Genomic DNA, 576,716 nt, shown 5'->3' with positions numbered 1-576,716 from the left:
GCCACCGGCCAACCTTGTGTGAGTGCTCTGAAAAGCTAATCATTTGCTTATCACAGCATCTTCTTCCTGTCGGTTAAATTTCGCGTCTGTAGCACGTTATCTCCGTGGTGAATCAGTTTTAATGGCCAGCAGTGTATTAACTGGGATTTTAAAGCGGAATAACCAGTACTCCGGCAGTTACTGAGCACCCTGCTTCTGCATGGCGGTAGCAGTGAGGGCCAGGGCGGTACTGTTACTGCAGGAGTACTGGATTGTTCTTAGTCTTTAATAGTCCTTGTTAATACTTATCGGTAAAACAAATATCGCACTAGACTGTGATGGCTCTATCGAATGGGCAAGTAAAATTCTGCTTTAAAAACCATTTTGTCTGTATCGCGTAACAGACCGACGTTTTCCGTCCACGATGAGCGACGCAAGAAAGACGTGAAGAATAGTGTTTGGGCTGGCTTCGGCTACACATTACAAACACCAAATTGCAAATATCTGCCAAAACACCAGAGATGATGCGCGTGACCCGTTTAGGAGGCGTGTCCCGTGCATAAATAGTGTCCCAACAAAGAATGGTCAGAAGCAATACGTGCTCCACATGGAGTGGCGGGGCCGGCCGTATTGGCCGAGCGGTTCTAGGCGCTTCAGTCTGGAACCGCGCAACCCCTACGGTCACAGGTTCGAATCCTTCCTCGGGCATGGATGTGTGTGATGTGCTTAGGTTAGTTAGGTTTAAGTAGTTCTAAGTTCTAGGGGACTGATGACCTAAGATGTTAAGTCCCATAGTGCCCAGAGCCATTTGAACCATTTAGTTAAGTCCCATAGTACTCAAAGCCATTCATGTGTAGCACGTATTGGTCTCACCGCGGACTTCTAGCACTCAGCCGCACACAGTTGATATCATCAAAGTGTACGGGCCTGAAGATGACGTTGACGCAACGTCGAAACTAGTAGCCAAATAAATATGAAATCTTAGATACAGCTGTAGCAGTTTCATTTTCAATAAAAAAAATTACACCAGCTGATGTCCCACCATCATCCAATTTAAATATGGATGTACAAAGAGAGCAGAATGAGGTCGACTCCCCATCGTACGAGCGGTCTAAGGCGCTGCAGTCATGGACTGTGCGGCTGGTCCCGCCGGAGGTTCAAATTGGTTCAAATGGCTCTGAGCACTATGGGACTCAACATCTGAGGTCATCAGTCCGCTAGAACTTAGAACTGCTGAAACCTAAGGACACCACACACCTCCATGCCCAAGGCTGGATTCGAACCTGACTCCGTAGCGGTCGCGCTGTTCCAGATCGAAGCGCCTAGAACTGCTCGGCCACACCGGCCGGCTGGCGGAGGTTAGAGTTCAAATGGCTCTGAGCACTATGCGACTTAACTTCTGAGGTAATCAGTCGCCTAGAACTCAGAACTAATTACACCTAACTAACCTAAGGACATCACACACATCCATGCCCGAGGCAGGATTCGAACCTGCGACCGTAGCGGTCGCTCGGCTCCAGACCGAAACGCCTAGAACCGCTCGGCCACACCGGCCGGCTGGCGGAGGTTCGAGTCCTCCCTCAGGCATGGGTGTGTGTGTTTGTCTTTAGGATAATTTAGGTTAAGTAGTGTGTAAGCCTAGGGACTGATGACCTTAGCAGTTAAGTCCCATAAGATTTCACACACATTTGAACATTTTTTTCCCCATCGCAATCGTCAAAGTGACCTGATACCATAGGATGTATACACGGCTGTGAACAGCGAGACTTTCTTGTTAGTCAAGAAAATAAGGACGGTCGTGTTGGGTATAGTGTGATGCTGCCTTCGTCCGACATTGGAAATGACGAATCCAACGAGTTGGACCCACAGTAGAACTTCGACCCACGACGCAGCTGCGTAATTTTTACTCTAAAAAATCATTAAAAATGTGGAAGAAGCGAGAAATGACATAAGCTGTCCTATGATCGCCTGGGTACCGAATCCCAAACTTTCGGATTTGTAGTCTGGGGCTTAAACACTGAACCATGTTTCAATTGTTATTGCCTCATTTACCACCTCTGTCCAACCCTTGTGCACTGTCTTAGTTTATTCAATTCATCCTTCTACGGCGCCGTTCTTTAGAGATGTTTCTTCGGAAGGTTCTCATTTGAAGAGACAGTGATATGGCTGTCCACAATTAAAGTAAACGCTAATGAATAGGTACAATATCCCGATAGGATTAATGCGCAAAGAAGTAAAATTAGAAATCAATCTTTATCAATTTTCTTAAAGGAAAACAGCCTCTGGATTCTTCTACCTTATTTTTTACTGTGATCGTATTTAGAGCGTGGAAAACGGAAACTGCAAAAATCGTTAGAATGGTCGTCTGAGCTTCTGGTCAAGTTTCCATTCCCTACTCCAGTATTGTATAGACAGTTTGTTCCCGAAATCGATTATTGTTGGAGTTAAGTCTTGAATTCCGTCGAACTACAATATCAAGAATGACTATTCCTGAAAATTCGTAATATATCTGCTAGTGTTGTTGAGGGTATGCTCAAGTTCTCACATATATGGACGACAAACGTACATCACTCAGTTCAGGTGTAGGTCTCACGCGAAGTGTCTGTATCATAACGTTGGTAGGAAAAGATCATTTAGTATTTACACATTACTATTCTGGTTACATATGATTTCAGTGATCCGTAAGATAACTTCTTGCAGCATCTACAGGGTGTTTCAAAAATGACCGGTATATTTGAAACGGCAATACAAACTAAACGAGCAGCGATAGAAATACACCGTTTGTTGCAATATGCTTGGGACAACAGTACATTTTCAGGCAGACAAACTTTCGAAATTACAGTAGTTACAATTGTCAACAACAGTTGGCGCTGCGGTCTGGGAAACTCTATAGTACGATGTTTTCCACATATCCACCATGCGTAGCAATAATATGGCGTAGTCTCTGAATGAAATTACCCGAAACCTTTGACAACGTGTCTGGCGGAATGGCTTCACATGCAGATGAGATGTACTGCTTCAGCTGTTCAGTTGTTTCTGGATTCTGGCGGTACACCTGGTCTTTCAAGTGTCCCCACAGAAAGAAGTCACAGGGGTTCATGTCTGGCGAATAGGGAGGCCAGTCCACGCCGCCTCCTGTATGTTTCGGATAGCCCAAAGCAATCACACGATCATCGAAATATTCATTCAGGAAATTAAAGACGTCGGCCGTGCGATGTGACCGGGCACCATCTTGCATAAACCACGAGGTGTTCGCAGTGTCGTCTAAGGCAGTTTGTACCGCCACAAATTCACGAAGAATGTCCAGATAGCGTGATGCAGTAATCGTTTCGGATCTGAAAAATGGGCCAATGATTCCTTTGGAAGAAATGGCGGCCCAGACCAGTACTTTTTGAGGATGCAGGGACGATGGGACTGCAACATGGGGCTTTTCGGTTCCCCATATGCGCCAGTTCTGTTTATTGACGAAGCCGTCCAGATAAAAATAAGCTTCGTCAGTAAACCAAATGCTGCCCACATGCATATCGCCGTCATCAATCCTGTGCACTATATCGTTAGCGAATGTCTCTCGTGCAGCAATGGTAGCGGCGCTGAGGGGTTGCTACGTTTGAATTTTGTATGGATAGAGGTGTAAACTCTGGCGCATGAGACGATACGTGGACGTTGGCGTCATTTGGACCGCAGCTGCAACACGGCGAACGGAAACCCGAGGCCGCTGTTGGATCACCTGCTGCACTAGCTGCGCGTTGCCCTCTGTGGTTGCCGTACGCGGTCGCCCTACCTTTCCAGCACGTTCATCCGTCACGTTCCCAGTCCGTTGAAATTTGTCAAACAGATCCTTTATTGTATCGCTTTTCGGTCCTTTGGTTACATTAAACCTCCGTTGAAAACTTCGTCTTGTTGCAACAACACTGTGTTCTAGGCGGTGGAATTCCAACACCAGAAAAATCCTCTGTTCTAAGGAATAAACCATATTGTCCACAGCACACTTGCACGTTGTGAACAGCACACGCTTACAGCAGAAAGACGACGTACAGAATGGCGCACCCACAGACTGCGTTGTCGTCTATATCTGTCACATCACTTGCAGCGCCATCTGTTGTTGAAAATAGTAACTACTGCAATTTCGAAAGTTTGTCCGCCTGAAAAGTACTGTTGTCCCAAGCATATTGCAACAAACGGTGTATTTCTATCGCTGCTCGTTTAGTTTTTATTGCCGTTTCAAATATACTGGTCATTTTTGAAACACCCTGTATAACTGAGTTACATGTTGCACGCAGTAAAAACATGGTTTTGGTTTTACAGTTTCATTAGTTTCTTTTTACCAGTTAGGTGAGTTACGATTTTTTGTCAAAGTAAATTAAGAGGCTTCTCTGAATGTATAGTTGCATGGCTATCCGACTGCAAACCTTTCGTGTAGAGCATAGCAGCACTAGTGACAAAACGTATTTTCTGCTTAATCATGTAATACGCAGGCCACTGTTGGGACAAGAAAAACGTAATGGAATCGTGTGGAAAGCGATTATTACATGCTTTAGTATAATACAGATACACTACGTGATCAAACATATCCGGACACCTGGCTGACAAAGACTTAAAAGTTTGTGGTGCCCTCCATCAGTAATTCAATATGGTGTTGGTCCACCCTTAGCCTTGATGACAGCTTACACTCTCGCACGTATACGTTCAGTCAGGTGCTGGAAGGTTTCTCGGGGAATGGGATCCCATTCTTCACGGAGTGCTGCATTGAGGAGGGGTATCGATGCCGGTCGGTGAGGCCTAGCACGAAGTCGGCGTTCCAAAACATCCCAAAGGTGTTCTATTGGATTCAGGTCAGGACTCTGTGCAGGGCAGTCCATTACAGGGACGTTATTGTCGTGTAACCACTCCGCCACAGGCCGTGCATTATGAAGAAGTGCTCGATCTTGTTGAAAGATGCAGTCGCCATCCCCGAATTGCTCTTCATCAGTGGGAAGCAAGAAGGTGCTTAAAACATCAATTTATGCCTGTATTGTGATAGTAGTATCATGCACAATAACAAGGAGTGCAAGCCTCTTCTATTAAAAACACGAACACACAATAACACCACCACCTCCGAATTTTAAATGGTTCAAATGGCTCTGAGCACTATGGGACTTAACTTCTGAGGTCATCAGTCCCCTAGAACTTAGAACTACTTAAACCCAACTAACCTAAGGACATCACACATATCCATGCCCGAGGCAGTATTCGAACGTGCGACCGTAGCGGTCGCGCGGTTCCAGACTGTAGCGCCTAGAACCCCTCGGCCGGCTTCCGAATTTTACTGCTGGGGCTACAAACACTGGCAGATGACGTTCAACAGGCATTCGCCATACCCACAGCTTGCCATAGGATAGCCACATTGTGTACCGTGATTAGTCACTCCACACAACGTTTTTCCACTGTTCAGTCGTCCAATGTTTACGCTCCTTACACCAAGCGAGGCGCCGTTTGGCATATACCGGCGTGATGTGTGGCTTATGAGCAGCCGCTCGACCATGAAATCCAAGTTTTCTCGCCTCCCAGTGGATCCTGATGCAGTTTGGAATTCCTGTGTGATGGTCTGGATAGAAGTATGCCTATTATACATTACGACCCTCTTGAACTGTCGGTGATCTCTGTCAGCCAACAGACGAGGTCGGCCTGTACGGTTTTGTGCTGTACGTGTCCCTTCACGTTTCCACTTCATTATCACATCGGAAACAGTGGACCTAGGGATGTTTAGGAGTGTGGAAATCTCGCGAACAGACGTATGACACAAGTGACACCCAATCACAAGGCCACTTTCGAAGTCTGTGAGTTCCGCGGAGCGCCCCATTCTGCTCTCTCACTATGTCAAATGACTACTGAGGTCGCTGCTATGGAGTACATGACAGCAGGTGGCAGCACAATGCACCTAATATGAAAAACGTATGTTTTTGGGAATGTCCGGATACTTTTGGTCACATAGTATATATTACTTTTATTATGAGGATTCAGAACCGAAACCATACGAGGCGGCGGTGCAGCCACACAGAATCACGTTTCAGGTAGCCAGAGGAAGTGACACCACAAGTAAGCAAAGAAATGTTTTTCGTCTTGATGGAGGCACAGACAAGTCGAAACTCGCTTAAAACCGTTACCACATCACAGTTAATTTTAATCTGGAAAATATGTCCTACGAAGTGATTGTTAAGATACTTGAAACATTGTATTAATAAAATATTTCCTATGCATTTCTATTTTGAGCAGTAGAGTTTTCCATCTAAACGACTTATTTTGATATCCATGAAAACATATAAATGACTGACATCAGTTTACTAATGCAGCTATCGCGATATTATCCATTAGCACGACTGACGAACTTGTTTTAATTTGGATTGCTGACACAATCCACTAAATGAAAAACTTAAGAAAGTTTCATAAATATCAACTCCAGCTTTCTTTCAGCTGTATGTAAACTTTATTTCTCATACAGAGAGTATTCAGAAATTATCAAATAAAACTTAAACCTTTAAGAATATATTGTTCTTTACCTCTTAGGGACTACACATCGTTGAAAAGTTTATGGAACTTATTATCAAGTTTGTTAATATGATAATTATATTATTATGATAGTAAAAAAAATTCTGTCCCTCTGATTCTTACCTATGAATATGAAGTTACTTTTACTAGAGTTCTTCGGGCAAAATATAACGAACATCTTGTGTACCTTACCGCTGGACATGTTATTAATTGCAAACAAGGAACAACCAAATCCCTACCATTCATTTTCCTTTGGTTACCTACAGTAAAATTTTACTCAATTTAGCGAGCAGGTCAGCAGTCTTCTCGTTGTCTGCATTACCTTTAAATACTCCAAACAAAATTTATCTTATCTTTCGAAACACTTGAACTAAGCGGCGTCACCTTGGCGGACGTTCTGCAGATAAGATGTCGTCAGAGAACCTGCAAAAGTACGAATTTCACCTGCTTTAAAGTTAACTGGAAATACTACATGTCTTAACGTAAAACGTTAATTATAAGTCTCATCCAGAAAAAAAATTCACTTCCTATTTTAGTTAGAGATAACTTTCTGCGATTGGCACCATGGCAGCGTGCTCCTAGGTTAACTGAGAGAGCAGCCGCCACTTCAGTTAAATTACTTCGTTCGAAATGTGATCTGTGTAATGAATCATTGCGCTGAGATGCAAGCTCTGTTATCCTACTCTACTTACTGTGGCTTAAATCAAAACAACTTCACCTATCGTTCGAATCAGTAATATCGCAGTAACTTGTTAGTAAACTGATTTCGTTGAGTTCATTGTTTTCATAGATGTAAAAAAAGGCATTTAGAAACAAACAAAAATGCTCAGAAACTACATTTTACTTTAAAAAAATGGTTCAAATGGCTCTGAGCACTATGCGACTCAACTTCTGAGGTCATCAGTCGCCTAGCACTTAGAACTAATTAAACCTAGCTAAACTAAGGACATCACACACATCCATGCCAGAGGGAGGATTCGAACCTGCGACCGTAGCGGTCGCTCGGCTCCAGACTGTTGCGCCTAGAACCGCACGGCCACTACGGCCGGCCCATTTTACTTAGCTCTTTCAAGTTTTTTTCCTAACATGTTTTTATCTACCGTATAGTTCGCTTTCCAAACTACAGTAAGCTGTGAAATGATAGTGGTTTTATGGGAGTTTCGACACATTTGGGCTTTCATCGACGGTAAAACATTGAATTTCTAATGGTTCCCTGTCAGCACGTACTGCTCTCCCATGGCAGGTAGATGTCCATGAGGTGGCCACTATGCACTCATGCTTTATCTTTTTAAAACGCGATTGCCTTGCCAATGTGCTGACCTTAGGCCTGGATAGTTGACTGAAATATCCTGTCCCACTCCTGCTCAGTCCTGAAATTATGATGGGTAGATATACTTAGATCAGTGTTTAACATCCAAATGACAACGAGTTCATTAGAGATAGAGCAGAATTATCGAAAGATGGAGAAGCAAAGCGGCCATGCCCTTTAGAAGGAACCATCTCGGCATTTGTCCCAAGTAATTTAGGGAGATCACAGAAAATCTAAATCAGGACGGCTGGATACATATTTGAACTGTCGTCCTCTCGAATGCAAATCCAGTGTGCTAACCACTGCGCTACTATGCTCGGTTTTTCCTTTCGGAGTATAATTATCATTAAGTGGTGATATATCCAACACTTTGTCCGCCCCGATAGCTGAGTGGTTAGCGCAGCAGTCTGTCACGCCAATGGACCCGGGTTCGATTCCTGGCTGGGTCGGAGATTTTCTCCGCTCAGGGACTGGGTGTTGTGTTGTCCTCATTATCATGTCATCATCATCAGTGAAATCACTTCCCTAGACGGTAATGCGGTGGATCTCTCTGACGAGGCTTCCCCCATAGTAAGGCCTGCCGTAAGTCAGAATACAACGTTTTTTTTTATATCCTATACTTTGAAAATGAAAGTGAATAGATTTATTACCCGGCATGGTTCTCCACTAGATGGATACTATTACGTACACAACAAATATCTTGATTGATAAAAAACAGTTTCTTTATCGATAAAGAAAATTTTGCTGTCAGAACTACTTTAAAGATTATAGGAAAACTCCTAAACCTATCCTTGTCCGTGTACATCCTCTTTCCTCTTTGACCAAATCAGGCGACTTTAAAGAGTAAAAGAGCAGGTAATATACCTGAACAAAGTGGCCAGAAGTTCAGTAATACCTGCGCTCACCTTTCATGAACCAAACAGTTATAAAAGTCTGAAAATTAAGTATAATCGGTAAAGAGAAAAATGGAAGGTGGAAATGTGAGCATTATCTGTTTCTAACTGTCAAAATTTTCTCGTAAGTATGCCTTGGTTCGAATAGACACGAGATTCAAATATACACCTCAATGAAATGTTTGAGACACATTATGTCTGAATTGTGTTTACACTTTGTTGTGAGGAGTCTGTGGGCACAGTCTGAAGTACAGCGCGAATGCCATAATACACCATTTGGACCCTCTTTTCCAAGGTACAATCCCTCATTGTCATGAATTAACTGGACAAAGATCATAGCTTCAGAAGCACTGATTGTGTCATTTCGGGACTAGGGAGAAAGTTCTGAGACAAGAATGTCCACGGCCAGTACGTGGTCGACCAAGTGAACAACTACACACAGCTGATCTAAGGTTTAAAGATCCCGGACAAACTTTATAGAGCAAGTTCGGAGCAGTTAGTCTGAACGCCAGACGTTTGCCGTGCCTACATCGTTACGCCAGGTACTGATGCATCAACATTCGACCATGAATGAATGGGAGAATATAATGATAGAGAAGTACTACTATAGTTCAGACGTTGATTCTCGTTGCACATTTGTCTGGAAGAGAAGGGGTAACCAGCACAACCATAACGATGTTATTGTTGTTATCTGCAGTCCGTAGAATCATTTGATGCACGATAGTTCATCTTGTGCTACCCTCTTCATCTTCACATAGCTGCTAGAACCTGCATCCACCGGAACTTTGTTTCTGTAGTATGGCCTTAGTGTCCTACAGCTTTTACCACCTCCCCCATATTCCCTTCCATTACCAACCTGACTATTCACTGACCCTTAAGTTGTGCCCTGTCAGCTGATACTTCCTTTTAGTCAAGTTGGGCCTAAGATCTTTCCAAAAATGGCTCTAAGCACTATGGGACTTAATATTTGAGGTCGTCAGTCCCCTAGACTTAGAACTACTTTAACCTGACTAACCTAAGGACATCATACACATCCATGCCCGAGACAAGATTCGAACCTGCGACCGTAGCAGCAGCACGGTTCCGGACTAAAGCGCCTAGAACCGATCGTCCACAGCGGCCGGTGATCTTTCGTCCACTGTTCGATTCAGTACCAGCTTATAAATTAGGCGTTCCACTCATCTAATCTTCAACTAACTGTTGTAGGAAAACCTTTCAATTGTTTCTATTCTCTTCGTTTCTGAGCTGTTTGTCGTTGACGTTTCGCTTCTCTACAAAGCTAGTTTAAACGGAAGAGCCAGTTCGTAAGAATTACAATTCAGTTAGATGTTAATCTTAAACATTAATGAGGAATAATGAATATAATTATATCTCGAAAGATTAACTATACTTGATGAAGCAAAATATTTAAGTCTGTCATTCGGCATATCTGTCACCCCACAGGGCCTTTTTGTGAGCACGCGTTTGCCAAACATGAGTCCCCGAGGCTTTGCAATACCGTTTTCCTTGCCTTGCTGCAGCAAGTATAACGTCTGATTGTCCTAAATACTCTCTTCCGGCACTCTGCGGATTACGGCCGGGTACGGGCATAGTGAACGTTGCCTTTCTGAGATATGAACTGGTAAATGCCAGCAGTTATCACTGTAAAGTCTGGGAATGATTCAGAGACCACCATATAGCGTGACGGTGGAACTCTGTGTATTTTGGAGAGCAGTGGTCTTGGATTAACTGTCCGCACCACGAGGATAGTAAAAACTATAGAAGATACATGAAATGTTTTCGAAATCTGTGAGTGCGATTACACCTCAGCTGAAGCATTTAATAGAACCATATGAAAATTTGTGCCGGACCGGGACTCGAAACCGATTTTCCTGCTTATCGCGAGCGGTCACCGTAATAGCTTCGGCTATCCAAGCATGCCTCCAACCGCGATCCAAACTTCCAGTGTCCTGGTTTCTCTTCCTATACTGCTTGTACATGACGGGATTTCTACACAGGAAGAGTCAATGTTTTGCTAATCAGCATGGCTTTGCTTTGACATGAAATGCAGTTATTGCAGTTTCTGTATTTTAGAGTGTAGACACTGTAAAATATAGACACTGCAATAACTGTGCTCTGTAGAAAAACATCACTCTCAAAGTGTGATTTGTGCCGATGGAAGGATACCTGTGACGCAAAACAGTCGATACCGGGCAGACTCTGTGGAGCCTGCCACACTTCAGTCGTTGAAGACGTACCCAGACAAGCAGAGCTCTGCCTGGGTGGACTGTGTAGATTCCTAGTTATTCGCGAGAACGCCGTGGAATCTCACAAACATAAGAAATTTGTAAACGGAGTGATTGGATTTCATTACAAACGTATAAAATTGATAACAGCAACAAGAGACACAGTGTCACAATGTCTTTATTGTAATAAATGGAGAAACTCCACATCAACGAAATATTGCAAGGTATTTCTGGAACTATGACGTGAATCTAGCAGCTGTGTATCGGAATAATTTTCGTTTAAACCGTTACACATCGTGAAGCGGCGACTCTAAGAACTCTGGTTAGTATTCTGTAGCATCAACGAAGCACAACACCTTGAACTTCAATAAGAGCGTCGTAAGTTGTAGAGATATAATGGATTTGGAATCGCTGAACTTTAAGTTCACCTAGCCCTTTAGTGCACATCAAGGCCAGATTTATTCGACTGAAGGCATGACTTTTTGTACCCAGTCTGACGAGTTTTGAAGATATAATCACACCATAATAGGGTGTAATGGCAAAGAAACACGCGCAGAGGACACCCCCAAAGCAGGGTCAAGGTGCTGATTGTGTAAACCGCTCAGATAAACACCCAACTTGGAGCAAGAACCATCCGAGTTTTTACAAGAAAATAAACTGCGAGAAAGTAAAGGAACAATGGCAATTCTGTTTATCGACAGGAAAAAATACGGCCCTGCAGCCTCCTGTATTCTCAATTTCCTTTGCTGCTATTCTGAGGAAAGATGTAATCAATAGCAGTACTGAAGCTGTCTTTCCGCCAATACCGACAGTTACATTTCGTCTGCTAGAAAGACTTCATCCAGTCACAAAGCTGGCCCGACATTCCGTAAAATCAAGAGTTGTCCACTGGGTGACAGTACGGAATTGTATCGAACGGCTCCCAGAACCTATCTAACTATGGAGCCTCAGTTTCCTGGGCGAACAGAGCGAATTAAGTTTCACAAGATCACCGCCTTGTACGGAGGCTGCATCCGGTCTCCAAAAAGATAATAATTAAGTTGTTCTTTAATTCTGTAGGATCATATCAGTGCCTAGTTAAGCACATATACGTAAGGAAAAATCCTATAAATATCTTAGATGAAATTTGCTAACATCATTGTTTTTATATTCTTCTTCTTCACTTCAAATTACAGTTACGGTACTCTATCTCTTGTCTGTCTCCCTACACTTCTTGACCCAGTTCACTTATAATTGAGAGCCTTTATCGAAAATCTTTCTCCACCCATACCATCTACATGTTCCCTCCATTTCCTCGTATTTTCCCTTATTTTTATCGTTTGAGTTACATATTCCTAAGTGTTTCCTTATATCCTCATTTCTTTTACGATATTACCTTGTACGATCTTCCTCTGTTCCTATAAACCTCATTTCTTGAGCATGTATTCAATTTTCACTGCGTCTTGATGTCGCCCCTGCTTCACTTCCACAAGTAAGGATTGGTTCTGCTATTGTTCAATAAAAGTTCAGCTGAGTTTCTCTCCTGGCTTTATTCTGAAAACTTTTTGCGATCCTTCCACAAATGGATGCAAATTTATTTAAATTTTTAATTCACTTCATGATTATATTTGTAAGTAATATATGTTTCACATTGTGACAACTGCTGCGGGAAATCTGAATCGTTATATTGTTCTGAAATATCAGGTTCACCAAGATATCTTTTAAATCCTTTTATTGATTACCGGTTTCGACAGATCTGAGCTGCGATCATTGGATCTTGTGACACATTAACAAAATTTCGTGATCTTTACAAACTTTCAAGACACATAGCGTTGTAAAGTTTGTAAAGATCATGAACTTTAGTTAACGTGTTAAAAGCTCTGATGATGGCAACACAGATCTGTCGAAACCGGTAATCAATAAAAAGATTTGCAAGCGATCTTGGCGAACCTGATGTTTCAGAATAATATCAATATTCATAAGTTATGTCGCATTTTAGATATTTAAAGTTTGTAATTTCGTATGAATCCAGGTTCTGTTTACAGTATCATGATGGTCACATCCGTGTTTGGCGACATCGCGGTGAACACATATTGGAAGCATGTATTCGTCATCGCCATACTGGCGTGATGGTATGGGGTGCCAATGGCTACACGTTTCGGTCACCTCTTGTTCGCATTTACGGCACTTTGGACAGTGGACGTTACATTTCAGATGTGTTACGACCCGTGGCTCTACCCTTCATTAGATCCCTGCGAAACCCTACATTTCAGCAGGATAATGCGCGACCGCATGTTGCAGGTCCCGTACGGGCCTTTCTGGATACAGAAAATGTTCGACTGCTGCCCTGGCCAGCATATTCTCCAGATCTTTCACCAATTGAAAGCGTCTGGTCAATGGTGGACGAGCAACTGGCTCGTCACAATACGCCAGTCACTACTCTTGATGAACTGTGGTGTCGTGTTGAAGCTGCATGGGCAGTTGTACCCATACACGCCATCAAAGCTCTGTTTGACTCAATGCCCAGGCGTATCGGGCAGAGGTAGTTGTTCTCGGTACTGATTTCTCAGGATCTATGCACCCAAATTGCGTGAAAATGTAATCACATGTCAGTTCTAGTATAATATATTTGTCCAATGAATACCTGTTTATCATCTGCATTTCTTCTTAGTGTAGCACTTTTAATGGTCAGTAGTGTACATGTGTTTCCGGGCTAGTTAGTGGTGCACACGTATGTGTCTTACTCATCCAACGCCCTGACGTATTACATGAAATGTATTCTCATTTGCGTTTACGAATAAGCACGAGCTGTATAAGGTAATGACGACACTGAAAATTTGTATCGGACCGGGACTCGAACCCTAATTTCCAGCTTTACGCGAGCGGTGTACGACTCACGGCCACACACACACTTGCATTTGTCGTCGTTCCTGTGTGACAACCTTTACTCGTACACACATTACATAATTCTTGGACAGGGGAGGAGATTTTGACTGAAAATCGAGTTGAATGCACTATTCTCAGTTAGCAATAAAAATATCTGGATACCCTGTACAGCTGCATCAAACCATTCTACGGACTGAAGACCACAACAACAACACTCTACAGAAGGAATTTTCAGAGGAAATGTTCTTGAAGACAAGATTACGAAAAGAGAAGAGAAAGGCTGCGAAATGATGGTTCAAATGACTCTAAAAACTATGGGACTTAACACCTGGGGTCATTAGTCCCCTACACGCAGAACTACCTAAACCTAACTAACCTAATGACATCACACACATCCATGGCCGGGGCAGAATTCTAACCTGTGACCATATAAACATCGCGGTTCCGGATTGAAGCGCCTAGAACCGCTCAGCCACCTCGGCTGGCGCTGCGGAATGAGGCTGGGGATAAGTTACTGCGATAGAAATTTCACAACGCATTGAAAGACCTAAATTGTAAGAAGGCATCTGAAGTAAACGAAATTCCCTCAGAATTACTGAAATCCTCGGGAGACCGTACCACGACAAAAAAATTCGATCTGTTATGCAAGATATAAGACACGCAAAATATCTCCAGACTCCAAGAAAAATATAATATTCCAAATAGAAAAGAAGGCATGGACTGATTGGTGTCAATATTACCGAACGATGAGTTTAATATGTCATAGTTGCAACATAATTATACGAATATTTACAGAAGAATGGAAGAAACATGTAGAAGCAAATCTGGCTGAAGATCGGTTTGCCTATCGGAGAAATATAAGAACGCTTCACGAATTACTTATACTACAACCAGTCTCAGAAAAGTAAACAGGATGAAGGAAAACCTGCGTTTATAGCAACTGTAGATGAAAATAAAGTGTTTGGCAAAATTAATAAGACTATCTTCTTTGAGATTATGAAAGTAGCAGGTATAAACAACAAGCGAGCAAAATATGAGCAACAATTTGCGTAGAAACCAAGCTCCAGTTATAGCAGTCCAAGCACACCGAACTTCGAAGCATCTGAAAAGGGGACTGAGACTGTGAAGGGAGTGAGACAGGTTTGTAGCTTATTCCAGCGCTATTCAAGCTCTACATTGTACATCCAGTAAAGGAAACGAAGAAAAATTTTTAAAAGGTGATTAAAGGTCTGGAAGAAGTTATAAAAACTCTAATGTTTTCCGATGACATTGTAATTACAGTGAAGTGCCAAAGAAACTGGTATGGACTTGCGTATTCAGTTACAGAGATAAGTAGACAGGCAGAATACGGCGCTGCGATCGGCATAGCCTATACACGACAACAAGTTCAAAAAATGGTTCAAATGGCTCTGAGCACTATGGGACTCAACATCTTAGGTCATAAGTCCCCTAGAACTTAGAACTACTTAAACCTAACTAACCTAAGGACATGACACACACCCATGCCCGAGGCAGGATTCGAACCTGCGACCGTAGCAGTCCGGCGGTTCCGGACTGCAGCGCCAGAACCGCTAGACCACCGCGGCCGGCCGACAACAAGTGTTTGGCGTAGTTGTTGGATCTGTTATAACTGCTACAATGGTAGGTTATCAAGATTTAAGAGTTTGAACGTGCTGTTATAGTCGGAGCACGAGCGATAGGACACAGCATCTCAGAGGTAGCGATGAAGTAGGAATTTCCCCGTACGACCATTTCACGAGTGTACCGTGAATATCAGGAATACGGTAAAACATCAAATCTCCGACATCGCTGCGGCCAGAAAAAGATTCTGCAGGAACGGGACCAACGACGACTGAAGAGAATCGTTCAATTTGACAGAAGTTCAATCCTTCGACAAATTGCTGCACATTTCAGTGCTGGACAATCAACAAGTGTCAGCGTGTGAACCATTCTACGAAACATCATCGATATGTTCAGAGTCGAAGGCCCAATCGTGTACCTTTGATGACTGCACTACACAAAGCTTTACGCCTCGCCTGGGCCCGTCAATAACGGCATTGGTATATCGATGACTGGAAACATGTTACCTGGTCGGACGAGTCTCGCTTCAAATTGATTCGAGTGAATGGACGTGTACGGGTATGGAGACAACCTCGTGAATCCATGGACCCTGGACGTCACCAGGGACTGTTCAAGCTGGAGACTTTGTAATGGTGTGAGGCATATGCAGCTGGAGTGATATGGTACCCGTGATACATATACACTCCTGGAAATTGAAATAAGAACACCGTGAATTCATTGTCCCAGGAAGGGGAAACTTTATTGACACATTCCTGGGGTCAGATACATCACATGATCACACTGACAGAACCACAGGCACATAGACACAGGCAACAGAGCATGCACAATGTCGGCACTAGCACAGTGTATATCCACCTTTCGCAGCAATGCAGGCTGCTATTCTCCCATGGAGACGATCGTAGAGATGCTGGATGTAGTCCTGTGGAACGGCTTGCCATGCCATTTCCACCTGGCGCCTCAGTTGGACCAGCGTTCGTGCTGGACGTGCAGACCGCGTGAGACGACGCTTCATCCAGTCCCAAACATGCTCAATGGGGGACAGATCCGGAGATCTTGCTGGCCAGGGTAGTTGACTTACACCTTCTAGAGCACGTTGGGTGGCACGGGATACATGCGGACGTGCACTGTCCTGTTGGAACAGCAAGTTCCCTTGCCGGTCTAGGAATGGTAGAACGATGGGTTCGATGCCGGTTTGGATGTACCGTGCACTATTCAGTGTCCCCTCGACGATCACCAGTGGTGTACGGCCAGTGTAGGAGATCGCTCCCCACACCATGATGCCGGGTGTTGGCCCTGTGTGCCTCGGTCGTATGCAGTCCTGATTGTGGCGCTCACCTGCACGGCGCCAAACACGCATACGACCATCATTGGCACCAAGGCAGAAGCGACTCTCATCGCTGAAGACGACACGTCTCCATTCGTCCCTCCATTCACGCCTGTCGCGACACCACTGGAGGCGGGCTGCACGATGTTGGGGCGTGAGCGGAAGACGGCCTAACGGTGTGCGGGACCGTAGCCCAGCTTCATGGAGACGGTTGCGAATGGTCCTCGCCGATACCCCAGGAGCAACAGTGTCCCTAATTTGCTGGGAAGTGGCGGTGCGGTCCCCTACGGCACTGCGTAGGATCCTACGGTCTTGGCGTGCATCCGTGCGTCGCTGCGGTCCGGTCCCAGGTCGACGGGCACGTGCACCTTCCGCCGACCACTGGCGACAACATCGATGTACTGTGGAGACCTCACGCCCCACGTGTTGAGCAATTCGGCGGTATGTCCACCCGGCCTCCCGCATGCCCACTATACGCCCTCGCTCAAAGTCCGTCAACTGCACATACGGTTCACGTCCACGCTGTCGCGGCATGCTACCAGTGTTAAAGACTGCGATGGAGCTCCGTATGCCACGGCAAACTGGCTGACACTGACGGCGGCGGTGCACAAATGCTGCGCAGCTAGCGCCATTCGACGGCCAACACCGCGGTTCCTGGTGTGTCCGCTGTGCCGTGCGTGTGATCATTGCTTGTACAGCCCTCTCGCAGTGTCCGGAGCAAGTATGGTGGGTCTGACACACCGGTGTCAATGTGTTCCTTTTTCCATTTCCAGGAGTGTAGATACGACTCTGACACCTGCCTGATCACCTGCATCCATTCATGTCCATTGTGCATTCCGGCAGACGTGGGCAATTCCAGCAGGACAATGCGACTCCACACACATCCAGAATTGCTACAGAGTGCCTCCAGGGAGACTCTTCCGAGTTTAAACACATCCGCTGGCCACAAAACTCCCCAGACGCGAACATTAGTGATCATATCTGGGATACCTTGCAACGTACTGTTCAGAAGAGGTCTCCACCCCCTCGCACTCTTAGAGATTTGTAGACAGCCCTGCAGGATTCATGGTGTCAGTTTCCTCCAACACTACTTCAGAAATTAGTCTAGTCCATGCCACGTCGTGTTGTGGCACTTGTGCGTGCTCGCGGGGGCCCTACACGATGTTAGGCAGGTCAGTTTCTTTGGGTATTCAGTGTATGTCGAGTGGAATGGATGTCTTGAAAAGTGTTGTTAGATGGATATCAACAAATGTAAAAGAAGGCGATGCTGAGGGAATTAGATTAGAAAACGATGCTGGAACTAGTAGAGTTTTGCTATTGGGCAGAAAAATCAGCTGAAGATGCAGAGAGGATAGAAATAGCAGGAAGCAATTGCAAAAAAAAAAAAAAAAAAAAAAATGTTCTTGAAGAGAGTAATTTACTAAGATCAAACAATAGCTAAAGTGTTAGGAGGTTTTTTCCTGAAGGTATATGTCTGGAGCCTTGTACGAAAGTGAAACAGGGTTGATACGCAGTTCATACACGAAAAGAATAGAAGCTTTCGAGATATGTTGCCCCAGAAGAATGCTGAAGTTAGGTTGGTAGATACAATAATTAATACAGAGGTGCTGAGTCGAACTGGGAATAAAATATAAATTTTTGCCAACTTCTCTAGAAAAAGGAGTCCGTTGATAAGACACATCCTATTGTATCAAGGAAGTTGGTTTGAGTTGTAAAAGCTGTTGAGGGAGATCAAGCATTGAGCACATTAAGCAGGCCGACATGGATGTATTTGTAGCAGTTATCAAAAGTTGAAGAGACTTGCACAGGCCAGACTAGGGTGGCCGTGCTTATAGGCTGAAATTCTCATCCAACAAAGGAAACACCTTCATTGAAACTGATGACGCAGATCTGCCTACGTTAACACAGCAATGAGGTAATTAGATATTGCAGGCTCATGAGCATCAACGGTCAGCCTTTTTCGGGAAAACGTCTGAGTTTGGTTGAAATGATGTGGCCAAATCGTGGAGCACTTCTGCTTAAGCTCTATCCACTGCATATTCATCCCCACTACTGACGATAGTTGTTGGGTCTTGGCATTTTGCCATAGTTGACTACCGAGACCGCAGCTCTTATTTCAGCGAAAATTGAGTTCTCATTAGGTTGAACCCATTCCTATGTCATTTACAACTTACTGCTGTATCAAAAGCGCGAGACAGAAAATGCTTTGGAGAATTTCCAGTAATGATATACTAATACCAGACTTAATATGTCAGTAACGGGTAAGTCAATGAACTTTAATATTCTGAATCACTGGCGCCATCTACAAAGCAGTTTACTGCGGGGTCTCTTTTGCAGCGTCCTTTGGGCACAGGAAGAACGGTTCACTGGCTGGTAGAAATGTAAGAAGATACCCAAGTCAAAAGTGAACGAAACGCGAGGAAACGCGGTGCTTCCGTAATTATTCTATAACCGCTAAGAACCGTAGAGCCAACATGCTGCACTGTGTATGGCAGCAGTGTATGGCGAGCGCGAGCTACCTGCTGTAGAGATAGTTAAGAGGGACGTCAGCCATCGACGATGATTATATAACAGGGATGTCTACTAACGTGAACTTAGAGGGCGCCAAACTTACGGAACTTATTCGAAAGGTACGGTTTTGATCACGGGCAAATATCTAGCGTTGTAGGTGTTTGTTTGTTTTGTTTTGTACAAAGCTCTAGGCCGGCTTGGGCGTCCGAGCGGTTCTAGGCGCTACAGTCTGGAACCGCGCGACCGCTACGGTCGCAGGTTCGAAGCCTGCCTCGGGCATGGATGTGTGTGATGTCCTTAGGTTAGTTAGGTTTAAGTAGTTCTAAGTTCTAGGGGACTGATGACCTTGTAAGTAGGCTGTTTAGGTTTTTTTATTGGTAACGCCACCTCTGTATGAAAATCACTGGCTGTGCTGTGTGCAGTCTGTGGCTGCTTTGCATTGTTGTAATACTCGCTATTGTAGTGTTAGGCAGCTGGCTGTGAACAGCGCGTAGCGTTGCGCAGTTGGAGGTGAGCCGCCAGCAGTGGTGGATGTGGGGAGAGAGATGGCAGAGTTTTGTAATTTGTCATGAACTGCTATATATATTATGACTATTAAGGTAAATACATTGTTTGTTCTCTATTAATATCTTTCATTTGCTAACTATGCCTATTAGTAGTTAGTGCCTTCAGTAGTTTGAATCTTTTATTTAGCTGGCAGTAGTGGCGCTCGCTGTATTGCAGTAGCTTGAGTAGCGAAGATTTTTGTGAGGTAAGTGATTTGTGAAAGGTATAGTTTAATGTTAGTCAGGGCCCATTCTTTTGTAGGGATTATTGAAAGTCAGATTGGGTTGCGCTAAAAATATTGTGTGTCAGTTAATGCACAGTCGTGTATAAATTGTTCAAAGGGGACGTTTCAACCTCAGAAGGTATGTCCCATAGTGCTCAGAGCCATTTGAACCATTTTTATAAAGCTCTACCCTTCTCAATTTTCGTGTGTGTATGGACTGAAATGTGAACGTTCCTTCAACTGAACAATGCAGGTAGTAAGCTTACGTAGACGCGGTGTAATTAAAAATCAATCTGAATTTGTGCAGCTGTATCCAGTTAACTTTTACTAAAAGTATTTGAAAACCTAAAACTGTATGCTAAAGGAACTACTATGTGAAGCTCTGTATAATACAATGCATTGAACAGTGGTATAGTGGTTGACATCACGGTACGTATCTTACAATGCCAAAACACAAAACTAATAGAGTAAAAATCCTGCATGAACTTTGAAAGAATGAACGCCAAAATTCTCCTACTAAAATGCCCAGCAAATTCACGTACCCAAACTAACAAGTAAAAATCCGAATACTGAATGACGCAAACGCGAGCATGTTACACAGAACTGTAAGAGTAAGAATGTCAGACAAAAGAAATGAGATGCAGACTAAACTGTAACTGAACTTGCCTTGCTGATAATTTGTAAAGCTTACTGTCTCCGAACAGTGATGTTAAACTGGCCCTAACAAACTTTCGTGACTTACCTTGTGGTAAAGGGAAATCGGTACTGCTCTAAAGTGGTGAATATTAGAATTCAGCGCAGCAGCAATCCAGCTAAAGAAAACCTTTCCCAAGAAAAATACACACATCAAAAAGAGTTTTGCATCATCTCGGTTCCGAGAGTTCCGCAACCTGTACAGAAAATTGGAATAGAGATCAACATTAACATCATTTTCGTCCTTTTCATTCCTCATGAAAACCACACTTTGCATGTTGTACCACAATCAGCGAGACCTCCAGAGGTGGTGGTCCAGATTGCTGTATGCTCCGGTATCTCTAATACCCTGTAACACTTCCTCATGCATTGATGCATGCCTATATTCGTCGTGACATGCTATCCACAAATTCATCAAGGCAGTGTTGGTCCAGATTGTTCCATTCCTCAACGGCAATACGGCGTAGATCCCTCAGAGTTGTTGGTGGGTCACGTCGTCCATAAACAGCCCTTTTCAATCTATCCCAGCCATGTTCGATAGGGTTCATGTCTGGCGAACGTACTGGCCACTCTAGTCGAACGATATTGTTATCCTAAGATGTGCACGATGGGGGCGCGAACTGTCGTCCATGAAGATGAACGCCTCGCCGATATGCTGCCGATATGGTTTCACTGTCGGTCGGAGAATAGCATTCACGTATCGTATAGCCGTTACGGCGCCTCCCATGACCACCAGCGGGGTACGTCGTCCCCACATAATGCCATCCGAAAACAGCAGGGAACCTCCACCTTGCTGCACTCGCTGAACAGTGTGCCTAAGGCGTTCAGCCTGACCGGCTTGCCTCCAAAGACGTCTCCGACGATTGTCTGGTTGAAGGCATATCCGACACTCATCGGTGAAGAGAACGTGACGCCAATTCTGAGCGGTCCATTCGGCTTGTTGGTGGGCTCATCTGTACCGCGCTGCATGGTGTCGTGGTTGCAAAGATGGACCTCGCCATGGACGTCTGGAGTGAAGTTGCGCGTAACACGACGTCCTGTAGCTACACGAAAAGCATTATTCAACATAGTGGCGTTGCTGTCGGGGTGCCTCCGAGCCATAATCCGTAGGTAGCGGTCATGCACTGCAGTAGTAGCGCTTGGGCGGCCTGAGCGAGGCATGTCATCGACAGTTCCTGTTTTCTGCACTAGCAAATTACTTCTTCGCTTCCCTGGATGTTCAGGAAAACTACTGCAGATACACGTCTGGGACACGTTTTATTAGATTCACCAGGTCAGTAACGACAAAATAAATGGAAACCGTGCTTTACTGTAACCTGGTACAGTTTTGCGATGGCTTCATATTGGCGAAGTTGCTAACTTTCAGGCAAAATCTTTTATTAGCCGTAACTCCGTAACTAAACATTTCCGAACATACGTTTCTATGAACTTTTTTCTTTAGTTCTACTTGTAGAATAACATATTAAAATATTTGCACATCTTCGTGAATCACCATATATATATATATATATATATATATATATATATATATATATGGTGTTTCAAAAATGACCGGTATATTTGAAACGGCAATAAAAACTAAACGAGCAGCGATAGAAATACACCGTTTGTTGCAATATGCTTGGGACAACAGTCCATTTTCAGGCGGACAAACTTTCGAAATTACAGTAGTTACAATTTTCAACAACAGATGGCGCTGCAAGTGATGTGAAAGATATAGAAGACAACGCAGTCTGTGGGTGCGCCATTCTGTACGTCGTCTTTCTGCTGTAAGCGTGTGCTGTTCACAACGTGCAAGTGTTCTGTAGACAACATGGTTTATTCCTTAGAACAGAGGATTTTTCTGGTGTTGGAATTCCACCGCCTAGAACACAGTGTTGTTGCAACAAGACGAAGTTTTCAACGGAGGTTTAATGTAACCAAAGGACCGAAAAGCGATACAATAAAGGATCTGTTTGAAAAATTTCAACGGACTGGGAACGTGACGGATGAACGTGCTGGAAAGGTAGGGCGACCGCGTACGGCAACCACAGAGGGCAACGCGCAGCTAGTGCAGCAGGTGATCCAACAGCGGCCTCGGGTTTCCGTTCGCCGTGTTGCAGCTGCGGTCCAACTGACGCCAACGTCCACGTATCGTCTAATGCGCCAGAGTTTACACCCCTATCCATACAAAATTCAAACGCGGCAACCCCTCAGCGCCGCTACCATTGCTGCACGAGAGACATTCGCTAACGATATAGTGCACAGGATTGATGACGGCGATATGCATGTGGGCAGCATTTGGTTTACTGACGAAGTTTATTTTTACCTGGACGGCTTCGTCAATAAACAGAACTGGCGCATATGGGGAACTGAAAAGCCCCATGTTGCAGTCCCATCGTCCCTGCATCCTCAAAAAGTACTGGTTTGGGCCGCCATTTCTTCCAAAGGAATCATTGGCCCATTTTTCAGATCCGAAACGATTACTGCATCACGCTATCTGGACATTCTTCGTGAATTTGTGGCGGTACAAACTGCCTTAGACGACACTGCGAACACCTCGTGGTTTATGCAAGATGGTGCCCGGCCACATCGCACGGCCGACGTCTTTAATTTCCTGAATGAATATATCGATGATCGTGTGATTGCTTTGGGCTATCCGAAACATACAGGAGGCGGCGTGGATTGGCCTCCCTATTCGCCAGACATGAACCCCTGTGACTTCTTTCTGTGGGGACACTTGAAAGACCATGTGTACGGCCAGAACCCAGAAACAATTGAACAGCTGAAGCAGTACATCTCATCTGCATGTGAAGCCATTCCGCCAGACACGTTGTCAAAGGTTTCGGGTAATTTCATTCAGAGACTACGCCATATTATTGCTACACATGGTGGATATGTGAAAAATATCGTACTATAGAGTTTCCCAGACCGCAGCGCCATCTGTTGTTGAAAATTGTAACTACTGTAATTTCGAAAGTTTGTCTGCCTGAAAATGTACTGTTGTCCCAAGCATATTGCAACAAACGGTGTATTTCTATCGCTGCTCGTTTAGTTTTTATTGCCGTTTCAAATATACCGGTCATTTTTGAAACACCCTGTATATATATATATATATATATATATATATATATATATATATATATATATATATATATATACTCCTGGAAATTGAAATAAGAACACCGTGAATTCATTGTCCCAGGAAGGGCAAACTTTATTGACACATTCCTGGGGTCAGATACATCACATGATCACACTGACAGAACCACAGGCACATAGACACAGGCAACAGAGCATGCACAATGTCGGCACTAGTACAGTGTATATCCACCTTTCGCAGCAGTGCAGGCTGCTATTCTCCCATGGAGACGATCGTAGAGATGCTGGATGTAGTCCTGTGGAACGGCTTGCCATGCCATTTCCACCTGGCGCCTCAGTTGGACCAGCGTTCGTGCTGGACGTGCAGACCGCGTGAGACGACGCTTCATCCAGTCCCAAACATGCTCAATGGGGGACAGATCCGGAGATCTTGCTGGCCAGGGTAGTTGACTTACACCTTCTAGAGCACGTTGGGTGGCACGGGATACATGCGGACGTGCACTGTCCTGTTGGAACAGCAAGTTCCCTTGCCGGTCTAGGAATGGTAGAACGATGGGTTCGATGCCGGTTTGGATGTACCGTGCACTATTCAGTGTCCCCTCGACGATCACCAGTGGTGTACGGCCAGTGTAGGAGATCGCTCCCCACACCATGATGCCGGGTGTTGGCCCTGTGTGCCTCGGTCGTATGCAGTCCTGATTGTGGCGCTCACCTGCACGGCGCCAAACACGCATACGACCATCATTGGCACCAAGGCAGAAGCGACTCTCATCGCTGAAGACGACACGTCTCCATTCGTCCCTCCATTCACGCCTGTCGCGACACCACTGGAGGCGGGCTGCACGATGTTGGGGCGTGAGCGGAAGACGGCCTAACGGTGTGCGGGACCGTAGCCCAGCTTCATGGAGACGGTTGCGAATGGTCCTCGCCGATACCCCAGGAGCAACAGTGTCCCTAATTTGCTGGGAAGTGGCGGTGCGGTCCCCTACGGCACTGCGTAGGATCCTATGGTCTTGGCGTGCATCCGTGCGTCGCTGCGGTCCGGTCCCAGGTCGACGGGCACGTGCACCTTCCGCCGACCACTGGCGACAACATCGATGTACTGTGGAGACCTCACGCCCCACGTGTTGAGCAATTCGGCGGTACGTCCACCCGGCCTCCCGCATGCCCACTATACGCCCTCGCTCAAAGTCCGTCAACTGCACATACGGTTCACGTCCACGCTGTCGCGGCATGCTACCAGTGTTAAAGACTGCGATGGAGCTCCGTATGCCACGGCAAACTAGCTGACACTGACGGCGGCGGTGCACAAATGCTGCGCAGCTAGCGCCATTCGACGGCCAACACCGCGGCTCCTGGTGTGTCCGCTGTGCCGTGCGTGTGATCATTGCTTGTACAGCCCTCTCGCAGTGTCCGGAGCAAGTATGGTGGGTCTGACAACCGGTGTCAATGTGTTCTTTTTTCCATTTCCAGGAGTATATATATATATATATATATATATATATATATATATATATATGAGAGAGGGAAAAAGAGAGGGGAGAGAGAGATGGTGTTCATTTTAACTGAAGACACTGAAATACCTCGAAAACTAGACATTGGATCAAAAAAGTTATCATTCCAATATACTTGTCTCGGAGAGGACATCCAATGATACCACATTCTACTCCTCACCCCAACACTTGCGTGGGTGGCGGGGCACAACTTTGAAATTTTCAATGGGAACCCCGTTTCTTACTGTAGCTTACGATTCTACGGAAAAATGTACATACGTTTTGCCTGAAGAATTTTCTTCGTTCCGCCATAGATGGTGTAATTCCAGGAACAGAAATGGGTACACAATCGTAATTTATGGCATGCTACTCAATGGCCCTTGAATATCCAGTGCCACCTGGGACAGTACTTCATATCTTCTAGTTGGAAACCCCATTCCCAACATTATATTACATAATTTTTTGTTCGAACTGGGGAATACCCACCGCGGTCGTGTAGCGAACTATGACGTATCATAACTGGCAGTTCTCTGCGACCGGAGCTTACGTATTGTGCCAACGTAGAACTGATAGCAGCTGTAAACATTATGATGCTTACGCAGCGTTTATTTCCTGCGCACCTACGAATCGTTTGGAGAACAGACGTGCAAGTGCAAGATGAATGTTGTAACTTGTAACCTCCTCCTCTCTTATCGACCTTAATGACAATGAATAATTAAACCGCGTGTACCTAATGGAAATTTGGGAAAAGCAATCGTCACCGAAGTTAAGCTGTCGCTAAAGAGGGAGGAAAGGGTTACATCTAAATGAAAGGAAAAATGCAAATGAAACTGGTGGAAATTAATTTTGAAAATGGGTAAAGTTAATAAAGAAAGTAAATGTTAACAATTGATTAGCGGTAATTAGATATTTGAGATTTGGGGGAAATTACGGTAGCCAGTCCTATGGACAATTACTATAGAAACTGAAAAAGAAAGGTTATTACACATATAATTAGCACTAGAAGCGTGGCAACTGAAGGTTGACACGTGTAGTGTGAAAACTGAAAGTTTGAAAGTTTGTCAGAAGTAATAAATTTCTCTACACTCTGACTTAATTTAGCAAAAGAATTAATAAAACCGGAAAACAAAGTTAATTTAGTGACTGAAATTAATAGTGAGCTTTCTTTCTGAAGCACATCGAAATTCAGTAAAATACGGTTAGTCTTGGGCTACCTCAACAATCATTTCAAAAGCTACTTGAATCTACGCAATTTAGAAATACGAGATTTAACTTTGAACTTGAATTAAATGATTCTGAACAATTAATAATAGTAAAATTTAGTACGTACCAAGCTGAGCTGCAGTCACAGGTAAGCTAAAATACGGTAACAAAACTCGCACTCTTAATTTGTGGTTGTGTAATCTAAATACTGTAGCCAGCTATGAATACCTTAACTGAACTTTGAAATTAAAGCAGTGAAATCGAATGATATTACTTTAATGCTGGCGTTTGAATTTCAACGACACTCGGGTTCATTCCGGAAAAGGAAGGGACCCTGCTTGGTAATGCAATTGGAACAATGAGCAACAAAGGTTCATGCTACGTTGCTGTAAATTAGTGAAAAAAATTTAACAGTTTGAAAAGCTGAGGTCTGCCATACAGTTCTAAAACTTTACGTGCTACCAGTTTTCCTTGTTGGTTGATTGAAGGTTTGAAGTCGTCGATCGAGGAGGTGGCGACAGTCACTCATTGTCGGCCGTCGCTGTTGCAGAAGCTGGAAGTTGGCGCGCCTTCTTCTCGACACGGTCTCCAGCCGAAACGGGCTCTTGATGTGTGCCAGCTAACGCTTCCCCTCCGCGGCACCGTGTCAGAAACTAAAATAGCAAGTCGAGCGCAATTACATGCTGCCAAACCCCGAAAGCGCGGCAACTAGCGGGAGCGTCACTCAACACACCTGCTCAACCGCACTACTCCAGCCAGACTCTGCTCTGCCCGCGCTCCACGCGGCCGAGTTCACACTACCAAACGTCCTAAACACTTTGGTTCTCCACACGACATATCGATGTATTCGTCCGATAGCATAGTTTTCCCTAGGCAAGACCCAGTGTAAAAATACAAATAATATTTACAAAACAAACCAATTATACGAGGTGCATTCAAGTTCTAAGGCCTCCGATTTTTTCCTAATTAACTACTCGCCCGAAATCGATGAAACTGGCGTTACTTGTCGACGTAATCGCCCTACAGACGTACACATTTTTCACAACGCTGACGCCATGATTCCATGGCAGTGGCGAAGGCTTCTTTAGGAGTCTGTTTTGACCACTGGAAAATCGCTGAGGCAATAGCAGCACGGATGGTGAATGTGTGGCCACGGAGAGTGTCTTTCATTGTTGGAAAAAGCCAAAAGTCACTAGGAGCCAGGTCAGGTGAGTTGGGAGCATGAGGAATCCAGTCAAAGGTGGTATCACGAAGAAACTGTTGCGTAACGTTAGCTCGATGTGTGGGTGCGTTGTCTTGGTGAAACAGCACACGCGCAGCCCTTCCCGGACGTTTTTGTTGCAGTGCAGGAAGGAATCTGTTCTTCAAAACATTTTCGTAGGATGCACCTGTTACCGTAGTGCCCTTTGGAACGCAATGGGTAAGGAGTACGCCCTCGCTGTCCCAGAACATGGACACCATCATTTTTGCAGCACTGGCGGTTACCTGATATTTTTTTGGTGCCGGTGAATCTGTGTGCTTCCATTGCGCTGACTGGCGCTTTGTTTCTGGATTGAAAAATGGCATCCACGTCTCATCCATTGTCAGAACCGACGAAAAGGAAGTCCCATTCATGCTGTCGTTGTGCGTCGACATTGCTTGGCAACATGCCACACGGGCAGCCATGTGGTCGTCCGTCAGCATTCGTGGCATCCACCTGGATGACACTTTTCGCATTTTCAGGTCGTCATGCAGGATTGTGTGCACAGAACCCACAGAAATGCCAACTCTGCAGGCGATCTGTTCAACAGTCAGTCGGCGATCCCCCAAAACAATTCTCTTCACTTTCTCGATCATGTCGTCAGACCGGCTTGTGCGAGCCCGAGGTGGTTTCGGTTTGTTGTCACACGATGTTCTGCCTTCATTAAACCGTCGCACCCACGGACGCACTTTCGACACATCCATAACTCCATCACCACATGTCTCCTTCAACTGTCGATGAATTTCAATTGGTTTCACACCACGCAAATTCAGAAAACGAATGATTGCACACTGTTCAAGTAAGGAAAGCGTCGCCATTTTAAGTATTTAAAACAGTTCTCATTCTCGCCGCTGGCGGTAAAATTCCATCTGCCGTACGGTGCTGCCATCTTTGGGACGTATTGACAATGAAAGCGGCCTCATTTTAAAACAATGCGCATGTTTCTATCTCTTTCCAGTCCGGAGAAAAAAAATCGGAGGCCTTAGAACTTGAATGCACCTCGTTTATCGACATAAATGCATAAATATATATATATACAAACAGTAAAACAATTACAATACATATAGAGACAGAAATGTCATATCTTCAGGTGACAAAATAAGGGAAAAATTTATAGTACAATAAATGGAAATAGGAGGATACGCATTTACGGCGTTACAAACTACACAAGAAAAAAACTGAAATCATCCTGATTTACGGTGAATGTAGAAGAAAAGTTGAGGCGGCTGTTGTCTTGTATGCCGCTCGTTTTCCTGAGGAAGCTCGCTCTCGTTTGTTCTTTTACAAGCATGTAAACGCCTCTATGTCTGATGGCAGCGTACAGACCGGCAAAACGAAACGAAGCAAACGTGTTACAGGAGAAGCTAATGAAATAATTGTACTGGCGGCAGCGTACCACAACCAACAGATAAGCGCCTGGCAATTACATCGCGATTCCGGTAGTATTCTCACAATACTGCATCGTCGTTAAGTATCGTCCATACCACGTGTTACTGCATCGGGAACTTCGTGGCACATACTTCAATAACGATGTAGTGTTCTGTGAGTGGGTACGTCAGCAAATACAGACGCCCAGCACGTTCTTTGCCGAGGTACTATGTTACTATGAGTCTACATTCACAAACCATGTTAGCGTTAACTGGCGTAAGATGCGTTACTGGAGTGGAAATAATCTCCGCTGCTTACAGCAACTTGATCATCGAAGTCCATGTTCGGTTAACGTATGGTCTGGCACCATGGGGAACAAACTCATTGGTCCGTATTTTATCGACAGCAAGTTGAATGAACGCAAATATCGAAGGTTTTTTGAACAGAAACTACCAGTACTACTGCAGGATACTGCCGTGGACGTTCTACAAGGTATGTGGTTTCAGCCTGACGGCTGCTCAGCGCATTACGCAGCTGAAGCTGGAAAAGTATTAGATAGTGGATCGGCAGACGTGGCCCTATTAACTGGCCCGCTAAATCTCCGGATTTGAGGTCGCCGAATTTATTTCTGTGGAGATATTCAAAAGATAAGGTGTACCCATTTCGGTTCCTCCGATTACAGCACCATCTGGGGCGAAACAAGAAAAATGCTTCAGACGAAATGTATGTAGATTTTGCCGTAGAATCGTAATGTACAATAAGAAACGGGGGTTCACACAGCAGATTTCATTGTTGCCCCCCACCACCCACGCATGGATTGGGGTTCGGGTTAGAGTATGGCATCACTGGGTATTCTCCTCTGATACAAACAAACTGGAATGACAACTTTGTTTTATCCATTGCGTAATTTTCGAGATATTTCAATGTCTTCAGTGAAAATGAATGCACTATCTCTCTCTCTCTCTCCCTCTCTCTCTCTCCCTCCCTCTCTCTCTCTCTCTCTCTCTCTCTCTCTCTCTCTCTCTCTCTCTCTCTGTGTGTGTGTGTGTGTGTGTGTGTGTGTGTGTGTGTGTGTGTGTGTGTACGTTAGAAATATAAATTTATTACAGTCATAATTTTATCTCAGTCATTACAACATCTGAGGCAATGAAACTTTCCTCCCGTGTTTCCTACAGATGATATATAACAATTCCTCAGCGTTCATCGCTGATGCTATTCCATGATGGATGGGAATTAGTGCCAGTCCATTTAAAGATCTTCTGTCATCGTGCTGAGAAGTTATGTCTTCAGACGGCGTAAGGTGAGAAAGATGTCTCCGCTGGTTGTTACAGGAAACGTGTACAACAACTGACACAAGACTTTAATATTTGGCAGCGCCGTTGACCTTCCATAGGCCTCTACTGAAGACTTTTCCATGTTTTCGTCCGTTTGATGCCAAGTTTGTAGCACTCTCTTCAAGGCTACAAAACAAGGGAGATCATATTTGTATGGTTCAGCACTTCCCAAAACATGCTCTATACCTTTATCACTAAAGTTTAGCTGCAGCAATTTTTCTAGATGCTCGATTCTTTTCAGCTGAGTTGTGTGAAGTCTCAGTGACAATTCATTTAACAAATGATAGACGCAAGGTATGATCAGACGGTAGTACTCTTCCACACTCTGTGCCTGAAAATTTGGCCCGTTTGTCTGTTAAAGCTTAGCTGTACTCTGCTACGTAAGCAGATGCCATATATAAGCATTCCCGAGAGTTCTATGTCGATTAGTAATGGCGTCTATCCATTTATACATTCAGTTAACCTTTACCCGCGGCTTCTTCGGGTATCAGTAACACTTTTATGATTAATTATCGGAGAAGGAAAGCTCGCGACGTGCGCCGTCCCCTCTGCTGCACCATCGCACGATGTCAGATGTTATAAAAGTTAATATGTGTATGGCATAAGCACCGACACTACTACATCGATTTTAATGCAGAATTTTTAATTATTTGAAGGGTAATTTCTTGTATGCTACACTATGCTTCAAAGCAGCTTAGATGCATGACACTGTTTTTCCACAAGTTCCACTATTTTTCCACACGTTTCTGCAAACAACGGTCGGAGCGTTCTGCTAATCATTCAATTCCTCGACGAAAGGAGTTGCATCTCGGTCACGGCTGTTCGAGAACCGGTGTGTGAATGTCCTCATCTTTAGCAAATCTCGTTCTTTCAGCTTGTCGGTCCATTACAATTAGTGTCACCGACGTCATGCGACTTTGGTCAGGTTGTTGGTACCATTTCGCTACGGCTGCTTTGGTCCGTAAAGCAGAATTTCACGGTGAATCTGACTGTAACTTAGACGTTACGCATACAGGACTCGTACTGTCACGCATACTTCAACTGTGGAGTACGTTTCCTGTTACTGTGCTATTTCGACCGCACACTGTGATGCAGCAGTTATCCACCCCGCAGCAGAACTATCTTTGCACGAATTCTGGGTCCCGTAGGCCTACTATCCTCCCAAAATACGCCATTCTTGTTGCGCAATGGTCTTACCTTGGAACGGCACGTGTAACTTTCGTTCTGAAGTCCCTATGTATTTGAATGTGAAAGGATGCGACAGCCCATGTTTCGACGAGTTCATTCGTGAGTGGAAGCAAGAGGGGAAATTTTAAATATTTATGATGAGTTTCTGAGTTGATGACACTAGCAAGATTACAATGTGTGACTGAAGCGTTGAACATAGTTTCATGAAGATTCGTCAATTAAGACATCAGGGTTTTGTTTATATGACCATTTTTCCTTATTTTGTGTAAGGAACCTGTCGTCAAAGTTTGTAAAAATATTTTTGAATCATCTCGTACGATGAGACGAATGCGAGTTACCGACATTTCGCTAGAAGGTGAAAAGAGAGGGTATACATTGCGTTCGATTAGTCGCAGACTCACTGCGAATTCGCACGAAATGAAACACGTCAGTATGCTTTCAAGGAAGATGAACAACGATAAAAACTACGAGAAATTTTGCTTGTTTTCAACACCACCGCTAGATTAAGCACACGACACGAATAGATATGTGTTAAAAACTCTGCAGATAAATGTAGCATGGGAATTCGGAAGAAAATAGGAGGTCTAGAAGTAGCGCGCCACACATGGTCGCGAGCTAGCAGTGTGTAAGCTTAGTGCCTGTGGTTCCCTGGAGAGCGACTCCCTCTGCCTGGAGAGCAGCTGCCTGCCGTTCTCGTTCGGACAGACAAACACTTGTTGGACCTTTTCAAGCAGCGCCAGCGACACAACAGTCTGCCACGACCTTCGCCGGATACCGTGATTTTCTCCTTTGGTACCCTTTTGATGCGTGCCAGGATATTTCAGTTCAGGTGTCCACACGACCCACGTTTCAGTCAAAAATAGACCGACAGAATTCTTCGCGTGCCTCCAGGTTTCAGTTCGAAGGCAGTACAGTCTACAAACGATATGCCAATCAAGCAAAGCGACCGTCAGCATTCAGGAAGTCATCCCACCGACGCACCAGCTTCAAGATACCTGTTTGGTAAGACACCGTGTCCTGCTGCATGAAGCAGTCCGTGTCTGCCTGCTGCACATCCTCGTCTGACAGCAGTCGTCGACTCTTCAAAGCCTTTTTCAAGGGATCGAAGGCGTGATACTCGCACGGGGAGATACCAGGAGTACGAGGCTGGTGTTACGTCAGCGTTGCGACATTTCCGATATGGGTACGTGCGTTATTATGAAGTAGCCCTCGCTGGAGTTCACCAGGACGTTTCGCCTAATTGAATGCACATTCTTCATTCTCCGGTGGATTTCTACCGGTGTTTCTCCTTCGCCCACCAAGATAATAATAACAGCATGTTAGCATGTTTGTCCTTTTTGGACGCTTTTATTAATAACGTCACCGTAGTTCACGTTTCCGCATTTACTTAATGCACATCGTAAAGACGTGAAAGCCACACTAATCCCTTACCTACACATCGGTGATTGTGTATCCGCATCCTGGTCGCGCATATACGCTTCAGCAACGCCGTCAAACTGGAAAGTTTTGATAACCCCTTCTATTATCTCTTAAGACAGTGACTTTTCTTTCGTAATTTGACGAGATATCTTGCAGTTGGATGTAGGGTTTTAACATTCGGTTACATATTTTAGGTCATCGGATGACTTAAATTTGTTATCCACTGTACACGGAGCCACAAAAACTAATTTTAAGTGTGTTGTTATTGTTGTGGTCTTCAGTCCTGAGACTGGTTTGATGCAGCTCTCCATGCTACTCTATCTTGTGCAAGCCTCTATCTCCCAGTACCTACTGCAACCTACATCCTTCAGAATCTGCTTACTGTATTCATCTCTTGGTCTCCCTCTACGATTTTTATCCTCCACGCTGCCCTCCAATACTAAATTGGTGATCCCTCGATGTCTCAGAACATGTCCTACCAACCGATCCCTTCTTCTAGTCAGGTTGTGCCACAAGCTTCTCTTCTCCCCAATTCTATTCAATACCTCCTCAATAGTTATGTGATCTACCCATCTAATCCTCAGCATTCTTCTGTAGCACCACATTTCGAAAGCTTCTAGTCTCTTCTTGTCTAAACTATTTATTGCCCATGTTTCACTGCCATACATGGCTACACTCCATACAAATACTTTCAGAAACGTCTTCCTGACACTTAAATCAATACTCTATGTTAACAAATTTCTCTTCTTCAGAAACGATTTCCTTTCCATTGCCAGTCTACATTTTATATCCTCTCTACTTCGACCATCATCAGTTATTTTGCTCCCCAAATAGCAAAACTCCTTTACTACTTTAAGTGTCTCATTTCCTAATCCAATTCCCTCAGCATCACCCGACTTAATTCGACTACATTCCATTATCCTCGTTTTGCTTTTGTTGATGTTCATCTTATATCCTCCTTTCAAGACACCATCCATTCCGTTCAACTGCTCTTCCAAGTCCTTTGCTGTCTCTGACAGAATTACAATGTCATCGGCGAAACTCAAAGTTTTTATTTCTTCTCCATGGATTTTAATGTCTACTCCGAGCTTTCCTTTTGTTTCCTTTACTGCTTGCTCAATATACAGACTGAATAACATCGGGGAGAGGCTACAACCCTGTCTCACTCCCTTCCCAAGCACTGCTTCCCTTTCATGTCCCTCGACTCTTATAACTGCCATCTGCTTTCTGTACAAACTGTAAATAGCCTTTCGCTCCCTGTAAGTTACCCCTGTCACCTTCAGAATTTGAAAGATAGTATTCCTGTCAACATTGTCAAAAGCTTCCTCTAAGCCAAAAAATGCTATAAACTTAGATTTGCCTTTCCTTGATCTGTTTTCTAAGATAAGTCGTAGGGTCAGTAATGCCTCACGTGTTCCAACATTTCTACGGAATCCAAACTGATCTTCCCCGAGGTCGGCTTCTACCAGTCTTTCCAGTCGTCTGTAAAGAATTCGCGTTAGTATTTTGCAGCTGTGACTTATTAAACTGATAGTTCGGTAATTTTCACATCTGTCCGCACCTGCTTTCTTTGGGATTGGAATTATTATATTCCTCTTGAAGTCTGAGGGAATTTCGCCTGTCTCATACATCTTGCTCACCAGATGGTAGAGTTTTGTCAGGACTGGCTCTCCCAAGGCTGTCAGTAGTTCTAATGGAATGTTGTCTACTCCAGGGGCCTTGTTTCGATTTAGGTCTTTCAGTGCTCTGTCAAACTCTTCACGCAGTATCATATCTCCCATTTCATCTTCATCCTCTTCCATTTCCATAATATTGTACTCAAGAACATCGCCTCTGTATAGATCCTCTATATACTCCTTCCACCTTTCTGCTTTCCCTTCTTTGCTTAGTATTAGGTTTCCATCTGAGCTCTTGATATTCATGCAAGTGGTTCTCTTTTCTCCAAAGGTCTCTTTAATTTTCCTGTAGGCTGTATCTATCTTACGCCTCATCAGATAAGCCTCTACATCCTTACATTTGTCCTCTAGCCATCCCTGCTTAGCCATTTTGCACTTCCTGTCGATCTCATTTTTGAGACGTTTGTATTCCTTTTTGCCTGCTTCATTTACTGCATTATTGTATTTTCTCCTTTCATCAATTAAATTCAGTATCTCTTCTGTTACCCAAGGATTTCTACTAGCCCTCGTCTTTTTACCTACTTGATCCTCTGCTGCCTTCACTACTTCATCCCTCAAAGCTACCCATCCTTCTTCTACTGTATTTCTTTCCCCCATTCCTGTCAATTATTCCCTTATGCTGTCCCTGAAACTCTGTACAACTTCTGGTTCTTTCAGTTTATCCAGGTCCCATCTCCTTAAATTTCCACCTTTTTGCGGGTTCTTCAGTTTTAATCTACAGTTCATAACCAATAGATTGTGGTCAGAGTCCACACCTGCCCCTGGAAATGTGTTACAATTTAAAACTGGTTCCTAAATCTCTGTCTTTATATAATCTATCTGTAACCTTCTAGTATCTCCAGGGTTCTTCCATGTATACAACTTTCTTTCATGATTCTTGAACCAAGTGTTAGCTATGATTAAGTTATGCTCTGTGCAAAATTCTACCAGGCGGCTTCCTCTTTCATTTCTTAGCCCTAATCCATATTCTCCTACTACGTTTCCTTCTCTTCCTTTTCCTACTGTTGAATTCCAGTCATCCATGACTATTAAATTTTCGTCTCCCTTCACTACATGAATAATTTCTTTTATCTCATCATACATTTCATCAATTTCTTCATCATCTGCAGAGCTAGTTGGCATATAAACTTGTACTACTGTAGTAGGCGTGGGCTTCGTGTCTATCTTGGCCACAATAATGCATTTACTATGCAGTTTGTAGTAGCTTACCCGCTCTCCTATTTTATTATTCATTATTAAACCTACTCCTGCATTATCCCTATTTGAGTTTGTATTTATAACCCTGTATTCACCTGACCAAAAGTCTTGTTCCTCCTGCCACCGAACTTCACTAATTCCCACTATATCTAACTTTAACTTATCCATTTCCCTTTTTAAATTTTCTAATCTACCTGCCCGATTAAGGGATGTGACATTCCACGCTCCGATCCGTAGAACGCCAGGTTTCTTTCTCCTGATAACGACGTCCTCTTGAGTAGTCCCCACCCGGAGATCCGAATGGGGGACTATTTTACCTCCGGAATATTTTACCCAAGAGGACGCCATCATCATTTAATCATACAGTAAAAGCTGCATGCCCTCAGGAAAAATTACGGCTGTAGTTTCCCCTTGCTTTCAGCCGTTCGCAGTAACACAACAACAAGGCCATTTTGGTTACTGTTACAAGGCCAGATCAGTCAATCATCCAGACCGTTGCCCCTGCAACTACTGAGAAGGCTGCTGCCCCTCTTCAGGAACCACACGTTTGTCTGGCCTCTCAACAGATACCCCTCCGTTGTGGTTGCACCTACGGTACAGCTATCTGTATCGTTGAGGCACGCAAGCCTCCCCACCAACGGCAAGGTCCATGGTTCATGGGGTTGTTGGACTTTAAATGTATTACTATTGTATTAACTCATGATCAAAAACTAAAGATGTATCTTGAAGTTACCTTACAAGCGCTAGTAGGGTAAAGTGGCGTTAGTGGTTCCACAGCCTCAATCGTACTCCAGTAATACTTGATCCCACTTTTATAAAATGCTAAATCAAGTGATCTTCGTTTAACTGTTTTAATTACATTCTCTTTCTCATTTGTAAGCAGTTTCAGGGGAGAATATGATGATAAAGTAATTGTTTTGTATCATGTCTACTTTCATGGTACTCTGCCGTTAGTTTTGAGTATAAAACAAACTACAGAAACTCTGATGTTATGACTGTAGGTGTGGTTTGAAACGTTAAAGGTCTCACTGCCTAAGTGGAACCTGTGTAGAATTCGTTAATCGTACCGGTAAGATTTAGGCGGTGATGGAATTTACATACCAACTAAAAATGGTTTGTTTGAGCTGAGCAATACGACGAAGAGAGCGCAGAGTAAGTGGAAGTAGTGGGATATGGTTGAAGTTATGCTGAAACATCGGATTGGTGAAACTGGACTTAATGAAGCATGTGGAAGTTATAATATACCAACCTTTACACTGCGTCGTCATTTGAAGGGCTTCAATAAAACATCAAAATGGGAATGATCTAATGATGTGACAGCAAAGATGAATGGTGAATTATCGCACCATATAATTAATTTTGAGTCCAGTTTCTTTGGAGTAAGTATCTGTTATTCAGTTAAGAAAACTTGCTGAAGATAGCCGGTAAGAAATGGTATTACAGGTTTATGAAACAGCATACCACTTTGTTCTTGCGAGTTCACGAAGCAATATCGATGGCACGAACGAAAGAGTGTAATAAACAGCATGTTAATACGGTTTTTAAGAAATATATAGAAATGCCGGACGAACGTAAGCCCACTGTTCACGAAATACATAATGTGGGCGAAAGAACACTGTCCACAGTTCACAAACCGTCTAAAATAATTGCCCGAAAAGGCAAACACGAATTGGAAGCAGAAAAGACATGTGTATGTTCAATGAACGCAGCAGGCGAATGTCTACCTCCGATGTTAATATTTAAACACAGCAGAATGCAAGGTATCCTAAAAAGGAGAGTTCCACCAAGCACAGCATTTTAATGTTCGACAAAGGGATGAATAACGTCAGAAATTTTTGTCCAATGGCCAGAACATTTCATAAAATTTTCAAAAGTTTTACTGGATGGACATAGCAAACACACTAAAAATTTAGGAGGCAATTCACTTGGTTAGTGATTATGGTAGAATCATACTATCATTTACTAAACACACGAATTATAGTTTGCAGTCACCGAACAGATTGTTCTTTAAACACTAAAAAAACAAATACAATGAAGCGGCATCTGCATTCAAATCCTAGCAGTGTCACAAAGCAAGCTAACATTGTTAAAACTCCTGGGTAATGCGTACCAGAGATCAGTGTGTATGGATATAGAAGTAAACAGTTTTAAGGAAATAGGCTTCTGATCAGGTGATTGAAATGTCGGAAAAAAAGAACTTCGTAGCTACTACTGTACATATTGCTGAAGAATCAGACGAAGAATAGGCTCATGGAACTGATGCAACAAAGCGAAATTATGGAAGGCCGCCTAACATTGCAACACCACTCAGTGAAGGGTTTGGACCTTCTACAATGTCTCAAGAATATCGCAACTGTTGCCGAAATAACAAATGAAGTCTTACTTGAACATTTTATCTCCTTTATCAAGAAAAATGAGAAACGACCTAAATAGACAATGGAATTAACATAAAGTCCTGGCAGTAAGGAAGTAAAATCTAAAGAAAAAGCAAAAAGAAAAAACCATAAAATAGAGACAGATAGATGAAAATATTAACAAAAATAAAAAAAAAGTTAAAGGACATAGCCAACTGGTTATGTCAGCTGTATAAGAAAGATCGAAAAGAAATTCAGTGTATGAAATGTGAAGTTTGGGTACATGACCTATGTGGTGACGTGGAACGTAAACTTAAAAAATAATTCTGTGATATCTGTGTTGAAACCAACTGATTTTTGACATTGCAAACTAAGCAGTTTCTTAAGAATTTCTATTCTGTTACCTATGTGTAATTAAATTACGTGTGACTATGGAAGTAACAAGTAAACTATTTTTGTTCTACTGGTAACAGTGGCCTTGTATGAATGCATGGTTTCGCGCCTATATGAATTAATAAAATTAAGCACACGTTGACGTCGTCGTACTTCCTACAAGGCGGCCAGTATTTCGACCAGTTGGACTGCGTGGCTATGGGAAGCCCATTAGCTCCATCCATAGCCAACCTTTTTATAGAAAAATCTGAAGACATCGCCTTGGACACGGCTCCAACTAAGCTAAGTTGCTTTTATCGTTACGTCGATGACACTTTTATCATTTGGCCCCATGGTCGTGAAGAAACTGGGAGAATTTTTAGAACATCTGAACTGCGTTCACGGCCACATAAAGTTTACGATGGAAGTCGAGACAGATGATGCATTCCCGTTCCTTGACGTCCTCGTTCGACGAGGCACCTCAGCCACAGTGTCTACAGGAAACCGACACACAGAGATCGGTATCTGGACGCTCTCAGCCACCACCATCCGGGACAAAAACGTGGCGTGCTGAATACCCTCGTCCATCGTGCTAAAGTCGTCTCAGACGCACAAAGTCTTCCACTAGAACTGAGCCACCTCCGAAAAGTCTTCCGGGAAAACGGGAACAGCCACGGACAGGTGTCACAGGGCTATATCTGGTGTGACACGCAAGAAACACACCAACAGAGAAGAGAACACCACCGAAGAAGAAAGCAAGATACTTGTTGTTTTGCCTTTCTGTGGTACAATGTCGGGAAAGATTAGCCGGCGCCTGAAGAGATATAACATTTCATCGGTGTTCAGGCCTCCAGCAAAAATTCGTCAGCTCATGATGCCTGTGAAGGACGATCTAGGGCTTAGAACTCCTGGAGTGTACAAGATACCATGTCAGTGTGGCTGTTACTACGTCGGCCAAACAGTACGCACTGTGGAGCAACCCCGGACGGAACACGAGAGGTGCATACGCCTAGGCTATCCAGAAAAATCAGCCGTGGCAGAACACGCCTTAGGAAATGGACACCGAATTCTATTCGAGGAAACGTCTGTCGTTATGAAGGCGAAGGGATTTTGGGATAGCGTCATAAAAGAAGCTATTGAAATAAAAACCTCTGAAAACACCATCAACAAGGACGGCGGTTTGCAGCTCTGTAGGCCTACAGCCTGGGACCCGGCCGTCGCGATGTTAAAACGGCCGCGACGGTCGCGGGATGAAAAAATTACCATATATGGCGAGGAAGAGAGCACCAGTGACGTCACAGCCAGCAATGCGGCTATATAACGACGTGGCCAAGGCGACGCAGCAGTCAGTCTTACCATTTGACAATGACCGGGGAGAGCTCGGTCGGAAGCTCGTGGGATTTTAACTTCCTGACGAGGCTGGAAGCCCGAGAATATTTTATTAACAGTGTTATTGTTATTCAACCTTAAGTATGCTGTTGTTCTACCAAGGAGTAACGGAAGAATCCGTAAATATGGAGGTAACGTTACGTTTACGGTTTGTAATTCGATATTGTGACGTTTTGTTACACCATTACGTGGAAATATTAAGTCGTCGCTAAAGTCGTATCCTAAGTACGACTTAGGCTATAGGGCGTACGAATCAGGAAACCAGGCGCCTTATTCGTAACGTAGGCACAGATTTGAAGAAAAAGGTTGAAAACTCATCCTGAGGAAAAAATTTTGTGTTTCGGTGGAAGCTGGTTGACAGCTTAAAAAATAACAATTCAGTCTACGTAAAACAAACTGTGTTATTTAAATAATCCTACCAAATACAGTAATTCTCCCGTAAAGGGAACAACTTGAGCAGCCTTAACCTACTATGACAGATACCTTCACATTCTACTATTCTAATTATAGAGCCGTATATCGCCACCCCTCTTTCCCTACGACAGAAAATAGTTTCTACGCCTTGCAGGCAGTTTACCGTTTGCGCGATAATTCACGGATCTCGTTGGGATGAAGGTGACCAAAATCTTCGTTAGTTGAAATCAGTCGCTGTGTCAGTCATTTTGTGTTCACCATGAGGCAAACTTGGACGTGGGAAGTTAACGTGGACATAGAGCGGGACAATTTGTTTCTGACGTCGTAACTTCGAATTTTAGGATGTGAAGCATTACCACGTGTCAGCGACACAATAAGGCTTGTCACATTTTGGCAGCGTGGTACAAAACGTGAAGCAACGTCTGTATTTATGTCACAAGTTGAAGTGGCAGGTGCAGCACTGGAATACAGCTTAAAAAATCTGAAATGCTATATTTGGTAGTTTTTGTTTTACAAATTGTGACCAATGAAAATATGCTGTAGCAAGCGCCCATAGAATTCCATATATAAGAAAACGCATCGATTCTGGTGCGATTTGATTTAGTACAACTTCGGTAAGCAGTATAGTGGTGGTTAAAATTACTAACACAATTCTTAGTTGAAATATGTAGAGTGGGAGTACAGATCTCAACAGATTTTAAGTCAACCAATATCTGTCCATCTCTCCAATGGTTTGCTGGTTCTGTAACCTGTTTATTCCACTGAAAATGGTATTCACGAAGAAATATAGTTTGATGTAGTGGAATGTGTCAATCAGAGAGTCAGATAAATTGTCCACCACAGATACAGGTCATTACGTTAAGTGAAAAATGACACAGCTGTATTATGTCTGGAATTCTTTTTCTCTTTGTAAACCGATGGGGCAACTTTTGGCAGCTGCTTAACGCTTGGTGGGTGAACAACCTCTAGTCTTAAGCTGGGTTTACACTAGCAAGTCGCTTGCAGAAGTTATTGCGAGCCCCTTGCGGCTGTGTTTACACAGCGGCGCAAGAATTAATCAAGATTCTTCCGCAAGTTCTTTGGCAAGAAACTTGCGTCAACAACTTGCTGATACTGTTTACATATGCTTTCAGTACCAAAAAAATGGTTCAAATGGCTCTGAGCACTATGGGCCTCAACTGCTGTGGTTATCAGTCCCCTAGAACTTATAACTACTTAAACCTAACTAACCTAAGGACATCACACACATCCATGCCCGAGGCAGGATTCGAACCTGCGACCGTAGCAGTCCCACGGTTCCGGACTGCGCGCCTAGAACCGCGAGACCACCGCGGCCGGCTTTCAGTACCACTACGAGTGTCAGCTGAAGTATAAAATGACGAGTAGGCGGGTGAGATATGCTGCAGCTCTGGAATAACGTGAAAAAGAAAAAGAGAAGTATTTGGGTAAGAGAGTGGATAACAAGAAGATCGTAAAATTGTGCCTATAATAACCTTTTGCAAGAACTTAGTATCGAGAGCATGGATACTTTTGAAAACTTTTGCAGAATATCCTCAAATGATTTGGAGCATTTGTTGACGTTAATAGCGTCCGTCATATCAAAACGAGACACAAACTACCGTACTGCTATTTCAGCAAAGGAACGTTTCCTAGTAAGGAAAAACAAAACTATTATCCAGCTACAGGTGAGCTACGAATAAAACAGGCATTTCATTTGTTTATGTGAAAGATACAACCAAAAACAGTTTGAATTTTGAAATCTCTTCTTTGTAGGAGACTCATCCAAGTCCCTAATATACTTGTTTCATATTCCCGTCAGCAGGATTTCTCTGATCGTACCCTGTGTATGTAGAGCCATTTTTGACGTCTTGAAAAAGGAAAATTATTTGAAGGAATGTGAAAACACAACAATGAAATTAAATTTTTATTGAAATAAACTGCATTTAACAGAATGATATGTTTATAAAAATGTTTTTTTTTTCTAATGCCCATAAAATGGACAGTGACAAGCTAATTAAATAGAACATGTGATAATTACACATCGTCTTTTTCTAGACTCCTAAAACAACAAGCGAGTGGATGCAGGTGGCAAAGGGGTTGTGTCTTCAAGTTATGCTGCTTTCTCTGTACTTCTTTCACAGACGTGTCGAATATCGACGAGATTTCATTTCATGCGCTCATCTTCTTCACTCTATCCTTAAAGTCCCGGTTATGCACGTTCCATATTTCGGGGTAGCTCTCCACGGCTTCAATAAAATGTTCTGTATCCTGCTTCATCCATTCCCGTTTCTTCTCCATTTCTGAAATTTGTTTGCATATACTACGTAAGATGGTTGCATAAAATTAAGTCACTACATTAAGTAAAATGTTAAATATGAGTGTTACGGAGACGACATACTTACTATAACTTTCGCTTTCTACTTGCAGGAAATAGAAATAAATCCTAAAAGCTGCAAGTTACTTGCAGATACTTCTTTCGTAGTGTTCACACGTAAAACGTGCAGCAAGTCACTTCCACAATAAATTGCTACCGTCGCAAGTCGACTTGGCGATATGTTTACACTCGAAACTCGCGCGGCAAGTTCCTCCGCGCAAGTAAATTGCTGCAATAACTTGCTAGTGTAAGCTGAGCATTAAATGTTGTAAGGGGGCTCCACAGTGGTTAATACACTCCTGGAAATTGAAATAAGAACACCGTGAATTCATTGTCCCAGGAAGGGGACACTTTATTGACACATTCCTGGGGTCAGATACATCACATGATCACACTGACAGATCCACAGGCACATAGACTCAGGCAACAGAGCATGCACAATGTCGGCACTAGTACAGTGTATATCCACCTTTCGCAGCAATGCAGGCTGCTATTCTCCCATGGAGACGATCGTAGAGATGCTGGATGTAGTCCTGTGGAACGGCTTGCCATGCCATTTCCACCTGGCGCCTCAGTTGGACCAGCGTTCGTGCTGGACGTGCAGACCGCGTGAGACGACGCTTCATCCAGTCCCAAACATGCTCAATGGGGGACAGATCCGGAGATCTTGCTGGCCAGGGTAGTTGACTTACACCTTCTAGAGCACGTTGGGTGGCGCGGGATACATGCGGATGTGCATTGTCCTGTTGGAACAGCAAGTTCCCTTGCCGGTCTAGGAATGGAAGAACGATGGGTTCGATGACGGTTTGGATGTATCGTGCACTATTCAGTGTCCCCTCGACGATCACCAGTGGTGTACGGCCAGTGTAGGAGATCGCTCCCCACACTATGATGCCGGGTGTTGGCCCTGTGTGCCTCGGTCGTATGCAGTCCTGATTGTGGCGCTCACCTGCACGGCGCCAAACACGCATTCGACCATCATTGGCACCAAGGCAGAAGCGACTCTCATCGCTGAAGACGACACGTCTCCATTCGTCCCTCCATTCACGCCTGTCGCGACACGACTGGAGGCGGGCTGCACGATGTTGGGGCGTGAGCGGAAGACGGCCTAACGGTGTGCGGGACCGTAGCCCAGCTTCATGGAGACGGTTGCGAATGGTCCTCGCCGATACCCCAGGTGCAAGAGTGTCCCTAATTTGCTGGGAAGTGGCGGTGCGGTCCCCTACGGCACTGCATAGGATCCTACGGTCTTGGCGTGCATCCGTGCGTCGCTGCGGTCCGGTCCCAGGTCGACGGGCACGTGCACCTTCCGCCGACCACTGGCGACAACATCGATTTACTGTGGAGACCTCACGCCCCACGTGTTGAGCAATTCGGCGGTACGTCCACCCGGCCTCCCGCATGCCCACTATACGCCCTCGCTCAAAGTCCGTCAACTGCACATACGGTTCACGTCCACGCTGTCGCGGCATGCTAGCAGTGTTAAAGACTGCGATGGAGCTCCGTATGCCACGACAAACTGGCTGACACAGACGGCGGCGGTGCACAAATGCTGCGCAGCTAGCGCCATTCGACGGCCAACACCGCGGTTCCTGGTGTGTCCGCTGTGCCGTGCGTGTGATCATTGCTTGTACAGCCCTCTCGCAGTGTCCGGAGCAAGTATGGTGGGTCTGACACACCGGTGTCAATGTGTTCTTTTTTCCATTTCCAGGAGTGTATTTTTAAAAAAGCAGAGGAGGGGACATCAGGACGCTAGTTTCCGAGAAATTCGGATGTGTGGACTAGCGTATTGGCTTAAGAGCGAGAGTAACACAGAATTGTTTAAGAACTGCGTACTTCGGGGTTAGACAATTGGCAAACATTGTACAATATTTGATAGATTAGGCGTTAGAAAAAATGGGTCAAATGGCTCTGAGCACTATGGGACTTAACATCTGAGGTCATCAGTCCCCTAGACTTAGAACTACTTAAACCTAACTAACCTAAGGACATCACACACATCCATGGCCGAGGCAGGATTCGAACCTGCGACCGTAGCAGCACCTCGGTTCCGGACTGGAGCGCCTAGGAGTTAGACATTTTGTGTACAACAATAGCATTGACCAGCATTTTGTAGAGATTTTTTCATTGGCACAGGGGAATCGCGTGGGCTTGAAGAGAGGAGAGAGTATTGTGTTACGGTAGATAACATTTTTCCTGGGAATTCCGAAGAGAACACATCATCTGGATATCTTGAGAGAAGCACAGACGATATACTTTGTCTGCAGATGTAGAGATGTTCCCAAAATCAGCAGCTGACGCATTGTAGACTGAAGCAGATCACTGCACTCAAAATTTTCCGCAGTACTGGATACAGAGTACGGTGAGAAATTGCAGCGTAGTCGAGCGGAGTATGAGCCTTCCGAACGTTTACAGACGTGTCGTTAGGGTGAAGCAGGTTCCGCTAATCGTTTGCTTTCCTCGAATGATTGAAGGCTCATTCTGACTCAGTCATTGACATTATTTGTACGTTGTAGTCTTTCATTTTTTTGGTGCAATCAGACAGTGACTATGTGTCCAGTGCGGATATGTCTTTCCGTAAATCATCTGTAAATCTCCGGTTTTGTCCAACTTACCTAAACTATCCAGTCTTTACCAAGTCATTTGAGTGTCAGTTTACAGATATTCGCTGTTCACAATTCTTATGTTCTGCATATTTATAAAGATCGAATAGGTCTTGTAATTATTTCTTGTTCATGTATATGTTCGTAGGGAGTTTGGTCCAGTGTTTCATTCCATAGTTAGATGATCCTCGTGTTTATTATCTTCCGTGACGTGCAAAAACCATGTATGGTGTTTTCTAGGGACACCTCTATCCTATTGGTTATTGGTTGGACTATGAATCGATGGGGAGCGATCTGACCATAGGACAGTCCAACCGACGCGTATCATTCCGGTATCAACAGTGGTATTTCAAAAGCACTGTTGATCCCACACAGTTGCAAGACATTCGTAACAAGACATTATGTTAATGTGTTTTCATACCTCCCAGGGTTCTTAGGAAATCTTAGGAAACCTAAAGAATGACTAATATGTGTGTTATTGTTGCAATTTATTGTGTTACATACGTCCTCCATTTTAGAAAACACGTTTCAAACCAACATGAACCACACATCTTTAAAAAAAATGATTACGTGATGCCTTCAGCTGGAATCCTCTTTACTTGGTGATCAATTTCAGAGTGTTGCCCTTAGACAATTTTCACATATCTAAAACGGAAGCATTATACATTGGCTGCATTATTGTCACTTAGGAATCTAACGTGTGAACGAGTCGTATCCTATGATGTACTAGCAGAATTGTACTTCCTTTATGAAAGATTCCTTGACGGTGTATTAGATCGATTACGTCTTTGCTCCTACGATTGCATGTAAGTGTCATAAAATAAGTTAGAATCGGTTTTTAGATATTTTAAGAACGCGTTTCTTTTGAGCAGTAGTTGCAAAGCTAGTATATATGGGGTCGACGTTTTTAACGTAGTTGAGCTACGAAGATTATAATTATTTTACAGAAATTGATTAATTTCACTAGATATGTCTTCATGGATTCATGGAAGTGTGTTCTATCTATACAACTAAATGAAAGACAATCTTTGTTTTCCATTCTATTTGATCGTCATACATCACTGAACATAGTTATGACAGTTTGTAATTGCCTTAAAACATATTTTAAATATTTGTTCTGTTATTGTGGGAGAAGGTCATTTTTGAATATTTGTTGAAGAGATCTTATACCCTATGTGATCAAAAGTATCCGGACATCCCCAAAAACATACGCTATTCATTTTAGCTGCATTGTGCTGCCACCTACTGTCAGGTACTCCATATCAGCGACCTCAGTAGTCGTTAGACATCGTGAGAGAGCAGATGGGGTCGCTCCGCGGAACTCACGGACCTCCAACGTGGTCAGCTGATTGGGTGTCACTTGTGTCGTACGTCTGTACGCGAGATTTACATACACCTAAACATCCCAAGGTCCACTGTTTCCGATGTGATAGTGAAGTGTAAACGTGAAGGGACACGTACAGCACAAAAGCGTACAAGCCGACCTCGTTTGTTGACTGACAGAGATCGCCGATAGTTGTAGAGGGTCGTAAATTGCAATAGGCAGACATCTACCAAGACCATTACACAGGAATTCCAAACTGCATGAGGATCCACTGCAAGTACTATGACAGTTAGGTGGGAGGGGAGAAAACTTGGATTTCATGGTAGAGCGGGTGCTCATAGGGCACACATCACGCCGGTAAATGCCAAACGACGCCTCGCTTGATGTAAGGAGCGTAAACATTGGACGACTGAACAGCGGAAAAATGTTGTGTGGAGTAACGAATCACGGTACACAATCTGGCTATCCGATGGCAGGGTGTGGGTATGGTGAATGCCGGTGAACGTGCTCTGCCAGCGTTTGTAGTGCCAACAGTGAAATTCGGAGGCGGAAGTGTTATGATGTGGTCGTGCATTTGACGGAGGGGACTTTCACCCATTGTTGTTTTGCTTAACACTATCACAGCACAGGCCTACATTGATGTTGAAGCACCTTCTTGCTTCCTACTCTTGAAGAGCAAATCGGGGATGGCGATTGCATCTTTCAACATGATCGAGTATCATTTCATAATGCACGATCTTTCAAGGGGAGGTTACACAACAATAACATTCCTGGTCTGCATAGAATCCTAACCTGAAACCTCGCCGACCAACATCCATACCTCTCCTCAGTGCAACACTCCGTGAAGAATGGGCTACCATTCCCTAAGAAACCTTTCAGCACCTGATTGAACGTATGCCTGCGAGAGTGGAAGCTGTTATCAAGGCTAAGGGTGGGCCAATACCGTACTGAATTCCACCATTACAGATGGAGGGCACCACAAACTTGTGAGTCAATTTCAGCCAGGTGTTCGGATACTTTTGATCACATAGTGTACATGAAGTCGATCACAGTACTCTAATGAAACAGTACTGAGAACAATGAAGATCGTTTAAAACCTTTCTTGACCTGCTATATTGTTGCGTGGTGACTGGCATTACGATCATATTTTTAATAAGTACACCGACAATTGTGTATTCTATGGTTCTACAATCCTACGTTACAGAACTGGTAAAAAGTTGTCTAGGAATATTCCACTTCGCAGATTCTTTTGTTCATATAAAGCTCTGTCTGATTGGTCTGTTAGATGGATGTAAATTTCAATTTCTTCCATCACATCCATGATTTTATGGTTCTGTCACTTACGTAATATTTCTACCGTTTTATTAATATTAGGTATTTTGTGGTTGGTGTGTTAAGTGTGGAGCAAAGGAGGGTGGGCTATAGTCGCTTATTGTCGTATATCCTTTAAATCGTTTTCTAATACAATACTACAGTAATGAGCCATGATTTAACAGAATTGAGAACAAAGATGTATGTAGCTTAAATAACGAACTTCTGTAAAATAATGATAATATTCCTATTATAAGTACGTTAAATACGTCGACCTTACATATAAGAGCTTTCCATCAACTGCTCAAAAGTAACGTGCTCCTAAAATGAGTAAACACTGTATCTAGTTTATTTTATGACAGTTACATTCAATCATAGAAGCACAGACGTCGATAGCATAATAACCATCAAAGTATCGTCCATAAAGTAAGTTATAATTCTGTAGTATATCTTAGGATATGACTTGTTTCTATATTAAGTTTATAAGTGATACTAATGCATCTAATGTACAGTAATCAGCCAGAAAATTATGACCACATACCTAATAGCCGGAATGTCCACCTATGGTATGGATAACAGCGACGGCGCGTCGTGTCATGGAAGCAATGAAGCCCTGGTAGGTCGCTGAAGAAGTCGGTATCACAACTAAACTCACAAGTCAACTAATTGTACTACATTCCGGCGAGGGAGGCGATGTACTCTGACGCCACGTCCAGTCACAAGCCAGATGTGTTCGATCGGATTCAGATCCGGCAAATTGGGGGGCCAACAAATCAATTGGAACTCTCCACTATCTTCCTCGAACCACTCCATCATACTCATGGCCTTGTGACATGGCGCATTATCTAGTTGAAAAGTACCAATGCCGTCGGGAAACATGGTCCTGATAGTGTGTACGTGGTCTGCAACCAGTGTGCTATACTCCTTGGCCGCCATGGAGCCTTGCACGAGGTCCACTGGTCCATGGATGCCTAAATAAATGTTCCCCAGGGCCTAGTGGAGCCGCCACTAGGTTTTCTCCGTCCGGCAGTATAGATGTCAAGGAACTATTCCCTTGGAAGACGACGGATTCGAGCCCTTGTAAGGGGTCCGCAGGCCCTTACTACTAAGTTTGCACTCACACAGGTCGGTAGGGCAACTATCGATTAGTGCATGTCAGGTCGCGAGAGCTAGAGGGGGTTCACCGGAGTGCCGAGTGCTGCTTGGGTAGATTCCCGCGAGGCGGGAAGAACTGGGCGGAGGCCAGTGGTAGAGAGTGCGGAGTCAGGGTGTGGTAGGTTCCCGCGAGGCGGGCAGAGCTGTGCAGAAGCCAGCAGTTGAATTAATGCAAATTATCGACAAAGGGAGTGGCCATCGCCGTGGTTTAACCCCTTTTGTGTTAGTATGATGCGGGAAAGTGAGAAAGTTTAATTACAGGGTGATTTCAGTGATATTAAGTGCCGTTATTGAACTTCCGCGTCTACCGCGCCGGCATTACTTGGATTACAGTGATTGGATGTTGCGTGTGACGATTAAGAATAACTAAAGAAACCTGTGCTGAGATTAGCCGTCATTAACAGTGTATTGACGAAGGCAGTGGCTGTCTCCTTATTTTGTGCTTTTGCTAAGAATATAGATCTTGTTTGTGAAACTGTGTTGTGTCCTTCTTACCACCAAACAGTACGTATTACAATATTTGCGAAGGACAATACGGAATGTAACATCTCCTGAGCAGTCCAATCCGATTGCAGGCCCATTAGGTACACGGTCACATTAATTAATTATCTAATTCTGGGCTGCTATTCAGATCCCGAACGAGTGGGAACAATAAAATAAATAAGGGGGTGTTACACCCTCCAGTCGGAATGATGAAGAAGGTATGGACATTCATCAGACCACGCAACGCTCTGCCATTACGCCAACGTGCAGCGCCGATGGTCACATTCCCATTTCAGTCGTTGTTGCCGATGTCGTGGTGCTAACGTTGGAACGCGCATGGGTCGTCAGCTGCGGAGGCCCATCGTTAGGCGTGTTCGGTGCCCTGTTCAGACACACTTGTACTCTCCTCAGCATTCAAGTCTGATGTCAGTTTCGCCACAATTCGCCGCCTGTCCTGTTTCACCAGTCTGCCCAGCCTAGGACGTCCGACATCTGTAATGAGGGGTGGCCGCTCAACCCCACGACGTCAGGACGTGGTTTCACCTTGGTTTCGCCACGTGTTGAAGACACTCACCACAGCACCGTTCTCACACCAGACAAGTCCTGCAATTTCCGAAATGCTCTTGCCGAGCCTCCGGGCCATCACAATCTGCCCTGTCATACACAGAACGCGCGCCTTCCCTATTTTACACACGGACAGCACGCTCACTGTTACTACAGGCATCGTGCGTGTGTATGACTAGCAGTCATTCAGAGCAAGGTGACGTTGATATCGCCTGGACTGTTTCATATGGGTATTACATAACTGGCCATTAAAAGTGCTACACCACGAATTTGACAATCTACAGACGCGAAACTTAACCGACAGGGAGAAGACGCTGTGATTGGCTTTTCAGAGCATTCACACAAGGTGGCGACACCTACAACGTGCTGACATGAGGAAAGTTTCCAAACGGTTTCTCAGACACAAACAGCAGTTGACCGGTGTTGTCAGGTGAAACGCTGTTGTGATGCCTCGTGTAACGAGGAGAAATGCTTACCATTACGTTTCCGACTTTGATAAACGCTGGATTGTAGCGTATCGCGATTGCGGTTTATCGTCTCGCGTCATTGCTGCTCGCGTTGGTCGACATCCAATGACTGTTAGCAGAATATGGTATCGGTGGGTTCAGGAGGGTAATACGGAACGCCGTACTGGATCCCAACGGCCTCGTATCACTAGCAGTCGAGATGACAGGCGTCTTATCCGCATGGCTGTAACGGATCCTGCAACCACATCTCGATCCCTGAGTCAACAGATGGGGACGTTTGCAAGACAACAACCATCTGCCCGAACAGTTCGACGACTTTTGCAGCAGCATGGACTATCAGTTCGGAGAGCATGGCTGCGGTTACCGCTGACGCTGCATCACAGACAGGAGCGCCTGCGATGGTGTACTCAACGACGAACCTGGGTTCAAGAATGGCAAGACGTCATTTCTTCGGATGAATCCAGGTTCTGTTTACAGCATCATGATGGTCGCATCCGTGTTTGGCGACACCGCGGTGAACGTACATTGGAAGGGTGTATTCGTCATCGCCATACTGGCGTATCACCCGGCGTGATGGTATGGGGCGCCATTGGTTACACATCTCGGTCACCTCTTGTTCGCAGTGACGACACTTTGAACAGTAGACATTACATTTCAGATGTGTTACGTCCCGTGGCTCTACCCTTCATTCGATCCCTGCGAAACCCTACATTTCAGCAGGATAATGCACGACCACATGTTGCAGGTGCTGTATGGGCCTTTCTGGATACAGAAAATATTCGACTGCTGCCCTGGCCAGCACATTCTCCAGATCTCTCGCCAATTGAAAACGTCTGGTCAATGGTGGCCGAGCAAATGGCTCGTCACAATACGCCAGTCACTACTCTTGATAAACTGTGGTATCGTGTTGAAGCTGTATGGGCTGCTGTACCTGTACACGCCATCGAGGGTCTGTTTGACTCAATGGCCAGGCGTATCAAGGCCGTTATTACGGCGAGAGGTGGTCGTTCTGGGTACTGATTTCTCAGGATCTATGCACCGAAATTGCGTGAAAATGTAATCACATGTCAGTTCTAGTATAATATATTTGTCCAATGAATACCCGTTTATCATCTGAATTTCTTCTTGGTGCAGCAATTTTAATGGCCAGTAGTGTAAATCGGTGGTCTTAATGTTGTGACTGATCAGTGCATAACGTTTCCGATTTAGATAAATGAAAATGCCAAAAATTGTGCATCTTACCCCAAATAAAAAGAATTCTTACTGAATGCATCACGAAATCGTTTTAAAAATTCATCGCAGGTGCAGGCGCTATAGCAGTGAAGATATAGTAGTAGCGTTCATCGGATATCGTAGTCAACAGCGTACCTTACTGGGCAATAGGTGCGTTGCTGTCACAGCATATAAAACTAATGAGGCAAAGTGTCGCCAGTGTGTGTTGGGAGTGTGACAGTATGTTCCACTCGTCCTCTAGTGGCATTTCCCTACCCGTAGAGTTGAATTATGTGCTTGGAGTCCGTTTTCACTGAGAGTTGCCCACTAATTTGATGCAATGGGGACAATATTCTCTCAACGATCACCGAACTAAGACTGGAGGAAGAAAAAGGTATTCGTTCCATAGTTCGCTTTTTCCGCCTCTCGCAAATAGGCGGTGTAATATGCGGACCTCAGTCACGTTAGTCCTCCTCCTTTGACTTTGGCCACGGTATTGGGAGCTCCTTTTGAGTCGCTCATTGCTTGTTCGGCGCGCGCGCACGCAGAAGTACGTAAGAGCGGCTCCAGTGTTCAATATGGCCGGATGAAAGGCGGGCCGGCTTTTAATACGGCTCGGGGCCCTTTGCGGACGCTGACGTGTGGACAGGCGGCGTCGGCGGCGGCGACGGCCGCTCCCTTATTAACGCGGCGACCGCCGGCCGGCCGGTGACGGGAAATCAATCGCAATGACGCGGCGCGGCTGGGGCCTATCGCCGCGACACTTAACAGCCAGCTCCCTGGCCGCCGCCCGCTGCAGCCAGCCGATAGTCGTCGCTGTTTCTTCTCTGGGTCGGCTACGGTTGTGCTAAGACGACAATACACACTACTGGCCATTAAAATTGCTACACCAAGAAGAAATGCAGATGATAAACGGGTAATTATTGGACGAATATATTATACTAGAACCGACGTGTGATTACGCTAGAACCGACGTGTGATTACATTTTCACGCAATTTGAGTGCATAGATCCTGAGGAATCAGTACCCAGAAAAACCACCACTGGCCGTAATAACGGCATTGATACACCTGGGCATTGAGTCAAACAGAGCTTGGACCGAATGAAGGGTAGAGCCACGGGTCGTAACACATCTGAAATGTAACGTCCACTGTTCCAAGTGCCGTCAATGCGAACAAGAGGTGACCGAGACGTGTAACCAATTGCACCCCATACCATCACGCCGGATGATACGCCAGTATAGCGATGACGAATACACGCTTCCAATGTGCGTTCAACGTGATGTCGCCAAACACGGATGCGACCATCATGATTATGTAAACAGAACCTGGATTCATCCGAAAAAAAATGTTTTGCCATTCGTGCACCCAGGTTCGTCGCTGAGTACACCATCACAGGCGCTTCTGTCTTTGATGCAGCGTCAAGGGTAACCGCAGCCATGGTCTCCGAGCTGATAGTCCATGCTTCTGCAAACGTCGTCGAACTGTTCGTATAGATGGTTGTTGCCTTGCAAACGTCCCCTTCTGTGCCGTGCGGTTCTAGGCGCTGCAGTCTCGAACCGCGAGGCCGCTACGGTCGCAGGTTCGAATCCTGCCTCGGGCATGGATGTGTGTAATGTCCTTAGGTTAGTTAGGTTTAACTAGTTCTAACTTCTAGGGGACTAATGACCTAAGAAGTTGAGTCCCATGGTGCTCAGGGCCATTTGAACCATTGTCCCCATCTGTTGCCTCAAGGATCGAGACGTGGCTGCACGATCCGTTACAGCCATGCGGATAAGATGCCTGTCATCTCGACTGCTGGTGATGCGAGGCCCTTGGGATACAGCACGGCGTTCCGTATTACCCTCCTGAACCCACCGATTCCATATTCTCCTAACAGTCATTGGATCTCGACCATCGCGAGCAGCAATGTCACGATACGATAAACCGCAATAGCGATAGGCTACAATCCGACCTTTATCAAAGTCGGAAACGTGATGGTACGCATTTCTCCTCCTTACACCAGGCATGACAACAACGTTTTACCGGGCAACGCCGGTCAACTGATGTTTGTGTATGAGAAATCGTTTGGAAACTTTCCTCATGTCAGCACATTGTTGGTGTCGCCACCGGCGCCAACCTTGTGCGAATGCTCTGAAAAGCTGATCATTTGCATATCACACCATCTTCTTCCTGTCGGTTAAATTTCTCGACTGTAGCACGTCATCTTCGCTGTGTATCAGTTTTAATAGCCAGTAGTGTAATAGAAAAAGAATTTGCTAATGTAGCTCTTGCAAGAGTGGACACGTTAATTATGGAGACAGAGGATAGCAATGGCGCATAGCATTGTTTGAGAGCTGTGACAAGTGATTCACCAGAGCTTCTCACACAATCCATTCCCATTTTCACGGGAAACACTAGGTGTTTCCAGCAGCTGATCTCACATATCAGTACTTTGTTACGATAAGTAAGCTGTTGTATTACCAGTAATATCGGCTGTCTTACGTGTCTGCCTGTTCTGCTAAGCATAGCTTGTGATGTCCGCCCCTCCCCTCCCCCCGCGGCTGCATTGCAACGATGGCACGATGCAGCCGCATGTCCAGAAGATATCCTTCGTCGCTACAATGTGGTGCATGAGGAGGGGAGTGAGCAGCAACATGCATCTATGCATCGTGCTACTGATATAACAGTACATCATACAATGTGGACATTATGCAACAAATTAAATAATTTTTCAACATAGTTGATGATCACTGATGCAAACAAGATGTTCCACCCCTACTTTACTCTCTATAAGTGTCCATCTTTTTTTTAAAAAGAAATCTTTCTACAGTAGCCTGTGTTCTTCGTCAGAGTTCAAGCTATCTCCAAACCAAATTTCGTTGAAATCCGTTCATCAGATTAGTCGTGGAAACATGACAGACAGAGTTATTTTTAAAAGGAATAATTCCTCTTTTTTATTGCGACTGCAATTTTGACACATTTCCAAACAAGCGAATATACAGGGTGTTTCAAAAATGACCGGTATATTTGAAACGGCAATAAAAACTAAACGAGCAGCGATAGAAATACACCGTTTGTTGCAATATGCTTGGGACAACAGTACATTTTCAAGCAGACAAACTTTCGAAATTACAGTAGTTACAATTTTCAACAACAGATGGCGCTGCGGTCTGGGAAACTCTATAGTACGATATTTTCCACATATCCACCATGCGTAGCAATAATATGGCGTAGTCTCTGAATGAAATTACCCGAAACCTTTGACAACGTGTCTGGCGGAATGGCTTCACATGCAGATGAGATGTACTGCTTCAGCTGTTCAATTGTTTCTGGATTCTGGCGGTACACCTGGTCTTTCAAGTGTCCCCACAGAAAGAAGTCACAGGGGTTCATGTCTGGCGAATAGGGAGGCCAATCCACGCCGCCTCCTGTATGTTTCGAATAGCCCAAAGCAATCACACGATCATCGAAATATTCATTCAGGAAATTAAAGACGTCGGCCGTGCGATGTGGCCGGGCACCATCTTGCATAAACCACGAGGTGTTAACAGTGTCGTCTAAGGCAGTTTGTACCGCCACAAATTCACGAAGAATGTCCAGATAGCGTGATGCAGTAATCGTTTCGGATCTGAAAAATGGGCCAATGATTCCTTTGGAAGAAATGGCGGCCAAGACCAGTACTTTTTGAGGATGCAGGGACGATGGGACTGCAACATGGGGCTTTTCGGTTCCCCATATGCGCCAGTTCTGTTTATTGACGAAGCCGTCCAGGTAAAAATAAGCTTCGTCAGTAAACCAAATGCTGCCCACATGCATATCGCCGTCATCAGTCCTGTGCACTATATCGTTAGCGAATGTCTCTCGTGCAGCAATGGTAGCGGCGCTGAGGGGTTGCCGCGTTTGAATTTTGTATGGATAGAGGTGTAAACTCTGGCGCATGAGACGATACGTGGACGTTGGCGTCATTTGGACCGCAGCTGCAACACGGCGAACGGAAACCCGAGGCCGCTGTTGGATCACCTGCTGCATTAGCTGCGCGTTGCCCTCTGTGGTTGCCGTACGCGGTCGCCCTACCTTTCCAGCACGTTCATCCGTCACGTTCCCAGTCCGTTGAAAGTTTTCAAACAGATCCTTTATTGTATCGCTTTTCGGTCCTTTGGTTACATTAAACCTCCGTTGAAAACTTCGTCTTGTTGCAACAACACTGTGTTCTAGGCGGTGGAATTCCAACACCAGAAAAATCCTCTGTTCTAAGGATTAAACCATGTTGTCTACAGCACACTTGCACGTTGTGAACAGCACACGCTTACAGCAGAAAGACGACGTACAGAATGGCGCACCCACAGACTGCGTTGTCTTCTATATCTTTCACATCACTTGCAGCGCCATCTGTTGTTGAAAATTGTAACTACTGTAATTTCGAAAGTTTGTCTGCCTGAAAATGTACTGTTGTCCCAAGCATATTGCAACAAACGGTGTATTTCTATCGCTGCTCGTTTAGTTTTTATTGCCGTTTCAAATATACCGGTCATTTTTGAAACACCCTGTAATACACCTAATTATGAAATTGACAAACGTTAATATGGAAATTTCAAAGCTAATTACGCGGGATGTTGTAACCATCTCAGTAATATAAAGCTGTGACGGGTGGTGTTCAATGTCCCACACACATTACAAAGGGAGTGAAATGAAGATATGAACAATAAAATATAAATTTCATGTAGCAGACGTGGGAAATGGATCACAAAACAGGCGAAGATGTAAACATACACAGAAAATGAGCTGCGGAGGTCAATGGCGCAAATACACCGAAGTGGCAAAGAAACTGGTACACCTGCCTAAAATCTTATAGGGCTCCCGCGAGCACGCAGAAATGCCGCAACACGACGTGGCAAGGACTCGACTAATGTCTGAACTAGTGCTGGAGGGAAATGACACCATGAATTCTGCAGGGATGTCCATAAATCCGTAAAGCACGAGGGGGTGGAGGTGTCTTCTGATTAGCTCGTTAAAAGGCATCCCAAATAGGCTCAATAATCTTCATGTCTGGGAAGTTTGGTGGCAAGTGGAAATGTTTAAACTCAGAAGAGTGTTCCTGGAGCCACTCCGTAGCAATCCTGGACGTGTGGGTTGTCGCATTGCCCTGCTGGAATTCCCCAAGTCCGTCGGAATGCACAATGGTCATGAATGGATGCAGGTGATCGGTCAGGATGCTTACGTACGTGTCACCTGTCAGAGACGTATCTAGACGTATAAGGGGTCGCATATCACTCCAATTGCACACGCCTCACACCATTACAGAGCCTCCACCAGCTTGAACAGTCCGCGGCTGACTTGCAGGGTCCATGGTTTCATGAGGTTGTCTCCATGCCAGTACACGTCCATCCGCTCGATACAATTTGAAACAAGACTCGTCCGACCAGGCAACATGTTTCCAGTCACCAACAGTCCAATGTCGGTGTTGACGGGCCCAGGAGAGGCGTTAAGTTTTGTGTTGTGCAGTCATCAAGAGTACACGAGTGACCCTTCGGCTGCGAAAACCGATATCGATGACATTTTGTTGAATGGTTCACAAGCTGACACTTGTTTATGGACCAGCATTGAAATCTCGAGCAATTTGCGGAATGATTGCACTTCTGCCACGTTGAACGGTTCTCTTCAGCCGTCGTCGGTCCCGTTTGATGTTTTACAGGATTCCTGATATTTCTTTTTTGAAATTTTTAGATTTGTAGTAAGGTCTTATGGAACCAAACTGCTGAGGTCATCGGTTCCTAAACTTACACACTACTTAATCTAACTTAAAATAACCTACGCTACCCATGCCCGAGGGAGGACTCGAACCTCCGACACGGGAAGCCACGCGGACCATGAGAAGACGCCCTAGACCGCTCGGCTACCCCGCGCGGCCAAGATTCCTGATATTAACGGTACAGTTGTGAAATGGTCATAAGGGGTGCCCACTTCTTCGCTACCTCGGCGATGCTACGTCCCATCACTCGTGCGCCGACCAGAGCACCACGTTCAAACTCACTTAAATTTTGATAACCTACTATTGTAGCAGCAGTAACCGATCTAACAACTGCGCCAGATGCTTGTCGTTTTATATAGGCGTTGCCGACCGCAGCGTCGCACTATGCCTATTTACGTATCTCTGTATTTGAATACGCTTTCCTACACCAGTTTCTTTAACGCTTCATTGTATATGGAGCCGATATCATGTGGTTTGTGAAGTATTTGCACAAAATGAGAAAAGTGAGGGAAATATGTGTTAAAATAATGACGGAATTTACAAATGATACTGAGATTATAGATTAAAAGCGGGGAAAAAGATGAAGTAAGTTTTAAGTCCAGTAAATCAATGCTCGCAAAATAAAGTACGAGAGGATCTTGTCATCCATTTACCACTCCAATTACATGAAATTTAAACTTAAGTGTTTATATCATTATTTCACCAGCTTTCTAACGTGTATGGTGCATGGAACAGCAGAGGAATTCAGACTACTCTTACATAGCATATCACATCTTTATATTATTCAATGGGTTACATCATCTCACGTAAGCAGCTTCGAAATTTCCGCTTTAACGTTTGTCAGTGTCATAATTACGTTTATTATATTTGACAACTGAATGTTTTCGGAATGCTTGAAAAAGACCACATTTCGAAATTGTGATCCTAATAGATAATGCTTTAACAGCCTAAAGCGGAATGATTTCATTTACAAATTTCAAGATGGCTGTTCATCGACTCAACATCAAACTTCTAGACAGAGGTACTTCCGCATTTAATAATGAAGAATGGGTTAAACACGTTGATGATTGTATTAGCACTGTATTCATTAATTTCAATCGTATTAGGAGCAGCCTATCAATCGAAATATACATTTTCACGAATATGATTCAGTTCAAACGTCAAACAGCAAACAGCGTGTTCAGACAGGCTGACAAACACGATGATTTTTGATGTAACTTTAAAATATTAGAATCTTTTCCCTCGTGATCCGATTTTAATGAAATAACGCCTGTATCTTTCCCAAGCTGTGGTGAGGTTACCAGTGAAAATCCCATGAAAATTTAGTAGTTTTGGAGATTTGGGTATTCAGACAGACAGACACGATGTTTCAAAATACGATTTTAAATTACGGCGTCTGTTTCTTCGTGATCCGATTTTAATGAAATAATAACTGTATGTTCCTCCAAGCTGCGGTGACGTTACCTATGAAAGCCACATGAAAATTCGTCTAATAGTTTTCGAAGTTAGCATGTTCAAACAGACAGACAGACACACTGTTTTACATTTTAATTATTAGTACATCGATTTGATTGATGCATGAATAGAACCGTGAACTCGCCGAGTTTGTATTGTGCCCACCAGTTTGGTGGGCGGTGCCTTCAGTTTTACATCGCAATGCAGGAACCATTTGAGGATGAACATTTCACCTCGAAACTGCTACTCAACAACGAAGCAACCATCCATGTATCTGGAAAGTTTATTCGCCACAAAGTGATAGTGGCGGAACTGAAAATCCTCATGAAATTGTGGAGCAAGAACGAGATTCGCCGAAAGTTGAGATTTTCTGTGCAGTGTCACACACCTTCACGGAGCACCCCCTCATTGGAACATCGATTTTCGTCGTTATCTGAACAACGGATTTCCGCATTGCTGGATTTGGCGTTGTGGTGAAGAGGATGTGGCTCTGTTCTCTTGGCCCCCCTAGAGAGTACATAATACTTGATAAATTGTCGCACCGTATTTTTTATTGAGAGTTTCCTCAATAAAGAGGATTCCTTTGAGTATAAAAGTACACTCGGAAGATTTGGTGTAGGAAAAAGAGGATAAACAAAACCGAAGTGTCTGGATGAACATCGCGAAGAGGTAGTGTTGAATAGTCGTCTAATACTCACTGTAATAATGGTTCAAATGGCTCTGAGCACTATGGGACTTAACATCTATGGTCATCAGTCCCCTAGAACTTAGAACTACTTAAACCTAACTAACCTAAGGACAGCACACAACACCCAGCCATCACGAGGCAGAGAAAATCCCTGACCCCGCCGGGAATCGAACCCGGGAACCCGGGCGTGGGAAGCGAGAACGCTACCGCACGACCACGAGATGCGGGCACTGTAATAATTTCCGAGTTATTACAATGAGTATTGCACGACTATTCAACACTATCTCTTGGCGATGCTCAACAAGGTATTTCAGTTTAGTGTATCCTCTGTTTTCTAATTGCCATCTGTGCATTTTGAAACCAGGCAGCCACCGATCGTCTTCTTCTTCCTTCACTTTTCCACCCCAGTATTACTTCGGGATTCTTGTTTCCGCCATTCTTCTTACATTTCCATTCCACTGTGATCTTCTTCGATTTATCAAATCGTAAATTTCTTATTCTACATCTATTATCCCTTTCACTTCAATGTTCTTTACGTGGCCTTTTCTTGAACTCTTTGCAGATCTTCTCCAGAAATCCGTCCCTAATATTTTCAGCATGATCATATGTTATGATTAGTTGCTCAGGTTTCTGCTCCATACAGAACTATAGCCCCCAGTATCAACTTGGGTGTGAGTCGAGAAATCATACATTGATCAGATGTGTTGTTCTGTCAAAGACAGATGTGCCGAACGCAGATGGCACACAAGATTGGGGCGGACAGAAAAGTCTGCCGTTGCTGAACACTGTTTTTCACGGGACATAGCATGAACTACGGAGAGTCTAAGATACTTTCGTCCGTCTCCGTCATTAAAGAAGCAGTCGAAATACGTATGTGCAATCATCTGATTAACACAGACACCGGATTTCAACTCAGCAAGACATGGAAACTAGCATTGACGGTACTAAGGTATCGTCTGCCCCGGAGGAACAAATTCGAGTCAACACAGTCAGGGAATCAGAGGCCGGACACTTAAACAGGGCGCCAATACTCTGCCCGTGCGCGCGCTGGGCCGTGAATGGTGACCGATCTTTTCAAGTTCAAGTGGCTCTGAGCACTATGGGACTTAACACCTATGGTCATCAGTCCCCTAGAACTTAGAACTACTTAAACCTAACTAACCTAACGACGTCACACAACACCCAGTCATCACGAGGCAGAGAAAATCCCTGACCCCGCCGGGAATCGAACCCGGGAACCCGGGCGCGGGAAGCGAGAACGCTACCGCTCGACCACGAGCTGCGGACCGCCGATCTTTTCCCGCGTCATGCATGCGATGACCGTGATCCGTTTTTTTCCGGCAGGGGGCACTGAACTCGATATGGTCTATGATTCGTCTACGATGAGATTATATCTCCTCCCTTTGGGCCTGTGCTTTTTTAGCGAGCTAGCGCATATATTGGCGAGGCACTGCGGCAACACGTCAGTAAGCACCTGAAGATGACGAGCAGCTGCCTCGTTGAAATACTGTGCGGCTTTCACAACTTTTTCAGACACGATGCACGTGAAGCACTGAAGCAGTTATTATTCCTAAGAGATTAAATGACATCGTTTTATATGAACAGCTATTAACTAAACGTAAAATGTTATAAGGACCGATTTAGAAAAAAAATATAAATCATAAAGGAATCATTTAATTCTAGCACAACTTGGTGCGATTAAGCGCCTTTTGTTAGTAAATTAATGTAAGTGCGAACGGATATACCGTATCGTATTGTTCACTAGACGGGAAACTTGTTCTCAGTTACTAACCAACTTTGGCAGGTACATTTAAAGTTACACTGTCCGTTCACTTACTTTTCACTTTTAGTTTCGTGTTGAGACAAAGATACCGAAATGAACGCACCGGCGTTAGCTATCCTGAACTGTGTGGCTTCACGGTCGCACTGCGAGAGGCGAGGAAGCCGGTGAGTTGGCAAGACCCACTCTGGTGGCAACTGAAGGTGTGTTCCTCGGCCAGACGTGTTTGTTTAGCAATCTGAAGCTTCCCGGACACTGACGTCACAATTGCGCACACACTGACAACCTTGTTATAGTATATTCTCTTGGTTTGTGATTCAGGTTTTGTGCGCAAGCTATTGACGACTCTTTGGCTATGCGTTTGATGTTCCACTTGCTCTACCTTTTCGGATAGGTGTTCGGCTTGATTGTTTTCAGCAGCTTACCAATTTCTCTGAAACACCTTAGAAAAGCTACACACCTGGGTATGGTTCAAAATGGCTCTGAACACTATGCGACTTAACTTCTAAGGTCATCAGTCGCCTAGAACTTAGAACTAATTAAACCTAACTAACCTAAGGGCACACACACATCCATACCCGAGGCAGGATTCGAACCTGCGACCATAGCGGTCGCTCGGTTCCAGAACAGCACGGCCACTCCGGCCGGCACGACACCTGGGTAATGCGACGTTAAAAGTGTCTCGCTCATTCTCAGGTATACCAACAGGGAGTAACATAAGCTTTTAATTATTACCTCGCAATAACAGTCACACAATTAATTTTTTGTTTATTTGCAAATGCATGTCTGCAGTCCTGCTACACGTTTAAAAGTTCGCGCCGCAGTACGGTAGCACCTCGCTAGAGGGCCCAAAACAAAATGATGCAAACCAAGATTTCAAATTTCAAGTTGAAATGTTTCCTTTGTCACACTCCTTATATTCTGTACAGAGCTTGTTCGAAATAGTTGAGAACTGTTCACGGTAACGCGTTATTTATTCGTATACTGTCTCAGAAATTTTCGTGTTTAATTCAATGGTTCAAATGGCTCTGAGCACTATAGGACTCAACTGCTGTAGTCATAAGTCCCCTAGAACTTAGAACTACTTAAACCTAACTAACCTAAGGACATCACACACATCCATGCCCGAGGCAGGATTCGAACCTGCGACCGTAGCGGTCGTGCGGTTCCAGTCTGTAGCGCCTTTAACCGCTCGGCCACTCCGGCCGGCCCGTGTTTAATTAAGCGGTTCTTCATCTCGTTCGGCGTGCTCCGGTACGGTGGCGTAGAGATTCCAGTATTTGCTGGGACAACAGCCACGTCCCTGGAACAGAGTAGATACTAATTACGTAGCTGTATTTTTTCGAGGTGACAGTTAAGACTTTACGAATGCGCGTGATGTTTCACACAGCTATTTTCGAGGCTAGCCCATTCTCGATAAGTGCCTAAGATTCTACAAAAGCCAATTTCCAAATGCACATCCACGCCACTTAAAAAGTGCCTAGCTAGTGCCATGGCAATTGCACAACAAAACTAACCAATGTCATTTACACGACAAAAAGACGCATGCATCACATAAGTATATCAATAATTTAACTTTGCTAGCTTCCGGAAGCAATAGAAATCGTTTGACGAGCTAGGACACTCGTACACGCACGCACACACACGCACAAACACACACACACACACACACACACACACACACACACGCACGCACGCACACATACGCAAGCGCGCGCGCACACACACCTATTCGGTGAGTGGACTCCTTTACTCCTGATTTATTAACATTCTTCCAGAATTTCCTTACCGTGTTGACACAAGTTTATCATTAGTTCATACGTGTCGTAACGATTACGTGTTAGTGTTGATACTTCTGGTTTGTTGCTATATTATTTAATTACTTTTTGATAAACTATTACCACGAATTTAGGTGATTTTATTACGTATTTTAGATATATGTGAGTTACCAACAAAAAACACCTACGTAATGTAGATATGTTTTGCCCTTTGCTTTCTGTGAAACGGAAGTAAGTCAGTATAATTTACACAGTACGTATCAGTTACGGTACCCAACACGGAGAAAAGTATTAATGTCCGTAGAATATTGACGTCGTCGTCAGATTTCAGTGGAGAAATGTAATTATTATTACTGTTATTATTATGCATTAATATACAGATGAGACCTGGCTCCAGTAGCAAAGGGACAGTGACGCTGACACAGCCTGTACTGTCATCCTCTCTCTACGTCCTGAATGACTGACTGACTTATTCATCATCGCCCAGCCCAAACCGCTAAGGAACGAAACTTGAAATCTGGAAAAGGTGTGGATCTTGTACTGTAGGCGTCGTTTAACAAGGTATTTTCCGAAATTCCGATACTAGGCGGATTCAGGCGTGTCTCTTTTCTTTAATGTTCGCTATTAAGACAATTTTGAAGATAGACTTACAAACATTGGTATCTCGTTTCTCGGTCAGAAATAAAGAAATATGTGTTTCAGAATTTTTGGAAATTTAACCCTACGCGAGTGAAATAGTGGGTGAACGCTTTTTTTAAAAATATATTAATATTAAAGAAATTGTAACCTCCCCCTCACTTATCGACCTTAATGACAGTGAAAAATTAAACCGCGTGTACCTAATGTAAATTTGGGAAAAGCAATCGTCACCGAAGTTAATTTGTCGGTAAAGAGGGAGGAAAGGGTTACATCTAAATGAAAGGAAAAATTCAAATGAAACTGGTGGAAATTAAATTTTGAAAAGGGGTAAAGTTAATAAAGAAAGTAAATGTGCGGCCGTTACGTTAACAATTAACTAGCGGTAATTAGATATTTGAGATTTGGGGGAAATTACGGTCGCCAGTCCTAAGGACAATTATTATAGTAACTGAAAAAGAAAGGTTATTAGACATATAATTAGCACTAGAAGCGTGGCAACTGAAGGTTGACACGTGTAGTGTGAAAACTGAAAGTTTGTCGGAAGTAATAAATTTCGCTACACGCTGACTTAATTTAGCAAAAGAATTAATAAAACCGGAAAATCGAAAGTTAATTTAGTGACTGAAGTTAATAGTGAGCTTTCTTTCTGAAGCACATCGAAATTCAGTAAAATACGGTTGGTCTTGGACTACCTCAACAATCATTTCAAAAGCTACTTGAATCTACGCAATTTAGAAATAAGAGATTTAACTTTGAACTTGAATTAAATGATTCTGAACAATTAACAATAGTAAATTTAGTACGTACCAAGCTGAGCTGTAGTCACAGGCAAGCTTAAATATGGTAACAAAACTCGCACTCATAATTTGTGCTTGTGTAATCTAAATATTGTAGCCAGCTATGAGTACCTTAACTGAACTTTGTAATTAAAGCAGTGACATCGAATGATATTACTTTAATGCTGGCGTTTGAATTTCAACGACACTCGGGTTCATTCCGTAAAAGGAAGGGACCCTGCTTGGTAATGCAATTGGGACAATGAGCAACAAAGGTTCATGCTACGTTGCTGTAATTTTGTGATTTGAACAGTTTTAAAAGCTGAGGTCTGCCATAAAGTTCTAAAATTTTACGTGCTTCCAGTCTTCCTTGTTGGTTGACTGAAGGTTTGAAGCCGTCGATCGAGGAGGTGGCGACAGTCACTCATTGTCGGCCATCGCTGTTGCAAAAGCTGGATATTGGCGCGCCTTCTTCTCGACACGGTCACCAGACGAAACGGGCTCTTGATGTGCGCCAGCTAATGCTTCCCGTCCGCGACACCATGTCAGAAACTATCATCGCAAGTCGAGCGCAATTACATGCTGCCAAACCCCGAAAGCGCGGCAACTCGCGGGAGCTTCACACAACACACCTGCTCCACTGCACCACCCCAGCCAGACTCTCCCTGCTCTGCCCGCGCTCCACACTACCAAAGATCCTAAACACTTTCGTTCTCCACACGACCTATCGATGTATTCGTTCGATAGTATAGTTTTCCCTAGGCCAGACCCAGTGTATAAATACAAATAATATTCACAAAACAAACCAATTATACATCGACATAAATGCATATATATACAAATAGTAAAACAATCACAATATACAAAGACACAGAAATGTCATATCTTGAGGTAACAAAACAAGGGAAAAAATTATAGTACAATAGATGGAAATAGGAGGATATGCATTTCCGGCGTTACAAACTACTAATGTATTTGTAAAGCTATATCTATGAACTTTGGCATTTGACTTCTCGGTGACAAATAAAAAAATAAATGTTTCAGTGTTTCTGGAAATTCAACCCCTAAGGGAATGCAATAAGGGATGAAAATTTTTAAGAAAATATTTCTTTACCTTAAAAAAAAGCTTAATTTATGAAAATTGATATTTCAATTCTCGGTTAGATATAAAGAGATATTTTCTGGGGGTGAGATTTGCTATGGAAAATTTGCACAAGAACGCAAAGGCACGAATAAGTAAAACTTTGGGCTCCAACTACCAGAATCGCTTTTTACTCAGAACTACAGTCCAAAAAGACCATGTTTATATGGCTTTAATTAGCGCGAATACCAATGTGTGAACCATATAAAAATTAGATTAAATAAAACAAACAAAAAAATTCTGAAGACCATACAGTCAAGCGAAGCAGAGGGCGCTAAGTAGTTTAATACACTCTTAAACACATGATAAAAGACTTGTGTGGTATCAGACACCGGTCGTAGAAGACAAAGGGAACAAACAGTTCCCAAGTATCAATAAACTAAGTAATGAGTAATTTTCAAAGCAATAATGAAGGATGGTAGTAACGTATAACTCACCAACAGATTGGTGGGGATAACATCGCAAGCAATCGCAACACCCCTGGTACAGATGAAAGTCGACCACGAGGAAGGAGCCCGATCATCGATTGTGTTACTGGAGGCGAACTCAGACAAAACGAACTGAACTGGAATAATTTATTTGATGCGAGAAAACGCGCCGCAAAATTCGTGTGCTAGATGTAATGCTTTCGAAGATGGTTCAAATGGCTCTGAGCACTATGCGACTTAACTTCTGAGGTCATCAGTCGCCTAGAACTTAGAACTACTTAAACCTAACTAACCTAAGGACATCACACACGTCCATGCCCAAGGCAGGATTCGAACCTGCGACCGTAGCGGTCGCTCGGTTCCAGACAATGCTTTCGAAGAAACATAGTTTTCGTAAACTATACAGAACGGCCAAATACATTGAGAGCGGTTTGAGCAGTCAAACAGAATAATAATAATAACGCAATGGCATTAAGTTTTTTGCCATGCGACTCCAATGCAAAGTGATAAAGCAAGTCCTAGCGAATTACTTTGATTTCCTTCTACTACCACAATCCGTCTTCCCACTTAGAGACAATGCAACTGCCCAACTTGATGCAGCTCCATCCTACGAAGGAAAACTGATACACATTGTTAGTCATTCTAGAAAATGGAGGTAGAAATTGAATAATAGGATACGCGGATGAAGTAAAACATACGCCGATGTTGGTCATCTAACAATTTAGAGCGTTGCTCTAATTAATAGACACTATCTCAAAAGTGAAATACAGAGGAAATATTTCGAAATAATTTAGGATCAGAGATTAGACACGAAGATCGTCAACCCTTTACCTTGGGCAATGGTTCAAGGGATTTAATAACAACGCGGTCACGGTTGAAGTGAGGCTTGTTATGGAATCATTTTGCAATAGATGGCCTTTTTATCTCAAGTTACCTTGCAAATCTTCTAATTTTTTAAGCTTGGGTATTTAACAAATGACGCAGATTATGGCGCTGAAGGAGAGGGTAGATGTCCAGGCTTTCCTTGAGAAAAAATAATTAGCAATGATTATTTATTGGACCCTGAGAAAGGTAGAAGCAGAGGGGAAAAACAGAAAAGTCAAATTTTGAAGTGATTGCGTGAACCAAACAGCTCAGAAAAGAGAAAAAAGAAAAAAAGGAACTTCATGTCTTAAATGCTATTGCTTTGTCTTATGCGAGAAAGCGCGATATCCAAAGGAATTTCAGGTTCATTGTCAGATTAAGTGATATAAATATATAAATATTAGCCTCGAACTGAACTCTTACTGTGCGGCGATTAGAGGAATGGGCTGCAAAGACGGGTTTTCAGTTTTTTGTGAACGAGTGTGTGTGATTTTAATCGTTCTCGTCGTATTTTTAATTTAACTTCTACATCTACATCTACATATATAATCCGCTAGCCACCATGTGGTGAGTGGCGGAGGGTACAATTATGCGCCAAATTCATATTTACTCCCTCTGTTCCACTCGCGGATCGCGCGAGGGAGAAAAGATTGTCTGAACGCCTCAGTACGAGCTCTAAATTCCCTTATCTTTGAACGGTGATCACTGCGCGATTTGAAAGTTGGTGATAATAATAAATGCTCTACATCCTCGGCGAAGATCGGATTTCGGAATTTAGTGAGCAGCCCCATCCGTTTAGCGCGTCGTCTATCTGCAAGTGTGTCCCACTTCAAACTTTCTATGAGATTTGTAACGCTCTCGCGATGGCTAAATGTACCAGTCACGAATCTTGCCGCTCTTCTTTGGACGTTCTCTTTCTCTTGAATCAGACCCAATTGGTAAGGATCCCACACAGACGAACAATAAAATGGCTCTGAGCACTACGGGACTTAACTTCGGAGGTCATCAGTCCCCTAGAACTTAGAACTACTTAAACCTAACTAACCTAAGGACATCACACACATCCATGCCCGAAGCAGGATTCCAGACTGTAGCGCCTAGAACCGATCGGCCACTCCGGCCGGCAGACGAACAATACTCTAAGACTGGATGAACTAACGTATTGTAAGCTATTTCCTTTGTTGAAGGACTGCATCGCTTCTACCAGTAAACCGCAATCTAGAGTTCACCTTGCCCGTTACTTGTATAATCTGATCATTCCATTTGAAACCATTTCGAATAGTCACACCCAGATACTTGACGGATGTTATCGCTTCCAAAGACTGGGCATTTATTTTGTACTCGTACATTAATGGTTTCAAATGGTTCAAATGGTTCTGAGCACTATGGGACTCAACTTCTGAGGTCATTAGTCCCCTAGAACTTAGAACTAGTTAAACCTAACTAACCTAAGGACATCACAAACGTCCATGCCCAAGGCAGGATTCGAACCTGCGACCGTAGCGGTCGCTCGGTTCCAGACAATGCTTTCGAAGAAACATAGTTTTCGTAAACTATACAGAACGGCCAAATACATTGAGAGCGGTTTGAGCAGTCAAACAGAATAATAATAATAACGCAATGGCATTAAGTTTTTTGCCATGCGACTCCAATGCAAAGTGATAAAGCAAGTCCTAGCGAATTACTTTGATTTCCTTCTACTACCACAATCCGTCTTCCCACTTAGAGACAATGCAACTGCCCAACTTGATGCAGCTCCATCCTACGAAGGAAAACTGATACACATTGTTAGTCATTCTAGAAAATGGAGGTAGAAATTGAATAATAGGATACGCGGATGAAGTAAAACATACGCCGATGTTGGTCATCTAACAATTTAGAGCGTTGCTCTAATTAATAGACACTATCTCAAAAGTGAAATACAGAGGAAATATTTCGAAATAATTTAGGATCAGAGATTAGACACGAAGATCGTCAACCCTTTACCTTGGGCAATGGTTCAAGGGATTTAATAACAACGCGGTCACGGTTGAAGTGAGGCTTGTTATGGAATCATTTTGCAATAGATGGCCTTTTTATCTCAAGTTACCTTGCAAATCTTCTAATTTTTTAAGCTTGGGTATTTAACAAATGACGCAGATTATGGCGCTGAAGGAGAGGGTAGATGTCCAGGCTTTCCTTGAGAAAAAATAATTAGCAATGATTATTTATTGGACCCTGAGAAAGGTAGAAGCAGAGGGGAAAAACAGAAAAGTCAAATTTTGAAGTGATTGCGTGAACCAAACAGCTCAGAAAAGAGAAAAAAGAAAAAAAGGAACTTCATGTCTTAAATGCTATTGCTTTGTCTTATGCGAGAAAGCGCGATATCCAAAGGAATTTCAGGTTCATTGTCAGATTAAGTGATATAAATATATAAATATTAGCCTCGAACTGAACTCTTACTGTGCGGCGATTAGAGGAATGGGCTGCAAAGACGGGTTTTCAGTTTTTTGTGAACGAGTGTGTGTGATTTTAATCGTTCTCGTCGTATTTTTAATTTAACTTCTACATCTACATCTACATATATAATCCGCTAGCCACCATGTGGTGAGTGGCGGAGGGTACAATTATGCGCCAAATTCATATTTACTCCCTCTGTTCCACTCGCGGATCGCGCGAGGGAGAAAAGATTGTCTGAACGCCTCAGTACGAGCTCTAAATTCCCTTATCTTTGAACGGTGATCACTGCGCGATTTGAAAGTTGGTGATAATAATAAATGCTCTACATCCTCGGCGAAGATCGGATTTCGGAATTTAGTGAGCAGCCCCATCCGTTTAGCGCGTCGTCTATCTGCAAGTGTGTCCCACTTCAAACTTTCTATGAGATTTGTAACGCTCTCGCGATGGCTAAATGTACCAGTCACGAATCTTGCCGCTCTTCTTTGGACGTTCTCTTTCTCTTGAATCAGACCCAATTGGTAAGGATCCCACACAGACGAACAATAAAATGGCTCTGAGCACTACGGGACTTAACTTCGGAGGTCATCAGTCCCCTAGAACTTAGAACTACTTAAACCTAACTAACCTAAGGACATCACACACATCCATGCCCGAAGCAGGATTCCAGACTGTAGCGCCTAGAACCGATCGGCCACTCCGGCCGGCAGACGAACAATACTCTAAGACTGGATGAACTAACGTATTGTAAGCTATTTCCTTTGTTGAAGGACTGCATCGCTTCTACCAGTAAACCGCAATCTAGAGTTCACCTTGCCCGTTACTTGTATAATCTGATCATTCCATTTGAAACCATTTCGAATAGTCACACCCAGATACTTGACGGATGTTATCGCTTCCAAAGACTGGGCATTTATTTTGTACTCGTACATTAATGGTTTCAAATGGTTCAAATGGTTCTGAGCACTATGGGACTCAACTTCTGAGGTCATTAGTCCCCTAGAACTTAGAACTAGTTAAACCTAACTAACCTAAGGACATCACAAACGTCCATGCCCAAGGCAGGATTCGAACCTGCGACCGTAGCGGTCGCTCGGTTCCAGACAATGCTTTCGAAGAAACATAGTTTTCGTAAACTATACAGAACGGCCAAATACATTGAGAGCGGTTTGAGCAGTCAAACAGAATAATAATAATAACGCAATGGCATTAAGTTTTTTGCCATGCGACTCCAATGCAAAGTGATAAAGCAAGTCCTAGCGAATTACTTTGATTTCCTTCTACTACCACAATCCGTCTTCCCACTTAGAGACAATGCAACTGCCCAACTTGATGCAGCTCCATCCTACGAAGGAAAACTGATACACATTGTTAGTCATTCTAGAAAATGGAGGTAGAAATTGAATAATAGGATACGCGGATGAAGTAAAACATACGCCGATGTTGGTCATCTAACAATTTAGAGCGTTGCTCTAATTAATAGACACTATCTCAAAAGTGAAATACAGAGGAAATATTTCGAAATAATTTAGGATCAGAGATTAGACACGAAGATCGTCAACCCTTTACCTTGGGCAATGGTTCAAGGGATTTAATAACAACGCGGTCACGGTTGAAGTGAGGCTTGTTATGGAATCATTTTGCAATAGATGGCCTTTTTATCTCAAGTTACCTTGCAAATCTTCTAATTTTTTAAGCTTGGGTATTTAACAAATGACGCAGATTATGGCGCTGAAGGAGAGGGTAGATGTCCAGGCTTTCCTTGAGAAAAAATAATTAGCAATGATTATTTATTGGACCCTGAGAAAGGTAGAAGCAGAGGGGAAAAACAGAAAAGTCAAATTTTGAAGTGATTGCGTGAACCAAACAGCTCAGAAAAGAGAAAAAAGAAAAAAAGGAACTTCATGTCTTAAATGCTATTGCTTTGTCTTATGCGAGAAAGCGCGATATCCAAAGGAATTTCAGGTTCATTGTCAGATTAAGTGATATAAATATATAAATATTAGCCTCGAACTGAACTCTTACTGTGCGGCGATTAGAGGAATGGGCTGCAAAGACGGGTTTTCAGTTTTTTGTGAACGAGTGTGTGTGATTTTAATCGTTCTCGTCGTATTTTTAATTTAACTTCTACATCTACATCTACATATATAATCCGCTAGCCACCATGTGGTGAGTGGCGGAGGGTACAATTATGCGCCAAATTCATATTTACTCCCTCTGTTCCACTCGCGGATCGCGCGAGGGAGAAAAGATTGTCTGAACGCCTCAGTACGAGCTCTAAATTCCCTTATCTTTGAACGGTGATCACTGCGCGATTTGAAAGTTGGTGATAATAATAAATGCTCTACATCCTCGGCGAAGATCGGATTTCGGAATTTAGTGAGCAGCCCCATCCGTTTAGCGCGTCGTCTATCTGCAAGTGTGTCCCACTTCAAACTTTCTATGAGATTTGTAACGCTCTCGCGATGGCTAAATGTACCAGTCACGAATCTTGCCGCTCTTCTTTGGACGTTCTCTTTCTCTTGAATCAGACCCAATTGGTAAGGATCCCACACAGACGAACAATAAAATGGCTCTGAGCACTACGGGACTTAACTTCGGAGGTCATCAGTCCCCTAGAACTTAGAACTACTTAAACCTAACTAACCTAAGGACATCACACACATCCATGCCCGAAGCAGGATTCCAGACTGTAGCGCCTAGAACCGATCGGCCACTCCGGCCGGCAGACGAACAATACTCTAAGACTGGATGAACTAACGTATTGTAAGCTATTTCCTTTGTTGAAGGACTGCATCGCTTCTACCAGTAAACCGCAATCTAGAGTTCACCTTGCCCGTTACTTGTATAATCTGATCATTCCATTTGAAACCATTTCGAATAGTCACACCCAGATACTTGACGGATGTTATCGCTTCCAAAGACTGGGCATTTATTTTGTACTCGTACATTAATGGTTTCAAATGGTTCAAATGGTTCTGAGCACTATGGGACTCAACTTCTGAGGTCATTAGTCCCCTAGAACTTAGAACTAGTTAAACCTAACTAACCTAAGGACATCACAAACGTCCATGCCCGAGACAGGATTCGAACCTGCGACCGTAGTGGTCTTGCGGTTCCAGACTGCAGCGCCTTTAACCGCACGGCCACTTCGGCCGGCGTACATTAATGGGGGTTTTCGTCTTATCATACGCAGAGGGTTACACTTACTAACATTCAGAGATAACTGCCAGTCATTACACCACATACTTATTTTCTTCAAATCCTCATTGATTCGTTCAGAACTTTCATGTGATACTACTTTCCTGTAGACTACAGCATCATCGGGAAACAGTCTAATGCCGCTGTCAATACCATCAACCAGATCGTTTATGTAAATCGTAAAAAGCAGAGGACCTATTACGCTGCCCTGGGGCACACTCGAAGTTACGCTTGTTTCTGTTGAAGTCACCCCGTTCAGGACGACATACTGCTCCCTGTCTGTTAGAAAACTTTCTGTCCAACCGCATATGTCATCGGACAGACCGTACGCGCGCACTTTTTGGAGCAAGCGACAGTGCGGAACTGAGTCGAACGCCTTTCGAAAGTCGAGAAATATGGCATCCGGGAGCCGGTATGTAGAGCCTGTTGTATATCATGAACAAAGAGGGCCAGCTGTGTCTCGCATGACCGCTGTTTCCTAAAACCGTGCTGGTTTCTGCAGATGAGCTTCTCAGAGTCTAGAAAGGTCATTATATCTGAACACAAAATATGTTCCATGATTCTGCAAGAAATCGATGTCAGTGAAATTGGCCAGTGATTATGTGCATCCAATTTTCTACCCTTTTTATTGATTGCTATGACCTGGGCTTTTTTCCAGTCCCGTGGAACTTTCCGTTGTTTCAATGATCTCTGATAGATGATGGACAAGAATGGTGCAATATTTGTAGCATTGTCAACATATAATCTTAGGGGGATACCGTCTGGGCCAGATGCCTTCCTGGCGTCTAAGGATCTTAACTATTTTACAATCCCAGATACACTAAATACTATGTCAGCCATCCTAGCGTTTGTTCGATAATTGAAAGGGGGAATGGTGCTGCAGTCTTCTACCGTAAACGAGTTTTTGAAAGCTAGGTTTCCTTGCATATGGCGGACACCATCATATATTTTAGAGACTCATGGAGGATTCTGGGCCTCATTTTTAACTTCAGATTGTCCTAGTTGTCACAGTTGAGACAACTCAAAGCCAGAACCCTGAAGGCACTGAATATTCCGATGGCACTGTTACCGACGACTGTGCCGCTAAAGCGGAGTTATTGAACGCAGTTTTCCGAAATTCCTTCACCAGGGAAGATGAATGGAATATTCCAGAATTTGAAACACGAACAGCTGCTAGCATGAGTTTCTTAGAAGTAGATACCTTAGGGGTTGCGAAGCAACTCAAATCGCTTGATACGGGCAAGTCCTCAGGTCCAGATTGTATACCGATTAGGTTCCTTTCAGATTACGCAGATACAATAGCTCCCTACTTAGCACTCATATACAACCGCTCGCTCACCGATAGATCTGTACCTACAGACTGGAAAATTGCGCAGGTCGCACCAGTGTTTAAGAAGGGTAGTAGGAGTAATCCATCTAACTACAGACCTATATCATTGACGTCGGTTTGCAGTAGGGTTTTGGAGCATATACTGTATTCAAACATTATGAATCACCTCGAAGGGAACGATCTATTGATACGTAATCAGCATGGTTTCAGAAAACATCGTTCTTGTGCAATGCAGCTAGCTCTTTATTCGCACGAAGTAATGGCCGCTATCGACAGAGGATCTCAAGTTGATTCCGTATTTCTAGATTTCCGGAAAGCTTTTGACACCGTTCCTCACAAGCGACTTCTAATCAAGCTGCGGGCCTATGGGGTATCGTCTCAGTTGTGCGACTGGATTCGTGATTTCCTGTCAGGAAGGTCGCAGTTTGTAGTAATAGACGGTAAATCATCAAGTAAAACTGAAGTGATATCAGGTGTTCCCCAGGGAAGCGTCCTGGGACCTCTGCTGTTCCTGATCTACACTCCTGGAAATTGAAATAAGAACACCGTGAATTCATTGTCCCAGGAAGGGGAAACTTTATTGACACATTCCTGGGGTCAGATACATCACATGATCACACTGACAGAACCACAGGCACATAGACACAGGCAACAGAGCATGCACAATGTCGGCACTAGTACAGTGTATATCCACCTTTCGCAGCAATGCAGGCTGCTATTCTCCCATGGAGACGATCGTAGAGATGCTGGATGTAGTCCTGTGGAACGGCTTGCCTTGCCATTTCCACCTGGCGCCTCAGTTGGACCAGCGTTCGAGCTGGACGTGCAGACCGCGTGAGACGACGCTTCATCCAGTCCCAAACATGCTCAATGGGGGACAGATCCGGAGATCTTGCTGGCCAGGGTAGTTGACTTACACATTCTAGAGCACGTTGGGTGGCACGGGATGCATGCGGACGTGCATTGTCCTGTTGGAACAGCAAGTTCCCTTGCCGGTCTAGGAATGGTAGAACGATGGGTTCGATGACGGTTTGGATGTACCGTGCACTATTCAGTGTCCCCTCGACGATCACCAGTGGTGTACGGCCAGTGTAGGAGATCGCTCCCCACACCATGATGCCGGGTGTTGGCCCTGTGTGCCTCGGTCGTATGCAGTCCTGATTGTGGCGCTCACCTGCACGGCGCCAAACTCGCATACGACCATCATTGGCACCAAGGCAGAAGCGACTCTCATCGCTGAAGACGACACGTCTCCATTCGTCCCTCCATTCACGCCTGTCGCGACACCACTGGAGGCGGGCTGCACGATGTTGGGGCGTGAGCGGAAGACGGCCTAACGGTGTGCGGGACCGTAGCCCAGCTTCATGGAGACGGTTGCGAATGGTCCTCGCCGATACCCCAGGAGCAACAGTGTCCCTAATTTGCTGGGAAGTGGCGGTGCGGTGCGGTCCCCTACGGCACTGCGTAGGATCCTACGGTCTTGGCGTGCATCCGTGCGTCGCTGCGGTCCGGTCCCAGGTCGACGGGCACGTGCACCTTCCGCCGACCACTGGCGACAACATCGATGTAGTGTGGAGACCTCACGCCCCACGTGTTGAGCAATTCGGCGGTACGTCCACCCGGCCTCCCGCATGCCCACTATACGCCCTCGCTCAAAGTCCGTCAACTGCACATACGGTTCACGTCCACGCTGTCGCGGCATGCTACCAGTGTTAAAGACTGCGATGGAGCTCCGTATGCCACGGCAAACTGGCTGACACTGACGGCGGCGGTGCACAAATGCTGCGCAGCTAGCGCCATTCTACGGCCAACACCGCGGTTCCTGGTGTGTCCGCTGTGCCGTGCGTGTGATCATTGCTTGTACAGCCCTCTCGCAGTGTCCGGAGCAAGTATGGTGGGTCTGACACACCGGTGTCAAAGTGTTCTTTTTTCCATTTCCGGGAGTGTATATAAATGACCTGGGTGACAATCTGAGCAGTTCTCTTAGGTTGTTCGCAGATGATGCTGTAATTTACCGTCTAGTAAGGTCATCCGAAGACCAGTATCAGTTGCAAAGCGATTTAGAAAAGATTGCTGTATGGTATGGCAGGTGTCAGTTGACGCTAAATAACGAAAAGTGTGAGGTGATCCACATGAGTTCCAAAAGAAATCCGTTGGAATTCGATTACTCGATAAATAGTAAAATTCTCAAGGCTGTCAATTCAACTAAGTACCTGGGTGTTAAAAATACGAAAAACTTCAGTTGGAAAGACCACATAGATAATATTGTGGGGAAGGCGAGCCAAAGGTTGCGTTTCATTGGCTATGACCTCGCTGTTCAGCTCCAGAGTCTTTCGTTAGCTGGAGAATGAGTGGCTGGAAGTAAGCGACAGTAACCTCCTTGTCGTAATGCCCAGAACGAGGCCGTGACGTTCCTCGTTCCAGCCACGTCGACGGGACGAGGTCCTCCTCACTCGCCTTCGCATAGGCCACAGCCCTATGACGCGTGGCTTTTTGCTCCGGCGAGAGGACCCTCCAACGTATGGCGCTTGTGCCGTGCAGATCACTATGCACCACGTTTTATTAGACTGCATTCTGTTTTCTCGCCAGCAGGCCGTGGCTGATTTGCCGACGAACCTGCAGTCTATTACAGGTAAAGATCAAAGGAATGTGGTTCACGTTTTTAAGTTTTGTGAATTGTCCAACGTTTTTACCAAGATTTTAAGGAGAAGGTTTTGATATGTTCATGAGGTGCCTGGCTCGCCCATCTTTTATGTAGGTGGCCAGCCAGTGACATTTTCCTGTGCTTTCCTCTTAGCTTCTTTGTCGTGTTACTTGTGTTTTAATCTTCTGTATAGCATCTATCCTTCTTTCCTGTTGTTTTAACGCGTATCGTCACGTTTACTACTTCTATCCATATTCGTTGCTTTTAAATATACACTCGAACTGACCTATAATTAAGTTCTCTTTTGGTACTCCTGTCAGTCACCCACACGCGGATTGACGGACCTATTCTTAGGTGGGTCAAGTATCAAAACGCATCAACGCATCTGATTAATGGTTAATTTCAACTCCCGTTCGTTATCACCCTTGCCTCCAGATTTTTCTGCTAGGTAAATGATTATCTTTCTAGTCACTGATAAGCGCCTCAACACGTGTGAAACTTTCAACGTGAAGACCGATGCAAGTGACAGTAATGAACCTCGAAACGATATGTAAGCTCTTAAGACTATAAAACTGCACACGACTATTGGACATGAGAAATGAGTACGGTGTTAAGTGCCAACATGTAGCATTTACAGTTTCCAAACATCATCACTTGAATTTTTGTTCATTATTGTACTCATCAATTTGGGCCACACGCTATCATAACCGCAAGGACGCCTAGCAAGAATGCGGCCGTCACAAAATGTCGTTCCACCGCTAAGCAAGCTAAACACGTCATTCAGTTCTGCATTACAGTCTGGGACTTCCATTGTTTCTCTGGAACGCAAGCCAACGCTCTGTCCGTCCTTTAATTGCCATGCAGCCAATGACTGCACCCAAGCGTCACTGGCGTATAAATATTCTCCATGTGAGCCAAAGTTTCTAGATATGACAAAGTGGTTTTGTCCCGTTCGCTCTTCCTGTGATGGGGCCGTTTCGCGTCGACGAAGTACACCTGCTTTCAAGTTTCGAATGCATTTGGTGGCTCTCCACTTGCTGAAATTGACAAGATCTGCGCCATTTGCCATGCGTCGTTCAATTTGTCGATTCTCATCAAATTACCAAATTTAAGCATCGTCGGGCGTGATCAGTACTTGCTCGGGGAACTTGTTGAGTACCCCATGTGCTGTTACCTCTTTGCCTTTACGGCAAATGTGAGGGGGGGGGGGGGGGGGGGAGAGGTAGTGGAATAAAGTTTCTGATCATCAGACTTTACGCCAATGTCCTGGATTAAATTTCAGACCTCCCTGCAGTGTCTCAGGGACTAAAGGCAAGTGAGACTGTTGATGGTTACGTATCCGGCTGTTCAAGAGGAGAACGCTGTGAAAAAAAGTCTCACACTTCACGAAGGATAGGTTGCACGAAGAACAGAAAAACCTTTCCAATTAGCCGGCTGAATCTGCCCTTCGGGCTTCCCAATCAACAATGCCATACGACTTCACTTTTCTTGTAGATGGCCTATGGTGTATGACATCTCGCCGTAATTGCTTCACTTACCGTTGATGCACTATTCCGTAGATGGAGTCCGGATTCACTCCAGTCATTCAGAGTCATTTTTACAGCTGTCACTTATTTCTTTACTGATGTTCCATTTTTCTGTGCAAACGGACAAATAACCTGCATTTTTTCTTTCCTTTCCGGAACTGAAACTATTGAATTTATCTGTGAACTTATTTTTGTTTCAAACACTATGACACTTCGTGTGATAATCGTAATCGGTTTTGGCCTACATTCACTATCTTCATAAATCATCCAATTCTTAGTTAATTTCTTTTGGTTTCATCTGATAAGCAAATGATTTTCAAGTTGATTAAAAACTGGCAACTTTTATTTCTATGAATACGTGAACAAGGATCGAAATCCTAATTTTCAATTCACTTAGTAAATGATTATAGTCTGTAATACCCAAATTAGACAGTGAACACGGATCAGAGTCAACTATTATATTCTAGAGGACAACACATTCAAGTTTCACTATAAGCTTTAGTTAAAAACCGTCCCAAATGCTTGAATCCGTACATTTATATCTACAAGGCTGTTCTGCAGTTCATACTTATGAGCTTGGCAGGAAGTCCATCGAATCACTTTCAGACTATATCTCGACCGTTCCACTCTCTAACAACACGTGGGAAAATGAACATCTAAATCTTTCTGTGCGAGCTCTGATTTCTCTTACTTTATCACGATGGCCACTTTTTCCTATGTAGGTGGAAATCAACAAAATTTGTTAGCATTCAAGGCAGAAAGTTGATAACTGAAATCGTGTGAAAAGATCTCGTCGCAACGAAACATGCCTTTGTTTTAATGATTGCCACCACAAGTCGTTTCTCATATCCGTGACGCTGTCTCCGCTGCTTCGCGGTAATACAAATCGAGCTGCCCTTCTTGGAACTTTTAATTTATTTCCGTGCCTTCCGTTAGTCCTGTCCGGTAACGCCGGCCGCGGTGGTCTCGTGGTTCTAGGCGCGCAGTCCGGAACCGTGCGACTGCTACGGTCGCAGGTTCGAATCCTGCCTCGGGCATGGATGTGTGTGATGTCCTTAGGTTAGTTAGGTTTAAGTAGTTCTAAGTTCTAGGGGACTGATGACCACAGCAGTTGAGTCCCATAGTGCTCAGAGCCATTTGAACCATTTTGAACTGTCCGTTAAGGATGCGAAACAGTGCAGCAATACTCCAGAAGAGAATGGATAAGCTTAGTACAGGCAGTCTATTTAGTACATCTGTTGTATCTTTGTGAGCGTTCTGTCAACTAACCGCAGTTTTTGGTGCCTTTCCTCACAATATTTTCCATGTGATGGTCCCAGTTGTTCGTAATTGTCATCCTTAAGAATATAGTTGAACTGATGAGCCTTAAATTTGTATTCTTTAAATTTGTATTCTTGTAACCTAAATTTAACGAATTTGTTTTTAGTGCACGTGTGGAGGGCTGAACACTTTTTGTTTTGGTTGGCAGGAGAGCCAACACCGTGTTACTAGAGGAGGCCGAAAGGCACGCGCTTTAGCTCACGCAGGCTCGCGTGAGGTCTGGAACAGGACAAGGAAATTAGAATTTAGAAAAAAGGGCGTAGCTGGTGGAATACTTAACTTTAATCCGTTAATGAAGAACGTCGGTCTTGACGGTACATGAATCAATATCAATAGTAACTGATAATGGCGCCTTGCTAGGTCGTAGCAAATGACGTAGCTGAAGGCTATGCTAAACTATCGTCTCGGCAAATGAGAGCGTATTTTGTCAGTTAACCATCGCTAGCAAAGTGGGTTGTACAACTAGCGAGTGCTAGGAAGTCTCTCTAGACCTGCCGTGTGGCGGCGCTCGGTCTGCAAACACTGATAGTGGCAACACGCGGGTCCGACGTATACTAACGGACCGCGGCCGATTTAAAGGCTACCATCTATCAAGTGTGGTGTCTGGCGGTGACACCACACTTTTTGTTTCAGGTTCAACTGCCACTTTTCGCACCATGCAGATATCATTTTGTTATGCGTTTTGATCTATGACCGGAATACTAGACGGTAAATGACACCATCTGCATCCAGTACAAGAGAGCTGCTCAGATCGTCTCCTAAATCATTTACAATCGCTTCAAACATCAGAGGGTCTATAACACCTCTTCGGGAAACACCCAGATACGACTTCTGTTTCACTCAATGGCTTCTCAGCAATCACTACTGTCACCTTCCTGACAGGAAATCACGAATCCAACAGCACAACCGAGACGATACCCCACAAGCACGCGATTTTTTTTTTAGAAGATGCATAAGAGAAACGGTGTCATGAACCTTCTGGAAATATAGATATACTGAATCAGCTCGAGATCGCCTGTAGATAGCACTCATTACTACGTGTTAATTCCTGCTTCACAGGAACGATATTTTCTGAATCCGTGCTGGGTATGTGTGGATAATCGTTTTCTTCCAGGTCTTTCATATTGTAAGAGAGTATGTAAGAGAACTCCTATTGCAAATTCGTACGGAGACGAAGGTGTTTTTACGTTCATAGGATTTAATGCTGTTTCCACCTGTCTTTAACGAAATCGTCAAATTTCAATCAGAGTTTTAGCCCGTTGTTGTGACTAGCTCTTACAAGGGAACCTCCCCATCGCACCCCCCCCCCCTAAGATTTAGTTATAAGTTGGCACAGTGGATAGGCCTTGTAAAACTGAACACAGATCAATCGAGAAAACAGGAAGAAGTTGCGTGGAACTATGAAAAAATAAGCAAAATATACAAACTGAGTAGTTCGTGGGAAGATAGGCAACATCAAGGATAATCTCAGCTCAGGAGCGCCGTGGTCCCGTGGTTAGCGTGAGCAGCTGCGGAATGAGAGGTCATAGGTTCAAGTCTTACCTCGAGTGAAAAGTTTAATTTTTTATTTTCAGTTTATGTGACAAACTCTTATGTTTTCATCACTTTTTTGGAAGTGATTATCACATCCACAAGAAAACCTAAATCGGGCAAGGTAGAAGAATCTCTTTACCCATTCGCCAAGTGTACGAGTTAGGTGGGCCGACAACATATCCTGTCATGTGACGCACATGCCGTCACCAGTGTCGTATAGAATATATCAGACGTGTTTTCCTGTGGAGGAATCGGTTGACCTATGACCTGGCGATCAAATGTTTTCGGTTCCCATTGGAGAGGCACGTCCTTTCGTCTACTAATCGCACGGTTTTGCGGTGCGGTCGCAAACACAGACACTAAACGTATTACAGTGAACAGAGACGTCAATGAACTAACGGACAGATCATAACTTTGCGAAAATAAAATTTTCAGTCGAGGGAAGGCTTGAATCAAGGACCTCTCGTTCCGTAGCTACTCACGCTAACCACGGGACCACGGCGTTCCTAGGCTTACATGCTCCTAGATGTTGCCTATGTTGCACATGGACTACTCAGTTTGTATATTTTACTAATTTTTTTCATAGTTCCACACAACTTCTTCCTGTTTTCTCGATTGATCTGTGTTCAGTTTTTCAAGGCCTGTCCACTGTACCAACTTATCACTAAATCTGAGGGGGGTGCGATGGGGGGGGGGGTTCCCTTGTTAGTTTCTTGGGCATCGCTGACAGTTCCTCCACGCGATTCGAATATTACGTGATTGGTTCAAGCCGCGCTCGAGACTGCAACGAGCTCTGCGGCGTGTCGGGATATTTCGGGACCGTCCGAATGCGGGCATCGTCTACATAGTTCTACTTGCGACACTCCTATCCAGACTGCGAGACGTTAAAGTTAACTGAGTAGGTGCTCGGAAGTGATGACGCAGTCCCGGGCGCTTATGCATTTCACAAGAATTGGGGAGTTATTTATCGAAGTGGAGAGCACCGGACAAATTGCTTAATAAGCAGAATGAGTTTATACGGATGCATATTTTAAAATTCACAACGCTCTGTTAGGCTAAGGTGGTTGCTGCACCAGACACCTCTGCTCCTCCAGCTGGTGATGGGACGGCTCTGCTATGGACTGCTGCTACGTGCCGCCTGGGCCACATCGTCTCCTTTGAGATTAGGGCCAGTGGTGCAAATAACTGATAACCAGAAATGCAGCTAGCTCATCTGTCGACAATATTTATCATAGCCAGGTCGCTCCTGACCTACGCTTATTACCAAGACCTTTTTTCGAATATACTTTTACTACATTAGCAACTTGCATTCCATATGTAACGAATGACTGTTATGATTTTCGTTGTAACTTTAATATATTTTATGGTTTTTACATTCAAAGATACGGCGCCTACAAGAAGCGCACAAAGTGTAGGGAAATCAAAGGATTCTTTATTAAACGTTCATAATTTCATGGTAGTTATTAGTTTAATTTGACAACTTTTGTTGGTCAAACAGCGAGGTCATCAAAAATGGTTCTAATGGCTCTAAGCACAATGGGACGTAACGTCTGAGGTCATCAGTCACCTAGACTTGGTACTACTTAAACCTAACTAACCTAAGGGCATCACACGCATCCATGACCGAGGCATGATTCGAACCTGCGACCGTAGCAGCAGCGCGGTTCCGGACTGAAGCGCCTAGAACCGCTCGGCCACAGCGGCCGGCAGCGAGGTCATCGGTCCCATCGGATTAGGGAAGGATGGGGAAGGAAGTCGGCCCTACCCTTTCAAAGGAACCATCCCGGCATTTGCCTGAAGCAATTTAGGGAAATCACGGAAAACCTAAATCAGGAAGGCTGGATGTGTGTTTGAACCGTCGTCGTCGAGAATGCAGGTCCAATGTGCTAACCACTGCGCCACCTCGCTCAGTACAACGTTCGTAATGAACGTTTGGTTCACCAAATGCCACCAGTGACCAATAAATAAGAAACAGATATATTCTGGTCTACCTTACGTAACTAACAAGAAGAACTGGCAAAATCAATTTTATACGTTTAAAGATATTGACGTAGGCTTCTCCCTGTTTCCTGTTGTAGCGTCTGAATATGATTAATGAAGACAGAAACCGGTTATCTGCATCTACAGATACATCTACATACACAGTCCGCAAGCCACAGTACGGTGCATGGCGGAGGGTACACTGTACCACTGCTAGTTATTTCCTTTCCTGGTCCACTCGCAAACAGCGCGAAGGAAAAACGACTGTCCGTATCCCTCCGTATGAGTCCTAATTTCTCGTATCTTCGTGGTCGTTACGCAGATTGTATGTTGGCGACAGTGGAATTGTTCTGCAGTCAGCTTCAAATGTCGGTCCTCTAAATTTTATCAGTAGTGTTTATCTAGCAGATCGCCTCTGAATATACTTCGATGTCTTGTTTTAACCTGAACTGGTATAGATCCCAAACAAACAAGCAGTACTCAAGTTTAGGTCGCATCGCCGTTCTACATGCGGTCTGCTTTGCAGATGAACCACAATTTCCTAACCACTTATATGATTTGATGATATACTGCAACTGGATTGATAATTCACAATACGCCAGTCACTGATTTTCTTCAACGAAATATCGTGTTTTTATTCAAAAATTATCATTTTTTCCAATGTTACAACTAAATCTGACTACCAGCAAGAAGAGCGCCAAAATCACCAGACAATTAAAAGACTGGAGCATCTAAGTAAGTAATCTTGGCTTCACCTGAAGTGACTGTTTTTCTAGTTTCCGAATCTCCTATGGCATGTGAGTCGTGGGTAGCCTCAGAGATCAACCACACTTAGTCCTCAAGAATACTGGCAGTCCTTCATCTACGGATATAAAAGGCAGAAATATCCCATTAACTTTCGGACGTGCTAGACATTTAGGATGTGCACAAAACAGAAAATAAACATGAAGGGTAAACAGAAGATAAGATCACATAGACCTAAAAGATAATGAGAGCAAAGGAGGAAAAATTTCATCTGTGCTTACTCCATGCTACATCAGTGTGAAGGACAAGCTCTGTGGATATTATGTATGTCTGGGAGCAGTTTCAGCGTGCTTTAAGCAGACATCAGCACTTGTTTGGACATCGCTGTCTCTACGCTCGTAGCAGGTGTTTTGAAACTTTCACCCTCAAGTCGGAATGCCACTACAGTAGGAGAAATGGCGGTGTTTCTTCCAACTGCTTCTACCGTAATTACTGTCAATCTATTGTCTTTAACCCAACTGCGTCTACCTTTCTTTGTTCTCCTTGCTCCTATGTTGCCCCATCAGGCTGGAATCACCTTTTATTGACTGTCACCCTTTCATTTGTTGCTTATATTTGGCTTGCATTTCTAGAGATTGCCTACATTGTAAAGTAAACAGCGTGTTCCCGTTTATCACGAACGCAGATACGTGTGTCCGTGGGGAAAGTTCCAGATCACAACAGGTTTCCGGGTTCGATTCCCGGCGGGGTCAGGGATTTTCTCTGCCTCGTGATGACTGGGTGTTGTGTGATGTCCTTAGCTTAGTTAGGTTTAAGTAGTTCTAAGTTCTAGGGGACTGATGACCATAGATGTTAAGTCCCATAGTGCTCAGAGCCATTAGATCACAACACTCTATGAAATCTTTGCCTAACCACAGGGCTGTCCTACTTCTCGGCTGAGTATCATTTACTGGTCTTGTTTAGGGCCTCTTGCCAACCTTTAGCGACATAGATAATACATACTGGAGTTACATACCTTAGTAATAAGGTCAACTAGACTGCATAGTATTTTAGTAGACGAGACTTAAATGTTTAAGGTTGCGTAGGTCAACATTTTTACCACCTGAGTAAGAACATTTAACGTTATAACATAAATGAGTAATGACGGTTCAAAACTCGATGAGTTCACTCGCGATCGTAAATTAGTTTCAATCACATTTCTACTTTAGAAGATAGACCTCAACACTATCATAATAAGAACATGACACGAATGATACTGAAAATCAACTCAAGGGAAAAGCGTACATTATTTCTAAAATGGACGCTTCATAAGGCATGCATGATGCATCGAAAAGTTATATAAAAAGGGATGTAGCAACAGATCAAAAACCTGAGCCAAATGTTCTTCCGAAACAGTGCGTTAGTGACAGGTGGAGTGAAGATGAAAGCCTGTAATTTTATGTTCAACGTCTTGAGAGAGACGATTGGCAGACAGTATAGAAGAATAGTTTGAGACAGACGACTGTGATTGCTTGGAGGAGGAACCGGGATACCAAATGCTTTCAAGAGGATCAAAAACTAAATTGTAAATAAACTAACAAGTTGAATTACAATTTTGAATGAATGCTCAATGAATAAATGGAAATTTATCGTAAACAGTATATTACCATTAAACAAAAATCATAATTTTGACTGTATTTTCTACACTGTGGACAGCTCGTTTTGTTTCTTTTTATCATTCGTTGTTGCTCAAAATAAAAGTATAAGAATATACTCTTGAATTTCTCTTGTATAATTTTGGTTCAAAATTCGAAATATCTCTATATTTGGTGCAAAATGAAGTAAATCTACAAATTGTAAAATATGAGTAGCAGAAGTGCCCTTACACAAAGATGAGAGTTTTCCTATTTATCCAGTTTTTTTTATATTAGGACCAATAGTAATTTCTCACATTCACATCATCAGATAGTATAAAACTTTAACCAGTATTAGTTTCCAGTCTCTCCTGTAACTGAATTTAGCTATATTTTTCTTGATGCCTCAGAACATGTCCTACCAACCGATCCCTTCTCCTAGTCAAGTTGTGCCACAAACTCCTCTTCTCCCCAATTCTATCCAATACCTCCTCATTAGTTATGTGATCTCCCCATCTAATCTTCAGCATTGTTCTGTAGCACCACATTTCGAAATCTTCTATTCTCTTCTTGCCCAAACTATTTATCGTCCATGTTTCACGTCCATACATGGCTACACTCCACACAAATACTTTCAGAAACGACTTCCTGACACTTAAATCTATGCTCGATGTTAACAAATTTCTCTTCTTCAGAAACGCTTTCCTTGCCATTGCCAGTCTACATTTTATATCCTCTCTACTTCGGCCATCATCAGTTATTTTGCTCCCTAAATAACAAAACTCCTTTACTTCTTTAAGTGTCTCATTTCCTAATCTAATTCCCTCAGCATCACCCGACTTAATTCGACTACATTCCATTATCCTCGTTTTTCTCTTGTTGATGTTCATCTTATATCCTCCTTTCAAGACACTGTCCATTGCGTTCAACTGCTCTTGCAAGTCCTTTGCTGTCTCTGACAGAATTACAATGTCATCGGCGAACCTCAAAGTTTTTATTTCTTCTCCATGGATTTTAATACCTACTCCGAACTTTTCTTTTGTTTCCTTTACTGCTTGCTCAATATACAGATTGAATAACATCGGGGAGAGGCTACAACCCTGTCTCACTCCCTTCCCAATCAATGCTTCCCTTTCATGCCCCTCGACTCTTATAACTGCCATCTGGTTTCTGTACAAATTTTAAATAGCCTTTCGCTCCCTGTATTTTACCCCTGCCACCTTCAGAATTTGAAAGAGCCTTTTCTTTCACTGTGAATATGCTGAGACAGGTGCAACAGTTACAGACAAAACAGTTAGTAGAATTTTAACTGGATTTAGTTACATTCAACAGACGAATGAAAGCAGCGGCAACCTCTCTATATTCGGAGTCGTTAATACGCAATATTGGATTATTAGTGGAGTCCTTTCCTCTCGGGAAATTAGAATAGAAAATGTATTAAAAAGGTAGAATAATGCTTTTACCATGGAACACAGCGTGTTAAAAATGGAATAATAAAGTGGCAGCAGCCATATTAACCACTATTCTTACCTAAGAAACGAAGAACGGATTTCAGGCGCGCTAGAGAGATAACTGTGCCGAGAGCGAATGCGTGTTGTCAGCTAGCGATGAGATTCGTACAGACTGGTTGAAAGTGGCGATATAGACCGTAGCGCTTACCAGCGTTCACCCTCACGTAGGTGTATGGCAAGTCATACCTCCGACCCTAGCGTGCGTGCTCTCCACTCCGGTGTCTGACGATGGTATACTGTCGCGATGCGACGAAGCATGTGGTAAGCCACTTCTCTGAATCAAGGGTAATTTAAGTCAGAGCATGCTGTTTGTTGTTTGTCACGGTGGCACACAGCGGCGCTAAGGTAAACGTTGACGAGAAACGAATCCGACGAAAGAGGCGAAACGAGCGCATAAAGTGCGCAGGTGAGGCGATTGAGTGTGGTGGAGAGTGGGGTTTGCAGTAGTTTTTTATAACCTGCCTAGCGGGCGTACACGGTCAGAAATAGGGTGCAGGTTAGATGCATGCCCTACATCCGTTGTGTCCTCATGATGAAGGGAGGACCTTTCTGGTTCCAAGGTTGCCCTCTCCACGTGGCCCCCCTGCGTAGACACGGAGATAAGCGTCTGTCTCCGCGACTGCTTTTCCTAAAGGCCATTGCCATATTGAAATTTGTAGTAAAAGTGTTTCTGACATCACTGTCTGATAGGCGAACCATTCTACAAGACATTGATACTTTCAGAGCCTCAAGCACAATCGATTTTCTTGGAGAGTTTTGATATTAAGTTTATGTACAGTAACTGATCTGTGATTGCAAAATTCGGTTTGGAAGTCCATCCGCTGTCAGAATCTGCGATGTGAATTTAATTGTCTAGATTTATAAAGCCTTCGTCTTTACTTTATAAAGAATATTCATGTAAGTTGCGTTTTGAATATTTCACAGGATTGACTGCATGATAATGTAAAATATTATGACTGTTGTAACACGCCCGGGGGTACAAATAGGTGGAGAACACTTCAACTGGCTGTCGTTTCGACCGTGCGCCCTGTCCACACAACGTACCTGATACTCGCGCGGCGGTCGTACTGTTCTGCTCCACACTGCTGCTGGCTTGCCTGAAATTATCTATCGAAATATGCAACCTGGTTTAGGGGAGCCACTCAACGTTAAAACGCAACGCTGTCCTATGTCTGGTATGAACATCTACACTCCTGGAAATGGAAAAAAGAACACATTGACACCGGTGTGTCAGACCCACCATACTTGCTCCGGACACTGCGAGAGGGCTGTACAAGCAATGATCACACGCACGGCACAGCGGACACACCAGGACCCGCGGTGTTGGCCGTCGAATGGCGCTAACTGCGCAGCATTTGTGCACCGCCGCCGTCAGTGTCAGCCAGTTTGCCGTGGCATACGGAGCTCCATCGCAGTCTTTAACACTGGTAGCATGCCGCGACAGCGTGGACGTGAACCGTATGTGCATTTGACGGACTTTGAGCGAGGGCGTATAGTGGGCATGCGGGAGGCCGGGTGGACGTACCGCCGAATTGCTCAACACGTGGGGCGTGAGGCCTCCACGGTACATCGATGTTGTCGCCAGTGGTCGGCGGAAGGTGCACGTGCCCGTCGACCTGGGACCGGACCGCAGCGACGCACGGATGCACGCCAAGACCGTAGGATCCTACGCAGTGCCTTAGGGGACCGCACCGCCACTTCCCAGCAAATTAGGGACACTGTTGCTCCTGGGGTATCGGCGAGGACCATTCGCAACCGTCTCCATGAAGCTGGGCTACGGTCCCGCAGACCGTTAGGCCGTCTTCCGCTCACGCCCGAACATCGTGCAGCCCGCCTCCAGTGGTGTCGCGACAGGCGTGAATGGAGGGACGAATGGAGACGTGCCGTCTTCAGCGATGAGAGTCGCTTCTGCCTTGGTGCCAATGATGGTCGTATGCGTGTTTGGCGCCGTGCAGGTGAGCGCCACAATCAGGACTGCATACGACCGAGGCACACAGGGCCAACACCCGGCATCATGGTGTGGGGAGCGATCTCCTACACTGGCCGTACACCACTGGTGATCGTCGAGGGGACACTGAATAGTGCACGGTACATCCAAACCGTCATCGAACCCATCGTTCTACCATTCCTAGACCGGCAAGGGAACTTGCTGTTCCAACAGGACAATGCACGTCCGCATGTATCCCGTGCCACCCAACGTGCTCTAGAAGGTGTAAGTCAACTACCCTGGCCAGCAAGATCTCCGGATCTGTCCCCCATTGAGCATGTTTGGGACTGGATGAAGCGTCGTCTCACGCACGCGGTCTGCACGTCCAGCACGAACGCTGGTCCAACTGAGGCGCCAGGTGGAAATGGCATGGCAAGCCGTTCCACAGAAGTACATCCAGCATCTCTACGATCGTCTCCATGGGAGAATAGCAGCCTGCATTGCTGCGAAAGGTGGATATACACTGTACTAGTGCCGACATTGTGCATGCTCTGTTTGCCTGTGTCTATGTGCCTGTGGTTCTGTCAGTGTGATCATGTGATGTATCTGACCCCAGGAATGTGTCAATAAAGTTTCCCCTTCCTGGGACAATGAATTCACGGTGTTCTTATTTCAATTTCCAGGAGTGTATATTCTGAGACGATATGGAAACCACAGGTTGCACTGTTACACTCTAAGTCGTAAATGTTTATCCCAATTAATGGATGATTAACAGTCCACAATATTACTCACACTAGCGTACGCGTAACCGACACGATGCGGGTGATTGTTAATGATGCGGAAGCCGCATGAGCGCACGAAAATCCTTACTCTCGTCACGCATACACACATATTTGGTACCCGTCCTCCTTGACACTAGTAATAGATTTCAACACTGTTCACGAGGTTAAGTTTTGAGTTCACAGTTCTCAGTTGTACGAGCGTGCGCGTAACCGTCGCGGCGCGGTTGATTGATGATGATGCGGAATGCGACGATCGAACGCACGTTCTCACGCTCGCTACAAAACACTGGCACTTGACTGCACTCTCTTATGGTAACTAATTTCTACTGATTCACATCAGTTCATTCTGAGAGACCGAACACGGCGCGCATAATTGATACTGTACGGTGCGACACGCAACGAGAGGATACACAAATACGTTATCGGTGCCACTGCTCATTCTTAATTACTTCTTGACGAACCTTCCTTTGAGTCATTTCCATATTTCATCACTTTACTGTTCAAATGGTTCGAATGGCTCTGAGAACTATGGGACTTCACATCTGAGGTCATCAGTCCCCTAGAACTTAGAACTACTTAAACCTAACTACCGTAAGGACATCACACACATCCATGCCCGAGGCAGAATTTGAACCTGCGACCGTAGGGGTTGCGCGGTTGCAGATTGAAGCTCCTAGAACCGCTCGGCCACAAGGGGCAGTTCACTTTACTGTAATAGCACTTGTAGCAACACTTCAACTTCCATACTAACAATGCCTCTCACATTCAGAGCTACTCACATCACAACATAACAGTTCCGTGTTCCGTGCTCGACTGTGCAAGCGCGCTGCCCGCAAAGATACTCCGCAACCAAGCCAGCGATATGACAGTACGCATACACTGTCTTCGAGAACTGTAATTGCTGAAAACCCATTAACGAGAGCATTAGACATAAATTCGATACATCTGATTAACGTAATGCAAGCATCATAATATGAGCTTTAAAGTGGTAGTTTGCTCTTATCGAACCGAAATGTAATTCGCTTCTTTCTGTTACCATCATTTATTTAGCGTACAGGCTTATCGCAGCACACGAGAGAAACTGTTTTCGCATTAGCAATGTATATACCCATATTTAACACACCGAAAAATTAATAACTATAAGTTGATTAAAGTCACAGTATTTACCAAGCACAGAAGGTTTTTTTTTCAATTAATTAGCTTTTGGACCGATCACATTCAGCCATTTCAATAGTAACGTCAACTGTGGCGATATGAGTGTAAGGACAACACAACACCCAGTCCCTGAGCGGAGAAAATCTACGATCCGGCCGCGGACTGAACTACGTCCCCTAAAGCGCAGAAGTTCATAGACATAGAACTGATGAATATATTCAATCTATGGGTTTATTACCATCACGAACACCTCCGGATCGCCAGGAAACAATCAATTTGTGCATTTACGTATGATGTGCTGAAAGTTTGTCGTTCTGCACCACAGTCTCAGTTGGACGGTGTTGTTAATCCCAATTTGTACACTGTTCAGCACGTCTTCAACTGCTGCTGTCTTGCAGAGCTCTTCGAGACCTGGTGGCTTGGACGAGGTGCAGGCTATGTTGAGCTGTTATGGGTTAGCACTGCTCTGTCATATTTCTGGTCATCGGTCTGTTATTGGTACTACTTTGTCCGCCAAAACTTTCCCACCTTGTAGAGGTGCACGACGAGAGAGAAGTCTCTGGAGTACAGTAATATCTTCATATACAGGGAGTAATGATTACCAACTATTTTTATAAGTTACAGTTTAAGAGCAGATTCTCGCAGCAAAAATTTGGGAGCTGTACGAATGAGAATAGGCATTCGGGAAGCTGGATAGCTTCTCATTGTTCCTGCGATGATGCAGATATTCTGGTTGAGCTTTGTGTGACGAGTCTGGTGCGTGATCTAGACGGCAGTGCAATACTCTGCCTCTGGGTACAACAGTCCAAGAGAAGAAGTTCTTTGTGTTGGAGCTGATGAACAACGTGTTGTACCACAAATTTTTGCAAGATGTTATTGTCTTTACTTTACCAGTAGTTCTCAGCAAGTGCTTTTTAAAGCTGAGCGTTCAGCGAAGAGTCACAGCTAGATAACGTGGACTTCTGTTAAGGCACAACTGTCTCAGCAGTCTCAGCTAAAATACACGTATGCCTTTTTGTCCTTGACGGCGAGCTTTTTGTTAAGGTAGAAACTGGTGACTCCTGCTTTGGCATCACTTGGCGGTAGCCCACAGTTACGGAATTAGTATCTGGCAACGATTTGTAGGCATTAGATCGAGATAGACTCAGTGACGTTGATGTCTCTGAGGCGCGCTCACGAGTCGATTCGGCAGCATTATATACGTAAGTCACTTTCGTTGAAGAGCGAGCACAAATTAATAGATCTTCAGAATTATGAGTGATTCTGATGTGCTACATTCCTTCATGGTCCGTCACGTACGAAAAAAACTGAAAACGAACGCCGAGATTCAGAGCCGTCGGCCGTCGTCGGCTGTCGGATACGTGCCTCGTAGCCACAGACGTTCCACGTCTGATTCGCTGTAGTCTTAATTCCTTTACAGTGATAAGATAGCACGTAAACTGGCAATAACAGGAAGTATCCAAAGAAAGATTTATTTTGTCTTGACTGAAGCGAATTTCAATGCAAAAATATGATTGATAATAAGCTGTAACCTACTGTCTCTCAGTCTTTGCAGCAGCGGTAATATTAATTACCGCAGGTCGGCCTGAATCATAAATTAATTTTACTGTAATCAAGGTAATTAATTAAAATTGTATTAAATAAATGAAGATATTTATTTCGTAGCACCAAAACAAAAAGTTGTGAATGTAATTAATTTTCACCTGCACAGCGGCACAGAAGCTAATATTCTTCTACCGTTGCAGTATGTAACGTACACTGCAGGAGAAATGCAGATGAAGGAACAGGAAGTGGAAAATGTTTAGAGAGTACGTGATGTGACTTCAGTGATTACAAGATCGAGTCAAATTTACAAAGACGTTGGCAGTATGAGTTTACTTCTCATCATGACACTGCATGTTCTTTGACCTGGGTGCAGACACTGGTGCGGTTAGGAGGGGACTCACAAAGACGTTGTAGCCCCTCCTGAGGCAAGCTAGGGCACAACTACTGCAGCTGGTCCCTGACACCCTGTACACTGTCACTGGGACACAGTTGAAGTCCGAGCTGATACCACCCATGTTCTACCAAGGCCGGATCTGGAGACCTGGTTGGCGACTGTAGTAACTCATCATCAAGCACATCGATAATAGAGATACGGGTCATGTGTGGACGAACATTGTGTGGTTGAAAAATGGCACCACGACCGTGCCGCTTGAGGAGTAACACACGACGACACACCGCCGTACCTTTGGATTTCACTCAGTCACTACCATCCGTGACACGAAGTCGTATCCGTTTGATCCCCTTAGTATGACGACAGCAGTAACACAGCAGTGCATCTTCAAAATACACTCCTGGAAATTGAAATAAGAACACCGTGAATTCATTGTCCCAGGAAGGGGAAACTTTATTGACACATTCCTGGGGTCAGATACATCACATGATCACACTGACAGAACCACAGGCACATAGACACAGGCAACAGAGCATGCACAATGTCGGCACTAGTACAGTGTATATCCACCTTTCGCAGCAATGCAGGCTGCTATTCTCCCATGGAGACGATCGTAGAGATGCTGGATGTAGTCCTGTGGAACGGCTTGCCATGCCATTTCCACCTGGCGCCTCAGTTGGACCAGCGTTCGTGCTGGACGTGCAGACCGCGTGAGACGACGCTTCATCCAGTCCCAAACATGCTCAATGGGGGACAGATCCGGACATCTTGCTGGCCAGGGTAGTTGACTTACACCTTCTAGAGCACGTTGGGTGGCACGGGATACATGCAGACGTGCATTGTCCTGTTGGAACAGCAAGTTCCCTTGCCGCTCTAGGAATGGTAGAACGATGGGTTCGATGACGGTTTGGATGTACCGTGCACTATTCAGTGTCCCCTCGACGATCACCAGTGGTGTACGGCCAGTGTAGGAGATCGCTCCCCACACCATGATGCCGGGTGTTGGCCCTGTGTGCCTCGGTCGTATGCAGTCCTGATTGTGGCGCTCACCTGCACGGCGCCAAACACGCATACGACCATCATTGGCACCAAGGCAGAAGCGACTCTCATCGCTGAAGACGACACGTCTCCATTCGTCCCTCCATTCACGCCTGTCGCGACACCACTGGAGGCGGGCTGCACGATGTTGGGGCGTGAGCGGAAGACGGCCTAACGGTGTGCGGGACCGTAGCCCAGCTTCATGGAGACGGTTGCGAATGGTCCTCGCCGATACCCCAGAAGCAACAGTGTCCCTAATTTGCTGGGAAGTGGCGGTGCGGTCCCCTACGGCACTGCGTAGGATCCTACGGTCTTGGCGTGCATCCGTGCGTCGCTGCGGTCCGGTCCCAGGTCGACTGGCACGTGCACCTTCCGCCGACCACTGGCGACAACATCGATGTACTGTGGAGACCTCACGCCCCACGTGTTGAGCAATTCGGCGGTACGTCCACCCGGCCTCCCGCATGCCCACTATACGCCCTCGCTCAAAGTCCGTCAACTGCACATACGGTTCACGTCCACGCTGTCGCGGCATGCTACCAGTGTTAAAGACTGCGATGGAGCTCCGTATGCCACGGCAAACTGGCTGACACTGACGGCGGCTGTGCACAAATGCTGCGCAGCTAGCGCCATTCGACGGCCAACACCGCGGTTCCTGGTGTGTCCGCTGTGCCGTGCGTGTGATCATTGCTTGTACAGCCCTCTCGCAGTGTCCGGAGCAAGTATGGTGGGTCTGACACACCGGTGTCAATGTGTTCTTTTTTCCATTTCCAGGAGTGTATTAGAAGAATGGAACCTTGGTGCAGGTCGCCGCCTCACAGGCTGACAGTGGTCATCCATGGTAGTGCAGAACTGTGATTCATCTCTGAATACATGTGACGCCATTCTTCAGGAGTCCTTGCTTCCCGGTCACAGGACCACTCCAAACGCAGTCGTTTGTGTTGTGGTGTTAACGGCAGCCTAAGCCTGGGACGGTGCCTAATTCTCTTGTCTGGCTGTTGTTAGTCTCCGAGCAATGGTACGGGACGACACAGAATGTTGTAGGGAATCCATTACTTGTTCTTGGATGCTGGGCGCAAGTGTGATTGGGTTACGATGTTCTTGGTGCTCAATACGGAGATTGGTGGTCAGACATGGTCTGCTGGAACCTTAACGATGAGCACGTCTGTCCTCGTGTTACCATGTAGTCCAACATTAGGCCACTCTCACATGCGAATGACTCAAAATTCTGGATATTAAACGATTCAACCAGCCGGCCAAATGGCGATCCACAATAAGACCCAATTCAAAATCCGCCAGGTGCTGATAATGCTACATGAGTACGCAGCATCTTCGTTTTCTTCAGTTATCACTGAACACCCGACGCGGTTAGTGTCCCTGGTGACAACACTTTTCTTTCTTTAACCGTGAGTCTTCTGTCTGGTTTGATGCGGCCCGACACGAAATCTTCTCCTATCTCAACCTCCTCATCTCAGAGTAGCACTTGCAACCCATGTCCTCTATTATCTGCTGGATGTATTCCAATATCTGTCTTCCTCTACAGTTTTTGCCCTCTATAGCCCCTTGTAGTACTATGAAAGTCATACCCTGATATGTTAACACATCTCCTATCATCTTGTCATTTCTCCCTGTCAGTGTTTTCCACATACTCCTTTGCTCTCCGATTCTACGCAGAACCTCGCTATTCCTTACCTTATCAGTCCACCTAATGTCCAACTTTCGCCTGTAGTACCACATCTCAAAAGCTTAGATTGTCTTCCGTTCCCGTTTTCCCACAGTCCATGTTTCACTGCCATTAAATGCTCTGCTCCAAACGTACATTCTCAGAAGCTTTTTCCTCAAATTGAGGCCTTTGTTTGATACCAGTACACTTCTCTTGGCCAGGAATGCCCTTTTTGCCAGTATTAGTCTGCTTTTAATGTCGTCCTTCCTCCGTCCATCATTGGTTATTTTTCTGCCTAAGTAGTATAATTCCTTAGAGGCCTTCAATGAACTCTTTCCACCTATCCGCTTTATCCTCTGCATTTAATAGTGGAATTCCGATTGCGCTTTTAATTATTCCACCCTTGCTTTCCATTTCACCGCAGATTGTTTTAACTTTCCTATACGCTGAGTCAGTCCTTCTGACAATCCTTTATTTTTCGATATTTTTCAAGCAGCCATTTCACCTTATCTTTCCTGCACTTCCTGTTTATTTTGTTCCTACGCCATTTGTATTTCTGTATTCCTGAATTTCCCTGAACATTTTCGTACTTTCTTCTTTCATCGATCAACTGAAGTATTTCTTGTGTTACCCGTGGTTTCTTCACAGTCACCTCTTTTGTACCTACGTTTTTCTTTCCAACTTCTGTGACGCCCCTTTTTAGAGATGTCCGTTTCTCTTCAACTGTAGTGCCTACTGAGCTATTCCTTATCACTGTAGCTATAGCCTTAAAGAACTTCAAGCATATCTCGTCATTCTTTAATACTTCCGTATCCCATTTCTTTCCGTATTCATTCTTACTGACTAATCTCTTAAACTTCAGCCTACTCTTCTTCAGTACTACATTGTGACCTGAGTCTATATCTGCTCCCTGATACGCCTTACAATCCAGTATCTGATTTCGGAATCTCTGTCTGATCATAATGTAATCTAATTGAAATCTTCCCGCACCACCTGGCCTTATCCAAGTATGCCTCCTCCTCCTGTGATTCTTGAACAGGGTATTCGCTATTACTAGCTGAAATTTAATACAGAATTCAATTAATCTTTCTCGTCTCTCATTCCTTGTCCCAAGCCCATGTTCTCCTGTAACCTTTTCTTGTGCTCCTTCCTTACAACTGCATTCCAGTCCCCCATGACTATTAGTTTTCATCTCTCTTCACTTATTGTATTAATCTTTCAGTATCCTCATATACTTTCTCTCTCTCTTTAAGCTTACGACGTCGGCATGTATACCTGAAGTATAGTTGTCGATGTTGGTTTTCTGTCGCTTCTGATAAGAACAACTCTATCACTGAACTGTTGACAGTAACACACTCTTTTTCCCTATCTTCCTGTTCATAATGAATTCTACTCCAGTTTTACCATTTTATGCTAATTATGATATTACCTTACACTTATCTGACCAGATATCCTTGTCTTCTTTCCATTTTAATTCTCTGTTCCCTACTATATCCAGACTGGGCCTTTGCATTTCGCTTTTTCTGATTTTCTAGCTTCCCTACCACGTTCAAACTTGAACACTATATCTACGTCTAAATAAATACCTCGCTAGCCATCATACCACTCCTAGACATTTCCTTCCTGTTCAACTTGAAAATAGAGCGATGGAAAAACGACTGTGTAAAAGCGTCCATACCAGTCCTAATTTATCGTATCTTCGTGGTACTTAGGCTAAATGTACGTTTGCGACAGTAGAATTGTTTTGCATTGGCCTCAAATGAAGGTTCTCTAAATTTGCGCATCAGTGCTTTGTGGAAAGAGCGTCGTCTCCCCTCCAGGGATTCCCATTTGCGTTCACGAAGCATCTCCGTAAACTTGCTTAATGATCCAACCTATCGCTAACAAATCTCTCAGTTGATTCGATGTCTTTCTTTAATCGGATCTGGTGGGGATCCCAAACACTCGAACTGTTCTCAATAATGGATTGCACTACCGTTCTATACACCGTTACATCGTTCCTTTATGTATGAGCTACACGTTTCCAAAATTCTCCCAATAAAACGAAAACGAGCACTCGCATTCTCTATTACCAACCTGCTTTGTAACTTACCCCAAGGTATTTAATCAAAGAGTGTGTGTCCAGATGCACTCTACTGATATTGTATTAAAACGTTACAGAATTGTTTTTCCTACTCACCTGCATTAACTTACATTTTTATACATTTAGAGCTAGCCGCCATTCACCACACCAACTGAAAGTTTTCCGTCTTGTATCCTCCTAAAGTTACTCAACGACGACACCTTCTCGTACACCACAGCATCATCAGCAAACAGCCTACGTTGCTCTCACCCCGTCCTGCAGGGCAATTACGCATATAGGGGGAGGGAACCAAAGAACGAGGTCATCTGTCTCATAGAATTAGGGAAGGATGAGGAAGAAAGCAGTATTCAGTATGATAGTCACACGAAGGTATATTCGTACGATCCTCTAGCATGAATGATTTCTTAGATGTAAAATTTAAAATAGCAGTTTTCCTTTTGCCACCTCAGACTGGTCGACGATGGACTGGAAAGAAGCCGCTTAGTGATTTTATGGATTTTCTCAGGTTCTCTGCCAGATCTTTCGCTAATGTGTGCCAGCTGAAGTAGCTGTACGCTTCACGCATTGATTTTCTTACGGACGCACTAATTTCTACTAACTTTTGCCAGTCAACATTTACGTACCCCTTTTTTTTCTAAACCGACAGTGCAACAGTCACCATTTCCTTAGCGTTTCCGGTATTTGATTATTAAACGAAACGGGGTCGTTTCCATACCCAGTTCACTTACTTGGCACGTACAGTACGTCTCCAGAGAGCGATTTACAGTTTGTTTAAAACTTCTCCCTTAAACCCTCTCCGTCCCTTATACTGGATATAAATATGTCCCTTCATTGTGTAAGTCAGATGCTAACAACTGATATCTGCTTTTTCTGTCAGAAACACTCTCCTGGCCTTCTTGGCAGATTTATTAACTTTTGTAACCATCTCCGCTATCATGACATCATGATAGTTAATTCCTGAGTCTATACTGACACTAAAAACGGACCACAGTTCAAAAAAATGGCTCTGAGAACTATGCGACTTAACTGCTGAGGTCATCAGTCGCCTAGAACTTAGAACTAATTAAACCTAACTAACCTAAGGACATCACACACATCCATGCCCGAGGCAGGATTCGAACCTGCGACCGTAGCGGTCACGCGGTTCCAGACTGAAGCGCTTTTAACCGCACGGCCACACCGGCCGGCGGACCACAGTAATATACTCTGATGACCGTACTACTTTCACAGAGAACTGATCTAATCATTAACACATGTATTGATGATGTTTTCATGAATGAAGAGCCACTGGCATCCAGCCGGGGTTTCTGGGCGCTTCACTGTTTTTGTCAGGCAGTGTTTACTGAAAGCAAAGGTCTGTGTCAAACGTACCATTGTCACAAAACATTCCCAGGAATAGAGCAATTGCACTTAGTTTTTGAAATAAGGACACTGCCAAATTCACGTCCCTGTCCTTAATTTCAACTGTCTGAAATCCGGTGCAGAAAGCAAGGGCATGACTGGGGTTTGAAACCGACTTGTACTGAGTACGAAAGCTAGACCTGACCCTCCACATCGTGTATCTCCATACTGAGCGTGTACGTTAGAGTGCATGACAGATGCTCTGTCCATCACAATGTTTACAGGTGATTCATTTCGAAGAAAAAACCAACCTTCTCGTACGATCTGTAACTTTCAAATGCAGTGACCGACCTCCAGAAATCTCACAGTTGTTGACAACTACTCTCGAATTACACTGAACATTTAGAATTAGGATCAAGACACAGGCGACCTGTGACCTGTAACATTTGTAACATCCCTGCACTTCGACCAGCTAGTCACTTAATCGTGAAATCAAGTGCGTTTGTGTTTTTTGTAGAACAAGATTACCTATTCGGGATAGAGTTGAGATCGTGTACAGTTCGTTACCAACAATTCAAGTTACTATGCGCTCAAGAATGAAAATATTGACACAGTTTTTAACGAAGTTGTTCATTTAAAATCTTCGACGCGCAAGTCGCCGAAGTGGCGTCAAATCGAAAGACTTGCACCTGCTGATCATGAAACGAGCTAAAATCGGCCAATGTGCTTGCAGATTGTTGGCAACAATACACTACTGGCCATTAAAATTGCTACACCACGAAGATGTGCTACAGACGGAAATTTAACCGACAGGAAGAAAATGCTGTGATATGCAAATGATTAGCTTTTCAGGGCATTCACTCAAGGTTGGCACCGGTGGCGACACCTACAACATGCTGACATGAGGAAGGTTTCCAACCAATTTCTCATACACAGGCAGCAGTTGACGGGCGTTGCCTGGTGAAACGTTGTTGTGATGCCTCGTGTATGGAGGAGAAATGCATACCATCACGTTTCCGACTTTGATAAAGGTCGGATTGTAGCCTATCGTGATTACGGTTTATCGTATCGCGACATTGCTGATCGCGTTCGTCGAGATCCAATGACTGTTAGCAGAATATGGAATCGATGGGCTTAGGAGGGTAATACGGAACGCCGTGCTAGATCCCAACGGCCTCGTACCACTAGCAGTCGAGATGACAGGCAACTTATCCGCATGGCTGTAACGGATCGTGCAGCCACGTCTCGATCCCTGAGTCAACAGATGGGGACGTTTGCAAGACCACAACCATCTGCACGAACAATTCGACAACGTTTGCAGCAGCATGGACTGTCAGCTCGGAGACCATGGTTGCGGTTACCCTTGACGCTGCATCACAGACAGGAGCGCCTGCGATTGTGTACTGAACGACGAACCTGAGTGCACGAATGGCAAAACGCCATTTTTTCGGATGAACCCAGGTTCTGTTTACACCATCATGATGGTCGCATCGGTGCTTGGCGACATCGCGTTGTAGGCACATTGGAAGCGTGTATTCGTCATCGCCATACTGGCGTATCACCTCTTGTTCGCATTGACGGCACTTTGAACAGTGGACGTTACATTTCAGATGTGTTACGACCCGTGGCTCTATCCTTCATTCGATCACTGCAAAACCCTACATTTAAGCAGGATAATGCACTACCTCACGTTGCAGATCCTGTACGGTCCTTTCTGGATGCAGAAAATGTTCGACTGCTGCCCTGGCCAGCACGTTCTCCAGATCTCTCACCAATTGAAAACGTTTGGTCAATGGTGGCCGAGCAGCTGGCTCGTCACAATATACGCCAGTTACTGCTCTTGATGAACTGTGGTATTGTGTTGAAGCTGCATGGGCTACTGTACCTGTACACGCCATCCAAGTCTGTTTGACTCAATGCCCAGGCATGTATCAAGGCCGTTATTACGGCCAGAGGTGGTTGTTGTGGGTACTGATTTCTCAGGATCTATGCACCCAAATTGCGTGAAAATGTAATCACATGTCAGTTCTAGTATAATATATTTGTCCAATGAATACCCGTTTATTATCTGCATTTCTTCTTTGTGTAGCAAATTTTAATGGCCAGTAGTGCATGTACAATAAATTTGAGACGAATGACCGGCGATCTAGTTGCACAAACCTCACTCAAGAAGTTGTTAATCGTAATAGTTTCAGCCCTACTATCAGTTTATTATTTTGTTTAATCGTAATAGTTTCTGCCCTACTATCAGTTTATTATTTTGTTTATTTATTTACAACATGCTCCATTACAATATTTGTAATACTGCATGTATGTATTGTGTGTGTGTGTGTGTGTGTTTGTCTAGTGTAGTGTAACGTTTGTGTCGTATGGTGATGAAGATGAGAGAAGGGAGTCTACTCCTCGTGAGTAGCACTAAGTGGGCCGCCACCACTCCTCCTACCCTTGCTGGCCAAATACTGTCAGTGAAAAGTTTCCACCACCAGGATTCGAAACAGCTTACCCCGGGTCAAGCTCCACGGCACAACCATGTTTTAGAGACCTCGGTCACGGAGGCCGGTTACTTTTAATTTATTTTAAATGTCGTTAACTCTAGCCGCCAAAAATAACTTAGTTTCCCATATGCACAACTACCGTGGATATACTTACCTTGTAGTCGTTTGTTATCCGGTGTATCAGGATTGTGGTGATCTTCTCACTTTAAAAACATCAAACAAAAACTATGCATAATGCATATTGACTTGCCTTTCAAAATAAAAACAGTTCCATTGTTAGGTTCAGTCACTGTTACCACCTTCACCCTAGGCAAAAACAATGCAGCGGTATCTCGCAAACGTACACACACCTGACGGCTGCTAAAGTGTCTGCCAAGACTCTCGCCCCAGCAACCACCCAACTGCTCCTTCAGCCGAGGCTGCTAATTTTATTTTAAAGTCTAGTGACATTCTGATGGCGTCAGAACTACTGTGTGTCTAGTGATTTAAACTAGGTACTGTGTAAATTTAAGTTGTGATGATAATTAATAATACAATTGCTCAGTGCATCCAAAAAGCATCAGAAATCCCTCAACAATGCTGGTCCACGAGCCTAAGCGATGCTGGTACAAAGCAAGCATTTTCTGTCGTAAGACTTCAGACACAACGCAGGCAACAGTAAGGTACTCGTTAGCCAGGCGGTCTAACGCGACGCTTTCCGGGCGGGAAGGCTTGCCGGTCCCCGGCACGAATTCGCCCGGTGGATTAGTGTCTAGGTCCGATGTGCCGGCCAGTGGATGGTTTTTAAGGCAATTATCCATCTGCCTCGGCGATTGCGGGCTAGTTCCCCTTATTCCGACTCCGTTGCACTATGTCGGCGATTGCTGCGCACTCTTTCTCGACGTACGCGTACACTATAATAAATCTACCACGCAAACATGTGGCGTTACACACGTCTGGTGTGACGCGATCCCGGGTGGGGGGCCACTGTGGACCGAATCGCACAATAAGCCTGTGTTCGGTGTGGGGCGGCGGTGGCGTGACTGGATTTCTGTAGCCTGTTGTGGGTTGTGAACCACTGAGGGCTACGGCGGGGACGAAGCCTCTCCGTCATTTCTAGGTCCCCAGTTCCATACAATACAATACAGGCTATTCGTCCACGGTGAAGGAAATGATCCGATGCCAGTGTCACGACTTGAAAATGTTCTCACGAAATGGGGTGGTTTGTTTTCCAGATGCATATCTACGCGCGTGAGTACCTTTAGTGAATTCTTGTACCCGTGGGTCTCAGATGACAATGTGCGGACGAAAGTAAAATCACAGAAACTTGATAATATTGGAAGGTGGCAGTCAAGTCACCTCTCATGTGATTTTGTAGTTTTATCGAGTTCTGCAAAGTGTCTTTTCTCTGCGTGTGTATTATTTTACCCCGCCAGGGGAAAGATCATGCTCAGAACCAACTTCCTTGATTTTAATTTTAATAGCACAGAGTGTACCTTTAACGGCGTTTCCACAACATGGATAACTGTTAATTTGTATGAATGTGTGAGTAATTGAAAACGCATACACAGTGGGGAATCCAGGTTTAGCTTTGTAGCAGGGCCTGGGAACGGCCGTTATGTTTAAATTTTTGGACGTCAGACTGCCAGGGCATTTGTATATCCGGGCTTTCTTAATGCGTGGCCTGGCGATTGGTACCGTCAGCCTCACACGCAAGGCAAGCGTTTGTGTTCAGATTTTAGTTGTTCAACCGTTGGGAAACTTTAACCAAAGGAGCCAGGCGTTCTGGAACACCTTCTTATTGGAACAGACTCCTGCTTCCACTGAAAAAATTGTCTTGTCGATTGGTCAGTCTTCCCACTCCAAATTTCTTCTGTCCGTGTGCACGGAGCGAGGCAGGCTAGATCTTGTGCAGAGTTGCGCAGTCGCTGTGCTTGCCACTTCAGTGTTCATTCGGAAGGTTATTTCGGATGGGAGTCTGTTCGGTTTCTCGTGTTAGGAATTTTCTATAATTTTTCAAGTCATTTGTCGGAAGCACTAAGAGTTTCCCGCAAGTGGTAGTTTTGCTTTCGTTTGACTTGGTTCAGATGGAGACGAGTTTGTTCTTTATCCAGTCACGATTCAGCCCATGCATCATGGCCCAAACTTAAGTTTTGTGGTCTTTTTGCTCTGAGTAAAAGGGCAATTTTGACCACTGAACCTTTACTAGAAAGTGGTGAATTTTGCCTTCGATTATTCTCTAGATGTTTGAATACTTGTGAATGAGTACATGTTGCGTTTCTTAATAAACCTGAAACTCGCTGAATAAAGATGATTAATACAGTAACAAAGAATTTCTCTTTATAGAATCACATTGTTAGGATTTTATACTTGTTAAATATATTCTGAAGTTGAGGAGTATGCTCCATTTTACAAATAAATGTCAATCTGGAGTAAACTTAGTCTGTTAACCTTTTCCCCAATGTGCACACCAGCACGCCATGCTACCTACAGTGGTCATTTACCTCATTTACCTGTAAGAGATTCTGTCGGCGTCGTACCAAAAATGGTTCAAATGGCTCTGAGCACTATGGGACTCAACTGCTGTGGTCATAAGTCCCCTAGAACTTAGAACTACTTAAACCTAACTAACCTAAGGACAGCACACAACACCCAGCCATCACGAGGCAGAGAAAATCCCTGACCCCGCCGGGAATCGAACCCGGGAACCCGGGCGTGGGAAGGCGTCGTACCGTCAACACTTTATCTTAATGACGATCCACTCACTGTAGTGGAGACATATCGATTCTTAGGACTGGTTTCCGACGCTCAATTCATTTGGCTTCCTCATCTTCGTCAGCTTAAGCGGAAGTGCTGGCAGCACCTCAATGCCCTCCGCTGCCTGAGCAACACCAACTGGGGTGCAGATCGCTCCATGCTGTAGCTCTACAGAGCCCTTGTTAAATTCCGCCTTGATTATGGGAGTGTGATTTATGGTTCGGTGGCAACCCCAGCATTGCGTTTCCTCGACCCACTGCATCACTACGGTTTTCGCCTAGCGAAAGGAGCTTTTAGGACGAGTTCTGTGATCAGCGTGCTGGTGGAGGCTGGAGTCCTTCCATTGAAAATCAGACGTGCACAACTGCTCCCCAGTTACACAGCACACATTCGTACCTCTCCTGAACATCCCGATTGCCATAATCTTTTCCCAACCACGGCGATCCCCCATCGGTGGCCCAGGTCAGGGCTTAAGACTGCGGTACGCGTCCGCCCCTTTCCGCCTGAACTGGAATCCGTCCCTTTACCACCTCTACTTCAGGTCCATTCACGTACACCTCCATGATGTACATCTTGGCCGAAGTCTCGCCAGGACCTTTCGCTTGGCCCTAAGGACTCGGTTAACCCTGTGGCTCTCCGCTGTCAATTCCTCTCGATTCTTGACATGTACCGGAGCCATGAAGTGGTTTACACCTATGGCTCGATGGCTGATGGTCATGTTGGCTTCGCGTATGTTCATGGAGGACATTCTGAACAGCACTGCTTGCCAGTTGGCTGCAGTGTTTTCACTGCGGACCTGGCGGCCATTTCTCGTGCTCCTGATTGCGTCCGCTCATGCCCTGGCGAGGCGTTTCTTGTCTCTACTGACTCCTTGAGCAGCCTCCAAGCTATCGACCAGTGCTATCTCTGCCTTCCTTTGGTAGCGACCATCCAGGACTCCATCTATGGCCTGGAACGGTCCAGTCGTTCCGTGGTGTTCGTGTGGATCCCAGGCTACGTCGGAATCTCAGGCAATGAACTTGCCAACAGGCTGGCCAAACAGGCTACACGGAAAACGCTTTTTGAAGCTCGGCATCCCCGTAACTGACCTTCGATCATTATTACGATGCAAGGATTTTCAGCTTTGGAAGACGGAATGGCATAATCTCAGTACGCACAACAAACTGCGTGCCATTAAGGAGACTACGAATGTGTGGAAGTGCTCGATGAGGGCCTCTCGCAAGGACTCTGTGGTTCTCTGCCGGCTCCGCGTTGGCCACGCCTGGGCGACCCACGGCTACCTCCTGCGCCGTGAAGACGCACCTCGGAGCGGCGGCCGGTTGACATTCGCCCATATTCCTCTGCTCTGTCCTTCTTTGGCTGCCCTGCGACTTCATCTTCGGTTGCCGGACTCGTTACCATTGATTTTAGCAGACAACGCCACATCGGCTGATTTGGTTTTACGTTTCATCCAGCCAGCCATGGTAATCTGCTTTCTTGTTTATGTGACTAAAGAGTTCGGCAGTCAGTGGAAGTCAGAGACTGGCAAGCAATGTTTACGTCAATAGGAAGCTTGCGGCTGCGAAAAAGTCCGTGTTGTATGCCAAACGTTTGGCCAACCAGACAACAATATCTAGACGTTTTCAGTCATTTATAAACAGCGAGAGATTTTCAGTGACGGGAATTTCAAAATTCCCTAAACAAACTCAACTAAGACTAAACTACACACCGTATCTCACCAGTGAAATGAAGTCCAGAAATGTGTGGTTCTGGAACAGTGTGTACGAGAAATAAACCCATTAACAGCTCCGAAGTAACAAGAGAAAAAGCTTTACTGTTTCATAGCCGAGAGACAAGATCAAGGAGTGGACGGATTTTCTTAACCTTTCCAGTCCCGAGCCCATATTATGAGTGCAAGTGAGCTACCATTTGTGTTACGCCTTGTGTGAATGCTAGTTAACAATGAATGACCCTCAAAAAATTTTTAAACCACGGGGAACCTATTATTGATGGTAACATATATGATACCTCGTCACTCAAGCACGATAATTAAACACACAACTACGCAGTTTCGTGTGGCTTTATGACGAGAAAGACCCAGTCGGAAACATTACACAACTTCATCTCCGTTGATGGTAGTGGTACGAGACGTCTTGGTCTTTTTTCTATATTGTGAACAATTTTCACCTTCGGAGTCCAGCGCTTTCTCCACAGGTCCCATCGTAAATTTGACTTTAGGTGAAAATGTGTTAAATTTTCTGCAATAGTAAGCTTGAACTGATAGTATGACTTTGTATGTTTCTTTGCGATGCTATTCTGCATTGCAGTCTCCCTGTACTCCAACCATACAGCAGAAATTGCAAAATCCACAAAGTGATGAATCACGTCATTCTGTCTGTTTGGTCATCACCTCCCATGTTTCTATCGTATGCCTATATTGCACATGGGCGAGGAACTTGAACGTACTTTTCTATTTTCGACCACCGAGTGCAGTTTTTAATTGGCTCAACACCAGATTTTTTTGAAGCCATGTAAATGGCTCTGTTGTCAAACCGTTTCAAAACTGCTAGGTTTCTGTCATTCTTCTTATTTTTCTCATTGTTACATCTTCTCGGGAAGCGACTCAGCATTATTGTGCCTGTCGCAGTAATGTTCCTGCCATTCAGGAACTTGTCGTGGAGCGGAACAGAAGTAAAATATCTGTCAACATAAAACTGATGACTTTCCTGGTAATGAATCACAAAGTTTTAACACTACTCTGTTCCTACATATAACTTCTCAGGAGAGGGCAGTTTTTCAAATTTCTTTACCTTTTCCTTCATATACACAAAAATGAAGAGGTATAGCATTAGGTTTGGCCATAACAGTTCCTCTGCCCTTCTGGATCAGTGTTTTTCCTTTACATATTCCTTCATTTTCACTTGTCCATGAAACGAAATCATTTGCTCATCGATAGTTATTTCCTTTGACTGACGGTTTTCTAAACACCACTTCTTGACAGTGCCTAACATTGGTTTTGCTTTCCAAAAGTGGTACTGCTTTTGCTGCTCACTATCAGCATTCTCGTCAGCTAATTTTAGATTGTTCCTCAGTAAGTAAAACCTGTCTCTTGAAACATTGTCTGCAATCGTTGGGAACCTAGGTTTCCTCTCCCAGCACGTTCTTAGCGGTACACCTAAAAGTGGTAAACATAAAAGTGCTGCAACAATACTCACTCACCAAGACTCGTGCATTTCTTCAACAGCAGAATTAAAAGGTTTTCCTGTTTCACTGACGTGTCTTATATTTTTGACGTGAGACGTATCCTCAAAGAAATGAATCATGATCATATTTGGCAACATACTCAAATGGCTTCTGGACTTCATCTGTAGCGGCTGATGTGCTGGCAGCAGTGTTAGGTTGGACGTTACTGGAAGTGCCAACACGCTGAAAAGTAAAAGAAGCAGATAAGATTTTAAGTAAACTGTCTAGTGGAAGACCATTGTTACTTTAATAGCATACTTATTCTTACTCATTTGTACGTCTCCAAAGCGCCTTTTCTTCTCGAATTTTAGCAAGAGGTACACTTTCTTCTTCTGATGCACTTTCTTCACTTTGATTTCCTTCCATCGAAGCGTCATCTTCATCATGAGACATAAAATTCGACGTTAGACTCATTTGAATTAATTCTGTCGAATCAGTGAGTTCTTCATCGATCAAGTCTGGGAATCAAGTGGAAAACAAGTATGATCTCACTTCTACTGAAGTGAATAAAATAAGCGTTGAGTCCCGAGGTATCGTATGTATACCCAAAAGTTTAAATCTTATAAATCCTGGACAACGTTAATTTACAGTTCTTTATTAACTGAAGAATATTTCTACAGCTTTACTAAGTTGCTAAACCATGTGAAAACACATGCAATTAGAAAAAAGATCTTTATTTCTCCGAGACATGCTGTGCAGTTGCAGAATCCGAATTTTCCAATCAGCGCTGCCGCCTCGTCGCGCTTGCCAGAATGACAAAGAAGTGAGCTGCGTCAAGCGCGATGGCTATTGTACATGACACCATAGGCCAGAAAAGATTCAGCTGCGTACGCGTCCGAGACAAAAATATAACCTTGACGTACAATATATGATACCTGGGCACTGAAGAGGTTGATATGGCTGCTTTGTTCATCTAACATAGACTGATCTTAGTGGACTGACCATCTAGTGGTCAGGTCCAGTGGTGAATCACCCCTGCGGAGCTTTCTTGCTGCATACATTATCCACAAAGTGTGCCCCATCGCCAAGATGCCTAGCTGTTACAATACTTTATGTAGTTTGGAAAAAAAAACACTATTAAAATTGCAGTTTCACTTGCCGATTAGTGCTTGACATTTGTTAAATTGTGACGCTTTGAGACACGACGTTGGAAACTGTAATTATTTTTGTAGAGTGTAGACGTCAGGAAATGCTCCATACTCTGTACAGGCAGTCGTTTATGGAAGGAGGCGAGAAAGTTAAAAATTTGGAGAAACTATTCTGTACCTAGATAAAGGAGGTATTTGAATTTCATGCAGACATTATAATGTAAGCTCTGTCATCTGCATTCGGTGCTAAATTAGGTGTCCTTAAACAGTATTGCGCGGATACTGCGGAAATGTCAGTAGAAAGTGTGCCATGGTATAGCCTCACTACATCAATTTAAGAAGTACTGCTTCGTGGTCCCATTATATTGTCATGGGCGCCATTGTCAATCTGGCAACTATCAGTCGAAGCTTAATGCTGGCAATACCAACGTTCTTTCCAAAACGAGGGGCGGTAGGTAGGGGGAGTACTTTATACCCGCCCTAAAAAAGGAAACAAAATTCGTCAACTGTTGCTGACTTATACAGGGTGTTACAAAAAGGTACGGCCAAACTTTCAGGAAACATTCCTCACACACAAATAAAGAAAAGATGTTATGTGCACATGTGTCCGGAAACGCTTAATTTCCCTGTTAGAGCTCATTTTAGTTTCGTCAGTATGTACTGTACTTCCTTGATTCACCGCCAGTTGGCCCAATTGAAGGAACGTAATGTTGACTTCGGTGCTTGTGTTGACATGCGACTCATTGTTCTACAGTACTAGCATCAAGCACATCAGTACGTAGCATCACGAATGTGATTTTGCAGTCAGTGCAATGTTTACAAATGCGGAGTTGGCAGATGCCCATTTGATGTATGAATTAGCACGGGGCAATAGCATTGGCGCAGTACGTTTGTATCGAGACAGTTTTCCAGAACGAAGGTGTCCCGACAGGAAGACGTTCGAAGCAATTGATCGGCGTCCTAGGGAGCACGGAACATTCCAGCCTATGACTCGCGACTGGGGAAGACCTAGAACGACGAGGACACCTGCAATGGACGAGGTAATTCTTCGTGCAGTTGACGATAAGCCTAATGTCAGCGTCAGAGAAGTTGCTGCTGTACAAGGTAACGTAGACCACATCACTGTATGGAGAGTGCTACGGGAGAACCAGTTTATTTCCGTACCATGTACAGCGTGTGCAGGCACTATCAGCAGCTGATTGGCCTCCACGGATACACTTCTGCGAAGGGTTTATCCAACAATGTGTCAATCCACATTTCAGCGCAAATGTTCTCTTTACGGATGAGGCTTCATTCCAACGTGATCAAATTGTAAATTTTCACAATCAACATGTGTGGGCTGACGAGAATCCTCACGCAATTGTGCAATCACGTGATCAACACAGATTTTCTGTGAACGTTTTGGCAGGTATTGCTGGTGGTGTCTTGATTGGGCCCCATGTTCTCCCACCTACGCTCAATGGAGCACGTTATCATGATTTCATACGGGATACTCTACCCGTGCTGCTAGAACATGTGCCTTTACAAGTACGACACAACATGTGGTTCATGCATGATGGAGCTCCTGCACATTTCAGTCGAAGTGTTCGTACGCTTCTCGACAACAGATTCGGTGACCGATTGATTGGTAGAGGCGGACCAATTCCATGGCCTCCACGCTCTCCTGACCTCAACCCTCTGTCTTTAATTTATGGGGGCATTTGAAAGCTCTTGTCTACGCAACCCCGGTACCAAATGTAGAGACTCTTGGTGCTCGTATTGTGGACGGCTGTGATACAATACGCCATTCTCCAGGGCTGCATCCACGCATCAGGGATTCCATGCGACGGAGGGTAGATGCATGTATCCGCGCTAACGGAGGACATTTTGAACATTTCCTGTAACAAAGTATTTGAAGTCACACTGGTACGTTCTGTTGCTGTGTGTTTCCATTCCATGATTAATGTGATTTGAAGAGAAGTAATAAAATGAGCTCTAACATGGAAAGTAAGCGTTTCCCGACACATGTCCACATAACATATTTTCTTTCTTTGTGTGTGAGAAATGTTTCGTGAAAGTTTGGCCGTACCTTTTGGTAACACCCTGTATTAACAATATACTTTCTAAAGAGTTACTGAAGTGCAAGTAGGGTCCAGAACATGAAAAGAATTTTTAGTACAGTCTTAGCAATATCGACGCGTTTTCAGTATCGTGTACTACCGAGCTGTGGCTAAAACGAGCACCAAAAAATTAAAAAAAATGGAAAAACTTATATTTCTGGGTGACGTTTAACCGAAAAATTTATGAGGTTTATGAATCTGGTAGAAAAATTAATTAAAACAATTTGTTTCAAAATTTAAAAGTTTTGAGTAAATTGCTGGATAATTTTCAAAAGGTGGACAGAAAGTAAAATTGTGAAACAGTACTGAGGAACGAAATCGTGAAAAACCTGCTAGAGAAACCACCACGATAGTTGATTTGTGTGTTTCATCAGATCCTTAATGTATAGTTTACAGTTAAAACCATGAAACAAACTTAAAGCATAATAACCTGAGGTTACACAATTGCTGTTGAACTTCTTATCCACACGCAGTAGCTTAAATCTCATGGGAAAACTCGGTTGTTAGCTCGGATACAACAGATGATTCTTCATCTTTTAGCGAGTCGAAGTAGTTGACGATGTATTACACAATGAGATACAAAATATTTTTTCAAATCAGTTTTAAAATCATCAAATAATACTTTTCCGAGCATAACGAATCTGGAAATCTTTGTGAATCTATTTACCGAATGAATGAATTTTTTAACTGAAATGCGCCGCTGCGCAGTTCTGCTTCCGCTATATTTAATTTCACTGAGTATACAACGTATTGTCAAGTCTGACAATCAGATTTATGAATATACTTTTTTTAAATGAATGAATTTTCTGATGGGTACGTCCGTTGTTTTCGATACAACGTTTTGAATTTAAAGACATCAAATTAATAAGCAATGACCATCAAAACCCCTGAATATGAATTTTTATTTTAGTCTGAATCTTATCCACCTTCTTCACGAAGCAGGGCACTGTGCAATGGGATCCGACAACCCATGCCTTGCTAAGATGTGTACAGGGAGCGGCTAATAATCCAACAGAAATGGCACTTGCTATGTAATAACTTCTACAGTGTACTCAGCCAAAATGTAATGTGTTGCTTTCAAGTCATTCTTAACTTTTTTTAATCACAGAGAAATTCTTTTTAGGGTGACTTGTGTTTACAGCCTATAGTAATTGGATGTATCATTGATCTTATGCCAGACATGTCCTGCACAGAGGTACACATGCACACAGTTTACGGTCAGCGAATTTTGCTGGCTAATCAAGGTCATTCTTGATGGAAGCCTAAGCTGCTGTTGTACGCGTGAGTTGCGAAAGTAGGTATTCGAGATAGAATTTCTATTAAGAGGTCAGCATGGAACTGCGGAAGTCATTATCTCTATACTCTGTGGTACACAGGTTCATTCTCTGTGGCAGTGGCTCACAATTAAAATACCCTCATTTATACAACATAACGTTAAAAAAGTTTCTAACAACGTCACTGACGATCCATTTACATCAGCCTAAAAATCGATAGTCAGTTAGTCGATCAGGAGAAACAAAGAATTACAAATGTTACTTCATCGTTGATAGTTACCCTTTCGCGCTATTTTGGCTTCTGATATATACTGAACTCGCTAGACACTACTGGCATTTAGATACGGACAAATATATCCCTTCAGCTGGTGACTGATGTATCGTTACTGCGTATGTATTGCATGTGAGACTGGTGACTTGAGAGCTATTCTTGCCTAACTTCCACTGGATTTCAGTATCGGACACTGTTATGTACAGGCATTATTGTTAATGCTAACTGAAAAAAGTTCTGGATTCTTTCAAAAATCGCTTTTTAGACGTCTTCTTCCCACGTGGTTATGGCGTGTAATTTAGAATCCATTATATTGGCAAGACCGGTTCTTTTCAACCAAATACCAGGTGAACCAATAATGGTTCTCAAGTGTTCATAATTAGGAATATTATGGAAGGGACTGTCTGGTACTTGCGTTACCACCAAAGAATGTGGTCAGGTATGGGAAATAGTGTTAATTATTATCTGAGACAGGATGCCCCAGACAAAAATGTGACCAGCTACAGTTTTTTTTTATTTTATATAGCTGTTTGTTGATGTAAGAGAGTGTAGGCACAGACTATTTCAATTCGTGAAACTTATGTAGCTGAAAATTTAAAATAAGCTGCTGTGAGAGTAATAGACTTTTGTAAATAAGTTACATAAGATGAACACAGTTCCACGATGATTATTGCATTAATTAGAGTAATATTCTGTCCTGATAAGTTTTTTATTTTGTAAATTATACATCATAATACATTTCGCCTTAATCCTCCACCAGGATCTCTGATATAAGAAAGAAACAAACGGAAGCAGTTTTATGTAGGCACATGATGGTAAATTTGTGTCAATATTTGAAAGTTGCTTTCCTAAAAACTTATCCAGAAGATCCATTTAAAAGCAACTAAGCTGTGAATAACTATGGGAATTAAAAATCTCGTGTAAGAGGAAGTGGAAAATCTATGTGCAGATCAGAGTCAGTTAAGATTCGACATTACCTGCACACTACAGAAAATACTGTAGTATTTTAAGGACAGTCAGTAAAATGTTAAGAAGTATGCATCTCCTGATAAAAGTAAATAATGCAGAAAATAAGACTAAACTTATGTGGGATATTGTCAAATGAGATACAGGATATCCGGTTAGTGTACAAGATTCCATCAGAATTAAGGTAAATGACAATGTTTTGACTGACAATTCACAAGTTGCAAGTACTTTTGACAATGTCTAACAGGTAGCAGAAAAAGTTTTAAATCTAATTTAAAATCATTTCTTCTGGACAACTCCTTCTATTCCATCGACGTATTTCTTCTCAAAAACTGGTAGCCAATAAAAATTAAAAAGGAACTGTAGTTGCCTCAGTAGGATTAAAAATAAGAATGTGTTCATTAATGTTAACAATGGTCATATATACAAGCCCTGTAAACTGACTCGTTCCACATCATTTCCATGAAAGAGTGGTTCAAATGATATATGGAACATGTAAGTAACTAACCAACTAACATTATACACATATACAAAAATAAAGTGAAACATACGACGTTAAAGGTCTTCGATACATAGCAGCATGTCAACTTCCAGTGTACAACTGCGCTTTGGGTAAACTGGCGATTTTACCAATAGTTGCCATTCCATTTTAATTATTGTTTTACAATCTTGTCAGAGAATATTATAAGAGAATCATTGCTTTAGTATTTCTTTTCTTATAAATTTATTTTGCAAGGGAGCTTCTATGTAGTTTTACATTGGAAGAAAAAAAAATTGCTTTATGCTTTGTCATACACAATTTATGCCACATTTTAAAGTGGTTCCATCCTCACATTAGCTCATAGAACTTTTTATTTTTGATGATATTACCTGAACGAAATAACTGTGTGCCTGTTAATAAAATTTTTAGATGTTATGTTCGATCTCGAATGTGAAAAGTGCATTGTTGGACTGACGCCACACAATGGCCACAGTTTGTTACTTAAGACAGGCTACCTCACGGAGTCTTTGCTCGATGGTTAGCACCCATCACCAATAATTCTGCCTTGATAAACGCTGAGATGACATGAACAGAGCCGGCCGCGGTGGCCGAGCGGTTCTAGGGGCTTCATTCCGGAACAGCGCGGCTGCTAGGGTCGCAGGTTCGAGTCCTGCCTCGGGCATGGATGTGTGTAATGTCCTTATGTTAGTTAGGTTTAAGTAGTTCTGAGTTATAGGGGACTGATGACCTCAGACGTTAAGTCCCATAGTGCTTAGAATCATTAGAACCATTTTGTAATTTTTCAGAAGCGTTTTTTTTTTTCAAGAAGCGTTTGTCATCATTCTGTAATTTCCTTTGAGTTTCTAAAATTAAATTCATTATATGAATCATATTTTTAGGTTCTGGATATCACGCTGAATGTATCTTCTTTCTCCAGTAATATGATTCCTTCCATTCCCAAGCACTGAGCGTTTCGGCATTCTGTTCCAGTCACAAAGTTCACTATTAAGACAACACCTGTTCATAAACATGGGCGAATAACTAACCTAAAAGGTACTTTTTGGCTTTGAATAAAAATCAAATACAGGATCTGAAGATAGTAACTGTGCTCGAAAGAACAGATACCGTAGATGACCGTGCAGCTTCTCTAGATGATAATTAATTGAAACCTTCAGCTGCCGAAAGGCGTTGTTGATATACCTCGATGGGGACAGCTGAAAACCTCTGCCGCGACTGGGATCTCCTGCTTACATGGCAGACGTTCTATTTATCTGAGCCACCGAGGACACACATGAATAGCGCGACTGCAGGGACTTATCCCGTGAGACCCACATTCCGAACTGTCCAGAATCTACATACGTAATGTACCTAATAGTTATTTGCCCATTCACTCATTACTCGCGCACACTAAGGTGACGATTCCTGTAAGAGTTCGGACAACCTGTCCGCATTCGCACAGACGAAGGTCACTGGCTGGGTAACCTTTTAATATATATATATATATATATATATATATATATATATATATATATATATATATATATATATATATATATATATATATATATATACTCCTGGAAATTGAAATAAGAACACCGTGAATTCATTGTCCCAGGAAGGGGAAACTTTATTGACACATTCCTGGGGTCAGATACATCACATGATCACACTGACAGAACCACAGGCACATAGACACAGGCAACAGAGCATGCACAATGTCGGCACTAGTACAGTGTATATCCACCTTTCGCAGCAATGCAGGCTGCTATTCTCCCATGGAGACGATCGTAGAGATGCTGGATGTAGTCCTGTGGAACGGCTTGCCATGCCATTTCCACCTGGCGCCTCAGTTGGACCAGCGTTCGTGCTGGACGTGCAGACCGCGTGAGACGACGCTTCATCCAGTCCCAAACATGCTCAATGGGGGACAGATCCGGAGATCTTGCTGGCCAGGGTAGTTGACTTACACCTTCTAGAGCACGTTGGGTGGCACGGGATACATGCGGACGTGCATTGTCCTGTTGGAACAGCAAGTTCCCTTGCCGGTCTAGGAATGGTAGAACGATGGGTTCGATGACGGTTTGGATGTACCGTGCAATATTCAGTGTCCCCTCGACGATCACCGGTGGTGTACGGCCAGTGTAGGAGATCGCTCCCCACACCATGATGCCGGGTGTTGGCCCTGTGTGCCTCGGTCGTATGCAGTCCTGATTGTGGCGCTCAGCTGCACGGCGCCAAACACGCATACGACCATCATTGGCACCAAGGCGGAAGCGACTCTCATCGCTGAAGACGACACGTCTCCATTCGTCCCTCCATTCACGCCTGTCGCGACACCACTGGAGGCGGGCTGCACAATGTTGGGGCGTGAGCGGAAGACGGCCTAACGGTGTGCGGGACCGTAGCCCAGCTTCATGGAGACGGTTGCGAATGGTCCTCGCCGATACCCCAGGAGCAACAGTGTCCCTAATTTGCTGGGAAGTGGCGGTGCGGTCCCCTACGGCACTGCGGAGGATCCTACGGTCTTGGCGTGCATCCGTGCGTCGCTGCGGTCCGGTCCCAGGTCGACGGGCACGTGCACCTTCCGCCGACCACTGGAGACAACATCGATGTACTGTGGAGACCTCACGCCCCACGTGTTGACCAATTCGGCGGTACGTCCACCCGGCCTCCCGCATGCCCACTATACGCCCTCGCTCAAAGTCCGTCAACTGCACATACGGTTCACGTCCACGCTGTCGCGGCATGCTACCAGTGTTAAAGACTGCGATGGAGCTCCGTATGCCACGGCAAACTGGCTGACACAGACGGCGGCGGTGCACAAATGCTGCGCAACTAGCGCCATTCGACGGCCAACACCGCGGTTCCTGGTGTGTCCGCTGTGCCGTGCGTGTGATGATCATTGCTTGTACAGCCCTCTCGCAGTGTCCGGAGCAAGTATGGTGGGTCTGACACACCGGTGTCAATGTGTTCTTTTTTCCATTTCCAGGTATATATATATATATATATATATATATATATATATATATATAAAATGATACTTACTTTTCTCGAAAGAACAGATGCCATTGACGACCGTGCAGCTTCTCTAGAATAAATGATAATTAATTGAAACCCTCAGCAGCCGACAGGTGTTGTTGATATATCTTGATGGGGACAGCTAAAAATGTGTACATTACGAATGTAGATTGTGGACAGTTGGGAATGTGGGTCTCACGGGAGGCGTGCAAGGGATAAGCCCCTGCAGTCGCGCTATTCATGTGTGTCCTCTGTGGTTCAGATGAATAGAGGGACTGCCATGTAAGCAGGAGATTCCGGGTTCGGGTCCCGGTCGGGGCACACATTTTCAGCTGTCCACATCGAGGTATATCAACAACACCTATGGGCAGCTGAGGGTTTCAATTAATTATCATTTAAATACAGGATAGGCAATTAAAATGATGACAGGCTGTCAACAGTAATCGTTTAATAATGGGCAAATGACCGAATGTTTCAGCTCAGGACTGAATGCGCCCGGCTGAATAGACTTCTTTCATACACAGCTCCCACAGACTGGTTTCACTCAAAGAATGAATGAATAGTCCAACCTATCCGTAAACTATAATTCACTGAAATGATTTTCTTTATTTGCTTGCTCCCGTAGACTTGTTTCACTCGAAAGTATGTGTGAACGAATAATTCATTCGATAAGTCGATTGTGTTCCAGTGACCGACCCAATCGATTGTTTCCGTTCGGTTGTTTCCCATCACTAATCGAGGCTGACGACGTCTTTCGATGCCGCAGGTGCGCGCGGGTGTGATCCTGCCGGCTAACTCCAGCGAGTTCTACCCGACGCTGGAGCGCGTGATGCCGCTGCTGGAGATGGCCGCCGCCCGCGCGGAGGCCGAGCTCAACATCTCGTTCGACTTCATCCAGGCGGACTCGGGCTGCCAGGCGCAGTACTCGTCCGCCATCGCCGTCGAGCAGTACTCCACCGACTGCGTGCACGTCTTCCTGGGCCCCACCTGCGAGTACGACCTGGGTGAGTACCCTGCCTCTGGAGCACATCCCACTGGCCTGGATACGGCTGCGCTCTACACAACGCACACAGCAGTGCGCATGCTGCCTGCCTGAGTGATCGGCGTCCACTGCTACGTGGATGTTTTCCGCTATCGTTCACTTGCATATAGCCTGTGAATTTTCAGTACGCGCATGTGCGGCGCTCTTCCCTTACCACTGCACCTCAACCTACCTTCCTCTTTGCGTTTAGTGCAGTTAACAACATCAACTGTAACGAGTCTATTATTCACTTGCCGGCCTGGGTGGCCAAGCGGTTAAAGGCGCTACAGTCTGGAACCGCGCGAACGCTACGGTCGCAGGTTACAATCCTCCCTCGGGCATGGATGTGTCTGCTGTCTCTAGGTTAGTTAGGTTTAAGTAGTTCTGAGTTCTAGGGGACTGATGACCTAAGAAGTTAAGTCCCATAGGGCTCAGAGCCATTTGAACCATTTTTATTATTCACTTGAGTATGTCGTGTATCTCGACGGAACTTCCTATTACACTACTGGCCATTAAAATTGCTACACCACGAAGATAACGTGCTACAGACGCGAAATTTAACCGACTGGAAGACGATGCTGTGATATGCAAATGATTAGCTTTTCAGAGCATTCACACAAGGTTGGCGCCGGTGGTGACACCTACAACGTGCTGACATGAGGGTAGTCTCCAACCGATTTCTCATACACAAACAGCAGTTGACCGGCGTTGCCTGCTGAAACGTTGTTGTGATGCCTCGTGTAAGGAGGAGAAATGCGTACCATCACGTTTCCGACTTTGATAAAGGTCGGATTGTAGCCTATCGCGATTGCGGTTTATCATATCACGACATTGCTGCTCGCGTTGGCCGAGATCCAATGACTGTTAGCAGAATATGGAATCGGTGGGTTCAGGAGGGTAATACGGAACGCCGTGCTGCATCCCAACGGCCTCATATCACTAGCAGTCGAGATGACAAGCATCTTATCCGCATGGCTGTAACGGATCGTGCGGCCACGTCTCGATCCCTGAGTCAACAGATCGCGACTTTTGCAAGACAACATCCATCTGCACGAACAGTTCGACGACGTTTGCAACAGCATGGACTATCAGCTCGGAGACCGTGGCTGCGGTTGCCCTTGACGCTGCATCACAGACGGGAGCGCCTGCGATGGTGTACTTGACGACGAACGTGGGTGCACGAATGGCAAAACGTCATTTTTTCGGGTGAATCCAGGTTCTGTTTACATAATCATGATGGTCGCATCCGTGTTTGGCGACATCGCAGTGAACGCACATATTGGAAGCGTGTATTCGTCATCGCCATACTGGCGTATCACCCGGCGTGTTAGTACGAGGTGCCATTGGTTAGACGTCTCGGTCACTTCTTGTTCGCATTGACCACACTGAACAGTGGACGTTACATTTCAGATGTGTTACGACCCGTGCCTCTACCCTTCATACCCTTCATTCGATCCCTGCGAAACCCTACATTTCAGCAGGATAATGCACGACCGCATGTTGTAGGTCCTATACGGGCCTTTCTGCATACAGAAAATGTTCGATTGCTGCCATGGCCAGCACTTTCTCCAGATCTCTCACCAATTGAAAACGTCTGGTCAATGGTGGTCGACAACTGGCTCGTCACAATACGCCAGTCACTACTCTTGATGGACTGTGGTATCGTGTTGAAGCTCCTTGGGCAGCTGTACCTGTACAGGCCATCCAAGCTTTGACTCAATGCCCAGGCGTATCGAGGCCGTTATTACGGCCAGAGGTGGTTGTTCTCGGTACTGATTTCTCAGGATCTATGAACCCAAATTGCGTGAAAATGTAGTCACATGCCAGTTCTAGTATAATATATTTGTCCAATGATTACCCGTTTATCATTTGCATTTCTTCTTTTTGTAGCAATTTTAATGGTGAGTGGTGTAATTACAAATAAAGTTGGCAATCATAATCAGTTGTCACGTTCATCAACGTAAATAATTAGGTGACTCAAATGAAAACATTAAAAGTTTCATAAGATTTCATAAAGTTGTGTGATGCCATTGGTAGGTGGCGACAGTGCTCCTTGAGGTTCAGAAAGTGACTGGCAGATGACAGAATCATGCTACAACGCAGGGCAAAGCAGCAGCGACCACTGTCGACATGCAACGCGACTGAGTAGCGATCTGTAATACGTTTTTTGTGAAACAACTGTCAAATCAATCGAAATTCGTCGCAGAGTGACTGCGCAGTACGGTGATCCGTGTCTGTCGTTGCAGAAAGTGTACGAGTGGTGGAAGAAGCAAGCGGTGTAACTTCTGCAGTGGATGCCCCGAGATCAGGAAAAGCTTATTGCATTGTGACAGACGAGAACGTTGCGTTATAGCTGCCTCTGGATCACGAGATCCCAGGTTAGATACCCGGCCGGGTTGGGGATTTTCTCTGACCAGGGTCTGGTTGCTTGTGTTGTCCTCATTGTTTCATCATCATCATCATCATCATGACCATCATCAAGCGTGACAGTGGCTAAATTGGACAGTGTAAAAAATGGGACTTTGTACGGGTGCTAATGACCACGCCGTTGAGCGCCACACAAACCAAAAATAATCATCTCATCATCATCATCATCATCACGTTGCGTTAGCGAAAGAGCTTGTAAAGCAGAACAGACGCGTAACTTTGAACGAAATAGCCACAAGTTTGAAGATTAGCATTGGTTCAGTGCAGAATATTGTTCACAATGGACTGCACATCACTAAGGTGTCTGCAAGATGAGTATGATGTCACTTTGCTAGCAAATTGAAAGGCCATTCTGTCGATACCTGTGAAGAACCGTCGTATCGTTTTTACGTTGAAGGAGATGCATTTCTTGGAAAAAATTGTTACAGGCAATGAGACTAGGGTCCACTATCGCCAACAGGAGACGAAAAGTTTAAGCAAGGAACTCAACCAGCTGCTGGACAAGTCATGCTCAGTCTCATCTGCGATGCAAATGGAGTAATTTTGCAGCATTACGTGGGTAGGAGAGGGCTGATAGCCGGTACGTTTTATTCAGACATGCTGAAAAATCAATTTCATCCTCCTTCAGGAGTAAACGATGAGTACTCTTACTTTTCACTTCACGAGTGTGCTACAGCATGACAACGCCAAATCACATACGGCCCGTAAGACAGTTGACACTACTCAGAAAATTAAGTCTGAATGTATGGTCCATCGTTCTTATTCGTCAGACCTCGCCCCTAGTGTCTCTCACCTGTTTGGTGCACTCAGAGTTGCAATGGGAGGCAGCCATTACAGAACTGACAAAGTGGTGAAAACTGTAGTGCATGACTGGCTACTCACACGGCCAAAATACAAGGGGCGTTCAAAAAGAAACGAGCCGGAGGCATACTTACAGAAACCAGTAACCGTATGTTTGAAGTATTGACCCTGGATGTTGAGACACTTGTCTCACTGTGACACAAGTCGGTGAATGACTGTCTCTTAAAATTCCCAGGGCTGTGATGTTAAACAGTTCCGCACTTAACGTCGTCCGAGGTGAATCGTTTGCCCCTCGGAGCATTTTTAAGGGGACAAAAAATGGCGCAATCACAAGGAGAGATGTGTATCTTGAAGTTTTCCCGGCGTATTGATTGGTCCATCATATTTCGGGCTTGCAGCCGGATCACGTTGACATCTTGGCACGATATTTCGGCTAACAAACATGCAGCCATCTTCAGGTGAGTACGAGACTGAAGATTACTGTTTTTTTTTTCTTTATTGATTTTCAATTCCCCCCGAAGGGGGCGGGCTGGCAGCAGCTTACTACGCTGCTCTACAGTCTACAGACTTTTGTTTAAAAAAGGAAGAAGAAAGAAACAAGGAAAAACAGGCGATAAAATGGTGATTTAAAGTGTAAAATGGCGTAAAAATGCGGAAAGTTAAAACAGAAAGCAAAAGGGGTTGGCAATGTTGATAAAATACACAGGAATCAGACAAGTAACATAGTAGACACACAATTAAAAAACATGGCGACAGTCTGGTTTCTGTTCGCAAGTGATAAAAAAAAAGCACACCCAGCGACTGTATGATGGCTGTTCGCTACACTTCCCAAAAGACACAACACAGAGCACCCACTGGAAAAACACACTGTAAAACACTGCACGAAAAAGGCGGCACAAAGATGGCACTCCCGATCCAAGGCAGATGGGGGGGGGGTACGTGGAGTAGGGGGAAAAACAAGGAGGGAGGAGAGGAAAAAACGAAAAAGGGGGGAACCAAGGAGGGAGAGAACTAATAAAGGGGGAGAAGGGCAGACGCGAGACGGAATGAGAGGAGGCAGAGGAGGGAAATGTAAAAGGACTCGGGGGAGAGAAGGGGGCAAAGAGAGGGGAGGTGTGGAAGAAAGAGGATGGAAGGGGGGGAGAGGGAGCCCGGGAAAAGGACAGAGGAAAGGAGGGGGAGTGAGGATCAGAGTTGATAGGAGGGATAAATGGAGGGAGAGAGGGCATCATCTGGGAGGGGGAGTTGATGGAAGCCACCTTGGGAAAGGAGATGTAGGGTGTAGAGATGGAGGGTAGGGGGGACACAACGGTGAAGACATGGCAGGGGGCGGGGAGAAGATTACTGGTGCGCGTCGTTCTATATATACCTGCGCAGTGGAGAAGGCTAATACCGCGCCCCCTATCTAATTTGGCGCGCTCTGCAGCAGAAGCGGGCTGCGCATGCGTAGTGGTGTACCTACATTTGCGCTATCTGTCGTAAAGCGCCTTCGCGCAGCTGAGGCGCGGTAGTCGAAAGTATAAAATCAATTTTCGTCAGCCGTCGCACTAGATGCAGACCCATGTCTCTGTGAAGCGATTAAAGAAATTACAGGATCCCATGCTTTATCCATCTGAAAGCCGCTGTCTAGATTAATAAGATCTTTTGCCAATCGTATCTCCACGGAATCCTTGATAATGGATTCCCAAAAAGATCTAGTTGTCGCTAAAATTTTTGTTCCACAATAATCCATGGAGTGTCCCGACGAAATACAGTATCCTGGAAGAGTCTGGTGATGTGATATATTTAATTTACCGTAATGTGTTGTTGACAAGGAGACCTACATTCATGACAATGTTTTTTGGATCGTTTAGTTTTCTCAGTAACAACTGTTATATTCGCGGGTCACACATTGTCAGTTTGTCAAGTAGTTGCAGAGTAACCAGCGTCTGGTATATCCGTGTCTGGGCCTGAAGGGTACGCACTTCATTATTTTAATATTGCTCAAATGAAGAAAAGGAATAGAACCCGTTGGTAAGTTCCCATTTCCAACATTCCGTGTTAAAAATACTATGGGTTATGCGGATTCAACCAACACTGAAACAGAATTGGAGATTTATTTTTGTGGGAATTGTTAACTTTTTCTCATTCGAAGAAGCATCGCCATTTAGAGTAACGGTTACGTTTCTCTTGTTTCCAGTTTTAATCGTGTTTTTTATGTCATAACACAGTATAATTTGCACAAAATCAGCTTCTAGAAATTGTTCCAAAAGAATTCTGAAACAGAATCTTACACAAAACCTCACTGTGTCGGTTTGCAGTTACATAAGAGGAGAAATTTTATGATCATTTTCATGCTAGGAAATTATCGTTACGCAAGGTAGCGCTGACTCTTAGAAATTGCAGTCACTGCAGTGAAAATGAAATAAAAACTACATCTTATGTTATATCGACATACAGGGTGAAGAAAAATTGGCACACTCGGACTTCATAGCGCGATTCCTCACTTCCAGCAATAGAAAAATGTCTCTCAGAATTTCGTCCTGCCCATATTTCCGGCAGTAAATGGACGTTAAAGATTGATAATCTGGCAACACTGTAATCTCATGTGCGGTAATTATCTCTGTCAGCATATGATTGTGGTGCTGTGCAATTGCCGGCCGAATTGGCCGTGCGGTTAAAGGCGCTGCAGTCTGGAACCGCAAGACCGCTACGGTCGCAGGTTCGAATCCTGCCTCGGGCATGGATGTTTGTGATGTCCTTAGGTTAGTTACGTTTAACTAGTTCTAAGTTCTAGGGGACTAATGACCTCAGCAGTTGAGTCCCATAGTAATGATAGCCATTTTTTTGCTGTGCAATTGGTGCAGTGAATAGCGTTTTGGTTTAGTATACAGGCGGTTGAGGATTCGATTTTGGGTCGAGCCGTATTTGTTTTTATTTACTAATGTCATTCTGTCATATAATACTGTAGTACACACCAATTCGTAAGCCACGTGATAGATGGTTGGAAATTGTTTGGAAATTATTTGCAAAGTGCGTTGCTAGCCCTACTGATGACGTAAGGATATAAGGAAACGTAATGTACATGAACGTGGGAAAAATAATAGTTGGTACTAATCAGTGGGGCCATTGGGGCAGGTTACACAGAAAACAGGTTTGGAATTTAGTAGATGTAGTGGTGTGAAACAAGCCACGTGCATGACGTGCAAAAGGTTTCTTTAAGAGCTGAACGTTGAAAACGATTGTGCTTCCTTTCTGTATCGTACGACGATTAAGACACCAGATACAGTATCACGCAGACTACATTCAGCAAATAAAAACGAATATGCCTCGATCCAGAATCGAACCCATGACCTCCTGCATATTAACCCAAAACGCTATGCACTGCGTGAACTGCACAGCACTACTACTAAATACTTACAGAGTTGGTTACCGTACATGTGATTACAGTGTTGCCAGATTGCCTATCTTTAACCTTCATTTACTGCCGGAAATATGCGCAGGACGAAATTCTGAGAAAGACTTTTTGTATTGCTAGTGTGTGAGGAATTGCGCTGTGATGTCCGAGGGCGCGAATTTTTCTTCACCCTGTACATAGGAAAGGTCCGTGTGTTAACAATTTGACAAAATGCTTTCCTCCTTGTATGTTATCAGTCTCCAAAAACTCGCTTCGATGTCTGGAGCGGTTTAGGAGATATGAGGTATATTATGAATATTTCGTTCTCACAGACGTGCGATCGGGAGTGATTGCGTTAGGTTCGATCGGAGGCAAGTAGAAATCTCTTCCCAAGTCTAAAGAAAAATTCAGTATACTAGCTAAATTTCATATGCACCAAATGCAAAATTATAGCAACCCCTATTTTCCGTAGCAAATTTTTCGAATTTTGCGCGGTGTCTACATCTACATCTACATCTACATTTATACTCCGCAAGCCACCCAACGGTGTGTGGCGGAGGGCACTTTACGTGCCACTGTCATTACCTCCCTTTTCTGTTCCAGTCGCGTATGGTTCGCGGGAAGAACGACTGTCTGAAAGCCTCCGTACGCGCTCTAATCTCTCTAATTTTACATTCGTGATCTCCTCGGGAGGTATAAGTAGGGGGAAGCAATATATTCGATACCTCATCCAGAAACGCACCCTCTCGAAACCTGGCGAGCAAGCTACACCGCGATGCAGAGCGCCTCTCTTGCAGAGTCTGCCACTTCAGTTTGCTAAACATCTCCGTAACGCTATCACGGTTACCAAATAACCCTGTGACGGAACGCGCCGCTCTTCTTTGGATCTTCTCTATCTCTTCCGTCAACCCGATCTGGTACGGATCCCACACTGATGAGGAATACTCAAGTACAGGTCGAACGAGTGTTTTCTAAGCCACCTCCTTTGTTGATGGACTACATTTTCTAAGGACTCTCCCAATGAATCTCAACCTGGTACCCGCCTTACCAACAATTAATTTTATATGATCATTCCACTTCAAATCGTTCCGCACGCATACTCCCAGATATTTTACAGAAGTAACTGCTACCAGTGTTTGTTCCGCTATCATGTAATCATACAATAAAGGATCCTTCTTTCTATGTATTCGCAATACATTACATTTGTCTATGTTAAGGGTCAGTTGCCACTCCCTGCACCAAGTGCCTATCCGCTGCAGATCTTTCTGCATTTCGCCACAATTTTCTAATACTGCAACTTCTCTGTATACTACAGCATCATCCGCAAAAAGCCGCATGGAACTTCCGACACTATCTACTAGGTCATTTATATATATTGTGAAAAGTAATGGTCCCATAACACTGCCCTGTGGCACGCCAGAGGTTACTTTAACGTCTGTAGCCGTCTCTCCACTGATAACAACATGCTGTGTTCTGTTTGCTAAAAATTCTTCAATCCAGCCACACAGCTGGTCTGATATTCCGTAGGCTCTTACTTGGTTTGTCAGGCGACAGTGCGGAACTGTACCGAACGCCTTCCGGAAGTCAAGGAAAATAGCATCTACCTGTGAGCCTGTATCTAATATTTTCTGGGTCTCATGAACAAATAAAGCGAGCTGGGTCTCACACGATCGCTGTTTCCGGAATCCATATTGATTCCTACAGAGTAGATTCTGCGTTTCCAAAAACGACATGATACTCGAGCAAAAAACATGTTCTAAATTCTACAACAGATCGATGTCAGAGATATAGGTCTATAGTTTTGCGCATCTACTCGACGACCCTTCTTGAAAACTGGGACTACCTGTGCTCTTTTCCAATCATTTGGAACCCTCCGTTCCACTAGAGACTTGCGGTACACGGCTGTTAGAAGGGGGGCAAGTTCTTTCGCGTACTCTGTGTAGAATCGAATTGGTATCCCGTCAGGTCCAGTGGACTTTCCTCTGTTCAGTGATTCCAGTTGCTTTTCTATTCCTTGGACACTTATTTCGATGTCAGCCATTTTTTCGTTTGTGCGAGGATTTAGAGAAGGAACTGCAGTGCGGTCTTCCTCTGTGAAACAGCTTTGGAAAAAGGTGTTTAGTATTTCAGCTTTACGCGTGTCCTCCTCTGTTCCGATGCCATCATCATCCCGGAGTGTCTGGATATGCTGTCTTACTTAAATGGGTATATCACAATAAGTATGACCATTCGGGAGATTATGAGCACTTCGCGACGAAGCTGACGTATATCGCTACAAGTAACGCCAAAATCAAATATTTTTACTCAGTGGTTACTGTATGATCGTTTGAGAAAGATAACAGGGAGGCCGCGCTTCGATGCTGTCAGCGTAGTGCGTCGTCAATCGGCGCGTGCAAAGATCGTGTACGCGCCTCAATATGCGCAGCACAAGCGTGGCACACGCGAAACATGCTAGCGTCGCGCTGTTGTGTCGTGCCATACGCATCTCAGTTTGGGCTTAGCGGTGTCTGACTGAGAAACACACACAAAGCCTGGGAGGCGCCCCTGAAGACATGTCCTCTCTTTCCTCACAGCAGGTTGGTTCAATTGGCTCTGAGCACTATGGGACTTAACTTCTGAGGTCATCAGTCCCCTAGAACTTAGAACTACTTAAACCTAACTAACCTAAGGACATCACATACATCCATGCCCGAGGCAGGATTCGAACCTGCGACCGTAGCGGTCGCGCGGCTCCAGACTGTAGCGCCTAGAACCGCTCGGCCACTCGGCTCACAGCAGGGCTCTCACACAGAGCTGAACTTGTAAGCGCTCTGTCCATTTCGTGACCTCAGTTGAAACAGTCAACATCTTCGAGTAGGACTAAAGAGTTATTCAAGTCTGAGGCAGAAATGTACTTCTGTAAACATTTAACATGGTGATTCAAGAGAAGTTTGTGAATTAGTACCTCAACTGACGCTTTCATTGTCGAAACAGTTGTAAATTAGCAAGCACTCCTGTGGAAAAGGATTGTATCAAATTAGGTAAAACATTTTATCACTCATGTAATAAAGTGAACTGATGTTTCATCTGCTGTAGTTCCCGTGTTTCATCACCCAGAGGAGTCCGACTCCGGTAGCTGAGTAGTCAGCGGGACAGAATTTCAATCCTAAGGTCCCGGGTTCGATTCCGGGCTGGGTCGGAGATTTCCTCCGCTCAGGGACTGGGTGTTGTGTTGTCCTAATCATCCTCATTTCATCCCCATCGACGCGCAGGTCGCCGAAGTGGCGTCAAATCGAAAGACCTGCACCAGGCGAACTGTCTGCCCGACGGGAGGCCCTAGCCACACGACATTTCATTTCATCACCCAGAGGAGTCAAAGAACCCACAGTTACGGCCAGACAATTGTAGCTTCGTTTCGTCATAACGCTGTGGTGATGGCTGCAATGCCAAAACTGTTAACCAGTTTTAATAAAGTAGCAAGTTACCAAGACGCTGACTTTTTCAATCTAAACCTATACAGAATTGTCCACCATAATTTCACCAACCCACTGACGAACAGTAAGCGGGAACGACGCTCCAAGCGGTGTTTCGATCTGTAAGGGTAGTGAAAGATAAGCTCATCACCAGCCCAGTGGTTCTAGCCGGACTGGGATACGTGATTTTTGGCTGTTTCCAGCGTTGTCAGCTCCATAGGCGGCTTTCGAGACAGAGTGCGGAACAGTTCTTCTTCTAGAAGCGCTCCATACTGCACTTGAATTACTCTTCTATATATGTCATACCATGCATATAATGGCTATACTACAATTTATTTCTTGTGATCCATACGATCTGATAGTGTTCTGCGCCACAAGTGATGTAATATTTTAAATGTAAAGCATGGCAAATAAATCGGAACCTTTTTAAGTCAAACATAATCTTTGTAAAGTTATTCACTGCATTTGTAAAACAGTTGAGGAACTTGGTTCTACGTTCACGTGTTCTTTGCAACTGCACGTATCGAGGCCGTCATTGATTTATTCAGCTGAAAACAGCCATTTCTACAGTTACGAAATTTAACTAGAGAAAGAGAACAGTCTTAATTAAAATAAACACTTCTTCGACTTGTTTCACAGAACATTACAACTTTTGTACGACCTAGGTTTCACGATGTAAGCCCATTTTCTGGAACATAACTGAGTTCAAAAATGGCAACCACGCAAAGATGAACACATATCATCTACTTTATTGATCGGTTATCGACTAAAATTATCATACTTATATTTATATCGTACAATCTTATTACTTCCATTAGGTCAGCATTACAAGGGCTATGAATAAACGTGCACTGAAGTAGAACGATGTTCGCATGAATGGGCATTTGCGTAGTTACGTATTTGTGAATGAAGGCACCAAGATTCAGCTCCCATGTAGAAGTCGTATCATTGTCTAAAAGGGATGAATAATTGAACTGAGGTTGTTCATTCAGTATCAAATGTGCGGGTATGTATATATGATTTTTAATTTCTAGTATTCCTAACTGCGTAAGCTTTGCATGCTTTCTTATGGACATTATTCTACTGCGGTGTACGCTTAGTCATTGTTACTGTTGTACTATCCTGATGAATGTTAATAGAGTTTTACAATGCTATTGCAAGTTTGTCAAAATAGTCAACACGAACACCTTAAATACTTTAACTCGATGATTGATAGATTAGGAAGGTGACATGTACTTGTCTTTGATTGGTGCTCATGTTGAGAATCAGTTGAGTAGTAAAATATGGGCTTTTAACACGGAATATGGGTCCTACAAAAAAAAAAATTTGTGAAATCAGGCAAAAAAGTTTTTAATTTAGTTAATACAATATACAGTGTTTCCCCAAGAACCCGCAGTTGAACAAATTGAGATGTTTAGAACAATTATATGTACCAGATGGAATAGCAAACTGCTGAATATCAATTGTAAATCAGTAGGTGAACGTTGATTCCATGTAAATGATGTTGCATTTAATGTGATTCAGTGGGATACATACTATCTGTGGGCGTTAATTCCTGGTATTTACAAGACCGTTTTTTTCTCTTTAGAGCTTTAACAGTGATTACTCGTGTCAATGTTCCAATAGTGAAAAATAAGCAAAGTTGTTGTTGAAGTTACATTCATTAGCGTTATAAATAAATCAAGAGGGCAGGTGCTTTATTGTAATAAAGGAAATTATAATGCAGCATTGATGCTGCGTAAAACGCAACACAGCACTGGTGCTTCGTGTACTGTCAACATGTGCGTAACATACTTTTCGTCAAATAATTAGTACAGATTAAAAATGGTAAATAAATTGACGAAACTGAAACAACATTCATTTATTCATTTATTCATTCACTGAGGAAGTGCGTGCAGGCGTTCTATAGTTCATGTCTAGCAACCCATCTACTTTAATCTTTTACACACACCTACTCTCAGTAATTTTTCCGTGGTACAATATAGATTTCATTCCACACCACCAAACAACGTTTCACTTGGCTGTCGGATAACTACCACGATTGTTGACCTCAGCCATCGTTTTTTATCTGGGTACCCTATTCTGCCACGTGCAGTTCATTTGGAAAGACCAGAGAGTTCGAGAATGGCTTGTTCAAAAACTTTGGGGAGAATTACAGCCGGAGTTCGTTTTAATACACCTTTCCTGGTGCATCATCACTGACTGTTATACTAGGATTCAGTCGTACTTCCCTGAACATCATCTCACTGTCTGCATATAATGCATAGTTGACATGACAGCACCTAGATTTTTGGGTAATACAGCTTAGGCCTACGGATCACAGAGTTGTCGGGCACGTTGCAAGTAGTCAGCCGCTATCAAGTTATTACTACAGCATCCAGTATCTTGTATGTGAGCACTACGCACGATGGCAGAAATAGCTAAGAGTTAGAATCGCGAGATGATTTAGATGTGTAAGTTACGGCATTAAATCCCCCGGCGATATCTGGCTGCAAGGAGTGAGGGGCTCCTTCTGGACGTTGTGAAGTTGCCCGAGTCTCGTTCCGGGCCCCTATCTCTGTAGCAACTTGTGAGAAAAACAGATATGCAGTCAACAGCTTTCGCCGCCGAGCTAACGGCGAACGGCGAGTGGTGGCGGACTTATCGCGAGGGCCACGGACGCACGAGAACAAAAGCCCTTCCTGACGATGGGGCGGCCACCTTATCGACGAAACGGTCGGCAAGTTGAGCGGCTCCCGCGCCGCCAGACGCTTCATTAATCAGGGCCTTGTCCCAAGTTGGTGTGCGGCTGGTTCTCCCGGCCTACCGCGCCAGGATGAATTATACCGCAGTGGCTGCCCCAGTCCCCACTAGCGACCTGATTGTGGCGAATTGCGGGGGGTTGTACGGTTTCACGCCGAGACTCGCGAAATTATCCTAGTCTTTAATGAGTACTGCACGACAAGCATTAGCTGCAGTTACAGTTTAGAACGAGAGCCTTAGTGCTTTAATTGCAGGGTTCGGTCACACTAATGTCGCCAACGACTGCATACGACGTCAGCTTGCAGTAACCACTCACAGGCGACTGGCGGCAGAACTAGCAGTGGTGGGAATACAGGGAGTTCGGAAATTCCCGTTACAAACTTCTAGGACTTGAAGAGGGGAGTGAGTACACAATATTTTGAATAGGAAACCATGCTCGATGTGGCGACCACCGTTCTAAGACGGTTTCAGTTCAGATCTGTAACGCGTCCGCCTCTGTTGAGATAGAGAGGGAAGTTACGTGTCTTGGTGCGCAATAGGTTAGACAGGATGACATATACCACGCCAGACGGTCACCTGATGTCAGTTGACGCCTGCCTTGATGCGAGACTCCTATAGAGACACAGGAAGATGTGCTGGCACGACTTCTCGCTGTTGCACTAGAAACAGAAGAGTCAGCAAGTGGGATGGAGAGTGTGTACCACAACATGCTTAGTACGTACAAAGTCTGTAACAACGTCGGTGGTCGCCACATCGAGCCACTGTTGTAATGCATCAATACGTCTCCATCACACTCCGCAAGCCACCTAATGGTATGAGGCGGAGGGTACTTTCGGCACGACTGTCTGATCCCTCCAAACCTGGAAAGAAATATTGTCAAAAAAAATGTTCAGATTTGTGTGAAATCTTATGGGACTTAACTGCTAAGGTCATCAGTCCCTAAGCTTACACACTCCTTAACCTAAATTATCCTAAGGACAAACACACACACCCATGCCCGAGGGAGGACTCGAACCTCCGCCGGGACCAGCCGCATAGTCCATGACTGTAGCGCCGCAGACCGCTCGGCTAATCCCGCGCGGCGAAAGATTGTCGGTAAGCCTCTGTATTGGTTATAATTTCTCGAATTTTCTCCTCGTGGTCAGTACGCGAGATGTATGCGGGGGGAAATAATATGTTGTCCAATTCCTCCTGGAAAGTGCTGCCCCGAAATTTCAATAGTAAATCTGTCCGTGATGCACAACGCCTCTCTTGCAAGGTCTGTCAGTGGAGTTTGTTTAGCATCTCCGTAACGCTCTCTCGCCAGCTAAACGATCCCGTGACGAAACGCTCCGCTCTTTGTTGGACCTTCTCTATCTCCTCTGTCAGTCTTATCTGATAGGGATCCCAGATAGACGAACAATACTCAAGAATCGGGCGAACAAGTACCTTATAAGCCGCGTGCGGTTGCGTACGGAACCATAATTTCACCCAGGGGCGCACTTCTTCGACCAAATCGACGGCGACGAATGTCGTTGTTCAGGGCAACAAATATATGGAAATCGCATGGGGAGATGTCGGGACTATATGGAGGATGTGTAAGTGCCCCCAGCCGAAACTTCTGCAGTGTAGTGGAAGCCACCTTGACAACGTGTGGGCCCTCTACATTTCTGCACCCCTGAAAAAGAAAAAGGTTCAAATGGCTCTCAGCACTATGGGACTTAACATCTCAGGTCATTAGTCCCCTAGAACTTAGAACTACTGAAACCTAACTAACCTAAGGACGTCACACACATCCATGCCCGAGGCAGGATTCGAACCTGCGACCGTAGCAGTCGCGCGGCTCCTAACTGAAGCGCCTAGAACCGCTCGTCCATCGCGGCCGGCTGCAGCCCTGAAGAAAGACTTAAATGACCACTGATATACTTCGGACGAAGAAGTATATACCTGGGTACAACTGTGTTTCCGTGGGCAACCGCAAACATTTTTCGATGAAGACATTGATTGTCTTGTCTCACAATGGGCTACATGAATTAATAGTTATGACGATTAATTTCGTAATAATAAATAGTTTACCTACATTTTTCCACCTATCTCATTTTCTTTTGATTGCCCCTTATAAGTATGTTCCACTCACCATGTCCATGGTATATCGATATGACGTCAATCCTGCCAGCGGTTTCGCTAGAATAATATATTGCCGACCCTGTGACTAATTGTTTACAGTTTACAATGACTTTCCCTTTTTATATTAAATTACGCTTCAATTTGTCCATGTCGCGTGGAATTTGTGCAGGTCTGCAAATGTGTTATTAAATTTGTAAAATAACACATGTTAAACTTCGATCATATTTTTATTCCAATATAGATTGGCCTGCATTTTGCGGCAGCATGCTTCTATTATCGGGTTTTTTGCTAATGTACATTGAAGTTTTAAGCAGACTTTTGTTGGAGTGTAAATGATATGTTCCAAAGTGATTTTGCTCCTGTCAAGGAATATTATATTACATTAGTGTGCACGATTCTGTGTTTTTTATTTAAATAATTATAAATATATTTTTACTTACATATATTGGGAATATATCGTTATCTGGCACACACACACTACGAGCTAAGACACAACACCGTCACTTCACACTTCTCATGCAGTTACCTTCTATGGAAGACTAGAACGTTCCTAAAATTCATCCAGTGCTAAGACAATACATATACTATGGGCACAGAAATTATTTTTACAACCATATTTACACCATGACACGTTACTCTGTCTGGTTTTCAGTATTAATTTGTTTCAAAACTTGTTTAATTAGACAAGCACACACTAAATATCTTTACTATTAATGACAATCATTCCCCAAGTCTCTCTATTAACGATGGAACATGCTTTAAAAATCGGAGAAACGTTTAAAAAAATTACTCTGATACTTTCTACGTTGTCACTGACCAAGCTGTTTTCATTTTAGAACAGAAAAGCACGAAGTTTAGGGTGATCTACAGTATTTAGTTAACTGGGGTTTACTTACATGACCATCATCATACTGTTATATATACGCTTTTAGAAGATAATTAAACACTACTGAAATTAATGCTGTATATCCTTCTCAACTTTCTGCCTTTCATTTATAATTGTGAAGTTACTTTATCAAGCAGTAACAAAAGAATCCGTTAACGTTATCGTACCCATGATAAATGCCATTGATGAAAATTTCAGTTCTTCATGTAAATTCACTTTTTTCCGTTATTTTTTTTATGTAATAGATGATCATTTTTAATATCATGAAATGAGTGCCCAGTGTCTTTAATGTGGGTGGAAACTGCTGATTTTGTACTTCTTTTGTATGATAGACACGTGTTTGTTCAGTGTTCCTCCTAGTTTAACTTAAATAAAGATCTCCACAAGTACTACAAACAATTTTATGTGTGATTTTCGTGCATGCTTGTCTTTACAGGTGTTATGCACTTTTTTATGTTGTTTTATGTTGCGAAACCGATTTTCATGTGTGATTGCAATATACTAGCTACTTTATAATTCAGCTTATTAATGAATGGTATCTGTCTGCAAGCACTATGTTTTTTCTAAGTCTTGGTTAACTTTCTTTTTCTTCATGAGACTGTGTTTGTCTGCCAGTGTATTACACGCAGGGTGCTAGTTTCTTACTGGATGGAAAGATGAATTGTATATGATGGTGCCTGTTGTTATTTTTCTGTGGACTTTAAAGATATGTTTGTTGTTTTCTTTACTAATGTTGAGATCTAGGAAATAAATATATATATACAGGGTGATTCAAAAAGAATACCATAACTTTAAATATGTGTATGAAAGAAACATAATATAACCTGCTGTTATACATCATTACAAAAAGTATTTAAAAAGGTTTTTTTTTCACTCAAAAACAAGTTCAGAGATGTTCAATATGGCCCCCTCCAGACACACGAGCAATATCAACCCGATACTCCAACTCGTTCCACACTGTCTGTAGCATATCAGGCGTAACAGTTTGGATAGCTGCTGTTATTTTTCGTTTCAAATCATCAATGGTGGCTGGGAGAGGTGGCCGAAACACCACATCCTTAACATACCCCCATAAGAAAAAATCGCAGGGAGTAAGATCAGGGCTTCTTGGAGGCCAGTGATGAAGTGCTCTGTCACGGGCTGCCTGGCGGCCGATCCATCACCTCGGGTAGTTGACGTTCAGGTAGTTACGGACAGATAAGTGCCAATGTGGTGGCGCTCCATCCTGCTGAAATATGAATTGTTGTGCTTCTTGTTCGAGCTGTGGGAACAGCCAATTCTGTAACATCTCCAGATACTGTATTCCAGTTACAGTAGCACCTTCGAAGAAAAAGGGACCAAAAACTTTATTGGCTGAAATGGCACAGAAAACGTTCACCTTAGGCGAGTCACGTTCATACTGAGTTGTTTCCCGCGGATTCTCAGTGCCCCATATACAGACATTGCGACGGTTGACTTTCCCGTTAGTGTGGAAAGTTGCTTCATCACTAAACACAATCTTTGAAACGAAAGATTCATCTGTTTCCATTTGAGTAAGGATAAAATCACAGAAATCGATTCTTTTAATCTTATCAGCTGCAGACAGTGCTTGAACCAATTTCAGACGATAGGGTTTCATAACTAACCTTTTTCGTAGGACTCTCCATACAGTTGATTGTGGAATTTGCAGCTCTCTGCTAGCTCTGCGAGTCGATTTTCCTGGGCTGCGAACAAATGCTTGCTGGATGCGTGCTACATTTTCATCACTCGTTCTCGGCCGTCGAGAACTTTTCCCTTTGCACAAACACCCATTCTCTGTAAACTGTTTGCCGGCCGGTGTGGCCGTGCGGTTCTAGGCGCTTCAGTCTGGAACCGCGTGACCGCTACGGTCGCAGGTTCGAATCCTGCCTCGGGCATGGATGTGTGTGATGTCCTTAGTTAGGTTTAATTAGTTCTAAGTTCTAGGGGACTGATGACCACAGATGTTAAGTCCCATAGTGCTCAGAGCCATTTGTACCATTTTTTGTAAACTGTTTATACCAACGTTTAATACACCACCTATCAGGAGGTTTAACACCATACTTCGTTCGAAATGCACGCTGAACAACTGTCGTCGATTCACTTCTGCCGTACTCAATAACACAAAAAGCTTTCTGTTGAGCCGGCCGAAGTGGCCGCGCGGTTAAAGGCGCTGCAGTCTGGAACCGCAAGACCGCTACGGTCGCAGGTTCGAATCCTGCCTCGGGCATGGATGTTTGTGATGTCCTTAGGTTAGTTAGGTTTAACTAGTTCTAAGTTCTAGGGGACTAATGACCTCAGCAGTTGAGTCCCATAGTACTCAGAGCCTTTCTGTTGAGCGGTCGCCATCTTAGCATCAACTGACGCTGACGCCTAGTCAACAGCGCCTCAAGCGAACAAATGTACAACTAAATGAAACTTTATAGCTCCCTTAATTCGCCGACAGATAGTGCTTAGCTCTGCCTTTTGTCGTTGCAGAGTTTTAAATTTTTAAAGTTGTGGTATTCTTTTTGAATCACCCTGTATAATATCAACGGTCTGTCCCGTCAGTCCAACAAAGTTAACAACTGTCGGGCTTAGCTAGCACTTGGATGGGTGACTGTCCAGTCTGCCGAGTGCTGTTGGCAAAGAGGGTGCACTCAGCCAACTGAGAGGCTACTTGATTAGGAAGCAGCGATTCCGGTCACGAAAACCGACAATGGCCTGGAGAGCGGTTTGTTGACCACATGCCCTTCCATATCCTCATCCAGTGACACCTAGGGGCTGAGAATGACGTGGCAGTAGTCGGTGCCTGTGGGGCCATCAGGAACAGCTTGGATGGAGTGTGTGTACTGAATTAATGTATCTTCCATATATATATATATATATATATATATATATATATATATATATATATATATATATATCTGAAAAGCATGAATTCATGTACGTTCCATGCAAATTTTGTAACTGAATGTGAAATACCAAAAGCTTGATACTATTTGAAGCAGCTCCATGAGTTCAATAATTTCTGCCTATCATGACTTTGTTTTATATGATCTGACAAGATGACTTTAAATGATTTTGAAATTGGTATGTTTCCACATGGATTTCTACTTCTTCATGACCCTAGTTAAATTTTTTTGGAGGAGGTTAATAGTTTTAATTTTTTCGGTTACCTACTGATTGTCTGTTATTAAGTAGTTGTCTGTGAATTTACATGCCTTGGCTAGTATCTGGTGATTCTGTGTGTGATTTTGTGGCCCTGGCTGTTTCTTGAGTTGACAGTAAGGCTAACTGGACAGCTTTCTTGTATAGTTTTGGTGGAATCGTAGCATAGGAGACTGAGGGTCCATGGCAATACTATATTTCTTCTCACAATTAATCATGATCCACGTTTTGCTCAAAATGTTTATGGGAGCTCTTTTCGAGTCCCTTTAACATTATTTTCAGTGAAGAATTCTAATGTTCTCATGAGGTATTGTGCTTCTTTCATCACATAATGTTTTCCCTTTGATTACTTGGTAATTACGATATTTTTGTTCGTGTTTTCGACCGTTTTCCTTTCAGATTGTCATATAATTTTTGTTGCGTTCACTCGTTTTGTTTTCAAAGGTTTGTGATCTGTATCGTTTCATTATTGTTTAACTTCGCTATAAATATTGCACCTTTTATTGGGACAACAGTATCTTTTATCACTATCTTGTAAAACGTTTACAGGATGAGAAATCTGGCTATAGAAGTTGTTTGTAATTGAAGCAGCAACCAGCCACAAGTACGGGTTAAAAAGTTTATATAACACAAAGCAATTACGGTTCAGGACGTATTACAAATCCATCTTGAGATGGTACTTACAGCTTTCCTCTCTTTCGAAAACAAAACGAGGGCTCCAGCAGAAAGAGAGGAAACCGGTATGAACCATCTGAAGGTGGATTTGTAATTAATCCGAAAGAGGTAACGGTTTAAGTTAAATAAATTCTTTCTAAACACATTTGTGGGTGGATGCTGCTTAAATCGTAGATTTATTTTGGTCTCAGTCTAAAGCCCCTCCCGTTTACTTATAAGTGTAAGAATTCTGCTTGGTATCATTCGGCCAGCCTCATGTTGTTATAAATGCGTCTCTATCGTCTACATTAAAATTATTACAACTTAAATTGCGTCAATTCTTCTTCACTGTAAATCCAGTTTGATGACACTTTTGCCAAATCCCTTGCCTTTTCAAATTACGGTATATGCCTGTTCTCTAGGCTGTGTTTAGCCAACGTCAACTTCTCTTAGTTTGACAACTGGAGGGGGTAAGTGGTTCAGCTTAGTCCATTGATCTCTGAGCATTTACAGTAAACAGATCACTAGAAGCAGCAGCTAAGACAACAGTGTTTTATCGTCATATGAGTGATGAAAGTGCAGTACATGGTCTCTAAGTGGTTGTTCATGGAATTTTTAGTTAAGAAAATTCCCCAACAGAGAGGATATCTGCATGATAGGGAGCCCTTTAGTTCTTTATTAACGATATTTAATCGGAAGTTTGATGATTCGGTGGAAGGCACATGAAATTTAGGGTGTAAAGATGGAAGGATGTAGATTTGGTATTTCACCCAGCTACGTTTTGTGCATCTGGCGATGTGATTAAGATAAGAATAGCTCTGGACTCTGATCTTCGTGAGTGTGTAAATTTTGCAGTGGCTTACTGAGTATAAAAATAGATATCTATATCGATTTTGATAGCTGATGAAGGAGGAATTTCCTAATTTATCTTGCACTGAATGATAACGACATAATTTCAGACACGCATGTTTTCTGCTGAGCTGACTCACTATGTTTCGATCTACAAGAAAGAAAAAAAAAGTGCCAGTTTCTCACTAGCATTTGGTCCCTGTAAGAACTTAGAGGGATTATTTTACACAGCGTGTCTCACATGAAACTGATACACCTCATGTCAGAGATTCAAATAACACTAAACTAACTAAAATAGAATAGATGATAGTAAAGTAAAAAAATGTAATTACCTGTTTATAAGAGATGCGGAAAATGGTGGTCTTGGGCATCAGGCATCAGGCACCGCTGATTTCATGTGATGACGTTACCGGCAACACGCTGTAATTCTGCAGGCGTGTTGTTGTTCATTTCTCTAGTAACGTTCAGTTTAAGATCGTCTATTGTGCTAGGATTTACAGCATAAACTATACTTTTCTTTTTTAGTGAGCCCGTTCAGTTTAAGATCGTGTATTGTGCTAGGATTGTCAGCATAAACAATACTTCTCTTTTTCAGTGAGTCCTTTTTTAGTGAGACATCTCTAGTGACAAGTCTGTCTTCATGGAACACGTTGGAGAGGTGGGTCATATTTTGGTTCGATGCGTGAGCGGTAGCTCCATCTAGTTGGAATACTGGTTCGAAAAATGGTTCCAATGGCTGTAAGCACTATGAGACTCAACATCTGAAGTCATCAGTCCCCTAAACTTAGAACTGCTTCAACCTAACTAACATAAGGTCATCACTCAAATCCATGCCCCTGGCAGGATTCGAACCTGTGGCCGTAGCAGCAGCGCGGTTCCGGACTGAAGCGCCTAGAACCGCAAGGTCACAGCGGCCGGCTTTGGAATACTGCAAGCAGCTTCTATGCATCTGTTAACAGTGCATATTATTCAACACAAACGTACCAGACTTATCCCAACATCTTTTTACTTTTCTGTGGGTCAAAATTTTTCAGCAATTTTTAGAAACGTTCTACTGGAAGACCTTTCCGCGAGCTGCGAAGCACAGCAAAAACATGGTAGTACTGATACTCAAGTATTTCATAATAAAGTGTTAAGACCTTTAGCTTATTACGTTTTGTGGGATCTGTGTCATTACTTTATGGATTTACAAACCCTTCAATTTTTCTGTAGACACAACCGTTATCAGTAAACTTCCGTTGACGAAATCTTAAGCTTCCAAGAGCAAAATATTTGCGTATATTGTCCCAGAGAATGCGATTCAGGAAACATGCTTCATGTCTTTACTCTCACATTTTTATAGTCATCAGATTTTCGACTGATTGACCAGTCCATAAACTTGTGATATTCTGTGAATTGTTTAACTGTTTATCCCTAGTAATATTGAATTAAGTTGTTTCCACTAGTGAGAGATGGATCGACTACTTACAAGTCAGGTGTGTTTTCACTTATGAGATATCACTAAGAAAACTTGGAGACGTTTAGTGGATTACGTGTTCTTCCGCGATAAGCACGAATTCCTCCATACTAAGTGCTGCAAGATCTTATCGTTATGTTCTTGCCCCTCTTCCTGCTGCAGATCTACTGCAGAGATGCAGGTTACTATTAGCTTCTTACGACCTCTAGTCCGTCTTTATCAACAACAGAAATTTTCGATATACGACATTTTTGTTTGACCCAAGGAGCAGCCGTTCTGGTCGAGATCAGAGAACCGAGAGGGAGATTTTGGGTCAGTTGGCTGTGAAGAAGAGTGTGGAACATTTTCAAACTTTGTTTCTCAGATCTCCCTATTGGATGAACGGAAAGTCAGGCATTCCCTAATGAAAATTATTTACATTTATGCTAACGTTCTACATCTACATACATACTCCACTATCCACCATACGGTGCGTGGCGGAGGGTACCTTGTACCACAACTAGCATCTTCTCTCCCTGTTCCACTCCCAAACAGAACGAGGGAAAAATGACTGCCTAAATGCCTCTGTACAAGCCCTAATCTCTCTTATCTTATCTTTGTGGCCTTTCCGCGAAATGCAAGTTGGCGACAGTAAAATTGTACTGCTGGTTCTCTACATTTCCTCAGTAGCGATTCACGAAAAGAACACCTCCTTTCCTCTAGAGACTCCCACCCGAGTTCCTGAAGCATTTCCGTAACACTCGCGTAATGATCAAACCTACGAGTAACAGATCTAGCAGCCCGCCTGTGAATTGCTTCTATGTCCTCCCTCAATCCGACCTGATAGGGATCCCAAACGCTCGAGCAGTACTCAAGAATAGGCCGTATTAGTGTTTTATAAGCGGTCTCCTTTACAGATGAACCACATCTTCCCAAAATTCTACCAATGAACCGAAGACGACTATCCGCCTTCCCCACAACTGCCGTTACATGCTTGTCCCACTTCATACAGCTCTGCAATGTTACCACAAAATATTTAATCGGGCACTCCAGATGATACCCTCACCTCCGTACCATAGTTAGGAGTCTGCAGTGGGGCACCGAGTCAAACGCTTTCCTACAGTCACTCAACGACGACAAGCGCTACACTACTAATGGAGTATTCAAACATTACGGGATTCTTTTTCCTATTTATCTGCATTAATTTACATTTATCTATATTTAGAGTTAGCTGCCATTCTTTACACCAGTCACAAATCCTGTCCAAGTCATCTTGTATCCTCCTACAGTCACTCAACGACGACACCTTCCCGTACACCACAGCATCATCAGCAAACAGCCGCACATTGCTATCCACCCTATCCAAAAGATCATTTATGTAGATAGAAAACCTACCACACTTACCTGGGGCACTCCAGATGATATCCTCACCTCCGATGAACACTCACCATCGAGGACAATGTACTGGGTTATGTAACTTAAGAAGTCGTCGAGTCACTCACATATTTGGGAACCAATCCCATATGCTCGTACCATAGTTAGGAGTCTGCAGTGGGGCACCAAGTCAAACGCTTTCCGGAAGTCAAGGAATATGGCATCCGTCTGATCCCCTCCATCCATGGTTCGCAAGATATTATGTGAAAAAAGGGCGAGTTGCGTTTCGAAGGAGCGATGCTTTCTAAAGCCGTGCTGATGCATGGACAGCAACTTCTCTGTCTCAAGGAAATTCATTATATTCGAACTAAGAATATGTTCGAGAATCCTGCAACAAACCGATGTTAAGGATATTGCTCTGTAATTTTGAGGATCCGTCCTTCTACCCTTCTTATATACAGGCGTCACCTGCGCTTTTTACCAGTCGCTCGGGACTTTACGTTGGGCAAGAGATTCGCGATAAATGCAAGCTAAGTAAGGAGCCAATGCAGTAGAGTACTCTATGTAAAACCGAATTGTAATCCCATCAGAACCCGGCGATTTATTTATTTTCAACCCATTCAGCTGCTTCACAACCCCAGGGATGTCTATCACTATTTCCTCCATACGGGAATCTGTACGAGACTCAAACGGCGGTATGTTTGTACGATCCTCCTGCGTGGAAGATATCCCAAATGCTAAATTGAAAATTTCAGCTTTCTTTTTGCTGTCTTCCGTTGCCAGGCCAGACTGATCAGTGATTGACTGGATGGAAGCCTTCGACCCGCTTACCAATTTTACGTAAGATCAGAATTTCCTTGGGTTTTCAGCAAGATCTTTTGCTAAGGTATGACGGCGGTAGTGGTTGAATGCTTCGCGCTCTCTCTTTTTACAACAGCACGAATCTCTACTAACTTTTGCCTGTCGTCATTCTCCCTATCTTTCTTGTACCGCGATTGCAACTGTCTTTGCTTCCTGAGCATTCTCCGAATTGCGCTTTTAAACCACGGTGGGTCTTTTCCGTCCGTAACCCACTTCTTCGGCACATACTTATCCAATGCGTGATTTACAATGTGTTTAAAATTTGCCCATAATTCTTTCACGTCCATCGTACCGGAATTAAATGAAGTCGATTCATTTACTAAGTGGGATGCTAACAACTGCTTATCTGCTCTTTCTAGTATGAATACTCTCCTAGCCTTCTTAAACGACTTTTTAACTTTCGTAACCATAGTCGTAATGACAACATCATGATCACTAATCCCTGTCTCAACAGTGACACCGTCAATGAGGTCCGGTCTATTCGTGGCTACCAGACCTAAAATATTTCCATTACGCGTTGCTCAAGACAGTTTTCGGATAATGTGTTCAAAAGTAATTCACACGACGGCTTGTCTGTACCACCCGTAATGAATCCATAGACATCCTAGTCTATACTAGGTAGGTTGAAGTCGCCTCCGACTAATATAGCATGATCCGGGTACTTCTGCGATACAGAATGTAGACTCCCTTTGAATGATTCTGGAACTCTCACGGTGGAACCTGGTGGCCGGTAATAACACCCTAGCCCTGTTAAACGTGTCCAGATAACTTCACAATCACACTATACTTCGACCTCAGCAGACACAATATTTTTGTCAACTGCAATGAAGACACCACCTCCTACGGTGTCCAATCTGTCTTTCCGATACACGTTCCAACCCTCACTAAATATTTCAGAACTTCCTACCTCAGGGCTCAGCCAGGTCTCAGTCCCGAGAATGATTTGCGCGTCACACGCTTCCTGGAGAGCAGTAAATTCAGGAACTTTGTTCCGAACACTGTGAAAATTTACTGCTAATATCTTTATAGCTGAAGTGTCTTTACACTGAGCGCGTCCTAATTTCCCTGTCTGCACGTCGAATGGTGAGTGTTCATCAAGACACCTCGCACTACTGCCTAGCCTAAAAAAAAAAAAAAACATGTGCACGCCACAAGTACTCTGCTACCCGAGTAGCCGCTTCCTTTGTGTAGTGCACCCGTGACCAATCTAGGGGCGTCCTACAATTCCCCACCTAATAGCGCAAGTCTAGAAATCTGCAGCCAAGACCGTCACAGAGTCGACGAAGCCTCTGATTGACACCCTCCACTCGGCTCCAAACCAAAGGACCCCGATCCACTCTGGGAACGATGCTGCAAACAGAGAACTCTGCTTGCACCCCGCGTGCGAGGCCAGCGGTCTTCACCAAATCCGCCAGCCGCTCGTACGAACTGAGGATCGCCTCAGAACCCAAGCGACGGGCATCACTGGTGCCGACGTGAACTACTTGCAGACGACTGCACCCCGTACGCTCGACAGCCGCAGGCATGGCCGCCTCCACATCTTAGATGAGGCCCCCCGGCAGGCAAACTGAGTGCACGGTGGAATTCTTTCCAGCCCTGTACGCTATTTCCCTAAGGGGCTCCATCACCCGCCTAACGTTCACATATGCATTCAAAGCATCCGCATAGCTCTGTACTAAAACAGTTTATTTGTTGTTATAGGTTATCGAAAAGTCGTTTCAAAAATCATGTTTCTCTGATCTCCCGATTGGTTCTCCGGAAAGCCACGCATCCACTAATTGAAATTGTTTATATTTATACAGGGCTATTACAAATGATTGAAGCGATTTCATAAATTCAGTGTAACTCCATTCATTGACATATGGTCACGACACACTACAGATACGTAGAAAAACTCATTAAGTTTTGTTCGGCTGAAGCCGCACTTCAGGTTTCTGCCGCCAGAGCGCTCGAAAGCGTAGTGAGACAAAATGGCGACAGGAGCCGAGAAAGCGTATGTCGTGCTTGAAATGCACTCACATCAGTCAGTCATAACAGTGCAACGACACTTCAGGACGAAGTTCAACAAATATCCACCAACTGCTAACTCCATTCGGCTATGGTATGCGCAGTTTAAAGCTTCTGGATGCCTCTGCAATCTCACGTTTTAAAGTTTACGGCCCCTTTTTCTTCTGCGAAAAAAACGTTACAGGACACATGTATCTGGACATGCTGGAAAATTAGCTCATGCCACAACTGGAGACCGACAGCGCCGACTTCATCTTTCAACAGGATGGTGCTCCACCGCACTTCCATCATGATGTTTGGCATTTCTTAAACAGGAGATTGGAAAACCGATGGATCGGTCGTGGTGGAGATCATGATCAGCAATTCATGTCATGGCCTCCACGCTCTCCCGACTTAACCCCATGCGATTTCCTTCTGTGTGTTTATGTGAAAGATTCAGTGTTTAAACCTCCTCTACCAAGAAACGTGCCAGAACTGCGAGCTCGCATCAACGATGCTTTCGAACTCATTGATGGGGACATGCTGCGCCGAGTGTGGGAGGAACTTGATTATCGGCTTGATGTCTGCCGAATCACTAAAGGGGCACATATCGAACATTTGTGAATGCCTAAACAAACTTTTTGAGTTTTTGTATCTGTGCGCAAAGCATTGTGAAAATATCTCAAATAATAAAGTTATTGTAGAGCTGTGAAATCGCTTCAATCATTTGTAATAACCCTGTACTACTGTTTACGTAAGCGTTCCTAGCATCTGCCAAGTTCTCAACCAGAACAGTTTATTTGTTGTTTCTGCCAGTCGTACGTACATACAAATCGTTCATCGTTTGTTAATTGACATCAACCTGATGCTAGGCGTAAAACAGTCAGAAAAGGGAAGTGGGAAGATACTAACGTGCCTCCTTAAAGGAATTTCTATTTTCATTTAATGACATTTACCCTGTTATACAAGGACATAACCTGAAAATCTTTGACATACTACTACAACCAAATTAGAAGTGACAGATCAACAACGTTAAGGATGTCGTTAGTTCTCTCTGAAGAATCTGGTTATTCACCTCCAATCCATTACAGCGTACTAGACAACATCTGCCGCACTTCAACAAGCGACCCGTAGAGTAAAGAGGGTATTACTATTTATCTGATAGTACCAATATTTCCCTGCACACCATTTAAGTTGTCAGGGAGCCGAAGGAAAACCATCCCAGTGTCCCATCTCATCGGGGCCACAATAGCATTCAAGGGAATGTCATTTAGTGCACCGGTGTCAACTACAGGAGGAAACAGAGCTTCCCCTGATTCTAGTAGCTTGATTCTATTCAGCATTCTTGACAGGTTATAACTATCGGACGTGTGATACTAAATTTGATACTTTTGACGTAATGTATTCTCCTTGTTCTATTTGATTTTTTGGAAATTACTGCAGCCGACTTGGTGAGCAGTTCAGTATGACATTTTAATTGCTTAATTTTTACATAACAGTGATGGCAAAATTCAGAAATTCGAATGACAGGCGTCTAGAGAAGTACCCATAGTAAAACCGTGTGGATGATGAAGCTTTTTGTGTTACCGAGTAAGGCGTCTGGTCATCGACACATGTGCGAAGACTACATTTCGTATCGGTGTCGAGTAGAGTGAAGATATGGCAACGATAAGAAATTTTATTTATAACTCATGAAGAAGAGGGAACACATATCAGTCATGCTTTACATGCATGTCTGAAAGAAGAGAGACTGTTGACGATACACAGCTGTGCTGAATACTTCCCAGTGAATTCGCTGTCTGCGAATTCCTTGACATCATCTGTATTAGGTACAGGTTGTAACACCATAGCTCTAATGCTGTACTGATTTATTTTGCTTTTGTTTCATTTAATGTTACATTGTTGAGCTTCTGTAAACGTGTTTCATTGAATAGATAACACAGAATTGTATACTCCTTTCTTTATACAAACTTAGATGTCATGGTTTGGTTCTATGCTGTGTAGCATATCTTTCATTTAAACTCTTTGTCCCATTTGGAGGGAACAAAACTTACTGTATATGACTGTAATTTTGTGTGAATAATTTTTTGTAGAAATGTCTGTATGTGCAAATGTTCTATTTTGTTTAAAATGATTGTTTACTGTTATATAAACTGCTGATCCTCACTTAGGGTTCTTAGTTACTTTGTATGTAAAAGGTGTAGTGGTTCCCCTCGGGAACGGAACTGTGTAGCGCGCACAAATTGTGGTTGGGTTAGGTGGAAAAGGTGGAACTGATAGACAGTCGCAGACGAGCCATGAGTCGGAGACGAGCTACGAGTCCGGGCACTGCCATGTAAAAGATGCATATGGTGCTGGTTCCGAGAGAGGCTTTTTCTGCTTCTTTCCAATGCCTCGCATGGATGGATAAATAGCTGGAACTATTCTGGAATTTGTATCTATCATCGCCACCAAGAAATGACAGTCCAGCAATTCTGCCTGCAATTCCACCTACCAACAAGCAGTTGCTACCACATTGCGCAATCATTGCAACGTAATACTATAATGATGTACAGTGAAGGATCAGCTTAATGGATCTGCTAATGTGCTGAAATATAAGGTAATTTATATCTGAATTTATGTACCTACCTTGACTTTTCTCCTCATCATAACACCTCTCAGGGTCCTCTCCGTTTGAACTAAAGTGATTACCGAGTGTCCTTACTGAAAGTACATTAAAACCCAGTTTTCTAATTAATGCCCCCTTGAACATAGTAAAGAGAAAGTTAAAGTTAATGTGGCAAGAGAGTGAGTTAAAGTTAATGATGCTTGCTGAAATAATTTTCCTAGTAAAACTGCTTATTAATGTGTTGTTGCCAACTTCAAATTAAAATTTCTCAAGACTGAGGCTTATAGAGTTTTGCTTAGTAAATGATCACATTACTGCCTGTTGTTGATCGCAGAAAGTGAGTCAGTATCTTACATGTATGTTAATTTTATGTCTCACGGTACTAAAAGGGGAAAACTGCATAGTAGGAAATTATATGTTCATGATTACTAAGTGTTTGTCTCTCTTGTGTATTATAAGTGCATATTAACAGTATAACAGGATCCACAGTTTGTCTAGTGTGCTAATGCGAAATAACAAATAACGGAAAAATCTTTATTTATGAAAATCATAATCTATTTATTAGAAAAATAGTGATAAGTAACCCGTCAGTGAATTTCAACTAACTCTCATTTCAAATAGTAAAGAACTGAGAGAGACTTAACCTAAACCTATGTCCAATTTATGATCCTAGAGGGAATGTTAATGGTAGTGTTATAAAGACCACTCAGTTTGTGTAAGCCCTGAAAGTGATAGTGTTTTTCTGTACCTGTTATAATTTTGCAAATAGTTTGTGCTGCTCCAACTGTTAGTTTCAATCTTACCGTAAACATATGAGTGTGTCAGAGTTCATTGAACTCGCGTGTGGCCAAGTATAGGTTGTGTTTATCCATTAAAGTTACTAATAACTATTTTCTTGAACGAGAATGTTAATCATTCTCTTGCCTAGTTAGGCTGGCGACCGTTTTCGTTATCCGCTAAACAGTGCAGATAGGCAACATTTTGTTTGTCACTGTTTAATTATTTACGTAATTCTGACTTTCATTTCCGATAAGCCACCTCCGTTAGGAATAACACGGTCAACATAACAAAATTCCTCTCAGAGGGTAACACTGCTCTGTTGCTTTATACCATAATTGCTATAACAAAATAGTTTTATTTCACAACCTGTTTCCAGCTTTAAGGTTATGGTACAGTAGTAGCAGACAGTAGTGTTATCAGGTCTACTACAAAATAGTCAGCTGTGGTGAGAAACAGGAAATCCGGGTTCGAGTCACGGTCTGGCACATATTTTCATGTGTCACTACTGCGTTGTATATCTATACCTAACACAGCTGATGTCAAGAAATTATCAGACAGTGAATCAATTTGGAAGTATTTCGTACAACTGTGGATCGCCAACAGTGTCTGTAATTACAGACATGCATGTAGACTGAGGTGACAGGCGTCATGGGATACCTCCTAATATCGTGTCGCACCTCCTTTTGCCCGGAGTAGTGCAACGACTCGAATTGGCATGGACTCACTACGTCGTTGAAAGTCCCATGCAGAAATACTGAGTCATGCTGCCTCTACAGCCGTCCATAATTGCGAAAGTGTTTCAGATGCAGGATTTTGTGCGCCTAACCTGTTATGTCCCATGAATTTTAGATGGGATTCATGTTGGGCGATCTGGGTTGTCAAATCATTCACTCTTACTCTCCAGAATGGTCTTCAGAACAATCGCGAACGATTGTAGTCCGGTTACATGGCGATTTGTTATCAAAAAAATTCAATGATTTTTGGAAACGTCAAGTCCGTGAATGGCTGCCAATGCTCAATGATCGATTCAGCTGGACCAGACGATCCAGTCCATTCCATGTAATCACAGAACACACCGTTATGGATCTATCACCAGCTTGCACAGTGCCTTGTTGACATGACAACCTGGGGACATGGCTTCGTCGCGTCCAGACCACACTCGAACCCTACCATGAACTCTTACCAACTGAAATCTGGACTCACCTGACCAGGCCAAAGTTTTCCTGTCATCTAGGGTCCAACCGATATAGTCCCAAGTCCAGGAGAGGCACTGAAAGCGATGTCGTGCTGTTCGCAAAGGCAATCGCATTGGTCGTCTGTTGCCGTAGCCAACCAACGCCAAATTTTGCCGAGCTGCCATAACGGATACGTCGGCCGTACGTCTCACACTGATTTCTGAGGTTATTTCACGCAGTGCAGCTTGTCTGTTAGCACTATCGACTCAAACGCCGCTGCTCTCTGTTGTCAAGTGAGGGTTGTCGTCCACTTCGTTGTCCACGATGAACGATAATATCTGAAATTTTGTATTCTCGCAACATTCTTGACACTGGAGATCTCCAAATATTGAATTCCCGAAGGACTTCCGAAATGGGATTTCCCAGCTCCAACTAACATTCCGCGTTCGAAGTCTAGTAATTCCCGTCGTCCGACCATAATCTACATCTACATCTACATTTATACTCCGCAAGCCACCCAACGGTGTGTGGCGGAGTGCACTTTACGTGCCACTGTCATTACCTCCCTTTCCTGTTCCAGTCGCGTATGGTTCGCGGGAAGAACGACTGTCTGAAAGCCTCCGTGCGTGCTCTAATCTCTCTAATTTTACATTCGTGATCTCCTCGGGAGGTATAAGTAGGGGGAAGCAATATATTCGATACCTCATCCAGAAAAGCACCCTCTCGAAACCTGGCGAGCAAGCTACACCGCGATGCAGAGCGCCTCTCTTGCAGAGTTTGCCACTTGAGTTTATTAAACATCTCCGTAACGCTATCACGGTTACCAAATAACCCTGTGATGAAACGCGCCGCTCTTCTTTGGATCTTCTCTATCTCCTCCGTCAACCCGATCTGGTACGGATCCCACACTGATGAGCAATACTCAAGTATAAGTCGAACGAGTGTTTTGTAAGCCACCTCCTTTGTTGCTGGACTACATTTTCTAAGCACTCTCCCAATGAATCTCAACCACGTACCCGCCTTACCAACAATTAATTTTATACGATCGTTCCACTTCAAATCGTTCCGCACGCATACTCCCAGATATTTTACAGAAGTAACTGCTACCAGTGTTTGTTCCGCTATCATATAATCATACAATAAAGGATCCTTCTTTGTATGTATTCGCAATACATTACATTTGTCTATGTTAAGGGACAGTTGCCACTCCCTGCACCAAGTGCCTATCCGCTGCAGATCTTCCTGCATTTCGCTACAATTTTCTAATGCTGCAACTTCTCTGTATACTACAGCATCATCCGCGAAAAGCCGGATGGAACATCCGACACTATCTACTAGGTCATTTATATATATTGTGAAAAGTAATGGTCCCATAACACTCCCCTGTGGCACGCCAGAGGTTACATTTACGTCTGTAGACGTCTCTCCATTGATAACAACATGCTGTGTTCTGTTTGCTAAAAACTCTTCAATCCAGCCACACAGCTGGTCTGATATTCCGTAGGCTCTTACTTTGTTTGTCAGGCGACAGTGCGGATCTGTATCGAACGCCTTCCGGAAGTCAAGAAAAATAGCATCTACCTGGGAGCCTGTATCTAATATTTTCTGGGTCTCATGAACAAATAAAGCAGGTTGGGTCTCACACGATCGCTGTTTCCGGAATCCATGTTGATTCCTACATAGTAGGTTCTGGGTTTCCAAAAACGACATGATACTCGAGCAAAAAACATGTTCTAAAATTCTACAACAGATCGACGTCAGAGATATAGGTCTATAGTTTTGCGCATCTGCTCGACGACCCTTCTTGAAGACTGCGACTACCTGTGCTCTTTTCCAATCATTTGGAACCCTCCGTTCCTCTAGAGACTTGCGGTACACGCCTGTTAGAAGGGGGGCAAGTTCTTTCGCGTACTCTGTGTAGAATCGAATTGGTATCCCGTCAGGTCCAGTGGACTTTCCTCTGTTGAGTGATTCCAGTTGCTTTTCTATTCCTTGGACACTTATTTCGATGTCAGCCATTTTTTCGTTTGTGCGAGGATTTAGAGAAGGAACTGCAGTGCGGTCTTCCTCTGTGAAACAGCTTTGGAAAAAGGTGTTTAGTATTTCAGCTTTACACGTGTCATCCTCTGTTTCAATGCCATCATCATCCCAGAGTGTCTGGATATGCTGTTTCGAGCCACTTACTGATTTAACGTAAGACCAGAACTTCCTAGGATTTTCTGTCAAGTCGGTACATAGAATTTAACTTTCGAATTCACTGAACGCTTCACGCATAGCCCTCCTTACGCTAACTTTGACATCGTTTGGCTTCTGTTTGTCTGAGAGGTTTTGGCTGCGTTTAAACTTGGAGTGAAGCTCTCTTTGCTTTCGCAGTAGTTTCCTAACTTTGTTGTTGTACCACGGTGGGTTTTTCCCGTCCCTCACAGTTTTACTCGGCACCTACCTGTCTGAAACGCATTTTATGATTGCCTTGAACTTTTTCCATAAACACTCAACATTGTCATTGTCGGAACAGAAATTTTCGTTTTGATCTGTTAGGTAGTCTGAAATCTGCCTTCTATTACTCTTGCTTAACAGATAAACCTTCCTCCCTTTTTTTATATTCCTATTAACTTCCATATTCAGGGATGCTGCAACGGCCTTATGATCACTGATTCCCTGTTCTGCACATACAGAGTCGAAAATTTCAGGTCTGTTTGTTATCAGTAGGTCCAAGATGTTATCTCCATGAGTCGGTTCTCTGTTTAATTGCTCGAGGTAATTTTCGGATAGTGCACTCAGTATAATGTCACTCGATGCTCTGTCCCCACCACCCGTCCTAAACATCTGAGTGTCCCAGTCTATATCTGGTAAATTGAAATCTCCACCTAAGACTATAACATGCTGAGAAAATTTATGTGAAATGTATTCCAAATTTTCTCTCAGTTGTTCTGCCACTAATGCTGCTGAGTCGGGAGGTCGGTAAAAGGAGCCAATTATTAACCTAGCTCGGTTGTTGAGTGTAACCTCCACCCATAATAATTCACAGGAACTATCCACTTCTACTTCACTACAGGATAAACTACTACTAACAGCGACGAACACTCCACCACCGGTTGCATGCAATCTATCCTTTATAAACACCATCTGTACCTTTGTAAAAATTTCGGCAGAATTTATCTCTGGCTTCAGCCAGCTTTCTGTACCTATAACGATTTCAGCTTCGGTGCTTTCTATCAGCGCTTGAAGTTCCGGTACTTTACCAACGCAGCTTCGACAGTTGACAATTACAATACCGATTGCTGCTTGGTCCCTGCATGTCCTGACTTTGCCCCGCACCCGTTGAGGCTGTTGCCCTTTCTATACTTGCCCAAGGCCATCTAACCTAAAAAACCGCCCAGCCCACGCCACACAACCCCTGCTACCCGTGTAGCCGCTTGTTGCGTGTAGTGGACTCCTGACCTATCCAGCGGAACCCGAAACCCCACCACCCTATGGCGCAAGTCGAGGAATCTGCAGCCCACATGGTCGCAGAACCGTCTCAGCCTCTGATTCAGACCCTCCACCCGGCTCTGTACCAAAGGTCCGCAGTCAGTCCTGTCGACGATGCTGGAGATGGTGAGCTCTGCTTTCATCCCGCTAGCGAGACTGGCAGTCTTCACCAAATCAGATAGCCGCCGGAAGCCAGAGAGGATTTCCTCCGATCCATAGCGACACACATCATTGGTGCCGACATGAGCGACCACCTGCAGACGGGTGCACCCTGTACCCTTCATGGCATCCGGAAGGACCCTTTCCACATCTGGAATGACTCCCCCCGGTATGCACACGGAGTGCACATTGGTTTTCTTCCCCTCCCTTTCTGCCATTTCCCTAAGGGGCCCCATTACGCGCCTGACGTTGGAGCTCCCAACTACCAGTAAGCCCACCCTCTGCGACCGCCCGGATCTTGCAGACTGAGGGGCAACCTCTGGAACAGGACAAGCAGCCATGTCAGGCCGAAGATCAGTATCAGCCTCAGACAGAGCCTGAAACCGGATCGTCAGACAAACTGGAGAGGCCTTCCGTTCAGCCCTCCGGAATGTCTTTCGCCCCCTGCCACACCTTGAGACGACCTCCCAGTCTACCACAGGTGAGGGATCAGCCTCAATGTGGGCAGTATCCCGGGCAACCACAGTCGTAGTCCGATCGGGTTATGCGTGGGACGAGCTGGCCGTCCCCGACAAACCCCCATCCGGACCCCCACAGTGATGCCCATTGGCAACAGCCCCAAGCTGTGTGACCGAAGCCAACACTGCCTGAAGCTGGGAGCGAAGGGATGCCAACTCAGCCTGCATCAGAACACAGCAGTTGCAGTCCCTATCCATGCTAAAGCTGTTGTGCAAAGAATGTCTGAACTAATCTACAGAGAGCGCAAACAAATCGACAAAATTTAAACGGTTATTAAAATACAAGATTGCCTAGTAAATGCAGTAATGCTGATACTTGCGCACTGCTGACACACTGTTCGGCGGCGGAAGGAGACTACGCGATTTTACACTATTCAGGTACTAAAACGCGATGCTACAACTCTCAAATACTATAATACGCCCGAAATTTATGAATTAAACAATGCAAGTACCAAAAACACGCAAAGAAATTAAGAATTAAACTATGTAACAAATGAGTGAGCTAGGAGTATACGACTTGCTGCTGCAGCTGCTTATCCAACGGCGGCAGGGAGCACACAGGGAGCATGACATCGGAAACATTCTCACATGACTCACCCAGTACAAATGATAGCTCCATCACTGCACTGCCATTTTATACCTCTTGCACGTGATACTACTGTCATCAGTGTATGTACGTGTCACTATACCTTGACTTTTATCATCTCAGTGTAAAATATTACAGGTCTAGGAGGGTACACGACGATAACTAGATTAGTCTTGTTACCTTGTTGCCTCATTTTCCCCGTTGTGGGAATCCAAGTTAATGTTGAGAGCATTAGGTGATGAATTGAATGGATTGCGATATAATGACGTAGACGGTGTCTATATGGGGACTGAATCGGTCCATAAAGCGTGCACGTACAGCCGAAGTGCTTGACGTGACCGCTCGCAGTAAACGGGAGATCCAGGTTCGAGGCCTGGTTAGGCATAAATTTTCATATATCACTACTGGGTGGTAGATCTGTACTTCATACACGTGATGTGTAGGAATCTGCTGGCGGAGAGTTAATTTCGAAACATATCGGTTGACTGAATTATCAGTTATGCATTCGTTTCGAAGGAAAACAATCGAGAAAGCCCTCTCGAAGGCCTCCAGTGCAGTTTCCTGTAACTTTAATGGCTACATCCATGAATGGTGGTGCTGACTTCACACCTGTGGAGGACAGGAACAAGTACTCACGTGCAGCGCCTGCTAAGACGAAACAGTGGGAGAAGCCTGGGAGCTGGGAGGCGTGTCTGCTAGAGTGAAGAGGCGTCATTTCCGGTCGTCGCTCACCAGTTCGGCCGTCCCCCCCCCCTCCTACCCCCCTCCCACAACCGGCGGCGCTCTGACAACAAACTGTGGCACTCGCTGGCCATGGCCGTTCAATTCAGCACCGGGCGGCGGCCTTCTTACCGTCAGCTGTGCTAGCAATAGAACTAGCCGAGTCAGTTTGTAGCTGTTCTCTTCTGGCGTCTGTACCCCCGTGCTGCATATGTGAATCGTCTCCTGTGTAAAGTCACAGTATATGTGAAAGCTACGCTACATTTATCCGTAGTATTGCTAGGTTATTTATCAATGAAAGACTACGAATGAACGACTGTGAAGTGCTGGAAGGCAGGTAAAAATTAATAACAACGGAACTATCACAGCTTGCAGGGCTACATCTGTTCTACTATATACCTAAACTGAAGAAACCAAGAAACTGATACACCTGAACACTATCCTGTAAGGCCCCTGCGAGCACGCAAAAGTGCCGCAACACGACGTGGCATGGGCTTGACTAATATCTGCAGTAGTGCTGGAGGGAATTGACACCATGAATCCTGCAGGGCTGCCCATAAATCCGTAACAATACGGGGAGCTGAAGATCTCTTCTGAACAGAACGTTGCAAGGAATCCCAGATATGCTCAATAATGTTCATGTCTGGGGAGTTTGGTGGCCAGCGGAAGTGTTTAAACTCAGAAGAGTGTTCCTGGAGCCACTCCGTAGCAATTCTGGACGTGTGGGGTGTCGCATTGCCCTTCTTGAGTTGCCCAAGTTCTTAGGAATGCACAATGGCCATGAATGGATGCAGTGGTGAGACAAGATGCAGGTTATCAGACAGGTGGCTTATCTACGTCGACACAACGAAGTTAAAGATGGGAAACCAGTTAAGTCCGGTACAATTATAGTTCACAATATTCAACTTATTTATTTATTTTATAGTAAGTGAAATTACAACGTATAAGAAGAACTGTACCCATGAAATAGAACGGTGCTAGTTAATAAAGTTCGATCCCTGCAATACGAATGTATCTGGGAAGGCGCAGTAATTGTGTTTTTGTTTTCAGTGTTCTGCTGTCATTACATGCAAGCCAAAATTACGAATAAACATGACTAAACTAACCCAAACTAACCCAGCGAGTCTCACTGACTCGATGCCTGCGTGGTGTATACAGATGGTCCAAAGTCTGGTGAATGCGCTGGTTGTGCTTATTGGGTATCCCGAAGCTAACAACAACAAGGCCTATACGATCTGGATCCCGACTCCACTATTATGACAGCCGAGCTGATCACTATTTTGGAAGAGCTACTATTATCACAGACAACCACAGTAGACACGGTAGTTATCATCTTGATAGTATGCCACCACTACAACTGATGAAGAACCATAATTAGGCTGATTATGAAGGGGGAGGTTACACGTAAACACGTTTCCACTGATCGAAGGTAAAATCCCGATGGTCAGACGCGCACTGCAATCGTAATTGACGATGACGTTGGGTCAGCGTGTGAAGAGGTAGGGCAGCAGAGCTTCATGTTCAACAACAATGTACGACGAGGGCTGGGCTCCGAAACATTGGTGTGTGTGCTAACATTGTGTGATTTCAGCAGGGATGCCACAGACTACCATCTATCGTACTTTACAGAACAGACAAGCCTCTGAACCCCTCGTTCTGTGAAAGCCGTGGACGTCCAACCATTTAGCGTCTAGAGGTAATTTCAGTATCCTACTTCTTTCCGTAGATGTTCACGAAAGCAAAACGTGAACATTCGACCAGCTTCGCTATTTTTCATATACTCGTTCACAGGCTCTGCGTGTTAATAATCTGTCGTTTCTCTAAGCCGCTTATCTCCATGGATTTCCCCATTTGGGGCCCATCCATATCTTCGCCCGTGTCTGCTCCGCTTACATACTTTTGCTACCACGTCACGTGCTCACAATACCAGCAGGCGGCATCAAACGCCACTGCACACAGTGGGCGTAATGTTTTGGTTTACCAGTGTATTTTGCGTCAGTTACATGGAACGAACCGAGTTGATACAGTGGCCAACACAACGGACTCGCATTCGACCGTTCAAATTCCCGTCTGGCCGCCAAGAGATTTTCTGTGGTTTCCCTAAATTGCTCCAGTTGAATGCCAGGATGGTTCCTTTGAAACAACGCGGTCGATTTCTTCTCCCATCCTTAACGAAACAGTCCGAGATTGTGGTCCATCTCTAATGATCTCGTTGTCGACGGGGCGCTAAAGCGTAACCTGACCTTCCTTGGTTCGTAACGTGTTGCAGTCCATGCGTTTCATGAAACTATATGTATCTATGTTCCACATCTCCTCCTAAACCACTGGACCTTTTCCAACCAAACTTCGTACACATATCCTTTACTGTGAGACAACAGTCGCTATAGGTGTAAGAACCATTTATCCATAATAGATCGGGAGATGAGAGGTCATAAACAGGGAGATACATGAAAAACTGCGGCAATATGCTTTACTTTTAAATTTATTACTTCTTTGCTACTAACTCCGTTTGCAACACATTTTGCTAACAGTTTCCACATATGCCGCTGATTGTACCTAGTAAAATATATCATTGTACAAAACATAATTCAAGATATACGGCGTCATAAACAATGAGATGCGTGACAAAACGCCGCATCATGCGTAAAGAGTTAAAACATTGATTTCTTACTACTAAGACACTCCTACAGTCGCGTCAACTTACGTAAATCCAAGTCTTCTGGCAGCGCTTTCGACAGCGAAGCGCAAACGGCTGTAGGCGAAAACAGTAGCTGTCTACAGAACTATAAAGAGACGTTGCCGTAGAAGCGTTTACAAAATCACGTTGTAGACACGCAAAGCAGATGGACCCGGCGTACACTAATGTCCAGGATACTGTATTTATACATTTGCGCATTGTGCATATTTCTTTGAACAACTTTAAAAGTGTTTTCACGAATACATGGAAATGACATTTTTTCGATGTTGCACTACACACACAGTTCATTTTTTCCGATTCTTTCAGAAAATTGGCAAAATGGATACACGGGCAATGCTGGAGTTTTCAGTTAGTCTATTATATTTCGTGAACTATGACATTAATTGTTGGGTCTTATAAATAAAAGTATTATGCATTAAATAACAGATCCTCTCTCTCAGGGAACTGTAGTAAATACTTCCTCCCACATTTCAGAGTCGTATGGACTTGCGCGCACCTGTAATCCAGTAATACGCACGTCATTAAAAACAGTACGGTCACTATTTTAAGAAATTACTATATAAAGACAGTATTCGATTAAACTTTAATATTCGCCTTCGTAGTGTATATGTAATGAAGATAGGAAGCAGCACGCATAAATACAGGGTGTTTCAAAAATGACCGGTATATTTGAAACGGCAATAAAATCTAAACGAGCAGCGATAGAAATACACCGTTTGTTGCAATATGCTTGGGACAACAGTACATTTTCGGGCGGACAAACTTTCGAAATTACAGCAGTTACAATTTTCAACAACAGATGGCGCTGCAAGTGATGTGAAAGATATAGAAGACAACGCAGTCTGTGGGTGCGCCATTCTGTACGTCGTCTTTCTGCTGTAAGCGTGTGCTGTTCACAACGTGCAAGTGTGCTGTAGACAACATGGTGTATTCCTTAGAACACAGGATTTTTCTGGTGTTGGAATTCCACCGCCTAGAACACAGTGTTGTTGCAACAAGACGAAGTTTTCAACGGAGGTTTAATGTAACCAAAGGACCGAAAAGCGATACAATAAAGGATCTGTTTGAAAAATTTCAACGGACTGGGAACGTGACGGATGAACGTGCTGGAAAGGTAGGGCGACCGCGTACGGCAACCACAGAGGGCAACGCGCAGCTAGTGCAGCAGGTGATCCAACAGCGGCCTCGGGTTTCCGTTCGCCGTGTTGCAGCTGCGGTCCAAATGACGCCAACGTCCACGTATCGTCTCATGCGCCAGAGTTTACACCTCTATCCATACAAAATTCAAACGCGGCAACCCCTCAGCACCGCTACCATTGCTGCATGAGAGACATTCGCTAACGATATAGTGCACAGGATTGATGACGGCGATATGCATGTGGGCAGCATTTGGTTTACTGACGAAGCTTATTTTTACCTGGACGGCTTTGTCAATAAACAGAACTGGCGCATATGGGGAACCGAAAAGCCCCATGTTGCAGTCCCATCGTCCCTGCATCCTCAAAAAGTACTGGTCTGGGCCGCCATTTCTTCCAAAGGAATCATTGGCCCATTTTTCAGATGCGAAAAGATTACTGCATCACGCTATCTGGACATTCTTCGTGAATTTGTGGCGGTACAAACTGCCTTAGACGACACCGGGAACACTCGTGGTTTATGCAAGATGGTGCCCGGCCACATCGCACGGCCGACGTCTTTAACTTCCTGAATGAATATTTCGATGATCGTTTGATTGCTTTGGGCTATCCGAAACATACAGGAGGCGGCGTGGATTGGCCTCCCTATTCGCCAGACATGAACCCCTGTGACTTCTTTCTGTGGGGACACTTGAAAGACCAGGTGTACCGCCAGAATCCAGAAACAATTGAACAGCTGAAGCAGTACATCTCATCTGCATGTGAAGCCATTCCGCCAGACACGTTGTCAAAGGTTTCGGGTAATTTCATTCAGAGACTACGCCATATTATTGCTACGCATGGTGGATATGTGGAAAATATTGTACTATAGAGTTTCCCAGACCGCAGCGCCATCTGTTGTTGAAAATTGTAACTACTGTAATTTCGAAAGTTTGTCTGCCTGAAAATGTACTGTTGTCCCAAGCATATTGCAACAAACGGTGTATTTCTATCGCTGCTCGTTTAGTTTTTATTGCCGTTTCAAATATCCCGGTCAGTTTTGAAACACCCTGTATATCCCTCATAGTTGATCCGTCACGGCACATATGTCAATAAAGTTCGTATTCGCTCCCTCTCTGTGTAGTATTTTCTCACTGCAATTGATCAGACGGATGATACGTCCTACGAAGCAAACTGAAGTTTATTTACTAGCAGATAGCAGTACATTTGTAGAATGCCTTATATCTACGACATAAATTCACATTAAATGACGAATCAGCCGCCAAGGTGTAAAAATATTTTGAACAGTCCAACCCTTACTGCTCAATGACTGCGATATCTGTAACTGTGTAGCGGAGGGTGTGGTACCTAGAGGATCGTGTAGAGACGGTTGCATCTATAGGATAGTCTACCTAGGAATACACGATGGTTTTCGTTCGATAGGTCAGTCTAGCGCTTGATTTTAGAATCACACGAAGGAATACGCACTACAGGCCGCCATAGGCAGTTCCCGCCATTTCCCTCAGTTTTTGATGGTGTTAAGACATGAGATTATATTTCGCATAGCACTTGTATTTCGTGTTCTACATATTTGCGAGGTATATAATGTACCAAAGCTATTCGTAATATATTCTTAATTCTTCAACTAGGGAATTTGAAGCGTCCCCTTGGAAAAATTATGAATGACAGTGCTGGAAAGCCGGCCGTGGTGGCCGGGCGGTTCTGGGCGCTACAGTCTGGAACAGCGCAACCGCTACGGCCGCAGGTTCGAATCCTGCCTCGGTCATGGATGTGTGTGACCTCCTTAAGTTAGTTAGGTTTAAATAGTTCTAAGTTCTAGAGGACTGATGACCTTAGAAGTTAAGCCCCATAGTGCTCAGAGCCATTTTTTGAGATGGAAAACCTCTTACGTTATTTGTTTTTCAAAGAGCTGAGCAAAACTAAACGTACTCAGACATTTCTCTCTTTACTTATTCTAATCTTCACTAAACTGACACACAATATTTTTAGCGCAACGTAGTCTGACTTTCAATAATCCCTACAAAAGAATGGCCCTCACTAACAATAACCCATACCTTTCATGAATCATTTACCTCACAAAAATCTTTGTTACTCGAACTACTGCAATACAGCGAGCGCCAATACTGCCAGCTAAATAAAAGATTCTAACTACTGAAGACACTAACTACTGATAGGCATACTTAACAAATAAAAGATTTTCATAGAGAACAAAGAATGTATTTACCTTAATAGTGTTCAAAAGTCATTACACACGTTCAGATCGTCCGCTGTCAAAACTCTGGCATCTCTCTCCCCGCATCCACGACTGCTGGCGGCTCACCTCCAACCGCGCAACGCTACGCGCTGTTCACATCCAATTGCCCAACACTACAATAGCGAATATTCCAACGATGCAAATCAGCCACAGACTGCACACAGCAGTTAGTGATTTTCATACAGAGCGCTACGTGGCGTTACCAACATAAAAACCTAAACAGCTTAGTTACAAATTTTATTGAAAATTATTCCTGAAAATCAGTTTAACTGTAATAGGAATAGATTTATTACGTAAAGTAACACATGAAAATTTCTGCCTGACCAGGAACCGCACCCGGATTTCCCGCTTATCGAGGGTGGTCGCCTTACAACTTAGCCTAACTTAGCACTCTTCCTGGAGCGACCCAAATTTCCATACGTCACACACCTATCTATTTCTTCTCGTAGATTATTAATTCATTTATCCCCACTCGCACATCTCAGGATTCGTGGCAGGTTTCACAATCAAGAAAAAAAGAAGTGATTGGCTATCGTTGTCATATTAACTCAGGTCCGCCTTCATCTAATGTATATTTAATCCGATGACAAACTATAGCTTCAAATACTGAAATTTATTCCTGAAATTCAGCTTAGCTGTAATGGTAAGTAAAATGCTATACATTGTTTTAATACTATAAATGCTACATACCTGTGCAACTCTTTGAATAAAATGTGGTTGGTTAAATCATACTTCGTCGTTTATGCACCATATTCTATCCTCAAACAGAAGGTCTTCTACCATGAGACGCGACGTCTGCAACCGAACTGAGTTTTCTTTAATGGGTTAACAATATAACCTGTCTTGAAAATGGAAATTTGTGTTAGTCTCCAGTATTTTCTATTCCAAACGTATGTCTCATGTCTGGTTTCTAATAAAACCTCTACTTAATCTAATTTCACTTACTGTTTATTGGTGTGTACTAAAGTAATAACTTACGACGCAAACTATTAAATACAGTATTGGCAACGCTTTTAAATTTCAATGGATTATTTGTTCCTAGGTACATATCCACATTGTACTTTGGAACATGTTTTCACAATCGGAAAAACCTTAATTTTCTGGAATAATTTTTGTAATCTAAGAAAATGACTACAGGACACAAAAAGTGAAGTCTGTAATTTAAAAATGGAATAAAAAATACATTAAACTTCCATTACAGGGTTGGCTAGAGGCGAAAACCCGAAAAGTGTACCGAGGTACAACATCCAGCTTGCCAATAAGCTGGAGTATCCTGCTTCTCTTTTAAGGAATAAAGAATCTGTTCCTGTTATCACTGGCGTCAAGCAATTGGTGCAAATGTTAAAGCATAGAATTTACTGTTCAGAGCATAGAGCTTGGAAACGCACTTCCGGCCATTCTGATTAATACCTCCCGTAATCACAAATTTGAATGCGGGTACGGTCATTTTATGTCCCAGCGCCGGTTCGCCAGCTGCATTCTGGTCTTCCACTTACTCTGCCGCCTTCGAGGTTCTTTTATGGAATTCGGTATTAGGAGCTCGAAACGAGTTCTACGTACAACAGGAGGCTTACAACACCAACACCAGACACATTTCTGACGTATCTGCAAGAATAATCACCTTCCGTCTGCTGTGAAAGATAATGTTTGCTGATTCACGAGCGCGTTCCAAAGATTTCCCAATCTCTTGTCAAGTCGGATTATAAGAACAGATTGCTAAAAGGATCTCGTAACACTTGAAAACGGAGGGGGTCCAAAGAACGATGAAGATGCGTTTACAGCTGTGCGCCTTGCGGCTGCCCAACACGCAAGGAGATACAAGGTTGTAGGTGCGCGTCTGTTTCTCAACATGTGAATGCGAGTGACGGAGATAGAAAATCTAACGCTGACGAGAGAGAGAGAGAGAGAGAGAGAGAGAGAGAGAGAGAGAAAGACAGAGAGAGAGAGGAGTTTTTCTGAAAATTAAGAATAAAGTTCTTCATCCAGAAACTAGCACACAGATACCGAAGTGTTCATTGTGTAAGGAATGTCTTATGATGGATCAGAATATCCTTAATAGTAGGCGTACCGAACAAGAAACAGAATTCCACAAAAAACATCTGCAGGCGTGTCACTTCATTCTTCCCTAAACGAATAACTGATCGTGACGGCTGGTACATAGAAAGAGAACACACACTTAATCTGTAGAAGCCAGCAGAAAAAATGCGAGATCACAATGATACACGATCAGTATCTCACAGAGAAGCTACTAACAAGGAGGATGTAGTGAAAAATACCACAGATTTACATCTAAAAGGGTCGTCCAAAGTAATGCCCCACATTATTTTCTCAGAACATATTTATTGTTAAGAGTCAGAATCTGGTGACAATATGCATTCCTTGCTGGTAAAAGCTCTTGTCCTGCAGGCGTAGCCATGTTTCCACTGCATGACTGAAACTTTCGTCATCTTCAAAGTGTGTTCCCCGTAGAGAATCCTTAAGCGGCCCAAAGAGATGGACGTCCTAGGGTGCCAGGTCTCGACTGTAGGGTGGATGGGGCAGTGATGTCCTGTCCAGTTTGGCGATGTGTTCCCGGGCTCTCAGACTCGTGTATGGGGCTGCATTGTCATGTTGGAGCAAGATTTCGGCTGAATTCTTGTCCGACCGAACACGTCGGAAACGGTTCTTGAGTTTATTCAGTGTCTTCAGGTATGCCTCTGAATTCATGGTTGATCTTCTTGGCATCACATCCACGAGAAGGACGCCATCACAAACCCAGAAGACAGTCAAATGGGTCAAATGGCTCTGAGCACTATGGGACTCAGTCCCCTAGAACTTAGAACTACTTAAACCTAACTAACCTACGGAGATCACACACATCCATGCCCGAGGCAAGATTCGAACCTGCGACCGTAGCACGCGGTTCCAGACTGAAGCGCCTAGAACCGCACGGCCACTGGGGCCAGCCAGAAGACAGTCACCATGACTTTTCCGGCAGAGAGGGTTGTTGTGACTTGGCAAGACAGCCAAGCCACTATGAGAGGAAGCCGAAAGACACGCGTTTAAGCTCACGCAGGCTGGCGTGAGGTCTGGAACAGTTAAAGGAATAGAGACTAGCAAAAAAGGTACGTAGCTTCGGGAATACTTAACTTTAATCCATAATTGGTGAACATCGGTCTGACGGTACATGCATCACAAGATAAATAGCAAATGATAATGGCGCCTTGCTAGGTCGTAGCAAATGACGTAGCTGAAGGCTATGCTAACTATCGTCTCGGCAAATGAGAGCGTAATTTGTCAGTGAACCATCGCTAGCAAAGTCTGCTGTACAACTGGGGCCGAGTGCTAGGATGTCTCTCTAGACCTGCCGTGTGGCGGCGCTCGGTCTGCAATCACTGATAGTGGCGACACGCGGGTCCGACGTATACTAACGGACCGCGGCCGATTTAAAGGCTACCACCTAGCAAGTGTGGTGTCTGGCGGTGACACCACAAGGGTTGTCCTCAATTTCTTTTTTTGTGGTGAATGAGGATGATGCCACTCCATGGACTGCCTTTTCTTCCGGCGCAAAGTGCTGCACCAAGTTTTCGTCCCCTGTAACGAGCCGTGTCAGAAAGGCCTCTCCGGCGGTTCAAAACGCTCCAACAATTCAGATGAAATTGCCTTTCTTTGAATCTTTTGGTCCGCTGTGAGCATTCGTGGGACTTATCGTGAGCACGTCTTTGAATATCCAAGAGTCTCTGCCATTGCAGACGCACTTCCAATGCTGACCAACAACTGTAGAGCCAATTGTCGAGTTGTCATACACTGGTCAGCACGAATAATGGCATCCGCGCGATTCAGCATGTCTGGAGCAGTGGCTGTGACAGGACGTCCCGTGCGTGGCTGATAATGGAGCTCTGTTTCTGCATTTCCTGAGGTTGTAACTTTGTTTACCCATCGCCCAATAATACTCCTATCAACTGCAGCATCGCTATACACCGCACAGAAACGGTTATGGATGTTCACCACGGAATTCAATAACAGCACGCTGCTTGTAACATGAGTCGTATGTAGACGCCATTTTGACGCTGTGCTACGGCTCTGCCATCTGCCAGAACTGTTCGAAACTTCACCGGCATAAAGAACAAACATCAGATGTGAAGCACCAACAAGGACGTTTGTCTGTGTATATTAATGGCTTTAAAAACTGTGGGGAATTACTTATTGAATGAACCTCGTGGCGAGAAACAACCTTCCAAAAAATGTACGTAACATTTCTAGTGCTATTTTCGTTTGCGAGAGTGCATTGCTCAACACATGCAGCTAGCGTAGGCGACTTCCAGCGGAAGTCAAAAAGATCAAAGATGGCGTGCACCGCTGCTGATAATACTGCACGCACGTAAATCACTTCGTTGCCGTTGGGCATAGTCCATTTCATACGCCGGTATCAGATCTAAGGGAAACTCGAAGGCACGTGAGAGCTGGCTGGGACAAAAATGGAATCAACAGCCATTTGCTTGAAGGAACCTGAAGTGGTTTAGGGAAACTACGAAAGCACTTACGGCTTTGGCAGTTGAACTTCGCTTTCCACGGGCATGAGTCTGGTATTCTAACCATAATTGCATTTTGCTCGGGTTTAACACGACATGTAGAAAGAGGACATCTGAGTGGAATAGGGGCTGCGAGAGTGCTGAGCACTGTAAGTGAATAAAAGGAAAAAGAAAGAAATTTTGAGAGACTGAACCAACGAGATACGCACACAGCAATAAGTGTGACTGCAGCGACAGCACATACCGTAACTGTCCCACACACCTCGCCTACGCGGCGGCTGCAGGAAACAGAGCCAGTTTACTTACCTGAAATTTCTGAGAGACTTCGTTCCTGTTACTGCAGTTTGCCGGCCGTGGTGGCCATGCGGTTCTAGGTGCTGTAGTCCGGAACCGCGTGACTGCGACGGACGCAGGTTCGAATCCTGCCTCGGGCATGGATGTGTGTGATGTCCTTAGGTTAGTTAGATTTAAGTAGTTCTAAGTTTTAGGGGACTGATGACCTCAGATGTTAAGTCCCATAGTGCTCAGAGCCATTTTACTGCAGTTTTAAGAAGACTGTACCCGCTAGTCGCCACAGTCAAGTAAGTAGTTACTGACCTGACACCAATTGTTCAGTAGCTTCTTTTATACGAGTGTAAAAGTGGTTTAACCAGATATCAGGATACACACGAAACCTCAAAAATGAGCCGTCCGCTGTGACCGAGCGGTTCTAGGCGCTTCAGTCCGGAGCCGTGCTGCTGCTAAAGTCGCAGGTTAGAATCCTGCCTCGGGCATGGATGTGTGTGATGTCCTTAAGTTAGTTAAGTTTAAGTAGATCTAAGTCTAAGGGACTGATGACTTCAAATGTTGAGTCCCATAGTGCTTAGAGCCATTTGAACCATTTAAACCTGAAAAGTGAGAAACAGTAATTGCAAATACACTACTGGCCATTAAAATTGCTACACCACGAAGATGACGTGCTACAGACGCGAAATTTAACCGACAGGAAGAAGATGCTGTGATATGCAAATGGTTAGCTTTTCAGAGAATTCACACAAGACTGGCGCCGAACCATCACGTTTCCGACTTTTATAAAGGTCGGATTGTAGCCTATCGCGATTGCGGTTTATCGTATAGCGACATTGCTGCTCGCGTTGGACGAGATCCAATGACTGTTAGCAGAATGTGGAATCGGTGGGTTCAGGAGGGTAATACGGAACGCCGTGCTGGATCCCAACGGCACTAGCAGTCGAGATGACAGGCATGTTATCCGCATGGCTGTAACGGATCGTGCGGCCACGTCTCGATCCCTGAGTCAACAGATGGGGTCGTTTGCAGGACAACAACCATCTGCACGAGCAGTTCGACGACGTTTGCAGCAGCATGGAGTATCAGCTGGGAGACCATGGCTGCGGTTACCCTTGACGCTGCATCACATACAGGAGCGCCTGCAATGGTGTACTCAACGACGAACCTGGATGCACGAATGGCAAAACGTCATTTTTTCGGATGAATCCAGGTTCTTTTTACAGCATCATGATGGTTGCATCCGTGTTTGGTGACATCGCAGTGAACGCACATTGGAAGCGTGTATTCGTCATCGCCATACTGGCGTATCACTCGGCGTGATGGTATGGAGTGCCATTGGTTACACGTCTGGGTCACCTCTTGTTCGCATTGACGGCGCTTTGAACAGTAGACGTTAGATTTCAGATGTGTCACGACCCGTGGCTCTACCCTTCATTCGATAACTGCAAAACCCTACATTTAAGCAGGATAATGCACTACCGCATGTTGCAGATCCTGTACGGTCCTTTCTGGATGCAGAAGATGTTCGACTGCTGCCCTGGCCAGCACATTCTCCAGATCTCTCACCAATTGAAAACGTCTGGTCAATGGTGGCCGAGCAACTGGCTCGTCACAATACGCGAGTCAGTACTCTTGATGAACTGTGGTATAGTGTTGAAGCTGCGTGGACATCTGTACCTCTACACGCCATCCAAGTTCTGTTTGACTCAGTACCCAGGTGTATTAAGGCCGTTGTTACGGCCAGAGGAGGTTGTTCTGGGTACTGATTTCTTAGGATCTATGCACCCAAATTGCGTGAAAATGTAATCACATGTCAGTTCTAGTATAATATATTTGTCCAATGAATACTCGTTTATCATTTGTATTTCTTCTTGGTGTAGCAATTTTAACGACCAGTAGTGTAATTACGAGACGACATGCGGCCGTATGCACAATGAATATGAAGGGGTGACAATACCGGTACCAGTCTCAAAACACAGATAAGCTAGATTAGAGCAGGCTGTTTCCCTCGCCTAGACTCTAGGGTCTGCACAAATTTTCTCTTGTTTTTCTTTAATCGATATTGTATGTTGTCACGCCCTTGCTCACACGTAAATCTACACGTTTTAAAATGGTTAGTGACATTTTACGTGGCTGCCAGTCTTTGGGTAACTAAAGGGTTCCAAAGGGATTAATTTAATTTCATATAGCGAGTTAAAAAAGTGACGAATCGGATACGTAGTTCTATAGTTATTAGCGCCAGTCCTACACTCGGTACTGAAATGTCTCATCTCAAACTGATATTCCTGTACGTGGAATCGGATTTAAACATATCTGCTTTGTCATCAGTAATAATTAGTTTTGCGTATTAATTTCCACAAAAATAAATATATAAACATATATTAGGCCAACAGAAAAATTAATGTATTAAAGCTCCGTTTCACGTTCCACGTAATTTTCTCAAAGCCGATTTGTCGTGGTGATTGTTAAATAGCTTTCTCTGGTTTAGTTCACACAGTGCAACGCTTCCAAACTTTTCACATCAGTTAATCCAATAGAAGGGTGTTTTTTCCTAAAGTACTTCTCACCAGAAAGCGATTTTGCTTTTATAATGAAATATTTTCATAAAAAGGTTTTATCCTTTGATCCTAGAGTCCTTCTTAAACGGTGGGTGCAGTATAAGATCAGCACCCTCTCCATATTTCAATTTTCTGTTCTTACGTCTTTGGGCTGGGCGATGACGGGTCAGTGAATCAGCCAGGACCTTTCCTTTGTGATTAATTCCTCGGCAAAACTTTTTTACTATGTGTTTGATTCCTTCGAAAAAGAAAGAACTTATTTCCCATCGTTTTCCATCCTTGTTCCAACACTAAAGTCTTTGTCGGCGACGAAACATTAAACCGTTGTCTTCCTTCTTTTTCGAACCCCATTAACAAAAGTATCGTATAATGTTACAATGGAAACACACGGGTATACTCAGCCGGGAATCGAACCCGGGAACCCGGGCGTGGGAAGCGAGAACGCTACCGCACGACCACGAGATGCGGGCGAAACTCTTACAGCTTTGTTAAATAAAAACAAACCGTTATTAACATTCTGCACCTTTATTCTTCGTGTCTACCTATTTATTTCTGAACATGGTCACCCTGGCGACGAACACATTTCTGCCATGGAGAAACCGGTTTGTTTCATTTTTGACGGAGCCCCAAGCCCACCTCTGCTTTTACCGCTTCATCACTATGAAAATGAAATTCTCGAAGGTGTTCATTAAGTTGTGGAAACAGATGACAATAGGATGGAGCCAAGTCGGGACAGTATGGGGGCTGATCGACGACAGCGAACCCAAGGCGTCGGGCTGTTACAGACGCCGCAGCGCTCGTGTGTGAACTGGTATTGTCACGCTGAAGGAGAGGATGCTCCATGTGTGGACGAATTTTTTGAATTCGAAACTCGATCACAGCACCCTCTTTTAACTCACCGACGTAGCTACGTTACACACCACCATGTAACGCTACAATCCGGAACCCTCTAGCGGCAGAGAGCACCAAACATGAAGACAAGAGGAATGATACTGTAGAATGTTAATAACATTTGTTTTATCTCAAAAAGCTTTAAGAGTTTCCACATAAGAAATTTGGAAGCATAGCTTTCCAGGACGCCCTCTTAAATACACTACTGGCCATGAAAATTGCTACACCAAGAAGAAATCCAGATGATAAACGGGTATTCATTGGACAAATATATTATACCAGAACTGACATGGGATTACGTTTTCACGCAATTTGGGTGCATAGATCCTGAGAAATTAGTACCGAGAACAACCACCTCTGGCCGAAATAACGGCCTTGATACGCCTGGACATTGAGTCAAATAGAGCTCGGATGGCGTGTACAGGTACAGATGCCCATGCAGCCTCAACACGATACCACAGTTCATCAAGAGTAGTGACTGGCGTATTGTGACGAGCCAATTGCTTGGCCACCATTGACCAGACGTTTTCAATTGGTGAGAGATCTGGAGAATGTGATAGCGAGGGCAGCAGTCGAACATTGTCTGTATCCACAAAGGCCCGTACAGGACCTGCAACATGCGGTCGTGCATTATTCAGCTGAAATGTAGGGATTCGCAGGGATCGAATGAAGGGTAGACCCACGGGTCGTAACACATCTGAAATGTAACGTCCACTGTTCAAAGTGCCGTCAATGCGAACAAGAGGTGACAGACGTGTAATCAATGGCACCCCATACCATCACGCCGCGTGATACGCCAGTATGGGATGACGAATACACGCTTACAATGTGCGTTCACCGCGATGTCGCCAAACACGGATGCGACCATCATGATGCTGTAAACAGGACCCGGATTCATCCGAAAAAATGACGTTTTGCCATTCGTGCACCCAGTTTCGTCGTTGAGTACACCATCGCAGGCGCTCCTGTCTGTGATGCAGCATCAAGGGTAACCGGAGCCATGGTCTCCGAGCTGATAGTCCCTACTACTACAAACGTCGTCGAACTGTTCGTGCAGATAGGTGTTGTCTTGCACACGTCTTCTTCTGTTGACTCAGGGATCGAGACGTGGCTGCACGATCCGTTACGGCGATGGGGATAAGATTCCTGTCATCTCGACTGCTAGTGATACGAGACCGTTGCGGTCCAGCATGGCGTTCCGTATTACCCTCCTGAACCCATCGATTCCATATTCTGCTAACAGTCATTCGATCTTGACCAACACGAGCAGCAATGTCGCGATACGATAAACCGCAATGTCGATAGACTACAATGCGACCTTTATCAAAGTCGGAAACGCGATGGTACGCATTTCGCCTCCTAAGACGAGGCATCACAACAACGTTTCAGCAGGCAACGCCGGTCAGCTGCTGTTTGTGTATGAGAAATAGGTTGGAAACTTTCCTCATGTCAGCACGTTGTAGGTGTCGCCATCGGCGCGAACCTTGTGTGAATGTTCTGAAAAGCTAATCATTTGCATATCACAGCATCTTCTGCCTGTCGGTTAAATTTCGCGTCTGTAGCACGCCATCTTCGTGGTGTAGCGATTTTAATGGCCAGTAGTGTACATTATTGCTACATCATCTCGGATGATAAGAAGTTACGAACATTAACCGTCAATTAAACGACTCATAGCTTTGCGTAAGATCACTTCCTGAAAACTTTATTTCAATATCTACATCCATTTAAGATGTAGTGCAATTACTCCCGGAGGTAGAGTGTGTGTTGTAATTATAGCATGGCAGTAGCGAAATTTGGGTAAGTATGCTAATGCGTTAGAGCGGAATCGATTTACGCAGGAAGAAAATTAGTTTCAGTTTTGCCCACCAGGTGCAGATCTGGCGCTGTACAGCATTATGTCGACGTCTCTGGTGCTCATATTGAACAACGTCTGTAAGGGGCGGTTAATAATCAAATCAACATAATGCCTTTCTCGCTTGTTTAATCTTTTCTGCCCACGTCCCGTCCTTATTCTTTGTGAATGGAAACATTTCGTACGTCTTTCATAGACTCAGGTGCCAGATTTGGACCGGGTGGCAAAAATTGGAACTTATTTTTTTCTAACGTTAATCGGTTCCCCATTAACACGTTAGAATATTTGCCAGGTTTTGGTGCCATATGATAATTACATCACACACTCGACCTCGCCTCGCGTGAATCTTCACGGAGATAACTTGTCCTCCGATGTGTGATGGAGTTCGCAGCAGTTATTGCTTTGCCTCCCATCCTCACGTGTTGATAGTCTTCAGGGGTGTTTCCTCAGCACAGTTTACAGGCAGCGAGCAGGTGTGGCCATCTGGTGGTGACGCTGCGTGGCAGCTTGCGGCCCAGCGTCCGGATTTGGTTGTTGACAGACTGGCCAGCACGTTCGTAAAAGGTGCGGGCGGTCGTCTTGAAGAGGTCACGGAGCAGAGGGACTTCCGCGATGTCGTGAAGATGAGCGATTAGGAAGTCTAAGGCAGGTGTAAGGCCAGCCGAAGTATGCGATTCTGCAGTGTCTCCAGCTTCTTCAGGTTGGTGTCGGCGGCGTTCACTCGACCTCAGTGAGTACGTGCACTTTAATTGTAACCATGAAGTACATAACGAGAGAGCCTCTACACCTCCCGCCGCCTTGAACCCCCTCACCCCCTGGTTGCTTCTCTCCTCTCCATCCCCACCCTCCTGACACGTCTTCACTGTTGTGTCCCCCCTACCCTCCATCTCTACACCCTACATCTCCTTTCCCAAGGTGGCTTCCATCAACTCCCCCTCCCTCCATTTATCCCTCCTATCAACTCTGATCCTCACTCCCCCTCCTTTCCTCTGTCCTTTTCCCGGGCTCCCTCTCCCCCCCTTCCATCCTCTTTCTTCCCCACCTCCCCTCTCTTTGCCCCCTTCTCTCCCCCAGTCCTTTTACATTTCCCTCCTCTGCCTCCTCTCATTCCCTCTTGCGTCTGCCCTTCTCCCCCTTTATTAGTCCTCTCCCTCCTTGGTCCCCCCCTTTTTCGTTTTTTCCTTCCTCCCTCCTTGTTCTTCCCCCTCCTCCAGGTACCCCCCCCCCATCTGCCTTTGGCTCGGGAGTGTCATCTTTGTGCCGCCACTTTCGTGCAGTGTTCTACAGTGAGTGTTCTACAGTGCGTTTTTTACAGTGAGTGTTCCATGTTTTGCCCACATCTCGTGGTCGTGCGGTAGCGTTCTCGCTTCCCACGCCCGGGTTCCCGGGTTCGATTCCCAGCGGGGTCAGGGATTTTCTCTGCCTCGTGATGGCTGGGTGTTGTGTGCTGTCCTTAGGTTAGTTAGGTTTAAGTAGTTCTAAGTTCTAGGGGACTTATGACCACAGCAGTTGAGTCCCATAGTGCTCAGAGCCAGCCATGTTCCGTGTTTTGTTTTTTGGGAAGTGTTGCGAACGGCCGTCATACTGTCGCTGGATGTGCCTTTTATCTCTTGCGAACAGAAACCAGACTGTCGCCGTGTTTTTTAATTGTGTGTGTACTATGTTACTTGCCAGATTCCTGTGTCTTTTATTAACGTTGCCAACCCCTTTTGCTTTCTGTTTTAACTTTCCGCATTTTTCCGCCATTTTACACTTGACTTCACCGTTTTATCGCCTGTACTAAGCTGCTGCCAGCCCGCCCCCTTCGGGGGGAATTGAAAATCAATAAAGGAAAAAAAAAAACGAGTGAGAAGAAAATGGGAACGGAGAATTCGTGAAGGGAAATATGAAAATATAATTTTATTCGGCATCATTAATTTACTGACGTTATTTTGACACTGTGTTATAAGTTAGAAAAGGCGTTGGAAACGTAATGGTTAGACACGACGAGCAGTCGTAATTGAATAAAACCACGACAACCGGTTAAGTTTACACGACGGAATGTTAGTTACCCCATTAACAGGGTGCACGAGTTGCATTGCACGGCTGTAGATGGTACAGAGCTAGCAGGAGGCGCTGATCTGACACTCCATGGCTGGCGTAATTCATGACAAAATGGTTCAAAAGGGTCTGAGCACTATGCCACTTATGAGGTCATCAGTCGCCTAGAACTGAGAACTACTTAAACCTAACTAAGGACATCACACACATCCATGCCCGAGGTAGGATTGGAACCTGCGACCGTAGCGGTCGCGCGGTTCCAGACTAAAGCGCCTTTAACCGCTTGGCCACACCGGCCTGCAAAACAGGTCACCCCAGACTCTTGGCTATCGAGCAGTACAGAGGGTGAGAATCAGGGTGATATGCCACCGCTGTCCTGGGCGTCCCCAGAGGCGTCTTCGCTGGTCACGAGGCCTCAGTTCGAAGCGGACCTCATAAGTGGAAACAATTCTACCCAATCCATGAGATTCCTGGCCCCGATTTCATTCCGTACAGAAACCATTTTTTTGGTTCTCGTCCGCGGCAGCCTTATAGCACAGCAGCAGTAGATCGACGATATTAACCGCCTCCTTTTGTTACCCATCATGTAATCCGTCCTGGGCATAAATTTCAGCACGATAATGACCTTTCCCGCCAGGGAAGAGTTTCCACCGTTTATCTTCGTACTTGAAAAACCCTACCTTGGCCATCAAGGTCGTCAAATCGCTCATGAATGGAGAATGTTTGGAGCATTATGGGGAGCCATCGAACCAGGTCCGGATTTTGACGATCCTGCATGGGGGCTTAATTAAATAAGAATGCAAATAATTTAAATTTTTTGATTTAGTAGCTGTCTGTCCGATTACGAAGTCTCGTAAACGGTTGGCCCTGACTAGTATTATTACGCAATATGACTGCATAGAACAACAACAAGGAATGAAATGGAAATTTTCATTAACACAATTAATTAATTAAGTCCCCAGCAACTATAAAACCTACGAAACCAAAGCACAAGTGTAACTGTTCTGTGTGTGGAAGTATGACTCAACGTACGCATCTGGCACGGTTCTTATTCAATAACACAAGAAATTTTAAATATCATTTATACTAAATTAATTAAAGGAAATATAAATACCATAATTACTCAAGAAAACCAGAATTACACTCTAATACAAGAACACAAGCCAGATGCTTTGTTGACTGAACCTGTAATGACACATTATTTAAGACACTGAAATAATGAAAAAAGACACAGAATATTTTACCTTCATATACACTCCTGGAAATGGAAAAAAGAACACATTGACACCGGTGTGTCAGACCCACCATACTTGCTCCGGACACTGCGAGAGGGCTGTACAAGCAATGATCACACGCACGGCACAGCGGACACACCAGGAACCGCGGTGTTGGCCGTCGAATGGCGCTAGCTGCGCAGCATTTGTGCACCGCCGCCGTCAGTGTCAGCCAGTTTGCCGTGGCATACGGAGCTCCATCGCAGTCTTTAACACTCGTAGCATGCCGCGACAGCGTGGACGTGAACCGTATGTGCAGTTGACGGACTTTGAGCGACGGCGTATAGTGGGCATGCGGGAGGCCGGGTGGACGTACCGCCGAATTGCTCAACACGTGGGGCGTGAGGTCTCCACAGTACATCGATGTTGTCGCCAGTGGTCGGCGGAAGGTGCACGTGCCCGTCGACCTGGGACCGGACCGCAGCGACGCACGGATGCACGCCAAGACCGTAGGATCCTACGCAGTGCCGTAGGGGACCACACCGCCACTTCCCAGCAAATTAGGGACACTGTTGCTCCTGGGGTATCGGCGAGGACCATTCGCAACCGTCTCCATGAAGCTGGGCTACGGTCCCGCACACCGTTAGGCCGTCTTCCGCTCACGCCCCAACATCGTGCAGCCCGCCTCCAGTGGTGTCGCGACAGGCGTGAATGGAGGGACGAATGGAGACGTGTCGTCTTCAGCGATGAGAGTCGCTTCTGCCTTGGTGCCAATGATGGTCGTATGCGTGTTTGGCGCCGTGCAGGTGAGCGCCACAATCAGGACTGCATACGACCGAGGCACACAGGGCCAACACCCGGCATCATGGTGTGGGGAGCGATCTCCTACACTGGCCGTACACCACTGGTGATCGTCGAGGGGACACTGAATAGTGCACGGTACATCCAAACCGTCATCGAACCCATCGTTCTACCATTCCTAGACCGGCAAGGGAACTTGCTGTTCCAACAGGACAATGCACGTCCGCATGTATCCCGTGCCACCCAACGTGCTCTAGAAGGTGTAAGTCAACTGGCCTGGCCAGCAAGATCTCCGGATCTGTCCCGCATTGAGCATGTTTGGGACTGGATGAAGCGTCGTCTCACGCGGTCTGCACGTCCAGCACGAACGCTGGTCCAACTGAGGCGCCAGGTGGAAATGGCATGGCAAGCCGTTCCACAGGACTACATCCAGCATCTCTACGATCGTCTCCATGGGAGAATAGCAGCCTGCATTGCTGCGAAAGGTGGATATACACTGTACTAGTGCCGACATTGTGCATGCTCTGTTGCCTGTGTCTATGTGCCTGTGGTTCTGTCAGTGTGATCATGTGATGTATCTGACCCCAGGAATGTGTCAATAAAGTTTCCCCTTCCTGGGACAATGAATTCACGGTGTTCTTATTTCAATTTCCAGGAGTGTATATTGACGAAAAGCACTCTGATCATTACAGTATTTCCATTCGATCCATCTGCTGTCTAGCCCATCAAACAACTGCATAAAACATGGAACAAGCACTCCTTACTACAACATCTCGACAAGCCTTGCCCACTAGCACATCTCAACACGAACTGACTACTACGAGTCCTCGACAAGCACTGCCCACTACGACATCTCTATAATCACTGCCAGTGGAGGCGGCGGAACAATACTCTCTAGCGCGATCTCTGGCGCTGTGGCTCAGTGTAGCCACCTTTCATATGCCCCTCCTCCACAGGCTAGAATTTGATGGTATTTTTGCCAGCATTGGTGGTGAAAATACCACCAAATTCGTCAAAAAAAATACAGACAAAAATAAAAGATAATATTAATGCGTAAATATCATATAACTAGATAAAATTTTGGCTTTGCACTGACCTTTCGATAACCTAATATATAAAATACAGTAAGCAATACAAATTCTTTCATACATGTGACTTTACATAATAGTTTACACAAGTATTATGTGGTTAAACAGTTCAATAAATAGCGTCAGCAATGACGAATATGTGCAGGTAAGAGTCTCATAACTTTTCACAAACAGTAATACACAAAAAATCAGTTTATACACATATTCACATAAACGCTTTCCATAGCTCAAGAAACAAGTAGTTGACAATTCCAGCAGTAGCACCCAGCAATGGTCAACAGGTGCAAAAACCAACAAGTGACATTTTTTCAGTAGAAACATTCCATCAGTGGCACCCAGTAATGTTGAATAGGTGCAGACACCAACAAGTAACACCATTTCAGTATAAGCAGTTCCATTAGTGGCACCAGCAATGTTGAGCAGGTGCACACAGCAACAGGTGACATCTTTTCAGTAGAAGCAGTCCATCAGTGGCACCCAGCAATGTTGAGCAGGTGCCGACACCAACAAGTGACATCATTTCGGTGGAAGCAGTCCATCAGTGGCACCCAGCAATGTTGAGCAGGTGCAGACATCAACAAGTAACACCATTTCAGTATAAGCAGTTCCATCAGTGGCACCAGCAATGTTGAACAGGTGCAGATATCAACAGGTGACATCTTTTCAGTAGAAGCAGTCCATCAGTGGCACCCAGCAATGTTGAATAGGTGCAGAAACCAACAAGTGACATCATTTCAGTAGAAGCAGTCCATCAGTGGCACCAAGTGATGTTGAATAGGTGCAGACACCAACAAGTAACACCATTTCAGTATAAGCAGTTCCATTAGTGGCACCAGCAATGTTGAACAGGTGCAGACATCAACAGGTGACATCTTTTCAGTAGAAGCAGTCCATCAGTGGCACCCAGCAATGTTGAACAAGTGCTGACCGCAGTCCATAATATTCACTATCACTAATCACACTGTTCATCAGCAGAAATTAAACATGTCCTAGTGGCACCAATCATGTAGAAAAAGTGCAAATCACAGTCCATAATATTCCCTATCACTAATCAGTCAGTTACTCAAAGTTCATTAGCACAAATTAAACATTTCCAAGTGGCACCCATTATGTTGAACAAGTGCAGGTAACAGTCCATAATCTTCACTATCACTAATTAGACAGTTCATCATACAAATAATAATAAACACAAAACTGATATTAGATAATTGTCATATTAACTATTACAATACCCAAATAGCAGTAAACCTATAATATTTATGGGTGTCAGTGCAAGCCACAACAAACAAGTAAAATAATATTTAGGAGATAGGTTAGTACCAATTTGGGATAGGAAAAGGAAAACACACAAAACACACTCACTCATCTTTCATCCACATTAGTGCTACTATGTAATTGAATAGTGTTAACTGTGTAAATGCAATTCTGTCAAAATTTTGTGTTCATCATGTGTATCAAGTAGTAGTGGCAGCAATGTATAACAGTCAATAATAGTTAGTCAACGTCATAGTCATCATGTCAAGACCAATGTTTGCCAAGCCAGATCAAAATGTACGGTTGCTGAACAACTGTCAGTGTGCCAAGATATGCAATTACTTCCTCTCTCCAAAAAAAAGTATATACTGCTTAGTGATTTAACAAAGTGTGTGTTTAGACAATCTTCTCTCCACTTGAGTGTTCTAGTCTGCTATCTTCATCCTCCTTGTTCCATATAAACCAACAAAAAAAATATGCTCCTCACTTACTTTACCTCTTATCCACCAAAACTCCAATAATCATCAGCATCACATAATCTCAATACTTCAATAATACCTCTTCAATACGTCGATACATATAAACCTCAGCACCAATATCATTTCACATCCATAACAACTCTTTCCTCCAGTCAGTCTCCTCGAACAAGTACAGACAAAATCCTAGTGCAAACTTCAATTCGGCATCCCATACAATCTGAAGACACAGTGTCCACACACAACCTCTGTATAATCCATCTGACCCAAATCTTCTACTCATTATAAATTATAAGATACATTTTGGTTCCTTGTCCATCCTTAAATAAAAGAAATGCATACATGACCTCTAACAGCCTTTAGTTCGAATAACTCTCAGTAATTAAGTACGATTACGAAGTGTTAATGATTGTGATATTTCAGTGTGTACACCACTTCAAAAATTATGGCAAACAGAAGCAAACATGTGGAGTATTTCTTGTGTCAAGTGTCACTTCCTATTTCAACTGCTCACGAAGAATGCAGTGTAATAACTGTCAATGGTCTAACCTAGTGTTGGTACGTCATGTCGTTAGCTTCCTTCCTATTAGCATAAATTTATACAGCTTCCATAAAACCTCCAGCTCATGTGACTTCTATGAAGTTTCTTGTACTAATGTCGTTCGTCGAATTATAGCAGTTCATTTTCTTATCTTAAAAATATAAGGCACTGAGCATAAGCAAAACATGCAATAGCGAGTAAATATGCCAGCAGAGAACAGAATGTCAACAAGTGGATGCAGCACAATCCCTACAACGAGGCTCTGCCAAGCGAACAATCTATAATTAATACCACAGTGTAACCTAAACTCTATGTTTGTACACAGTACATCGGCATTGCTATATTCTAAATTGAAGAGTAAATATGACAACAAAACAGAAATGTGTAAATATGCAATCCATACGCACAGCAGCAAACATATATCTTACGTAATAAACAAGTCATTAGCATCATATCAGCATAAGCAAATAAATGTTCATATGTGACCTTAATAAGTAAACATGAAGGTGCAAGCAGATAAATCACAAAGTATAACTTACATACATAACCATATCAGCACAACTAATCAGGTGACAATTATAATTTAAATAAATAAGCACAGCACGCACATAATAAAAAAATATGACATCAGTGAAAAAGCATAGCAGCCAAGCGATGCATAATATACATAAGTAACAACCCTGTTCATTAATCAATAATTGTCAAAATCAGCAAATGTACACAAGCACGTCGCTCCACAAGTAAATTCATAGAACATGAAATTTAGCACAAAGTATGATTCACGTAATCGCGAGCAGCAAATTACGTCTAAAGTACATACCTAAGTGGAAATATGTTACCTGAAAAAGAAACTCAATTAATAGTTACCCTTTTTAGTTTATTACTTTTTTTTCGAAATTACATTCTTCCTGAAATTTTCTCCATAGCAAGTCGTCTTAACGTCGGACACGCACAGAATTTACCTGAAGGTCTTAAATATTTTACACAACCGTATCCTGAAAAATACTGAACGTTAATAACATAATTCATCAAGTCACCATAGCTTTATACTGAATTTAGTCGGAGAAATTAGACTGTATTTGTTTACGTCTGTCAGTGCATTCGCACTGAGCGCTCGATCAGCTGTCGACGCGTGACGTAGAAGGTGATTGTTTGCGGTCAACGACAGCCTTGTGCGGCGCGCAGACTGACTGTTGCTTTGAGTATGTGCCGCCGCCAAAACGCAGCGCGGTATCCTTGTACTCTCTGCGTGTTTACATATAACTGTTGGTTTCTCAATAGTATGTCATTCCACAAAAATTTTATTACAATCTCTGAGTGCGCGCATCCGCGTCGCCGGTTCGTTTTCTAAATATCCACACATAAATTCCAGTTTGTGACTTAGTGGCCAATTTGGTGGGAGTGCATACATAAATTGATCTAACCATGCACATGGATGTATGTCATTCTTAGAATTGCGGAAGATCTTAAATTTCCGAACAGTCAAAAAGTGTTTATAGTCAAAGTTTTCGCCTCGTGGCGACAAAGACCTACCGCGTCTGTCCCAGTTTGAATGTCGATTATTGTCAAGTTCGCGCGCCTGGCGCTCTCTTGTTGCATCCCGTAAATGAAACAAATTATTTTCTTCAAACCCCTCTGCTATCTGTGATTCCAAATTTCTTTTGCTGTCTTTTCCTACAATTTCCCCTTCAATTTGTTTGACTTGCTTTCGTAATGCCTCAACTTCCCTTTTAACATGTTCATTAAATTTTCCCTGATTTTCAACATGCTTATTTATGTTCTGGTACTCTTCGGTTTCTGCATATGGTAATGGAGCTGTGTCATCTGAATCTCTATCCCCATTTAAACTAAGACTTATCAATTTATCTGAAATCTCCTCAACTCTTTCCGATAAGTCACCTATTTTTTCTTTCTGTTTATTTAAGTCTTCCGTAAGTGTCGCGACTCGGGTTTCAGTATTGACACATTTGGTAGTTAACTGTTCATATTGTTGTGTTAGGTTATTTAATCTGTCATTTGGTACAGATTCCTCGATTTTCTCAAATATTTCTTCCTTATCATGTGCACGTTGTAAATTTAACTCTGAAAACTTTTGTACTATCACGCGATCTCTTTCTTCCTGTTCTCTATCTTGTTCCCTTTGTCTAATCTCTACTGCAATTAATCTATTATTGTGAGAATTCAAAATCGGTTGTACTTCTTCTCTAATTTCTTTCTTTAACTCATCTTTCATGTTTTTAAAACATGTCCCTATTCGCGAATCTAACTGTGTTTCCATTGTTTTTAATTCAGATCCTAACTGTGATCCCAGTGAGTCTAACCGTGTTTCCATTGTTCCCATATCAGTTCTTAATTCAGATCCTAAAGTTCCCATATCAGTTTTTAATTCAGATCCCAAAGTTCCCATCTCTGTTTTTAATTCAGATCCAAACCGTGTTTCCATTGTTCCCATCCGTGTTTCCATTTGTGAGTCTAACTGTGTTGCCAAAGTTCCCATCTCTGTTTTAAATTCAGATCGTAACTGTGATCCCAAATTTAATATTGCACTCATCAATTGCTCCATATCAGCCGGTTCGAAATTCTTTTCGCCCCTAACATTTCCCCCAAAACTAACTTCCTTCTGCATAGACATAAAGCTATCTGTGTTCGATACTATTTCAGAATCTTCTATCGTTAATCTTGTATTCTGTGAATTTTCTGCTTGAGAAAGATTTTGAAATGGTTCCGGACTATTTTCCCGACTTATTACATTGTTTTCCACTTCATTATTCATCACACTGTTTTCCTCTGTTGGCGAGTTCGCCATGTTAACAATTTCGTCATTCTCACTGTCCATCATTTTTGCCTTTTTCATCGATCGCGTAATCATTTACAAAACATACAAAACTCGTCACTGTACGAAAATTACACAATGCCTCCTTATTTCCAACAATACCATTCACACGAAATGCTTCCCTCAATCACGATCATCGAACAATTGAAATAATTGCACTAAATTGTCAAACCCATAGACAAGACAACAAAAATTAAATTTTAAAAAATACCATTAGAAAAATGCCAATTACCAAATCTACACATGCAATATAGACTACAATTACTAAACTACAAATTACTACAACAATACTACTGTCTACTATTTTTACAATCAGAAGAATTCCTAGGGACGATCCGAAGCAGCGGTCGCCACGTGCATGGGGGCTTAATTAAATAAGAATGCAAATAATTTAAATTTTTTGATTTAGTAGCTGTCTGTCCGATTACGAAGTCTCGTAAACGGTTGGCCCTGACTAGTATTATTACGCAATCTGACTGCATAGAACAACAACAAGGAATGAAATGGAAATTTTCATTAACACAATTAATTAATTAAGTCCCCAGCAACTATAAAACCTACGAAACCAAAGCACAAGTGTAACTGTTCTGTGTGTGGAAGTATGACTCAACGTACGCATCTGGCACGGTTCTTCTTCAACACAAGAAATTTTAAATATCATTTATACTAAATTAATTAAAGGAAATAGAAATACCATAATTACTCAAGAAAACCAGAATTACACTCTAATACAAGAACACAAGCCAGATGCTTTGTTGACTGAACCTGTAATGACACATTATTTAAGACAATGAAATAATGAAAAAAGACACAGAATATTTTACCTTCATACATATTGACGAAAAGCACTCTGATCATTACAGTATTTCCATTCGAACCATCTGCTGTCTAGCCCATCAAACAACTGCATAAAACATGGAACAAGCACTCCTTACTACAACATCTCGACAAGCCTTGCCCACTAGCACATCTCAACACGAACTGACTACTACGAGTCCTCGACAAGCACTGCCCACTACGACATCTCAATAATCACTGCCAGTGGAGGCGGCGGAACAATACTCTCTAGCGCGATCTCTGGCGCTGTGGCTCAGTGTAGCCACCTTTCAATCCATCACTCCAGTTCAACAGAATTTGGAGCGGTATCCCTCAGGGCATCCAGCAAATCGACCAATCAACGCCGAACCGAACAATTGCTGGCATTAGGACCAGAGGTGGACCAATGCATTATTGACGTGCCCAATTTGTGAAACTCTGTCTCTTGAATAAATCATCCATCTTTCAAAACTTTTTCTCTGTAGATATACGTAACATTTACGGATCTTCGTTCCTTTCGGATAATTCGTTCGTGGGGCGTAATCTCTTTTTCTTCCACAATGTTTATTTCAGGCCAGATATAGAGATAGGATGTTGGGCATGTGAAGCGCTTTTCGTATCGTGATTCAGGCCCACTCATTCAGGTTACCAGGAACATGAACCAGGGTGTTTGGTTCAAATGGCTCTCACCACTATGGGACTTAACTTCTGAGGTCATCAGTCCCCTAGAACTTAGAAATACTTAAACCTAAGTAACCTAAGGACATCACACACATCCATGCCCGAGGTAGGATTCGAACCTGCGACGGTTGCGGTCCTGCGGTTCCAGACTGCAGCACCTAGAACCGCACGGCCACCCCGGCCGGCGAACCAGGGTGTTTATTCCGACGTTCTTGGTGACCAGGTGTTGCCCTTTCTTCCACATTTTCATGACGATTATGCTGCGAACACTCCCAGCTTCCAAGATGATAACTGCCGCGTTCAGAGAGACGCAAACGTTTCTAGTTTGATGAACACGCACCTAATCACACCTCGAGTGGACCACCTAAATCACCCATTCTCAATTAACTGTTTCAGCTGACTACATGAAGTACTTTGAAAAACTTGTTGACTCTCTGCTTGGCCGAATTGATGCCATTATCAAGGCTTAAGGAAGTGTTATGTGGTATCAAAAAAAATTGTTCCAAATGCCTCTGAACACTATAGGACTTAACATCTGAGGTCATCAGTCCCCTAGCACTTGGAACTACTTAAACCTAACTAACCACATTCACACGCGAGGCAGGGTTCGAACCTGCGACCGTAGCGGTCGCGCGGTTCTGGACTGAAGCGGCTAGAACCGCTCGGTCACAGCGACCGGCTACGTGGTATCAGTGTGGCTCCTGGGACTAAATTTTTGTCCAGCGAGTTGTTTTTCCGAGTGAATAGATTTTTCTTGTTGCCTGATGATTGAGCAGCTTCATATACTTGGGTGATTGTTACACAATCTGCATTTTATTACGATTTATTTAGGCAGTTTACGATTTATCTAGGAATCATTAAGTGTTCGCTGACTGAATTTGTAGACCATGACGTCAACGTGAACAAGACCGTGAAACGAAACAGGAGGAAAACAAAATAAGCGAATAACTTTAGGAAGCATTGTGGGAGCTCTGATTACTGTTTCGGATGGTTCGACTTTCACCGACTTCCTCCCCGCACAGCCAGCGTCGCAGAGCTTAAGCAAAGCAGGTGGCTGCAGTTTATAATGCTGTAAAAGGGCTTACCCGGATTAAGCGGCCCGACGCTCGAACACCCTATTCATTTGCTAAAACAACACGGGCTCGGTTTATCTAGCAGATAACGCTGGGTAAATGTTTCCAACGGCCACGTAGGTGTCGTTAAGCCACGAATGTTGTAGTGAGAATCTCGTAAGGGTGGGAATAATGCTCGACCGAGGCAAATGGCTACACCTGCGCTTCGTCTGGCTGACACCTCTTTGAGGCTCTCTGTTTCTTTTCACTGTTCGGCAGATTGTTGTTCCTAACTCGGCGCTGCTCGACATCCAGATTCAGGATTCTGTTCCAGAAATACCAGCTCCCGCACAAGACTCAGCGTGAAGCGCGATGTAAACTCAGTGTTACACTGTCAAGACAAACACATCTATCTCTTTTACTCATGGTATCTTACAATGGTAACCGGGACTAAAAATTATAGGTAGCTCAAGATCTATTATAAACTACAAAGAGTAAAATTTATACAGATGATGCCACCCACTAAAGTAGATCAGGGTGCTACGCCATAATTACTCATTGGATTTACGTTACCCAACAGTACACAAATTGGATGAAATCATGGAAATTTTGAATATCTAGATCGATTGCACATTTTGATCCAGAATATTTCGAGCATGCCCAAATGAAAAATATTTTTATTCAGTAGTAGCCCCCTATTAGCTAATTCCACGTATCAATGTTTCTCCAGTTCTAGATGCTATTCTTGGAGCGTGTGCTATCCTTTTCACTCGACTCAAAACAATTTCTATTCAAAATTTTCTATACATATACAGATAGTTGCACTTCAGCAGATACTAAATCTCGTCAATAGTGTGAATGCTCCAATAGTTGGTACTTTAAATAATTTAGCTTTCCCATTATCAAAACATTTTATGGCAGCTGCGTTGTCCGAATAGGAGATTTTTGATGCCGTTTGTCAAGCATTTTCCATCTAACTGTTCAGAAACCTTGGTAACATTCATCAGTTGTTGTAGCTAATCCACCAGTTATGGCAACCAATAACAAGATTCCCCTTCGGATACTAGGAAATATTGACGATCACATTTCCGGCAGAATAAAATGACTTCATCTTTTTTGGTGTAAGGCTACCGGCTTCTACTCTCTGCTTTGCTTGCTGTTTCGTTTCCCGAACATTAACAAATCGAAATATCAAACCGTTTGGATTCTTCTCAGAATATCCAGATCAATGATGAGCAATTCTTATTCACATTTGTTTCCAATCAACATTTTATAAATGTGGAAATACACTTGCACTACAGTATCTTCACCAAATCGTCATCAGTCATTTATCGTAGATGTAACTCTCCTCCAAACTTATCTATACATTACGACCTTCACTTTTCGTATCCAAATTTGTCCTGCTTGTTTCTCTCCGTCATCTATCCACTTTTCACTAGGCTGTCCTCTATGTCTTACCTTATGGCGACGACGCCAACATAGACTCTCCTTATTCCATTTCCCATCTTGCTATAGGCCCAGTCTACTTCCACCTCATTTTCCCAATGATCACTATCTCTTCTTTTCCTGCCGTGTTTTGTCTTACCAATTTGTTTTTTTCTCTGTCCCTTCTTGTTTCCATTCCTCATATAGCAATCTTCAATTTTTAAACTTTCTAAGCATTTAACTTATATGTTCCAATTATGAACGTTAGTACTGGCAGTATACAGAGTGTAAATTTTAAGTTGACAAACCAGAATAACTCGAAAAATAAGCTTCACACGAAAAAATGTCTAGAATCCAAAGTTGATTATTTTCGAGGGGGACATCTGTTGGTGCTGAAATTAGCCCGCCAACCCAGCCCCCTGGGGGTGGGTTGCGAGACAACTTTAAAATTTCAAATGGGAATCCCCATTTTTTATTGCAGAATCAGATTCTACATAAAAAACTACTCACATTTAGTCTTAAAGATTTGTTTTGATTCTTGGTAGTTGGCGCTGTAATTCAAGAAAATCCATGTTCTCATTTTTGCGTGGAAAATGGTTAAGGATAAATAAAACATACTTATTTACCTCGTAAATTGTGGTTCGCTAAAATTAAAACTCTCCCTCTCTTCCTGTAGGGTGGGTTTTGAGAGAGAGGAATTAGAGTTTTACAAATGTTGACCCAAATGTTAATTTTCACCGCAGATCCGGATAAGCTTTGTTTGTTTCTTGGTCATGAGGCCATACAACTTTTAATTATCAAACAAATCATCTGACTAGCTAACTAACTGACCATCCTACTTACTAAAGAGTGAACACATTAACTAACAGAGTAAACAAAGTAAGAGACTAACTGAGGAAAAATGGCTCTGAGCACTATGGGACTTAACATCTATGGTCATCAGTCCCCTAGCACTTAGAACTACTTAAACCTAACTAACCTAAGGACATCACACACATCCATGCCCGAGGCAGGATTCGAACCTGCGACCGTAGCAGTCGCGCGGTTCCGGAATGAGAACCGCTAGACCACCGCAGCCGGCGTTCGGCCTCCTTGTTGTCTGTGAATCCCTTGAATCTCACCGTTTTATGAAATCAAATCTTCAAAGTGATGACCTCCAACTTCGAGGCATTTATTGACTCGTGCTGTAAATCCCTGAACGTATCTTGATAACATGTCTGGTGAAATTGCAGCGCAATCATCTCTTATTCTTTGTATCATGTTTTCGCGAGTGGTAGGCGTTTCCTGATAAACGATATCTTTTAGATAACCCCATAAGAAAAAATCTGGCGAGGTAAGGTGAGGCGATCTGGTTAGCCAGTTCACAGGACCTGCCTTGCCGATCCAGCGACCATGGTAAAGTCGATCTAGCACACCGCGCTACTGATGAATAATGTGCTGGACAACCATCATGTTTGTCGAATTTCGATGCTCAGGTCTTCAAGTAGATCTGGCAGTTCATTTTCAAGTAGGTTTCGATATTTGTTGCCTTTCAAATTACCATCGATAAAATATGGACCGATCAGTTTATCGCCAGTTAATACCACACCAAACATTAACTGACCAAGGTCACTGATGGTTGAGTTCTCGAATCCATTGTGGGCTCTGGTCACTCCATAACGCATGTTATGGCGATTAACTTCGCCGTGATTTGTGAATGTTGCCTCATCGGAGAAAAGTACTCTGGCAGAAAGTTTTGGTTTGTTTGCATCCGCTGAACTGCCCAGTGACAAAACGTTAGACGGTTTTGGAAGTCGTCGACATGTAGTTCCTCATGCATGGATACATGCTTTGGATCAAATTTTTGGAGCTTCAGGATTTTTCAAACACTCATATGTGAAATTCCTGATTGCCTTCATAGTTCTCTTGTGCTCGCAAGTGGATTATGAGCCACAGCAGCTAGGACTGCCGCTTGATTGTTTTCTCCACAAACACTAGCTGCATGGGTTCTTTTTTCTGGTTCAGTCTAATTTCCTCAGTAAATTGTTTAATAACTCGAACAAAAGAGGGCCGTGGTTGTACTTGGCCAGGAAACTGCTGCGCATAAAGCGCGACTGCCTCGTGAAAATTTCTCCTAATTTCTCCATAAATGTACACCATCTCAACTTTTTCTTCCACAGAAAGATAATTCATAATGACATATGTTGTTGTTGTTGTGGTCTTCAGTCCTGAGACTGGTTTGATGCAGCTCTCCATGCTACTCTATCCTGTGCAAGCTTCTTCATCTCCCAGTACCTACTGCAACCTACATCCTTCTGAATCTGCTTAGTGTATTCATCTCTTGGTCTCCCTCTACGATTTTTACCCTCCACGCTGCCCTCCAATGCTAAATTTGTGATCCCTTGATGCCTCAAAACATGTCCTACCAACCGATCCCTTCTTCTAGTCAAGTTGTGCCACAAACTTCTCTTCTCCCCAATCCTATTCAGTACCTCCTCATTAGTTACGTGATCTACCCACCTTATCTTCAGCATTCTTCTGTAGCACCACATTTCGAAAGCTTCTATTCTCTTCTTGTCCACACTAGTTATCGTCCATGTTTCACTTCCATACATGGCTACACTCCATAGAAATACTTTCAGAAACGACTTCCTGACACTTAAATCTATACTCGATGTTAACAAATTTCTCTTCTTCAGAAACGATTTCCTTGCCATTGCCAGTCTACATTTTATATCCTCTCTACTTCGACCATCATCAGTTATTTTACTCCCTAAATAGCAAAACTCCTTTACTACTTTAAGTGTCTCATTTCCTAATCTAATTCCCTCAGCATCACCCGATTTAATTTGACTACATTCCATTATCCTCGTTTTGCTTTTGTTGATGTTCATCTTATATCCTCCTTTAACCCTCCGACAGTCGCGCATGTATCTGTGAGATACATGACCTACTTTTTCTCTAATATTACCGCAATGAACAGTGGTAACGGTTTGCTGGCCCACGACATCTTGCGTCATACCTTTCTTATTGCTTCACAGGAATTTCAGTCTTATCCCGATACTGACAAGGTCATAAATGAGTCAGGTGTGGGAACGTGTACTGCCTGTATCTCTCAGATACAGCGCGCCTACTCGGGTAACGCTTTGTCGCCGCAATGACTGCAGCTGTTGCATTGTTTGCAGCGTACGCAAGTCGGCAGTTGCGTTGTTGTCTTCTAAATGAAGCAACGTTTCGTTGTAGCTACGTGTACTCTCTTTCAAAATGAGTAAACGGTATGATCTAGAAAATCCTAAGGATTTGGAAGAAGTACATCGCCTTCTTCTCGACGACGAGGTATCCATTGAAGATGAAGATGATCTTGCAGAAACTGATTCAGAAACCGAAGATATACTCGAAACACGATCTGTAGACTCAGACACAGATCATGAATTGGATGAAGAGGAAAATAATGAAGCCCAGGAAACTGATGAACTTTACTATTTTGGTGAGTAGAAAAGACAATAAATATGCTTTCAGATGTGATAATAACAATATCTAATAATGGTGTAATGTACTTATTTTTTATTTTAGGTAAGGATGGAACTAAATGGAGGAAAGTGACTTGGAAAGCAACACGGACACGGCCTCATAATATACTAACCAAACTGCCTGGGGTAGTTGAAGACGCAAAGAAAATGGTAACTGAAATTGACTGCTGGAGCCTATTCATCAGTAATGATATCCTAGATCTAATTGTGGTCAACACTAACAGGCGGATAGCTGATGTAAAAGGAAACTTTGCTCGCGAGAGTGACTGCAAGGACACAGACGCAATCGAAATAAAAGCCTTTTTTGGCTTGTTATACCTTGCTGGTGTGTTCCGTAGTGGGCGACAGAATGTTCACGACTTCTGGACAGCAGATGAATATTTTTAGAATTACCATGTCCGAAAAACGTTTCCTGTTCCTAATAGGATGTGTTCGTTTTGATGATGGAGCCACAAGACAAGAACGGCGCAAGACAGACAAATTAGCAGCCGTGAGGGAAATGTTTACCATGTGTTTAAATAACTGCAAGACACACTACTCCCTCGGTCAGAACGTCACAGTTGATGAGCAGCTACCAGCATTTCGAGGCCGGTGTGGATTTCGCCAGTTCATACCATCCAAACCATCTAAATATGGCATCAAAATTTTCTGCCTATGTGATACCAAGCTTTATTATACTTACAACATGGAAATATATTGTGGATTACAACCAGAAGGACCCTTTCAGAATAACAACTCCGCCAAAGAAGTAGTTCTGAGACTTGCCGAACCAATATATGGGACGGGTAGAAACATTACAGCAGATAACTGGTTCACTAGTTTGGAGTTAGTAAGAGAACTGCATAAAAGGAGACTGTCGTTTGTTGGCACAATTAGAAAAACAAGAAGGAACTGCCATCGAATTTCGTAGCACCAAAAAGTAGACAGCAATATGATAGCCTATTTGGCTACAGCAAGAATGAAACCCTTGTGTCGTATGTCCCGAAAAATGGGAAAACTGTAGTCCTCCTTTCGAGTATGCATGTATCGTCAAGTGAGGTTTCGGAAGGTTTAGAGAAAAAACCAGCAATTATTCTACACTATAATGACACCAAATCTGGTGTTGATGTAGTTGACAAACTCTGTGCAACCTACAATGTAGCTAGGTCAACAAGAAGATAGCCTATGGTAATTTTTTTCCACCTGTTGAACATTGCAGGCATCAACTCAAGAGTAATTTTCTTGGGCAACAAGAATAAATACTCAAATCGGCGCGAGTACCTCAAAACTTTGGCTCTGACTCTAATGCAAGATCATCTCAAAAGAAGAGCTCTTATTATGACTCTACCTGATGATATAAAGTCAATGCTAGTAAAGTACAAACCTAAAGGAAAAGAGCAATAAAACGCTGAACAATCCTTGGAATCAGAAGACAAGAAAAGAAAAAGGTGCCAGTCATGCTACAGGGAGGCAAAAAAGACTTGTCTCAGCAAGTATACATGTGAAAAATGCGGTACACATCTTTGTTTGCAAAAGCACGCAAAAATAATTTGTGAACAATGTCTTTCTGTAGAGGGCAATCAGTAAAAAGAGACATGCTTTGATTAGTTCAATAATTTATTTGTATCTATAATAAAATCAATTTTTAAAAGAATTTCATGTACTTCTCCATTACAAAATGTCAAATATTTCTGTTAATTTGAAAGTTTAATGCGCCTGATGTTCACTTCTGTATTTGTAAAATCTGTAACAATAAAGGTAACTGCAATTTAAAACAAAAACAAAAGAAAAAGAACCTGTAAACAAACAAAAAACCACAAAAATCTTCGCATGTATCCACGAGATACATCGCGACTAGAGGCGTCATGAAAGTTGACGTGCCTGCTGGAGGGTTAAAGACAATGTCCATTCCGTTCAACTGCTCTTCCAAGTCTTTTGCTGTCTCTGACAGAATTACAATGTCATCGGCGAACCTCAAAGTTTTTACTTCTTCTCCATGAATTTTAATGCCTACTCCGAATTTTTCTTTTGTTTCCTTTACTGCTTGCTCAATATACAGATTGAATAACATCGGGGAGAGGCTACAACCCTGTCTCACTCCGTTCCCAACCACTGCTTCCATTTCATGCCCCTCGACTCTTACAAATGCCATCTGGTTTCTGTACAAATTGTAAATAGCCCTTCGCTCCCTGTATTTTACCCCTGCCACCTTCAGAATTTGAAAGAGAGTATTCCAGTTAACATTGTCAAAAGCATTCTATAAGTCTATAAATGCTAGAAACGTAGGTTTGCTTTTTCTTAATCTCGTAAGGTTAGTATTGCCTCACGTGTTCCAACATTTCTACGGAATCCAAACTGATCTTCCCCGAGGTCCGCTTCTACCAGTTTTTCCATTCGTCTGTAAAGAATTCGCGTTAGTATTTTGCAGCCGTGACTTATTAAACTGATAGTTCGGTAATTTTCACATCTGTCAACACCTGCTTTCTTTGGGATTGGAATTATTATATTCTTCTTGAAGTCTGAGGGTATTTCGCCTTCTCATACATCTTGCTCACCGGATGGTAGAGTTTTGTCAGGACTGGCTCTCCCAAGGCCATCAGTAGTTCTAATGGAATGTTGTCTACTCCCGGGGCCTTGTTTCGACTCAGGTCTTTCAGTGCTCTGTCAAACTCTTCACGCAGTATCTTATCTCCCATTTCGTCTTCATCTACATCCTCTTCCATTTCCATAATATTGTCCTCAAGTACTTCGCCCTTGTATAAACCCTCTATATACTCCTTCCACCTTTCTGCCTTCCCTTCTTTGCTTAGAACTGGGTTGCCATCTGAGCTCTTGATATTCATACAAGTAGTTCTCTTCTCTCCAAAGGTCTCTTTAATTTTCCTGTAGGCAGTATCTATCTTACCCCTAGTGAGACAAGCCTCTACATCCTTACATTTGTCCTCTAGCCATCCCTGCTTAGCCATTTTGCACTTCCTGTCGATTTCATTTTTGCGACGTTTGTATTCCTTTTTGCCTGCTTCATTTACTGCATTTTTATATTTTCTCCTTTCATCAATTAAATTCAATATTTCTTCTGTTACCCAAGGGTTTCTGTTAGCCCTCGTCTTCTTACCTACTTGATCCTCTGCTGCCTTCACTACTTCATCCCTCAGAGCTACCCATTCTTCTTCTACTGTATTTCTTTCTCCCATTCCTGTCAATTGTTTTCTTATGCTCTCCCTGAAACTCTCTACAACCTCTGGTTTAGTCAGTTTATCCAGGTCCCATCTCCTTAAATTCCCACCTTTTTGCAATTTCTTCAGTTTCAATCTGCAGATCATAACCAATAGATTGTGGTCAGAATCCACATCTGCCCCTGGAAATGTCTTACAATTTAAAACCTGGTTCCTAAATCTTTGTCTTACCATTATATAATCTATTTGATACCTTTTAGTATCTCCAGGATTCTTCCAGGTATACAACCATCTTTTATGATTCTTGAACCAAGTGTTAGCTATGATTAGGTTATGCTCTGTGCAAAATTCTACAAGGCGGCTTCCACTTTCATTTCTTCCCCCCAATCCATATTCACCTACTATGTTTCCTTCTCTCCCTTTTCCTACTGACGAATTCCAGTCACCCATGACTATTAAATTTTCGTCTCCCTTCACTACCTGAATAATTTCTTTTATCTCGTCATACATTTCATCAATTTCTTCATCATATGCAGAGCTAGTTGGCATATAAACTTGTACTACTGTAGTAGGCATCGGCTTTGTGTCTATCTTGGCCACAATAATGCGTTCACTATGCTGTTTGTAGTAGCTAACCCGCACTCCTATATTTTTATTCATTATTAAACCTACTCCTGCATTATCCCTATTTGATTTTGTATTTATAACCCTGTAATCACCTGACCAAAAGTATTGTTCCTCCTGCCACCGAACTTCACTAATTCCCACTATATCTAACTTTAACCTATCCATTTCCCTTTTTAAATTTTCTAACCTACCTGCCCGATTAAGGGATCTGACATTCCAAGCTCCGATCCGTAGAACGCCAGTTTTCTTTCTCCTGATAACGACGCCCTCTTGAGTAGTCCCCGCCCGGAGATCCGAATGGGGGACTATTTTACCTCCGGAATATTTAACCAAGAGGACGCCATCATCATTTAATCATACAGTAAAGCTGCATGTCCTCGGGAAGAATTACGGCTGTAGTTTTCCCTTGCTTTCAGCCGTTCGCAGTACCAGCACAGCAAGGCCGTTTTGGTTAATGTTACAATGCCAGATCAATCAATCATCCAGACTATTGCCCCTGCAACTACTGAAAAGGCTGCTGCCCCTCTTCGGGAACCACATGTTTGTCTGGCCTCTCAAGATACCCCTCCGTTGTGGTTGCACCTACGGTACGGCCATCTGTATCGCTGAGGCACGCAAGCCTCCCCACCAACGGCAAGGTCCATGGTTCATGGGGGGAAATGACATATGCCACCTATTAATCTGAAGAGGGGAAAGATATGGGGCGTCGAGAAAGGCAGGGTTAGAATTTCTATGAGCGAGAAGCGGTCCGTTCGGCGTAATTCCGCCTAGCAAATACTAACTCCGCGTCAAACCCGACTGCTAGTGAGCAAAAGCCGCGAACGCAGTCATCCAACGTAATCAAACATAAGTCGCCCAAAAGACAATCGTTATAAACGAAGTATTGCTGTCTCAATGCTCGGACGGGTAAAAGATATAGTGCGTTTATCACATTAATACTTATAATTTCTAAAGCCCAGTCTTATTACGAGACAGGGCGAATTCCTAGTCCCTGCGCTACCTATCGGCGGCACTCCGAAACATTACGCCACTCATCAGCAAGGGCTGGATAAGACCATCGACTATCGATCAGGGCTGAGTGGGATATCGATTGTCGTACATAACTCTAAAAACGTAAACCACCTAACAGCCGCGATATTCCGAAATAAAATAAAGGTATGAACAATGTGGTTTAAGTCAATAAATCTATGAATGTCGTTTTCTACGTTTTCCACCCGAAACTAAAAGACTCAAATTAAGCAAGCACCCCAGTTGTGAGACTTCTCGACAAACAAGAGTGATTACTCCGAAATTAATAAAAAATTACGTTCGTTAGTCAGTAAGTTTTTTAGTTAATGAGTTCTCTCGTTAGTAAGTAGGATGTTTGGTTAGTTAGTTAACTAGTCAGATGATTTGTTTGATAATTAAAAGCCGGCCGGAGTGGCCGAGCGGTTCTAGGCGCTTCAGTCTGGAACCGCGTGACCGCTACGTCGCAGGTTCGAATCCTGCCTCGGGCATGGATGTGTGTGATGTCCTTAGGTTAGTTAGGTTTAAGTAGTTCTATGTTCTAGGGGACTGATGACCTCAGATGTTAAGTCCCATAGTGCTCAGAGCCATTTGAACCATTTTTTTTATATAATTAAAACTTGTGTGGCCTCATGGCCACGAAACAAACAAAACTTATCCGAATCTGCGCAGAAAAATAATATTTGGGTCAACATTTGTAAAACTCTAATTCCTCTCTCTCTAACCCCACCCTATGGGGGGAGAGAGAGAGAGAGTTTTAGTTTCAGTGACTCAAAATTTACGAAGTAAATAAGTATGTTTTATTTACCCGTAACCATTTTCCATGCAAAAATGAGAACATGGATTTTCTTTAATTGCACCGCCAACTACCAAGAATCAAAACAAATGTTTAAGACTTATTGTACGTAGTTTTTTTATACAGAATCTGATTCTGCAATAAAAAATGGGGGTTCCCTTTTGAAATTTTAAAGTTGCAATGCGCCCTACCCCCAGGGGGCTGGGGTGGCGGGCTTATTTCAGCGCCAGCAGATGTCGCCCTCGAAAATAATCAACTTTGGATTCTACACATTTTTTCGAGTTATTCTGGTTTGTCAACTTAAAATTTTTCACCCTGTATACTGGTCGTGGAGTTTCTTAAACTGAATCTGGGAATTTACTTATGAAAACTGCATTCAGTTTCCGAAGTGAATTGCAATCATTTTTTACCATCTGTGTATTTCCACAAGTATCCATCCAATTTTTGTTTTGATCATTGTACAAAATTTCATAAACTGTCTCTACAATTTTATCAATAATCTTTACTATTCTTCAATCGGCACACTGATGTTTCTTATTTTTTCTTACTGTAACTAATATTTAGGTCTGTCGCCATACTTACTCTGTTTGGTTACTCCAATCTTTGTTGACGTCGTTCTGCATCTGAAGCGACCAAAACGTGCCAAAGAACGCAGTTCACATGAGATCACTTTACGCATATTCTATATTATTCTGAATTATTAAGTCCGCCAATATCGCTTGTCAATCATGTTATAGATTACCGGTTTCGATAGATCTGTGCTGCCATCATCGGATGTTATGACACATGATGACAGCAGAGATCTGCCGAAACGAGCAATCGTTAAAAAGATTTACGAGCGATATTGACGAACTGATATTCAGAATAATATAATAATGGAGATCGCTCCTAGCAGTGACGTTCGTATATTACCCGCGCTCGTTCTTCATTTCAGTTTAGTGATCTGAAGACGCAAAACTGTATGCATCAACGGGACGCTCCGACTGCAGCCCAGATACAATAGCCGTGTGGCGCTGGGACTGGCAAACTTCATTTCAGTTTCGGGTCGCACGCCACAAGACTTTGACCCAGTCTCTGTAGCGTGTCCGAGCAGGTATTGTGCTCGTCGATGACACAAAACGATATTGTGAGGCTGGAGTTGAAGCTGATGTTTGCAGACGTAAAGCAACTTTTCAGAAGCAAAGGTGACTAGTGGACACGTCCACAGCACATGGCGCGTTGAGACTTAATGGGCGAGAAGCAACTGGCCATACGAGGGAATGACTTCTAGGAACAACTTTCTTGGCAGTCGAATGTTGTCTTTCTGCTGTGGGAAATGTGTGTGGCACGCAACAATTAAGAAATTTGGTGAGAAATTTTGAGTAGTCACAAAAACATGAGCTGGCATATGAGGTATATGGTCTACATCTACGTAATTACTCTGCTATTCGCAATGAAGTGCCTGGCAGCGCGTTCAATAAACAACCTCCAAACTCTCTACCGTTCCACTGTCTAAAGGCAAGCGGGAAAAACCAGCACTTAAATTTGCTGTGCGAGCCCCGATTTCTCTTATTTTATCGTGATGATCATTTCTCCCTACGTAGGTGGGTGCCAACAGAATATTTTCGCAATCGGAGGCGGAAACTGGTGATTTAAATTTCATGAGAAGTTCCTGTCGCAACGAAAAACCCTTTGTTTTGATGATTGCCACTCCATTTCACGTATCATATCTGTGAAACCCTCTCCCCTATTTCGCGATTATACGAAACGAGCTGCCCTTCTTTGTACTTTTTCGATGTCATCTGTCAGCCCCACCTGATGCGGATCCCACACCGCACAGCAATACTCAAGAATAGGGCGGACAAGCGTGGTGTAAGCAGTCTCTCTAGTAGACCTGTTGCACCTTCTAAGAGGTCTACCAATGAATCGCAGTCCTTGGTTTACTCTACCCACAATATTATCTATGTGATCGTTCCACTTTAGGTTATTTGTAATTGTAACCCCTAACTATTGAATTGAATTTACAGCCTTCAGATTAGTGTGACTTATCGCGTAATCGAAATTTAGCTGATTTCTTTCAGTACTCACGTGAATAAGTTCACACTTTTCCTTATGCAGGGTCAATTGCCACTTTTCGCACCATACAGGTATCTTATATAAATCATTTTCCCAGTCCTTTTGATCATCTGATGATTTTACAAGACGGTAAATGACAGCATCATCTGCAAACAATCTAAGACGGCTACTCAGATTGTCTCCTATGGCCGGACGGAGTGGCCGAGCGGTTCTAGGCGCTACAGTCTGGAAGCACGAGCGCTACGGTCGTAGGTTCGAATCCTGCCTCGGGCATGGATGTGTGTGATGTCCTTAGGTTAGTTAGGTTTAATTAGTTCTAAGTTGTAGGGGACTGATGACCTTCGAAGTTAAGTCCCATAGTGCTCAGAGCCATTTTGTCTCGTTAATATAGATCTGGAACAATAGAGGGCCTATAACACTTTCTTGGGGAACGCCGGATATTACTTCTGTTTTACTCGATGACTTTCCGTCTATTACTACGAACTGTGACCTTTCTTCACTCCCGTAGAGATCTCTGTAAAGCGTGAGGCGTGAGATTGCACTGGTGTGAGATCTGGTATCTAGACTGCCAACGAGATAGTGGCAAAAGACACACACCGCCCACAACATCGTAGCCATTGCCCGGAGATGCTGCCGGTCAACTCCAGGACCCATGCAGACGCACCACCCGAATCTCGATCATCGCCGGTAAATAACTTGCACTGCACCACAGCACTCCCATCAAAGTCCGACAGCCAGTTCCGTTTGCAACCACTATTTTAAAACCCTGTTAGTGGCTCTGAGAACCCTTCTACGGATAACAAGTAAATTACCATTTTGTTTCATTAATAGTACTGGAGAGATTTCAAGTATTTTGCAGTAGTCATGCAACAGACATTTGTTGAGTATCTATCGTCAAGACCAAAAATATAATTACTTGTCAAAATAAATGTTTGTGATCATTTAATTACGTTCTTCTGGCTTGCACTCCCAGTCTCATTATTTGTTTTGTAAGTGCTGCAATCAAGTGCAAATTAAATATTTGTAAAAAATGTCAAAACAACGTAAGAATTCAGTCACTCTACACACTCTCTCTGCACAAAATAGTTGCGGTGAAGGGGCTTCATTTTGCACAACTCCTGCGCCATTTCTGAAATTTTCACTCTCTTGATGTGATACATGCCAGCTGTAGCCAAATTTACATAAGTCGGTTCTATTCCTCACTTCTCAAATCCTGGCAGCATAAATTTTGTTGTGATAGAGTGAAGTCTTTTTCGTAGTCTGTAAACCGCTTACAATGTGGTAGCTGATACTTGTTGCTTATTTCGATAACTTCACTGACAACCCGTAGACTGTCCACACCAACTTTATCTTTACCTTGGTACACCCAAAAAAAAATTTCAGATAACTGCAAATGATCTTTGTAAAATTTCTGTTATCATTGATAAACAACTGATGAGCTATAGTTCTTCAATCCTTCCCTGCTACCTTTCTCGTGAACTGAAACTGTTACAGAATTAATCCAATCACAGTTTCGATGGACTTTCGCTGGAGTACCTCTGGAATGTACTCTTCCTCACAAAGTGATTACTCGTTTCCTCGGATGCACAGTACAGAGTTTTGAAGGAATCTTCAAACACCATTGTCATTATCATCTGGTTGTTCGTAGGACAGCCTTGCGACATTGTGATTTGAGTGATGTGATATAGGTCTGGCCTAAACAGCTCTCTCGTTTTATTTTCATACTTCGGTTATAGTCGATTATGTCACAATCTCTTTGAACTGTAATTTCTGACGCTCTTAAACGTTCCTGAATATTTTTGTTTAGTTTAATTGATTCTATCTGACTTCCGTTATCGTTTAGACACTACATGTAATTCGTGTCCTCTGCAATTTTGATTTGTTTGTTACTCTTTCTTCCTGCTACATCGCCAGCTGTGTGCAGTGTAATATCGTTTCTCACAATTACGTTTACATTTTCTTCATATGCAAGATGTTTAAAGCTGTTTTAATATAAGTTGGTATTCTTCCTCTTTTATGCCTACTTTAATCAATGAAATTGAATTTATCCTTAATAATTTGCGTTCTTTCTGAGAGACTGGTTTTATTTTATATTGTACTAGGCTGTCGTAATTAGAAATCCGGAGATGGTTTAAGACCTACATATCCTGCACCAATTATTCGTAGTTTGAGATCACATGTCTTATTTTCACTTTCGTTTGATCCTTTTTACGCCCTTCTCTGCTCTTGCTTTTCTGAAAAAAAAAGTGTCATGCAACACCATCTACTACCAGTCCGACAGAAAGCTCATGATGGTTTAAAATTATCTACAGACTGAAAACAATGATTGCATCCCTCCACCGTTTGCCACATCTGCAAAACTTTTATCCAGCACGTCCTCTCGTATGCCTAAGTCGCTTGGCTACGCGTACTACTCAATTTCTATGGGTGCCTCCAAATCCTTGAACACCATGTATCCCTTGCTCCCACCTTACTCTGATAGTTAAGCAATCGAAAATCCTTTCCATCCTCACGCACATTGAACATCTCTTTATACACTTTAATGTTAGAGATCAGACTCATTAAAATAATCATTGTTTCCCCTTAATTTCCATTTTATGCGTGTTGCGAAGCAATATCAGAACACCCCATCCGTCCTCCACCTTTATATTCTTTATTTTTCTCTCCAACTAAATTTCGACAGTCTTTCCACACTACAAAAATCTTTTCAGACTTACGTAACGTATTCATCTCTATTATTTCGCATACATCTACATATACATCTACATCTACATTTATACTCCGAAAGCCACACAACGGTGTGTGGCGGAGGGCACTTAACGTGCCACTGTCATTACCTCCCTTTTCTGTTCCAGTCGCGTATGGTTCGCGGGAAGAACGACTGTCTGAAAGCCTCCGTGCGCGCTCGAATCTCTCTAATTTTACATTCGTGATCTCCTCGGGAGGTATAAGTAGGGGGAAGCAATATATTCTATACCTCATCCAGAAACGCACCCTCTCGAAACCTGGACAGCAAGCTACACCGCGATGCAGAGCGCCTCTCTTGCAGTGTCTGCCACTTGAGTTTGCTAAACATCTCCGTAACGCTATCACGGTTACTAAATAAACCTGTGACGAAACGCGCCGCTCTTCTTTGGATCTTCTCTATCTTTTCCGTCAACCCGATCTGGTACGGATCCCACACTGATGAGCAATACTCAAGTATAGGTCGAACGAGTGTTTTGTAAGCCACCTCCTTTGCTGATGGATTACATTTTCTAAGGACTCTCCCAATGAATCTCAACCTGGTACCCGTCTTACCAACAATTAATTTTATATGATCATTCCACTTCAAATCGTTCCGCACGCATACTCCCAGATATTTTACAGAAGTAACTGCTACCAGTGTTTGTTCCGCTATCATGTAATCATACAATAAAGGATCCTTCTTTCTATGTATTCGCAATACATTACATTTGTCTATGTTAAGGTTTAATTCTCGTTTCTGAACTTATTCTTTTCTTCTCTCTCCATAGCAACGACCTGGCCTCCATGTTACTTTACTCTATCCCAAATCCTGTGTCCCATGCTCCCACGTTTCCGCTTTATTCATCCGTACACAACACCCCATCCCCCTCTCCCTCTTTTTCCCTGTTGCCAAACTCCTGTCAACCCACTGCTCCTACGTTATCCTTTTCTGTGAAGATACGACTTCTTTTATTGCACAGAAATGAAGCAATTCATTCTCATTTTAAAGACATCAAATTTTGTTTTTAAAAGACAACACACAGTTCCTAATATCACAAGTGTAAAACCCTATTTTTGTTCGTTAAAAACGTGTACATGTTTAAATATTAACATATTTCAAGCATATTCGTGTGTCTATAATGCTTTTGGTTAAAGAGTGACGAATGTTCAACTGACAGTCACTTGAACGAAAGAATGAAATTACAGAAAAGTAAAAAATAACTGCTGACGACAGTACGTCAAAGTCGTAAATACATAGTTTTTCAACCTGTAACTAATCAACTAATTGCGAAGACTGAATTATTTATGATTATTACATGAGTAAACGAAAAATTTCTCTTCATAATTCATTGCATTTAATACACTATGTTCCGAGTGATGATGTAGGCGTTATGTTGCAGTTTTACTACCATTTTGCTAACGTAACTGAAACAGAACAGGAAACGCGTAATGAGACAGTTGTTGCTATCGAAGAAAAGCAATACTAGCTAACTTTCGGAATCAACACACTTATAATAGTCACCGCAGTAGCTTCATGGCAGCCTAGAACGACCGGTAGTGTATGCTAAGGCCGAAGTAAACGAATCCCTAGCGTCTGTATATCAGCGATACCTCGTCCGTAGGCGCGTAGAAAACTTTTCTCCCCCCTTCCGTCCTCTCTCCAGTAACGGAAATAAATCACGTGGCGCCAATGTTTACCGCATGGCTCACCTCGCGTATATCCTGACGTCACAGAAGTTCGAAGCTGAAAAATGTTCCTCGCGTAATATGGGTACACAGACTGGTATAAATCAGGAAACAGCAGATCCACAGCGACGGGCGGGTATTAATGGATATGCGAACAGCGTTCTTGTTTGGCTCTGCAAGCTACGAATGAATTCTTCACAGAGCTCCGTGACGCGTGCCCGGAACTTAACGAGACCTGCTTACAATCAGAGAAGTTTGTCTTGTTTTGAGGTGTATGGTACTAGAATAGTGTATTATGTTATGTAGTTTAAAAGCAAATCAACCTTCTCCTAAATCTCGACCTCGTTCTCCAGAATTAAAATTGCCTTGAGTGCACTCCAACAAAAATATTTATTCTAAACTAGCTTTGCTGTGGCTCAGTCTCGTTAAATAGAAAAGAAATTATAGAGAAAGCACACGCTCCTAATATGAATGGGAGCTGGATATGTCCAAATCTCCTCCTCGTCCACCGCCTTTGTCTATTCATCTCCTTCTCCTCTTCTCTTTATCTATCTCCTTCTCCTTCTGCCTGTCCAACAGCTCCTCCCCCCTTTCTCTGTCCATTTTCTCCTTCCTGATCTGTCTCCATTTCCTACTCCCTCTCTGTCTGTCCACCTCGTCCTTCCTGCTCTCTGTCTCAATTTCCTCCCACCCCTCTGTCCATATCCTTATCCCCCCTCTCTCTGACCTTGAGCCTTGTTTATTGTTATTGTACATTCAGAATCTGTAGTTCTATTCTATGTAGCCTATGTCCATCCAAATGATCAATGGAGTATGGTGTCAAAATTCAAAATAAATCGGTTAACTACTTTTCGAGATTTCGCGAAATAACGGGTGTATACGAGGGCTATTCGGAAAGTAAGGAACGATAGGTCGCGAAATGGAAACCACAGTAAAAATCAAAACTGTTTTATTTGCAACAGTTAGCTACAACTTCCAGCTACTTATCTGCATAGTCGCCGATCCGACTTAGACGTTTGTCGTAGCATTGTACCAGCTTTCCAATACCCCCGTTGTAGAAGGCAGCCGCCAGTGCTTTCCGCCAATTCTCTACGCTGTCCTACAGCTCGTTGTCTGTGTCAAAATGTTGTCTTCATAGCCAGCGGTTCACGTGAGCAGAGATGAAACTCAGAGGGAGACAATTACGGGCTGCATTGTGGGTTATCAAACATTTCCAATTGAAAACGATGCAGGAGCATCTTCATTGCCCGTCTTGAAGAAGAAAACGCACGACAGTTATGTAATGGTGTCTGCATAGCTTCAGGCTAAATATCTCACCAGGCCCTCGTACTTGGCGGGAGACATTATTGTTCTGGGTATCTTTATGTGCTCCCTGCGTGCTCAGAACCAAAAAGAACGACGGAACTCGATCGACGGGCATACCAGATACACTTCCCAACACACCTGTGCAAAACTTTCACTGTGGTTTCCATTTCGCGATCGATCGTTCCTCACTTTTCCAGTAACCCTCGTACATAACATATATTAAATCATATTCATATGAAAAGAAGTGTGTATTCGAATACAATGTTGTGCAGCAATTTCTAAGAAATCGATGAAGAACTTTCAGAGATTTAAGATTTTGAATAAACGAACATTTACGTTTCTGTATAGATTTCCTCTATAATTATTACATGTATATTTATATACTATATATGGCACTCAGAAGGCACATAAAGACAAGTGCTTTATTTCTAAGCAGTCGGTGAAGAACTATCGGAGATGTAAGATTTGAACAGACGCACATTTACACTTTTATGTATACAAATTGTAGCGTTTTCTCGTTTTGACTTGTTTCATCTAAACTATTGATGAGTAAAATTATGAGCGTAGGGTACGTCTACATTTCCAACTAGACTCTGCGAATAACTGAACTGTATGGCAGAGGGTACGTACCATTGTACCACGTGTTAGAGTTTTGTCCTGTTCCACCGGCCGGGGTGGCCGAGCGGTTCTAGGCGCTACAATCTGGAACCGCGCGACCTCTACGGTCGCAGGTTCGAATGCTGCCTCGGGAATGGATGTGTGTGATGTCCTTAGGTTAGTTAGGTTTAAGTAGTTCTAAGTTCTAGGGGACTGATGACCTCAGACGTTAACTCCCATGGTGCTCAGAGCCATTTGAACTATTTGTCCTGTTCCATGTGGGTAAGGAACGCGGTAAGACTGCTGGGTTGAATGCATCGGCGTAAGCTGCAGATTGCACAGTCTTGTCTTGGCGGTCCCTCCTGAAGCGATACGCAGCGGGCTGAATTATGTAGCTGGATTCCTTACTTAATAATGTTCCTTAAAATTTTATAAGAAGCTTTCACGAAATACTTAGCGTCTGTCTCCCAGCGTCTGCCAGTTACGATTTTTCAGCTCCTAAATGACTTTGTCTCGAGTGTCAAATAGTGATGACGCCAGCTACCTTCCTTTTATGCGTTCGGTATCCCCCGTTGGTCCCATTTTGTATGAGTCCCACATATTTCCGCAATATTCTAGAATGGGTAGCTCAAGTGTTGCGTAAGCAAATTCCTTCGTACACTCATTGCAATTTACCAATATTCTACCCACAGTACATTATGATTTTTCATTTTCTTATTCGTAGCTTGAACTATAACTCTAGATCTAGTAGTAATAAAACCGTCCGATATTGCTTTTTTTCTGTGTAAGTATATGGGCATTCCCCAGAACGTGACGGTTTACAATGTTTCACAAACTTTTGAAGGTATGGAAACGATGTTGTCGGCCATCTGTTACACGAAAATAGACAAGTTCTTGGCTGTGTAAGAAAGAGTTGTAGATTCTTATACACTGCCGTACTGAAGCAATAACAGTTTTTTAAGATAGCTCGCTCCTCTCATGTAACTACATTTATTAACTTATGATATGGAGCCGACCCATGTGGCCGAGCGGTTCTAGGTGCTTCAGTCTGGAACCGCGCAGCTGCTACGGTCGCAGGTTCGAATCCTGCCTCGGGTATGGATGTGTATGATGTGCTTAGGTTAGATAGGTTTAAGTAGTTCAAAGTCTAGGGGACTGATGACCTCAGATGTTAAGTCCCATAGTGCTTAGAGCCATTTGAACCATTTGATGATACGGAAAGCAAAATTAACGGTTGTTCAGCTTCACATTGAAGCATTTTCTAAAAATTGTGCGGTAAAATTGCGAAGTCAGTCAACTCATGTTAAAGTCAGCACGGTTACGCGATGTGCACGTGAATGTGGATGTGCTGCTGCTTGTTGACATCAACCTTCGCCTGCACAGTCAGCACACCGCTTATTCTTTTTGCAATCCAGTTTCTCTGCAGAAAAACTGACATGCGTTGTTTCGCGGGCGTCATTTGATCGAGACGCATAGAATTCCTTCAAAAAGGATCGTGTCCCGTTCCGGAACCTATCGCATCTTGAACACTTAGGTGTATAAAAAGCAAAGAGTGTTAGTCACAAAGCGAAATAATCATTTGCCTGTTATAACTTGTGAAACATGTGTCTTGCATATCTTGTTTTTGAAATATTTGGGTCTGCGTGTCACACAGAACTCTCGGGATACACGTGAAGTAAATTAAAATGTTCCTTAAAATTCTACATTTCAATATCAGTTGGCATCACCCAATTCTATGTAGTTTAGCGCGTTGCCATTTAAGATGGTTCAAATGGCTCTGAGCACTATGGGACTCAACAGCTGTGGTCATCAGTCCCCTAGAACTTAGAACTACTTAAACCTAACTAACCTAAGGACATCACACACATCCATGCCCGAGGCAGGATTCGAACCTGCGACCGTAGCAGTCGCGCGGTTCCTGACTGAGCGCCTAGAACCGCTAGACCACCGCGGCTGGCGCCATTTAAGACAGTGGCTGGCACCTCTCTTCAGATTTTAATTAATTTATGAGTTTCACAGTGATCCTGCACACTATCCGATCAAAAGTATTGGAATACCCCTGTGTAATGGGGAATTGGCCGCTAGATGTCACAAGAGGTGAACCCGCCAACATGAAACGAGGCGGGGAGTATTGTTTTGACAGTAGAGAAACCATAGCAGCAGACTGGATCCGCAAGGAGAGGCCACTGACTTTGGACGTGGACTCGTCCTTGGATGTCACATGAGTAACAAATCCATCAGAGAAATTTCAACCCTTCTGAAACTGCTCAAGATGACTGTTGGTGACGTTACTGTGAAGTGGAAGCACGAAATAACAACTATAACACTAGCCTACGGTGACCTAAGCTAATGTTACCCTCTGAAAGGATTTTGGCATTTTGACCGCGTGTTTTTCTAACGGCTAAGGGTAACAGACTATAATTTTGAATATATTGCAATTAACAGAAAAAAACTAAACAGGCTTTAACTTTGAGGTTTCATGAAAGTAGAAAAGTTCATACGAATGAAGCAATAAACGGTCGCCAACACAATTAGGCACATTAATTTGGAAATATATGCTTAATAAAATTAAATGTTAGTTATAGAAGTTACTTTCATTAATATTTCCCTTCGAATAGTACACAGGATACACACAGACGCAGGGCACTCTGAGCTGTGGGTAGCAGTACTTACCAATTATGCACATACTAGTATCATAGAAAGTAAAATCGTATCCAACTCACGCTAATACGAGCTACACTCAATATTGTTAGTTAGATCAGTACTGAAATGTTCCTGCATGAGGCGCAGAACTAAAATTGGCCAGGAGGCGTTTCCAACTTAACTGACATAAAAATACAATTAAAATAAATAATACCACAAGCACACTGTTTGTACTCCCATTTATAGAAATCTATCAGATTTCCGTAGTAGCAATAATATTCCAATTATCTTCCTAATATGAGAAGAATATGGTGGGGACCCATAAACTGATATTGTATCACTATTCAAACTCTATGGTTATTTCAGTAGGAAAATTCATTTCAACTAAATTTGATACTTATCTCTACTTGGACTATTTTATGGGTTTACTCTTTTCAAGGTAAATTATTCAACAATGATGCTGAATTAACTTCAAAAATTCGTTCATGCTAGTAATCAAAGCTACATTAAGTTTCAAATGAGTATAACTTATTTGTTTTTTTCCATCACCTGTGAAGTAGGTGTTCTATACAATAACGTTTACACAGTACGGCACTGAATCTGTTGGAAAACGATTCTTTGCAATAAACTGAGATCACTTTAGCAATATGCTAACTTCAACTCTTGCTAATCCTTGCACATTTAACAAACATAAATAAATCACTAGTTCATTTGAAACAGGTGTAACACCCCAATTATAGAACTCATGATGAACATCCTTTTGTTGCAAAGAGAAATAGAAAAATCAGTCATCCTGACAGTGATGACAGTTTGATTAACAAGAGTGTTATATGTGGTCAGCACAATCAAACGCATTATTTAAATAACGGAAGACGCCTGATGTCCACAACTTCTTGTTTAATCCGTCCATTGCTTCACGAGAAGAAATAGTATTGCATTTTCAATTGTTAAACCATTTCTGATTCCAAACTGTACGTTAGACAGCAAATTATGTGAACTGCAGTGACAAATTATCATTAAATTTTACAAATACGAATGGGATAAGTCTAAAATAGTCTACATTAACGCTTTCCCCTTATTTATGAAGTGGTTTCAGTACTAAACAGTTTAATCGTTCAGGGAACTATTCACAAAAATATTCAATTTCTCTCTTGTCATTATCATGGGGATAGATTTCAGGCAGAATTCTTGGAAAGCCATTTTCTAAGAGAGTTATATGATTCCCTGTAGAAACTAAGTTTTTATGTAATTCGCCTGCTGTATACAGAAAGTGACTGTTAAATATCTTACATATATCTGGCCTACCAAACAAAAATCTTTTTACTTCGTATTGACTTTATATCCTCGACATTGTGTTGTTGGCCATACATTTCCTTCACTGCTGAACATATTCTTTTATCTTTATCCTAAGAATTTGCTATTCTGTTTGCCCATCACATGCTTTCTGCCTTCCTAACGATATTTTTAAGCGCCTGTTTGTAATGGGCTACTGCAGTTCGGTTGAATAGTCATACTTCAAACAGAGGGAACTCGAACCACACAATCCAGCACAAATAATAATCACGAGAAAAGAGTACTTTTCTCAACTCATTTCCCATGCTCTTTGAGAGTTGGTTTCTATTAGAACGTTTAAAACAGAATACGAGCACATCATCATTTCCCCTGTAAAGTGGCCACTGTAAGACGTCTCATCTGTTGTGGCGGGATGATACCTGCCTCTGAAGCTTGCTTACGACAAGTGTCTCAGCTCAGTCACTAATTTGAAAGGATAGCTATCCCATTTAATTTAGGTTTTGTGCTTCATTCGGTCGCATTACCGAGTCTCTGTTTAATCAATTATGGTGTAGCGATATTCTAAAATGGCTTCCCAGTACGCCGAAGTAAACATGTCCCGAAAAATATCGAATTTGGAGCTACGTCATTCAACGAAGTAGCGACATTGAAATAGTTTCAGGGCGGATTTCTTTCATTTTTGCTTTCTGGTAGAATTCTCATCCTTATGTAAACTAAAATAGTTGGAAGCTCATATTGTAAAATAAATATAATGGTTCGGTAAATCGAATAATACGAAAGAAATGATCCAGAATGGCATGTACAGGCTGGTCAGAAACAGTGTGAAAAGCTCCAGAATGAGGTTTTCACTCTGCAGCGGAGTGTGCGCTGATACTAAGCTTCCTGGCAGATTAAAATTGTGTGCCAGACTGAGACTCGAAGTCGGGACCTTTGTCTTTCGCAGGCAAGTGCTCTACCAACTCAGCTACCCAAGCATGACTCACGCCCCCTCCTCACAGCTTTACTTCCGCCAGTACGTCGCCTCCTACCTTCCAAACTTTACAGAAGCTCTCCTGCGAACCATGCAGGACTAGCACTCCTGAAAGAAAGGATAATGCGGAGAAGTGGCTTAGCGACAGTCTAGGGGATGTTTCCAGAATGAGATTTTCACTCTGCAGCGGAGTGTGCGCTGATATGAAACATCGTGGCTGATTAAAACTGTAAAGCTTGGAAGATAGGAGATGAGGTACTGTCAGAAGTAAAGCTGTAAGGACGGGGCGCGAGTCGTGCTTGGGTAGCTCAGTTGGTAGAGCACTTTCCCGCGAAAGGCAAAGGTCCCGAGTTCGAGTCTCGGTCCGGCACACAGTTTTAATCTCCCATGAAGCTTCAGTGTGGAAAGCTTGTAATGATGTTGCAAGGCATGTTGTGCTGAGAAATAATTGTTAAGAAAAGAATCCGGTACGTTAGGCCGTTTCGAACTTAATTAGCTTTGAAGTTTAATTTCACTTCGTCTACAATTAAATGATATTACTTTGAGTTCGACTGGTGAAATAACAAATCGCTTTATTTACAAACGTAGTTATTTTTTGTGCGATAAATATGTTTGCCGGCTACATTTTTCGATTACTTAGTTTCGAGATATACGTTCTCACTTTCATTCTCATCTGTTGCTGAAAAGCGCACGCAACCACAACGCGTGCTTTTGAGAACTTCACTCACAAGCAACATGTTTTCACTTTACAAAACACGATACTTATGTTGCTGCCCTGTTGATGATCATGTCTCTCTCCCTCCCTCTCTCTCGCTCTCTCTCTCTCTCTCTCTCTCTCTCTCTCTCTCTCTCTCTCCCTCTCTCCGTCTCCGTGTGTGTGTGTGTGTGTGTGTGTGTGTGTGTGTGTGTGTGTGTGTGTGTGTGTGTGTGCGTGCGTGTGCGTGTACGTGCGTGTGCGTGCGTGTGTGTGTGCGTGTGTGTGTGCGTGCGTGCGTTCATTTGTCTATGTCGTCTTTTCTGTGCAGATCCTTTAATGTGCTAAGTTGTAAGCCTTTGCATGGTGTAGTGTAGTGTTTATGATCTATTTTCTTTACGCTGATCTCCTCTACATGTGGAAACTATCTTCTGTCGTAAGTTTATGGCTTAGGCCGTGTGTAAACTTTTTTTAGTTGGATGATGGTTGGGGATTATGAAGTGGTCAGCAAATGTGCTATGGGAGCTGATACTTTTCAGAGCTCTGAGGTGTAGGTGTTCTGAATATCTTGTTTTAAAGTTACTGCATGTAGAAATTTTGTACGTGAGGGGCAGGTCTTGACTTGAGTGACGAGGGAAGCGGCACCTGAGGCGGCTGCTGTGACGTGACGGACAGGTGCGGTATCAGCCTCCCGTGCTGTGTTGTGGTGCGGCGTGGGCGGCGGCAGCGCGCCACACCTCGGCGCACTACATCCGTCCGCGGCACATGATTTGTAGACCGAAGCCAGCGCCGTGGCAGGTTTATACAGCGGCCCGGGTGCCATGATCTATGCCCCCGCCGGCGCTCCATAACATTCCGACTCGGCTACCAGATGCTGCAAATCAGCTGCGCCGCGATGCGTTCACGTATCGAGGTCTGCACGCTATTTCACATATGGCATCTTTTTTATTTTTATCTCCTCTGCGGTATCAGTCCTATGGGCACAGCAAGAGGTGCAGTGTAGGATTTGTGCTCTACATCTACATAGATACTCCGCAAGCCACCGTGCGGTACACGGTGGAGGGTACCCTGTACCACTACAAGGTATTTTCTTTCCTGTTCCACTCGGAAATAGAGCGATGGAGCAACGACAGTCTATATGCCTCTGAATAAGCCTTAATTTCTCGTATAGGGTGTTTCAAAAATGACCGGTATATTTGAAACGTCAATAAAAACTAAACGAGCAGCGATAGAAATACACCGTTTGTTGCAATATGCTTGGGACAACAGTACATTTTCAGGCGGACAAACTTTCGAAATTACAGTAGTTACAATTTTCAACAACAGATGGCGCTGCAAGTGATGTGAAAGGTATAGAAGACAACGCAGTCTGTGGGTGCGCCATTCTGTACATCGTCTTTCTGCTGTAAGCGTGTGCTGTTCACAACGTGCAAGTGTGCTGTAGACAACATGGTGTATTCCTTAGAACAGAGGATTTTTCTGGTGTTGGAATTCCACCGCCTGGAACACAGTGTTGTTGCAACAAGACGAAGTTTTCAACGGAGGTTTAATGTAACCAAAGGACCGAAAAGCGATACAAGAAAGGATCTGTTTGAAAAATTTCAACGGACTGGGAACGTGACGGATGAACGTGCTGGAAAGGTAGGGCGACCGCGTACGGCAACCACAGAGGGCAACGCGCAGCTAGTGCAGCAGGTGATCCAACAGCGGCCTCGGGTTTCCGTTCGCCGTGTTGCAGCTGCGGTCCAAATGACGCCAACGTCCACGTATCGTCTCATGCGCCAGAGTTTACACCTCTATCCATACAAAATTCAAACGCGGCAACCCCTCAGCGCCGCTACCATTGCTGCACGAGAGACATTCGCTAACGATATAGTGCACAGGATTGATGACGGCGATATGCATGTGGGCAGCATTTGGTTTACTGACGAAGCTTATTTTTACCTGGACGGCTTCGTCAATAAACAGAACTGGCGCATATGGGGAACCGAAAAGCCCCATGTTGCAGTCCCATCGTCCCTGCATCCTCAAAAAGTACTGGTATGGGCCGCCATGTCTTCCAAAGGAATCATTGGCCCCTTTTTCAGATCCGAAACGATTACTGCATCACGCTATCTGGACATTCTTCGTGAATTTGTGGCGGTACAAACTGCCTTAGACGACACTGCGAACACCTCGTGGTTTATGCAAGATGGTGCCCGGCCACATCGCACGGCCGATGTCTTTAATTTCCTGAATGAATATTGCGATGATCGTGTGATTGCTTTGGGCTATCCGAAACATACAGGAGGCGGCGTGGATTGGCCTCCCTATTCGCCAGACATGAAACCCTGTGACTTCTTTCTGTGGGGACACTTGAAAGACCAGGTGTACCACCAGAATCCAGAAACAATCGAACAGCTGAAGCAGTACATCTCATCTGCATGTGAAGCCATTCCGCCAGACACGTTGTCAAAGGTTTCGGGTAATTTCATTCAGAGACTACGCCATATTATTGCTACGCATGGTGGATATGTGGAAAATATCGTACTATAGAGTTTCCCAGACCGCAGCGCCATCTGTTGTTGAAAATTGTAACTACTGTAATTTCGAAAGTTTGTCTACCTGAAAATGTACTGTTGTCCCAAGCATATTGCAACAAACGGTGTATTTCTATCGCTGCTCGTTTAGTTTTTATTGCCGTTTCAAATATACCGGTCATTTTTGAAACACCCAGTATCTTATCTTCGTGGTCCTTTCGCGAAATATGTGTTAGCGGCAGGAGAATCGTTCAGCAGTTATAACGTCTATACGTACTTACGTTGTGCCAAATACGACTTTAACATACAATTAGCATAACAAGTTTCCTTTAATTTACGTCTACGGTCACAATCTTTTTGTTTAACAGATTACCGGTTTCGGTCTTTAATGACCATCATCAGATGGTGTCTTTATGAAACAGATCTGATGATGGTCATTAAAGACCGAAATCGGTAATTTGTTAAACAAAAAGATTGTGACCATAGACGTAAATTAAAGGAAACTTATTACATATACGGGTCACTGTGTTTTTTCGCGACGATGCCGGAGCTCGTGAAATAAGCGTTACCCTCCGTGAGGAATTTTTAGATTTGACCGTGTGTTTACCTAATGGACAGAGGGTATCGAACATAAATTTCGTAACTATTGCAATTAATAGAAATCTGAAAGACTTTTATTTAGGAAATAATAAAAGTAGTGAAAGTTTTCGTGAATGAAATAAGAAACAGTCGCCATCTTGATTAGGCATAATAACGTGGGAAAATTAAGTTCAAAGAATTTAATTATAATTTTGCAAAAAGGACTCATTATTTCTCTCTTTGAAAAGTGCAATGAACACACACCGCTACCGGACGACCTGAACAGTGATTAGCAGTAGTTATCATTCGCATGAATTAGCAGCCACGGAAAGATAAATGGTACTTGAGTCCTGTTAATAATAATAATAATCATCATCTCGACCATTAACCAGTTCAGTACCAGAAGTTATCAAAGACTTCACGATACCAAGTGAAGCATGACAAGAGTCCTGGTTTAACTAACACACAAACATCACAGACGAAATGAAATAACACTGTACAAACAGTTTTTTATACTCTCTCTTCTATGGAAATATTTCAGATTCCTTTACCAAAAGCCAATTTTTAGTTTAACTTTCTCATTATAGAGAAGAATATAGTGGTGCCCATAAACTGTAATTTACTCTACAGGCAAATTCTGTAACTATTTCAGAGATAAACTGCATGAGACTAATGTGGATTTCTAACCCCACTTGAATTTGTTTATATTTCAACACTATATAGCAATTTACTGAATTAATATTTTCAAATAAAACTTCAGAAATTAGTTCCTACTACTAGTCACAACAAAGTTAAGTTTCATGAAAGTTCAAATTGTGTGTCTCTTTCATTACCTGTGAAGCAGGTGGATTAACTAGCATCATTTATAGACTTTAGCACTTAAACTTTGGCACCTTCAAAGTAGAAACAAATCACTGATTATTCAGAAACAGGATACTCGGTCTTTAGCACGTTTAGGATGGGACGCTAAAACGGTTTTGTGATCAGAACCATTTCAAAGTTCACACACATGTTTTTATCGCTTGAATTAATATTGGAAAAAGCACACACAAACATACTGGTCCATACTGAGATACATATATGATTTCCTGAAGTTGGCGAAGCAGTGGCGCAATAGTGGTGGAAAGCACGTGGCGGCTATCTGATCTCACTTCTTGCAGTTCAAGGCTCTTTTCAGATTTCTTCTTGGGGACGTATTAATAATTTCAGAGCCATTCCATAATACAAGGGCACCATATTACAACCGAAACCACATCCGAGGCAATTTCATCGTAAATCGGCTTCCGAATGCCTCACTTGGCACCTGCAGTGTTGACTGTACAACTGATGGCCACTGACTGCGTAATGTGATCTCTCTCTTGCCGCCCAGATTGACCGCCAGATCCACCTTTACCCGCATGACAAGCCTTTTCTGCACTGGATGGGGTTCCCTACACCTTTTCCTTTATATAATACAACTTCCCTAAGTATGAACCAATATTCAAAGTACAATTTCTCTTTTACGGGCATACATACTTTACGAAGTTTCATTATTTTTAAACATTATTAAATCTTTTCAATATATACATCATAAACTTCAACTTTCCCTCTGACAATTCAAAGATGTTAACTAATACAGATCAGTCACTCCATAGTTACATACACATAATAACACTATAAACCGCTTACAATCGATAATGGTTTTTCACAGTCAGCTTCAAATGCCGGTTCTCTCTTGTCATTAGTATCTCACAGAAAGAACGTCGCCTTCCCTCCAAGGATTCCCGTTTCAGTTCCCAAAGCATCTCTGCAACACCTGCTTGTTTCTCGAACCCACCCGTAGAAACTCTAGCAGCCCGCCTCGGAACTGCTTCGATGTCTTCCCTTAACCCAGCCGACATTGAGCGGATTCAGTTGCACTAGCCTCCTGAATGCGGTCTCCCTTAAAGTTGGACCGATCTTTTCCGCCGGCCGGTGTGGCCGTGCGGTTCTAGGCGCTTCAGTCTGTAACCGCATGACCGCTACGGTCGCAGGTTCGAGTCCTGCCTCGGGCATGGATGTGTGTGATGTCCTTAGCTTAGTTAGGTTTAAGTAGTTCTAAGTTCTAGGGAAGTGATGACCACAGCAGTTAAGTCCCATTGTGCTCAGAGCCAATCTTTGTCGCAGTTCTCCCCATAAACCGAAGTCGACCATCCGCCCATACTCCCTACTACAATCCTAACATGCTCGTCCCATTTCATATCGCTTTGCAGCGTTACTCCCAGATATTTAAACGATTTATCTGTGTCAGGCAGACACTGCTAATGCTGCATTCTAACATTACGGGTTTGTTCTCCAATCATCTGCATTATCTCAGATTTTTATACATTGTCACACCAACTACAAATTTTGTCCAAATCATCTTGTATCCTCCATCAGTCACTCAACGACTGCCGTACACCACAGCACTATCTGGAGACAACCGTAGATTGCTGCCCACCCTGTCCGCCAGATCATCTACGCATAAAGAAAACCGAGCGAGGTGGCGCAGTGGTTAGACACTGGACTCGCATTCGGGAGGACGACGGTTCAATCCCGCGACCGGCCATCCTGATATAGGTTTTCCGTGATTTCCCTAAATCACTCCAGGCAAATGCCGGGATGGTTCCTCTGAAAGGGCACGGCCGACTTCCTTCCCCATACTTCCCTAATCCGATGAGACCGATGACCACGCTGTCTGGTCTCCTTCCCCAAAAACCAACCAACCAACCATAAACAAAATAATATCGGTCCGATCATATTCCCTGGGGGCACTCCTGACGAGTCTTTCACCCCATGTCCTACAATTTTTCGAGACTAAATTACTCCTACATGACCTGTCAGGACAGATCATTTGTCTTTCCCAATAGTTGGCGACGATTTCTGTTGATTTTTGTTGTTTTGAGAATAATACTAGCCAATAAATCTCCGAGTAAGTGCATCATCTTTGCTCCGCTGTCGTGATAGCCTGCGCTTGACTAAAATTCCATAAAAGATTATACAATTAGAAACAAAACGACTCAGTTATCGGAACAGACGTAGGTAGAACTATGATGTAATACTACATAAATTTGAAATATATGTGCTCGAGGAGTTATCCGTTTCGACGTATTAATAAAAAACATCGTCAGTGCCTAGCAGTTAAAGTGTTTACTAATTTGTTTCGTTTCTATATCAAACAACAGTTGCTTTCAAAAATGGTTCAAATGGCTCTGAGCACTATGGGACTTAACAGCTGAGGTCATCAGTCCCCTAGAACTTAGAACTACTTAAATCTAACTAACCTAAGGACATCACACACATCCATGCCCGAGGCAGGATTCGAACGTGCGACCGTAGCGGTCGTGCGATTCCAGACTGTAGCGCCTAGAACCGCTCGGCCACTCCGGCCGGCACAGTTGCATTCGAAAGACATAAAAGTGCTACTTTTACCCACTACACTCTCGTTTCATTTCCGCTTACATGTGGAACTGTCGTCTGCATACACATTTCACAGGTACTTTCGTCTTCCGTATTGTTTTTTGTCTAATTTCACTTTCCTCTGCACCACTACACAAGCCTATGGTGTAAAAACACTCACGTTTAGTAGTTGCAAAGACGGATGTTGAATACCTTACCTAATCACACAGCAACAGCCGACACTATGGTGACATAAATAAAGAATAAAATGTATTTATGTAATAATATTATAATATACATGCTAAATATCTCGATATCAGGTGCCGAGAAATCGTCATCCTCACCATCATCTGTAACATGGAGAGATGACTGCAGCAGCACATAAAGGTAGAAGGATCTTTTATTACTTTCATTTCTCGTCTCAGAATAATCCTACGTTCCGGGCAGAGACTCGAAACCGGATGGCTAATTACGCAGGTAGTACTCCCCGAGAGTACAACACCAAACAGTGATTGGTTAATTTGTGCTGACTTGACTTGGCAATGTTAAACACGACTTGGTAGTGGAGACCGCCACCTATGCCTGCCCTAGTTAACAGTTTCAGCACAGTTGTCATTGAACGTTTTGAAAGCTCGTTCCGTCTTTCTTCTGATTGGTCTGACCCGGCTCGCCACGAATTTCTCTCCTGTGCCAACCTTCTCATCTCAGAGTAGCACTTGCTACCTACGTCCTCAATTACTTGCTGCATGAAAACCAGTCGCTGTCTTCGTCTACAGTTATTACCTTCTGCATCTCCCTCTAGTACCATGGAGGTTATTTCCTGATGTTTTAACAGATGTCCTATCGTCCTGTCTCTTCTTCTTGTCATGGCTTTCCATATACTCCTGTCCTCGCCGATTCTGCAGAGAACCTCCTCATTTATTACTTTATAAGTTCATCTGATTTTCACTGTTCTTCTGTAGTAGCACACCTTAAGTGCTACGATTCCTCTCTGTTCTGGTTTTCCCACAGTCCATGTTTCACTACCATGCAATTCTGTGTTCCGAACGTACATTCTCAGAACTTTCTACGTCACATTAAGGACTACGTTCGATACTAGTAGACACCTCTTGGCAAGGAATGCCGTTTTTGCCAGCGCTAGTCTGCTTTTTATGTCCTTCTTGCTTCGTCCATCTTCGGTTATTTTGCTTCCAAGCTGGCACAATTGCTTAACTTCGTCTACTTCGTAAACCGCAATTCTAATCTTAAGTTTCCTACTGTTCTCATTTCAGTTACTTCTTATTATTTTCGTCTTTCTTCGATTTTACTTTCAGTCCGTATTCTGTACTCATTAGACTGTTCATTCCGTTCAACAGATCGTGTAATTCTTCTTACTGAACAGTAGGGTCGAAAGACTACATCCCTGTCTCACACGCTTTTTAATCCGAGCACTTCATTCTTGATTTTCCAGTCTTATTGTTCCCTATTTTTTCTTGTACATGATGTGTCTTTCCCTATAGGTTATCCATATTTTTCTAAAAATTTAGAACATTTTACACTATTTGACATAGTCGATTTGGTATTTCCTACGAACGTGTCTTGATTCTCCATAAGTCTTGCTTCCACAATCAACAGCAACGTCAGAACTGTCTCTCTGCTGCCTTTGCCTTTCCTAAAGCCAGAAAGATCGACATCTAACAGCTCCTCAGTTCTCTTTTCCATACCTCTGTGTATTATTCTCGTCAGCAACTTGGATGCCGAGCTATTAAACTGATTGTGCGATAACTCTCGCACTTGTCAGCTCTTACTGTCTTCAGAATGTTTTCTGAAAGTCAGATGGTCTACTATCAATCTGCAGATGAACATGAATAGTCGTTTTGTTGCCACTTCCCCCAATGATTTTAGAAGTTCCGATGGAATTTTAGCTATTCCTTCTGCCGTATCTGATCTTAACTTGTCCGAAGCTTTTTATATTCTGATTCTAATACTGGATAACCTATCCCCAGTTGTCATACACAATTGAAATTCTTGTTGGTCTCGAGCTCTCACAAGGGAACCTCCCCATCGCACCCCCGTTAGATTTAGTTATAAGTTGGCACAGTGGATAGGCCTTGAAAAACTGAACACAGATCAATCGAGAAAACAGGAAGAAGTTGTGTGGAACTATGAAAAAATAAGCAAAATATACAAACTGAGTAGTCTGTGTGCAACATATGCAACATCAAGGACAGACTGAGATCAGGAGCGCCGTGGTCCCGTGGTTAGCGTGAGCAGCAGTTGATCGACAGGTCCTTGGTTCAAGTCCTCCCTCGAGTGAAAAATTTAATTCCTTTATTTTTGCAGTTATGATCTGTCCGTTCGTTCATTGACGTCTTTGTTCACTGTAATAAGTTTAGTGTCTGTGTTTTGCGACCGCACCGCAAAACCGTGCGATTAGTAGACGAAAGGGCGTGCCTCTCCAATGGGAACCGAAAACATTTGATCCCAAGGTCATAGGTCAACCGATTCCTCCACAGGAAAACACATGATATATTCTATACGACACTGGTGACGGCATGTGCGTCACATGACAGGAATATGTTGTCGACCCACCTAACTTGTACACTTGGCGAATGGGTAAAAAGGTTCTTCTACCTTGCCCGATTTAGGTTTTCTTGTAAATGTGATAATCACTCCCAAAAAAGTGATGAAAACATACGAGTTTGTCACATAAACTGCAACAAATAACTGCAACAGTCGCACAGTTTTCCCTGTGCTCTGTCAAAACATATGTTTTTAACGTTTTCAAATTTTTCCGTGTGTAGACCGTCAAATCCTGCATGTCCAAGCAAATCTGAACATGTCCTGGAATTTTGAAGAGCGAAGTTGATTGTGTGTGTGTGTGCCTGAACTTTGATAATTGTCTGAAAATAAAAAATTAAAATTTTCACTAGGGGGAAGATTCGAACCAAGGACCTCTATCCACAGCTGCTTACGCTAACCACAGGACCACGGCGCTACTCAGGTGGTGCTAACCTTAATGTTATATACGTTGAGCATGGACTACTCAGTTTGTATATTTTGCTCATTTTTTTCATAGTTCCACACAACTTCTTCCTGTTTTCTCGATTGATCTGTGTTCAGTTTTTCAAGGCCTATACACTGTGCCAACTTATAACTAAATCTGAGGGGGGTGCGATGGGGAGGTTCCCTTGTCAGTGGTACACGTGGAGCCAATGACGCTGGATGTAGCCCGACCGACGACTAGGATGTCAGACCAAGTCCCCCGTGAAAACAAGTGTGTGAGCATCCACCACTAGTCTTCGTAATGATGTTTCACTTTATAGTATCAATGGTTGAACTCTATGCGAAGTTTAGTATTTGTTACTAACCACTGTGAATGCGTTTGTAACCAGACGCAATAGTTGCAGGCTACGAAGCTAGAGACGATGTGAATACCTCACCTTGAGAAGTCTTTAAGATACGGTCTGTGAAGTCGTATACAGTACACTAATCATTCAAAACAACAATGTACTGTGTAGTCCTTATTTTGATGCGTAATTGCATTTAGTGTGATTCCCTATCGTAGGTGTAGAATTTGATGGTCTGCACGGCTAACTGTGTTAACTAATTATATTTTCTTTTACGACTCAAACATTATCAAGAGTAGTGACTAACTTTTCAAGGTGACCAATGAGTGAAAGAATTAACAGTCCCTGGCGCGCCAAGCTATGGCACGTCCTAGACAATCTATACAGGAGTGCTTTTAAGGGATGTAACACAGCTTAAACACTGCTTGCCCGATCGCTTCTTAAACAACTGAAATACGCATGGTCTATAAGGTAATGGCGCCAAACCAAACTAATAAATTTTGCGTAAGTTATATCAGATCTCGATTATAGAATGTGATTTTTTAATTGTATCTATTTTTTCACTGGGATGCTCCACTGAAATTGGGAACATTATCTCAGAGAAACAAGCGTGTTAGACTACAAGCCTAGTTATTACTCGCGATTCTGTAAACTGAACGTCCCATGGTTTGTTGAATCACTGCGTGAACAGTGAAAAAAAATTTATTCTTTGACTACGTGTTTCTCGCTTTGAAAACCAGTCACCGAATATTCAGTTAAGCTTTTTACGAAGAGTGGCATCATTTATTACAGTACAATAACATCCGACAGAAACATTCGCATCACTGCTTGTGGCTTCCCCAGACTAAATGTATAAGTCAAGGACATGTCTATGAATATTTTTGGATATAAGTTCCACCTTTTATGCAAAAACACGGTTTTTTCTTAGTACCCAAACATATTTCGGCACCTTTGTGCCATCATCAGTGGGTTTTGTTTATCGAAAACTGTAAAAGGTGAGCATATTTTATGTTTTAACTGATCTAAGAAAGTGAGGCCTCGAGACACTTTAGTTTCTGTTCTTACAGTGATTTTAGATAATTAGTTTTGCACGACCATCTGCATGGTGTCCTGCAAAACAGAGTTGCCGAACCATGTTTGGGCAATAAGAAAAAACAATGTTTTTAAATAAAAAGCGGAACCTTTATCCAATAATGTTAACTGCAAACACGGAAAAATACAAAAGCTACAAATATAAATGACGTCTGTGAATAGCACACAGCTTCGTCTTCTTACTAATAGAGGGGTAGCGCCGATGAAAGATTGGCACTAGAACTGAATGAAGTCAAGAACCTAATTTTTTACTATCATGAATGTTCGCTGACAGTGTTGTTGCCTAACAAAACATACGTAAATACGTCTGGCGCATCTTACTGACTGTCCTCTCTCGAGTCCGATTCACGCAGATCTAACACAGATAGACGGCCGTCACGTGTCTTCCCACTCACACAGCTGTATATATCCGAAGAGACGTTATCAGTCCGACAGGAAGTTACATCGTTTCACGATGTAACCGAGTGTGTCTCGCTATTTCTGCCGTTGCCCGACACCATATACTCTTTTTATTTGTAGGTTGATAAAATGCAGATGGTGATAACGGGAAGCTGAGAAGCTGTACCTTTGTGTGCTTTCTTGGCAACCACGAAGGAGTGCGTTTAATGTTTTGCAAGCTGTGTTGATTGGCCTTTGTTGTGTCAATCAGTTACGCTGCACTAATTTTATTTTAATTTGTTTGTTCTACTTTCTGTTGCTATTTGGGGAGCATAATAACTGATGATGGTCGAAGTAGAGACGATATAAAATGTAGACTGGCAATGGCAAGGAAAGCGTTTCTCAAGAAGAGAAATTTGTTAACATCGAGTATAGATTTAAGTGTCAGGAAGTCGTTTCTGAAAGTATTTGTATGGAGTGTATTGATGTGAAACACGGACGATAAATAGTTTGGACGAGAAGAGAATAGAAGCTCTTGAAATGTGGTGCTACAGAAGAATGCTGAAGATTAGATGGGTAGCTCACATAACTAATGAGGAGGTATTGAATAAGATTGGGGAGAAGAGAAATTTGTGGCACAACTTGACTAGAAGAAGGGATCGGTTGGTAGAACATGTTCTGAGACATCGAGGGATCACCAATTTAGTACTGGAGGGCAGCGTAGAAGGTAAAAATCGTAGAGGGAGACCAAGAGATGAATACACTAAGCAGATTCAGAAGGATGTAGGCTGCAGTAGGTACTGGGAGATGAATCTTGCACAGAATAGAGTAGCATGGAGAGCTGCATCAAACTAGTCTCAGGACTGAAGACCATAACAACAAGAACAACTTTCTGATCTCATAAAATCGATAGCATCGGCAAAAAGAATGAAAAGTGCATGACGGTGGTAGAACGGGGGCATTCTCTATTTCGACTACAAACGAATTGAATCGAGTTTAATGCAAGAACTTTTGAGTTCTGCCGGTTACATTTTATGTTTACTTTTCGATTTGAAATGGTGCGCATAATCATATTCCTCATTTATAACGCAGAACCTGGTGCCTATAGTGAGTAATTGGACAACTGCTTGCGATATGCCGCGTTTGAGGGTGCCAGATCTGCCTGAAGTGGACCTACTGAGACGAAGGTAGCTCCAAGCAATCCAAATGTCTAATGAACTTATACAACTGAATTAACAGTAACGCGGTTTGGTGATAAAGTGGCCCCAGCACTGAATCCCAAGTACCAACATTTCCACAACATTTATTCTGAGCCGGCCGTTGTGACCGAGCGGTTCTAGGTGCTTCAGTTCGTAGGTTCGAATCCTGCCTCAGGCATCGATGTGTGTGACGTCCTTAGGTTGGTTAGGTTTAAGTAGTTCTAAGTTCTAGGGGACTGAATACCTCAGATGTTAGTGCTCAGAGCCATTTGAACCATTTTCTTCAGACCAGAAGGAAGGACAGATATCTCCGTGCAGTTGTTGCTGCTCATTGGGATCTGGAACTGCATTGAATGGAGATAGACTTGCGGTCTACCGAAATTACAGTTCGGTAGTTTAGGTACACTGCCTAAATGACGTGGTAAGTGGTAGCATTACCGGCAGTATTGGCAGGATTGGTAGGGAAAGAAATATAAATGAATGTATGAGAGAGACAGTGGGAGCCAAAGACGTCTTTCTGTGTTTCTTTATTTGCTTCTTGTTTGTTTTTCACATAATTAGAACTTCTTCAGTGTTAGTCCATTGTGTATTTTTAATCCTTAAAAAATATAAATTGCATTTTATAAGTAATAAAAAATAGTTGATCTCGGAACTAATGCGCTTTTATGTAACCAAAGCAATTATTTTTTATGTAAGTACAGTTTCATGCACAAACACAAAAATATCTATATAGTTACTGTTGTTACCTTGTGCTCAATGGAACGTTCATCATCATGATGAAGGGCAAAAGTTTCCTGCTGTTGTTTATGATTGCGGAAGTTGTTTACAAATAAAAGAATGTTTGATGTAAGCTTGACAAAATATTCAACCGATATTACATATCTCGTTTTTACGTTTTCTTGGTTTTTGGATGTTACCTTGCTTTTAAGAAAACTGCATTTTCTAGCGCTATATGATAAATACGTGTTTTTTTATCTTTTCTGCATCATCCCTATGTTACAAATCAACAACTTTCGAATAAAATATGAATTATGCTGTTTATTTTTAAATAACAAACACAAAGCCAACTATGTAGAACGAACATGTTTTGCCAGGTATACAGCCCTCACTCAGTTCCTAGACAGTTACCGCCTCCGGTTTCTAAGGCAGTCTAGTAAGAAACTACATATGCGGAGAAAGGAATGGAAATGAGGTAACGCCTGGAAGCTATGCAAGCCACGCAACCTACGGGTAAGACAGTTACAATCTGAACTGGCCAAGGCTACCAGGAAAGCTATCATAGTCTACACTTACTTATGAGAGTCTACGGTAGTTTTACAATTCTCAGTGGAGTACAATTGTCTCTAGTGATAAGTCCTGCTTCAGACTGAGCCCCAACGACCAGCGAAGGGTGTCTGGAGACACCCTGGACAGCTGTATTATAAAAGCGGTACACAGACGATATTTTACGCCCCGTTTTGTTACCCTCTATGGCAAACCATCCTGGGCTTGCATTTTACTGAGATAGTACCCTTCCGCACTCGGCGAGAGTTTCTACTGCGTTTCTTCGTGAGTGTCAAACATTATCTTGGCCAGAAAGGTCACCATATCTATCCAAAATTGAGAACACATGGAGCATTATACGCAGGCTCCTCCAACCCGCTCGCGGTTTTGAAGATGTAACACTCCAATTGGACAGAATTTCGCACGATACCCCGTGGACGGACATCCAACAACTCGATCAATCAATGCCAATCCGAATAACTGCTTCCATAGCGGACAGAGGTGGACAAAAGCATTATTGCAGTGCTCAATTTGTGAAGCTCTTTTGCTTGAATAAATCATCCAATTTTTCAGGAATTGTAATCATTTTCTTGTCTGTACATGTATGTTACATTTACCGATTTTCGTTCCATTCGGATAATTACTTGGTGGTATACCCTTTTTTTCTTCTAAGAATGCATATGCTTTTATAAACTTATGTTGCTGTTGTGGTCTTCAGTCCTGAGACTGGTTTGATGCAGCTCTCCATGCTACTCTATCCTGTGCAAGCTTCTTCATCTCCCAGTGACTACTGCAACCTACATCCTTCTGAATCTCCTTAGTGTATTCATCTCTTGGTCTCCCTCTACGATTTTTACCCTCCACGCTGCCCTCCAATGCTAAATTTGTGATCCCTTGATGCCTCAAAACATGTCCTACCAACCGATCCCTTCTTCTAGTCAAGTTGTGCCACAAACTTCTCTTCTCCCCAATCCTATTCAATACCTCCTCATTAGTTACGTGATCTACCCACCTTATCTTCAGCATTCTTCTGTAGCACCACGTTTCGAAAGCTTCTATTCTTTTCTTGTCCAAACTGGTTATCGTCCATGTTTCACTTCCATACATGGCTACACTCCATACAAATACTTTCAGAAACGACTTCCTGACACTTAAATCTATACTCGACGTTAACAAATTTCTCTTCTTCAGAAACGATTTCCTTGCCATTGCCAGTCTACATTTTATATCCTCTGTACTTCGACCATCATCAGTTATTTTACTCCCTAAATAGCAAAACTCCTTTACTACTTTAAGTGTCTCATTTCATAATCTAATCCCCTCAGCATCACCCGATTTAATTTGACTACATTCCATTATCCTCGTTTTGCTTTTGTTGATGTTCATCTTATATCCTCCTTTCAAGACACTGTCCATTCCGTTCAACTGCTCTTCCAAGTCCTTTGCTGTCTCTGACAGAATTACAATGTCATCGGCGTACCTCAAAGTTTTTACTTCTTCTCCATGAATTTTAATACCTACTCCGAATTTTTCTTTTCTTTCCTTTACTGCTTGCTCAATATACAGATTGAATAACATCGGGGAGAGGCTACAACCCTGTCTCACTCCTTTCCCCACCAATGCTTCCCTTTCATGCCCCTCGACTCTTATAACTGCCATCTGGTTTCTGTACAAATTGTAAATAGCCTTTCGCTCCCTGTATTTTACCCCTGCCACCTTCAGAATTTGAAAGAGAGTATTCCAGTTAACGTTGTCAAAAGCTTTCTCTAAGTCTACAAATGCTAGAAACGTAGGTTTGCCTTTTCTTAATCTTTCTTCTAAGATAAGTCTTAAGGTTAGTATTGCCTCACGTGTTCCAACATTTCTACGGAATCCAAACTGATCTTCCCCGAGGTCCGCTTCTACCAGTTTTTCCATTCGTCTGTAAAGAATTCGCGTTAGTATTTTGCAGCTGTGACTTATTAAACTGATAGTTCGGTAATTTTCACATCTGTCAACACCTGCTTTCTTTGGGATTGGGATTATTATATTCTTCTTGAAGTCTGTGGGTATTTCGCCTGTCTCATACATCTTGCTCACCAGATGGTAGAGTTTTGTCATGACTGGTTCTCCCAAGGCCATCAGTAGTTCTAATGGAATGTTGTCTACTCCCGGGGCCTTGTTTCGACTCAGGCCTTTCAGTGCTCTGTCAAACTCTTCACGCAGTATCTTATCTCCCATTTCATCTTCATCTACATCCTCTTCCATTTCCATAATATTGTCCTCAAGTACATCGCCCTTGTATAAACCCTCTATATACTCCTTCCACCTTTCTGCCTTCCCTTCTTTGCTTAGAACTGTGTTGCCATCTGAGCTCTTGATATTCATACAAGTGGTTCTCTTCTCTCCAATGGCCTCTTTAATTTTCCTGTAGGCAGTATCTATCTTACCCCTAGTGAGACAAGCCTCTACATCCTTACATTTGTCCTCTAGCCATCCCTGCTTAGCCATTTTGCACTTCATGTCGATCTCATTTTTGAGACGTTTGTATTCCTTTTTGCCTGCTTCATTTACTGCATTTTTATATTTTCTCCTTTCATCAATTAAATTCAATATTTCTTCTGTTACCCAAGGATTTCTATTAGCCCTCGTCTTTTTACCTACTTGATCCTCTGCTGCCTTCACTACTTCATCCCTCAGAGCTACCCATTCTTCTTCTACTGCATTTCTTTCCCCCATTCCTGTTAATTGTTCCCTTATGCTCTTCCTGAAACTCTCTACGACCTCTGGTTTTTTCAGTTTATCCAGGTCCCATCTCCTTAAGTTCCCACCTTTTTGCAGTTTCTTCAGTTTCAATCTGCAGTTCATAACCAATAGATTGTGGTCAGAATCCACATCTGCCCCTGGAAATGTCTTACAATTTTAAACCTGGTTCCTAAATATCTGTCTTACCATTATATAATCTATCTGATACCTTTTAGTATCTCCAGGATTCTTCCAGGTATACAACCTTCTTTTATGATTCTTGAACCAAGTGTTAGCTATGATTAAGTTATGCTCTGTGCAAAATTCTACAAGGCGGCTTCCACTTTCATTTCTTCCCCCCAATCCATATTCACCTACTATGTTTCCTTCTCTCCCTTTTCCTACTGACGAATTCCAGTCACCCATGACTATTAAATTTTCGTCTCCCTTCACTACCTGAATAATTTCTTTTATCTCGTCATACATTTCATCAATTTCTTCATCATCTGCAGAGCTAGTTGGCATATAAACTTTTACTACTGTAGTAGGCGTGGGCTTCGTGTCTATCTTGGCCACAATAATGCGTTCACTATGCTGTTTGTAGTAGCTAACCCGCACTCCTATTTTTTATTCATTATTAAACCTACTCCTGCATTACCTCTATTTGATTTTGTGTTTATAACCCTGTAATCACCTGACCAAAAACCAAAAGTCTTGTTCCTCCTGCCACCGAACTTCACTAATTCCCGCTATATCTAACTTTAACCTATCCATTTCCCTTTTTAAATTTTCTAACCTACCTGCCCGATTAAGGGATCTGACATTCCACGCTCCGATCCGTAGAACGCCAGGTTTCTTTCTCCTGATAACGACGTTCTCTTGAGTAGTCCCCGCCCGGAGATCCGAGTGGGGGACTATTTTACCTCCGGAATATTTTACCCAAGAGGACGCCATCATCATTTAATCATACAGTAAAGCTGCATGTCCTCGGGAAAAATTACGGCTGTAGTTTCCCCTTGCTTTCAGCCGTTCGCAGTACCAGCACAGCAAGGCCGTTTTGGTTAATGTTACAAGACCAGATCAGTCAATCATCCAGACTGTTGCCCCTGCAACTACTGAAAAGGCTGCTGCCCCTCTTCAGGAACCACACGTTTGTCTGGCCTCTCAACAGATACCCCTCCGTTGTGGTTGCACCTACGGTACGGCCATCTGTATCGCTGAGGCACGCAAGCCTCCCCACCAACGGCAAGGTCCATGGTTCATGGGGGGGTATAAACTTATAAACTACCCATATCGGCACAGTCATTGTGCACTGTCTACCACCCTGGTTTTTTAGGTGTCTGTACTTCCTTTCTCCTGCTTCATTTGTTGCTTTTTTATATTTTCATCAATTACATTCAGTATCTCCTGTAATATCCAAGGATATCCACAATGCGTTGGCATTTTGACAATTGATTACCTGCTGCCTTTACTATTTCATTTCTGAGAGCTAACCAATCACCTTTTGCTGTATTCCTTTCTCTTGTTTCAGTCTGGCGTTACCTAAAGCTCCCTTTGAACCTCTAGACAACTTCAGTTCTTTCAATTTTTCAGTTTTTTCAATTTCTGCAGTTTTATTCTACGATTCATACCCAAATTATAGTCAGAATCAAAATCTGCCCATGGACATGATTGACAGTTTCAAATCTGGTTCCGAAGTCTGTCCCTTACCACTATAAACGGAGTGGAAAAACAACTTTACACCTTTGGAACTCATGTTTATGGCTCAAAATGGTTCAAATGGCTCTGAGCACTATGGGACTTAACATCTATGGTCATCAGTCCCCTAGAACTTAGAACTACTTAAACCTAACTAACCTAAGGACATCACACAACTCATGTTTATGTATTAATTTCATTTAAAGATATGGTTTGGTGTCATTTTATAGCGAAATAAACCAGTGGTTATGCAGCACACATACCATCTGAAGTCTACGTCTTGCCAGACTCGCAGCAGCACGTCAGACGTGACTTTAAAAAAAAATGGTTCAAATGGCTCTGAGCACTATGGGACTCAACTTCTGTGGTCATAAGTCCCCTAGAACTTAGAACTACTTAAACCTAACTAACCTAAGGACAGCACACAACACCCAGCCATCACGAGGCAGAGAAAATCCCTGACCCCGCCGGGAATCGAACCCTGGAACCCGGGCGTGGGAAGCGAGAACGCTACCGCACGACCACGAGATGCGGGCTGACTTTTTCAGTTGTGTTGTAGATTCTAGCTTTTGCAGAGAAGCTGGTAACAAACACGGTATCCTTGATGAATTCAGAAAAGAAAAGTTCAGGTCCAGTGAACGTGGGGGCAATCCAATTTGGGCATCTCAGGCCATCCAGTTACCTGGAACGTAGACGTCTTGGAAATACCGGACATCGAAGAGGTAGTATTGCCGTGGGCCATCTTTCTTTAATCGTACGTGGCGTTCTTTCTCATCAACGTCAGTACGGTAGATTAAAATGCTTTCCAACAGATCTTCAAACCAGTGCAGACACTCGGGACCAGTAAAGGCAACCAACTTTATGCAAATGCCGACAGCGTTTGTGGTGGCGCTATTCTATACTAGCGTACGACGTAAGTCAAAATTTGATCTGTTTTCGTACAAGATTACGCCAAGACTAGGGTTTTAAGTCGTATGAATACGTTTGTACGAATTTTCAAAGTACAGAAACAGAAGAAATGGTACACAAAGTTCTTGAAAGTATCAGTGACTGGTTTTCTGCGATGGTCTCACCTTCAATTTTGAAAAGATACAACATTTTCCATTCTGCACATCTATGGGTACTACACCAGTGATAAGTGTAAAACACGGTGAGGAGATAATAGATAAGGCGGAAACTTGAAAATTGTTAGGGGTCGATATTGATAACAATTTAAATTGGGAAACACATTTTGGACCTTCTAAAACTACTTAGTTCAGCCACATTTGCACTTAGAATCATCGCAAATCTTGGGCAGAGCCAAATCAGTAAGTTGAGATATTTTGCATATTTTTAGTCAATAACGTCATCTGAAATAATTTTCTGGGCTAACTCATCTTTAGGAAAGAAAGTCCATTGCGCAAAAACATTCCGTAATATAATGTGTGTTACTCTCACACGACCATTGTGTAGACATCTGTTTACGGTGTTGGCATTGTAGCTACTGTTTCACAGCACATTTATTCGCTCATAAAGTTTTTCATAAATAACACGCTACAGTTCAAAAGGAACAATGGTGTACGTAATTACAATACCAAAAGAAAGACATTCATTACTCCACATTTAAGTTGCCTTTCGCACAGAAAGCTGAGACAGTTTCTCCTAAACAACTCCTTCTATACCGTAGATGAATTCCTATTATTGTAATGTGTAGGAAGTTGTGGGTAGGAATTACTAACTCACATGTTTATGTCTTTTTTTCTTTTTGTAGTAAAAAATAAAAGGAAAATAAAAGAAAGTGAGATATGTTTAGAATATAACCGTATGTTCAAATTAGTTTGCGATGTGAATATAAAATAAGTCGGCGAAGAGTTGTCGGGCTTCCAGCCGGGTGGCGGTGTCTTCACAGACACATTTCACCGCCACCCGGCTGGAAGCCCGAGAACTCTTCGCCAGCTGTATACGCCGGGAAAGCATGCATTCACATAAAATAAGTCGTTCAACATCATTGCTTAGCATCGTGCGGAATGATCCATGGAACATGCACAATAACTAACTAACTAACGATCAGTGTGAATTCTTCCAGTGTCGCCAGGTCTCTTCTTTCACGACTCTTAAACCAAGTGTTACCGATGATTATATTATACACTGAGCAAAATTTTACCAGGTGGCTTACTCTTTTAACCCACCCCACCCCCCCCACCCCCCCGCCCCATGCAGTACATATTCTCCAACTGTTTTTTCTCTGTTTCTTTTCCTATTATAGAATTCCAGTCACCAACAACAATTAAATTTTCCTCCTCCTTAACACTAAGGACAGAAGAATGCCTGAAAACTAAAGACAGAAAACTGTTTCCGCCTACTTCCTTACGAAGGCAATACAGAATCTTACGTGTTGCTTTAGCTCATAAATTGCAATCATATTTAATTTTTGAAACTAAAATCCTTTGTACAAGAAGACTGGAGTGGATCTGTTATTAAAGTACTTCCTGCTGCCGTCATTTCATAATTCTGTAATGGGCTGTGTAAGCTGAAGAAATACCGTCAGTACGGAGTAGCAGAGGGAACTGCATCCGGCGCTGGAGAGGTAACGCTCGCAAACTTAGAAGACATGCATAAGTAAAGCGCTGTAGCGTCGGTAAATTCCCTACGCCGATAACTACCACTTGAAGTGAAAGTCAGAAGAAGTGTCGCCTGGTAAATAAGAATATAAAAGCATAGGATACATTCTGTAGCCATATACACTACTGGCCATTAAAATTGCTACACCAAGAAGAAATGCAGATGATAAACGGGTATTCATCGGACAGATATATTATACTAGAACTAACATGTGATTACATTTTCACGCAATTTAGGTGCATAGAGACTGAGAAATCAGTACCCAGAACAACCATCTCTGGCCGTAATAACGGCCTTGATACGCCTGGGCATTGAGCCAAACAGAGCTTGGATGGCGTGTACAGGTACAGCTGCCCACGCAGCTTCAACACGATACCACAGTTCATCAACAGTAGTGACTGGCGTATAGTGACGAGCCAGTTGCTCGGCCACCATTGACCAGACATTTTCAATTGGTGAGAGATCTGGAGAATGTGCTGGCCAGGGCAGCAGTCGAACATTTTCTGTATCCAGAAAGGACCGTACAGGACCTACAACATGCGATCGTGCATTATCCTGCTGGAACGTAGGGTTTCGCATGGATCGATGAAGGGTAGAGCCACGGGTCGTAACACATCTGAAATGTAACATCCACTGTTCAAACTGGCGTCAATGCGAACAAAAGGTGACCGAGACGTGTAACCAATGGCAGCCCATACCATCACGCCGGGTGATACGCCAGTATGGCGATGACGAATACACTCTTCCAATGTGCGTTCATCGCGATGTCGTCAAACACTGATGCGACCATCATGATGCTGTAAACAGAACCTGGATTCATCCGAAAAAATGACGTTTTGCCATTCACGCACCCAGGTTCATCGTTGAGTACACCATCGCAGGCGCTCCTGTCTGTGATGCAGCGTCAAGGGTAGCCGCAGCCATGGTCTCGGAGCTGATAGTGCATTCAACGAAATATCATCGATATGGGCTTTCGGAGCCGAAGGCCCACTCGTGTAGCTTTTATGATAGCACGACACAAAGCTTTACGCCTCGCCTGGGCCCGTCAACACTGATATTCGACTGTTGATGGCTGGAAACATTTTGTCTGGTCGGACGAGTCTCGTTTCAAATTGTATCGAGCTGATGGACGTGTACGGCTATTGAAACAACCGCATGAATCCATGGACCCTGGCCGGCCGCTGTGGCTGAGCGCTTCTAGGCGCTTCAGTGCAGAACCACGCGGCTGCTACAGTCGCAGGTTCGAATCCTGCCTCGGGCATGGATGAGTGTGGTGTCCTTAGGTTAGTTAGGTTTAAGTAGTTCTAAGTCTAGGGGACTGATGATTCAGATGCTAAGTCCCATAGTGCTTAGAGTCATTTGAACCAGTTGAACCATGGACCCTGCATGTAAGCAGGGGACTGTTCAAGCTGGTGGAGCCTCTGTAATGGTGTTGATTGGAGTGATATGGGACCCCTGATACGTCTAGATATGACTCTGTCAGGTGACACGTAAGTAAGCATCATGTGTGATCACCCGCATGCATTCATGTCCATTGTGCATTCCGACGGACTTGGGCAATTCCAACAGGACACTGCGATTCCCCACATGTCCAGAATTGCTACAGAGTGTCTGTCGGAACACTCTTATGCGTTTAAACACTTCCACTGGCCACCAAACTCCCCATACATTAACATTATTGAGCATATCTTGGATGCCTTGCAACGTGCTGTTCAGAGGAGATCTCCACCTCTTCGCACTCTTATGCATTTACGGACAGCCCTGCAAAATTCATGGTGTCAATTGCCCTCGGCACTACTTCAGACATTTGTGGAGTCCATGCCACGTCTTGTTGCGGCACTTCTGCGTGCTCGTGGGCGACCTACACCATATTAGTCTGGTGTACCAGTTTCTTTGGCTCTTCAGTGTATATTTATGTGGATTGCAGTATGGATGTGAGCAAAAATCTCTTCAGCGGACTTGACGGATAATAGGCCCTCTTTGCGTGTGCGTACTGAATATAACGAATCTTTCTATAGTAAAGGCAAGATACACAATTCAAATATCGGCTTGTGATCTGTCCATTTTGTATTTAGGCTGTTACCAGTATCTTTAGGCGGCAAGGAAGAACACCCCGTGGCAGCTGTTGCTGCAGGTGCAACGGGGAGTCTCCTTGGCGTTAGGATTTCACTCAATTGTCCCTTCTCACCCTCGCCACCACTTGGCCGCACACATAGATATGAGTTGGTTGGTGTGTTGTTTTGGGGAAGGAGACCAAACAGCGAGGTTATCGGTCTCATATGATTAGGGAAGGATGGGGAAGGAAGTCGGCCGTGCCCTTTCAAAGGAACCATCCCGGAATTTGCCTGGAGCGATTTAGGGAAATCACGGCAAACCTAAATCAGGATGACCGGACGCGGGATTGAACCGTCGTCCTTCCGAATGCGAGTAGATATGAGTGATGCCACCTCAGCCGAGATTATACTGACTGTCTCTCTATTCCATTGCTTCACTGCATTGCGACGTGGCCTAAATAGCTTCTTTGCACTTTCCCCTTCCTTCAGTCAACAGTTTCTGAATAATTTTTGCAGGAATTATTTGCAGTGTAACTGTGTGGTAGGCATTTAAATCAGTTCGTATGTGAATTGTCACTTGCTGAAGGAAGTATGTAAATGTACTTGAGACTTCATGTGATAGTATTGCCTCAGAGAGCACAAGGGCCAACGCATTTTATGATGCCATCTGGCTCATTTTAAAATGACACAACCGCTTTAAAATCGGACGCGTGGCTCTAGACACGGCAGGGCGGCCGGATATTTCGGGATCGTTTGTTTGGCTTTACGCGGCTACGCACCGTTTCATCGGCCATAGGCGCGAGCAGAAACGGCACCGGTGTTTACAAACATGGTAGGCGTGGAACACAGACGTAATTCATACGCCGTCGGAACTAACGCACGGCTAGAGAATGTAACGTACTCGTGGCCTTGGTGTCACCGGTTCTCATACAGAGGAAACGTAGCTAAAGTTAATCATCTACTTGACACGTTTGGATTAGTGAGGTTGCACCTTATGTCCGCCCAGTTTTCCCTTACTCTGTATGATCATTTTCCAGCCTAGCTTTATTTCCTCTTGTGCTTGTGTGTTTAAGAAGACTATTTGGTTTAATGTCAATCAAATGAAAGTCGAATCAGAGTTATATTCTTTTGTTTCTTGTTTAAAAATCGTACGATTTATTATCAGGGTAGTAAATTGTCTTATAGCAAATATATTTCTGACCATCTTCTCTTTAATTAACTGGCAATCCAGTTTCCGTGTCATTGTGGATATCAATTGGAACAGGTTAAAGTTTTTGTTAAAAGTGAGAACAGATCATTTTTTTATCTACAACATGTCCTCAAACTGTGCCATTATTAAGGAACATCGCAGTATTGTCTACGAACGTTATCTTTGGCGGTATTTACTACGACGAGTTTTACTTGTTCAGAATCATAGGGAAATAGCCAGTAATCAAGAAACCACAATCTGGCAAAAAATCAAAGCTCATTTAGTGCAAGATTCACCAACTGGAGTAAGATTAGGATTTAACAATCATTATTTATAACGCTGTTATTCATGTGAGTACGTACGTACCGACGATTTCGTGGGCTAATGAATATATCGATCTAAACGTAAAGTATATACACTGTGATCGGAACTACCCACTGAGACATAACAGAACACAACACTTAATCATATTTCATTTTTATTCCTACCTAAGACATGCGTAAACAGTACACATAAAACATTATTATTTGTTTACTTACCCTGCACTCCAGTCTCTCAAACGTCGCAGTCATTAGGATGAAAGTCCAGCGGCCACGTTAAAGATACAACACAACAGAGCATTTAGAGTCCCTACCTATTCTATTACTTGGTAGAACTATAATTCTCTCCTACGTCTGACACCAAATTTACTTCACTTTTCCTCTCCAAGTGACAGTAATTATTTGCTTGCCCGAAGTGGTCATAATGTTTGATTTTCATCAGCTAATATACAGGGTGTTACAAAAAGGTACTGCCAAACTTTCAGGAAACATTCCTCACATACAAAGAAAGAAAATATGTTATGTGGACATGTGTCCGGAAACGCTTACTTGCCATGTTAGAGCTCATTTTATTACTTCTCTTCAAATCACATTAATCACGGAATGGAAAAACACAGCAACAGAACGTACCAGCGTGACTTCAAACACTTTGTTACAGAAAATGTTCAAAATGTCCTCCGTTAGCGAGGATACATGCATCCACCCTCCGTCGCATGGAATCCCTGATGCGCTGATGCAGCCCTGGAGAATGGCGTATTGTATCACAGCCGTCCACAATACGAGTACGAAGAGTCTCTGCATTTGGTATAGCGGTTGCGTAGACAAGAGCTTTCAAATGCCCCCATAAATTAAAGACGAGAGGGTTGAGGTCAGGAGAGCGTGGAGGCCATGAATTGGTCCGCCTCTACCAATTCATCGGTTACCGAATCTGTTGTTGAGAAGCGTACGAACACTTCGACTGAAATGTGCAGGAGCTCCATCGCGCATGAACCACATGTTGTGTCGTACTTGTAAAGGCACATGTTCCAGCAGCACAGGTGCAGTATCCCGTTTGAAATCATGATAACGTGCTCCATTTGGCGTAGGTGGAAGAACATGGGGCCCAATCAAGACATTACCAACAGTGCCTGCCCAAACGTTCACAGAAAATCTGTGTTGATGACGTGATTGCACAACTGCGTGCGGATTCTCGTCAGCCCACACATGTTGATTGTGAAAATTTATGATTTGATCACGTTGGAATGAAGCCTCATCCGTGAAGAGAACATTTGCACTGAAATGAGGATTGACACATTGTTGGATGAACCCTTCGCAGAAGTGTACCCGTGGAGGCCAATCAGCTGCTGATAGTGCCTGCACACGCTGTACATGGTACCGAAACAACTGGTTCTCACGTAGCACTCTCCATACAGTGACGTGGTCAACGTTACCTTGTACAGCAGCAACTTCTCTGACGCCGACATTAGGGTTATCGTCAACTGCACGAAGAATTGCCTAGTCCATTGCAGGTGTCCTCGTCGTTCTAGGCTCTGAGCACTATGGGACTTAACTGCTGAGATCATCAGCCTCCTAGAACTTAGAACTAGTTAAACCTAACTAACCTAAGGACATCAAAAACATCCATGCCCGAGGCAGGATTCGAACCTACGACCGTAGCGGTGCGCAGTTCCAGACTGAAGCGCCTAGAACCGCTCGGCCACACTGCCGGCCTATTCTCGGTCGTCCCTTCATTGCTCACGGGAAACGCGTCCTAGTAGTACCTGACCATTCCCATAGTTCTAGAAACCGTGTGACGCGTCAACATCGACAAACTGTTACAGGCTTGCCAAGTGGTATTTAGATTTCCCGAAATGCTGCTCCTTCATTGGAACCGCTTAAAAGGATTACTCAGAGATTACGGATTCCACACACCTCTCTTATCCAATCTAATTGAGAGGTTCGTATTACTTACTTAAACAATCGTTCTGTTTTCTAAGCAAATGAAAATCGCTCATTTTGCCTAACAAGGTACTGGCCACGTCCAAGTTAAATTCTGTAATTAAGCATAAATGCCACGCGGAGTGGCCGCGTGGTTTGAGGCGCCATGTCACGTATTGCAGGGCCCCTCCCGCCGGAGGTTCGAGTCCTTCCTCGGGCATGGGTGTGTGGGTTGTTCATAGCATAAGTTAGGTCAAGTTAGTTTAAGTAATGTGTAAGTCTATGGACCGATGACCTCAGCAGGTTGGTCCCTTAGGAATTCACACACATTAGAACATTTAAGCATAAATGTGCATTGTTGAATAACAAATATCATGTCCCTCAGCCATTCCTTGTCACTAGTCAGCTTCATGCCTATGTAGGTCCCAGATAATTGTAGCCACATCTTCTAGAATGACGTCCTACCCTGGACCAACTATGGTTGTTTCACTCCTGTCTCGTACACCCATAGGAGTCTGCTTATTTGGCCTGTTCCGCATCTGTCTCATTAAACTATAAGATACCAGCTATTTTTCCAGTTTTATTTTTTTTTTTCATTTACATCATAAGACTACAACCTCCCAATGACGTTTTGCTACAACCAGCTGTCAACTTATATACGCATCGCCGCGCGGGATTAGCGGAGCGGTCTAGGGAGCTGCAGTCGTGGACTGTGCGGCTAGTCCCGGCGGAGGTTCGAATCCTTCCTCAGGCATGGGTGTGTGTGTTTGTCCTTAGGATACTTTAGCTTAAGTAGTGTGTAATCTTAGGGACTGATGACCTTAGCAGTTAAGTCCCACAAGATTTCACACACATTTGGACATTTTTTTATAAGCGCATCAAAGTATCCCGCATTCTCTGATAGATAGCAGAGGCAAATTAATTATTAACGGCCAGCTCAAACGGTGGTGTCCATGTTTTCCTCCAACATACAGCTGCCATTCTCCAAGGATCGACTCCAAGCCTCTTAATGTTTCATAGCGTGACCCGGTGAATCCAAGGCGCCCTTAGATAATGAAATCGCCCACAAAGCCACATTCTGGCGACTGAATACCCGTTACATATTAAAATTCCACAGCTGAAAACGTTTCCCTGTAAAGGCGTGTCTGAAACGGAATCTATATTGTGGCCATGCTCTATTGGAAAAGTTTGGACCAAGAAAGGTGGCCGGGACCTTATAGAAGGAATCACTCTTGTCCTTAGCTGAAGTGATTAGGAAGAACTACACTATACAGTCACGATTGGTCGGCTGAGTGTGTAATGAAAAATACAAACGGGTGGGAATAATGCAAGAATATCAGCCTATTAATTTTAATTCACTAAAATGAGAAAAGCGCAATCGCGAACTACTTTGATTACTTCGAGCGTCATCTAGAGCTCTAAATTACAACTGAAAAAATGCGTGTCGAAAGTGTGCCATTTTTACATCTACATCTACATGATTACTCTGCAATTCACATTTAAGCGCTTGGCAGAGGGTTCATCGAACCACAATCATACTATCTCTCTACCATTCCACTCCCGAACAGCGCGCGGAAAAAACGAACACCTAAACCTTTCTGTTCGAGCTCTAATTTCTCTTATTTTATTTTGATGATCATTCCTATGTAGGTTGGGCTCAACAAAATATTTCATTCGGAAGAGAAAGTTGATGACTGAAATTTCGTAAATAGATCTCACCGCGACGAAAAACGTCTTTGCTTTAATGACTTCCATCCCAACACGCGTATCATATCTGCCACACTCTCTCCCCTATTACGTGATAATACAAAACGAGCTGCCCTTTTTTGCACCCTTTCGATGTCCTCCGCCAATCCCACCTGCTAAGGATCCCACACCGCGCAGCAATATTCTAACAGAGGACGAACGAGTGTAGTGTAAGCTGTCTCTTTAGTGGACTTGTTGCATCTTCTAAGTGTCCTGTCATGAAACGCAACCTTTGGCTCGCCTTCCCCACAATATTATCTATGTGGTCTATCCAACTGAAGTTGTGCGTAATTTTAACACCCAGGTACTTAGTAGAATTGACAGCCTGGAGAATTGTACTATTTATCGAGTAATCGAATTCCAACAGATTTCTTTTGGAACTCATGTGGATCACCTCACACTTTTCGTTATTTAGCGTCAACTGCCACCTGCCACACCATACAGCAATCTTTTCTAAATCGCTTTGCAACTGATACTGGACTTCGGATGACCTTACTAGACGGTAAATTACAGCACCATCTGCGAACGACCTGAGAGAACTGCTCAGATTGTCACCCAGGTCATTTATATAGATCAGGAACAGCAGAGGTCCCAGGACGCTTCCCTGGGGAACACCTGATATCACTTCTGTTTTACTCGATGATTTGCCGTCTATTACTACGAACTGCGACCTTCCTGACAGGAAATCACGAATCCAGTCGCACAACTGAGACGATACCCCATAGGCCCACAGCTTGATTAGAAGTCGCTTGTGAGGAACGGTGTCAAAAGCTTTCCGGAAATCTAGAAATACGGAATTAACTTGAGATCCTCTGTCGATAGCGGCCATTACTTCGTGCGAATAAAGAGCTAGCTGCGTTGCACAAGAACGATGTTTTCTGAAACCATGCTGATTACGTATCAATAGATCGTTCCCTTCGAGGTGATTCATAATGTTTGAATACAGTATATGCTCCAAAACCCTACTGGAAACGGACGTCAACGATATAGGTCTGTAGTTCGATGGATTACTCCTACTACCCTTCTTAAACAATGGTGCGACCTGCGCAATTTTCCAATCTGTAGGTACAGATCTATCGGTGAGCGAGCGGTTGTATATGATTGCTAAGTAGGGAGCTATTGTATCAGCGTAATCTGAAAGGAACCTAATCGGTATACAATCTGGACCTGAAGACTTGCCCGTATCAAGCGATTTGAGTTGCTTCGCAACCCCTAAGGTACCTACTTCTAAGAAACTCATGCTAGCAGCTGTTCGTGTTTCAAATTCTGGAATATTCCATTCGTCTTCCCTGGTGAAGGAATTTCGGAAAACTGCGTTCAATAACTCCGCTTTAGCGGCACAGTCGTCGGTAATAGTACCATCGGCACTGCGCAGCGAAGGTAATGACTGGGTCTTGCCGCTTGTGTACTTTACATACGACCAGAATTTCTTCCGATTTTCTACTAAATTTCGAGACAATGTTTCGTTGTGGAACCTATTAAAGACATCTCGCATTGAAGTCCGTGCCAAATTTCGCGCGTCTGTAAATTTTAGCCAATCTTCGGGATTTCGCGTTCTTCTGAACTTCGCATGCTTTTTCCGTTGTCTCTGAAACAGCGTTCGGAGCTGTTTTGTGTACCATGGGGTATCAGTTCCATCTCTTACGAGTTTATGAGGTATGAATCTCTCAATTGCTGTTGCTACTATATCTTTGAATTTGAGCCACATCTCGTCTACATTTGCATAGTGAGTTCGGAAGGAATGGAGATTGTGTCTTAGGGATGCTTCTAGTGACACTTTATCCGCTTTTTTAAATAAAATTATTTTGCGTTTGTTTCTGGTGGATTTGGAAGAAACGGTATTGAGCCTAGCTACAACGACCTTGTGATCACTAATCCCTGTATCAGTCATGATGCTCTCTATTAGCTCTGGATTGTTTGTGGCTAAGAGGTCAAGTGTGTTTTCGCAACCATTTACAATTCGCGTGGGTTCGTGGACTAACTGCTCGAAATAATTTTCGGAGAAAGCATTTAGGACGATCACGGAAGATGTTTTCTGCCTACCACCGGTTTTTAACAAGTATTTTTGCCAACATATCGAGGGAAGGTTGAAGTCCCCACCAACTATAGCCGTATGAGTGGGGTATTTATTTGTTACGAGACTCAAATTTTCTCTGAGCTGTTCAGCAACTATATCATCGGAGTCTGGGTGTCGGTAGAAGGGGCCAATTATAAACTTAGCTCGGGTGTTAAGTATAACCTCCACCCATACCAATTGGCATGGAGTATCTACTTCGATTTCACTGCAAGATAAACCACTACTGACAGACACAAACACTCCACCAACAATTCTGCCTAATCTATCTTTCCTTTCATCCCCATCGAGGCGCAAGTCGCTGAAGTGGCGTCAGATCGAAAGACTTGCAGCCGGCGAACGGTCTACCCGACGGGAGATCCTAGTCACACGACATTTACATTTAATTACTGCTGGCCTCCTTTCAGTCCAGCAGATTCATCTCTCTCTGTCTTACGTTTTACCATCCCCCTTGCAGATTCCTATGTTTTTAGAAATCCTTCTTTTCACTGCATCTCGCAATGCTAGTTTACAACTTGCCGAACCAGGCCTCTGTCTCCTGTTGTGGCCAACATCAGAGCGCCGTGCCCGTTGCAAAGAGCTGATACCCAGCACATGCCTGTCAGCGACACAGCCTTTTACCGAAAGAACAATTTTACGTCTACTTTGCTGTTGCACCCCTGTAGCCCTCGCGTTCTCACAGTCAACCAGCGAAAGCAGCTCACCGAAAAATTACACGTATCTTTCACCACCGTACACAAATAAAGTGAGGAACTTGATGTCTGTTTCAGATTCCTGTGTACTTACATGTTTTGCTCGTAATCTCAATTGATTTGGCAGTCTAACATGCCACTAGTCAAATTAATCAGATTATGGAGCAGTTTTGGGAAAACTGTTCCGTAACACCGTGCTTCCATTGGAATTCAGAAACACCAGTAAAAATGGCCCCAGCAGTCATAAAGAGGAAGTGTGAACACACCCCGTATTAATATCCCCTATTAAGTGGTATACTTCTGATCAGGTCGTGTGTACAGGTAGCTGGTAATCCGTCTGGAAGCCGAATGGCGTGACAGTCGACTCTCTTCAGCGTTTACTGTTGCCTGGATTGTGGCCGTCATAGTAATCCCGCACTTCACCGATGGCAGAAGCATAGCAGTCAGACAGTATCAACAGATCAGAGTCACACAAGTTTTTAATTGTGAAAGCCGGAGACTCGAAAAGCCTCACAGACAATAGAAGCAGATACGAAGTATGTGAGGAAAGTAATGAGAGTGGCAACAGTGTGAGACATTTGGCAAAGCTGTGTTGTTCCAAATGCGTAGATCGGCGTGTTCATCCCTTGCAGATGCGCAGTCCGAGTTGCAGCTCCGTACAGACATGAAGCGATTTTTGAGAGCCCCATCAGTGAAGTTGCAGTTTTACTTGTGTGTTATGAAAATGGAACAGAGGCATTTAGAGTAACGTTGTGCCATAAAGTTTTGTGTTAAGCTCAGCGAATACGCAAGTCTGACCTTTGAAAAGTTGAAATAGGAATGTTGGGAACATTTATTACAAAGAAAACGAGTTTTTCGATCGCACAAATCACTTTTGGGAGAACGGGAATACATTGAAGATAAACCTTGCTGAGGGAGGCCATCAACTTCAAAAACTGATTAAACCATCGAAAGTATGAGTGCTCTTGTGACATCAGAGACACCGACGTTTAACTACACTCCTGGAAATGGAAAAAAGAACACATTGACACCGGTGTGTCAGACCCACCATACTTGCTCCGGACACTGCGAGAGGGCTGTACAAGCAATGATCACACGCACGGCACAGCGGACACACCAGGAACCGCGGTGTTGGCCGTCGAATGGCGCTAGCTGCGCAGCATTTGTGCACCGCCGCCGTCAGTGTCAGCCAGTTTGCCGTGGCATACGGAGCTCCATCGCAGTCTTTAACACTGGTAGCATGCCGCGACAGCGTGGACGTGAACCGTATGTGCAGTTGACGGACTTTGAGCGAGGGCGTATAGTGGGCATGCGGGAGGCCGGGTGGACGTACCGCCGAATTGCTCAACACGTGGGGCGTGAGGTCTCCACAGTACATCGATGTTGTCGCCAGTGGTCGGCGGAAGGTGCGCGTGCCCGTCGACCTGGGACCGGACCGCAGCGACGCACGGATGCACGCCAAGACCGTAGGATCCTACGCAGTGCCGTAGGGGACCGCACCGCCACTTCCCAGCAAATTAGGGACACTGTTGCTCCTGGGGTATCGGCGAGGACCATTCGCAACCGTCTCCATGAAGCTGGGCTACGGTCCCGCACACCGTTAGGCCGTCTTCCGCTCACGCCCCAACATCGTGCAGCCCGCCTCCAGTGGTGTCGCGACAGGCGTGAATGAAGGGACGAATGGAGACGTGTCGTCTTCAGCGATGAGAGTCGCTTCTGCCTTGGTGCCAATGATGGTCGTATGCGTGTTTGGCGCCGTGCAGGTGAGCGCCACAATCAGGACTGCATACGACCGTGGCACACAGGGCCAACACCCGGCATCATGGTGTGGGGAGCGATCTCCTACACTGGCCGTACACCACTGGTGATCGTCGAGGGGACACTGAATAGTGCACGGTACATCCAAACCGTCATCGAACCCATCGTTCTACCATTCCTAGACCGGCAAGGGAACGTGCTGTTCCAACAGGACAATGCACGTCCGCATGTATCCCGTGCCACCCAACGTGCTCTATAAGGTGTAAGTCAACTACCCTGGCCAGCAAGATCCCCGGATCTGTCCCCCATTGAGCATGTTTGGGACTGGATGAAGCGTCGTCTCACGCGGTCTGCACGTCCAGCACGAACGCTGGTCCAACTGAGGCGCCAGGTTGAAATGGCATGGCAAGCCGTTCCACAGGACTACATCCAGCATTTCCACGATCGTCTCCGTGGGAGAATAGCAGCCTGCATTGCTGCGAAAGGTGGATATACACTGTACTAGTGCCGACATTGTGCATGCTCTGTTGCCTGTGTCTATGTGCCTGTGGTTCTGTCAGTGTGATCATGTGATGTATCTGACCCCAGGAATGTGTCAATAAAGTTTCCCCTTCCTGGGACAATGAATTCACGGTGTTCTTATTTCAATTTCCAGGAGTGTATATCTTCGATGGGTGACCTGTTAAACTTAAATATTCTGACCGTACATTAAACTTTGACTGAAGTCTTTCACATGTGAACTGTTTACACCAAAATGGTGCCGAAACACCTCACAACTTAGCAGAAGGACAACCGAAGAAACGTGTGAGTTGATCTTCTTGAGAGTATTGCCAATGACCACGACGGTTCAGTCTGTTTTCACAGGTGACGAAGCCTAGAATTTCTAAGGTGATAGCCGTCCGCTGTGGTAGAGCGGTTCTAGGCGCTTCAATCCGGAACCGCGCTGCTGCTACGGTCGCAGATTCGAATCCTGCTTCGGGCATGGATGTGTGTGAGGTCCTTAGGTTGGTTGGGTTTAAGTAGTTCTAAGTCTGGGGGACTGATGACCTCAGATGTTAAGTCCCATAGTGCTCGGTGCCATTTGATTTCTTCAAAGCCGAAATGTCTCCCCACCTGTGTTCTTTTGTTCTTTTTTCGACCAATAGGAGCGTTTCACTTATTTTGTGAAAACTCTCTCTACCAAACTTCGGCTCTTTACTTCTTCTTAGTGCGTTTCCGCCAATCGGACGTTTTGTGCCCATGCGAGACGTCTAAATGTGTACATTGCCTCTCGCATGTGTACCACTCGCTGGACACATGATCGAAAAAGCGTCACTGGTCTTGTTAGTATCCATTTGGAATTCTGAAACGTAGTTTTTTAAAAGCTTTCTTTCCTGTCCTCCCTCAGATGGCCCGTTAACTCGCTCTCCCCTTCTGAGTCACCTGGTCGGTCGTTGACCTGGCTTGGGACGCCCCTTTAAGTGATTCCCATTGTAACTCCCATGGTGCGACTTTGCCTCTGCTCTCGCCCCTCTGAATTCCAAACTAAAACGCCTCTTGCTGCTTGTTGCACATTCTGCTCATAGACATGCATTATATAGTGAACCGTGATTTATTTTCAAGGAATATTCTTAAGAATTTGTTTTATTTTCTAGCGATTCATCAAGAACATTAACAAATTTAATCACACTATGTAAGCATGGAAGTAGTTGCCAGCGAGTAACTGATGAAATCATAACCAAATTCCTTTTAACAAATGGGAATTTTATTCAGTTTAATAGTGACTAAAATCATTTTTTTAAAAGAAACAGATTTAAAATTATAATCAGAAAGCACCCTCTAAATATCAAAGCTAGAATTTATTCAGAGGCAGAAAGAAACAAGTTTTGACTGTATGAGCTTTTGGGCAGAGAACCTTGCCGCTCCCTTTTGACATGGCCGTAGTTACGACCGTTCACAACAGCCTCTGAAAGACTACACTGGTGCAAATGTGCAAGACACCAGATAACTTTAAACTAGGAGTTTTAACAATTTACACAAGTACACAAACTATGCACCCCCCGTAGGAGGGATGGAAATGGTACAAAACACTAACAATTAAAATATTAACCTTGCCACCGAAGGTGCAACTTGATTTTAACTTCTAAGAAAAGTCTTCCGGTGAAAGGGTTGCAACTTTATATACTAAAACGATCATTTAAATAAAAGTGTATGAAATGCAATCTTATATAAAATTCTACAAGGTTGGCCAAACAATAGTTAAGATTCTCTACAGTACACAGATATCGCCTCTCAAGATCACAGGCAATATTATCAAAGTTTCCAAATATCAAAACATATTTCAGGTATTAGACCGTTACACTCCAAGCAATAAATTCGTTAACACACCAAATCCGACAAACATGACAGAGGCAGCTACTAACGTACGGTAGATTGATAGGGAGACTACCGAACAACCCGAACCGCAGGTTGCTCTAACCCGCCCCTACTCCACAAGGGAATAACAGACCACCCAATTTATAAACAACCACCTTCCCGCAGGTGGGCAAACGGAGAAGAATGGCGGGACGACCCCAAAGCAAAACGGCTGGTGACCTCACCAAGAAAACAAGTAGAATTTAACAAGGCACTGCAGTCATGGACTGTGCGGCTGGTCCCGGCGGAGGTTCGAGTCCTCCGTCGGGCATGGGTGTGTGTGTTTGTCCTTAGGATAATTTAGGTTAAATAGTGTGTAAGCTTAGGGACTGATGACCTTAGCAGTTAAGTCCCATAAGATTTCACACACATTTGAACATTTGAACATTTAACAAGAGTAAATCAAACAACATATCACCAATCACTTAACTTCTAATAAACTGAGATTTCTCGAGAAGAACTGGCGCAGTACCCCCAAATCGCTCTCCCTAACCGCTTCAACGGACGCAGGAAGGCGCGCCGATCTCCCGTCTCACGGCGTCGCAGCCCGCACCGGCCAGACTGATGTCATGAGTTGACTCCAGTTGCTCTCGTGTCGGCCGCGAAGCCACTACCCCTCGCTGTACGCCGCGGCCCACTGGACTGACGTGGCGACCTCACATGCGCAGACGCTCAAGACCGACAAGTCATCTTGTGTCTCAGTGCACGACCGACCAACCGATCGATCCAACCACCAATGACCATTGCCTGAGCAAACTCGGGCAGACTGGCGGCCTAACGCGCAGACTCAAATGCAGGAACTAAGCCCCGACCGGGCGACCGCTCTCTAAGTTCTCTTACTGTTGGAATGGAAAGACTCATTTTGCCGGCTTTAAAGGTTGATCCGAACTACAAACATACTAGCACTCCGAACGAACTGCCTAACAAATGCGGACGAGAGACAGACTAGCAAGCTGGGTACGAGAGACTGACCCAGACTGACTGACTGGCGAGCTCATAGCGCCCCTTAAATGCACGTGAACAGGCAACCTTTCCCCTTTCCCACCAGAGGGAGACACCAAAGCTGCGATTGCCACAGCGGCGCCACCGCCAGAAACGGAGGGCGAATGCTTCTGCTGCTTCGCGCTCTTCAAAACAGGAATTTTTAACACGGCTCATATAAGAACGGTGTGTTAATTACCATCGATTGACTTTCATCCCTTTTTGCATTACATACTGATATGCAAATTTGCTCATAACCACTGAATTAAGTTAGTTGTCATATTCACCTCCCCTTTGCGATGTGTAGAGCTCTTATGTAAGGTGCGAATCTGACCTTCATTTATTGTGACACCTTACGAATTTTGAATGTGACCCTGAGAGAAAGCGGCAAAGTGAGGAGTCGCACAGTGAGACATTTCCTCAACCGAAAAAAGCTTTAATGAGCAAGTCAAAACAATGATGATCTGATTTTTCGACACTGGATGTATCACGCACAAAGAATGCGTTGCTCCAGGGCAAACTGTCAGCTAATTGTTTTACTCATGTGCCCTTAAAAGGCTCAGGACAAGGATGAACAAGTGAGACTACATTGTAAGTGGATGCTGCACCATGACAACGCCCCATGTCAGACAGCCATTCCCATCAGGGAATTTTTGACCTCAAAAGACATTCCTGAAGTTTCAAAGCCAACGCTCCCCCCCCCCCCCCCCCCCCCCTCTATTATACTGTAATGAGTTTTTTGACTTTTTCTTTTTCCGAAGTTGAAAAATGTCTTAAAAGAACGTCAATTTTGGGACTCTGGAGAACATTCAAAAGAATGTGACAGACGTGTTAAAGTCCCCGCCAATTAAAGCCTTTCAGCGTTGCTTCCAAGACGGTACAACGACTACGCCGGTGCATAGCTGCTGAAGAAAACTACTTTGAAGGGGAAAATATTTTTGTCTGAAAATAAGTAAATAAATAATAATTCTCTCATTAGTTTGACACACATTTCGTATATAGTATGTTTGCCTAATAGATTGTCGTCGCCAGCCGGTGTGGCCGAGCTGTTCTAGGCGCTTCAGTCTGGAACCGCGCGACCGCTACGGTCGCAGGTTCGAATCCTGCCTCGGGCATGGATGTTTGTGACGTCGTTAGGTTAGTGAGGTTAAGTAGTTCTAAGTTCTAGGGGACTGATGATCGCAAAAGTTAAGTCCTATAGTGCTCAGAGCCATTTTTGAACCTGATGGATGTCGATGGGTCACTGAAAGACGTAAAGGAAGATGAAGTCTGACAGGGCCGTCCTATCTAGAAGATTTGCGCACCAGTCTCGCATATGGAGCATAACAGTCCTGAGCGGAAGTGGTTATTTCGTAGGCAGACGAAAGTAGAGAATTCTCCGGGTAGGCAGAAAACATAGGAAACGTCAAAATGAAGGAAACTGCTGTGTGTCTGAATATCTACGCTACCCTGCGTGCCTGGGAAACGGCCGTGATGAAGCACCGCAGTGGCAGAGCGCCCACATCCGCGGGTCCGCCAGCGGCAGTGTAAATACTTTGGGCGCTTCGGCAGCTAGCGAATCCGTCGGCGGCTGGCAGCTCCGGCGCTGTCGTTCGTGGCGTTATCGCGCGATCTGGAGTGTCGCCGGGCCCCCGTGTAGCGGCCGGCCCGGCTGGCGATAAGATAGGCGCGCGCCGCCGGCCACCGCCGCACTCCGCCTCTTGTTTACAGCCAGCACGCGGCAGCACTCGCGCGGGGCACGTGGCGCCGCGGGCAACGCAAACAGGGGTCGCAAAACGGTGACCGGCGATGTTTCATTCCGCGAGTGATCACTGCAACCGCTGCTGCATGAACGTCATTCTTTTTTTATTTCTTTTTAGTGGCTTTCCGTTCGTGTTGTAACGGGACATCCTCCTCTGTCACAATTTTTCCTCAACGGTAGTCCTCGATATCAGTATTATTTTTCGAATTTTGTACAGGTCAGTATTACGACCCGCCAGGGTAGCCGAAAGCGCTAACGCGCTGCTTCCTGGACTCGGGTAGGCGCGCCGGCCCCAGATCGAATCCGCCCGGCGGATTGACGACGACAGCCGGTGTGCCGACCAGCCTGGATGTGGTTTTTAGGCGGTTATCCACATCCTACTAGGTGAATACCGGGCTGGTCCCCACCTCAGTTACACGACTCGCAGACATTTGACACACATTCGCACTATTTCACGGTTTAGCAGCTGTGGTGCACTACTTCCGTCCCAGGGGGTATGGGGTGGCGGCAGGAAGGGCATCCGGCCACCCCTTAATATTAACCATACCAATTCCGTACTTAAACGTGCCGACCATGCGCACACTACGGGATAAAGGCAATAGCAAAGGAAGAAGAAAGAAGTACAGGTCAGTATAATCTCAGCTGTTTTTCTGAAAACTGTCGCATAATTTTATACACAGTATGCTATATTTCAATCTAAAATTTATGAAAAGGAATTGCTTTATTTAAGATATTATGATTAATAAGTACTTGTTCTGAATGTATACTTAAGTTTTTTTAGAAACGTTTGAAATTACGAATTATTTGCCCCACTTAATATTTCTATAATTAATTATGCAATCTAGTACTGTTTACTACGTTTATTTCTGGATTCATTTATGGAATAATAATCAAAACTAATAGAAATTCATTTGTCAAGAAAAATTGTAAACCCTTTGGAATAATGTTATTCCCACTGAGTGAGACAGTAGTAAGAATGCCTCTCATGTGATCGGGCGTATTTTTGTATTTCGTGCGAACAATGTAATTTCAGCTTTCTTAATGTGAAAAATCAAAAGACTCTATGATATACTAAAATATGAGCAAAATTATTAACATAGCAGCAAAAATTCTGCAATAACAGTCTTCAAATATATTTACATCAATTCAACCATGAACACCTAAAATGTGAGAATTTCAGCTTCAAGAATCAGATCCCTAGACAAGAAGAAATGGAGCCAATTCTACGTGAAAAAATAAGTAAACTAGAAAGTTTATAGTAATCTTCGCTCCTCTCAAATCTTCATAAAAGACTAATATAGACAATAGCTGCAACTAGAAAGGAGAGGGTAGATTGCAGTTTGTATCACAAAGTGGTTCAAATGGTTCTGAGCACTATGGGACTTAACATCTGAGGTCATCAACCCCCTATAACTTAGAACTACATGAACCTAACTAACCTAAGGACATCACACACATCCATGCCCGAATCAGGATTCGAACCTGCGACCGTAGCAGTCACGCGGTTCCGGACTGAAACTCCTAGAACCGCTCGGCCACAGCGCCGGCGTTTGTGTCTCAGTAGTGATGATGTTTGGCTTGTGGGTCACTCAACTGCGCGGTCATCAGCGTTCGTACAACGTCCCAGTTGCTACACAGTCCAATTTTTTCACAGTCCTCTCTAGCCACTGCCACAAATGATGATGACGATGCTGGAACGATGAGGACAACACAAACACCCAGTCACTGGGCAGAGAAAATCCCCAACACTCCTGGGAGTCAAACCCGGGACCCCGTGATCCAGAGGCAGCAACGCTAGCCTCTTTACCACGAGCTGCGGGCTAGCTCAGTAATTCTGAAACGATACGACAGTGTGTTTGATGCGACCACCGTTTAATAACGACACGAATTGAGGGAAAACACAACACCCACTCCCCGAGCATAGAAAAATCTTCGATCCAGCCGGAAATTGCACCTGGTCCACTTTGGTTAGCAGTCTGCCACACTGACCCCGGGGCTACCGAGGTGGACGCATAATCACACTCCTTGGATAGCATAAATAAACCTCCTTCCCCTTCTCAGCCCACGCAATTTGCAATTTTTTTCTCTAAAGAGTTCCGATTCTTTAAAATAACAGCGAAACAACAGAACTGTAGAACACGTATTTATGGAAAGCTGTCAATTGCGTTATTTTGGCCGGTGGATTTACAGACGTTTTGTCAGATCTAAATGTCTCCTCGACATTCTGTAATATCACGTTAGTGCATAAGTTCGTAGCTGTAGAGCACGGATCTGTCAAACGCTGTCAATGGCGTTATTTTGGCCAGTGGATTTACAGGCACCTTATCAGATACGAGGGTCACTCCAAAAGAAATGCACATTATTTTTGTACGAGTAAAAATACAGTTTTCATTCTGCATGTGAGAAAGTTTTACAGTGTATCGATACATTCTACCGGCTTGTTTTCAAACTTAGTTCAAACTGTTCCCGTGATTGGCGCCGTCACAGCATGTCTTCAAGGTGTCTGCTACACTTTACGTTCGTCAGAAGCAACTTGTTGTCATAGAATTCCTGTGCTGTGAAAACGAGACAGTGGGAAATATTAACAAGAGGTTGAAAAAGGTGTCTGGAGATGCTGCTGCCGATCTCAGTACAGTTAGTCGTTGGGCGAGCAGGTTACGTGATGAAAGCGGGCACAGCAATATTGAGGGTTGTGCTCGCAGCGGCAGGAGTCGTACTGCACACACTACAGACAATGTGCAGAGAGTTAACCAATTGGTGACTGCTGACAGACGCATCACAGTGAACGAATTGTCACGCTACGTTGGGATTGGGGAAGAAAGTGTTTGCAGAATACTGAAAGTGTTGACGTTGGAAAAGGTTTGTGCCAGGTGGGTTCCCATGATGTTGACAGTACGAGAATGGTGGAGATGAATTTCTTGGAAGAATTGTAACAGGTGGTGAAACATGGCTCCATCATTTTTCAACAGAGACGAAGAGGCAATCACTGGAGTTTTACTAATGTTTTACTCATGCAAATTCACCCAAGAAAAAAAAAATTCAAAACCACACCTTCTGCTGGAAAAATTATGGCTACGGTGTTTTTCGATTCCGAAGGACTCTTGCTTGTGGACATCATGCCAAGTGGAACCAACATAAATTCTGATGCATATGTGTCAACACTGAAGAAACTTCAAGCTCGACTGAGTCGTGTTCGACCACATCGGCAAAAGCAGGATGTTTTGCTGTTGCACGACAATGCACGGCCGCATGTCAGTCAAAAAACCATGGAAGCGATCACAAAAATCGGATGGACAACACTGAAACGTCTTACAGTCCTAATCTGGCTCCATGTGACGATCATCTCTTGGAGAAACTGAAAGACTCTATTCGTGGAACAAGGTTTGAAGATGATGACTCCCTTGTGTACGCTGCCAAACAGTGGCTCCAACAGGCAGGCCCAGAATTCTACCGTGCGGGTACACAGGAACTGGTTCCAAGATGGCGTAAGGCAGTTGAGAGGGATGGAAGTTATGTGGAGAAGTGAAAATATTGTTCCTAAAGGATGTATCTACTCACTGTAAAACTTTCAAACATGTAGCATAAAAGATGGATTAAAAAAAGTGAGCATTTCTTTTGGAGTGACCCTCGTAAATGTCTGCAAAAAATTCTATTACACTGTGTTAGGTTGGTGCATAAGTTCGTAGCGTTTTTCCATAAGTTTAATAAATACAAACTATAGGCGTAACACAGACTTTAGTCATCAATAAAACACCCAAAAGACAAAGAAACTGGAGGGAATGGACATCATGAATCCTGCACGTTGGAAGGCATCCCAGATATGCTCAATAATGTTCATGTCTTGCGAGTTTGGTGGCCAGCGAAAGTGTTTAAACTCAGAATAGTGTTCCTGGAGCCACTCTGTTGAAATTCTGGACGTTTGGGGTGTGGCATTGTCCCGCTGGAATTGCTCAAGTAAGTCGTAATGCAGAATGGACATGAATGGTTGCAGGTGATCAGACAGAATGCTTACGTATGTGTCACCTGCCAGAGTCGTATCTATATATATGAGTGGCCCTGCATCACTCCAACCGCAGACGCCCCACAACATTAGAGAGCCTCCAACTGCTTGAACAGTCCCCTGCTGATATGCAGGGACCATGAACCATGAACCATGAACCATGAACCATGGACCTTGCCGTTGGTGGGGAGGCTTGCGTGCCTCAGCGATACAGATAGCCGTACCGTAGGTACAACCACAACGGAGGGGTATCTGTTGAGAGGCCAGACAAACGTGTGGTTCCTGAAGAGGGGCAGCAGCCTTTTCAGTAGTTGCAAGGGCAACAGTCTGGATGATTGACTGATCTGGCCTTGTAACAATAACCAAAACGGCCTTGCTGTGCTGGTACTGCGAACGGCTGAAAGCAAGGGGAAACTACGGCCGTAATTTTTCCCGAGGGCATGCAGCTTTACTGTATGATTAAATGATGATGGCGTCCTCTTGGGTAAAATATTCCGGAGGTAAAATAGTCCCCCATTCGGATCTCCGGGCGGGGACTACTCAAGAGGATGTCGTTATCAGGAGAAAGAAAACTGGCGTTCTACGGATCGGAGCGTGGAATGTCAGGTCCCTTAATCGGGCAGGTAGGTTAGAAAATTTGAAAAGGGAAATGGATAGGTTAAAGTTAGATATAGTGGGAATTAGTGAAGTTCGGTGGCGGGAGGAACAAGACTTCTGGTCAGGTGACTACAGGGTTGTAAACACAAAGTCAAATAGGGGTAATGCAGGAGTAGGTTTAATAATGAATAGGAAAATAGCAACGCGGGTAAGCTACTACAAACAGCTTAGTGAACGCATTATTGTGGCCAAGATAGATACGAAGCCCACACCTACTACAGTAGTACAAGTTTATATGCCAACTAGCTCTGCAGATGACGAAGAAATTGAAGAAATGTATGATGAAATAAAAGAAATTATTCAGATAGTGAAGGGAGACGAAAATTTAATAGTCATGGGTGACTGGAATTCGAGTGTAGGAAAAGGGAGAGAAGGAAACGTAGTAGGTGAATATGGATTGGGGCTAAGAAATGAAAGAGGAAGCCGCCTGGTAGAATTTTGCACAGAGCACAACTTAATCATAGCTAACACTTGGTTCAAAAATCATGATAGAAGGTTGTATACATGGAAGAACCCTGGAGATACTAAAAGGTATCAGATAGATTATATAATGGTAAGACAGAGATTTAGGAACCAGGTTTTAAATTGTAAGACATTTCCAGGGGCAGATGTGGACTCTGACCACAATCTATTGGTTATGACCTGTAGATTAAAACTGAAGAAACTGCAAAAAGGTGGGAATTTAAGGAGATGGGACCTGGATAAACTGAAAGAACCAGAGGTTGTACAGAGTTTCAGGGAGAGCATAAGGGAACAATTGACAGGAATGGGGGAAAGAAATACAGTAGAAGAAGAATGGGTAGCTTTGAGGGATGAAGTAGTGAAGGCAGCAGAGGATAAAGTAGGTAAAAAGACGAGGGCTAGTAGAAATCCTTGGGTAACAGAAGAAATATTGAGTTTAATTGATGAAAGGAGAAAATATAAAAATGCAGTAAATGAAGCAGGCAAAAAGGAATACAAACGTCTCAAAAATGAGATTGACAGGAAGTGCAAAATGGCTAAGCAGGGATGGCTAGAGGACAAATGTAAGGATGTAGAGGCTTATCTCACTAGGGGTAAGATAGATACTGCCTACAGGAAAATTAAAGAGACCTTTGGAGATAAGAGAACCACTTCTATGAACATCAAGAGCTCAGATGGAAACCCAGTTCTAAGCAAAGAAGGGAAAGCAGAAAGGTGGAAGGAGTATATAGAGGGTCTATACAAGGGCGATGTACTTGAGGACAATATTATGGAAATGGAAGAGGATGTAGATGAAGATCAAATGGGAGATACTATACTGCGTGAAGAATTTGACAGAGCACTGAAAGACCTGAGTCGAAACAAGGCCCCCGGAGTAGACAACATTCCATTGGAACTACTGACGGCCTTGGGAGAGCCAGTCCTGACAAAACTCTACCATCTGGTGAGCAAGATGTATGAAACAGGCGAAATACCCTCAGACTTCAAGAAGAATATAATAATTCCAATCCCAAAGAAAGCAGGTGTTGACAGATGTGAGAATTACCGAACAATCAGTTTAATAAGCCACAGTTGCAAAATACTAACACGAATTCTTTACAGACGAATGGAAAAACTGGTAGAAGCCGACCTCGGGGAAGATCAGTTTGGATTCCGTAGAAATACTGGAACACGTGAGGCAATACTGACCTTACGACTTATCTTAGAAGAAAGATTAAGGAAAGGCAAACCTACGTTTCTAGCATTTGTAGACTTAGAGAAAGCTTTTGACAATGTTGACTGGAATACTCTCTTTCAAATTCTAAAGGTGGCAGGGGTAAAATACAGGGAGCGAAAGGCTATTTACAATTTGTACAGAAACCAGATGGCAGTTATGAGAGTCGAGGGACACGAAAGGGAAGCAGTGGTTGGGAAGGGAGTAAGACAGGGTTGTAGCCTCTCCCCGATGTTATTCAATCTGTATATTGAGCAAGCAGTGAAGGAAACAAAAGAAAAATTCGGAGTAGGTATTAAAATCCATGGAGAAGAAATAAAAACTTTGAGGTTCGCCGATGACATTGTAATTCTGTCAGAGACAGCAAAGGACTTGGAAGAGCAGTTGAACGGAATGGATGGTGTCTTGAAGGGAGGATATAAGATGAACATCAACAAAAGCAAAACGAGGATAATGGAATGTAGTCGAAGTAAGTCGGGTGATGTTGAGGGTATTAGATTAGGAAATGAGACACTTAAAGTAGTAAAGGAGTTTTGCTATTTGGGGAGCAAAATAACCGATGATGGTCGAAGTAGAGAGGATATAAAATGTAGACTGGCAATGGCAAGGAAAGCGTTTCTGAAGAAGAGAAATTTGTTAACATCGAGTATAGATTTAAGTGTCAGGAAGTCTTTTCTGAAAGTATTTGTATGGAGTGTAGCCATGTATGGAAGTGAAACATGGACGATAAATAGTTTGGACAAGAAGAGAATAGAAGCTTTCGAAATGTGGTGCTACAGAAGAATGCTGAAGATTAGATGGGTAGATCACATAACTAATGAGGAGGTACTGAATAGGATTGGGGAGAAGAGGAGTTTGTGGCACAACTTGACCAGAAGAAGGGATCGGTTGGTAGGACATGTTCTGAGGCATCAAGGGATCACCAATTTAGTATTGGAGGGCAGCGTGGAGGGTAAAAATCGTAGGGGGAGACCAAGAGATGCATACACTAAGCAGATTCAGAAGGATGTAGGTTGCAGTAGGTACTGGGAGATGAAGAAGCTTGCACAGGATAGAGTAGCATGGAGAGCTGCATCAAACCAGTCTCAGGACTGAAGACCACAACAACAACATGGATTCTAGAGGTTTTCTGCATATCCGGACACGTCCATCCGCTCAACACAACTTGAAACGAGACTCGTCCCACCAGGCAACATTTTTCCAGTCATCAACAGTCCTATGTCGGTGTTGACGGGCTCAGGCGAGGCGTAAAGCTTTGTGTTGTGCAGCCATCAGAGGTACGCGAGTGGACCTTCGGCTCGGAAAGCCCATATCGCTGAAGTTTCGTTGAATGGCCCGCACGCTGACACTTGTTGATGGTCCAGCGATGAAATCTGCAGCAAACTGCAGTAGCGTTGCACTTCTGGCAGGGTCTGCCGGAGATTTGAGGTTTTACCGGATTCAGGATATTCACGGAGCACTCGTCAATTGGTCGTAAGGGGTAACCCCACTTCATCGCTACCTTGGAGATGTTGTGTCTCATCACTCGCGCGCCGACTATAACACAACGTTCAGAATCACTTAAATTTTGATAACCTTCGATTCTAGCAGCAGTAACCGATATATAGGCGTTTCCGACCGCAGCGCCGTATTCTGCCTATTTACATATCGGTGTATTTGAATACGCATGCCTATACAAGTTTCTTTGGCGTTTCAGTGTATATTCTCTTTCACTATTTACATCAGTCTGCCAACACTGTCGTAACTTTTAGATGGCCGAGCGGTTCTAGGCGCTACAGTCTGGAACCGCGCGACCGCTACGGTCGCAGGTTAGAATCCTGCCTCGGGCATGTATGTGTATGATGTCCTTAGGTTGGTTAAGTTTAAGTAGTTCTAAGTTCTAGGGGACTGATGACCTTAGCAGTTTAGTCCCATAGTGCTCAGAGCCATATGAACTATTTTTTAACTTTTAGATTTTGCGACTGCAGAACTCACTTGATTTTGAGGGCATGTTCGGAGCGCATTTTCATCCGGAAAGGAAGGTTTTTGAAGGTTGTTAGGTAGAGAGCGGTAAAGGTGAAAATCCAAGGACACAAGATCAGAAGTCGGCCGCTGTGTCCGAGCGGTTCTAGGCCTTTCAGTTCGGAACCGCGCGACTGCTACGGTCGCAGGTTCGAATCCCGCCTCGGATACGGATGTGTGTGATGTCCTTAGGTTAGTTAGGTTTAAGTAGTTCTATGTTCTAGGGGACTAATGACCTCAGATGTTAAGTCCCGTGGGACTGCTACGGTCGCAGGTTCGAATCCTGCCTCGGGCATGGATGTGTGTGATGTCCTTAGGTTAGTTAGGTTTAAGTAGTTCTAAGTTCTAGGGGACAACCACAGCAGTTGAGTCCCATAGTGCTCAGAGCCATTTGAACCATTTGTTGAGTCCCATAGCGCCCTTGAGCCATTTGAACCATTTTTGAACAAGATCAGATGAATTAAAAGGAAGGTCAGCGTTGGTCGTAATATTGATGTATCAATAAAGCATCATTACGACCAACGCTGACCTTCCTTTTAATTTAACATATATGGTCGTTGTGCACCCAGCACTCCATGGAGTCGCCAATCAATAAGATCAGATCAATAAGGTGGGTGTTGAATGACTTCTCAACCCAACTGCTGTACAGTGTTTTTTGTTAGTCTAGCAGAATGCGTGCAGGCGTTATCGTGGAATAACATCAGGCAGTTTTCCAGGTCATTGTTCTTGGATTGTGTCTGCTATACGTCTCATTTGTTGACAATAAATGTCAGCAAGTGAGGGTTACAACTCGGGGAAGCAATTCGTAGTACGCTACACCGTTGTTGTTCCACCAGGTGCATAACATTATCTTTTGCCCATGAGCTCAGGTCTTTATATGGGGAGCTCCTGCTTCGTTTGACCTCAACCATGCCATTGTCTTCCTAATGTTTGCATAAGGTCACCATTTCCCGGCACCAATAACGGTGCGGAATGGGAATGATCGGTGCCTTCCACGAGCCAATTGATGACGAGCAAGCACAGATGCACATATGGCCACCTGCTGATTTTTTTATTTCGGCTTAGAGCATGCAGTACGCAAACACCCCATTTTTGTAGCTTCATCGATGCATGCAAATGTCGCACGATGGTTGAATGATCACAGTTCACCATATTTGCCAGGTCTCAAGAACACTGACGCGGATCATTGTGGATTAATGCATTGAAATGATCTTCATCAAACCTCGATGGTTCCTAATGTCAAAAAGATCCTCATTAGAACTGGAAAACCATTTTCTTGCAGTGCTCCATCCAACAGCATTATCCCCATACATGGCGCAAATATTCGTGGCTGCCTCTGCTGATGTTACCCATCTCTTGATCTCAAACAGAAGAATATGTCAGAAATGTTCCGATTTTTCCACTTGTCACTCCATTTTCTAGCGTCCAGAGTTCCATTCACTATCTCCAAATTACAATATGTAAACACAAACAGCAACACTGAACTGCAATTAAATAACAACTGTTCATAAATAAACCTGTAGCAACCGGATTGCCAACATGCAAAACAAAAATGCAATGAATTCAGGCACTAACCTAAAAAATTCTCTCTTTCCTTCGTGCATAGGTTGAGTTAAGCTGTTTGAAAGACGTAGTTGGAAAAAATCTAGACTTTTCTGCGCCATTTTCAGTTGAAAATATCAGAAAGCTGTATCAAGATGACCATCGTGTCTATAATATCGTGGCTGCAGTGAATTTTAATCACACTCTTTCAAAGATGATGGGTTGTATTTCAGTGCCCGTTATATTTTGCATTCCCAACGTTAATTGAAACAGAATGATGGTATTCATCCAGCTTCACAGCGGAATATCTCTCTTTCATTAATAAAGTACTCTCCTTTCTTAGATTCACAATTGATTTCCTGCCCACTGCTCTGGTTCTCGGCGAAATTCAGCGGAAAGGCGTTCTGAAGGTGGTCTGCCCAGCAGAACGCCCTCAAATCGGTCAGAGGGGTGAGCATAGCTATTCAGCGATACAAAACTGCGACAGTCGATGTTTCAGCGATGACGTTACTACATTTTCGTCTCACCGAGAATTCTTTCCTCACGTTCCGAAAAGCCGGCCGCGGTGGTCTCGCGGTTCTAGGCGCGCAGTCCGGAACCGTGGACTGCTACGGTCGCAGGTTCGAATCCTGCCTCGGCCATGGATGTGTGTGATGTCCTTAGGTTAGTTAGGTTTAAGTAGTTCTAAGTTCTAGGGGACTAATGACCACAGCAGTTGAGTCCCATAGTGCTCAGAGCCATTTGAACCATTTGAACCACGTTCCGAAAGATTTGTTAAGACGCTACATGTGTCTCGCAAGCTGTTACATAATTACCGAGTAATATAACTGCTTTGTAGTCACTTGATGGTGAATTAATGACTGACCAGAAAGCTACTGCACTTCCCTCACCTTGAACTGAGTGATTGAAAAATGGCTCTGAGCACTATGGGACTTAACATCTGTGGTCATTAGTCCCCTAGAACTTAGAACTACTTAAACCTAACTAACCTAAGGACATCACACACACCCATGCCCGAGGCAGGAGTCGAACCTGCGACCGGAGCGGTCACGCGGTTCCAGACTGAAGCGCCTAGACCGCACGGCCACACCGGCCGGCGAACTGAGTGATTGGTAGACAGCATAAACCTCTTCCTTTCAAGAGTTGCTGGCCCTTTCAGAGCGCTCTACTGTGAGTAAATCCACTCACCAGACATCCACAGTATATCATGCAAGGTGGGTGTGAGTATGACTGATGATGCTCAAGTCTAATAATCTGTTGCAATTCATTGATTGACTGATGTTGAAATATCTGAAGTTCCGTAACACGTAGGAGACTTTCTTCTGTCTGCCTTCAGATGTTGGGAGAACTGCAGGGGAGCCGAGCACAGGCACCTGAATGTAGACAGGATGGTGGTGTGAACAAATAGAGTGCCTCTAGGAGCTAATAAAACGCGATTAGCGAGTTAACATTTACTGATTCCGAATTACAGATCAGTGTTATAATGGTCGACTAGTCGTAGATATTGCTATAATCGCACTATTTCACTCCCATTTACGGAGCTTGTTAGCACTTGATGTTAGGTTGGCGCCATTAAAATGCATTGTGGTAATCGCTGCTGCTTGCTGGATCGCTGCTGTGTCTCGATGCTGATGCAGCCTTTAACTCTGGTTGTCTAGGGGTAAAATGATGAGGTCCCGTGTTTTTCATGTGCTTTTGATGATAAATAATGAGCGAAACCAAGAGATGTTTAAACTTCAAATATTTGTTACTCTGGTGGCCATCTTAATTCCACTGTCCACCAAAGACAATGACACAACACGAAGTAGTACTTCTTTTACATGCTCTTTGGACTGTTTATCCACCTCGAACAATAACACACATACACACCTTACCAAAGTGATATTCCGACTGCGCCCCCAACCCTTCTTGCTGCTTGTACACTCCTGGAAATGGAAAAAAGAACACATTGACACCGGTGTGTCAGACCCACCATACTTGCTCCGGACACTGCGAGAGGGCTGTACAAGCAATGATCACACGCACGGCACAGCGGACACACCAGGAACCGCGGTGTTGGCCGTCGAATGGCGCTAGCTGCGCAGCATTTGTGCACCGCCGCCGTCAGTGTCAGCCAGTTTGCCGTGCCATACGGAGGTCCATCGCAGTCTTTAACACTGGTAGCATGCCGCGACAGCGTGGACGTGAACCGTATGTGCAGTTGACGGACTTTGAGCGAGGGCGTATAGTGGGCATGCGGGAGGCCGGGTGGACGTACCACCGAATTGCTCAACACGTGGGGCGTGAGGTCTCCACAGTACATCGATGTTGTCGCCAGTGGTCGGCGGAAGGTGCACGTGCCCGTCGACCTGGGACCGGACCGCAGCGACGCACGGATGCACGCCAAGACCGTAGGATCCTACGCAGTGCCGTAGGGGACCGCACCGCCACTTCCCAGCAAATTAGGGACACTGTTGCTCCTGGGGTATCGGCGAGGACCATTCGCAACCGTCTCCATGAAGCTGGGCTACGGTCCCGCACACCGTTAGGCCGTCTTCCGCTCACGCCCCAACATCGTGCAGCCCGCCTCCAGTGGTGTCGCGACAGGCGTGAATGGAGGGACGAATGGAGACGTGTCGTCTTCAGCGATGAGAGTCGCTTCTGCGTTGGTGCCAATGATGGTCGTATGCGTGTTTGGCGCCGTGCAGGTGAGCGCCACAATCAGGACTGCATACGACCGAGGCACACAGGGCCAACACCCGGCATCATGGTGTGGGGAGCGATCTCCTACACTGGCCGTACACCACTGGTGATCGTCGAGGGGACACTGAATAGTGCACGGTACATCCAAACCGTCATCGAACCCATCGTTCTACCATTCCTAGACCGGCAAGGGAACTTGCTGTTCCAACAGGACAATGCACGTCCGCATGTATCCCGTGCCACCCAACGTGCTCTAGAAAGTGTAAGTCAACTACCCTGGCCAGCAAGTTCTCCGGATCTGTCCCCCATTGAGCATGTTTGGGACTGGATGAAGCGTCGTCTCACGCGGTCTGCACGTCCAGCACGAACGCTGGTCCAACTGAGGCGCCAGGTGGAAATGGCATGGCAAGCCGTTCCACAGAACTACATCCAGCATCTCTACGATCGTCTCCATGGGAGAATAGCAGCCTGCATTGCTGCGAAAGGTGGATATACACTGTACTAGTGCCGACATTGTGCATGCTCTGTTGCCTGTGTCTATGTGCCTGTGGTTCTGTCAGTGTGATCATGTGATGTATCTGACCCCAGGAATGTGTCAATAAAGTTTCCCCTTCCTGGGACAATGTATTCACGGTATTCTTATTTCAATTTCCAGGAGTGTATTTATAACCTTGTCAAAGAACTACTAAAAAGAGACATAGTTTATAAGTCACATGTACATCTGTTATAGTAATTTGTGCAGAAAAGTTATTAATTTATATCGAGTGACATAATTTAACAGGTTATTAAGATGACAGACAGACTTTTTGACTTGACAGAATAATTCTTTGTTACAAAAGGCAGTTTTTTAGAAGATTGTCAATTGACTCCTCTAATTTGCATAAATAAGTAAATTACATGAATTATTAAGAATTACATTGGTTTTCGTCTAAAATAGGAGTGTTTACGTGAATACTGAGTGAAAACGCTCCTAGTGAACAAATAGGTTTCACTGGGTGATTTTTATTTAAGGAGATCCAAAATACGTGAGTTGGCGACTATTTGTCGTACTTCATATTAATTATTTAAGATAAACTTAGTGTTTTTACATGATGACATTTGCTGTATCAGTGAACAAGTGATATTTACTTTTGCGTTGGTCAGTTATTCAGTATAATTTAATGAATTGACTGTTTATGGAGACATGTTATGCAATCATTGTTAACATACACAATAACTTTTCTATAACCATAAATACTCGTTAAACTGGTTGAATTTGGAGGGTATCGCATACTTCGGTAAAGTAAAGCCTTTAATAGGTTCCGTTACAGTGTCCTATCGTCAGCCTCGTCTGACAACTCCTGCCAGTGACACGCTGAAATTCTGCTGACCCCAGTTGTCAGCTCAGCTGGCAGGCAAGGTTGCTCCTCCAGCCATTTGTCCGAAGTCATGTGGGCTGACGTCTAGCTGCCTGCATTTAAGATGTGGCGTGAGATTATGACCTACACTGTGTTAGAGCATCATCGATCCCACTCCGGCAGATGACAATGACCACAGTGGCCACAAATGTAGTACGCTGTCAGAAGTCGTGTAGTCAGCTGATCCTGGGCTCACTGAACATGTAGACTCTTGGCACCCGAAAGTAGTTGCAGCAATGACCAGGAACAGAGGCAGCGGATAGCCCTCTCGACCAATTGTGATGATGATGATGATAGTGCAGTAGGCACTGCGAGATGTAGTGCTGTTAGAAGATTCTCACACCTCCCTCTCTCCGTCAGTGGTGTGCTAGATGGCGGCCAACATGAAGTCCCAAGAGTGGCAGGTCGTGCTTACTTGGATGCTGTAATCTCGAAAATGTCAAGCAATGTATTCACAAGAAGTGCTGGAACACCTAATACTGGATGTCACTACACTGTAATAACCCAGTGCTTCGGTATGAGTGCAATCACTCCTAGTGACAAACTGAATACAGAACTGGATAACTGCAAATGGTTCAAATGGCTCGGAGCACTATGGGACTTAACATCTGAGGTCATCAGTCCCCTAGACTTACAATTACTTAAACCTAACTAACCTAAGAACATCACACACATCCATGCCCGAGGCAAGGATTCGAACCTGCGAACGTAGCAGCAGCGCGGTTCCGGACTGAAGCGCCTAGAACCGCTCGGCCACAGCGGCCGGCTGCAGTATTTATTGAGATGGGTGGTAGGTAATGATGTGAGGCTCTGTTTGTTATGACTGAATATGGTCCACTTTTTTACTAGTCGTCAGTGGTTCTTGTTCTGTTCTGTTTGCTTAACAATATGTTACAAGCTCTTAACTGCCCTGTCAAGTCTCTGAAACGCGTCACTACATCTGAGCTGAAGCTTGTTGATTCACATAACAAGAGCTAACGAATATATCTTGGTCTTTCTCTGAATTGACGTTTTGCTGAATGTGTAACTTGGTGTTTGGTGGCTATGTAGTAATGTGAGCGCCTGTACATTCTTGACCTGTGCTTTCTGCCGTGTAGCTATGTCACAATCCCACCTGGTGTCATCTGTGACTGTTCCAGCGTGAACATAAGAAAAAATTCAACTTCTTACTCTTTTCTACTCTGTGGCGTAACAGATATAGGGCTGGTATCAAACATTTGATACTCCTCATGCTATGTATAGTATTCCAGCCGCTGATAGTGGAGGCAATAAAACGAACACTTCTGAATACATACTGACAGCATGTTATACCTGCGTAAGGCTGTTCAATGTGATGGACATTTGATGTCTTAGCGAGATGACGTATTTTACATAACAGTTCACTCAACAACTGCAAATAAGCACTCACTTAATAAACTGAAAATAATTCCACTATATAAACACGAACTTAGTGAAGTTATTTTATCCACTCACCTAAGAGACCTGGACAGGAAATATTTGATAGGTTAAAGTCTGCCTGCAAACTGGAAAGTGGGCAGTCAGTGCTCATGGTGGGGAAAGTTGCCTTTCCTGGGACAACGCTATAGCTGTTGTAAAGGATGACTAAGAATCAATTTCCACGCTATCAATGTAGAACAGTGTGCAGAGATTTACATAGATTCTGCACATACGCGTTTCATGCATCAGTCTTATTAATAGCCCATATCTATATGCCATGTATCATTAATACACTTTCTGGAAACTAACAGCCCCTGGCATGTCTGAGCATTGCATCGCCAGTGACACATAACACACAGCAAAAGAGTCGGTGTGATTTGCAAAACCCCCAACACTTGCTTCTTGTGACGTAGTGCCACAGAAAGAGTAGGGAGTCGCCTGCTTTCTCTTCAGTTTTCAGACCTGCAAAGGAGGGGAGTGAATGACCAGAATCTGGCAATCTGTCTTCCTGCACACTTCTTCCGATGCTAATAATTGTTTCGACTTTCTGTTATCTGTCAATAACTAACCGATTTCCACTCTTCCTCACTCGAGGATTACGTCTTTACAGATTACTGATATTTTATTGAAGTTATTGTGGATGACTGAAATAAACGGAAATGTTTTCACTGAGAATGTTAATCAATTAAGCACTATATATGTAGGCAAATATACTAAGAAAGTTTCTCATTGCCGAGCAACAACTGTAAAATCAGAAAAGTTCATAGATCCAAAGATTTACATTGTACTCCTGCTTTAATTTAAGACAGAAACAAAGAATAATCACTTCACTGGCAATTCCAGACAACGTCACAAGGTACAAGAAAGAGCAAATGATTACTATAAAGGAGACAAAAAGAGTCGCACGAAAATCAAAATATATTCATGACAGGGTTATATGTAGGACAGTTCAGTGTCTCCACTAGGAGAAGCCATGCAGCACAGGTAGAAATGCGATTGAAATGAAAATTCAATCAACAGCATGTGTCAGTTTGCTGTCCTCATTACGCACAGTTGCATGAAATTAACCACCTGTCATAGCCACACAGAATTTTCTGCCACAGATTCAATTTCACGCTCCCGTTAATTGAAATTATGTGCCCTCGGCGTCTGCAAGACACAAACCAATACTGATATCCGTGTCACGGGAACACCGTTAATATTTTGCCTTGTTGCCACACCTGCCACGTAAACATCGCACATCTGGCGTAACCCTCTCGTCGCTGGTCTCCTTACGGTCAGAATAACTGATCTTTCTTTAATACAGGGCCACTAATTTGTTTACTGCCTATTCCCCGCGAACACTTTCTCAAAACTATTTTATAATCATGAAACGTCTCTGTGAAGTCGTTCCATAAGACGCTTGTCGAATTCGGTACAACTTATTCACTTTACTACCTGATTTGAGCTCAATTCATGAACTCTTCCAGAAAGACTGAGCACTCAGATAAGGCCTATTGAATATTATATGTGTGTTTTAATGTGTTTTTTTTTGTGGGAAACGCTGAGTTGGTCATCGTCTGCTGGGAGCAGATTATGTTGCTTCTCGTTAGAAGGAGAGCACAGCATGACCAACTTAGGTTTCCAATACCTGAACAGAGAGGTTTACCCATCTTAGTCGAAGGCTGTCTCGAAGGCTGTTTTGTGTGTGAGGTTGGTGACGGAGGGCTACGCCTGTGGTAGCTTCCGCTGCACGGGGAGCTAGGTAATCTCGAAAGAGAAAGCGACACTCTTCGGTGAACGCTTGGTGAGTACGGATCGTAGCTCTTAAGGGAGGGTTTCAGGTGATAGGAAGCAGGTTGAGTGAGGACTTCGTTATGTTTAACTGTTGATATACAGAAGAACTTCGGGCTAACTGAAGTGTGTGAAGCGAGTTATTTTTCCGAATGGGCCATAATTATATTGCTATAAATTACTTTGTTCATTTTGAACAACGATGAAGTAGAATTTGAAACGCTAAATCTGATTAGGAAAAGCTGGTTAGGATCACTTCAACGGCATGTGAGTGTTAATAATGTGTCGAAGCGAGAATGTTTTTAAATTTTATAATTTGTGGAAGTTGCTTTTGTCTTTGTGTGTCGATTTTGTGCCACTTGTTTGGTAATCAATTACCCTTCTGGTCCACGACGGCACCGTAATCGGCTTTATTTCAACAGTTTGCTTGTTAATTTATTGCCGGCCGGGGTGGCCAAGCGGTTAAAGGCGCTACAGTCTGGAACCGCGTGACCGCTACGGTCGCAGGTTCGAATCCTGCCTCGGGCATGGATGTGTGTGATGTCCTTAGGTTAGTTAGGTTTACGTAGTTCTAAGTTCTAGGGGACTGATGACCTTAGAAGTTAAGTCCCATAGTGCTCAGAGCCATTTGAACCATTTTTTGTTAATTTATTAAGCTATAATTTCTGCAAGAACATCTGTTCTTTCGTGCACTTTCTACAAAGCAGCACAACAGTTTGATTCGGAGTGCACCACGTGCTCTAGTTCGGCCGTTTGTAAGCAGCAGACGCAGTTAGTTTGTTGAATAATTATCGCACAGCCTCGTGCATTGGTTAAACCTCTGTCCAGAATAGTGCATGCGTAGAATCGTAATGCGAATCTCACTGAGATATTTTCATGGTATGAATGCAAAGGAGATGATAGTTTCATTGTCTCCCACCCATGTTTTCTGTGTTTCTTCTTCCTGTAGTTAAATTGTGCTCTGTTACATTCTCACGTAATTCTTACTTAAATATTTCTAGTCATGCACCAGTTATGTCTAGTTAGGATGTGGAACCAAATACTTAGATATAATAAATAATCTACGTGAAAGATAACTTCTGTGGTGTTGATATTACCCACTTACTACGATTTCCAATCCTGAATTAATCAAGTTGCTTCATGCACGACATGGAGTGCTATTTATCTGGTTATTTAAAGAAATTTGCATACTTGTAATTAAATTATTAATGTAATTAAGCTAATAATATTCCAGCTCCGTTTTTTTTCGAAATGGTTGGGAAGGGCTTGGGCTGGTGGCGACCCTGAATTTCTGAATTTTTATCATTATTTGTGTGAGAGAAGCAGCTAGAAATGCGAGATAGCGTATGTGGTTCGATGAGAAATGTCGTAAAGATAATAATACGTTACAATCACTTAAAATTTTTCAGTATTTTCCCAATTCATTTCAATTTCTATGTTATTTTAAGTCAAGTAGTATGTATGCTGCTCTAAACTCAATTACGTAAATAGCCCTAGAATAGTGTCATATCAATCACAGAGCTGAAGACCTTATTTCGTTTGTTTTCCGTACCGGCTCCCTGCTTGCAATACCCTAGGTCTATTGAAGAACATATACTTAAGTAATATTTGTCCAGATAGCGTCCTAACAAAATCTATATACAAAGGAGCAAAAATTTCATTTGTCTTGGTTATGAGGACTGACGTTATAAAAGCGTTTCTGGTTTTCTTTGTGTTTTTGTCGAAATGTTGGAGTACGGAGAAGTCCTTTTAATGGAGGTATCATAGTTTGTAACTAGTACATGAGTCTATATGACAGCGCAGTTGCTCCAACAGATTTTCGGACTGTACAATTCTCAACTCGGTAGTGAGCAGTTTTATTTGTTTTGTTCGAAAAATTTAGGAATACGTGAGGGATCTTTACTATGAATTTCTTAAGAAGATAGACTGAAGAAAGACAAACCTACCTTTATAGTATTCGTAGACTGACAAAAACCTTTTGACTACGTCCACTGGAAAGAAAATTCGAAGTTACCTGGGATAAAGTACAGGGAGCGAAAGATAAGCTACAGCTTTTGCAGAAACCTGACTTCTGTGATAAGAATAGAGCGACATGAAAGGGAGAGAGTAGTTGAGAAGCTAGTGAGACAGCGTTGTAGTGTATTCCCTTATTTTTCAATCTGAAAACTGAGCAGGCAGTAACGGAAACCAAAAAGAAATTTGCGAAAGGACTTAAGGCTCAGAGAGACAAAATAATAACTTTAAGGTTTTCGCCAGTAACGTATTTCTGCCAGGAGCAGCAAAGACTTTGGAAGATCAGTTGAACGGAATGGATAGTCTCCACAACCATCACGTTCTAAGAGCCTAACTTTATTACTTAATTTAATCTCGTATTAACTCTCGGATAAATTCTCACTATCTTCATTTATCACTTCCTGTATCATGCGTAGCCGTCCTTACAGCGTGAAAAATGTTTTGCTTAGCATCTTAGTAGCATAAGATAAATTTTGATTCGAAAGTCGTTTGGTACCATAAATTCTATAAAATTTGTTTATTATTGAAGAAAATGTATTTAGTTTTAGAACCATTCAGTAGTGCGGAAAAAAACAAATCATGCAATATTAATAGGAGGCAACTTTAACCTATTAAGGAAAGACTAGGACGTCTTTGGGCTCATTACAGGCGGTATAAAATGGTAGTCTTGTAAACTACTTTTGAACACTTTTTCTGAAAACTGTATTGAGCACCTTGTTCGACAGCCCACACGAAGTGGAAATATTTCAGACCTTGTTGCTTCAAACAGGCCTGATCTTAAAACTTCCTGGCAGATTAAAACTGTGTGCCGGACCGATACTCGAACTCGGGACCTTTGCCTTTCGCGGGAAAGTGCTCTACCGTCTGAGCTACCCAAGCTCGACTCACACCCCGTCCTCACAGCTTTAATTCCGCCAGTACTTCGTCTCCTACCTTCCAAACATTACAGAAGCTCTTCTGCGAACCTTGCAGGACTAGCACTGCTGAAACAAAGGATATTGCGGAGACATGGCTTAGCCACAGCCTGGGGGATGTTTTTAGAATGAAATTTTCACTGTACAGCGGAGTGTGCACTGATATGAAAGTTCCTGGCAGATTAAAACTCCAGGAATGCTAGTTCTGCTAGGTTCGCAGGAGAGCTTCTGTAAAGTTTGGAACGTAGGAGACGAGGTATTGGCGGAATTAAAGCTGTGAGGACGGGGCGTGAGTCGTGCTTGGGTAGCTCAGTTGGTAGAGAACTTTCCCGCGAAAGGCAAAGGTCCCGAGTTCGAGTCTCGGTCCGGCACACAGTTTTAATCTGCCAGGAAGTTTCATACCAGCGCACACTCCGCTGTAGAGTGAAAACTTCATTCTAGGCCTGACCTTATCGAAGGTGTCAAAACAGAGGAAAGGATTGGTGATCATGTTGCCATTACACCGATGATGGGTACTAAAGTTAATAAATCCATGAAGAAAGTTAGAGGAGTATTTTTGCCAGAAAGAGCAGATAAACAGTTGATAGCATACCACTTAGAAAACGAATGAACATCATTCAATTCCAGTATGATGGACGTAGAGGGACTATGGCCGAATTTTGAACCGACTGTAGACCGCGCCGTGGAGAAGTGTGCGCCGAGTAAGTGGATTACGGGCAAACAAACCCGCCGTTGTTTAAGAACGAAATTCGGAAATTGCTGAAGAAGCAGAGACTGTTGCACCCTTGATTCGAGACCAATAGCTCTCAGGTCGCTTTGCTGTAGAATTCTTGAACATATTTCCAATACAATAAATTTCTTTGAGGAACGAGAGCATCTGTCCACAAATCAGCACGTTTTTAGAAAGCATCACTAGTGCGAAATTTATATTGTCCTTTTTCTCGCACATCCTGCGAACCATGGATGAAGGGTAGCTGGCAGATTCCATATTCCTAAATTTTCCGAAAGCGTTTCATGCGTGCTCTGTAGACTATTAACGAAGGTACGACGTACGTAATCGGTTTCTGGATACATGAGTTGCTCGAAGACTTCTTAAGTAACAGAATCCAGTATTTTCAGTTCAGAATAGTGTTCATCAGAGACAAAGATATCGTCAGGAGTGCCCCAGGGGAGTGTGATAAGATCACTGTTATTTTCTGAATGATCTGCCGGACACGGTACATAGCAGTCTGAGTATGTTTGCTAGTGATGCTGTGACGTATAGGAGGATTTCGTAGCTGAGTGACTGTAGGTGGATATAAGCTGACTTAGACAAAATTTCTAGTAGTGTGATGAATAGCACTTCGCTCTAAGTGTAGTAAAAGGTACCTTAAATCGGATGAGTAGGAGAAACGTTCGAGTAGGAGAACGTTCGAATACAGCGTCACAAGTGTGTTTCTTAAATATCCAGACGTAACGTTGCAAAGCGATATGAAATGGAACGAGCAGCTGAGGACAGTATTAAGGAATGCGAATGGTCCACTTCTGTGTACTGGGAGTATTTTAGAACTGTGTGGTTCAATAGAAAACTAATGTGATCCATTGTTCAGTAGTGCTCGATGTTCGGGATCCCCATCATGTCATCCTAAAGGAAGACAGCGAAATAACCCAGAGGTGGACTGCTGTATTAGATACCAGTAGGTCCGATCACCACACGGCTATTACGGAGATGCTTCGTCAACTCAAGTGGGAGTCCCTGGAGGGAAAACGACGTTCTTTTGCAGGAATACCATTGAGAAGATTTAGAGAACTGCCATTTGAAGATGATTGCAGGACGATTCTACTGTCGCCAACATAAATTTCGCGTCAGGACCACGAAGATAAATTAGGAGAAACTAGGGCTTGTACGGAGGCATATACACTCCTGGAAATTGAAATAAGAACACCGTGAATTCATTGTCCCAGGAAGGGGAAACTTTATTGACACATTCCTGGGGTCAGTTACATCACATGATCACACTGACAGAACCACAGGCACATAGACACAGGCAACAGAGCATGCACAATGTCGGCACTAGTACAGTGTATATCCACCTTTCGCAGCAATGCAGGCTGCTATTCTCCCATGGAGACGATCGTAGAGATGCTGGATGTAGTCCTGTGGAACGGCTTGCCATGCCATTTCCACCTGGCGCCTCAGTTGGACCAGCGTTCGTGCTGGACGTGCAGACCGCGTGAGACGACGCTTCATCCAGTCCCAAACATGCTCAATGGGGGACGGATCCGGAGATCTTGCTGGCCAAGGTAGTTGACGTACACATTCTAGAGCACGTTGGGTGGCACGGGATACATGCGGACGTGCATTGTCCTGTTGGAACAGCAAGTTCCCTTGCCGGTCTAGGAATGGCAGAACGATGGGTTCGATGACGGTTTGGATGTACCGTGCACTATTCAGTGTCCCCTCGACGATCACCAGTGGTGTACGGCCAGTGTAGGAGATCGCTCCCCACACCATGATGCCGGGTGTTGGCCCTGTGTGCCTCGGTCGTATGCAGTCCTGATTGTGGCGCTCACCTGCACGGCGCCAAACACGCATACGACCATCATTGGCACCAAGGCAGAAGCGACTCATCGCTGAAGACGACACGTCTCCATTCGTCCCTCCATTCACGCCTGTCGCGACACCACTGGAGGCGGGCTGCACGATGTTGGGGCGTGAGCGGAAGACGGCCTAACGGTGTGCGGGACCGTAGCCCATCTTCATGGAGACGGTTGCGAATGGTCCTCGCAGATACCCCAGGAGCAACAGTGTCCCTAATTTGCTGGGAAGTGGCGGTGCGGTCCCCTACGGCACTGCGTAGGATCCTACGGTCTTGGCTTGCATCTGTGCGTCGCTGCGGTCCGGTCCCAGGTCGACGGGCACGTGCACCTTCCGCCGACCACTGGCGACAACATCGATGTACTGTGGAGACCTCACGCCCCACGTGTTGAGCAATTCGGCGGTACGTCCACCCGGCCTCCCGCATGCCCACTATACGCCCTCGCTCAAAGTCCGTCAACTGCACATACGGTTCACGTCCACGCTGTCGCGGCATGCTACCAGTGTTAAAGACTGCGATGGAGCTCCATATGCCACGGCAAACTGGCTGACACTGACGGCGGCGGTGCACAAATGCTGCGCAGCTAGCGCCATTCGACGGCCAACACCGCGGTTCCTGGTGTGTCCGCTGTGCCGTGCGTGTGATCATTGCTTGTACAGCCCTCTCGCAGTGTCCGGAGCAAGTATGGTGGGTCTGACACACCGGTGTCAATGTGTTCTTTTTTCCATTTCCAGGAGTGTAGAAAGTCATTTTCCCCTCGCCCTATTCGCGTGTGTAACAGGAAAGAAAATGTACAGGGTACCGTCCGCCATGCACCATACGATGGCTTGTGGAGTATGTATGCAAATGTATATGTACGATTGCATTTTTAGACATATTAGGTCGTTATAGGGTCTATTTAACATTTACTTTCTTGCCAAAGAGCGTGTTAGGAACAATCATATTACATAAACATTATTGTTCACAGTAAATTCCCGCTATATTTAATCTTTGGCATTTCTCGAAGGAAGTTTATCTCTGTATAATGAACTTTTTAGTAGGATTTACTATCATTTGTTATCTTCATTCCTTCTTCGTAGAAATCTTCTACGTCATCGTCGGAATGCGGCCACTTCAGAGCGTAGAACTAAATGATTTTGATGGGATATTTTTTGTTTATTTATGTAACAGTTCTTGCTGTTCCTTATGACAGATTTGTAATACTGCTTTTAATCTTGTTGTCTACCGTAAAGCCTACATCAAACTTTTTTCCCACCTCTGTTCTTATGCCGGCCGAAGTGGCCGTGCGGTTAAAGGCGCTGCAGTCTGGAACCGCAAGACCGCTACGGTCGCAGGTTCGAATCCTGCCTCGGGCATGGATGTTTGTGCTGTCCTTAGGTTAGTTAGGTTTAACTAGTTCTAAGTTCTAGGGGACTAATGACCTCAGCAGTTGAGTCCCATAGTGCTCAGAGCCATTTGAATAATTTTTCTGTTCTTATGTTGTAACACGTCTGCTCTGATTATAATTCTCTTGGACGTTCTTTTCCTTGCTGTACTTCTGTAAATCAAGTTTATCGTCTTTAAATCCTCTTCCCACAGCATTAACCAATTTTCAGGTCGTGTAGTTATGCAGTTTATGAGTTTATGATAGAAGATGTAGTTGTGTTTCTAAAGTAAATATTGTCTGTTTATCCAAACCTTTTGTAGTCAGCTGCGGGTGCAGAAGGAGCTGGGTCTGCCTCATAACGCGACGCCCTTTCTTGAGTTCCCCCAGTCCACTATTCGCAATATTCTTTCCTCGAGGCGGAATACCGACGTATACGGTACTCACACGTCGCAGTAACACTTGCGACAAGGTGTTTATACTACTTAAAAGAAGTGGTCGTTGTGAAAAATGGAATGTATGTAGCACCTAGGGACTGCAACGTCTGATTCTTACCGACTGAAACAGACAGAACACCAAGCGCAAAAACTTTCGCATATACTATTATTTTCCTCCACACATTACAGTGTTTGCTATATGTTGTTGGAAACAATTCGCAACTGGCACACATTTATCATGTGACGACATAAAGAAGAAGAGGTAACTACCTAAGTTTCTTATCAGACATGAAACTACCCTCTACGCACTCCCATGTAGTTATAAAAGTTAGTTGGCGGAATGGTTCCAACAGTGGTAGGAAGTTTAGAATTTAAATTCCCGTGCAGCATCGTAAAAATTTTCACGGGACACGATTTTGTCAATGCAAACACTATGAATAATGAACGTGAAGCAAGGCTATATACGAGCAAACTAGAGACACTGGAGGTTTCAGGTACACTATGTAATGGTAAGACTGAAGTTTAGGAACTATATCCTAAAATAAAATGATTTCCAGGTGAATATATTATTAGCACGGAAACGCAGTTTAAAACTGCACAAATAACAGAAACGTAATACGTTAAACAAATGGAACCTGGATAAATCGAAACAACCAGAGTTTTCAAAGGGAGCTTCTGATTGAATTAGGCGAAAGAAATATCACAGGAAACGAAATGGTAGCTTCGGGAAATGGTAAAAGGTGCAGATGAAGATTAAAGAAAAAGCAAAAGATATAAGCCCTATAACAATATTACGGTAAGAGAAATTGGATGAACTTGAGATGGGGGATGTGATTCTGGGAGAATAATTGAACACAGCAGTTAACGCTTAGTTCGGAACAGAGCATATGGAGCAGATGACAGTCCCTCAGAGTAATTGAGACCCTTGGGACACCTAAACATAATAAAACTATTCCACCTGGCATATAGGTCAATTATATAGGTTATATGAAAAATGGGAAATACTCTCACAATTCCTGAAGATTGTGATAATCCAAATACAAAACTCAGGTACTTAGTGATATGTATCGCGCCGCTAGGGGCGCAATAAGAACACATCAAATAATGCAGAACAGATTTATTAGTAAACACATGAACTGAACTCTCCTTCTTGGAGTAATTTTTTACATTGACAGTAGGGCCTATGTGGTTAAGTCGGAGTCGCACTTGAATGGCACAATAACTTTTTGTTGAGCTGATGGCCCCAAGAAGTATAAAAGTTAAGAGCTGAGTTTTCCTTGGAATGAAAAAAATTTGCTGTTTGGAATATGGCGTCGAAGATCCTGCTAGTTGCTTAGCGACAGTCTGATTAATGAACCGCTACTGCAGCCGACGCCTGACTCAGGGAGCTCATTTAGGAATGGACTGGTTTAACACAGATACCAGAATACAGCCATGTCTATTTGTGACACACAGTTGTGCAGAAACGAGTAGGTCAGTGGGGCCAGCGACTTCTTGTGGTAATCACGCTACCATTTCATTGAAGATTGGGCAGATGGAACTTTTTGGCTGTCGCCCTCTTGAATTTTCCCTTGTGGCTTTGATGTGTAGAACACCTGCTTGACGCTGATGTATGACTGGTTGCTATGTGAGAAGGTGAATGGCCCTGACAGAGCATCCCTCCCTCTATCCTCATGGATGACTGGGTGTGGCACAGTCCCCGTCAGGCACCTGCAGAGCTGGTGAACTTGGAGGGCTGCTGTTGAGATCAACAAGTGTCTTCTCTGACGTCATAGTCCTCACAACCTTTTGTGGCTGGAGTTTGTTGTCAACGATCCTGGGTGTCAAGGTGCCTCATTCTTGAACAAAAACTGTGGAAGAGTTCCGGTCAGAGGGGTCGGTGCACAGTGAGAGCACACACAGTTGGTGTGTTTGTGACATCTGTAGCCATAGTTGAGCTACACTTTGACCCGTATCCAACCTAAAAGATGCATTGCAACTACCAGCACATAGTGTCAAGAGCACCAGTGTCGGCTCAGTCTCTAGGGAGGGAGACAAAAGACAGTCAGGGAGTAATCAAGAGTTGTGGTCAATGCAGCGTGCCATTCATTGATTTGGACGTACAGTTTTCTTATGGGGAGTACTGGTAGGAGGCTAAGAACAATGTAAGTACCTATGCATGATACTAGTGCAACTTACCCATTTGCATCTTGAACATGCAGACAAACATCTCCACAAGACTGTTGGACGCTGCATGGAAGGGTGCTGGGTGAACCTGGCTGATGGCATTTTCTGAATCGTATGTGCCAAATTCAGCAGATGTAAAGTGGGTGGCGTCATGTGTCACAATGGTTTCTCGAAACCCCTTGATGGGGCTTGGGTTTTTCTTTCTAAGGATGTCAAAGACATTCAAGACCCATATGGGAAACTAATGCCTGCATAATGACAATTAACCAGGGCTATACTAAGAAAGGACTCAAAAAGTCTAAGTGGCGGTATCATTTTGATGATGATGCATCTGGCCAGGGACTATATCATCAATCAGGAGATGCCAGTATTTTTCTAACAGCTTTTGCATGCTGCAACTACTTTAGGGATATCGTTGTCAATATCTCTCCAATGCATGTCATGGCGAGACAGTTGTTTTCTCAGAATTATTCCCAAATTACCTTCAAGGGGTAGCATTAGGATACATTGTTGGAGGGATTCTGCTTTGACCACCTGGGTGATACCATTATCCCTCTGAAACGATAGGATGCTGCTGGGAGTTGATAGTTCACTTTGATGACATTTTCAAATGGTCCAGTTGTTTGTGATCCACTGGCCAACCATGGTCCACTAATCGAATTACTTCCCAGATAAGTGGATTTTCTAAGGACTGGTTGGTGACAACTGCCAGACACAAGAGGAAGTTGTTTGTGATCCACTGGCCAACCATGGTCCACTAATCGAATTACTTCCCAGATAAGTGGATTTTCTAAGGACTGGTTGGTGACAACTGCCAGACACAAGAGGAAGTTGTTTGTGATCCACTGGCCAACCATGGTCCACTAATCGAATTACTTCCCAGATAAGTGGATTTTCTAAGGACTGGTTGGTGACAACTGCCAGACATAAGAGGAAGTTGTCCACGATCCACTGGCCAACCATGGTCCACTAATCGAATTACTTCCCAGATAAGTGGATTTTCTAAGGACTGGTTGGTGACAATTGCCAAACACAAAAGGAAGTTATCCACTACTTCTTCTGCTTCGATATACATGTGGAAATAGACCTCTAGCAATGGCAATTTAACTTAGTAAAAATTCTGCAGACTAAATTGTGATTTTATTGATGTCTTGGAGGCGATTACAAATGGCTGTTCCAGCCCATCAGCCTCATGGGACAGGACTACTCCCAAGCTGTAGTCCAATGCATGTGTGACAACATGCACCAAGAAATGTTGGTTTAGCCGTGCCACAGTTTGCTCATGGCTCGACCTTTTTGTTAAATGGTTGGAACAGCGAAGGCACAGTTTAGAATTCTTTCAACACTGTAATAACGCGTGACAGATAACTGGAGATATCTGGTGGTGTCTTTTTGATGGCGGCCATCCTCCACAGCAGTAGTTCTTGAGTTTGCGCGGTAATGTCCACTGGCTCAGTTCAGAAAAAATGGTTCAAATGGCTCTGAGCACTATGGGACTTAACATCTGAGGTCATCAGTCCCCTAGAACTTAGAACTACTTAAACCTAACTAACCTAGGGACTTCACACACATCCAGGCCCGAGGCAGGATTCGAACCTGCGACCGTAGCGTTCGCTCGGTTCCAGACTGTGGCGCCTAGAACCGCTCGGCCACGCCGGCCGGCTGTAAGCTTTCACATTGACCATACATGGGTAAGTCAAAGTTGCACTTGAATGGCACAATAACTCTTTGTTGGGCGGACAGTCTAGATAAATATCAAAATTAATTGCCAGGTTCACTTGGAATGAAAAAGTTAATGATACAAAGCACTACAATGGGCAGTACCAAATTCCAAACATGACCTTGGTCCAGAGGCGATGTCTTGGCGAAGCCTGGTCGTAACACTGGCATGCAGGAGATGTTGCTGATTGGAATTTTGCTCCAAAAATACTGATGGTTCCTTGGGAGAGACTGATTGATGAGTGGCTATTGCATTTGGTGTCGGTCCAGAGAGTTCGTTAATGAGTGAACCAGCTTGACACACCCAGGCTGCTGGCCTTAAAAGCATGAAGGCCCCAGGAGACAGTCAGGTCTGTCTGCAGCCGCACCACCTCATGGAGACAAGTTGGTCTGCAGGGCCAGTGATTCTTGTGGCGATCACGTAACCACCTGCCGGCCCAGCAGGCATGCAAAACGTTTTGGCTGTCGTCCACTGGAGAGGCCGCTATGGCTTTCCTGTGTAGCCCACCTGCTTGATGCTGATGTATGACTGTTTGCTATGTGAGAGGCAAACGTCTCCAACATATCACTGACCATTATGAGTTTAACCGTATCATCTATTTGTTAAGTCACGGTTGCAAAATAATGACATGAATTACCTATAGAAGAACTGAACGTTTGGAAGAATCCAACATGGGATAAGATCAGTGTACGAGATCCTCAGAGACTGGTACAGGCTCATGTAGCGTAAGAATGAGGAAGGCTTTGGGCCTTATCCTTTTCAAAGAAGGAAAAATCTAGATTTTAAAGCTTATGATTCCTAACATGTAGTGCTGCGAAAATTTTTCTAATCTTCTGTAATTTCCTTAACGCTAATTCGTGGATGCTTCCTTTGATAGGAACACAGCCAAATCCTTACCCCAAATTCAGTATCATCTCCAATTGTCAACACTCACATGTTGCGTGCTGGCTGAGAACGTAGTTGAGGTAAACAATGCTGAGTAAGTTAATAAAATTTTCATATAAACAAGTGTCATTTGTAAAGTTTAAATTACATACAAATAAATGTTGAGTTGGTACTTTGAGTTCCAACATTGAAATAAAATGGCCAAAGTGAGTAACAAAAGGTTCACTCGGAATGTTCTGGAGTTCATAAGACAATTAGTGTTAGTCTAAGCAAAGGGAGGAATATCTACTTAGCTGGCATACGGTCAGAGGCTGAAGAAGGAAAGCCACTGCACTAAGCTTTTAGGGATTAGAAGTTAAACACATCGTATTACACGGAACTCCAGCTAAATTTCACCCGAGAAGCAGTTCTCAGTAGAAGCACGATATGCATTATAGTATTAAGGCTTAACACACAAAGAAAACATGTCGACCATAAAAGCTCCTTAAAGGATAGAGAAAGTAACAAGAGAATCATCGTTACATTAAGAAACTACTTTCCAAGTTTGTCATGTTGCTTAAGGTAAGAGGTGATTAACAAGTCGGCAGCCATTAGACAAATTAATAATAGGCCACAGTGTACAGAGAGATTAGTCGTCAGATATACTTCCCAGCAACCACACTGTTTTAATGAAATTTGTATCTTGGGAATGAAACATAAATGACGTATCGGATTTAGCTTCATTTTAGCCCATTACTTGTAATACAGAGACCAATCGCATGCCACTGTTAAACAGCTTCTACTATTAAAAAGTTTGGAAGTTTGTGAGGTCTTCGCAGACTTATTGAACGCCATACAAATAAAATGAATGGAATTAGAGCTGATTGTGTCAAATGAGACAGACGACAGAAGAAATAACTTTTAAATTCAACAACTTGTTTGTTAAAACGTAACGCTGTTGTAGTAGCACTAATTATTTCAGCAACTCAATAAGGCAGCCAATGTCTAAAAAAGCAGAGTCAAATGTCTCTCGAAAATTCACAAGTAATTAATTATGTCACTGGGAATTTCGTTGAATCAGCAATATATTCAAAGTTCTTCTATAGACTCACTCGCTAAAAAATTCTAACTCACGATGTGAAACAAACTTGGAATAAATTAAATGGTTCAAATGGCTCTGAGCACTATGCGACTTAACTTCTGAGGTCACCAGTCGCCTAGAACTTAGAACTAATTAAACCTAACTAACCTAAGGACATCACACACATCCATGCCCGAGGCAGGATTCGAACCTGCGACCGTAGCGGTCGCTCGGTTCCAGACTGTGGCGCCTAGGATAAATTAAAGTGCGCACATTCCACTACGCGGCCATTTGCCACCCAGAAATCGAAACACACAAACGTTACAAACTCGCGTCCTGGAAACAGAATTTCTCAATTTTTCGAGTCGCGGAATAAGAATCTCGCTCCCCTTCTAGTTCAGACGCTCAAGACCATCGTACTGTGCCTTAACCACATTACTTCATTTAGCTTGCTTCCTCTTGGCTGCCACTATCGTTTCTTTCGCACCATGTCACTCCATCCTAATGATGGTAACACAGTTTTTAGCCCCTCGTGAACTATTGACATGCGGAGGTAGCATTACACATAGCCTTATCGTAGGTGCAACCACAGCCGATGGGTCCCTATGGAATGGCCAGACTAACCTGTGGGTCCTAAAGAGGGGGAAACAGCATTGTGAGTAGTTGCAGGGGCAACAATCTGGGAGATTGACAGATCTGGTTCTGTAACATTAACCAACACGGACATACTGTGATGGAACTGTGAACGGCTAAGAGCTGGGTAAACTACAGCTCTGACTTTTTCCCCAGAGAGGATACAGCTCCACTGTATGGCTTAAAGATGATGTTATCGTACGCGGCAAGATACTTGAGAAGTAAAACAGTTCTCTATCAGGATCTCCGGGGTGGGACTGTTGAGGGCGAGATGATCAGCGAGAAGGCAAGACTGACGTTCTACGGGACGGAGCGTGAATCGGCAGATTTCTTAATCGGGTTTTTGGGTTATAAGAATTTAGAAACCTGAAATAATGACGTTAAAATTTGATATAGGGGGAATGAGTGAACTGTAGTAGTAGAAAGACCAATACAGAGTTATCGAAACAAACTTATGTAGTTGTGTGGAGCAGTAGGTCTAATAACGAATAAGAAAACAGAAATTCGAGAAAACTACCACAAACTGCGTAGTGAATGCCTTATGATAGTCAAGATAGGCGTGAAACCTATACCCACAACAATAGTACTAGTTTGTATGCCAGTTATCTCCGCAGATGATTAAGAGATTGACAGAATATATGATGAGAGAAAGGAATTTATTCAGGTAGTTAATGAAGACGAAAATTTAATTGGGGTGGGCGACTGGAATACGGTATTAGGAAAAGAAGGCGATTAGGAAGAAAAGAAATTTGCGGAATAACTTGCTAAAAGAAGGGATTAATAGGATATATCTTGAGGGATCAAGGAATTGTTAATTTTGTAATGTATCTAAATCAGTAGGTTATGGAGTTAAGAACTGGGGATTGAGATCAAGGCTTGAATACCGTAAACAGGTTCAAATGTATATAGTTCGCAGTAGTTATACAGAGATGAATAGGCTTGCATAGGACAGGCTAGCACGGAGAGCTGCATCAGACCAGTCTTCAGACTGAAGACTTTCACAACAATAATTAAAACTTTTGGGCCAATCGGCCAGCATTAGCAAAAATAGTTTTCTATTAAGTCGCACTCAGATGTGGGTCAAAATTATGTCAAACACCACATATTTAAAATGAATACCTTGTTTTAAAGCATTATGTTAACGTGACTGTTCTGTTGCTAACTTAGGCTGTAAATACACTACTGGCCATTAAAATTACTACACCTCGAAGATGACGTGCTACAGACGCGAAATTTAACCGACAGGAAGAAGATGCTGTGTTATGCAAATGATTAGCTTTTAAGAGCATACACACAAGGTTGGCGCCGGTGGCGACACCTACAACGTCCTGACATGAGGAAAGTTTCCAACCGATTTCTCATACACAAACACCAGTTTACCGGCGTTGCCTGGTGAAACGTTGTGATGCCTCGTGTAAGGAGGGAAAATGCTTACCATCACGTTTCCAAATTTGATAAAGGTCGCATTGTAGCCTATCGCGATTGCGGTTTATCGTATCGCGACATTGCTGCTCGCGTTCGTCGAGATCCAATGACTGTTAGCAGAATATGGAATCGGTGGGTTTAGGAGGGTAATACGGAACGCCGTGCTGGATCCCAACGGCCTCGTATCACTAGCAGTCGAGATGAGAGGCAACTTATCCGCATGGCTGTAACGGATCGTACAGCCACGTCTCGATCCCTGAGTCAACAGATGGCGACGTTTGCAAGACAACAACCATCTGAACGGACAGTTCGACGAAGTTTTGCAGCAGCTTGGCTATCAGCTCGGAGACCATGGCTGCGGTTACCCTTGACGCTGCATCACAGACACGAGCGCCTGCGATGGTGTACTCAACGACGAACCTGGGTGCACGAATCGCAAAACGTCGTTTTTTCGGATGAATCCAGGTTCTCTTTACAGCATCATGATGGTCGCATCCGTTTTCGGCGATATCGCGGTGAACGCACATTGGAAGCGTGTATTCGTCATCACCTGGCGTGATGGTATGGGGTGCCATTAGTTACACGTCTCGGTCACCTCTTGTTCGTATTGACGGCGCTTTGAACAGTGGACGTTATATTTCAGATGTGTTACGGCCCGTGGCTCTACCCTTCATTCGTTCCCTGCGAAACCCTACATTTCAGCGGGATAATCCACGACCACATGTTGCAGGTCCTCTACGAGCCTTTCTGGATACAGTAAATCTTCAACCGTTGCCCTGGCCAGCACATTCTCCAGATCTCTCGCCAATTGAAAACCTCTGGTGAGTGGTGGCCGAGCAACTGGCTCCTCACGATACGCCATTCACTACTCTTGATGAACTGTGGTATCGTGTTGAAGCTGTATGGGCAGCTGTACCTGTACACGCCATCCAAGCTCTGTTCGACTCAATGCCCAGGCGTATCAAGGCCGTTATTACGGCCAGAGGTGGTTGTTCTGGGTACTGATTTCTCAGGATCTATGCACACAAATTGCGTGAAAATGTAATGACAATTCTAGTAAAATATATTTGTCTAATGAATACCCGTTTATCAACTGCATTTATTCTCGGTGTAGCAATTTTAATGGCCAGTAGTGTAATATCCCCCCCTCCCCCCCCCCCCCCCATGAACCATGGACCTTGCCGTTGGTGGGGAGGCTTGCGTGCCTCAGCGATACAGATGGCCGTACCGTAGGTGTAACCACAACGGAGGGGTATCTGTTGAGAGGCCAGACAAACATGTGGTTCCTGAAGAGGGGCAGCAGCCTTTTCAGTAGTTGTAGGGGCAACAGTCTGGATGATTGACTGATCTGGCCTTGTAGCATTAACCAAAACGGCCTTGCTGTGCTGGTACTGCGAACGGCTGAAAGCAAGGGGACATGCAGCTTTACTGTATGATTAAATGATGATGGCGTCCTCTTGGGTAAAATATTCCGGAGGTAAAATAGTCCCCCATTCGTATCTCCGGGCGGGGACTACTCAGGAGGACGTCGTTATCAGGAGAAAGGAAACTGGCGTTCTACGGATCGGAGCGTGGAATGTCAGATCCCTTAATCGGGTAGGTAGGTTAGAAAATTTAAAAAGGGAAATGGATAGGTTAAAGTTAGATATAGTGGGAATTAGTGAAGTTCGGTGGCAGGAGGAACAAGACTTTTGGTCAGGTGATTACAGGGTTATAAATACAAAATCAAATAGGGGTAATGCAGGAGTAGGTTTAATAATGAATAACAAAATAGGAGTGCGGGTTAGCTACTACAAACAGCATAGTGAACGCATTATTGTGGCCAAGATAGACACAAAGCCCATGCCTACTACAGTAGTACAAGTTTATATGCCAACTACCTCTGCAGATGATGAAGAAACAGATGAAATGTATGACGAGATAAAAGAAATTATTCAAGTAGTGAAGGGAGACGAAAAATTAATAGTCATGGGTGACTGGAATTCGTCAGTAGGAAAAGGGAGAGAAGGAAACATAGTAGGTGAATATGGATTGGGGGAAGGAATGAAAGAGGAAGCCGCCTTGTTGAATTTTGCACAGAGCATAACTTAATCATAGCTAACACTTGGTTCAAGAATCATAAAAGAAGGTTGTATACCTGGAAGAATCCTGGAGATACCAAAAGGTATCAGATAGATTATATAATGGTAAGACAGAGATTTAGAAACCAAGTTTTAAACTGTAAGACATTTCCTGGGGCAGATGTGGATTCTGACCACAATCTTTTGGTTATGAACTGCAGATTGAAACTGAAGAAACTGCAAAAAGGTGGGAATTTTAGGAGATGGGACCTGGATAAACTGAAAGAACCAGAGGTTGTAGAGAGTTTGAGGGAGAACATAAGGGAACAATTGACAGGAATGGGGGAAAGAAATACAGTAGAAGAAGAATGGGTAGCTTTGAGGGATGAAATAGTGAAGGCAGCAGACGATCAAGTAGGTAAAAAGACGAGGGCTAATAGAAATCCTTGGGTAACAGAAGAAACATTGAATTTAATTGATGAAGGGAGAAAATATAAAAATGCAGTAAATGAAGCAGGCATAGAGGAATACAAACGTCTCAAAAATGACATCGACAGGAAGTGCAAAATGGCTAAGCAGGGATGGCTAGAGGGCAAATGTAAGGATGTAGAGGCTTGTCTCACTAGGGGTAAGATATATACTGCCTACAGGAAACTTAAAGAGACCTTTGGAGAGAAGAGAACCACTTGTATGAATATCAAGAGCTCAGATGGCAACCCAGTTCTAAGCAAAGAAGGGAAGGCAGAAAGGTGGAAGGAGTATATAGAGGGTTTATACAAGGGCGATGTACTTGAGGACAATATTATGGAAATGGAAGAGGATGTAGATGAAGACGAAATGGGAGATAAGATACTGCGTGAAGAGTTTGACAGAGCACTGAAACACCTGAGTCGAAACAAGGCCCCGGGAGTAGACAACATTCCATTAGAACTACTGATGGCCTCGGGAGAGCCAGTCATGACAAAACTCTACCATCTGGTGAGCCCGATGTATGAGACAGGCGATATACCCTCAGACTTCAAGAAGAATACAATAATTCCAATCCCAAAGAAAGCAGGTGTTGACAGATGTGAAAATTACCGAACTATTAGTTTAATAAGTCAGAGCTGCAAAATACTAACGCGAATTCTTTACAGACGAATGGAAAAACTGGTAGAAGCCGACTTCGGAGAAGATCAGTTTGGATTCCGTAGAAATGTTGGAACACGTGAGGCAATACTGAACTTACGACTTCTCTTAGAAGAAAGATTAAGAAAAGGCAAACCTACGTTTCTAGCATTTGTAGACTTAGAGAAAGCTTTTGACAACGTTAACTGGAATACTCTCTTTCAAATTCTGAAGGTGGCAGGGGTAAAATACTGGGAGCGAAAGGCTATTTACAATTTGTACAGAAACCAGATGGCAGTTATAAGAGTCGAGGGGCATGAAAGGGAAGCAGTGGTTGGGAAAGGAGTGAGACAGGGTTGTAGCCTCTCTCCGATGTTATTCAATCTGTATATTGAGCAAGCAGTAAAGGAAACAAAAGAAAAATTCGGAGTAGGTATTAAAATCCATGGAGAAGAGATAAAAACTTTGAGGTTCGCCGATGACATTGTAATTCTGTCAGAGACAGCAAAGGACTTGGAAGAGCAGTTGAACGGAATGGACAGTGTCTTGAAAGGAGGATATAAGATGAACATCAACAAAAGCAAAACGAGGATAATGGAATGTAGTCAAATTAAATCGGGTGATGCTGAGGGTATTAGATTAGGAAATGAGACACTTAAAGTAGTAAAGGGGTTTTGCTATTTAGGGAGTAAAATAACTGATGATGGTCGAAGTAGAGAGGATATAAAATGTAGACTTGCAATGGCAAGGAAATCGTTTGTGAAGAAGAGAAATTTGTTAACATCGAGTATAGATTTAAGTGTCAGGAAGTCGTTTCTGAAAGTATTTGTATGGAGTGTAGCCATGTATGGAAGTGAAACATGGCCGATAACCAGTTTGGACAAGAATAGAATAGAAGCTTTCGCAATGTGGTGCTACAGAAGAATGCTGAAGATAAGGTGGGTAGATCACGTAACTAATGAGGAGGTATCGAATAGGACTGGGGAGAAGAGAAGTTTGTGGCACAACTTGACTAGAAGAAGGGATCGGTAGGTAGGACATGTTCTGAGGCATCAAGGGATCACAAATTTAGCATTGGAGGGCAGAGTGAAGGGTAAAAATTGTAGAGGGAGACCAAGAGATGAATACACTAAGCAGATTCAGAAGGATGTAGGTTGCAGTAGGTACTGGGAGATGAAGAGGCTTGCACAGGATACAGTAGCATGGAGAGCTGCATCAAACCAGTCTCTGGACTGAAGACCACACACACGCCTTGGCCTGCTCGATCAGCAGATCTGTTTCCAATCGCGCACATATGGGACATAATCGGACGATAACTCCAGAGCCATCCACGAACAGCATTAACCCTCCCAGTACTGACCGACCACGTGCAACAGACGTGGAAGTCAACCCCACAAACTGACACCCGGAACCTATACAACACGACGCATTCACTTTTGCTTGCTTGCGTGCGTTATACTGGAAGTTACACCGGTTGTTAACGTAACAGAATTTCACATTTGCAATTTCTCATCTCGCTCTTCTGTTAACCTGTGATCTTGGATTGTTAATCATTTAAATATGTTACGTAGACTAATGTATTTCCAAAATTTCAATAGTTTACTGTAATTATTTCTTTATGTTGCCTTTTTTTACCGTCAATATAGTTTCACATACTGTGATGGATGCACATCATTTTTGTAGGTACTGCTTTTTGGAATTTGCACCTCAGTCGCTCATGGCGCTGCATAGCAATGAAGATGCATCGGTGCCTGCTGGTTAAGTCGGCCTAGCTTAGCGCCCATGTACCAGCTCCAGACGTTAAATGTCTTGACCGCTCTAAAACTTGCACTAGAGCGCGCTTGGTACAACACCCTCCTTTCAGATTCCTTAAACCGGAAATAGCACGCTCCCATTTACACAGACCTCCTGTCCTGCAACATTTCTAAATGAACTGCCAACATTTTTTATGAGTCAAGCTGTACGCTCATGGTTTAAAATTGGTTCTCTTTTGTACTTTATATTTAGTGATCCTCACTGAATTTCTTTAAAACAATGAATCCCAAACTCAGCATCTCCCGAGTGACCTTTTTCGTCGTTTTCTACAGTTTTATTACAGGCCGGCTCAAGCCAAAAGAGAGTCTGCCAATATTTTAAATGTCTGCCGAAGTATTCCGTTTTCCCGTTCAAAGCTGTTCCTCGAGCACACACACATTTCGCTCTTTATGTGTTCTTCTGACATCACAAATGAATGAAAAATGTTCATAGAATAATAAATTGGTATTGCTCTTGTTCAGAGTCTTTAACGGAACATATTCACCTGCGCACGTGGATGACCTTTGTTTATAGTTTTTTGGTAGCTACGTCGCAATACCATCGTGGTCTTTGTTTAAATTTGTTGCGAAACAAAAGGAGAATATAAATAATCTGGTCTTAATAGTAAGTTAGATACAACGGTTAAAAGTAGTGCAGGCAACTCATTTATTTTTGGGCCTATAGTTTTGCAACATCTTCTTCCAATGGCCACATGAAGGTGCAATAAGCCCTCTGAGTACTAGCGGGGACACAATTATTCTTACTCTGTTCTCCACCTATGCTATCGATTATTCTTTCCCAGTCTGTCAATCATAACTAATTAACTGATGCAAATTTATTAATTATGTCCGACAATAAATTATGACTTCTTTAAGGAAGGGATTTATTTTGCACGGAAATTAAAACTGTAACTGCAAAAAGTAGGTGTGGGTTCAAAAAAATCGAGCAAACTTTTATTCAGAAAATCACTGTGCCACAATAAATACTGAATCAATTCCAACTGAAATTTCAAGTGCACTGGAAACACTGAACGGATGAATAAAATGAAAATCTTCTTGAGAAGACTTGAACTTTTTACCCGATATTCCGAAACACAAATATCACCGTGCGTTTATGTAATACGCGCTGTCGACCAAATGTTTTCATCTGAACAGTACGGCCAGCGTGCGTACACTGTGAATTGCAATGGTAATTCATAAAAGATTCTGGGCAGCCGAAGATTATTTTTATTGCTGTTGCTACATGAATATCGTCATATCGTGGCTAGATACACCACCGCACGAAAGCGAAAGCTAAACAACTACTACATTTAGCAAAAGGCGATAGAGAGTGCCTGAGCAACGTAACGTTGGGAACTTCCTAGGACCCTAAAAGCGGAAGCAGGGTCAAGATGCGAACTCGGAACTTCGCTTTTCGAGGGCAGCGCACGTGAGGTCCCGGACCATCTAATAATGGGATCAGTCTGTGACGAGCGACACGCTGTGTCGTCTGGGCTGCGTCATTTCTTCTGGGCGGATGGCCCGTAAGGTAAGCACCTCGCTGCTGAGGGGGCGGGGGGGGGAGAGGTTGTTTAGGGGGAGGAGACCAGACAGCGACGTCATCGGTCTCATCGGATTAGGGAAGGACGGGGAAGGAAGTCGGCCGTGACCTTTCAAAGGAACCATCCCGGCGTTGCCTGGAGCGGTTTAAGGAAATCGTGGAAAACCTAAATCAAGATGGCCGGACGCGGGATTGAACCGTCGGAATGCGAGTCCAGTGTGCTAGCCACTGCGTCACCTAGCTCGGTCGCAGCAGAAAAAGCAGCGCTATGTACGAGTATGTCTCATAAACGGATCGCTTCGGTTTTGTTATTAATCCGTTTTAAATATGGCTTTACCACCTTAGTGACTCTCACTCTGGTATATAACGAATGAGTGTTACAATTTTAATATTAACTATGATGCATTTTATCCTTTTATGTCCAAAGCTTTGCCGTAAATAGGACACACACATCTAGCCCAAAGAGTAGCGAAATCAAAGCGCACTTGGCTATTCCTAGGAAATAACCTGAGTTTTGTTATGTTCAGATTAACAGCGCATGTGATGAACGACTAGTTCTTCAAATGTCATCTATGCCGAATAAGTATGAACCACACAGATTTTAACTATAATTTCCTTAACTCACAAGTAACATTGGGAAAAACATTATTACACATTTTCAGATATTACTTTAGGCTTTTCTCTTTTCTCGTGTTGTAGCATCGGAAGATGTAAACGGCGGTCTACCAATCGCTGAATTCCTCAACGGCAGAAATCCTCTCCTTGCTCACGGAGTCATACGATAAGCACTGTGTGAACGTTGTATAATCGCTTCCCGCTCCCCCTCTCCTCCCCTCCTGATCTTTCCGTTTGTCGAAAAGATAAAATCTGCATGCTGCTAGTCTGCACTTGCCAGTCAGCATCACTCACACCTGTGCTTTGTTGGTTGGCTTTATCGCGCCATTTCGTTTCTCCTGGATGCGACATGCCACTTGATACCTCCAGAAATTCACAGTGTACCAATATGGAATATAGACCTTTTGCCAATAATAATCCCACTGTCCCGGTAGTTCTCCTTTCGAGTATGTTTTCAGTTGCCGCCCCATTTCAACCGCAGCCCCTATGACGCCGAAATTTAAACGATTTTTAAATCTGTGTATCAGATGAAACGTGAACGTCGAGCCAAATTCCTCATATGCTCCGACTCTCTTAGTGCTCTGCAGCCAATCCAGTCCATGTATCCAGCAGACAGAACTCTAGAGCACATTCACGACGCCAACCTGCACTTGTACAGGCAAAGAAAGGAGGTCTCTTTCTGCTGGGTACCAGGAAAAGTGATTGTCCGTGAGAATGAGAAGATACTACGGCCAAGGAGGCACGAACCCTTCCCAACGTAACCGACTTCCCAATCCCTCTGCACGCTGCTCTGTCATTGCTGCCAAAGTCTGTCACGCGTCTTTGCGAGGAAGAATGGTTGAACGTGTAGGAGAATAAATTGCGATCAATAAAAGAGACTGTGAGGCCATGGCGCACGTCCTTCCGTCCAGTGAGAACTGATGAAATCTGTTTAACCTGACTTCCAAAAAATGTCCAAATGTGTGTGAAATCTTATGGGACTTAACTGCTAAGGTCCTCAGTCCCTAAGCTTACACACCACTTAACCTAAATTATCCTAAGGACAGACACACACACACCCATGCCCGAGGGAGGACTCGAACCTCCGCCGGGACCAGCCGCACAGTCCATGACTGCAGTGCCTGAGACCGCTCGGCTAATCCTGCGCGGCTAACGTGACTTCGAATAGGACCCAGGGCTTCCTTCTCAGAAGCGAAGAACCGCCTGTTTGTGGCGCATGTGGTGTGCTGGTTACGGTTCGCGACATTTTAACTGACTGTATTTTATACAATTACGGCAGGGTTCAAGCTGGTTTACCGACAGACCTGCCCTCAACTCTAGGTGATAAAGAATTGAATGTGCACGTGTTTCGCGATTATGTGTTTTGTCTTCGCTTCTACCTACGCGATTGACGATTTTAGTATGTTAGAGAACGACTGGCTCACCCAGTTACTATTTATATGATCCACCAATTTTCTTTTCAGGACTTGCCTCTTACAAGGGAACCTCCCCATCGCACCCCCCTCAGATTTAGTTATAAGTTGGCACAGTGGATAGGCCTTGAAAAACTGAACACAGATCAATCGAGAAAACAGGAAGAAGTTGTGTCGAACTGTGAAAAAATAAGCAAAATATACAAACTGAGTAGTTTATGGGAACATATGCAACATCAAGGAGACGGGGAACGCGGGAGCGCTGTGGTCTCGTGGTAACGTGAGCAGCTACGGAACGAAAGGTCTTTGGTTCAAATCTTCCATCGAGTGAAAAGTTTAATTTTTTATTTTCAGTTTATGTGACAAACTCTTATGTTTTCATCACTTTTTCGGGAGTGATTATCACATCCACAAGAAAACCTAAATCGGGCAAGGTAGAAGAATATTTTTACCCATTCGCCAAGTGTACAAGTTAGGTGGGTCGACAACATATTCCTGTCATGTGACGCACATGCCGTCACCAGTGTCGTATAGAATATATCAGATCTGTTTTCCTATGGAGGAATCGGTTGACCTATGACCTTGCGATCAAATGTTTTCCGTTCCCATTGGAGAGGCACGTCCTTTCGTCTACTAATCGCACGGTTTTGCGATGCGGTCGCAAAACACAGACACTAAACTTATTACAGTGAACAGAGACGTCAATGAACGAACGGACAGATAACTATGCAAAAATAAAGAAAGTAAAATTTTCACTCCAGGGAAGACTTGAATCAAGGACCTCTCGTTCTGCAGCTGCTCACGCTACCACGGGACCACGGCGCTCCTGAGCTTTATGTCCATGATGTTGCCTATGTGGCCCATGGACTACTCAGTTTGTATATTTTGCTTATTTTTTTACAGTTCCACAGAACTTCTTCCTGTTTTCTCAATTGATCTGTGTTCAGTTTATCAAGGCCTATCCACTGTGCCAACTTACAACTAAATCTGAGTGGGGTGCGATGGGGAGGTTCCTTGTTAGTGGCTGTCCACATCAGACATCATTGTTTATAACTGTCTGCCTTGACCCGCTACATTGTACCGTTCAGAGGAGTCGTGTGTGCTCATGTAAGAAAGACTGCAAGGGAGCGTATGTGGTCTTATGTTGTATTTTAGGCTATCTTCATTTTGTGTGCTATATCCCCATTTGCCTCAGACAGTCAGTGTACGGGCGCTGATAACCGCGATTTTGAGGGCCCTCCAGATGCAGCTACAACAGCAATAAGCCGCACCCTTTGGTACACGTGTTGTCCACACTGCAGCAGAACCGTGTCTGCAGACAACACAGAACACGCACTACCTCCTGTGACAATGATCCACTCTCGTTGCGCAATGGTCTTAGTGTGGAACGACATGTGTAACTTATTCCCTGAACTCCCTACGTATTTAATAGGAAATTCTCAATGCAGTCAGAAGGTGGTTAAGACATGCCATAAGCTCGTATTTCGTGTATAATGCAGAACTGCATCAGATGCTTTCCGAATCCAAGGAACACGGCAGCAAATTGGTTTCCTTACTGCACGGTACACTGGATTCTACGGTCAGAGCGTCCTGAGCATCGTAACCTCTTTGTTTACCGAGTCATCGTAAATTTTCGTTCTCCATACACGTCATAAAGCCTGAGCATTAAACATGTTCGACAATGCCACAACAGATACACATGGATAGTAAGGATCTCTTTCATTCCACAGTACAGTTTTAGGGTTAAATGTGTATCTCTCGAAAATTTTATTCCCAAGACCTATGATGCAAAATGCTAACCTACTGTCGAAATCCCAAGATCGCCATCTTCATTATCGGGGAATGGCTACTACATTTTCCGAATGATACAAGGGAACGCACGAAAAACGTATTATGGAGAAAGCGGGAAGAGAGATTAGGGTTTAACGTCGACATGAAGGTTGTTAGACACGGAGCAGAAGCTCGGATTGTTTCAAGGATGGGTAAGAAAAACGACCCTACTGTTTCAAAGGAACCATCCCGGCATTTGCCTCGAACAATTTAGGCTAACATGTAGTAGCAGGAGTATCATCATGGACTGCAGAACATGGCCGGCCGGTGTGGCCGAGCGGTTCTAGGCGCTACAGTGTGGACCCGCGCAACCGCTACAGTCGCAGGTTCGAATCCTGCCTTGGGCGTGGATGTGTGTGATGTCCTTAGGTTAGTTAGGTTTAAGTACTTCTAAGTTCTAGGGGACTGATGACCTTAGAAGTTAAGTCCCATAGTGCTCAGAGCCATTTTTTTGCAGAACATGGGTAAGTAGCGCCTGAAATGCGTACAGTGATTAGAGATAAATTGTGAATAAATGGCAAAACATTAGTTTTCAAGTTAACTAGAGTTACGAGCGGTAATACACCTGCATAATTATTAGCTTTTACTTATCTTTTATTGTTGTACTAAGCGGAGGAATCAAATATTATTGTAAATATTCTGTCAATGAATAAATAATCAATTAACTAATTGTAAGAGATAGCCACTTGTACAGCATCTTTGCTACTGACTAACACACAGTAGTTTCATAGCAGTCCACACTGAATCTATTCTTGCATACAAAATACAATTCATTTGCTGCTGAGCCACTTTCAAGACTGAATTTTTTGCTGTTTTCTGAAGAGAACTGGAGTTGATGAATTTGTTGGTTACGATATGGAGGGCGCCGATATCTGCAGGAAGACCAATCATCTACCAAAATGAGTGAACTCTTTGATAAGAGTAAACGAACTATCAAATACGATTTATTGATAATAAGGCTATTTATACAGCACTCATTTACGGAGGGAATCGCCAAGTACCGTTAAGGAAGATCTGTGCTGTACAATCTATTTACTTAGAGTGTGAGCGTCAAATCAAGAATTCAGCTTAAACGAAACAAGGAAAAGAAAGAGTGTTACTAGGCTAGTATACAAGAAGAACATTACCTGCAGAACTTCAACGGACTGTTTCATACGTGAATCTATAAAGCAATAAGATGATATTTTGAGACTGGAAGATGTGTTGCAACTTTATAAGCACTGATGCAACGAGCAGACTAAAGCTGAAACGCTTCGTTGTTGTAGAGCTTGTTGCTCTGTAACCGTCCGTTCCATCCACTGCTAGTTCGTTAGACACGTCTCTTACTGAAGTGTCCGGTCACGGAACATTCATTCCTTCAAAAACGTCGTAATGTGACTTTAGGTACTAGATCTTATTGCATAGACTGAAAACATTCAGCAGCCAAGATCGCACAGATATTTCTTCATTTGAAACAAACTGTTTCGACAGGCTTGGCTGTCATCTTCAGGTCTTGAAAAATCTTTTTGTTATGAAATATGCTCACATTACGTTGGACCTAAGGCCAAGGTGTCATGCGAGGTACATCGTAAAATGAACACTCTTCACAACAAAAACCTTTCTTAAGACCTGAAGATGACAGCAAACGCTGTCGAAACCAGTTGTTTTAAATAAAGAACTATTTATGCGATCTTGGCTGCTCAATGTTTTTAGCAAGTAAAATACGTCACTCCTTCGGTATTCTCAGAATGAGAAAATTCAATCAGCATGTAGAGTCCACAGGCGTTTTTTTCTATGTCGTTGATTTACAGTGGAAAGGAAGGTGACTGTTGACAATCCCCTCTGCACTCGACTGGCCCTCAATTTGTGTTAGGACCAAAGGTGGATTTTTAGTTGTGGTATTTCGTATTTGCACTCTGCATGAGTAGACTTGAAATACTCTAAAATGGGTACTGCGCAGTCACTGGATTAGTTACTGTAGGTACAGTCCACTGTCAGCGAATATGGTGGATGAAAGTGTGCCAATGACAGTAGCTGTAACAGAGAGTTTCTTTCGGTTGTTATCTAAAGTTGTATTACATGCTATCGTGTGCAATGCAAGTTGCTGGGAATGGCTCAAATGGCTCTGAGCACTGTGTGACTTAACGTCTGAGGTCATCAGTCGCCTAGAACTTAGAACTACTTAAACCTAACTAACCTAAGGACATCACACACATCCATGCCCGAGGCAGGATTCTAACCTGCGACCGTAGCGGTCGCTCGGTTCCAGACTGCGTTGCTGGGAAGTGAATAAGAATCCGCATAGTAAATGCAGCTGATTATTGGATCACTGTGGGTATAGTAATTGGGTTCAGAATGGTTGTAAACGTGATTCCAATGTTTTGGTTTACTAAGTAGCAATTAACTATCCCTTAGTCTTGTAGCTTGACGCTATTCAGGTAGGTCAGTGCCCCAAAACTCATACCTGTGTGGAGAGCAAAAGAAACGCTGTACCAATGATCGAAACTGATGTAGAGAGCGAAAGGTACAATTGCAAGTAATGTGACCTTAAATCAGTTCTGCTGCCACAGTAGACAATGAAACAGCGTTCGAAGTCAGAGTCCAGAAAAGCGGGTGACAGCTATGTTAGAGAATCCACATAACGAATGTTTCAGTGACCACCCACTGGATCGGGTATTTATTCCATATAGCTACCCCCATGCGGCTCGCCCCTTGGAGTCACTGCTGCCGAAGTCTGTCCCCACACAGCAGCAGTGCGCAATGTTAGACAATGCTTATTCTTGAGCTGTTGAATGTCAAGATAAAAATTCAGAGCGATTTATTTCGGTCTCCACCTGGTTCGCACAGCCCAACGGCGTGCCTTCATTAGCACGTTCATTTATCAACTTTTTACTCATCTTACACCGACTTTTCCTTTATGAATTATGCATTCCAGTAACTGAGAAGTTGCTTGTGTGCGCTACATGAGTTTGTACCGACAACGTACACTACTTGCTTCCACGCTATTGAGCAAAGTGTTAATAATTTATAATTCTTCTTTCCGTGCGACTATCAAACTCCAGGGTGCCCAATTTCTTTAATAATCGATGCGCTAAGATTTTCTTTTAAGAAGAGAGCTCACAACAGATATGGAAGCGCGCGCTATACGTAAAAACACGCAGCAGCAGAACTGTAGGAACAGCAGACTATCTTGCGCTATTTGCTTCCTTCTAGGTGACGTAAGTGTCGTTTAAATTAGCGATAAATTCATTTTTCTCGAATGGGAGCTTCTTTTATCATCACCTCTTTACGCTACATCAAACAAAGATCGGAAATTTGTCTTGAGCGTGATTTTTGTACTGTAACCTCTACCTGCGCACTTGTTTGCAATGAATGGTCTTTCTGTTCAGAATAAGTGCAGAGCATGGTTAATGTACTGTGCTTAAATTTTGTGAAAGTACCAGTTATTGATTAACTGGTGACAACATTCATTATTCATGTGCTATTTCGTTGATATTATTGAAACTTTTAAAGGCGTATGAACTGTGCCCACTATATTGCAGTTCTGGCGTCAGATATGATCTCTGAGGAGAACAGAGAGACTCAGTCGTCACGAAATACGTAAAAGTTTGCTACTGATTTTAATACATGTTCAGTTACTAAATTGGAAAATCGCTTATAACGTGATTGTGATGCAGTATTGAATATACTAATGAATATACTAATAAATTATATTTTATGCGGTTTTGAAACAACTTACGGGAATTTAGCCAGGTTATACGTCTTTAGACCGAGCGAGGTGGCGCAGTGGTTAGCACACTGGACTCGCATTCGGGAGGACGACGGTTCAATCCCGTCTCCAGCCATCCTGATTTAGGTTTTCCGTGATTTCCCTAAATCGCTTCAGGCAAATGCCGGGATGGTTCCTTTGAAAGGGCACGGCCGATTTCCTTCCCAATCCTTCCCTAACCCGAGCATGAGCTCCGTCTCTAATGACCTCGTTGTCGACGGGACGTTAAACACTAACCACCACCTATACGTCTTTAGAACGACCAACGATATTTAGCGGGAGTTCACTCCGCCACAAACAGTGCCTTGAAAACGGCGGGGTTCACTCCCACCGAGATACCCCTCCCTGCGGATGAAGTTGACAGTGTTCAATCGACGCTAAGCCAATCAAAATTTTCACATAATTTTCAAATAATTCAGTGTTTTTAGAGTGATTGTAACTGAAAATTGCCGCAAACGTGATTATCAAATTCTATCGAAAGGAACCTCACAGTTAACACATTGCTTTCAAATTTCCTACTTCCAGTTGAAATTACACTGACTATCACAGTAGAAACTGCGTGCATAGCTGGAGCACATTGAAATGAAGATAATATCTCAACTGGATGAAGAAAACGCCAAATTCATACAGCTGCCAAAAGTATTTGAGAGCGATGGGTTCTGTCTGCTTGTATAGCTTAATTTATGTGGTGTTGTATGTTTAGCTTCGTATTATCTTTAATGGTTTTTGTAGTTTAAGAAGGTGTTCTTACTGTAAGTCCGTTACCGGTGACACATAATTTTAAGCAACAAAACAGTCATATGCGAATGAAGAACGTTACAGTGACTGATTAGGTTGTATTGCTCAAGCTAAAAAACGCATTAAGAAATGGAAAAATGTTGTAGGGAGACAGTTTATGTTGTGTAAAATCATCAAGACGATAATTGATGTGTAATTCGAACATATAATGTTCAATTTGATGATGATATATTTTGATTAAAACTTCGGGGGCTTGAAAATAAGCAGAATAAATTATTTTGAACGCTGTAATCACATATAAACTAGCATGATAAATTGTTTTTAAACATTGACTAATGGTATCACTAAGATACAAAGCAATTGTATTCTTACAAATGAAAGTGACGGTAGCAGAACGCTGATGAGATCATAGACGATACTTCGAAAGCAGTACAACAAAATTGACAACCCATATAGTGATTCATAGTGGTCTCGCGGTAGCGTCCTCGCTTTCCGAGCACGGGGTCCCGGGTTCGATTCCTGGCGGGGTCAGGGATTTTTCCTGCCTCGAGAGGACTGGGTGTTGTTGTGTCGTCTTCATCATCATCACTCATCCCCATTACAGTCGGAGGAAGGCAATGGCAAACCACCTCCACTAGGACCTTGTCTAGTAAGGCGGCGCGGGTCTCCCGCGTCGCTCCCCTACGCCCCGTAATGAAGTATGGGACTCATCCTCATCATAGTGATTCATCTACAGTCTATGCAGAATGGTTTTTTAGAAGGTAGGAAAATTATATAGCAACTACGGTAAACAAGACGAGTCTAAGATATATTGGATGGAAACTAGGGCGGTCATGATGTAAGTGTAAACAACGTGATAGCAATCTCTGCTTCCTAAATTTGGAAATCTGTGTTTAGCACTTATGGGACCAAACTGCTGCGGACATTGGTCACTAAGCTTAGACACTACTTAATCTAACTTAAAATAACTTACGTTAAGGACGACACACACACCCATGCCCGAGGGAGGACTAGAACCTCCGACGGGAAAAGCTGCACGGACCGTAACAGGACGCTATGACCGCGCGGATACCCCGCGCGGCCATACACTTTATACAGCATTATCTTTAGGCATGCCCACTTTGAGCTACTGCAGGAACAGCGCAAGATTTTGTTACTTTCATTCACTACAAGCGTAATTTAAACCTGGAGAGAGCACAAACCACAGTAAATTCTCTAGCAGACAACTTTTATTCTCATCAGCTCAACGATTCACAAAGATTGCAGTGACAACATACTTTTTGCTCTTCTTACAATACGTTTCAGTCCAAGAACGACCAGCTAACAATAGTTTCACCTGTTGACTTTTCGAGTTCTGACGTAAGTGTTTGTTCATTCCACCTTATTTTTATCGCTGGAGTGACAACGAGTGTTGACACCGTGTCGGATAGAACAACAGGATCCAGTAAATACCTGCCTTCTGCAAGCACGTGAGACGTCGGCAGGATTCAGTGGGTCGGTGTAACGACCGATAGCCAGGGAAAAACGAGCGAACATCATGTCATGTTCGTTGGATGGTATCGCTAAGTAAAAAGACAGCAACAGAAATATAAGAGCACAGAAAATATGTCACAATCAGCGCCAATAATTGCTTAAAACATGCTGTAACATACAATAAATAAGATATAAGATTAAAAAACCCCACTGATGATAGTGATATTTGTCGCCGAAGCTAGTTTGCGATAATAATGAAATAAACGAATAACTAGATGTTTTCAATCAAGGCGGACTCAATTTCTGATATTACTGTTTTTCTATGTAAACACAGACCAAATGGAAGAGTTCCAAGATAATATTATTGTTCAAGAAGGACATAAAAACAAACTAGCGCGGGGAAAGAGGCTGCTCCTGCCAGAAGAAGTCTATTGGTATCAAACACGGACCTTGAGGAAGAAACTGCTAATAATGTGCACTTGGAGCACAGCATTGTATGGTAGCTAATCATGGACAGCGGGAAAATCTGAACAGAAGAGATTCGAAGCGTTTACGATGTGGTGCTGCAGAAGAATGTTGAGAATTATGTGGAATGAGAGGTTCGCCGAGAATCTGCAAGGAAAGGAGCATATGGAAAACACCGATAAGAGGGCAAGACGACAGGACATCTGTTAAGACATCGATTAATAACCTCGATGGTATTAGAGGAAACTGTAGAAGTTAAAAACTCTTGGGGAAGGCAGAGATTGGAATACATCTAGGAACTAAATGCGGGCATAGAGCGTAAGTGCTACTCTGAGACGAAGAGGTTGATGCAGCAGAGGAATTCGTGGTGGGCCCCATCTAACCAGTCAGAAGACTGAGACTTGAAAAATGCAATGAAGACCAGGTTCACTGGGGTACCCACTCCTGTTAAGCAGGCATTAAGCCGTATGCTGGGTCATAGAAGTTGAAACACAGACTATACTAGCAAACTCTCTGCCCCTCGCCACTCCCCCCCCCCCCCTTCCCTCACCAGTAATACAAACTCTCTCTCTCTCTCTCTCTCTCTCTCTCTCTCTCTCTCTCTCTCACACACACACGTACTCAGACACACTAGTGATTCCTCACATTTACGGGTGTTCTAAATCAGTCGATGTATGCAGGGTGGTCAGAAACGGTTGTAACCTCTCCCTCACTTATCGACCTTAATGACAGTGAAAAATTAAACCGCGTGTACTGCGAGGTGCCGGGGCCAGCAGTGTATTTAACACTAAATTCTAGAATCTACATATGTAAATGATGCTCTAAGCCCCCCCCCCCCCCTATTCTAACTCCGACTTTTGCTGTTGCACAAGGATTAAAAATTATACGCGAACTGACTGTAATCAACCCTGCAAGTGGAGTAGAAAAGAGTTTGGCACCTGCAATAATTTAATTTGATAAATAAGTTAAATAAAGGAAGGTATCATAAACGTAGTGAGAAATGATGTGTTGCTCTACCGATTAACAGAATGAAAGTTCTGTCCAAAATAGCAATATGATTTATTAAGACTAAACACAAAATAATAAACAAAACACATGAAATATTTATAATACATCAAATTGGCTCAAATTGGAGACTCATACAAACACTGTAAAGGTGAAGTTGTCCCTAAACTAGATCGTGAGGTTTAAGACGAAGTGGTATGTGGAGCCAATTCCTTGCCACTCAAATCTCAAGAGGGACTCACAGCTAACCCAACAGTAATTGCTGCTACTCAAGACAGAACAAAGTTAGAAAAAGAGGAACAGGCGCGCTCTGCTGAGCTCTGATTATCACCTAGGAAAATCCCTATCTGCCGGTGCTGCGGACATACATTACCAAACTGTCTTCTTAACTGCCCGAAACACGATCTGGCGTACCGGAGGCGAAGGCTGGTTGCTTCGACGTCCTCGACCGAAAGGGGAGATCCGACTACCTAGAGCACCCGTACAGGCCGAACACCCGACATTCCCGCCCCCACGACAGTGGCCGTGGTTAAACGTTCCAATCAGCAACTCGAAAACCGGCGGAAAATTCCACTCCATTGCCGGAGCACTACCATTCCACCAATGGAGATTCTTGGCGCCAATTGGTGCGCTGATTTTGCTACGTCACGGAGCTATGCCCTGAGCAAGCCAATCACAGTTACTATTTTGCAGAAAGCGCGGGAATTTTCCCGCCACAACTGCCTGGGTACACAGGTCATTCCCACGCCTCGCTGGTAGCCCGCCAGAAAGTGTTTTCACTAAGTTTCTGCGAAGTAACGGAACCTCTAGCCCAGCCGCTACTTCAGGCACCGGCGGGCGTGTCTCTTGACAATGTCGGCGTCTGCAAAGCATTCACTCGACATCCTCACACCCGTCGGCTTAACCCTCTCCAGTTCAACAGAGCCCGCCTGTCACCGGACCACCCGGGTGACGAGAGACGCTGCGTGGGAAGTCCGCGTGTGAAGGAATAGCAACTTTCCACCGCATGCAAATTAGAGAGGAGAATCGTAAGATAGAAATATGAGAGGGGGCTCATGCCACCTCTCAGTACCTAATGGAAATTTGGGAAAAGCAATCGTCACCGAAGATAATCTGTCGGTAAAGAGGGAGGAAAGGGTTACATCTAAATGAAAGGAAAAATGCAACTGAAACTGGTGGAAATTAATTTTGAAAAGGGGTAAAGTTAATAAAGAAAGTAAATGTGCGGCCGTTACGTTAACAATTAACTAGCGGTAATTAGATATTTGAGATTTGGGGGAAATTACAGTCGCCAGTCCTAAGGACAATTACTATAGTAACTGAAAAAGAAAGGTTATTACACATATAATTAGCACTAGAAGCGTGGCAACTGAAGGTTGACACGTGTAGTGTGAAAACTGAAAGTTTGTCAGAAGTAATAAATTTCGCTACACTCTGACTTAATTTAGCAAAAGAATTAATAAAACCGGAAAATTGAAAGTTAATTTAGTGACTGAAATTAATAGTGAACTTTGTTTGTGAAGCATATCGAAATTCAGTAAAATACAGTTAGTCTTGGGCTACCTCAACAATCATTTCAAAAGCTACTTGAATCTACGCAATTTAGAAGTAAGAGATTTAACCTCGAACTTGAATTAATGATTCTGAACAATTAACAATAGTAAAATTTAGTGCGTACCAAGCTGAGCTGCAGTCACAGGTAAGCTAAAATATACTAACAAAACTCGCACTCTTAATTTGTGCTCGTGTAATCTAAATATTGTAGCCAGCTATGAATACTTTAACTGAACTTTGAAATTAAAGCAGTGAAATCGAATTATATTATTTTAATGCTGGCGTTTGAATTTCAACGACACTCGGGTTCATTTCGGAAAAGGAAGGGAGCCTGCTTGGCAATGCAATTGGGACAATGAGCAACAAAGGTTCATGCTAAGTTGCTGTAATTTTGTGATGCAACAATTTTAAAAGCTGAGGTCTGCCATACAGTTCTGAAAGTTTACATGCTTTTAGTCTTCCTTGTAGGTTGATTGAAGGTTTGAAGTCGTCGATCGAGGAGGTAGCGACAGTCATTCATTGTCGGCCGTCGCTGTTGCAGAAGCTGGATGTTGGCGCGCCTTCTTCTCGACACGGTCACCAGGCGAAACGGGCTCTTCATGTGCGCCAGCTAATGCTTCCCGTCCGTGACACCGTGTCATAAGCTAACATAGCAAGTCGAGCGCAATTACATGCTGCCAAACCCCGAACGCGCGGCAACTCGCAGGTGCGTCACACAACACACCTGCTCCACTCACTACTCCAGCCAGACTCTTTCTGCTCAGCCCGCGCTCCACGCGGCAGAGTTAGCACTACCAAAGATCCTAAACACTTTCGTTCTCCACACGACCTATCGATGTATTCGTTCGATAGTATAGTTTTCCCTAGGCCAGACCCAGCGTATAAATACAAATAATATTCACAAAACAAACCAATTATACACTCCTGGAAATTGAAATAAGAACACCGTGAATTCATTGTCCCAGGAAGGGGAAACTTTATTGACACATTCCTGGGGTCAGATACATCACATGATCACACTGACAGAACCACAGGCACATAGACACAGGCAACAGAGCATGCACAATGTCGGCACTAGTACAGTGTATATCCACCTTTCGCAGCAATGCAGGCTGCTATTCTCCCATGGAGACGATCGTAGAGATGCTGGATGTAGTCCTGTGGAACGGCTTGCCATGCCATTTCCACCTGGCGCCTCAGTTGGACCAGCGTTCGTGCTGGACGTGCAGACCGCGTGAGACGACGCTTCATCCAGTCCCAAACATGCTCAATGGGGGTCAGATCCGGAGATCTTGCTGGCCAGGGTAGTTGACTTACACCTTCTAGAGCACGTTGGGTGGCACGGGATACATGCGGACGTGCATTGTCCTGTTGGAACAGCAAGTTCCCTTGCCGGTCTAGGAATGGTAGAACGATGGGTTCGATGACGGTTTGGATGTACCGTGCACTATTCAGTGTCCCCTCGACGATCACCAGTGGTGTACGGCCAGTGTAGGAGATCGCTCCCCACACCATGATGCCGGGTGTTGGCCCTGTGTGCCTCGGTCGTATGCAGTCCTGATTGTGGCGCTCACCTGCACGGCGCCAAACACGCATACGACCATCATTGGCACCAAGGCAGAAGCGACTCTCATCGCTGAAGACGACACGTCTCCATTCGTCCCTCCATTCACGCCTGTCGCGACACCACTGGAGGCGGGCTGCACGATGTTGGGGCGTGAGCGGAAGACGGCCTAACGGTGTGCGGGACCGTAGCCCAGCTTCATGGAGACGGTTGCGAATGGTCCTCGCCGATACCCCAGGAGCAACAGTGTCCCTAATTTTCTGGGAAGTGGCGGTGCGGTCCCCTACGGCACTGCGTAGGATCCTACGGTCTTGGCGTGCATCCGTGCGTCGCTGCGGTCCGGTCCCAGGTCGACGGGCACGTGCACCTTCCGCCGACCACTGGCGACAACATCGATGTACTGTGTTGAGCAATTCGGCGGTACGTCCACCCGGCCTCCCGCATGCCCGCTATACGCCCTCGCTCAAAGTCCGTCAACTGCACATACGGTTCACGTCCACGCTGTCGCGGCATGCTACCAGTGTTAAAGACTGCGATGGAGCTCCGTATGCCACGGCAAACTGGCTGACGCTGACGGCGGCGGTGCACAAATGCTGCGCAGCTAGCGCCATTCGACGGCCAACACCGCGGTTCCTGGTGTGTCCGCTGTGCCGTGCGTGTGATCATTGCTTGTACAGCCCTCTCGCAGTGTCCGGAGCAAGTATGGTGGGTCTGACACACCGGTGCCAATGTGTTCTTTTTTCCATTTCCAGGAGTATACATCGACATAAATGCATATATATACAAATAGTAAAACAATTACAATATTCAAAGACACAGAAATATTATATTTTCAGGTAACAAAATAAGGAAAAATATTTGCAGTGCAATAGATGGAAATAGGAGGATATGCATTGCCGGCGTTACACGGTCTGAAGAGCTTGTGAGGGTGTTACAGAGTATGTTAGGCTGGGGAATGATTGTTAAGAAAAAATTCGTCACGTTGCACCGCTCCTGAGTTAGTTAGCTTCGAAGTTAGACGCTCAGGCCGTTACGCGCGCAAACTGAAGCAGCCCGCTAAAGACAGGTGTCGCGAAGCGTGTTTTTCGTTTGGTTTCCTAAAATAGAGCGATACAAAAATTATACTTGGAGCGGTAGTAAGGATCGAAACCGGGCCATAGGCTGAGCAGTCTCATGCGATTTCATCTACGCTATGAGAGCGACTGACTAATTGTACCTGGCGGGCCGCTTGAAATTCCACGCGCAGCTGCCTGATTGGGTAACTTAAATGCTAATGAACTCGGAAACGGGGCAACGTATCGAATTTTTTTCTTAACAGTTACTTATCAGCACAACCTGCCGTGTAACACGCTTAAAAGCTTTGTAGACAGTTTCTAACCACCCTGTATAATCAGTTGCATCAGTGACACGACAAGAGATATTTCATGCGAACCTTGTAAGAGGAGTGTTCTGCTCAGGTGTAGTGAATAAAATCTATCGTCCTTAAATTAATACTAAAATTCTTTGTAGGACGAAATACAAAATTGTGATTCTCATACAACATAAAATGTTGGGATACAACATGACAGTTCAACAGCCATTCCACTTTGTAGTACGTAATACGTTCAGTGAAGATTGTCAAAATACCAGCTTTCACCTACGTACTGCGATCAAGAAACACGACTATTGAAGATAATGTGGGAACCTCTTCATCTCTGCATAAGTACCACAACCCACATCCATTTGAAGCTGCTTACTCTAGTCTCTCTATAAATTTTACTCCCCAAACTTCCCTCCATTTTCAAAGTAATGATTCATTGATGCCTCAGGATGTTTCCCACCAAACGATGTATTCCATTACTCAACTTCTGCCGTAAATTTCTTTTTACCCCTATTCGACTGAGCATCTCTTCATTACTTACCCCATCTACCTAAGCTTCAGCATTCTCGCCTACAACCACATGTCAAAAGCTTGTATTCTCTTCGTTTCACTTTCATAGAATTTCCTTTGCTTAATTTGTTTCGTCACAAATTTTTATGTCCTCAGACCACCGGTTTCGGTTTAAAATCACCATCTTCAGATTAGTTTTATAAAAACATGTCCTAATATACTACAGCCATAGTGGCATCGTCAAATGCTAAATACAAAATCTGCGCCACCATCGTCAAACATATATAAATAATAGTATACACAAGATTCATCTTGTCGGCAGCAACATAGACGTGAAGTAAAAGAACTTTATTCTGGAATGAGATTTTCACTCTGCAGCGGAGTGTGCGCTGATATGAAACTTCCTGGCAGATTAAAACTGTGTGCCGGACCGAGACTCGAACTCCGGACCTCAGTTGGTAGAGCACTTGCCCGCGAAAGGCAAAGGTCCCGAGTTCGAGTCTCGGTCCGGCACACAGTTTTAATCTGCCAGGAAGTTTCGAACTTTATTCTATTTCCGGGTCACTGTTCAATTCGCGACCATGTCGCAGCTTGTGAAATTTCCCTACAAGGCTACAGAGAAGTTAAAAACCGTCATAAAACATTACGTAACAATTGCGTTCATTCGATGACAGCAAACTGCTTTTTCAGATATACATTTATCGGCAGTTTTTTTTTTTCAAAGGGTGGAGCCCGTTCACGCCCACGCCGACGTGGTAGCCACCTCAATAGATCTACTGTCATTTCCGTATCGTTAGCTGGAAATGTAGGAGTACACGGGGTGTGGGTCAGCGATGTTGTCTCTGCGTCTGGGTAGAATTACCCCACTAACGCGGGCCCGACGAGGTGATTGAAATGGACGAAAAGCGACGAAGAATAGCGCGTTTAAGGGTAGAGGGAAAAAGTGCCAAGACAAGTGCCAAGGGGGGAGAAAATAACCTCTGCGACAGTCTGGACGGGCAGTAAGAGCTGTAGTGGATGTCGTTGCTGTCTGCGATCGAACGTTGTAGGAGGTTGCGAGGTTTCTGTCTGTCTTCTGTGTGCAAAATTTGCCTTCACTGCTATGGCTGGTTGACTGGCTATGTGATTCATCTGTCGGTGTCAGTCAGCTTTGCTGTGAGCAGGGGTTCGCCGTTATTTGCGTTGTCTATGTGCCTTGGCTTGACATGACTAAAGAGTGTCTTTTGACGATTGAGCTTTCACCTATGGTTGTGGTCGTAGGTTTCCAGATTCAGTGTGGAGGGGTCGTTCGAGTGTCTCGAGTTCGTGTGTATCCATGTGACAAGATTTTTTTTAATACCTCCTAGAGACTCTCTAGGCGCTATTCATTGTGAAGATCCAAGGTGCGTGTGTATGGTGGAGTGTTGCTTATGACATGTAGCACTTTGTTCTGTATGACCTGTAGGTGGCGCAGGCCTGTCGGAGCTTCGTACCCCAGACTGGGGCTGCATATGTCATCAAAGGTCCAATTAGTGTCATGTATGTAGACCGCGACAACCTCCTATTCAGTGTACTTTGCCAGTTGAGCAGTGGCTAAAGTCTTCTGAGCCTCGCGTTTTCTCGTATTGTTTGTGATTCCCCCATGTTAGTTTCCGATTCAGCCAGACTCCTAGGGACCTGACTTTCTCACGGAAACGTATTGGGCGTGTGTAGTGTTACCTGTCTGCTCTGATGGTGTTTGTGCAGTTACTTCGGTCTACGACAGACAGCAGTGCTTCGCACTTGTCGAAGTTTACTTTAACACGACATCGTTCCAACCAAGACTGTAGCCGTGAACTGATGTCTGATGTTTTCTAGCCTCGCGATAGGATCGCGGTGTTATGCGCGTAGATGGCAACCATTGTTTTTGTGTAATTGGTAGACCGCCTATGTAGAGGTTAAACAGGAGGAGCCACAGTATGTTGCTTGGGGTACTCCAGCTTGTATATCGTATCGTGTTGACGGTTTGGCCTGAACGTCAGTATTGAAACACGTGTTGGTGAGATATGAGTGCATGAGACGTACCAGCCAGTCGAACAAATCAACGTCGTTATGTTTGCTTATGAGGCCATTGTACCACAGACTATAGAAGGCTTTTCCAATGTCTGGGAACACTGCCTCTGTTTGTTTGTTGGTGTTGTAGTCATTTGTTACGTGAGCTACTACGCAGAGGAGTTGCTGTGTTGTAGAGTGGTGCTTCCTAAAGCCAGATTTCTCCGGTTTCAGGGTGTCGTTGCTGATGCAGTGACCAGTGAGTCGTTTCTGTATTATCTCCTCAACAATCCTGCTGGCCGATCTCAGCTATCCGATGGGTCGGTAATTTTGTGGGAGAGACCAGTCTTTCCCTGGCTTTCTGAACATCAGAAACCTGGCCGCCTTCCAACAGGCAGAGAAGTGTTGATGCCGTAGGATGGCATTCGCGATGTGTGTAAGGTATTGGTTCAAATGGTTCAAATGGCTCTGAGCACTATGGGACTTAATATCTGAGGTCATCAGTCCCCTAGAACTTAGAACTACTTAAACCTAAGTAACCTAAGGACGTCACACACATCCATGCCCGAGGCAGGACTCGAACCTGCGACCGTAGCGGTCACGCGGTTCGAGACTGAAGCGCCTAGAACCGAAAGTGTTCTGGCCATGAGCTCTGCCTTCTCCTTCACGGAGTATGCAGGGTCGTCTGGCTGTTGTAGGGTGTGAAGCGTCGTGCGAGATTCCGCATGCGAAGTCGTATACAGCCCAGCGAATTTCTGGTCCCATTTTAAATGTTTGTATATTTTCCCGTATAACTCCCTGGAGCCTGTGAATTGTAGTTTCTACAACGGGCGCCTGCTACGCTGCCAGTATCTCCTGAGACGGTTTCTAATTGAGATGAGGTGCAGGATTTCTTGGTGCAGGCTGCCGAGTGTTGTAGATGTGTACCAACTGGAAAAGCGTCAGTCATTGCGTGCTGGACGTCTCTAGTGAGTGCTTCAATAGTTACATCTATTCGTTATGTGTGCGTAACTTCGTGTGCCTTTGGGATACGTCTATCGAGTATTTCAAGAATGAAGGCAAAGAGCCCGATTCGAGTCTCGGTCCGGCACACAGTTTTAATCTGCCAGGAAATCTCATATCGAGTGTTTACTTCAACGGGGCGCAATTCGCGCGCTTGTAGTTTAGTATCCAGAATGGTTCGAGATTCTGCAGTGTCTCTTCTGTAAGCAGTATTATTGGTAGGTGGTCGGAGGTCAGATCATTCTTAACTTCAGCGTTGACTATGTTTGTGGTGCCCCTTGATGAGGCCTATGTCTCTCACGTACGGCCTCTGTCGCCACTGTGTGGGCAGAAGCGTGGGTACGTCCTGCCCTAGTTGATGTAGTTTCGTCCTAGTGAGTGTTTGTACAATTTTTTGCCGTAGGAGTTTCGTATTCTTGAATGCCAGTCCGGGTGTTTTGCATTAAGACCTGCAGCAGCCTTTACTCATCATGCTGTGTTGAGTAAGATGCTGATATCGCATGTTAATGTTCTGTGATGGACTGTATTGTGATGTCAGTGCGGTGTATGTTCCACTGACCTTGACGCTGTCAGCCATAGCCTCTGTCCTTTCGAATGAAGGAAGCTCTTTGTTCGTGTGCTCTATGTCTTTGTTTATGATGACTGCTGTACCATCACTCGCCCTGTCATCCGATCAGTCAGTATGATGGACACCATGGTGTGATGGACACCATAACCTGAAATGCGTAACTGTTTGTGCGGATTGAGTAGTGTCTCATTCACAAGAGCAGTCCTGATGCCGCTTTGCTCCATGAATGCAAGCAATTCAGTCCTTTTACTGTAGATATCGTTAGCATTCCAAAACAGAGTCAAAGTTCTGTCGTTTGCATAATAGTGTAGGTGTTGTGTATTATCCATGGAAGATTGTGGTAAGTGCGGTGAGAGAAGTTTTATGATAGCCGTGCGCAGGTCGGATGTAGCTGCCATAAACTGTGTGCACAGTGTGCTGGTGTGGTTTAAGAACCTCATGAGGATTTTAAGCCATGTGTAATGGGCAAACAGTAACCCTACTACTCCACCAGATTTCAGGATGTTGTTGTATCAACCAGTGAGGCGGTAAGTGTATTGTTGGCAGCTGGTTCTTGTCTTGGATTGGTGGATGGGCTCGCTTGTGTTAGTGGTGCGTGTGTGTGCTTGGGGCACCTGCATTGTTGCTGTGGTGATAGGGGAGGGGGGGGGAGTAGTGTCAGTCAGGGTTTTTCAGACTGTGTGCTTGCATGTAGTTGGCCTGTTCTTGGTGTGTTTGTTGTGGTGTGGCGGTAATGCTCCTTCTCTTGTTATTGTCCCCTCTCATTCTCTGGGTTTTGGGTTTCCCTTGTGTGTGTGCATCTGCTATGGTTGTGTGTGCGTTAGAGTCTGTGACTACAGGGAGTGGGGTTGTGTTGTGACCAAGTGCCTGTGTTGTAGGCAGTGTGGGTGTAGTGGATTGTGTCGTCTGAACAGGCTGTTTGTTGCTGGGTGTGTTTGTCGTGTGTGTGGTGGGCGCTGGGGTCCACTGCCCCCCTCACCCCTCACCGATGGTGCTTGCGACTGTACCAACGAAGGAAATGCCACACCACACTGGTCGTGGTAGTGGGGTTTCTGGAGCTGTTCTCTTTGTGTACTTGGCACTCTCTATAGCTGGCCATGCGGGATCCATCGCAGATGGCGCACAGTTGGTCTGTTTGGCTGTGTTTGCATTGAAGGCAATGGTGTGTCTGGCTGCAGAATTTAGCCACATGACAGCGATTTATCGCTGGCAGCGGCGGCGTTGTTGGGGGAATTGCTGCGGTTAGTCTACTTCTACTGTTACAGCCAAGTAAAGAAAGAACTTTACCTTCAGCAGGTCGCGGCAGTGGGCCCTGTCGGCCAGCTCCACCATGTAGTTCGGTATGTTTTTGTGTGTTCAGAATCCCATCATGCAGCTCTCATGCTTACGTATTCCCAGCCAAGAGCGATGAGTTCTTCTTCTACTGATGCGTTTGGGGTACATATATACACTCTCTTTATCACATACTGCTGCGTTGTTTCGTCAGCAGCTCTGTACATGTAGTGTTCCATTTTTCGTTTTTTAAGGAAGTAGATCTTTGCATCCAGTTCTTGCAGCGATGTGCAGTTAAACTTTGCCCCTGAAGGTTTGGCGTAGAACGTTGTGTTAGCATTTTGCTTTGTTGTTACGGGCACTTAGGTCGCCATAGTTGTGAATGATGTCTGATGGAAAACCTTTCTGGGCTGTGTGGGCGCAGAGGTGGATTGGTCGTTGTTTCGAGCTTGCGCAGTGCGGTTTGTGTTGTTATCCCTCGCGTGTATGGTGCTGGCGGCTGGGGCTGTGGATATTGGCAAGAGAGCCTGGCGGATAACTTGTGAGTTTGTGGGCGCACTTGTTTGTGCGTTTTTCTTCTGTTTTCGCTTTGAGCCTGCTACCTGCTATTTTTCATTTTCGTGTGTCTGTTCTGCCTCTGTGGTCTCTGGTGCCAGCAATTTTTGTTTTGGGGACCTCATCGGTGAAAGTGAGCGTATTAGTCTTACTGTTGGTGTGTGTCAGGGATGTCTGTTTCTGACATTTTTCGACATTTTTCTCTCTACTCCAGCCATCCCCACGTATTTTACTGCCCAAAGAAGAAAACTCGTCGACTACTTTTAATGTATCCTTTCCTGAGTTAATAACCTCGGCACTGCCTTTTTTAATTCACTACATCCATTACACTTGTTTTACTTTTATTGATGCTCATCTTATAATTTCTATTCAAGATATTACCCATTCCATTCAGTGCTCGTGAAGTCCTTTGCTGTCCTTGACAGACTAACAATGTCACCAGGAAATCTTAAAGTTTTTATTTCTTCTCCCTAAGCTTTAACTCATTTTCCAAATTTCCCCTTAGTTTGCTTTGCAGCTTGCTCAGTGTACAGAATGAACAACTTGGATTATAGGCTACAACCCTGTCTCACTGCCTTCTCAACTACTGCTTCCCTGTCATGCACCTCGACTCTTATGAACTGGTGTCTTATTTCTGTACAAATTGTAAATAACCTTTGACCCTTACCTTTTTGCCCCTGCTATCTTCATAATTTCCAAGAGTGTATTCCGGTCAGCATGGTCAGAAGCGTTCGCTGTCCTACAAATGCTATAAACGTAGGTCTGCCTTTCATCAACCTATCTTCTAAGAGGAACTGTGGAGTGAGAACAGCCTCACGTCTTCTCAGATTTCTTCTGAACCCAAACAGATGTTCCTCGAGGTCCGCCTCCGTAAGTGTTGTGTTAATAATTCCCGTCAGTATTTTGCAAGTATGACGCATTAAACTAATAGTCAGTAATGCTGATACGTGTTATCAACCACCTTCTTTGAAATTTGAATTATTACGTTATTCCGGAAGTGTGAGGGTTCTCGCCTAATATATCTTCCACGCCACTTGAAACAGATTGGGCATTGTATGTTCTCCCATGGGTCTCAGTAATTTTGAGGGAACGTCGTGTGTCTGGTGCCTGATTTTTATTGCACAAAACCATGTGAATTTCAAGATGTATTTTAGCTCTCCATGCAATAATCTGTAATAGCTGGGAGTTGTTGTTGTGGTCTTCAGTCCAGAGACTGGTTTGATGCAGCTCTCAATGCTACTCTATCCTGTGCAAGCTTCTTCATCTCCCAGTACGTACTGCAGCCTACATCCTTCTGAATCTGCTTAGTGTATTCATCTCTTGGTCTCCCTCTACGATTTTTACCCTCCACGCTGCCCTCCAATACTAAATTGGTGATCCCTTGATTCCTCAGAACGTGTCCTACCAACCGATCTCTTCTTCTAGTCAAGTTGTGCCACAAACTCCTCTTCTCCCCCAGTTCTATTCAATACCTCATCATTAGTTATGTGATCTACCCATCTAATCTTAAGCATTCTTCTGTAGCACCACATTTCGAAAGCTTCTGTTCTCTTCTTGTCCAAATTATTTATCGTCCATGTTTCACTTCCATACATGGTTACACTCCATACAAATACTTTCAAAAACGACTTCCTGACACTTAAACCTATACTCAATGTTAACAAATTTCTCTTCTTCAGAAACGCTTTCCTTGCCATTGCCAGTCTACATTTTATATCCTCTCTACTTCGACCATCATCAATTATTTTGCTCCCCAAATAGCAAAACTCCTTTACTGTTTGAAGTGTCTCATTTCCTAATCTAATTCCCTCAGCATCACCCGTCTTAATTCGACTACATTCCATTATCCTCGTCTTGCTTTTGTTGATGTTCATCTTATATCCTCCTTTGAAGACGCTATCCATTCCGTTCAACTGCTCTTGCAAGTCCTTTGCTGTCTCTGATAGAATTACAATGTCATCGGCAAACCTCAAAGTTTTTATTTCTTCTCCATGGATTTTAATACCTACTCCGAACTTTCCTTTTGTTTCCTTTACTGCTTGCTCAATATGCAGATTGAATAGCATCGGGGAGAGGCTACAACCCTGTCTCACTCCCTTCGCAACCAATGCTTCCCATTCATGTCCCTTTACTCTTTAACTGCCATCTGGCTTCTGTACAAATTGTAAATAGCCTTTCTCTCCCTGTATTTTACCCCTGCCACCTTCAGAATTTGAAAGAGAGTATTCCAGTCAACATTGTCAAAAGCTTTCCTTAATCTTTCTTCTAAGATAAGTGGTAGGGCCAGTATTGCCTCACGTGTTCCAACATTTCTACGGAATCCAAACTGATCTTCCCCGAGGTCAGCTTCTACCAGTGTTTCCATTCGTCTGTAAAGAATTCGCGTTAGTATTTTGCAGCTGTGACGTATTAGACTGATAGTTCGGTAATTTTCACATCTGTCAACACCTCCTTTCTTTGGGATTGGAGTTACTATATTCTTCTTGAAGTCTGAGGGACTTTCGCCTGTCTCATACATCTTGCGCACCAGATGGTAGAGTAAATAAATGAAATTATGTGGTGAAAGGAAATAAGTGAGTGATCGTAGGTGATAATGAAATTTGCCAGTAGAAATCGAACTGGCTGGCGCCTTGTTGGGCAGTAACTGACTGATCCAGTTTAGTGACCAAAGCGGAAAAAGCTGTTCCTTCCACTGTTCTACGGTCTAACTAAATTAACTGTCACGCCTTGGGTGGTAAATGCCATGAGAGTACTCCCAGCAGCGGATAGATGCGTGCGGACGTTGCGAAGTGCGGCGGTGCGGGGGTGGGGGGTGGTGGGGCAGAGAAGAAGCGCTCGTGCGCACCGAAGGTGTGTGGGGAGCGCGCCGCCCGGCGGTGTGTGTCTGGGAGGGAGAGAGGGAGGGAGGGAGGGAGGAACCCGTGTACACAGCATTAGCGTGATTGAGGCGTCGCCCACGGCGCCGACGTCTGCGGCGTGCTGGGCATCGGCGCACCGCGAACAAACAGCGCGGGCTCCGGATCACCGGCAGCGCCAAAGGTCGCAGGTCGCCTCTGCTGCAGCCACAGGTAGCGGCCGCCCTGCAGGGCCCGCGGAAGGTGAAAGGTATCCGGGACGCCGGCAGACGGCTCGAGTAACGCGTGTCCTAACTACCGTGTGCAAACGTTACTCTGCGGTTATCTAGATAGTGTGTGTATCAGCCCCGCTCTTGACCGGAAGTTGCAGCAGATCGCTTCAGCGGAGGAGAAGAGCACAGGTCACTCCTGTCTACGGAAAGGGAAGTTATTATTACTGCACGACATTATACAACATACACGTAAACAAACACATGTGTATTGAATTCCACAGAATGAAAAATGACCTACCTCAAGGGTCATTTCCCTCCCCTATACTCTTTGGATACCGTACCCACGGCCTGCCAGAAACTGTATCTCGCAGATTTATTTACGCTGGTCATGTCTTCCTAGCCACTCACTGGACAACTCTCCCAGACGCATAAAAAGTAGTTAGAGAGGACGTGAGTGCATGAAGAAAGACATCATTTCACCTAGCTGAATATTAAAATATGCTTTATTAAACAGCAATAACTTCTAGGATGGTACATTTTCAAGTGCAGTTAAAAAGATAACAACCCACCAAATGAAATGAAAGTTACACTACAGAACTTATACAAATATAAGTAGTGTTTTATTTAAAGCAGTAATATGTAAGTTATGACAAGTAAAAATTGCGAGCCATGCATGATGGTTCATAGCTCAGTCGTCAGAATGAGTGATCTAAAATATGAAGTGCTTGGAGTGACAGTGCGTCCCAGAACTAGTAAAACACGTTTCTGAACACATTGCAAGAAAACTGATTGAAACGGTACCGAACATAGCTGTACCGAGCTGAATTAGTAGTAATTAAGTGCAAGTAAAACTTTAATACATAACATTAATGAAAATTTCTAGATGGAATACTGCATAAAATAAGGGGAAGGCAACCACTCAGCTATAGCAAACTGATATGTCGAGCATAGAAACCTGCATCAGAAAGCAGTATTCATACAAGCTTTCCAGCTCTTCCTCTTTTTCCAGAAAGAGAACACACATTCTCAGACACAACCAGAAAGACCCCCCAAAAGTACACTTATGTGGCGACAGGAAAGTGATTATTGATTTCTGATGATTGAAAGCAGATGCCTAGATAGATGGAAGTGGACAAGGGGTGTTAAAGGATGCACGAGGCAAGGAGGGAGCAGCGGGATAGATTGAGGCAGGTCTTTTGACAAATGACTGCACAATAATAAGAAATCAGTTCAGAGATTAGAGCATATAAGAGGTAGACAGTGAAGTGGAGCGGAGGTAAAAGAAAGACAGAGGAAAAGAGGAGAGGAAAGAGGAGAGAAAGTTACATTGGAGGGAGAGAAAGGAAAGGGTAGATGGAGAAGGACGGAGGGAGAGAGAGAGAGAGGGAGAGAGAATGCCCACATAGGAGGAAGGAACAGTGGTGGGAGACAGCAGTACACAATCTGGTTGGGGAAGGAATGGTGCGGGCAGAAGAAACAAGCGGAAGGATAAGCTGAGGCAGTGGCAAGCAGACTAGTGGAGATTTAGGCTAGGAGAAATGCGAGACAGCAAGATGTGCTGAAGAGACAATTCCCACCTGTGTATTTCTATAAAAATTGTGATAGAAGGGAATATCCAAATGGCCTTGGTAGTGAAGGAGCGGTTGAAGACATTTGTGTAATGACGCGCAACATGTCCAGACTGGATGGCCAAGTTTGCCCAGAGTTTGGCAGTGGCCATTCATATGGCTAGACAGTTATTTACCCACACAGAACAATATGCAGTAATTACAGCGTAACTGATGTATGAGGTGGCTGCTTTCACATGCAGCCCTGATTTATAGTGAGTAGAATATGTCTTTGACTGGACTGTAGGCTAACCGTAAGTTAATGAACCATTGAGTGGGGGGACTGGAAGCAGGATTGGAACAAGAATGGACAAGAATGTTGTGCAGGTAGGGTGATCAGCAGAAAACTAGTTTGGGTGATGTGGACAGAGTTTTGGGTAAGATATTGTCCATCTCAGGGAATGTTGAGAGGTAGTCAGAGTCCTGATGAAAGATGTGGTTGGGCTTTTCAAGGCCAGTATGATACTGTGTGATCAGAGGAGCACTGGTCGACAGCTGAATTACAGTTTTACTGGTGCCAGAAGATGGGATGGCGCGGAGATTTGTTCATGGATGAGATGGTTAGGACACTGTCAACAAACGCCCTGGTGAAACTGTCAGCGTATTTCGACAACTGCTGTTGTCCACTATGGATGCGGCATCCGCAGCAGGGAAGTCTGTAAGGATGACACTTTATGGCATGGAATGGGTAACAGCTATCAAAGTGGAGGTAATGTCGGTGTTCAGTGCAACTGATAAGAACATTTGTATTTATGGGACCATATAAAAGTTGGAGGTCGATATCTAGGAAAGTGGTTGATATGAGCCAGGCAAAGCAGATCTGGAAGTAGGTTTGAGGTTATGGAGGAAAGAGCAAATTTTATCCTTGTCATGAGTCCAGATCACAAAAATGACATGACTGCATCTGAAGCAGAAAAGGGATTTTAGATGTTGACACGATAGGAAGGACTCCTCCAGAAGGCCCATACATAAATTGATATAGGATGCGAGTACCCATGGCAGTCCCACAGAGTTGCTTATAGATTTTGCCTTTGGGAGTGAAACAGTTTCTGGGTACGATGTGGCTGGATAGGAGGATAAAGAAAATGGTGGGTGTGGTATCAGGAGGACGCTGGTAAAGATAGTGTTCCATGGCCATAGGCCAATAGTCATGGAGGTTGTTGGTGTACAAGGAAGTCGCATCCACAGTGACTGACAAGGAGGTTGGAGATAATGATACAGGAACTGTGGAGAAGCAATGTAGGAAGTGAGTGGTGTCTTGTGTCAGATGGGAAGTTATGGACAGTACTTTCAAGTCCTACGTCTGTAACGGCAGAGGTCGTTTTGTAGGACCCCAATACAATGGGACAACCAGTTGGGAGCCTGGTGGGGTTGGTTTTGTTGAGTTTGTGGGGTGGAGTAGGTAAAAGTTAGGAATGTGGGTTTTCCTGGTTTGAGGAGAGAGTTGAATTAAAGTATCAAGTTGTGGTTTGGATCTAAGGCCTTGAAGAGTTGCTGAAGGTCATGTTTGACTTCTGAGTTGGGACGCTGAAAATCTGGCAGAAACCCTCAGCCACAGACTGTCTACTATTCGCGACCACTGTGGTGGGAAGGGTGATAAGATTTGTATTAGCTTTCATGTTATGGATGGCTGTCTCCTATATAGGAGTGGTGTTAGGCTCACTGCAGAGGAATTTAAGAAAGGAAGGCGAGGCCAGGTTTGAAGTGAGGAATTCCTGGAAGATAACCACGAGATGGCTGGGATTAAGGAGTGAAGGATCACAGGTGGAAGGAGGTTGGAACTGTTTTAAAAAGTATCCTATGTGGGGTTTTTGTTGGCTGTCGTCAGTTGGCTGCGTGGTGAAGAATAGTTTCCACTGCAGAGAACAAGTAAATGAAAGAAGACCCTTGACAAGTCCAGCATGTCTGAACTTAGATTTTAGGCTAGAGGTCACACCCTTAGAAAGTACGTAGGCTATTGCAGGCGTCAGACTTTTTCCACTCTAATCAAGTGAGTGGTTACTGTCAAACTGCGTAAAACTGACTCTTCAGGCAATAAATCTTATGAACATTACGTGTACCTCATGCTGATCCACAGTTACAGATTACACGTTTTGTATATATTTTAAAGTGTGTATTATCCTTTGGATGAGAATAGTTTTTAAATTTTGTATTTGTATTTTGATATTAATGTTTTTCACTATAGTTGCTGAAGATCGGCTCATAAGTAAAAGTTTGAGGATGGCGTCAAATAGAAAATAAAATAAATTATGATCACTTCTGACTGTAAAATCTTCGGCAAAATAGTTCTTGTTCGATCACCTTGAACCCTCTTCGTCAGTAGAACAGTAGTTAAATTAAATACCACGTATTAGCGCACGGCTCTTCCACCTGTTGGGAAAGTTACGAAGTTTGTGACGACCCTGGTACTTACTCTCCTACTTATCAATATAGTGAACTGTCATAGACTCTTATGAGTAAATGGTCACGTCCTGCTGAATTGCGTGACCATGCTACAACCTTCAGTTACTTACACAGCATATAATTATGATATGGCAAAGATTAATAAGATATACACTTAGGGAAATGTTTTTAATTGAACTAAACTCTTTTATGACTACTAAGCGGAAATTTAGTGGTGTAGTTCTCTCTAGAAGCATCTTTTAACAATGCGCTTCAGATTTACCACTGTTATTGTTTGGATAACGCAAATTTCCAGATAAAAGACAGTGCCAGAATTTACATCTGGATCAGGATCCAGTAAATACTTACTCTGAATATGATCTTTCTGAAAATCAGTGCCCGCATCTCGTGGTCGTGCGGTAGCGTTCTCGCTTCCCACGCCCGGGTTCCCGGGTTCGATTCCCGGCGGGGTCAGGGATTTTCTCTGTCTCGTGATGGCTGGGTGTTGTGTGCTGTCCTTAGGTTAGTTAGGTTTAAGTAGTTCTAAGTTCTAGGGGACTTATGACCACAGCAGTTGAGTCCCATAGTGCTCAGAGCCATTTGAACCATTTTGAAAATCAGTAATTCTGCTTACAGAAAGCCGTCGCCAGTTTTGAAGAGACAAACACTGAGAATAGTTCTTTGTAAATTGAACAAGTTAATGAATTTATTTGTGACAAAACGCCACTTTAGTTTTTAAAACCAAAATTAAACAAAACACTTATCGCCCATCTTTTTAACAGTCAACGAAACTTTTGAAATAATAATGGAGTACTTACTACTAAGTGATTGAATTTACTTTTGTCTTAAAAAAATAAGTAATTGATCTCAGTCAAGTACTATTGCAATGTGACATGTCAGATTTACATTGTCGTCTTCCTTATGTAAATTTACCACACAAATTTTAAGTTACCTGTAATCTCCTTCCGGTTACAGATAATACCTTCCCGGGCTCAGATGGCACTGGGAGTAATTTACAGACATCTCTGCGGCCACTGGTCCAAGTTGCTGCTACTAATAAGGCACATCCCCTTCTAAACTGACCCGCCACCCCAGAGATCAGCTCGTAATATCGCAGTACGTTCCATAAAGGAAAAGAAGAGAAAATTAGAGAAACGTTAGGTGATACGGAAGCTTACAGTACTCGCTCTTAGAGCACATAATTCGTAATTTGAATTGTAAAGGAAGCAAACCACAGCCGTGCCACAAGAGCCTATCCTTTCACACACCGTATGACGACTTTCGGAGATTCGCTGTAGGTAAAAATCGATTAAAATATCGAATTTGTATCGAGTTTCTCAAGCAGATGCCTTTAATCCCTGAGGGAGTCCTCTGTTGGCAACACTGCTAACACCTCATTGCAGTCCCCATCTGCTCGCCCACGGGCTTCAGCTCTGCAGTGGAACAGATAAAGAAAGGCGACAGACTAAGAGTAATGCAAGAACCGTGTGTCTGTGCACTGGAAGTTACGAGCCGTTCAACGAAACTAATTCTTCTCACGTTCCTTGAAATTTCAGCTCGTTTTTTCCATTCTATAGCAGCTTCTAGACAATGTAAGTTTCGCCGTTCTACTTTCATTGACGGTATGAGCTAAATGCATTTCATCCGAATAAGAAAAGACGCATCGATGCTGAGAGAAAGTGCCAATATGACATGGCTGAGGCACCCTGTATATTTCGTCTTCGACAGATCTGTTTTCGTTTCCTGTAGTCTACGTGAAACTTATCAGCAAAGTAGTCTTATCATATCAGGGAACTATAGCAGCGATGTTGCAAACAAGTATCAACAAGAGGGAAATTAAAAGTGCTGAGGGTAATTAATGGTTATTTACAGATTCTCCATTGGACGTAAGATAGAGGACGACGTTGTTCACACAGATAGCTAACAGCACCCGAATCTGGCCTCCAGTGGCAATTACGTGGATCGATTTCCTGTAGGCAGGCTATCAGTTCTGAGCTGAGGAGCGAGTGGTGGGGTGAATCACGTTTAATTGCACTGATCAAAACTGCTTGTTAATTCTTGCTCAGGTATCACGGCGCTCTAGCGAACCCATTACGGCTCATTTGACGAGATCACAATTACTTCTCTACTGCAGGAACCGAAAGTAGTCAGACCGCGCATGAGAGGTAATGGAAAAAGACGCCATTAACGTGGATTAGTACCGGAATCGTAAATGCCAGAAATATGAGCTGTGCATCGCCGACGGATGCACTTTTTTTCCTCGTAGCCATACAGAGTGCTGACAGAAACGGCAATGCGCAGTGGTAAACGACACTAAGGTGACAAAAGTATCGGGTTACCTCTCTGTGGTGTCACCGCCAGACACCACACTTGCTAGGTGGTAGCCTTTAAATCGGCCGCGATCCGTTAGTATACGTCGGACCCGCGTGTCGCCACTATCAGTGATTGCAGACCGAGCGCCGCCACATGGCAGGTCTAGTCTAGGCCATATTCAGTTACTATTAGTACTATCTTCAAGAATGTATTCTGAACAGATAATATTGTGACTCATGTACCGTCAAGAGCGACGTTCATCATGAATGGATTACAGTTAAGTATCAAACTAATTATGTCCGCTTTCTGAATTCTCATTCCTTTTCATGTTCCAGACCTCACGTCAGTATAGTTCTTCCCTCCTCACGGTAAATTACGGCACTCGTATTCTATAGGTCAGCGGTTCAAATTCCTCTGCGGCCATCTTTACATAGGTTTTTTTTGTAATTTACCTACATCAGTTCGGACGAATTCCGGAATTCTTCCTTTGAAAGAGGATAGTCGATTTCTTACCCGTCATTCCGTCGTCGAAGGGGTGTTAAACTGTAGTCCTTCTTCTTTCCTTCCTTACTTCTAATTGGGGAAGTATCGGGGAGGCAATCAGTCTTGCGCTTTCGGAAAAACCATACAGGCATTCGCTTTCAGCGATTTAGGGAAGTCACGGTAAATCCAAATGAGGATAGCCAGCCTGTTGTTTCTGCTTGTAACTTTAGATTCTGTCATTCATGTAACAGGGTTCTCTTACCTGGAACTGCTATGTCTTACGTTCCCCATAAACTCTCACACGTTTCTGTCAAGAGCACTGAAGCTATCAGGATATTCCATTAGAAATCGAATGCTTCGCTCATTTTATTTCTCGTCGCAAACAGCTTTTGTTCCGTATTACCATCGTTGATAATTGAGAGTAATTTTTAGACGTAGTCGTGAACATCCTGCTCTTAACCAGTGCTACTAATACTTCAATCAAATGGGAATAAATTAAAAAAAATCGTCTTTCTATAGCTTCCTTCTGCTAAGTCGAAACGTATTCATTTTGATTTTCTGCTTTAAATTTTAATTACCGCTTTGCACTAGCCTGGTGTTTTTTAAGTTACTTTTGCGCTATGCATTCGATGTTTGGTGTTTTCTGTTGCCTATACATTCAATTAGACGTCATATTTCGGAAAATAAAAGTAGCCTGCAAAGTGCACATGCCTAAAAAGACAAAAATTCTTCATTCAGACTCACATAAATCAACCGTAACAAATAGATGTCGCCGAAAATATCTTAAAATTACCTAGCTAACGGAAAGCGATCTTTGAAATCGTAAGTAAAACAAAAAGTTTTGTTTTTGCACGTGACAGGCTATAGAAGTGTATATCGTCTGACACTAGTAACACAATAAATCAGCAATGTAAGTTTCGTCAAAATATTTTATTCCACTATTCACACCAGTTTTCATAGAAAATTTCGGAAGCAGACATAGAATATTGCCGGGCATTTCTTCCCAAAGTACGTCACAGTCTTTAGCTTCATATTCAAATACGAAGTATACGTATTTCCCTCCTTGTAGATTTGGTTTTATACAAACTGTCTTCAAAAGATGTTATACTTTGACAGTAGTCTAATGAGAGATAAATAAATTACAAAATACTAAACGTAGCACATGATGAGCAGAATATCTACAGGTGACACTAAAAGAAACGAAATCATGCAGTAGTGTCTTGTCGTACGCGAGAATCCCACTCGAAATTTTCTGAATCTCTTGTGTAAACATGAAATACAGAGCTTCACTATGCAAAAGACGATTGTCCACGGAGAATATGACTGTGTTCCATATCGGAATCTGGAGTACGTGTTGGAGACTTCGTTTATGAATCAGCCCCGGCGTCTCCACTTGAAGACCTGATAAATCATACGTAACACTTTAATCGCTGCCTCTCTTATCTCAACGGAAAGAACCTAGAGTCTCCGGCCAGAGAATTGTCCTGAAACCAGTGCACTGTATTTAACCGTGTCAGTGTTGGATAACCGCCGTGCTTTGAATAGGGGTGAACGTGTGACACGGCAAGACCGTATTCCCCACGTGATGTGATCCTCTTCAGCGTTAAATATTCGTAACTCCTATAGTAAAAAAATCCACCGCTGCACAGTACAGGCACACTTTAACACGCAGTCGCGAACCCAGTGCTGTGAAAGTAGTTATTGTCTGACACTTGAAACGACACCAGCCGTTAGATTAATGTTTGTTTTTAATTATTTTTCTTGATGACTGACGAAATAACGACTGTATTTTTTCCTTGCAACAACTGATATATGATCAAGCTACATGAATGATAATGTAATAATTTTTCTAACTTATTCATGAAGCGTTACTTTGGAATATGCGTCTACTTGTAGGTCACCCCGCTTAATGAAGAGAATATAAACACATATTTCATGCTTGAGAAGCACATGTATCTGTTGCTGTCCGTTCATAGGCATATCCTTTGAAACGTTACACTTTTGAATAGAGTCTGATGAACCGCACATTCTCACACTTGACTCTAATTTCTAATACATGAATATTTTTGTAAATGGAATTACTTTTATACGAAGATAGTAACTGTTCTCTCTAGAATAAATGATAATTAATTGAAACCCTCAGCTGCCGACAGGAGTTGTTGATATACCTGTATGGGAACAGTTGAAAATGTGTGCCCCGATCGGGACTCGAACCCGGGATCTCCTGCTTGCATGGCAGACGCTCTGTCCATCTGACCCACGGAGGACACAGATGAATAGTGCAACTGCAGGGACTTATCCCTTGCATGCCTCCCATGAGACCCACATTCCCAACTGTCCACAATATACATACGTAATGTATGCCATGTAAGCAGGAGATCCCAGGTTCGAGTCCCGGTCGGGGCACACATTTTTAGCTGTTCCCATAGAGGTATATCAACAAATCCTGTCGGCAGCTGAGGGTTTGAATTATCATTTATTGTAGTTACTTTTGTTTCAAAAGCGAATTTGTGGAAGATTCATGCCGTTTGTGGTTCAGATATAGCAACAACTGTAGAATTGGTTTCTTCTGTGTTGGGAAATAGTTTTATTGTTTTTAACGATTTGTTATGACGTCTGTGTGGTTTTCTCTTCACCTATATTTTTGGCGACTTATTTGGTACGTTAAATAATGTAGCTATAGCATTCCGTATAAATTTCCCACCTTCCACATTCACTGATTTGATTGGAAGTACTGTCAACTGAAAGTTCACGTTGGTGAGTAGATGGACGACGTCTTTCTGCAAGCCGGCCGGAGTGGCCGAGCGATTCTAGGCGCTACAGTCTGGAACCGCGCGACCGCTACGGTCACAGGTTCGAATCCTGCCTCGGGCATGGATGTGTGTGATGTCCTTAGGTTATTTAGGTTTAAGTATTTCCAAGTTCTAGAGGACTGATGACCTCAGAAGTTAAGTCCCATAATGCTCAGAGCCATTTCAACGATTTTTTTCTTTCTGCAAAAGGTCAGATTTTCTGCTGCTTACTAGCCATTTTTAATTTTTTTTTCTTTATTGTTATTTTCAAACCCACACAAACAGGCAGGCTGTCAGCAGCATGTTACGCCGCTCTTCAGCCATAGATCAATAAACAACAGAAAGAATATACATAAGTGACATAATGGTGGGTGATAAAACAGTAGACACATAAAGACAAACACGGAGCCATTCACACTCGACGATAAACCACACTACAAACTGTTGAGACGACGCACAAACACTGAAGATGGCGATGGCACAGGTGAACAATGGAGTGCGACGGTGAACACTGAACACTAAACACGACGGCACACACGAGACACTGATGGCGATGATCTCAGGTGCGCGAATGTCAGCATGTGCGAGTCCGGGGACCTGCCAAGAGGGGAAGAAGGATGAGGTGGGGGAGAGGGGAGAACAAGGATGCCAATGGCTGAGGAGATGGGGGAGGAGGAGAGGGACAGGGGAGGGGAAGCACGGGGGAGGAGCGGGGAGAAATGGAGGGAGGGAAGAGGGAGAGAAGGGAGGGAGGGGGCCGAAAGGAGCAAACACAGGAAGAGGGAGGGAGGATCAAAGTTGGTAGGAAGATTAGATGGAGGGGAGGAGGGCATCATCAGGGAGAGGGGGCTGGCGGACGTCACCTTGGGAGAGGGTAAGGAGGGTGGAGAGATGGAGACCAGGTGGGACGTGGGAATACAGGCGCAGCAGCGGGCGGGGGCGGGAGAGGATGGGCGAGGCAAGCGGGTGAGGAGGATCGAGTTTGCGGGAGGTGTACAACATCCGTATCCTTTGAAGTAAAAGGAGGAGGTGGGGGAACGGAATGAGATCGTACAGGATCCGCGTGGGGGAGGGGAGACGGATGCGATAGGCGAGGTGGAGAGCATGGCGCTCAAGGATTTGAAGGGATTTATAAATGGTAGGGGGGCGGAGATCCAGGCCGGATGGGCGTAACAAAGGATAGGGCGGATGAGGGATTTATAGGTGTGGAGGATGGTGGAGGGGTCCAGACCCCACGTACGGCCCGAAAGGAGCTCGAGGAGATGGAGTCGGGAGCGTGCCTTGGCTTGGAGTGTCCAGAGATGGGGGGTCCAGGAGAGGCGACGGTCGAGGGTGATGCCAAGGCACTTAAGGGTGGGGGTGAGGGTGATAGGTCGGCCATAGATGGTGAGATAGAAATCAAGGAGGCGGAAGGAAGGGGTGGTTTTGCCTACAATGATCGCCTGGGTTTTGGAGGGATTGACCTTGAGCAACCACTGGTTGCACCAAGCGGTGAACCGGTCAAGATGGAACTGGAGAAGGTGTTGGGAGCGCTGCAGGGTGGGGGCAAGGGCAAGGAAGGCGGTGTCATCGGCAAACTGGAGAAGGTGGACGGGGGGTGACGGCGGCGGCATGTCCACCGTATATAAAAGGTACAGAAGGGGGGAGAGGACGGAGCCTTGGGGCACACCAGCGGAGGGAAAAAAGGTGTAGGAATCCGTGTTATAGATGGTGACGTAGGAAGGACGGTGGGAGAGAAAGGAGCCGATCAGACGGACGTAGTTCATGCCGTTTTTAATTCTTAAAAGTTAACGACTTTCTTCATTAAATGCCTGTAGGTTACAAGAGCATCATACACAAAATGTCCCGTAATGTATCGTTTCTAAAGAATGACAAGCGTGGTGTTTTTCTTCTTTCTTCAGTTATTGCCGATGTTCATGGCTCTACATTCGCTCCCTGTTGTAAAAACTATGTTACAAATCAATATAAACGACACCATTCGCCCTCATCTGATATCATACTCAGAAATGTAACTTGCTGTATGTGCTTGAAGCGCCGCTTTCGCAGTGTACAGCAAATATGAATAGAAGTGTCGTGACTATGTGTATTATATAGGTTTGTGTATAATGTCATCTCTGCGAATTCCAGCAACTCAGTTTCACCAACTCATATGAATAGGGTGTTTCAAAATTTCTGTTAACAGCTTCTTGGCGTTGCAGAGCGGATTTGACACAAATTGTTTACAAGGAAACCATGTCTGGAAATTTAGTCTTTGCATAGATAATAAGTTTGAAGATCGTATCACTCTCAAATCTCCTGCTTCAAGGTACGCTGTCGACCTCAGGAAGAGGGCGCCGCCGTTAGTGGCCGTCGTAACTTTGACATCACACGCCGATTTCGTCCGACTGCAGCCACGGCGTTGTTGGCGTGAAAGTGGTACGTCAGCAACTATGACGGTTGACGGTGATGCTCCGCAGGCGTGCGGCGCTGTCGACTTTGAAGAGGAAGTCCTTCGTCACTGAGCAGGAAACTCGACGACGAACTCTCGAGACACTGCCCATGCAACGGAAACTTGTAAGCGGCACGTCCGAGCTGCACTGTGTGCTTACCGTCAACAGGAAGATTTGAAAATGATTCGATCTTAAAACTTGTTTTGCATCCAAACGGTGCATTTACTGACTACGTCTCCGCTGCATCCCCTAAAAGCCTGTAACAGGAATTGCGAAGCACCCTGTATTATAGCTGTAGCCTTTGAGTACACCATAGATTATATAAAAGCCCGTGGTGTAGTTGTATATGGAAACAGTGGTGTTTAATACGCATGTTTGCTAATCTAGAAGATTTTATTTTGTTGTTTATGTGAAAGAATTTCCGTTTCTTCTTAGTAGTCGTGACTTACTTCTCCCTATTTTATACCATTTTCACCTCGCGGGGCAGCCTAGCAGTCCCAGCCGCCTTGCCACAGATCACGCGGCTTACCCCGTCGGAGCTTCGGATCCTCCCTCGGGCGTGTGTGTGTGTGTGTGTGTGTGTGTGTGTGTGTGTGTGTGTGTGTGTGTGTGTGTGTTGTGTTGGCTGAAGAACAAACACCGTGTTACTAGAGGAGGCCGAAATGCACGCGTTTCAGCTCACGCACGCTGGCGTGAGGAGGGAAGAACTATACTGACGTGAGGTCTGGAACATGACAAGGAATGAGAATTCAGAAAGCGGAAATAATTAGTTTCATACATAACTGTAATCCATTCATGATGAACGTCGGTCTTGACGGTACATGAGTCACAATATTATCTGTTCAGAATACATTCTTGAAGATAGTACTAATAGTAACTGAATATGGCGCCTTGCTAGGTCGTAGCAAATGACGTAGCTGAAGGCTATGCTAAACTGTCGTCTCGGCAAATGAGAGCGTATGTAGACAGTGAACCATCGCTAGCAAAGTCGGCTGTACAACTGGGGCGAGTGCTAGGGAGTCTCTCTAGACTAGACCTGCCGTGTGGCGGCGCTCGGTCTGCAATCACTGATAGTGGCGACACGCGGGTCCGACGTATACTAACGGACCGCAGCCGATTTAAAGGCTACCACCTAGCAAGTGTGGTGTCTGGCGGTGACACCACAGAGTGTGTGTGTGTTTTTTGTCCTTAGCGTAAGTAAAAGTTAGATTTGGTAGTGTGTTAGCCTACGGAGCGATGGCCTCAGGAGTTTGGCCCCGTAGGAGCTTACCACAAATTTCCAAACATACCATTTTCCTGGACACATCATTATTAGGAGGTTCAGTCAATAGTCTTACACTCGTGATTTAGGTGGTGAAGTGTTTTGCATTCAGAGATGACTACACAGAGTGAGATGTAATAGAAAACTGAGTAACAACAGAAAGCAACCGCATAACCGTAGATCTGTTAAAGTTACTGGGAAAAAATAGTTAAAAACAAACATTGATCTAGCGGCTGCCTTTCTTGCCAATGTGGCAGCTAGTGTCGTTTCAGGTGTCAGACAATAATAACTTCCACAGCAGTGAGTGTTGCGACTGAGTGTTAGATTGTGCCTGCACTTTGCATTGCTGGCTTCTCTATTATAGAAATGTCCGCCCCGATAGCTGACTGGTCGGCGTGACGGATTGCCCTCCTACGGGCCCGGGTTCGATTCCCGGCCGGGTCGGGGATTTTCTCCGCTCAGGGACTGCGTGTTGTGCTGTCTTTATCATCATTTCATCCCCATCCGGCGCGCAGGTCGACCAATTTGGGGTCGAATGTAATAATACCTGCACCAAGGCGGCCGGACCTGCCCCGCAAGGGGCTCCCGGCCAATGACGTCAAATGCTCATTTTCATATTATAGAAATTAAGCACGTTTAACGTCGAGGAGGATCACATCACGTGGGCATTGCAGTCTCTCCGCGTCGCACGTTGATCTGTATTCAAAGCACGTCTGTTATCCAGCCGTACGCTGTACAATGATACAGTTAAACACAGTGCACTACTTTCAGGACAATTCTCTGGCCGGAGACTTGTATAACAAAACTGACCAGAAGTGTGATCACTGTATGTGTAAGACTGTGGTGAAGGTATAATGTCATCTCTGTGAATTCCGGTAACTCTGTTTCACCAACTCACATACAAGTGTTGTTTCAAAATTTTTAATAAAAAGCTTCTTGGGGTCGCAGTGGGGGTTTGATACATGAAGTTTTTACAAGGAAACCATGTCCGTAAATGTAACCTTTGGTGTAAAATAAGTCTGAAGATCGTATAACTCTCTGATCTCCCGCCTCACGGTATGCACTCAGTAAGATTTTTGTTTTCTGACCGAATGAATAATACTGACACTTACGTTGTGCTATGTTCGTGTGATGATTTTCCCATTGTTAACGTTACAGATGTCCCCCTCGAAAACTTATTTACCTGTGAGGGTCTGCAGGCCGAAGTAGCCGTGCGGTTCTGGGCACTGCAGTCTGGAGCCGCGAGACCACTACGGTCGCAGGTTCGAATCCTGCCTAGGGCATGGATGTGTGTGATGTCCTTAGGTTAGTCAGGTTTAACTAGTTCTAAGTTCTAGGGGACTAATGACCGCAGAAGTTGAGTCCCATAGTGCTCAGAGCCATTTGAACCATTTTTGTGAGGGTCTGGACCTTAAATATCTAGCTTACATTCATTATTCAGGTTTTGTGTACCTTTCTAACTCAGCATCCTACTGATGTTCTTATCAATCTAATCTGCCCCCCTCCCCCAATCACTCTATCGACGAAACGTCAGACCATAACAGCAACACGCTTAAATGCATGACAATACAAAGAACACTTCTACTGGCCTGAGTCTTTTAGCTGTGGAGTAGTGTTTTTTATGTTTGCGTCGATGACAAGCTATACCAAAAATGGTCTGACAGCGCTATATTCTCGCCATAGCTGCACTCACGCCAAACAGCCCTCGGTCCAGCGCATACTTGAAACTGTTACGTAAGATCGCAATAATGAGTAGTGCAGCACGAAAATAAAGTTTCACTGTATTAAAAGGGAGTCCAGAAATAATCCATTCTCCATGCCACGTGCTCCGATTCTAGTACACACGTGTGAGCAGTCGTTTTCATCACGCTCCATACATAAATGGCTCTAAAGATGGCTGTAGTGCATGACACAGTAGAAGGTGAGACGCACCTGAGTAGTTTCCAAACCGAGGATGCAGAGGCTGGTGTCACCTGACAAGGGAACCTCCCCATCGCACCCCCCTCAGATTTAGTTATAAGTTGGCACAGTGGATAGGCCTTGAAAAACTGAACACAGATCAATTGAGAAAACAGGAAGAAGTTGTGTGGAACTGTGAAAAAATAAGCTAAATATACAAACTGAGTAGTTCATGGGAAGATATGCAACATCATGAACACTGGGACCGCAGGAGCGCCGTGATTTCGTTGTAACGTGAGTAGCTGCGGAACGAAAGGTCCTTGGTTCAAATCTTCCATCGAGTGAAAATTTTAATTTTTTATTTTCAGTTTATGTGACACACTCTTATGTTTTCATCACTTTTTTGGGAGTGATTATCACATCCACAAGAAAACCTAAATCGGGCAAGGTAGAAGAATCTTTTTTACCCATTCGCAAAGTGTACAAGTTAGGTGGGTCGACAACATATTCCTGTCATGTGACGCACATGCCGTCACCAGTGTCGTATAGAATATATCAGATGTGTTTTCCTGTGGAGGAATCGGTTGAGCTATGACCTTGCAATCACATGTTTTCGGTTCCGATTGGAGAGGCACGTCCTTTCGTCTACTAATCGCACGGTTTTGCGATGCGGTCGCAAAACACAGACACTAAACTGATTACAGTGAACAGAGACGTCAATGAACGAACGGACAGATAATAACTATGCAAAAATAAAGAAAGTAAGATTTTCACTCGTGTGAAGACTTGAACCAAGGACCTCTCCTTCAGCAGCTGCTGTCGCTACCACGGGACCACGGCGCTCCTGAGCTCACATTCTCCTTAATATTGCCTGTGTGGGACATGCACTACTCAGTTTGTATATTTTGCTTATTTTTTCACAGTTCCACACAACTTCTTCCTGTTTTCTCGATTGATCTGTGTTCAGTTTTTCAAGGCCTATCCACTGTGCCAACTGATAACTAAATCTGAGGGGGGGGGGGGGTGCGATGGGGAGGTTCCCTTGTGAGTAATGGTCCTACTGAAGTTGCAAGGAGGGAACTTCTGCAGACGTCTGAGGAGAATGGGGGCGTTAGTTGCGGGATGAGGGCGTGACTCCGCGGAGCATTTACGGCGAATTGTTTTTGTGAAAATCTTATATACTGTCAGGCTGGGATACAGAAACTGTCGCTTTTTAAATGGCTGAGCCTATACAGATTATCAACAGCATAGAACCTGCAGGATTAGAGGATACACAAAATATACCGTGGAAGAACACACGTGCATCTGCTAAGCTATGTCCTTCAGTGACGAGCAACATATAATATCATCTTTTTGCATCTGTCCCCAATATCCAATGTGAACGGTTATCAATGTGAAATTCCACGTTTATGCATAGTGTACCTTTTGCAGAGGTCTTTCAACTGCAGTATGTTGTCATTCGCAACATTCCATTCTGCAATTGAGCCTTTCACTTTAATATTATCAGCAGCAATTGTTGTAAACGTCAGGCGATAATTGATGCTTCTTGAAGTTCTTCTTTAATAGATATTATTTGATTAACATGTAAATTATTCCCTGGCTCTTTCGTAGCTACCAAGAAAACTAATCGCTCCAGGAATTGATTTGGGTTATTCCAGTGAACAAAAGCGACATGTACTAGCGTTTCCTTGGAAACTTGTAGGGCACCTGTGTTATTGTCCGCAGACATTATTAACAAGCAGCGTGCCACGCGGAGTGGCCACGCGGTTGCAGGCGCCATGTCACGAACTGAGTGGCCCATCCCGCCGGAGGTTCGAGTCCTCCCTCAGGCATTGGTGTGTGTCGTCCCTAGCGTAAGTTAGTTTAAGTTAGTTTAAGTTGTGTGTAAGTCTAGGGACTGATGACCTCAGCAGTTTGGTCCTTTAGAAATTCACACACACCAAGCAGGGTCCCTTTCCATTCTAGGCAATCACCGAGTGTCGTAAAATTATGAAAATTACCTATTTATTGATAGTTTTGTGTGTTTGCTAATGACCAGTTTCAGTCTAAATTTTTTGCCTCAATAATTGTTCATTCTTGTATAGCGTAATAGTTTTAACTGATTTGTAGTTTTGAGTATTAACTTCTTTCATTTAAAGTAACGTAAAATTTCATTGGCAAAACTAATAACTAAAGCCACAGCAGAAATTAAGAGTGCACCATTTTATTTATTCCGTATTTAGCTAAGCGAGTGACTACTGCTAGCTTGGTATGTACGGTGTTATTGCTATATTAAAAGTAAAATCAGTTGCTCATTTGCTTAAAGGGGATTCAGTTCAGTCTTTCAATAATCGGAATTAAATTGCTTTCCCTTTTCTAAATGTTGCATTACGTTACACTGAGTTCATTGAAAGTAATTTCTTTCACATCACAAAGTTTTAGTTAGATTTATTTAACCAGTAAATCCATTTAACTTTACTTTCAAAATTCAGTATTTCAAAATAACAAAGTGCTTTTTGATTAATTTATTTTCTCACGAACTGTTGTTCTGTGGAAAAGCGTGACAATCTACTGTTGCCACACCAATGATTATTTGCTTAAATTTCTTAGCCATTACCTTTCTTAAGATTCTGGACGTTCATTGCCCACTTGGGTTGGCGACGTTTTAATTGCCCCTTTTCAGCTAATCAGTGTTTTCTTTGTATTATCAGTAATTTCAGTAGTAAAGAATACGTGGTGCCCTTTTCCCCTCTGTGTCTTTCGTGAGAGATTGTCGTATATTCCATCCATTTCAGAATTATTGTCAGTATTTAGATTAGTTTTAGAATACACTCTCCCTTCAGAAGAATCTGTTGTACACTTACCTCCAACTAACTAGTGTTATTTTCCTTCGGTAACGATAGCCAACTCACTGCAAAATTTCATTAGGCATATGCGATCACGGGCAGTTATATCGCAGTCCAGTAGGCCAATTAGGAATGGGGAGGTTACAAACTGATCCCAAAGATGAGTACCATTATGTTCTATAAAATGGGCATACAGCCAGAAACCAAAGTACAGTAATAATAATGTTTCTGAAACAAGACTAGATAAATGTATTTTATTTAATTAACGCAAAATGCGAATTATTCCCAGAAATAAAATACTAATTAATTTAACACTTAACGTTTCATCTGGCTGCCTTTATACAAGAGCATACACACTGCACATATGTCAAATGGCTCGTGACTGCAGTAGACTCTTCCCACCGATACATTTATATAGCATTCAATAAAATGTAACAGCCACACTTTACGTTTGTCTCCCATACAGTCTCACTCTTTCGACAACACTCACACAGCAAAAAGTAATTAAAATTTTTGGAAATGGCTCTTTTTACATCCTCAAACTATTGTAACGAAAGCAAAGAAAGTTCTAGCAAAACAGTTTCTATGGAATGAATTTTTTCACTTATAGCTTCAGATAAGGTTATAAGTGAATTTATTACAGTGTTTTTGATATAACACACGATTTATAGCTTACTTTGTCACAGAGTGTACTTTGAAAGGGTTAGACAAACTTTCTTACACACTTAACGTTTCTTTTAACGCTGACGTGTGTGCTGAATCAAGTGGCGCTTGTGTAACGTACTATTAATATCCAGATAGCCTTGAGGACAGTGTGTAATAAATTGAAGCATATTATGCTCTGCAGACCGCACTGCAGCTGCTAGAAAAGAGAGTTGCTGGCAATAGCAGGCTGCACGAATCGTGCCAAGGCTGTGGTAGCGGGACAGGCTCGCGCTGCGTCCCTCTCACAGGCAAAGCAGAAGTCACGCGGTAATGTTTATCTCGCACATGTAGTGCGGAATCCATTCGTGCAAGTGTCGGATTTCAAAGCGAGGCGCTTGGTCTGTCCGGCTGTCTTCTTGACTTTAGACTATAGATGAGGGCAGTGTGCGCTGAATAGCGCCAATTTACACAATTGAGATGAAGAAGCTTACGTAATTTTCTTCAGCCAAAGAAGCTGCTGTAGCGAAATTAAATATAATGCAAAAAAAATACTGAAATGTCATTGGCTGTAGAAATATTGAACCATCTGTAGTATTTAAGTTTACCGCCGAACGCCATCTTTAATATTTAAATTGCCAGTCCACCGCCACATTTAATATTTAAATTTCTCACCCACTGCCTTGTAGGCTCCTTTAGTTCTGCTGGTACGCATTATTCTGCTAGGAGAAAAACACGTACACACATTTATAAAAATGTTAATTTTAGATGCTTTAGGTACATTGAGCACAGACTAGATGGGGTTCGTTACAAATTTTTTTGATGTATTTGGCCGGCCGAAGTGGCCGTGCGGTTAAAGGCGCTGCAGTCTGGAACCGCAAGACCGCTACGGTCGCAGGTTCGAATCCTGCCTCAGGCATGGATGTTTGTGATGTCCTTAGGTTAGTTAGGTTTAACTAGTTCTAAGTTCTAGGGGACTAATGACCTCAGCAGTTGAGTCCCATAGTGCTCAGAGCCATTTGAACCATTTTTTTAATGTATTTGATAAACAATTCGAGCAAATTGCTGATAGGAGGGGCGGTTAATACAAGCACTTACTTATAGTTTTCTTCTGCTTTTTACAGAGGTGGATGCTCACTGCTAATAGCATTTCATAGTGATCTTTTTTCTGCAGAGCGCAGGTCTGGAATGACTTCTATTGTACGAGAGCAAACCTCGGGAGAGGGCAGTTTGGGGGGGAGGGGGAGAGGGGACAGAAGCAGTTTGACTGCGATTGGCCAACCTCCTCCTCCCCTCCCCTTCCCTCCTCTCCGCTCCCCTCCCCTGGGATGACATTGGCTCATGCCGCCACTGACGTTGAATATGACATGCACAATTGCGTCAGTTGTAATATGAGACCTAAGGTCATTCAAGATCACAGATGAGGTCATATATGCACATGTATAACCTTCATGATCACGTGACTACCTTGAAGATCAAATGAAGATCAAAGAGTGCTGGATAGTAGTTATCTATACTACTTCAGAGAATTATGCAGAGTGCAGAAAAAAACTAAGATCAGAACAGAATAATGGACAGAGAAAGAAACAAATTTTGGCAGGGGATCTAGGATCGACATTGCACCGTTGTGAAGTATGGCAACTGAACGATGGGTAATTGGCGGTAAGTGCGTGAAAGTATCTCAGTTTATCCTAACTTGCCCCAGTGAACACCTGTCATGCTAAGGATAACTGTTACTGGTGAAATTTTCTCGACGTAATTATTTAAACTGAACAGTCAGTATTAAACATACTTTCAGTTTTTAAGGAATTCATCATGGTTTCAGGTGATACAAAGAACTAGTGGAAGTTAACTGTTTCAAATGCCTATATTTAAAAAAAATCCTTTTAATATTTCGGAGCGAGAGCACCATCGTCAAAGTTTCCAAGTTTCAATCGAAGCTTTTCATAATGACCTGGTGAAGCAGTCCCGCCTAATTTCTGGACGAACAGTGAATCAGAAGACCTGATTTGCACAATATGCATGCATCAGGACAGTACGGAAAGCCTCAGGTGAGACTGGAATCCCTGACGATGGAGCTCCGAAATACGCACAAAAATCAATATTTAAAGAAGATGGTAGTACCACATTTCCACAATTTGTTAAGATTATAAATTGCACTTTTAAAACAGTACAGTGGGACGTATTCCGCTAATATGAATCATGACTGAACAAAGACAGAGGAGTGTGCTCTTAATAAATGAAACGTAGTGATATTCACCTGAAGTAATAGAAAAGCATGGTGTGGGGATGTATGGAAGTAGATTCGAATCTTGCTCTTTCTAGGCGTAGAAGAGACAATCGAAAGATTTGGTATTCACGACTCATGGACGAATAAGTTCTTAGGTAAAGAGAAAAAAACGCAAAAGGAAGTACACGGCCTTGTATTCGGAATATTTCTATGTGATCATGTGAAACTACGGAAACCTTAAATGTGAGTGGCCCCACGAATGATTTACTCACGGCGCCACTTTGTTCAATATAGGAAAAGAGAGGGAATCGCTTGATATAAATTCATATACGGTTTGGTAAGTGATGGAATCTACTTTACAGTTTACTAAGAAGCAACCGTCGGACTCCTCTTCGTACTGCCTGCCAACTCTATGGAACAGTAAGTAATGCGTTTTTACTCAAAGATATTTGCCCTTTACACTTCCAATAATTATTGTCTGTTATTAAATATATCCCTCAAACACATGTATCCGCAGCTATTTGAAGTCATCCCATGCGGCTGTACGACCGGTTCGCCCAAGAGCAACTGGTCTAGTATTATTATTTAATCACAAATTTCCGACAAATTGTGCACTGATGAAGTACCTTTCACTAGCGACTGTGTAAGTCACACTTAAAACAGCTGTTCGGCAGAAATCCCTTCTCTGTCATTGGAAGCGCACATTTTGAACACCTAATTGGGAATAAGTGTTGGCTCTGGGCACTATGGAACTTAACGAAAAAATGGTTCAAATGGCTCTGAGCACTATGGGACTCAACTGCTGTGGTCATCAGTCCCCTAGAACTTAGAACTACTTAAACCTAACTAACCTAAGGACATCACACACATCCATGCCCGAGGCAGGATTCGAACCTGCGACCGTAGCAGTCACGCGGTTCCAGACTGACGCCTAGAACCGCTCGGCCACACCGGCCGGCTAATAAGTGTTGCTGCTGTCCGGCTGATACTCGGACAGTTAGGCCTATTATACAGGGTGATTCAAAAAGAATACCACAACTTTAAAAATGTGTATTTAATGAAAGAAACATAATATAACCTTCTGTTATACATCATTACAAAGAGTATTTAAAAAGGTTTTTTTCACTCAAAAACAAGTTCAGATATGTTCAATATGGCCCCCTCCAGACACACGAGCAATATCAACCCGATACTCCAACTCGTTCCACACTCCCTGTAGCATATCAGGCGTAGCAGTTTGGATAGCTGCTGTTATTTCTCGTTTCAAATCATCAATGGTGGCTGGGAGAGGTGGCCGAAACACCATATCCTTAACATACCCCCATAAGAAAAAATCGCAGGGGGTAAGATCAGGGCTTCTTGGAGGCCAGTGATGAAGTGCTCTGTCAGCTGCAGACAGTGCTTGAACCAATTTCAGACGATAAGGTTTCATAACTAACCTTTTTCATAGGACTCTCCATACAGTTGGTTGTGGAATTTGCAGCTCTCTGCTAGCTCTGCGAGTCGATTTTCCTGGGCTGCGAACAAATGCTTGCTGGATGCGTGCTACATTTTCATCACTCGTTCTCGGCCGTCCAGAACTTTTCCCTTTGCACAAACACCCATTCTCTGTAAACTGTTTATACCAACGTTTAATACACCACCTATCAGGAGGTTTAACACCATACTTCGTTCGAAATGCACGCTGAACAACTGTCGTCGATTCACTTCTGCCGTACTCAATAACACAAAAAGCTTTCTGTTGAGCGGTCGCCATCTTAGCATCAACTGACGCTGACGCCTAGTCAACAGCGCCTCAAGCAAACAAATGTACAACTAAATGAAACTTTATAGCTCCCTTAATTCGCCGACAGATTGTGCTTAGCTCTGCCTTTTGTCGTTGCAGAGTTTTAAATTCCTAAAGTTGTGGTATTCTTTTTGAAACACCCTGTATTATAGTGTCTCTTATGAGATCTTTGCCATAAATAACGGTCTTGAAGTACCACTGAAAGAGATTCCGTTGTTTGCAAAACTGGGCACGTCTTTAGAATGAAGGAAATTGATTTACCGTTTGCCGGAAGATGGATCGACCGCAGTCACCGCATTCATTGGCCAACAGAGACCCGGAACTTACTTAGTTTGATTACTGGGCGGTGGTGGATGTAAAGCAAAGTCTGTAGGCTGAACGTAAACGCACGAAATGAATTAGTTGTAATATTTACCCCGCTGTCGTCAGCTGACGTGATACGAACTTTCTGTAGTATTGCGGTGTGAGTTGGGAAATTAATTTACGAGCTATTTTCCAAAAAAATACGTGGACTCTTATTATTTTCCGGAAGCAAAGATGCAACGTTAAACTTTGCTTGTATATCGGGAAAGCATGAATGGAAACGCTTAAACAAGCATTCGGAGAATATGCTCTAAATCGAAAACAGTGTTACGGATCCATCTGCTGATTCTAATGGGGTCATCAGTCAGTTGATGATGACTCTCAACGTACAAGCCTTTCAACCTCTAATGGCGCCACTCAGATTGGAAAACATCGTTTGACTATGGCACGCCACTCTTCGTCTAAACGTCAGATAACTTGCAGAAGAGGTTAGATTATCAGTTCCTCTGTTGGACGAGTTTGTAAGGGAAAAAATTTAATACGTTTCGTGGTTGCAGCCATGCTTATGCCTCGTCTGAAAACACTAGAGCACAAGGAATAGCGTGTCGACGTTCGTATAAACAATAGTTTCAGCTGTCTTTCCGTCTTGAAGGAAATCACACACTATCTAATTTCCTGTTTCTAAAACTGAAGATCGACTGAAAGCCTTAGTGAAACCTTCAGGTCTCCGCGTGTGGGTCGTAGTTTATATGGAGTGCATACCGGAATCTGTTATGACTTCCACGGCGTGGTACTGTCACTTCCAAAAAACAATTCTTTCAATGCTTCTTCTTCGTTATTGATACATCGATAACAATTCCAGAGAATGTGAAACGAAGTGCAAGAAAACACATCAGTATTTTTTTCAAGGAAGAAGGCAGATGCACATTCACGTCTACACATATTTCTAAATTAACCTCTATCCCCCCCTCCCTCCACGACACGTTTTTCTATCTGCATGTGAAGGCTAATATCAGGGATTTTGAATGGTTTCACTAATAGTCTGACCGACTCACTAGGAAGATTTATCTATATATCTCCTTATCGCTATGCCAGACAACTTTTCCAACCATAGATACTCGTATTTGGTGCTATCCGAGCGAAGCCGGGGTGGGTTGCTAGCGACTCTATCAAAAGAAATCTATGGTTGTTAATCGGTGTTTTAAGAGATCAACGCAGCACACAGCATTTGCATGTTCTGTACGACCATTTGGCGCAGTCTCCCTGCCTAAATTCCTGACAGATTTTAATAACGTGGGGTTTCATTTTTATCTTGATTTCGAGAACATGACAAACTGTTGTTTGCAGCATTTGTCGCTAGCAACAGGCTTCGTGCGTTAATTTCCGCGAGTTATGTTCAAGCGAAAGGCGAATTCTTTCAAAGTTTTGTGCTGATATAAATGGCCGGGAGGTACTCTCCGTTTTGCACGAACGTCCTGTTTCTTCAAACAGCCGTTTCCACCTCTAACTCTTCTTGCTGTTTGGAGGTGCTTGACAGTATTGCTGAGGAAAACTTATCTTCACTGTGATGACAGAACGATACATTTTAAACTGCAACACCAAGAATGCCTTCTGGGGTACGAGTTTCACAATTTTCGGTTCTTATATGGGACTTTTCACTTAGGCTCCACTGCGAGTGTGCTGGCATCCGATTCTATACACTTCAAAGTGACCGAAGTTTTGAATATTCTTGTACATTTACTATAATTATTATCTAATTACTGATATTCATTAAGTAGTTATAGCCACCTGTAATCGTTATATTCATTTTAAACTGTCCTTTGTTGTTCACTTCACTGGAACCATCGGTTCTGACAGAAACTGAGAAACATTCCATCAATTGTAGCACTGGATCATTTTGTTGTACTAATAACTTTATAATACTGTACGTATTAAGTACCATTTGTCACATCTGAAACAGTTTACCGAGAAATGTCCAACCTCTTTACCATGAACAGGTATTCCCTGCAAATCAGGTATCGATCGACGACAGAGCTGGCCCAGGGGCAAGAAGATGGGCAACCCGCATAACTTTCACTAGACCAACTGCCTTACATATGAACGGATGAATTTTGATAATTTATCATCAATGTTGACTGTGTTATATATAAATGGACAGTTAGATTACTGGATATGTCTTCATGACTGGTCTTAACATTAATGAACAAATTATTTTTCAGAATGAATTTTCACTCTCAGCAGAGAATGTACTATCACGAAACTTCCCGGTAGAGCAGAACTCTGTGACGAAATGGGACTCAAACCTGGGACCTTTGCCCTTCGTGGCAAGTTCTTAGCCAAATTAGCTATCCCAGCACGACTCACGACCCATCCTTTCTTGTACTTCTGCCACTATCTCAATTCCTACCCTCAAAACCTTACAGAAGTTCTCGTGCGTAACTGCACTGAACACTTGCGTACGAAAGGCCAACATCTTATGTTCGACTCCTGGTCTGGCACACATTTTTGATCTGCCATAAGTCTTCATATTATTTTTCAGCTCTGCTCATGCAGCTACACTTATATACTAGAGAGTTTTCTTTTGCACTTTTTCAATCTACGAGTCTGTAAATAAATTTTCGTCCATGCAATAGAGGAAGCTGTCCAGAAGAAATGATTTTCGGTTAGATTCAAAACCTGTCTCACTACCAGTCAGACATTTATTGTTTTTGGACAAATGATCAAAAATTTATATTGATGCATATTTAATTCCTTTTTAAGCCACTGAGAGCTTCAACAAGAGTAATAAAGGTCATTTTTCTATTGTTGTCTCTCTTTTTCTCATGTGACAGATTACTTTTGACGAACTTCAATAGCTAATATATATATATATATATATATATATATATATATATATGTGTGTGTGTGTGTGTGTGTGTGTGTGTGTGTGTGTGTGTGTGTGTGCAAGAATTCCTTGTTCTCTTGCTCGCTACATGCAGGCTGTTAGTCCTACAGAAAGAAATGAACGGGACCATTTTGTAGGAGATTTAATGTAGTTAAATTTTACACTGGGATACATTTTCGCCAGAGGCCACAGTTTTCGTATTCTTCAAGAAAAACTTACAAAAGTGATATTTAAACGCGTTTTCCTAAAATAGCTTGATAGCCAAGGTATCAAGCGAAACCGTATCCCAGAACAAAATTTAACCACTTTCAATTTTCTACAAAAAATCCCCTGTTCCTTTTTTTGGTAGGCTTAATAATTTGTACGTTGTAGACGAGAGAATATGGAAATCTCTGATGTGGTTTTTGAAGGCATTGTAGGTTGCATAAATCCTATTGGTAAGGGCAGCTAACTAACTATGTATATACACTTGTAAATGTATCTATGCAGGGACTGCAAGTGAATTACAGATATTTTCCTTACAGCTATTTTGTGCAGTCAGTAATTCTAAGTCATGAATTAAACCAGAACATTATTCTGTTAAGATATTACAGACCAGAAACATGCAAAATATGTTAGATTGGTTCATTGGATTCCAAGATTAGCACTTATACAAACAGCTTAAGTAACAAGAAGATGAAGGTGTGCAGGGATGTGTGTCATCATAGCTAGATGCTTCTGCACGCAGCTATGTTGGATCATCTTAATGGGCAGAGCGGAATCCTTTGTGTAGTAAATAACATGACCACAGAAGAACATGAGGAAGTCACCGGAAACCAAACCTAGCAATTTTCATTTCAGCCCTCAAAAGAGCGATGGGCTGCATTATTGAGGCAGCCTACTGCACTCCCATTGGAGAATTGCGAACACTGTTCTCCACCAAATATTTGATGATGTTGAAACGCAATTTGTATTACCCATTATTTTGAACGATACTGCCCGGAGGGACACAATATGTTCTGAGCGGAAGTTTTCATGACTAGCGACCATTGCGGAGCGGTGTTTGCTCATGTGAGGTGTGTTTCCACGCTACCCGCTTCGTCCATCCGCATTCAGGCTGTAGCTGGTGCTCAGGCTATACAGCTGTCACGTTGCGGGGGAATCGTTCATAAGCAAGTCCTCCCACTTGCTGGTGGTTATGTCTCCAGAGCGGCAGTTCGCACTTTAGCGATTACAGGATTGGTGTCAAATTCTCCTACTGGGAACGTGTTTTAAGAGTGCTAGTGATTCATAAACTAGGAGTGTCGCAACACAAAAACGAAAATTTAGTTTAAATGTATAAAGACGATTGTGAGTTATAGAAAAAGTGACTGTAGGTTGGTAATTGGACACATGTATGAAGTAGCAGGCTGTGCTTCCTGCAGTATCACTTGTATCTGTTTCATGATTCATTGTTTCATATATACGTAAGTTGCATGATAACAACACTGTTTCTCTTTATCTATCATCTTACCGCTCAGTTGTAACGTCTGACGGGTCGAGTTTAATGTACTTTAAAGCCTCTGAGGAGTTTTCACCTTCCTGGCTATTTCTTATTTAGGCTTGTGGAGTCGTTAGTTGTATGTGCTTTCTACTGTGACACTATTTTTCTTGCTATATTTCACTTGCGACATTGTGCATTGTTTAGAACGAAGACACAAACGTTTCTTCGAAAGAAATCTGTATAAAACGAAGCATTATCTTTCTTGGCTTGGAGCACGTTTCTCCTCTGCGACGGCTGAGATTATAATTGCCTTTCTCTTTATTTACGGCTTCTGGGAAGTAAAAGGAGTAGTCGGCAGCGTGTGATTTACACCGCTGTGTAAACGAGCACGTCTGAACCGGATAAATAAGCGGGACGTGACGGATTTTATCGAACATCGTTTGTTTCGTTAACTTAACAGATTATGATGATGACAGTGTTTTTGACAGAAGTAGTCACCATAAGAACTTGATCGAATATTTGAGATAAGTAATAAAACCAAAATCGTATTGAAATAATATAATGATCATAATGATTTTGGAAGTTTTGTGCAAACGAACATAACTTTATTTACGGACAACGTTTAGCGAAAAAATTAGGAATATATCACGTCTATCACACGTAGCTCATCAACTACCAATAATTTGTAGCTAATCATATAGACAGAACTCCGGAAAGTGCAAATGTGTTGTCTGAATTTATTTTTCAGGATGACAGACTATAGCCCTTCGGAGTTAAATATGGTGTCTGAGCTGTAATAAATTTGTAATAATCACTTTTCTGGCAACGCTATACTGATTTTCGAGGCCCGTGACATTATATTTTCATATTCTGTGACAAAAAACGCTGCGTGTAGTACTCCCATACTTCCGGTTTTGTCACGAATGAAACATATGTAAGGTTAATCACATCGTGGGTGAAACTTGCGCTGTACATACCAGTTCAAAATTTTTCAAATTTTGACCGTGATCGTGTTACATAAACTGTAAACGAAGTATCTAACTAAGCTCCAGCAAAGAGTGCTATTAGTAAATAACAACACTATTTCCTACTAAGTCTTACTCTATAAAATAATTTTAAGGTAAACGAGCAATCGTGTTCCTCAATAGAAGACAGCGAGGGTAGTATGACTAAACTCGGCACCACTATTTTGTTGAGAATGAGTGAGTCGGAAATTACAAACCGTCGCCAGTTAGCCTTTAGTTTATGCAGCGTTTCCTTAGTCAGGTGAGGACTTTTGTACAAGAGTCAAAGTACTCTTTTCACTTAATGAAAGATGTGAATGATCAGAACAAAACTAATCATACCATACAAAAGTACTTCCACACACCACTTCCGAGCACACAGAACCGGTGAATAAGACCGCGTCCTCATAGTGATGCGTTATTTCCCAAAACATTAATTTCCCGATAACCCTCTTGATGAAACTTCCTGGCAGATTAAAACTGTGTGCCCGACCGAGACTCGAACTCGGGACCTTTGCCTTTGGCGGGCAAGTGCTCTACCACCTGAGCTACCGAAGCACGACTCAGGCCCGGTACTCACAGCTTTACTTCTGCCAGTACCTCGTCTCCTACCTTCCAAATTTTACAGAAGCTCTCCTGCGAAACTTGCAGAACTAGCACTCCTGAAAGAAAGGGTATTGCGGAGACATGGCTTAGCCACAGCCTGGGGGATGTTTCCAGAATGAGATTTTCACTCTGCAGCGGAGTGTGCGCTGATATGAAACTTCCTGGCAGATTAAAACTGTGTGCCCGACCGAGACTCGAACTCGGGACCTTTGCCTTTCGCGCTTGACCGCGAAAGGCAAAGGTCCCGAGTTCGAGTCTCGGTCGGGCACACAGTTTTAATCTGCCAGGAAGTTTCATATCAGCGCACACTCCGCTGCAGAGTGAAAATCTCATTCTGAACCCTCTTGATGACATTCAGCTGACTTGAATTTGCAACGCCTAGGATCTTTGTGGAAATGAAGTTACTATCCAACATAAGTCATTAATGTAAAATTCTCTAGCATCACTCATTTTCACTGTATACAAAACTTGCAGGAAAATGTTTCATGAATTTGAAACTAATTTTATTACTGAGTTCTGACTTCTTGTACCACGATTCTGAAGTGCAGAATCAGGATACTAAAAAGGAATCTATCCCAGTTTGCATGTAATCGTGTAATCACAGTCTTCACTCACTCATGAAGAATCACGAACGATATATTCCATCACTAACAGCAAAAGATGATAGATGTATTTACATAACTGGATTATTCTGTGCCTGAAGGCGGTAAGATGCTGCAATGAGTCGACGAAAGTCGTTTGTTTAATCGGTGCAGCCTCTTCCTCATAATAGCTCAAACATTGCTCGCGTCACCGCTACAGCCTCCATAATTGTGGCATTGTCCCATACTTTGACACACAGTGTCACCCGGGGCTAATGTTGGATTATCTGCTAAATGAGCATTTAGGTGTGCAGAACAGAATTTCTGAAGCCAAAACACATTGTCTTGAAAACCACTTGACCATGCTTCAGCGCATAACACTTTTGAATGTCTTTAGCTTTTGAATGTCTTTATATCACTAATACAGAGAGATTCATTTTAAACATGTCGTCGGTTCTGTACACACGATTCACAGACATAACAATTGATACTGGATATCTTTTACGAACTTAGGTTAGAGCTTTGAAGACATAAGCATAGGTGTAGTTCGCTTGTTTTCCACAATTGTCATAGCTGGGATGCGGCTGTTTTTTTGTTACAGGATTATAAGGAATGGCCAGTCCTGTTTATCTGGATTTTGTACAGAATTCTATCGTATTGCCAAGTCTCTGTTTTTCCAGCGTCGCGTTTGGAGCTACGGCGTACAACAGATTAGTGATTTGTCACTCTTTGAAATATTGTTCAGGGACGAAATTCTTCCCTTTTTATCTTCTGGTACATCCTTTTCAATCTTAGTTCATCCTTAGAGGAACTAAAATATTACTCGCATGTAATAAATGTCTACTTCATAGGTCCCAGTGTTACAGACTTTATTGCAAACGATTTTATAATAAAAGTAATGGCTTGGAGATCTGTATAATCCGTGGAAAATGACTCAGAGTTTCATATGTAAAGATTATCTGTAGTTAAAAACTGTCGTAAATGCGTGTGCAATCAACAGGTTGAGTGGGAGCACAGTTCCACAGCACCGAATTCACTAGCGAAGTGATATAGTAGTTTGATTGTGCAAGAAGAGAAACAGTTTGTTGGCCAAATTATGATGCCTTCACTTCATAAAAAGATGTCTTAGGATGCACTTTCTTTCACTATTACGTCTCCCACAAACATGCATCGCGTTTTTACACAGATGAAGTACGGAAAGTAATTTTCTAGAGTTTCGTAGACGACCGTTGAAAACGTAGTTTCACCTCGTCTTCAACAAGAGTTGGGTACGAAATTTTCTTTGACGTTAGCGAAGCGACCATTGCAACATTCGCCTTAAGTGAATTATGAAGATCAAATAAACCGGCATATGCATTTCACATAGGGGTTTGAACATCCCCCTCTCCCCTTTCTCAAACTCCTGCGAACCTAAAGTGACAGTATAGTGATGTGGGCCACACAACTGAGCGGCTTGTGGAAGCTGCGGTTGAAGGTGTTATCCGGGACAGAATAGTTTTCGGGCATCTCCTCATGTTTAGTGTCTCCCACTATGACAATTCCACACCCTATAACAACGCAATTGTTGGTAAATACTTTGAAGAACGCGGCAGTGAATTCCGGTTTACATTGTAACTCACAAATTCATCGGATTTCTACCAAATGGAGCACTTTAGAGTGTAGATGGTAGGCAACTTACAGTTCACTAACCATGTCCTCACTTTGTGGGAGCTGTATGAGGATATCGGATCATTAATTAACTCCGGCAACTACTCTACCTATTGTAAAATAAAATCGTATGTATATGTACTGCTACACGAGACATAATAAATGAAGACTGGTTAGAGTATGAGCACTATTTCAGGAAGATGAATGTGACACTGCCTCCCAGACTGTGCATCCTTATCAAATTCTCTTGGTTGGTTGTATCGATCACTGAAAGGAAGAAAGGAGAGAAAAGAAGTCTGGGCTTTGACATCCCGTCAACATCAAGTGTCATTAGAGACAAAGCACATGCACTTACGAAAGGATCGGGAAGGAAATCGGCCGTTCCCCTTCAAAGGAACTATCCCAGAATTTGCCTCGAGTGATTTCGGGAAATCAATGAAAATCTAAAACTGTATGGCTGAATGCGGATTTTACCCGTTTTGTTCCCGAATGGAAGTCCGATCTGCTAACTACTACATCACATTGCTCGGTGCCTATCTTGGAATGCCACTTACAACTGCTCTGCGTCTATGGCAAAAATAAGTACGATTAACTCCAAATCCCTATCAACTAGCAGAGGATAACTGCGCACGACCTTAGATTTTTTAGTGTGGCTCTTTTAGTCAAAAGAGGTTTGCTTTAAGCCCTTATAGAAGCATGGATCGATAATGAAGCAAACTGATTAGTGTAGTCATTAACGAAATAATTAAATAAATAATAAAAGAATAGAGACTATTAAAGGATAAACATCAAGAAATCATCCCAAACGATCACAATATGGACTGCAAATGATGCGTTAATATTTAACTGTATGTTTATTGAAATAAACACAAACAAATTTATATTTGAATGGTTGCCTCACATTGATTTTAAATTTGACGCGTTATTAATTGAAGACAGTGCAGAATGATTATTTCATAGTACAAGCAGAGTATTAATAAACAGTAACAAGTCGGGACTAAAATGGTTCGAAGCAAGCAACAAAATTACTAGGACATGGCGCGAACATCTCAAAGTTCAGCAGTGGCATACGAGTCTCTAAACAACAAAACAAAACAACAAACTTACAGCAGTAGGAAATTATTCTATCATCGATATCAAGAGGGGGGGGGGGTGACTAAGTTCACCAGCACTCAGAGTTCCACATCTGCACAACCGAAACATTCCGACATAACATACTTAAGCCCAAGCGCCACTATGACCACCTGATACCTCCAAAACACCTTACCAGTATAACCGCACACCGAAAAAGGACCTTATGCACTGTCTTGTTTTTCTATTTAAAACCTTGGTCACGTGACTTCTATGTTAGTCAAGATATCATCTTTCAGTCTGACCTCTAATTGTTAAATTAGAACATTATACAATTTGAGCAAATTTAAATAAACGTATTCAGTACTATTGCGTAACGTCTTGCGATCTGCTCACTACATTTAGTAGTAATAATTCGCCCTGTGTATCTCTTTCACCGTATACTGAGCTCCAGCTACAACTGGGCATCACAGCATGTTTACACAGACGGGTGCTGCAGTCATACGTTAGTCAGATGATAACAACCAAACATATTACAAAACTAGATGTATGTGTGTTTCTATGGGAGTATGTGCAAAATCTCCTGCTAAACCACTTGACCGATTTCAATCAAACCTGATTCACATATCTCTTACTGTCAGCCAAAACTCGCTGTGGGCTAAAACTACCTTCCTATCATTGTTCAGCACGTATGACGTCATAATCAGTGACATGCGTCAAAATCTGTGACATTGTGCATGACGTTTAAATTATTAATTCTTTGCTACTAACTGTATTCCAGACACATTCTGCAACCAATCTCCACATATGCTGCTGAATGTACCTAAGAAATTGTGGCACTGTATGACATGTATGACACATAGATCAGTAGATAAGAGCCATAAACACTGAAATGCGTGAAAAACAGCCGCATCATGCATGACGTTTAAATTCATTACTTCTTTGTCAGCAACTCTATTCGCAACATATTTAGCATACTGTATCCACATATGCCGCTTAATGTGCCTACACAAAGACATGATTATGCGACGTACAGCCCACGAGATATGGCGTCAGAAACAACGACGTGCGTGAAAAACGCCGCATCGGCAAAGTTTTAATACATTTATTCTTCACTACAAAGAGACTCCTATAGTCGAGTCAACTGAAGGAAATCCCTGACTCCTGGCAGCTCTTTTTACGGCTGTCAACTGTGAAGCGCAAACGGCCGTAGGCGAAAATAATAGCCGTCTATTGAGCTACGTACAGGCATGTCCATAGAAACGTTTAGGAAATCGCGTTGTAAGCAGGCGAGTGCGCTGCACCCAGCGTACAGAAACTATCCAGGATTCTTGAGTAACATATTTGTACATTAACTATGCATATTTGTTCGTACGACTGTTCCATAATTTCACAAATAAATGGAAATGAAATTTTTTCGATGTTGTACTACAAATACAATTTATTTTTAGAGTTCTGTACCTGTTTTGTCCATCCGTCCGTCTCTCAGTTTGTCTGTCCGTCTGTTAAGACTCCTTTCTCTCTTGAACAGATGGCGTATCAGATTCAAATCTACGCCACATACCAAACTCTATGGTCGCTCGGGGTTGTAAGCATTTCAAGTTTCTAAATCAATTCAATCAAAAGATACGGCCATCTGTGTCTATTTTGATAATCCAAAACTCGCTCATCACATCTGTAGGGTACTGCATGTTGACCTAGAATCATGAAATCTGCAGAGATATAGAATATCGCATATACTTAAAAGAAAAAAATACGAGAATCGTTAATTTGTAATTATGTAACACTAGAAGAATACTTTTTATCCTTTTGTATCCACTTACCCATGTTTTCGTCTGTTTAGACCAATTTTTCCCTAGAGCAGGTTGGCATGTCAAGTTTATGTCACACACTAAAGTCTGTGATACCATGGTAGCGTGAAACATTTAAACTTCTAAACAAATTCAATCAAAAGATTCAGCCATTTATGTCACATATTGTGAAACTCGTTAACCAACTCATCAAAACCTAAAGGGTACTTCCAGCTTATCTGGATTCATGGAATTCGGTAAGAAACTAGGTTTCCAAGTACAAGTAAATTTAAAAAGTCCGAAGATTGATAAATTCTAATGACGTCACATAAAAAAGATATTTTACCATTAGAACATACACGTATATTGCATTCATGATCCATAATAGAAGAACGTTGCTACATGGAAATATAAAATGTAATTTGGTGTCATATTTTAATGTATTTTATTAAATCTTATATACCCACATACATAAACTAAAGTCCTCTATTCGCATCTTTTGTATGTCTGGGTTTGTCTGATGAACTATTGTAGAGATTTTGATACAGGCTTGGAATTCCTGGGACCGATATATATATATATATATATATATACACTCCTGGAAATGGAAAAAAGAACACATTGACACCGGTGTGTCAGACCCACCATACTTGCTACGGACACTGCGAGAGGGCTGTACAAGCAATGATCACACGCACGGCACAGCGGACACACCAGGAACCGCGGTGTTGGCCGTCGAATGGCGCTAGCTGCGCAGCATTTGTGCACCGCCGCCGTCAGTGTCAGCCAGTTTGCCGTGGCATACGGAGCTCCATCGCAGTCTTTAACACTGGTAGCATGCCGCGACAGCGTGGACGTGAACCGTATGTGCAGTTGACGGACTTTGAGCGAGGGCGTATAGTGGGCATGCGGGAGGCCGGGTGGACGTACCGCCGAATTGCTCAACACGTGGGGCGTGAGGTCTCCACAGTACATCGATGTTGTCGCCAGTGGTCGGCGGAAGGTGCACGTGCCCGTCGACCTGGGACCGGACCGCAGCGACGCACGGATGCACGCCGAAACCGTAGGATCCTACGCAGTGCCGTAGGGGACCGCACTGCCACTTCCCAGCAAATTAGGGACACTGTTGCTCCTGGGGTATCGGCGAGGACCATTCGCAACCGTCTCCATGAAGCTGGGCTACGGTCCCGCACACCGTTAGGCCGTCTTCCGCTGACGCCCCAACATCGTGCAGCTCGCCTCCAGTGGTGTCGCGACAGGCGTGTATGGAGGGACGAATGGAGACGTGTCGTCTTCAGCGATGAGAGTCGCTTCTGCCTTGGTGCCAATGATGGTCGTATGCGTGTTTGGCGCCGTGCAGGTGAGCGCCACAATCAGGACTGCATACGACCGAGGCACACAGGGCCAACACCCGGCATCATGGTGTGGGGAGCGATCTCCTACACTGGCCGTACACCACTGGTGATCGTCGAGGGGACACTGAATAGTGCACGGTACATCCAAACCGTCATCGAACCCATCGTTCTACCATTCCTAGACCGGCAAGGGAACTTGCTGTTCCAACAGGACAATGCACGTCCGCATGTATCCCGTGCCACCCATCGTGCTCTAGAAGGTGAAAGTCAACTACCCTGGCCAGCTAGATCTCCGGATCTGTCCCCCATTGAGCATGTTTGGGACTGGATGAAGCGTCGTCTCACGCGGTCTGCACGTCCAGCACGAACGCTGGTCCAACTGAGGCGCCAGGTGGAAATGGCATGGCAAGCCGTTCCACAGGACTACATCCAGCATCTCTACGATCGTCTCCATGGGAGAATAGCAGCCTGCATTGTTGCGAAAGGTGGATATACACTGTACTAGTGCCGACATTGTGCATGCTCTGTTGCCTGTGTCTATGTGCCTGTGGTTCTGTCAGTGTGATCATGTGATGTATCTGACCCCAGGAATGTGTCAATAAAGTTTCCCCTTCCTGGGACAATGAATTCACGGTGTTCTTATTTCAATTTCCAGGAGTATATATATATATATATATATATATATATATATATATATATATATATATATATATATATATATATATATATATATATATATATTGTATGTATGGTAGCCCACTTAGACGTTTCAGTGAAAATATCTCTGGAACAATTAAACAACTACAGATATTGTAAACCGGTTTTCACAGGTATAAACGCAAGGCAGGGAATCACGAAAATAAATGCTATGAGACATTTTAAAACTTGAGCAAATATTGTTTTCAACCCAAACTTACGTTTTTTTAACGAACAACCCATATTATTTTTCCGCAATCAATCACGAAAAAAATGACGTTGTTTGCATTGCAAAACATCAGTTACATCCCGAGAAATTTCAGAGCGATGTTGACGGTTGAAATAAACGAAACGTGCCGCTATTGCACATCCCAAGATAAAACCGTGAACCTCACGTTGCTCGTAATCGCAATGTAATTGACGTACTACGATACAACAAACGCTGTACGAGTTGGTAATTACTCTTTTGTTAAGAAGATTGGAAACAATACAGATGTCCAGTCACACAGCTACGTGCAACTATCATTTACCCCTCTGTTATATCCATGGTCAGCCATCAACTATGTTTACTCTAGTCATTGACATTCGGTTTTTCGTTACAGTTATGCCCATTCTAGAACTGTAGTAAAGATCAATAAAACAAGAACGAGTAAACCTTTTCTTTATTTATCATTATGTACGACTGCACGTCTGTATCGTTCCCAGTTCACTTAATAACAGTGTAAATACGAGTAAGTACAGTGTTTACTCGTGTTAAAATGGACCGTTTACCAATTGCGGAAAAGGTCTATATCGTGTTGATGTATGGCTATTGTGATCAAAATGCCCAACGGGCGTGTGCTATATATGCTGCTCGATATCCTGAACGACATCATCCAAGTGTCCGGACCGTTCGCCGGATAGTTATGTTATTTAAGGTAACAGGATGTGTTCAGCCACATGTGAAACGTCAACCACGACCTCCAACCAATGATAATACCCAAGTAGTGTTTTAGCTGCTGTCGCAGCTAATCCGCACATCAGTAGCAGACAAATTGCGCGAGAATCGGGAATCTCAAAAACGTCGGTGTTGAGATTGCTACATCAACATCGACTGCACCTGTACCATATTTCTATGCACCAGGAATTGCATGGCGACGACTTTGAACGTCGTATACAGTTCTGCAACTGGACACAAGAGAAATCACGGGACGATGACAGAATTTTTGCACGCGTTCTATTTAGCGACGAAGCGTCATTCACCAACAGCGGTAACGTAAGCCGGCATAATATGCACTATTGGTAAACGGAAAACCACGATGGCTGCGACAAGTGGAACATCAGCGACCTTGGCGGGTTAATGTGTGGTGCGGTATTGTGGGCGGAAGGATAATTGGCCCCCATTTCATCGGTGGCAATCTAAATGGAGCAATGTATGCTGATTCCCTACGTAATGTTCTAGCGATGTTACTACGAGATGTTTCACCGCATGACAGAATGGCGATGTACTTCAACGTGTTGGATGTCCGGCCCATAGCTCGCGTGCGGTTGAAGCGGTATTGAATATCATATTTCATTACAGGCGGATTAGTCGTCTAAGCGCCATACCAAGGCCCGCACGTTCACCGGATATGACGTCCCCGGATTTCTTTCTGTGGGGAAAGTTGAAGGATATCTGCTAACGTGATCCACCGACAACGCCTGACAACATGCGTCAGCGCGTCGTCAATGCATGTGCGAACATTACGGAAGGCGAACTACTCGCTGTTGAGAGGAATGACGTTACACGTTTTGTCAAATGCATTGAGGTTGACGGACATCATTTTGAGCATTTATTGCATTAATGTGGTATTTCAGGTAATCACGCTGTAACAGCATGCGTTCTCAGAAATGATAAGTTCACAAAAGTACATGTATCACATTGGAACAACCAAAAATAATCGTTCAAACGTACCTACGTTCTATATTTTAATTTAAAAAACTTACCTGTTACTAACTGTTCGTCTAAAATTGTGAGCCATATGTTTGTGACTATTACAGCGCCATCTACCACAAAGCGGAAAAAGTGGTCCAACTAAAACATTCATATTTCTTACCGTACTACACGAATATGTAATACAAAATGGGGGTTCCTATTTAAGAGAACGCAGTTGATATCCGTTTGATCTATGGCAGCGCCATCTAGCAGCCGAACCATAGCGCCATCTGGTTTCCCCCTTCAAGCTAGACAACTTTCGTTCTTTCTAGTTTTTTCGTTTGACGCTTATTTCGAGAGATATTTGGCCCGGTCACGATCAGTGGACCATCCTGTATATATATATATATATATATATATATATATATATATATATATATATATATATATATACGAGTAAGTACAGTGTATGTATGTATATGGATGGAACCCTTGGTGTACGAGTCCTTCTCTCACTTGGCCAATTTTTTAGTTTTCGATTCTAATAGAAAATTGACAAAATGAATACCGGGCCTTGCCGGGTTTATCAGAAGGTAATTACCTATGTAAAGGAACCGAAATACTCATACATATCATAAAAGTCGATACACGTTTACATAGTTTACATAGCTTAGATAGAAAAGAAAAACGACGCACCACGGTGGAGTTAGGCTAACTGGTCATAAACTGATATTCATGCAGGTACCGACGGAAAAGGTAAACCTCAAACGTTGATGGCCGTTGGATGAATATGTGACGCTGCAGCACAGTTTCATCACGCAGATAGCAAGGGGAATAAACGGAGACATGTCGATACCAGGTCATAAAGCCTTCGCGAATTCTATTCCGGGTACTCAGTTGAACGGTAAGAATTCCTCGCACACAGACGCGTTAACAGGACACGCTGAGATCTGCGGTAGAGAGAGGACATGTAGTTGGGCTCAAATAAGCCGGTTTGAGTAATCAGCGAATCGCTCGAAATTTGTATAGAAGCGATGTTGGCAGGAATGCGTGAACCATGGCCGAACACAGCGTTAAGAAGGGAGCAGTCGACCTAGAGAGGCGACAGAACGTGATGACCGCGCAACCGTCATGAGGGCACTCAGAGTCTCGGATTCATCATCAAGCCGAGGTGCAGCTAGTGTTTCAGTGACCACAATGACCATTAATAGACGGCTCACAGAAAGGGGCCGAGCTCACGGTTCCCCTTGTGCCGACTACTGTTGATCTCCGTACACCAACAAGGTCGTTTGCTGTGGTGTTGGGCATATTCGGCCTCGAATCTTACTGACTGGAGTAGGATTATCTTCAGTGACGAGTCCTGCTTCGAACTGAGCCAGACAACAAGCAAAAATGACCAGCGGAAACTTGTCTGGAGACATTCCGAACAGCGGTGGGTGCCAACCTGACTTTCGCCCGCCATACGCCCAATAAGCATGAGTGATGTTCGGGGGGGGGGGGGGGCATTTCTTTTCATAGCAGGAGCCCTTTGGTTGCCATCCGCGACATCTTTTCGCACAGGGGTATGTCGACATTTACGGCCCGTTTTGGTGTCCTTCATAGCAAGCCATCACGTACATCCACTTAATGAAGACAATGCCCGCCAGCACACGGAGAGAGTCTCTACCGCTTGTCTTCGTGCTTGCCAAATCCGGCCGTGGCCAGGAAGTTAGCCGTACTCTCCCCAGCTGTGAAACTTTGGAGCATTACGCGCAGGTCCTTCCAACCGGCGCAGGATTCTGATGACTTAACGCGACAATTAGACAGAATTTAGCACGATATCCCTCAGGGGGAAGTACAACAACTCTATCAGTGATTGCCAAGCAAGTAAAATAACTGCTTGCATAAGGGTCACAGGTGGACCAATGCGCTGTTGAGCCCGCATCTCGTGGTCGTGCGGTAGCGTTCTCGCTTCCCACGCACGGGTTCCCGGGTTCGATTCCCGGCGGGGTCAGGGATTTTCTCTGCCTCGTGATGGCTGGGTGTTGTGTGCTGTCCTTAGGTTAGTTAGGTTTAAGTAGTTCTAAGTTCTAGGGGACTTATGACCACAGCAGTTGAGTCCCATAGTGCTCAGAGCCATTTGCGCTGTTGACGTATACAATTTATGAAGCTCTTTTCCTCGAATATTGCACCCATTTTTTTCTAAAATTGTAAACATTTGTTTATCGTAGTGCGTAGCTATATTTTTTATTTTTGTTCTTTTTTCTTTCTTACAGTGTATGTATACATGTTTCACGACTCCTCCTAAACCACTGGATTGATATTAAACAAACTTGCAAGACGTATCTCTCACTGTATGCGCCGGCCGTTGTGGCCGAGCGGTTCTAGACGCTTAAGGTGGAATGGGCCATAAACCTTGTTGTGGCGAAAGCAAACGCTACGTTGGGATTCATTCAAAAAAACCTAAGGAAATGTGTCAGCGACAAAAGTATATTTTGAAGCACTCGTTCGATCGATTATTGATTACTGCTAATCTGTCTGTAATCGTTACCGAGCATGTTTAGTGGAGGAGACAGGGACGGTCGTATAAATACCGGCGTTTTTCGTCACGGGTCACCTTAGTAGTCGCAAGAGCTCTGCGCGCATACTCTTCTAGATACAGTGGCAGATAGCAGAAGGTAGTAGATGTGTATCAGTGAGAGATATACTGTTAAAAGCAGAACAGGAGTCCGTTAGAAGACGACTCAAGCCATATATTACCCCCCCCCCCCCCATATAAATTTCGCGGAGTGTCTACAGAAGCAAGATCCGAGAAGCTAGAGCTCATACAGAGGCTTATCGACTGTCGTTCTCCCCACGTATGATTTGCGAGTGGAAAACCCAACTGGGAAAATGATAGTGGTAGCCTACTCGCCTCAGACCGTAAGATGGCTTTCGATAAGTAACTGAGATATAGAATATGTCACAGACGTTTTAAGCTTCAGATTAATACGTATCTTGGAAAATCACTGTTTTGATAATATAACGACCGAAACTTCGTATATTTTTTTCAAACAGTACAGGGTGTCCCAGAAGTGTAGCAAGATACTTCATGGAGGTCTAAACCATGTCTTGAGGAACAAGCTGAGGATAGGAGCCCGTTGCCGGAAACGTCATCCAATGAAAAGTCAAATCGTCCGAATTATGGATGCCAGCAGCTGCCAGTAAACGTGACTCTGTACGCTGACGGACCGTACGCGGAACGTCTCGCAATGTTGCTTGTTACTCACAAGGGAACCTCCCCATCGCACCCCCCTCAGATTTAGTTATAAGTTGGCACAGTGGATAGGCCTTGAAAAACTGAACACAGATCAATTGAGAAAACAGGAAGAAGTTATGTGGAACTGTGAAAAAAATAAGGAAAATGTACAAACTGAGTAGTTCATGGGAAGATATGCAACATCAAGGTCACTGGGAATGTAGGAGCGTCGTGGGCTCGTGGTAACGTGAGCAGCTGCGGAACGAAAGGTCGTTGGTTCTAATCTTCCATCGAGTGAAAAGTTTTAATTTTTTATTTTCAGTTTATGTGACCAACTCTTATGTTTTCATCACTTTTTTGGGAGTGATTATCACATCCACAAGAAAACCTAAATCGGGCAAGGTAGAAGAATTCTTTTACCCATTCGCCAAGTGTACAAGTTAGGTGGGTCGACAACATACTCCTGTCGCACATGCCGTCACCAGTGTCGTATAGAATATATCATATGTGTTTTCCTGTGGAGGAATCGGTTAACCTATGACCTTGCGATCAAATGTTTTCGGTTCCCATTGGAGAGGCACATCCTATCGTCTACTAATCGCACGGTTTTACGATGCGGTCACAAAACACAGACACTAAACTTATTACAGTGAACAGAGACGTCAATGAACTATAACAGATAATAACTATGCAAAAAAAAGAAAGTAAAATTTTCACTCGAGGGAAGACTTGAACCAAGGACCTCTCGTTCCGTAGCTGCTCACGATACCACAGGACCACGGCGCTCCTGGGCTTCGATCGTCCATGATGTTGCTTATATTGCCCATGGACTACTCAGTTTGTATATTTTGCTTATTTTTTCACAGTTCCACACAACTTCTTCCTGTTTTCTCAATTGATCTGTGTTCAGTTTATCAAGGCCTATCGACTGTGCCAACTTATAACTAAATCTGAGGGGGGTGCGATGGGGAGGTTCCCTTGTAAGTGATCACGACTGCTTGCCACGCTCGCCAGTGGGGAAGATGTAGGTAGCTGCTGTGTTGATGGGCCTTGTCTGTTATGAGACCAACGCCCTGTTTCCTTGGAAGATGCCTGTTCCGGACACGGGTTTTCATCCGCAATTCATTTTCCTCCTGTATACCGAAAAACAATGGAGATTTTGGAGGGATCCAGAGTGAGAAGAAAACGCAGATGGGAATTCAGTCCAAAACGGTCATCCACTAATGCAACAGAGGTCGCTTTAATAGGAGCCAAGGCTATGCAGCAGCTAGCTCCATCGTCTCCAGTCGCCACCACTGGATAACAAACAACATTGTGAACATTCCCACCTATGGTGCGCCAGCGTACGAAGTCACATTTACTGCCGGAGGTGTGGCCTAGCGACAGGTGCTGGCACCTATGACGTCGACGCATGGTAGCGCAGTTGGATGACGTTTCTGGGCACAGCTTCGTATCCTCGATTTGCACTTCAGAACACCCTCTCTACATCCCTTCGAAGTTCGTCGCAATATTTCTGGGACACCCTGTGTAGTGTTATCGGTCACGACTTGACTTGCAAGAGAAGTGATGCACTATTTATCTTTTATGGTAGGTTAAATGTTATATCGTACTGGGATCCACACCTGGACACTAGTTGTTTGTAAGCAGTTCTCTGCAAAATCGAATCACCTTATAAGTTTTCCAAACAGACTCAAGTTTTAATTAATTCGAAATTTCAAGTTGCTCTGGGTTCTACGACAAATCCAGCATACAGTGATGACTTCCTGCAATTGATCGACGCAGCATAAACTCTGCCAGGCTATCCACCTTTATGACGGGATTCCGTTGCAAAATGAATTTATCTCAGAGTGGTTAGGACTGCGTAGATTTTCAAGCAAAAATATTTACTACTTGTTATATTGATTATGCAGTATACTGCAGCAGCATATGGCATGAAACGTATTCATACACGAGGCGAAAGTTAATTATGCTTGGTTCAAGCAGCTGCTGTACTGCAGATAAAATGATAATTTCTACGAGAAACGTACTGCCATACTTTTAATCTATGTAAAGGTACGTTTGTGATAATGCAGTACGGCTACATCGTGGCACTGCTGGCAGCCAGCAGTACAGGAGCACATGTTCAAGGCAGGAGAAGTCTGTGGACGTTGTAGTCAAAGCCTAACTAAAGGAATATGATAGATGTTGTTATAAGCTGAAAATCGCTCATCATCTCTTAAGTTAGGACTAAGCTTAAGGCAGCAGTGCAGATCTACACTTCTTCAGTAGAGGCGAGCTTTGTACAGGGTGGTCGGACACAGTCTGAAGAGCTTGAAAGGGTGTTGCAGGGCAGGTTGTGGTTAGAAAAACGTTAAATAAAATTCGATACGTTGCGCCGTGTCCGAGTTGATTAGCATTGATGTTGACCGATCAGGCCGTTGCGCGCCGAAATTCAATCGGCTCGCCACCTACAATTAGTGTCAGTTCAAAAAATGGCTCTGAGCACTATGGGACTTAACATCTCAGGTCATCAGTCCCCTAGAACTTACAAGGGAACCTCCCCATCGCACCCCCCCCCCCCCCCCGTCAGATTTAGTTGTAAGTTGGCACAGTGGATAGGCCTTGAAAAACTGAACACAGATCAATTGAGAAAACAGGAAGAGGTTCTGTGGAACTGTAAAAAAATAAGCAAAATATACAAACTGAGGCAACATCATGGACATAAAGCTCGGGAGCGCCGTGGTCCCGTGGTAGCGTGAGCAGCTGCAGAACGAGAGGTCCTTGGTTCAAGTCTTCCCTGGAGTGAAAATTTTGCTTTCTTTATTTTTGCATAGTTATTATCTGTCCGTTCGTTCATTGACGTCTCTGTTCACTGTAATCAGTTTAGTGTCTGTGTTTTGCGACCGCATCGCAAAACCATGCGATTAGTAAACGAAAGGACGTGCCTCTCCAATGGGAACCGAAAACATTTGATCGCAAGGTCATAGGTCAACCGATTCCTCCACAGGAAAACAGATCTGATATATTATATACGACACTGGTGACGGCATGTGCGTCACATGACAGGAATATGTTGTCGACCCACCTAACTTGTACACTTGGCGAATGGGTAAAAAGATTCTTCTACCTTGCCCGATTTAGGTTTTCTTGTGGATGTGATAACCACAGTGATGAAAACATAAGAGTTTGTCACATAAACTGAAAATAAAAAAATTTAACTTTTCACTCGATGGAAGATTTGAACCAAGGACCCTTCGTTCCGCAGCTGCCCACGTTACCACGAGACCACAGCGGTCCCGCATTTCCAGTCTCCTTAATGTTGCATATCTTCCCATGAACTACTCAGTTTGTATATTTTGCTTATTTTTTCACAGTTCGATACAACTTCTTCCTGTTTTCTCAATTGATCTGTGTTCAGTTTTTCAAGGCCTATCCACTGTGCCAACTTATAACTACATCTAATGGGGGTGCGATGGGGAGGTTCCCTTGTTAGAACTACTTAAACCTAACCAACCTAAGGACATCACACACATCCATGCCCGAGGCAGGATTCGAACCTGCGACCGTAGCAGCAGCGCGGTTCTGGACTAAAGCGCCTAGAACCGCTCGGCCACCGCGGCCGGCTAGTGCCAGTTGTTCTCACAACATAGATGATAGTGCACGAGAGTGCTCAGCCTTTGGCTCGGGTTCGATCCTTATTTCCGTCACGTGGCAAATTTTTGTATCTGTCTCTTGTTCGGTTTTAGGGAACGAACGATGACAACGTTTCGAGACACCGTCTCTGACCGGCAGCTTGAATTTGGGCGCAACAGTCTGAAAGGATAGCTTCGATGTTACTTAACTTAGAAACGGCGCACATATATCTCAGTTTTTCTCAACAATTATTTTCAACATAACCTTCCCAGAACACCCTAACTAGTTTTACGGGCTGCTCCAGAAGACCCCGTATGACTTCTACTTTCACCAGATAAACCTACAGAGGTAAATGTGTGACCGATTCTGTTACTATGCTTATCTCCAGTACAGTAGCGCAGATTTGAATTCAGAGCAGGCGCCAGCAAAGACTACCGTTACAAATCAAGTTAATAACACAAAGTGAAAAATTAATTTATTTCCTATATTATATGGAACATGACGTACATCGTCGAATCATTAGAACATCGCCCATCTTTCATCAAGAGGAACACTCAGTTGTGTTGGTATCTGAAACCGAACTTTACCGAGATAGAATTCTGAAGAACGAAATCAATAACTGAAGCTAATTGCTGGAAACTCAAGTACCGAAAGAATCTGCCACTAATTGCCTCGCCATTTCATGTCAATTACAGGACTGTAAGCCGCGGCCTTCGAGCTCCAGACGTCTCTCCCCTTTTCCATTTCTCCTTTCGCGAGCGATGGAAACTGCTACGACGGAGGAAGTTCTGACAGTCTGCGGACGGCGGAGCGCAAAAATTTGCGGACGACGAGGAAGAACATTGAGCGACCTGCCATCATCTAAGTTTCTCTAGAGTAACATTGAAACTCTAGCGCACTAATTTATCTTACATGTTCAAGAAAGGTCAAAATGAATATCTCAGCATGTGTTGCTCTGCCTTCAAGATAGATCTGGTCACAAAATGGTATTCCTTCAAAAAAATGGCTCTGAGCACTATGGGACTCAACTGCTGTGGTCATAAGTCCCCTAGAACTTAGAACTACTTAAACCTAACTAACCTAAGGACAGCACACAACACCCAGCCATCACGAGGCAGAGAAAATCCCTGACCCCGCCGGGAATCGAACCCGGGAACCCGGGCGTGGGAAGCGAGAACGCTACCGCACGACCACGAGATGCGGGCTGGTATTCCTTGAACGGATCAAATCGGGTGTGATGGTGCAAAATCCCACAACATGTAAACGAAATAACAGCTGACTGTCTTCGTATGATTGCTATTTAGGGGAACTCGTGCGCTAACGGGATACTTAATGTGTAACAGTTTTTGTGAATAAAGGGAACGCAAGAAAACATTTCTTAAAGGTATAAAAAAACACCTTGTAGTATAAGATAACATACCTTACTTGAAAATTACTTAAAACTGTATATTTTGCACTTTTTACATTTTTTCAAAGATATGCTTGCGTACTTCCTGTTCTGCCCGCCCACGGGGCAGAATGAGATAATGTAATTTCGTGTGAAATTATTGTATAAACGTTGAAATATTGCATAAACGTTGAAATTGTTAGAAATATCATCTTAAAATTAAGACAAAGTTGTTTAACGAACAATTAGACTGTGGAATAAGGATTCTTAAAATATCTTTACTTAGAGTAAGAAAATATTTTAATGTGATTTTGAAATGTGTACAGTTACTTTAATGCTTAATGACCATGAAACTAGTAACTACAACTCTTTATGACAGTATTCACATACCACAACGTCTTCTTCACGCTCACAATCTGCGCCAACATATAAATTTGTGTCCACTTGAAATACTTGTGGCATGCGACCCAGCTCTTATTCTAAATGCAGTAATAAACCACATAGTAGAGACATTTAGCTTCATTTCCCTCTGACTGGCCCTCCTTCATCAGCTTCCTTTTATTCTTCTTAAGGCTTTTCATCTCATCTCTCTTTCTTTTCATAGATAGATTTTTTAGTTTTTTAACTAGCTCTCCTGCGACAAATAAAATGTAAAATTATGGAAACATTTTTGGTAGGTACATTAAGGCGTTGTGGCCATGACAAGCGTCCGCAGCTCGTGGTCGTGCGGTAGCGTTCTCGCTTCCCACGCCCGGGTTCCCGGGTTCGATTCCCGGCGGGGTCAGGGATTTTCTCTGCCTCGTGATGACTGGGTGTTGTGTGTTGTCCTTAGGTTAGTTAGATTTAAGTAGTTCTAAGTTCTAGGGGACTGATGACCATTGATGTTAAGTCCCATAGTGCTCAAAGCCATTTAGCCATGACAAGCAACGCAGGGAACAGTCATGTTCTGTAGTTTAGAGGAGTGCTCCAGAAATAAGGAAACATTTCAGCATAAACAGAGAAAATGACAGATTTTCTGTATTTGCTGAAATGTAAATGTTACCCTGATGCGCTCCGTGCTACGAACATTTCACATATGGACCGTTGGAATATGTGATAATGGCTATTGCAAGAGTGTTAAGTGTGAAGTGTGAGATGTGATTCTTGTTGTTGGTGTCTCTGAGTACCACCTTATGAAAGTGTGCTCCGAAAGAGTGCGATTAACTGACATTTAAGAATGGGCGCAGATACGTTTGTAACATTGAAATGACGGCACGATTCCCTGCCATTACAACTGGCAGCTTTATACATGACGTATTGCTCACACAGTCTCTGCACGAAACAAGGGTCTTGAGAATGGTTCATACGGCACAGAGCACTATGGGACTCAACTTCTGAGGTCGTTAGTCCCCTAGAACTTAGAACTACTGAAACCCAACTAACCTAAGGACATCACACACATCCATGCCCGAGGCAGGATTCAAATCTGCGACCGTAGCGGTCGCGCGATTCAAGACTGTAGTACCTAGAACCGCTCGGCCATCCCGGCCGGTGGTCTTGAGAATGCTTCACTTGTTTCATCACATTAAATTTTAGTAAAAGTTCATAGTAAGTACTGCGGTACACCTTATTATAGTGTAAATCATTAATAAAAAGTGATTACTTATGGCTTAACTTTCTTGCCTCAGTTTGTATCATCCAGAGAAACAGTCACCGAATTCAGTGCAGACGGAGGTGAAAAAACTACTTGCAAGGGAACCTCCCCATCGCATCCCCCTCAGATTTAGTTATAAGTTGGCACAGTGGATAGGCCTTGAAAAACTGAACACGGACCAATCGATAAAACAGGAAGAAGTTGTGTGGAACTATGAAAAAAATAAGCAAAATATACAAACTGAGTAGTCCATGAGCAAGATATGCAACATCTAGGGCAATCTGCGCTGAGGAGCGCCGTGGTCCTATGGTTAGCGTGAGCAGCTGCAGAACGAGAGATCCTTGGTTCAAAACTTCCTTCGAGTGAAAAGTTTAGTTTTTTATTTTCAGTTTATGTGACAAACTCTTATGTTTTCATCGCTTTTTTGGGAGTGATTATCACATCCACAAGAAAACCTAAATCGGGCAAGGTAGAAGAATCTTTCTACCCATTCACCAAGTGTACAAGTTAGGTGGGGCAACAACATATTCCTGTCATGTGACGCACATGCCGTCACCAGTGTCGTATAGAATGTATCAGACGTGTTTTCCTGTGGAGGAATCGGTTAACCTATGATCTTGCGATCAAATGTTATCGGTTCCCATTGAAGAGGCACGTCCTTTTGTCTACTAATCGCACGGTTTTGCGGTGCGGTCGCAAAACACAGACATTAAACTTATTACAGTGAACAGAGACGTCAATGAACGAACGGACAGATCATAACTTTGCGAAAATAAACAAATTAACTTTAGACTCGAGGGAAGACTTGAACTCTGGACCTTTCGTTCCGCAACTGCTCACGCTATCCACGAGACCACGGCGCTACTGACCTTGCACTTTCCTGGATGTTGCCTATAGTGCACATGGACTACTCAGTTTGTATATTTTGCTTATTTTTTTCGTATTTCCACACAACTTCTTCCTGTTTTCTCCATTGATCTGTGTTCAGTTTTTCAAGGTCTATCCACTGTGCCAGCTTATAACTAAGTCTGAGGGGGGTGCGATGGGGAGGTTCCCTTATTAGGTGTCAGTTAAAGCAGCACTCCATCCTCAGGCCACAAGTGGCCCATCGGGACCATGCGACCGCCGTGTGTTCCTCAGCTGAGGATGCGGATAGGAGGGGCGTGTGGTACGCACACCGCTCTCCCGGTCGTTATGATGGTTTTCTTTGACCGGAGCCGCTGCTATTCGGTCGAGTAGCTCCTCAATTGGCATCACGAGGCAGAGTGCACTCCGAAAAATGGCAACAGCGCATGGCGGCCCGGATGGTCACCCATCCAAGTGCCGGCCACGCCCGACAGCGCTTAACTTCGGTGATCGGGCGGGAACCGGTGTATCCACTGCGGCAAGGCCGTTGCCAGGTGTCAGTTACATTAAAAAATAAAAGGAATTGAACCTCAGCTGACACTCCATTTTTTTTATGGACAGATCTTGGTTGTACAGCTAAACACCATTTACTGTAACGATTTCTGAAGACGCTTCCACAGTTACATTTGGTTTAAGCAAACTGATTAAATATAAGTCTCGACAAAAGTGCATAAAGAATACCACGCCACAAAATCGTGCACAAAGGATACCTGAAAACACTTATCCGTCTAAAGAAGTCGTAAGTTACAGGTACCACAATCGACCTCTACCAGTCAAACTGCCGTAGATCGATAGATACCAATCCACTCAGATATATCACAACTTCCAATGAGAAGTCATTAAGTGGGCAATGAGACGGTATATGTCTAAGCGCTAAAAGCAAGAAATAGTTGAAGGTATGAGATAAATGGAGTGTATCTGTATTTGTTTTTATTGTTAGAAATACCTTGAGATTACGAAAGGTTACTTTGTTTGTAAGCAATTCTGTTGAATCTAACCTCCCACAGAGTCTACAGATGCCCTATCGAACTGCAGTGGTCTGCCGGCGACCAGCTGTTTTGCCACAATTTTTCAGCATTCATGCTGTCTCAGAATGGCAACACTTACGGCATACGAGTGATTAAATGTGAAAAAAGTATAATCGTTTTTGGTATATATGTTGAAGAGAGAGTTACGAACGGAAAATGGAGTCAAGATAATCCTTAGATTCTAGGACGTACTTGGGTGTAATACGATCTTATTAGCTGAGCAGGTGGTGAATTTTAACAACAAAATCATACATAGGCTCCGATAGGGATTCAGAACACTTGAGACCTATTTGGAGGGCAAGGACAGAGATTAGTGAATCGCTGAATTTCACTGTCTCAGCTGCACTCAGCGAGATGAGGGGCATCCGTGCCAAGTCTGAAGGATCTACAATGTAATATTGATGGGAAATCCACGTGGCTCTTACCATCTCCGGGTGTTCTAATATATGAGTTTGACATACACGTGTGTTTCTGCCTGTAGCGATTAGGCTTTACTACCTGGGGGTCCCTTAAACAGTAATAACTATACGCTATTATCGCATTAACGGTACAGAAGTCGATCAACATATAATAGCTGCTCATTTACCAGCTAGTCGTCTCCAGTTAACAGCTAATTTATTTTTTGAGGTCGTTTTAAACATCGAAATTTTGTACTCGCCGCGTCTAATAATAGTGTGTGTTCTAAACATTAGCAGTGCTTGCAAGGTGTATGTAGAAACTTGATAATGTATTGCATTTATTATACAGATATAAGACGAGAGATTAAATTGATTTTACTGCACAACTGATGTAAATAAAGAGAGCGCAGAGGAGAAATAAGTCATCTACATTACGAATTTTTAAGCGTAAAATACCGATGAGGTATCGTTTCTTCCATTGACATAAACAGGAGCCGGCCGCGGTGGCCGAGCGGTTCTAGGCCTTCAGTCCGGAACCATGCGGCTGCCACGGTCGCAGGTTCGAATCCTGCCTCTAGCATGGATGTGTGTGATGTCCTTAGGTTAGTTAGGTTTAAGTAGCTCTAAGTCTAGGGGACTGATGACCTCAGAGTCCCATAGTGCTTAGAGCCATTTAAACCATTTAAACATAAACAGGAGTTACGGATGGCGCATTTCGTGCTATGTTTTGTCATTACGTGCATGAGTAGCGTTAGGAAACAAGACACTGAGGAAACTGCTCTCAGCCACCTATGATGAGTGTATGTGGAAGAGCTGTCATTGAAAGTCTTACTTGATGCAAAGCACGTTCGTTCCAGCACTACGTGATGACTTTTAATCACTCCTGTCTTTCGTCTGAGTACATGTTCCAGCCGAAATATCCAACACGCTGTAAGTCTAGGCAGAGAGTCGATGTCTCCGGCCATTCTGTCTTCCATTTTGTTCGTATGCTGCAACAGGCCTGTATCACAATAGTGACGCTGCGTATATCTAATAACGAATGATTTTTTCTTGTATTCCGTTTGAATTGTTTTTCTTCAGTTTTCCTACCGATCCTTGTAGTCGTAGCATTTTATAATGTTTTCCAATCGTAACCATGCCTCATCTTTGTCGTTGCTTTTTCGAAAGAGTTTTGCATTATTTAGGCTCTCTTCCTTTTATTCCTTTCTCTCGCTTTTCTGATAACAAACACGACAGTTTTCGCACTGGTAACTACGTTCATCTGATCATCAACATCCGAGCGAGGTGTCGCGATGGTTAACAAGCTAATATCCTGTTTGAGAGGACCTTGGTTCAAATCTCCGTTTGAGCAACCAGCCTCTTAAATTACTTCAGATGGATTGCTGGACGATTCCGTAATGAAGTTAGGATAGTTCCTTGACCCTTGTATCTCCCTTAACGACATTGATTTAATCAATATTTTTAATTCCTCCTTCATTTCAGAAATTAAGCACTTTGACGACGTCATGAATAATGAGTATTTACGCACTCTCCAAGACATTCGTAGTTTTTGAGCTAGAAACTACTGAGGTTTATTGAACAATTTAGATAAGATTGTAAAAGTGAATTTGTCAGGCTTACTTATCAGTATGTTAATAATTGTCGTTTGTTTGAGAAGAATATTGCTTTATTTGTAAGACGTGAGTTGTAATATTTCTTATGTAAAAGGTGAGGAGACAGTCTGATAATAATACAAGTATAAGCTTTTGCACAAATTCATCTCTCTCTATAGTAACAAAATAAAACGTTATGAACTTCAGCAGCATACGAGCACAATATTTTTACGCCCTAAACATATGAATCATTCAACAGACAATTCGGCACACACTTAACTCTTTTCCGCCTGGTAGGACTTCAAAGTGCCGTCCTCTTTCAACAGTCGTAAAACTTCATGGAGATGGTTTAATGTCCTAGCATCCTCCGAAACATCCGTGTACCTCTGGTGTAGTACAGGAGAGTCTTTGGCTGTGATAGATCAGTCAGTATATCTGCTCACAGAGACGGAAAAAATCAGGCTGTGGTAGGCTCCTTTGTTCGTTTCGTCAAAAAGAGTTTACGGACCCAGCTGACGTAAAAGGAAATAATTGTGAGCATTTTGATGTTTATGATCTAGTTTCGTACTGGTTTACTTATTCTAAAGTTGTAAGGTTCCCTTAGAAAAATTATAAATGACTGTGCCTCTTACGTTATTTGATTTTCAAACAGCTGAACAAAACTGAACGTACTCAGACATTTCTCTCTTTATTTATTCTGATCATCACTAAACTGACACAGAATATTTTTCTTTTAGCGCAACGCAATCTGACTTTCAATAATCCCTCCAAAAGGATGGCCCTGACTGACGATAACCTATACCTTTCATGAATCTCTTAACTCACAAAAATCTTCGTTTATCTAACTACTGCAATACAGTATGAATGAAAGATTCTAACTACTGAAGGTACTAACTATTGATAGGCATAGTCAGCAAATGAAAGATTTTGATAACGATATATATATATATATATATATATATATATATATATATATATATATATATATATATATATAGTTCATGAGTTCCACTCTTACAAATTTCCTTTCTCTGATGGACACACGTCCAGATCGTCCGCTCCCAAAACTCTGCCATCTCTCTCCCCACATCCACCACTGCTGGCGGCTCACCTCCAACTGCGCAACGCTATGCGCTGTTCACATCCAACTGCCCAACACTACAACAGCGAATATTCCAACGATGCAAATCAGCCACAGACTGGACACAGTACAGTCAGTGATTTTCATACAGAGCGCTACGTGGCGTTACCAACATGAAAACCTAAACAGCCTACTTACAAATTGATGATAGTGACGCAGTAAGGTAATAACCCTATCAGATACGATGAATATAACGTAACAGGGCATATATTGATGCACTACTCTATTTTTAGTTGCTTTCGTACTGTTCTCCCCAGATATCAAATCCTTTACAGTTTTCCATAGTTTGGGCAGGAAACGGTTCAACACGAAAATGGTGCCGGCCGAAGTGGCCGTGCGGTTCTAGGCGCTGCAGTCAGGAACCGCGAGACCGCTACGGTCGCAGGTTCGAATCCTGCCTCGGGTATGGATGTGTGTGATGTCCCTAGGTTAGGTAGGTTTCACTAGTTCTACGTTCTAGGGGACTAATGACCTCAGCAGTTGAGTCCCATAGTACTCAGAGCCATTTGAACCATATGAACGAAAATGGTATTTCTTCGACGGACTGCTGGAAAATGTCTCCGAAAACTCTTAAAGAATTCAAAATAAAACGAACGTTATTAACGTTCTGCTCCTTTATTCTTCATGTGTACGTATTTGTTTCTAAATATAGACACACTGGCGGCGTACATATTTCTCCCAACGGGAGACCAGTTTGTTGACACCGTCACTGTAGAACGTCTCACCTTGTTGACGGAGCTGCAATATCAACTATGCTTGCACCACTTCATCACTATCAAAGAGAAGTACTCAAAGGTTCTTCTTAATTTCTGGAAACAATGGAAATCGGATAAGGCCAAGTGGGACCTGTACAGAGGACGATCGATGACAGTGAAACCATGGCATTGGACTGTTGCAAATGTCGCAGCGCTCGCCTGTGGTCTGGCATTGTCGTGCTGAAGAAGAGGATAGCTCATGTGTGGACTAGCTCTGCGAACGCGAAACTCGATAACAGCAAGCTGTTTCTAACGCAAAGACACAGTTACGTTAGACACCACCATCTTACACGCTAGAATTCAGAGACCTTCGCGGCGGAGGGTTCCAAATAGGTAGACGTGAAGAATAAAGATGTAGAATGTTGATAACGTTTGTTTTATCTGAAAAGATTGAGTTTTAACATAAAAAATTCGGCGGTACATTTTCTCAGCACGCCCTAGTAAATTGTCTCTAATATTAAGTCGTACTTCTAACGTGTCAAAACTACAATTCAAATTTTATTTTGCAAGTTGTTTATTTTTCGTTAGTGGAAGATACAGGGTGACAGCTATTGAAATACATGAAAAAGAAACGTAAATTAGGTACAAAGTACTGCGTGTGCACAATCTATTCAACATAGTATTCTGATTTAGTTTATGACATGTTCGATATATCTGCCATCAATGGTGGTGATGTGGCGCAGACGAATGGCGAAATTCTGCATGACCCGCTGAAGTGTCGGAACATCGACACAACCTCCTGAATGGTTGTTTTCAGACCAGCGTTGGTTTTGAGATTATTGCTGTGCACCTTGTCTTTGATATAGTTCCACAAAAAGAAGTCGTATATGTTCAGATCCTGATAATATGGCAGCCGATCGAGGCCCTTGCCAGAGGCCTCTGGGTACCCCAGACCCAGTATGCGGTCCGCTGTGTGCTCCTCCACGTCGTCAAACACACTCCTGCTTCGGTGCGGTCGAGCTCCGTCTTGCATGAACTGCATCTTGTCGAAATCAGGGTCGCTTGGGATAATGGGGATGAAATCATCTTCCAAAACCTTCACGTATCGTTTGGTAGTCACCGTGCCATCAAGGAACATGAAAAAATGGTTCAAATGGCTCTGAGCACCATGGGACTTAACTGCTGAGGTCATCAGTCCCTTAGAACTTAGAACTACTTAAACCTAACTAACCTAAGGCCATCACACACATCCATGCGCGAGGCAGGATTCGAACCTGCGACCGTAGCGGTCGCGCGGTTCCAGACTGTAGCGCCTAGAACCGCTCGGCCACCCCAGACGGCGTCAAGGAATATCCCACCGATTATTCCGTGACTGGATATTGCACACCACACATTCATCCGTTGAGGGTGAAGAGACTTCTTGGTTCCAAATGCGGATTCTCAGCCCCCAAACGCGCCAATTTTGCTTGTTGACGAACCTATCCAAATTCGTCACTAAACCAAACCATACTAATTCCCATCATGCACCGCGCCCAACCGTGCAGTTTGAACGTTCTAACACAAACCGTTCACAAGTTATGACAATTTTATTTCATATAATCATACAATGTAGGCTTTCACGGCCGGTTTTGTGTTTAGTTGAAACTTCCGGGCTGAGAGGCCGTGGTCGATGTATAAAATTTCCACCTGACGTTTCGTTTCCATCTGCGGGAGACATCTGCTGAGGTCGTCCGGCTACTGCCACTGAAGCTCTTTTTTTTTTTTTTTTTTTTTTTTTAAATTGAATTTCAATTCCCCCCGAAGGGGGCGGGCTGGCAGCAGCTTAGTATGCCGCTCTTCAGCCGACAGATTTTGTGACAAATATCAAGAGAACAAATAATAACAAAACAGGCGATAAAATCGGAGACTTAGAGAGTAACAAGGCGAAAAGAAATCGTGGAACTTAAAACAACAACAGAGGGATGATGATGCTAATAAAAATACATATGAGGCAGACAGGGAAAACAATAGACAATTAAAAAACACGGCGACAGTCTGGATTCTGTTCGCAAAAGACATAAAATTCACACCTAGCGACAGCATGGTTTCTGTTCGCAACACGAGAAAGACAAACAACACTGAATAGTCACTGGAACACTGCACTAAAAAGTTGGCAAATGTGACGCCACAGTCGAGAGCAGGTGGGAGGAAACTGGACAGAAGATGGGAAAACAAAAAAAAGGGGGGAAAGGAGAGTAAAAGCGAAGGGGGGAACCGGGGAAGGAGCTGATGGAGGATGAGGACCCAGAAGAGGGGTGGGGGGCAGACGCGACAGGGAGTGGGGTAGGCAGAGGAGGGGAATACAAAAGGACTGGGGGGGAGAAGGGAGGTAGGGAGAGGTTTAGTGGGGAGAAAACAGGACGGAAGGGGGGGGGGGAAGAGGGAGCCCAGGGAAAGGACAGAGGAAAGGAGGGGGAGTGAGGATCAGAGTTGATAGGAAGGATAAATGGAGGGAGAGAGGGCATCATCCGGGAGGGGGAGTTGATGGAAGCCACCTTGGGAAAGGAGATGGAGGGTGTAGAGATGGAGGGAAGGGTGACACAACGGTGAAGACGTGGCAGGGGTTGGGGATGGGAGAGGAGAGGAGCAACCAGGGGGTGAGGGGGTTCAAGACGGCGGGAGGTGTAGAGGATGCGGATATGTTCGAGGAATAGGAGCAGATGGGGGAACTGAAGCTCCAGGTACTCCCGCATTTATAGAGCGCATAGAGGGCACCTCCGTTCGTCACCTGATGTCGACGATATGCCTATCTTTGGAAGGTGTTATCATTCTCGATTAAGAGTAATCGATTGTCATTCTGCTGGCGCAACGTCGACATCCATATTTTGTCTAACTTTAAAACTTCTTCTTTGTATTAAAATTTTTATGTTGTTTGTGAATCTCTATTGCTTCTCTATACATGCGCGCATGATAATGTGATGTTCGTGCTAGAACGCTTGTCTCATTGCATTTAATTTCGTGGTTCCCATCTCGAAAAACATGCTCAGCTACGGCCGATTTTTCGATGTGTCCTAAGCGACAGTTTCTTTTACGTCGGCTAAGCGGGTGTTCCTTTCGTTGTTCCAATAAATGTGTGGACTCATGGTGAAGAAGAGTTACATGTCTTCTTGGTACACCTGAACAGTATTAACCCGAAGATACAGTTTACGATGGAAAAACAGAGCAACGGCCAACTCAATTTCCTGCGTATGTCGGTAATTAAACGGGCGGATGGGACGCTGGGCCACAAGGTATATAGAAAGATCACACAGATCGATACCTCCACAAGGAATCTAACCATCTTCCGAGGCAAAAAAGAGGAGTCATGAAAACCTTGGTGGACAGAGCCCACAAAATCTGCGAGCCGGCTTAATTACCAGATACACTAAATCACTTACAGTTAGCCTTCATGAAAAACGGATATACCAGCAAGGAAATTGATTGAGCCCTCCATCAAAGAAGAAAAGAAGTCAGAAGTTCAGAGCAACAACGGTCACCGACAGGAAAAGTTTTCCTACCGTTCATTAATAAAGTCACCGACCGTATCGAGAAAGTTCTGGCCAAGTATGGGATCGAAACAATCTTCAGACCCACCAAGAAATTAAGGAATATTTAAGAACTGCAAAAGACGCCCGACCCCCCCCCCTAGCAACACCTGGCGTATACAAAATTCCATGCAATTGTGGACAAGTATGTATTGGAAAAACGAAAAAAAGTGTAAACACCCGCTTAGCCGAACATAAAAGAAACTGTCGCTTTGGACACATCGAAAAATCGGCCGTAGCTGAGCATGTTTTTCGAGATGGGAACCACGAAATTAAATGCAATGAGACAAGCGTTCTAGCACGAACATCCCATTATCATGCGCGCATGTATAGAGAAGCAATAGAGATTCACAAACAACATAAAAATTTTAATACAAAAGAAGAAGTTTTAAAGTTAGACAAAATATGGATGTCGACGTTGCGCCAGCAGAATGAGAATCGATTACTATTAATCGAGAATGATAACACCTTCCAAAGATAGGCACATCGTCGACATCAGGTGACGAACGGAGGTGCCCTCTATGCGCTCTATAAATGCGAGAGTACCTGGAGCTTCAGTGGCAGTAGCCGGACGACCTCAGCAGATGTCTCCCGCAGATGGAGACGAAACGTCAGGTGGAAATTTTATACATCGACCACGGCCACTCAGCCCGGAAGTTTCAATTGAAGACTAATTTCATATGGTTCAGTAATTGTCACCCTGTACCTTGCAGTTAGTCATGGATGACTGTCTAGATTCATTGTCGCTAAGCGTTTTCCACAAAGCGAATCAATGTTTTCAAATTCATACAACGCCGTTAAGTTTACGGACTTCCCTACCTGGCAAACTGCAATTATCGAGCGCCATCGGATTCGTAACGGGGAAATGCTGAGCAAGCCCGCTTAATCCGTCACGAAGGAAGACACGTTCTTGAAGGCTCGTAATCAGCGTCCGCAGCCATAATCCGGGAGACGGCTGCTCTTCATCAGAAGGCGTAATTGCGCGGTGCGGACCGCCTGTCCACGGTCCGCTACGTCCGGCTGGCAATCAGTTGAATCGGATGCTTATTCCAGACAGCGACCGGCTCGCTACGCTACGCACATGGAGATGTGGTGACCTCGACAGTGCCGAAGTTCTAGCGCTGCTGGAGCGTTGCTTCTTCTAGCCTGGTGGTGTGGGGCGGAAACTACACTCCTGGAAATGGAAAAAAGAACACATTGACACCGGTGTGTCAGACCCACCATACTTGCTCCGGACACTGCGAGAGGGCTGTACAAGCAATGATCACACGCACGGCACAGCGGACACACCAGGAACCGCGGTGTTGGCCGTCGAATGGCGCTAGTTGCGCAGCATTTGTGCACCGCCGCCGTCAGTGTCAGCCAGTTTGCCGTGGCATACGGAGCTCCATCGCAGTCTTTAACACTGGTAGCATGCCGCGACAGCGTGGACGTGAACTGTATGTGCAGTTGACGGACTTTGAGCGAGGGCGTATAGTGGGCATGCGGGAGGCCGGGTGGACGTACCGCCGAATTGCTCAACACGTGGGGCGTGACGTCTCCACAGTACATCGATGTTGTCGCCAGTGCACGTGCCCGTCGACCTGGGACCGGACCGCAGCGACGCACGGATGCACGCCAAGACCGTAGGATCCTACGCAGTGCCGTAGGGGACCGCACCGCCACTTCCCAGCAAATTAGGGACACTGTTGCTCCTGGGGTAACGGCGAGGACCATTCGCAACCGTCTCCATGAAGCTGGGCTACGGTCCCGCACACCGTTAGGCCGTCTTCCGCTCACGCCCCAACATCGTGCAGCCCGCCTCCAGTGGTGTCGCGACAGGCGTGAATGGAGGGACGAATGGAGACGTGTCGTCTTCAGCGATGAGAGTCGCTTCCACCTTGGTGCCAATGATGGTCGTATGCGTGTTTGGCGCCGTGCAGGTGAGCGCCACAATCAGGACTGCATACGACCGAGGCACACAGGGCCAACACCCGGCATCATGGTGTGGGGAGCGATCTCCTACACTGGCCGTACACCACTGGTGATCGTCGAGGGGACACTGAATAGTGCACGGTACATCCAAACCGTCATCGAACCCATCGTTCTACCATTCCTAGACCGGCAAGGGAACTTGCTGTTCCAACAGGACAATGCACGTCCGCATGTATCCCGTGCCACCCAACGTGCTCTAGAAGGTGTAAGTCAACTACCCTGGCCAGCAAGATCTCCGGATCTGTCCCCCATTGAGCATGTTTGGGACTGGATGAAGCGTCGTCTCACGCGGTCTGCACGTCCAGCACGAACGCTGGTCCAACTGAGGCGCCAGGTGGAAATGGCATGGCAAGCCGTTCCACAGGACTACATCCAGCATCTCTACGATCGTCTCCGTGGGAGAATAGTAGCCTGCATTGCTGCGAAAGGTGGATATACACTGTACTAGTGCCGACATTGTGCATGCTCTGTTGCCTGTGTCTATGTGCCTGCGGTTCTGTCAGTGTGATCATGTGATGTATCTGACCCCAGGAATGTGTCAATAAAGTTTCCCCTTCCTGGGACAATGAATTCACGGTGTTCTTATTTCAATTTCAGTTTCCCCTTCCTGGGACAATGAATTCACGGTGTTCTTATTTCAATTTCCAGGAGTGTATATGGAGGGCAGATGTGGCATGACGGTGTGCTTGTGAATTTTTTTTATAGATGAAAGTATAGTGAGAGGGATAGCAGAAGTAGCAGGAAAATGAACGGCCCAATTCACCGGCCGGCATATTATTTAATGGTGACAGACTTAAGGATAGTAGAAGGGACAGTGAGAGAGGGAGGAAAACGAACGGCCCATTGACTAGCCGGAAAAGTTGGTGGTATATGACAGAGTAAGGGAAAGTAGAAGAGACAGTAAGAGATAGATGAAAACGAACTGCCTTTTGTCCTGGCCCGATCTTCGTGGCGGCGTCAGTGATGGCGGTGGCAGACGGTCATGAGGTGGATGAATGGGTGGAGGGGGGGGGGGGGGGTGGGCGGGTGAAAGAGAATGAAGTCAGAGAGCGACAGTCGCAGAAGTAAAACAGGAAGGGCCTGTAGTGATTAGCCCGACGGAGGGGGCGGGCGTGAGGGGCGGTGGGGGTGGCGTCAGGGGCTGTGGAGGGGGGAGGGGGATGGATGGAATGACATGGTGACGGAATGAAGTGATGATGTGACACGAAGGTGAGACTTGTGGATAGTGAGTCGGGGAGGGGGGGCGGAAAAGGAGGTCAGGCCAGCGGGTGGTGGCCAGCCGGAGGACAACGGGTGTCCAGGGAAAGGATTAGGGGGCTTGGAGAGTGGCGGGTTTGCTGATAGAAGGAAGTGGCTGCGGAAAAGATGCGAGAGTGAAGGAATGGCACATCGGCGAGGATGTGGAGTTCGTGGGTATGGAAGTCGGGAGGGAGGTGGAGGGCTCGCCGGAGAGCCCGATTTTGGATGATTTGGAGACAGCAGAGGTGGGTGGGGGCGGCATTGCCCCACACCACCGCCGCGTATTCATCTACATCTACATCTACATCTACACCCATACTCCGCAAGCCACCTGACGGTGTGTGGCGGAGGGTACCCTGAGTACCTCTATCGGTTCTCCCTTCTATTCCAGTCCCGTATTGTTCGTGGAAAGAAGGATTGTCGGTATGCTTCTGTGTGGGCTCTAATCTCTCTGATTTTATCCTCATGGTCTCTTCGCGAGATATACGTAGGAGGGAGCAATATACTGCTTGACTCTTCGGTGAAGGAATGTTCTCGAAACTTTTAACAAAAGCCCGTACCGAGCTACTGAGCGTCTCTCCTGCAGAGTCTTCCACTGGAGTTTATGTATCATCTCCGCAACGCTTTCGCGATTATTAAATGATCCTGTAACGAAGCGCGCTGCTCTCCGTTGGATCTTCTCTATCTCTTCTATCAATCCTATCTGGTACGGATCCCACACTGTTGAGCAGTATTCAAGCACTGGGCGAACAAGAGTACTGTAACCTACTTCCTTTGTTTTCGGATTGCATTTCCTTAGGATTCTTCCAATCAATCTCAGTCTGGCATCTGCTTTACCGACGATCAACTTTATATGATCATTCCATTGTAAATCACTCGTAATGCGTACTCTCAGATAATTTATGGAATTAACTGCTTCCAGTTGCTGACCTGCTATTTTGTAGTTAAATGATAAGAGATCTATTTTTCTATGTATTCGCAGCACATTACACTTGTCTACATTGAGATTCAATTGCCATTCCCTGCACTATGCGTCTATTCGCTGCACATCCTCCTGCATTTAAGTACAATTTTCCATCGTTACAACATCTCGATACACCACAGCATCATCTGCAAAAAGCCTCAGTGAACTTCCGATGTCATCCACAAGGTCATTTATGTATATTGTGAATAGCAACGGTCCTATGACACTCCCCTGCGGCACACCTGAAATCATTCTTACTTAGGAAGACTTCTCTCCATTGAGAATGTCATGCTGCGTTCTGTTATCTAGGAACTCTTCAATCCAATCACACAATTGGTCTGATAGTCCATATGCTCTTACTTTGTTCATTAAACAACTGTGGGGAACTCTATCGAACGCCTTGCGGAAGTCAAGAAACACGGCATCATTCATGGATGGGACAAACAAGGGAGGTGTACAGTCTGACAGCAAGGTGGGGAGGGAGAGAAGAGGTGGGATTGATGACGGGGTAGAGCAGCCGTAGCCGCCGTGTCGCCTTTCGACGCACGACCGGCTCGTTACAGCCCGCAGTGCGGCTGAGCGCTCAAACACGCGCCGGCCGAAACGTGACAAAGCGCTGCCATAGAGCCGGAGACATTTGCCACCCAACAAAACGCCGTCACGCAGTGGCGGTTAGCTCGCAAACGAAGAGATGCCACCGCAAAGGAGACACTCGGAAATGTTGATACTCCTCAAATACACACGTTTTACTGGAAGTCGTAATCCGTCCCTTATTCTCAGCACCGGCCTGACTGCACCTCCACTTGCTACATATAGCATTTCATCCCGTGTGTTGCCGACCCAATAAAGTCTTAGCGAAGCGACTTGTACAAAACAGCTGCACGGCTAACATTGAGAGGCAATAGCTCATAGTTTCACTGCGTGCAACGTTTAGTATTGGGAGCTACGGGCAGCTGGATTGGACGGAGTGCGAGTCCATAACGCATTACCGTAGACGTGTTGTTAAACTATTCTGCACTATTTGATTTCCTTCCAGATGGAGTAGGACAGGTTGTTGTGCAGACCTTCATTACGTGTATGATGGGAGCCTTTATTCTCGATCATAAACGTGCATAAAAATTGTTTTCAATTCCTCACTGAAACCTTTTCTTGAAATTATATTAGGAAGTTGTACCTGACCTGTCTAACTGATCTGCGTGCATAATTATTGTTGAGCTATTTATATAAAAAAATGTTAATTGTGTCCTACAGCATCTAGTTTCTTAAGAAAAAAATTTAATTTTTTGAAGTTAATTGTTTGTACTTAATTTTTGAAATATAAATATTGACTTATTTATTCTGTAAGGGATGAGCTTTAAAGTTATCAGAACGATGAAATTCATTTTCCTGTAGTATTACGAACATATGCTATCTAAGACAGTCCAATCCGGCCGCGGTGGTCTTGCGGTTCTAGGCGCGCAGTCCGGAACCGTGTGACTGCTACGGTCGCAGGTTCGAATCCTGCCTCGGGCATGGATGTGTGTGATGTCCTTAGGTTAGTTAGGTTTAAGTAGTTCTAAGTTCTAGGGGACTGATAACCACAGCAGTTGAGTCCCATAGTGCTCAGAACCATTTTTTTTAAGACAGTCCAAACACAACATTTCATTCCGAGAGGTCTCCATTTATTCTCTAACCATTAGCATCAGTACATCTGTACATCCTAATTATGATTTCCGCCATGCCATAAACTAACTTCAGATCACTGTTAGATCGGAAGATTAACTACATACAAACTTCTGTAAGAATATTTCCTTGCCAACTAATATTATAGCTATTGACTTCATCCAATGTCTATCTCTTACGTGAATACCTAGCATGGATCCTTATGGCCTCTCAGAGATATTGGCGAATACTCCTTTAAAAGTTAATATCTACAGGATGCTTCATAGGTGTCGAACCACCACTCTAAAACAAAAGCAGACTGATAAACAGAAATTTAGAGTCAAATACTCTGGTTGGCGCAAAAGTGAAACACCAAAAAGACATAATCAGGTTGCAGTGTAACTTCGACATGTATATACCATCGGAAGGTATGTGAATGATGAGAGCTGTAATTCTGTGTAATAAGCAGGACGGGCACCAGGTTGCATTAGTGTTGTTTGTTTTTGTGTTGTTACCAGACCTCGCAGAGTATGTAAGGAGTGTAAACAGTGGCAGATGTTCAGGATACTTCTGACGTTTTTGAGACCCGTACCAAAAAGGACTAGCGGGGGATGCTGAACGTATGTATATAAAGGGAGCACGAACTGTCACAGGTTTGTTTATCAAAACTAGACATGATTGTCTTATTGGGATTGCCGCGATCATTCTTTAAATAAAAATATATAAAGCGATCAAAGACTGAAATGCCACATTTTTATTTACAGGTTTGTTTGATCCATGGGAGAGTGTCACAGAGATACTGAAGGAACTGAACTGGCTGACTCTTGAAGATAGACGGAAACTGTCCAGAGAAAGTCTACTAACCGAGTTTCGAGTACAGCCTTTAAATGATTATTCTAGGAGTATACTACAGTCCTGTACATTTCGATCTGAAAGGGATCGTGAGGACAAGATTAGATTAACTGCACCAAGCACAGAGACATTTAAACCATAATTCTTCCCTTGCGTGAACGAAACCGGAAAAGCCTACAATGATTCGCAAAGTATGGACGTAGATGAGTGATCACTGCCGTGTACAAGTATGAGGCAGCGTTATCAGCACGTAACAGACTTTGAAAGGGACCTCATTGCGGCTCTCCATTTTCCCGGCTCGTCGTATCGATCAATACCGACATATGTGGAGCATTCGGATCTCACAGTGGCCCATGGTGGACTGTATTGGAACCTGAGGCTAGGCGTAGTTGTCGACAATTTCAGATGCAGGCGCCGATATGCAGGGACTACGATGTGATTGGTGCGCAATGCGGCGATTCCCCCTCACGATGGTCGTTCTTAACCGACACAGGAATGCCAGCACAGACAGAGTATCAACAGTCCGATCCCCTGGGTGTGCAAGGTTTCTGAGATTCACTGCATACAATACTGCCTTCGCATACCCCACAGAGTGAAATGTGATGGCCTTTATTCCGGGGAACGTGGCTGCCACTCCACCAGATCTCTGCAAGGAGTCCATCTCGGACTGTCCATGACGTCCAGGCTGTGAGCCCCAAATAGGGTAGACCACCGTCGCCCTGAAAGGAAACTGGGACAGCAGTGACGAAGCACGTTTAGCCAAACAACTGCAGACAGTGGGTGACTGTTAGCGTACGCTGAATAAGGAAAGCCAAACAATAGGATAAACCCATATTCCTCACCGTATCATCTCTCTCGGTGTGCCAACTTCCTTCGATTAATCTTCCCAGTAAGAGTTGACACTTGGGGCTCCTCCTTCACGTAGAAATTAGTTCCATACGTAAACAGCATACGGCATAGGGAAAACGATGGTTTTCATCAGGCTTGCATATCACCCTTTTTGCAAACTGAACCGACAGTCTGTATCGTTTTCGGTGAGATGTTGCAACATACGCATTTTGTAGCCGTGCCACGTGTGTGTAGCCGCAATTCTCGTTATTGATTAGGGCTGACCGCGGTTCCCTAAGAGAAACAGTAAGTACTGCTCGCTAGACGCTTACTAAATGATATTAGAACAACGGTTTGTGTCGCTTCATCCGTAGCCGTTTTCTGTCGTCCATATTTCTGTTTGCCTGCGACAGAGCCAGTTTCATGAAACTCGCAAGAAGTTTCACCACCGCACTGTGGGTAGTGAGCGGACTGTCTAGGAGGCGTTGGTTGAAATCGTCTGCGCTAACACGGGAGCCCCTCTGTCCTGGATCTGGACGATCTCAGTGTATTAAGTCATCAGCTCTCACGTCAAAGAAGAAACATCAGGCAGCAGCGTGAGAATGAATAAAGATACGAGGGGCGTTTTAAAAGTCCGTGCAAAATCCGAGAGATGGCACCACAGGCACGTATCGAGGTCATGTTTAGTTAGTAGCATCTTTGGAAAGAACGCACACCAAGTTTCAGCCATATTGGTATATTTCTTTGTGTTTGGCATTCTTGTGAATCAAGGAAGTCGAGTGATTGTCAAAAAAATGGACGAAAAAAAATTTCGTGTGGTGATTAACACTACTTTATGAAAGGCAAAACGCCTCAGGATACTAAACAGAAGCTTGATAAACATTATGGTGACTCTGCACCTCCGATTAGAAAATTTATAAATGGTTCTGAGCACTATGGGACTTAACATCTGAGGTCATCAGTCCCCTATACTTAGAACTACTTAAACCTAACTAACATAAAGACATCACACACATCCATGCCCGAGGCAGGATTCGAACTTGCGACCGCAGCAGTCGCGCGGTTCAGGACTGAAGCGCCTAGAACCGCTCGACCACAGCGGCCGGCAACAGTTTAAAAGTGGTTTCAAAATTTCCGGAGTGGCCATATGGGCACAAGTGATGCTGAACGTTCTGGACGCCCTGTGGAGGTTACGACTCCATAAATCATTGATAAAATCCATGATATGGTGATGGATGGCAGAAGAGTTAAGGTGCGTGAGATTGCTAGTGCTGTGGGAATCTGGAATGAACGTGTATATAATATTTTGCATAAACATTAGGACATGAGAACGCTATCCGCAAGATGGGTTCCGCGATTGCTCACGCTTGACCAAAAACGGAATCGTGTAAAGTGTTGCAAGGATGGTTTTCAGCTGTTCAGGAAGAATCTGCAAGCTTCTACGCGTCGCGCGTCGTTTCGTCACTGTGGATGAAACATGGATACATTAGTATACTCCTGAGACCAAACAACAATCTGAACAATGGGTTACCAAGGGAGAATCTGCACCAGAAAAGGCGATGACTATTCCTTCGGCCGGAAAGGTTATGGCGACTGTCTTTTGAGATTCGCAAGGGATAATCCTCATCGACTATCTGGAAAAGGGTAAAACTATTACAGGTGCATATTATTCATCGTTATTGGACCGTTTTAAAACCGAGCTGCAAGAAAAACGCAGGCGATTGGATCGAAAAAAGACCTTTTCCATCACGACAATGCACCAGCACACACCTTAGCAGTTGTGGTCGCAAAATTAATGGAAATAGGATTCCAACTCGTTTCACATCCCCCCTCTTCTGCAGACTTGGTTCCCCCGGGCTACTGTTTGTTCCCCAATTTGAAGAAATGGCTGGCGGGACAAAGATTTTATTCAAACGAGGAGGTGATTGCAGCAACTAACAGCTATTATGCAGACTTTGACAATTCCCATTATTCGGAAGGGATCAACAAATTAGAACAGCGTTGGGCGAAGTGTATAAGACTAAAATGAGACTATGTCGAAAAATAAGAAAGGATTACCCCAAACACGTAAGTAGTTTTTATTTTTGCACGGACTTTTCAAACGCCCCTCGTATGCTCAAATAAATGGCACCACTGTTTTTCTCGTTCAATTATCTGTTTGATGTGTCACACCTGAACATTACGAGCTACACTCCTGGAAATTGAAATAAGAACACCGTGAATTCATTGTCCCAGGAAGGGGAAACTTTATTGACACATTCCTGGGGTCAGATACATCACATGATCACACTGACAGAACCACAGGCACATAGACACAGGCAACAGAGCATGCACAATGTCGGCACTAGTACAGTGTATATCCACCTTTCGCAGCAATGCAGGCTGCTATTCTCCCATGGAGACGATCGTAGAGATGCTGGATGTGGTCCTGTGGAACGGCTTGCCATGCCATTTCCACCTGGCGCCTCAGTTGGACCAGCGTTCGTGCTGGACGTGCAGACCGCGTGAGACGACGCTTCATCCAGTCCCAAACATGCTCAATGGGGGGCAGATCCGGAGATCTTGCTGGCCAGGGTAGTTGACTTACACCTTCTAGAGCACGTTGGGTGGCACGGGATACACGCGGACGTGCATTGTCCTGTTGGAACAGCAAGTTCGCTTGCCGGTCTAGGAATGGTAGAACGATGGGTTCGATGACGGTTTGGATGTACCGTGCACTATTCAGTGTCCCTTCGACGATCACCAGTGGTGTACGGCCAGTGTAGGAGATCGCTCCCCACACCATGATGCCGGGTGTTGGCCCTGTGTGCCTCGGTCGTATGCAGTCCTGATTGTGGCGCTCACCTGCACGGCGCCAAACACGCATACGACCATCATTGGCACCAAGGCAGAAGCGACTCTCATCGCTGAAGACGACACGTCTCCATTCGTCCCTCCATTCACGCCTGTCGCGACACCACTGGAGGCGGGCTGCACGATGTTGGGGCGTGAGCGGAAGACGGCCTAACGGTGTGCGGGACCGTAGCCCAGCTTCATGGAGACGGTTGCGAATGGTCCTCGCCGATACCCCAGGAGCAACAGTGTCCCTAATTTGCTGGGAAGTGGCGGTGCGGTCCCCTACGGCACTGCGTAGGATCCTACGGTCTTGGCGTGCATCCGTGCGTCGCTGCGGTCCGGTCCCAGGTCGACGGGCACGTGCACCTTCCGCCGACCACTGGCGACAACATCGATGTACTGTGGAGACGTCACGCCCCACGTGTTGAGCAATTCGGCGGTACGTCCACCCGGCCTCCCGCATGCCCACTATACGCCCTCGCTCAAAGTCCGTCAACTGCACATACGGTTCACGTCCACGCTGTCGCGGCATGCTACCAGTGTTAAAGACTGCGATGGAGCTCCGTATGCCACGGCAAACTGGCTGACACTGACGGCGGCGGTGCACAAATGCTGCGCAGCTAGCGCCATTCGACGGCCAACACCGCGGTTCCTGGTGTGTCCGCTGTGCCGTGCGTGTGATCATTGCTTGTACAGCCCTCTCGCAGTGTCCGGAGCAAGTATGGTGGGTCTGACACACCGGTGTCAATGTGTTCTTTTTTCCATTTCCAGGAGTGTATATGCGAGATAGAGACTTCCAAAATGGCTGTCATGTTGGTGACATAGGCCCATAGGTTCTCCTCGTCTCTCATCTCATACTAAATGACTACATTTGTGGTTCTCCATCTCTTCTGTTTTAGATGGCTGATTCTGCACCTGTGGATCAGACTGCATAATACTGTTTTTACTTGTGTTTGTAACTTCCTATTTTGCCAAAACCCTAGCTATCTCTTTCTTCTGTAACGGGAATGACGTTCCAGTGTTGTCTAATTCTTATACTGATATGAATTAGTACTTAACTAATCCTTCTACCACCACATTAACCTCACATATAACTGCGAATATAATTTTTCCGTACATACGGTAACTACCGTGAACACTCGATCGTTCCCCAGTGTTTGGCAAGAGACGACGGTGCTAGAGCCTTTCATTAATATTCGGTTAGCTGTCAGATTAGGCGGGCAGCTCGTTATTGCCGACTTTGTGAAGGCGACGATGAGGTCCGTGACATACGAGGTGTGGCTAGAAAAAAACCGGACTGGTACTGGTGAAACAATAAAACGAATGCAATAAGGCTGAAAGTCGCGTGGCCTGTCACGTGACTCTCGCTCCGCCTACTGCTCGAGTTTCATCTGCCTCCTGCACTCAGTCTGCCCGTGGCGTCTGTTTTAAGTAGTTGACGTATTGTCTGTGCGTCGGAAAATGTTTCAGCGTGTTAACATCAAATTTTGTTTCAAACTAGGAAAATCTGCAAGTGAAACGTTTGTAATGTTACAACAAGTGTACGGCGATGATTGTTTATCGCGAACACAAGTGTTTGAGTGGTTCAAACGATTTAAAGATGGCCGCGAAGACACCAGTGATGACACCGGCACTGGCAGACCATTGTCAGCAAAAACTGATGCAAACATTGAAAAAATCGGTAAACTTGTTCGACAAGATCGCCGTTTAACAATCAGAGCAGTGGCTGAGTTAACAGGAGTTGACAAGGAAAGTGTTAGGCAGATTCTTCATGAAAGTTTCAACATGAACAAAGTGTGTTCAAAAATGGTTCCAAAGTGTCTCACAATTGAACAGAAGGAACGCCGAAGAATGATTTGTTCTGACATCCTGGAAAACATTGAAAGTGATCCCACCTTCTTACAAAATGTTATTACTTGCGATGAATCGTGATTTTTTACTTACGATCCCGAAACTAAACGCCAATCGATGCATTGGAAAACTCCTGGTTCTCCACGACAAAGAAAAGCACGAATGTCAAAATCGAAATTCAAGGCAATGATGATTGTTTTTTTTTGACATCAAAGGGATTGTGCACATTGATTGGGTACCAGAGGGACAAACAGTGAATCAGCATTACTACATTAGCGTCCTGGCTACCCTACGTGAGCGAGTACGGAGAAAACGGAACGATTTGTGGAGAAAAAAGTCATGGATCCTTCACCAAGACAATGCCCCAGCTCACAGTGCGTTGTCACTGAAGACGTTTTTGGCAAAACACAACATTCCCATCTTAGATCATCCACCCTACTCACCTGATTTGGCCCCCTGTGACTTTTTTCTTTTCCCTGAAGTCAAGTCAGCTTTGAAAGGAACTTCATTTGAGACTATTGAAGCAGTAAAAGAAAAAGCGACGGAAGTAATGTATGGACTTACCGAAAATGATCTGCAGCATTGCTATGAACAGTGGAAAATTCGTATGGAGCGGTGTAGAGACCGAGGAGGAGAGTACATTGAAGGAGATAACATGAAATTGTAAATAATTGTAAATAAATGTTTTTTCCAGCATCAGTCCGGTTTTTTTCTAGCCGCACCTCGTACAGTTCGTTGCCATGTAGGCGCTTTCCGTATCCTGGCAGCGTCTTGTCAAAACACCTGTCCAGCCTGCGAGACGCGCTCAAGGCGGCAAGTCTGCGCTCTCCAAAATTAGGGTGCAGACATCTTCCAGACGCGCGCTGTCGCCAATGAGCACGCAGACCGTTTCAAGAGCCTGGCCCGGTTGAACATCCGTAATTTGCATGTGAAAAACGAGTCGCTCTAATTTCTCCCTACACACCTGCCTGCCTGACATAATTCCCACCAGTTAGTATGTTCTTCATTTGCTGCTCACATAATCGAAATCTACTGCTGTATTTGTAGTCAACTTAGTTGGAGGCGATATGACTATTATTTGAAATGCCTTGTAAGGATAATTTCTAGTTGAAACTCTCAACTAAACATCTCTAATGGATGAAGACATACGACTGTTTGAACACCTTATAGTTGAGAACCGTTTTCATTTTGGCCTAAAGAACCGGAAAGGTGTCCCGAAATTTCTGTAATAACCATTACGCAGGAAAACATTGCCTCTTAAAAGTACACTCACTCACCTTAAATATTTTCGTCGAGGGAATAGGAGAGAACAGCGTACATAAATCAGTTGCAAAGGAATAGCGGTAGTGTGTACATTCTCTGGATTAAAGAGCACAAAAACGTACTGATAAACGAGAACGTTCACTTTCTTGCAAAGGAGGAGGTGATCCCAGGTACGGAAGACTCTACATACGTTCCAGTGAAAGATCTATTACCGACAGACAGAAAGAGTATTCGTAATGATCGCGACGAAAAATAAAAAGCTTCTCAGATAGCTATAAGAAAATTTATGAAGAACGTCATGCTGTTGATAAAATTTCTTTGCAGGAGATCCACTTTCGGTCCACAAATCATCCATCATCAGCTTCCTGCATACCATTGATAGAACGCATAAAGGGCATTACAGAAGTAAACTGTCGCTGTTCTATTAACTGATCTACATCTTTACGAAAAATATCACGTGAACAAGATGTCACATACAGAAAACATTTACATCAGACAAGACTATACGATGACATTGACGTCAAATAATAAAGTCCGTGAATTCATCACTGGAAATAAAACTACTAAGCAGATAATAATGTCACAGACTATGTCGAAGCACGCCATGAAAAACATAGATACCCCGCGGTTTTTTTATTCGTGTCAAAGGCATCAATTACAAGGGAATTACCAGAAATTAACAGTTATAAAACATGTAAGTAGACAATGGACATTAACATGTAAACATGAAAAAGGACAAAGAAATCTATAATTAACTTGCTTTTGCCCAGAAGTGAGTTACGTTCAAAGCATTACAGTTAGCATACATTTAGAAGTAATTGCACGTAAATGAACTTTCATAATTACACTTAATTATTGACTAACAAGACATTGAACTAAGATCACTTGCCCGCGAAAGGCGAACGTCCCGAGTTCGAGTCTCGGTCCGGCACACAGTTTTAATCTACCAGGAAGTTTCATATCAGCGCACACTCCGCTGCAGACATTGAACTAAATTGTCTTCACCCAGAAGCGGGCAACGTCCGAGGCGTTAGAACTGTCCAGCATCAACTCTTCTTCGGTGCATGACGGCGGGCACAGACGACAGTTGCGCTGGTGAGACATCGTCTGCTCCTCTCCACACTCACAAGTTGAGGGTCCTCTAAGGTATCCCCAGTTTTCAAGAGTTTCTTTACATCACCCACCACCAGTTCGTAATCTGTTGAGGGGCTTCCAGGTACACCAGCTCTCATTACACCGGGAGGTAGTTCTTCTTTAGGTTGTCCCCAGCCTAGAGGAGCGGTCTCTACTCTCTTTCTCCATAAGTCTAGTCTTTGGTTTGTGTTGTTGTTTACATAGTACCTTACAAAACTTTTTCTGGACTTCAAGCGAGTCGGTGCTCGCGTGAGTGTTAGATGCCGAGGCTCTGCGTCCTTCTGCTTGAGGAGCTGCTTCGCGCCTGATGTCTCGGGTGGAGTTATACCTGCTAGATGGTACAGCTGCTCCACTTTAGTGGGTCTCGGGCACCCAGTGATTATGCGACACTTCTAATTCAGAGCGATGTCCTCGTGCCTAGCATGGCAGGAGCTACGACAGACAGGAGCTGCACATTCGCCCGCAGAGCAGCACAACGCCAAAGCCGAAGAATAGTGACCGGCTGTGCACCCCAGTTAGATCCCCTTAGTTTTCGTATGGTATTACTCCTTTCATTTTGCTGTTTTCACAATGTGTTTTGAACGTTAGGTCCGCTCTAAGGTCACCCTAAGATACTTTGGGGAAAATGACTGTCCATGAAATATTTAGTTGTTGGTTGGCCTGTCTGTTTTTAGGTGGAAAGCAAATACTTGCGTTTTCGTGGGGTCAGGCCTTAAGTTACTATTTTTGTAGAACCGTCCTACTTCTTCCAGTGCTTCAGACAGCTTGTTTTCGACATCATGGAAATCCTTTCCCTGGGTGGCCAATGCGAGATCATCCGCATACAGAAAACCCCTGGTGTACAGCGAGAATGGTTGATCATCCGTATACGTATTAAAGAATACAGACAGGGGGACGGAACACTGCCCTGGGGTAGCCCATTCCTCTGTAGTCTCAATCTACTGCGCCGTTCTTGAAATTCCACGAAAAATGTCCTGTTGCTTAACAAGTTGGCTATTAAAGGGAGCCGGAGGTGCCTATGCTGCGCATGTTAAAATCACTAAGTTTGAGGAACATTTATGAATAAAATACCAAATAGAAAAATTTGAATTTTTTTTTACATATAGAGTGGTTTAGTATTGCGGTTATGACAGAGGGATTTTGGAGTATCTTTTCTAGTTTCCTTCCAATTATTTATTTATTAATGACCCAACTTTTTTTACAAATAATTGCTTTATAATAAACTGAAATGAAACTACTGAACATATTGCCAAATGGCTGTGTTGCAATGTAAGTTTGACCACTAGGAGTGCTGTATAAAAATTTCATCTTTCTAGCTTGAGTGGATTTTGAGAAAATGTTCCTTATATTCGAAAAATTCTAATTTACGGGAAATGGCTATCAAAGTTTCTCAATACATTCCTGCACTATAGGATGGATTATCAGGGTCTTCTTCTTCATCCTCCAAAAGCTTCCTCTTCTGTCTTCTTTTCTGGCCTGTTGCTCCATCATACTTCATATGCCTTTCTCTTCTTTCTGCTCCTCTTACCCTTTCTCTGTCAATATTTCTTAGTGTTCGTACAGTGTTCACCCCAGCTGTAAATCCTAATGCCTTCAGAACTTCACACTTCACACTGTTCCCTTGGTTGTAGGTTGCTATTGCATCATTAATGCCAAAGTGCAGTGTTTTTATGCTTACAAACACCCTTTTAGGAATCACTTTCCAAATCAAATTGTTTACGCTCTCATTAGGATTCTGCGTCTTTCCGTGTAGACATTTGTGTATCAATTCTGGCTGTGCTAAGTCATGAAATATTGGTTTTATTGTTCCCTCCTGATTCTTGTACATACTGCATATTACCCGCTTTACACAAGAAGTATAATACTACCAACAACAGGCGCAACACTGAACTAATTCGAAACAGTAAACAGCAAAGAGACGATGTTCCGCGCTCTTATTCATTGTAGTATCGCAACTTGGTATTAGTGTTAATTTTCTTTTCCCTACGTTCTTCCTCTTCTTATATACACGGTTACTAAAACGTGGCATCGTAACCAGAACAAAAGTGTACGACAATATTAAATGGAGCAAGACGTTCGAAATTCTGAGGAAAATAGGAGTAAGCTGTAAGGAAATACGGGTAATATTTGTCACAGAAAACAATGTAGCCAACCTTGCACACTCGCTGTATGCGTAACATAAGGCGCTGTATGCGTAACAGGCCGAGAAAATCCCAAGCAGTTCGCCAGGAAGTCACGAGAGGGTGTTAGATGCATTCAGCGGCCACCCATTTCCTCTGCAGGCGTGGGGGAAAATGGTAATCACTTCTAGGGCGAGTAGAACAATAATTCCAAGTTTACATTAAAGATGAATGTTCCAATTAATTTTCGGTAGCAAAAAAAATCGTAATTTTTTGGATTTGACCACCTCCGGCTTCCCTTAAGGTGGTTAAAGTAGAGTAATTTGTGATATCATAAAATTTTTTCAGGAGTGGTTTGTGGTTTACAGTGTCGTTCGCAGCAGACAGGTCAACAAAGGCCACACCGGTTACCAAACGTGATTCAAAACCGTCTTCGATGTACTGTGTGAGACTGAGGATCTGTGATGTGTTTTACCCGGTCTAAAGCCAGCCTGTTGAGGTATGAGCGCAGAGTCAGTTGCTTCTGTCGAGAGGTTCAAAAGCATTCTCTCCAAGATTTTATATAAATGGCAAAGAAGAAATATGGGACGGTAGTTCTTAGGGTCGTTGTTCTCTTTACCGGGTTTAAGGATAACGATGGCATGAGCTTTCCGCCAGACTTCGGGGACCCTACCAGAGCATGAGCAGTTGTTAAAAAGATCTAGAATCCATTTTAGTGTTGCAGAACCAAAACGTTTTATTTGCTCATTCCTAAGATCTTCCAGCCCAGCAGCCTTTCCTATTTTACACTTACTAATCGCCCTCTGCAGCTCTTCCGAGCAGAAACGTCTAGCCAGGTCGGTAACAGAAGTACGCATATTATTAGACTTTGGCTTGATGTTTCGGTTATTCGATTTCCATTTTAATAATAGTTGAGGGGCAATATCGTTGGCTGTAATGCTTGCATTGAGGGTCGCGCTAGCAGGCTCTTTATTAAGGCATCTGAGAAGTTTCCAGGCTTTCTGGCTGTTCTTGTTGAAGTCTGCTTCCTCCATAAACTTGATCCAGTGATCCTACTTCGTGGTCGATGTTGATTCAAGTAATTTCAGTTCACGAGATATTGTTTCTTCGCCAAAAGTGTCTATCTAAAATGCTGCGTAGTAGCGATCAAGATCTGATGCTATCTCAGGGAACAGTCGTTGTACGTGTTTAGGTCGACATTCTAGAACATTTATTCACAGCTCTTACGAAACGATCGTATTGCTCTGGGTATGGCCCGATATGTGTTACCTCTTGATCAAGAAGAGTTGTAAACTTCTTCCAGTTTGCTTTTTTTAAGTTATACCGGCGGTGAAATGGAACAGACTATGAACGCAGGCAAGATCTGACACATGACTGGTCTATGTTGAGATTTAGGGATTGGCTGGCATACTGTATTTCTGCACAGCTGTGTGATGGTGTCGCTGGCAAATATGAGGTCAGGATTGTATCCACGCTTCGATCGCGCATAGTTGAAAGATGGTGGCAGCTTACTATAGTGTATAAGTCTCATAGACCCAGAACCTGCCCAGTTTCATACTGCATCGCAATCGTAGTCATCTTTCCTATAACCCCAACCGGTGTCCGCCCCAGGTAGCTGAGTGGTCAGCGCGATAGACTGTCAATCCTAAGGGCCCGGGTTCGATTCCCGGCTGGTTTGGAGATTTTCTCCACTCAGGGGCTGGGTGTTGTGTTGTCCTAATCATTATCATTTCATCCCCATCGACGCGTAAGTCGCCGAAGTGGTGTCAGATCGTAAGACTTGCTCCCGACGAACGGTCTACCCGACGGAAGGCCTTAGTCACACGACATCAAATTACCCCAACTGGTACTGCGGTTGTTAAAGTCGCCTATTACACACTTAGCTGGCTGGCTATAGAAATTAGGTGTTTCTTGAAACATGAAGGCTTCTGTGGGAGGTTTATAAACTGCTGTTACCGTGACACCACGCAGCTCAACTGTTGATTTCAATATTGTTCTTTGCAGTAATTTGAGTAGAGTTAATATCTGTGCTGGATTTTGCAAAAAATGGCGCTGCCATACTGGCTATGAGGTCGTTCTGCGACAAGCGTCACGCCAAGTACTTTGGGGCGCCTGTGTTGAAAGCCACGATGTGTCTCCTGGGTTCAAAGTATGACACAACTACTGCGCTGGCACAGTTACTTAGGGAGTTCCCACACCTGGTTCCTTAAGCCCTCTATATTGACAGAGACTATAGTCAAAGCCGGCCCTGATATGGGAAGTTCTGAAAACCGCTGGGTTGCCATTTCCATGGTTGATGCCTTTGGAGTGGAAGGATTACCCGTCTGTTACACCGTTACCAGGGGACGCCCGGACGTGCTCTAGATCAGATAGATATATTCACACCTCGCGGGGAGGCTCCTTCCGTGTACCCCGCTCCGCGGTAATAATTAAAATACAGCTACCCATAAAATTCCAGTGTTGGCTGTACTTATTGTGTGGCAGGGAAGATTAGTAGATATTCTAATGCGTTAATGCGGAAGCGTTTCACGTCGGAGAAAAAAGGTTTCCATATCGTCTACCAGGTGCTAATCTGACGCTGTGAAAGCAAGAAAGACGTATAGAAATGTTTCTATGTTAATGAATTAGGAACTGGTCGTGGGCAGAAGAGATAAAACATGTCAGAATTGCTTGATGTCGGTGTTATTATTAACAGCCGCTTACGCAATTTGTTCAATATGAGCACCAGATGCCTAGAGGAGATGCTGTACCGCATCCGATTTGTGCCTGTTGGCCAAAGTTGAAACTAGATTTTCACAGCGTAAATCGGTTTCTCATTAACGCATTAGAATATCTACCTAATTTCGCTGCCGTACGATAATTACAACCCAAACCGTCCCTGTATGAGTAGTTGCACTTGAATTATAACCACGGGGTACATCACATATACGCCGAGTTACGTGTTGGCAAATGGAATGCAAATTACATGGTCAATCATAAAACGTGCCAAACATTGTACTCATTCATGTTATATTCACTTCCAGCATTAACGGGGGCATTCTACCTACTGCCGCCCGCACAGGTGATTGCCGTTTACCAGTTGAAGCAAAGATGGTCAAGAGGTGTGCATGCATTGAGAGTTCTAATACGATTCCAATGAATAGTACCTTATGATTTTACAAGTTGTGTGTCGTATGTTACTATCAGAATACGTGATAGTCATAACAAGTTAACATTTTATACGTTGTTTGCAACAGCAAATTCCGTGAGTTACAAGAACAATTGCGCTGGTAGTAAATATGTTATATTATACAGGGTGATTCAAAAAGAATACCACAACTTTAAGAATGTGTATTTAATGAAAGAAACATAATATAACCTTCTGTTATACATCATTACAAAGAGTATTTAAAAAGGTTTTTTTTCACTCAAAAACAAGTTCAGAGATGTTCAATATGGCCCCCTCCAGACACTCGAGCAATATCAAACCGATACTCCAACTCGTTCCACACTCTCTGTAGCATATCAGGCGTAACAGTTTGGATAGCTGCTGTTATTTCTCGTTTCAAATCATCAATAGTGGCTGGGAGAGGTGGCCGAAACACCATACCCTTAACATAAGAAAAAATCGCAGGGGATAAGATCAGGGCTTCTTGGAGGCCAGTGATGAAGTGCTCTGTCACGGGCTCCCTGGCGGCCGATCCATCGCCTCGGGTACTTGACGTTCAGGTTTTACCAACGTTTAATACACCACCTATCAGGAAGTTTAACACCATACTTCGTTCGAAATGCACGCTGAACAACTGTCGTCGATTCACTTCTGCCGTACTCAATAACACAAAAAGCTTTCTGTTGAGCGGTCGCCATCTTAGCATCAACTGACGCTGACGCCTAGTCAACAGCGCCTCAAGCGAACAAATGTACAACGAAATGAAACTTTATATCTCCCTTAATTCGCCGACAGATAGTGCTTAGCTCTGCCTTTTGTCGTTGCAGAGTTTTAAATTCCTAAAGTTGTGGTATTCTTTTTGAATCACCCTGTATTATAATAATTATATTATTAAATATATTATAACAGATGAAAAACGTCCATTTATAGAGTGTAAACAGATTGTTCAAACGACATTTTAGATAAGTGATCAGAACAACAGTCGAATCTAATGTATGACAGACAATTTCTTTTTTTTTACAACGCAGCAAAAAGACGTTGTTTAAAACTACGTACTTGTAAGATTATTGAATGTTTTACATTATAACAGATGCAATTTGATCTCTTATGTAAATAGTCTGGGCACTGAAATGAACTCTATTTTTAAAATGAATAAAGATAAAGACGTAACATGCTTTCAACAGATCCCTATGCTTTCAACAGATCACTAAATGTATTATGTGGAAGCAATGAAACTGAAAAAAAAATTCATCAAAAGGATAGGTAATTAATCGAAAATTTTAAAGACACACTCTAAGCCATACAATACTTCTCATGCAGATATAAAATTGACTTGTCTTAATTTTACATAAGTATCGTATCATCTTGTCTATTACTATTACTGCTAGTATATTCAGTGCTACGTGAACCTGTGGGACACCATGTCAAAGATGTTAAGAAATCTTGTGAGAAGAAGCACTCACCACATTATTAGCAAGCACAGAGTCAGTGGTTTTTAAAAAGTTTTACTCCTCCCAAGAGGAAGTGAAAAGAGATATATGAACTAACTGGCTAAAGTAAATAATTTTTAGTTACTTTAGTGTGTTATTTCGAACTTTTTAGCCTGTGTTTTGCGTCATTATCATCAGCGTTTGCATTACCAGTTTTGTTTGTTTTCATTCCAGCTGTATGTAATCTGATTTTTTTACGTGGATTTCTGCATGGGGAACACTCAATAGCAAATAATTTAAAAATGTAAAAAAAAGTCTCCTTATGTGCGCAGAATCCTGAAACAAACGAGCGGGCTACAATAATTGACACAGAAGTTACTGCAGTTTCAGAGCGGCCACTTGTATTTACAGAAGCATCTGGAACAGTGGCGCGTATATTTGCGTGTGCTTGGTACTTGTCATTGGGTTTCTCGAGCTAACGATCTTTCCTCTCGCGAAGAATATCACAAACGAGTTTTCCAGGTTCCACTTCCTTTCTTGGAAACACAAACGTCTTTTACACAACGCGGAAGGGAGTAAAAATCACAACTCGCTGGTTGGAAACACTGCACTAACAGTATTGTTATTTCATATTTAATTGATATGTGTGTTTAAAGAGACTGAATAAATGCTATTATACTATAATCAATGAATATAAGTTACTGCGAATTTGTAGATTATGTTTACTTCGGAATACAGAGCAACAATTTTTTCGTCTCATTAAGACGCCGGCAGAAGTCTGATTCGTATTGTGGTATATCCTGATTTGAAGTTTTCATGGTCTTCTAGACTGTAATTGTAAAATTCTGCAGTACTCCTCTTATTTCGGTCACAACAGTTTCCTTCTCCGACATTAACTAAGACCTCTGAGCTCATTGTTAAGCACTTACAAGACAAAGACATTGAAATACTAATGGAAAAAGGCCAACTGTGTGAAAGCAAAAGGCAGGATCAAATATATGGTTTGAGGAAGGATATCGCAGCTGTTTATCGATATGTCTGTGACCGTAGGCAGTGTACACGGGGAATGGCGTACGAGGTTTTCGATTGTCGAGCTCTGAACGAAACAAAACTTTGAAGTGACATTATATCCCCCAGGTTAAATGGGATTTCGCGAATTTACGTAGCCTTAGTTTAGAAGGTAGAATAGGATGGTTGATGAGTGTTTTACAAAAATGTCTAATGTTTGAAAAATTAGGTGAAAAATGTTGCTTTGTCATAAATACGTATCGTATTCTGCAAATGAATGCTGACCCTTCACGATCAATCATATACTGAAACTGTCCACTGACGTTATGGTTATAAAGCAAGGATGTAATCAAGTGCGCTTTATCCAAGAATCTGATAGTATGGAAACCATCCGTAGAACATTGAAGATAAACCATACGATTTCATATCTTTAGAATCATACACCGAAATGTAGTTTCCACATATTTCTCACAAGTCGTTAGTAGGCGATCACTTAATGTTGTTGACTTTATTTCGAGGTTTTTGGTAATAAATTTTCAATGCCTTAATTTTGTTATTATTTAATATGTCTCACCTGCATAACCCATGAAATGAAGAAAGAACACGCCACGTATATCATAAAATGAATAAATATTTTTGAAGTTGGACGAAGTTTAAATTTTGAGTTCGACTGATCATAAACAACAAAATCAACGGTGTTTGCGATCTAGGACGATACCGACAGAATGTTACAGGCTGTTACCGAAAAATGTGAAACATGCAACTAATCTCACAGGTTTCCCGTCAGTACTGGAAATATAGAAAAAGCTTAAATGCACAAATGTTGCTAGGACTGTCACAATCGTTTCGCAACGATCCACGAAGAAGTTCCTATGGCTGGCTGGGAACATCCATTTTTCTTTCTCATGGATGCAGTGTAACAGTTGGGTGAGGGAAGAAGACGCCTAGAGAGATGTCGGAGAACAATCGTTAGTCTTATGGTCTGTGACCGGGAAAGACAGAGCTCCTGGCGGACAACGGGGAAGACAAACGGCAAGCGCCCGCCACGGTAGAATGAGCAGCGGCGTTCACGTTGGAAACACAGATGCGGGAGTTATTTATCTCCGTGTCGCAGTTGCTCTGAAATGCATACGTTCCATGCATTTTTTTTTATCTCCTGAAATTTTCATAACAGAACCAAGCCGCTGGGTTAAAAGAATGCTTGTGTGTTCTAAGTCCAAAAGAAAAAAATGCAGGAAAGGCCTACAATATTATGAGAAAATGAGGAACAAAATAGTAAAACATGTGTATTAGTATTCTGATATAATGGTTCTTTTTTTTAATCATTCACGATGTACGGTTTTCACATAACGACGACATTTCAGCCTACTATGTTATGCGCCATTTTTAATATAATGTATTTTTTTTATTTTAATAATTGGCTTATGAATTAACATGGCAACAAGACGAATACGTTTGCAATTCGACCTCATTCAGAATCAGTGACACCATTACTCCGCTTCCGTGTATTCAGTAGCATCCTAAGCCTTCGGCAGACCATTTATAGAAATTTTCGTGTCGCACAGACTATTAGAAATAGAAGCATAGGAAGAAATCACCTGAGCAATGTGATAACAATAGTCTTTTTTAATAGGTGTAAAATTTTGTTGACTGTTTTTCACGATTTACAATAATTTCTGCGAAACTAATATAATGAGAACTATAAATTGTAATTGATCTCAAAAAACCTAACTGAATCAGGCTAAAAGAAATCTTTACTAATCTAGATAATCTTCACAACTTTTAGAGTAATGGTACTTAATTTTGGTTCAATTCTAATGTTTAAAAACAGCCTTGATTAATAGTGCTCTCGTAAAGAGATCTAGACGATCTTCACAACTTTTAGAGTAATGTTACTTAATTTTGGTTAAATTATAATGTTTAAAAACAACCTTGATAATTACTGCTTTCGTAAAGAGATGAGAAACATTCTCTATCCTCAATTGTAGCAGCCGTTTTCTCCCTCTCCCACTAAAAGAGTGAATAAAATTAGAAAACCTGCAATCCGCTGTGATGTAGTGCATAAACAGTCATATGAAAGCAATTATATGAAGTTATTACTAGCAGTTCCAGCAACTTGAATTTTCTTTTTGAAAATTTAATAGCGTTCAGTGTTGCACCTTTATATCAAAATGGAGTCTAGCATTGGAGTCCTTGTCTGCCAAAATAATGCACGTAACAGCAGGAATTATGTCTTGAAAAGCGAATGTGCCTCGAAAACCGAGGCTCGTGAGAAGGGGAAGAGGTCTTTATAATGCTGACGGAGGCGATCCAACAGTTAAGGTTTCACCTTCACTGAGAGGCAGCAGTTTCGGCCCGCCCATTCTCTGTCCAGAATTAATGCGCTTTTCGATCGTTCTTATGTCGTTCATAATGGGTACAAAACGCCACTGCCACTGAATGATGGGTGGGTTAAGACCATCAATACTGCGTCTTCACCAACACACCGATCTGCCAACAGGCGTGTCCGAATCGCTCACTTTTTGGCTATCAGTACCGTGCTGGTACTGGTATGCGAGTTATTCCTAATCAAAACGTAAGCATGTGTGCCTTTATACGAGCCTTCTAAATTATTTTATTAAATACGGAACATACTGTAGGCGTCGTTTAAGGAGGGTTTTTTAAAATTCTGTCCCTAAAAGGATGAAAACGGCATGAAAGTTATTCTTGAAAATATGTCGCTATTAAGGCAATTTTGAAGCTATAAATACGAAAATTATTATTTGGTTCCCCGGTAAAAAATAAAGAAATACGTTTTTCAGCATTTTTGGAAACAGTGAGTGAAATTTTTTTAAATAAATCAATATTATAGAACTAATAAAATATTTTTAAAGCTATATCTACGAAAATTGGTATTTGATTTCTCGGTTGCAAAGGAAGCAAGAGATAAATTGGGGATGAAATTTTTTGCGAAAATATTTCATCCTGAAAGCAAGTTTGAACATAAACCTACAAAAATTTATATTTTCCTTTGCTATTAGAAATCAAAAATAAGCATTTCACTGCTTTTGGAAATTCAACCGCTAAAGGGGTTGGTGAGGGCAACGGCCTTGCCGCAGTGGATATACCGGTTCCCGTGAGATCACCGAAGTTAAGTGCTGTCGGGCGTGGTCGGCTCTTGGATGGGTGACCATCCAGGCCACCATGCGCTGTTGCCATTTTTCTGGGTGCACTCAGCCTCGTGATGCCAATTGAGGAGCTACTCGACCGATTAGTAGCGGCTTCGGTCAAGAATACCATCATACGACCGCGAGAGCGGTGTGTTCACCCCACGCCCCTCATATCCGCATCCTCCACCGAGGATGACACGGCGGTCGGATGGTCCCGGTAGGCCACTCGTGGCCTGAAGACGGAGTGTACTTAAAGGGGTTGGTAAAATATTTAATGAAAATGTTTCATTGTGAAAGCGCTTTTAAAGCTGCACCTTTGAAAACAGCTGTTTGGCTTCTCGACTCGAAATGAAAACATTTGTGTGTCACTGTTTTTGGAAGTTCAGCCCCTAAGGGAGTGAAATAGGACCAGACTGAATCACTGACTCACCGTCGCCCAGCCGGAACCGACAAGGATTGAAACTTCATACTTCCAGAGAGTGTGGATCTTACAGTGTAGGCATCGTTTAAGAAAAGTTTGCTCGAAATTCCACGCGATGGGGTGAAATAGGGCATGAAAGGCTTTCTGAAAATATGTGCCTTCTCACAGCAAAATAATAAGTGTTTCAGCGTTTTTTGGAAATTCAACCCATTAGGCTGTGAAATAGGGAAGATAGTTTCTGTGGACGCATGACCACAAGAACTCAAAGCGCGGGATTAACAAAGACCTCCGACTCCAGCCACCGGATTCGCTTTTGTTTTTTAAGTACATTCGGAAGAGACATGATTCTATGGCTTTAATCAGTGTTAAAAGTTAAGATGATGTTGCAGTTTGTGAACAACATAAAAATTCAACTACAGAAAAAACAAAAAAGATCTGTGCATACCATACAGTCTACGCAGGCGAAGCAGCGGGCTTGCGTTGGTTGTTCCATGTATCAACCACGACATCTCAGCCTATAAAGTTTGAACTGAACTCGGTAGCCGCAGTGACTGTTGGTGGCATAGTCGAGATAGACGTAATAATAAACTCCGTTTGCTGATTTTTCAATAGCACTTTTACTTCGGCATTCACTGTTAGCGAATGATACACGCATCATGTACACATTGCTGTGTGTCGTTTGCCGCCACTGCAGCTTAGTAGGGCAAGATTGAAACTAGGTACGAAAATAAATTATAATAAGACTAAAAAATGTATAAACAACACATTTAAAAAATTGGATGAAGTCATATGACAAGGTTTTATGTGTAGGACAGTTAAGGAATATGACTACATGGACAATAAACGAAATGGAAAGAACAGTAAAACTGGCCAACAGTGGCTTTGGCAAACCAAAAACTATTCAAAATTAAGTTTGCAATTTCTCTCAGAAGGGAAACCCTATTTCATTTATGACAGTGAGACATGGACTGTAAATGCGAAAACGATTAAAACCGGAGGTTTGCCCATCAAACAGGTGAGGTAGTCATGATGATAAACTGCTGAGAGAGCCTCAGAAACAAATAAGTGGATCCATCAACGATACGTATTTGTATATGACTGAAATAAAAATCAAATAGAGGTGAACACGAAATAGCCACTCAAACAGATGCTCAGCCTACCAATGATATTACCTGCAGTATTGCGAGTCATAAGAAAAGACCGTGAAAACGACCTAATGGAAGGTGTCCAGGTATATGGCACACACTGATGTTGATAATGATGGTAAATGATAAAGTGAATGGTTATCATTACAAGTGGTAATAATTCAGTTCCATATGCATATGAATGCTGTATGATAAGAAAATTATAATGGAATGCAGGCTTTCTCGGCGAATTTCATTGATAAAATCTTTTCACGCTAGAAGATGACGAGCAGGAAACTCGTCGAAACGTTGCGACAACACAATACTACAACTCGGCTGATAACCTAAGAATATTTCATCAACTAAAATGTAATTGAACAGAAAAAGGTGACCAATCATATGATCACCTCTGTCAGATAGGGTGTTGAGGTCTTTGTGTCCCTGCAGAGTGAAATTTAAGACCAAACTATTCACGCTGCAAGGCCATGCCACTATATCACTTAATAAAAATACAGTTACGAAAACAACGGATGAAAGGAAAATATGACAAATAAATGTATAAAATGAAGACAGAAAAAAATGGAAAAATGCCATAATAATAGATGTGCGGACAGAATTAAAGTAGAACAAAAATAACTCTCTTCAAAACCTCTGTCGAAACCATAAAAAAACCACTTAGGACCGTGAACGATAATATAAAATTATTGTAGAGAAACTGAAGTAGCTTGGGTAAAACACACTGTACCCCACTTCTGGTTTTCTCGTCATACAATCACGACATCATAACGCTAATAATTTGCAAGAGAAATACATATGCACTTGAAGTAGTTTGTAGTGATATACCGGATAGGACACACGTACCTCTGTCAGAACCAGATGCTAAAAAAATATATCCAGTGGGGCAACGTGACCACAATGAACTCTTTCTTGCTGACCATAGCTCATAAATCAATCTACTGCAGCTTCTGCGGAATTATTGTCCTAGCTAATGCATTTTTAAAATGTGTATTTATAAAAGGAAACCACGAGAACGAACTGAAGATTTTCACAAACTGTACAATTTCTAGCGTAAAATTATGACTGAAAGAGAAAGATTTGCGGAATGACAACGCCAATACACGCGTGTCAGAACGGAAAATTACTTGCCAAAGAATCTGAGAATAAAATGATGGACACGTTAACTTAGATAAGCGATTGGAGAGAGAGATTTTTTTTTTTCAGCCAGTAGCAGAACACAAGGCGTTCGTGTTTACTGCTCGCGAAAGAGGCCCTCGTGCCCCTTAGGGCAGAATGGGCAGAAATTTGTGGCGCTGCTGATAGCGGAGAAAAAGGGATATTTGATTAAACAAAATAAGTGGAAAAATCCGGCATTGGACCGATAATCCAGCCGATTTGACTGTAGAGTGGCTCTGAAACTCTGCTAACGGGTAATGTTGATCAGAATAATCTTGCAGCTGTGACTCCAGTAAATAGCCGTTTGTAATCATTGGCAGTTGCCGTGTGAACCTTTCTATGACAATATGTCCACCCTCGTAAGGGTGCCTTCAGAGCACTGCGTTCATCGAATATTGTAGCCAGCGACAGCCACAGCGTGTGACTGACGCAGTTCAACCAACTAAATCGTCGGCCACTACCACAGTAACAATGTGATTGGACCATAGATCTCTAAAAATGAGCTGTCTCTGAAAAATGGGAAGACTACGGTCCATGTCCCGTCGACAGTGACGCCATTATAGATGGTGCACGTGCTCCTACTGGACGAGAACGCGAAAAGAGATTCGTCATGGTCTTTTGAAAGGAGCCATTCGGATTGAACGATTTAAAGAAAGTATGGAAAACCTAAATCTGGATAGTAGCGAAGATTTTTGATCCTGATCATCCCGAACATCACTCTGGTGCTTAAATCCCACGTTCTGTGAACTGCGTAGAAGAGTAACTGCGCTTTCTGTTGCACGACAACCATGGTCTTGTTCCAGACACTGACATGCCCCACCTATTATAAACAGGCGTATGGTGGGCCGTGAATGGATATTGTTGTGGCGCCACCTCTCAATTTCATTGCTGTCAACTTAACAGTGAAGTCATGTCTGGTGCATCCTCCTGTGGACATGTTGCTTTCCACGGAGAAAACTGCCCGTCTCGCTAGTCTGAAATGCGCTACGGTTGCTTTTTAGATGTGATAAGACGTACATCAGTTTCGCTGGAAATGAACCGTATCTATAACATGCGGGAAGTTCGTTCACATATCTGCTGCCATCTACCATCTATTTTGGATCAAGCTGCAACCATACGCTATAGGATGAGTGATCGGTGATGCATCATTGTAAGACATTGATCTGGAAGTGGAGGCAATCTGGCGTTATGACGAGACTGAATGCTACCAGTTGTCACGTGCGACTGCGGCTATTAGGAGATGAGGTTTTACCACTAGTCAGAAGTTTCGTACGAGACTGAAAGGGAGAACAGATCTAGGTGATAATGAATCTCCAAAGAAAGGAATGAGTGTAAACTTTCAAATACATTAATCCGAATGCGATGCGTTTTATGCCGTATTCTTCGGTAGACTAACTAATTTATAAAGTAGTATCAATAAATTACGTACATATATGCACTGATCAGCTAGAACAATATGATCATCGACCTATATTGATATAAACCCAGTCAGATACACACACGGTGCATGTAGTAATAGTGAGCGTGTTGTCTTTGTGTAGAATGGGGAAGGAGCGCGTTGTATCTGACTTTGAACGAGAGCAAATTCTGATGGCCCCGAGACTTGGCACGAGCATTTTGGAAACTGCGTGACTTGTCTCGTGCTGCGGGCCCTTTGGAAACAAAAATAATGGGTTCATTTGTTTGTATTGAGTGTCAACCGCCAATCCCTGCATCAAACTTGGCTCTCTTACAGTACTGATTTATATGTGCGTAGGACATTGGATCCAGTCACAAAATAAGTCCATAGTCTATAAGCTAGTATTTTTCGTTTACTAGGCGGCTATACGAAAGTGTACTAAATGTTTTCCGGAAGTCAAGGAACACACAAACAAGTGGGTGCATTTGCGGCCGCTGTTCTGGGTCTCTCGGACGAAGAGAACGAAATGAGCTTCACGAAATTACAGTTTTTATAAAACATATTTCGTCTCCAGATACGTATCTCACCATAGGTCTTCTAATGATAGAACTTCAACGTGACACATTTTCTAGGCACCTTGACATCTTCGTACAGAGTCGAAATGGATTTCCTTAGGAGGGTACTTGGCCACATACAACCTGTCAACTTCTCAACAATTTCTAATTGGTTGTCTGTACAGGGAAATCCTTTCTACTAATTCTGTTACTCGGCACACCCTTTTGGTAGGGCTGGCCGACTGAGTACTTCAACGTGTAAATATAGACTTCAGTATCACAGACCATCTGAAGTGCATTAATAAGGTACTCCGTATCCCCCCTTCATGATGAACACCTACACTACCCGACAACATTAGCAACTACATAGATCATTTTGTTAAAACCTGGAATACAGAGTATCGTTTTTCCACAATAATATTTATTTTATAGTTCGTTATGAACCAGATTTCGGCTTTTTACGGTATCCTCAGACTAACATATCATAAGTTTGTTGCAAGTAGTACAGCTGGCTCCTCACACACATCCTGTTGGCTTGTTCCTCCCCTCTGCCCGTCCATCCCTCTTTTCTCCCATTTTTCATCACAATCACCAGCAGTTATTTTGTCCATATAAAACATATTCACTTGTACCCTTACGCTTTTCGTCCTGTACATTCTTACTTTTAATCTTTGTATGGTGTAATATAAGGTTTATTTGCCCATAACTTCTTTGTATGTTTCATTATGCTTGTGCTTTTCATATAGATATATAGTCGTATAAGGTCACATATCTTTTGAGAAGCAATCTTTGTACAACTATAAAGGGTCGATGATGATGAGCGAACTATGTGTTTAGCGTTCAGTTGTTTGATGGTGCCCTGAAAAGCCGAAAGTCGTTTCACAACGAATTATAAAACAAATAATATAATGGAACATCAGTACTGTGTATTACGGTTTTCAAACTGTCTGTGTTCCTCCAACAATCGACGGAGAATTCCATATATCAGTTTATTATAATGTAGAAACAATGAACGGGATCTTTGCATCCAATTAACACCTTTCCGCTCGTCCACCATTTCTGAAAATTTGTGTCATAATCAAGGAAAAAGGACGTTTATTCATGATTTTGCACTGTCCTGCACTATACAAAAGCTACACTCCAAAACGCCATTTTACAGGAGGTCATATATCGGATTATATTGATCACAGAAGTAAGATGTCAAGTGTTTTGTATAGGCCTTGGCCTAGCGACTATTTGTATACCTGTCGGAAGAACGGCATATGTAAGTATCGTACTAAATAGGGTCAAAATTTAAACACTACGCACTTCATCCTGCCCAGAAATATTGGGCAAATCGGGTGGTACTTTTGTATTAGGTCTGGTCTAGGATGAATCGTGAGCCTCAGAAGGCTTATAAAGGCATTACTCGTTCATGGAAAGATTCCGATAAAACCTGAAAAACCACCATTTTCGGAGACTAAAAGCACCAGCTGTGCAGATGGCCACTTCTATAATTTATATCCATAGAAAATCGTCAAAATTTTTGTCATATGTTTTTAATATTATGCTTTCGGTGTACCTTGAAACTACTGGTATCAAATCCAGAGCTTCAAAGGTACCGTACTCGTGTACGTAAAATATGGACGAAATATCCAGTCTGCGGAGTAAATGTGGTTTTAGCTGACCTAGTGGACACATGGTAAGGGTTCTAGGATCATCGCAAGGGCTCTGAGGTTCTGTTTTCAGTCAGCATTTTTTCCACCAATAAAACTTATGATTCACTGTGTCTGTATAATGGGCATGTCGCACCCATAAAAATATGCCCAAAGTGGGACTACAGTGACAACGGTGGGCTAAAAAAGGGCTTAAAATGACTGGAAGGCACTTAAAATGACAGCCAAAAATTATGTAAAACTGGAAAAACCGCAAATTCAGTAAATATTTCTAACATCTCTACTCTTTTAAGATATAAATCATAAGCTCGGCGTTGTCGATAGTTGCAATCGATGAGCAAAGTATCCAGAAAAAATGTGAAGCAGATAATGTTGTATTAATCTTATACTATGTGTACTTATTCGTATCAAATTACATAAATCTGCCTAAGTATATAAATAAACTGCCAGAACTTTACTGATCTATAGAATTTGTTTTATATAAGCAGCTCACATTCCTGTAGCAATGAAAAGAAGGGAACCAGCGGAAAAATCCTCCTGTCGGAGCACAAAAAAGGCAGATTTGTTTTTCATTAAAAGAATCTGACAGAATAGTGGAGAACCAGCTGCCTCAAAAGAGACTAGGCAAACGAATTTGGAATGATCTGTGTTAAAGGTGCACGAATATGTTCGCATGCCGAAATGTTTGATGAGGAAGGCGGAATGACGATGAATCTTCGAAAGGGTAACATATTTGCCTTTCATGTGCCCCGACAGGAATATTTTTCCGCTGGTTGAAATATGAAACAAAATTTATTCCTTTTATGATGTACTTTTATCAGAAGTTCATTTGTTTAGGCTGAGCAATGATCAGCTATGCAAGTAGAAGCTCACATGCAATGCTTCTTTTCCCGTTCCTCTCCTTTCAGTGACTAGTATAGCCAGAAGCTTTACCTGATACAAAGAATCTGAGATCACGGGCAGGACGAACAATGAGGATGATGAGATCGGAGGAATAAATGCGATCAAGCTTTTTATACCCCATCGCTTGCACCCGACGCTTCACCCCCGCTGCAGCCACGTCAGCACCGATGATTGATCGTCGTCGAAGCCTTCCGCAGTTCGGCCTCAATGTAGATAAAGAGTGTGGAGCAATAAATTACCGAGAAACTTTCGCCAGTATAGCTCTCTCTTTCTTCCTCCATATTCCAAGACTACTTCTTCTGCTCATTTATTAATGTCCGCAGCATAATCAACTACGAAGTTTTCGTTCACTTCATGTTGGGCTCAGATTAACTAGTAGTGTACTATGTTAGAGTTTAGTGTAGTGTAGCCAAATAGGCTTGTGTATGGTGGATAAGAATACCTTAGAACCAATGTGTGTATATAGGGCGGTGTATGCAGGGTATTTATTTTAATTTGAGACAGCTAAATGTCTCGAGATCGACCAATCGTACGACAAATATTAAGTATCTACGCTAGCAGAATAGAAATGCAGAAAACACAAGTTATTGGACTCACCAAAACGAAACAATAATACAATCTCCAAAAGAACTGCATAGTCGATCCCAACTGTGGATTGTCACACATATAAAACAACAAATAATAATAGAAAAGACCCATTTCTTCACAGGGAGAGGTCACAATGAAACAATTCTACAATGTCAAGACGCTTGTCAAATATACCAAGTCTATCTGCAAGAGATCAGCCAGCTAGAAAAGGCGTCTGGGCGTGGCTGCCGGTGTGGCGGCTCTGTAGACTTCCAAGCGGTGCATCTTCTGCTGGATCTATTTGCACTCACATGCCAGGCGCATCAAAGTAGTTCCTGGGCTAGCTGCGACCTCTGATGAAGGTGTTCAGCAGGCTCTGTGAACAGGTAGCAGTCCCTGGCGGCTGTTGGTGGAGACCTGGTGTTGTGTTGTGGCCGCCGGTAAATATTTGTGTTGAAAACACAAACGATGCTTGTTTTCCTGGTGAATATACGCACTGTGATGCAGGCATCCCGTGTTGGTAGGAGGTGAAGTGGGTTGCCGATGCAGTAGGCGCTACGCTGTATGCAGTGTGTGGCCACCACAAAATACTTTCAAGGTGAAAAGTTAAAATTAGTAATCGGGACATCTGTCTGTGTTCCAACTGGCCACATCCTAACCACTCCTGTGTGGGCGGGTTCAACATTGTATTTCCAATATGAAACCTCATATTTTTACTGCATATTCAGATTTTACACCAAAAAGAAAGAAAAGAAAGAAAAACATACAGTTTATCCAAACACTTGTTTCCCATACATGGTACATGACACTGTAACCAACCTATACCAAGTGTGCCTGTTTTTGCAATTAAGAAGCAACGCATTTGATTAAAAATTTTATTTTCGATGTAAATACAAACCTTCGTGTTTCAGTGGTTGACAATAATGTTCAGACATTGCCCGAGTGCTGCAAATGTGTTTGTCCAGTACATATAACATTACTACACATTGACATTTCGGATAAATTATCTACTTGCATTGTAATGCAGTTCTTTGTTTCCTACAGGGTTGACTGTGGTGAGTCCCCAAACGATCGGACTGTCTCATTTAGGTGGCTGCAATCGAACCCCGCTATCAGGGTGACAGATTTAGTTGTGTTTCGTACCAACCGCCCTAACTCTTGCGCTGGGTGCTACAGTGACAGGCGCACCTGCCATGGATACTCAACAAAATCGAGCACCCCAATTCTGAGAGCCAAGGAGACTTACTGAATCCAAGTATCCCGATGGAAACAGAAAGCTATTACATTCACATAATTGTTTCTGGATAACGATAAACGTAGTCTGTAACCAGACATTGAAACGCCTAACTATACTGCTCTGTAAAATCAACTTTGAAACACCAGAGTAAATTTCGAACACAAATATCAACAGTTAGAACAGAAAAATCAACATTTGCATCGTAAATGAAACGTAGAATGATACGAAATACAGGCGCACTTAATATTTCTCGATTACAGTGCCAACTACCATGTATGGCGTAGAATCACAATTGGCAATAAAATGGATAGGATAATGGGTTATGAATTGAAAAAACAAAGTTGACCTCATCCACGCAGGAAGGGTGGTTACTAGGTGGCCAGTTGTAAAACATACAGGTGTCCCTTTACTAATAATATTGACTTTTCAGCTAGAACTTTTTTCGTACGATGTGTCGTTTTCGAAACTTTTAGTTTACTCAAGTTAGGTCCATTCTATTGTACAAGTGCTGATAGCTCTAAAAGTATGCGTTTTAGACCCCATGTTTACCAGACATTTACTTCTTGTTTTGGTCAACAGATTCTCCTCCCAAAGTATGGAAAGCAAAGACGTCGCAGTAGAAGAGATCTGTTTCATAGTATCGATAATAAACAAGTGCTTCTCTTGAAGGTATGCGCTTTAGAACCCCTTTTACTCCGCATTTTTTTCTTGTTTTGTTGTAAGAAACATGTTCCTAAAATTTGACGGTGTTTTTCGTGACACGCTGTATACTCCTCTGGTTAAAGGATTTTGACTGAATTCTGAACCGTTTAGGACATCATAATCCTGTGAGGGAGTAATTACTAAACAACATATAATTCCTTTTCATAGGTACAGATACGTTGATATTAACTTCAGCTTTTTCCAATAGTAGTATAGTAACATCTGCTGCTAGTATTTAATTGTAAAAGAGGCGATTTGGAGTGCGTTTCACTTTTCAAAATCTGGTTACAAATTCTAAACAATTACAATACTTAGAAATTAAGATTTATCTGTTTTATATGTGAATCTGATTACTGTCTTATGCGGAAGTTTCTGTTGTTATATGAAACTATTGCGAGAGTCTGATGGGTCGCCCATCTTGATACAGATAAGAGAGTCCATCGTTGTGTTAGCTATTAAATTTGTACCACTTGTTGTGGGGTTATTAATTAACTGCAGGGCTGACATGCTATCGGATATTATGACTATTGATTGCTCAGTGGTCGACTGTGCAAATATCAAGTCTGCCATGCCAACTATCAACCCAGCTGCGTAACTGGTAGAGTCTGTATAAAGCTTGTATTGGTCTACTTGTTTGGGTTTCGTGGCCCAACAGGCACTACTGGTGCGACTTTTTGACTTGGGTCCATCTGTGTATATCTCACACGCCCCATTGTGCTGGCAGGGCAATTACATAGCTGTACCAGCATCCTTCACTGAAATTAATAGAATTCTAAAAATTCTAAAAAGCAAAAGCTGATGTGGGGTTCAAGGAATTTCAAAACATTTCTGAAAATTTATTCCAACTTAATAATCAATATCCTGAGCGATACATGTAATGCATGCATCACTGCCACAGGAAATTTTCGCAGACAGGTTGAACCCCTTCATAATAAAAGTGACAAGAAAGACTTAAACAGTTATCGTCTAATTTCCTTCATTCACATCTACATCTACATAGATACTCCGCAAGCCTCCGTACGGTGCGTGGCAGAGGGTACCCTGTAACCAATTTCCTTTCCTGTTCTACTCGCAAACAGAGCGAGAGAAAAACGACTGTCTATATGCCTCCATATGAGCCCCAATTTCTCGAATCTTATCTTCGTGGTCCTTACGCGCAATGTATGTTGACGGCAGCAGAATTATGTGACAGTCAGCTTCAAATGCCGGTTCTCTAAATGTTCTCAATAGTGTTTCTCTAAAAGCACGTCAACTTCCCGCCAGGCAGCCCCATTTGAGTTCCCAAAGCATCCCCGTAACACTAAGGTGTAGTTCTAACCTCCGGTATAAATCTAGCAGCTCGCCTCTGAATTGCATCGATGTCTTCCTCGAATCCGAGCTGGTATGCATCCCAAACACTCGATCGCTACTAAAGAATAGGTCTCACCAGCGTCCTATATGCGGTCTCCTTTACTGGTGAACCAATATTTCCTAAAATTCCCCAAATAAGCCGAAGTTCACCATTCGCCTTGCCCACCATAGTTTTCACATGCTCGTTCCATTTCATTTTGCTTTGCAGCATTACGGATATTTAAATGACTTGACACAGTCAGGCATGACACTTGTAATACTGCATCCGAATATTAAACGTTTGTCCTTCCAACTCATCCGCAGTAACTTACATTTTTCCCCATTTATAGCTAGTTGCCATTCATCATACCAACTAGAAATTTTGTCTAAGTCGTCTTGCATCTGCTTATAGCCACTCAACTTCGATACCTTCGATACCTTATCAATCAAAAGTCGCAGACTGCTGCAACCCTGTCAGCCAAACCATTTATGTATACAGAGAACAACAGCAATCCTATCACACTTACCTGGGGCACTCCTGGAGATACTCTTGTCCCTGAAGAGCACTCGCCATTGGACAACATACTGGGTTCTATCACTTAAGAATTCTTCAAGCCAGTCACTTATCTATGAACTTACTCCGTATGCTCGTTAACAGCCTGCAATGTGGCAATGTGTCAAATGCTTTCCGGAAATCTACAAATATGGAATCTACCTCTTGTCTTTTATCCATAATTCTCAGTATGTCATGTGGAAGAAGGGCAATCTGAGTTTCGCACGAACGATGCTTTCTAAAACCATGTTGATTCGTGGACATAAGCTTCTCAGTGTCAAGAAGCCAGGGGTACTGGCCTCGAGTTTAGCGGGTCCGTTCTTTTACCCTTCTTATACACTGGAGTCACCTGCACATTTTTACAATCACTTGGAACTTTGTGCTGGGCGAGAGATTCATGATAAATGCAGGCTAGGCAAGGGGCCAGTGCCGTAGAGTATTCTTTGTGAAACCGAACTGTGTTTCCATCCAGATCTGGTAATTTATTTGCTTCCAAATCTTTCAGTTGTTTCTATATACCAGTGATGCTTATTACTATGTTGTCCATATGGGAGTCTATCCGATGGTCAAAGGGCGGTATGTTTGTACGAGACTTCTGTGTGAACGATTACTTGGCTGTGCAACTAAAAACTTTGGCTTTCGTTATGCTGTCTTCAAGTGCCACATCACACTGGTCGACAAGGGACTGTATGGAAGCCTTAGACCCGCTTAGTGATTTTACATACGACCAGAATTTTCTCTTGTTCTCTGTCAGATCTTTTTCTAAAGTTTGACGCTACTAGCTGTCGTAATTTTCACAGACGCACGAATCTCGACTAACCTTCGTGTGGCGTCATTTGTGCGTTCTCTTGCCTCTGCTTCCTCAGTATCTTCCGAATTTCGTATTAAACATTTGAGGCTCTGTTCCATCCTTTGTCCACTTACTAGACACATTACTCTCCTGACCACGATTTACAATCTGCTTGAGCGTTGCCCATAATTCTTCTATATCCATCTTACCGGAACTAAGTGATGTTAATTCACTGTCTAAGTGCGATGTTAACAACTGCTTACCTGCTCTATCTAGCAAAAGCACTCTCCGAGTCTATTTGACAGATTTATTAACTTTTGTGATCGCAGTTGCTATAATGACTACATGATCGGTAATCTCCGTTTCATGCTGACATTGTCGATAAGGTAAAGAAGAAAACAACATATATAACCACAACTTATCTAGGAAACATTTCAAACAAAATTAACAATTATTCAACAAAACCAACATTGCGTTTGCATATCAAAACACATCCGCTTGAAACACAAAATACACAAAGGCAGCTCGGAAATTCCCATACACAACAACCTCGGACTTAACCAAAATTCATGTAACACATACCACAAATTTTAAATAGAACAAACCAATAGAAACTTCAACGATAGATATAAGTAGCACACCAAAAAAAGTGAAAGCAAGCCATCCACGTTCTTTCAACACCTACAGACAGAAAAAAAGATGCAAAACCCATAAACGAAGTACTAGAAATCCTTCATATAATGCAAAAGGGAGCATTCATGAACATCCTTGAGGAAACAGAGATATATTCACATGCATACAGCAACGCCACAAATTTGCCGAAGGAAAAAACCGACATAAGGCACGAGAAGTTCAGAGAAGTCTTCCTTCACATTATAAAACAAGAAAATGGGTAAAGTAATAAATTACACTAAATAACACATATCCATAGTAACAGCGATAACCACAAGAGGAGTATAAAACAAAGATATAACGCCATGAATGCATCATAGATCATAGACTATAACAAAATTATTACTGAATATAAAAGTATAACATAAAAATCTCAAATAAAGGTAAAACATATTCCAGGTAAAAACACAAATAACCTATGAGAATAACAAAAAAAACGAATTTCCACATATCACTTATTTATAATGGTGACTTTGTAAACATGTAATATCGCTGATCCACTGCTACCCAAACTGTCAAGAGAAAAATAGCGTAGATAAAAACCTACTAAAGTCAGCTATACGCCTCCAGTATACATGTTAGGAGAAACAAATAATTCTAAAAAATGGACATGGCAGCAACGATATTATATGTAACATAAAAACACAAAACAAATGTATTATAACTTTTCCAGTCATAGTTACAGACCATTATATTAAGACCACTACTTACTTATGAATTTACAGAGTACCTGGTGATGGCAGTATGTTGAATAGGGCTCATCGTGAGTGATTTAAAAGAACAAAAGTTACCACCAATTGATGTAGCACACCAGCATGGGTCAGTAAATATGGTAATATGCTCTAAATTTTTGAGAGTGCATAATGATGAATACTTGAACTGGAAGAAGCATATTACTCAGCTTCTCAAACAATTATGTTCAGCTATTTTTGCGCTCCATGTAAGTGCTAACCTTGGAAACAGACGAATTGACCTCTTGACATATTTTGCATATTTCCTCTCAATTATGTCTTAGGGAATAATTTTCTGGAGTAATTCACTCCGTAGAAAGAAAGTATTGATTCCATAAAAGCGAGCAGTAAGCATGATATGTGCTGTTCACCCGCTGATGTCATGTAGGTACGTTTTCAAGCAGTTAGGGAATTTAACTGCTTCGTCACACTACATATATTCGCTAAGGAAATTCGTCACAAATAATGTATCACAGTTTTAGAAGAAGAGTGAGGTGCATACCTAAAACACTAGCAGGAAAAATAATCTCCATTAACCATTACTAAAGCTGTCAGTAAGTCGGTATTGAGTTGAATATGCAGCTCAATATCACAAAATATGTGACACGTAGAAAAGCAAATTTTAAATCTAATATGAAAACAATTCTCTCGGACCACAACTTTTATTCTATGGACGAATTTGCGTTTAAAAACTGGTAGCTTTTGTTTGAGAAAAACAACAGACTTGTTTTTAACTGTAGTTGCATGAGTAGGATTAAAAAATAATGTGTTCATTAATGATAACACTTATCATGTACACATATCCAATGAACTGATTTATTTCACATTATTTAGATAAAAGAATCGTTCAAATGACCTATGGATTGCATAACAAACTAACTAACTGTGTAGATGAGGCCGTGGTTTCGAATATTTAGGGTCGTACTTATATCAACTTACAAAGTCGGTGTTCCGTATGACCTGTTTTAGTTCGGTATGCCGGCCATTGTGGCAGAGTGGTTCTAGGTGCTTCAATCCGGAACCGCACTGCTGCTACGGTCGCAGGTTCGAATCCTGCCTCGGGCATGGATGTGTGTCATGTCCTTAGGTTCATTAGGTTTAAGTAGTTCTAAGTCTAGGGGACTTACGACCTCAGATGTTAAGTCCCATAGTGCTCAGAGCCATTTGAACCATTTATTTCGGTATGAGTGGAGTTTTATATTCTCTGTTCTTTAATTTCTGAATCTCCTTACACTCCGCCACTATGGGTGAAAGTTGTTTATCTAACTAGAATTTTCCGGGCGGTGTGGGATCCGCATCAGGTGGGACTGGCGGATAACATAGAAAAAGTACAAAGAAGGGCAGCTCGTTTTTTATTATCGCGGAACAGTGGAGATAGTGTTACAGACGTGCTACGTGATTTGGAGTGGCAATCATTAGAAAAAAAGGCGTTTTTCGTTGCAACGGGATTTCCTCATGAAATTTCAGTCACCAGTTTTCTCCTCGGATTGCGAAAACATTCTGTTGGCACCCACCTACATTGGAAGAAATGATCATCACGATAAGAGAAATCAGGACTCGCACGGAAAAATTTAAGTGCTCGTTTTTCCGCGTGCCGTTCGAGCGTGGAACGGTAGAGAGACAGCATGAAGGTGGTTCATTGAACCCTCTGCCAGGCACTTTATTGTGAATAGCAGAGGTAGATGTAGACTGTTATGTCACATCATTCTATAGTTACGTCACTCGAGTGCAAAAGAGAAGAAAATCAGAAACCCTCTATGAGAGTGAAGAAGTTACTGAAATGGTAAAGGTATCTAAAACTGAAGTAAAGGAAGCTATTGTCTTCGCCGTGAAAATCGAGAAGGCTCATTAAGAGATGCTGTGCAGTGGCACTAGAGACGCCTTCGACAGAAGCAGGTTTCAAATGCCCGGCAGCCATCCAGACACTGATTTTCCGTAAATTCCCTAAATAGTTTACGTTGTCTACTGGGACAGTATCATCCGAAACGAGCTGCTTCCCTCCCTGTCGTTGTCCTATCTGAGCTTGTGTTTCGTCTGTCCCGTCGACGGTAAGATATATCCTAGTCTGATTTTCGCAAAATTCCTATTAAGTAATGGTGGACACAGCAGTTACAATGCCCCATAGTTATATCCCACAAAATAATATTCATGAGCAGTGTACATGAAAGAATGGCGTACGAGGGGCCATTAGTAAATAACACAAAAGCTTTTTTTCCTCGGCCAATTCGGTTGAAAAAATTCAGAATTTGTTAATGGGAACCATGGAATATTCCCTCTTCAGTCCCTAGAGTCACATAAATTTCCCATGGGAGTGGTGCCATATTTAGCCTTCAAAAGGACGTCTGTAACGGGGGGTGTGTTCCAAACAGAGAGCTGTTATTTGTTTTTGTTTTTTTTTGTTTTTTTTTCGAATACAAGACAATCGTAGATATTCATAGGCGCTTGCCGAATATCTACGGAGACATGTCAATGAAAAAAAGCACGGTGAGTCGCTAGACGAGGTGTCTGTCATCATGGCAACAAGGTCACGGAAACCTGTCCGATCTCACGTGTGCCACCGGCCGCACGCAGCTTTAACTCCTGCAATGTTCGAAAGTGCGGACACTCTCATTCGAGACACTCTCGTCAACCAGTTGGGGCACTCATAGGTGTGTTCCTTCTGGGCTCCCTGCCGCTAACAGAAGGTATCGCACCTTCCAACGTCCATCTGTTTGGCCCAATGCAGAATACACGCCACAGGAAGCAGTACGTGCGTGTTGGGGAGGTTATTGACGTAGCAAGACTTTGACGTCGAAGTCGAACAGTAGAATGCTACCATCCGCAGTTCAGGTCCTCCCAGTAAGGAGGCGTAAGGATGTCGCATCGGACAGAGATTATGTTGAAAAGCAGGGTTTTGTTGCCAAATGAGTGGGGAATAATATGGTGTATTAGAATCCTGAAAAAAACCCATCCGCTTTCAGAAAAAATGTGTTGTATTGCTTATTGAACACCCCTCCTACAATGGTATTATGTATTTTTCTTACTAGCATTCGGACGACTGGACTTCTTTCTGTACAGTGTGGTTATTTATTTCATTTTACACAAACTAAGTGATTAACTTAAATAATTTAACTACTCTTGCAGTTCACAGACGCCATATTCCAATGAACGTTTATGATAGTATCGCTTGTATACTGCTTTTTCTCAAAAAGGTATATTTATAGTTACGGCGTAAGGAAGACAGCAACGAACCGCTTCGGCAGTGAGCCTCTCCTTCGGAGAAACTATTCATGGAAATTATGGAATATAGTGAGTGCTATTCACAAATTGAAAACACGAATAAAACAGAATTTTCTTTGATGCTTTGAATCGCAGCAACCAATGGAGCAGAAGATCTTCATCAAAGGGGACCATTCAGACCTCGGCTAGATACGAAGCAACTGATCCGCAAGACATTCAAACGACGAGTTTCCTGCGACAAAAATATTTCAAAGCAAGTGCTCTTAATTAGTGGAAACTTGTTTCTGCTCTGTTCGTTTGCAGCTACACATCGGAAGGTTCGAAACCATTGCGACGATTAGTAACTTCATCCTGTGAACGATTTTATTTATGGGTATTTCTGCTATTAACGGTAATTTTGCAGTCACAGAGTAAAATATCGCTTGCGGGTAAAACTTTGAAGTCTCTGTATGAATACGTTAAAGTAACTGTTGCTAATGTTCCAAACTTTAAAAACCTTTCCTCATTCAACTTATAACTGAAAAAATACATAAAATACTACATGTGTGCGATTGAATGCAGAGCTATTTATCGGCTCTATGTTTGATATTCCGACTTTAGGGATGTATTTTCTGTTTCACGGTTCATGTCATATTCTGATTCCAATTTCAATAGGTGTGCTATGCTTCATAACATCCAGACTTTAATTAGCTAGTGATCAGAAACTGCTAATGGTGAATAAGAAATACCCAATACTGAGCGTTCCGTGTTCGGATGTACAAAGAGCAATGCAATTGGCATTTGGTGTCGATTTGCAGTTTATTAACCCTCCCGCTGAAGATGTGCAGACATTTAACGTATGTGACGTATCAGTCGTGCACTCCAGCGGGTCTTGTCTCCGGTTCGCGTTCAATTTCCAGCACCTTCTAAAATGAGACTGCGGTATTTTATATACTAACAAGGGGAGGCCGCCAATTGTGAAATTCATATTCGATTCATACTGCGCATAATAAAAGCTCATGGGCAGAGGTGTAATGTGGCAAAGCACCAAGATGCACTTCTCAGCCGTTGTCGAGAAAATCGACAGTTAAAAGAAACCGTTGCCGTGAAATACTCTCTACGGTTAATAACTTTCGAACTTTCGACAGCGTCATGGCGCAGCGGTAAGCGCTTGGGTTTGTAATGCGAAGGTCGCCGGATCGAATCTCGCACCATGCAGCTTTTTTTTTAGTATTTGTTCTTTGTAATTCAAATGTGTACACACACACACACACACACACACACACACACACACATATATATATATATATATATATATATATATATATATATATATATATATATATGGCAATCAGATGTAACAATTATGCATATAATAAGTTGTTGAAAGTCGTTTGTCGTGGAAAAATTGGCGACTTCGAACATCATTATGTTTTCCGCAAAAAAGTTGTATTTCACAAATGTTATTAATCGTCTTCATAATGTTAACCACGTATAGTTAACGGAAGACGTAGAAACGATATTCCGAAACGAATACGTATAGCGTAATTCAAACGTTCGAATTAGAATAGAGACCCCACGAACACAAATTCGCTGTGGCAGGTATGAAATATAAACTCCGTTAATCGCTCGTTACACTTGGACAGTTGTTGAATGGGCCGAAACGAGCCGCCGCATAACAGCGTAGTTGCCTGCTAACTTCGAAAGAAGGTAGATGCGGTCCCTAGCGCAACTTATAACATCGTCGAAAATCAGTGCGGACGGGAGAGCTTTGGTAATTACAAAAAAACTAATAATAAAAAAAATTGCGTGGCGCGAGATTCGATCCGGCAACCTTCGCATTACGAACCCGAGCTCTTACCGCTGCGCCACGACGCTGTGCAACGCTATTAATCGTAGAGAGTATTTCACCACAACGGTTTCTTTTAACAGTCGATTTTCTCGACAACGGTTGAGAACTGCATCTTGGTGCTTTGCCACATTACACCTCTGGCCATGAGCTTTTATTATGCGCAGTATGAATCGAATCTGAATTTCACAATTGGCGGCCAACCCTTGTAAGATATCAGATCTATTTGAGAAAGATTTAGCAAAACGCTCTTGCAGATCGGAGATGAAATTATGGAGAAAAAATACACTGAATATAACCGGTCGCTGTGGGCGAGCGGTTCTAGGCGCTTCAATCCGTAACAGCGCTGCTGCTACGGTCGCAGGTTCGAATCCTGCTTCGGGCATGGATGTGTGTGATGTCCTTAGGCTCTGAGCACTATGGGACTCAACTGCTGAGGTCATTAGTCCCCTAGAACTTAGAACTACTTAAACCTAACTAACCTAAGGACATCACAAACATCCATGCCCGAGGCAGGATTCGAACCTGCGACCGTAGCGGTCTTGCGGTTCCAGACTGCAGCGCCTTTAACCGCACGGCCACTTCGGCCGGCGATGTCCTTAGGTTAGTTAGGTTTAAATACACTGCTGGCCATTAAAATTGCTACGCCAAGAAGAAATGCAGATGATAAATGGGTATTGGACAAATATATTATACTAGAACAGACATTTGATTACATTTTTCACGCAATTAGGGTGCATAGATCCTGAGAAATCAGCACCCAGAACAACCACCTATGGCTGTAATAATGGCCTTGTTACGCCTGGGCATTGAGTAAAACAGAGCTTGGATGGCGTGTACAGGTACAGCTGCCCATGCAGCTTCAACACGATACCACAGTTCATCAAGAGTAGTGACTGGCGTACTGTGACGAGCCAGTTGGTCGGTCACCATTGACCACACGTTTTCAATTGGTGAGAGATCTAGAGAATGTGCTGGCCAGGGCAGCAGTCGAACATTTTCTGTGTCCAGAAAGGCCCGTACTGGACCTACAACATGCGGTCGTGCATTTTCCTGCCTAAATGTAGGGTTTCGCAGGCATCAAATGAAGGGTAGAGCCACGGGTCGTAACACACCTGAAGTGTAACGTCCACTGTTGAAAGTGCCATCAATGCGAACAAGAGGTGACCGAGACGGGTAACCAATGGCACCCCATAACATCACGCCGGGTGATACGCCAGTATGGCGATGACCAATACACGCTTCCAATGTGCGTTCACTGCGATGTCGCCAAACACGGATGCGACCATCATGATGCTGTAAACAGAACCTGGATTCGCCGGAAACATTGACGTTTTGCCATTCGTGCACCCAGGTTCGTCGTTGAGTACACCATCGCAGGCACTCCTGTCTGTGATGCAGCGGTAAGGGTAACCGCAGCCATAGTCTCCGAGCTGATAGTCCATGCTGCTGCAAACGTCGTCGACCTGTTCGTGCAGATGGTTGTTGTCTTGCAAACGTCTCCATCTGTTGACCCAACGATCGGGAGTAGCTGCACGATCCGTTACAGCCACGCGGATAAGATGCATGTCATCTCAACTGCTAGTGATACGAGGCCGTTGGGATCCAGCACAGCGTTCCGTATTAACCTCCTGAACCCACCGATTCCATATTCTGCTAACAGTCATTGGATCTCGACCAACGCGAACATCAATGTTGCGATACGAAAAACCGCAATCGCGATAGGCTACAATCCGTCCTTTATCAAAGTCGGAAACGTGATGGTACGCATTTCTCCTCCTTACACGAGGCATCACAACAACGTTTCACCAGGCAACGCCGGTCAACTGCTGTTTGTGTATGAGCAATCGTTTGGAAACTTTCCTCATGTCAGCACGTTGTAGGTGTCGCCACCGGCGCCAAACTTGTGTGACTGCTCTGAAAAGCTAATCAGTTGCATATCGCAGCATCTTCTTCCCGTCGGTTAAAATTAGCGTCTGTAGCACGTCTTCTTCGTGGTGTAGCAATTTTAATGGCCAGTAGTGTAGTTCTAAGTCTAGGGGACTGATGGCCTCAGATGTTAAGTCCCATAGTGCTCAGAGGCATTTGAACCATTTTACACTGAATATGACAGATGGAGTGCTGTTGTTTGCAGCTGTTTGATTTGGAAACCACCGAAAAGCTTACCCCCTGTACCACTTGCCACGGCAGCGCTATTTTCCGTTACATTATTCTTAATTTTGGTGGAATGGAGTCTCCTTGCCATATTACCTATTCATCTCTGCATTTCTCACTATGCTGATGAAGTCTAATCGAAATTGAAACTCTGACGTACGTATGAGGGCATGCTGAAAAGTAATGACTCCGAATTTCTTATCTGAGAACTCACAAAGATTTTTAAAGAAAACAAACATTATTCAGATTCTTCATCTTTGTTCTTCATGCCTACATATTTGCAGCCACCTAACGTCAGAGGGTCTAGAATTGTAACATGTCACGTGGTGGTGTCTAGTGTAACTACACTCCTGGAAATTGAAATAAGAACACCGTGAATTCATTGTCCCAGGAAGGCGAAACTTTATTGACACATTCCTGGGGTCAGATACATCACATGATCACACTGACAGAACCACAGGCACATAGACACAGGCAACAGAGCATGCACAATGTCGGCACTAGTACAGTGTATATCCACCTTTCGCAGCAATGCAGGCTGCTATTCTCCCATGGAGACGATCGTAGAGATGCTGGATGTAGTCCTGTGGAACGGCTTGCCGTGCCATTTCCACCTGGCGCCTCAGTTGGACCAGCGTTCGTGCTGGACGTGCAGACCGCGTGAGACGACGCTTCATCCAGTCCCAAACATGCTCAATGGGGGACAGATCCGGAGATCTTGCTGGCCAGGGTAGTTGACTTACACCTTCTAGAGCACGTTGGGTGGCACGGGATACATGCGGACGTGCATTGTCCTGTTGGAACAGCAAGTTCCCTTGCCGGTCTAGGAATGGTAGAACGATGGGTTCGATGACGGTTTGGATGTACCGTGCACTATTCAGTGTCCCCTCGACGATCACCAGTGGTGTACGGCCAGTGTAGGAGATCGCTCCCCACACCATGATGCCGGGTGTTGGCCCTGTGTGCCTCGGTCGTATGCAGTCCTGATTGTGGCGCTCACCTGCACGGCGCCAAACACGCATACGACCATCATTGGCACCAAGGCAGAAGCGACTCTCATCGCTGAAGACGACACGTCTCCATTCGTCCCTCCATTCACGCCTGTCGCGACACCACTGGAGGCGGGCTGCACGATGTTGGGGCGTGAGCGGAAGACGGCCTAACGGTGTGCGGGACCGTAGCCCAGCTTTTTGGAGACGGTTGCGAATGGTCCTCGCCGATACCCCAGGAGCAACAGTGTCCCTAATTTGCTGGGAAGTGGCGGTGCGGTGCGGTCCCCTACGGCACTGCGTAGGATCCTATGGTCTTGGCGTGCATCCGTGCGTCGCTGCGGTCCGGTCCCAGGTCGACGGGCACGTGCACCTTCCGCCGACCACTGGCGACAACATCGATGTACTGTGGAGACCTCACGCCCCACGTGTTGAGCAATTCGGCGGTACGTCCACCCGGCCTCCCGCATGCCCACTATACGCCCTCGCTCAAAGTCCGTCAACTGCACATACGGTTCACGTCCACGCTGTCGCGGCATGCTACCAGTGTTAAAGACTGCGGTGGAGCTCCGTATGCCACGGCAAACTGGCTGACACTGACGGCGGCGGTGCACAAATGCTGCGCAGCTAGCGCCATTCGACGGCCAACACCGCGGTTCCTGGTGTGTCCGCTGTGCCGTGCGTGTGATCATTGCTTGTACAGCCCTCTCGCAGTGTCCGGAGCAAGTATGGTAGGTCTGACACACCGGTGTCAATGTGTTCTTTTTTCCATTTCCAGGAGTGTATATCGGCGCGAATGAAACAGCGTCCTCCAATCGAGTGTCGAATTCGATGAGTTCATGTACACATGGAACATCCTCTCCTTCGGCAAGGCAATGGCAGACAACACAGTAGCGTTGTGACATTTGCACAGTGGGTTCACCGTCATCGATCATCCTTCATTCCGACTTGGCCCTATCCGATTAGCATCTGTTTCCAAAACTTAATGAAGACCTTCGAGGACTTTACTTTGATAGTAATGAAGCGGTGAAAGCAGGGGGGAGGTTGTGGCTCCGTTAACATGAAGAATAAAGATGTAGAAAATTAATAATGTATGTTTTACTTAAAAATTTTTAAGAGTTTTTACATAAAAAATTCAGGGGAATTACTTTCCAGCACGACGTCGTACAAACATGATTCAGATAATAGCTTGTTTCTCAAGAGGTGTTGGTACATGTGTATTGAAACCGAGTCACAAGCGTTTTCAGAATTTTTGAATTCTAGGCACAGTTATCATTCATGTACGTTACTTGGATCTTTCGTTTCATTTACGAGTTGTCAACGACCACTTTATTCTACAGATTTCTGATGCCAGCTCATTCCTTTGCGTAATGAACGTGTAATTTCTTTTTTGTGTGGTTAGTGACTATTTTGGTGAAAATCTCATTAATTATGGTGTGCAAACTGGTAAGTCTATATTTTTTATGTTTTGCTTGTATTTTTTTAAGTGCAACAATCTCTCACTAACGCAGTTAACGGAAATTAACTTACTCTCGAGAAATACTATGTATTATTTCGATTCAATGTTTATCTATCGAAATACGAGAAACTTTGCAGCTTTATTTCTCAGAGAGAAATAACGGTTCAAACGGCTCTAAGCACTATGGGACTTAACATCTGTGGTCATAAGTCCCCTAGAACTTAGAACTACTTAAACCTAACTAACCTAAGGACATCGCACACATCCATGCCCGAGGCAGGATTCGAACCTGCGACCGTAGCAGGAGTACAGTTCCGGACTGAAGCGCCTAGAAACGCTCGGTCAAAGGGGCTAGCTGTCAGAGAGAAAAGTAAACACTTACCAGCATGCTGATTCGAAAACGAATGGAAATTATTTAGTTCCATTATGACAGACGTAAAGGATTTATGTGTAAAAGTCTAAACCGACTGTAAGTCGCGCTCTGGAAAATTACTTGCCGAGTAAGTGGGTTTAGGACACGAAGGTCCGATCCTTTTTTAATTACAAAATTCAAAAAATGATAAAGAAGCATCCACAGTTGATATCTCGGTTCGGAAAAGAATGCAGAAACGTCGAACAACAAACAATGGTAGAAATTAGTGCGTCTAAATATCATCGATGCGCGAAGCATACAGCATCCGCCATCAAGCGTTGGCGAATGATCTTGTGGAGAACCCGAGAAAAGTCTGGTCCTGTGACTTCTGAAATTTTCCCGGCGTATTTCTTCTTCTAATAATTTCCGGGTATGCAGCCGGATCCCGTCGACATTCTGCCACGATATTTCGGCCCAGAGACGTCCGGCCATCATCAGGTGAGTACACAACTACTGAAGAGCCCAGGTGCAGTCGCGGTATTTATGCCGATTCTCGCGCATGTGAAATGTACTGGCATCCTACAGCGCATGCGTCAGGTGTTGACATGCGCAGCATAGCCGAGTTGTACGTGCTGCCCTCGGTGGTGAAAATAAAAGTTCATCTAGTCATTGAGTATCGAATGATGAAAACCTCCACGCAGAATTAGAACACTTGGAGAAGGTTTTCAAAGAGAATGGCTACACTTCTCGCCAAATAAGGAAGGCCATGCGCAACTATCATAACAAGAAGCAACGCACTGAGGACGCAGATGACGACTTTAAATCAACTGCGTTCCTTCCATACGCCGGGAATGTGTCGTCGAAAATAGGCCGATTGCTGAAGAAAAATAAAATCAAGGTTATCTTCCGTCCACCAGCAAAGAACCAGGCCCTGGTTGGATCCGTTAAAGACGATTTACAACTGAAGAAAGCAGGCGTCTACAAAATTCCCTGTGAATGTGGTTCTGCATATATTGGCCAGACGACAAGAACTGTCCATGAACGATGTATAGAACATGAAAGATACACCCGTCTGCGGCAACCGTCAAAATCGGCAGTAGCAGAGCACTGTATTTCATTGGGACATTCAATGGAATACAATGGAACAAACATTTTATCCCAGGTTTCCGGTTTTTGGGATTCCATAATCAAGGAATCAGTGGAAATACGTCTTGCCAATAATCTTATAAATCGTGACAACGGCTTTCAGCTGGATAAAAATTGGAATCCTGTTATTAAAATTATACAATCACAGCGGAATCGACAGTGTCATTCGATACTCAATGACTAGATGAACTTTTATTTTCACCACCGAGGGCAGCACGTACAACTCGGCTATGCTGCGCATGTCAACACCTGACGCATGCGCTGTAGGATGCCAGTACATTTCACATGCGCGAGAATCGGCATAAATACCGCGACTGCACCTGGGCTCTTCAGTAGTTGTGTACTCACCTGATGATGGCCGGACGTCTCTGGGCCGAAATATCGTGGCAGAATGTCGACGGGATCCGGCTGCATACCCGGAAATTATTAGAAGAAGTCTGGTCCTGTTTAAAGACACTAAACAGATCGAAGGCTTGTATCAGTCGCTCGTCGGCCAGTTTGCTGTGGTAGTAGAAGATAGCGAAAACAAAACTGAAGTTTTACATTTCGCGATTAAAAAGTCATTCACGCAAGAAGATCGTACAGATATGCCATCGTTTGACTGTTGCACGAATCGGGAGACATAGAAACAGGCTTCCCTGACTTTGAGAAGGAACTGAAAGAAGTGAAAACATATAAGTCACCATGTCTAGATGAAATCCCAATCCGGTTTTACGAAGAGGACTCAACAGCATTGGCTCCTTACTTAGCTTGCATTTATCGGAAATCTGTAGCCCAGCGCAGTGCCCAGAAGACTAGAAAAAAGTGCGGGTGACTTCTGTATACAAGAAGGGTAAAAGAATGGGCCCGCAAAATTACAGATCAATATCCTTACCATCGGTTTGCTACAGAATTCTTGGATAGTTTGCTACGGAATTCTTGAGCTTATCCTAAGTTCGATTGTAATAAATTTTAGTTTTTTATTCATCTTCAGAAACTGTAGTTGTATTTATCGAAATAACTAGCAACCAGTTGAATACAAGAAATTTTAATTTAGTAACCTATTTCAGGCATTTAGTGCCCTTCTTCAGAAGATTATAACTATCACATTATTTGCGAGAGCTTGCAGGTGCCTGAAATCTGTTAAGAAGTTAAAATTTCTTTTATGCAGCTGATTGATGATTATTTCTATATGTAATAAATTTCTTTGAGACAGAAAAAATTCTTTCGACGGATCAGCACTGATTTAGAAAAACCCGCCCAGATAGCTGTGCGTGTTCGAGCGCCGCTTCCGGGACAGGAAGGGGTGCTAAACTCGAGTCGAATCCGGCTTGTGGATCAACGACGGTAATGGATATGCCGGCCAGCCTGGACGTGGTTTCTAGGCGGTTTTCCACATCCTACTAGGTGAATACCGGGCTGGTATGCAAGTCCCTTTACATGATTAGCAAAAATTCAGAAAACATAGACAGTTGAGGTATACATATTCCATCCTGAGGGGGGGGGGGGGGGGTAACGGGATGGCGACAGGGAGGGAAATCGGCCATCGCTTAAATTAACAAAGCCAAATATGTTACTTAACCATGGCGATCCTGCACGAGAAATGTGCCAGAAGAAGAAGCACAGATTTAGAATGCACCGCTCGTGCGAAACTAGGCTTTCCCTTTGTCGCATGATATCCAGCGATCCTTGGATAAAAGACAAGAGGCAGATTCCATTTGCCTACACAGTGCACCACTGCAGACTGTTAACAAAGGTCCTAGTATGCCCAATATGTTATCGGATATGTGAGTGGCTCGAAGACTTTACAGAATCCCGGTGATGGCTTGATAGCAGTAACAGGCAAAGTTCAATTTACATTACTGGAATACTGGACTTGGAATCTTCCCCTCACGTCAGTAACACCTATAAGCGTGACCAGTAATAACATTCGCGCAAAGGACTTCACACCGCTAACGATTGTACTGTGGCCCCCAGCAGTGGCCTGAAGATTGGAATTTTAGTACAAGACTCCTGTTTCTAACGTCTGCTCAACTCACAAACAAATTAACAAATTCATAAATGTCCAGGAAGAATTAGGTACTGAAAATGAAGAATTGTTCTCCTCAGCAATATTTTATTACAGTATGAAACATACGCAAATACAAAAACAAAACATTGGTGAAAAGATTTAAAAAACACAAACCAAAATTGATGGTCACTGGTGATATCGATGGTTGGCAAAGTTATTAAATGGGAAGCGAATGGTCCAACAAAATAACCCCAACGTAAACTCTGTCTGGAAATTAGATGCCCAACTGACAGAGATTGTAAAACCATCTAGCTGGCAGTTCAATACGACATATGTTGACTGAAATACAAGTAGTGCAGGTTGAATGGACTCAGTGCAGTGAGGATTAAACTTCCGAAAGAAAAATGCCTAACGTGCACGCACTGCAGATATGGTCACCCATGTACTGCTGAAATTTTGATGCGGAGTCTGCTCTTAAGTGTGTAAGTGCTAAAACCGCAACGACTGCACCACTGCACCAAGCTCAGTGGAAGCCGACAACCAACTCTTGGGTGGGCATCCGACGAATGGCTGAAAAATCCTACCCTGCGTCCATTCTCAACACCATCGCTCCACCAGGAGCGTCGCCAGAACAATACTATCGTCTCCTGTCGTCGAACAGTGCTCGTAAATAACGCTAGGAACGTAATTATAGCACCACGCCAGAACTCAGTTCTAGACAGGGCACAAAACATTCTTCCAAGAAGGGAGGATGCCACCAAAGACTATGTAAACCATCACAACCTATTCTAACGTCAACGGTGGGGCTCGTCTTGCACTACAGTGATTATACGAGCTTGCAGAGGTTGTCCAGCGTCAGACTCGTTTTGGCGGGATGTGTCCTCTAACACTAGCCTGTCGCCGGCAAGCCTCGCAAATGTTTCTCTGCACGGCACACAATGCTCTTTTCTCCAGAGAAATACTTTTGTAGGCGCCAGATTATCGCACGTGACAACTTGAACTCGTAAATGGCTGGTGCCGCCCGGGATGGACAATACGTCTCGCAACTAACTGCAAAGATCATAACAATGGCCTGTGGCCTGCCGGTCGCTCACCCGGCCTAACATGGTATCAGCTGGACAAACATGAAAGACGCCGACGGCGCACATGTGATTCCACGCGTGAGCCTCACATTTCCAAGAAACTGCTAATCGGTGAGCCCTTTCGCTTTCGTCTAGCCCATGTATCCTTTCGCACAGAGCGACAGAAATCTCACCTCGGCATACTCATCGATACGAATGATTAATCACTCTCTAATTACACTACTGGTCATTAAAATTGCTACACCAAGAAGAAATGCAGAAGATAAACGGGTATTCATTGGACAAATATATTATACTAGGACTGACATGCGATTACATTTTCATGCAATTTGGGTGCATAAATCCTGAGAAATCAGTACCCAGAACAAGCATCTCTGACCGTAATAAGGGCCTTGATACGCCTGGGCATTGAGTCAAACAGAGCTAGGATGGCGTGTACAGGTACAGCTGCCCATGCAGCTTCAACACGATACCACAGATCATCAAGAGTAGTGACTGGCGTATGGTGACGAGCCATTGACTAGACGTTTTCGGTTGGTGAGACATCTGGAGAATGTGCTGCCCGTGGCAGCAGTCCAACATTTTCTGTATCCGGAAAGGCCGTACAGGAAAAGCAACATGCGGTCGTGCATTATCCTGCTGAAATTTATGGTTTCGCAGGGAATGAGGAGTAGAGCCACCGGTCGTAACACATCTGAAATGTAACGCCCACTGTTCAAAGTGCCGTCAATGCGAACAAGAGGTGACCGAGACGTGTAACCAATGGAACCCCATACCATCACGCCCGGTGATACGCCAGTATGGCGATGACAAATACACGCTTCCAATGTGCGTTCACCGCGATGTCGCCAGACACGGATGCGACCGTCATGATGCTCTAAACAGAACCTGGATTCATCCGAAAAAAATGACGTTTTGCCATTCATGCTCCCAAGTTCGTCATTGAGTGCACGATTGCAGGCGCTCCTGTCTGTGATGCAGCGTCGAGGGTAACTGCAGCCACGTTCTCCGAGCTGATAGTCCATGCTGCTGTAAACGTCGTCGAACTGTTCGTGCAGATGGTCTTGTCTTGCAAACGTCCCTATCTGCTGACTCAGGGATCGAGACGTGGCTGCACGATCCGTTACAGGCATGCGGATAAGATGCCTGTCATCTCGACTGCAAGTGATATGAGGCCGTTGGGATCCAGCACGGCGTTCCGTATTACCCTCCTGAGCCCACCGATTCCATATTCTGCTAACAGTCATTGGATCTCGACAAATGCGAACAGAAATGTCGTGATACGATAAACCGCAATCGCGATAGGCTACAATCCGACCTTTATCAAAGTCGGAAACGTGATGGTACGCATTTCTCCTCCTTAGACGAGGCATCACAACAACGTTTCACCGGGCAACGCCGGTCAACTGCTGTTTTTGAATGAGAAATCGGTTGGAAACGTTCCTCATGTCAGCACGTTGTAGATGTCACCAGCGCCTGCCGTGTGTGAATTCTCTGAAAAACTAATCATTTGCATATCACAGCATCATCTTCCTGTCGGTTAAATTTTGCCGGCCGGAGTGGCCGAGCGGTTCTCGGCGCTTTAGTCTGGAACCGCGCGACCGCTACGGTCGCAGGTTCGAATCCTGCCTCGAGCATGGATGTGTGTGATGTCCGTAGGTTAGTTAGGTTGAAGTAGTTCTGAAAGTCCTAGGGGACTGATGACGACAGCTGTTAAGTCCCATATTGCTTAGAGCCATTCGAACCATTCGCTTAAATTTAGCGTCTGTAGCACGTCATCTTCGTGGTGTAGCAATTTTAATGGCCAGTAGTGTATCAGTTGTCCCTATCAATCCTACGGGCAAAAAACCCTTTTACTACATGTTGCACATTAATTCTCTTCTGGGTCCCTACATTATTGAGATCTCCACATGGAAGGAAGTGACCCCAAAGGCTTAGCTACGTTTCAGTTTTTTGAGTAATAGAAAACAGTGCGTTTTCCTAGACTGCGAGTGCCCATGAGAGACAAGAGTATTGTCAGCAGTGATTCAGGGAACAGGGAACTGTGCTAGGATGGCTCTTAAATTCAATACACCATGTGGTTATAATCCAATTTCAGCTACTCACGGATGTCGAATGTTTGCTATAATTATCTTATGGCAGCGAAACATGGTGGATATTCTAATGCATTAATTCGGAACCGATTTACGCTGAAAAAGATTAGTTCCAATTTTAGCCACCAAGTGTAGGTCTGGCGCTGTACAGCATCTTGTCGATGTCTCTGGTGCTCATACAGAACAAAATTTTGTAAGGAGAGGTTAATAATAAAATCAACATTACGCCTTTCTCACCTGTTTGAACCTTTCTGTTGGCTTCCTATTCCTAATCCATTACATATCGAAACATTTCCATGTGTATTTCTTGCATTCACATCCCCAGTTTTGCATCTGGTGGCCAAAACTGGAACTAATTTTTCACCCTTTTTTGGAACATGGAAAACCGCTTCAGATGTATGACAACTTTTTTTTACCTCACGACCTTGTTTGTGGCATTACAGTCACATCTTCAGGTGATCATATATCTCAGGTCATAAGATAAGCAACGCTGGATTAAATGGAAAACCGAACGTTGGTCACTTTAAAGTAAAAATTAAACCGCTAAAGAGGCAGTACGTCAAAAATAAAAGCTGCAAGTAGTATTTTGACACACCACCTTCTTAGCGGTTTAGTTTTACTCTAAGTTGATGACGAACGTTGGGTCTCCCATATAGTCCCAGTATTGGTCTTCTAATGACCTGAGGGATATAATCAACAAAAGATCTGGTTGCAATGCCACGAAACCGATTGTGAATGAAATAAAAAAAACTATCGTATAGTTCTTTTTTTCTAAGAAGCAGATTCGCAGCGATGGTTGCTCTGGCTATATATTGTTTTGCATGATTTTTTCCCGTACAAATCGATCCGACATTAGCGTATAAGAATATCTACCAAGTTTTTCTGCCATTCGATAATTACCGCTTACACTGGACCTCCTTGACTAGCCGCACTTTAATTATACTCACCCGGTACGTAAACGATCTGACGGAGAAGATGAGCGGTGTCGTCTTTGAGTGGCTGTAGAGGGTACAAGATTACTTCGATAGATTTTCTATTTGGCACAAAGAACAGCAGCTTTCTCTAAATGTAGAGAAATGTAGGTTAATACAGATGAGTAGGAAGAACAATACCGTCATGTTCAAATACTGTATTAGCGGTGTCCTGCTTGGGAGAGTCACATCGACTAAATATCGGAGCGTAGCGTTGCAAAGCGATACGAAATGCACATGTGGTTGATAGTAGGGAAAGCAAATGGTGGGCTTCCTTTTAGTGGCGGAATTTTAAGAATGTGTCGTTCATCAGTAAAGGAGATCGCTTATTGAACACTAGTTTGGGGCATCGTTGAGTACAGCTTGACGGTTATGGATCCCCACCAAGTCGAATTAAAGGAAGACATCCAAGCCGTTGTGAGGCGTGCTGCTAGATTTGTTACCTGCAGATTAGATCAACAAGCAAGAATTACCCAGATGCTTCAAGAACTCAACTGGGAATCCCTGGAGGGAAGATGACTTGCTGTTTACGAAACACTACGAACTAAATTGAGAGAGCCGGCATTTGAAACTATTCTAATGCTCCCAACATGCTTTTTCCTTAATGATCGCGAAGACACTACAAGAGAAATTAGGGCATACAGACACCCGTTTTCACTCGCTCTCTTCATGAGTGGACCAGGAAGGGAGATAACTAGTAGTCGTGCAATGTGTCCTCTGCCTTGAGCCGAATGTTGCTTTGAGGAATATGTACGTTGATGTACATGTAGATGAACTCTATTTTTTGAAGTGTAACAATTACTGGTTGTCATTTCACATTGAATGGAATCGTACAGAGCAGGTTGTATCACCTTAAGTGGATGACTAATAAATCATTAAGTCTCTCCAGCCTACAGACTTAATTTGTCTAAATGTCTGATAATACCATAGACTGCGCTGCAGAATGTAACAATCATTCTGGAAACAAATTATCAATGAGTCCTATGTGGCAGAGAATATGCGTAGTTTCACTCGTATTCCCGGACGGAAGTGTGTTAAAGCGTGTCCAGTTCAGGGCGCTGATACGTGAGCTTGACGAGCGGTCCGTTTTAGCCTTCGCCAGGAAGCAATATGTTCAGTGTGTGTATCGCTAATCTGGGGCACCACGTAATGTAAGCTTCACTCGTCTGGATGGCTGCCAGTGACATCCAGACGGAACTGTAGCGATTTAGAGAGTACGGTATTCACTGGAAGATATCTCCACAGTTAATTCTTTTCTTGGTTGTAAACACAGTGTCTAGAAGTTGCGCTGACCCTAATGTCATGTACTTTAATCGAGCCGATATGCATCTGTTCGATGCCAAAATTAACTGTTATCATCAATCTGTTAAATCCTTCATGGAAATAAGTGAAATGTAATTGAATTTTTTTGTCACCCAGTTACAAATAACGAGTATTCACTAGAAAATTGGTTTTAATCAGGAGTGACCTTAACTTAATTTTATTTTAAGTTTATTATCACTCCAAATTTCAGATACTTCTGTAGCTCTGTTTCAATCATCGTCCATCAGTTATTGCCGCCCAAGGATTTTTATTCTTGCTAAAGTCTTTATCGAGTTTTTATCCTTCTTTTGATAAGTCGTCTTCAGTGGTGCGACCCTAAGTGATAGTTCCTCTTCCATATTTTCGGATATCCCTTAATTCCAGCGCAGAAACGCCGCGATCGTCTTAGTCTTTCGTGTATTCATTAATCATTCTCGTTTCTTGGATCGCATGGTAGAAGGGAACCTTCATGGATATGGCAGGAGAATGGAATACATTAGTAAAGAGAAGCAGGTGTCAGAAACCCGTGGAAATCTTACCGAAATTCAAATTACTTATTAGGAGAAAGCAGAAATTTACACACACTGAATTTAATAATTTGTAGGAGCGGCTAAAAACTATGTTTCAATTTGGTTCCGAATTTTCAGGGATTGTCAGTTTGTTACTTCCAAGGTATTTGTATCAAAATCCTCCTGAAACCAAAAAAAGAGGTAAAGCCAGCACGAAAATTATCATTTTGTTTAGTATTATGATTACGTCATAGACATTTGACTAGGGTTTTACATTAACAACACATTCCTGTAAGATATGAATGAACATTAAAGTGAACATATTTATGACGATTTTCGACATCAGTAACGCAGTTTTTTAATGAATGGCACACAGCTGTATTAATAATCTTTTACACCAACCATTGTCGGTATTGTACAATCCTTCAGGTATGAAAACGTTAATACTAACCACATGTCACATCATTTGCTGATATGCCAAATCATGTAATACATGTCAAATCTCCACAGTTACGTACATTGAGGAAGATAACAAGTGTCTCATCACGTAGTAGTGGTATGACCCATCAGAACACAAGTTTATAACTCAAGGATACAAGTTTTAAAATAATATTTTACATGTCTGAGCTACATCACACCAGACAATAACTGCACGTCACAATGTGGAGCCGGCCGGTGTGGCCGTGTAGTTCTAAGTTCTAGGGGGCTGATGACCACAGATGTTAAGTCCCATAGTGCTGAGAGCCATTTGAACCATTTTTGACAATGTGGAGTCAAAATATCAAGTATAATCTATCATCTTGGTCTTCAAGTCCACATAATAAAGATACTTCTAACTCAGCTTCTTCATTGTTTTATACAGGGCGATTCAGCTGCCCCCACGGATAGATTTTGTGCAACCCACACTCAACGACTTCAAAAACCCTGCACAAGATTTTTATAGTTTCTTCCTTGATGAGCGCAAACTATTAGTCCAACAGGAAAAATGAACTTTACTTTTTTTAGGAAATTTAATCTAGTTAAATTTAGTACTGCGACACGTCTTCACTGGAGGCCAGTGAATTACCGTTTCTGTCGTTGTTTATACCTTTGGTCTTTGCCTCCCGTTGCAAACGTGGTGGTCCCTTATGATAATATGGACGGGAATTTCGTTGCTTACCATTATCCTGCTCTTTTCTTGGACTACAAATGATGACAGACTTTGTGTGGACATTTTAAGTGATGCAGCATGTGGTTAATGGCTGGCTCTGAGCACTATGGGACTTAACTGCTGTGGTCATAAGTCCCCTAGAACTAGAACTACTTAAACCTAACCAACCTAAGGACAGCACACAACACCCAGCCATCACGAGGCAGAGAAAATCTCTGACCCCGCCGGGAATCGAACCCGGGAACCCGGGCGTGGGAAGCGAGAACGCTACCGCACGACCACGAGATGCGGGCAGCATGTGGTTAAGATGGACTCCATCTACCTAGGCTATATATTGAGAGACCGTTGCAGTATAAGTCTCAAAAGAGGGAGGACACGACGACGTACCATGTATGAGAAATATCGCTATGGCTACAAAATACCTCAAACTGAACATGGCCTGCAGTAAGATTCGACTGTTCCCCACATGGTACACAAGAAGTAATGCCTGTACGTAGCTCCATAGCGTTGATATGATGTCTCCTCAGTGTAATCATACTCGCATGTAATGATGAGAGCAGTCTTACTTAAAGTAAATATCGCAGAAAACGGTGTGTCATCATTCCCTGCCTCCATAGTTTCTTAACCAGATAAACATTTGTGGTTATTCTCTTGCTAAAGGCGCAGTGAACCTGCATATCGAATGCCTCCAATCGGTGACCAGTGGCATGTTGCATACTGTCCAGTTCCTGTGCCGAGCTGAGTGACTCAGAGGCTGACTCTGCTCACATATTCTGCAGGTGCGAGATCTAAATCCCTGAGTTTCCGATATTTCCTAAATTTAGGTGGGTATTGAAACAGATCTTTAAACAAACCCGCTACCATTTCCCATCTCCATCCCCATCACCTTCGTGACTGGAGTACGTCTCTAATCATTTCGTTGTCGACAGAACTTTAACGTCTTAACTTCTGACTTAAAAGCAGTTACAGGATAAATGATTTTACTTACCGAGGTATACACAATAAGCAAAATATGTTTTTTCTTCATGTACGTTTGCGATCTGCCCGACATTTCGGTACGTTTTTGGGCACCCGTTTCTACTCACTGCTTCCTGTAGTGGATCGGTCTGAATTTACAATTGCAGAAGCACACGGCTGTTGAACGATTCGACTTGCTCGCCTCACACATTTCCTGTCATGACCGTGTCAATATACGAGGGCCCGACAGGAGGTGATTATTTCTTTATTCGATTTCATTAAGTTGATAATGTGGTAATAACGTATTTCGAGCACTTTCATAAAGCTTCATTTACAGCCCACTCCAGTGACACTGCCCTACATGAACAGACGGTGGCTCCGTAAAAGTTTGTTCATCTACATCTACATCCATACTCCGCAAGCCACCTGACGGTGTGTGGCGGAAGGCACCTTGAGTACCTCTATCGGTTCTCCCTTCTACTCCAGTCTCGTATTGTTCGTGGAAAGAAGGATTGTCGGTATGCCTCTGTGTGGGCTCTAATCTCTCTGATTTTATCCTCATGGTCTCTTCGCGAGATATACGTAGGAGGGAGCAATATACTGCTTGATTCCTAGGTGAAGGTATATTCTCGAAGCCCGCACCGAGCTACTGAGCGTCTCTCCTGCAGAGTCTTCCACTGGAGTTTATCTATCATCTCCGTAACGCTTTCGCGATTACTAAATGATCCTGTAACGAAGCGCGCTGCTCTCCGTTGGATCTTCTCTATCTCTTCTATCAACCCTATCTGGTACGGATCCCACACTGCTGAGCAGTATTCAAGCACTGGGCGAACAAGCGTACTGTAACCTACTTCCTTTGTTTTCGGATTGCATTTCCTTAGGATTCTTCCAATGAATCTCAGTCTGGCATCTGCTTTACCGACCATCGACTTTATATGATCATTCCATTTTAAATCACTCCTAATGCGTACTCCGAGATAATTTATGGAATTAACTGCTTCCAGTTGCTGACCTGCTATATTGTAGCTAAATGATAAGGGATCTTTCTTTCTATGTATTCGCAGCACATTACACTTGTCCATACTGAGATTTAATTGCCATTCCCTGCACCATGCGTCAATTCGCTGCAGATCCTCCTGCATTTCAGTACAATTTTCCATTGTTACAACCTCTCGATATACCACAGCATCATCCGCAAAAAGCGTCACTGAACTTCCGATGTCATCCACAAGGTCATTTATGTATATTGTGAGTAGGGACGGTCCTAGGTAATACCAGACATTGGCGAAAGTACAAGAAAGCGTTCTACGATTGATTTCCCCGCTAAAGAAGGTGAAATGTCCAATCGCATCCACGAAAGGCTGAAGAAGTTATACGGAGATGCTGTGACAGATGTTAGCGCCGTTAGACGATAGGTTCGTCGTTGTGCAGCAGCTGAAGAGCAAACACGGTTGCTGATGCATCGCGGAGCGGCCAGCCAGGGACTGTAGTGACGTCACACGACACCCAGCCGTGGACCACGAGAAGTACGGGTCCTGCAACGAATGTGTAACGTCACGCTAGTCGGGTGTCCGCCACACTTCCCGGACGCTCGACTCCGCAGATGGTCCACGGTAAATCAGTACGAAATTCAAAAGGTACGCACTAAAGGTAGTGGGAGTAATCCACTAAATTACAGGCCCGTATCTTTAACGTCGATATGCAGCAGGATTTTAGGACATATATTATGTTCGAACATTATGAATTACCTCGAAGAAAACGGTCTGTTGACACAGTCAACATGGGTTTAGAAAATATCGTTCTTGTGAAACACAACTAGCTCTTTATTCCAATGAAGTGCTGAGTGCTACTGACAACGGATTTCAGATCGATTCCGTATTTCTGGATTTCCGGAAGGCTTTTGACACGGTACCACACAAGCGCTTCGTAGTGAAATTGCGTGCTTATGGAATATCGTCTCAGTTATGTGACTGGATCTGTGATTTCCTGTCAGAGAGGTCACAGTTCGTGATAATTGACGTCAAGTCATCGAGTAAAACAGAAGTGATTTCTGGCGTTCCCCAAGGTAGTGGCCGACCGGGGTGGCCGAGCGGTTCTAGGCGCTACTGTCTGGAACCGCGCGACCGCTGCGGTCGCAGGTTCGAATCCTGCCTTGGGCATGCATGTGTGTAATGTCCTTAGGTTAGTTAGGTTTAAGTAGTTCTAAGTTCTAGGGGACTGATGAACTTAGAAGTTAAGTCCCATAGTGCTCAGAGCCATTTGAACCATTTGAACCAAGGTAGTGTTATAGGCTCTTTGCTGTTCCTTATCTATACAGGGTGTTACAAAAAGGTACGGCTAAACTTTCAGGAAACATTCCTCACACACAAAGAAAGAGAATATGTTATGTGGACATGTGTCCGGAAACGCTTAATTTCCATGTTAGAACTCATTTTAGTTTCGTCAGTATGTACTGTACTTCCTCGATTCACCGCCAGTTGGCCCAATTGAAGGAAGGTAATGTTGACTTCGGTGCTTGTGTTGACATGCGACTCATTGCTCTACAGTACTAGCATCAAGCACATCAGTACGTAGCATCAACAGGTTAGTGTTCATCACGAATGTGGTTTTGCAATCAGTGCAATGTTTACAAATGCGGAGTTGGCACATGCCCATTTGATGTATGGATTAGCACGGGGCAATAGCCGTGGCGCGGTACGTTTGTATCGAGACAGATTTCCAGAACGAAGGTGTCCCGACAGGAAGACGTTCCAAGCAATTGATCGGCGTCTTAGGGAGCACGGAACATTCCAGCCTATGACTCGCTACTGGGGAAGACCTAGAACGACGAGGACACCTGCAATGGACGAGGCAATTCTTCGTGCAGTTGAAGATAACCCCAATGTCAGCGTCAGAGAAGTTGCTGCTGTACAAGGTAACGTTGACCACGTCACTGTATGGAGACTGCTACGGGAGAATCAGTTGTTTCCGTACCATGTACAGCGTGTGCAGGCACTATCAGCAGCTGATTGGCCTCCACGGGTACACTTCTGCGAATGGTTCATCCAACAATGTGTCAATCCTCATTTCAGTGCAAATGTTCTCTTTACGGATGAGGCTTCATTTCAACGTCATCAAATTGTAAATTTTCACAATCAAATGTGTGGGCTGACATTTATCTGCACGCAATTGTGCAATCACGTCAACAACACAGATTTTCTGTGAACGTTTGGGCAGGCATTGTTGGTGATGTCTTGATTGGGCCCCATGTTCTTCCACCTACGCTCAATGGAGCACGTTATCATGATTTCATACGGGATACTCTACCTGTGCTGCTAGAACATGTGTCTTTACAAGTACGACACAACATGTGGTTCATGCACAATGGAGCTCCTGCACATTTCAGTCGAAGTGTTCGTACGCTTCTCAACAGATTCGTTGACCGATGGATTGGTAGAGGCGGACCAATTCCATGGCCTCCATGCTCTCCTCAACCCTCTTGACTTTCCTTTATGGGGGCATTTGAAAGCTCTTGTCTACGCAACCCCAGTACCAAATGTAGAGACTCTTCGTGCTCGTATTGTGGACGGCTGTGATACAATACGCCATTCTCGAGGGCTGCACCAGCGCATCAGGCATTCCATGCGACTAAGGGTGGATGCATGTATCCTCGCTAACGGAGGACATTTTGAACATTTCCTGTAACAAAGTGTTTGAAGTCACGCTGGTACGTTCTGTTGCTGTGTGTTTCCATTCCATGATTAATGTGATTTGAAGAGAAGTAATAAAATGAGCTCTAACATGGAAAGTAAGCGTTTCCGGACACATATCCACATAACATATTTTCTTTCTTTGTGTGTGAGGAATGTTTCCTGAAAGTTTGGCCGTACCTTTTTGTAACACCCTGTATAAAGGTTTTAGGAGACAATCTGAGCAGTCTTCGTCGTTTGTTTGCAGATGACCCTGTCGGTTATCGACTAATAAATTCATCAGAAGATCAAAACAAACTGCAAAACGATTTAGAAGAAATATCAGAATGGTGCGAAAAGTGGCAGTTGATCCTAAATAACGAAAATGTGAGGTCATCCAAATGAGTGCTAAAAGGAACTCGTTAACCTTCGATTACACGATAAATCAGTCTAATGTGAAAGCCGTCAATTCAACTAAATACCTAGGTATTACAATTACGAACAACTTAAATTAGAAGGAACACATAGAAAATGTTGTGTAGAAGGCTAACCAAAGACTGCGTTTTATTGGCAGGACACTTAAGAAAATGTAACAGACCTACTAAGGAGACTGGCTACATTACGCTTGTCCGTCCTCTTTTAGAATACTGCTGCGCGGTGTGGGATCCTTACTAGTTAGGACTGACGGAGTACATCGAAAAAGTTCAAAGAAAGGCAGCACGTTTTGTATTATCACGAAGTATGGGAGAGAGTGTCACTGACATGATACAGGATCTGGGATGGACATAATTAAGAGAAATGAGTTTTTCGTTGCGACGGAATCTTCTCACGAAATTCCAATCATCAACTTTCTCCTCCGAACGCGAAAATACAGGGTGATTCAAAAAGAATACCACAACTTTAGGAATTTAAAACTCTGAAACGACAAAAGGCAGAGCTAAGCACTATCTGTCGGCGAATTAAGGGAGCTATAAAGTTTCAGTTAGTTGTACATTTGTTCGCTTGAGGCGCTGTTGTTTCAGCCAATAAAGTTTTTGGTCCCTTTTTCTTCGAAGGTGCTACTGTAACTGGACTACAGTATCCGGAGATGTTAGAGAATTGGCTGTTCCCTCAGCTCGAACAAGAAGCACAACAATTCACATTTCAGCAGGATGGAGCGCCACCACATTGGCACTTATCTGTCCGTAACTACCTGAACGTCAACTACCCGAGGCGATGGATCGGCCGCCAGGCAGCCCGTGACAGAGCATTTCATCACTGGCCTCCAAGAAGCCCTGATCTTACCCCCTGCGATTTTTTCTTATGGGGGTATGTTAAGGATATGGTGTTTCGGCCACCTCTCCCAGCCACCATTGATGATTTGAAACGAGAAATAACAGCAGCTATCCAAACTGTTACGCCTGATATGCTACAGAGAGTGTGGAACGAGTTGGATTATCGGGTTGATATTGCTCGTGTGTCTGGAGGGGGCCATATTGAACATCTCTGAACTTGTTTTTGAGTGGAAAAAAACCTTTTTAAATACTCTTTGTAATGATGTATAACAGAAGGTTATATTATGTTTCTTTCATTAAATAAACATTTTTAAAGTTGTGGTATTCTTTTTGAATCTCCCTGTATTTTGTTGACACCGACTTACGTAGGGAGGAACAATCACCAAGATAAAATAAGGGAAATCAGAGCTCGTACTGAAAGATATAGGTTTTCGTTCTTTCCACGAGCTGTACGAGATTGGAATAATAGAGAATTGTGAAGGTGGTTCGATGAACCCTCTTCCAGGCACTTAAATGTGATTTGCAGAGTATCCCTGTAGATGCAGATGTAGATGAAGATGTAAAGGTCTTTTTCCGTCATGTGCTATCGAGAGGCAGCGTACATTTAATCGCATACTCAAGAATTATTCAACACGTCTGAAAAAGTTACTCGCTCCCCGCCGGCGACGGCTGCTGGCGCTCGCAAGACCTTTAGTGTCACAGGCTGTGACGTACGCGTCGCGGCCTGTCTTTCTCGTGACTCGAAATCTGGTGTGTCGATCAAATCGTTCGTGACGGGCACTGGGAGAAAAAACAGATGAACTGTGTCGCCATTTATATACTGGTAAAGGCAATGAGATACCGAGAGAAATATTAAAATGCTTCAATAAAGATGGAATAAGAGAAATATTGAGGTTATGTAATAAAATACGAGGGCGGTTCAGAAAGTAACCTCCGATTGGTCACAGTGCGGGTTGTGGGGGGAGTAGCGACGCCATCTGTGCGTTCACGCACTCAACAGGTCAGTCGGCATCAAGCCGTGGTCGAGTGAACGTCGTACCTGCGCTAGTTTAGTTTTTGTGGCAGTTTGAAATGTGTGCTGCAATAGAAAACCCCGCCAAATGTGAAGTGCTGCTGTCATAAGGTTTTTTACAGCCAAAGGATATTCTGCAGCAGCTATTCATCGTGAGCTTTGTGCCGTGTACGGACCAAGAGTTATGAGTGAAGGAGTTGTCCGTGAATGGGTACGTTTATTTAAAAGTGGACGAGAAAACGTTCATGATGAAGAGAGGAGTGGTAGACCATCATTGGTGACTGACGAACTCATTCAGACAGTTGATGCAAAAGTTCGTGAAAATCGACGTTTCTCAATGTCGGAGTTGTCTACTGGCTTTCCACAGATTTCTAAGACTCTCTTGTACGAGATAGTGACAGCAAGATTGGGTTACCGTAAGTTCTGTGCACGATGGGTGCCCAAAATTCTTACCGACCACCACAAAACTCAAAGAATGGCCTCTGCATTAGACTTTCTGTCACGTTATGAGGACGAAGGAGAACCATTGTTAAACAGAATCGTGACCGGTGACGAAACCTGGATTAAGTACGTGAACTCTGAGACAAAAGAACAATCAAAGATGTGGGCACATTCAAATTCGCCTACCAAACCAAGAAAAGCCTCGCAAGATTTTTCTGCCAGAAAACTGATGGCAACGGTGTTTTGGGATGCCAAAGGGGTGTTGTTGATTGAATTCATGGAACGTGGTACGACCATTAATCAAGACGTGTACTGTGAAACAATAAAAAAGTTACGACGGGCTATACAGAACAAACGCCGTGGTATGCTGACTTCCGGTATCGTTTTTTTGCACGATAACGCCCGTCCTCACTCTGCTCGCAGAACAACGGCCCTTCTTGAGTCCTTCAAGTGGGACGTTATCAACCATCCACCTTACAGCCCAGACCTGGCGCCAAGTGATTATCACCTCTTCATGCATTTGAAGAAATGGCTCGGGTCACAGCGGTTTGATGACGACGAAGAGCTCAAAGATGCGGTCACAGGCTGGCTCCAGGCACAAGCGGGTGATTTTTATGCAGAAGGAATTTCAAAGCTTGTGAAGAGATACGATAAGTGCCTCAATCGCTATTAAGACTATGTAGAAAAATAGTGCAAAGATGTAGTTGTAACATGTATATATTAAAATATTTTTATTTAACTTGGTGTATTTTTTTAAATCAACCGGAGGTTACTTTCTGAACGGCTCTCGTATATGACAGTGGTGAATGGCCTGAGGACTTTCTGACAACATTAATGATTCCATTACCGAAAAAACAAGGAACCAAGAAATGCAGTGAGCACAGGACAATCAGCCTCATTTCACATGCAGCCAAAGTGATGTGAAGGATAATTAATAAAAGACTTGAAAAAGTAATGGAGGAGAATTTTGGCGAGGAACAATTTGGCATTAGACGGAATACAGGCACCAGATATGCAATAGGGCTCCTACGAATCTTGGGAGAAAGGTTTATTGAAAAAGGAAGAGACCTATACAGGGTGGTTCATTGATCGTGACCGGGCCAAATATCTCACAAAATAAGAATCAAACGAAAAAACTATAAATAATGAAACTTGTCTAGCTTGAAGGGGGAAACCAGATGACGTTATGTTTGACCCGCTAGATGATGCTGCCATAGGTCAAACGGATATCAACTGCGTTTTTTGAAATAGGAACCCCCATTTTTTATTACATATTCGTGTAGAACGTAATGAAATATGAATGTTTTAGTTTGACCGCTTTTTTCGCTTTGTGACAGATTCGCTGTAATAGTCACAAACATATGGCTCACAATATTAGACGAGTAGGTAGATTTTTTAAATTAAAATACGTAGGTACGTTTGAACATTTTATTTCGGTTGCTCCAATATGATACATGTACCTTTGTGAACTTATCATTTCTGAGAACGCATTCTGTTATAGCGTGATTACCTGTAAATACCACACTTATGCAATAAATGCTCAAAATGATGTCCGTCAACCTCAATGCATTTCGCAATACGTGTAACGACATTCCTCTCAACAGCGAGTAGTTCGCTTTCTGTAATGTTCGCACTTGCATTGACAATGCGCTGACGCATGTTGTCAGGCGTTGTCGGTGGATCACGATAGCAAATATCCTTCAACTTTCCCCACAGAAAGAAATCCGGGGACGTCAGATCCGGTGAACGTGCTTCGACGACCAATCCACCTCTCATGAAGTATGCTATTCAATACCGCTTCAGCCGCACGCGAGCAATGTGCCGGACATCCATCATATTGGAAGTACATCGCCATTCTGTCATGCAGTGAAATATCTTGTAGTAACATCGGTAGAACATTACGTTGGAAATCAGCATACATCGCAACATTTAGACTGCCATCGATAAAATGGGGGCCAACTCTCCTTCCTCCCATAATGCCGCACCATACATTAACCCGCCAAGGTCGCTGATGTTCCACTTGTCGCAGCCATCGTGGATTTTCCGTTGCCCAATAGTGCATATTATGCCTGTTTACGTTACCGCTGTTGGCGAATGACGCTTCGTCGCTAAATACAACGCGTGCAAAAAATCTGTCATCGTCCCGTAATTTCTCTTGTTCCCAGTGGCAGAACTGTACACGACGTTCAAAGTTGTCGCCATGCAATTCCTGTTGCATAGAAATATGGAACGGGTGCAATCGATGTTGATGTAGCATTCTCAACACCGACGTTTTTGAGATTTCCGATTCTCGCGTAATTTGTCTGCTACTGATGTGCGGATTAGCCGCGACAGGAGCTAAAACACCTACTTGGGCATCATCATTTGTTGCAGGTCGTGGTTGACGTTTCACATGTGGTTGAAAACTTCATGTTTCCTTAAATAACGTAACTATCCGACGAACGGTCCGGACACTTGGATGATGTCGTTCAGGATATCGAGCAGCATATATAGCACACGCCCGTTGGGCATTTTGATCACAATAGCCATACATCAACACGATATCGACCTTTTCGCAATTGGTAAACGGTCCATTTTAACACAGGTAATGTATCAAAAATGGGTTGAAATGGCTCTGAGCACTATGGGACTTAACTTCTGAGGTCATCAGTCCCCTAGAACTACAGGTACTTAGACCTAAGTAACATAAGGACATCACAAACATCCATGTCCGAGGCAGGATTCGAACCTGCAACCGTAGCGGTCGCGCGGTTCCAGACTGTAGCGCCTAGAACCGCTTGGCCACCACGGCCGGCGGTAATGTATCACGAAGCAAATATCGTCCGCACTGACGGAATGTTACGTGATACCACGTACTTACACGTTTGTGACTATTACAGCGCCATCTATCACAAAGCGAAAAAAGTGGTCCAACTAAAACATTCATATTTCTTTACTTACTACACGAATATGTAAAAAAAATGGGTGTTCCTATTTAAAAAAAGCAGTTGATATCCGTTTGACCTATGGCAGCGCCATCTAGCGGGCCAACCATAGCGCCATCTGATTTCCCCCTTCCAGCAAGACGAGTTTCGTTCTTTGTAGATTTTTCGGTTGATGCTTATTTCGTGAGATAACTGGCCCGGTCACTATCAATGGACCACCCTCTATATGTGCTTCATCGATCTAGAAAAGACATTTGAAATTGTAGTTTGGGATAGGCTGGCGAATATAATGAGGGAAAAGAGAGGGGACTGGAAAACCAGAAGGCTTGTGAACTAGTTATATCTTAATTAAAAAGCCTCAGTTAAAGTGAGAGCAGGAAGTACAAACTGGATCGGAGTAGGAAAAGGAGTAAGACAAGGATGCTGTATATCACATAATATTTTCAACCTCTACTTGGAAAATATGATTGACAAACGCTCATTAGATGACAAAGGAGTAGAAATTGGAGCAAGAAGAGTAGAGTGTTTGCGGTTTGCTGATGACATGGTCCTTCTAGCAACAGGGGAAAAAGAATTACAGGATTTGAAGCTAACGGAAAAAATTATGGAATGAAAGTTAACACAAAGAAAACAAAAGTATTGGCACTAGGAGGAAATAAATAAATATAAATTATGCTGAATGGAGAAATACTAGAACAGCTGCAAAATTTTAAGTATCTTGGTAGCAGGATAGACACCGATTGGAAGTGCACCACAGAAATTAAAACAAGGATAGCAATGGCAAAAGAGGCATTTTATTAGAAAAGGAGAATTTTCTGCAGTGGTCTGGACAGAGAACTCAGGAAGAGACTCATAAAATGTCTTGTATGGAGTATTCTACATGGCGCTGAAACACGGACTTTGAGGAAGAAAGACAGAGAAAGGCTGGAGGCTTTTGAGATGTGGACATGGCGGAGAATGGAAAGAATAAGTTGGATGGACAGAGTAAAAAATGAAGAGGTCCCGAGAAGAGTGGGAGAGAAAAGACAGTTTCTAGATTTAATAAAAAAAAGAATAAGAAATTGTAAAAGAAGAAAAATAAATTGTATTAAGAAAGAATGACAGACTGATAAAACCAGTTTTAGAAGGTTATGTAGAAGGGAAAAGGAAGCGAGGAAGGAAGAGATTTCAGATACTGGATGACGTCATGGACGGTACAACATGCAGCAACCTTAAGAAGGAAGCAATGAATCGCAGAAAATGGAGAGGCAAAGGACCTGCTAATACAACAGAAAACTGATGATGATGATGAAAGCCGGCCGGAGTGGCCGAGTGGTTCTAGGCGCGTCAGTCTGAAACCGCGCGACCGCTACGGTCACAGGTTAGAATCCTGCCTCGGGGATGGATGTGTGTGATGTCCTTAGCTTAGTTAGGTTTAAGTAGTTCTAAGTTCTAGGGGACTGATGACCTCAGAAGTTAAGTCCCATAGTGCTCAGAGCCATGATGAAAGGCAATTCGATCGCCATCATTGAAAAACTGAGTTACTCCCAGATTTGCGCACCCTTGGTAGTGAAAATGCTTACCCACCAGAATAAAGAGTCTAACGCAGCCTTTCAGTTCAGCCCACCCATAGAAGCTCATCGGGGGCCATCACTTTAAAGATTGCAAGGTCTTGAAAAATTCTGTGCATCAGTGGCTCAGGAAGCATGAGCAGATTTTTACGGTACTCTTATACATCATCCTGTTTCAACGGGGAAAGAATGTGGACACAGCTGCTGACTATACTGCAAAGTGAGAAATTAATCTGGACTGTTGTATCTGTTATCCTGTGTACTTGTATATGACAGTTACTTTACTCCTAAAGCAAAAATTACAAGAAAAATGTGGAGGCACTATTTTCGGACAGACCCTCGCACTGAAAGCTAACGAAATACGCTTGCATGCCATCTACGTATCAGTTGTGTTAACTCTGCTCAAAATGTAGCAAGAACTTCAATTCAGTGAGTTTTATATATTGAAGGTAATGAGGAATCAGCCAGGAACACGGCTGAAAAATTACATAACTCCATCGTCTTGATCAATTTCATTCGTTCCTTACGTGAAATCAGGATGGGTCCCACCGGTTAGCCTGTATCGGAAAAGTATTGTGGAGTGCGTTGGACTCACACAATGTAGGTTGGGTTGGGTTGTTTGGGAGAAGAGACGAAACAGCGAGGTCATCGGCCTCATCGGACTAGGGAAGGACAAGAAAGGAAGTCGGCCGTGCCCTTTCAAGGGAACCATCCTAGCATTTGCTTGGAGCGATTTTGGGAAATCACAGAAAACCTAAATCAGGATGGCCGGACGCGCACAATGTAGGAAAAAGGTGTTAACTCGGCCTAAAATTTACAAAGGAGTTCGTAGATGACGGTATTCCTTCTTATTGCTTGGTTCCTATCTTCAGGCGAGTCACGCATTTTAGCGTCTGCCGAAGGTCGTAAATTCTGTACGTAATCGAAATACTGTCCTAGTGTAACAATAATTGACTGGAGCCTTGACAGAGTACTGAACATACCATTTGCTGGAATCACAGAACAGTTTCTCCTCTTACCAGCGGCTATTATGCAAACGTGTTATTGCTCAGTGAGCTTTGCACAGCAGTTACGGATGATGATGCGTCACACGCGCCCGTTTGACCTTCCGAGTCCTGACATGACGTTATTGTGGGAACGCAGCCGTTTCCATGGTAACGACCTGTCTGTTCCCGCTACAGACGCGGAACGCCGCTCTGGGGAAGATCCCCTGCGACTCCTTTAATAATCTCTGTGACGTGGCGGCAGCTTCCTTTCACCTGGGGTCGATCGCTACAATAACTGCCTATTTCGGTAGTTTACGTACAGTGTTTTAAAGATCCATAGATTTATTCATCCATGTGTGATACTTGCGGCTCTTTCAGCCTCCCCCATTTTTTATCACTTTTATTTTCCATCTGTGACACACCGCCCTCTTTCTCTTTTTTCTAAAATCTTTTCATACCTTCCCCTAACCTCCCCTGCCTCTCTCTTTATCTCTACTTCTTATTGAGATACCTAGTCATAAATCTGTGTATACAGGGTGTTACAAAAAGGTACGGCCAAACTTTCAGGAAACATTCCTCACACACAAATAAAGAAAAGATGTTATGTGGACATGTGTCCGGAAATGCTTAATTTCCATGTTCGAGCTCATTTTAGTTTCGTCGGTATGTACTGTACTTCCTCGATTAACCGCCAGTTGGCCCAATTGAAGGAAGGTAATGTTGACTTCGGTGCTTGTGTTGACATGCGACTCATTGCTCTACAGTACTAGCATCAAGCACATCAGTACGTAGCATCAACAGGTTAGTGTTCATCACGAACGTGGTTTTGCAGTCAGTGCAATGTTTACAAATGCGGAGTTGGCAGATGTCCATTTGATGTATGGATTAGCACGGTTCAATAGCCGTGGCGCGGTACGTTTGTATCGAGACAGATTTCCAGAGCGAAGGTGTCCCGACAGGAAGACGTTCCAAGCAATTGATCGGCGTCTTAGGGAGCACGGAACATTCCAGCCTATGACTCGCTACTGGGGAAGACCTAGAACGACGAGGACACCTGCAATGGACGAGGCAATTCTTCGTGCAGTTGAAGATAACCCCAATGTCAGCGTCAGAGAAGTTGCTGCTGTACAAGGTAACGTTGACCACGTCACTGTATGGAGACTGCTACGAGAGAACCAGCTGTTTCCTTACCATGTACAGCGTGTGCAGGCACTATCAGCAGCTGATTGGCCTCCACGGGTACAATTCTGCGAATGGTTCATCCAACAATGTGTCAATCCTCATTTCAGTGCGAATGTTCTCTTTACGGACGAGGCTTCATTCCAACGTCATCAAATTGTAAATTTTCACAATCAACATGTGTGGGCTGACATTTATCTGCACGCAATTGTGCAATCACGTCATCAACACAGATTTTCTGTGAACGTTTGGACAGGCATTGTTGGTGATGCCTTGATTGGGCCCCTTGCTCTTCCACCTACGCTCAATGGAGCACGTTATCATGATTTCATACGGGATACTCTACCTGTGCTGCTAGAACATGTGCCTTTACAAGTACGACACAACATGTGGTTCATGCTCGATGGAGCTCCTGCACATTTCAATCGAAGTGTTCGTACGCTTCTCAACAACAGATTCGGTGACCGATGGATTGGTAGAGGCGGACCAATTCCATGGCCACCACGCTCTCCTGACCTCAATCCTCTTGACTTTCATTTATGGGGGCATTTGAAAGCTCTTGTCTACGCAACCCTGGTACCAAATGTAGAGACTCTTCGTGCTCGTATTGTGGACGGCTGTGATACAATACGCCATTCTCCAGGGCTGCATCAGCGCATCAGGAATTCCATGCGACGGAGGGTGGATGCATGTATCCTCGCTAACGGAGGACATTTTGAACATTTCCTGTAACAAAGTGTTTGAAGTCACGCTGGTACGTCTGTTGCAGTGTGTTTCCATTCCATGATTAATGTGATTTGAAGAGATGTAATAAAATGAGCTCTAACATGGAAAGTAAGCGTTTCCGGACACATGTCCACATAACATATTTTCTTTCTTTGCGTGTGAGGAATGTTCACTGAAAGTTTGGCCGTACCTTTTTGTATCACCCTCTATACCTATGTAAATATAATATAGATCACATTTTGTATTATCATTTTGTTAATGTGTATATACCGGGTGATCAAAAAGTCAGTATAAATTTGAAAACTTAATAAACTACGGAATAATGTGGATAGAGAGGGTTTTATTAGAACAAAAAACAAAAAACAATCCATATTGCTAGACGCGTGAAAGATCTCTTGCGTGCGTCGTTTGTTGATGATCGTGTGCTCAGCCGCCACTTTCGTCATGCTTTGCCTCCCAGGTCCCCAGACCTCAATCCGTGTGATTATTGGCTTTGGGGTTACCTGAAGTCGCAAGTGTATCCTGATTGACCGACATTTCTAGGGATGCTGAAAGACAACATCCGACGCCAATGTCTCACCATAACTCCGGACATGCTTTACAGTGCTGTTCCCAACATTATTCCTCGACTACAGCTATTGTTGAGGAATGATGGTGGACATATTGAGCATTTCCTGTAAAGAACATCATCTTTTCTTTGTCTTTCTTTGTTATGCTAATTATTGCTATTTTGATCAGATGAAGCGCCATCTGTCGGACATTTTTTGAACTTTTGTATTTTTTTGGTTCTAACAAAACCCCATGTCATTCCAAGCATGTGTTTCAATTTGTACCTCTCTATCTACATTATTCCGTGATTTATTCAGTTTTCAAATTTATACTGACTTTTTGATCACCCGATATTTTGAAATGTTGTACGTCCATCTGGACTTTTTCAACATGTTTCCTTCATTCACATTTCGGCATACATAAACGCTAATGTATACGGTTTTTGTATCTTAATGGTTCGCAGTGTAGTTATATATATTGATTTATTTATCATTCTTGTTCTTGTTACTTATCTTAAAAATGGTATTTATTTTATTTGTGTTCAAAATTACTCTATTCATTGTTTATGAGTACACGTAATAAACAAAGCTGGTCAATGTGCATCTCTGTCCCCCCTTTATTCCACTCTTAATTTTACCTATTTGTTCTCTATTTTATTAGATTAACTTTATCATAGTGTTTCTTTTGTAAAATGTAAAGCGTATCGATTTTCAGTTTTATGTAGTACGACATATGACGACTGTGCCTTCCAGCATCTTGTGCTTTCTCCTCCTATATTTGGTGTAATTGTCTTGTTTCGGCGTATTAGAAATGAAGTATTTTATGGTTTCTGATTTAATGCTTATTTTTTAATATGCTTAGTTTTCTAAACATTTTTATATCCGTATTTGATCTGTCGAACACCTTCAGTGCTACCCTGTGCTACCACCCACGCTACCTCACAGTCATTTTTGTTACCTTGGACTTAACGTCAGTTGCACTGCGAACGTGGTTACTCGTGCATGACACCAAAGCGTGTGTATGAAGCCCTTTAACTTTTGTATGTTCATTTTAATTAATGTTCTTTTGAACTTTTGTCAGTTTATTGTTTGTTAAGTATTTTAAATAGCCGTGTTACTCATGACTTTTGGAACTTTTGAGCAGATATCCTAAAGATGAGTTTACTCGAAATGCGTAAATAAGGCTGAGTTGCTAAACATCAGGTGACTGAAACTTTTCTCCAGTGACTGCAAATTTCAAATTTGCAAAATGGTCGCATGGATCTTACGTGATCTTACGTCACGCCTCAGACACATTCTAGCACCAGCCCCTGTAGTACAACTCTCTCACCATACTATTATCACACCTTCGGTCTCTGAAAAAAGGCCTTGTAGGGTCGACGATTTCTGAGGGACGAGGACGTACAGCAGTGAGTTGCGGCGTTTTTCACATCAGGACATACGGTGCTTTACCAAATAGGTCCGAACGCTGTTGCAGAGGCAACGGAAAAAGCATGCGAAGTTCAGAAGAACGCGAAATCCCGAAGATTGGCTAAAATTTACAGACGCGCGAAATTTGGCACGGACTTAAATGCGAGATGCCTTTAACAGGCTCCACAACGAAACAGTGTCTCGAAATTTGGTAGAAAATCCGAAGAAATTCTGGTCGTATGTGAAGTACACAAGCGGCAAGACGCAGTCAATACCTTCGCTGCGCAGTGCCGATGGTACTGTTACCGACGACTGTGCCGCTAAAGCGGAGTTACTGAACGCAGTTTTCCGAAATTCCTTCACCAGGGAAGACGAATGGAATACTCCAGAATTTGAAACACGAACAGCTGCTAGCATGAGTTTCTTAGAAGTAGATACGTTAGGGGTTGCGAAGCAACTCAAATCGCTTGATACGGGCAAGTCTTCAGGTCCAGATTGTATACCGATTACGTTCCTTTCAGATTACGCTGATACAATAACTCCCTACTTAGCAATCATATACAACCGCTCGCTCACCGATAGATCTGTACCTACAGATTGGAAAATTGCGCAGGTCGCACCAGTGTTTAAGAAGGGTAGTAGGAGTAATCCATCGAACTACAGACCTATATCATTGACGTCGGTTTGCAGTAGGGTTTTGGAGCATATATTGTATTCAAACATTATGAATCACCTCGAAGGGAACGATCTATTGATACGTAATCAGAATGGTTTCAGAAAACATCGTTCTTGTGCAACGCAACTAGCTCTTTATTCGCACGAAGTAATGGCCGCTATCGACAGGGGATCTCTAGTTGATTCCGTATTTCTAGATTTCCGTAAAGCTTTTGACACCGTTCCTCACATGCGACTTCTAATCAAGCTGCGGGCCTATGGGGTATCGTCTCAGTTGTGCGACTGGATTCGTGATTTCCTGTCAGGAAGGTCGCAGTTCGTAGTAATAGACGGCAAATCATCGAGTAAAATTGAAGTGATATCAGGTGTTCCCCAAGGAAGCGTCCTGGGACCTCTGCTGTTCCTGGTCTACATAAATGACCTGGGTGACAATCTCAGCAGTTCTCTTAGGTTGTTCTCAGATGATGCTGTAATTTACCGTCTAGTACGGTCATCCGAAGACCAGTATCAGTTGCAAAGCGATTTAGAAAAGATTGCTGTATGGTGTGGCAGGTGGCAGTTGACGCAAAATAACGAAAAGTCTGAGGTAGTCCACATGAGTTCCAAAAGAAATCCGTTGGAATTCGATTACTCGATAAATAGTACAATTCTCAAGGCTGTCAATTCAACCAAGTACCTGGGTGTTAAAATTACGAACAACTTCAGTTGGAAAGACCACATAGATAATATTGTGTGGAAGGCGAGCCAAAGGTTGCTTTTCGTTGGCAGGACACTTAGAACGTGCAACAAGTCCACTAAAGAGACAGCTTACACTACACTCGTTCGTCCTCTGTTAGAATATTGCTGCGCGGTGTGGGATCCTTACCAGATGGGATTGACGGAGGACATCGAAAGGGTGCAAAAAAGTGCAGCTCGTTTTGTATTATCACGTAATAGGGGAGAGAGTGTGGCAGATATGATACGCGAGTTGGGATGGAAGTCATTAAAGCAAAGATGTTTTTCGTCGCGGCGAGATCTATTTACGAAATTTCAGTCACCAACTTTCTCATCCGAATGCGAAAATATTTTGTTGAGCCCAACCTACGTAGGTATGAATGATCATCAAAATAAAATAACAGAAATCAGAGCTCGAACAGAAAGGTTTAGGTGTTCGTTTTTCCCGCGCGATGTTCGGGAGTGGAATGGTAGAGAGATAGTATGATTGTGGTTCGACGAACCCTCTGGCAAGCACTTAAATGTGAATTGCAGAGTAATCATGTAGATGTAGATGTAGATGTAGATGTATCTTCAATCTGGCGCGCCGGTGGGGTGATTGCCTCAACGCCCACAGTTAGTTTGCCTGATTGCTATACTGCCTGGACTGTACGGCCTTCGAACGAAAACTTTTTGATCGTCCTTCATACTGTGTTACCAGCTGTTTCCCAAAGCGTGTAGGAATAATTGAGGTACAGCTCATCTCGATATACCACGGTATTTCCACTTACTTTTATGAACAAGATTTTGAATGATTGCATAACGAAATTCAGAAAACTTAAATCTGTACGTAAATATCAGAGAAAAACAAACCTCTGGACAGGAGTATCAGCAAAATAACTTTACCACTCAGCTTGTGATATCAACAGTTCAATTTTCACATCACAGAACAAAAACGTAAATAATGATTTCTGGGAAGTAAAATATTCCCTTGCCTGAATTTTAACCATTTTTATAAATGTGAATGAGCAAAAATAATACTATAACTCTTTATCAGTGTACTGTTTCCGGGACTTTGGATTAGTGTGGTTGTGATGAGCAGAAATCTTTACTCACTGATTCACATTCGCTTGTCACGGTCGGGTGCAAATGGTTCAAATGGCTCTGAGCACTATGGGACTCAACTGCTGTGGTCATCAGTCCCCTAGAACTTAGAAGTACTTAAACCTAACTAACCTAAGGACATCACACACATCCATGCCCGATGCAGGATTCGAACCTGCGACCGTAGCAGTCGCACGGTTCCGGACTGCGCGCCTAGAACCGCGAGACCACCGCGGCCGGCGGTCGGGTGCAGAAAGGGGATAAACATGACATATTACCGGAGACCAAAGCCTCAGGCAGGTTAGAGATACACGTGTAGTTGTGCAAGAAATATTTGAACCTTTCAGTAATTACTAAAATTGCTCAATAAAGATACTGTACACAAATAAATATATTTTGGTGGCTTAAATGATACGAAAATATTCAATATTTGGAAGTCATAATCAGGCGAACTTAGATTTATATGAAGAACATCCTTTTTCTACTTATAAACGCTAAGGTTAAAAAAAGACAGCCACCACAAAGTAATTACCAGAATCGGTACATGGGATCTACATGGACAGACAATCACTTTTAGAAAAATTGCATGAATTATTCAAGAGAAAGACCTTCACAGATTTAGCAAGTTGATATCGCGTTTGTTCCCCTCGCCATTAATTAAGCAGTTATTCGGCTTGATACTGATCGACAGAGTTACTGGATGCGCCGCTGAGGGATATGGTACCAAATTCTACCCGAGTGGCACGTTAGATCGCCAAAATCCCGAGATGAACGAAGTTCCCTGCCCACAGTGCTCCAACTGTACTCAATTTGCGGAAGGTCCAGTGAACTTGCCAGCCAAGGTAGGGTTTGGGAAGCACAAAGACAAGCAATACAAAGTCTCGCCTTGAGTGAGCGGGAATTATCTTCCTGAAAGGTAAGCCCAGAATGGATATCAATGAAGGGAATCCAAATGGGATGTAGAATACCGTCGCCTTACCGCTGTCCTGCAAGAGTACCCCAGATGGCAGCCCAATGTGTCCTGTTATGAAATGAAGTTGGACCCAGACCGCCACTCTCGGTTGTCGGGGTTTGTGGTGGGCGGCAGTCGGATCGGCATCCAACTGCTTCAGTTTATAATCTGATTTCTTTTCACAGCAGCACCCTTTTGGTTGTCATGCGCGGTACCCTTACAGCACAGCGGTATGTCGAAGATATTCTATGGCTCGTTTTGTTGCCCTTCATGGCAACCCATCCTGCGCTTACATCTGAGCAAGAAAATATCCGCTCGCACAAGGCGAGCGTTTCTACTGCTCTTCTTCGTGCTTGACGAACCCTTCCATGACCAGCAAGGTCGCCGAATCTCTTCCCAATCGGGAAAGTTAGCAGCATTGTGGGCAGAACCCTCGAACCAGCTTGGGATTTTGAGGACCTAGCGCACCAATTGGGCAGAATTTGGCACGATATCCCTCAGTTGGACATCACTTAACTCCGTCACCCAAATGTCAAGCCGAATAAGTGCTTCCATAAGGGCCAGAGGTGGACCACTAGGCTGTTTTATCTTGCTCAATTTGTGGAGCACTTTCTCTAGAATAAATCATCCAGTATTTCTGAAATTGTAACCATTTGTTTGTCTGCACATGTACCGATTTCCCTCTCACTTGAATAATTCCTTCATAGTGCGGCGTTTTTTTTTTTTTAGCCTTAGAATTTATAAGATCAAACTTAGCATTCCTATAATTTTCTTAACAGACCTGAATGTGTTCAAAATTTGTACGAAACTGGTTTTCACTGTAAAGAGGAATGCGACAACGAACTGCAGTAAAATAATAATAACAGTACAATAATTCAGCTGACAGATATCACCTCCAGGTTGAAAGGATCACCCCAGAAATGTCTCCCGTTGTGCTGTTGCTCAAGGACTCGGCAAGATGTCGACACTCAAAAAAAGCACTCCGTCGTCAGGCTACGAGTGGCCTACCGGGACCATCCGACCGCCGTGTCATCCTCAGAGGAGGATGCGGATAGGAGGGGCGTGGGGTCAGCACACCGCTCTCCCGGTCGTTATGATGGCATTGTTGACCGAAGCCGCTACTATTCGGTCGAGTAGGTCCTCAATTGGCATCACGATGCCGAGTGCACGCCGAAAACTGGCAACAGCGCATGGCAGATGGATGGTCCCCCATCCAAGTGCCCGCCACGCCCAACAGCGCTTAACTTCGGTGATCTCACGGGAACCGGTGTATACACTGCGGCAAGGCCGTTGCCCTAAGATGTCGACACAAAAAAATTTAAAAAAGTTCATCTGAGTTGTATGGTGGGTTAATTATGTCACATTAGCACCAAATTCCTCGACAATTCTGTTGAAGGTCACCATGCACATATCACCCCTCTCACGCACATTTCGCCCTTCTTTTGATGCCACTGAGATGGAGGCCAGAACAGCGACACACATCGATGAAATGGTATGGGTGGCCGAGAAAAACGTTTCAGACACATCGCCGCTCAGAATCTCCAAGGATAGGTCTCTGGTGGTCTCAAGAAGGGCGTCGTTCCCCAACCCTTGCGGCATTGGTCCCCCACACATTTTGCGCCGAAAACGATATTTCGCAGTGCTGTGAGTTCCCTGGGCGTTTTAACCATAGACAAAATCTGAACGTAACTCGAAGCAGACATACGTTTTTATGCATTTTCATCCCTCCTTCTTCGCGCTATCCTATGGTGTGATTACAGGGAGGCTGCAGTATTAGAATGTGCGAGAATAAAATGGCAAAGGGGCCTCGTATGATCCGACCCCCCCACCGTCCCCCTGTCGCTCCACCGAGTACTGCAACACCCTCGATGGCAGCCACAGACCTTAGTTGAGCACGTTATATATGTCCCTGTCAGAAACTTCGACACACCTTGCCTTGCGGGCAGTCTATGATCTGAAGGCAGGCGAGTCGATGGGGTTGCCTAACCATTAGGCTGTAGATTAGCCGCGAGGCTGAATGTGTCGCAGTTTCTGATACGTACATTTGTAACGTGCTCAGTTAAGGAGCGTGGGTGGCACGGATGGTGTTATCGAATGGACTTAGAGAGGATCTTTACATTTTATTTTCGCATATTTTAATGTCCGTGTGATCACACCACAGAAGGGCGCCAAGATGGAGAGATGAAATCATAAATACCTTTTGCTGCTTCGGTCACGTTCAGGTCTCGTCGAATAGTTTCGACAGTCCTAGTGATTCCAAGCTGTACAGCAGACCACACTTTGCAGTCGCGCTACACTCCAAAGGGAGCAGGTCAGATTCAACAGAGCTGCAACCCCACGATATTCTTACACTAGGGTTAAAACTCCCAGGGGGGTGTCGAACTTTGTCAAGATGGTCGTCGTGTTGTTCATCGCACTGAGAAATGCCGATTTCGACTGCGAAATGTGTGGGAATCGATGCCGAAGGGAGAGGGATGGTTTCACTCACGTCCTCTGTGGCACCCCCTGAGGCGTTTTACTGCCGATTTTGAGAGGCGGTATGCATGGAATGTTTCCCTTGGCTGTCCATACGCCGAGAGTCGCGGATCTTACCATCACAGAGGCGTCAGAAGACGGAGTGAAATTGACCTTTCCATTGTGTGACACGTGCAGGGTGGCGTTGAACAGTATTGTGTCCAAATTTTGTGCCATTAACCCACTTTACATCTCATACAAACATCTGATTTCTTTTTTCCTGCATGTGCCGATACCTCTCTCTTTTAAATGTTTCCGAGCCCGAGGGTGACGTCGGAGGGCGCAACACTTGAGTGCCATTACAGGGGAAGGTTGGAGACATCTTTGAGCCAAATTTCAAATTTGTGCGTCCCTTTGGGGACAATTACGGGGTTTCTAAAAGTAACCCCTTAATTTTGTTGTACAGTGTATTTTCCTGTACAATCGTTCGGCTTTCCAGCCACCACTTCCTGTTGCACAACACTTTTAATGTACTTCCGCAGGTTTCAGAAACGAATAATTTTCCATCTTCGATAGTGTTGGACACGACAGACATGATTGCAAATCGTTTTTCAAGGAAGCACCTTCATCGTCGATGTCGTGGAAAGTTGTTTACTACGAAACATAAAATGTTTACGAAAACGTTCTCTAGCTGCGACACTGATTCAATAGCTTGCACAGTGTGCAATATCCGTTTCCTACCATTAGTTGTTTATCTCAAAATATGCAGTGTAAGATCAAGTACGATCTGTACAATTTTGTACTTAAAAGATTTGATACGTTGTATGTGTTGGCTTCATGCCCCATTACTCATACAGCGGCTTGATTAGGAGGGGTGCAGGGGGGATGTCAGCTAGTAACAGCTCGCTGTGTCGTCTGGTTGCCGCGCGGGGTTAGCCTAGCGGTCTAGGGCGCAGCAGTCATGGACTGTGCGGCTGGTCCCGGCGGAGGTTCGAGTCCTCCCTCGGGCATGGATGTGTGTGTTTGTCCTTAGGATAGTTTAGGTTAAGTGGTGTGTAAGCTTAGGGACTGATAATCTTAGCAGTTAAGTCCCATAAGATGTCACACACATTTGAACATTTTTGTCGTCTGGTTGCAGCGGTGGTGGCGCGGATGGCCAAGTTCTGGGGCGTGCCACTGGTCACCGGCGGGGGCATGACGCTGGACTACACGTACAAGAAGCAGGACTGCGACAACGAGTACTACATGCTGGTGCGCACCAGCCAGATGAGCTTCCGGGACCTGTCCTACATGATCATCGCCGCCATGCAACAGTGAGTACCCCACCAGCCGTACCGTTCCACCGACACGTTCATGCTTCCGTCAAGCACGGCTTGACTGGTGAACTGCTACGCTTTGTAACTCAGGTCGCATACCGCTGAAGTGCAGCACTTGTCCAGGCAAGTTACATACCGGCACTTCATTCACAGTTTCTCTACAAGTGCCAGTCAGAAAATAATGCATCCTATATTTTTTTCTCCTTCGTGAAGCTGGACACGTACAATCTAGGGTAAAAAAGGACGTGGCAAAAATCGGCAGATCTGATGTACATTTACAGAAAAGCAAATGATTACAATTTTAGAAAAATGGAATGATTTAGACAAGGGAAAGAGCTTCACAAATTGAGCAACTCCCCAACGTGTTGGCCACCTCTGGCTCTTATGCAAGCAGTTATTCGACTTGGCATTGACTGATAGAGTTTCTGGATGTTCTCCTGAGGGATATCATGCCAAATTCTGTTCATTTGGCACGGTAGATCGTCAAAATCCCGAGATGGTTGAGTGGCCTTGTTCATACTGCCCCAAACTTTCTCAGTTTGGGAGAGATCCGAAGACTTTGGTGGACAAGGTATGACTTGTCAAGCAGAAAGAAAGGCAGTAGAAATTCTCGCCATGGGCTTGTCTTGCTGAAATATAAACCAAGGACTGCTTGCCATGAAGTGCAACAAACCGGGGCGTAGCATATCGTCGACGTATCATTGTGCTGTAAGGGTGCCGCTGATGACAACCATAGTGGTCGTGCGATGAAAGGAAGTGGCACCCCCAGACCATCGATCCTGGTTGTCGGGCCTTGTGGTGGACGACAGTGAGACTGGTACTCCACCGCTGTCCGGAGCGTCTCCAGACGTGTCTTCATCCTGGAATCTCGTTGACTGGAGTAGAATTGTCTTCAGTGATGAGTTCCGCTGCGAAACAGCCCTAGAAGACTAGTTTACAATGCAGCAAAATAATGACTGCTCGCACAAGGCGAGAGTTTGTACTGCATGTCTTCGAGCTTGCCAATCCCTACCATGGCCAGAAAGTCGCTGTATCACTCCCCAATGAGAACGTTTGAAGCACTATGGCCATGGCCCTCCAAGCTCTTTCTCTTGAACAAATCATCCAATCTTTTCTGAAACTGTGATCACTTGTTTTCTGTATGTACACCGCATCTACCGACTTCAGTCCCATTTGAATAATTCGTTACCGGTCCGTCGCTTTTTTTTCCTCTGAGAGGGTAGTAATCAGGAATTTGGTGCACTTCCGCAAACCTTCTTCTACAACCTAGTCATATAGCACCATCCTATGTCAAATGATGGCAGCTGAAGCATCCCCAACTCTCTTGTGGTTCCCTTTTTAGGTACTCCACGTCGACGTCTGCTCGTAGATACGCATCATCGGTAGGTTTTCCGACTCTACTCCCTAAAACACGTAAACGTTCACTTCAATTAGCGTGTTACTTAATGCCTACGCTTTCCGCTAGATGGTGCTTTGGTTCCGTAAAACCTTCACTGATTAGTACTGGGTAAATGAAATAAGCACAACACTCTTGTATTTCATTTTCACTCTATATTCAAGGATTAAGATGGTGATGGATGATGGTCTACTTAAAAGGTTCCTAGCCCGGAGGACTCTAAGTCCTCCTCTCCTCCCCTAACCTCCTTGGCCGCATAGCGGTGGACGTCCTGGACCCTATTGGCAGTGACCATCTCCCTGTCCTCACCGTTTCAGACGTTCGTCGCCCCCGCCCTGACCCTCGTAATGACCCTCCCCCGAAGCACGTCCATGACTATTCCTGTGCCGACTGGAATGCTTACCGGGATACCCTATCTGCCCAGGTCGTTGGCCACCCCTTCACCTACCGCCACCCTGATGATATTACCCATGCCGCCTCCTTTCTCCAGCAGACGTTGTCTGAGGCCGTGGAGGCCCACGTCCCTTCTGTCGCCATCCACCCCCACCGTCCTACCTTACCCCCACAGGCCGTCCTCCTCCTCCGTGAATCCCGCCGTCTCTACCGTGCCATCCTCCATACGCGTGACCCGGACACACTACGACGCCACCGGCAACTCCAGCGACACATCCGAAACTTGCTCGCGGCTAAGAAACGCCGGGACTGGCGACAGACATGCACCCGTTTAAATGCTACCCTACCAATAAACTCGTCCAAGTTCTGGTCAGCCTTCCGCCGCCTTACCGGATCTAAACCCCCCCCCCTACTATCTTCTCCTTCATGATAATCAACCCTTCCCTGACAACCTTAGCAAGGCCAATCATTTTGCCTCCTACCTCTCCGATGTCTTTACCATCCCTGACGATCCCCAGTTCCATTACTCCCTCTTCCCGGATGTCCGCGATCGAACTGACACCCCTGTCCCTCCCCTCGCACCTGGTTTCCAGTACTTGGACAACATTGCACACACGAAACTCAATGGCCCTATCACTACACAGGATCTCATCGCTACACTCCGCACGAAACGCAACACCGCTCCTGGTCACGATCGTGTCACCTACCGCCACCTTCGTGAAGCTCCTGTCTCTTTCCTCCTCCACCCTGGCAAGGCTCTACAATGTAGTCCTGTCTGCCGGCTACTACCCCGACCTGTGGAAAACCTCCCATATCCGGATGTTGCTTAAACCCGGTAAACTGCCGTCCGCTGTGTCCTCCTACCGTCCCATCAGCCTTACCTCGGTCTTCAGCAAGGTCCTGGAATCCATCCTAACCCGACGCATCCACCAGCATCTCCGCCAGCACCGCCTCCTTCCCGTTACCCAGTGTAGCTTTCGGCCGTCCTTCTCTTCCGATGACCTTCTTCTTCACCTCACTCATCTCCTCTCTGAACGGCTTAATTCCCGTCGCTCCGCTATCTTCCTCTCCCTTGACCTCTAACGAGCCTATGACCGCATGTGGCATTCCGATCTCCGCTTCAAGCTCCAAACCTTCGCCCTTCCTATTAACTACGTCTGTCTGATCGGCTCCTTTCTTTCCCAACGCCCTTCCTACGTCACCATCCATAACACGGATTCCTACACCTTTTTCCCCTCTGCCGGTGTGCCCCAAGGTTCTGTCCTCTCCCCTCTTCTGTACCTTCTGTATAGGGTGGACATGCCGCCGCCTTCATCCCACATCCACCTTCTCCAGTACGCCGACGACACCGCCTTCCTTGCCCTTGCCCCCACCCTGCAGCGCTCCCAACACCTGCTCCAATCCCATATTGACCGGTTCATCACTTGGTGCAACCAGTGGTTGCTTAAGGTCAATCCTTCCAAAACCCAGGCGATCATTGTAGGCAAAACCACCCCTTCCTTCCGCCTCCTCGATTTCTGTACCACCAACTATGGCCGTCCTATCACCCTCACCCCCACTCTTTAGTACCTTGGCGTCACCCTCGACTGTCGCCTCTCCTGGACCCCCCATCTCCGGACAATCCAAGCCAAGGCACGCTCCCGACTCTGTCTCCTCAAGCTCCTTTCTGGCCGTACTTGGGGTCTGGACCCCTCCACCATCCTCCACACCTATAAATCCCTCATTCACCCTATCCTCTGCTACGCCCATCCTGCCTGGATCTCTGCCCCTCCTACCTTTTACAAATCCCTTCAAATCCTTGAACGCCATGCTCTCCGCCTTGCCTATCATATCTGTCTCCCCTGCCCCACGTGGATCCTGTACAATCTTATTCCGTTCCCCCACCTCCTCCTCTTCCTCGAACGGATACGGATCCTGTACACCTCCTGTAAACTAGATCCCCCTCACCCGCTTGTCTCTCCCATCCTCTCTCGCCCCCGTCCGCTGCCGCGCCTGTATTTCCACGTCTCACCTGCTCTCCATCTCTCCACTCTTCATACCCTCTCCCTAGGTGGCTTCCACCAGCTCCCCCACCCTGATGATGCCCTCCTCTCCTCCATCTACCCCTCCTACCAACTTCGATACTCCCTCCCTCTTCCTGTGGTTGTTCCTATGCGCACCCTCTCTCCCTTCTCTCCCCTTTCCCACCCTCCTCCCTCTCTCCCCATCCTCTCTCGGGCTTCCCCTACCCCCTTACCTTCATTCCTCCCCCCATCCCCTCTGCCCGTGACATCTTTGCTCTCCCCTCTCCCTCCCCCACCACCTTCTTCCCCTCATGGCAGGTCCCCGGACTCGCGCACGCTAAGTGGACATTCACGCGCCGGAGATCATCGCCATCAGTTTCTCGTGTGTGTGCCATCGTGTTTGTGTTTAGTGTTCTTCGCCGTCACGCTCCTTCATTCACCTGTGCCGTCGTAGTCGTCAGTGTTTGTGCGCCGTGCCGACAGTTTTTAGTGTTTTTTTTTTCGTCGAGTTTGAACGGCTTCGTGTTCTTTCTTTCTGTGTCTACGGTATTTTTGCCCACCGCTTCGTATTGTATCTTCTGTGTCTCCTTTTCATCTTCATTGTACAACTTGAGGCTGAAGAGCGCGTAATATGCTGCTGTCAGCCCACTTTATGTAAGGTGTTAAAGTAACAATAAAGGAAAATAAAGAGGAATCTAAATAGTCCGCAAATACCGATATGCACGCGCTCTACGTCCAGATTCGCAACTAACGGCACACGACACTTTCAAAAGTCCACACGTTAATATCTGAATACCGGTACCTCTGAATTCACTCGTATCAGCAGATAATTTGAGTTTCTGTCCTCTATATGTCTGTAAAGTTCCAATCTAGCACTAAAGTACTAAAATCCCCTTAATACTCTCTTGCTACCAACGGTCAGACATCGTACACTACATCACTTTTAATCTCGGTAATATTCTAACGGTTTATCGTGAATCTTGACACGATAAAGTCCAATCTAATTATTGTCTCGCTGACTGACACGGGTTCCCCGCCCTTAACGAAGCAATCAAGGAAAAAAGGCGGCAATAATGACGATCAGACCTTTTTATAGGTTTTTTATCACAATAGTTTAACGTCACTGCCGTCTCCATGACGGAGCTTCCGTGGTTTTGCTGATATACTATAATTTTGATCTGCAATTACCGAACTCTGATTCTACACTATTTTCCCCTCTAAAAATTATATTCTTAATTTTAAATTATTCTTTCTATAGCTTTTATCACTGTAAACTGAACCGAGGTGTTACACAGCACAGTATAAGTTTTGAAAAGAGAACGTTAAATTACGTATAAGACAGCGCTCCGTGAATGAATCCTTCCTGCAGAAGGTGAAACGCCTCCTCGCATTCATGAAAGGTTGAAGAATATGAATGGAGATGGTATGGTGGGCGTCAGTACCTTCGGACGATGGTTTCGCTGCTGTAGAGCTACTGAAGGGCAAATACAGGCTGATGATGTTGATGCTGATGCAACGCATAGCGGCCAACCAACGACTGCTGTGACGTCACACTACACCCAGCTTGTCGACGCAGTCATCCGAGACGATCGCCGGGTAGCAACAGATGAACTGTGTCGCCAGTTATCCATCGGTATGGGCAGTGTGATGGCCGTAGTTCACCGAAGAGAATAAAGAGGAAACGAAAACAACTGAGGCGCTGAGAACCACAAGGGAGTAAAGCACACCGTCATCGGTTTTGAGAGTGTGGCGTGCATGTGTACTCATAACATCTACTGATGTTACACTGAACGAGCATATACGAACATTTACGAAAAGCTGTCTCACCGATTTCTCTGGTATTCGCTTCCATAAGGGTCCAAAGCACAAATATTCACTGTTCTAGGAAATGTCACTGGCTACACTGCCGTCCATTTCTTCATATAGACTGGAAGCTTTTGAAGGAATGCCCCACGACAATCTCACGTTACACGGTTTCGCGCTTCCAGTCTGTATACAGGACGCTGAGGATTTCAGAATATTTAAAAGTTTTCCCGACCTCACTACCACACCAATAGTTGATGTCCGTTCTAACACTGTGCATTTGATAAGTTTTATAATAGTGAAGTTTCCAGCAGGTTGCCATGAACTGTTGTGTGAAGTAACATATTCGTATTCTTCATTTGTGTTGTGGGAGGCCACCGTTGTCTTCAAGTCACAATGAAGGAGATCACAATTTTTTGTCTCCACAGTTTGTAGAGGCCTTGCAAAATCTAGTGCTCCCATACCCATGTAGAAAGTAATTATCAAGTTTGAAACACTACATCAGACCTGAATTACGTAGACCTGTTGTTGTTGTTGTTGTGGTCTTCAGTCCTGAGACTGGTTTGATGCAGCTCTCCATGCTACTCTATCCTGTGCAAGCTTCTTCATCTCCCAGTACCTACTGCAACCTACATCCTTCTGAATCTGCTTAGTGTATTCATCTCTTGGTCTCACCCTACGATTTTTACCCTCCACGCTGCCCTCCAATACTAAATTTGTGATCCCTTGATGCCTCAGAACATGTCCTACCAACCGATCCCTTCTTCTGGTCAAGTTGTGACACAAACTCCTCTTCTCCCCAATCCTATTCAGTACCTCCTCATTAGTTATATGATCTACCCATCTAATCTTCAGCATTCTTCTGTAGCACCACATTTCGAAAGCTTCTATTCTCTTCTTGTCCAAACTATTTACCGTCCATGTTTCACTTCCATACATGGCTACACTCCATACAAATACTTTCAGAAATGACTTCCTGACACTTAAATCTATACTCGATGTTAACAAATTTCTCTTCTTCAGAAACGCTTTCCTTGCCATTGGCAGTCTACATTTTATATCCTCTCTACTTCGACCATCATCAGTTATTTTGCTCCCCAAATAGCAAAACTCCTTTACTACTTTAAGTGTCTCATTTCTTAATCTAATACCCTCAACATCACCCGACTTAATTCGACTACATTCCATTATCCTCGTTTTGCTTTTGTTGATGTTCATCTTATATCCTCCTTTCAAGACACCATCCATTCCGTTCAACTGCTCTTCCAAGTCCTTTGCTGTCTCTGACAGAATTACAATGTCGTCGGCGAACCTCAAAGTTTTTATTTCTTCTCCATGGATTTTAATACCTACTCCGAATTTTTGTTTTGTTTCCTTTACTGCTTGCTCAATATACAGATTGAATAACATCGGGGAGAGGCTACAACCCTGTCTTACTCCCTTCCCAACCACTGCTTCCCTTTCATGTCCCTCGACTCTTATAACTGCCATCTGGTTTCTGTACAAATTGTAAATAGCCTTTCGCTCCCTGTATTTTACCCCTGCCACCTTTAGAATTTGAAAGAGAGTATTCCAGTCAACATTGTCAAAAGCTTTCTCTAAGTCTACAAATGCTAGAAACGTAGGTTTGCCTTTCCTTAATCTTTCTTCTAAGATAAGTCGTAAGGTCAGTATTGCCTCACGTGTTCTAGTATTTCTACGGAATCCAAACTGATCTTCCCCGAGGTCGGCTTCTATTAGTTTTTCCATTCGTCTGTAAAGAATTCGTGTTAGTATTTTGCAGCTGTGGCTTATTAAACTGATTGTTCGGTAATTCTCACATCTGTCAACACCTGCTTTCTTTGGGATTGGAATTATTATATTCTTCTTGAAGTCTGTGCGTATTTCGCCTGTTTCATACATCTTGCTCACCAGATGGTAGAGTTTTGTCTCCCAAGGCCGTCAGTAGTTCCAATGGAATGTTGTCTACTCCGGGGGCCTTGTTTCGACTCAGGTCTTTCAGTGCTCTGTCAAACTCTTCACGCAGTATCGTATCTCCCATTTCATCTTCATCTACATCCTCTTCCATTTCCATAATATTGTCCTCAAGTACATTGCCCTTGTATAGACCCTCTATATACTCCTTCCACCTTTCTGCTTTCCCTTCTTTGCTTATAACTGGGTTGCCATCTGAGCTCTTGATGTTCATACAAGTGGTTCTCTTATCTCCAAAGGTCTCTTTAATTTTCCTGTAGGCAGTATCTATCTTATCCCTAGTGAGATAAGCCTCTACATCCTTATATCTGTCCTCTAGCCATCCCTGCACTTTCTGTCGATCTCATTTTTGAGACGTTTGTATTCCTTTTTGCCTGCTTCATTTACTGCATTTTTATATTTTCTCCTTTCATCAATTAAATTCAATATTTCTCTGTTACCCAAGGATTTCTACTAGCCCTCGTCTTTTTACCTACTTGATCCTCTGCTGCCTTCACTACTTCATCCTTCAAAGCTACCCATTCTTCTTCTACTGTATTTCTTTCCACCATTCCTGTCAATTGTTCCCTTATGCTCTTCCTGATACTCTGTACAACCTCTGGTTCTTTCAGTTTATCCAGCTCCCATCTCCTTAAGTTACCACCTTTTTGCAGTTTCTTCAGTTTTAATCTACAGGTCATAACCAATAGATTGTGGTCAGAGTCCACATCTGCCCCTGGAAATGTCTTACAAATTAAAACCTGGTTCCTAAATCTCAGTCTTACCATTATATAATCTATTTGATACCTTTTAGTATCTCCAGGGTTCTTCCATGTATTCAACCTTCTATCATGATTCTTAAACCAAGTGTTAGCTATGATTAAGTTGTGCTCTGTGCAAAATTCTACCAGGCGGCTTCCTTTTTCATTTCTTAGCCCCAATCCATATTCACCTACTATGTTTCCTTCACTCCCTTTTCCTACACTCGAATTCCAGTCACCCATGACTATTAAATTTTCGTCTCCCTTCACTATCTGAATAATTTCTTTTATCTCATCATTCATTTCTTCAATTTCTTCGTCATCTGCAGAGCTAGTTGGCATATAAACTTGTACTACTGTGGTAGACGTGGGCTTCGTATCTATCTTGGCCACAATAATGCGTTCACTAAGCTGTTTGTAATAGCTTACCCGCGTTCCTATTTTCCTATTCATTATTAAACCTACTCCTGCATTACCCCTATTTGACTTTGTGTTTGTAAACCTGTAGTCACCTGACCAGAAATCTTGTTCCTCCTGCCACCGAACTTCACTAATTCACACTATATCTAACTTTAACCTATCCATTTCCCTTTTCAAATTTTCTAACCTACCTGCCCGATTAAGGGACCTGACATTCCACGCTCCGATCCGTAGAACGCCAGTTTCCTTTCTCCTGATAACGACATCCTCCTGAGTAGTCCCCGCCCGGAGATCCGAATGGGGGACTATTTTACCTCCGGAATATTTTACCCAAGAGGACGCCATCATCATTTAATCATACAGTAAAGCTGCATGCCCTCGGGAAAAATTACGGCCGTAGTTCCCCCTTGCTTTCAGCCGTTCGCAGTACCAGCACAGCAAGGCCGTTTTGGTTTTTGTTACAAGGCCCGATCAGTCAATCATCCAGACTGTTGCCCTTGCAACTACTGAAAAGGCTGCTGCCCCTCTTCAGGAACCACACGTTTGTCTGGCCTCTCAACAGAAACCCCTCCGTTGTGGTTGTACCTACGGTACGGCTATCTGTATCGCTGAGGCACGCAAGCCTCCCCACCAACGGCAAGGTCCATGGTTCATGGGGGGGGGGGGGGGGGGGTACGTAGACCTAACAAACCTATTAGCTTTCACGTCTGACGCGAACATAGTTTTATCTGAACCTCTGGCCACAGAATGTGCTAAATGAAAATGATGTTAGAGGACTATGAACTGTTGGGATAGGTCGGAATTGAGTGTATGGTGGATTTAGTACCTGTTCTTTAACTTCTGATTCTAGTCTCACATTAACTGCAAACAACACAACGATAAAAAAAGATACAACCGCCACTAGCCGACGTACAAAAAGTTCCATATATAAAAGGAAATGTCCGACTTAATGACTCACTGACTCATCGTCGCCCAGGCCACACTACTAAGGATAGAAACTTTAAATTTCCAGAGGGTATTGATCTTATACCGCAGGCGACGCTTTAGATGATAGATTTTAAATTCCATTCCTAAGGTGCTGAAATAGGAGATGAAAAGTTTTTTGAAAACATGTGGCTATTAAGCCAATTTTGAAGCGAGACCGACGAAAATCGGTAACTGGTTTTTCGGTCAGAAATGAAGAAATACATGTTTCGGTGGTTTTTGAAATTTAGCCCCCAGGGCGTAAAATAATGGGTGAAATAACTTTTTAAAATAAACTGTTACAGAACTACTAAAGTATTTTTAAAGTTAGATCTATGAAACTTTGTATTTGAGTTCTCAGTGAGAAATAAAAAATTTCATGCTTAAGTGTTTTGGAAATTCAAATGCTAAGAGGTGTTTCATGAAATTTTTCGTTACGAAAGCATTTTTAAAGCTAAGCCTATGAAATACTAAATTTGGCTTCTTGGCTGGAAATAAAAAGTACGAGTTTCACTGGTTTGGGAATTGAACTCCTGTAACATTGAGTGGGTCTTCATTTTATTATGTTGATGTAGCGATCTGACTAGCCCTGCTATGGTTGACCCTCATCAGATGTTACACAAAAATCATTTAAATTATCCTAATTGACTAATTTTCTTAAATAACCTGTTCAGGATATGTGTGGTCAAGACTAATCCTAGTAACACTCTTAAATAGACATAACAAAAAAGTTTTCCATCAGCCCCGTTCCCAGAACTCCTGAAGATAGACGTTGACTGTGGATATTGTATCACAGACACAGTCCCTTTTAACTGTTCAGAGATGTCACTAAACCCGCCAAAAGATGTAAACAACCATACATGAGTAGCGCCTGTGAGACGGATGGCGTCCGACAGCCGATCAGTTCAGATCATTCCACTAGGAAGGAGATACGCGGCTCGTGTTGTCTGTAGTTCAACAACGCCTAGACGATCAATACCGGGGTTCGATCGCGTCCGCATTGTTACTTTGTGCAAGGAAGGGCTCTCAACAATGGAAGTGTCCAGGCGTCTCGGAGTGACCAAAGCGATGTTGTTCGGACATGGAGGAGATACAGAGAGACAGGAACTGTCGATAACATGCCTCGCTCAGTCAGCCCAAGAGCTACTACTGCAGTGGATGACCGCTACCTACGGATTATGGCTCGGAGGAACACCGACAGCAACGCCACCATGTTGAATAATGCTTTTCGTGCAGTCACAGGACGTAGTGTTACTACTCAAACTGTGCACAATAGGCTGCATGATGCGCAACTTCACTCCCGACGACCATGGCGAGGTCCACCATTGCAACCACGATACCACGCAGCGCGGTACAGCTGGGCCCTACAACATGCCGAATGGACCGCTCAGGATTGGCATCACGTTCCCTTCTCCGATGAGTGTCGTATATGCCTTCTACCAGACGCTCATCGGAGCCATGTTTGGAGGCAACCTGGTCAGGCTGAGTGCCTTAGGCACAGTGTCCAGCAGGTGCAGCAAGGTGAAGGTTCCCTGCTGTTTTCGGGTGACATTACGTGGGACCGACGTACGCCGCTGGTGGTCATGTGAGGCGCCGTAACGGCTACATTATACGTGAGTGCCATCCTACAACCGACAGTGCAACCATATCGGCAGCATATTGGCGAGGCATTCGTCTTCCTGGACGACAATTCGCGCCCCTATCGTGCACAACTTCTGAATGACAGGATAACGACATCGATCGAATAAAGTTGTCAGCATGTTCTCCAGACATGAACCCTATCGAACAAGCGTTGGGATGGATTGAAAAGGGCTGTTTATGGACGACGTGACCCACCAACCACTTTGAGGATCTACGACGAATCGCCGTTGAGGAGTGTGACAATCTGGACCAACAGTTCCTTGATGAACTTGTGGATACGAATACAGGCATGCTTCAATGCAGGAGGACGTGCTACTGGGCATTAGAGGTACCGGTGTGTACAGCAATCTGGACCACTTCCTCTGACAGTCTCGCTGTATGGTGGCACAGCAAGCAATGTGTGGGTTTTCATGAGCAATAAAAAGAGCGGAAATGATGTTTCTGTTGATCTCTATTCCAATTTTCAGCACAGGTTCGGGAACGCAAAGAACCGATGTGAAGCAAAACTTTCTTTCATGTCTGGATTAATTAAAATTTCTTACCATAAAGTGGGCACAGAATTTTTTATAGTAAGTAGAGGATGTTGAGACTTGCTTAGAAAACATATCAAACCTACGAGACAGCCGATTTGCCTATAAATGAAATTTTCTCATATATTTCTTTTTCTCAAAAGTTTGTGCTTTGGACCCTTATGGTTCCTAGGGAATCAAATGCATCCATTCTGTCTTTGAGCTTGAATGAGGAGCTTTTGGTGAAACTTTTAACTCGGAATCATAATTTTGTTGAATATGATACCAAGAGACAGTTGATGTTATGGCAACACACAATGTCACCGATAAGACAAAATTTCTAAACGATGTGTTTGGTGGAACGGTTACGGAGGCAGTGACTTTGGATGTAGAGCGTCATTCTGGTTGATTCTTGGGGCACAGAATGCACAATAAATTCTATCAAATTCGTGAAAAGTGTCAAGAAATAGAAACCATGTCTTGTGTGAGTTTGTCCACAAATGTTAGAGTGGAAGTAATCCTTCCACATGACAGTGCAACAACACACGCCAGTCACCTTACCACTGACGAAGTTTCAACAATTGGATGAGAAATCTTGTCTCATCTGCCACATAACTCTGATTTCGAACCATAAGGTTTTAGTGTGTTCGGACCACTCAAAGAAGTTCCTCGGGACAATCACCCTGTAGACGTGGAGACCTTCAGACCTTGTGTTCGCCAGTGGCTGAGGAAGCAAAATGACGCGTTTTACCGCACAGTTACACCTGCTCTTCCTTCAAAGAGAAAATAAACTGTGGTGATTATATTGAACAGTGATAAAAATAATCGTGAATGTTATAGCTGTATGGTACGAATGTGGCATTTCCTTTTCTTGGAAATACAAATAAAAAGAATAGGAGGCACTTACTTTCTAAATGACCCTCGTATGTAGGAATATTATTTTCCATGTGTTTGGTAGCATAGACATAAGCGTGCACAAAATGCAAGCAAAAGCTTATGTATTATGAAACAGAAATCCGTCGTTATGGTACTCTCTTATCTTCCTCTGGAAACCTTTTACTTTTAGCTGCCGCACGATTCCTCTAATTGTTATTTGCCGTTCAAATCAGAGAAAATCGATGCTGTTTTCATGCCTTTTGGTCAGTATGAGCCATAACTATAAATAAACTCATCCAGTCAAGTGTGATCCGCATTCTCTATTTAGCGATATAGAAGTTTTGGTTACAGCCATATCTTTCATTAGAATTATTGTGCGCTGGCGCGCACATCGACTGTTTCTCTTGTATCCAGTGAATGGCAAGTGCTATGAAACGATCCACAAGTAGTGATGACGTGTATTTTTTGTTGGTGCAATTTCTCAATCAAATATTAGACTTATGACTGAATACAATGAAATTTTGAGGAACTCTACAAGGTATTTCAAACGGCAGAATCATCAAGAGCGTCCAAGTGTAGATAATAAGTTCTCTTACACATGATCTTATGTGGGAGAAGTACTTTTAATCGTAAATACACAGTATTTTTTATATTGCGCAAAGTGCATTACTGTACATGTCTTATGGAGACGGATGAGTTTTCACTAGCAGTAAAGGTGAGTCAACTGCAATCCAAATCCTTATATTGGCATTAATAGAATATTCATAGTAAAAATAGTACAGTTACAGCAAAGTAAAAGAGATGTGAAGACATGTCGAACTTCACAGTATGAGGTATTAAGTAAGTAAGCAGCTTAGGGTGGAACGGCATGGAGTGCGGTAGGAGGGGAGGGGGGGAAGCGGAGGAGGTAAAGGAGGACATAAGCGAGGAAAAAGTTTGATAATGAGCTTGTTAGATAAAAGACGAAAAGGATCAGTTCTTTCGGAAAACAGAACGACGAATTTCTAGTTAAGAGCATTTGTGTTACACTGAACATTTAACTAACGGAGTTCCTTAATCTCACTACTACATTCATACATGAAGTCATATGGAAAACACCTGTTTGGGTGAAACAAAACAGCCGCTAATATTTTCAGTGAGCGTAATAATTTCTGCGAATATAAAAACTGCTGTTGAAACTTCAAGTTCATTGAGAAAAACTGTGTAGTCTAGTGCAACGTAATGTCAGCAGAGTTAATGCAGAACAGTGCAGCTCGAGCGGGTGTCTCTCTTCTGCACAACGCTTGTGGCGCTGCAGACGAAAGGGTAAAGTTTAACTGCCGACCGCTTCGAGGTCACCAGAAATCTGGCACCAGCTGCGTTTGAGAAGGGTGGCGTACCTGAAGTCCTCAACGGATTCAATGCAATTCACCATCGCCGGATAGGGATTTTAGCGCTTTTAATCTTCTAATTCTACTATATCCATCCAGTCTACAATTGAAATATTGTTGACAAACTGATGTAATAAAACAACAATCACAATTCTGTCGTAGGATACCAAACAAAGAATTTATTAAGACAGATTGCAGGGCATCGGTGCAAGAACTGTTTCGTTAACACTGTCAGTTGTCGTAAAGGATACTTATCTTTTAATTCTCACTGTAGTAGTTATTGCTGGTGCTCATTCTCCTGAGAATAAACGCGATAAGTTTTCCACGAGAGGATAGCTTGAAAGTGTTTACGAGCAATACGTTAATCTTCTTCTTGGTCATATTATTCAATCGTAAATTTTCCAAAAAAATCATAAATAATGCAGTTCTGTCCTGATCTCAACTAATGTATTCAGATGTAAATAAGATATCTTCAAACTAAAACACAACTGAAACAATCATTATGCACATTTTCTCACTCGACTGTTCACATTTCTTCACATATCGACAATATATTTCACGTGCGTACAATGGAGACCAGTTACACTCCTGTCTCCCCACGTCCGGTCATCATCACAGTTGCAAAACGAACTCTCTCCTTCAGAGCTCACTACCAAGTCTCAACAGCAAAGAGCAAAATTTAAAAAATACAAAAACTTTATTTCGGTATATTATAGAGTATGTTTCCTATTGATATTTGTCTACAGATGACATATGTACAGCAGTTTACGTGGAATAATGATAATATTTTGTTAAATATGAATAATCAATTACTTTTGGATACAAGAAATTATAATTGGTTCTTAAAAGTTTTATATGTTGTTATGATGGAAATTCTCTATTGATAACTGGTATGTGGAAATGAAATTAGCCACATATTGTAAACAATGTTCTCAATAGAAACTCGAAAATACAAAGACATATGTTTTCACATTATACGAAGATGAATCAACATGACATAGGAAATATGGGTCCCCAAACATCGAAGTAATCCAGTAAATTCACACCGAGAAAATATGCTTTACCGATGTTACAAAACAGTTTAAGATCTAAAACTGTATTGTACTTTGCAGATCATTATAGCCGTATCATCATCCACTATAGAATTACAGAGGTATAGGCTTGTTAGAATTTCAAATATATTCAGTACGCTATTTGGTATGCCAGTCAACTCATTATCAAGGAATGCATGTGACTTTACTTTTACTGAAATCAGTACATTAGATACCATTGAGAATGTTTACTGACTTAGGAAATGGTTTTGGTTGTGTGAGGCATGATATTCTCAAGCAAAAAAATTTAATTTTGTGGAATAGCAGATGCCATGGGTTCTACATTTAATCTTCCAGTTACATGTTAGGACCTGCATATTTTTATCCTTCTTGTAGATGATGCAAGTACATGTATAGAAGCTAATACCAATCCTCTTGCAGCTAATGAAAAAATTGACATATTGTTCACGTGAACTTGGTTATCAACACAGTTCTTTAGTTTCCTTTGTGCGTCGTTTGTTGGAACGGTACTTCTGTTACCCTTGCTGCAACTTCTGCATCACTTGTTAGCAGTAGACACAGTAGCTGCGCCAAAGACTGTGACGGGATGGAGTTTTACAATTATTTATTGAACTTTCTTTACAATTTCTCCCTCGCCGTCACTGCCCAGCCCTGCGGTTTCCTCCGCCTGGCTACTGCTGTGTAGATTCCCCGACAATGCGCGCAACGCGCGCCGCCGATCGCACTCGGAAGGTTCAGGCCACCAGTGCTCCGCTGAAGTCAGGATGCCCTGTGGTTGAGATGAACTCGTCGCCGCCCGGCGTCCCAGTACACACACGCCCACGGAGCTGCGTCGCCGTGAGTTCAGCTGCCGACGCTTGCTGCACCGGCGGCTGGAAACCCGTCAGTCGCGATGTCCGCGTGGTCCCGTCATGGACAGACCACGCGCCGTGGGGCCAGGTTGCAGTGAAGTCTGGGCGTCAGTCCCCGGCGGCGCCTGTGACCGAGACCGCGCTGCGGCCGGTCCTGCTGGAAGTTCTCGCTGTAGTTAGTCAGCCATGGTGCCGACCGAACCCGGGCCGACCTCCAGAGCTGAAGTTGACATCTGGCGGCCAACGAATGACTCCTTTGAGCTGGAACAGACTTCTGGAATCGTCACCTACGAAGATTGAACATTCGGACATGGACCACACCTATCCTCAGATCTGAACTGCTTCCTAATGGCTTCTGTCTGTTGCTGCCTGCGCTCCACTATTTATATCCATCAGGAGGACGTTTTTTACGCTCAGTGGTAGCTTTTTGTTATTACTCCCACAGTATATTGCAGCGTAACTTAGCGTGCTGGCCTCATTTCTTCTTACTCAGCACTCTCCAGGCTTCGCTCGGCACTCGGTCTGTGGGCGTCCTTGGGTCAGCATGTTGGTAGACTGCTGCTATCAGCAAGGCTATCTGTGCGTGCTTACTCCACAACGCCTCGATCACCGGAAACCCTTACTACAAGTGGTCGCAACACCCTTATGTGAACAGAAGCACTGCCTACAAGTTTGGTACAGGTAGAGCACAAACGTTTCACTGGCTGCAGTGAAGGAAAGACTGAACACTGTGATATATTGCAATTACGCGAATAAAGCTCCTACTCCATAGTACGACTACGAAAAATGCAGCCAGAGGTAAAAAACAAGTAACAGCCCAAGCTTGCAACGCAGATCGTAACGGCGCGTAATTGTAAGCATATTCACTGTGTATTATACTTTCTTGCTGTCACTATCCGGGCAGCTTTATCCCACTGTGGAGACCACGAGATGACGTCACGTGACGTAATGTGGTGGTGGAGGGCGTGTCTTGAGCCCGTTCAGTTGCGCTGGCTGCCTGCTGCGTAAATGTGACACGACTGGTTCACTCTGCGAGTCGCTGGAAACAGCGTCATGCCTTCCAGCTTCTTCAGATCTGATGTTTAGGCCCTCTTACTGAGGCCTTCTTCTGTGAATTAGCTGCACAGTGTGACGCACTGTCAGCATTTCGCAACTTCAATATCTCCTACGTTTATCGCCATAAATGTTCGTGATTGGTTCGCGAACATGTTTTCTTGATCTGAAGTAGCGTTGGGCGTAGTTGGAGAGGCGCCTTGTTTGTGTTTGTGTTCGCATACATCTTTGGCGTCCTCATAGCACTGATGTCTTGCACCCAAGCCTCCAGCAAGCCTCACGATAAAAATTGTTCGGACGTTTAGCAAGCTATACTACCTCTCTAACTTTTCGTATGCATTGATACGGTTGTTTTACTAAATCGCGAAATTAGTGAAGTCTACTTCCTGTCTGTATGCTTGGCTTTCTTGAGCTACAATTGCATACTTGCTGCGTTGCTCGAGATGCACATGTCGTTCGTGACCTTTCAGATGTTCTTTAACTGAAAGACATGTCTCTACTATCTATACTTTATCACACTTGCACCTAATTTCGTATAAATCAGCAGTGTGCAGCGGATGTGACAGATGTTCCATCGAACTTAATAGAAATTATATTTTATGACTGCTTGAAAAAACTGAATTTGGACCATTACATCGCGAGGTTTTTCCAATGAGATCGCTCACGCTCTTTATGTATGGTAGAAACACCAGTCGTTGTGGTGCTCCGCCCTCTTTCTCTTTCTTATCTGCTAGATTTTTTCTTACCACAGCTATTCGATGCGAATGTATTTATTAGATGACTAAATTTCAGTTGCTGTTTCTAGACGGTGATTAGCTGTGGTGCACCGTCGTTCATTTTCAGCGATTAATAGTTAGCTAGTAACTTTAGACCATTACGGTGTCATCTTAGCTATGAGCTTCCATTTATAAATAATTACCTCCATCGACTTTATTTGCTTGTAGAATTGCGACAGCGATGTATCTGTGTGATTTGCCGATAACGGCTACCTTTCCTAGAAATGACGATAGACGATGCGGGTTTCGTCTCGAGAAATTGTACAAAATGTCTTCTCTGAAAACTACCTAGAACATACACAGTACGGATGAAAAACTGAAAAATGTTACGAGTGGGCAGGAGCATGTACAAGAACTATGGTACAAGTTTAGAACAATAGCTGGCCATGCACGGTACAGATATGTACCTAGTAAAACAGTCCGTGATGAGAGAGGTCCTCCATGCCACGCAGTCACTGCAGAGAAACTTCTACAGAAACAATGACCGCTACAAAATAACTGTGACACAAACAGTAGGACTATAGAGATATAGGAATGAAATACGTGTGTCTGTCAAGAGGTAAACACTTGATGTACCAATAACGACTGTAGCGGAATATTTAGCAGTACGTCTCTCTCAACACCCAAACAGATCCTTTTAACGTGTAAAGGCAGCCGGTGGTACAGACGTGAGGGTCCAGACACTCGTTGATGGTACAAAAACTGAATTTTGAGGGTAAGAAAAGAAATTCTGTTCTGAAAACCTTCCTTTACTAACGAAGATACAGATGGGCTTCTCAAGTTTACTTCTCGCACCTCTGCAGAGGTGGTGATTGTTATAAATATTGATCTCAGTGGCGTTGAGATATAGTTAAAATCGCAAAAACTTAACGGAGCTCCAGGGGCTGATGGAATCCCTATCAGATTTCTGTAGCATTTGCAGCTGAGCTACATTCAATTTTAACCTTAATTTACCCCAGATCTCTTGAACAAAAAACTGCTTCCATTGATTAGAAGAAAGCAGAACTACACCCATCAGTCAGAAGGGTAGTAAAAGTGATCCACAAAAATCCCGTCGTTTTTCACCGGCGGTAATCTATTGTAGAATAATAGAACATACTCTAAGTTCAAAAATAATGAGCTGTCTCTAACAAAATGACGTCTTCATGAAAATGAGCGCGGATTCTGAACATGTTGATGATGCGAAACCTAACTTACTTTTTACTCCCATGTCATACTGAAAGCCATGTACCAAAGCAGTCACTTACTTGCAACATCTTTTGACTTACGAAAACTTTGTACCACACCGGCACTAATTAACGGAAGTACCATCGTACATGGTGTCCATAAAGTCCGAGTATCATTTCAAAGAGTCATAACATGTAAATTACTAGAATTAGACTGGAATCTCTATGATCCTGTTGTGCACAGAGATCGTTGAATATAGACGGCGGAGAAAAGAGCAGCAATTGAGCGCGAAATCCATCGTTTCATTACAGCAGTTCTAGGTTTCAAGTATTACATAGTAATTTTCAGCGCTAAAAATAAGACAAGAGACTCTGGAACAGATATAAGATAGTTAACAACGTATCGTAAGTAAAAACATAAGCATCACACAGATACCTTATCACAACAAGTGACATTAATCCAAAGTGTCATGGTGTAAACAATATTGCTTTATGTATAGCATACAGCAGCCTATCGTGAACTGAAGACGTTGCTTACATGGTTCAATAGGACCAAAATGTGACTTCAGATACATGTGGTACCCTCTATTACTCACAAATCTGACATATTCCTTGATTTAGCTTATTTGTTCATATTTATGCACCATTGGCTAGCTTCATATCTTTCTATACCTTAATGCTGTTTTATTCCACATTTTTACACTATACAGGGTGCTGCAAAAAGGTACGGCCAAACTTTCAGGAACCATTCCTCACACACAAATAAAGAAAAGATGTTATGTGGACATGTGTCCGGAAACGCTTAATTTCCATGTTAGAGCTCATTTTAGTTTCGTCCACCTACGCACAATGGAGCACGTTATCATGATTTCATACCGGATACTCTACCTGTGCTGCTAGAACATGTGCCTTTACAAGTACGACACAACATGTGGGCCATGCGCGATGGAGCTCCTGCACATTTCAGTCGAAGTGTTCGTACGCTTCTCAACAACAGATTCGGTGACCGATTGATTGGTAGAGGCGGACCAATTCCATGGCCTCCACGCTCTCCTGACCTCAACCCTCTTGACTTTCATTTATGGGGGCATTGAAAGCTCTTGTCTACGCAACCCCGGTACCAAATGTAGAGACTCTTGGTGCTCGTATTGTGGACGGCTGTGATACAATACGCCATTCTCCAGGGCTGCATCAGCGCATCAGGGATTCCATGCGACGGAGGGTGGATGCATGTATCCTCGCTAACGGAGGACATTTTGAACATTTCCTGTAACAAAGTGTTTGAAGTCACGCCGGTACGTTCTGTTGCTGTGTGTTTCCATTCCATGATTAATGTGATTTGAAGAGAAGTACCAGGATACAGGTTGGCTGGCAGCTTTTCTAGGAGCTCTTTGCGGTGTGGGGGAGTAGCCATGTATGTGAAAAACGGTATCCCATTTGAGTCAATTAATGTTTCAAAGTACTGAACTGAAAAGGTGTTTGAATGTTGTGCAGGTGTGGTTAAATTTAGTGGAGCTAAACTTCTTACTGTTGTTGTTTATAGATCCCCAGACTCCGATTTCACAACATTTTTGCTAAAGCTAGAGGATGTTCTTGGTTCACTTTATAGGAAATACAAAAATTTAGTTATATGTGGTGACTTCAATATAAATTGTATAAGTGATTGTGCAAGGAAAAGGATGCTGGTAGACCTCCTTAATTCATATAATCTTATGCAAACCGTATTCTTTCCAACGAGAGTGCAAGGGAACAGTAGAACAACCATAGACAATATTTTTGTTCATTCGTCATTACTAGAAGGGCATTCTGTTAGCAAAATGGTGAATGGCCTTTCAGATCATGATGCACAAATTTTAAGTCTAAAAGATTTTTGTGCTGCAACACATGTTAAATATAGTTACCAACTTTTTAGGAAAGCTGATCCAGTTGCTGTAGAGACTTCTGTAAACCTTATCAAGGAACAAGAGTGGCAAGATGTTTATAACACTGATACAGTAGACGATAAATATAATCCTTTCCTCAATACTTTTCTCGTCCTCTTTGAAAGTTGCTTTCCGTTAGAACGTTCAAAACAGGGTACTAGCACAAACAGGCAGCCTGGGTGGCTGACTAAAGGTATAAGAATATCTTGTAGAACAAAGTGGCAATTATATCAAAACGTTAGAAACAGTCACAATCTAAATGCAGCAGCCCATTACAAACAGTATTGTAAGGTGCTTAAAAAAGTTATTAGGAAGGCAAAAAGTATGTGGTATGCAGATAGAATAGCTAAGTCTCAGGATAAAATTAAAACCATATGGTCAGTCGTAAAGGAAGTGGCTGGTCTGCAGAGACAGGTCGAGGATATAGAATCATTGCGTAGTGGGAATGTCCGTGTTACTGATAAGTCGCATATATGTACAGTGTTTAATAATCACTTTCTGAATATAGCAGGTGAACTAAATAGAAACCTAGTCCCAACAGGGAATCATATAGCGCTCGTAGAAAAAAAGTGTTCCGAGACTGTTACCTGAAATGCTCCTCCATGATACTGACAAGAGGGAGATTGAGTTAATAATTAAATCACTAAAGACCAAGAACTCTCATGGATATGATGGGGTATCTAGCAGAATACTGAAGTATTGTTCCATGTATGTTAGCCCAGTACTTACCCATATCTGTAACTTTTCCTTTAGGAGTGGTCGGTTTCCTGACCGATTAAAGTACTCGGTAGTGAAGCCACTTTATAAAAAGGGAGACAGGGATAATGTTGATAATTATAGACCTATTTCTATGCCATCGGTGTTTGCTAAAGTTATCGAGAGGGTTGTATATACAAGGTTACTGTAGCATTTAAATTCACATAATTTGCTGTCAAATGTACAGTTTGGTTTTAGAAATGGCTTAACAACTGAAAATGCTACAGTCTCTTTTCTCTGTGAGGTTTTGGACGGATTAAATAAAAGGTTGCCAACGTTAGGTGCTTTCTTTGATTTAACGAAGGCTTTTGACTGTGTTGACCACAAAATAGTACTGCAGAAGTTGGACCATTATGGAGTAAGGGGAGTAGCTTACAACTGGTTCGCCTCTTACTTTAAGAACAGAAAGCAGAAGGTAATTCTCCGCAATATTGAGAGTGGTAATGATGTTCAGTCCCAATGGTGCACTGTTAAATGGGGCGTTCCCCAAGGATCGGTACTGACGCCACTGCTGTTTCTTATTTATATAAATGATATGCCTTCCAGTATTACAGGTGATTCAAAAATATTTCTGTTTGCTGATGACCCCAGCTTGGTAGTGAAGGATCTTGTGTGTAATATTGAAACATTATCAAATAATGTAGTTCATGAAATAAGTTCGTGGCTTGTGGGAAATAATTTGATGCTAAATCACAGTAAGACTCAGTTTTTACAGTTTCTAACTCACAATTCAACAAGAATTGAAATTTTAATCAGACAGAATGGGCATGTTATAAGAGAGTTCCTAGGCGTACGGATAGATAGTAAGCTGTTGTGGAAAGCCCATGTTCAGGATCTTGTTCAGAAACTAAATGCCGCTTTATTTACCATTAGAACAGTATCTGAAATAAGTGACATTTCAACACGAAAAGTAGTCTACTTCGCATATTTTCATACGCTTATGTCATATGGTATTATTTTTTGGGGTAATTCTTCTGATTCAAAAAGGGTATTTTTGGCTCAAAAACGGGCTGTTCGAGCTATGTGTGGTGTAAGTTCGAGAACCTCTTGTCGACCCCTATTCAATAGTCTGGGAATTCTGACATTGCCCTCACAGTATATATTTTCTTTAATGTCGTTTGCTGTTAGCAATATTAGCTTATTCCCAAGAGTTAGCAGCTTTCACTCAGTTAATACTAGGCAGAAATCAAATCTGCATGTGGAATGCACTTCCTTGACTCTTGTGCAGAAAGGACTGCAGTATTCTGCTGCATCCATTTTCAATAAGCTACCACAAGAACTCAAAAATCTTAGCAGTAGCCCAAACGCTTTTAAGTCTAAACTGAAGAGTTTCCTCATGGCTCACTCCTTCTATTCTGTCGAGGAGCTCCTGGAAGAGCTAAAAAATTAAGCAAATTCTAGTGTTACATTCTTGATTTTCTTTATTTAAACTAACGACGTGTCACCTGAATATGTTTCTTATATTTCATTTTATCTGTTTCTACAATCGTGTTATAATTTCATGTATTGACTCGTTCCATGACCATGGAGACATCTCCTTAATGTGGTCCCACGGAACAATAAAAAAATAAATAGATAAATAAAAAGTAACAAAATGAGCTCTAACATGGAAAGTAAGCGTTTCCGGACACATGTCCACATAACATATTTTCTTTCTTTGTGTGTGAGGAATGTTTCCTGAAAGTTTGGCCGTACCTTTTTGTAGCACCCTGTATGTTCAGAGAAGGCGCTAAAGTGTTTTTCGATCGTTATGATTTTACTTTATACCCAGAGAGGGTACACCATCTTTTATTTTACTATTTTTATTTCTTTATTTGACTTACTCGTTCATTTTTTATGCGCCACTGGCTAGCTTCATACCTGTCGGCACTGTAAAGCTGCAGTATTCCATATGTTTATACTGTAAGCCCAGAGATGGTACTAAAGTCTTTTACCATCTGTATGACTTTAATTTATGCGCAGAGAGGACACAACATGTTTTACTGTGCTTTTTGCATTCCTTTACATTTTAGTTGTTTTGGTATGTCACTTTAACATTGTACTTTTCACTGTTGTATGGAATTGTAAATGGATCTTCTTTCATTAGTTTGCGGTGCAAAAAAATATATTAGATACTATCCTGTACTACTATTATTGAGCGAGCTATACCTATGGTTCGAAAAATGTGGTTTATTTTCTGTGGTTTTACCATTACTTGAACTTTTATTGTTCAATACATTAAAAAATTAAAAACTATGTAGCTCGCTATCATTTAACTATTCATTGGTACCTAAATAGAGGGTAGCGCACGTGAATGACGTCACATTTTCTTCCTGTTCAACCATGCAAACAAATGGCTTCAGTTTATGTTACATTCCGGTATGCTCTGCACGAACCAGTATTGTTTAGTACGTGACGCTTTGGATTAATGTCATCTGTTGTTATATGTTATGTAACTGTGTAGTGCTTATATCTGTTTACGATACATTGTTAACTATCTCATATCTATTCTTGATTCTCCTATTTCGTAATTTTTAGCACTGAAGATGTCTATGTGAGGGATGAAATCTAGATCTATTGCAATAAAACGACGGATTTCACCGTCGACTTCTGCTATTTTCTCTATTGTCTAAACTACCAGAGACTGAGCATCGCGGTGTGCTGTAAAACATTTATCCGCCCTCAAAGCTTTTCTTCCGATATGTCAGAATTTCAATTTGTGCACCACTCTTCGCTCGTAGAATATCAAGGCGATATTAAAGTTGTGCCCAAGTTGCGAGTCAGTGGTGCAGCATCGGCAGTTCCGATTGCTTCTTTGATTCACGGACGAAGGGTAGCGATATCACTGACCGGTGTTGTGTCCACGTGGTTCTTGACACAACTTCACAAACAGAATTCTAAGGGCGTGACTCCGAGAGAGCGCGAGGACCAAGCGATGGGACCATTACCACCCATCTACCTGTCAGCAAATGTCATTCAGCACATCTCGCACGTTCAGACTCCAATGTAGGGATGCACCGTTATGGCTGAAGATGATGAACTGCTGCAGGTCTTCGATCTACGGTAGCAGCAACCGTTCGAGGATGTTCCGTAAAAATTTCCTGTTACATTTTTCTCTGCGAAAAAGAACTGTCCTAGCCACTTATCGGGCATTAACGAGCTGATCGCCAGCCCATGAAGGCCCAAATGATGTCCACCGCCCGCCGAGTCATACTCTGCCTTCCGGCGTCTTGACGATACGGTACGGAGAGGCATGTGGTCGTCACACCGCTCTCCCTGACTATTTGCAGGCATTCCATACTGTGCAGCCTCTAGTACTCAGCCAAGTAGCTCATCAGTTGGTATCACGATGCTGAATGTACTCGTTCCAGGCCTCCCACCGAAGGAAAATCCTTGGAAGTACCAGGAATCGAACCCGTGTCCTCCGCATGGCAGCCATCTACACTGACCTCTCAACAACGCAGGTGGACTTACCATGTACTAGGCCACACAAAATGTTAAGCTTCGGGCTATCACGGATGTGTTCAAATGTGTTTTGCGTGCGTTTTCGGAGCCACAGATCGCAATGTCGTGGCGAATCGCAGGCCCGTATACATGGATCGCTGCTTCTAAATCTACATGGATACTCTGGAAATCACACGTGCCTGGCAGAGAGTTCACCGAACCACCTTCACAATAATTCTCTACTATTCAGTCGCGCATAGCGCGCGGAGAAAACGAAAACCTGTATCTCTCCGTACTAGCTATGATTTCCTTAATGATCGCTTCTCCCTATGTAGGTCGGCGTCAACAAAATATTTTCGCCTTCCAAGTAACAAGTTGGTGATTTAAATTTCGTGAGAAGATTCTGCCCCAACGAAAAACGCCTTTGTTTTAATGGTGTCCATCCCATTATCACATCTGTGACACTCTCTCCCCTATTTCGCGATAGTACAAAATGTGCTGCTCTTCGTTGAATTTGGACGGCGCAACAGTAATCCAAAAGATAACGGGCAAGCGTAGTGTAGGCAGTCTCTTAAGTAGATCTGTTCTAAATGTTCTTCCAGTAAAACACAGTCTTTGGTTTGCCTTCGCCACGTTTTCTATGTGCTCCTTCCAACTCATGTTGTTCGTAATTGCAATTCCCAGGAATTTAGTTCAATTTACGGCCTTTAGATTAGGCTGATTTATAGTGGAACCGAATTTTAACGGATTCCTTTTAGCACACATGTGGATAATCTCACTCTTTTTATTATTTAGGGTCAGTTGCCAATTTACGCATCATAGAAATATCTTTTCTAAATCGGTTTGCAATTTGTTTTGATAATATGATGACTTCACTAGAGGATAAACGACAGCAACATCTGCAAACAAACGGAAGCGGCTGTTCTGATTGTCTCCTAAATCATTTATATAGATAAGTAACAGCAGAGGGTCTATGACGCTACCTTGAGGAACGCCAGAAACCACTCGATGACTTTCCCTCAATTACTACGAAATGCGACGTCGCTGACGCGAAATCACGACTCCATCATATGGAAACAGGCACTCTCTCAGGCAATAATATCATCTGAAAACAGGCACGTCGTCAAGTAATAATTGTCTATGGAGGTCAATAACAAACACTCGAAGGAATACCACAGAACATGATCGAGTGCCTGCAATGTTTGGACCATCGCAAAACGGCGTAAATGCTTTGGTGCTTTTATCCATGGACACCCAGACCTTTCGATCGACAACACTAAATCGTATTTGCTGAGCACCTCCTCCTAGCACACGGTTAAATAGTTGTTTCTCAGTGTACATTTATCTGGAACTGGCTGTTTCGTGTACTACTCCAAGAACTGCTGAAGTGTGGATTCGTCGCATGACGACACTATCATCTCACTTAACTCCTCGAAGAATGATTGCGTGCTTAAAGATGGACCTTTCTGCTGAAGTAACAACGTTTGTCTGCTGCCATTTTCAGCCTGCTCTTCCCACAGATGCTGCGTTTGGCGGTGTTACAATGTTGTCGCACGTTAGAGCGATTTTCTGCACTAACTGTAGCTTCACATAGCTTACAAAGTAATATTTCCCCTTCAGTGCTGAAGAACTTCTCGCCAAAACTATGAACAAAACCTAGCGACTTCATGCTGTTGGAAAACTTTACTTTCTGTTTTAGGAATCAGACTGAGTTTGTATTATAAGTGAATAATGAGACCAACTGTGCGATGTTTATTACTTCGGAAGCAAACTTTGTTGTCATCGAGACCGTTTTGTTGACCCCGCAAAACAATTTTTACGTCACCAAACCGACTTGTGTGGTACGGTGTTTGTCTGCTACAGTCCTGATAAATAATGCCTTTTAATAATTGTTGTGTTTATATGTGACAACATCATTTGAAACATTGTCGTGTGAGCAACATTTTCATGTTTTCATTTTTGTGTCCTTAAATATGCCACAAATATAGGGCCTAACGGGCGTATGTGAAGATATTTCTATTGGTGACTCAGAACGGTGTATAGAACAACATTACATTAGTATTTATGTCACAGACAGTCTAATAATTATCGCTATTACACGTCGTTTGTTTTTAGGTTGGGTAGAACCTCCAAGTAAACGTGAGAAGAGAAAGAAATTGATGCTTATTTTCCCCTAAGCACAGGTCAGATGTTGAGTTGTGGGCACCTGGTAGCAAAATGGCTGGTCTGTACTGGCAGGTGTAGTCATCTTACAAGGGGAGGCCGCCAATTGTGAAATTCAGATTCGTTTCATACTGCGCATAATAAAAGCTCATGGCCAGAGGTGTAATGTGGCAAAGCACAAAGATGCACTTCTCAGCCGTTGTCGAGAAAATCGACAGTTAAAAGAAACCGTTGCGGTGAAATACTCTCTACGATTAATAGTTTTCTACAGCGTCGTGGCGCAGCGGTAAGCGCTCGGGTTCGTAATCCGAAGGTCGCCGGATCGAATCTCGCACCGAGCGATTTTTTTTTATTATTAGTTTCTTGTAATTCATATGTATAACTATTAATGAATTGCTTATGCATGTTGGTGAAGGCGGATCGCTCTCCAATTGTACCGCCTCCATTTTTCCGTTTTTTTAACAGGGTGTACCAAAGCTCTCCCGTCCGCACTGATTTTCGACGATGTTATAAGTTGCGCTAGGGACCGCATCTACCTTCTTCCGAAGTTAGCACACAACTACGCTGTTATGCGGCGGCTCGTTTCGGCCCATTCAACATCTGTCCTTCAAGTGTAACGAGCGAGTAACGGAGTTTATATTTCATACCTGCCACAACGAATTTGTGTTAGTGGGGTCTCTATTCCAATTCGAACGTTTGACTTACGCTATACTTATTTGTTTCGGAATATCGTTTCTACATCTTCCGTTAACTATACGTGGTTAACATTATGAAGACAATTAATAACATTTGTGAAATACAACTTTGTTTGCGGAAAAGATAATGATGTTCGAAGTCGCCAGTTTTTCCACGACAAACGACTTTCAACAACTTATTATATATATATATATATATATATATATATATATATATATATATATATATATATATTTGAATTATAAGAAACAAATACTAAAAAAAAAGTTACATCGTGCGAGATTCGATCCGGCGACCTTCAGATTACAAACCCGAGCGCTTACCGCTGCGCCACGACGCTGTGGAAAGTTATAAATCGTAGAGAGTACTTCACCGCAACGGTTTCTTTTAACTGTCGATTTTCTCGACAACGGCTGAGAAGTGCATCTTGGTGCTTTGCCACATTACACCTCTGGCCATGAGCTTTTATTATGCGCAGTATGAATCGAAACTGAATTTCACAATTGGCGGCCTCCCCTTGCTAGTGGTACAGTTACGACCGTGCGTAAAGAATCAGATAGTAAAGAATGTGATATGTTCGCAGCAAGACTGTTCAACGCAGAGAAGAAACAACCAACTCAGTGATGTGTGTACATATTAAGGTACCACACATATAGATATCTGCCCTTATACCCGTTACTCCCTGTATAAGTATTTTTGGCAAATGTTGGCCATAAATATGACCTGTTATGGTAAAATTTGTCCTAAATACGACCTATTACTAAAAACGATGTAATTGTGACATCTTGTGAAAAATAAAAACACATTTTTCTACAGTACCTGGATTCGTGTATAACTTACTGTAAAATTCGCTGTAATGTACAGGAAAAAAATATGACTCATCATTAAAATCTGGCCCAAAATTATTAATTATAACAGAGGGCCTCACTAAATCATCTCATTCTCAGCACAGTTTACGGACAATGCAATAAATAAAAAAGTGTCATACAGTGTAAACATATGAACTTCCCTAAACCATTTAACTTTCCCTTAAACTACTCCTTACTAGAATAACCACCTGTACATTCATCATTTAAGGCTATTAGTCCATATTATATAAATATACATAATAAATATCCTTTCTGTCCTCGTCACTTCACTTACTAAGTATCAGTACAATTCAGCTGCATACAAAAATTTTATGTACCTGTTTTTATTTGTTCTAAGGAACCACTGGAGTATTTATCCCACAATTCAGCTTACATCTCGCTAAGTGATGTGTCGGCAGCGGGGCCAACACCTTGTAGATCGAAGTGGCTGAAAGTGCACGCTAAACTAACGCAGACGGGCGTGAAGTACTGGAACATGAGACTTATTAATGAATAAGAAGAAAAGTACGTAGCTGGAATAATATACTTAACTTTATTCTCTTGTTGGAATACATCTCTTGAATAGTAGTAAGCTATAAGCCCTGATACAAATGGCGCCTTGCTAGGTAGTAGCTATGGAATAAGCTGAAGGCTATTCTATCAGTCTCTCGGCAAATGAGAGGAAGACTTGGTAGGTCTGGTCGCAAGCTATGTCGTCCGTACAACTGGGCCGAGGTCATGTCCGTGTCTTGTGACCTGCCATGTGGTGGCGCTAGGTTTGCGATTACACAGTGGCGACACGCGGGTCCGACATGTACTACAGGACCGCGGCCGATTTAAGTTACCACCTTGCAAGTGTGGTGTCTAGCGGTGACACCACATTCCTCCCCCGCAAATCGGCGAACGGTCGTGAGATAAGGCTTCCGCCCGCCGTGGGGAGGACCCCATGTTGACGTATGCGACGAGGTGGCGAGCCTAACAACAGGCGAGGCCGTGCCACCCGCACCCGGCCATTCGGTCCGAGGGGAGCTAGGAAACGCCTGCAAACCTAGTCCAGGGTGCACGTCAACACGAGGTGTATGCGCACGGAATGAGACAGAAGGGTCGACCTCCATGTGGTCGGAGCACCCGACGGGCGAAGACGACATCTGGTCCGGAGCGGGCAAGAGGTCCATGGCGGAGGACGGCTGGGCACGGGAAGCGAGCGGCGGCGCGTGACCCAGGGAGGCGCCAGGCGGTTGCAGCGACGCGTCCACTGCGGGCGGCGCCGGCGGCGGCTGCGGCGGCGGTGCGACGCCATGGGGCAAAATGGAAGGCAGCGTCGGCAACACCTGGGGATGAGGCGAGCCAGTAGATGGGTCCCCAAGGCGCTGACCTGACGGCTCCGTCGCTGAAAGCAGACGGGGAGCGGCAGAACCCAGGCGACGACAGAGGCGCAGCTGATTGAGATGCCGACGCACCTCACCAGAGGCCCCCAAAACCAAATACATCGCGCGGCCGAGGCAGCGAAGAATGCGCCCTGCGAGCCAACGCCGTGAACCGCGATAATTGCGATAATAGACAACGTCGCCAAGAGCAAAAGCAGGAGCCTGCCGCTGCACAGGAACCTGATGCGGCGGATGTAGCAAAGACATCAGGGTGCGATGAGATCGACCATGGAGCAATTCAGCCGGCGAGCGACCATCGCGGGGCTGAGAGCGATACGATGACAAAAAGAGTAACAAAGCGTCCTCCCGAGAATGCGATTCTTTCAATTTCAACATCTGTGACTTGAAAGTCCGGACCAATCGTTCCGCGGCACCGTTGGACTGAGGCGAAAACGGCGCGGATGTCAGATGTTGAATACCATTGGCCTTGCAGAATGACTGAAAGTCTGCGGACATGAATTGTGGGCCATTGTCGGAAACAATAGTCTGCGGAAGACCTTCAATGCAAAAGATAGCAGACAAGGCTTGGATTGTGGCAGAAGACGTCGTGGAAGACATCCGGACAACAAAAGGAAAATTACTGAAAGCATCGACCACAACCAACCATCGAGCATTCCAGAATGGACCAGCAAAATCGATGTGCAAGCGTTGCCAAGGGGAAGTGGCTTTCGGCCATGCAAAGAATTTCCGCGGCGGTGCGGATTGTTGTTCGGCACACGCCACGCAAGAGGAGCACATATTCGTAATCGCAGCATCGATTCCGAACCAAGTACAGTGCTGACGAGCAAGTTGTTTCGTACGCACTATACCCCAATGTCCTTGGTGAAGAAGCTTTAAGACAGAGGACTGCAACGAACGTGGGACTACGACTCGGGATTGATCATTATCGGAACGCAACAACAAAACACCACGTCGTACAAAAAGTCTCTCCTTGTGAGCAAAAAAACGGCGAACCAAAGGATCTTCGATCCGTGACTTTGACAAGGGCCATTGCGTAGCAACAAAACGCAAAACAGTAGCAAGGACAGGGTCAGCAGCTGTGGCTGTAGCTACACGACGAAAATCAATCGGAAACGATGCGACCACGTCATCGGCTTCCGAATCAATGAACATGCAAGCAAGTTCGGAAGAATCGAATGCTTTATCCTCAGCAACAGGCAAACGGGACAACGCATCAGCGTTTCCGTGCTGAGCAGTGGACCGATACAAAATATCGTAGCGGTACTGCGAGAGAAAAAGTGACCAGCGAATGAATTTCTGCGCTGTACGTGGAGGTACAGGCTTGTGCGGATGAAAAAGCGATGTCAACGGTTTGTGGTCTGTGATGATGGTAAAGTGACGACCATACAAGAAGTCATGGAACTTGGTAACACCAAACACGAGAGCTAAAGCTTCTTTCTCTATCTGGGAATAATTTCTTTGCGCAGATGAGAGCAATTTGGACGCAAAGGCAATAGGGCGATCATGCGAGCCATCTTTGTGCGCAAGCACAGCACCGATCCCGAAATCCGATGCATCTACCATCAACAAAAGGGGTTTTCGGGGATCGAATGGCGTAAGGCAAGTATTGGAAAGTAACGCCGATTTCAACTGGCGAAAGGCGCGTTCGCATTCCGTCGTCCAGACGAACGGAACACCTTTACGGCGTAAGCGATGAAGCGGAGCTGAAATGGAAGAAGCATTGCGCAAAAACTTTGAATAATAAGTAATTTTACCCAGCACACTCTGTAGCTGTTTTAAGTTCTGCGGAGCAGGTAAGTCCTGTATGGCACGGAGGTGCTCTGGACTCGGATGTATACCTTGGGCATTTATGACATGCCCCAGGTAGGGTAAGTCCCGAGCAAAGAACACACATTTGTCCTTTCTCAAGCGAAGACCATTCTGACGCAAGACCTGAAATAATGTTCGGAGATTTTGCAAATGTTCGGCTTCTGTCTGTCCGGAGATCACAATATCGTCCAGATAGTTCGCAGCAGTAGGGACCGACGCACAAATAGTTTGTAAATATTGCTGAAACAATGCAGGGGCGGATGCACACCCGAATGGCAGTCTTTTGAAGCGATACAAGCCAAGATGCGTGTTTACCACCAAGACGCGCTGGGAGTCTTCGTCCACAGGTATCTGCAAGTACGCATCTGCTAGGTCCAATTTTGAAAAATATTTTCCCGGGCACAGTTTGTCAAAAAGATCTTCCGGGCGGGGCAAAGGAAAAGTAGCAGTCACAAGTTGTGGATTCACAGTGGCCTTGAAGTCCACACAAAGTCTCAATTTTCCGGAAGGTTTTGGCAAAATTACTAAGGGTGAGGCCCAGAGAGAAGCCTGCACACGTTCAATTACACCTTGAGATTCTAAATCGGCCAATGTTCTTGCGACCTCATCACGCAATGCGTGGGGAACATTGCGCGCTCTGAAAAATTTCGGTTGCGCGTTGTCTTTCAATTCCAAATGTGCAGCATAGTTCTTAGCGCAACCAAGGCCCGGTGCAAAAATGTCTGCAAATTCTTCACAAAGACTAGAAACACTGGCGGAAGGCACAGTCTGATTCACTGATAGGACCTGATTTACTATAGACAAATTAAACAATTGAAACAAATCTAAACCAAACAAGTTCACTGCACTAGAAGAACGAAGAACGTAAAATGATACAAGTTTTGTTTGTCCCTTGTATGTTGCAAGAAGGCTGCACTGTCCTAACACAGGTATATGCTGTCCTGAGTAACTATGTAACTTAACATTTGCGGCACGCAACGGCGGTTGGCCCAGTTGTTTGTACGTGTCGTGATTAATCAATGAAACTGCAGCTCCGGTATCGAGCTGGAATGGGATGACTTTGCCTTCAAAGTCTAAGTCCACAAAAAGTTTATTGTCCTGCTGACGACAAGAGCGACTGTCACGTGCAAATTGAACTGATACAGGTACAGAAGCACTTGCGACTTTACGGGATTTCCTGCGACGTCGACACACACTTTGGGTGGGACGAACACAGTCACTGTTAGCTAAAGTGTCACTGGACGGGTGGGAATGAACTACATTAATGTCCATGGGCGAAGGTCCACGAGCCTGATTGTCCTGGGTTCGATTCCGGCGCGAAGCAAAAGGCCCGGAATTATTGCGATTGTCTGATCTAAGCTTTTTCTGGCAAACACTTTGAACATGTCCCTTCTTTTGACAGTAAAAGCAAATAGCTTGACGTGACGGGCAATTTTCACGCGAATGTCTAGTTGCACACCGCGGGCATGATTGCACTGCAGTTGCTTGCTTACGCGGCGCACGTGTTTGCGAGCGCGGCTGCGACGGGCGCGAGGGCCGCTTAGCGTCCCGTGCAGCGGGCCCGGCGGGCTGATTAATGTGACACACTGCTGGCGAAGTTTCAAATGAGTCCTGAGCAAAGTCAAGTGTGTCTTGCCTATCCAATATGTCTATCACTTGTTGAAGGGAGGGATTTACGAGTTTCAAAATCTGTTCCCGTATGCGAACATCAGAAACGTTCTGTGCTATTGCATCACGCACCATAGTATCTGAATATGGGAGGCCACATTCACATTCAAAGGCGCACTCCCTAGTAAGTCCTTGCAAAGTTGCAACCCACTCCCTATTAGTCTGACCGGCCGTACGTTTTGTACGAAAGAACGTATACCGTTTTGCAACTACATTTACTGTTTCTTTGAAATAGGCATCTAAAGCCGACAAAATTTCCTCGTAGGTCAGAGTTGCTACGTCGCGTCGGGGAAACAATTTCACTATCACACGGTAGGTAGACACACCGACACAAGAAAGCAAAAACGGCTGCCGCTCTTTACCTTGAATTCTGTATGCCGCGAGATGAAACTGGAACTGGCTGGCCCACTCAGTCCAGGTTTCGCACTCGGCCTCAAAGGGCCTAAATGGCGGTGCGACAGCGTTGTGTGGCTGCGGTAGCGATGAAGCGGCGGCTGCCGCATCGGTTTGCAGCGCACGTTGACCCTGGACGAGCTGTCCAAGGGCTTCCAATAACGCCTGCGTCTGCTGATTCTGCAAGCGAAAAAATTCGGACAGTACATCTGGAGATTGTGGCGAAGCCATGACACAAGCAAATCAGAGCACAAAAAGGGGAAAAGAACAAATCAGTCCAAAGCAGAAAAAACACTTTCTCTCGTCGCCATGTGATGTGTCGGCAGCGGGGCCAACACCTTGTAGATCGAAGTGGCTGAAAGTGCACGCTAAACTAACGCAGACGGGCGTGAAGTACTGGAACATGAGACTTATTAATGAATAAGAAGAAAAGTACGTAGCTGGAATAATATACTTAACTTTATTCTCTTGTTGGAATACATCTCTTGAATAGTAGTAAGCTATAAGCCCTGATACAAATGGCGCCTTGCTAGGTAGTAGCTATGGAATAAGCTGAAGGCTATTCTATCAGTCTCTCGGCAAATGAGAGGAAGACTTGGTAGGTCTGGTCGCAAGCTATGTCGTCCGTACAACTGGGCCGAGGCCATGTCCGTGTCTTGTGACCTGCCATGTGGTGGCGCTAGGTTTGCGATTACACAGTGGCGACACGCGGGTCCGACATGTACTACAGGACCGCGGCCGATTTAAGTTACCACCTTGCAAGTGTGGTGTCTAGCGGTGACACCACACTAAGCATTCACTACACTTGCGCTCTTCGAAGAAGAAATTAACTATTACTCAATAATTACATTCAAGGTTGATTAAACATCATTGTCCACTGTGTATCCTTTTCATACAGGCTACTCCTTTAAAGATATCTCTTAATACATTAATAACAATTTTCACACAGGCCTACTCCTTAATATAACTGTTAATACGTAATAACAGTCGTTGGTAGTGAGAACAAACACCGTCTCACGTTATCAGTTAATCAATGTTATCAGATAACCAACATGACTGAAAATGTTTCTTTTCTTAATAATTTTATCTTATTCCATCGTATACTTTTTCATTTCATACTTATTGGTCAATTATACAAAAAGTGAATGTTAGAAACTCGCTTACTTTCAGCTTACGCAGAGATAATACCTTGGATCATGAATATTTTGTCTGATCCGTTAGACCAGCGATAATGTTGGAGCAAGCTCAAATTGCTGCCGCAGTTACCACAGCTATACTGTAGTAACATTAATTAAAGTACAGTCATTATGATTTTTAAAAGTAATTAAATAATCAAAGTTAAAAAAAGAAAAGCACAAAAAATGAAAATATCAACGTAATTACGAGAAAGAGACTCCGTCGCGAAAGACTTCGTAGTCATACGAGAAAGAGAGGAATTAAACATTAACTAACGTAAATAAATTTCAGGTCAATACAAACGCTGTTTAAGTAGCAAAAGATGTCTCCGGTTAGTGAAAAAAAATGGTTTAACAACTAATAAAAGCACGGGGATAATTAAATTATCTTTTAAATTAAGTCGTTGATAATTATCTTTGGTATCACTCATTTGTTTCCGTGCTTGCAGTTAACAATGATTAACAGGATCCATATGAAGTAAGTGTAAAAATCATATTTTTTTAAAATTGTAACAGGTACAGCGATAAATAGGTTTGAAGACACCTAAAGGTAGCAATAATCTAAAAACCACTGTCATCCCCTTTCAAACTGCACGAAACAGGCCCCCCTACAAAAACAATGTATACTGTATTTATGGTAGATTTGTGGCTAAAATATATAAACTGTCAACATAAATACTTAGTGTAATTTGAGAAGTATAAAATAAACACTCGTTTGAATGACACCAGATTGGTGAGAAGTATTTGACGTAAAAACGAACAAAAGTTATGTTCTTGCAGAAAGGTAGAGCGCGTCAGTCATTATTTCAATGTTAGTGTTCCACATCTACATAGAAGTGTCACCACGATTCTTAAAATCACAACAGATGACCAATTACTCGGTGCTGAGCAGGGAGTGGTTATGCTTGTTGAACAGCTGTCTAGTATACTGTAATCTCAAAGAAAGCATTCGGAACCAGTACTGGCGGGCAGACATCTGTACTGGTGTGTTGATTCTGTGCAGGTACAACTGGAGCAAAGTAATGCTGATCTACGACAGAAACGGCTACCGGGCGCTCTCTGGAGAAGACACGTGCAAAATGTACATGCAGACGATGGTCGGCGCCCTCAAGAACGAAAGCCTCGCGTACGGCGTGTACGACATCGAGAAGTACCCGGATCGCAACTACGTGGAGTACCTGCGAACCGAGCTGGGCTTCACCTACACGAGTGAGTACCCACACCAGCCTATACATTTTCAATCACTAGCTTAGCCCAGTCCGGATCTACGGGGTGACAAGATGTGGCTTCCAGCAGCTGCTTGCCAGGGATACTTCTCTTTTGGTATACTCTGCCGCCGTTCAACAAGGCCAACTAGTCATTGACGATACAAGATGTGGATTCCATTGGATCTACAGCAGTAACAAGGCACTGGACAGTCTGGTGTTCTGCATTAAACCCATCTACAAACATTTTCCAGTTATGTGGATTTGCTTTGGCTTTTAGTAGTCGAAGCATCTACTTCATAAAACAGAGTGAAGACCTATGAGCTGTTGTTTTATGATTACGTTTGCGGTTGCTAGAGAGCACATACGAATAACCCTCTCATGGCGGCCACTCGGCACTTTGAACACCGTTCCAGGGCATCAGTATCTGCGGGTCGGAAGAAGCTTACAGTGAATGTAATATCTGGAAAACAGGTCGTTCAGCGAAACTGGGCGATGGATGATCATCATGTTATACGGAAAATAGACTCGTTTTTTCGTAATAAAACTGACGTTGCACGCAAAATAAATAAATAAATAGGGATATAGAAGTAGTCTGTTACTGACAAGGGAACCTCCCCATCGCACCCTCCTCAGATTTAGTTATAAGTTGGCACAGTGGATAGGCCTTGAAAAACTGAACACAGATCAATCGAGAAAACAGGTGGTGGTGGTTAGTGTTTAACGTCCCGTCGACAACGAGGTCATTAGAGACGGAGCGCAAGCTCGGGTTAGGGAAGGATTGGGAAGGAAATCGGCCATGCCCTTTCAAAGGAACCATCCCGGCATTTGCCTGAAACGATTTAGAGAAATCACGGAAAACCTAAATCAAGATGGCCGGAGGCGGGATTGAACCGTCGTCCTCCCGAATGCGAGTCCAGTGTGCTAACCACTGCGCCACCTCGCTCGGTGAGAAAACAGGAAGAAGTTGTGTGGAACTATGAAAACAATAAGCAAAATATACAAACTGAGTAGTCCATGGGCAAGATAGGCAACATTAAGGATCGTGTGAACTCACAAGCGCCGTGGTCCTGTGGTTAGCATGAACAGCTGCGGAACGAGAGGCCCTTGGTTCAAGTCTACCCTGGAGTGAAAAGTTTAATTTTTTATTTTCAGACAATTATCAAAGTTCAGGCACCCACACATAATCAACTTCGCTCTTCAAAATTCCAGGACATGTTCAGATTTGTTTGGACATATGCACTATCTGACGGTCTACACGCGTAAAAATTTGAAAAAGTTAAAAACATATGTTTTGACAGAGCACAGGGAAAACTGTGCGACTGTGAAACTGTTGCATTCATTTGTTGCAGTTTATGTGTTTTCATCACTTTTTTGGGAGTGATTATCACATCCACAAGCAAACCTAAACCGGGCAAGGTAGAAGAATCTTTGTACCCATTCATCAAGTGTACGAGTTAGGTGGGTCGACAACCTATATTCCTGTCATGTGACGCACATGCCGTCACCAGTGTCGTATAGAATATCAGACGTGTTTTCCTGAGGAGGAATCGGTTGACCTATGACCTTGCGATGAAATGTTCTCGGTTCCAATTGGAGAGGCACGTCCTTTCGTTGCGGTAGCGTTCTCGCTTCCCACGCTCGGGTTCCCGGGTTCGATTCCCGGCGGGGTCAGGGATTTTCTCTGCCTCGTGATGGCTGGGTGTTGTGTGCTGTCCTTAGGTTAGTTAGGTTTAAGTAGTTCTAAGTTCTAGGGGACTGATGACCATAGATGTTAAGTCCCATAGTGCTCAGAGCCATTTGAACCATTTTTTTTTGAACGTCCTTTCGTCTACTAATCGCACAGTTTTGCGGTGCGGTCACAAAACAGAGACACTAAACTTATTACAGTGAACAGAGACGTCAATGAACGAACGGACAGATCATAACTTCGCGAAAATAAACTTTTCACGCGAGGGAAGACTTGAACCAAGGACCTCTCATTCCGCAGCTGCTCACGCTAACACGGGACCACGGCGCTCCTGCGCTCACAGTCTCCTTGATTTGCCTATATTGCATATGGACTACTCAGTTTGTATATTTTGCTTATTTTTTTCATAGTTCCACACAACTTCTTCCTGTTTTCTCTATTGATCTGTGTTCAGTTTTTCAAGGCCTATCCACTGTGCCAACTTATAACTAAATCTGAGGGGGGTGCGATGGCGAGGTTCCCTTGTGAGAAGGAGATAGTCTCGTACTAATATCGTTTATTTATCTCTTCTTCGTCTCTGACCCCGTTTCTGTTGATTGTTTTAAATTTATTTGTTTCATTGGGAGTCCATATGCTTATACTTTTAGGACAATCCTTTTCTCAAGCAAATATTGTTGAAATCTCCTTAACTCACTAGCATTGCAGCTTACTCCACAGATGTTTACACCGTTTAACAGAAAGGTGGTGCAGCAATCCCTATAAGTCGAAATAATGAGCATAGACGTTTGTGATTAAAGTATTTGTGGTTACTGTTTCTCGCACTGTAGCTTACGTGGCATGTATTGATACAAATATTATATTGAGTTCAGTGGTGTTTGTTTTCATTAGTACTAGAAGCGTCCACGATTCCCTACGAAGTCTCCAAAATATAATTTAATATTATCAGCCAAAACCTTCATTGACAAGATATGCTGACTTTACGCAATCGTGAATTTTTGTGGTGCAGTTTTTGCTTCTTTATGAGTTTCTATGTAATGTAGGAGAGATACTGGATATACACTTACTTCCAATGCGAACATTTTTCGTTACGCTTCACAACGACTGTTAAAGATACTGAATGAAACAACATGTTTAGTTTTACCAGTCACTGTTTATAATTTCCCACAGCGCGATTCGCAGGTTTAAATCTTCATCATTAAATGGATTTATGTAGATTAATGTGGCATGTATTTTTGTATTGCGATTTCGGCGTAACCCGTGGCAATGTAACGAGTGGTCACTAGCTCCTTTTTCGGTACATACCATCACACATCCTCCAGTGTTTACAGGCTTTGTTGGTATTCATGTGGTGTATATCGGTAGAGAAAGAAGTCGTATCAAAACACATTTATGTCATATTAATCGAAGCAAATCCACCTCATGATGGAAGTTCAAACATTTCAAAACACGTTGTGGAAGTAAATAAACAGTGACTGCAAACGTTAAACTTACTGTTTCATTCGGTATGCACTTACTTGTAGTAGAAGAGCTTTTGATTAAATTTCTGCAACATTTTAGCAATTATATCAACGTCAATGCAACATAGAACGAAACAGATGTATTGCACAAGGAAATCACAAGGTTTTGAAATGAAATTAATACGAAATGGGCACTTAATACCTTTACTTTTGTAACCGTTTTGCACAGACGTTACATTTGCATTCGGAATTGTTTAACAAATCAGTGTATAATGCCCTATAGATATTCATCACATTGTAATTACTAAAACCTGTTGCCTCATTTCGAGTCCAGTTTATAGAATTTTTCACCAATTAAAGCAATGCATCACCAGATAAGCACAAAACTCAGTACATGAAATTTTCAAATTAGACGATTGGTGATAGTTGACACATTTTTCTTAAGGTTTAAGAGTAAACCATAATTTTTTCGTGCCATTATCCGAATAAAACTTCATCAAAACATAATCTGTAACAGATTCTAAATAGCATATGTTTGGAGCAGTAAGCCTTCATCGGCAGTTAGACGTACAGTGTAATCCGTCATACCCGTTATCCACAACCTGCTGTTACAATGTCATACTCGTCAGCACGTGTAGCTAAGGAAAAGAATTTAGACATCGAAATACACAGTATTTTACGGTAAGAAAGTGAGATTTTCGGATCACTAATTGTCTACCATGTAGAGAAATGGTTACGTAATTCATAGAAATGGGGTAAGTACTATTAGTTCGAGGTTTGCAGAATATCTTCCTTTTTATAATAGACTGAAGAAGATATTATTGTTTCAGGTAAATAAACTGCATTTATTATTAAGTTTCATCTGTTTTGTCACTCTCAAATATCTCTTTTCTATAAGTGATATAACAAGTCAATAGTATCAGAAACCGTGCTGCAACACTAATTGATATATTGGGTGTTTATAATAATTGTTTTAACTACTGTGATATTTACGCGAAAATTTTATATGGTTTTTCGGTAAACTAAAAAAAAAAGAAAAAACCGCGGTGCGAAGAACTAAAGGGGACATCGTCTCCAGAAGAATGCAATTTGGTTCCCGAACGCGTCCCTAACATATGAGCGCTGTCGAGCAGGTGTGCCTCAATCGAGCATTACCCAAGCATGAACAACTGTAATTCGTGAAGCGTTGTCGGCGGTCAAATATTATTTTTATTGCTGGTTACAAGTCAGCAGTTATTTGAGCATGACTACTGACAGTTCACAGTTCGATATGCAGCCACGCAAAAATACACGTATCAAAAAGTAAACAACTTTGACGTCTAGGTATGTAGGATCCTTACGGACTGCTCAGATCTCATCTACTCTATGCAAAGCGAGGACACCACTCTAGTCAGCACCCAAGTGTTCTAAACAGGAGTGAGTTCAAGGGGTCTCTGAGATTGCTGAATAGTAGCTAAGCGTTCAAAGGAACACAGTGGCACAACTGAGAAATGGTGGGGAAGTGTTTTGACTACGGTGTCTTCTGTCAACTGCTCCTGCGAGCAAATGTCTTTGCACCTTCTCCAAGTGTTGGACAACGGCAGATCTACATTTTCCATCCATCATTAAAATGTCCGGCCGAAATTTACTTCAGCAGAATTACACTAAGTCTGAAAACGATAAATAATGTTCCTGACTGCAAATGCAAAACTGTTACTTAAAGCTAATTAACAAACTGCAGTAAAACCACATACTTTATCCGCTGAAGACGCTTGGTTATCATCTCGAAACTATTAAAACAATAGCAGTGACTGCGTATGATTAATATAATCATATATAAATTTATTTTATACAACCACGGAATTCGGTGTAAATCCATAAAAGTAAAGGGAATCAACCGTATTCTTCTGTTTCTCTAGCCTAAAATCTCCGTCAATAAAGCGCGATTCAGAGCTTGAGAAAACAGCTGCCATGGCTCTGGACTGAGATTATTTCCAGTTTCTTTTAGTTCGGTAGCGTATGGAGACTGGAGGGAGGAAATGAGGTGAACAGAAATGTTCTCCAAGAGTTCGTACTTGGGATATCTTCATTTTTCCCATTTCCAGTGGTACCTGTGCCGAAAGGAGAATTTTGATGATGGTTGTTGCTTTTCATCTCTTAGATATGGAACTTCTTCTCAGGTAATTTTATGCAGTTGGTCCAGAGAATTTACGCAGTATTCAGCAGTTACCGTTTTACGCTTATCATTCGTTTCTGATAGAAAACATAGGCAGTAACCGTTCTGACAGATGCAATCGCCTTCACCTGTTTTGGTGTAAAAACACGGCTTTGATTTCTGCTTCGTTTCTGGCATAAAAAAGTAGATTTCCACCTCACGCACAGTAATGGATCGGTGAAGAACATGAGGTAAACAACTCGAGAAAAACTGTTTAAAGACTACAGCCTGGTTGGTTTACTCATCTTCTTTTGGTCATATTTCTGAAAGTGCGGGTCGCATCTTGTACAAAGGTTTCTCATAGTTAATTCTCCATGTTCAAACTACTACAATGTTTCTTCTACTTCGCTATGACGTCAGCCATTCCATATACTTGCAATCAATGGTAGTCCAATGCTACATTGGGCACATTGTCTATCTGTGTTTACAGTTTTGAAACGACATTCACATGGGTCGTCTTCAAGATAAGAATGACACCCACACGTTTAACTGTTGAAAATCAGCGAGGATGCTCCTCATAAAGTTTCACGAAGTTTGTATAAATTTGCATCCCCGATATAGCGTCCAAAATAAAGAATTTTTGGGCGGCTTAGAAACCGATTTTATGAATTTGAAAGAAATATATAATTCGAATAATTTGAGCAGCGGTAGAAATAAAGATACCTCGCAGATAAATTGACTCTTGGCTTATGACAATACATGTCCTCTCTGTACCTCGCTACGAAATATTATGTACAGCTAATAATGTGTACAGTAGTGGTAATGGTGTGTCATTGACCATTTCTGTACCTAAGAATGTGAAAAAATTGAAACACACGTGCAGGACAATGAAAAGGGTGCCTGGCATTACAAAACTCTCTCCTGCACTTTTCGTCCAATTCGTCCAGATGGCAAGTTTAATATTTGTCAACTATTGTTTTATTAACGCTGTTTTCACATTCTGTACCACTGACTTTCCAATTAAATTTATCTACCAACTCAGTCAGAACTATCCCACGTTAGTCTTTACGCGTATAATCTGCAGACTTTCTACATTTCTGCGAATCTATTTCAAACTGGTTGTAGAGCTCATGGTAAACGAATGATGTGGTGATATACAAGAAGCCCAACATCGGTGAAATTTTGGAATTGGGGTGTCCCATTCGTCTGGCAAGTGTTATCAGTTTGTGGTATATGTGCTAAGACCAAGTGCACGGTCCATCGCCTATGCAACTGTCCTTCAATCGTTACAGTCATTTATTAAACTACTGTATTCGCTGAAGTGAAAGGGAACCACAGTTCCAACATGACAGCTGTCTGAAAGAACTGTCCGACAGTTTATTTTAAGAGTAAGACCGGCTGTAAATTCGTGAATATTTTCCTGAGGTTAGTGCGCTCGTCTAGCACGGCGTCGGCCATAGCGTGCCAAACACCATGCGAGCCAGCTGTACGGCCTGTGTGACGGCGGACGCTCGTGTTGTCTTGGCTTTGCTCAGTCCTTCTCGGGAGTACCAGGCGCACAGCCTGCCCGGCTAGCCGCGCGGTCTAACGCGCTACTTCCCGGGCGGGAAGGCGTGCCGGTCCCTGCATGAATCCGCCAGGCGGATTAGTGTCGAGGTCCGGTGTGCCGGCCAGTCTGTGGATGGTTTTTAGGCGGTTTTCCATCTGCCTCGGCGATTGCGGGCTGGTTCCCCTTATTCCGCCTCAGTTACACTACGTCGGCGACTGCTACGCAAACACTGTCTCCACGTGCGCGTACACCATAATTACCCCACGACGCAAACAGTTGGGGTTACACTCGTCTGGTATGAGACATTCCCAGGAAGGGGGCGGGGGGGGGGGGGGGTCCACTGGGGGCCGAACCGCACAATAACCCTGGGTTCGTTGTGGAGCGGCGGTGAGTAAGATGGACTGCTTTGGCCTGTTGTGGTGTTGTGAACCACTGAGGGCTACGGCGGGACGAACCCTCTCCGTCGTTTCTAGGTCCCCGGTTCACTACACACAATACCCCCACACCCCGTACAGCACGACTTTTAATTTATTATTCTGATGTTGCATTTTTCACTTGGAACGACTGTCTTCAGTTCGGCAGAATCGTGGTCTCAGAGCCGTTAACCCTTCGCTATTCGTCTGTGGCATGAAGGACTTTCACATGTTCAGCAGCTGTTTGCACAGAAAGAGGCAGTCTAGTGACCCATCGTGGATGGGCATGACGGAAGAGAGGGGTGAGAATTCTCAGTGTCAATTAAGCAGTCTCATAATCGACGAATACTGCAGATATCCTACGCAATAACATCACAATACCTTGCAGAAATAATTTAAAGATTCAGTTTACAATGAAAAAGCTCTGCTAGGTTGGCACTACGACACCGACACCGACGACAGCGCCCTCTAGCTGGCGCTGTGCAGCTCTACGAGCACCGCTCCAGATTCTGCCCATTTGATTCCGAGGCAACATTCTTTCTACTTCATAGGGGGCTAGCCATTACAGACTTTGTTACTTCAGTGATAGTTTATCCAACTACTAGTAGCTGTTAGCGATGATGCCTGTGCAGCTTCGCACCTACGTGGTCATATCAGCCGAAGTTAAGTAGTATTATTTGTACATGTTCATACACCAGTAAAAGAGATTTAACATACGCAGTAACGCAGTACTTCCACTTTCCCTTCTCCTATTCGCTTCCCACATTTTTCGTACCCTTCAGTTTACGGGAGCAGAATTACGCGCCGCCTACCAGGCGGGATACAAAATATATAATACTGCAACGTATGCTGGTTAAGTCAAGGGGTATGCCTGGAACGATTTTTCGATTCAGAAGCCTATACTGTTTAATGCATTTATGAAGGAAAAACGAGTGTAGGAACGAACGTTGGAACATCCGAAATGGATTCCCGACCTTGAATTTTAAATTGACTTGACTGTACTTTACTCACAGCGAGGCACTGCATGGTGAGAAACGACTTATCTCCGATTTCATGGGGATGCATTTAAAAGAAAATGGAATTGTTAAATGGATAAATTCAGGCAGACTCATTATACAGGGTGATTCAAAAAGAATACCACAACTTTAAAAGTGTGTATTTAATGAAAGAAAAATAATATAACCTTCAGTTATACATCATTACAAAGAGTATTTAAGAAGGTTTTTTTTTCACTCAAAAACAAGTTCAGAGATGTTCAATATGGCCCCCTCCAGACACTCGAGCAATATCAACCCGATACTCCAACTCGTTCCACACTCTCTGTAGCATATCAGGCGTAACAGTTTGGATAGCTGCTGTTATTTCTCGTTTCAAATCATCAATGGTGGCTGGGAGAGGTGGCCGAAACACCATATCCTTAACATACCCCCACAAGAAAAAATCGCAGGGGGTAAGATCAGGGCTTCTTGGAGGCCAGTGATGAAGTGCTCTGTCACGGGCTGCCTGGCGGCCGATCCATCGCCTCGGGTAGTTGACGTAGGACTCTCCATACAGTTGATTGTGGAATTTGCAACTCTCTGCTAGCTCTGCGAGTCGATTTTCCTGGGCTCCGAACAAATGCTTGCTGGATGCGTGCTACATTTTCATCACTCGTTCTCGGCCGTCCAGAACTTTTCCCTTTGCACAAACACCCATTCTCTGTAAACTGTTTATACCAACGTTTAATACACCACCTATCAGGAGGTTTAACACCATACTTCGTTCGAAATGCACGCTGAACAACTGTCGTCGATTCACTTCTGCCGTACTCAACAACACAAAAAGCTTTCTGTTGAGCGGTCGCCATCTTAGCATCAACTGACGCAGACGCCTAGTCAACAGCGCCTCAAGCGAACAAATGTACAACTAAATGAAACTTTATAGCTCCCTTAATTCGCCGACAGATAGTGCTTAGCTCTGCCTTTTGTCGTTGCAGAGTTTTAAATTCCTAAACTTGTGGTATTCTTTTTGAATCACCCTGTAGTTCCATAAGCTCATTGGCGTTTAAAAAACCACTGAGTCTGAAAAATTCTTTGTGGTCTTGAAAGAATTACAAAGATAGTTTTCTGAGCGTTCTGAGGACATGGCTGATCTCTCGTCTATTATATGAACAAGGGGGAATTAACTACTGTTCTTCCAGACATGTTCGAAAGAACAGGCTCCACACATTCATTCATACAACTGATTCGCCTCGGTGTGCAATGAATCCATCACCTGCTATGCAGATGCAGAATTGCTTTTGACCTGGAGCAGGAGTCTCAAAGTAGCGACCATGGAGGACATGGATGGGGACTGTGGACGGCTGGCGCTAGGTGGGAGTGTGAGTCGGCCGGGATGCGTGCCGAGGTAGTCGGCCCAATTGCAGTAAACACTGTATCGATATGGCGTAGTAATTAACACAACTTCCTGGGCAGCAGCATATCCTGGGTTCGAATCCTGGTTTAGCACACATTTTTACACGTCATCGCTGATATCACATGAAGTCCCGATACAACTGATAACAGTAGTTAATTCCCTCTCGTTTCCTTTCTCCCCCCACCACTTTCAATTTATATAATCTTGTATTTGCCATCAAGCTGTTTTCGAGATCGCTTGCTATTTCCGTTGAAAGCGACCCTGTGCATGTGTAGATCTAACTGACTGATCTTGCAGTGTATTTCTCATTTAAAGACAAATTCCAATATGTTGAAAATCTCCAGGATATCTACATTGTTTTCCTCAGGTAGGACAGTCACATCTAGATAACGAGATTACAAAAATTCTACAATATTTCGGTTAACAAATGAATGAGAAAGACGTTTTTCAATTATGAAAATAAATATGTCGCAATTATGTGGCAAATTGCACACAAAAATCTGTGAAATTACCTGCGTCTGTCCGTATCCTAACAGTTTGTTCCAGATAAAAATTATACTGTTTTCACCGCGCCGAAATTATAAAAATTATGTTTTTTCTCTTTTTTTTTAATCTATGTTGTTGAGAAACTTGAAATATATTGAAGAACCAAAGAAACTGGTACACCTGCCTCATATACTATAGGACCCCAGCGAGCACGCTGAAGTGCCACAACAGGACGTCGCATGGACTCGACTAGTGTCTGAAGTAGTGCTGGAGGGAATTGACACCATGAATCCCGCAGGGCTATCCATAAATGCGTAAGAGTATGAAGGGGTGGAGATCCCTTCTGAACAGCACGTTGCAAGGCATCCCAGATATGCTGGATAATGTTCATGTCTGAAGAGTGTGGTGGCCAACGGAAATGTTGAAATTGAGAAGAGTGTTCCTGGAGCCGCTGTGTAGCAATTACAGACGTGTGGGGCGTGACACTGCCCTGCTGGAATTGCTCAAGTCCGTAGGAATGCACAATGCACATGAATGGGAGCAGGTGACTAGACAGGGTGGTTAGGTACGTGTCACGTGTCAGAGATGTATCTAGACGTATCAGCGGTCCCATATCGCCCCAACTGCACACTTCCCACACCATTACAGATCCTCCACTAGGGTTAAGAGTCCCCTGATGGTATGCAGGGACCATGGATTCATGAGGTTGTCTCCATACCCGTACACCTCCATCCGCTCGATACCATTTGAAACGAGACTCGTCCGACCAGGCAACCTGTTCCCAGGCTTCAACAGCCGCCGCGAGCGCGAGGAGTGACTGCGCGGTTAGAGGCGCCATGTCAGGTATCGCGCGGTCCTCCCGCCGGTGGTTCGACTCCTCCCTCGGGCATGGGTGTGTGTGTTGTTCTTTGCATAAGTCAGTTTAAGTTAGTTTAAGCAGGGTGTAAGTGTAGGGCCGGTGACCTCAGCAGTTTGGTCGATAAGGAATTCACACACACATCAACAGACCAAAGTGAAGCTTTGTGTCGTGCAGTCATCAAGGGCACACGAGTGAGCCTTGAGCTGCGAAAACCCATATCGATGACGTTTCGTTGAATGCATAGCACGCTGACACATGTTGGTGGCCCAGCATCGAAATCTGCAGCAATTTGCGGAAGGGTTTGCACTTCTGTAACGTTGAACGATTCTCTTCAGTCGTCGTTGGTCCCGTTCTTACAGAATCTTTCTCCATGTCAGAGATTTGATGTTTTACCGGAATCCTGATATTCACGGTACACTCGTGGGTTGGTCGTACGGGAAAATTCTCACTTCGCTACCTCGGAGATGCTGTGTCCCATCGCCCGTGCGTCCACTATAACAGCAAGTTCATCACGATAACCTGCCATTGTAGGAGCAGTAACCGATCTAACAATTGCTCCAGACAGTTGTTATCTTATAAAGGCGTTCCCAACCGGAGCGCCGTATTCTGTCTGTTTACACTCGTGGAATGGTCGTACGGGAAAATTCTCACTTCGCTACCTTGGAGATGTTGTGTCCCATCGCCCGTGCGTCCACTATAACACCAAGTTCATCACGATAACCTGCCATTTCACGATAACCTGCCATTGTAGGAGCAGTAACCGATCTAACAATTGCTCCAGACAGTTGTTATCTTATAAAGGCGTTCCCAACCGGAGCGCCGTATTCTGTCTGTTTACACTCGTGGAATGGTCGTACGGGAAAATTCTCACTTTGCTACCTTGGAGATGTTGTGTCCCATCGCCCGTGCGTCCACTATAACACCAAGTTCATCACGATAACCTGCCATTTCACGATAACCTGCCATTGTAGGAGCAGTAACCGATCTAAAAATTGCTCCAGACAGTTGTTATCTTATAAAGGCGTTCCCAACCGGAGCGCCGTATTCTGTCTGTTTACACTCGTGGAATGGTCGTACGGGAAAATTCTCACTTCGCTACCTTGGAGATGTTGTGTCCCATCGCCCGTGCGTCCACTATAACACCAAGTTCATCTTGATAACCTGCCATTGTAGGAGCAGTAACCGATCTAAAAATTGCTCCAGACAGTTGTTATCTTATAAAGGCGTTCCCAACCGGAGCGCCGTATTCTGTCTGTTTACACTCATGGAATGGTCGTACGGGAAAATTCTCACTTCGCTACCTTGGAGATGTTGTGTCCCATCGCCCGTGCGTCCACTATAACACCAAGTTCATCACGATAACCTGCCATTTCACGATAACCTGCCATTGTAGGAGCAGTAACCGATCTAAAAATTGCTCCAGACAGTTGTTATCTTATAAGGCGTTGCCGACCGGAGCGCCGTATTCTGTCTGTTTACATATCTCTGTATTTGAATACGCATGCATATATCAGTTTGTTTGGCGTTTCAGTGTATAAAAGTGCGTCTTATGCAGTGGGAAGGCATTGCCATTTAAAGGTAACGCTTTTGCACCCCCCTCCCCCGCCCCTCTTCCACGTCCTCACACTGAGACTGCGTGTCGTGAAGATGTGGGAATTGTGTGATTAAGGTGAGCGCCGTGGCATTCGTGCCAGCTCAGGGCGCGGATCCTAAATTGCAGGACGCCCTTGGTCTAGGACGTTCCAAGGTTCAAAGGGTTATAGTATAGTTGGACCTCAAATGAAAACCTATCGGCAAATATTTCTAGAGTATGTTAGTGAGTATTAACTAACGGAAAATAGTACTTGCGGCCAACTATAGATGCATTTGCTGTGCCTTCATCCGCTGGGTGCTGCGAATCTGTAAGCCGGCCGAGTGGACGAGCGGTTCTAGGCGCTACAGTCTGGAACCGCGTGACCACTACGTTCGCAGGTTCGAATCCTGCCTCGGGCATGGATGTGTGTGATGTCCTTAGGTTAGTTAGGCTTAAGTAGTTCTAAGTTCTAGGTGACTGATGACCTCAGAAGTTAAGTCCCATAGTGCTCAGAGCCATTTGAACCATTTTGTAAAGGTGACTAGTGCAGAGTGCGGGGGCCACACGCTTACGGTTCGTTAAATATAACATCCGCTGCAATCGGCGTTACGGCTCCGGACTTTGACCTTTCCCATGTTGACGTGTGCAGTGTGCACCGGGGACAGAGAGTTTCACTGAAATTAGCGCGGAAGCCGACGCAACTCGCGGCACAGCTGACTTGCAACGAACTGCCCACAAGTTGGAGTTCATTAGCCGGCGCTACACCGGCCGGTCGCCCAACTTCGGCGTCCCGTGGTCCGTCTGTCTACTCCATCTCGTGGGACTAGCAGACATTTCTCATTTTTTCCACTAGCCTGTTCTTCCACCCACTGCCAGTTTTTCGCGCAACATGCGCGCTTCCTGTGCTCTAACGTTAGTTCAAAATGGTTCAAATGGCTCTGAGCACTATGCGACTTAACTTCTGAGGTCATCAGTCGCCTAGAACTTAGAACTAATTAAACCTAACTAACCTAAGGACATCACACACATCCATGCCCGAGGCAGGATTCGAACCTGCGACCGGAGCGGTCACGCGGTTCCAGACTGAAGAGCCTAGACCGCACGGCCACACCGGCCGGCTCTCTAACGTTAGTGCGTACAAAACACGTTTCAGGTGTCGTTTCTGCAGACAGTTAACGAGAACAGTGATTTCAGAAACACGTGGCTCTTTGGAGATGTAGAGTTTACCGCACATTATTTACTAAAAGCTTTCTGAAACCTGAATGAGATCGTCCTGGGCATGAGGTCACGTCTTTTTGAAACTAAATCTCATAGTGAACCCACGTTTCAGCTACGTTTGCAGCGAGGCTCTTCAGTCACTCTGAAGAGGTCCTCTTTAGAGGGTTAATTATGTACGTGTTCCATAGACCATTTGGAAGATTCTTTTAACGAAATGATGTGGAGCGAGTCACGTTACCGAATATGTATATGTGATAGTGTTAACATTAATGAACACATTATTATTTTTATACCTACTCATAGAACAACATTTATGAAGCAGATTCGTGAAGGTATGTACTGGCAGCCGTAACGGTATCCCTGATGAAAGAGAATCAGAATCGCAGATTTTGAGACGTGGTACGATAGACCTTTTGCTGCGGTTGAAGCGAGGTAAAACAAATTTTGTATTTTGTGTTCATTTGTTCTGAAAGGCGTTAAAATAAGAAACTTCCTGGCAGATTAAAACTGTGTGCCGGACCGAGACTCGAACTCGGGACCTTTGCCTTTCGCGGGCAAGTGCTCTACCAGCTGAGCTACCCAAGCACGACTCACGCCCCCTCCTCACAGCTTTACTTCTGCCAGTATCTCGTCTCCTACCTTCCAAAGCTCTGAGTCGTGCTTAGGTAGCTCAGATGGTAGAGCACTTGCCCGCGAAAGACAAAGGTCCCGAGTTCGAGTCTCGGTCCGGCACACGGTTTTAATCTGTCAGGAAGATTAAGATCAGCGCACACTCCGCTGCAGAGTGAAAATCTCATTCTGGCGTTAAAATAACTTTTTAAGAAGTTTAAATTTCAGAAGTATCTCCTGGATGGTCACAGTACTACAGATTTTTTTTGGAAATTTGTGGTAAGTACCTATGGGACCAAAGTGCTGAGATCATCGGTCCCTTACTTAAAGTAACTTATACTAAAGACAACACACACACCCATGCCCGAGGGAGAACTCGAAACTCCGACGGGGGATGCCGAGTACTTCAGAAAGCTCATTTTCTGCTAATCAAGAAATAATACATATATTACTACAGGCAAGCAATTTTAAGCAGAAGTTTGTCACTAGAATAGGAGTTGTCCGTGAAAAATCGTTTTCAATTGGATTTAAAATGTGCTTCGTTATATGTCAATGATTAAAAATTTTTATTGCTGCATTTAGAATTCCATTCTGAGCTACTGACAGCTTTAACAATGGGTAATAAATGTGGTTTTTTCCTCTGGTGTTGTACGTATGGGCAGCACTCTTCTTCTCAAATTGTGATTGATTATTTACGACGTATTTTATTGGTGAACATACGTGTTGTGACGGCGCAGTTAAAATGCCTAGCTCCTAGAAGAGGTGACTACGTGACGTCCCTGGGTCAACGCCATATAATATTCTTGCCGCTCGCTGCTCTACGGTTGAAACGTCACTTTTAATAGTACATATAATTTCGAAAAGACTCGACGTCATTCCCAGAAGGCTTTTATGCAAATCGGCACAGACTGTGGAAGTCTCCACACTTATATCCAAAGTCTATTTGTAACTGTATTCAGACATTTACGGTATTTCGTCGCTGAAACTGGACAGAACGCCCTCACATAGCGTTAGCGTCACCGTTCTTTGAGGCGAACGCTTTCTCCCACTTGTGGAAACCCCGTCTAGACGGTGAACACGAAATGCGTAGACATTATACTGGCGGTTATTCAAAGGACGTTTTGTGAGTGTTTTGGATTAAGAGACCAATGGGGTATCGTCTCAGTTGTGGGGTACCGTCTCAGTTGTGCGACTGGATTCGTGATTTCCTGTCAGGAAGGTCGCAGTTTGTAGTAATAGACGGCAAATCATCGAGTAAAACTGAAGTGATATCAGGTGTTCCCCAGGGAAGCGTCCTGGGACCTCTGCTGTTCCTGATGTATATAAATGACCTGGGTGACAATCTGAGCAGTTCTCTTAGGTTGTTCGGAGATGATGCTGTAATTTACCGTCTAGTAAGGTCATCCGAAGACCAGTATCAGTTGCAAAGCGATTTAGAAAAGATTGATGTATGGTAAGGCAGGTGGCAGTTGACGCTAAATAACGAAAAGTGTGAGGTGATCCACATGAGTTCCAAAAGAAATCCGTTGGAATTCGATTACTCGATAAATAGTACAATTCTCAAGGCTGTCAGTTCAACTAAGTACCTTGGTGTAAAAATTACGAACAACTTCAGTTGGAAAGACCACATAGATAATATTGTGGGGAAGGCGAGCCAAATGTTGCGTTTCATTGGCAGGACACTTAGAAGATGCAACAAGTCCACTAAAGAGACAGCTTACACTACACTCGTTCGTCCTCTGTTAGAATATTGCTGCGCGGTGTGGGATCCTTACCAGGTGGGATTGACGGAGGACATCGAAAGGGTGCAAAAAAGGGCAGCTCGTTTTGTATTATCACGTAGTAGGGGAGAGAGTGTGGCAGATATGATACGCGAATTGGGATGGAAGTCATTACAGTAAAGACGTTTTTCGTCGCGGCGAGATCTATTTACGAAATTTCAATCACCAACTTTCTCTCCCGAATGCGAAAATATTTTGTTGAGCCCAACCTACATAGGTAGGAATGATCATCAAAATAAAATAAGAGAAATCAGAGCTCGAACAGAAAGGTTTAGGTGTTCGTTTACTTAAATGTGAATTGCAGGGTAATCATGTAGATGTAGATGTAGATGGTCTTGGGCGGCTCGTTACATACTGCTTTCATTTCGTTTGATTTCTTGTCCTTGCACAGAATGGTTACAGTTAAACTTTCCGAACATGAGAAAGTTTAGGGGGAAAACTGTTTACCGTATCGGAACGAAACTTTCTTGGACTGATGTTCGGATTGTGTGCTACAGAATTTGCGTTGTTAGTAGTGTCATGGCTTGCTGTTAGATGTCGGTACTGGTACGGCAACGTAAGGTTGAAACACAAGCATCAGTGTCCATTACGCTTGCAGACAATCGACGTGTGTCTGGACATGGTGAGCTGGGCTTTACTCGTAAAGCTGTTTCATCAAAACAACAGCAGTAGTGTTGCTTGTCTTCGCGAGAATCGACATATTGAAGCAATTCGGAGAGGTCCTCTTACCGCACCGCGATTGCAGAGCGCGATTCAGAATTTCGAATTAACTGCCGATTTTGGAACTGTTACTGACAAGGTAACCTCCCCATCACACTCCCCTCAGATTTAGTTATAAGTTGGCATGGTGGATAGGCCTTGAAAAACTGAACACAGATCAATCGAGAAAACAGGAAGAAGTTGTGTGGAACTATGAAAAAAATAAGCAAAATATACAAACTGAGTAGTCCATGCCCAAGATAGGCAACATCAAGGCTAGTGTGAGTTCAGGAGCGTTGTGGTCTCGTGGTTAGCGTGAGCAGCTGCGTAATGAGAGGTCCTTGGTTCAAGTCTTCCCTCGAGTGAAAAACTTAATTTTTTGGGAGTGATTATCACATCCACAAGAAAACCTAAATCGGGCAAGGTAGAAGAATCTTTTTACCCATTCACCAAGTGTACAAGTTAGGTGGGCCGACAACATGTCCTGTCATGTGACGCACATGCCGTCACCAGTGTCGTATAGAATATATCAGACGTGTTTTCCTGTGGAGGAATCGGTTGACCTATGACCTTGCGATCAAATGTTTTCGGTTCCCATTGGAGAGGCACGTCCTTTCGTCTACTGATCGCACGATTTTGCGATGCGGTCGCAAAACACAGACACTTAACTTATTATAGTAAACAAAGACGTCAATGAACGAACGGACAGATAATAACTTTGCGAAAATAAAGAACGTAAACTTTTCACTCGAGGGAAGACTTGAACCAAGGACCTCTCGTTCCGCAGCTGCTCACGTTGACCACGGGACCACGGCGCTCCTGAGCTCACACCCTCCTTGATGTTGCCTATCTTGGGCATGGACTACTTAGTTTGTATATTTTGTTTATTTTTTTCATAGTTCCACACAACTTCTTCCTGTTTTCTCGATTGATCTGTGTTCAGTTTTTCAAGGCCTATCCACTGTGCCAACTTATAACTAAATCTGAGGGGGGGTGCGATGGGGAGGTTCCCTTGTGAGAGAAGCCGACGAAGAACTGCGCCACAGAATGTTGAACAGGTTATCGTTGCCATGGTTGAGAATGCTGGACGCAGCGTGCGATCTTCAAGAAGTGCACGAGCTGCGGTACGACGGCTGAACACTCCATGGTCTACCTGTCGAAAAGTGCTGTGGACAAATGTGGAATACGAACTCTGGTGCGGGTCCAGTCTGTCATTGGTGCAGATGGTCGTTACTTTAACCCACGTTTGTAGCCTGGCACTTTAACATGTAACGCTAGTAACAAGAGTTACCGTCTCATGTGAAGAGATATTTCTTTCATTGGTTTATTAGTCATTTCTCTTCGGCATGTCCTTACAAATGTTCCCATGAAGTTCCACTATCCCCCGATGGCTCGCTTTTCATGGGGAGCCTCTCAAATTGGACTTTCGGGTGATTTATGAGACTGTCACAAACATGTCAAATACTTAGTGCCGCGTTATTCGATCAGTCCCTGAAGACAATATTGTGTGTTCGTTGGGTATCTTATAGTACACTCAACCTAATAACACTTGATGACTGTTGTATGTATACCCTGGTTTTGATTATATCGCCGTCTGGCTGAAATAACGTTGGCGTTTTCCTTGGATCCCTCTAAAAACAGAGCCTGAATAATCCATTAAGGTGCTTAGTAAAATAGTCCTACCATTTAATGGATAGATGTTTTCGTAGCCTGTATGGTGCAGCAATTCAGCAAATTTATCCCAACGCTCCTCGCAATAATAGGATTTCCACTTAATGAATCGATAGCAGCTTTGTAACAAGGTTGCTGTAATTTAGCAACCATTGCGGCAAGCGCGTGGATTCCTTCGACCTCTTACTTGTGTAAAGTTTCGTAGAGATACGATATACTTGGGCTCTGCCTTGTTTCAAAGTTTCACGACTTTCGTGTATTGAGACAGTGGCCAGTAGTGCCACCGTTCCTTCTGTTACGTTGTCTTCGTTTCCGGTTAACTCTCTATGTCGAGAATTGCTTGCTGCCTACTATCTTCCAATAGATTTTCGACCTCGTGACAGACTTCCGAAAATCTGCAGTGTACCGCTTCACCCGTGTACAAGCATTGTAAGATCGTGTGTGAAGACAAGTACCTTCACATTATATTGGTGGGGCTACGCATAGCGGTTCAGTAGGGCGAATCAGAGTAGCATCCCCATCTCCATGAAGCAGGCCTTTGAGTTTCGGCTGGTGTGGCCGAGCGGTTCTAGCCGCTACAGTCTGGAACCGCGCGACCGCTACAATCGCAGTTTCGAATCCTGCCTCGGTCATGGATGTGTGTGATGTCCTTAGGTTAGTTAGGTTTAAGTAGTTCTAAGTTATAGGGGACTGATGACCTCTGCAGTTAAGTCCCATAGTGCTCAGAGCCATTTTGAACTTTTGCGTTTATTGGCAATTGTCATTTATGGAATCTTCCGGATTCTACTTCAAGTAACAGTATTGTTTAAAAACTTCCTGGCAGATTAAAACTGTGTGCCCGACCGAGACTCGAACTCGGGACCTTTGCCTTTCGCCGGCAAGTGCTCTACCATCTGAGCTACCGAAGCACGACTCACGCCCGGTACTCACAGCTTTACTTCTGCCAGTATCTCGTCTCCTACCTTCCAAACTTTACAGAAGCTCTCCTGCGCTGTGAGTACCGGGCGTGAGTCGTGCTTCGGTAGCTCGATGGTAGAGCTCTTGCCCGCGAAAGGCAAAGGTCCCGAGTTCGAGTCGCGGTGGGGCACACAGTTTTAATCTGCCAGGAAGTTTCATATCAGCGCACACACCGCTGCAGAGTGAAAATCTCATTCAGTATTGTTTAAATTACATGTTCAGCACTGACTGCTGTATTTGCTGCAAATTCCCTAAGTCCAATTTCTACTTTCAAGTCATTTTCAGGTAGTTAAGCTGCTGTCGTTAAAAAACACAAACGTCAGTCATTCCATAGCCAAACAGCATGCGTGTTTTACAGTACTTCCATGAAATAATCTGTATTGTTTCAGAAGTTGCTCACGTGAGTGTACTTGCAGTGCATGGGTTCTTTGCGACATGATACCTCCGTGAGCCCCACACTAAACATCCTACCACTTCATTCTAAGTTGATGCTGTCTTGAGCCTGCTTTTAACCTGTACGGGCACGTTATTGACATGTACGCGACGAGTTTCACGAAATTTAATTCTGTCTATCGCACTCCGGTAAGGAGTGCTTTATGTATCTGTTTTATGACACGTTCTCGTAACGAGATGGTGTATTTTGCTCCTTGATACATATAGTTTATGTGACGAATGGTATCATGAGCCATATAGACTCCCACCCTTGTTACATACAGTATTTTACTGGTGCTGACAACTGCTGTGTTTTCAGTATATGAGTTGTGTCCATCAACTTTCAGTACAGATTATTTCGTCGATGTACAGTGAAACACGTGTAGTCTCTGCCTGTTGATTTTCTGACTTGTTTTTGATTGCAGCTAAACCTCTTGAAAATGACTTACAAATGATAGAGCACAGCTATCAGTCGTCCTTTTCTTGCAGGTTTTATTCGGAAGATGTAGATTTCGGCTAGTGCCTAGCCATTATCATCGCACCATTTCATCGTGTCAATGCATGTTCTAGTCCGTCAGTGCCCCGTTTTTCGGGATTCTGTCACAGTTCTTTCAAAACGACTTGGAGATTCCTTGAAAGAACTGTGACAGAATACCGAACATGAGGGGAGGGGCGGAACAGAACATGCATTGATACGTTGGAACGGTGCACTGATAATGGCTAGGTACTAGCCGAAATCTAGACCTGCCGAATAAAACCTGCAGGAAGAAGACGAGTGACTGCTGTGCTCTGTCATTTGAAAGTTATATCACAGTCATCGAGTACACCCACGTTCCTAATGCCATGTAACATGACTTGAAAATGAGGAAACTGCAATTGTGGAAATTAAAACCAATAGTGCAGCCGATGGTGAACTTGTAGTTTTGAAATTCAGTGACTTTGCAGTCCCAAAATAAAAACGATCGTGTAACAGTATTGCCCTGGTTGACTGTTTCCACAAGTTTCCCATACGTCACCTTCAGGCTTGGATCCCCGGGAGGTACCATCCTCATTCTCAAGTCCTCGGGCCGCCATCAGCACGGAAAATTTTCATAAGTTCGCAAAATGCCAGCATCTTCTATTGAACTGAGACGGTAAACACTGCTCCGACTGACTGCCTCGTAACGTGCCCATATTTCGACCTATTCCTGATTCATCGTGTCGCAGGTAATGTTGTCACGGCACCATGCTATCGCCTGTTGCAAGTCAGAGATTTGTCCGTTGCCACTGCGGGTTGTTACTGCATGCGTGAGATCAACTCTTCGTATCTACATCTACATCTACATTTATACTCCGCAAGCCACCCAACGGTGTGTGGCGGAGGGCACTTTACGTGCCACTGTCATTACCTCCCTTTCCTGTTCCAGTCGCGTATGGTTCGCGGGAAGAACGACTGTCTGAAAGCCTCCGTGCGCGCTCTAATCTCTCTAATTTTACATTCGTGACCTCCTCGGGAGGTATAAGTAGGGGGAAGCAATATATTCGATACCTCATCCAGAAACGCACCCTCTCGAAACCTGGCGAGCAAGCTACACCGCGATGCAGAGCGCCTCTCTTGCAGAGTCTGCCACTTGAGTTTATTAAACATCTCCGTAACGCTATCACGGTTACCAAATAACCCTGTGACGAAACGCGCCGCTCTTCTTTGGATCTTCTCTAACTCCTCCGTCAACCCGATCTGGTACGGATCCCACACTGATGAGCAATACTCAAGTATAGGTCCAACGAGTGTTTTGTAAGTCACCTCCTTTGTTGATGGACTACATTTTCTAAGCACTCTCCCAATGAATCTCAACCTGGTACCCGCCTTACCAACAATTAATTTTATATGATCATTCCACTTCAAATCGTTCCGCACGCATACTCCCAGATATCTTACAGAAGTAACTGCTACCAGTGTTTGTTCCGCTATCATATAATCATACACTCCTGGAAATGGAAAAAAGAACACATTGACACCGGTGTGTCAGACCCACCATACTTGCTCCGGACACTGCGAGAGGGCTGTACAAGCAATGATCACACGCACGGCACAGCGGACACACCAGGAACCGCGGTGTTGGCCGTCGAATGGCGCTAGCTGCGCAACATTTGTGCACCGCCGCCGTCAGTGTCAGCCAGTTTGCCGTGGCATACGGAGCTCCATCGCAGTCTTTAACACTGGTAGCATGCCGCGACAGCGTGGACGTGAACCGTATGTGCAGTTGACGGACTTTGAGCGAGGGCGTATAGTGGGCATGCTGGAGGCCGGGTGGACGTACCGCCGAATTGCTCAACACGTAGGGCGTGAGGTCTCCACAGTACATCGATCTTGTCGCCAGTGGTCGGCGGAAGGTGCACGTGCCCGTCGACCTGGGACGGACCGCAGCGACGCACGGATGCACGCCAAGACCATACGATCCTACGCAGTGCCGTAGGGGACCGCACCGCCACTTCCCAGCAAATTAGGGACACTGTTGCTCCTGGGGTATCGGCGAGGACCATTCGCAACCGTCTCCATGAAGCTGGGCTACGGTCCCGCACACCGTTAGGCCGTCTTCCGCTCACGCCCCAACATCGTGCAGCCCGCCTCCAGTGGTGTCGCGACAGGCGTGAATGGAGGGACGAATGGAGACGTGTCGTCTTCAGCGATGAGAGTCGCTTCTGCCTTGGTGCCAATGATGGTCGTATGCGTGTTTGGCGCCGTGCAGGTGAGCGCCACAATCAGGACTGCATACGACCGAGGCACACAGGGCCAACACCCGGCATCATGGTGTGGGGAGCGATCTCCTACACTGGCCGTACACCACTGGTGATCGTCGAGGGGACACTGAATAGTGCACGGTACATCCAAACCGTCATCGAACCCATCGTTCTACCATTCCTAGACCGGCAAGGGAACTTGCTGTTCCAACAGGACAATGCACGTCCGCATGTATCCCGTGCCACCCAACGTGCTCTAGAAGGTGTAAGTCAACTACCCTGGCCAGCAAGATCTCCGGATCTGTCCCCCATTGAGCATGTTTGGGACTGGATGAAGCGTCGTCTCACGCGGTCTGCACGTCCAGCACGAACGCTGGTCCAACTGAGGCGCCAGGTGGAAATGGCATGGCAAGCCGTTCCACAGGACTACATCCAGCGTCTCTACGATCGTCTCCATGGGAGAATAGCAGCCTGCATTGCTGCGAAAGGTGGATATACACTGTACTAGTGCCGACATTGTGCATGCTCTGTTGCCTGTGTCTATGTGCCTGTGGTTCTGTCAGTGTGATCATGTGATGTATCTGACCCCAGGAATGTGTCAATAAAGTTTCCCCTTCCTGGGACAATGAATTCACGGTGTTCTTATTTCAATTTCCAGGAGTGTACAATAAAGGATCCTTCTTTCTATGTATTCGCATCTGTTCCTTAGACCACTGGGAGACACAGTATTGCATTTTCTCCGTCATCATGTTGGCCACAGTCGCACCCAGTAGGTACGTTTGAAGCTCCTTTTCAAAAGGAGGGGCATCTCGTAACATCTCAAAAAATAACTTCCTACAGGAATACGGCATAGCGGCTCAAGATGACGAATAGCAAAACTGTCGGAATTTTGTGTTAAGACGAGTTCGCTTAACCGGGAAGATTTCATCCCAAGTACTGTTGCACGAGGCAAGTATTACAAATGGCTGTAATGCTTTGCTGTTGTTTAATAACGCAAGAAGTCGGAACTGTAGAACCTCTGCCGGATGAAATACAAAATCCTGGGCAGCGCATTTTTGTAATTCTTTTAAGCCGGGTGGTTCCATATCAAGTAAAGAATTTCCATATATATTCCGTTGAAATTTGTTTCATAATTTACAAGTCAGCAATTTCATACCTCGACATACCATCGGGTCATACATCAAACGCGGAGATGGGAAAACATATAACGTTCTTTTTTTCTGTTTGCAACAGGTGGTCTCCTTAGTTGTCGTAGGTAGCGGGGCAACGTTCGAGGCTAGTGACAGGAAACGAGAAAACTTTTAAGATATGCGTTATTAAATTTCTCGTATGTTGGCTGGAAAAATTTTAATATTCTCGAGAAGTTTCTGCGGAGGCACGGTGAAGTTGGTCACAGAGATGAGACTCCACCGCAAAGAGATATACAGGTCATATTGCACCTGCACGTGGGCGCTATACAGCTGTTAGCTGAACTCGATTCGTACTGCAGACTTAACAAAACAAATAAGAGTGCTTAACAGCATTTCATGGAGGGCAACACAAAACTGGCCAGCAAAATATTTACTGTAAGACTGACGCTCGATTGACTCTTGTTAATGTACATTACCGAAGATGCATTACCGCTGACGTCGACGAAGCACTGGTCGCGGTTTATCATACTGTGAAACACGCGCAGCAGCTCCGGATGAAGGAACGGCAGCAACAGAATATTCAGTATTCTGCTGCAGCTCTTTCAGTGAGTGGGAATTATCTGACAAGGGAACCTCCCCATCGCACCCCCCTCAGAATTAGTTATAAGTTGGTACATTGGATAGGCCTTGAAAAACTGAACGCAGATCAATCGAGAAAACAGGAAGAAGTTGTGTGGAACTATGAAAAAATAAGCAAAATATACAAACTGAGTAGTCCATGTGTATGATAGGCAACATCTAGGAGGGTGTAAACCCGTCAGCGCCGTGGTCCCGTTGTTAGCGTGTGCAGCTGCGGAACGATAGGTCCTTGGTTCAAGTTTTCCCTCGGGAGAAAATATTATTTTTTTTATTTTCAGACAATTATCAAAGTTCAGGCGCTCACATATAATCAACTTCGCTCTCCAAAATTCCAGGACATGTTCAGATTTGCTTGGACATATGCAGAATTTGACGGTCTACACACGGAAAAATTTGAAAACGTTAAAAACATATGTTTTGACAGAGCACAGACAAAACTGTGCGACGTGAAAGTGTTGCATTCATTTGTTGCAGTTTATGTGATAAACTCTTATGTTTTCACACTTTTTTGGGAGTGATTATCACATCCACAAGAAAACCTAAATTGGGCAAGGTAGAAGAATCTTTTTACCCATTCACCAAGTGTACAAGTTAGGTGGGTCGACAACATATTCCTGTCATGTGACGCACATGCCGTCACCAGTGTCGTATAGAATAAATGAGACGTGTTTCCCTGTGGAGGAATCGGTTGACCTATGACCTTGCAATCAAACGTTTTCGGTTTCCACTGGACAGGCACGTCCTTTCGTCTACTAATCGCACGGTTTTGCAGTGCGGTCGCAAAACACAGACACTAAACTTATTACACTGAACAGAGGCGTCAATGAACGAACGGACAGATTATAACTTTGCGAAAATGAAGAAAGTAAAATTTTCACTCGAGGGAAGACTTGAACCAAGGACCTGTCGTTTGGCAGTTGCTCAGGCTAACCACGCGACCACGGCGTTCCTGAACTCGGTCTCTCCTAGATGTTGCCTATCTTGCACATGGACTACTCAGTTTGTATATTTTGCTTAGTTTTTTCATAGTTCCTCACAACTTCTTCCTGTTTTCTCGATTGATCTGTGTTCAGTTTTTCAAGGCCTATCCACTGTGCTAACTTATAACTAAATGGGAGGGGGGTGCGATGGGGAGGTTTCCTTGTGAATACACCTGACCCTTCAGTTTACCTCACACGTAAAAATCACAGCAAGAGAGGGTTCGGTCGATCGAGGAGGCCGGGAGATTGCACTGCCTCTGGCAATTATCCTCTCCCCACAGAACGCCGCATGCACTTGTATCAAGATTGTCAAGGAGGCTGTGTGCTGTTGATTCGTCTTGCCGAAAACATCCATATATCATTTTTTGTTGTGATTAGCTCGCCAGTTCATTAACAATGACCAGTTGCGTGCCAGTCTTACAAATATTTTCCGGTCCAGTATTACTTTTTCCTGTTATAGAGGGTGCTTTTCAAACTAAAATACAGCACACTAACACTGCTCTTTGAAGAAGGTAGGATCTGATTAAAAGGTATTGGTGGAAAATGCAAAGCATGACTAGTCCACAACTTCCTTTAAAGACCACATTTCAGTCTTAGTAGCCTAACGAATATACTTATGAAAGCAGTTCTGTCAGAAAGCCGAGTATTAGCCGCCAATATTGGCCAAAAACATTCATCTTTCTCAGAGCAGCGATAGCCGAGAACAGCTACGTAACGCAGCTACGTTTGCAAAGCAAAGAAGTGGTACCATCATAATAAAAGAACGTTGGGGTACTAAGCAAATGGAAACTAAATACCTCCTTGTCAGTTGGCCTGAAACGTCGAAGTACATTCACAACAAACAGTTTACATCAGATGTTAGGATATCACATTACAAAGTCGCCAATGAAACGATTCCAGTGTGCACAAAATTATGTTTATCCATGTTTCGGATTCACCGCCTTATGATAAGTATAATGAAGAGGATGAATTGATGCACCGACTCACATTCCACACACACTCGGAATCTGGGAAGGGATTCAACAGTACTTCCATCACTACTGTTGGTGACACCGAAATATGTCAAGATAAAAGACGTTGTGACGCCAGAACAAAACCAGTACAACGGCCGGAAAACCAATACATTAATCCGGCTGCTTGACAACAATAGAAACACCCGAGTTTAAGGGAATTTAAGTTTAAACCAACAGCATTATATCATGCGATTTCAGTCTTTCTCGGCGTATTCCACTCATTAATTCATCAACATTATATCATGAATTGCAGAAGAAACGAAACTATCAAAACAGTTTTGCAAAATACGCATGAGCGTGAAATCCCTGCAACTTACACGTTAAGATCGGTACATAGATTGCTGAATCGTCTCTTTCAACTTTATAATTAAGGTTAATACTATTGCTCACCAGGTTACTTGTATTCTATATGCACCTTACGCTCTCGAAATAGATGCAAGTAGTAAAAATAAAATCAGCTGCACATACAGAGGAGAAATTTATTTTATTTATTTATCCAATTTTCCTTAAAAAGAAGCAAGAACGTCCTTTTCAATAGATGGAATGCGATTGGAACTAGACAAAACTCCTGGAATTTATGAATAAGCATACATGTAGTTTTTTAGAACAAAGAGAGAGAAGAAGAATTTACTTCACATTTTCGATAAGAAGGAATACATAACCATCAAAAGGGATTTATTGTATTATTACTTTTCTTTTTCAGTTCCACGAAATGAAAAGATTTCCTTATCATTAAATTCACAATTAAGAAGAAATTAAATTTAAATATGTAACAAAAAAGAATTTGCTGATCAAACGAATTAATTACGTTAGTTAGTATCTTCCATTTTCGAGAAGAATTAATAAGTTTTAACAAACAAGATAAAAGGCACAGAAGCCAGGCCGAGAAGGCAACTGAAGGTGAGCGAATGGAAGGGCTATAAGGGGAGGGAAGGAGGCCCAATAAAAAAAAAAGAAAAAAAGAATTGGTTAGCGTTGTTGCCTCTAGAATCTGGTGTCCTAGGTTCGAGTCAAGGCCACATCGAACATTTTCTTTGTTTGGGGCCACTGTGTTTGTACCTGCACGGTAGCCCTGCGTGTTCTGCCAGGAGACTTCCGGTTCTGTGATTGAGTGGACTTCTTATTGACGGAATTTCAAAGATGTAATGCACCATCAGCACAGACCCACCGACTAGAAAACGTCGAAGAAACAGGTCTAAAGACAGCACGCAACAAAACAATTGGTTAGTGTTGTTGCCTGTAGATCCTGGCGTTCCAGGTTCGATTCACGGCTGTAGAGGACATTTTCTTCGCTTTGAGGAACAGATTGTTTGCTTTGTCCTCATCATTTCATGTAATCATGATCGACTCGCAAAGCGCCGAAGTGGAGTCAAGTAAAAACACTCGCACCAGGAAGCCGAGTCACCCTGGACGGGGTAATGCCAAACGATCACTCCATTTTCCATAACCGTTTTACATTTTTAATTATGTAATGCAAACAGATAAATGCTCAGATTAAATCAAACTTCTGAAACTTTTTGCTCAAAGAAAAGAAGAAAAACGTCAGATAATTGCAATGTACATGAAAACAGATTGGAAGAGAGCGCACCAAACAAAGAGGGAGCAAATTAAGAAGAAAGCACAGAAAGTAGTAGTAATAGTTTATTTTCTAACATATCTCAGTGGCCTTCACCGTCCCAGAAATCTAAGTGTTGACTTAATTAAAAACGAAAGTGAAGCATTTCAAAACAATGATGCACCATTTACATAATTTATTTCTTTAATTAGGCAGGTGATAAGGATAAGACGAAATGTGCTTACCGACAGTCGATGTCTGAATGGTTCTGCACTACTGGCCATTAAAATTGCTACACCAAGAAGAAATGCAGATGATAAACGGGTATTCATTGGACAAATATATTATACTAGAACATTTTCACGCAATTTGGGTGCACTGATCCTGAGAAATTAGTACCCAGAACAACCACCTCTGACCGTAATAACGGCCTTGATACGCCTGGGCATTGAGTCAAACAGAGCTTGGATGGCGTGTAAATGTACCGAGAGAGGTGGCGCAGTGGTTAGCACACTGGACTCGCATTCGGGAGGACGACGGTTCAATCCCGTCTCCGGCCATCCTGATTTAGGTTTTCCGTGATTTCCCTAAATCGCTTCAGGCAAATGCCGGGATGGTTCCTTTGAAAGGGCACGGCCGATTTCCTTCCTCATCCTTCCCTCACCCGAGCATGCGCTCCGTCTCTAATGACCTCGTTGTCGACGGGACGTTAAACACTAATACCCTCCCCCCACCACAGTTCATCAAGAGTAGTATTGTGACGAGCCAGTTGCTCGGCCACCATTGACCAGACGTTTCCAGTTGGTGAGAGATCTGGAGAATGTGCTGGCTAGGGCAGCAGTCGAACATTTTCTGTATCCAGAAAGGCCCGTACAGGGCCTGCAACATGCGGTCCTGCATTATCCTTCTGAAATTTAGGGTTTCGCAGGGATCGAATGAAGGGTAGAGCCACGGGTCGTAACACATCTGAAATGTAACGTCCACTGCTCAAAGTGCCGTCAATGCTAACAACAGGTGACCGAGACGTGTGACCAATGGCACCCCATACCATCACGCCGGGTGACACGCCAGTATGGCGATGACGAATACACGCTTCCAATGTGCGTTCACAGCGATGTCGCCAAACACGGATGCGACCATCATGATGCTGTAAACAGAAACTGTCTGTGATGCAGCGTCAAGGGTAACCGCAGCCGTGTTCTCCGAGCTGATAGTCCATGCTGCTGCAACCGTCGTCGAACTGTTCGTGCAGATGGTTGTTGCCTTGCAAACGTCCCCATCTGTTGACTCAGGGATGGAGACGTGGCTGCACGATCCCTTACAGCCATGTGGATAAGATGCCTGTCATCTCGACTGCTAGTGATACGAGGCCGTTGGGATCCAGCACGGCGTTCCGTATCACCCTCCTGAACCCACGGATTCAAAAAATGGCTCTGAGCACTATGGGACTCAACTACTGAGGTTATTAGTCCCCTAGAACTTAGAACTAGTTAAACCTAACTAACCTAAAGACATCACACACATCCATGCCCGAGGCAGGATTCGAACCAGCGACCGTAGCGGTCTCGCGGTTCCAGACTGCAGCGCCAGAACCGCGCGGCCACTTCGGCCGGCCCCACGGATTCCATATTCTACTAACAGTCATTGGATTTCGACCAACGCGAGCAGCAATGTCGCAATACGATAAACCGCAATCGCGATAGCCTACAATCCGACCTTTATCAAAGTCGGAAACGTGATGGTACGCATTTCTCCTCCTTACACGAGGCATGACAACAACGTTTCACCAGGCAACGCCGGTCAACTGCTGTTTGTGTATGAGAAATCGGCTGGAAACTTTCCTCATGTCAGCACGTTGTAGGTGTCGCCACCGGGACCAACCTTGTGTGAATGCTATGAAAAGCTAATCATTTGCATATCACAGCATCTTCTACCTGTCGGTTAAATTTCGCGTCTGTAGCACGTCACCTTCGTGGTGTAGCACTTTTAATTGCCAGTAGTGTATATGGGTCTGGCAAATGAGATCCTTGACTGTCTTCTCAACGTTTGTACCGGTTTTGCTGTATGCTCTCTAGGACAGACGCAACCTTGAACAATACGTCTAAATTTATTACTGAGTTTCAACCTTGGTAGAAACTTAATACGAAAGTTTGCACGAAATCTCAGAAAGACGTCAAAATATTTTCGAAAAAAGGAGACCTTTAAAAACAAATCTAATCACTAGTATAACAAGTGATCTTGCTACCCAGACAACACCTGAAACAGAAGAAAGGAAATGGAGAAGTATTTTAAAAGGACTCCTACACGTCACCATGTTTTTGGCTGAGAAAAAGTCTTCCACCCTACAGTGTATGGCGGAGGGTACTTTGTCTCCCGGTGTAACTTTCCCCTTTTCCTCCTCCAGTCGCGTATGGTTCACGGGAACATCGATTGCTGGTAAGCTTCTGCGTTCGCAACAATCTCTCTGGTTTTATCTTCATGGTCTTTTCACGAGATATGCGTGACAGGAAGCAATATACTGGTTGACTCTTCTGCTGCGCGATGCATTGCTGATGCGTATTATGTTCCACTGACATCGTGGTGAATCTCTTGTCACACGTACACTTCCTTGAAGTTACTGGAATAGCAGTTCTCAGCCGGAAAAAATCATAGGAAAAAGAAAAACAGCTATACGCCTCGTAACCACAAGTCGCCCTAAAATTTGTTTTGTCGGTGGAACGAAATAATAATTGAATGAAAGTAATTATGTGCGTTAAATTTCACCCTGTTACAGTAAGCCTGCATACACCAGTTACTACCAAGCCTTACTCTAAGCTATAAAGTCCACACGCGCACATCGTTCGTAACTGTTGCCAGAAACGGATTGTTTATTTTAGAATAGCTCTCTCAAATGTTGCTATAATCCATCTCGCGTAACAAAATTTTAACGTTCTCGAGGAAGCAACACGCTACACGGAATTTACTTGTTTAAAATGGCACTAATAGTTCTGAATTTCACGCCGTGCACTGAATCGCATTCCACCCTTTACAGCACTTTTCAAACATTTTGGTTTCGTAATATTACAGTATTAATAATTTTCATCCGTCCAATCACTACGAGACCCAAGCCCCGACTCTGCTCATCTCTCTACACAAAAGAAGTTTCTAGTTCCCACGATACGCGTGAATATGCTAATTTCTGATTGGCATAGAAATATCTCAGCCAGTCGGAAAGCAGCACCAAACTTGCTTAATCCCGTGTATATATACAAAACCAATCACAATCTGTCACCGAATCAGAGCAGTAAATTAACGTAAATAAATTTTTAAAACCCACAAACATAAAATTATCTCCCTCTTAACTTAACTACTTTACCGAAATCATAATCTAATTTCCTTAGTACCATAAACTAACAAAATAGTTTGTAACAAATTCCCTGGTACGAATGACTATGACACATGTCAATCAGGAACATTCCTCAGGTGACTAATTATTTCACTGTGCAGTATAAAAACGTTACATGAAACAGTATTTTGCATTCACACCTTCATTCACTCTCATAACTAAGCCCAGTAATAATAGTAATTAATAAACAATTACATGCCAGCCGGAGTGGCCGTGCTGTTCTAGGCGCTACAGTCTGGAACCGAGCGACCGCTACGGTCGCAGGTTCGAATCCTGCCTCTGGCATGTATGTGTGTCATGTCCTTAGGTTAGTTAGGTTTAATTACTTCTAAGTTCTAGGCGACTGATGACCTCAGGAGTTAAGTCGCATAGTGCTCAGAGCCATTTTTTGAAACAATTACAAAATTAGACAAACAGAGCTCCAAATAAAAATGGCAGTATTTTGATTGTAGCTCAAACAGTGTATGTCAGCTAGTGATATCTACCAGATCACATATAAACTACACTATGTGATCAAAAGTATCCGGACGCCTCCCTGAAAATGAGTTACAAGTTCGAGGCGCTCTCCATCGTAATGCTGGAATTCAATATGGTGTTGGCCCACCCTTAGCCTTCACGACAGCTTCCACTCTCGCAGACATACGTTCAGTAAGGTACTGGAAGGTTTCTTGGGGAGTGGCAGCCCACTCTTCACGGAGTGCTGCACTAAGGAAAGGTAACGATGTCGGTCGGTGAGGCCTCGCACGAAATAGGCCTTCCGAAGCATCCCGAAGGGTTTCTATAGGATTCAGTTGAGGACTCTGTGCAGGCCAGTCCATTACCGGGACGTTATTGTCGTCTAACCGCTCAGCCACAGCCCGCGCATCATGAACAGATGCTCAATCGTGTTGAAAGATGCAATCGCCATCCCCGAATTGCTCTTCAACAGTGGGAAGCAAGAAGGTGCTTAAAACATCAATGTAAGCCTGTGCTGTGATAGTGCCATTCCAAACAACAAGGGGTTTTAGCCCCCTGTATGAAAAACACGACCATACCATAACACCACCGCCTCTGAATTTTACTGTTGACACTACACACGCTGGCAGATGACCTTCACCGGGCATTCGCCATACCCACACCCTGCCATCGGATCGCCACATTGTGTACCGTGATTCGTCACTCCACACAACGTTTTTCCTCTGTTCAATCGTCCAATGTTTACGCTCCTTACACCATGCGAGGTGTCGTTTGGCATTTACCGGCGTGATGTGTGGCGTATGAGCAGCCACTCGACCACGAAATCCAAGTTTTCTCACCTCCCTCCTAACTTCCATAGTACTTGCAGACGATCCTGATGCAGTTTGGAATTCCTGTGTGATGGGCTGGGTGGATGTCTCCCTGTTACGCATTACGACCCCCTTCAACTGTCGGTGGTCTCTGTCAGTCAACAGACGAGGTCGGCCTGTACGCTTTTGTGCTGAACGTGGCCCTTCACGTTTCAACTTAACTATCACATCGGATACAGTGGACCTATGGATCTTTAGGAGTGTGGAAATCTCGCTTACAGACGTATCATACAAGTGACATCCAATCAACTAACCACATTCGAAGTCCTTGAGTTCCGCGGAGCACCTAAGGACAAACACACACACCCACGCCCGAGGGAGGACTCGAACCTCCGATTGGACCAGCCGCACAGTCCATAACTGCAGCGCCTTAGATCGCTCGGCTAACGGCTGATCATCTCCGTGACGCTTTCGCGCGTGTTTAATGAACCTGTAACGGAATAATCTGGTGTTCCTTTGATTCTCTCTGTTTCCTCTATCAGCCCAATCTAGTACGTACCCCATATGGACAAGCAGTATTCAAGTACTGGTCGAACAAGAGAACAAATGTCTTCTAAGCCACTTCTTTTGTTGATGGACTCTATTTCCTGAGGATTCGTCGAATGAATCTCTCCGGCACCAACCTTACCCGCGATTTTATGTGGTCCTTCCACTTCAAATCGCTGCGTTCAAATGGTTCAAATGGCTCTGAGCACTATGGGACTCAACTGCTGAGGTCATTAGTCCCCTAGAACTTAGAACTAGTTAAACCTAACTAACCTAAGGACATCACAAACATCCATGCCCGGGGCAGGATTCGAACCTGCGACCGTAGCGGTCTTGCGGTTCCAGACTGCAGCGCCTTTAACCTCGCTGCGTTCCCACACTCCTATATATTTCTTGGAAGAAGCTGCTGCTAGTGAGTTTTCGGTAATTGTGTAATCATACTATGAAGTGCCTTTCCGTCAATGTATTCGCAATACATTACATATGTAACGTAATGCACTTCTGCATGCCTTCCTAGTTTTCACTACAGTTTTCTAGCGTCGTGACTTGCCTGTATACAACAGCATAAACCACGAAAAGCACCATGAAACTTTCAACCTTATCCACTACGTCATTTACGTACATCTACATCTACATCTACATGATTCTTCTGCAATTCACATTTAAGTGCTTGGCAGAGGGTTCATCGAACCACAATCATACTACCTCCCTACCATTGTACTCCCGAACAGCGCGCTGAAAAAACGAACACATAAACCTTTCTGTTCGAGCTCTGATTTCTCTTATTTTATTTTGATGTTCATTCCTACCTATGTAGGGTGGGCTCAACAAAATATTTTCGCATTCGGAAGAGAAAGTTGGTTACTGAAATTTCGTAAATAGATCTCACCGCGACGAAAAACGCCTTTGCTTTAATGACTTCCATCCCAACCCGCGTATCATACCTGTCACACTCTCTCCCCTATTACGAGATAATACAAAACGAGCTGCACTTTTTGCACCCTTTCGATGTCCTCCGTCAATCCCACCTGGTAAGGATCCCACACCGCGCAGCAATATTCTAACAGAGGACGAACGAGTGTAGTGTAAGCTGTCTCTTTAGTGCACTTGTTGCATCTTCTAAGTGTCCTGCCAATGAAACGCAACCTTTGGCTCGCCTTCCCCACAATATTATCTATGTGGTCTTTTCAACTGAAGTTGTTAGTAATTTTTACACCCAGGTACTTAGTTGAATTGACAGCCTTGAGAATTGTACCATTTATCGAATAATCGAATTCCAACAGATTTCTTTTCGAACTCATGTGGATCACCTCACACTTTTCGTTATTTGGCGTCAACTGCCACCTGCCACACCATACAGCAATCTTTTCTAAATCGCTTTGCAACTGATACTGGTCTTCGGATGACCTTACTAGACGGTAAATTACAGCATCATCTGCGAACAACCTAAGAGAACTGCTCAGATGGTCACCCAGGTCATTTATATACATCAGGAACAGCAGAGGTCCCAGGACGCTTCCCTGGGGAACACCTGATATCACTTTAGTTTTACTCGATGATTTGCCGTCTATTACTACGAACTGCGACCTTCCTGACAGGAAATCACGAATACAGTCACACAACTGAGACGAAAGTAATTGTCTTGTAACACACAGCTGGCGCACGCCCGAAGTTACTTTTACATTTACAGACTCTTCCCAATTTCTCTGTTTCACAATTTTTCCCTGCCATTTCTATAGATACAATATGTATTCTGCAATTCACTACGTCATTCATGTTGTCTACCAAAACTACCGAACTGTAGTTTTGGCAAAGCGCAACTCTGATACGTTACCACGGGAAACACCGAGCGGGAGCTTCTGTAGAGAAACCTGTTGCTGGAACGTTGGTGGTGCTGCCATCTAGTAGCGCCGAAGGAATTAGCTTCTAGTAGTTTTCGAATCTGCCGCGTAGCGTCTAGCGGCATCGCTGTCGCTACCAAAACCTTCACCGTTGCCTTCACAATTTCATTCAGAAAGGCGTCTAACGAAAAATTTCCCTGTCAGCGAAAGCTACTGAGTGTTTGAGTCAGAAAAGCAGCCTACAGTGCTAAACAACGCATCGTGACATTAATCTTAAGTCTGTGGCAGTCACTAATGGGTGGTATTGTGTTAAATGTGAAGCGTTTCTGCTGCATCGGAAGTGTCCTGAAGCGGAAGGCATATCACAGATTTTGTCGTGTCGTTTTGATGTGTGAGGAATGTGCTGTAACACTAACGATTTAGTTCATTAGGTAGTTAAATGTTACGTAGATCATTTGAACTCTTCTTTCATAGGAGTCACGTGGAACATATCAGTTTAAAGGGTATGTCTTCGTCCCGACTGTTAGCATTAATGCGATTATTATTTTCTATGTTACCCATACAAATACACTTAAAAACTAGTTCTTTCTTTTTATGCAGGCTACCAGTTTTTAAATAAAAATTCGTCCATGGAGTAGGAGGCGTTGTTCGGGAGAAATTATTTTGTGTTACATTTAATTTTTGATGTTCTATCTGTCAAAAAGTTTTATGTTATTAGGCAAACAAAGATTTATGTTTCTGCGTATTGAACTCGTTTCTGAGAGCCGCTGTAGGATTCAATGATGCGCAATAAACATCATGTTTCCCTTTAGTGTTGCAGATATGTAAATAACTATTGTTCTCAAATTTTGACTGATTACTTATAACGAAATAACTGTGTCGTATGCAAGTGTGACTTCTTGCTATTGTTTTGTATCCGCAGGTGGAGATATCTAAATATGGAAACAGCAAGATGAAGTACTACTCTTGAAAAACTTTTCCAGACCTCTTACCAATCATTTCTGTGCATGTGAAGACAGACACGTGGTACGGACTTTTTATGCAAGATCCGAGACAATTCTGCCACATTAAGTACATGTGAAGCAGGCAGGAACAGTCTTTTAACTGCAGTCTTCCTTTTCTAGACAAGTGAACCGATATGGAGAGGACTCTAGAACCTTCCCTCGCGGCTACAACGTATTTCTTTCTGTCCACTCTGTTTTCTTGCTAACGTCGTTGTCTCACACGAAAATTTTAATAGCTGCTACTATTTTTCTTTTTTGTCCGCAACGTTACTTCCCATCATTTCATTCGAAAAGCCGACGTACACTATTATTGCGTCTGTTTTTCAGAGTACAATAACTGGTTACTCTATTTCTACACACTCTCACAGCACTGAAGCGTTAACAAATAATGCCCGCTTACTGCCGTCCTCCCATCGCCGACGTCCGCGCGCTGACACGATTTGCGGACGACCAACGCTCTCTCACCTACACGTGGTTTCTCTGTCATTCAGTCACTTTCCATACATGCTCATTTCAGTAGCACGAGAACAGCTGTTCCGCTTTTCCGTTTCTGAATTGTCCTTTCCGCAGGCGCCGACCCGTAACACGCGTTTGTTAGCGTCGCCAATGGCGGTGAGTTTCTCCATGTGTCGGCCATATCGTCGCTAGAACCATCCCCCCCCCCCCCCCCACCACCACCCCACCCCACTCACCACTGCTCCGCTTATGTAATTTTCATTATCGCGTCACGTGCATGCAACAACACAGGGCTTCATCCAGTGTCGCGATGCGCTGTGGTCATAATGTTTGGCTCACCAGACAATATAAAATGATTTGACCGTTCAGTTTAACACTTGGCTTACGTAAGTGCGCAACATTTACCTGATCTACTATATGAAGACGAACTGTAGCTTAAGATTATTACCAAAACTTTCGAAATGTATCTGTCCGGTTTACATTATATTTCTATACGATACTGCAATAAACGTTCACAAAAAATGGCTCTGAGCACTATGGGACTTAACATCTGTGGTCATCAGTCCCCTAGAACTTAGAACTACTTAAACCTAACTAACCTAAGGACATCACACACATCCATGCCCGAGGCAGGATTCGAACCTGCGACCGTAGCAGTCTCGCGGTTCCGGACTGAGCGCCGAGAACCGCTAGACCACCGCGGCCGGCAAAACGTTCACACGGACATCGGTTATATATATATATATATATATATATATATATATATATTTTAATTTCGCACATACAGGGTGAATCACCCAAAACTTGTACCGCAAGGTGCTATTGATACGCGATTTTGGCTCTGACAACTATAGGACTTAACTGCTGAGGTCATCAGTCCCCTAGACTTAGAACTACTTAAACCCAACTAAGCTAAGGACATCACACACATTCATGCCCGAGGCAGGATTCGAACCTGCAACCGTAGCGATCGTGCGCTTCCGGACTTAAGCGCCTAGAACCGCTCGGCCACAAGGGCCAGCTATGCGATTTTCATGAATTCGTTTAGTAGTAATAGGTTCGCATTGTTTACAAATAAACAGAGTGTAATAATGTTTACAAAATGTGTTTTTGTGCAAGCATACACTTTTCGAATGTGACATGCCTACTGACATCAACAAACTATAAAAAATGGTAAATTAGAAAGCCAATGGTGTTTGTTGCAGGGCTGAATATTTTAAGAGAAAATATTTTTAGTAAAATTCTCGAAAAGTTCTTGAGCTATTTACTTCAAATTTTTACGCAGTATTCAAATAAACGGCTGGACGGACATGTGCTGTGCATTTTTAATATATAAATATGTGCATAAAATGTAATACGGAAACGCTGTTAGCAGAAAATACATATTTTACAACAACAATGTAGAGGTTTTGTCTTAGAATGACTCCGAGAAAGAATTTAATGCGCTGTGCTCTTCTGAGAAAATGTGCAAGTTTGTTTTCTTTCTTGCAGCCAGTTTTAACTGCGATAGCAAAGCATTTAAACCATTACAAAACTTGTTTCTCCCACATGTATACCCTCTCATTATATATATATATATATATATATATATATATATATATATATATATATATATATATATTTTAAATTGTGTACACAAGAACATCCTGTTCGACCTTCACAGTCGGCTTATGATTGTAATACCATTATTGAACCTAAATTTGCAATAGCTGTTAACAAGAATCAGGATCAGAGAGTGGAAAGTAGGGGAGATGGTCGGTGGAAGATGGGGGGGGGGGGGGGGAGAGGCACTGACAAAGAGATGGGGATGGAAGAGATGAGCAGAGAGACGGAGGAGGAACCGAACAGAGACAGGAAGAGGAGGAGGACGACGGAGAGAAGTGAGAGTAGGAAATTAAGACGTACGTCCAATTCTCACGCATATTTAGCAATTGTGCAACATTACCGAGTTTGCTAATTAACAACCAGCTCGTGATTTTGACGATGTAACGTGCCAATTGTACACAATTCGGCACGATATCCCTCAGGAGAACAACCAACTACTCTACTAATGAACGCCAAGCCAAATAACTGCTTGCATAAGGCCAGAGATGGACCATCGCGTCACTGACTTGTTCAAATTTTGCGTTGTTGTTGTTGTGGTCTTCAGTCCAGAGACTGGTTTGATGCAGCTCTCCATGCTACTCTATCCTGTGCAAGCTTCTTCATCTCCCAGTACCTACTGCAGCCTACATCCTTCTGAATCTGTTTACTGTATTCATCTCTTGGTCTCCCTCTACGATTTTTACCCTCCACGCTTCCCTACAATACTAAATTGGTGATCCCTTGATGTCTCAGAATATGCCCTACCAACCGATCCCTTCTTCTAGTAAAGCTGTGCCACAAACTTCTCTTCTCTCCAATTCTATTCAATACCTCCTCATTAGATATGTGATCTACCTATATAATCTACAGCATTCTTCTGTAGCACCACATTTCGAAAGCTTCTATTCTCTTCTTGTCCAAACTATTTACCGTCCATGTTTCACTTCCATACATGGCACCACATTTCGAATATTTGCGTTATTTATTTTTTATTTTACTTTATTTTATTTTTGAATGTAGTATACGCGTTTCGTGTAGAAAAGGGGTAGTAGAAAATTTAAAAAAAAAGTTAGTTTAAGGAGTGAAATTATAGCAACTGGAAGCATTCCACACATTGGTATGCATCAAGTCGTGTGCCAGAAATAGCAATTATAAAATGCATGGTGTGCTCAAAATAAAATGGCACACAGTTAAGACTCTGGACTCGCTTTTGGAAGGGCGGCGTTTCAATTCCCCGTCGGGCATCTAGATTTAGGGTTTCGAGATTCCGCTAAATCGCGGAACGTCAAACGGGCCAACTTGGAGGAGGAGAGGCATCACTGGACATTTTAATTTCCACTGTCTATACTTTTACAAGTACATTCATACAACTTTGTCAGCATGACTAGGAAGCATTCAGGATTCACATTCATAGCAGTGAAAGTTCAAAACAAAAAAAAAATAAGTTCCTTTACACGTGAAATTTCATCATTTTTTTACTTACTATTGGTTGCATTTGTTGCTGTTGGTACACTTTTCTTCATAATTAAGAGACATTCTTCGATGAATTTTGCACAGCATACAAACCATACTTACAGGTGTATGAAACTCTAGAATCTATTTATTTTATGAAAAAGTGAATGAGTTGTTACGTTTCAAACTTTGTGTTTAGAAAAAAATCAAATTTTGTATTTAATTATCTCAATTTTTACCACAGTTTTTAATAGATTTGGAAAATTCTAGAGTTTCATACTTCTATAAGTATGGTTCGTATGCTGTGCAAAATTCATCAAAGAATCTCTCTTAATTATGAAGAAAAGTGTACCTACAGCAACAAATGCAACCAATAGTAAGTAAAAAAATGATGAAATTTCACGTGTAAAGGAACTTATTTTTTATGTTTTTGAACTTCCTCTGCTTTGAATGTGAATCCTGAATCCTTCCTGGTCATGCTGGCAAAGTTTCATGAATTTATTTGTAAAAGTATAGGCACTGGAAATTAAATTGTTCTGTGGTGCCTCTCCTGCTACAAGTCGGCCCGTTTGACGTCCTTCCCCCTTAAGGCAAATGCCAGGATTATGGTTCAAATGGCTCTGAGCACTATGGGACTTAACTTCTGAGGTGATCAGTCCCATAGAACTTCGAACTACTTAAACCTAACTAACCTAAGGACATCACACACATCCATGCCCGAGGCAGGATTCGAACCTGCACGTAGCGGTCGCACGGTACCAGACTGTAGCGCCTAGAACCGCTCGGCCATCCCGGCCGTCAAATGCCAGGATTATTCGACGGTTGTTTTCTATCGCTAATGACGTCGTCGTGCACTGCTTGTGAAACATCCATCTCCCGCCCGTTCTTGCAGCGTGGACACTCCAAGTTCAACAATATCTAGCATATTACATGCAGTACTTGCACGTAGTGTTTCTACGTTGTGGCAACAGGAAACATTTCGCCGTCGTATAAAGTGTTGCCGTTTTATGCTCCCTTCCGCAGCTCCACTTTGCTGAACGGTATTCTTTTAATTTTCCCCGAGGTCGTTACAGAAGGCGATGCAGCCGCCGCCTTCTCCCATCACCCTCCCCCACCCCCTCTCCACCCATCAAGTAACACGGTTCCATATTCCGGTTCCGGCCTGCAGAAGAGACCTTCTATGCGCGTGAAGTTTACACCTTGTTTCCTTTTACGGCTTCCTAGAGGCAGCTTATTCTCTCCGAGGACACAGCAGTAGTATCTTCGGGAACCGATCCACAGCTGCGCTGTCTTATTTTCCTCTGCGTCGTCGATACCGTGGGGTTAGCATCGAGACGATGCTATCGAGTGGCCTTACTCTAATAAAATTTCTCCGCTTCTACTGCGTGTGTATGTGAGTGTACGGAACACTGAAACGTAACGACAATATGTCGCATCAGAATGTTATGGGCTATCATTACCGAGTCAGCATCGTGAATTATTCAAAGTGCACCTGCTCTTGTCTTATTCTGGGTGCATCACGTGGCCACCCATACAACACCAAGATCTTTGAAAAATTGTAACACACAAATCAATACAAACTAGGGTGTTGTGCAGAGGATGGAGCACCAGTTACTCGTGATTACGATTATGTAGATATGTGTAAGCGAAGCCGAGGTTGTGTTTTCCCTAAGCGGCTGCAAAAACGTGTGCTACGTTAGGTAAAGACAATTTCCGTAGGTCGCATCATGCCGACACAAGCTGTTCGTTACATGAGTAGGCAGTCACTGCTGCAAACCGGTGCTCGAGTTGATCCCACGAATCAACAAATACTACGAAGTACGTTGGTGAACGTTGAGCTGTGGGATGTACACTACCAGCCATTCAAATTGCTACACCAAGTACAAATGCAGATGATAAACGGGTATTCATTGGACAAATATATTATACTAGAACTAACATGTGATTGCATTTTCACGCAATTTGGGTGCATAGATCCTGAGAAATCAGTACCCAGAACAACCACATCTGGCCGTAATAACGGCCTTGATACGCCTAGGCATTGAGTCAAACAGAACTTGGATGGCGTGTACAGGTACAGCTGCCCATGCAGCTTCAACACGATACCACAGTTCATCAAGAGTAGTGACTGGCGTATTGTGACGAGCCAGTTGCTCGGCCACCATTGACCACACGTTTTCAGTTGGTGAAAGATCTGGAGAATGTGCTGGCCAGGGCAGCAGTCGAACATTTTATGTATCCAGAAAGGCCCTACAGGACCTGCAACATGCGGTCGTGCATGCTGAAATGTAGGGTTTCGCAGGGATCGAATGAAGCGTAGAGCCACGGGTCGTAACACATCTGAAATGTAACGTCCACTGTTCAAAGGGCCGTCAATGCGAACAAGACGTGACCGAGACGTGTAACCAATGGCACCCCATACCATCACGACGGCTGATACACCATTATGGCGATGACGAATACACGCTTCCAATGTGCGTTCACCGCGATGTCGCCAAACACGGATGCGACCATCATGATGCTGTAAACAGAACCTTGATTCATCCGAAAAAATGACGTTTTGCCATTCGTGCACCCAGGGTCGTCGTCGAGTACACCATCGCAGGCGCTCCTGTCTGTGATGCAGCGTCAAGGGTGACCGCAGCCACGGTCTCCGAGCTGATAGTCCATGCTGCTGTAAACGTCGTCGAACTGTTCGTGCAGATGGTTGTTGCCTTGCAAGCGTCCGCATCTGTTGACTCAGGGATCGAGACGTGGCTGCACGATCCGTTACAGCCATGCGGATAAGACGCCTGTCATCTCGACTGCTAGTGATACGAGGCCGTTGGGATCCAGCACGGCGTTCCGTATTACCCTCCTGAACCCACCGATTCCATATTCTGCTAACAGTCATTGGATCTCGACCAACGCGAGCAGCAATGTCGCGATAGGATAAACCGCAATCGCGATAGGCTACAATCCGACCTTTATCTAAGTCAGAAACGTGATGGTACGCATTTTCCTCCTTACACGAGGCATCACAACAACGTTTCGCCAGTCAATGCCGGTCAACTGCTTTTTGTGTATGAGAAATCGCTTGGGAAAATTCCTCATGTCAGCACGTTGTAGGTGTCGCCACCGGCGCCAACTTTGTGTGAATGTTCTGATAAGGTAATCATTTGCATATCACAGCATCTTCATCCTGTCGGTTAAATTTCGCGTCTGTAGCACATCTTCGTGGTGTAGCATTTTTAATGGCCAGTAGTGTAATTATGGCCGTCGTGAGCGTTGTGCAGAGACTGTGAAGTTTGTTTCAGTCACTGGTCGCAGAAATTGTTTTACTTCTCATTATCAATAGCCCGCAAATACTGCTTGGCTCAAGGGTGCGTCAAAACATGTTAGAATTCAATAGTTCCATGACGCTCACTCCAGATGTCCGCTAGGCACCACGTGTATTTGTATGGTTGACTGATTTGTACGTAATCCTTAAAATTAATTTTGAAACCTTCAGCTGGCACTTCACTTATTTTGTACAAATCGCTACTAGTTTCGGTCAGTGACCATTATCGTGTTTAACTGGCATTAACGGCTGGTAAGTTGAGCCATAATTCGAAAAAAAGTGATTTGTTCTCTTAAGCACAAAATTTTTCACAAATTTAACACAATAATGCACACCTTGTGGTCTAGTAGCTAGCGTCACTGTTTCTTAGTCGTGATGTTCCTGTTTCAATTGCTGGCCAAGTGAGAAATTTTCTTCACTCGGAGGCTGGGTATCTGTGTTGTCCTAATCGTTTCATCTCATCCTCATCTATGCGTACGTGACCGAAGTGCCGTCAAACAGAAAGACTTGTATCAGGTGTCCGAAAGATCACACGCTGAGTCTGCCGGCCAATAATGCCCTATCTGAGCGTACCAATTTGTAGAGCTATGAAATGGAGCATCGACATAGGCTAGGTCTTAAATAATGCAAAAGTCAGACTTGGATTTATTTGGTTGAATACTGGGAGCATGCAATTATTCCACAAATGAAATTGCTTATAAACACTCGTGTCATACATATCATAACACTACTAGCTATTACTACTATAGCAGTTCACCGATAATATTACTCCTATAGCACGAATTTAAATGACTCGATCGTGTGTAATGGATACATTATCGGACTACGTTTCGTCTCCCGAAGGTTTCTGATTAATAGGGTCAACAGCTGAACTAGAGGGACTCAAACCAAATTTCTACTAGCTATAAACTGTAGCCGCGCGGGATTAGCCGAGCGGTCTAGGGCGCTGCAGTCGTGGACTGTGCGGCTGGTCCCGGCGGAGGTTCGAGTCTTCCCTCGGACATGGGTGTGTGTGTTTGTCCTTAGGATAATTTAGGTTACGTAGTGTGTAAGCTTAGGGACTGATGACCTTAGCAGTTAAGTCCCATAAGATTTCACACAAAAAGAAAAAAAACATATAAACTGTAATCACGTAAAAGAAAACTGTCGCCAGCCTAAATAGACAGATTTTTACCAAGTGTTTATATTTTTCACTAAGAAAATTGACTGATAGGTCTGGCTTTACTTAGTACTAAACTCTGTTTTGCAGATAGAACACGAAGCAGTAGCAAACTCTAGCAAGGCTTAAAACAGAAGTTTGCCCTGAATAGCACAGGTGAAAGCTTGAGATATTCAACTCAAGAATGCTAATGTTGTTACTACATGAGGGAGAGTACGACTGATTTGGACGTGAGGAGCTTTTATACAATAAGTATGGAAAAACACTGGCACAGAATTGGTCTTTAACTGGTTATGTTAACTGAACTGTTTACTATGTGTTTTCTTTAGTAGCATTAATCTTTAAACAACTCAGAAGCTGTTAAAATGATTGCTACACTTTGTAAGTATTTCTACTGTATTTTGTTGATAATACTGCCCCAAACTTTAGCATGCGGACCCAGAAACGATTCTGATATTTGGCAGAAACATAATCAAACACTTCTTGTAAGACATAATAACAAAACACTACTAAGCAAAACATTGCAACAAATCTGTGGAGCACATATTCATTAACTTGGTCCATAAACTGCAATGGCCAGTAACTACTCTCAATGATCACTGTTTTATGTAGTCATTTTTAATAATAAATTTAGATTTTGACAAGAAAGATTTCTTTGTGAAGAAGACGGTTCTTTTCTTTACAATTACACTTCGGCAATGCTTTAAATATCATCCTATGAAAATCACGTGTATTTCAGAATCTAGACTAGCTGAATACATAAGGAATCTACTCCTCAAAGGTTACTGATGACTATTAGTGCAATAAATACTTCTGCAGCTCAATTAAATTAAGATACTCGGAAACTGCATCACTAGGAAAAGGATCTTGACTAAGGATCAATATAACGTTCTCAACACGGATTTAAACAAAATTCATTTAATATTTGGTTGGTTCAAATGGCTCTGAGCACTATGGGAGTTAACATCTATGGTCATCAGCCCCCTAGAACTTAGAACTACTTAAACCTAACTAACCTAAGGACATCACACAACACCCATCCATCACGAGGCAGAGAAAATCCCTGACCCCGCCGGGAATCGAACCCGGGAACCCGGGCGTGGGAAGCGAGAACGCTACCGCACGACCACGAGATGCGGGCTTAATATTTGGAAATAAAGCAAATAACTTGCCCATGCAAGATTATAGTACTCAACGTATGACTTGAGACGAAGTTGGGTTTCATAGCGAAGGGAAGTCCCTCTAGATTTATATAATCACAAACATAATTTCCCTAAGCATGAGCCAGTTCTATACATATTGTTTTAAGATACCAGTATTTTTTTTAAAAAAAACATAGATTTCAAAATTATGTGCAAGGATTAATAATAGAGAGATAAACTGACAGGAAAAATGAATAAACATTTGTATAGATGATTAACATAAAAACATTGTGACACAGATGTTACATTAAGCATAAGAAGACAGTGCAATTACATGATGGAGATAAAGTTGGAGTTGTAAAAAATGTGTTAAAGTACATGTGTAAATATAAGTGATTTCTAAGATCGGAGGAAAACTATGGTATGCCGACCGCGGTGGTCTAGCGGTTCTAGGCGCTCAGTCCGGAACCGCGGGACTGCTACGGTCGCAGGTTCGAATCCTGCCTCGGGCATGGATGTGTGTGATGTCCTTAGGTTAGTTAGGTTTAATTAGTTCTAAGTTCTAGGCGACTGATGACCTCAGAAGTTAAGTCGCATAGTGCTCAGAGCCATTTGAACCATTTTTTTTTTTTTAAACTATGGTATACCACCTCTAACGCGACCATGCTTAGCAAAGCACTGTGCTTCAAAAACAATCTTCTGGTTGATGGTCGTTTCCCTTCACTAACATAATTTCTCTCTGGAATACAGTCAGCGCTCTCTTAATTTTCTAAAATTATTATGTCCGGACATTACCATTTCAATCATCTCGATACATGCAGATCAAGTTTCTTGGATTAAATAATTTTTTATTTAGGTTTCCGATATTCTCACAAGTTTGTTCCTACCCACTAACCTCCCCCCGCAAGCCCCCCCCCCCCTCCCAAACCACCATTCTATAGAGAATCGAATTGTCATGATAAAAGACTTTCAATCGTCTGATTGCTTTACAAATAATTTTTGAAACATCGCAATGTCTATGATGTCTTACGTTCTGTACTACGTGTCGCACAATGATATAATTTTTCAGGTACGTTTCGTGGCATACGTGGGTTCAGTATGCAAAATCTGCTGCTAATACCGTTAGTAATACTGAACTAATAAATTAAAACGTCATGCCGAATTTTACTGCAGGAACAGCGAAAATGTAGTTACTGAGTTACAGACAATCTTTCTTCCGTTCATTGTTTTGTGGAGGCGCGAAAAAGTTCCTTAACTGTTTGAAATTATGTGTAACGCTTATTGGAAGTCGCCAAGTGCTCACGTTATCAAATACCAGATGACTATAGTATGAGTAATTTACGCACTATGATGTACATTGCCTCAAGATATATACACCTTCCTCGTTTAATGTTTGACTTAATGTGATAAACTCTTAACTTGAGATTATACATTTTAGGGAGTAGATTAGGACAGCGTTTTAAACTTCTAAATTCGGTCAATAATTTTATGAAATGCAGAAAATGAAATTTTTCTTGCCCTGTACGGCGTCATATAAGCAACCTGTGACCATTTTACACTTTAAGTAATATACGCTGTGCAACACTGTTTAAGGCTCAATTCTTTGAAACCCCGTAATTTTCCCCCATTACAACGCAGAAACGTAAAATAGGGCATTCCTTTGTAATGGTACAAAAGCGTTGCGCCCTGCGAAGGCACGCTCGGGCTTGGCGAAGCTTCAAACAGCAAGGTACTGTCACATGCAAAGAAAGCGCCAGGGCCCAGAAGTCAACGAGTGATGTTAGGCCGGTGAATGGTGGCAGGCTGGCACAAAATTTCACCCCAATTGTGCCCAAAGCTCTGTGGACGTTTCACACATCCCATCCCTTCTGCCGACCGGAGTGGCCGAACGGTTCTAGGCGCTACAGTCTGGAACCGCGCGACCACTACGGTCGCAAGTTCGAATCCTGCCTCGGGCATGGATGTGTGTCATGTCCTTAGGTTAGTTAGGTTTAAGTAGTTCTAAGTTCTAGGGGACTGATGACATCACAAGTTAAGTCCCATAGTGCTCAGAGCCATTTGAACCATTTGAACCATCCCTTCTTCTGACGGCTCTGCAGTGGAAGTCAGAACTGCGAAGCCCAACGTTTAAATCAAGCTATTTTCTTATGCGTGACTGGGGAAAACATTTCAGACGCACCGACACTCAGAAGTGACACGAGAAGGATTGAGGAAGCGGCATAAACGGCGTCAGTCAATCCATTCCTTCCTTTAGGCCTTCATTTACACATATTTCGCGGTCAGAAACAGATCGACGTTCTTGACAATCTTCGACACGACTGACACCCTCTGGATGATTTAACCTTCCTCCAAGAACTTCATGGGGATGGAGGCCGATTAAACGAAGTCGCACTGCTTTAGAATATAGCGCGACCGCACTTTTTGCTCTGGTGTAAGTACTATAACCACTAGGGATCGTTCAAAACCATCCGACAAAATCTGAACCCGTTCCGAAGCAGCAAACGACGTGTATGCTTTTTCAGTCCTCCTGATTAGCGCCCTTGTGTGGTGTGATCATGGGGAGCAGCGACATTGGCACAATCTTCAATAAAATGGCAACGGTCCTCTAAGAACTGCCCTCCATCTCCGCAGTTCGGCAGCACTTTCTAGAGACCACTCCTGATGGATTCCTAGGCACCTGCGAAGGGGGGGGGGGGGGGGGGGCAACCTGCTCGGCACACTTCAGCCGAGCGCTTCTACGTTGCTACTCTAGTGCCTGCTTGCGGATGCAGGAGGCTGTCGACGAGTTTCTTGCCTACAGATGCCTGGAAATCCATCACGGATTGCGTCTTTGACGTGTTCAACGAAGGTGCCAAGGTTGTTGTCGAACTTTGGGTTTTGAAGGATCCTTTGCATTTTATTCACACATTTGTCAATGTCGCAGCCTCCACCCCCCCCCCCCCCCCCCCGTTCCCCCCCCCCCCCCCCCCCCCAACCTGATCAATCACAGGAGGGCTCAAAACGCATTAACACCTTTTGCTGCTTCGGATCACGTTAATATTTCGTCTAATGGTTCCAACATGTATAGTAGGAAAAAAATTGCAGAAGCGCTAAATTCCAAAGCGGACAGATCACGTTCAGTGGTAGCTCACAATGTCATTAGAGAATGATTAAGTCGTTGCGGGGAGTGCCAGCAGTGCCAAAGTTTGCCAACGTCGTCCTGTTCCTTACTGAACTGCACGCTATCTTTTTCGTCCACGAAATGCGTGAATATGAACACTGCAAGGGAAGGAATGGTTTCATTTATGCCTTTTCCTGTCTATTCTATACGGCGTGTGTGTCTGAAATGTTTTTCCCAGCAACTCACAAGGAAACCGCGTGATTTCAACTCTGGGCGTCGCGGTTCTGCCTCTATCGCCGAGTTGTCAAGAGAAGAGGGGAAGGGTGTGTAAGGGTGTTGTGATGACCTTCTCATCGTCTGACATGTCCACTGTATCATTGGGCGGCATTGTCGTGAAATTTTGTTTTTTTCTTTTGGTCATCAGTCTACTGACTGGTTTGATGCGGCCCGCCACGAATTCCTTTCCTGTGCTAATCTCTTCATCTCAGAGTAGCACTTGCAACCTACGTCCTCAATTATTTGCTTGACGTATTCCAATCTCTGTCTTCCTGTACAGGTTTTGCCCTCTACAGCTCCCTCTAGTACCATGGAAGTCATTCCCTCATGTCTTAGCAGATGTCCTATCATCCTGTCCCTTCTCCTTATCAATGTTTTCCACATATTCCTTTCCTCTCCGATTCTGCATAGAACCTCCTCATTCCTTACCTTATCAGTCCACCTAATTTTCAACATTCGTCTATAGCACCACATCTCAAATGCTTCGATTCTCTTCTGTTCCGGTTTTCCCACAGTCCATGTTTCACTAACATACAATGCTGTACTCCAGACGTACATCCTCAGAAATTTCTTCCTCAAAATGAGGCCGGTATTTGATATTAGTAGACTTCTCTTGGCCAGAAATGCCTTTTTTGCCATAGCGAGTCTGCTTTTGATGTCCTCCTTGCTCCGTCCGTCATTGGTTATTTTACTGCCTAGGTAGCAGAATTCCTTAACTTCATTGACTTCGTGACCATCAATCCTGATGTTAAGTTTCTCGCTGTTCTCATTTCTACTACTTCTCATTACCTTCGTCTTTCTCCGATTTACTCTCAAACCATACTGTGTAGTCATTAGACTGTTCATTCCGTTCAGCAGATCATTTAATTCTTCTTCACTTTCACTCAGGATAGCAATGTCATCAGCGAATCGTATCATTGATATCCTTTCACCTTGTATTTTAATTCCACTCCAGAACCTTTCTTTTATTTCCATAATTGCTTCCTCAATGTACAGATTGAAGAGTAGGGGCGAAAGGCTACACCCTTGTCTTAAACCCTTCTTAATACTAGCACTTCGTTCTTGATCGTCCACTCTTATTATTCCCTCTTGGTTGTTGTACATATTGTATATGACCCGTCTCTCCCTATAGCTTACCCCTACTTTTTTCAGAATCTCGAACAGCTTGCACCATTTTATATTGTCGAACGCTTTTTCCAGGTCGACAAATCCTATGAAAGTGTCTTGATTTTTCTTTAGCCTTGCTTCCATTATTAGCCGTAACGTCAGAATTGCCTCTCTCGTCCCTTTACTTTTCCTAAAGCCAAACTGATCGTCACTTAGTGCATTCTCAATTTTCTTTTCCATTCTTCTGTATATTATTCTTGTAAGCAGCTTCGATGCATGAGCTGTTAAGCTGATTTTGCGATAATTCTCGCACTTGTCAGCTCTTGCCGTCTTCGGAATTGTGAGGATGATGCTTTTCCGAAAGTCAGATGGTATGTCGCCAGACTCATATATTCTACACACCAACGTGAATAGTCGTTTTGTTGCCACTTTCGCCAATGATTTTAGAAATTCTGATGGAATGTTATCTATCCCTTCTGCCTTATTTGACCGTAAGTCCTCCAAAGCTCTTTTAAATTCCGATTATAGTACTGGATCCCCTATCTCTTCTAAATCGACTCCTGTTTCTTCTTCTATCACATCAGACAAATCTTCACCCTCATAGAGGCTTTCAATGTATTCTTTCCCCCTATCTGCTCTCTCCTCTGCATTTAACAGTGGAATTCCCGTTGCACCCTTAATGTTACCACCGTTGGTTTTAATGTCACCAAAGGTTGCAGGCCTCTTCAATTTCAAACTCCTGCGATGCAGTGACGGGAAAATGAAGGAGTTTCAAAAAAAGTTATTGTTTAATTCCTTTGTGCAATGTAGATAGCGCAATTACGTGTAGCGCTAGTTCAACTTTTTATTAACGCTGTCTACGTGTATATTTACACGTATCTATCATTGCATTACATTGACGAGTATAGAAATCCCGTTATTCATGACCTGAGAACGTTGAATCAAAAGGCAAGAGAAAAGCCGTCGGCACACGGACCGTGCTGACGAACGTTAACGTTGAGCGTGCCAAGTTCAACGTGCTGCTGAACGCTCAGAAACGATGCGACTTGTGCATACGGTACGTGGGCCCCAACGTGGTACACGCGATCGCAACGCACTCCAGCGGCAGTTGAGGGAGGTTTCTAGTTCGTAAATCACACTGTTTACTCAACGGCACCGCGTATAATTCCCAAGTTAGCTCTATTAGAACGCGCATTTCCTCCATCGTCCACGAAAACGAACGTACCATCTCCAATCAATAAGGACAAAGGCTTATAAAAGTTCCATTACAAAAAGTGCGGAACAAATTTGGAATACTTCTCCGCATAAGATAAACATTTTTCATCACTCCCACATTTTAGTAAAATTCCATGGTCAGTCTTGCTTGATCACTGTTCCTTCCCAGTAGTAGAATCCTTGCAACATGTGAATTACGAAGCGTAAAAGAAAAGGGAGCAAAATGTCTTTATACAAGTAGCTGTACTGTAGATTAAGCCAATCGAACAGTCAACCCTCAAAAAAGGTGAACTTATATTTACACAACATCAAATGTTATAGTATATAATTATATTAAACTAATGATCAGAACCTAATAAAAACTTGAAAGTTAGGGGAAAAAATTTTTGGAAGTCGCAAAACGCGAATTCCCACCTTGTCCATCAACTCAACAACAAATAGTGACGATAGTCATTACGCTACATTAACGGCATGCCCATTGCATCTAAGCATACTACACTCCTGGAAATGGAAAAAAGAACACATTGACACCGGTGTGTCAGACCCACCATACTTGCTCCGGACACTGCGAGAGGGCTGTACAAGCAATGATCACACGCACGGCACAGCGGACACACCAGGAACCGCGGTGTTGGCCGTCGAATGGCGCTAGCTGCGCAGCATTTGTGCACCGCCGCCGTCAGTGTCAGCCAGTTTGCCGTGGCATACGGAGCTCCATCGCAGTCTTTAACACTGGTAGCATGCCGCGACAGCGTGGACGTGAACCGTATGTGCAGTTGACGGACTTTGAGCGAGGGCGTATAGTGGGCATGCGGGAGTCCGGGTGGACGTACCGCCGAATTGCTCAACACGTGGGGCGTGAGGCGTGTCGTCTTCAGCGATGAGAGTCGCTTCTGCCTTGGTGCCAATGATGGTCGTATGCGTGTTTGGCGCCGTGCAGGTGAGCGCCACAATCAGGACTGCATACGACCGAGGCACACAGGGCCAACACCCGGCATCATGGTGTGGGGAGCGATCTCCTACACTGGCCGTACACCACTGGTGATCGTCGAGGGGACACTGAATAGTGCACGGTACATCCAAACCGTCATCGAACCCATCGTTCTACCATTCCTAGACCGGCAAGGGAACTTGCCGTTCCAACAGGACAATGCACGTCCGCATGTATCCCGTGCCACCCAACGTGCTCTAGAAGGTGTAAGTCAACTACCCTGGCCAGCAAGATCTCCGGATCTGTCCCCCCATTGAGCATGTTTGGGACTGGATGAAGCGTCGTCTCACGCGGTCTGCACGTCCAGCACGAACGCTGGTCCAACTGAGGCGCCAGGTGGAAATGGCATGGCAAGCCGTTCCACAGGACTACATCCAGCATCTCTACGATCGTCTCCATGGGAGAATAGCAGCCTGCATTGCTGCGAAAGGTGGATATACACTGTACTAGTGCCGACATTGTGCATGCTCTGTTGCCTGTGTCTATGTGCCTGTGGTTCTGTCAGTGTGATCATGTGATGTATCTGACCCCAGGAATGTGTCAATAAAGTTTCCCCTTCCTGGGACAATGAATTCACGGTGTTCTTATTTCAATTTCCAGGAGTGTAGATTTTGCCTTGCTCAAAACCTTAATTGTAGATATGCTACTAATTGAAATTTAATTATAAAAAATTGTACCAAGAACAATGGGTTTTGGGTGGATCTTCAGTGTGTCGTTACCTTCAAATAGCCTGCTCTCATAATACGCGAGTTACAATAATTCTTTTGCCACGAATATGATGTTTCTCATTATTTTATTGGAACGAGTCACACAGTTAACAACGGTTTTTCCAGTGATTCTCAATTCGCTGGTGCTCAGAAACGGCATATACACATGTTGTTGTTGTGGTCTTCAGTCCTGAGACTGGTTTGATGCAGCTCTCCATGCTACTCTATACTGTGCAAGCTTCTTCATCTCCCAGTACTTATTGCAACCTACATCCTTCTGAATCTGCTTAGTGTACTCATCTCTTGGTCTCCCTCTACAATTTTTACCCTTCACGCTGCCCTCCAATGCTAAATTTGTGATCCCTTGATGCCTCAGAACGTGTCCTACCAACCGGTCCCTTCTTCTTGTCAAGTTGTGCCACGAACTCCTCTTCTCCGAATTCTATTCAGTACCTCCTCATTAGTTATGTGATGTACCCATCTAATCTTCAGCATTCTTCTGTAGCACCACATTTCGAAAGCTTCTACTCTCTTCTTGTCCAAACTATTTATCATCCATGTTTCACTTCCATACATGGCTACAAATAAATGGTTCAAATGGCTCTGAGCACTATGGGACTTAACATCTTAGGTCATCAGTCCCCTAGAACTTAGAACTACTTAAACCTAACTAACCTAAGGACATCACACAACACCCAGCCATCACGAGGCAGAGAAAATCCCTGACCCCGCCGGGAATCGAACCCGGGAACCCGGGCATGCGAAGCGAGAACGCTACCGCACGACCACGAGATGCGGGCTACATGGCTACACTCCATACAAATACTTTCAGAAACCACTTCCTGACACTTAAATCTATACTCGATGTTAACAAATTTCTCTTCTTCAGAAACGCTTTCCTTCAAATGGTTCAAATGGCTCTGAGCACTATGGGACTTAACATCTATGGTCATCAGTCCCCTAGAACTTAGAACTACTTAAACCTAACTAACCTAAGGACAGCACACAACACCCAGCCATCACGAGGCAGAGAAAATCCCTGACCCCGCCGGGAATCGAACCCGGGAACCCGGGCGTGGGAAGCGAGAACGCTACCGCACGACCACGAGATGCGGGCAAACGCTTTCCTTGCCATTGCCAGTATACATATAGGCTTGAAATGAATGCCTATATGGCGCCTCACAAATCTGTACTGAAGGGAGATTGCGTGCGTGTGACGTAGGTGGCGTTGTGGCATCTCATTGGTCAACGCTCAGACGCACGCTCAGAATATCTGACATGCCAGATACTGCTCTGCACGTTCAGAAAGACTCCCGAACGTGTATTCCACGCTATGACGTCAGAAACTCGGCACGATCAGCGCTCAACGTTCGTGTGCACGGTCCGTGTGCCGATGGCTTAACGGAATTTAAGTCCTGGGGAACGGGCTAAATTGCTGTTATATGCAGGTGTTTTTCATGGTCTCTGCGGGTAATTTGGTCGACTTGCGGTTGCCTAAAAAGACGGCATTTCCAGAGCAGGAACTGCTGGTTCCACTAGGGTAAAGCCGTCGGCACACGGACCGCGCATTAGAACGTTGAGCGTTGAGCGTGCCGAGTTTCTGACGTAATAGCGTGGAATAGCACGTTCGGTAATGTTTCCGAACGTGGAGAGCAATATCTGGCATGTCAGATATTGTGAGCCTGCGTCTGAGCGTTGACCAATGAGATGGCATAACGCCACCTACGTCAGAAGCACGCCATCTCTCTTCAGCACAGAGCTGTTAGGCGCCATATTGGCATTCAGTTCAAGCCTATACGTATATATGCGGTTTCTGAGCGCCAGCAAATTGAGAATCACTGGAAAACCCGTTGTTAACTGTGTGATTCATCCCAGTGAAATAGTGAGAAACGTCCTATTTGTGGCCAAGGTATTATTGTAACTTGTGTATTGTGAGAGTATGTCATTTGAAGGTAGTGACACACTGAGGATCCACTAAAAATCCACTGTTCTTGGTACAATATGTTATAATTAAATTTCAGGTAGTAACATAGCTACGATTAAAGCATTTAGCATGCGGTAAGATGTTAGAATTGGTGGCAGCCGAATTGTTGTCACTTTAGCGTAGTGTGTAGTGTCAATGATTCATGACCCCATGGGTGGTAAAGCGAACGTTCGTGTCTCGCGAAGATTTAATATTTTTATTTCCTAACATTCGCATATTTAATAGGTTCTGATGTTTTATTGTTAGTTTAATGTAAGTATATACTAGATATAAGTCCGCCTTTTTTTTTTGAGGCGTGAGTTTGTTCGATTGGCTTAATCTACAGAAAAGCTTGCGCTACTTGTTTGAAGATATTTTGTTCCTTTTTCTTTTGAGTTTCGTAATTCACGTCTTGTAAAGATTCTACTACTGGGTAGGAACAGTGATCAGGTAAGAAAGACCTTAGGGTTTTAGCAAAATGTGGGAAAGATAAAATAACGTTTATCTTTTGCGGAAAACTATTGCAAAATTGTGTCGCACTGTTTGTAATGGAACTTTTATAAGCCTGTGTCCTTATTGATTGGACACGGTACTTTCCTTTTTGTCTTAAAACTTGTACATCGATATTGAAGTTTTTGTGCATATTACGTATAGAACAACGTGACTAGGGTATGGACAATGGAGGAAAAGTGCGTTTTAATAGAGCGAACGTGGGAATTTAACGCGCGCCCGTTGAGTAAGCAGTCTGATTTACGAATTAGAAACATCCCTCAACTGCCGCTGGAGTGCGTCGCGATCACTTGTACCACGTTGGGAGCCACGTACCGTATGCTTAAGTCGCATCCGAACGTTGAGCGTTGAGCGTGCCGAGTTTCTGACGTCATAGCGTGGAATAGCACGTTCGGTAATGTTTCCGAACGTACAGAGCAATATCTGGCATGTCAGATATTGTGAGCCTGCGTCTGAGCGTTGACCAATGAGATGGCACAACGCCACCTACGTCACACACACGCCGTCTCCCTTCAGTACAGAGTTGTGAGGCGCCATATCGGTATTCATTTCAAGCCTATACGTATATATGCGGTTTCTGAGCGCCAGCAAATTGAGAATCACTGGAAAACCAGTTGTTAACTGTGTGATTCATTCCAGTGAAATAGTGAGAAACATCATATTCGTGGCAAAAGAATTATTGTAACTTGGGTATTATGAGAATATGCTATTTGAAGACAGCGACACACTAAGGATCCACTCAAAACGGATTGTTCTTGGTTCAGTTTGTTATAATTAAATTTCAATTAGTAACATATCTACAATTAAGGTTTTCAGGAACGGTAAGGAAATATGAATACATGCGCAGATACTGTTATTGGTTTAGCGTAATGAGTAGCGTCACTGTTTTAAATTAAGTTGTTTGTTGGGGCGGTGGTTCGCGTCTTGACCCTTCGAATGTTTTTATTCCTAACATTCGCGTTTTTATTAGGTTCCGAATACTTTATTATTAGTTAAGTATATACTATAATATTTGATGTTATGTAAATATAAGTTCACCTTTTTTGAGGGGTGACTTCGTTCGATTGGGTTAACCTACAGGACAGCTTGCGCTACTTGTATAAAGATATTTTGTTCCTTTTTCCTTTATGCCTCGTTATTCACAAGTTGCAAGGATTCTGCTACTGGGTAGGAACAGTGATCAAGTAAGGCTGACCTTGGGGTTTTACTAAAATGTGGGAATGATGAAATAATATTTATCTTATGCAGAGAAGTATTCAAAATTTGTACCGCACTGTTTGTAATGGAACATTTATAAGCCTGTCTCCTTATTGATTGGACAGGGTACTTTCCTTTTCGTGGACGATGGAGGAAATGCGCGTTCTAATAGAGCTAACGTGGGAATTTTACGCACGCCCGTTGAGTGAATAGTGTGATTTACGAACTAGAAACATCCCTCAAACTGCCGCTGGAGTGCGTTGCGATCGCGTATACCACGTTGGGGCCCACGTACCGTATGCACAAGTCGCATCGTTCCTGAGCGTTCAGCAGCACGTTGAACTTGGCTGCGGTGTGCGGGGCTGGGGTAAGGTCCGCCTGGTGTCAAGGGGCGTGCGGTCTGCGTGGCGCACGGCTAGCTGGCAGAGGAGTGTGAAGTGGTCACGCTCCGTCTGCGGCGAATGGGGCCGCCGCTGCCCGCAGGGACAGCCGCGACAATGAGAGAACCGCTACCTACACTGCAAGCTCTCTGGAGGGCCGAGCTCCCAGCGAGTGAAGTAAAGGGCCGCGGCCCTGGCTAACTTACCCTCGTGGCCGGGATTACATCCTAAGCACTCCAGCTGCGGAGGCTCTTCGAGCTAATTACCATTTCCCATACAACGTTATTTGTATTAGGGACGCTACTCTGCGAGAAGTGTGAGTGTTTCGCTACCATCGCAGAGATTTTACGAATGTGAGAAGTTTACTGATTATATTCTCCTCGGTCAGCATCGACGTCATACAGTCATCGTCACACAATACCTCAGCAGTCCGTCTGGTCATCATCGTCACAACGGTGTTCGCTTAATGACCCCAGAATTGATTCCTCCATGCACACGACAGATCTGCACTGAGTTGGGCGTTATTCTCCGGCTATGTTTGGAATTATACTTCAATTCTTTTATCTTGGCGGTTCGCGCATGTCCGCCCAGACGCGGGAGATTGCTGCGTTGCCAGTTGCACGCGCCAAGGGAAGCAGCGCCATAATATAGTATAGTTCGCAAACTTACGTTTAGGGGGGAGCGCGCAGTTTATGAAGTAAAGCGACCACGGCCGCATTAACCCTTTCGCTGCTACAGAGACGTCCTCCCCGCATTCAGCGCTGTGCGCGATTTTGTCATCACTGCACTGCTCGCTTGTGCAGACATATGGCGTTCCGACTGCTTTGACACACTTTATCATTCGATTTCACAAAAACTATTTGGCCCAAAAATCTGATTTTTACATATCTTCTTGATTAATGCCTTCCCCCCATAAATGACTTAATTTTGTTTCGCTGTTCAACGCAGTTACTGTGCAGTATTTAATGAAGTAAACCATTGCACGAAATTTTGAAGAGTTTGCACAGGTAAAAGTCCATAGCGTATACTTTCCGTATGGTCGATTTTAGTTACCACTAGAAATTTCAAAAATTTACATTCAAAGGAATAAAATTCATGAAGTAAACTTCGACATTATTTCTAAATAAAGAAAATATTAAGCAGCTAACAAGGTTTGAACTCAGAACGTTTCGCCTTGCAGTCAAACACTTTAACCATTACACTAACGCAGCTCATCATTCAATAGACCTTACACAGGAGTTTAAAAAACCACGCAAAATACCGACAAACACTGTTGGTATGACTATGAATTACTCACGTTTCGTCGAAGTACAATAGAAAAGAAACAATTACCGCTGTTCTTTATTGTGAAAAAGCGGTTAGTGAGAATGATACAAACACCTTTCCTTGCTATCGCCTGAATTAGGAGGCTTATTGCTTGTTTAGTTTAATTAATTAATAGAATATGAAGCAATTGGTATAAAGAACGCTTTTTCCAAACTTTCTATAAAAGAAAGTCTGCTATCAAGACATTGCTTTTGTTCAGTTACTTTATTTATGACTGAACGTTTCTAAAACTGAAGACACTCGTCCCTGCTCTGCACTGCAGTCGAGCTCTGGCAACGTCCTTCTCTGTTTATTGGCTGACTGTTTTGTGACGTCAGATGCGCAGAACGAACCTAAACTCGGCCGCCGTAGTAAATGACGCGCACTTTAGCAGCATTTAAAGGTTTTTCCTTCACGTTTTTCTCGATTTTTTGTGGCACAATCTGCTACATATGTCTTTTTTCGTTGTACAATTTGTCCAGTAAGTAGGCACCACATACCCAGCTACCTGTTGCGGCCACTCTGTTGAGTGCGTACTTGTTCTTGGTGTACTAACTTCATGACTTGCACGGCATGTGAAATAAGGCTAATGCTATTTTTTGTTTTCTCCTAGAATGGAGTGGGCTGTTTTAGGGCCGACCCATCATAGTGTTGCAATCCTTTTTCAGCCAGTACTGGGAGAGTCAGCAGTTGCAGAGACAGGGTTTGCCTGTTTTGGTACTAACCTGAAAACCAAGAAAAGCATCTCGCGAACCTTGGTCGGACCGAATGCTGGAGAGTTCTTCGATTTATATGTGGGACGGTCAAAAACTGAAATACTGTTTCGGCCATTTTTACGCAACGTAGAACAACTTACCTGCGAAAGGAATTGCTACTTCTGCTCTGCAACACAAAGTGGGCTTACAGTGCCCCACTGGCGAAAGCTGGAAGAAACGATTAATCGCTACCGAGTATTACACTTGCAGCCTATTCTAAGGGAGTTTTCATTTTTTTAATTTTTATTTCGAGTGAAACGCAAGTCCACATTTTACTTGATAACCCATATCGCTATTCATAATATTATCTTAAAAAATGGCTCTCAGCACTATGGGACTTAACATGTGAGGTCATCAGTTCCCTAGACTTAGAACTACTTAAACCTAACTAACCTAAGGACATCACACACATCCATGCCCGACGCAGAATTCGAATCTGCGATCGTAGCAGCAATGCGGTTCCGACACTGAGGCGCCTACAACTACTCGGTCACAGCGGCCGACTAATATTGTCTTTCAGTCTAATTTCACTCAGTTACTTAAAGACACAGTCCGAACAGTGAGACGCAGAAGCAACTATCTGTGTATCATCATACATTGTTCTGTATCCCTCGGTGAGACAGTGCTCCACCACCACAGGTTTCTCAGTTCCGTAGTAATCGTGTGTGGGCATGGTGATCAAAACGTCTAGCGTGAAGGCTGCGAATCGTTTCACCAATATACAATTTCCCACAGTGGCAAGGGATTCTGGATACTGGGACTTCTTCAGCGCTAGGCCTTCCTTAAAAGAGCCGAGGGGAGCTTTAGCATTGGCTGGCTGACGAAACACATTTTTAATACTATTTCTTTTTCAGATCCTTCCTATCTTTGAAGATGCACTACCAGTATACGTCGGGAAAACAGACAATCTGCATATGTCTTTTACTTTTTCAGGTGCAATTCTGACGGTTGTTTTTGTCAGTGTAACAATTTTGCTTGAAGACAGCCTTCCTGTGTTCCGTACGAAGCACGTCTCGCCACTTGCCAAGCTGTAGAGTTTCAGAACACTGCAATCAGTCATTTAGTTGCTTATTTTTCAGTGTCGTGCAAAGGGTAGGACGAACTTAACAGCAAAATTGGCACGGGTGAAAGCATTTGGTAGTAGAAGTTCTAAGAAACATGCGTCCACAAAAGAACTGTTTGCGAGCAAATTGCGAATCTGTGCTTAAGAACCGCCACTGTTTTTAGTGCAAAATAATGTCCTACTTAGTACATATGTATTTGAAATGTAAAGTTTCTATTAAATCCGCATCTAAAGCGTGAGTTGCGAAATAGCGATCTTAAAGTTTCCAGAATGAGATTTTCACTCTGCAGCGGAGTGTGCGCTGATATGAAACTTCCTGGCAGATTAAAACTGTGTGCCCGACCGAGACTCGAACTCGGGACCTTTGCCTTTCGCGGGCTAGTGCTCTACCATCTGAGCTACCGAAGCACGACTCACGCCCGGTACTCACAGCTTTACTTCCGCCAGTACCTCGTCTCCTACTGCAGGAGAGCTTCTGTAAAGTTTGGAAGGTAGGAGACGAGGTACTAGCGGAAGTAAAGCTGTGAGTACCGGGCGTGAGTCGTGCTTCGGTAGCTCAGATGGTAGAGCACTTGCCCGCAAAAGGCAAAGGTCCCGAGTTCGAGTCTCGGTCGGGCACACAGTTTTAATCTGCCAGGAAGTTTCGATCTTAAAGTTAATTAACATCATACAGTCAGTTCCAAAAAAAAAAAAGTGCACGCCGTAATCTGTGCGAAATAAAGGACGCTATTTTAAATACATGTTTACATGAAAATACATGTTATTCCCAATTGCGCAATTACCTAATAGTTAATCCAATCGCCGTCGTTATCGTTTATAGCTTGGCACCTCTTCGGCTTGCTTTTCAAGAGATTTTCTGCATATTCTCTCGGTAATGATATCCATATCGTCCTGATTTTATAAGACAGCTGCTTCAAAGTACATATTGGCATTCCTTCGAGATTCATCTTAATTTACGACCAAAAACTTTCAATCGCATTTGCATCCGGAGACATTTCTGGCCAATCCATCGTGGACACCCCATTGTCTTGTTTCCACGCTGTACTGACACGGCTGAGATGTTTCGAATCATTATCGTCTTGAAGCACCCAGTTTGACTCGTTCCAACCAAATAGCTTCTTGAGGGACCTTAGAAGGCATTTTTGGTAAATATTGCACGTTTTTTCAACGTTTAAATTGGCTGTAAATAAGTGCAAATATCCAAAACGTACTTACACAATTATACAGTACACACTAACCAAAGTATGTAACACAGCACACACTAAAACGGAACGCACAGCAGGCCCTTCATCTCATTTTCGCACACTGAAACAGAACACGTAAGAGATTCATTCTGAGGGCAGGTTTTGGTAGAAATCACGATGTTCTTGTTTATCCATGAACTGAAACACATCTATCAGATCCACTTTTTTCTCTTTGATGATTGTAAGCAACATCTGGTACTACACCGGTAGCTGATAACTGTCAAGTAACTCGTAAGTGGATGGTAACACTGGATGGCGAGTCCTCAGTTGCAGAATGTTGTTTGATAACTTCGCGCAGGACGAAAGTGGATCATCTTAATCCATATAACCTGTCTTATTTTCACTTTGCGTTTGTTTAGTCCAGCTGTCAATCACTGACAGTCTTTGAAGTCATTTTGGCTCCTTTCCGTCACAGAGAACGTTTTATTGATCCTAGACTTCTCAATGACATGTTTCCATTCTTCAGGAACCATAGATTTAAATAACTTCTTCTGACGTTCAGTGAGGGCAAAGCCCCAGTCACATGGTAAGAAGCTATGGCCAGAGACCATAACGTTCTGTGTATTTCTGTGAAATACCCGCAACGAATCATATGCACACGAAATACATATATAAGGAAACAATGTATCAATTGTTCTGGCCAGCACAACAGTCTGAGCCGGCCGGAGTGGCCGAGCGGTTAAAGGCGCTACAGTCTGGAACCGCACGACCGCTACGGTCGCAGGTTCGAATCTTGCCTCGGGCATGGATGTGTGTGATGTCCTTAGGTTAGTTAGGTTTAAGTAGTTCTAAGTTCTAGGGGACTTATGACCACAGCAGTTGAGTCCCATAGTGCTCAGAGCCATTTGAACCATTTTTGAACAACAGTCTGAGCAAATTATCAACTTCCTTTCTTCACCATGGGTTGGTTTCTGACCATTTGTCATACATGGCGCAGTTTCTTTAGAGTCCCATTTGACAAATGATTCAGCCACGAATACAAAGAAGCATGTCTTGAATTCATATTGTGAAAAGCAAAATAGTAACATGCGTGTTGCGTTTGGTAGTAATACTAGAATGCGTAAGGGAGGCCAGTATAGTACTCGTTGTAAGTCAACACATAAAGTGACACTACTTACACTTGCAGCGTCCATTTCCAGTTGCTTATAGGCATGTTTAACTCTGTAGTGATGATACAGTTTACTCTTGTGCTCTATCCGTAACTCTTCTTCCTCATCTGCAGCAGTTTTAAGTTTAATAGAGTGCAAGTGACGCAGTCGGCATGAATCTGATAATGGTTCAGATGGCTCTGAGCACTATGGGACTTAACATCTATGGTCATCAGTACCCTAGAACTTAGAACCACTTAAACCTAACTAAACTAAGGACATCACACACATCCATGCCCGAGGCAGGATTCGAAACTGCGACCGTAGCAGTCACGCGGCTCGGCATGAATCTGACCTCGGTGGACCAAAACTTCAGCGTAAGTGATCGTCAAATATCCTTTTGTACGGTGTCAAACTGATTGCGATCTGAGGATTTTGATTAATGAATAGTCTTTACATTTTTTGTAACAGATAAATCAGGGCTTAAGAGCGGTGCTTTACCGATGTATTCCGACTGTAAGGACTTGGAATTTTCGGGAAGCTCTTTCTATGGGCTCGTATTAAATGACGAACACTTTAACAGTTGCATGAGGCCCATTAGTGTATAACCCTCATCTGTCCTTAACGGCCATGTCTCCACTCTTAATTTTCTGTTGTAGAGTTTCTGACCACCGTCGGCCTATAACAAAAATATTGCAAAACGTCTTGAAGCAAACTCGTTTGTCGCCAATTTTGTATCCTGCCTTCTAGCTGTTTTGTCTGTTTTTCCCGATCGTCAACTCACAGGTTCATCTATACCGATGTATTTCAGGACAACTATTGACTGTTCCTCATATGACAAATCAGTTACAGAATCAATTTTCAAACCCTTGCAGTCTTTTCTACACGATGCATTGCAGACTGTAGCCTCTAACAGAGGAAGAAAGACAGCCGCTCAGATTATAAAGCTATGTTGAGATCTCTACAATTCAGAAATATTCAGATTTAAATCTACGACGGTTTTGAAAAACTTTAATACTTCTTTATACAAGTATTTTAGCATCGAAATAAAATAACAACGTCGTGCAGGAGGACTGAGACTAACGGATGCAGACTTCCCTGGAATCTCCTCTCCTCGCCTTTTAACATAGTAGTTCCCACTGCCCCTTCGATTTTTACGCTTCTTATTTTCCCACTCTAATATATTTACAGCCCTTTTCCGCTTATTTGAACTCGCCTGATCACTGGCAGTAAAATGCAAGGGTTTCATGCTGCACGACATGACGCAGAAGACCTGACCCCTGAGCACTCACTCTGAATCAGACTTGTCCCGGCAACATAACACAGTCTTCCAGTGGACACTGGCTACATCTGCGTGCTACAGCCGTCTAAGGGGGTCTTGCAGAACTACCATAAACTGACGCAACGCAGAGGGGAGTCACACCACGCTCTTCCACATGAAAATCCGATGATGGGCAAATGTAACATACCACCTTCTTCCAGCCATCCATTCACCTTGCGCAGGCCACCCTATGGTGCACGGCGGAGGGTACCTCGCACCACTAATTCTATTTCGTTTCCTGCTCCAATCGCAAAAGGAGCGCGGGAAAAACGATTGTCTGTATGCCAGCGTACGAACGACAATGTCTCTTAGCTTTGTGGTCGTTTCGCGAAGCCCGCATCTCGTGGTCGTGCGGTAGCGTTCTCACTTCCCACGCCCGGGTTCCCGGGTTCGATTCCCGGCGGGGTCAGGGATTTTCTCTGCCTCGTGATGGCTGGGTGTTGTGTGCTGTCCTTAGGTTAGTTAGGTTTAAGTAGTTCTAAGTTCTAGGGGACTGATGACCATAGATGTTAAGTCCCATAGTGCTCAGACCCATTTGAACCATTTCGTTTCGCGAACCGTATATTGGCGGCAGTGGAATCGTTCGGTATTTGGCCTCAAATGCGGTTCTACAAGTTTTCTCAGTAGTATTTCGCGAAAAGAACGTCATCCCTCCAAGGACTGCCAATTGAACTCACGAAGTATCTCCGTTATATTCGCGTGTTCATCGAACCATCCGGTAACAAATCCAGGATTACACCTCTGAATTGCTTCGATGTCTTCCTTTAATCCGACCTGGCGGGAATCCCAAACGGTCGAGCAGTCCTTAACGATGGGTGCCGGCCTGTTTTATAAATGAGCTATACTTTCCTAAGATTCTCCCATTTAACCGAAGTCGACCATTTTCCTTCCCTATTACCGTCCTTAGGTGCTCGTTCCAGTTCATAGAGTTATGCAGCGTTCGTCTAGATGCACTACTGGTCATCAAACGAAGATGACATGCTACAGACGCGAAATTTAACCGACAGGAAGATGATACTGTGATATGCAAATGATTAGCTTGGCGACACCTACAACGTGCTGACATGAGGAAAGTTTCCAACCGATTTCTCATACACAAACAGCAGTTGCCCCGCGTTGCCTGGTGAAACGTTGTTGTGAGGCCTCGTGTAAGAAGGAGAAATGCCTCCCATCACGTTTCCGACTTTGATGAAGGTCGGATTGTAGCCGATCGCGATTGCGGTTTATCATATCGCGACATTGCTACTCGCGATCTAATTACTGTTAGCAGAATATGGAATCGGTGGGTTCAGGAGGGTAATACGGAACGCCGTGCTGGATCCCAACGGCCTCGTATCACTAGCAGTCGAGATGACAGGCATCTTATCCGCATGGCTGTAAAGGATCGTGCAGCCACGTCTCGATCCTTGAGTCAGCAGATGGGGACGTTTGCAAGACAACAATCATCTGCACGAATAGTTTGAGCATGAGCATGAACTATCAGCTCGGAGACCATAGCTGCGGTTACCCTTGACGCTGCATCACAGACAGGAGCGCCTGCGATGGTGTACTCAGCGACGTATCTGGGTGCACGAAGGGCAAAACACAATTTTTTCGGATGAATCCAGGTTCTGAGTGCAGCATCATGATGGTCGCATCCGTGTTTGGCGATATCGCGGTGAACGCACATTGGAAGCGTGTATTGGTCATCGCCATACTGGCGTATCCACCCGGCGTGATGGTATGGGGTGCCATTGGTTACACGTCTCGGTCGCCTATTGTTTGCATTGACGGCACTCTGAACAGTGGACGTTACATTTCAGATGTGTTACGACCCGTGGCTCTACCCTTCATTCGATCCCTCCGAAACGCTACATTTCAGCAGGATAGTGCACGCCCGCATGTTGCAGGTCCTGTACGGGCCTTTCTGTATACAGAAAATGTTCGACTGCTGCCCTGGCCAGCAGAATCTCCAGATCTCTCACCAATTGAAAACGTCTGGTCAATGGTGGCCGAGCAACTGGCTCGTCACAATACGCCAGTCAGTACTCTTGATGAACTGTGGTATCGTGTTGAATCTCCATGGGCAGCTGTACCTGTACACGCCATCCGAGCTCTGTTTGACTCAATGCCCAGGCGTATCAAGGCCGTTATTACGGCCATAGGTGGTTGTTCTGGGTACTGATTTCTCAGGATCTATGCACCCAAACTGCGTGAAAATGTAATCACATGTCAGTTCTAGTTTAATATATTTGTCCAATGAATACCCGTTTATCATCTGCATTATTCTTGGTATAGCAATTTTAATGGCCAGTAGTGTATTTAATCAACGTGACTGTGTCAAGCAGTGCACCATTAATGCCGTATTGAAACACTACAACATTGTTTTTCATACAGTAACTCACATTTTTCTTTATCTAGATAAGGTACCGTTCACCATATCAAATACGAGGCCTGTTCAGAAAGTAAGCTCCGATTGATTGCCAAATTGAAACCACAGTGAACATCAGAAATGTTTTACTTGTAACAATTAGCTACACCTTTCAGCTACCTCTCTACGTAGTCGCCGATCTGACTTAGACCTTTGTCATAGCGTTGTACCAACTTTTCAATAGCCTCATCATAGAAGGCAGCCGCCAGTGCTTTCCGCCAATTCTCCACGCTGACCTACACCTCGTTGTCTGTGTCAAAATGTTGTCTTCAAAGACAGCGGTTCATGTGACCAGAGATGAAACTCAGGGGGAGACAATTGCGGACTGTATTGTGGGTAATCTCACATTTCCATTTGAAAACGATGCAGGAGCATCTTCATTGCCCCTGCGGAATGCGGCTGAGAATTGTCTTGAAGAAGAAACAGCACGACAGTTATGTAATGTTAGCTGCATAGCTTCAGGCGAAATTTCTCACCAGGCCCTCGTACTTGGCGGCAGACACTATTTTCTAGACATCTTTACGCACTCACTGCGAGCTCAGAAATGAGAAGAGCGACGTGATGCTAACTGGGGTTATACTAGAGACACTACCCAACACATCTGTGCAAAGCTTTATCGGATTTTCATAGTCGTTTCCATTTCGCGACCGATCGGAGCTTACTTTCTGAACGCCCCTCGTAGAAGTTCTTTCAGTCATCAGGTGTACTCCTACACTCACTTAGCGACGAACGTCCCTGTATATTACAGCGTAATCAGTCACACATTGCCGGTCACCCTACCTGTCAGATTATTCATGTGTATAGAGAACAGGAGCAGTCGTATCACACTTCCCTGCGGCACTCCTCGCCATACCCTTACCTCTGACGAACAGACGCCATCGAGGACAACGTACTGGGTTCTATCACTGAAGAAGTCTTCAAGCCACTCACATATCTGGGAAGATAATCCGTACGCTGAAACCTTCGTCAACAATCTGCAATAAGGCGCCGTGTCAAACGCTTTCCAAAATCTATGTGTGTGGTTTCTGTCTGTTGCTCCATGATTCGCAGGATGTGATACGACAAAAGGGCTAGATGAATTCCGGACGAGCGATGCAGCTGTTTTTACATTACGCTAAAATTATCTGTCATTACTACCTTGATATATTCAATAACATCAACCGTGAATGGCCAAACGTAGCTTTAGGTTTGCAAACCTAATAATTTATAGTGTACGTACCGTGGACAATAAAACCCCTGCAACAATCCTTAGCAATTTTCACGAAGTTCGTTTGACATCTGACAGTACAGCCACGCTAATAACGATTGAGGAAGTTTTGAGTTCAGTCTCTTAGCTTGTCTGATCTCCCGTTACCTCGTATTTTGTTCACCACACGACAGTTGAAATTACGTCACATACTTTCTGGAAATCTAGAAAGCGTCATTAAGCAGCGAACCGTCGTTTAAAGTCCATCTGGATTTCACGGACGGAAAGAGCGATATAAGTTTCACAAGATCGCTGTTTGTGGAAAGCATGCAGATTTTTGCAGCTTAGGCTTTGGTTCTCTCCATTATTCTTACAGTACACGAATATCAAACGTCCCATATTTCTACACAAAAGTGAGTTCAGCGACATAGCCTGTAAGAATGTAATCTGACAGACGACCGGGCCCGAAAGTGTGTTCGACTACCCCACTTTCCCAGTAACTTGGAGCGCTTCTTTGTTGCAGAGGCCTGTGGCGGTCTGTTACTAGAAAGGAAGTAAGTTCTTTCGCATCACTTATATGAAATCGTGCGGGTACCTCTTTAGTCCCAACTCCCGTTTCTCAGTAGTGCACTAATAGTTCATTTTCTGTTGTCCCATCTCTTACCAAAAAAGTGGCATTTTGGCCACGTGATGACTGAAAGGAGGAACCGTATAACAGTATTTCGCACTGCAGCATATTTGGGAGACTGAATGCAATATTTCGTCCTTTTCCACGTCATTATCCTTTTCGGTGACAATATGATCACTGAGCCACTACTTAGATGATTTTCATCTATTTACCGGCCCACGCATGTGCTCTCGAAAGCGATGCGTAGCGCCTGGTAACTTTCGCCCACATAGCATTTTCAGAACATCTATTGATGGCGACGAACAGGAAGAAAATGTCTGCTGAACTAGTTTCATAGTTGCAGTGTGTATTGTCTTCTATTCCAAGCGTACGGAACATATTAAGAGCATTGCCGCAGAGTTGTTTTCGGACCTAATTTTTAGTGGTTTGCACATGATCATTTAAGAGAATGCGCTGCAGTAATATAACGTCTTCTCCGCAAATTACACTGAAACCCTTTCGTCAGAGTAAACGCGGAACAGGCAGTACATGCGCAATACGCTGGCAGACGTGAATTTACAGTTACTTCAAAACGCCACTGTCCCGCGACTTTTTTCAGTAAATACGCAGAGCGACATATTAATTAGTGATATACACAGCGATAACAGACTGCTCCCGTTGTCAGTGAAAAATGATTTCCATTCCGCGTTTCGCAAAACTGATTCCGATGACCTGCGGGTTTTGTGCACCGCTTCACTTCAATGGAGCGGCAGGTGCGCACGGCTGCAGAAATGCAGAATGCAGAGCTACCCCCCCCCCCACCCCCCCACCCCCTCCCCCGCAAATTAAATCAACGCGCGTTCACTCACGCATTCCCTGCAGCGATAGCCGCACCTGCACGTGTCCAGACTCGACGATTCTCTCTACATCGTGCAAAAAGACTTCCACTCTTCAAAAGTGAGCATTCTGACGGTCAGAAGTAACAAGGTACGCTCAGCACTCTACGGCATTTGAGGAGGCAAACTGACGGCTTACGCACTGTTTCTGGTGGCTCCAAAGATAAATATTTTTGAACTAGTGTATCTATTTTTGTCAGATTTTCTTTAAAAAGCTATGGTATTTTTCTTACCGAAGGACATTAAAATATGGAGATTCTGCGACTTTAATGCGTTGAATGAATTTCATTTTTTCCATTAATATCGACTGTTTGTTAGGAGACATCCTGATGTATTAGGCAATGGTCAGGGAAAGTGTGTAGAGGCAGACCAAGACTAGACTACAGTGAGCATGCTCAAGTGGATGTTTGGAGTATGTAGAGCTGCATCAAACCATTCAAGGGACTGAAGACCTCACCAACAACAAAAACAACAACAGTAAAAATATTGACAGCAACTGCGTAATATTAATATTTATTCATCGACGTTCTGGGCTAGTACCGACTTTAAGAACATTTTCAGAGCCGTGATTAAAAGTTTTCATCGTACAAAAGATGCGTTGTACATAAATCTTGTTCAAATAATGCTTGGACGTTGTTATCAAAAACATAAATTTCCTTTAAATAACGCACTCTTACATGCAAAAAATCGAGCGAAGTTGAGCCATCAGTTTACTGGTCTAACAAGCGGACAACTAACGCTATACAAACCCGACGTCGACGAGTACACATATGGGGGCATCGAGGACCACAACGTCGTATGAACCAGAAGCACACTCTTGTGGTAATATCGTCACTATGCACTGCAGCTACATCATGCGGGGCAGAGAACTAGAGACTTTAACCAGCGTTCACTACCTGTCAACGAAAGAGAATATCGTTTTAGAATATCTGCAGAACTTAAGTAATTATTCAAACATTCAGTGTCAAACATTGTAGAACTGATAGCCACTGAGGAAAGAATACGTCAGAGAGGTCATAGCCTTTTTTCAACCGAAATGCACCTATGCTCTGTAGCGGCAGAAGCCTTGAACCTGATCGTGGAGTATGCTATGTTTTCCCCAGAGAGGGAGCTCCATCCAAAGTACAAATGTAATCCTCGTCCAATTCACATTTGCAGATTGTCACAAATTTTACACTACTCTCCATTAAAATTGCTACACCAAGAAGAAATACAGATGATAAACGGGTATTCATTGGACAAATGTATTATACTAGAACTGAGAAGTGATTACATTTTCACGCAATTTGGGTGGATAGATCCTGAGAAATCAGTACCCAGAACAACCACATCTGGCCGTAATAACAGCCTTGATACACCTGGGCATTGAGTCAAACAGAGCTCGGATGGCGTGTACAGGTACAGCTGCCCATGCAGCTTCAACACGATACCACAGTTCATCAAGAGTAGTGACTAGCGAATTGTGACAAGCCAGTTGCTCGGCCACCATTGACCAGACGTTTTCAATTGGTGAGAGATCTAGAGATTCTGCTGGCCAGGGCAGCAGTCGAACATTTTCTGTATCCAGAAAGGCCCGTACAGGACCTGCAACATGCGGTCGTGCATTATCCTGCTGAAATGTAGGGTTCGCCGGGATCGAATGAAGGGTAGAGCCAGGGGGCGTAACACATCTGATATGCAACGTCCACTGTTCAAAGTGCCGTCAATGCGAACAAGAGATGACCGAGACGTGTAAACAATGACACGCCATACCATCACGCCGGGTGATACGCCAGTATGGCGATGACGAATACACGCCTCCAATGTGCGTTCACCGCGATGTCGCCAAACACGGATACGACAATCGTGATGCTGTAAACAGAACCTGGATTCATCCGAAAAAATAAGGTTTGCCATTCGTGCTTCCACGTTAGTCGTTGAGTACACCATCGCAGTTGCTCCTGTCTGTGATCCAGCGTGAAGGGTAACCGCAGCCATGGTCTCCGAGCTGATAGTCCACGGTGCTGCAAACGTCGTCGAAGTGTTCGTGCAGATGGTTGTTGTCTTGCAAATGTCCCCATCTGTTGACTCAGGGATCGAGACGTGGTTGCACGATCCGTTACAGCCATGCGGATAGAATGACTGTTATCTCGACTGCTAGTGATACGAGGCCGTTGGGATGCAGCACGACGTTCCGTATTACCCTCCTGAACCCAACGATTCCATATTCTGCTAACAGTCATTGGATCTCGAGCAACGCGAGCAGCAATGTCGCGATACGATAAACCGCAATCGCGATAGGCTACAATCCGACCTTTATCACAGTCGGAAACGTGATGGTACGCATTTCTCCTCCTTACACGCGGCATCACAACACCGTTTCACCAGGAAACGCCGGTCAACTGCTGTTTGTGTATGAGAAATCGGTTGGAAACTTTCCTCATGTCAGCACGTTGTACGTGTCGCCGCCGGCGCGAACCTTGTGTGAATGCTCTGAAAAGCTAATCACTTGCATATCACAGCATCTTCTTCCTGTCGGTTAAATTTCGCGTCTGTCGTACGTCATCTTCGTGGTGTAGAAATTTTAATGGCCGGTAGTGTACTACCAGCTAAGCGTAGATGGCTGCCGTGCGAAGGGCCTGGGTTCGATTCCCGGTGCTGCCAGCGATTTTCCTTGGTTGGAGAACTTCCAATCGCGGAGCTACTTGACCGAGTATGGAAAACCTGTAAAACGGCTGAGAGAGCGGTGTGTTGACGACATGCCCGTCCTTACCGCATCCGCATGACGCCGCAAAGCAGAGGATGACACGATGGCCCGTAGACATCCCATGGGCCTTCACGGCCAAGACGAAGTGCTCGTTATATCTGCTAGTATTCAAATTATACGCTTCAGAATTAAAAAATGGGTCTGAGCACTATGGGACTTAACATCAGTCCCCTAGAACTTAGAACTACTCAAACCTAACTGACCTAAGGACATCACATACATCTATGCCTGAGGCAGGGTTCGAACCTGCGACCGTAACAATCGCGCGGTTCCGGACTGAGCGCCAGAACCGCTGGATCACCGCGGCCGGCAGAATTAAAAGATAACAGACACTTTCTTAGTAATGTGATCTGAGTCTTTATTATTCTAATCGCTGTCAACTCCATAGGAGAGGGTTTTCATTACGTTCCAGATATTGTAGTTTTCTTCCATTCAGTTCAGAGATTCAGTGTGGGAATGTTGGTGTTAAGAACGGGATCTCTTTTAGCTCTAGATGTTGAATATTCCTGTCTCTGAACATCTACGAGCAGCAGCTACAAGTTGAAGCACCCAGCAGCAAAACGAATTAATATTCTCCCGAATATCTTGTATGCGCTTTAACTGACAATATCTTTACAAAATAGTCGATAGTAATCTGTTCTTTCACTAATCAAAACCAAATACTCCTCCAGATATCAGCACCATCAACCTTGCGAGTGAATACTACGATTAGAACCTCGGAATGCAAATTCCGCCAATACACTTTCGTCCTCCATCCTCAAAGTGGCAGGACGTCTTCTTCTATGCTGCTTGTTGGAATGCCTACAAGTTTGGTATATATTGAGAGTTCGGTAAACAACACAGACTTCTGAGAAACACTGTGAGTCCGCGATTGAAGCCCAAATCCAACGTTCTGCTTCTATAGACCCAGCCAGAGAAAAACAAATGCTAATCTGAGCACTCATCGTACTTCTTCAGCAAGAGGGTAGCAAGTGCTTACGTTCTAAGCGCGCTTCTGTTCTAAGCGCGTAGACTGGTTTAATGTCGCTGTTCAGACAGGTTTGTCCCACTGTGCAGATCGTCCTGACGTTACATGGCCAAGGAGGGCGCATCTCTGGCCGCTGCGGTGTGCTCGCTATCTGCTGCACGGACGCGCCGCCGCCCGTTGCACAAACGAGCAAATTAATTCGCGATCAGAGTCGCTTGCTGCAGCACTACCTGTCTCTCGAACTTGTCTCAGACAATGCTATCGTTTCCATCCAGTAACCAACGCTGGCGTGCTAGAGAGCACTTTACACGAGTGTTGTGTTGTGGTCTTCAGTCCTGAGACTGGTTAGATGCAGCTCTCCATGCTACTCTATCCTGTGCAAGGCTCTTCATCTCCCAGTACCTACTGCAGCCTACATCCTTCTGAATCTGCTTAGTGTATTCATCTCTTGGTCTCCCTCTACGATTTATACCCTCCACGCTGCCCTCCATTACTAAATTGGTGATCCCTTGATGCCTCAGAACATATCCTACCAACAGATCCCTTCTTCTAGTCAAGTAGGGCCACAAGCTCCTCTTCTCCCTAATTCTATTCAATACCTCCTCATTAATTATGTGATCTACCCATCTAATCTTCAGCATTCTTCTGTAGCGCAACATTTCGAAAGCTTCTATTCTCTTCTTGTCCAAACTATTTATCCTCCATGTTTCACTACCATACATGGCTACACTCCATACAAATACATTCAGAAAAGACTTCCTGACACTTAAATCTATACTCGATGTTAACAAATTTCTCTTCTTCAGAAACGCTTTCCTTGCCATTGCCAGTCTACATTTTATATCCTCTCTACTTCATCAGTTATTTTGCTCCCCAAATAGCAAATCTCCTTTACTACTTTAAGTGTCTCATTTCCTAATCTAATTCCCTCAGTATCACCCGACTTAATTCGACTACATTCCATTATCCTCGGTTTGCTATTGTTAATGTTCATATTATACCCTCCTTTCAAGACACTGTCCATTCCGTTCAACTGCTCTTCCAGGTCCTTTGCTGTCTCTGACAGAATTACAATGTCATCGGTGAACCTCAACATTTTTGTTTCTTCTCCATGGATTTTAATACCTACTCCGAATTTTTCTTTTGTTTCCTTTACTGCTTGCTCAATATACAAAATGGTTCAAATGGCTCTGAGCACTATGGGACTTAACATCTATGGTCATCAGTCCCCTAGAACTTAGAACTACTTAAACCTAACTAACCTAAGGAGAGCACACAACACCCAGTCATCACGAGGCAGAGAAAATCCCTGACCCCGCTGGGAATAGAACCCGGGAACCCGGGCGTGGGAAGCGAGAACGCTATCGCACGACCACGAGCTGCGGACTGCTCAATATACAGATTGAATAACATCGGGGAGAGGCTACAGACCTGTCTCACTCTCTTCCCAACCACTGCTTTCCTTTAAGGCCCCTCGACTCTTATAACTGCCAACTGGTTTCTGTACAAATTGGGAATAGCCTTTCGCTCCCTGTATTTTACCCCTGTCACCTTTAGAATTTGAAAGAGAGTATTCCAGTCAACATTGTCAAAAGCTTGCTTTAAGTCTACAAGTGCAAGAAACGTAGGTTTTTCCTTTTCTTAATATTTCTTCTAAGATAAGTTATTCCTTCATATTGTCAAAAAATAGGAGACAGTTTCTATAAGTTCCTTATTGTAAAACAGTCATTTGAATAATTAAAATAACATATGCACATTTTAATATTTTGAAACTATGCTTATTGTGGCGTCGTCTGAAAAGTGAGGTCCCAGTTTAAAGTTGTCGTCTCAGAATGGAGCCACAAACTAAAGACAGTCGCTGCCACACGCAATCACGAATAAGAGACGGTGGAACAAGATATTCGGGACGCTGCTGCTGGAAGTCTATTTACGTCAGAGCACAGCGCCACTTGCCCATTCTTTGATAGCATAGTAGCACAGCAGCAGCGTCGTAGCTCAGATCCGGCAGAGAATCTGTAATCAGAACTCATGGCTCTCGGTCTTCCATCATAATCGAGTCCATCAACATGAGGTGGCAAATATGACGTGGTCAAGAAGGTGGAAACGTCGGTTCTACTATGCCAAGACTGCTTGGTAGCTACAACAGGAAAACACAATTAATTAGCAGGAGTACAAAATAAGAAAGTATTTATTAGTTAAGTTTGCTTTAGTCCATGATCAGTTGGTTGACAGTTATAGAAGATGTGACTAGACTAAGCGTCTGTAGGTTGACACAATTTACAAGCCACAAATCTTGCAGTGACCAATTAATCTCTCGTGATCTTGAATGTCGAATCCGGTGAATATGAAGACTAACTTGAACGGAGCTACAAACACTCGATGGCAGCAATGACTGAGCTGCAAAAGATGACTAACAGCGGCGCTGGCTGACCACTGAGCGCGGCTACGAACTGCAGACCGGCACAACTGCACTACACTACTGCTGCACAAGAAGTGGCCTAGCGGCGCTTCTTTTTTTCCTTTATTGTAATTTTAACACCTGTACATCAGGTAGGCTGGCAGCAGCATCCTACGCTGCTCTTCAGCCTTAGAGTCTACAATGAGAAAAACATAAAGAAGACACATAATAGACATATTGACGGGCAAAAAACAGTAGACACAGAATACAAAAACACGGAGCCGTTCACACTCGACGAAAAATACACTGAAAACACGTTGGCACGGCGCACAAAAACTATTGATTTCGACGGCACAGGTGAACGTTGGAGCATGACGGCGAACTCTAAACACAAACACGATGGTAGATACAGGAGAAACGGATGGCGCTGACCTCCGGCGCGCGAATGTCCACGTAACGTGTGCGAGTCCGGGGACCTGCCAAGAGGGGAAGAAGGAGGAGGGGGAGGGAGAGGGGAGAGCAAAGATGTCAATGGTAAAGGATATGGGAGGAGGAATGGAGGTATGGGGGTAGCAGAAGCCCAGGGGAGGAGTGGGGACATAGTGAGAAGGGAGTGAAGAACAAACACAGGAAGAGGGAGGGAGGATCAAAGTTGGTAGGAGGGGTAGATGGAGGGGAGGAGGGCATCATCAGGGAGGGGGAGCTAGCGGAAGCCACCTTGGCAAAGGGTGTGGAGAGTGGAGAGATGGAGAGCAGGTGGGACGTGGAAGTACAGGGGCGGCAGCGGACGGGGGCGGGAGAGGATGGGAGAGACCAGAGGGTGAGGAGGATCGAGTTTATGGGAGGTGTAGACGATCCATATCCGTTTGAGGAAAAGGAGGAGGTGGGGGAAGGGATTAAGGTCGTACAGGATCTGCGTGGGGGAGGGGAGACGGATGCAATAGGCGAGGCGAAGAGCATGGTGTTCTAGGATCTGAAAGGGATTTATAAAAGGTAGGGGGAGCAGAGATCAAGGCAGGGTGGGCGTAACAAAGGATAGGGCGAATGAGGGATTTATAGGTATGGAGGATGGGGGAGGGGTCCAGACCGCAAATACGGCCAGAAAGGAGCTTGAGGAGACAGAGTCGGGAGCGTGCCTTGGCTTGGATCGTCCGGAGTTGGGGGGTCCAGGAGAGGCGACGGTCGAGGGTGACACGAAGGTACTTAAGGGTGGGGGTGAGGGCGATAGGACGGCCGTAGATGGTGATGTAGAAATCGAGGAGGCGGAAGGAAGGGGTGGTATTGCCTACAATGATCGCCTGGGTTTTGGAAGGACCTAGAGGCGCCTCGCGGCGAGAATAAGTACTGCGACTGGCTGTGTACTCTTTGGCTAACACAGCCGTTCTTATGTTCCGTTTATCGAGAGAATCGCATCCGGCGGATCGATCTCTCAGGCGGCGGTGTGATCGTATGACTGACGACGTCGCAAGAACTGTGTACCAATGCTTACAGTTAAATGTATGTGATATTTGAGTGTTATGCAGTATCATTGGAAGTAATAAACAGTGTTTATTGTGTTCTGCGACGGTACTAAAAATATATTGTCATTCATGTGGACATGAACTGCAAGCAAGTTAAATATTCTGCACGTTAATGGGACCACCACCAATAAGTCTCGAACTACGCGACCGCTACGGTCGCAGGTTCGAATCCTGCCTCGGGCATGGGTGTGTGTGATGTCCTTAGGTTAGTTAGGTTTAAGTAGTTCTAAGTTATAGGGGACTGATGACCTCTGATGTTAAGTCCCATAGTGCTCAGAGCCATTTGAAGTTAAGTCCCATAGTGCTCAGAGCCATTTGAACCATTCTGAACTCGGTCAGCGCACCGACGAGGAATCTAGCACACCTAGAGGCTGGAAAATGAAGTCTGCCATTTGGCTGAGTGCCTTTTCCTGTCCAGTGCCTGCGACGTTGATAAATATCAGAAGGCGTTGCGAGTACGGGCTCAGTTATGCTCAAAGCTGCACCGAAAATTCGATGCCCCAGCAACGCGCGCGGCGCACTTCAAACGCGCCGCGCCTCCTCTCGGCTCCCCAGTCGCTCGTCTCCGCGGTCTTAGCGACGTCTTACGTTTCAGTAACTGCTGACGTTCCGCAGCGGGCGCCAATTACCGTGCGTGTAGTACTGGTATGATGTCTCGCTGAGGTAGTCGAGAGCTCCGGAACTCGTCTGCGAGCTTACTCTCGACATGTGTGGGCGCGCCGGGCAGGATAAGGCTTAAACGACAAGCTCTCGAGCTAACGAGGCTGAGCCGCGGCCGCAGAAGCGGTCCGGGCGGCCTGGTGAGGCAGTAATCTGCGGGTTTTCGCCGTACCTGTGTGCCCGGCGCCTCGGCCGGAGGATCGGCTTTAATTGGCGCTGTGAGGCGGGGGCGGTGGGGCGGCGGAGGCGGGGGTGGCGGCGCTCTAAAAGCCACCCTTCCGTCCTGCGGCCCTGCTGTCCCGCCGCCTTGGGCGGATTAGCCACCCCCACCGGACCTCCCCCACCTACCTGTCCCGCAGAGTCCCCTCCGCTCCTTGCTGCCACTGCTCCAAGGCACTCGCGGAACAAAGCATTAACTGTTGGCTCTCTTATCCGCCAAACGCCTCTCCTTCAGTAACTGGCACAGCCTCTTTTGGAAACAGTTCCCTTGAAGCTCATTGTTTCATGTTCCACTGTTGAAGCAATGCTCCGGACCAAGGTCAAAAGGTCGAGACACATAAAAGGACTGGAGCCAGATTCATACTGAACGTCACGGAACACAGCGCCAAAACATTTCACAATGCGTTTGAAATGGGAGAATACAATCATACCGACAACGGAACGGGTCGAAATGGAACGTCAACGTGAGATACACTAATGGCCATTAAAATTGCTACACCACGAAGATGACATGCTACAGACGCGAAATTTAACCGACAGGAAGAAGATGCCGTGATATGCAAGTGATTACCTTTTCAGAGCATTCACACAAGGTTCGCGCAGGTGGCGACACGTACAACGTGCTGACATGAGGAAGGTTTCCAACCGATTTCTCATACACAAACAGCAGTTGACCGGCGTTGCCTGGTGAAACGTTGTTGTGATGCCTCGTGTAAGGAGGAGAAATGCGTACCATCACGTTTCCGACTTTGATAAAGGTCGGATTGTAGCCTATCGCGATTGCGATTTATCGTATCGCGACATTGCTGCTCGCGTTGGTCGAGATCCAATGACTGTTAGCAGAATATGGAATCGGTGGGTTCAGCAGGGTAATACGGAACGCCGTGCTGGATCCCAACGGTCTCTCATCACTAGCTGTCGAGATGAGAGGCATCTTATCCGCATGGCTGTAACGGATCGTGCAGCCACGTCTTGATCCCTGAGTCAACAGATGGGGACGTTTGCAAGACAACAACCATCTGCACCAACAGTTCGACGACGTTTGCAGCAACATGGACTATCAGCTCGTAGACCATGGCTGCGGTTACCCTTGACGCTGCATCACAGACAGGAGCGCCTCCAATGGTGTACTCAACGACGAACCTGGGTGCACGAATGGCAAAACGTATTTTTTCGGATGAATCCAGGTTCTGTTCACAGCATTATGATGGTCGCATCCGTGTTTGGCGTCATCGCGGCGAACGCACATTGGAAGCGTGTATTCGTCAACGCCATACTGGTGTATCACCCGGCTTGATGGTATGGGGTGCCATTTGTTACAAGTCTCTTTCACCTCTTGTTCGCATTGACTGCACTTTGAACAGTGGACGTTACATTTCAGATGTGTTACGACCCTTGTCTCTACCCTTCATTCGATCCCTGCGAAACCCTACAGTTCAGCAGGATAATGAACGACCGCATGTTGCAGGTCCTCTACGGGCCTTTCTGGATACAGAAAATGTTCGACTGCTACCCTGGCCAGCACATTCTCCAGATCTGTCACCAATTGAAAACGTCTGGTCAATGGTGGCCGAGCAGCTGGCTCGTCACAATACGCCAGTCACTACTCTTGATGAACTGTGGTATCGTCTTGAAGCTGCATGGACAGCTGTACCTGTACACGCCATCCGAGCTCTGATTGACTCAATGCCCAGTCGTATCAAGGCCGTTATTACGGCCAGAGGTGGTTGTTCTGGGTACTGATTTCTGGGGATCTATTCACCCAAATTGCGTGAAAATGTAATCACATGTCAGTTCTAGTATAATATATTTGTCCAATGAATACCCGTTTATCACCTGGATTTCTTCTTGGTGTAGCAATTTTAATGGCCAGTAGTGTAGTTATAGCCATGACGTTGATAGGCAGTGATGGCATCTAGTAACGTCGCAAATTTCTCTGCGCATCTGCTCATCCTACATCAGTAGTTTTTACGCTTTGTGTCTTTTAGTCTTTTTCTTCAATTTTTGTTTTCGTGACACATTTAAACATATCATGTTAGTAATTACACTCCTGGAAATGGAAAAAAGAACACATTGACACCGGTGTGTCAGACCCACCATACTTGCTCCGGACACTGCGAGAGGGCTGTACAAGCAATGATCACACGCACGGCACAGCGGACACACCAGGACCCGCGGTGTTGGCCGTCGAATGGCGCTAGCTGCGCAGCATTTGTGCACCGCCGCCGTCAGTGTCAGCCAGTTTGCCGTGGCATACGGAGCTCCATCGCAGTCTTTAACACTGGTAGCATGCCGCGACAGCGTGGACGTGAACCGTATGTGCAGTTGACGGACTTTGAGCGAGGGCGTATAGTGGGCATGCGGGAGGCCGGGTGGACGTACCGCCGAATTGCTCAACACGTGGGGCGTGAGGTCTAAACAGTACATCGATGTTCTCGCCAGTGGTCGGCGGAAGGTGCACGTGCCCGTCGACCTGGGACCGGACCGCAGCGAAGCACGGATGCACGCCAAGACCGTAGGATCCTACGCAGTGCCGTAGGGGACCGCACCGCCACTTCCCAGCAAATTAGGGACACTGTTGCTCCTGGGGTATCGGCGAGGACCATTCGCAACCGTCTCCATGAAGCTGGGCTACGGTCCCGCACACCGTTAGGCCGTCTTCCGCTCACGCCCCAACATCGTGCAGCCCGCCTCCAGTGGTGTCGTGACAGGCGTGAATGGAGGGACGAATGGAGACGTGTCGTCTTCAGCGATGAGAGTCGCTTCTGCCTTGGTGCCAATGATGGTCGTATGCGTGTTTGGCGCCGTGCAGGTGAGCGCCACAATCAGGACTGCATACGACCGAGGCACACAGGGCCAACACCCGGCATCATGGTGTGGGGAGCGATCTCCTACACTGGCCGTACACCACTGGTGATCGTCGAGGGGACACTGAATAGTGCACGGTACATCCAAACCGTCATCAAACCCATCGTTCTACCATTCCTAGACCGGCAAGGGCACCTGCTGTTCCAACAGGACAATGCACGTCCGCATGTATCCCGTGCCACCCAACGTGCTCTAGAAGGTGTAAGTCAACTACCCTGGCCAGCAAGATCTCCGGATCTGTCCCCCATTGAGCATGTTTGGGACTGGATGAAGCGTCGTCTCACGCGGTCTGCACGTCCAGCACGAACGCTGGTCCAACTGAGGCGGCAGGTGGAAATGGCATGGCAAGCCGTTCCACAGGACTACATCCAGCATCTCTACGATCGTCTCCATGGGAGAATAGCAGCCTGCATTGCTGCGAAAGGTGGATATACACTGTACTAGTGCCGATATTGTGCATGCTCTGTTGCCTGTGTCTATGTGCCTGTGGTTCTGTCAGTGTGATCATGTGATGTATCTGACCCCAGGAATGTGTCAATAAAGTTTCCCCTTCCTGGGACAATGAATTCACGGTGTTCTTATTTCAATTTCCAGGAGTGTATTACTTGGTATTCGTGTTTATTTATTTAGCGTATGGCTAATACCGACATATCATGAAATTACATATACATATGTACATATTGACACACAAGAAACTTAAGTTTGTCTTTACATCTGAATATCCAGTCCTTCAATCCAGCGCACTGCATCTGGAGTTGCTAGCAGGAAGTCCTCTTTGGCGCTGTGATAGGCTCAAATCCTGCATTCACTGACAATGTGGTGAACAGTCTGGTATGGAGCCCCGCAGTCACAAGCTGGATCAGGCAGCTTCTTCCACTTAAAGAGAGCATCCCCGCATCGCCCATGGCTGGTACGGATTCTGTTGAGAGTAGACCAGGTCTTGCGTGGTAAGTCGAATCCACTTGGAAGTTTAGCACCTGAGAAGATGTTATGCAGGTGCACATCTGTCACTGCTTCCCGCCGACCTTTCCATTCTTCAAGAGGTTTGAAATTCTTAGCAACCATGTCAGCAGCATCGCCCAGAGTTGGATGACGTGATTTCAGTCTCTTGCGATTTAAAAGTGGCAGGTCGCTATGCACCGGTAGGTCAGAATTCCTGGAGATCTTGTGGAATTCTCTCATAAGGGCAGTACATCTGCGTAGATCAGGAGGCATTATACCGGTTAACAGTAGACTTAGAGAAAGCTTTTGACAATGTTGATTGGAATACTCTCTTTTAAATTCTGAAGGTGGCAGGGGTAAAATACAGGGAGCGAAAGGCTACTTACTGTTTGTACAGAAACCAGATGTCAGTTATAACAGTCGAGGGGTATGAAAGGGAATCAGTGGTTGGGAAGGGAGTGAGACAGTGTTGTAGCCTATCCCCGATGTTATTCAATCTGTATACTGAGCAAGCAATAAAGGAAACAAAAGAAAAGTTCGGAGTAGGTGTTAAAATCCATGGAGAAGAAATAAAAACTTTGAGGTTCGCTGATGACATTGTAAATCTGTCAGAGACAGCAAAGGACGTGGAAGAGCAGTTGAACGGAATGGACAGTGTCTTGGAAGGAGGGTATAAGATGAACATCAACAAAAGCAAAACGAGGATAATGGAATGTAGTCGAATTAAGTCGGGTGATGCTGAGGGAATTAGATTAGGAAATGAGACACTTAAAGAAGTGAAGGAGTTTTTCTATTTAGGCAGCAAAATAACTGATGATGGTCGAAGTAGAGAGGATATAAAATGTAGACTGCCAATGGCAAGGAAAGCGTTTCTGAAGAAGAAAAATTTGTTAACATCGAGTATAGATTTAAATGTCAGGAAGTCGCTTCTGAAAGTATTTGTAAGGAGTGTAGCCATGTATGGAAGTGCAACGTGGACGATAAATAGTTTAGACAAGAAGGGAATAGAAGCTTTCGAAATGTGGTGCTACAGATGAATGCTGAAGATTAGATGGGTAGATCACATAACTAATGAGGTGGTATTGAATAGAATTGGGGAGAAGAGAAGCTTGTGGCACAACTTGACTAGAAGAAGGGATCGGTTGGTAGGACATGTTCTAAGACATCGAGGGATCACTAATTTAGTATTGGAAGGCAGCGTGGAGGGTAAAAATCGTAGAGGGAGACCAAGATATGAATACACTAAGCAGATTCAGAAGGATGTAGGCTGCAGTAGGTACTAGTTGATGAAGAAGCTGGCACAGGATAGAGTGGCATGGAGAGCTGCATCAAACCAGTCTCAGGACTGAAGACCACAACAACAACAACAACAACATACATGTTTACACTATTTTATTTTATATATTAGATATAGATTTTGAGGTTATAAAAGTTATGGACCTTTCTGACTGTCTACGGCATCACACAAATTTATCTGTCTACTTAAAATTTGCTAATGTATTGCTCTGCATGTGATCTTGTTCCGGTTTTATAGCTGTTGTTCTTCTGCAACGTTTCATGCGAAAGTCCCTTTGCCGGCCTGTGTGGCCGAGCGGGTCTAGGCGCTTCAGTCTGGATCCGTGCTACAGCTACGGTCGCAGGTTCGAATCCTGCCTCGGACATGGATCTGTGTGATGTTCTTAGGTTATTTTGTTCAAGTAGTTCTAAGTTCTAGGGGACTGATGACCTCAGATGTTAAGTCCTATAGTGCTCAGAGCCATTTGAAATTCCATTTGCACACTCACATTCCTAGTGTTATTTGTTGGATGTTGTTGCCAATTGTTGAATGTTATTGCCTATTACAGAATGTGTGTTTATGTTATAAGAATACGGGTTTCCTTGTGAGCACGGGTATTTTTCACTATGAACATTTATTCCACAAAATATGACAAACGTCAGAAAGTGAGGAAGATTTAGGTCGTACAATAGCTGCCAAGGAAAAAGTATAGGTATAAAACGTAGATAGACGAAACAATTTTCATTAAATACGTTTTTCAGCAGTGAAAGCGGATAAAAATGTCGTTTATTTGACATTTATTACCTGGAACGTAAACAACTCGCAATGGATAAGATAAAAGATGTCTACGTATTGCTTTCTAAATATTGTTTGATGTATGGATGTAAATTTCAATTTTTTTACTACTCAGAAATATTAAAAATATACCATACACAGTTAGCAAGAATATCCTTTATGAATTTCACTTCGGCCATTAATAAATTCGTTGTTGTGATCTTCAATCTGAAGATTAGTTTGTTGCAGCTCTCCACGCCAGCTACCCTGTGCGAGCTCTTTCATATTTAAATAACTACTGCAACGTACATCAGTCTGAACCTGGCTTCTGTGTTAGTCTCTTTGTCTTCGTCCACAATTGCAAGCCTTCTCACCTCATACGCACACACGCGTGTACATTCTTCCAGTACTAAACTGATTATCTTCGATGCCTCAGAATGCGTCCTATCAACCTATCCCTTATTTTAGTCAGGTTGTGCCAGAAATATTTTTTGTCCCAATTTCCATTCAGTACTTCCACGTAATTAACTAAATCTGCCCATCTAACCTTCAGCGTTCTTCTGTCGGACCACATTTCAAAACCTTACATTTTATATTCTCTTCCTGTCTGAACTGCATCACTTCCGTACAAGGCTACTCTCCAGAATAACACCATCAATAAAGACTTAAATGTATATTCCTTGTGAACAAATTTCTCATCTTCAGAAACGCTTTTCTTGTCATTGTTAATTTACATTTTATATCCATCAGTTACTTTGATGCTCAAGTAGCAAAACATATCTAGCACTTTTGGTACCTCATTTCGCAATCTAATTCCCTCAGAATCGCCTGATTTAATTCGACTACATTCCATTATCCTTATTTCTTTTACTTTAGTTAATATTAATCTTAAGCTCCCTATCAAGACGCTGCCCATTCCGTTCAACTGCTCTTCCATGTCCTTTCCTGTCTTTCATGGAATTACATCGTGATCGGCAAACTTTAAAGTTTTTGTTTTCTCTCCTTCTCCAAACTTTTCACTGGCTTCCTTTACTGCTTGCTCAGTGCACAGATTGAGTTACATCAAGGATAAGTTACAACCTTGTCACACTCTGTCTTCAACCAGTGGTTGCCTTTCACGCTCTTCGACTCTGATAACTGCCATCTGATTTCTGGACATCTTGCAAATAACATGTCGCGCCACGTGTTTTCCCCCTGCTACCTTGAGAATTCCAAAGGGTGCATTCCAGTCGACATTATCAAAACCTTCCTCTAAGTCTACAAGTGCTGTAAATGTAAATTTGCTTTTTTTTAACGCATCTTCTAAGATAAGTTGTACAGTCACTAATCAACTTGGGGTTGAAGCTCTTTTCTTCCTTGTTTGCTTTAACAATACGTATGTTTTTGGATAGGGTCCGCCTTTAGCAAAACACAATTTGTTTTTAAACCCAAACATGTTTCACTGCAGTTGCAGCATCTTCAGTGGGCTTTTATTTTCCATCGGTTAAAGATAAAGAGTGTTCTTTGCTATCTGTATACGTGCTGATATTAGTTTTCAAATCGTAATTACAGATATTTGAAAAAACACCTAAATTCCGAATTCATACCTTTTTACCACATGGCGTGGTTTTTCTGATGTGTTGCGTTTCTACGGTGACTGTTTTGTTTCACAGTTTGTCATCTGCAAGCACTTACACCTTATTGTTGTTTTGGTCTTCAGTCCTGAGACTGGTTTGATGCAGCTCTCCATTCTACTCTATCCAGTGCAAGCTTCTTCATCTCCCAGTACCTACTGCAACCTACATCCTTCTGAATCTGTTTATTGTATTCATATCTTTGTCTCCCTCTACAATTTTTACCCTCCACGCTGCCCTCAAATACTAAATTGGTGATCCCTTGATGCCTCAGAACATGTCCTACCAACAGATCCATCCTTCTAGTCAAGTTGTGCCACAAACTCCTCTTCTCCCAAATCCTATTCAATACCTCCTCATTAGTTATATGATCTACCCATCTAATCTTCAGCATTCTTCTGTAGCACCACATTTCGAAAGCTTCTATTCTCTTCTTGTCCAAACTAGTTATCGTCCATGTTTCACTTCCATACAAATACTTTCAGAAACGACTTCCTGACACTTAAATCTATACTCGATGTTAACAAATTTCTCTTCTTCATAAACGCTTTCCTTGCCATTGCCAGTCTACATTCTCCTTGCCATTGGCAGTCTACATTTTATATCCTCTCTACTTCGACCATCATCAGTTATTTTGCTCCCCAAATAGTAAAACTCCTTTACTATTTTAAGTGTCTCATTTCCTAATCTAATCCCTCAGCATCACCCGATTTAATTCGACTACATTCCATTATCCTCGTTTTGCTTTTGTTGATGTTCATCTTATACCCTCTTTTCATGACACTGTCCATTCCGTTCAACCGCTCTTCTAAGTCCTTTGCTGTCTCTGACAGAATTACAATGGCATCGGCGAACCTCAAAGTTTTTATTTCTTCTCTATGGATTTTAATATCTTCTCCGAATTTTTCTTTTGTTTCCTTCACTGCTTGCTCAATATACAGATTGAATAACATCGGGGATAGGCTACAACCCTGTCTCACTCCCTTTCCGACCACTGCTTCCCTTTCGTGCCCCTCGACTCTCATAACTGCCATCTGCTTTCTGTACAATTTGTAAATAGCCTTTCGCTCCCTGTATTTTACCCCTGTCACCTTTAGAATTTGAAAGAGAGTATTCCAGTCAACATTGTCAAAAGCTTTCTCTAAGTCTACAAATGCTAGAAACGTAGGTTTGCCTTTCCTTAATCTAGCTTCTAAGATAAGCCGTAGGGTCAGTATTGCCTCACGTGTTCCAATATTTCTACGGAATCCAAACTGATCTTCCCCGAGGTCAGCTTCTACCAGTTTTTCCATCCATCTGCAGAGAGTACGCGTTAGTATTTTGCATCCGTGATTTATTAAACTGATTGTTCGGCAATTTTCACATCTGTCAGCACCTGCTCTCCTTGGAATGTAGTCTTCTTTAAGTCTGAGGGTATTTCGCCTGTCTCATACATCTTGCTCACCAGATGCTAGAGTTTTGTCAGGACTGGCTCTCCCAAGGCCGTCAGTAGTTCTAATGAAATGTTGTCTACTCCCGGGGCCTTGTTTCTACTCAGGTCTTTCAGTGCTCTTTCAAACTCTTCACGCAGTATCGTATCTCCCATTTCATCTTCATCTACATCCTCTTCCATTTCCATAATATAGTCCTAAAGTACAGTGCCCTTGTATAGACCTTCTATATCCTCCTTCCACCTTTCTGTTTTCCCTTCTTTGCTTATAACTGGGTTGCCATCTGAGCTCTCGATATTCATACAAGTTGTTCTCTTTTCTCCAAAGGTCTCTTTAATTTTCCTGTAGGCAGTATCTATCTTACCCCTAGTGAGATAAGCCTCTACATCCTTACATTTGTCCTCTAGCCATCCCTGCTTCGCCATTTTGCACTTCCTGTCGATCTCGTTTTTGAGACGTTTGTATTCCTTTTTGCCTGCTTCATTTACTGCATTTTTATATTTTCACCTTTCATCAATTAAATTCAGTATTTCTTCTGTTACCCAAGGATTTCTATTAGCCCTCGTCTTTTTACCTACTTGATCGTCTGCTGCCTTCGCTACTTCATCCCTTAAAGCTACCGATTCTTCTTCTACTGTATTTCTTTCCCCCATTCCTGTCAATTCTTCCCTTATGCTCTCCCTGAAACTCTGTACAACCTCTGGTTCTTTCAGTTTATCCAGGTCCCATCTCCTTAAATTCCCACCTTTTTGCAGTTTCTTCAGTTTTAATCTACAGGTCATAACCAATAGATTGTGGTCAGAGTCCACATCTGCCCCTGGAAATGTTTTACAATTTAAAACCTGGTTCCTATATCTCTGTCTTACCATTATATAATCTATCTGATACCTTTTAGTATCTCCAGGGTTCTTCCATGTATACAACCTTCTTTCATGATTCTTAAACCAAGTGTTAGCTATGATTATGTTGTGCTCTGTGCAAAATTCTACCAGGCAGCTTCCTCTTTCATTTCTTAGCCCCAATCCATATTCACCTACTATGTTTCCTTCTCTCCCTTTTCCTACACTCGAATTCCAGTCACTCATGACTATTAAATTTTCGTCTCCCTTCACTATCTGAGTAATTTCTTTTATTTCATCATACATTTCTTCAATTTCTTCATCTGCAGAGCTAGTTGGCATAAAAACTTGTACTACTGTAGTAGGTGTGGGCTTCGTATCTATCTTGGCCACAATAATGCGTTCACTATGCTGTTTGTAGTAGCATACCCGCATTCCTGTTTTCCTATTCATTATTAAACCTACTCCTGCATTACCCCTATTTGATTTTGTGTTTATAACCCTGTAGTCACCTGACCAGAAGTCTTGTTCCTCCTGCCACCGAACTTCACTAATTCCCACTATATCTAACTTTAACCTATCCATTTCCCTTTTTAAATTTTCTAACCTACCTGCCCGATTTAGGGATCTGACATTCCACGCTCCGACCCGTAGTACGCCAGTTTTCTTTCTCCTGATAACGACATCCTCTTGAGTAGTCCCCGCCCGGAGATCCGAATGGGGGACTATTTTACCTCCGGAATATTTTACTCAAGAGGACGCCATCATCATTTAATCGTACAGTAAAGCTGCATGCCCCCGGGAAAAATTACGGCCATAGTTTCCCCTTGCTTTCAGCCGTTCGCAGTACCAGCACAGCAAGGCCGTTTTGGTTAGTGTTACAAGGCCAGATCAGACAATCATCCAGACTGTTGCCCCTGCACCTACTGAAAAGGCTGCTGCCCCTCTACACCTTAAAGTAGACTAATTGTTTAAGCCAAAATTACGATTTGAAAACTTGGTATTTCTATGCCTGAAATTATTTCATTGTTTGTGTGAAACTTTCTGGCAGATTAAAACTGTGTACCAGACCGAGACTCGAACTCGGGACCTTTGCGGTTCGCGGGCAGGTGCTCTAGCAACTTTATTTTTTTTTATTTTTTTTTTTAATCTCATTTTGTTCGCTTTTTGTTCGTTGCATCTGCTCGGGGCGGACGTCTTAAGACATACATTTATGTTCGTTGTTGATCGATTGACTCAGTTTTTTTATTACAGAGGGCACATAAGCCTCTGACCGGACACGCTGAGCTACCGTGCCGGCAGCAACCGAGGTACCCAAGCATGATTCACGCCCCGTCCTTACTTCTGCCAGTATCTCGTCTCCTACCTTCACACACACACACACACACACATATATATATATATATATATATATATATATATATATATATATATATATATATATATAGGGTGAGTCACCTAACGTTACCGCTGCATATATTTCGTAATCCACATCAAATACTGACGAACCGATTCCACAGACCGTACGTGAGGAGAGGGTCTAGAGTGATTGTTTAATACAAACCATACAAAAATGCTCGGAAGTATGTTTTTTAACAGAAACCTACGTTTTTCTTAAATGGAACCACGTTAGTTTTGTTAGCACATCTGAACATATAAACAAATACGTCATCAGTGCAGGTTGTTGCATTGTAAAATGTTAATTACATCCGGAGATATTGTGACCTACATTTGACGCTTGAAACCTCCGACGTTCAGCTGCGTGCTGTAACAAACACGGGCCACGGTCGGCGAGCAGCATCTGCAGGGACATGTTTACGATGACGACCGTGTTTACGAGTGTGGCTGTAGTGCACTGTTGTGGTTCGGTCTAGCTGTCGCAGTGTCCGCATGTAGCTCTTGCTGCTATTGTTATTCTGCATTTGTCTCCGCACGCAGACCAACTGTAGTACACCGTGTTACCAGACGTCTGTGATAGTGTAGTGTTGTAGGAACTGTGACCATGGTGTATTCGAACTCTGAAAAGGCGGAGATGATACTCATCTATGGCGAGTGTCGACGAAATGCAGCTGAAGCCTGCAGGGTGTATGCAGAACGGTACCCGGACAGAGAGCATCCAACGTGCCGCACATTGCAAAACATCTACCGCCAACTCTATGCAACAGGTATGGTCGTAGCACGCAAACGGGTCCGCAACAGGCCCGTCACAGGAGAAGCGGGTGCAGTTGGTGTGTTAGCTGCTGTTGCCGTGAACCCACACATGAGTACACGGGACATTGCGAGAGCCGGTGGACTGAGTCAAAGTAGTGTCATGCGCATACTGCATCGTCACCGCTTTCACCCGTTTCATGTGTCGCTACATCAGCAATTACATGGTGATAACTTTAACCATCGAGTGCAATTCTGTCAATGGGCATTAACAGAGAATGCGTTGCAGTTCTACCTGTTTACCGATGAAGCGGGTTTCACAAACCACGGGGCAGTGAATCTACGGAACATGCATTACTGGTCCGTGGACAATCCTCGCTGGCTCAGACAGGTAGAGCGACAGCGACCGTGGACTGTAAATGTATGGTGCGGAGTCATTGGCGACCACCTCATTGGTCCTCACTTCATTGCAGGGGCCCAAACAGCTGCAACATACATCGCGTATCTACAGAATGATCTGCCAACGTTGCTCGAAAATGTCCCACTGGAAACGCGTCGATGTATGTGGTATCAGCATGATGGTGCACCTGCATATTCCGCAATTAACACTAGGCTGACCCTTGACAGGATGTTCGACGGACGTTTCATAGGACGTGGAGGACGCATAAATTGGCCAGCCCGTTCTCCTGACCTTACACCTCTGGACTTCTTTGCGTGGGGTATGTTAAAGGAGAATGTGTGCCGTGATGTGCCTACAACCCCAGAGGATATGAAACAACGTATTGTGGCAGCCTGCGGCGACATTACACCAAATGTACTGCGGCGTGTACGACATTCATTACGCCAGAGATTGCAATTGTGTGCAGCAAATGATGGCCACCACATTGAACATCTATTGGCCTGACATGTCGGGACACACTCTATTCCACTCCGTAATTGAAAACGGAAACCACGTGTGTACGTGTACCTCACCCCTCATGATAATGTACATGTGCGTCAGTGAAAAAGATCAATAAAAAGGTGTTCGCATGTGGACGTAATGTGCTGTTCCAGTCTCTTTTGTACCTAAGGTCCATCACCGTTCCCTTTGGATCCCTACGTAATTCGGTGCTCTCCGATACACACGATCGAACAGCGGAGGAGTGGTACTCAAGCGTCAACTTTAGGTTACAATATCTCCGGATGTAATTAACATTTTACAATGCAACAAACGGCACTGATTACGTATTTGTTTATAGGTTCCGATGTGCTAACAAACCTAACGGGGTTCCATTTAAAAAAACGTAGGTTTGTGTTAAAACACACTCTTCCGTGCATTTTTTTATGGTTTGTATTAACCAATTACACTAGCCCCTCTCCTCACGTTCGGTCTGTGGAATCGATTCGTCAGTATTTGATGTGGTTTACGAAGTATATCCAGCGGTAATGTTAGGTGACTCACCCTGTATATATATATATTCAATGTAGTCACCAGCACTGTGTATAACCCGTTGCCAGCGATGTGGAAGTCGTATTATACTCTTAGCAGTGCCAGTTGTGTAGACAGTTCGAGCGGTGCGGTCTGTTGCTCGACTAATTTGTAGCAGTTCTGAAGCGAATTCCGTGAAGTGTTTACTTCTCTTTAGAAATCTAGTTGAACGTGGCTCTTAACTTCTGAGGTCATCAGTCCCCTAGAACTTAGAACTACTTAAACCTAACTTACCTAAGGACATCACACACATACATGCCCGAGGCAGGATTCGAACCTGCGACCGTAGCGGTCGCGCGGTTCCAGACTGTAGCACCTATAACCAGCCATTCCAGCCGGCTCGAGTTGAACTCACGAGGGCTTAAGTCAGGGGAGTGCAGTAGGTAGTATAGCACAGCAACCCCATCAGTCAAACAAATCAGTAACAGCTTGCACTGCACGTCCTTGAGAATTGTCCTGGAAAATGATGGTCGGGTCCAGCAGAAAGTGTCATCACTTCTGTCTCTATGCTGCTCATTTTTGGAACACAACCCACAATTTTTTATATATATATATATATATATATATATATATATATATATATATATATATATATATATATATATATATAATCGCAGGCTGAAACCATACGAAATGCTGTCGTTGTAGCTACTATCCTTACAGATGCAGCAGCTAGAGAGGTTTCATTGGTATACCCTGTATGCCAATGGTTGCAAGCGATTCATCCATTCACATTAAGCGACTTTCCTTTGCAACAGCAGAGGGGGGGAGATGAGGTTGTCAGAGACCGGGGCGGGTGGGGGGATGGGGGGACGAACATAGAAGGGGGAAGGAGGAGATGGACAGAGAGAGGGGAGAGGTGAAAATTAGAACATACATACAATCCTGGTACATATTTAGCAACTGCGAAGCATTGCCGGCTTCACTAGTCACTCATAATAGCAACAATTCGAACCATATTTTTTAAAATAGGAAAATAACCTCTTGTTACGCCTGTACAGTGAGTAGCTTGCATGAGGTCTATTGTAAGGGTTATAGTTTCGCTGTTGCCTAGGTTGCCTCTTGTT

The 576,716-nt window shown here is 43.7% G+C and overlaps 1 protein-coding gene and 2 pseudogenes across 1 annotated transcript; 2 read left to right on the top strand and 1 right to left on the bottom strand.

The window, feature by feature from the left end:
- The first annotated feature begins 117,343 nt into the window (after nt 1-117,343).
- LOC126260738 (atrial natriuretic peptide receptor 3-like) lies at nt 117,344-485,395 on the top strand. Its single transcript, XM_049958076.1, has 3 exons — nt 117,344-117,590; nt 448,738-448,912; nt 485,146-485,395. The coding sequence occupies exons 1-3, from the start codon at nt 117,344-117,346 to the stop codon at nt 485,393-485,395; spliced, it is 672 nt and encodes a 223-aa protein (XP_049814033.1).
- On the bottom strand, nt 357,514-357,631 carry LOC126261007 (5S ribosomal RNA; annotated as a pseudogene).
- On the top strand, nt 390,923-391,040 carry LOC126260988 (5S ribosomal RNA; annotated as a pseudogene).
- Nucleotides 485,396-576,716: the final 91,321 nt, after the last annotated feature.

This window comes from Schistocerca nitens, chromosome 5 (genome assembly GCF_023898315.1).
Source record: "Schistocerca nitens isolate TAMUIC-IGC-003100 chromosome 5, iqSchNite1.1, whole genome shotgun sequence".
Classification (NCBI taxonomy): domain Eukaryota; kingdom Metazoa; phylum Arthropoda; class Insecta; order Orthoptera; family Acrididae; genus Schistocerca; species Schistocerca nitens.
This window is presented reverse-complemented; position numbering and strand designations above follow the sequence as displayed.

Excerpts from the sequence above, each read along its gene's own strand:
- LOC126260738 (XM_049958076.1), top strand. The coding sequence starts at position 117,344 with ATGCCGCAGGTGCGCGCGGGTGTGATCCTGCCGGCTAACTCCAGCGAG. Across the intron at positions 117,591-448,737 it reads CACCTGCGAGTACGACCTGG|CGGTGGTGGCGCGGATGGCC; the intron begins GTGAGTACCCTG and ends GTCTGGTTGCAG. Across the intron at positions 448,913-485,145 it reads ATCATCGCCGCCATGCAACA|GTACAACTGGAGCAAAGTAA; the intron begins GTGAGTACCCCA and ends GATTCTGTGCAG.